At 40.6% G+C, this 527,929-nt stretch overlaps 1 protein-coding gene and 1 non-coding gene across 8 annotated transcripts; one reads left to right on the top strand and one right to left on the bottom strand.

Annotated features, from left to right (window-relative positions):
- Window positions 1–45,690: 45,690 nt before the first annotated feature.
- On the bottom strand, window positions 45,691–399,570 carry LOC126281500 (multidrug resistance protein homolog 49-like). Of its 7 annotated transcripts, none has more exons than XM_049980508.1 (24): window positions 399,287–399,570; window positions 237,095–237,180; window positions 229,694–229,754; window positions 225,892–226,085; window positions 225,131–225,275; window positions 196,004–196,104; window positions 195,715–195,886; window positions 185,913–186,037; window positions 183,058–183,247; window positions 176,492–176,716; window positions 169,850–169,975; window positions 161,680–161,883; window positions 147,948–148,299; window positions 139,706–139,836; window positions 135,586–135,747; window positions 135,396–135,500; window positions 127,008–127,169; window positions 114,902–115,105; window positions 97,386–97,627; window positions 92,152–92,314; window positions 84,957–85,154; window positions 62,653–62,859; window positions 62,357–62,503; window positions 45,691–46,369 (listed from the first exon to the last, which is right to left on the bottom strand). In XM_049980508.1, the coding sequence occupies exons 1-24, from the start codon at window positions 399,383–399,385 to the stop codon at window positions 46,166–46,168; spliced, it is 4,005 nt and encodes a 1,334-aa protein (XP_049836465.1). In that variant the 5' UTR covers window positions 399,386–399,570; the 3' UTR covers window positions 45,691–46,165. The 7 variants fall into 7 exon arrangements, with proteins under 7 accessions (XP_049836465.1, XP_049836464.1, XP_049836468.1 ...); XM_049980507.1 differs by having other exon boundaries at window positions 84,957–85,157; window positions 399,287–399,512; XM_049980511.1 differs by lacking the exon at window positions 399,287–399,570 and adding an exon at window positions 341,883–342,038 and having other exon boundaries at window positions 84,957–85,157.
- LOC126282686 (U6 spliceosomal RNA) lies at window positions 266,886–266,991 on the top strand. The gene has a single exon (XR_007551371.1). It is a non-coding gene; the product is annotated as a U6 spliceosomal RNA (small nuclear RNA).
- Window positions 399,571–527,929: the final 128,359 nt, after the last annotated feature.

The raw sequence follows: 527,929 nt of genomic DNA, 5'->3' as shown, positions 1-527,929 counted from the left end.
ACTCTCCTCACACAAATATTTTTCAGTATTATTCTAGAAGTTATGAGCGTCAAAAGATAATTATTGGTTTCCAAAGCAATCCACAGATCATTATGTCAGTAGTCGGACTCTTCCTGCATATCATGAAGTAAATTTATCTACATTCTCTTTAAGCATCTACTGTATAGATCAGTGACAACCAAGAATACAGCTACTACACTATTTGAAACAGTTAACGCAGAACAGGGAATCAGCGATCATAAAGCGGTTACTGCATCGATGATTTCAGCCGTAAATGGAAATATTAAAAAAGGTAGGAAGATATTTCTGTTTAGCAAAAGTGACCAAAAGCAGATTTCAGAGTACCTGACGGCTAAACACAAAAGTTTTCTCTAAAGTACAGATAGTGTTGAGGATCAGTGGACAAAGTTCAAAACCATCGCACAATATGCGTTAGATGAGTATGTGCCAAGCAAGATCGTAAGAGATGGAAAAGAGCCACTGTGGTACAACAACCGAGTTAGAAAACTGCTGCGGAAGCAAAGAGAACTTCACAGCAAACATAAACATAGCCAAAGCCTTGCAGACAAACAAAAATTACGCGAAGCAAAATGTAGTGTGAGGAGGGCTATGTAAGAGACGTTCAATGAATTCGAAAGTAAAGTTCTATGTACTGACTTGGCAGAAAATCCTAAGAGATTTTGGTCTTATGTCATTGCAGTAGGTGGATCAAAACAAAATGTCCAGACTATAGACCTATATCTCTAACGTCTATCAGTTTTAGAATTTTGGAACACATATTATGTTGGAGTATAATGACTTTTCTGGAGACTAGAAATCTACTCTGCAGGAATCAGCATGGGTTTCGAAAAAGACGGTCGTGTGAAACCTAGCTCGCGCTATTCGTCCACGAGACTCAGAGGGCCATAGACACGGGTTCCCAGGTAGATGCCGTGTTTCTTGACTTCCGCAAGGTGTTTGATACAGTTCCCCACAATCGTCTAATGAACAAAGAAAGAGCATATGGACTATCAGACAATTTGTGTAATTGGTATGAAGAGTTCCTAGATAACAGAACGCAGCATGTCATTCTCAATGGAGAGAAGTCTTCCGAAGTAAGAGTGATTTCAGGTGTGCCGCAGGGGAGTGTCGTAGGACCGTCGCTATTCACAATATACATAAATGACCTTGTGGATGACATCGGAAGTTCACTGAGGCTTTTTGCGGATGATGCTGTGGTATATCAAGAGGTTGTAACAATGGATAATTGTACTGAAATGCAGGAGGATCTGCAGCCAATTGACGCATAGTGCAATTGAATCTCAATGTAGACAAGTGTAACGTGCTGCGAATACATAGAAAGAAAGATCCCTTATCATTTAGCTACAATATAGCAGGCCAGCAACTGGAAGCAGTTAATGCCATAAATTATTGGGGAGTACGCATTAGGAGTGATTTAAAATGGAATGATCATAATTAAGTTGATTGTAGGTAAAGCAGATGCCAGACTGAGATTCATTGGAAGAATCCTAGGAAAAAACAAAGGAAGTAGGTTACAGTACGCTTGTTCGCCCACTGCTTGAATACTGCTCAGTAGTGTGGGATCCTAACCAGATATGGTTGATAGAAGAGATAGAGAAGATCCAACGGAGAGCAGCGCGCTTCGTTACAGGATCATTTAGTAATCGAGAATGCGTTACAGAGATGATACATAAACTCCAGTGGCAGGCTCTGCAAGAGAGACGCTCAGTAGCTCGGTATGGGCTTTTGTTGAAGTTTCGAGAACATACCTTCACCGAGGAGTTAAGCAGTATGTTGCTCCCTCCTACGTATATCTCACGAAGAGACCATGAGGGTAAAATCAGAGAGATTAGAGCCCATGTGGAGGAATACCGACAATCCTTCTTTCCACGAACAATACGTGACTGGAATAGAAGGGTTAACCAATAGAGGTACTCAAGGTACCCTCCGCCACACATCGACAGGTGGTTTGCGGAGTATGGATGTAGATGTAGATATAGATGCCACAGTGCTCAACCTCACTACACACTTCCCAAACGCCAATCCACGTTGTCTGAATAGGCGGTGGCTGAAGAGGGGTAAACTGCGCATGTGCCATAACTAAGTGGAAATGCAGTCACACTACATATGATTAGATTCATATTGCATATTTATCAAAAACATATATCTCAAACGAAATGAAGTTTCAAAATTATATGTTTTTGGCGCACTAATCACGTAATATAATTTTCATCTGGTACAAACTGTCGGCATATGACAGTCGGAGACAATTTCTCAGGTGGTGGTTAGTGATTAACGTACCGTCGACAACGAGGTCATTAGAGACGGACAGTTTCTCAGGTTTTGGCTCTCAGTCTGCCATGTAATGATGAATTATTTAGTTCCATAATAGAAAAAAACATTAACAAACGTATGTTGATCGAAATATTTTATCGTGTTTGCAGACCTGTGATGCAGATGTGGGAAACTCTTCCAGAGAAAAACAATGTAGACGTCCTGGGCAACTTCAAGGAAAAAGATTTGTCTTTGAAATGGAATTTCAATGCAGATCAATCTGTTCTATTCACATATGCACAGGAACGCTTTCGACTCAAGTGTTAAACTGTCTAACAGATGCAAGACTGGCAGTGTCCTCAAAACACCTAGGAAACTATCCTTATAATTCCATCAAGGCCACAATGACTTCCATGCATTTACAATTACAGATTTACAATCATGATACCTTCACTGTGGTGCAGTTAAAGCATGGTGCAATGTCCTCACGATGAGTTCTTCAAACCTCACGTTTTCTTCAACGTTAAGAGCTTAGGGAACCGCTTTCTGCCCGAATTTGTCCCTTTTGCAATGCGATTTTCTTTTTAAATGCATCCCTGTTAGATAAAAAAATAAGTTGTTTTACATCTTGCAGTGTCTTACCATTAGCAGTGGGCATTAAAGTCCACTTAAAATGCGAGATCTGTGATCGATATTGGATGTTATAATTTTCGTTCCTGCACTCCTTTTACCTTCATAAATTGAATAATAGCTGGTTTTAAATCGTCATTCTAGACATTTCCCTTAATTTAACCAACATACTTTACACTAATGCTAAGGTCTCTATACTCTTCATTCATTTCCATCGAAAAATGGTGCAACAGACAATGGAATGATGCATGCAACTCCAGAAATTCAATTCAGTTTCTTCATTGCTCCCTGAAGTACAGAACACTGTTTCCCATCTGTTGACCATTGCAATTTCTGCTCTTTCATTGTCAAATACGTCTTTAATTCCTTTCTGTATGGTGTTGTAACGTCGTCACACAACAAATTTGCAAATGCAAAATAGATACTGAGAATTCTCATCCATCTCTTCTGTCATTCGATTTCATTTTTAAAGATTTGTAGGGACAGATAACTAAACTGCTTCTTTATATGCAAACAGTCGCTGGAGCTCTGAACGTCCGACAGAGCAACAACTGATAGCGAAGGGTAAACAGTACTGAATCCACGCTTCTGCCAAAGTGAAGTTAGTCATCTCAGCCAAAAATGGCACACCGCAATACTAAATAAAATGTTTCACTGTAGTGGTTATTTCTGAGAATGCTCATTGCTGAGATACACCGAGCCTCGCCCTACAACCAGCCCACATATCATGTTCACGTGAAGTTTGGCATGCCGTGGCCAGCCCTGGTGTAGACCAATTTTGATATTTCTTTCCGTTTCTTGCGTTACGTTTACAATTTTTTGCTACACAAGTAGCAAACGCAGACTACAGTAGTACTTTCCCTATTAGGAATTTTAGAATAAATGAAATAAATTTTGAGTTTGCGAACGCATAATCGCTTGCCACTGAAATTTGTTTCCTAGACCTACAGATGGTGGGTGACCAGTAGACTGAAAGTTGCATCATGTAAACACAAGATATTTGTAGCGATTTATTGAACGCACAGACAATTGCACAGATATGTGTGACAGACAGATCGTTTCATGTGACGGGCCTGTAGTAATTTTGTTATTTTGTGCGTTTTTCAGTTTAAAGCAAAGTTGAGAATTGCTCATTAGCAACAACTGTATAGTTTCTTGAAATGCAGAAGGATCGATCTTGTTCATGGAATCACAAAAACAAGTGCAAATAAGATATAAGTTTAGGAGATCAAGTTTTGCTTGAAATTGTGGATGGTGAACAGAAAAACGTCCTCAGTTGTTATTTATCTACACTCCTGGAAATTGAAATAAGAACACCATGAATTCACTGTCCCAGGAAGGGGAAACTTTATTGACACATTCCTGGGGTCAGATACATCACATGATCACACTGACAGAACCACAGACACATAGACACAGGCAACAGAGCATGCACAATGTCGGCACTAGTACAGTGTATATCCACCTTTCGCAGCAATGCAGGCTGCTATTCTCCCCTGGAGACTATCGTAGAGATGCTGGATGTAGTCCTGTGGAACGGCTTGCCATGCCATTTCCACCTGGCGCCTCAGTTGGACCAGCGTTCGTGCTGGATGTGCAGACCGCGTGAGACGACGCTTCATCCAGTCCCAAACATGCTCAATGGGGGACAGATACGAAGATCTTGCTGGCCAGGGTAGTTGACTTACACCTTCTAGAGCACGTTGGGTGGCACGGGATACATGCGGACGTGCATTGTCCTGTTGGAACAGCAAGTTCCCTTGCCGGTCTAGGAATGGTAGAACGATGGGTTCGATGATGGTTTGGATGTACCGTGCACTATTCAGTGTCCCCTCGACGATCACCAGAGGTGTATGGCCAGTGTAGGAGATCGCTCCCCACACCATGATGCCGGGTGTTGGCCCTGTGTGCCTCGGTCGTATGCAGTCCTGATTGTGGCGCTCACCTGCACGGCGCCAAACACGCATGCGACCATCATTGGCACCAAGGCAGTGCGACTCTCATCACTGAAGACGACACGTCTCCATTCGTCCCTCCATTCACGCCTGTCGCGACACCACTGGAGGTGGGCTGCACGATGTTGGGGCGTGAGTGGAAGACGGCCTCACGGTGTGCGGGACCGTAGCCCAGCTTCATGGAGACGGTTGCGAATGGTCCTCGCCGATACCCCAGGAGCAACAGTGTCCCTAATTTGCTGGGAAGTGGCGTGCGGTCCCCTACGGCACTGCGTAGGATCCTACGGTCTTGGCGTGCATCCGTGCGTCGCTGCGGTCCGGTCCCAGGTCGACGGGCACGTGCACCTTCCGCCGACCACTCTCGACAACATCGATGTACTGTGGAGACCTCACGTCCCACGTGTTGAGCAATTCGGCGGTACGTCCACCCGGCCTCCCGCATGCCCACTATACGCCCTCGCTCAAAGTCCGTCAACTGCACATACGGTTCACGTCCACACTGTCGCGGCATGCTACCAGTGTTAAAGACTGCGATGGAGCTCCGTATGCCACGGCAAACTGGCTGACACTGACGGCGGCGGTGCACAAATGCTGCGCAGCTAGCGCCATTCGACGACCAACACCGCGGTTCCTGGTGTGTCCGCTGTGCCGTGCGTGTGATCATTGCTTGTACAGCCCTCTCGCAGTGTCCGGAGCAAGTATGGTGGGTCTGACACACCGGTGTCAATGTGTTCTTTTTTCCATTTCCAGGAGTGTATTACAAACATTAAAAGAAAAACTGTTCCCAAGACCTTCATCAACGAACATAATAATGCTTTAAAAACTTATAAAAATATATTGTTGATTTAAACTTATACAGCAAATGCATAGGAAGCACATGAATCCATCTTTTGTGACTGTGAGCGTCTCTGGCCGCATGGGTGGAAAATATTGTGAATGAGAGACCGAGCGCTTAGCTGTATTCCATTGAGATCTTGGATATGGCGACTGATGCTTCAAACCTAATAATTTATGTTGGCTTCCAGAATGTTAAACGGGATTAGTCGTATTTCTCACAAGAAGTGAAAATTATCTGTGTTCTTATCTGCCTAATTAGAATTTATTTACGTTTAGAACTTGTTTATTTATTTGCTGCACTAGTCTTTGTGAAAGCCGAGTCTCTAATGACTAGTAACTGTCGATATACCTATTATCAGCAGAAAAATTTAATTCTGTTTTAAGAACTTGACGATCTTACAATCTTCAGTTATAGTGCGAACTCTACTCCCAGCGCCAACATCTCTGCAATATGTATACAGTATAGACTTTAGTATTTGTTTATCCTTCTGCTCTATATTTTGGACACATCCCAACTTCAGTAGCGCCACAGTTAGGTCAGTTTCTCTTTTGCAGGGGTCTGCTTATTCTTTCTCGGTTCCCATCAATGTTTTGTTTGTGTTTCTTGAGTTCTTATTCAGATTTTTTTGAACACTATGATATGGCTAAGGATTGTGGTTGTTTTGAGCTGACACAATGGGAATTGGCTGCTGTCAGTAAACAGCTGGAAACTGCATTGACCATGGTCGGGAGGCTTCTGGCTACTTCTTAAAGCTGTGGCGCCATTTGAGTGCCAGTAGGAGATCTGCTTTTGGTACCAGTAACTGATCCCCCCTTCCCTGCTCCACTCTTGAATGGCACATGGGAAGAATGGTTGACGGTAATCCTCTGTATTAGCTTCAATTTCACAAATTTTCTCGTTGTGGTCATTTCGTGAGATGTATGTGGGAGGAAGTAAAATGTTGTCCAACTCTTCCTGTCAAGTCCTACTCGAAATTTGAATAGTAAAACTCTCTGTTATGTACAATGCCTCTCTTGTAATTTCTGCCATTGGAATTTGTTGAGCATCTGTGTAAAGCTCTCGTGTAGACAAAATGCACTGCTCTTTATTGGATCTTCTTTATCCCTTCTATCTGACATATCTGGTAAGGGTGACAGACTGATGAACAGTACTGAAGAATTGGTCTAAATAGCACCTAGTAAGATACTTCCTTTGTGGGCCAGTTAAATTTCCTTAAGATTCCTCCTATGAATCTTAGTGTTGTATCTGCTTTTTCTTCTATTTGTTTCATGTAGCCATTCCAATTATTGTCGCTTTGGATAGTTGCTATTTGATATTCTATGGTATATGCTGTATACAGCAGTTTGTCATCAGTAATGCTGTTGTATATTAGTGGATCTTTTTCTATGTGTGTGCAACAAGTTACATTTGTTTACATTCAGGGTCAGCTGCCAGAGCTTGTACCATTCATCAATCCTCTACAGGTTATTCTGCAAATCGATACTGTCTCCTGACATTGCTACTTTCTTATAGACAACTGCAGCATTGCGAGCGACTGTAAGGAGCTTCTGACGTATTCTACTTGATCATTTGCATACATTGTAAACAATAACGGTCTTGTCACACTTCACTGGGGTACTCTCAAAATTACCTTTACATTTGTCGATTTGGTTCCATAAAGATTTACATGTCATGTTCTATCTGCAAGAAAGTCTTGAATCAAATCGCAAATCTGATCCGATACTCGGGAAGCTCGTACTTTTTTTCAGTAATTGGCACTGCAGTCCTGAATTCGAAGAACACAGCACCAACCTGAGCGCCAATGTCTACAGCACTGTGGATCTCATAGAGGAATAGAGCAAACAGAGATCCGCAAGATCTCTGTTTGCAGAATCTACACTGATGTGAAAAAATCGCAGCATCAAAAAGTAATTAAAGTAGAGTAATGAAATTTCAGCCATACATTTGTCTATGTAGCATATTTAACATTGAAAGGTCACAAATTGAAGGACATACGAGAAAAGCTTGTTAGGTTCTCATATTTTTTTTGCTATTCTAATACACCACCTTTACTGTACTGGGGCTAAGATGATTACTGCACTGCATGAGTTGTGAATAAGATCCTTGATTCTGTGTTTAGTTTTTCTGTGGTTGGCTTGTTACTCAGTCAGTCGTGTAGTACTGGGCTTTCTTATTTGAGGCGTAATAGTGAGCAACTGAGTTCGTTGGAGAATGAGATTTGCTATTTGTGAATGTGGGAGAAACTATCTGGAATACTTTATTTTGGAGATGAAAACGCTATTTCTAATACATTTTCATTTTTTGTATTGATGGAGAAGAGAGTGGAGGAATTTTAAAGATCATGAAGGAGTAAATCTTTGTGCTTCAGAGAAATAATAACTTTTATCATTAGCATTAATTTGATCTCTTTCTTTTCATTGTGTCGCAAATTATGCAACTGGTTGACATGTCTCTAATTTTGTAGTTGTTAGAGACTTCTTATGTTTTACAGTACTTTTGTGAATAATCAATGTTTAATTTTTCAAGAACGATTTTCTTTAAAGTACAATCCACCTCCACAAGTTATAGTGAAGTTTTATACAACGCACCTTCCACAAAGTCACATATTGTTTCTGACAGTCAAAATATTAGCAGTGAGTAGTTTATTTTCCTTTAGCTCCTGCAATCTGCTGGTTTGTATTTGCATTCTAGAACTTCACCACTCCAGATACAAAAACAGTATGTTGAGCAAGAGGTAAGCCATTTTTATTTCAGGACAGATCTCACCTTGCATTCTTGAGCAAACAATGTGCAGTTATTATTGTCAGATGTCATGCAAGCAAACAGATTAATTTTCAGTGAAAATTACAGGTAATTTTAAACAATTATTTTCTTCCAAGTACAGCTGTAATTAATTTTTGTGGATATTCTAAGTCTAACACTGCAGCACTTAATATCACATGACATTCATAATATACTTCAATACTGAGTTTTAAATACATGGTTTTCATTGAGCACACAATTAGTTTCTTTTGGCATTTAATTAGATTCATTTTCTGTATTTAAAATTTTGAGTTTCATGAAGTTTAAAGTTATATTTCATGACACTATTCACATGCACATCACAGGGCCAACCAACAGTTAGTTCTGCTCAGCAATTGAATAAGATACCTAACGTGCATGTTACACGAGGAGAAAGTTTATGAAAGTAATATATGCAGGCAATTGTTTATAGAAAGCTTACAAGGTACCTCACATGTGAAATGCGGGTACATTAATAACCAGTGTAACCACCAGAACGTTAAATGCAAGCACTCAAATGGGCATGCATTGTGTTGGAAGGCGCTGGATGTCAGTTTATGGGATGGAGTTCCATGCTTGTTGCACTTGGTGAATTAATACAAGGATGGTTAATGCTGGTTGTGGATGACACTCATGTTGTCATCCGATGATGTCCCAAATGTGCTCGACTGGCATCATGTCGACACTTTGTAGAGCATGTTGGGTTACAACAGCGTTATGTCGGTGAGTGTTATCCTGTTGGAAAACACCTCCTGGAAAGTTGTTACTGAATAGCAGTACAAAAGGGCGAGTCACCAGACTGATGTACAAAATTACAATCAGAGTGCATGGGACAACCTCTAGAGTACTCTTCCTGTCATAAGAAATCGCACCCCAGACCATAACTCCAGGTTTAGGTCCAACGTGTCTAGTGGGCAGAGAAGTTGGTTGCAGACCCTCAACTGTCCTCCTTGTAACCAATATACGACCATTACTGGCACTGAGGTACAAACAGCTTTTATCAGAAAACACAACAGACCTTCATCCTACCCTTCAATAAGCTCTCGCTTGACACCACTGAAGTAGCAAATGGCAGTGGTTTGGTGTCATGTGGAATGCACGCTACAGGAAGTCTAGCTTGAAGTAAGTGGTTTCTAACATTTCGTTGTGTCACTGTGGTGACAATTGCTATTCAAATTGTTGCTGCAGATGCAGTATGACGCGCTAAAACCATACACAGAACACGTTGATCTTCTCTCTCAGTAGTGCCATGTAGCTGTCCAGAGTCCAGTCTTCTTGCCGCTGTACATTCTCGTGACCACCGCTGCCAGCAATCATGTGCAGTGGCTACATTCCTGTCAAGGCTTTCTGCAACATCGCAAAAGGAAATCCAGCTTCTCGTAGCCCTGTGACAGGACCTTGTTCAAACTGAGTGAAGTGCTGATAATGGTGTCTTCGTCGCCTTAAAGGCATTCTTGACTTACATAAGCCACCACGTCCAATCTCATAGGCATCTAACACTCACGTCCGTTACAACGTGTACTTAAAGCAAACTTGATTTCTAGCACCATTCTTGTGCGGCTGGCGTAAAATCTGAATAGAAATCAACTTTCAGATGTAAAAACACACTTATCATCCTTTTATGTCACACAACTCTTTCCCGGTGTTTTATTTTTTTGTCAATGTATTTTAATTTTTGTCGACATCATAATTCTTGAGCCTAAAACATGTTCCATAGTTCTACAACAGATTGAAGTCAATGATGTCGCCGTTGAATATTTGCGTTTGTCCAACGATGTGTCTTGAAAATAGGAATAACCTTGCCCTTTTTTCCAGTCGCTAAGTATCCTTCGTTACTGTAGCAACTTACGATAACTGTTGGTAGAAGGAGAGAAAGTTCTTTCACATAATCTTTGTAGAATATTATAGGTATCTTATCTGGTCTTGATGCCTTTGCACTACTAATCGATTTCAGTAACTCTTCTATTCCGTGATCGGTTATCTCGGTATCTACCATTTCGACATTTGTATGATGTCTGAAAGAATGGATCTTGTTCAGATCTTCCGAGGTGAAACAATTTCGGAAGACTGAATTTAGTATTTCGACCTCCTCTCTGTTATGTTCCATTGTGGTGCCAATATGGTCACTGAGTAAATGAATAAGTGATTTCGAAAGGTTTACTGATGTTACACAAGACCAAAACCTCTTAATGTTTTTCTCAGATTGGTTGACAAAATTTACCTTCACAGTCATTGAACACTTCTTATTCCTCTCTTTACATTTAGTTTTGCTTTGTTTGATAGGTAAGTTTTGACTTCTTATGAATCTGTGATGAAGCTCTCTTTATTTACATATCAGTTCTCTAAAAGAGCTATTAAACCAAGGTGCTTTCCCATCCCTTAAGATATTTTTCAGAGCATACTTCTCTAAGGCATACTGAATGATTCTTTCGATTTTTTTCCATTTGTGCTCCACATCTTCATCCTCAGTACTGAATGTTTTGATTCTGACTAAACAGATACTCTTCAGTTTGAATCCTGCCACTCTCCCTAAGAAAAACTATTTTCCTACCTTTCTTAACATTCTTTGTAATGCTCATAAATGTAGTTGCAGTCATAGCCTTGTTATCACTGTACCCTGCTCTAAGTTAACTCATTCGAGATGTTTAGATTTGTTTGTTGATGGGAGGCCTAAGATGTTATCTTCACAATGTGGTTCTCTACCTGCAGGAAGTAATTTTCGAACAAGATGTTGAGAATAATGTCACACTAATTCCTCTTACTGACATCAGATTTGGTAGAATAACTTTCTCAGTCTATACCTGGCAAGTTGAAGTCATCCCCTGTTACAATGACGTGACCCTGAAAATTAATGACGATATTCTGCAAATTCTCTCTCCAGCGCTCTACCACTACAGTTCCTGACCCAGGTGATCTATAAAAGTAACTGATTGCCATTTTTTACTGAGCTCTTATGCTTAATTTCACCCAGGTTAATCCACATTTGGAATCCCCGATAACGTCAAATTCTTTACATCAGTAAATACACTGCCACCATTGACGTTTAACCTATCCTTACAATAAATATTCCAATCTGAATATAGGATTTTGTTGCTATTCACTTCCCAATTCAACCAACTCTCTGTTCCTAGTACTATTTGGACATTATAACTTCCAGTAAGAAAAACGTTTATTCTTTCAGCGATTGCTTTAGCGGTTGATGAATTATGTTACCACACATAAACCCCCACTGCCTTACCTGGAAATTTTAGAGGAAGTTGTAGTGTACTACTCTACTACCTCTGTTACAAACTGGAGACTGTTCAAGTGACGCCAGTGGACCATCTGATTGCAGCAAAGTCTGCACAGGTGATTAGAGTCCCAGACTCACCAGTGTAGTGTGGTGTAGGCGATAAGTGGCAGCTGTAATTCTGGTCCACAGTAACGTCCTGCTGCAAATGGTAGGCAGACTTAACCTGTCCCAAAGATTCAATAGTAGGCTTACTGCTCACTGATATCTTTACAGTATGTTCATCCCTCCCAAAAATAGGGTAAGGACTGGCGTATGGCTTTTGTAATAGTGCCTTGAGCATGCCCAAATGCAACATGACATGTACACATATGCTTAGATCTTTATGTACAAAAACGTTCACGTTGGAATCCCCTTGAAGGATGAAAGATGTTGTTGCTCAAAGAACTCCATAGGGAGTCAGAGGCAGTGGCAGCCCATGCAAAATTTTCCCAGTGTGCTACAATATTACGAAAATAAACAGATGGTTTCACTATATCAGTTGATAAGTGTGTTGAGCTATTAGTTTTACCTGATACACTAAGATCAAGTATATTGTGTATGTTTATGATTTCCACTGTGTTTTTTAATTAATGCATTAATATGTCCCAGATCTTTCACTCTCTCTGTATCTCAAGCGCCTCAGTTCCCAAACAACAAACACGTAGAGTAAAGTAATTTATTGCAAACATCATATCTCTAGCTACAGTTCCTTTCACATACTTTCATATTAAAATTCCTCATATATTCACTGTTTTTATCACCGCCATAGCCTTTTCCCTTGGAAAGGAAGTAATCTGTACAAAGAGCACATGAGTGGAGGAGGAGCAGGTATCCGGATTTAGATGACCTGAATCACTATGAAAGATAAACTGGTAAGAACTGACCCTTTAAAAGCTTTATTACAAAATGTGGGTATACAGCAGTGCCTGGAGAAGGGGAGAGGCGATCCAAGGAGCCTTAAATTCAGCACACAGAGTTATGTGTCATGGTTTGGGCGAGTGGGAGAGAAGGGTGTTATTTGGAAGTGTGCTGTCAGGCAAGAGAGTAATGCATGGCCACACAGTTCCCTGCATGCTTGCATCTGAGGCAACACTTAATCCCTCTCATACTAAAGGCATCCTTCGTTCAGCACCTCTCACTGTGGGAATCTCAATACCTCAGTTTTCCACACTGGAGGCATATGAAAGTGGTGGCTACCCATTATCCAAGCTGGCTACCACATTTCAATAAGGAGAAATGAAAAATAAATTTTTACAAAAAAAAAATAGATGCAACACAATGGCGTTCCCAAATTGGCCCAAATTGATATTCACATAGTTATTGAGAGAAAATGCAAAATGGTAAACATTGGTAGCTGATGGATGAATGTGTGCTACTGCAGCACAATTTCACCATGCATCTGGCAAGGATAGTAAACAAGTGACACGTTGGTAACAGGTCATAAAGTCTTTGCAAATTTCATTCCATGTACTCAATTGGGCAATATTTATGTCTTGCAGACAGAAGCATGAACATTATAGGCAGATATCAGCATTTGAGAGAGGACATGTCGCTGGGCTCAAAGAAGTCAGTTGGAGAAATCGGCAAATTGCTCGATCTTAGAATAGGAATGATGCTATTGTTCGATTATGTTGGCAGGAATGAGTGAACTATGGCTAAACACAGCAAGAAGAAGGAAGCAGTCGACCTACCGGTAGAGAGACAACCGAACATGACAACCAAGCAGTCGTTAGAGAGGTACTCAGTGCCCTGGCTTTGTCATTAATAGGTGGTTCACAGAAAGTGGGCTGAGCTCATGGTCTCCTTGTGTCAACCACTATTGACCTCTGTTCATCAACAACCGTATCTGCAGTGGTGTCGGGCACATTCAGTGTGTAATCTCATCGACTGGGGCAGAGCTGTGTTGTTGTCGAGTTTCACATCGAACTGAGCTCTGATGGCCAGTGAAAACATGTCTGCAGACACCCTTGATAGCGATGGATACCATCCTGACTGCCACCCACTGTACAGCCCAACAGCCAGGAATAATCTTGACGATGTTATACAGCCCATTTTGTTTCCCTACATGGCAAGCTGCTGCTTAACATTTCAGTACAATAAAATGCAGGCACACATGGCAAGAGATTCTACTGCTTATCTTTGTGCTTCCCATGTTCTACATTGGTCAGCAAGGTTGTCAGATTTCTCCCCAAACTGAGAAAGTTTGAAGCACTATGGGCAGAGTCCTCCAGCCAGCTCGCGATTTTGACAATCTAAGGCACCAGTTAGACGGAATTTGGCACACTATCCATCAAGATGACATCAAACAATTCTACAAAAGTTGATATGAACTTAGTCCTTACAGACCATTCTTCAAACTGTTAAATTAACTAAGTACTTAATTTTAAAAATAAAGTATATAAACAATTAAACTAAGGAACAATATTGGTCGATAATGGTATCCACAGCACTAACAGATTCATCTTGCAGAACATTTTCACTCTGCTACAGTGATATGTTACTTGAACTACATTTAGATGTAAATTAAAAAGCAGAATTTTAAGAATGGAATATTTTATGATTGCTGTTATTTTTCTATGCCTATTCTCTCAAAAACAATTTTAAGGACATTTTCATATTTTTCTTGTGTTCTGAGTACTTGATAATTTTATGTAATTTGTACTATGTTTACACATGGATGTCAAGTATGTGTTACCTCCCAGATCAATAATGATGTAGGTCATGTCCTGTCCCGTTATGCAATGAATAGCAATCTTTTTTAATATAGGAAAGTATTGAGCCTGCGGTCTGCAGAGTATTGTTGATGCTAAATGGTCTGTTGAAGAGCTTTTAAGACAAGCTAGACGATCTCTGAGCTATTATTGGTTTTTTATATTGCCAGCACATATAAATTCATGCACTACTGTATCCTCAAGATTACATTGTTGACAAAGATTTGTTTGACTGATTCCAGATGTATTCAGCCTTTCATTTAAACTGACTATATTATTTACAGCTTTACACCATGCTGTATGTAAGTCAGATGACAGTTCATCCACACTGATATTTTTTCGTACATCATGCCACACAATATTTGAGTATTTTCTATATATTTGATTCTTCCTTCATGTTTCTTTCTGTGAAGTATAATGTATCTGGCCATTATCTGTTATGAATTAGTGATCTCATTGCTGAGGTAACTTGCACGCTGGAACCATCAATTTATTTCCTGTACAGGTGTTAGAGCTTGGAGACTTTCAAGCCTGAGTGTTTCCAACAATTTAATGTTGTCTAGATTTTATTTTATAGCAATGGTCACTTATATAAAAAGTTCAGAGGCCTTATTTTATATGTGAACTAATCTTAAACCTCCATTTTTGGGCTCTAGAGGGGCTATTCTCATGTCCAATCTGAAAGCTTTTCCTTTGCACAGGTAGTTAGTGACAGGTGACATAGTCTTCCTGACTGTCGTTCTGAGTAATGGAAACAGTTCCGCCACGAAGTAAGCTTTAGAGAGAAAGCAGTTGTTAACTACTTTCGTTCTCTGAACTTAGTTTATACTATGGTGTAAATACTCTCATTTCCTTGAATTTGTCCCAATGCATTTGTGGTGTCACAAGGCCTAGGCCTGTCCCACACCTCATTAAATCGACCAAGGCTTATACGAATAATTGTAAGAACAGTTATTATTATTATGTTCTTTAAGTTTGTTTTTGGGTTTAGAAATACTGTGGGAAGAAAGTTTATTTATGTTGCAGATAACGTGGAAGACGTTGCCCAACGATGACCACGAAAGTTCGACGTAGCGGCAAGTGAGCAAGGAATAAAACGAATGCTGCAAACTACCGCGAATCATGGAAGAGCCTGGGCCGCGAGGACGTCGAGCTTCCTAGGTCGTTGTTGGACAATGTCAAAGGAAGAGATATTCTGCTTTCTCTTTGTAAACGGATCGATCGAGTCTTGAAAGGTTCATGTATAACGTATAGGCAGGTGACACATTAGGTGGGACCAGATTCCTGTAATACTTCCCCTGTTATTAAAAAGTTGTTAAATGGCAAAACCAATAGTTCATCATTTATATAGATAAAAAGTGGAAAAGATATAGGAAAGGAAGAGTTGCAGCGTCAGAACTAAAAGTGATACATCGCTCAGCTGATAAAATAGTAAGTCTGTAATTAAGCATATAGCCACATAACACTGCACATTTTTTCAATTAATGGCTGTCATCTTCATGGACAAGTAGTCAAAGTTGATCCAGGTGCTTTACATTGACTGACTATCTTTTTCCATTGTACAGTTGTTTGGTGGAAGTCCACAGATTTAAAAGTATACTTTCATTTTCATTGGTGTTTGCTTCCAACACAACACAGTACTTTTTAATAATTTTTCTAGTTTGGTATATCTCAGTAATTTCTCAGTGAGACCCCTATATCACCAGCATACATTCTTGCTACTGTCTGGTGCCTTGATAATTTTATTCCTGCTAGTCTTGCATGAACATTACGAAGGAACAGCTCTAAGTAAAAGACAAACAAGAGCATAGAGAGAGAGAGAGAGAGAGAGGGAGAGGGAGGGAGGGAGGGAGCGAGGGAGAGAGAGAGAGAGAGAGAGAGAGAGAGAGAGAGCTGCCTTAAGGAACTCTATGTCTTAACTTTATCTATTGTGTTTTTGGACACTTTATTGACATGTTAGGGCCGATTCCTGTCGCTATGTTCTTAATTATATTAAGAAACTGTTTGTGAAAACCCATTTTTTGCAAAGTTTCGATAAGAAACCTGTGGCACACACAATCATAGGATTTATGAAAATAAATAAACATGAGTGCACATTTAGTCATGGAGGTTACAGTAATCACAACTCTTTATTGTGCTATTCCCTGAATTATGGCTCTGCCAGGTGCACATGACCTACGTTGACTTACAATCTTATTGGTCTAGTACAAAATTCTGCTGTTTAAAATTCTTGAGAATATTTTGTAGTTGGAGTTAAACAGGGAAAAAGGTAAAAGATGTTTACCTTTTTGTTTGAATTATTCTTCAGAACTAATGCTATTTCACTCTCTTTGAATGCACTAGGTCTTTGTTTCCTATGAATAGCTTCATTTGCCATCTGCATTAATCTAGCAGGAGTTATATTCCAGTATCATTTATAAAATTCAACAGGCAAGCCATTTGGTCCTGGAGATTTTTTTGAAGTTTAGTTACAAACATTCACATATATTTCTTTTCACTGAATGCAGTAAGAAGCTCTTCATTTTCCCTCTTCTGAAAGCTGTAGGACCACGATATCAAGGAATTCTTCAAAGAACTTTTCACATATCTGCCTGCAGAATACAGTGTTTCATAATAACCAGAAGCCTCCAGCATTATCTTTTTCTGAAATATGAGGACCATACTTTTTGCTGTTCGAAGTTCATCAAGGAAGGTTCACCATCTATTTGGTGTGCGTCAAGAGATGATAATGGAAATGTCCAAACCGCAGTGGATACACCGCTTCCCATGAGATCACCGAAGTTATGCGCTGTCGCGCGTGGCCGGCACTTGGATGGGTGACCACCCAGGCCACCATGCGCTGTTGCCATATTTCGAGGTGCACTCAGCCTCGTGATGCCAATTGAGGAGCTACTCGACCGAATAGTAGCGGCTCCAATCAAAGAAAGCCATCATAACGACCAGGAGAGCAGTGTGCTGACCACACGCCCCTCCAATTGGCATGCACACCTGAGGATGACGCGGCGGTCGGATGGTCTGATGGGCCACTTGTGGCCGGAAGACCGAGTGGAAGAGATGATACAGAGAAGTAGTTTCAACCTCCAAAACAGCCTTCACCTTGGATTTTAATTTTAGGCCTTCCATATCCTTTCTCCTAATGCATAACAATTTAGCCTTGATATTTGGGACACATTTAACTGATCAAGCAAGTTTCTCAAGGGTGTGCAGTAAAAATCTATGTTGTTTTTCATATCTCTGGATCGTTTTGAGTGTATTGGATAATACCTTCCTTAACATTGTTTCCATCGTCTTACTCTACCAATCTACAACTGTTGCATGCCTAAAAAACGACTGTAGGCACAATGTCAGTGCTTCGTTCAGAGTCTTTTCTTGCACTAATAATATATCGGCTTTCCACTGATTTCTTAACCGTAAAGTCGGTTGTGTCATAAGATTGATGCAAGACAATAGCCTGCAGTTGTCAGTGAAACACACAGGAGATGTTTCAGCTTACTCAAAGATCTTTCTAGACACATAGATTCTGTCGATTCTGCTACATGACTATAGAACCACACAAGTGTACTCAACAAATATGAGATATTTAATTTCCCACGTGTCCATAAGTTTTAAGCTAGTGACTAAATGCTTTAATTCATTAGAAACAAAGAAATTCAGAGTCTGATCTTTCTTGTTTAAAATGCAGTTAAAATCACCTCAAATTACAAGATCTCTTTTGCTAATGAGTAATATATTCTTTAAAGACTTTTTCCCTGTTCATTTTATTGGAAGTACATGAAGCAGCATACAGATTATTAATGGTGATGACTAAAATATTTTGTCTTTTGCTCTGTTGGGTTCAAAGCTCACAGTTTCAGATACAAGTATCTGATTAAAATGGCTAGCCCCATATTTGTTTCAATTGAAACATTTACTATGGCAACATAGTCAGCAGTCTTAAAATTAGACGTCACAACTTCTTGTAATGCCTCTATATCAATCCCTGACTAACACAAATATTCTTGTAGAGCACCAGCGTTTGGCTGTGACATCATTCCATTAATATTTGGAGGTGTACTTTTAATGACATGCATAGTTTTAATTTCATTTCAAAGGAGAAAAATATTCAACAAGGATACTGTAATAAAGAAGAAAATGAATCTTGGAACAATTAAATGAAACAGTTAATTAGTTACAGACCCTGCTGTCATCACAATTTTGCAAAAGATTTTCTAAAATAAACATTATTTCATTTGTATAATCTATATATCTTATTCCTATGTTCATTTCATTAGAACTATGAGGGTTTGGTCACTAAAACGTTTTTAACATCTCTCTTGACTATCTCACAATACATTTCTAACCTTCATGTCATCCTTCTCAAGTTTTCCTTTCCCTTGATAATGAATCTTTACGTTTGGTTGCAGTTTGATCCTGCATCAATGGATGTCTTGATTCAGCATATTTGCCTTGGAAGTGACCTTGTGTGGCACTTGTTGCCATAGGGCTTACAGCATTTACATGTTTAGTAGTTCTCTCTGCCTGTTTATTTTCTTTTGGAATTTCCATCGGAATGTCTGGGGTTGATTTGCATATTTCAACCACAAACTGAAACTATTTCTGCTCTATCATTTCCTGTTCTTCTATGCTCGACATCCCTGTCACAGCTACAAGGACTGTTATCTCTTTGCCCACGTCTTCTGGTTTTGTATCAGCATTGGCTAGTGGCAGCGTTGCCTCTCTGTTGCCACCAGTTCCACGTGTGCTTTCTGTTTCCTCTGATTCTTCTGAATTGTACCATTTTTGTTTATGAGCGGAATGTGATCTGCAGGAGGAGGAGTCACCTGAACAGTCTTCAGTTGCATCTAATGGTCTTTTATTTTATTTTGCAAATCACATTCATGGAGAGGTCAGTGAAGAATGGTCCCTGTTTCTAATGGAGGAAAATCATTGCCAGTAGTGATGAGCACATCAGAAGTACTTGCTTTGTAACCAATAACTGAAAGATGTTGTTGATTACACAGCAATACATCACTGAGTTAAATTGTCTTTCAGAACAAAAACATTTGATAGCAGTGCGTCTGAGTATCATTTTAGCACTTGACGATGGTTTCTAGTTATCATGTAGAGAGCGCTACAAAACACGTTTTCGTTCGTTTTATTTGGATACCAGCACAAATATGAAGAAAAATGATTTAATTTTTGTTTAATTTCCGCCTCACATTAGAAGAGAAATGACATAATTTGAGTACAATTTTTAGTTTGTGTTGTAGTATATGCTCACTGGCCACCACTGATGACACCCGTGGCACCCAAATTCAACGAAGATAGACGGGTAAGAAATATGTTTAGTGATATATCAGCAGTACGATGGAGATAAGGATTGCAGAATTCACATCAAAGAACAATTTATCTCAGAAGAGATGCGATCTTGCATGAAATTATGAAAGACCTGGAAGTTGTGAAGAGGAAATTAAGTTAGGCTTGTAGGCTGTTGAGCAAGAAACCAAAGAAAACATGCAGTTCAGGAACTTAAAGAAGAGATAAACTCTAACAAAGAAGAGATTGATGAATCGAAGACTGATGAGGATGGTGCTGGTAACAACAATTTATACCACCTCATCAATAACTGCAAAATCATTCAAAATTAATGAAGTATTCATGGCTACATTATTTTGTAAAGCTCACTGAAGATATGATTAACAGAACAAAAGAAAACACACAGTCATGTCAAGAAACTGTCAGTAGTGCACAATTTGTTCACTGGAGGTAAGTTATAGAAAATGAAAGAAAGTCGCTGCAGGAGAATAAGATGTGGACATTAACAGTGCTACCAAAAGGCGCAAAAACCATACCACGCAAGCGAGTTTTTCGTGAAAAGATTGATGGGTGCTGCAGTAGACAAGATACATCTTCTTGATGTTTCTACTACTTTCCTTTACGAAAATTATAAGACGTAATGTATATGCACCTGCCAGGATCGTGCACAGATGGTACAATGTGAGTCTGCAAAATAAATCGAAGTTTGTTTGGACATAAGCAAGCATGAAGATGTTGACATAAACATTTTGGGGCACTTCTATGATTAACAAGTTTCAAGACAAATGATGCAAACCTGTCCGTGTATGTCAGAGAAGAAGATGACAAGAAATTGTTAGTCGCTGTTTATATACCAGATTTGCTAGTTTGGTGAGTGACCCGCCTGACGCCATGAAGTTGACTGAAGAGCTGAAAACTGAATTCAACATCCCTGTGAAACCAGCATCGTATCTTCTCAGACTTGAGATTAAACATGTTGATGGTGGTGCAGTCATGATAAATCAATAAAATTATGCAATTAAGATTCTTGGTTGTTTCAATTTTCAAGAGCACAAACTTGTTTCTACATCTATTGTAATGAAACCAGATATACCACAAGGAAAAAAAGAATGCAGGGAAATGTAACTTTTCCTATCAATAAGCAGTTGGAACACCAATGTACCTAATCCTTGGAACAAGACCTGACTTGGGTTACAGTGTGAACTACATGTCACGAACGCTTGATTAAACATCAGTAGAGGATATTGTGAGACTAAAACGAGTATTTTGTTCGGAAGCAGCAATAGCAATACCTGATTTTAAGGAAATAATGCTTTTAATGTATATTTCCGTCGGTCCAGAAAAAACTTCTGTAAGAACAACATTATTCTTCTGAACTTTAAAAAATTCCTCTCTGAGGAACAAATATCAAACATTCTATACATTAAAATCTCATTTTTACGCTGTTTCTAACATGGTGAAGTAATTTTCTGATTTCTTTGTTTCACACAGGTTGTGCTTTGTGTTGTGTGATTTACTACACGCACTATCTGATCAAATGTATCCAGGCACCCCTAAAAACATACATCTTTCATATTTAGGTGCAGTGTTCTGCCACCTACTGCCAGGTACTTCATATCAGCGACCTCAGTAGTCATCAGACACCATGAGAGAGCAGAATGGGGTGCCGGGCAGAACTCACGGACTTCGAATGTTGTTAGGTGATTCGGTGTCCCTCGTGTCATACTTATGTGCGCGTGATTTCCACACTCCTAAACAGCCCTAGGTCTACTGTTTCCGATGTGATAGTGAAGTTGAAACGTGAAGGGACTCGTACAGCACAAAAGTGTATCGGCTGACTTCGTCTGTTGACTGACAGAGACAGCCAACAATTGAAGAGGGTCGTAAATTGTAATAGGCAGACATCTAACCAGACCATCACACAGGAATTCCAAACTGCATCAGGATCATCTGCAAGTACTGTGACGGTCAGGTGGTTGATGAGTCGACTTGGATTTCATGGTGGAACGGCAGCTCATAAGCCACACATCACGCCAGTAGACGACAAACGACGCCTCGCTTTGTGTAAGGAACGTACACATTGGACGCTTGAACAGTGGAAAAACGTTGTGTAGAGTACCAAATCACGGAACACAATGTGGCGATCCGATGGCAGGATGTGGGTATGGCGAATGCATGGTGAACGTCATCTGCCAGTGTGTGTAGTGCCAACAGTAAAATTCGGAGGCAGTGGTGTTATGATGTGGTCGTGTTTTTCATGGAGGGGGCTTGCACCACTTGTTTTTTAGCGTGGCACTATCACTGCAAAGGCCTACATTGATGTTTTAAGCACCTTCTTGCTTCCCACTGTTGATAGCGATCAAGCACCTGTTCATAATACACGGCCTATGGTGGAGTTGTTACACGACAATAACATCCTTGTAATGCATTGGCCTGCACAGAGTCCTGACCTGAATGCTATAGAACAAATGATAATTATTTGAAACTCTCAGCTGCTGACAGGTGTTGTTGATATACCTTGATGGGGACATCTGCAAATGTGGGCCCTGACTGGGACTCGAACTCGGGATCTCTTGCTTACATGCCAGATGCTCTATCCATCTGAGCCACTGGGGACGCAGATGAATAGCGCTACTACAGGAACTTATCGCGGGCAAGCTTCCTGTGAGACCCACATTCCCAACTGTCCACAATCTACATATGTAATGTACCTGATAGATATTTGCCCATCCACTCATTACTCATGCACAGTAAGGTGACGATTCCCGTAAGAGTTCGGGCAACCTATGCGCATTCACACAGACGAAGGTCAATGGCTAGATAACTGTTAACTATCTCTCTCTCTCTCTCTCTCTCTCTCTCTCTCTATATATATATATATATATATATATATATATATATATATATATATATATATATATATATATAGAGAGAGAGAGAGAGAGAGTAATTATTCTCGAAAGAACAGACATCATTGATGACCATACAGCTTCACTAGAATAAATGATAATTAATTGATAATTAATCGAAACCCTCAGCTGGCGACAGGTTTTGTTAATATACCTCGAAGAGGAGGTTGATTTATAAATAATTTATAGTTAATGTGTCATAATTCTTTTTAAATTATTTGTGGAAATGAAATGTTAATCGTTTCCTAACATGTCTAGTTCCTTTAGACAAGTTTGTTTTTAAAGTTAAATGTTTTTATTTTATTTTTTAATTATAAAAATTAATTTATTCTTTTAGGGATAATTTTTAAATCTATTAACTTATAATTTACTTTTTGAAGTATAATAGTAGGCTTTAAACCAACTATCTTTATGATTATGTTTTAGTTCATTATTCTATATTTTGATTTTATAGTAATTTTTTGTTTTATATTAACAGTCTTGATTTAATTTAAAAGTCTTTGTAAGAATGATAGAATTTGTATATTTCTTTATATAAAAATTTCACCTTGTTAACTTACTATAAGAAACTAGACAAAATTGATTTCTGTATGTTTAAAACATGTCCTCTTGAAAAATTTTGGAGGTCTGGCCTGCTCACTAAGCGAATTTTTGAAGAGCCATAAAATTTCATGTCTTTATTGATACAACTATCCACTAACAAGCCACAAGATAACAAAAACTATTTATGAATTTTCAAAGAGTCTTCTGACGATCTACTTGCACAAGATTTCAATCTTATTCAAAAGCAAGATAGTAGGATGAGGGAATCGATTTCTCCTAAAGAATGGATTTTTGCAACCCTTCAGTTTTTACTCAGTGGAAGAAGCAATGAGAACATAAAGTTCAATTTACAATGTCAGCACAAACTCACAGCCATTTTTTATGTTCTCAAGGAAGATAAGCACACCATGACTGAAATATCTTCGTATTAACATAAACTAACTTTCCATTACCACTCAAATTTTTACTTTGTTACATATCATAGTGGAGAAAGTATGAATGCTAAACATACTAATCATAACAAATGGAAATGAGAAAACGTTACTTTTTGTGGAAACATAAATTTTGTACTGAGACAATTGTAGCATGATAGGTCACTGTCAGAAAGGGACATGTGCTCAGACCCCAACATTTTGTGCGGTGATGTTCTAAAAATTTTCTGTTTTATCTTTTATATTTCTTTTAATCCAAATCTCGATAAATGCTCCTGGCGGATTCGTTGTAAATAGTCTTCACGGGTTTTCTGCTGGATCACATTCTGCAAATTCCACAACATTTCCTTGGAGCAACTGTCTGACATCTTCATGTGGTTCAACCTTACTGTTGGTTAGTTACAAATGGCGGTATCGTCAAATCGACACCCTATTTCTAGAAACAGGGCGTCGACGTGCTGATACCATAAGTTGTACCTAGCCACCAGCAAGGTTGTACCTCCAGAAGATGTCGGACAGTAGCTACAAGGAAACATTGTGGAATTTGCACAACATGATCAGGTGTCAAACCCATAAAAACTACATACATAATTTAGCTATATGTTGAGAATAATACAATTGTGGTTTGTGTTTGAAATGTTAATATTTTGAATAGTAATCTAATTAAATCTGATATGAATTAGTATGTGTATCTCAAACACTGTAATTATCAATTCACCAAAATATTAAATGTGAAACTTTTAGCAGGCGGCATTAACACAATATTAATCAATGATGCAATGTACAAATAATAAGTTTATGAAATTATAAAAAATTACGACTGTATGGCAGTAAAAAAAGCATAATTATTGAAAACATGGTTAATAAAACATCTAAGAAAACCATATATATTTGGATTTTATTCATTGTTCATTATTTGCAACATTATCCAGTAGTAAAACTCTCCAAGATCTTCCCTGATCTCTTTTTTAATCTCTTGGTGATAAACTCTTTCATTAGAAGAAGTATTACCTTCTTCTGTTTGAAATAGTCAGGATGTGATTTACTTAGATTAGGAGCACTTAGTATGTACAGTTGTATGATAAGACACTGTGCCTGTTCCTGTAGAATGTATTTGGGAAGATGCTCCATTGAAATACGGAATATAATTGGAGGTTCGGAAAGAGTATGAATGAAATGAATCAAAATTCAATGGATGTTGATTACCTATCCTGTTGTGGGTGAAAGGCTGAGTGTCAACATTTGTATCTGCGAAATATGAGTTTCACTGCTGCTGTTGTCGATGTAATTGTGATGATTTAGCAGATCCGTAACTATTTTAGAAATTGCTTTCAAATTCTCTAGCTTGCCATGGAGCAGAACATCAGACATTAACTTTTCACCAGTCTTTTGCCAGTGTCAATCCATATCATCCATCTGTAATGCTACATTGTTCCCAAATGCTCTGGATTTACTCTGACTGGTCAGAACAGACATAGCAATGTCCAAGAAATTTTCTTGACTCTTGTTCAAAGGTGATACAATCTTCTTTTTCCTATTTACACCCCTTCTTTCTATACTCGAATTTGGAGTACTTGGCACAGATGAATCACTTAAACCTAAACTCTGGATATTGAAATCGTGGGTACACTATCTTCAAATCTTCCTGAAGGCAAGTCACACTCCTAAAACAAGAAATTAAGTCAACAATGTGGTTTTTAAGTCAACTACAAAAAATACATTTTCAAACGATAAGAATCGTAAAATGTAAATTCAGTCCATGTCAGTGTTATCTTGAAGTTATATTAATCTCTCAAAAGACATTAACAAAAATTTTGCTAACACATACACATACAGAGAGAGAAGTAAAGCAAATTTTTGTTCTGGGGGTCACTTTGAATAGTCTGGGGGTATAGAATACTTCCCACGACAACGGAGGTGGTGCCCCTCCCTTTCAGAAATTATAACACTACTTTTATTTTATTTTGGTGGGATGTTAACACCACCCTCACAACTTCCCAGCGTAAGAGATCATATATTTTTTGTTAATAAAACAGAAATTTGATAGTTTTTTTTATTCAGGGCAAAATATTCGCTGGATTGTTGTACCATGACAACTTACATCTATATGTCAATATGGGATTTGAACCAGATCACCTGTGCTAGCTACTGCACTACCCAAGCATACATCACAGCTTATATCATTACATGCCTCATTTGCCTTCCAAACTCCATGAATTATGTGCTGCAATCTCCACAGAATTAGCTTCTCTCCAACACGGTTGCCACAAAAAAGCAACAGACCTGAGTTTGAGTTTTAGTTCTACACACAGTTTTTACTTGTCATGATTCATCATCACATAAATGTTATATTTTTAAATAATTATTCTGTAGGTAATTGTCTTCTATTTCAGTTTCCTTGTAATTTGTTAGACTAGATTAACATACTGACAGACTCCAAAAAGTACTGGGATGTTGAAAAGTATCTCATCACTATTGATAAAAGACACACAGCCAATCTTCAAGAACTGCTTCATATTTTTTCCGTCATAAAGGATTCTATATTATTGTTCTTTTTGCTGTGGTCAATGCAATTTATGAGTTTATTTACATCCATTCTGGAACTGATGGAAGAGTATCCGATGGAGGAGTACTTATAGAAACAGATTTTGTGGTGGGGCGCGGGGGGGGGGGGGGGGTAGTTGGTGGAAAATAAGAGATTGAATTTGTCCTCACCAACAAGTTTCCCTGATATTAGACATATTTGCTTGCCATTAAAGTGTTTGGAGACGAAGCATTCGCCCTGAAGGAAAACTTAATGAAGCCTTACCCAAACACAGGAACAACCCATTGTGAGAGAATTCTCATCTAACGACTATGCCATGGAAGATGAGTGGTAGTGAATGTGTTTGGCATTCTGTTAACAGGTTTAGAATTCTCCAGACAATAATTGATATTGATTTAAGAACAGTAGACATTACTGTTCTTGTGTGTTGCACTCTACATAACACTTTATGGAAAAAAGGCCTTTGTACCTTACCCCTAGTTGCGTAGAATGGGAAGGTACTGCAACAAGGCACTTGTTAGAATGTGAAGGAGATGGCATGTATGTGAACATCTGGGTCTTCAGAAAAATGGACAGGAGAGTAAAGAGCAGTTAATCGCTAATGCAATTTGAGTTCGGTAGATGGAAGTGTTGAATACCAAGAGAAAATTATCAACAAACATTGATAGTACAATTTACTGCAAAGCCAAATGAACTGATATGTTTCACAACATTAAGTTCCTTACGTACTACGAAATTGTTGTAATTACTTGTGCTTGCAGAAATTAACATCCTTATTGCAGTAATATACAGAGTGAGTCTCAAGGACCTTAATCCTTGTCTTTCCACTCCATCCCTACATTTTTCACATTTTATTCCAATATTTAACACATTCCTAAAACAACAATAATTCAGTAAGGTTTTAGACTTTCTGTTTAAAGGTTTGTAATGCTTGCAATGTTGTTACACTTCTTAGTCTATTGAATTACTATTAGAAATTTAATAAACACATACATTAAGATTTCCATACACTTTCATATCCTCACCATCCTCATCTTACATTGACAAATCTCTGCTCCGTTTTCCAAACAATGGTAGGCTTTCCTGGCGATTTATTGATCAGAAGTGAGTAATAGTAAATCGTAACACCACAGAGTCGGTTGATACACATCATCTTGACCGCTTACCGTTCTGGTCTTTGAATTTAATATTTTTCTTCTCTTCTCTTCGAAAAGAAGCCTTTAGCAATTACATTTTTGCTTATTATATACTGTTCGTCACAGTCTGGAAATTTGCACAGACAAAATACCATGGTGCTCAGAGAGGACATGATTCTGATAAACATACAGAAATCAGTTTTGTCTAGTTCCTTATAGTAAGTTAACAAGGTAAAACTTTTATCTAAAGAAATATACAAATTCTATGATTCTTACAAAATCATTTAAATTAAATCAAGAATCTTAATATAAAACCAAAAATTATTATAAAATCAAAATATAAATTAATGAACTAAAACGTAATCATAAAGATAGCTGGTTTAAAGCCTACTATTATACTTCAAAAAGCAAATTATAAGTTAATAGCTTTAAAGCTTATCCCTAAAAGAAATAAGTTAATATTGATAATTAGAAAATTAAATAAAAACAATTAACTTTAAAAACTCAAATTTTTCTTAAGGAACTAGACATGTTAGGAAACGATTAATTTTTAATTTCTATAAATAATTTAACAATAATTATGACACATTAACCATAAATTATGTATATATCAACGTAAATAGAAACAAGTTACATAAATATGAAAATTTTGATAAACCCTGATCCAAAGGTACAGAAAATAAAGTTTACTTTAAGTAAACACAAAATAAATATAATAAAATAAATAATCAAGACATCCTGACTTGCACAGAAAAATTTGCAGTGTAAGTGAAATACTTTACTAATAAGTTATGTGTTGAAGCTCTTCCTAGATACACTTTCCAGTACGTCTACTACATTACAACTTATCTAAATTGAAGCTACCTTAAATTAAATGTAATCAAATAATCAATAATGAGAGCAATGGGCGATTTGTACACATCTTAGAGCCAATATCAGTTAAATTAAATGAATAAAATTACTATCAAGTCCACCTTCATCAACAGTAAGTTATGTCACTATCAAATCCGTTGTAAATAAAACTCTATTGTAACCCACCTCCTCTTAACTATAATCTACACCTTGAGCTGAAATATGTTATAATTATAAATCCTGACAATTAAAACTCTAGAATGATTCTCTGCTAATGGAGACATTACAAATAAGTAAATTAAGTAGAGTAAATCATGTACTTTCAATCACGGGGTAGGTTTCTGTGAATGGAATGAGATACCACGAAATTCGTTGTGTTTAAAGACCTTAACAAATAATAGCCTGGTAAATATAATTAACATTTAAATTAATAAGGTATCTAATCCTAGTCTATTATTTAAATTTCACAGATTCATAAAAAAAGCTATAAAGAAATTTTAACATTTCAAATTACAAATTTACATTTTACCAGAAATAATATAATCAACTGTTTTAACCAATAATATTGCCTTGTATCAATAGTATAACCGTCACTGCTAGCACGAATTATGCCTATATTAATCAATTACTATATCCAAGTCCACTTGCAAACTAATTCAAATTACTGCAAAAAGTAAATTTAGTTTAACAAAACTTACATATAATACAAATTAAAAGTGAATAAATAAACAAGAATAAAACTTTAAGGTATAAACAATAAAGAATTAAAAAATTACATATCACAAAATATAAGAAGAAACACATATATTCGAAGAAATTAAAAGAAAAGAAAAACAAATAGTAACAAAAATGAGCTGTACTCCTCTTCACGACCACAAGAACTTTTCTGTTATGTATAACTAAAGATAAATATGGAACCTGTATACAAATAAATCTATTATATTATGTCTTTCTATTTAATCTTTCTTTTCTCTAATAATAAAGAAACATTAAATAATATAATAAATATATTAGATATAATTATGTAAATTTTTACTATATGTTATTAATATAAAACTAACTTTATGTTAAGTAAACTTAAATATTTAGTAATTAAATAATCTATTCTTTGATAATTAATTATTTATGTTAATATAATTAAAATATTTTATTATATAAAAGAATAATCTATATTAAATAAAATAGAATCTGTGTATTCTATCCAATAATAATATGTAATATTTAATTACATATAATTATATAATTTATAATACAATAACCTAATTTAAGCTAAAGACATGAGTAACTATAATCCATGGTAAATATATGTATTAAAATAATCATTGAAGCCAGGTCCTCACACAACAATCTGTCTGCGCAGACATCGGCGCAGATGTCTGTACATGCAAAAGATCGCTGCAAATGTGATGTGTGCGCACGACACAGACCCCAATCTACTACTCGCCCGCCATCTGTCGGTGTAGAAAAGAAATATCAGTTGCAATCGACTACACTCCCTGTAAATGTCAAAAATTTAATTCAGTTATTTTGAAATATAGAAATGGAGGAAGTTCTGTTGTGGCCTGTGTTCGCAACTTGTGTTGCAAAAAACATTCAGACCAACTGCACGAAACAGAGAAAGCGGTCAAAATGGTGTAGACATTGGCTGCTAAAGCGAAAGCCGTTTTCTCACGTAAATTTACTGCGAGAGTTGCAGGGCGAGCCTAACGACTGTCGAAATTATTTGCGGATGGATGTCGAAACTTATTATTATCTCTTAAAGCTTGTAACCCCTCATATTATGAGAAAAAATACTTGTATGAGAAGGGCAATTTCTCCTCATGAACGGCTGGCGGTAACATTAAGATTCCTAGCAACAGGAAGGAGCTACACGGATTTGGAATTTTCAACTGCAATATCGAAACAAGCGTTGAGTGAAATAATACCCAACACATGTGAAGCTATTTACGCTGTCCTGAAGGATGAGTTCATGAAGGCAAGTCAAGTAAATTAAGTCTGTCAAGTTACAGATAATATTTTTGGTGTTGTAGACGTGTTTGAAACACAGTAGGCCCAAATTATTAGCGATTATATACCTACATGGCCAATGAGCTATGGTTTACTTTGTTTCTGAGTAGGCATTTTCAGTTCGCTACTGTGTAGAAGCAACCTGTTCCAAACTTTTGTTCCAGTATACAAAACTCCTACACCAGATGTTCTAGATTTATGAACTTTGGATAACTCTTTTCGGTAAACAGTTGGCAACGAATTTTTTTTTTTTTTTTTTTTTGGTTACTGTTTCTCTGTTTGCCGAGGAGTCAACTGCCCGCAATTTTTCAATTAGAGCATTGTATTCTGCTATCTTTTTGTCTCAGTCACTATATTCTTTACCTTTAATCTTCCACAAACATTGGTGGTTTCTATATTTTTTCAAAATATACACTTACAAACTCTGGAGAACACTGTCGAGTATCAGCCATTTTAATGCCCTGTGCGCACAAATACAAACACTAGACTGAGCAAACAGCTGTTTCGCGGCAGATTTGCGGCGATTTCCTGTCCATACGCTCCAACTTGTCTGCGCAGATGTGGTTTCAACCCACAGATTTGAGAGGTGCCGCTGAAACCTCCAACTCCAACTTCCAGGTTTGCACACACCTCAGGTTGGTGCAAATTTTCTGTCTACACGCAACGATCTGTCTGCGCAGATGTAATGTGCGCAGACATTTGCGCAGACAGATCGTTGCGTGTGGACGGGCCTTTAAGAATAAAATGTTAGTAATATGAGTAATTATAAACTTTGCTGTGTTTCGACAAAAGTATCAGATATTAACATGGCAACTAGAGAAGTTACACATTCCTCAAAACTCGTCACAGTCCTTCATGAATCAATGTCTCCTCAACTACCTTCTTGGTATGGCTAATAACTCAAGACCAGTCTTGTCTAGCATTTGCAGTGGCCACATTTGTCAGCATTTCAGCCTCAATGAGACTACTTACTGTTGTTTTTTGCCACATTACTTTTCACCTAGGACCATATACTCTGTCGGATTTAAATGAGCATGGTGTGGAAGAAGCCTGATCAAACTGTTCCCTGTACCGTTAGAAAGTTTGCCAACCCGATAGCGTTAGTTTTGGCTAGAACAACCCTACTATTTCCATTAACTTCGCCTCACGTATGTTGGATTTAACTTCATCTCATGGAGCATTTCCGTGCGCCAGAGCAAAATGTCCACTTTCCTCCACTGCATTTTCGAGCTTTATGCATCAAAACAGAATGGTATGGCGTTTTGTCCATTACTATTGTCGATTTCCGTGGAATATTTTTCCAGGCCGAGTGTTATCTTCCCTGCCGATGGACCTGTTCTTGGACAACATCTCGTACATTGCAAAAGCAGTTGATCTGCGTTGCGCGCACACCATCAGACACTTCGACGCCTCCCTGGTAACATTTTTTTCCTAAAAATAAATAAAAACTGAAATTAACTGAATACTCAAAAATCGCTTACAGTTGCACTTTTTCGCAAAATAAAGGTTTTCAGTGCGCAATTTGTTGCTGTTACGAAAACATGTGACAGCAGAACTGTCGAAGTGAATGTCACATTTTTTTGTTTTGAAAACATGTGACAGCAGAACTGTCAAACTGTCCACCACACCTCATTCACTGAGATTGTAATGCGAGAAATATATACCAAATCTCCTATTTTTAGAAGGAATATTTCAAGTGTTTTCTTTCATACTAACTTTATCCTGACATTAGTATATAATATGTCATCCAGATTTGTGCTGGGCATTCTCGATTGCTACAGTAATGTAGACTTTGGAGGATGCAGCAAAACCATTCAGTCTACATTTGATGTCCTTATTGCACTGTGCAGATGGAGCTAACTCTGGATCAGAGAGAAACAGACAATGACTGTCATATCAATCTGCCTAAGATATACGATATTTCTGGAGCGAGGCACAACTTGATAGTGGCACCCCCTTCCCCACCTCGAGTGTTTGGCACTGGTCATCAAACATTTAATACAAAACTTGATTTTTCAAAAATATGTTCATTTTGTAGCGCATATCTTTCTGACGAATTTGATACGTAAAACATATGTGTTTGAGGAATTGTAGTGGAAGCCATCAAACCTATATTCAGCATAGTGGAAATTAAAATGTCCCGAGCTGCCTCTCCTGCTTGCAGTCAGCCAGTTTGACGTCCTACACCCCTTTAGAAAGCTCGCAACTAATGCTTTGTGGGATTACTTGTAACTGGAAGAATAAAAAATCTTCAGAAAACTTACACCTTTTATTGCCTATAAGCCAATAACTTTCTCTTTTGTGTGACATAAAATTAGATATAGGAAACATAATAGCAGTAAAGACAAGAGACAAGCAAGGCAGAACACATTTCTTCAGTCCTTAGATCACAACATTTTTTCTCTCTTATCTTGGTACAGCTCTATGCAGCGTGCTTTCCTTTCTGCGAAAGACTCTATTATCTCATCAAAGTTAGTAAAACGTTTTGGTACATGAAAAATCAAAATGTTGTTATCTAATACTGAAAAAGCTGTTAATACAAATACACTCAAACCTGGTGTGGTTTCTTGATTTGTTTACATCTGTTTTGTAACTGTCTGCTAGGCCCACTACAAGGAAACAGTTTTATGTTAGGAAATAGTTTCCCATTTCATTCATACGCTCCCAGAATTGTCATATTTGTCCGTAGAATTTGTATGATGTCCCCATTTCTTCTCCTTTCTGTTTTTAGCAAACAATCTTTCATCACTAATCCTGAAACTGTTCCTGCCATTGTCAAAACGTATTCTCCAGTTGACTTCATTAACCTTGCTAGAATCACCACGAAGTTATTCTCCGGTTAGGCATTATTATGGGTTTGTACAATTCATTCTCCACATTATTGCGAGAACAGAACTTTAGCGGCTGCTAACCAGGAACTGTACAACTGAACCTTAGCAGTATAGTGATCTGGTAAAAATTTTCTGTCAAAATTTATTGTCTTTCACATACCAAGAAGATTAATATGTAATCTTTCTTACCTGTTATCCCTGTTAGTCATTTATTTCCACACCGGTAGTGTGACTATGTGGATTCCACTAGTAATTATAGCAAGGCTGATCATTCACACACCCGATCAACCACACGAACAAACAGCGATTGGCGTTCAATCGTTCGGGATTTATTCGGCTAATCTCTTATAGCGCCGTCCCATTTTGTCTGGAGGAAAGTTTTTTCATTTCTAGATGCAACAGGGATTCCTCTGGCAGAGACTTCACATAGGCATCAACTTAGAATATGTTCAAAAACAAAGGTTTGCCCCCCCCCCCCCCCCCAACCGATCAGGGCCTGATATCAACATCTGAAACAAAGTTGTATAGATTTTTTAGAGAAATATGAAAGTGGACCAAAGTTCTATCATGTGTGATAATACGGCAACAGTGAGGCTCTCACAAATCCTGAATTCTTTCTTCAAACTAAACATATAGAGACAAAGCACTTCATTTTTATTCGAAAAGAAATGATAGAAGAACAGTTACACATTCCGTGTATTTTAGCTGAAGATCTGCTAACAGACAAACTGACATAGCCCCAGAGAAAACCAAGACTGTCAGTTTTATGCCATAAAATGGGTCTTTTGTGTTGAGATTAGTGGTTTCTTTCTTTCTTTTCTCTCTTAATTAAATTAAGGAAAATGTCAGTTAAATGCAAGTACATTTGTAACTGTACTGAGCATGGTTACTCGAAAAAAAAGTATCTCTAAGTAATAAGCTTCTCCATGTACTACGTTCATCTGCTATTAGAGCAAGTTCAGTTCAAAACAGGTTAACTGAAAAATATTAAATTTAGGGCCTAACAATTTTAGGCTTTACAAGGTTGTCTAGCAGGGAAGCATATTTTTGGTGATGGCTCAGATACAAATAAATTTTTGTTTTCATGTGATAACTCTTAAATGATCTTTTTGTTGTATTTTTAGGATGACTGTCCTTGTTTTGTCACTTGAGAGAATTTTCCTGTTTCATCAATTTTATCTGCTAAGGCACTAAAATGTTTGCTGGTGTTCACATGATTTAATTGCTGAGAAACAAAATTTTCTTTGTCTTTTAGTCTTGTGCCAACTGTTCCTCTCATCTTGGATTTCACATTTACTTCATTGCTTTTTAAGCAACAACTTGTCATATTCAGATTTTTATATTTGTAACTCTTCTAATGACACTGAAATCATTTCTTCCTTGCCATCTTTAGTGTTCACTTTTATACAGTTGTCACATATTCATATATTTTGTTTTGGGTCTTCATTTACACAGTTGTTATTTATAATCTTAAATTTAAAACATATAATTCATTAAGAACTGCTTTGTACATAAGCACTGTTTGCTGGCCATTGCTGCTCAATGCTCATGGCTGTATTATGAATTCGATGCTACGCAAACAGTGTGTTCATGCTCTTTTGCATGTACCTTGTTACTTTCCATAACCTTCATAATTACATTACAAAAGATACATGCCTGTCACAAAATACTTCAAACTTCTTACATTTCATACACTTTTTCAGATTGTTTGCTTTCATTTGCAGAGCTCAGTCTTTCTTGTATGCTTATCCCCAGAGAATTCTTTTTATAAAAATTTTTAGTTTTAGCACTTTTCTCTGCTGCTCGACAATTGTATAATGTGCCATACATAGCTGTTTGCAATACCAGTTAAAATTTTTGCATGATGCACATTTTTCTTCAGAAAAAAAGGAGGGGGGGGGGGGGGGGGGTCTGCAACTTACCTGCAAATTCCGTTAATTGGTATCCTGAAACTATACAAAGGAACACTATGAATAAATGAAAAGAATTTTTATGCTTTTTTATTTTAATTGTTGCTGTATTCAGGTACCCAGCAGCCAGTAAAAGCAACCAAGGTGAAGAGTAATATTGATTCTGTGAGAGTGGTAGTTATGATGTGTGTTTCATTATAGATTAAGTTATCTACCTTAAAAGAGCAGAATTGATGGCAAGGAAGAATAAGCTCCGTACTTGCAAGATAACTTAAAATATATATATATATATATATATATATATATATATATATATATATATATATATATATATATATATATATATATATATATATATATATATATATATATATATTAAAGCACAAATTACAAACATGCAAGAGTGAACAACAGACCAATAGAATAAAGAAATACATACATAAAGATAAAGCACACTTAAACATATCACTGTTGTCTATGTCCACTTGCTGCTACACTAGGCCCTGTTTTAGAAGTTTGGTGCCCCAGGTAACTCGAGGTATTGGTAGTGATCAGTTCGTCTGTCCCGTGTGATCACTGGAGCAATAGGTGCAGGGTCTGTAGGTGGTGCGGTGTGGTCCATAGCCTGAGGTCTGTGTGGCCCCATTAGGCCTTGGTTTGTAGTGGCTGCACTCAAAAGTCTCTTTATTCTATGGAGACCATTTCATGCTTTCTGTTCCAATCTATCATGACATCATTCGGCAATCAGTGCAGAGTTGAAACAGATATGTATATGGCTGGTGAAGAGGGGGTGTACAATGTCATCCAGTACTTACACATGCATTGATGTGAGCAGATCTATGTGTATGAAAACTGATTTGTTGCCATAATGTCATGGAGGCTGCATATTGATCTGTGACATTCTCTCTCTTAACTGTCGATCAAAATCAAATGTATGTTCCTCAGACATTAGGATTGTAGGTTTGTCAGTCAGTAGGTCAGCAGGCAGGCATACTTGCTCACCAAACACCAACTCTGCCAATGAACAACCTAGATCTTCCTGCATCAGTGATTGAAAGCCTAACAACACCAGGGGCAAAGCATCCATCCACTTAGAGCCATGTGCCATTAACCCACCCTTTGAGATCAGCAAAATCTTTCATGTAACCCATTGCTTGCTGGGTGGTAACTAGTTGTCTGAATCTGACTGCAGCTGCATATCTGCATCAGCTCTTGAAATAGACAAGCCTTTAATTCTCTTCTGCTCTCAGACATGATCACTTGGGGTATGCCATAGAGAAGAAAACAGGCAGTCAGTACTTTGTAACCGACGTGTCTGCTGAAATGTTGGAAACAGAGAATGGTTCTGGTCAATGAGCAAACTGATCTGCCACTATCAACAAGTAACTATACTTTTTGGAATACAGAAGTGGGCTGTCGGTTCAGTGAACATTCCCATAGGCCAATGCACAGTTGCCGACCTTACTCTTCTGATGCTGTAAACAACATTGAGTCCATCAGTGGGAATCCTTTGTTATTCTACACCATATGATGTATTTTACCAGCAGTTTAGTTGAAGCCCTGACTCCTGGAAGTGCTAAATTATGAAAGGCACAGAAAATCTCTTTCCTGTGTCTCGTGGAATGTAAGGATGTAATCTGTCCTGTAATGTATCACACCATAAAGTCTTTCACTTCTGCTTTATCAAACACCAAACCTTCAGACTGATTAGCCAACAACCGAGCCAATTCAGAGCCTTTCTTTTGATCAACCACTATCTTCTCCCAGAAGACTGCCTTGAAACTTGCACAGCTACATGACAAACAACTCAGGGGAACAAAAAATAAATGTTTTTCTTTGTTGCATAAGTTTACAGAGTCTATTTAGATACATATGATGATGAAGTACTTGGTCTATAAATTATTATTTTTTTTAATGGACTCTGGTTCTCATGATAAACTGTTCTATAAAAAATACATACAATCCATTAAGCCACCAATCCAGCATAGTGGAGATTTGCCAGTACTGGTACTTACTTTCTTATCAGACAAATACTGTGATGTGTGAAAATGTTAGACAGTCAGAGTAAAAGCAAGAATGAAAGTCAATTCAAAGAATGCAATCTATTCTGCAAGACTTTTCTCAGGTTGAGCTAAACGACTTGATTTGATATTTAAATTTATCTAAGAACTCAGTTGAACTTCTTGCATCAAGACTAAAAGAAAAAGACTGTCTTCAGCTTAGCATATCAATAACATCCTATTGAACTAGAGAGCATGACATTCTTCCATATTTTAATGAGATGAATGATGTCGTATGGTGTAGTAATATTTCTGGGCTTTTTAATGGATCTTCCAGTATGCCAACCAAAAGAATGGCAACTTTTCCTAGACAGTTCAAAAACAAGTTTTAAATGTGTGTTACTGCATAATGGAAATGAATTAGCTGTGATCGCAATAGCTCATTCAGCTACTCTTAAGGAAAAATATCAAGGTGTTACACTTGTTTTAGAGACAATTTCTTTTCATCGACATCAGAGGTCAGTGTATGTAGATTTAAAAATGGTGAATTTTCTATTGGATCAGCAAAGTGCATACACTAAATATCCCTGCTTTCTTTGTCTATAGGACAGTAGTGAAGACTATCCACCAAGAATGAACCTGCCTATAGGAAAAGATAACATCATTCATGAACCATTGGTCAGTTGTGAAAAAAATCATTCTTCTGCCATTACATATTAAATTTGGGCTTATAAGACTGTCTGTTAAAGCTTTAGATAGGAATGATGATTACTTCAAATATGTTTATCCATCATTTCTTGGTCTCAGTATAAAAAAGTTAAAAGTAGTAATTTTTGATGGGCCACAAATCTTATAAACAATGATGATTTCACAAACTGAATGACTCAAGTTGATTGGAAGCATGGACAAGCCTTGTATCAGTTCTCAAAATTTTTTGGGGGAATCACAAAGCTGAAGAATATTCCAGAATAGTAGAGAAAATGCTTCACAATTCCTTTAACTAGGAACTAATATGAGTGTCAAATTGCATTTTTTGCATAATCATTTAGAAAAATTTGCTAATAACTTGGGCAATTACAGGGAAAATGTTCCTACAGGACATCAATATTTTGGAGGTAAGATATCAAGACTGTTGGGATTTCCATATGACGGCAGTCTGCCTGCAGAGCTCGGGCGGCCACCGTGTTAACGGCTGCTGCTACGGTACCCTTACAGAGAGACTGTCCAGACCAAAAACGCTGAAGAAAATCCCAAACAAAATGATTTTCTTAATCCTTATTGAAATGTTTTTGTTGATACAATTAATTTTATTATTCTCTGTACATGTTATTTGTGCCACATTCAGATGTGCTACAACACAATGAAAAGTGTTGAGGGAAGCTAGGATGCAATGTTGCAAAAATATACTCTCTACCTGTCTGAGGTGCAGTTGTTTCGTCAAGAAGGTGGGAAGTTTAACATTTTTGAAGTTCCAACCTTGAACTGCAGAGACACTTGAGGAGCCTGCCTCTGCTGTGGTGTCCTGTGCTGATGCATTTTGAGGCTGCTCCTGTGGCCCTGACTTGACTGTAGTGCTGTTGGGGTTGTTAATCATGGTTCTAGTTCTTTGTTGTGGTCACCACTTTAGCTATCTACCTTAAATGAATAGAATTGATGTCAAGGAAGAATAAGCTCCATGCATGCAAGATAACTTAATGTATTTACACTAAAGAACAAGTTACAAACTCGGTGAGTTAGAGTCAAAACATACCCAGAGCAAGCACCAGAAGAATAGAACCAAGAAGTACATAAATAAAGATAAAACACACTGAAACATATCACAGCTGTCTATGTCCACTAATTGATATCACTTGCTGCTACAAAGACATGAAATGCATTGAGGATTTTAACTTTTGATTTTCAGTCTTTTTGTTCACAATTAAGGTGCATTAATTTGGTTTCATGTGATATTATCTACATCCTGTATTTCAAATAACTTTTTAGGTGTGACTTGTCCATATCATTGTACAAAATGATTTAAAATTGAATAAATATTATTATTATTATTATTATTGTTATTATTATTGTTATTATTATTAGTACTAGTATTCTAAAGTTGTTGTCTGAAATTGTCTTAAACACATCATCTCAACATCAGGTTCTGTGACCTAATTGTAAATCTGTACAACTTGATTTTCTGTTGTGTTCAGTGCACATTATTTTATTGTTATCATAATTGATTCTCACACCTACCTCCAGATTTGCTCTGTTATGTTTTTTCCATTAGGTGTTGGAAGTACATCTGCCTGTAAAGGTTATAATGGAACTGGTCAGTGGTAGACACTTTTATTTTTATAACTCAACTCAATACATTCTGTAGTCACTACCTGGTCCAAAAATAGTTTTCACTCAACACAAAATTTTGGTTTTCATTTTCATTTAAGCAAATAGTAAAATGTAATCTAGTTAAATTCAAATGTAAAAACATGTAATGAAAAAGCTGTTTCAGACTGAAGAATGTAGTATTAAAAACACGTTAAACACATTTTACAAACAGTTCATAATGATTATTATTATTATTTCTTTCTTATCTCAGATGTTATGTCTGGTCTAAAGTAGAAAGTGACGCGGACCTTGATCAAGCATGACTTCCTTTTAACTGTACGGTATATGTTATATTGCATTTAGGAACTTTCGGGTAATTGAACATGTATCAATAATTATGGATTTCTGTAGTTGTATATATAAGTTTGGATGTAGCTGTATTGCATTGATGTACTGGTGGATATAGTGTGATATGACTCCTGTAGTTGATAGTATAATTGGTATAATGTCAACTTTATCCTGATGCCACATATCCTTGACTTCCTCAGCCAGTTGGATGTATTTTTCAATTTTTTACTCCTGTTTTCTTTTGTATATTTGTTGTATTGGGTATGGATATTTCGATTAGTTGTGTTAATTTCTTCTTTTTATTGGTGAGTATGATGTCAGGTTTGTTATGTGGTGTTGTTTTATCTGTTATAATGGTTCTGTTCCAGTATTATTATTATTATTATTATTTCTACAGTGTTGTATGATCACTCATAACATTTAGAATGTCAGTTACACATAAAATTATCTTTGCTTTCATAGATTGAGTTTTGTATAACAAAACACATCCAAAAAGAATCTACTCCTCAAGTGACATTCAGAGTTACATACATAGGTATTGGCATTTGCAGGTTTTTGGAGCCAGGGGTTCCGCCTCCTTGCAGAAGGCTGTAAGGGTAGGAAGAGGCGTGAAGGGAAAGGGCTGGTGAGGATTAGAAAATGGGGAGAGTTTGGAAAAGCAGGAACTTTTCCAAACTCTCCCCATTTCAGAATGCTCATCTGTACTTTTCCTTCACCTCTCTTCCTTCCCCTTCAGTCACTACTTTTCTGAACTTTCCCACTTCATAATCCTCACCAGCCCTTTTCCTTCACCCCTCCCCTTACCCTTCAACCATTCTGCCAGAAGAAGGAGCCACAGGCTTCAAAACTTGTAAATTTCAATACCATTATATGTGTGTTCTCCTGCCACTACTTGGTGTGTAGATTTCTTATCTATACAATGACATTATATTTTCAAAAATTGATATTTTTTTTTTTAAATTCAAAATTTGTGTGATATGATGCGTCTTCAAAACAAAGTATTAAATGTTGGAAAAAATCAAGAGAAAAAGTTTTGCAACAAATCATTTAAATGCTGCTAAGTCACCAGATTTATGACCTGGGATCTTTCCTCTTCACACAGGGCACATACATCTAGACATACACTGTGTTAATGAAAAGCACCAAGAAAACTATAAAGACGAGTCAAATACATAATAAACAATTTTTACAAGTTCTTTGAGTTATGTCACACAATGCTGATTCATCACCACTTTGTATGTTCCCAAGGTTTTGAGAATTATTTCCACACACCACACCAATGTTCATCATTCAGAGTTACTGAACAGTTTTAAATACTTATCCCATTGCAAAGTGAATAGGTTAGAAGGTGGACAGCTACTACCAAAATGAAGGAGTTCACCTATGTTCTGTTAACAAACACTCTTTCATCATTGTCATTCAGTAATAGAATGTAAATAATTTAAAGAGTAAACACCTCTTTCAAATTAACAGCATGAAAAATTCTTCTAGAGCTGCTGATAATAGTTCTGGTAACACTGAGTCTCCTTGTCAAACACCTCTTTCATTTCTGAATTATCCACATCTTGATGATGTCTAATGGAAGCTGTCACACTGATGGATGTATTCTTCAGTATACTGACATGGGTTGAATCTCTTGCCTTCTTTCTTAATGACTATTAGCACAGATTTTGCTGAAACTTGGTAAGATATTCTACTATTTTATATCTGGAACTGTCCTTGGAAATCTTATGAACTACATCCAGGAAGCGATTATAAAAAATTTGGCTATGTGACTACTAAAGCATATTGCTTGCCTTCAATAAATGTATCCTTGAATTCCTTAATTGATTTTCCAGTTTCTGCTCAACTATTAGCCCAGATTGAATTTTATTACTCAATTTGTTTATTTTACGACAGCACATTACTTTTTATAGATAATTCCTACCTCTCCGCTTGGCCTAATTAGCAAGTGTAAACAACAATTACCTTAAAAATATTTTGTGTAGGTGGTGCTGAACACCATTTTAAGATTAGGAATTGCATCATGCAATACTCAGCTGTACTCATACTTGTATCTGACAGTCAGTCTTGATCACAATATGGCCATTCATGGACCACGAGAGATGTATTTAACTGTATATTCCACAATTACAATAATTAATCAAAATATAGAAGTACTCCATTTTGGTTAACACATATTACTAATCATGTACTTCTGTCAGTTAATGTAATCTAGCTATATGCTAGGAACAGCATCACGTTCCATGGATCACTTGCACAGTAAATCATGCTGGTATGGAATGAATCATTTTACATTCACACGCAAATTAGTTTTTAAATAAGGTTACATGCTGAATATTTATGTTTTTTTTTAATTTTTCACTATTATTAAATCTACAGATGTGAGTTAATAATTCCAATCCACCACCTTGCACACATTATAATAACAGAAATTTCTCTGTGGGACAGAAGCTCTCAAGAAGCAACCTTTTCAGTTTGTTTTCAAATTTTACTTTGCTATCTGTCATATGCTTTACATCACTGAGTAAATTATTAAAATTTTTAGTTGCAGCATTGAGCACCCATTATCAAGATAGCCTTAATGTGGAGTAAAAATGTCTTTTTGCTTCTGGAATTGTAATTATGCACATCATTTTTCCTTTTACTATATGCATTTTCTGATACGAGAACACAGCTGTGCAATGTAATTAAAAGTGTGAGACCTATTCAGCTGCTACACACAAAGAGATGAGTTATGTTTGTGTTGGCTAAGAAAATGGTAACCGTATGTCATCTGGCTTGCCATCATAACCATCCACTTAATATCAGTAGTCATGGGAATGAAAACGAGATTTATTCAGCTGTTGTGGAACACCTCCATCCAGACTTCACAACCTTTCAAAACGTGGGCAGGCATGCTGCATATGGATTCTTTCTGCTGGATGCTGGAATATTGCTGGCACAATGTGGTGCAAGATCCCAGTCCACTGCAGTAATGAGCTCAATTTCCAACATGCCAAGGGCAAGCGCTGCACAGTCTTGGTCACCTATGTGGTCAAGGATGGGTATATGTCACTACAAAACTGGGCAGAGCAACTATAAATACTCATTACTTAGACCCTAGCAGCACCTTTCCTCTGAATACTGCAATGCTGTGATGTACTCCATGCCAGCTGTTGGCCCCATGTGGGTCAAGCAGCTTCAACCACATTTAGCAGTATCATCAGATAGCTGCTGTCATACAAGTGACTACTAGACCTGTTGGTTCCATGACACAAGCTGGTACCACCAAGAGAAGACCTCTGCTAGTGTGTCTTCATCTGGTACTCTGTGAGTTATACTGAGATGGCCACTGGTGCCTGGGGTCACTATGCATGCCAGCAAATGTTATTGCTAACTTATATATATATATATATATATATATATATATATATATATATATATATATATATATATATATATATATATATATATATGACATCTCTGCCCTTACTCTTTGCCTTTAAGTATGTCTGCTTGTGTCTGTGTATGTGCGGATGGATATGTGTGTGTATGTGTGTGCGAGTGTACACCTGTCCTTTTTTTCCCCTAAGGGAAGTCTTTCCGCTCCCGGGATTGGAATGACTCCTTACCCTCTCCCTTAAAACCCACATCCTTTCGTCTTTCCCTCTCCTTCCTGAAGAAGCAACCATCGGTTGCGAAAGCTAGTAATTCTGTGTGTGTGTTTGTGTGTTTTGTTCATGTGCCTGTCTGCCGGCGCTTTCCCGCTTGGTTGCTTCTTCAGGAAGGAGAGGGAAAGGCGAAAGGATGTGGGTTTTAAGGGAGAGGGTAAGGAGTCATTCCAATCCCGGGAGCGGAAAGACTTCCCTTAGGGGAAAAAAAGGACAGGTGTACACTCGCACACACATACACACACATATCCATCCACACATACACAGACACAAGCAGATATATATATATATATATATATATATATTTTTCTGTGCAGTGTTTTGTCTAACCACTATGGATGTATTGGTCAAAATCAATCCACACATTAGTGTTAGATAGAGTTTTTTAATCCTTCCTGTTTGTGTAAAGCATCCAGTCCAACAGTGCTGAGATGATAGTCCATAACCACCTGAAAGCTACAATGGGGATCACCATCACAAACATTTTGGAATTACTTGAAGTGGATTCAAGGAAGCACTCACCGCCACAGTCATGACACATTACTGTATAGTCACCTCAGAAGTTACCAATTTTTTTGTTGGGAAGGAAAACAAGACATGGAGTCACATTTAATTATTAATTTGGTATGTGACTGAAACAAATAAAAGTAAACTGAGGTCAGATAATAAAGAATATAGCATCTGTTGGTGCACTTACACTGAAATAGATTGTTCTTATATATTAGTTATTGTATATTATATGGAAGTAAAATAATATGTTTACAAAACTATAAGCACCTATTGCTGAATAAGGGATCTGAAGTTTATGCTTTGAGCTTTGTTTGATCTTAATCCAGCTCTGATGAAGTTACGTGCTCTGATGCAAAACATACCCATTTCATAAAAGCAAGAAATGGGGAATTAAGCCTATTCAAAAAAAGATTACTAATGTAGCTCATTAGTCACAGTTTCCACAAATTGTCTGATTATCAAGGTTTTATTATTTAAAATTCCTGTTAAAGTAACAGTACTCACTGAAAAATGCATGGCAAGCTATAGAATATTGTGGTAACTATTTTCAAAGCACTGCAATGTAATCAAGTAAATATTAAGATTCTTATAGAATATAAACAGCAGCTATTTAATATAACCAAGGAAGAAGCCTTTTTTCCTCAAAAGTAGTGGCTTTTCTAATACTTTGGTAAGTTCATTTAGCTAATAAGCACAAATAATGTTATGCAGTATAGTAGCAACTTAGGAATAATCCGGTGAACAAATTTAGATGAGTTGCTAGCCTTTCCTTAATTTCTACTTCATCTCATTTTACATCCCTGAAGGTCCTCCCACTTGACTGGATTTGCAGAAGATGAATGGGAGAATGAATGAGTCTGTATCTTTCTACCCTTTTAGGTGTTTTTACTCTGCTTCTTACACATCAAAGATTGCTTGCAATTTGAAACTGGTTTGTATCACCACATTGCCATCAAATTATTTGTTGTTTGACAAAATATAGGTACGTTCATTTTTAGTTCCATTTGATCATTGACAAATATATTTTCTATTTGTTTACTGATGAATCTTTCAATCTGTAGTGGAGTGTGCACTATTTCAAAACACAGACTACAGCTGTATGACGGACTGGTATGTGAACTCAGATTATCACCTTTTGCAGGTGATGATGTGACATCCAAGTTACAACTCACAAGGAGCATTCACAATTTCAGTTCTGTCATTTCCTCTTTCTTACTGTGCTAACTTCAGAAAGTTCTCCTGCACACCTTCTTGGACTAATACTCCTGGATGACAGGATGCTACATAGGAATGGCTAAGCTACAGCCAAGGGTTGGTTTCAAATTGAACCCTCCACTTTGAGGTAGATAGTGTCCAGTTTCGTACTACCTGGTACACTGAAATCCTATAGTGGACTAGGACCTGCAGATTGAAGATGCAATCTAGAAACAAACTGCAAGATGTCACTAAGCTATATCGCTACTATATCCTTTATTCAAAGAGTACTGATTCAGCAAAATATGCCACAGATCTTCTATGTAGTTTGGAATGTAGGGAAGAGGTTCTGGCATAATTTAAGCTGTGAGGGTGAGTCATGAATTGTATGTGGGTAGGTCAGTCAGTACAAGTACTACTCATATTAAGCAAGTCCTAGGTTTGATAAACATTTTTAATCTGTTGATTTCCTTTGTGTGGGTGTGTTAAGAAAAAACATGTGCTTCTATTTAATTTCTACGAAAGTGTGTTCTCTCTCTTTTCCAGTACCATGATGAAATTTACAGAACAATGTGTATAAATGAAGTACTGAATTAATTATGTTCCTTATATTTATATTTAAGCATCATTAAGTATCTTATTTCCACATATACGAAGTAGCAAAGATGTGAGTATTATTTTTCAACTGATAAATGATATTTAAAAATGGTTTCATGTATCAATAGTATTGAGAACTAAGCTAAGAATAAACAAATAAAATAATTTAACAAGTAAAAAAAATCTTTTATTCACTAAGTTTTAAGAAGTACATGCAAAAGTTACAATAATACTGAACAGGTACTCACAAAACTGTATATATATCTATGATTATGAATGTCATCAAATTTCTTTGTAGCTAAAACTCCTCATGAGATTCTGTTAACATTGCATTTATGTTGAATATGACTGCCATAAAAAACAGTCATTGATCATGTTTCCTATGCTTCACACAAAAAATTCTCTCAACATTATGATACAAAACTACATATCGAAATAATAACTGAGTTGCCTGAATGTATTTACAGAATTTTATACAATTACTGTGAATCTCTCACATAATGCTTTCATCCATAACACTTCAATCATAAAATCATCACATTAAAAGAATTTGAAGGTACTGTTAATTATCAAAATACTTGTTATCAAAAGATCAATATGGCACCTTGAGACAGTTTTGGTGGAGCTAATAGTGTTTATATCACTGGGGCATGCCAGTAGATTGCTGGTACATCTGGAAGTATAGCCCTCTTGCAGCAAGCAGCTGATCATGCCTTCCCATTTCAGCAATTTTTCCATTGTTCAGCACACATATAGTGTCTGCATTCTGCACTGTTGCTAACCTGTGGGCTATTGTAATGCAAGTTCTTCCCTCTGAAGCTTGATCCAATGCATCCTGCACAACCTGCAAAATAAAACATTACATGCCTTAAAGTAAAATAGTAGGACCAATTGTTGTTGTTGTGGTCTTCAGTCCTGAGACTGGTTTGATGCAGTTCTCCATGCTACTCTATCCTGTGCAAGTTTCTTCATCTCCCAGTACCTACTGCAACCTACATCCTTCTGAATCTGCTCAGTGTATTCATCTCTTGGTCTCCCTCTACGATTTTTACCCTTCACGCTGCCCTCCAATACTAAATTGGTGATCCCTTGATGCCTCAGAACATGTCCTACCAACCGATCCCTTCTTCTGGTCAAGTTGTGCCACAAATTTCTCTTCTCCCCAATCCTATTCAATACTTCCTCATTAGTTATGTGATCTACCCATCTAATCTTCAGCATTCTTCTGTAGCACCACATTTCGAAAGCTTCTATTCTCTTCTTATCGAAACTATTTATCGTCCATGTTTCACTTCCATACATGGCTACACTCCATACAAATACTTTCAGAAATGTCTTCCTGACACTTAAATCTATACTCGATGTTAACAAATTTCTCTTCTTCAGAAATGCTTTCCTTGCCATTGCCAGTCTACATTTTATATCCACTCTACTTCAGCCATCATCAGTTATTTTGCTCCCCAAATAGCAAAACTCCTTTACTACTTTAAGTGTCTCATTTCCTAATCTAATACCCTCAACATCACCCGACTTAATTCGACTACATTCCATTATCCTCGTTTTGCTTTTGTTGATGTTCATCTTATATCCTCCTTTCAAGACACTGTCCATTCCGTTCAACTGCTCTTCCAAGTCCTTTGCTGTCTCTGACAGAATTACAATGTCATCGGCGAACCTCAAAGTTTTTATTTCTTCTCCATGGATTTTAATACCTACTCCGAACTTTTCTTTTGTTTCCTTCACTGCTTGCTCAATATACAGATTGAATAACATCGGGGAGAGGCTACAACCCTGTCTCACTCCCTTCCCAACCACTGCTTCCCTGTCATGTCCCTCGACTCTTATAACTGCCATCTGGTTTCTGTACAAATTGTAAATAGCCTTTCGCTCCCTGTATTTTACCCCTGCCACCTTCAGAATTTGAAAGAGAGTATTCCAGTCAACATTGTCAAAAGCTTTCTCTAAGTCTACAAATGCTAGAAATGTAGGTTTGCCCTTCCTTAATCTAGCTTCTAAGATAAGTCGTAGGGTCAGTATTGCCTCACGTGTTCCAACATTTCTACAGAATCCAAACTGATCTTCCCAGAGGTCAGATTCTACTAGTTTTTCCATTCGTCTGTAAAGAATTCGAGTTAGTATTTTGCAGCTGTGACTTATTAAATTAATAGTTTGGTAATTTTCACATCTGTCAACACCTTCTTTCTTTGGGATTGGAATTATTATATTCTTCTTGAAGTCTGAGGGTATTTCACCAGTCACATACATCTTGCTCACCAGATGGTAGAGTTTTGTCAGGACTGGCTCTCCCAAGGCCGTCAGTAGTTCCAATGGAATGTTGTCTACTCTGGGGGCCTTGTTATAATGCTATATTTTGTCTCCGGTTCTGAAAATTATTCCCCAAATTTATAAAAGACTAAAAGTTATTTTAAAATTTTTTACCTCCTTATATTTACCTATGATCAACAATGAAAAACGGAAAAGAGAATGTGCAGTATTTAACTATAGGTATCCACATTCAGAATGTAACACAATAAACTGACAATAGACTAAATATTTTGCAATTGGTAGCACTTCAAAATTAACACGCATGGTAGAAAATAAATACCAAGCAGTTAATTGTTCATTTTTTAATTACATAAGTCAATATGTAGTGCATCATATAACAGTGTGTTTACCACGCTTCTCAGAAATGACAGAACAATTTTTCAAAAGAGCTTCTTAGATCCTACATCCACATCTACATAGATACTCCACAATCCACCATACAGTGTGTGGACGAGGGTATCCTGTACCACTACTAGTCATTCTCATTCCTGTTCCATTCACAAATAGAGTGAGGGCAAAATGATCGTCTATGTGCCTCCATATGAGCCCTAATTTCTCATACCTTATCTTCACGGTCCTTATGCAAAATGTATGTCGATGACAGTAGAGTCATTCTGCACCAGCTTTAAATGCTGGTTCTCTACATTTTCTCAATAGTGTTCCTTGAAAAGAATATTGCCTTTCCTCAAACTATTCCCATCTGAGTTCCCAAAGCATGTCTGTAATACTCGTGTGTTGTTTGAACCTACCAGTAACAAATCTAATAGCTTGCGTCTGGATTGCTTCAATATCTTCCTTTAATTCGACCTGTATGGATCCCAAACACTTGTTCAGTATTCAAGAATATGTTGGCTTAGCATCTTATATGTGATCTTCTTTACAGATGAATCACAATTTCCTAGAATCCTCCCAATAAAATGAAGGCAACCATTCACCTTCCCTACCACAATCTTTATATGCAAATTCCATTTCATACCGCTTTGCAACAGTAAGCCCAAATATTTAAACATGTTTGTGTCAAGCAGGACACTACTAATGCTGTATCTGAACATTACAGGTCTGTTTTCCCTAGATTATATTAGATTAGATTAGATTAATACTTGTTCCATAGATCATGAATACGACACTTCATAATGATGTGGAACGTGTCAGGTTAATGAAAGATGTCTGTACAAGATATTACATTACACAAAATATTGCATGACACTAATGCTTAAGCTAGTTTTTTTCCCTCCCTTAATTTATATCTAAAAATTCAGCCAATGAGTAGAAGGAGTTGTCATCTAGAAATTCTTTTAATTTATTTTTAAATGTTGGTTGACTATCTGTCAGGCTTTTGATGCTGTTTGGTAGGTGACCAAAGACTTTTGTGGCAGCATAATTTACCCCCTTCTGTGCCAAAGTCAGATTTAACCCTGCATAGTGAAGATCATCCTTTCTCCTGGTGTTATAGCTATGCACACTGCTATTACTTTGGAACTGGGCTGGATTATTAACAACAAATTTCATAAGTGAATATATTTACTGTGAGGATCCCTAGATCCTTAAATAGATGTCTGTAAGATGACCGTGGGTGGGCTCCAGCAATTATTCTGATTACACGTTTTTGAGCAATGAATACTTTTCTACTCAACGATGAATTATCCCAGAATATGATACCATACGAAAGCAGTGAATGAAAGTAGGCATAGTAAGCTAATTTACTGAGATTCTTATCACCAAAATTTGCAATAACCCTAATAGCATACGTAGCCGAACTCAGACGTTTCAGCAGACCATCATTGTGTTGCTTCCAGTTTAACCTCTCATCAATGGACACACCTAAAAATTTTGAAAATTCTACCTTAGCTACAGACTTCTGTTCAAAGTCTATATTTATTACTGGAGTTGTGCCATTTACTGTACGGAACTGTATATACTGTGTTTTATCAAAATACTCATCTGTATTACTTAACATTTTTCTACAATGAGAGCTAGCTGCCATTCATTACACCAACTAGAAATTATGTCATTTTGTATCCTCCTACAGTCACTTAACTTTGACACCTTACCAGACACCTCAGCATCATCAGCAAACAACTGCAGACTGCTGGGCATTCTATCCACCAAATCATTTATGTATGTAGAGAATGATAGCAGTCCTATTTCCCTGGGGCACTGCTGACAATTCCCTCATCTCTGATGGACACTCACCATCGAGAACAACGTACTGGGTTCTATAACTTAAGAAGTCTTCAAGCCAGTCATATATCTGTGAACCTGTTCTATAAGCTCATACCATTTTAACAGCCTGCAGTATAGCACTGTGTCAGACACTTTCTGGAAATCTAGAAATAGAAAATCTATCTGTTACCCTTCACAGTACATCATGTAAGAAAAGGGCAAGCACAAGCGATACTTTCTGGAATTATGCTGATTCATGAACATAAGATTCTCAGTCTCAAGAAAATTTATTATATTTGAATTGAGAATGTATTCAATGACTCTGCAGCAAACCAATGTTACAGATCTTTGTCTGTTCTTTCACCCTTCTTATGTACAGGAGTCACCTGTGCTTTTTTATATTTGCTTGGGACTTTGCACTAGGGGAGATATTCATGATAAATGCAAGCTAGGTAAGGACCTAATGCTGTAGAGTACTCTTTAAACAACCAAATTGGGGTTCCGTCCAGACTTACCTGTTCTTAACTCTTTCAGTTGCTTCTGCACACCAGAGATGCTAGATTTCCTATGTACTGAGAAACTCGTTTCCAATGCACAACACAGTTTCAGAAAAAAATGATCTACTGATGCCCCTGTTTTTGAATTTGTAAGTAAAGGGCTTCATGAGTGAGACAGTTGGGAATATGTCATTGGTGCCTTGATCTGCCTGATGCTTTTAACACTACAGGTCACAGAAAATTAAAGCAGTAATTCATTCATACACTGCCGGCCATTAACAATGTAACACACAATGGCAACATGGAACAAATATCAGACTGGCAGGAAACATACTATGCCCTTGGATATGTGAATGATTAGCATTACAGTGCAGCCACACAAAGTAATTATGAGTAATTATATCTACATTCCATGTAAAAGAAAAGTTTGCACAGCAGGTTTCTCATTCATACATCATATCAAATGTTGTATGTGTATTGGGTGATCGTGTTATGCCTTGAATAAGAAGGAACATGTCTTCTTGCAGATTTATTTCCTTGAAGAATGATGTACTTAGATATTAAACTCCTATTTGACTAAACTCTGATGTAAATCTCAACAGAGCGGACACCAACCAGAATAGCAAATTCAAAAGTATTGACTGGATAATAAACTCATTCATTTCTGATTATTTTTATGTGTCCTGGTGGTAATGAGTATACTGGACGGACCATTCTAATTTGTAATGGAGAATAACTAGGGATGGAGATAAGATATAGCAAAATGTCTTAGATAAAGTTGTAGGTGGCAGGAGGGTCACGTATTGCTACTCATGGCCATGATTTCAAAAGTGATTTTCAAGGTAATTTGAAGATTAAAGGATTTTTTTTAAAAAAATGGGAACTCTAATATTTGATTCAAGATTTGAAAAGGGTGACAAATTTTACGTATAAAATGATACATTATTCGAGGTCATGGCTAGTTCATTGAAGGTCAAATAAGCAAATATATTTTTTAATTCTAGTAGCAATTAATTTAGACTAGAGGAGGGCTACAGCAAAATACATTGTCAGATACAAACTGGAATGGGCATCCCAAGGAATGAGATGTGAGGGAACGCATTCAGAAACTTGTAAATCAATGATCTAAATTTTATTTGTGTTTGTCCTGTTGTGCATATGCCACAATAATATTTATACACTGTGATGTATTTATTTTAGGCAATAAACACATTATTTACAACTTTAGCTTCAAATCTCTGTTGCTCTTTCCAAATCCAATGTCACAAATAGGGGTTCCACGAAACAAAACTCAACCTTTGAATGACCTTCAGTAATTACCTTTAAATTCATGGATATTGGTAAAGATATATGTGAGCCTATGATTAAGTTGTGCTTAAGTTGTGTATTAAGTTGTGGGAAAGAAATACAGTAGAAGAAGAATGGGTAGCTCTGAGGGATGTAGTAGTGAAGGCAGCAGAGGATAAAGTAGGTACAAAGACGAGGGCTGCTAGAAATCCTTGGGTAACAGAAGAAATATTGAATTTAATTGATGAAAGGAGAAAATATAAAAATGCAGTAAATGAAGCAGGCAAAAAGGAATACAAACGTCTCAAAAATGAGATCGACAGGAAGTGCAAAATGGCTAAACAGGGATGGCTAGAGGACAAATGTAAGGATTTAGAAGCTTATCTCACTAGGGGTAAGATAGATACTGCCTACAGGAAAATTAAAGAGACCTTTGGAGAGAAGAGAACCACGTGTATGAATATCAAGAGCTCAGATGGCAGCCCAGTTCTAAGCAAAGAAGGGAAGGCAGAAAGGTGGAAGGAGTATATAGAAGGCTTATACAAGGGCGATGTACTTGAGGACAATATTATGGAAATAGAAGAGGATGTAGATGAAGACGAAATGGGAGATACGATACTGCGTGAAGAGTTTGACAGAGCACTGAAAGACCTGAGTTGAAACAAGGCCCCCGGAGTAGACCACATTCCATTAGAAGTACTGACGGCCTTGGGAGAGCCAGTCATGACAAAACTCTACCAGCTGGTGAGCAAGATGTATGAGACAGGTGAAATACCCTCAGACTTCAAGAAGAATATAATAATTCCAATCCCAAAGAAAACAGGTGCTGACAGATGTGAAAATTACCGAACTATCAGTTTAATAAGCCACGGCTGCAAAATACTAACGCGAATTCTTTACAGACGAATGGAAAAACTGGTAGATGCAGACCTCGGGGAGAATCAGTTTGGATTCCGTCGAAATGTTGGAACACGTGAGGCAATACTGACCTTACGACTTATCTTAGAAGAAAGATTAAGAAAAGGCAAACCTACGTTTCTACAATGTTGACTGGAATACTCTTTTTCAAATTCTAAAGGTGGCAGGGGTAAAATACAGGGAGCGAAAGGCTATTTATAATTTGTACAGAAACCAGATGGCAGTAATAAGAGTCGAGGGGCATGAAAGAGAAGCAGTGGTTGGGAAAGGAGTGAGACAGGGTTGTAGCCTCTCCCCGATGTTATTCAATCTGTATATTGAGCAAGCAGTAAAGGAAACAAAAGAAAAATTTGGAATAGGTATTAAAATTCATGGAGACGAAGTAAAAACTTTGAGGTTCGCCGATGACATTGTAATTCTGTCAGAGACGGCAAAGGACTTGGAAGAGCAGTTGAACAGAATGGACAGTGTCTTGAAAGGAGGATATAAGATGAACATTAACAAAAGCAAAACGAGGATAATGGAATGTAGTCAAATTAAATCGGGTGATGCTGAGGGAATTAGATTAGGAAATGAGACACTTAAAGTAGTAAAGGAGTTTTGCTATTTAGGAAGTAAAATAACTGATGATGGTCGAAGTAGAGAGGATATAAAATGTAGACTGGCAATGGCAAGGAAAGCGTTTCTGAAGAAGAGAAATTTGTTAACATCGAATATAGATTTATGTATCAGGAAGTTGTTTCTGAAAGTATTTGTTTGGAGTGTAGCCATGTATGGAAGTGAAACATGGACGATAACTAGTTTGGACAAGAAGAGAATAGAAGCTTTCGAAATGTGGTGCTACAGAAGAATACTGAAGATAAGGTGGATAGATCACGTAACTAATGAGGAGGTATTGAATAGGATTGGGGAGAAGAGAAGTTTGTGGCACAACTTGACTAGAAGAAGGGATCGGTTGGTAGGACATGTTTTGAGGCATCAAGGGATCACAAATTTAGCATTGGAGGGCAGCGTGGAGGGTAAAAATCGTAGAGGGAGACCGAGAGATGAGTACACTAAGCAGATTCAGAAGGATGTAGGTTGCAGTAGGTACTGGGAGATGAAGCAGCTTGCACAGGATAGAGTAGCATGGAGAGCTGCATCAAACCAGTCTCAGGACTGAAGACAACAACAACAACAACAACAATATGTGAGCCTTATGCCCCTTCCAGTCTGCATCTGACATTGTATTTTTCTGTATCCCTCCTCTATTCTGAGTTAATATGTACTAGAATTAAAAACATATTTGATTATTTGGCTTTGATTGAACCTTGCCATGACCTTAAATAATATATGATTTTACAATTTGCCACTCTTTTTAAATCCTGAATCATATATTAATGCTCCCATTAAAAAAAATCACTTTGGTCTCCAAATCACCTTGAAAATCATTATTAATGTTACATTCATTAATTAGTAGCAATACATGATCCTCTTTGCCACCTACAACTTTTATCTACAAAATTTTGCTATATCTCATCTCCAATATGGATTAAAATGGTCCATCCTTTAGTTGTGTGTGAATAATAAAAGCCATGTAGCCAAAAAGATAGTGTATGTGAAATGCAAAGATGAACACATTTCAAGTTTACAATTTGTAACTAACACTCTAACAAGGGAAAATGACAGTCTTAAGCACAAAAATATAAATCTGAGGTCAAATTAAAACATGTCTGCACTGCTGCAAGATATTGCTGTTCAACTGCCAGAACAGAAGAAAAGTAAGTGCAGTAGCTGTTGCAGAGCCGATTGGATGCACCTGAAGCAGCAGTTATTTCTGTTTTATACACAGGATGTAGTTTATCTTTTGTTTTCACATGCTTCTGTGTTGAATCAAATTGTGCCTGTGTATTTTGCTATGTAGACCAGTGTTTGCCAACTTACTATATGTTTTCTGCATAAACTGTAGCACATTAGCTTCACGTGAACTAACTTTGGAGTGAAGTAAACCAGAAGCAGTGTGGCAGCTGGACTTAGATTGCACTGAGTTCTTGGGTTAATGTTACATTACTTGTGGTACAGACAAAACTGATTAAAGATCTACGAATGGACAGGGACTGCACATATTGTGTACAGATGCAGGGGGAATTGGCCATGTTTGACAAGCTTCAGGCTGTTGTCCTGGGCTGCAGTGGTATTGGCACACCTGAGATGAATTCTTTTGCACTTCTGTAGCCTATAATGTTGCGTGGAATCCCTGGTGTTGCTGTGCCTTCCGATTCACACATCCTGATCAGTTGGCACTTACCAGACAGTGATTGGCAAACAGTGGGGGCTCACAAATCAATGGGTAGAAGATGAAAGTGGATCCCATCCATCTCCCCATGTCTTAAAATAGGTTTGAGGTACTGCCTACTGCTGAAAGTACATCTGAGATAGCATGGTATCTGTTGCCTGTTGAGACAGTGGGGAATCTTCCTGAGAGGTCTGTATAAGTGTGGAGGATGGGATTGCTTGTAATTGGAAGAAGCTCCAATGTTAGCAAGTGATGGAGCCCCTCGGGGAAATAGTGGGCAGGTTGGGAAAGAAGGCCAATGTCTGCCATGTTTGCTTGCCAGGGGTCTGAACCAAGATGTGGAGGAGTCTCTGCCGCCAGCCATTAAGTGCAGCAGATGCACCCAGCTGCAAATTGTGGTTCATGTAAGTATGAATTATGACTGTGAGCTGGGTTCAAAGGCCATTGTCAGATCCTAGAGCTGGCTGATTTGGGGAAGACAGCTAGCTTCGCTTGGCTTATGGAGCAGAAGCAGATGTGGTCCTCTGGTTTGAGCTAAGTGGAGAGCTTCAATCACAGGCTCAGATGATTCTGTGATGATCTTGGCTGTGGATTTCTTGACCTCTGCTGACAGGTGGAGAATTATAGAACCCCCTTAAAAGCCCAGGCATGCACTAGACACACGATGCAGCTATCAGGATAGTGGAGTACGTGTGGTGTGTACTTGTGGGTTTTTTTAGGATGAAGAAGACCCTCCACAGGCCCGATAAGATGTTCTGGTTCCAGACAGGATCACATTAATCACAGCAGGTCAGAGAATGAAAATGTTAACATAGTATTAGTTGACTGCAGGAGTGCTTATGGGAAGGTCCCAGAACTAGTCTTGCCTATAAGTGGTAACAATGCCCATAGGGCACTAAGGACAGAAAGCTATCTGGTACCAGATGTAATTCTAAAATCTGATAGGGATATCTTGCTCTTTTTTGGTAGGAGCTCACCCATTCATGTACACACAACCAAACAGACACCCATATGTCTATGCTTATAGTAGTAACGTGGCTTATTATTTCATATCATATATCTAAAGTAGTTGCCTTGTGTATATAGGGGTATGGAGGGGATAGGGAAGGATGCACAAGGCAAGGAGGGAATAGCGGGGTACTGTGATGCAGGTCTTTTGCCAGATGACATACAACAAGATGAAGGGAGCTCAGAGAGTAGAGCATATAAGGGATAGAGGATGGGGAGGGAAGGAGAGGAAGGTGGTGGTGAAGAGGGAGCCAGGGAGGGGAGATAGCAATGATGAGGGATGGAAAAAAGGGGGAGAGGTATGAAGAAAAAGAGAAGAGGGCTGCATAGAAAGGGGAAGGGGAAGGGAGAGAGAGGGGGAAGGGAGGGAAAGGGCAAGTGTTCATGGGGGGGGGGGGGGAGAAGAGTGGTGGGAGAAGGCAGCACAGAATCAGGATGGGGAAAGAGTGGTGTGGAGAAAGGAGAGAACGGACGAGGTAAGGGAAGGCAGTGTGAAACAAGTTAAGAGAGTTTTACATCAGGGGGACCACAGGTTATGCTGTGTAGTGCAGAGAAACTTGCACTGGAAGGGAGTATCCAAATGACCCATGTAGTGACGTACCTGTTGAAGTCATTATGTTGTGGGGTCTAGCATGTTTGGCACCTGGATGGTCAAGCCACAGTTTGGCCATGGCCATTCATGCACATGGACAGTTGTTTACTTGTCATGCCCATATAGAATGCCGTACAGTAATTGCAGTATAGATAATGTATAAGATGGCTGTTTTCACACATGGCCTGGCCTTTTACTGGGTTGAAGACTCCTGTGATTGGACTACAGTCGGAGCTATTGAGCAGATGTAAGGGACAGGTCTTTAACTTTGATTGACCATAAAGACATGATTGGGAGTAGGATTCGAGTAGGGATGGATGAGGATATTCTGCGGTTAAATGGTTGGTGGGATACTATTTTGAGTGATGAGGATTAGATTTTGGGTAGGATATCTCTTGTCCCAGGAGACAATGAACTGTAGTCAAAGCCCCAATGAAGGGTGTAGTTGAGATTTTCAAGGCTATGGTGACACCAGATGTTGTTAGAGGAATTCTGATCAGTGACTGGAACAGGGTTACTGGTGTCAGAGGAGGAGATGGTCCATTTATGGATAGGATATTGTCTGTCAATAAAGACTCTGGTAAGGTTATTGGAATACTTTGACAATACCTGCTTGATACTGCAGATGCAGCATCCACAGGTGGCAAGGTATATGGAAGAGCTTTTTGACAGGCAGTGGGTGACAACTGTCCAAGTAGTACAGGTAATGTTGGTGGCTGCTGCACTTGATACAAACAGATATATTTATAGAGCCATCTGGGAGGTGGAGATCAACATCTAGGAAGGTGGCTTGTTGAGCTGAGAAGGACCAGATGGAATAGGTGTTAAGTTTATGAAGGAAGGAGCACAGGTTGCTTTTGCCTTGCACCCATATTATGAAAATGTCATGAGTGAATCTGAATCAGACAAGGGGTTTTCAGTGTTGACTGGAAAGGAAGGATTCCTCCAGATGGTTTATAAATAAGCTGTCACAGGAAGGTCCTACATTAGTGTTAATGCAGTACCAAGGATTTGTTTATAGATTTGGCCTTCAAAAGTGAAATAATTCTGGGTCAAGATGTGGTTGGTTCAGAGGATGAGGAAAGAGGTGGTGTGTTTGATATGAGGAGGTTGTTGGAAAATAATGTTAGTATGTAAGAACTTTGCATCCACAGTGACCAACAAGGAGTCTGGTGGTAATGGGCAGGAACTGTGTAAAGGCAAAGAATGAAGTGAGCAGTATCTTGAATGTTGGATGGGAGATTATGGACAATGGTTTGGAGTTGTTGGTCAACAAAGGCAGAGGTATGTTTAGTGGGAGCCTTGTACCCAGCTGCAATGGGATAGCCAGGGGGGCAGGGGGGGGGGGGGGGGGGGAATCAATGGGACTGGGTTTGCGGAGTTTGGGGTCAGGAAGGAGATGGTTTAGGTGTCATGTGTTTTGATGGGTCTAAGGCCATGAAGAGTTGCTGGAGGTCTTGTTGGACTTTTGGCATGAGATCATGGTTGTAAAGTTTGTATACATTAGTGATGGAAAGTTGGCAGAGACCCTAAGACACATAGTCACTACAATTCCTGACCACTGTGGTGTAGACTTTGTCTGTAGGAAGGATGATGAGGTCTGGATTGGTTTTCAGGTGATAGATAGCTGTGTGGTCCACTGAAGTGATGCTGGGCATGTTAGACTCACTGCGGAGGAATTTAGGAAGGGAAGGTGAGGCCACACTAGAAGAGAGGACTTCCTAAAGACATTTTTCCACTGCAGAGAATGGGTATAGGAAAGAAGGTCTTTTACAAATCTAACATGATAGAATTTAGGTTTTGGGCTAAATGTGGGGCTTTTAGAAAATACTGCAACTTCTGCAGAGCTCAGAGTTTTTGCAGAAAGGTTGAAAATAGTGTTATGGGGTGGGTAATTAGGAGTAGTCTGTTTCACTGAAGGTAGAGGAAATTTTAGGGGATATGGAAGGCATAGTAAGTGAGTCAGGCATGGTCAGGGAGCTATGAGGGGCTGACGGGGGAGGGGGCGGCAGCTGGATCATAATGGTAGGCTCTTTCTTGGTTATAGATAATCCTGAGTGGTCATAGGACAGGAGTAGCTGGGACAGTTTCCTCAGATGGTGCTGGAAATGTTGTTCCGACTGGTGAAGGTCAAGAGTTTCTATTGCAGTAATAAAATTAAGGAAATTGTATCACAGCATAATAGGATTTTGCGAAAGGAGTAGAGGCACTACAGTCTTCCAATCTTCCAATAATAACAGCAACTAACTACAGACCTCTTGCTAAAATAATATCAGTTCTGTTTCACAAAAAACCTGTTTACAAGGTTTTGTCTTCTTGAGGTCCAAGGAGCTGTACTTCTACTTGAATTTTAATATCTGAAAATATTTTTTTCATTCCCTGAAACTGGTCTTAGAACCCACATATTTAACTATCAGTTTTCCAAGTCAAGAAAAGACTTACTTTTAGAATTTATTACTGATGAGAAGTGATAACTACTATCACTGAATGAACAGCCAAAGAAATAAATAAAAGAGTAAAGTGGACCAGAGTGCTATTGGTAAACTAAATAAATTTTCAGAGTGAAGTTTTCAATGTGTATAAATCTGAACATTTACAAACTGTGCATATGACCAGTCTTTACTCATGACAGGAAGATATGTAGTCTTTCAATACAAAGACCATTCAAAATTTGAGGGTGGTTTAGTGACCAATGGAGAGAGCTTGTTGCAGATGACTGCAGGAGACATGAATGCAAATAAATCGATTAGGGGACAGAGTGGACTCGAAGACATAACTATGATAGGTGTGAAGAAAATTGGTGGCATGCTGGACATTACCCACGAAGATGAATAGTAAGTGGACATATGAAGTTCTTTTCTGTATTCCAAAATATTAAAAAAAAGACTGAGAAGATGAACTAGTGAAGGTAGGTAAAAGACATTAGACAATATGCTGGAACAACAGGGATCCATATCCCTGACAATCATAATGCACAGAAATATCTAGAGGAGATGCTTATCTATCAGTGGATTCCCAGTGGCTGATGATAATGATAATGATGATGATATATTATACATTTGAGTCCATTGTAATAGCTATTATTTAAAAAAAAAAAATGATTTAGAGTGGTCACTAAGTCCTTCATCAAACCTATTTTTTATTTATCCCTAACAACATTTCTTTTTATGCCTCAGGAGATAGTTACCCTGAGACTGCGAATCATTGGTCAAGTGGAGCACACAGGAAATTTTGGTTGGAAGCCATTATGTTGTTCTAATATTAATGTGAAAACTGCTTAACTTCCTGTTTCTACTGCCTGACATTGTTGTCTAAGACCAGCTTAGTCTCAGCATATTTCTTTATCACTTACGTCAAATGCCTCAAATACCCTCGTTTTTCCAAATATTATATATTATCATATGAACATTATTGTGTAAAGTATTGTTCAGTTGATAATAGTAAAATGCATGCATGAACTAGAGTGAAGAGGTCTGTATCATAATTATTCTTATTCTGAGACTAAACCTATGCATGATAATGATACACTGTCATTCTGGAAGATCATTTAATACAATTCTTGGATACTTAATTATTTTTTGACTAGATGATAAATGATGCATGACTGGAGTAATCAACTTTTTTGGTTCACTGAGGCTATGTAACATTTTTAACGGTTTGTGAGATGTACAAATACAACTGAAGAAAAGGTCTTCAAAATAATCACAGATCTTTTAAAGACAGTGAAATTCATCATATCCTCCTCTTTTACTATTAATGTGATATAACAACTTTCTCCACTTTCTCAAGGGTAGTGCAAGGTAAAAGTACCATTTGGTCATCACTGAAACTACAGCTCATGTTTACAGAACAATAGTTCATTTTCTGACAATGAGCAACAACAAACAGCTGGCTTGCTGGGCTGTGCACGCATTCAGTTTGGTCACAGCCAATTCCAGCAGGTAACAGTGCATTATGTCCATATGAACAGCTAACTCTCTGTTTAACTGAGCCTTAAGCAAAACAAACAATTTTGATCAAGTAAAAAAATTCCAGAGGTATACACAGTGGCATTCAATAACCAATGGTTAATGGAAGCTGCAAGCACCAAGCTCCTGGGACTTCACTGCAAAGTAAACTGGGAACATCCGATACTTCAGACTGTGAAGAGATTAAGTTTAGCTGCTTTTATATTGTAGACCAAATTGTCAAGAAGGTAGGATATTTTGGTCATGTGCCTCCATTATATCACATGGAATTATCCACAGAGTGAACTCTTCTCTTACTCAAAAAGGTTATTAGAAATATTTGTAGAATAAATTGAAGAACCTTTAGTTGTAAGTTTTTTAGCCAGCTGGGAATAATTGTCACTGCTTGTCAACACATTTTTCCTGTTATGTGTTTTCTTATGAAATGCCAAACTCTTTTTGAAAGCAGCTCAGCAGTCCACATGTATGACACCAGACATAAGAATGACATACACTACCCATCAAAAATCCAACTGTAATGTAGAGGGGTGTAAAGTATGCTAGTTTCAAATTTTCAAATTTCTCCCTACTGGACATAAAAACATAAGGAAAAGTGAATTCCTTTCCAAAAACAAATTACGCCAATTTCTATAAAATCACTTCTTCTACTCTGCTGAGAGACTTGTGAATGAGAGATTACCAAAGAAAAGATACAGCGAAAGTGTTAAATGATAGTCAAAAGTTAATACAACTATTTTATGTAGGTCAGTTTATTTTCATGCAGCAACTGTTGTCATTGTCATTTCCGATTTCCTTTACCTAGCACCTGACACAGTTGGGACAGTTATGATATTTCTCCCCTTTCCCTTGTCTTTTAAACTTCTTCTACAACTGCTTTGTTCCAACTAGATTACTGTTTCTTAAACAGTTGTTAGTTGAGTCAGTCCATCTTGCTCTGGATCTCCCCATTGCCTTCAAATTTGGCCTTCATTATTCATACTCTCCACTTGTCCATTCCATTATAACATGCTGTTCTCAATCCAACATTCCACTTTTCTAGTCAAATTTCTCTGTAACATCTTCATTTCTCACTCTGTGCCTCCTTGTTTTCCCTAATATACTTCTTAGGAATTTAATTATACTAGGGTATATTTTATTTTTCTCTCTTCTTGTTATTGTTCAGATCTCTGATGCATATTGAGTCACTACATAGTGTGAAGATGTATTTTCATTGTGTATGTATCTCTGAACTGATTGCCCTGTAGTGTGATAATAACTGAGCTCATCAAACTCTTTTGAATCAAACAATGATCATTTACCTTTTTACATGTAAAACTGTGGTACATGTTTGTGAGTGTGTTATACAGTAAATTTTAATTGCATGTACATGTAAATATATGTAATCATGGTAGTGACACATTCCACATCCAGGGAGAGCTCATCACTGAATGGATATTGGAATATTTATAGATAAATAAATACAGATCATATGAGTGTGGTGTCTCTGGTGCAGAGCATCCTACCTTTGGGAATCTTTTTCTTTTGACTAGCGGGTCTGGCAAGAACTTTCTGCTCATGATGTGTGTAACAGTCACAATTGTCCAATTGTAGTACGTATAAGTGTTCAATAAATGTATATTTCATACTGAAGTGCATTATCTCTGGACTAATCTCCCGTAATAACCACATGAATACTATTCTTCAAAATACTGAAGTAAACATGTGTACACACACACACACACACACACACACACACACACACACACACAATCTCTTCAGTTAGTTGCATTCTGTTAATGTTGACAGCAAGGGGACTAACCTTTTCACTTTCATTGTCCAGAGCTGATGTAGCCTCATCCAGTAATAATACTCTTGGATTGCGGACCAGAGCTCTAGCAATGGCAATTCTCTGTTTCTGGCCTCCAGAAAGCTGTGCACCCTTAGCACCGAGGCCTGTGTCATAACCCTGTTTTGAGATAAGAGTTAAATATTTAAATGTTTCATGAGCGTCCATTGCAAACATTTAGAAGAAAATGACTTACTATGAAAATTATATAATGATAAAATTACAAAGAAAAATGTAAAAGCACCAAAAAGAAACTCTGCAGTACTCACAAGTGGAAGTGCTGAAACAAAATTGTGAATATTTGCTGCCTTGGCAGCTGCTATTATTTCCTCTTTTGATATTTCTCTGCTATTATCACCATATGCAATATTCTCAGCAATAGTTCTGTCAAACAGAGTAGGCTCCTGTGATACAATCCCCAGCTGAGCACGAAGTGTTTTCAGGGGAAAAGACTGTATGTCACACTCATCTAAAGTCTGCAATAAAAATGATTGTTTTTTTAATTAAAAATCAGAGTTGCCATTGTCACATACAGATGCTTCTATTTAAATTAAAAAAAAAATATTCTCTTAATGGTACTGGGAATAGACTTAAAAGTAATTACAGTTGAGTTCTACCTTTCTTATTTCATTGTCACTAATTATTTACATAGAGTGGCAGGCATACTGTTGCTGATATATCGTGTCATTGCAAAAACGTTGTCATTACAAATAACATATTAATTTGCTGACAGTTACACTAAAACAATCACAATAACTTCCTGCTTTACATTCAACTTTTAACAGTTGCATTAAGTTGCAAAACAGTTTACTGATAGCGATGCCACAACCATTTGGAATTGTCTTCACCAGTCTAAAAAGGGCTGTGAAGTAACTTTCATGGGCATGGATACACAGATTGTAACCAATTTCCTGATATCTAATACAATATTAATTAACTTTTTCCAACCAACAGCTTAGTTTAGAAAATTAACACTATGGGCAAAAATCAACATACAGTCTTGAAAGTAATTACTTTGGCCTAAAAAGTTTCTATTAGTATGGGACAAAATTTTTTAGTAACTTGCCAGTAATCATAGAACAAAGTCACAAAGAAAACACAGTTTAATGGGAGTTTGAAGAATTTTATTATCAAATGACTTAGCAAGGCCTATTGTAGTCTACATGAATAGTAATATCACATAAAGTGTCATGTTTAACATCCATTTTCTGCACATTTGAAGTTCAGTAGTTTAATCTATATAGGTAAACACTAATATGATAATGAAAGTCCTGGGTGTAATACAGACAATGGAAGATAACTCCTCACTATATAATTGATATACTGAGCAGTCAATAAGTACATAAACACATCTAAGAATGTTGCTAGGATTTCAAACAATGTTATCCTTCAGAACAAATTAACAGAGTACACGCATCTACACAAGCTCAATTACATTGCCCCAGCTGACTACATTGTTCAGTGTTGCAGCTCGCCAGGGATCAGGGCTTGTGTTGTGTAAAATGGGTGAGAGGAGAAAGGAAACAATTGCAAAAAGATAAGATCCCCTTTGTCATGGCAATTTAGACAGAGTAATAATTATCATAGACATAAGACAGTTATTTTTCAAGCTTGTAGAAGGAGCACCCAAACTTGACCTAGAAGTAAACAATCAGAAAACAAAATACACGATATTTCAAAGATGTAGAGATGAACAAGATGACCAATCATATCTAGTAACTGACATTCATAAATTCAAACACAATGAATAGTTCAAATTTCTGGGCACAATGACAGAGGAACAAAATCAGGGACAAGTAGAAGTGAAAATCAGACAACAAAATGCTAACAAAGGTAACAGCGTAACTTTTAGATCAGTCCTAGCCTATAGAACAAAAACATGGTGTTGAACTGAAATGGAAGTATGCCAGTTACAAGTTTTTGAAAACAAAGTTTATAACAAAATCTTTGGACATCACTTTGCTAAGAAATCATGAAGCTGGAAGAGAAGAGACCATGCAAAATACACATGCTATAACAATAACCAACAATAATGAATATAATAATTTCCAGAAGACTTACATGGCAAACCATCTGATGAGAATGAAAGAGGATCAAATGGTTTCAAGAATATTCAACGAGTAGTAATTTGGTAAAAATCCAGGGTGGGAGACCCTATAGTATGTTTGCTGATATTGGTATTTTGTCTATCACACTAGCATATTTGCTTTGCCAATTCTCATATTACATAAGATGAACTGTGAATTTTAGAGAAATAATACACAAGTTGAAGGGGATGTGACTCATATCTACTGAAAGCAGATGGTATCTACATGTATTACAAAAGCTGCTGAAAGTCCAAAGACTTCAAAAACTAATTTATTTTAATTTTTGCATGTAAAAAACACATTTGTTAGATATGGAAGATACAAAAAATTCTTTGTTAATGAAGAATTACGCTCAATGCAATTCAGAAGTTAATAAGGTTGCTTTGTTAAACTTTGAGCCTGCCTCTATAGCTGAAAGTTCAGTGCAGCTGACTGGCATGCAGGGGACTTGGGTTCAATTCCCAGTATTGCTAGGGATTTTCCCTCAGTGAGAGGACTCATAAGGGGTGCACTCACACTCATGAACCCAACTGAGGAGTTACTTGACTGATTAGCGGTGGTTCCAAGATCAAGAAACCTCACAATGATTGGGAGAGTGCTGTACTGAACACATGTCCCTCCATACCTCATGCAATGATGCCACTGGCAGAGGATGATATGGTGGTCAGTCTGGTCCAATTGGGCCATCTGTGGCCAAAATGTGGAATTTTCCCATACCTTACCTTTATTAAACTTTGAAGAGCAGCAGCTTTTTCAGTAATTGCAGGTGTAACAGTCTGGATGACTGACTAATCTGGCCTGGTAAGATTAGCCAACGTTGCCATGCTTTGTTGCTACTGTGAATAGCTGGAAGTAAGGGGAAACTACAGCTGTTATTTTTCTTGAGGGGATGCAACTCTACTGTATGATTAAATGATGATGACATACACTCTGGTAAAATATTCCAGAGGTAAAATAGACCCCATTTGGATCTCCAGGTCGGGGAATACTCAAGAGGATGTTGCTATCAGGAAAAATTAAACTTACATTCTACAGATCAGAGTGTGAAATGTTAGACCCCTTAGGTTAGAAAGTCTGAAAAGGGAAATGGATAGGTTGGAGTTAGATATAGTGGGAATTAGTGAAGTTTGGTGGTAGGATGAACAGGATGACAGTACCAGCTTATGGAAACAAAATCAAACAGGGGGAATATAGAAGTAGGTCTTATAATGAATAAGAAAATAGGAAAGTGGGTAAGCTACCATGAACAGCATACTGACTGCCTTATTATAGCCCAGTTAGACATGAAGTCAATATCTACCACAGTAGTATAAGACATAAGACAGCAGATTAGCAGATGATGAAGAGATTGTTCATAAAGTAAGGTCTTCAGTGAGCTCCCAACAGGGCAGAGTGAGCTACCTTAAATCTGACAACAGCGCCATTTTCTTTGCTTCTAACACTACTACTGTTGTTGATACCCACCACTCTGTGATACTCATTCTCAGCATCGCAGACATTAATGATGGAAGGGAAAACTGATGCATCTGCCAAGAGTGAATTGTGTTCTGTGATTAGGTTTCTGTGATTTAAGGAGTGAGCCCCTATTGAAATTCATCACCAGTTGATCAGTTTTATGGAGAAAAATGTACAAATTTAAAAAATGTGCATAAGTGGTGTTGGGAATTTGCAGGCAGCTGTACAAATGTGCATGACCAGGCTGGCTGTGTGCATCCATCAGTTTGGGATGAGACAGCGAGCAAGAGTTTGCCGAACTGATAGGGGACATGGACAAGATTTTGACAGACATTTTGAAGTAACACAAGCTGTGTGACAGGTGGGTGCCACGGATGCTTACTGATGAACGCAAAAGGAAGCACATCAAAATTGCCCGCAAGTTTCTGCACCAATACTGGGGAGAGGGTGAGGTATTCCTGGATTCAGTTGCAACCGGGGCTGAGACTTTGGCCCACTACTTCATGCTAGGGACTAAGAAACAATCAAAACAGTGGTGGCATTCCAGTTCTCCAAATATCAAGAAGTTAAACCAAATGCCATCAACAGGGAAGGTGATGGCTTCAGTATCGTGGGATAGGAAAGGCATTCAGCTGGCCGACAACCTGGGAAGAGGTATAACATTGCAGCAAGGTACTGCGAAACACTGACGAAGGTATGCAGGGCTATACAGAACAAAAGGAGGAGTCGCCTGACAAATGGAGTTTGTTTGCAACATGACAATGCCCACCCTCTTGCTGCCCACACCACGACAGATCTCATCAGCAAATTCAGGTGGCAAATCATTCACCATCCTCCACACAGCCCTGATTTGGCTCCCAGTGACTATTATTTGTTCCCCAAATTGAAACAACATTTAGGGGGGAATGGAATTTTCAAACAATGAGGAGCTGAAGACAGCTGTCTATTCCTTCCTGCACAAGACAGTGGGAGAGTGGTATGACATGGGAATGAAGAAACTTACAGAGCATCTCCAAAAATGCACTGATCATGACAGAGGCTACGTTGAAAAATAGCAATAAGTCCAAACTTTCAGAATCTGTAATTGGTTTTGCAATCTACATTTTCATCTACAAGTACATGGATACTCTGCAAATCACATTTAAGTGTGTGGCAGAGGATTCATTGAACCACCCTCACAATTCTCTATTATTCCAATCTCGTATAACAAGTGGAAACAATGAACACTTATACCTTCCCATACGAGCTCTGATTTTTCTTATTTTATTGTGGTGATTGTAGCTCCCTGTGTAGGTCAGTGTCAACAAAATATTTTCACATTCAGAGGAGAAAGTAGGTGATTGGAATTACATTAGATGATTCCATCACAACGAAAAATGCCTTTCTTTTAATGATTTCCTGCCCAAATCCTGTATCATTTTTGTGACACTCTCTTCCATATTTCATGATAATACAAAACATGCTGTCTTTCTTTGAACTCCGTTTTAGGTCTGTTACATTTTCTAAGTGTTCTGCCAATAAAACGCAGTCTTTGGTTAGCCTTCCCCACAACATTTTCTATGTGTTCTTTCCAATATAAGTTGTTTGTAATTGTAATACCTAGGAATTTAGTTGAATTTATGGATTTTAGATTGGACTGATTTAACATGTAACCAAAGTTTAACGAGTTCCTTTGAGTACTCATGTGGATGACATCACACTTTTCGTTATTTAGGGTCAATTGCCACTTTTCGCACCATTCAGATATTTTTTATAAATCGTTTTGCACTTTGTTTTGATCTTCTGATGACTTTATTGGTCGATAAACGACAGCGTCATCTGCAAACAACTGAAATGGCTGCTCAGATTGTCTCCCAAATCCTTTATATAGATAAGGAAGAGCAAAGGGCCTATAACACTAGCTTGGGGAATGCCAGAAATCACTTCTGTTTTTTTTCAGTGACTTTACATCAGTTACTATGAACTGTGACCTCTCTGACAGGAAATCACAAATCCAGTCACATAACTGAGACAATATTCCATAAGCACGCAATTTCAATATGAGCCACTTGTGTGGTACAGTGTCAAAAGCCTTCTCGAAATCCAGAAATAAGGAATCGATCTGAAATCCCTTCTCAATAGCACTCAACACTTCATGTGAATAAAGAGGTAGTTGTGTTTCACAGGAATGATGTTTTCTAAACTCATGTTGATTGTGTGTCAATAGACAGTTTTCTTCAAGGTAATTCATAATGTTCGAACATAATATATGTTCTAAAATCCTGCAACATATCGACATTAATGATATGGGCCTGTAATTTAGTGGATTAACCATACTACCTTTCTTGTATATTGGTGTGACCTGTGTAACTTTCCAGTTTGTGGGTATGGATCTTTCATCGAGGAACGGTTGTATATGATTGTTAAGTACGGAGCTAATGCATCAGAATACTCCGAAAGGAACCTAATTGGTATACAGTCTGGATCAGAAGACTTGCTTTTATTACGTGCATGCCAGGGGAATCCCCATCACATCTAGAAATAAAAAACTTCCCTGCAGACAAAAGGCGATGGGGGCTATATGAGTTGAGCCAAATAAAACCAAACGGGTGAATGCTAATCTCTGTTTGTTTACGTGGTTGATTAAGTGAGTGAATGATCAGTGTTGTTATAATTATTAGCAAAATCCAAAGCTTTAAACTACCAGAGTGGAAATAAATGACTGACAGGAATAACAGGTAAGAAAGATTACATACTATCTTCTTGGTGTAGCCAAGAAAGTGAAATTTGGCAGAAAATTTTTGCCACATTGTTACACTACTAAGGCCCAGTGATACAGTTCCCATTTACAACCACTTAAATTCTATTCTCGAAATAGCCCATAGAATACTTTGTATGAACATGTAATAATGCCTAACTGGAGAATAAACATGGTATAACTAAGCCAGTGATTCTGGCAGGTTCAGTGAAGTTAACCGGACAATGAGTTTTGACAATGGCAGGAATAGTTACAGAATTAGTGATAACAAGATTGTGTGTTAGAACAAGGAAGGAGAAAAAATTGGAACATCACACAAATTATATAGAATAATATGATACCAAATTTATATAAAAATTTCATATTACCACTCTTCGATCTCATGCTTGGGAAACTGGAGAGTATGAATGAAATGTGAAACTAGTTGCTAACGTAAAACTTTTCGCTTAGTAGGCCTAATAGGCATTTAATATTGATACTTCTGTCGTGTTATTTATGTAAATGAGGTAGGTAAAAATGACTATTTTTTGCCAAACAGACTTGCTTATTTGGCCTGTGTTACAATTGCCGCAAGGCTTATTTTGTTGTATCTAGCAGACAGTGACAAAATAGACGTAATCTGATTGATAAACCACACCAACCTGGGGTTATATTCATACTAACAGCTTTTTCAGTATTAGACAATGACATTTTGACTTTTTCATGTGGCAAAACATTTGATGAACTTTGATGATGAAATAGATTCTTTCACAGAAAGCAAAGCATGCTGTGTAAAGCTGTACCAGGATGAGAGAGAAAAAAAAATGCTGTGACCTAAGGATTGAAGAAATGTGTACTGTCTTGCTTGTTTCTGGTCTTGACTGGTTTTATGTTTCCTATATTTAATTTTATGCCATTCAAAAGAGAAAGTTATTAGCTACTAGGGCAGATTTTCTGAAGAGTTCTTATTCTACCAGTTACAAATAATCTCACACAGTATTAATTGTGATTTTTTTTTTAAAAGGGGGTAGGATATCAAACTGGCCAACTGGGAGCAGGAGAGGCACGACAGGACATTTTAATTTCCACTGTCATGAACATAGGCTTGATGACTTCCATTGTAAAATATACATGTTTGAATTCCACACACCGAAATACAACGACGTGTGACAGAAGAATGCTGAGTAAAGAGGCAAGGTACTTTGCTTCGGCACACTTAAGACCAAATATGTCATACATTTTCTCAAACATATATGTTTTATGTATCAAACTCTTGTCAAAGATGTGCACTACAAAATGAACATATTTTTGAAACATTGATTTTTTAAAAATTTTTGACATCCTATCTCAAATGCTCAAGGCAGGGGGAGGGGGGGGCATGAAAACAGCTCTTTGTCAATATGCTCAAGCTTTCACAATTATCCTTGTTGTGTTTAGTATTTATTCTATTCCGTGTCAATAATAACTAACTTTGTGACTGACGTATCAGTGAGTAGAGTGGTGGGGACCTACTCCAAGTCAATCATAGTTTTTTCTGGAGAGCCATATATTCACTGTGTTGTCTGCATTGTAGGTACGTGCAGAGCCCAGTTGAGTGTTGGTAACTGCCCACTGGTAACAATGCCCCATGTCACTGCAATATGTCAATCACAAATTTATTTTATTTGAGTTATATGACCCTCACCTATACAATGTCATATAATTCCCTACTTAATACCTTTCAGTATGTTTCTACCAGTTTTAAATATTTTATAGAATATTTTGATAACATGTGGTTATGAATTAATGTAATGTAATATTGACAATTTCTGGATTTTTTAAAATTATTATAAATGACAATTGCATTTTTCCTACTGTCTCATATCAAATACTCAGAACTCAGAATTTCTGACATTCCAGTTACAAAGAATAGAGCCTTTAATCTCCTACATATTCTTATAGCAGTGTCTACAGGCTCAGGAATTTCCTTCAACCTATTTATTTTACAACTTATCGCAAGTTTTATCTGTGATCACTTGTTAAATATCACAAACTCCTATTTCACATTTGTCTTCTTTTATGACATTATTGTGGTACAAAATGTTCTCATGAACAGTCCTAACTTATCTATTCACATCGTTAAAGCAGTGTGTTCCCTTTTTTGTATTATATTACATTGATGTGTGGTTCATGTATGGTCAAAACAGTTTCAAAAAGAGTCAAGCCCTATCCTCCGCATTTCATTCTTACATCTGCTCACACGTCTACCTCAGATATTCATTAAAATTTGCTCTAACTCACTTTTTAAATTGCCTATTCAGTTTTGTTGATTTTGTCATATTTGTCAAATTTTCCATTTGTATTCTTTCACTTGCTAGATTCATCACCTTTTCAGATATTCATAATGATAGTGGATTCTGTTTTGCTTTCAAAATTATTGTACCATATGTGGTTGTGGTATTTTTCTTAAATTTTGTCATGTATATTTACATTTTACTAATGTAAAACTCACATATCAAGTGTTTCTCATTGCAAAATCTACCACAGTACTGTCAGTATCATATAACACACATGATTTCTCTATTTTAGCCTCAGTCATTTTTCCTTTCTTACATTCTGCCTCCTGCCTTTACCTTCCAAGTGAAAAATGACTTATTTTTAAACTATGTGTTCATAAAAATTACTGTGTTGATGAGGCCTGTTTCAGTTGTTCTAGCTCTAATGAATAAAATGCTGATGATCCCTCTGCTCTCATCAATACTGATAATAATCACACCATTAAGGTACATCATTAAAGAGAACGTGATATTGATAATATTTATGCACATACCATCTACCAATCCCACCAAGAAAAGTCACATCTTCCTTCTGTTTTTCTGTACCTGAGTGGATTGCATTAGAACTGAATATTTTAGATTTTTAAGTCCTTAAATGTCAGTTTCATAATGCATCATTCCTGTTTGAATTATTTTGATTTTGCTTCCTCGTGTTTTTATGTTCCATGTGGTTAAAAATGTGTCATTCTGTAGATGCTTACATGGTTCCATTAATCCATTTCTTCATTCATTGTGTTGTAGATGCCACAATGAATTAGATCCAAAAGGGATGTGATATGATTCAAGATATACATTAAGAAAGTGAAACAGCTTTAGAAACTGTATTAACAATTAACTATTGTTAAGCTCTATAAATTATTTGTGCTTACTCAGGAAAGACACTACTTTTGAGAAGGAGGAAAAGAAAAGAAAAACAGTCACCTTCTAATTTATATTAAATACCCGCTGACAGTATATAAAATTACAGGCAAGTTTCGCTAACAGAGTTAGTCAAAAACTTAGACTATTGATGAGATGTTGAGCTACAGACAGAGGCACAATGAAAAGATTGGCTGAAGTCTTCATCAGAAAAGAGAAACACATGTTCACTCACACAAGCTAGCACACCTCAAACACACTTGACTGCTGTTTCTGGCTGCTGCTTCAGCCAATATCGCCTGGGGAGCCACACGAAGCGGTTGTGTGTGTGTGTGTGTGTGTGTGTGTGTGTGTGTGTGTGTGTGTGTGTGTGTGTGGTGTAGTGTGGTGTGTTTCCTTGTGTGAGTGCATGTGTGTTTCTCTTTTACAATGAAGGCAAGAAGCTTAATGTGTAAAAGTTTTCCCACTGTGGCTGTCTGAAATTCAACATGTCAATTATAGACGTACTTCATGGTAGGTTATTGGATCCAATTCCTTTCTTAATCTCTGTATATAAGAGGCAATGTCCTCACTGACTCACTCTCTCACTGATTTATCATCGCCCAGCCCGAACCACTAAGGATGGAAATTTGAAATTTGCAGAGGGTGTTGATCTTATACAGCAGGTAATCTTTAAAAAGGGATTTTCAATATTCCTCCTCTAAGGGGGTGAAATAAGGGATGAAAGGTTTTTTGAACTATTAAGGCAGTTTTGAAGCTAGAACTATGAAAATTGATATTTGGTTTCCCAGTCAGAAATAATGAAATATGTGTTTTCTGCATTTCTGGAGATTAATGTCTGCAATAATGGGTGAGCTTTTTTTTTAATAAATCATTATTAAAGAACAAGTTAATCATTTTCAAAACTACATTTATGGGAAACATAAACAAAGCTAAACATAAACGAAGCCAAGACAGAGTACCTCGTTATGACATGTGGTCAAAGTCAGGCTGCTGGTCATCTACAATCACTACAGGTGGGAGACCAGTCTCACAAGAGAGTGCATGAATTTAAATATTTAGGGGCACTTTTCACTGAGAACTCATCATGTGAAGCAGAGATCAATGCCAGAATACAAGCAGGAAACCAATCTTACCACAGCCTAGCACAACTGCTTCAGTCCAGATATCTCTCCAGACAGTTCAAGATTCGACTGTACAAAATCCTGATCCAGTCTGTTGTTCTACATGGCTGTGAGACATGGAGTATCCAGAAACACGACTTCCATAAGCTCCTTGTTTTGAGAGAAAAGTGCTTCAGAAGATCTGCAGCCCAGTTCTGGATGCAGACACAGGGAAACAGAGGATCAGACACAACCCAAAGCTTCAGGAATTATACCAGCAGCCCAACATAGCAGGAACTGTCAAAGACAAACAAATGCCATGGGCTGGCCATGTGAGCCGGATGGAAGATCACAGATGGCCTCGGAAGCTCCTGGACTTCACATCTATAGAAAAGAGACCCCAGGAAGACCCAAGAAGTGTTGGAGGAATGTCCTCCATGAAGATTTAAACCAAGCATTAATAGATCTGGTCGGATGGCGGATAGCAGCAATGGACAGAATACAATGGAGGAGGAAATTTGTAGCAGCGTGTGGTCCACTGGGCCTGATCACGTAGAAGAAGAAGAAGAAGAAGAAGAAGAAGAAGAAGAAGAAGAAGACATCTATAGGAATTGGCATTTAGTTCTCAGTTACAAATAAAAAATATATATTTTGGAATTCTTGGAAATTCAACCCTTTAGGGAGTAAAATAGGGGACGAATATTATTATGGATATATTTTGTTCTGAAAGCATTTTTGAAATTTAATCTCGTATGAAATTAAAAAAAGTGTTCTATGTTGTTTTTTTTAACTTCAGCCCATATGGTGGTGAAACAGGGGACGGAAATATTTATGAAAATATTTTGTTTTATTTAAACCAATTTAAAACTAAATCTATGAATATTGATATTTAACTTCTAAAGATATATATGTTAGGGGATTAAAGTTTTTATGGAAAAATTACCAAAAGAACACAAAAGACAGGATTAACAAAGATCTCCAACTCCAACTACCAGAATAGCTTTCTGCTCAGAAGTACGCTCAGGAGAGACCATTCTTCTACATCCTGAATTAGCATGAAAAGTTTAGAAGATGTTGCAATTTATGAATAACATGCAAATCTGACTAAATAAAAAAAAATGCTGTGCACACCATACAGTCTATGCAAGTGAAACAGTGGGCACTAAACTAGTTGTATGTATACACTGTCCAATCACATTAATGTGAGAACCTGTCGAAAGTCTGCAGCACAGGTCACTGTGTGATGTGCAGGAAGAGAGTCAATGAAGTGCTGGAAGGTACCGACATGGATGTGGAGCCATACCAACTCCAGTTCTGTGATCAGCTGCACTAGGTTTTTTGGTTGGGGATTCACAGCATCAATGTCCCAATCGAGGTGGTCCTGGAGATTATTGATCAGGTTTAAATCTGGGGTCTTTGGTGGCTAGGGGAGTACAATAAACACATTACGGTGCTCTTCAAACCATGCACATACACTGTGAGCCGTGCAACATGTTGCATTGTTCTGTTGGGGGATGCCAACATGTCCTGGAAAACAAATTGCATGTAATGGTGGACATGGTTCCCAAGGATAGATACGCACACTGTGTTTTCCAGGATGATGAGACATCCAAGGGAATGTCTTCCAGCCTGGACCCTGTTGACGATCATTGCAGCGCATTTTCCTTCAGACATTTCACACTGCTCATGCCAATAACCATCTGTCCAACGGAGCATTAAATGTGATTCATCTGAAAAGACTAGTTGTCACCACTCAGTGATGTCCAGTTGTGGTATTGGCTTGCAAATTCCAGCCTTCTTTGCCATGAACAGCAGACAGCATGGGTGGATAAACCAGGTGCCTTCTGTGGAGACCCATATGCAGCAACATTCCCTGAGGATACACAGTTGGTAGCCCCTTAGTTCATCTGGGCAGTCAGTTGCTCAGCAGTTGCATGTCTACTCACCGGCACACATCTCTTCAGCTGTCTTTCACCCCTGTCATTTAGGGCCCTTAGTAGACCACTGTTGCCTCAGTGCTGATTTTGAATAGTGCCATTTTGCCATGGAAGTTATACTTTAATGATGGTGGCACATGAATAGTTCACAAATTTAGTCGTTTTCAAGATGCTTCCTCCCTTGGCCCAAAAGCCAGTGATCACGCCTTTTTGGATGTCCGATAAATTGCTCCGTTTCCACATTACAACAAAGACTGCACTCCTCCTACCCCCCCCCCCCCCCCCTTTTTATATAGCCACCACTGCTAGTGTTGCTACCTACCACCAGTGAATGGTTATTGCAGGCAGTGGTCACACTAATGTAATTGAACCATGCATATCAATGACCTTCCATACAGTATAAGACTTGGAAAAAATGTTTTCTTTGCTGATGACAGCAACATCATAGTCACTGATGAAACACCAGAACTTCTAATACAGAAGGCGAATGAAACCTGCAGAGATGTTTATGAGTTGGCTAGACAAAATAAACAGTTGATAAAAATTAGCAAGACTATAATACAAGCACACAAAGGGAATGTAGTGTCACAGAAGTAGGTATACAACTAAAAATTTCTAATTTCTAATAAAAACTATAAGATCACATGTTTTCAACTTAGAATTCAGAGAGAGAGAGTACAAACTTTTCTTCGCCAGGAACAATTGGAGTTGTGCTTTAAAGATATTTCCATCATAGGCACATAAGTCTTTCGGCAATTTTTTAAACCCAATTTGATCACTGATTATGGGCTGTGATCTGTTATTTTTCACTTTGTTCTTTGCCTAAAGTAACTATTTTTATTTCTAGTGTTGTGGTCATGTATGTCACTTCATCTTCTTGAATATTTTTGATGATTTACAAAACATAAAATTACCTTATATAAATACAGGGAATCCATTGCAAGGTACTTATGTTGCACAAAAATCTCTCTGACAGTATCATTATGACCCAGGTCATGCATTATTCTAATTGCCTTCTTCTGCAACAACATTAATCTATTGAGGTGTGTATCAGCAGCACACCCCCAAAGTTCAATACCATAATTTAGTAAAGGATATATTGTTCCATAGCAAACAGTTTGAATAGTGGAGTTTGTAACTATTTTTGCAAGATGACTGAGTAGATGTAATCCACTACTAATCTTTCCACACACAAAGTTATTATGCTTTGACCACCACAAGTTTTCGTCTAAGTATAGGCCCAAGAATTGGCAGCAGCTATTAGTGTCTGCTGCCTCAGTTCCATATATATTATTTATAGAGGTATGATGAGAGTTAGCAGTTTTGAATGATAATAATTGTGATTTACTAACAATGACCTTTAACTCTTGTTCTTGAAAATACTTAATTATAGTTATCACTCCATCTGTTGCAGGAGATGTAAGTTCACAAGTATTTTCACCAAAAAACAAAAGAGATGTGTCATCTGTGTAGCTCACTATTATGGAGTTTTGTGGCTGGGTGACATCATTCACATAGACTAAAAAGAGAAAGGAGCCAAGAATAGATCCCTGGGGGACTCCTTGTTTGACAGTTTCATTAGAGGGCTGGGCGATTGCAAGTCGTCATTAACTTGGAATGTTAGCTTTGTGCACTGATTCTGGTTTGTCACCAGTCTCTGAATGTGTTCCAGGGAGTGATTTTTCATAGGGTCCTCATCCTGCAAACTGATGAGGAACACCATCTAATCTAGAGTGATGGGGCATTCGTTTTGTTGGGAATGTGCAGCAGGGTCACAACAACTACAGCAATACTGGCGCCTTCATTCTGGTTTTTGAGGGAGATACCTTCCCAGAGAAAGTCAAGGTTATGTTTCAGATGTGACATGAACCTGTACATCCACCACCCATGAGGTGCTTTCGGTGCTTGCATTTTGGTCATATATCTACCCACTTTATGGCACATGCTGTGTGTGATGGAAGCCCCTGTGTTTTGCCACCTGTGTGTGTGTGTGTGTGTGTGTGTGTGTGTGTGTGTGTGTGTGTGTGTGTGTGTGTCAGTTGTCTTAGCCACCACTCCCTTCGCTTGCTGGATTGCCCTGCTTACAAGAGAGAAAAGAAGATCCAAGAGTACAAGTCCCTTTAACACTTCATCAAAAAAATATGAGACACTCAATCCAGTGTCACTTTCTTCAACTTTTGCCTCTGTTATAACTTTCACCTTCTGCCACTTCAATGGGTAGGGGCCTTCTAATTGACCAACTGACAAGCTCATTACAGACTTCAGTTTGTGTCTCCTGAATGATGGTTCTCCTACCCCCTTTAGCACCACTCATGGCACCTTCACTGCTATTGATTTCACAATCTCCTCCCCTGCTCTCGTTGCTTCCCTACAGTGGTCATCTGTTGATTGAACTGTCTTTGCCTCTGCCATCACCCTTGGCAACCCACCACACAGATTTATCAATATCAATGCTGCTGTTGTGAAAGCAAAATATATTCAAAGATTTTGCTAAACATTGGGATTAATGATGTTGCCTAAAGTTTTCAACCTGTTTTTTAGATCCTTCCTTATATACAGTAGTAGTGCTGAATCTTTAAAACCATATGCCAGAAGTTTCTTTATTAATATGTCATGTTTAATGGAATCAAATGTCTTGGTAAGATCAAGGAATATGGCTGTTGGCAAATTTCCTTCATCTAATGCACTATGTACATTACGTAAAATTCAGAGATTTCTGTGATGGTGCTGTGGTTTTTCCTGAAACCATGTTGAGTTTCAGTGGGTAGGTTATTTGTTGTGAAGTAGGCACCGAGTTGTGAAAGCAAAACATATTCAAAGATTTTGCTAAATATGGGGATTAATGATGTTGCCTAAAGTTTTCAACCTGTTTTTTAGATCCTTCCTTGTATAATGGTTTTACTACACTCTTATAATGAGTCTGGGGAGGTATTTTGCCTAATACAGCAGTTAATGACATGGGTAATAGGTTTAACTAATTTACTTTTAACTAGGGCACTAGATATCCCATCCCATCCAGCTGAAGGCTTGGTCTTTAATGTGCAGATTATTTGACTTATTTCATGTTCACTCACAGTTCTGAATTCAAAGTTTGTACATTGGGGTGAGCAAATGTTTATCTTGATGTTTTGGTCAACAGATTGAGTTGGAATGTTACATGGAGTGATGAAATATTTATTAAAAAGTCACAGATTGTTCTCCGATCTTCTATTAATTTTCCCTTATGTAATATGCTTATTTCTTTAGTATTCACATTTGATGGTGCTTTCCAGTATTGATTGATGAGCTTTCAATATGCTTTACTCATATTGTCAGATTTAATGACTGCATCACTGTGCACCTTTTTCCTGAAATTTGAAAGCTCTGCCTTAAACATTTTCTTGGCTTTACAATACTTTTCCTTAAGGATGATATCCTCTTTTGATTTATAAAGAAAGAAGATGTCATGAACATTCTGCTTGAGTTTAATCAAACTACTTGGTAGTTTCAGCTTTGGTTTCTTTCTATGTATTAGAGTCCTTTTTACATCTTTAACTGGGCAGCAGTGACAACAATGTCTCAAAATTGTTTCATAGAATTGATCCCATTTCTTGTTTGAGCCTTTTACCTTAAACACACAGTACCATTCCTCCTGGGCTAGTTTATGTTTAATGCAATTTGTATTGTGACTGTTCAAGATTCGTTTCTGTTCAGTGACATTTGTTGCTTCTGCTGTGTTAACACCCGTGTACTCAACAGACTGACAATTGTGGTCAGAGTAGTGAAATTCTATATTTCTGTGACTAACACTGTTAGTAGCAAGTTTACTGATTATCACATAATCTATCCTGCTGGAGGTGTAGTTCGTCACTCTTGTATCAGTGTCTATTAGGTTTACAAGGTTATATGAATTCAGTATATCTGTCAGCCTCAAGCTAGGCATGTTGTGAGAGTTTGCATTAATATTCAACATGAAGAAAACAGCATGCATTTCAGCAAAAAGCGGGAAAACAACTCTGTAACATTAAGCAAGATGATAAGCCTACAGACTGTGTAACAAACACAAAGTTTTTACAGTACATTGATTATCTATTAACAAGGAATGACACACAATGATAATAGCAAACACAGTCTCATCAGTCACGTTGCGATCTTAGGGTTCTAGGATCAGTTTGTAGAAGCAAATGGCTTGTGGGGGCACACTAAGTACACTCAGTTCTTAGCTAAGGGTTCTTTTTTGGGGGGCCAAGAGCTCAAAATAGGGACAGGATTTTCAAACTACAAAAAGGCATATAAGAATAAAAACTAAAAGTATTAATTGGGCATATTGTATAGAATTATTTACAAAACTGGGTATCCTTACTACACCAAGTTATTATATCCATCAATGGGTACACATATTAGGGAACATACAGGTAGACCTATATATCCCTCTAATAGTGCAGTACACAGTCATGGAACAATAGTCAGTTTGAGGCTGCATTTAGCAAAGAAAAACAAATAAAAAATTAGAACAGCATTTTCTATCAGAGAATAAAATTGTACGATAAACTGACCAAGGAGATGTAAAAGACTGCCATAGTATTATATTTAAATGTGCAGCTAAAATGTGTTTTGCAAGTAATACATACTACACAGCTGAACATTACTTAGAGGGTAGTGTAGGGGTTAAAAGGCAACAGAAAAACAACATTCTACCACATTACAATGTAATGCTTTTACAATCAAATGCGCCAAGATCTTCTGTAGCAGAGCAAATGCAAAGCTCTCTATTCTGGTCCAGACAGGCCAATTCAGACTGACAAATCGCCATATCATCTTCTGCCGATGGCGCAAGCAGTATTTGGAGGAGCATGGGATCAGCATACTGCTCTCCCAGTCATTGTCAGCTTTTTTTGATCTTGGAGCCACTATTCCTGACTCATGTATCTCCTCAGTTGGCATCAAAAAGTGGAGTGCACCCCACTCCAGTCCTTTAACCCTGGGAAAAGTCCTGTCAGTACCAAAAATTGAACACAGATGCTCTGGCTTGCACCCAGACAAATTGACCACAGAGCTACAGAGGTTGACCCAACATCATTAGTGCATGATACTAATGTCTTGTCATTCTCCTGAACATCACATCTCAGTTCTCAGGGTGGATGTTGACTCAGTTCTCCAGACAGACTGAAGGGAGACCATGGAGATGTGCATGTTCATGGTCATGTTGTCACCAGTGGCTGTCTATAGCATAAGCAATGATAAGGTGCAAAACTATGTTATTGTTACACAATATTTTATGTAAATTGTGTATGATCAAAAGAATATTGTATAATATGTACCAACTGAATGAGGCAGTGCAGCTGTTAGGACACTGATTTCATATTCAGGCAGATGAGGGTTTTCTTTGTCTGGCCATTCCGATTTTGATTTTCCTAAATGTTGTATACAGAGACAGTCTCAGTTGCAAAGTTATTTTTAGTACAAATAATGCATTTTGCCTGATTAAGGCTGCTTCAGATTTTCTGAAAGAAAAGGAAAAGCAAAATGCTTGCATTGTTCCAATATATCATGTTTGAAACTTCCTGGCAGATTAAAACTGTGTGCTGGACCGAGACTCGAACTTGGGACCTTTGCCTTTCTGTAAAGTTTGGAAGGTAGGAGACGAGATACTGGTAGAAGTAAAGCTGTGGGAATGGGGCATGACTCGTGCTTGGCTAGTTCAGTTGATAGAGCACTTGCCTGCAAAAGGCAAAGGTCCCTAGTTCGAGCCTCAGTCCAGCACACAGTTTTAATCTGCCAGGAAATTTCATATCAGCACACACTCCGATGTAGAGTGAAAATCTCATTCTGGATATCATGTTGGACCGTTCTTCCATTAGAAGGTTTTTTACCAGCATTCTGACTAAATATCTACCAGCTGAATATATGTAATGCTTTGACAGACTTGTATAAAGGTTAATCTGTTCTCTTCTTTTAATTTTTTAAAAATAATTTCCAAAATTTTAGCTCAGCTTAGAATTATACCCCTTAATTTGTAATCTGGTATAATTACATCCCTATTTTTCCTTTTCTTTTAGAAAATCTGTGGAAGCCTTAACGTGGCGAAACATGTTATTTGTAATAAAATTAAGTTTGCAACTGAGACTAGATCTTTATAAAATTACAAAAACAGATTACTGTGCCAATCAGCCTATCATGGAATGGACTAAGGTTTTTACTAAGTCATTTCAAGCAAATAAATGCCAGGATGGTTCCTTCAGCAAGGCCACAGCTGACTACCTTCCTAGTCTCACAAAGCATATTTATGTATTATGTTTATGTGTATACTGGAGCTTTTATTTTGATTATTATGTGAATTGTTGTTGTTGTGGTCTTCAGTCGAAAGACTGGTATTATACAGCTTTCCACACTACTCCATCCTGTACGACGCCCTTCATCTCTGAGTAACTATTGCAACCTACATCCTTCTGAATTTGCTTACTATATTCATCACTTCATCTCCCTCTATGATTCCCCCCCCCCCCCCCCCCCCATTCTTCCCACCAGTATTACATTGGTGATCTATTGACATTGCAGAATGTGTCTTATGAACCAATCCCTTCTTCAAGTCAGGTTGTGCCACAAATTTCTTTTCTCCTCAGTTCTAGTCAGTACCTCCTCATTAGTTATGTTCAGCATTCTTCTGTAGAACCATAGTTCGAAAGCTTCTATTTTCTTCCTGTCTAAATTGTTTATCATCCATGTTTCACTTCCATACATGGCTACACTCCATATAAATGCTTTCAGAAGAGACTTCTTGACACTTAAATCCAAACTCGAAGTTAACAAATTTCTTTTCTTCAGAAAAGCTTTTCCTGTCATTGCCAGTCTACATTTTATATCCCCTCTACTTCAGTCATAATCATCTATTTCCTGCCAAAATAGCGAAACTCATTTACTACTTTAAGTGTCTCATTTCCTAATCTAATTCCCTCAGCATCACCATTATCCTCACTTTGCTTTTGTTGATGTTCATTTTACATCCTCCTTTCAAGATACTGTCCATTCCGTTCAGCTACTTTTCCAAGTTATTCACTGTCTCTGACAGAACTACAATGTCATAGGCAAACCTCAAAAGTTTTTATTTCTTCTCCTTTGATTTTAATTCCTACTCCAACTTTTTCTTTTGTTTTCTTTACTGCTTGCTCAATGTACAGCTTGAATAAAATCACAGTAGGCTACAACCTTGCCTCACGCCCTCCTCAACCACTGGTTTCCTTTCATGCCCTTCACCTTTTATAACTGTGCAAGTTGTAAATAGCCTTTTGCTTCCTGTATTTTACCCCTGCTACTCTCAGAATTTCAAACTGTGTATTCCACTCAACACTGTCAAACATTTTCTCCAAGTCTACAAATGCTATAAACATATGTTTGAATTTCCTTAATCTATGTTCCAAGGTAAGTTGTAGAGTCAGTATTGCCTCATGTGTCCCTACATTTCTCTGGAATTCAAAATGATCTTCCCTATGGTCTGCTTCTACCAGTATTTCCATTCTTCTGTAAAGAATTCATGTTAGTATTTTGCAAGCATGACTTATTAAACTGACTGATTGGTAATTTTCACACATGTCAGCCCCTGCTTTCTTTGTAATTGGTATTATTACATTCTTTTTGAAGTCTGAGGGTATTTTGCCCGTCTCATACACCCAGCTCATCAGATTGAATAGTCTTGTCATGACTGGCTCTCCCAAGGCTGTCAGCTGTTCTAATGGAATGTTGTCTACTCCCAGGGTATTGTTTCAACTTAAGTCTTTCAGTGCTCTGTCAAATTCTTCACACAGTATCTTATCTGCTACCTCTAGTATCTTATCTGCTACCTCATCTATGTCCTCTTCCATTTCTATAATATTGCTCACAAGTATATCTCCCATGTACACTCTATATACTACTTCCACCCATCAGCTTTCCATTCTTTGCTTTGGTCAGGTTTTCCATCTGAGTTCTTGATATTCCTGAATGTGGTTCTCTTTTCTCCAAAGATCTCTAATTTTCCTGTAGGGCAGTATGTATCTTTTTCCTAGTGATATACGCTTCTAAATCCACATTTGTCCTCTAGCTATTCCTGCTTAGCCATTTTGCACTTTCTGTCAATCTCATATTTTAGACATTTGTGTTCCCTTTCTCCTGCCTCATTTACTACATTTTTATATTTTCTCCTTTTCAATTAAATTCAAACTTCTTGTGTTGCCAATGGATTTCTACTAGCCCTTGTCCTTTTACCTATTTAATCCTCTACGCCTTAATTATTTCCTCTTTCAAAGCTGCCCATTTTCCTTCTACTGTCTTCCTTTCCCCTGTTTTTGTCAATCATTCCCTAATGCTCCGATTGAAAGTCTGAACAACCTCTGGGTCTTTCAGTTTATCTAGGTTCCATCTCCTCAAATTCCTACCTTTGTGCAATATCTTCAGTTCTGATCTACAGTACATAACCAATAAATTGTGGTGAAAGTCCATGTCTGCCTCTGAAAATGTCTTACAACTTAAACTCTGGTTCTGATATCTCTCTCTTACCATTATATAATCAAACTGAAATCTTCCAGTGTCTCCAGGTCTCTCCCATGCATATGACCTTCTTTGTGTCTATCTTAGCTTCAATAATGCATTCACTATGCTATTCACAGTAACTTACACATGTTCCTATTTTCATATCCATGATTAAACCCACTCCTGCATTACCCCTATTTGATTTTGTATTTATAACCCCATATTCATCTGACCAGCTTCCTGCCCACTATATCTTACTTTAACTTATCCATTTACCTTTTTAAATTCTCTACCTACCCAGTTCAGGGATCTGACATTCCATGCTATAATTTGTAGAATGCCAGTTTTCTTTTTCTTGATAACAACATCCTCCTGAGTAGTCCCCACCTGGTGATATGAATGGGGGACTGACTATTTTACCTCCAGAATGTTTTACCCGTGAGGATGCCATCATCATTTAACCATACAGTAGAGCTGCACTCCCCCAGGAAAAGTTAGGCTGTAGTTTCTCCTTGTTTTCAGCCATTCACAGTACCAGCACAGCAAAGCCATTTTGGTTGGTGTTACAAGGCCAGATCAGTCAACCATTCAGACTGTTGCCCTGGCAACTACTGAAAAGGATGCTGTCCCTCTTCAGGAACCACTTGTTTGTCTGGCCTCTCAACAAATACCCCTCCATTGTGGTTGCACCAATGGTACAGCTATCTGTATCACTGAGGCACACAAACTTTCCCACCAACAGTAAGGTCCAAGGTTCATGGGCAGCAGGTGGGTGGGGAGGGGGGGGGGGGGGGGGGGGAGTACATAGTATTCTGATGAGATATCCTACATATTATGAAGAGAAATCCTGTATCATAGTGGAATGATCACTAGATGAAACAATAAATAAATATTATCTCCTACACCCAGCTTGATACCCATATAACTAAACTGATATTTATCACATAACAGCTGCTTCAATGCCATATGAATGGGGGTTTCTTTACAATGAACATTGCCACTTATACTGCAGCCAACATTTCTTGAATCTAAAGTATTACATATTGTATAAGTGTTTAATAAGGCACATTTTTATTTCATTTTGCATTTGTGGAGATCCTCAGTTTCTTGTTTTACACCAAATGAGTGTTTTTTGAACACTTTTATACCAAGCTACTAAACACCACTTGAAATCATAAACAAGAATGTAAAGTCATCATAGAACTTCTTCTGTCTTTTATTGAGGATATGTAAATCATAATGTAAAATAAACTGATTTGTTTTTACTGACAAACACCATTAATAAACATACTAGTAAGTAAGAGTAAAAATTCAAAGATCACTCCTGAGACCTCTGCAATATGTCTGGTTATCTACTTTGTACTATATTTTTTGGATGAATATTTGAATACTTTCTTTACTCTAACTGTATTGCCTCAGATGATAATTCTATGACAGCTAGAATTGAAATTATGGAAAATGAGTGAATGGGGGGGGGGGGGGGGATTTTGCTTCCCTTGAATGTAACATTATCCAATACAAGAACAGAGGTGTCTTTAATTCAGTAACTCACAATAACAAAGAGAAGTGGTTATGGACAACCAGCTGATTATAGCTAACAAAAATGATATCCACTTACAACTTTGCCAGAGATAGGATCATAGAGCCGTTGCAGTAGCTGCACACATGTAGACTTGCCACAGCCACTTGGTCCAACCAGTGCAACTGTGTTTCCTGGTCTTATGAGCAGATTCAGTCCCCTTAGTACTTTCACTTCTGGTCGTGTTGGATAGTGGAAATGAACTTCTGAATACCCAACACTTCCACCTGTATTTATCTGCTGAAATGAATAAACTAGTCTCATTACTTTTATTAATACATCCTTACCGATATATTATTATATGTCTACATAGACTTTTCTCTTTCCAACACCATACCATCATTTGAACAACACTCATCACTGGTAGAAAACATTTTAAACAAGTATTTAAAACAAATTGTGTGTATGAAGCAAACTTGTGTAATTATTTATAGTATCAAGAGTCTTTCAAATTTCTTGGTATCTATGTTTCCATACAATTTTAAATTATGACTAAACAGAGCCACTGTATTAAAGGAAGAGATGTCATGTGTCACACACATATTCCACAGGCGTAATGATTTTCTAAAACATGGACGATCTAATAACTACCATTGTGGACTTAAACAGATGTCAATTTCCATTTTATTCGAACAGAGTAGTAGTTTGATTGGCTTAGAACTGAACTAGTTTTCAAAGTAAGAAAAACAATTTTTGTGTAAAAATTTTTCTTTTGGTACCATAAACAAGTAAAATAGTGGATACAAGACATAATTAGTTTCTGACAACATTTTTGAAGGAGAAGCAAAGATCTGGCTAAAAATACTTCAAAAATGGACACAAACAGTCTCAATCCAAAAACCCTTATTTTGATGGTAACCAGTTCCAGTCAGTTTTTGACCATCCTTAGATTCTCATACCACAATGGTATGGGGACTAAGGATGGTCAAAAACTGACCAAAATAATTTGCCATTGAAATAAATGTTGGAACAACTTTATTGTATATATTTTCTATGCATGACATTAAATAGAAATGAGTCACAGTCCACATTGTAAACAAAACCCAGAGACAGAACTATTCACGTGTAGAAACATCTGTGAATACCAAATAAAGCACTAGGCCATTGCAGCTAAAACTGTGACATGCCACATCAGTTTTTTTACTGATATGATATAAATGTAGCACAAAGTTATATGTTCAGGAATTTAGACTTGAAGACCAAGTCTTTCAGCACACTGATCATACTTGGGTGCTGGAAGATTATTCATCACTACATCTGCCACCATGTCCTCCATCAGCTGATGTTCCAGTTGAAGTGGGTATTCTCGAAGAGCTTGATGTATAAAATGAGAATTGAATAAATCTGTTTTGCTTTGACTGGAAACCTGGGTTACATGCTAACTTTATAGCAGTCTAGTTATTGTCGAACAAAAGATGTTTGACAGCTCTGTCAGTCCTAGATCTTTCATGTGTGTTGACAGGTGAATTGCTTCCATTATTGCTTCAGTGAGGCTCATGTATTCCACTTCCTCTAATAAAAGAGTGATGGATGTCTGCTTGCATGAACACCACAGAGTTGCAGCTTTGGGAAAAGTGAATTTGTAACCTGACTGTGATAGTCTTATAGGTTTCAGAATTTCCCATTCAGCATCTGTGAAACTATAATTGCCCTCATTATGTGTAATACAATATGGCCTCTTGTCAGTTGCGCCCTTTAGATATCTCAAAATTCACTTAGCAGCTTGTCAATGAACAAATTTGTCATTGTACTGGCTTAACTTGTTGACTGCATAACATATGCTAAGTCAAGTTGCTGCAGCACTGTACCTCAGCCCTCCAATAACCTGAATGGAAAATGAGTGTGGGTTTCTATGGTGATAACTGGCAAGTTCAGTTTTCTTCCATGTGCCAATGGAGTCCTTTTAGCTGCCATTCAATCATTCTGAATTGAGTTAAGACTTCTCTGATGTAGCCACTTCGACATTATGTAATCTCGTTACTGAAAGTTTATCTTTAATGTGCAGATAATACCTTATGTTTCCAAAGTTCCTGACACTAAACCTAGATGATATCTCTTCCCTAACTTGCTTCTTACAACAGTATTATGAAAGGATACCTTGCTACTCACCATATAGAGGGAACATTGGGTCGCAGAGAGGCACAATAAAAAGACCATCAGACATTTAAGCTTTTGTCCAAAAGGACCTCCTCCAAAGTAGAAAACACCCACACACATTAACACAACCAAAACACACACACACACACACACACACACACACACACACACACACACACACACACACACACACACGCAGAATTACTAGCTTTTTTTTGCAACTGATGGTTGCTTCTTCAGGAAAGAGGGAAGGAGAGGGAAAGACGAAAGGATGTGGGTTTTAAGGGAGAGGGTAAGGAGTCATTCCAATCCCGGGAGCAGAAAGACTTCCCTTAGGGGGAAAAAAGGACAGGTGTACACTCGCACACACACACATATCCATCCGCACATACACAGACACAAGCAGACATGTCTACTTGTGTCTGTGTATGTGCGGATGGATATGTGTGTGTGTGCGAGTGTACACCTATCCTTTTTTCCCCCTAAGGGAAGTCTTTCCGCTCCCGGGATTGGAATGACTCCTTACCCTCTCCCTTAAAACCCACATCCTTTCATCTTTCCCTCTCCTTCCCTCTTTCCTGAAGAAGCAACCATCGGTTGCGAAAGATAGTAATTCTGTGTGTGTGTGTGTGTGTGTGTGTGTGTGTGTGTGTGTGTGTGTGTTTGTTCATTGTACCTGTCTGCCAGCGCTTTCCCGCTTGGTAAGTCTTGGAATCTTTGTTTTTAATATATATATACTTACCAAGTGTGAAAGCACCGGTTGACAGGCACAATAAAATAACACACAAACACACACACACAAGCTTTAGCAACCGGCGGCTGCTTCGTCAGGAAAGAGGAAAGGAAAAGGAAAGATGAAAGGATGTGGGTTTTAAAGGAGAGGGTAAGGATCATTCCAATCCCGGGAGCGGAAAGACTTACCTTAGGGGGAAAAAAGGATAGGTATATACTCGCGCACACATACACACACACACACACACACACACACACACACACACACACACACACACACACATTCAATATATCCTCTCTTCTGATTATCCACCAGGCCTCAATCTCCGCTAATTTGAAGTTGCTGCCACTCATACCTCACCTGTCTTTCAACAACATCTTTGCCTCCACACTTCTGCCTCGACTTACATCTCTGCCCTTACTCTTTGCCTTTAAATATGTCTGCTTGTGTCTGTGTATGTATGGATGGATATGTGTGTGTGTGTGTGTGTGTGTGTGTGTGCGAGATATACCTAACCTTTTTTCCCCCTAAGGTAAGTCTTTCCACTCCCGGGATTGGAATGACTCCTTACCCTCTCCCTTAAAACCCACATCCTTTCATCTTTCCTTTTCCTTCCCTCTTTCGTGACGAAGCTGCCGCCGGTTGCGAAATCTCGAAATTCTGTGTGTGTGTTTGTGTGTTTTATTCATTGTGCCTATCTACCGGCACTTTCCCGCTTGGTAAGTCTTGGAATCTTTGTTTTTACTGTTGCCCTTTTTTCACCAGGCATAAGCTACCAACACTTGTAAACCTGTACATCTATGAATCTGCATTCTGTGTTGAGAACAGCATTAAGGAATGTGTTTTAAGGGAAACAATACACAAATATGACGTCAGAAATAAGGCAATCATTGAACTCCAAGGCACATGCTAGTTATAACAGGAAACTCCCATAAAGTAAATGCCCTCAAAATTTTTAACAAGCTGCCTCTCACAAGCGGTGGCCGAGCCGTTCTAGGCACTTCAGTCCGGAACCATGCGACAGCTATGGTCGCAGGTTCGAATCCTGCCTTGGGCATGGATGTGTGTGATGTCCTTAGGTTAGTTAGGTTTAAGTAGTTCTAAGTCTAGGGGACTGATGACCTCAGATGTTAAGTCCCATAATGCTCAGAGCCATTTGAACCATTTGTTTGGGCTGTTCAGTACGTACTACTATGGTCGGAGGAAGGTTTTGTCTGCTTGCCTCTCACTGCTCAATCGCTGCCATTCAAAAAACTCAAATCAAAATTGTATGAATTGCTGACAAAAAATCCATTATACAGTATGAAAGAGTTCTGTGATATGGACAATACTGACATTAATATTTAAAATTATAGCTGTATATATGATAGTTAATCCGTAATGAATTGTAAAGGTTAACTGTAATAATTTAAGTGGAACTGTAACTTGATATTAATAAGATATTACCTGATGTTATTAAGAAAGCCTATTCTACTGTATTAGATCAATGGCAATGAAATATTCTGATACCACTACTACTACTACTTTGCATCTTGTTTGGTAATATTATCAGACATGATCTTTCCTTCTAGATTTCGAGAGATCACCTTTACAACAGATTTCACACCTGTCACATGCTCATTTTTGATCATCCTTATTATGTCTCTTCAGTTTATTTGATGCAATTGAGAATGTACAATTTCCACATCACTTTTCATGGTTGCCTGTTTAGCAATGCTACATGCTTTTGGATGATCCCCAGTAAATAAAAGAAGTTACCACCTCTTTTAGCAATAACTTTAGACTGGATTTTAAAGTCTTGTATAACTGTATGAATTTTCCCAAATGTCACTGTACAGCTATTTTCCATAAATTATTCATTGAAATTAGGTTGGTTCCAAGATTTGGCACATACAATGAGTTTTTCAGTCTTGTGGAGTTGTCACAATGATTTGAAATAGCAATTTGAATATCAGCTTTAGCCTCTGTCTATGTAGAAGTGTCATATGCAAGCATTAAATTTCTTTATGTTTCTGTCACGTTTGATAACACTTTTGGATCATTATATACCAAATCTTGTGCATTATATTTGTGCAGCTTGTAACCATTGTCTATGCTCCATGCTGTATAAACACAAAACAACTAAATTTGAGAATTCAATCATTTAGCAAAACAAAACTCTGGCACATGTATAAGTATTCGTGTAGATGCTTCCAATGGGAGGTGGTATACAATAAAAATGAGAATACAATATCCTGTTTTCGATTTAATCATTTATAGCACATGCTCCATTGAAGGGTGGTCTGGTGGCATCAGCACTTGTTGTGCTCAAGTTGCATAAAAATAGTTGCTTCTAGTGCAGAAAACATAATACTTCCAAATGGGTACGGGAAACATCCTTGAAGTTGCTAGAAAGCCAGTTACAGCAGATGGAGGCTTAGGAAGAAAGTTAAAATGAAATAGTTGGTCCAACAAAAAAATGTAGTTAATGCAGAAGCAAAAGTTACTGTGATGATAATTCTGAATACTGTCAAGGGGTTATTAAGGCATGTAAGACACAAAATAAAGGAGTCCAACCAGAAGTCAGATTTGAGAATATAATTAAGAACATCATCATCATCAGCTGTCTGACACTCACTGCCAAATAAAGGCCTCCTCTAGATTTTTCCATGCATTATGGTCTTCAGCTATATACACTCATGTTGTTTCTGTGTTTTTTCTAGTACTATCTATGCACTCTCAATATTTTGCTGTCTCTTGGAATCCAAGGAATAACTTCCACATATGAAAAGGAAAATTCACTTTAGAAAATTATAAAATTATGAGACAGAATTGTAGACCAGTATCACTTTCAAGAGAGGAAATATTTGGCACAGCTCACAGTCAGATACAAAAGTACTATAAAAGTACAACACACTTTTATAATAGCCTACTAGCAATAATAGATGTTTGACTCCTGAAGTTAAGCATCATTTAACAATTTTAAAGAATTTCCTTAGTCCATCAACCATCCATTCGAAACTTCCTGGCAGATTAATACTGCACACATGGCCAGAACATGAACATTGTCTATCATGGACAGGGGACACCTAATGAGTGACCTATCTGTGCATGATTCACTACTTGTTCTCAATGCTTCATTTCTCCCAAAATCTCTCTCCTAGTTTTCAAACTACAGAAATTCTTCTGCCACCTTTCTGAATAGCATTCTTGGAAGAAAGAATATCCACATAAAAGCTAAGCCACATCCTAGGCATTGTTTCTAGAATGACTCTCTCATTTTGCAGAGGAGGGTGATTTGTAATGAAACTTAGTAGCATTAAAAATGTGTGCCAACGAAGCTCAGTTGGTGTCTTTATTATACACCATTTTAGTAATACTCTAATTAATTTTTAGACCTATTTTCAAACTTGTTATATTAAGTTTTCCCATTCAATGATAAAATTTATCTGTGCTTGAAGTGTACAGAACAATGATTTCAGCAAAACAAAAGTGATTCAATTGTGTCTTGTTAACATACATTCCTTCTTCATTTTTCGAGGTTAAGAATCTCCCTAGTTTCTAGGGCTGCAAAGAATAGTTTTGTTTATTTGCAGCTGCTTTTCCAGGCTCCACTTTCAGTCCTGGATTAAACACTATACTGATTAAGTCTAATGAAATTGTGCCACTGATGTATGCCTCTTTTAAATTTTGTATTATATATTTCAGCCTTAAATCACGTAATTAGTAACATTAGCAGTTTTGACTTGTCACCAAATCATCATCCCATGATGATAGACACAGTGCTTTCTTACAGCAGTAAGACTAGTATGTGTAAACTGATGTATATATTCTTTAGTATACTGACATAGGTTGCATTTGTGCCATTTTTTTCCAAAGGCTGGTAGGGAAGACTTAGTGAAACTCAGCGAAAACCTGTCTCAAAAATTTTGAATGCCAGATTCAAAAATATTGATCCCTTCAGTAATTTCGCTATTAACATTTAATGAATCAATTGTACTATACCTGTTTCTAAGGCCAGAATATTTCTTTATTTAAACAAATCACTTTATTTTCTCCACATGTGCAGTTGGTAATAAATTAGTGAGTATTGTGTGCACTATCTGAGGACACTGATAAGTTGTATCTGCCTAATTTTTTGTGGATTATAATGATAACATTGTTATTTCAGTTTGAGGAACTGTGCTCTATAAATAATTCTGCAAGGTCTTTTCACATTAACAATTTGTATTGAAACATCATTATTTACAGGAGCTTTCCTTTCTTCATATCTGAAATGGCATCATACACCTCCTATGTCATTATTTCCAGATTGTCACTATTTGCATTGTTAACTATCTGCATTTATGAGTCTTCTCTAACAGTAAAGAACTGCAATTATTGAGAGTGAAGCATCAATACAGAAATGAGATAAACAGAACTTACTGGAACTGCTGATTCCCCAATATCAGGGCCAGAGTAAATTAGAGGTTTTCTGTCCAGAAGCTGAAAGAGACGCCCTGCTGCCAATCTTGCAGTTCCAAAGTTTGGTGCAAATGCCATAGACTGACCCAACATCCATGTTGAGAAGATTAGAGCTTCAGCCACCCTTAAAAGTAGAATTTTTAAATGAAGCTTCAGAGAAATTGTCTCTACAGTCCTTTATTGTATTAAAGAGCCTCATATACTGAGCTCAATTAAGAAAAGACAATGACTATGATGAATAACTCAAGTCATTTTTTCACTAAAATAAAAACCTTTTATCAGTGGTTTCATCATCTACCCAACGTAATGTAGGTATTAAAAAAAACTATTGACAATATTTGTGATAATAAAGCAGAATTTACCTAGAATCAAAAGCAACTGAAGCAGTATTGTCACACATACATATTTAATAACACAATAATTTCATAGTTACAGGACTTTATAAAAATTTTTCATCAGAATGACAAAAGGGTATATGTAAAGGAAAGTGACTATTCTGCATCGGTAATGAAAGAAAGGAAAGTGCATTCAAAATTCTGGATTCAAAGAGACACAAGTTACAAAGAACATTTCAGAAGTAACATTGGAGTGAGAACAGAGATTGAGATTCAGATCTGAATAATTAGTTGCTGACCATCAAGTAAACAGAAAAGAAAAAGTGAAAAAAAGAGAAGTTATGTACATACATACAAACAAAATGAAATAGTGTGAAATAACAAAGATAACATAATTATGAATACAGAGAGAGATAGATGTACATATATAAAATGGAAGAAGGAAATTGTCTTTTTCTTTTCTACAGCTTATAGTATCGTACATTAATGTCATTTTTACACGAGAATAAATCACTTCAATAAGGAGACTCTTAGCAACAGACAGTTATGTAAAAAGAGGAAAAAGGTTTAGCAAGGCCCTAGTGAGGGGCTAACAAACACACAGTTAAGTCCCATGTGCTGTAGTGTTTAAATGCTGTCAAATTCTGGGCAAGTAGTGATCTCGGATTCATTTTGGTTGGCGGAAATGTTGAGTGAGGGGCAGGGAGAAGGAGGAATGAGACAGGTGGGAATTGTGAAAGGTTACGCTGGAGTCAAACAAGTAGCTGAGTGTGGGGGTAGATTAGTGGACAAGCATTCTGCAAGGACTACAAAAGGGGGAATGGGAAGAATACTGAAGGCAAGGATACAATGAGGGAGCTTGTCTTCCATACAAGATTTTCCATTATTCCATAATTGCAGATCAGGTATAAGAGAAATGCTTACAAGATATTTGAGAGACCATTCCTATCTACAAAATGTGGCAGTACTGATACTGGAAGGTATAAATGAAATGACCAGTGTGGTAAACAAAATGCCCAGCTCCCTGCCATTACATTCCAATACTCCACAACACACTGAATAACAGAATATTGGATGTTTGCTGCATATGTCCATTCATTATGCCTGACAACTTGATGCCCATATTAAAATCTCGGGTCTTCCATTTCATTGATTGAGTGCAGTGATTTAAAGTTCAGGTAAAGACAAAGCCATACCACTTACAAAACAATAAAGCCTAATAAAGCTATGTGGTTTCAAGACCAATTACTGAGCTTATAACTGCTTCAGTTTTATGATGTGATAGTGGCCTATCACTGCAAATGTAGCCAAATCTCCTTGTAATAACAAAAATCAACAAAAATAGAATGTGAAGGAGCAAACAATGGTAACTTGAGATTGGAATCTCAACAATGCAGGTAAGGATAGATTGCTTCTTACCATAAATATGACACATTAAGTTGCAGACAGGAACAATTAAAAGACACTTAAACATTAGATTTTGGCCACAGGCTTCATCAGAAAAAGAAAGAGAAGCACACATACATTTGTTCACACAACCAAGTACACCTCACACACAACTGACCGCCATCTCTGCCACCTCAGACCAGATGACTGATAAAACTGTGACTCCAAGTCAATGTATATGTGTCTTTAATTGTGCCTGTGTGCAGCTTAATGTGCCATCTTTATGGTAAGTAGAAATCCATCTTTGACATACATTGTTGAATATAAAGAAACACTTTACAAGAGATGGTTCTTTCTAGAAATTACTATTTTCTAAATTTTATGTTGTCTCTTGACATTCCGACAGTCTATCTTTTGTGCCTATCTGCAACTCAGCATCTCTGCTGTATGTTGAGTTGCAACTATCCTTTTCATAATACTGTTACATTCCATCCTGGATTTTTCATTGCTTGATTCTGCCTTTATTCCTTCCATTATTTATATGTATGTTTGAAGATAACTAAAAGAAATATACACTGAGATGAACAAAAATGACTATTTTATTCAAAGACAATAATAACTATGTGGCATTCTGTGTGGACATGCCCACTAACAACCCGTCTGTAGGAATGGCCACTGTGAAACTGTATCCAAGAGACTTTTGGATCGCCCAGTTAAAGAGCACGCTGTGCAACATTTTTCCAACGAGAGCAGCTTTCAGAACTGCACAGATGAGAACTTGTATTGCAAAATATTCATTGCTTCTGCACCCATCAGCCTCAACCATCACTTATGCAATTAAATGGATCACCTGCAGCCATCCTTTCAATGTTGCTTATTATATAGTTACCAGTTTTAGTGATTCAGTTCACCATATTCAGGTCTTAACTGATGCTGAAGGGGTGAACACCAATTGTATACATAATCCCATCAATGATCAACATGTATGAACTGGTTTCCACAGACTGTAGCAGTGATAATGTGTCCGCAACCATGCATCTATTTCTTCATCTACATCCATAATTTGCAATCCACCTTACTTCTATGGAATACATTATAATTAAGGGCTAACTACCAACCTTGGACTGATTGTCAATTATTGTTGATGACATATGGAAGTTTGGCCCTGCCCACCAGTCGTACATGAATAGACAAATGATAAGGTGACTGCTCATGATAAGTGGGAAATCCAGGTTCAAGTCCCAGTCCAGCACAAATTTTCATTGTTGTCATTCCATTCTACAGCTGATGACAGTCCTTATTTGCAATTGCAAATTCATTTTGATGTGATTGTCAATCTTGTGCAGGTCTTCCTGCAGTTCATTAGTCTTCTGACATTGCAACCTTCCTACAGACAACAGCATCATCCATGAATAGCCTCATGGAGCCTCCAACATTAGCCATTAGAGCATTAACATAAAATGAAAATGCATTTATCTCATTAAACATTACTGAGTTATTTATAGCAATAAATAATGTACTACCATTGGTATCCAGTCCATCTTTCTCATATACATCATGCTGTTGTTTGTGACTGTAATGTTGATAGGAGAACAGTAATTACTGAATTGTCAGGGAGCTGCATACAGAACTAAATCTGGTGGATGGAGTAGAAGTCTTCAATAATCTCTTATGTCTGGTGCATTAAGCAGCTGGACATATTAACTTCTAACAGGGCCATCTTGCAACATTTCATGCACTCTCTATGATGGTGAGGGCCAGCATTGTCACCAAACATGCTGCTCCCATCTCCTCACCCCCATACCCACCGCAATCCCTTGAGCATGTGTGGGACATGATGGATTGCTACCTACTCTGCTGACAATTACTGTTAGTATACCTTAAGCAGTTGTGACAAAAGTTAGAAGTAGACAGGAATACAGTGGAACTTTATGCTTCAACACTTGACAAAAATGCAAAACAGCATTATTGTCAAATAAATTTGTAGCATGTGTGGCCACAGCTTTATTCAGGTGATGATTTTCAATGTACGATGCAACTGATTCCCACACTTTCAGCATTTCTCTTAGTGCACCAGAAGATTGCTGCTTTGCTGTTACTGCCCCCTCCTCCTCATCCTCCCTCTTCTCCTCAAGTTCCTGCTGTGAAACACACTGCAACTCCATAACTCTCAGAACCTATGTGCATCTTAAAGTTGCTGATAAAGTTATCTGCTGTCATTTTGTCAGACCCGGCTGTTTTGCCATGCCTCACAACACTGTGAACATTGGTTCTTCTCTTAAACTTCTTGAACCATCCACAGTTTCCCTTAAATTTCTTTGGCCAGTGATGATCTGGGTGTCTTCCTAATGAGGTCGACAGAAATCATTCTTGCCTTCTCACAGATGAAGCTCTCATAAATAGTGTCACCTTGCAATTGCTTTCATTTATTCATACAAGGAGCAACCTTTTGACTTCATCCATAGTATAAAACCATTGTTTAGATATTCTTGTCGCTCCATTTGAAGCTTCTATCTTCTTAATATTGTCCTTGTTCTTGAGGACAGTGCAAATAGTTGATGTAGGCTGACGGCATGTGTGTGCTAAATCGACAATGCTCAATCACATTTGTGTTTTTCAGTGGTTTTAAGTTTCAATTCTAAGGCTATTTTCTTTCATTTATTACTGTCTTCTCGTGGCTTTATCTTCAAGGACATTTCTACGAAGAACATTAAAATTTGCCACACACCGTCAGGTGGCTTGCGGAGTACGGATGTAGATGTAGATGTAGATGTAGATTATATGTGAACACAAGTGTGATCACTAAGGTGCACTAAGATGGTACATACTAAAGACATTGTTCTTGTACTTCTGCTGACAATGAAAAGTGTTCATATTGTAGTATGTTTCCCCACACATGTGAACAGTTGGTTGATATCACACTGAATCTTCATCACTCATTATGTGAAACATCGCTCATTAAGCAAGTCATTCTTTTTACAATTTGCTTTGCTCATTATGTGAATTGCACCATTATGGGAGGTGCTCATTATGTGAGGTTCCACTGTACTACCTATATTTATGATTGTTTCAGTGCATGACTGCACTGTAACTAGAAGAGGTTATACGGGTTGCTGAAACAACCATCAAAGACATACGCCCAAAATGGAGAACACTTGTTATGTTCAGAGATGTACTATTCATGGGTGGATATTATATAAAGATCATCAGAAGGTATCTGTTTAAAAAGTAGAACACCTTAAGAACTCAAAAAATACAAGTCATGTAATATTCATTCTAGTTTTAAGTACTTTTAAGAAACTTAATAATTAACAATCTAATGAAATACTGTGCCTCAGCAACATTTAAAACACCAAGAAATCCTGAAACACACTATGTTCATACAAATATTATTCACATAATAACTGGTATTTTTAATGACTGCAGTTCACCAGGGATGTATCTGAAAAAAGTAATAAAACTGACTGAACTCACATTATTATATTTTTGTATGGCATGTTTTCAGCTGAAGTTAGATACCCTCCATAATACAGAGCAAGAGCATAACCAAAAAATGGTGTCGTTTGCCCTGTAGCAAACACCAATCCTCTCAGTCGCATTCTCTTCACCATTGCCTGGGAAGCCAAGTGCAGTGAAATATTGTAATGATTGATAAATGATTGTTCCTGCCCCAAGCTTGCCACTGTACGGATATTTGAAATAGCTTCCACTGCCACCTGAAAGATAATGCAGAAATCCATAATTCCAAATATTTTATTAACACTGGGTATTCCATTTTAAACAGACTTTTAGTACACTGTCTAATACTACTACAAATTTTACATGGCTTTTTAAATGAATGACTTCAGGAAAATCAGATATTTTTACTATGGACAGTATCCTGTGGAGGAATGAGTTTATTTGACAGTGGAAAATGTGAAATAATGAACCATTATGACATCTTAAAATTCAAGACAACTGTTTGCATTGTTCTTAGGTGTCCATCTGGGAGCTGTCATTGACAGAACACGATATTCTGACAGTGTACCTTATTCTCATCTTCAGGTGATACCTTCAGAAAGAGAGTCTTCGCTTCATCATGCCTCTTTTATGCTTCTATCACACCTCATTGCTTCATCTGCTGCACAGCCACACACATCATCTAGTCGAGAGGGTTTGTGAGGAGGGGGGGGTGGGGGGGGGTGGGGGGGGGTGGGGGACATTATGGTTGCCTTCCATGCCCATGTGGTCACATGTCAAATGTATTATCAACATGTCTGAAGAAGCATATGGGCTTCAGTGCAACTTTCCCAGAGCTTTCTCTCTGAAATACTCCATGAATAAATTCAGCACCACTAGCGACAGAGGGCACCCCAAGGTAACACCATCCATTTGTTCATAGCACTCACCCTTAAAAAGAAAGAATGTAGATGTGAGCACAAATTCAAACAGGTTGAACTGACTTCAGGTGTACCTCCATCATCTGAACTCTTTGAACCACAGCTTTAAATTTACCATATAGCTACAAGGAAAAGGCAAATTCCTCTTCATCCACATCCTTGTTAAGAACAATGAGGACACAGTGTGTACAGGAAAGCCATCCACAATTATATGTATCTTCACACTTTCAGTTGAATGCTTCTTTACAGGATGAGGGTGTGCTATGCATTGTGGTCCATAGGGCCCATACGATATTTGACAAAGAAAGCCTATCAATCGAACTTAGCCATCTATAGGATATACTCAATAAGAACAGATGCAGTGATAGGTGAGTCTGGTGTGCTTTCAAGTAGATGCCACTGGTCCAGAAAACAGAAGACAATGATTAGAATAAGACCATGGCATACCTGCTATATTCAGAAAAAGTACTGAGTAACTTTTGAAGAATTGAGTTGGGGGCTCCATAAGGTGGGTGTCTGTCACATTTCATACAAATGTAGTATGGTATACATCAGGAAGACTGTGAAGATAGCAAAGGAAAGTGCCAAGAGCACAGAAGACACAATGAACTTAAGTAATCCACAAAATCTGTGGTTGGGGAACACTGCACAATTATAGGGTAGCCCATAAAATATGAACAAATGGAAGTGCTTAAACAAACCTTGTTGTTTTGTGTTGGTTGGGTTAAAGAGGGGGAGGGGAGGGGGGGGGGGGAGAAGGGGCCAAACTGCTAGGTCATCAGTCTTGTTATTTTGAGATGGTGTCTTAAAAGAAGCTGTTAGATATTAGCAGCTGATAGCATGATCAATGGGGACAGTGGCTTCACTCTCAGTAAAGCGAGGGACCCAGATCTCCACCAACGGAAGTCCACACATCAATTGAGTGTCACTCACATACCTGACTGGCACATCAGAAGTGCTAGGGACTGGAATTCACGCCCAATATATTATTATCCCCCCCCCCCCCCCCCAAACACTCCAACTGATGTGACATGCAGCTGGGCAGTGGGGGTAGGGATGGTGAGTGATAAAGGTATGAAGGAGGCATGACATGGCAAAGATTCTCATGCTGGAAGTATCATCTACAGATGAGAGCAAAGTATGCTGTTGTAATATCATGTTTCACCAACAATTGCACCCAACTGGACATCTGACAGCAATACAAGCAATGAATCTGTGTTTGAGCTAGTACAAATCTGATGACCAATGAAAATCCATTTTCTTGTATGACATTCAGCTCTTTCATCTTGTAACACAAAAACTCTTTGTGATAACTACTTTAATTAGATTAACTGGATATTTAATTAGCAACTAAAAAAATGAAATGCAGTGTGTTGTTCCTAATAAATTCTCCTCCGTTTGCTGTTGTATGTAGGGTTCTCACACTTTGCATATCGGAGTTCTTCATTACATTACAGAATACACTTCAAGATATGCTGGAAAAGGTGACAAAGGAATGTGATAATCAGCAAGATGGAGGTACTTCAAATATGTTCCAGTAACAAACAGTCCTCCTTTTTTCCTAGTTTAAAGATCTTAAAATTTCTTCCAGGGGTGCTTGAAATGTTTTTAGAAATATTGGAGTTCCTCACCATACTACTTTTTAATTAAGTATTTAACAGTCTAATGAAAGCTATAGATCTGTCATTTGTCTTCATACAAACCAGATTATACAATATTTAAATTACAAATTATTGCCAACTGGTATTTACTGTGACTGATCAAAAGCTTTCAACTGTGCAATTCACAGTATTCTCCAAGAGAAGCAAAAATATTATGGTATTAGAGATGTTGTTCTCCCATTGGTGTTCTTACCCTGTTGTGGTTGTGGGAGTGGTGTGGTCAAATGATCCTTAGAGCTATACTTTTGGCAGCTTTGCTATGGGTAGGATCTCCCAAAACAGACAGGTAATTACTCATTGGGCTCCAATGCCCTGATACAGTGGCCATATGGCTGAGAGCTGTGCTTGTGTAAATACATGTGTGCTTTCTACTGCATAAGAAGGACTTTGTCCAAAAGTTTTAATATCTTACAGTTTTAATGTGCCTATCTGCGACTCAATGCATCCTCTATATGGTGAGTAGCAGCAATCTATCCTTTCCATACTGTTGTTATTCCTGCTGGGACTTTCCACTGTTTAAAATCTGTGACTGCATGAGAAGAAAAGCAGACTGAAAAATAAAACACAGATCTACTGAGAAAGGCCATGCACTATTGGCAGATATGCTGTTGAAATTCGACACAGGTCTGCCACCCTGCTAGAAGAGGGAGATAGCGTACACAAATTATGGCCAAAGCTCAAGATTGCAGTCAAATATTTCACAGATGAGATAATGATGTAACCATTGGGTAGAAGGAGGGCAGGCAGAAGATGCTCAACTGATAGGTGTTGAGATACTGCCAACAAAGGATAAGAGTTATTGCTGTCAAATGAATAAAATGAAAGAACAAGGTTGGGATGCATGGAAGTAGCTAGAGAAGCAGAAACAAGTCCTCCAAGCAGAAAAGCAACAGTATACAAACAACAGCATTACAAAAAGGATAGGTTGTTGCTCACCACATAGGGGAGATGTTGAATTACAGACAGGCACCACAAAAAGACCCCCTATACATCTAAGATTTCAGCCAAAAGGCATTCTTCTAAAGCAGAAAACACATGCATTCCGAAAGCACAACTCAAAACATAATGTTGAACCCCACATGACTCAGTTCACTCTTCCTTTCAACTGTGATCTAAACCTACTGCTCCAAAATCACCCACAGTTAGCATTCCAGAATGTCTTAATCTCAAACCTTGCCTCATCATCATTCATGAAATCCCTCAACAGTTAAACTAATCTTACATCCACAGGCCTGAAAACTGATCCCAACCAGATAATCCTATGGGTCAACAATGACCCTACCACAGTGGTTTGGAACAGTGGGGATTATCTGGTGGAGGGAGCCAGCAGTCAGATCTGTCCACCTTCAAACCCTGCCATAATGACCCCATTCCAGAAATCCAGCAGGATCTCCAGTCTCTTCTCAAATCCTTAAGCCCATCCCAGGACCTCTTCTCTGAATCTCTCTCTCTCCTCATGCCTATCACTCCCTGCATCCCTACCTTCTATATATTTCCTGAAATCCATAAACCCAATCACCTAGGATGTCACATTTTGGCCATTAACTATGCCCCCACGGAGATAATCTCTGCTCCCATGGACCAACACCTTCACCCAATTATTTGTAACTCACCTTCCCATGTAAAACACGTCAACCATTTCCTCCATCGAATCTCCACAGTTCCTGTTTCTTTACCATTTGGTGCCCTGCTCATTGCTATTGACACCACCTCGCTCTGCACTAAAATCCCTAATTTCTAAGGCCTTGCCACTACTGAGCTTTACCTTTCCCAATGCCTGATTGACTCAAAATCTACCTCCTTCCATGTCATCATGACCATCTGGACCCTCACCCACAATTACTTCACCTTTAAAGGCATCACCTTAAAAAATAAATAAATAAATAAATAAAATAAAATATATTGCCATGGTACAGCAATTGGCATCTATATGGCACCAACCTATGCCAAACAATTAATGGGCCATCTAGAGGACTCCTTCCTAACCACCAAGAATCCCTAACCCCTCACCTGGATCAGATTCATCGATAACATCATTATCATCTGGACTGAGAATGAGGACATTCTGACCACATTCCTCTTGAACCTCAACACCTTATTCCACTTTCGCTTCACGTGGTCCTCCTCTACCCAGCAGGCACCTTCCTTATGTTGACCTCCACCTCACAGATGGATACAATCCCTACCTCTGTCTAATCACCAGCAATACCTCCATTTCAATAGCTGTAGCCCATTCCAGACCAAGAAGTCCCTTCCTTAGAGCTTAGCAGCCCATGACCGCCGCATCTGTAGTGACAAGCAGTCCCTTTCCAAATACATCAAGGGTTTCACTGAGGCCCTTACAGACTGAAATTACCCTCCTAACCATGTACAGAAACAGATCTCCTGACTCCCCTCCCCCCTCTACCACTTCCCAAATTCCCCCTGTCCAGCAACAAAGGAACACTTCTCTCATGACTCAGTCAGAACCACCCAGGACTGGACAAACTGAATCACATTCTCTAACAGGGTTTCGACAACCCCTCATCCTGCCCTGAAATAAGGAGTAGCCTACCCAATATTCATTCCACACCTCCTGTGGTGGTGTTTCGCCATCCAACAAACCTACAAAATATTCTTGTCCATCCCTAATCCACCCCTGCACCTAACACCTTGCTTCATGGATCATACACCTGCAACAGACGTAGGAGCAAGACGTGTTCCATACAACCCCTCACCACCACCTACACCAGTCTGCCCACAGACATTACCTATCCCATCAAAGGCGGAGCTACCTGTGTAAGCAGTCCTGTGATTTAGAAATTAAGCTGCAACCACTATGCTGCTTTCTATGTGGGCATGACAACCAACAAGCTGTCTGTCTGCATGAATGGCCATCAAGAAACTGTGGCTGAGAGACAGATGGACCACCTAATTGCTAAACATGCTGCCTAACAGAACATACTTCACTTCAATGACTGCTTCATAGCCTGTGCCAGCCGGATCCTTCCCACCATACCAGATTTTCTGAATTGTGCAAGTGGGAACTCTTCTTGCAGTATATCATATGTTCCCCAAATCAACATGGCCTCAACTTCACATTAACCGATCTGCCCTTCCCTGCCACCACTCCAGCACTTCACAACCTTTTATTCCACCAACGCACCCACTACTGTTTTTCCCTCCTCTACTTCTATCCTCCCCCCTCCCCCCACCCCCTCAAACCATGCAACTGTACCTAGCAGCTGTGCCCTGTTCCCACCATGTCCATGCATTCTCCCATAGGTAGTACACCTTCCATCAGCACTACTTTGCTGTCCCTCCTCACCCTCACCCCAGTCTTTCCCTTACTTCTACTACCAACAAACTGCTTTTCCCATGATGAGTTGTTGCTGTACACAGTCTATCCTCAGAGACCAGAGAAGTGGTCTGGTGTTTGTCAGTTGTGTTGGTGTGAATATATGTGTTTTCTACTTCAGAAGAAGGCCTATTGGCCAAAAACTTAAATGTATAGCAGGCTTTTTGTTGTGTCTTTCTGTGACTCAACATCGGCAAGATAACATTGGCAAAAGAGGATCAAACAGTAGGCAATATGAAAGAGTTTTACAGGACAGCCAAGTGTTTGAAGTAAGGATATAAGGCAAGAACTGATGTGATAAAAGGTCAAGCAGTGCAAATGATAACAGATGAAGCAAAATCTATGGAGGAATGTAAAAACTATTTCAAAAATATCTTGAATTTGGATGAAACTGTCAACAGTGTTATGAGAGCAGAATTAAACAAAAATTGTACAGAGAAAATAGAATGACAATACCAATAGGGAAGAATGAATGGCCAAGCATGGAAGAGGTAGGAGGTATCATGCAAAATGCTGAAGAAAGGCAAGACATCAGGAACATATGGAATATTTGCAGAGATGTTGAAAGAAAGACGAGGTATCCTACAAGAGAGAGTGTACCACCTGATTTGGCGGGAGAAAGGATCTGATCAGAATGGAAACAGTCTGTCACATGCTCAATGCTTAAGAAATGAGACCCATTGAAATGCAGTAGCTACAAAGGAATTACCTTACTATGTACAGTTTATAAGATCCTGAGCATGCTGTTGCTGAAGTGGCTAACACTGTAGAGGTACTTAGATTCCAACAAAAAGTACATAGACTCCAACAATGTGGGTTTAGAAAGGGAATATCAGTCATAGACCAAGTCTTATCAAAGGGCTGAGAATTATCCAGAAATGTTCACTGTCTTTTTGTGGAGTTCCAAAAAGGATATAAAAGTGTATTTCTGTGTGAGCATGTATGCAATCTGACAAGCATTAGAAAGGGTGCAAGTTTCCAGAAAACTAACACATACAGGACAGATGAAAGTGAATGGAAATATGTGGTGAAGTTTGTGGTCAGGTCTGAAGTGTGTCAGTGAAATGTGGCAAACCAGAAAAGGAAAGCAAATTGAACACATCATTACCACAAATCTTACTGCACTAAGGGCTTGCCACCACCTAGGTTCCAATGCTGTTAGAAGAATATAACGGATCTCTTTTGTATATTACCTTAGTACATCTACATCTACATTTATACTCCGCAAGCTGCCCAACGGTGTGTGGCAGAGGGCACTTTATGCGCCACTGTCATTACCTCCCTTTTCTGTTCCAGTCGCGTATGGTTCGCGGGAAGAACAACTGTCTGAAAGCCTCTGTGTGCGTTCAAATCTCTCTAATTTTACATTCGTGATCTCCTCAGGAGGTATAAGTAGGGGGAAGCAATATATTCAGTACCTCATCCAGAAACGCACCCTCTCGAAACCTGGCGAGCAATCTACACCGCGATGCACAGCGCCTCTCTTTCAGAGTCTGCCACTTGAGTTTGCTAAACATCTCCATAACAGTATCACAGTTACCAAATAACCCTGTGACCAAACGCACCGCTCTTCTTTGGATCTTCTCTATCTCCTCCATCAACCCGATCTGGAACGGATCCCACACTGATGAGCAATACTCAAGTATAGGTCGAATGAGTGTTTTGTAAGCCACCTCCTTTGTTGATGGACTACATTTTCTAAGGACTCTCCCAATGAATCTCAGCTTGGTACCCGCCTTAGCAACAATTAATTTTATATGATCATTCCACTTCAAATCGTTCTGCATGCATACTCCCAGATATTTTACAGAAATACCTGCTACCAGTGTTTGTTCCGCTATCATATACTCATACAATAAAGGATCCTTCTTTCTATGTATTCACAATACATTACATTTGTCTATGTTAAGGGTCAGTTGCCACTCCCTGCACCAAGTGCCTATCCGCTGCAGATCTTCCTGCATTTCGCTACAATTTTCTAATGCTGCAACTTCTCTGTATACTACAGCATCATCCACAAAAAGCCGCATGGAACTTCCGACACTATCTACTAGGTCGTTTATATATATTGTGAAAAGCAATGGTCCCATAACACTCCCCTGTGGCACGCCAGAGGTTACTTTAACGTCTGTAGACGTCTCTCCATTGATAACAACATGCTGTGTTCTGGTTGCTAAAAACTCTTCAATCCAGCCACACAGCTGGTCTGATATTCCCTAGGCTCTTACTTTGTTCATTAGGTGACAGTGCGGAACTGTATCGAACGCCTTCCGGAAGTCAAGGAAAATAGCATCTACCTGGGAGCATGTATCTAATATTTTCTGGATCTCATGAACAAATAAAGCGAGTTGGGTCTCACACGATAGCTGTTTCCGGAATCCATGTTGATTCCTACAGAGTTGATTCTGGGTTTCCAAAAAACGACATGAAACTCGAGCAGAAAACATGTTCTAAAATTCTACAACAGATAGAGATCAGATATAGGTCTATAGTTTTGCGCATCTGCTCGACGACCCTTCTTGAAGACTGGGACTACCTGTGCTCTTTTCCAAGCATTTGGAACCTTCCGTTCATCAGACTCATTACATAACAAACAACCATTCCAAATCAGACAAAGAACAAAACAGTTGTAATGTAAGAAGCATGAACAAAGTAGTAATCTGCACCTAGTGGATAATGTAATATGTAAATGGTTAAAAGTACCAACATATGAAATACATAATCTCAGTCAGTTGGTAGGAACACTTGAAATTGTCGTATACTGTTTCAATTAACATACACTATGGATAAAAAAAATTGCAACACCGAGAAGGCCTTGTTTGATGTAAATGAAAGTTGGTAGGCATGCTTCTACATCTGAACTTATATGAGTGGCACTAGCAGCATCACTATGAGGATGCAAATCAGTGCTTTAAATACACACTGTAATCATTGTGAGCATCAGTTACCTTTCAGATTGTATGTGGTGAGTTGATGTTAATCCAGAATTCCTTTAAGGCAACAAAGAAACTATTATCAACACCTCATCGAGTTTGAATGAGGTCATATGATAGGGCTACAAGAAGCTGGATGTTCCTTTTGCAGTGTTGTGGAAAGACTTGGCAGGAATGTAGCCTCTGTACAAGACTGCTGACAACAGTGTTCAACAGAATGTACAATTGCAAGAAGATTGGGTTCCAGAAGAACAAATAGCCATAATGAGAGGGAAGACCGTAATGTTAGGTGTATGGCTCAGGTGCATTGTACTGCTTTTGCAGCAGCAATTATAGCAACACAATGAACTGCTACAAATCAGTTACTTCAAGGACAACTCTGCGCCAGATGCCCTGTATTGTGCATACAACTGGCCCCAAATTACCACCATTTGTGACTTCAGTGGTGTCAAGCAAGAGCTCATTGAAGGGCAAAGTGGAGGTCTGTTGTGGTTTCTGATGAAAGCTGGTACTGCCTGAGTGCCAGTAATTGCCATGTTTTGGTTACAAGGAGGTCAGTTGAGGGCCAACAACCAATCTGTCTGCATAATGAGATTTTCACTCAGCAGCGGAATGTGCGCTGATATGAAACTTCCTGGCAGATTAAAACAGTGTGCGCAACCGAGACTCGAACTCAGGACCTTTGCCTTTTGCAGGCAAGTGCTCTACCATCTGAGCTACCAAAGCACAACTCACGCCCGGTCCTCACAGCTTTACTTCTCCCAGTATCTCGTCTCCCACCTTCCAACCTTGCAGAACTAGCACTCCTGAAAGAAAGGATACTGCGGAGACATGGCTTAGCCACAGCCTGGCGGATGTTACCAGAATGAGATTTTCACTCTGCAGTGGAGTGTGCGCTGCTATGAAACTTCCTGGCAGATTAAAACTGTGTGCCCGACCGGGACTCGAACTCGGGACCTTTGCCTTTTGTGGGCAAGTGCTCTACCAATATGACTGCATGCTTGACACACTGGATCTGCACCTGGAATTATGGTCTGGGCAGCAGTTCCCTATGAAATCAGGAGCACTCCCATGGTTATCCCATGCACCCTGCCTCTAAATCTATATGTCAATCTGATGATTCGACCTGCTGTGCTACTGTTCATGAGCAACATTCCAGGGGATGTTTTCCAACAGGGTAATGCTCACCCACATACCACTGTTGTAACTAAACATGCTCTACAGAGTGGCCTGATCAGTCTACATATCTGTCTCCTATTGACCATATATGGGACATCATTGAACAACTCTGGCATTATCCACAATCAGAATTAGTTGTCCTTTTAATGGCTGAGCAAGTGCAACAGGCTTGGAATTCCACCCATAAACTACGTCCAGCACCTGTAGAATACAATGCATGCATGTTTGCAAGCCTGAATTCAACATTCTGGCAGCTACATCAGTTATTAATGCACCAGCATTTCACATTTTCAATGTCCTATCTTGCAATGTTAATCATTTAAATATATTCATCAAACAATGGAAAATCCAGGGAGAAATGTGAGTGTCCTTTAATTGTGCCTGTCTGAAATTTGACATGTTTTATTTAAATATGTTTCCTAGACAAATGTATTCCCAAAATTTCATTACTTTACATTAAATGTGTTTTTGGTGTTGTGATTTTTTTTCTGTCAGTGTGTAATGAAAACGTGTTACATCACATTACTCATTTTTGTGTACCAGCCAATAAACATAAACGAATTGACAGAAAATTATAAGAACTGCTACTATCTATTTTTCTAAAAATCATATGTGTCAATGTTTACTGGTACTCAAAGTAATTATGTAAGTTTAATGAAATAATGAAACCCAACAAATGTTAACAAATCATCAAAAGATACTTTCTGTATAAAATACAGAATTATTGCAAAAGTTAACTGAGTGCACTGTTAAAATTTATGTTGAAAACATGGTAGAAACACCATACTTAATGTAATGATATTGTCAAAGTCATTGTTTATTGTGCATATCTGATGTAAATTCAAATGTTATGATTGTTTTCTGGCTAATTTGTGTGTGTGAAACAAATAGTAACATTTATACTGTTTCCGTACATATGTAAAATTGACTTGATGAAATAACTTCCAATTGTAACCTGAAAACTAAAATCAACAATTAAATAATTGTTTGAAAGTATATATAAGGATATGAATTGGGAAGTTTGAGGTTCACAGTTGAGCTGTTATTTGAAACTGACCACTTGTGTCACATTGAGTAATAAAATGTCTTAAAAACCTATAAATATATACCTGTTATTTCAAGTAACATTGCACAGTGATAATAATTGTACTGATCCTGTTCTTGTCAAAATCACCAGGACATTGGATAGGAAGAAAAGTATCTGTTTTACACCATCTACATGAACTGAATAATTCTGGTGAGACTTATTTGCAGAAAATTTATATCACACCACTCCTAACAATTTTTTTAAGAAGAAGTTACATCTCAACAGGAAGATTTCCTCTCTCTCCTTCTATTTAATCTGGTACTGGAACGAGAAATGAGAAAACTAATGATCCCAGAAACAGGAATTCGGCTAGGTAGAAGGATCAAAACACTGTCCCTACGCAGATGATGTAGTTTTAATAGCACAGAGTGAGAAAGACCTGGTTCAGATGGGAACAGTGTTACTGGAAGAGGCAATGACAACAAGCTTGAAGATGAATGTGGACAAGACCCAATACCTCATAGTGAGCAGAGATAACTATAACAGACCTTTAGGTATAGATGGTAAAATCTCTAAAAGGGCAAAAGAGTTCATATATCCTGGGGCAGACTCAGCAAAAGGAATGTGATAAGCCAGGAAATAATGGCAAGAATTCAAATAGAAAACAAGTCAGGGTGTGCATTGGCAAATCTGCTCAAGTCCCAGCTTCTATCTAGATCAATGAAAATTATGGTCTATAGGACTGTAATACACTCCTGGAAATGGAAAAAAGAACACATTGACACCGGTGTGTCAGACCCACCATACTTGCTCCGGACACTGCGAGAGGGCTGTACAAGCAATGATCACACGCACGGCACAGCGGACACACCAGGAACCGCGGTGTTGGCCGTCGAATGGCGCTAGCTGCGCAGCATTTGTGCACCGCCGCTGTCAGTGTCAGCCAGTTTGCCGTGGCATACGGAGCTCCATCGCAGTCTTTAACACTGGTAGCATGCCACGACAGCGTGGACGTGAACCATATGTGCAGTTGACGGACTTTGAGCGAGGGCGTATAGTGGGCATGCGGGAGGCCGGGTGGACGTACCGCCAAATTGCTCAACACGTGAGGCGTGAGGTCTCCACAGTACATCGATGTTGTCGCCAATGGTTGGCGGAAGGTGCACGTGTCCGTCGACCTGGGACCGGACCGCAGCGACGCACGGATGCACGCCAAGACTGTAGGATCCTACGCAGTGCCATAGGGGACCGCACCGCCACTTCCCAGCAAATTATGGACACTGTTGCTCCTGGGGTATCGGCGAGGACCATTCGCAACCATCTCCATGAAGCTGGGCTACGGTCCCGCACACCGTGAGGCCGTCTTCCACTCACGCCCCAACATCGTGCAGCCCACCTCCAGTGGTGTCGCGACAGGTGTGAATGGAGGGACGAATGGAGACGTGTCGTCTTCAGCGATGAGAGTCGCTTCTGCCTTGGTGCCAATGATGGTCATATGCGTGTTTGGCGCCATGCAGGTGAGCGCCACAATCAGGACTGCATACAACCGAGGCACACAGGGCCAACACCCGGCATCATGGTGTGGGGAGCGATCTCCTACACTGGCCGTACACCTCTGGTGATCGTCGAGGGGACACTGAATAGTGCACGGTACATCCAAACCGTCATCGAACCCATCGTTCTACCATTCCTAGACCGGCAAGGGAACTTGCTGTTCCAACAGGACAATGCACGTCCACATGTATCCCGTGCCACCCAACGTGCTCTAGAAGGTGTAAGTCAACTACCCTGGCCAGCAAGATCTCCGGATCTGTCCCCCATTGAGCATGTTTGGGACTGGATGAAGCGCCGTCTCACGCAGTCTGCACGTCCAGCACGAACGCTGGTCCAAATGAGGTGCCAGGTGGAAATGGCATGGCAAGCCGTTTCACAGGACTACATCCAGCATCTCTACGATCGTCTCCATGGGAGAATAGCAATCTGCATTGCTGCGAAAGGTGGATATACACTGTACTAGTGCCGACATTGTGCATGCTCTGTTGCCTGTGTCTATGTGCCTGTGGTTCTGTCAGTGTGATCATGTGACGTATCTGACCCCAGGAATGTGTCAATAAAGTTTCCCCTTCCTGGGCAATGAATTCATGGTGTTCTTATTTCAATTTCCAGGAGTGTATAACCCATAATATTATATGGAACAGAGAACTGAACATTGGCACAAAAGATTTGAGACTGTTGTTCTGAGACAGTTTTTTTGGACCAGGGATGGGTGGAGACAACTGGAGAAAAAGGAAAACCCCAGACTGCAGGAGTTCTACAAATCACTGAACATTATGGCAGAGATTGAAGAGAGCAGACTGAAGTAGTATAGTCATGTAATGTGTTAAATAAATGTCATGTGATTAGAGCATCCCGTCGGGTAGACCGTTTGTCGGGTGCAAGTCTTTAGATTTGACGCCACTTCGGCGACTTACGTGTCGATGGGGATAAAATGATGATAATGATTAGGACAACATAACACCCAGCCCCTGAGCAGAAAAAATCTCTGACCCAGCTGGGAATCGAACCTGGGCTCTTCGGATTGATGTTCTGTCATGCTGACCACTCAGCTACTGGGGGCGGACATGTAATGTGTTGAGAAGGGCAGATCACCAGGTAGGTGGTGGAAGAGGACTTGAGAGGTAACATAACACAGGGAAGACCATGCCTGAGGTGGATTAAGGGAATCAGAAAGAATATAAGTATAATGGCACTAGTTAGAGAAGAATACGTGGATCAAAGAGGATGGAGAAGACTGGTAAGGTGCATGGCCAACTGCAGTTTGTGAGGCCATTCTAGTAAGTAAATGTCAGAGGTACTGCTGGTAAATGATTTTCATTATTACCTTTGTACACTGTACTGTTTGCCTCCAGTGCAAATGAACTTGAACTAGAGGAAGAAAATATAGAAAAATTATGAAAATAGGTCAGAAATCAATTATAACAGCATTACAATAACATTCAAGGACCAAATTAGAAATAAATTAGACATATTGGCAATGAAGTTATAGAATTAGTTGATGAACTTTTGTATTTAAGACACCTAAAGACAAGTGCTGGGTGGACAAAGTATAGAGAATCTAGATTTAGGTCAATCTGACAAAATGAACTGTTTGGTACCACTTTTGAAATTGAAGTATTAGATACCATTTTAGATTTGAAATGTATGATGACATGAATTCCTTTACAGCACATGATACATTGGAGTATTTACAGGAGTAATATCTTTCTTATTTGTTTACAATTAACAAGAACATTTCTGAAACTCATACTGTGTACACATAACATTACAGAAAATTGGTTATCCTATTAATTTCACTTTGAAACAGAGTTAATTTATCTGAATCATAGCAAATGTCATGTAAACATGCAACAATCATGAAATCTAGTTTAAACTGTTCCTGACTATGATTTATTATCCATTGTTTAAACAGTTACCTTTTTATTACAAAAATGTAGTTAGCTTTATGAGAAACACTTTTATCTGACGTAAAATCTCAAAACTAGAAAATATAAACAATCGGTTATAGACATCCCATACTGGAACCTTCTATTTTTATTTCATAATTGTTTGAGATTTTTCTTATCACAATTTTTGTTCTTTGATTTTTCCACACATGAAATCACATAATTTTGTCTCAGTTTATAAATATGTTAAAAAGGATGTTAGTAAAATAACTGTAATGACATTGTCAAGCACCCAAGTTACAAATAGTAGCATAAAGCATGCCAGGATATTTCAGTTCAGTTTCCTACTTTGTTGTAAACAGTTCTTATGTCATTTGCTTTTTAAAAGCATGCCAGAATGTTATTCTCTGTCTTTACAATGACTCTGTGTTCTGGTGACACTATGAAGTGACTATTTAGTATTGTTTGATGTATAGTTGTGAAGCCTTTTATAATGCGATCTCCTGTAATGTTGAAAAATGTGACTTTGTTACAGATGATAATTATTTTGAACAAATATGCAACTAAAAATCAACCAAGGAAAGAAAGAAAATAAATTGGATTAAGTATGAATGAAATACCATTATTCTTATGAATTTTAAGCCTGGGTACCACTGAACAATAATGCAATTTCTGCAGAGCCCACCACTGAAACATAAGCAAGAAATTTTATACAAGACAAACTTTTGAGCACTTACCTTACCCATGAGAATAAAATACACTGAAAATAGTGATGAGTTTGCTAGGAGAGAGGCTATGTCATGGTGTGGTTAAGGTAAACTAAATAAGTTTGCACCCATATACATTTGAACCCCCCCCCCCCCCCCCCCCTCCCTCACACACACACACACACACACACACACACACACACACAGAGAGAGAGAGAGAGAGAGAGAGAGAGAGAGAGAGAGAGAGAGAGAGAGAGAGAGAGAATGGCATGGTGTGGTTTTGGTAAACTAAATATGCTCCATGTGTATTACCAGTTATGTATCACAGCAATGAGGCAAAGACTTTTCTTGTGTAATCCATACATAAACATAGGTTTCCATGTCAAGCAATGGAGATATGTATGTTGAGAGGTATGGCAGACAGGAAACTAACAAATGGAACAGAGATTAGTTGAGTGGTATGCATGCTTATGACTGTAATGTAAATACAATGGAGGTGACCAAGAGAATGGATGTTGAATAAACTTCTCTCTCTTGAGAGGAGTATTTGCTCCAGATGTTGCTGTATTCCAGAAAACAGGGGGAGACTGAGGCAACATTGTATTATAAAATACTGGGCATACCATAATATGTTGAAAGGAGGGAATATGAAAGCACCAAAGAACATGGTCAAACATGATTGTTTTGGGGTACAGATGCTATGGTGTGGGGAGGCAAATGTTGCATGGGTATACTGACCTCCAAATCTTTAAACACTGTATGCTCAAAGGTCAATGTTATTGTGACATTCTACTACGTCACCATGTGCATTTATCAGAGGTTCATTTGGCCTTGAATTTATATTTATGGATGTCACTGTATGACTGCACTGAGCAGCACTAGTGGAGGTCTTGGAATGAGAGGATTTTGGTGAATGGAGTGGCCTGATCATTCCCCCCAACCTCCCCCCTCTCCCCCTCCCCCATCTCAAATCCCATCAAGCACATGTGGGATGCACTGGGGAGATGTATTGCAGCATGTCCAGATGCACCAATGATCATCCAGCAGTGGTCAATACTGCTGGCCTTTTGGTCAGCATGGGAGCTCATTACTGAGCATGCACTGTTGTTGGTGGTAATCACACCCGTATCAAGAACTATATCCTGCCATTTGTCATGTACAGGTGATCATTGTGAATCTAGTGACTTTAACATAATTATTGTCTGTGAATAAAACTGCCATTTCTGTTTGTCTCAGTGCATATGTTTTTAGTTGCCTTCTGTACTACTCTTTTTATGTCTGGTCCAAGTGTCACCAAGATATGTTACTTGGCAGTGACACATGATGAAAAAGTTACTTTCATTCTTGTTTTGCACCCCAGTGTGCACACCATGAATAATAAGGGTCTCAACACACTTCCCTGCGGCATGCCCCAGGTTACTTATACAACTGTTGATGATTCTCCATCCACAAAATATGTTTGCACCTTTCTACCAAGAAATTCTCAGTTCAGTCACAAAATCTGTTGAATCCTACTTGATCATGCTTTCCTTAGTAACTGCTGTTGTGGTACTGAGCCAAAGCCTTTCATATGTCATCTTTTTCTTAGTACATTAAGACTAATTAATATCTATGGAATTCATCTTTCCAATGATGTGAGAATCAAATGAATGAATGAACTGAGTGGAAGTGCTTTCTTGCAACTCCATAGCTGCAGTTACTACATACTGTAAAAACCACAATCTAAATTGTGATTATCAAAACTCTATGAATGATCTTTGTACAGTTGACATCTCTTAATGCAACTAATTTTTCAGGACTGATATGTTATTGATCTGTGTCATTTGTGACCTTCTTGAATACATATACTATCCTTTTTTAATCGTATTTCATCACACAGAAATGTATGAGATATATTGAATTAGTTGCGTAAATATTTTACAACAGCATTTTATAAACAAGTACAAAATGAAGACATAATTTAGAAATAAAAAATACCATTTTAAATATTTACCAAGTCTGATAATTAGTAGATGCTATGATATGAATAACAATGAGCTTACAAATGAAATACATAAGATAATCATAAAAAATATGTTGTGAAAATATAAGCAATAACACTACAGAAGCAGCTTTACACATACAAGAAACTGACTACAAAGAAGCAGAGAGAATTGAATGAGAAGGCAACAGTATAAGCAGTGAACAATGAATGAACAACTGGAAATGAATTCTTCTCTAAGTCAGTGATAAAAATAATGAGTCTATATAAAAAATTTACATCTACTAGACCTAGACAGGCCACATTTCAGATGTGTGATCATCAATTTCACAAAGCTGCTTACCTTTGTTGCTTGTTCCAACTTTTTCTTCTCATCCAGTCCACCTCCCTGCATGATTTTTGCTTCAAGAAACGTTGCTCCAAAAACAATTGGCACTGATACCATTGCAACAAGTGCAAGTTTCCATGTGTACACAAGTGCAATAACTGCTCCAACAAATAAAGTTGATATTGCTTGAACCATGGTACCAATTCTTAGCCCTGTTGCCTACACAATCATCAGCCATATTAGAAGATAACAAAAATAAACTAAAGCATGAACAAACAACAACATAAAACAGAAGTGGCCATTCAAGTGTTTCCAGAAGTGGAGTGATAGGAATAAGACTGGTAAAGGATAATGGTAATTTTTATTTTGGCATGTACAGCAACTGGATTATTATTGACTAGATGCTGACAGGACAACTTCACAATTTCATTATTATGGCTACTTATGTATACCCTGTTCATATCTCACTGAACAAAGCATTTGTGATTTTGCTCTCATCACTTATTTATTAGTTTTATGTTAATGTTTGCTCCTCCTACCTAGCTATTTTTCTCACAGTAAAGAATAATGGCTTTATATTTGGTTAGTAAGAAATCACTTACTTTTATTTATATACACTGAAGTGCCCAAGAAATTCATATAGGCATGTGTATTCAAATACAGAGATATGTAAACAGGTAGAATACGGCACTGCAGTCAACAACACCTATATAGAACAAGTGTCTGGTGCAGTTGTTAGATTGGTTATTGCTGCTGCAATGGTAGGTTATCAAGATTTAAATGAATTTGAACGTGATGTTACAGTCAGAGCATGAGTGATGGGACACAGCATCTCTGAGGTAGCAATGAAATGGGCCTTTTCCCTGTACAACCATTTCACAAGTGTACTGTGAATATTAGGACTCCAGTAAAATATAAAATGCACAACATCGCAGTGGCTGGAAAAAGATCCTGCAAGAATGGGACCAACAATGAGAGGAGAGAATCGTTCAACGTGACGGAAGTGTGATCCTTCTGCAAACTGGTGCAGATTTCAACGCTGGGCCATCAACAAGTGTCAGCGTATGAACCATTCTATGAAACTTCATCAATATGCGCTTTCAGAGCCCAAGGCCCACTCATGTACCCTTTATAATTGCAAGACACAAAGCTTTACACCTTGCCTAGGCCTGTCAACACCGACATTGGACTGTTATGACTGGAAACATGGGGCCTGGTAGGATGAGTCTTGCTTCAAATTGTATCAAGCAAATGGACATGTATGGTTATTGAGATAACCTCTGTAATGGTGAGGGGCGTGTGCAGTTCGAGTGATATTGGACCCCTGATACCTCTAGATACGACTCTGACAGATGACATGTATATACGTGTCCTGTCTGATCAGCTGCGTCCATTCATGTCCATTGCGCATTCTGACAGACTTGGGCAAATCCAGCAGAACAATGCGACACTCCACACATCGAGAATTGCAACAGAGTGGCTCCAAGAACACTCTTCTGAGTTTAAACACTTCCGCTGGCCACCAAACTCTCCAGGCATGAAGATTATTGAGCATAACTGGGATGCCTTGCAACATGCTGTTCAGAAGAGATCTCTACACCCTCATTATCTTCTGGATTTATGGACAGCCCTGCAGGACTCATGGTGTCAGTTCCCTCCAGCACTACTTCAGACATTAGTCAAGTCCATGCCATGTTGTGCTGCAGCACTTCTTTGTGCTCGCAGGGGACCTACACAATATTAGGTAGATAAGCCAGTTTCTTTGGCTCTTCAGTGTATTTAAACCCAATAAAAATAAGTGTTACATTCAAAAATTTATAAGTTAAAGAAGTACATCATTTTAATAGATCTTTGGTATTTTGTAGGTAAAAATGCATTTATTTAATGCTACACAATAATTTTAACCAGCAATTTTGTCAAATTTGATAGGATCATTGTGCCTAAATGAATATAGTAAAACACCAATTTGAAACAGTTTTTTTTAAAGAATTTTGTGCTTTTCTGAGAAATGGGTGCTTTGCTAACTTCCTAAATAATCTCTGATATCTTTTCCTTGATTTTTGCCACCTTTCAGCCTCATACAAAGTGTCCTACAAGAAGCTCAATGACCTGCAACCTCTTCTCCGTTCCAGTTGCCTGAACTATTTTCACTATTCTACTCTGAAGGACTCCATGGTTCTGTGCGACCTTGTCTAGGAGTTGATCTCCTCAATAGAAGTACTGTCCTGTGTCCTAGTGGATCTAATCATTATATACACTTTAAAGTGATAAGGCATAAAACTGATATTCCAGCTACACATTAATAATACAGAAATACCCAGCAGGTTTTGGTGGGATCTTCAAGTAAGCATTTGTGGTGATTACTGACTTATTGATTTTCATTTGGTACCATTTTTGTTACATCATGTACTGGATGTGGTACCTATAATATAGGACAGATAAACTTAACACAATATCCTAAAATATTTAGCCTACATACCAGTATCACAATATAAAACAGCATAGTACAAGTCATTGGAATATAACATAATATGATATTTCCAAATGATTACAGTAGACTCATGGAAGTAATAGTAACATTTCTCATTCTTTGCACATGTATTCCTCTACACTAAAAAATTCTTTTTCCTTTAAGTAATCCTTCAGAAGTTTTTGAGATGTCCTTTCACTCATACTGTCCTGTACACTCTGAGTAAGATGCTTTACTAGTTCCAAACATGAGTATTGAGGGCCTTTTCCAGTGCCTCTGTAGAATCTTATGAAGATACTTTACTAGTTGCATATCAGAATGTTGGGGTTCTTTTTTGTATTGTTGCTGCTGGAGTTTCCCCAAACAGTAATTCCATACTGTAGGCATGATTCAGTTAGAACATGGTACATTGTGGATAGAAGTTTTTCTGTTAGCTTGTTGTGCAAGCTGTTTCATAATAAGTATTATGGTGCTTAATTTACAACAGACACTATCTGTATGTTGTACCCATTGGGAACTTATTGTCAACTGTAATTCCAAAAATTTTATAGAGTAACTTCTTTTAGTATTTTTGCATCTCTGAATATTGCTATGTGATCTTCCTTTTCTTTGTTCATGAACATCATGGACACTATATTTTTTTTTGGATTTATAATAAAGTCATTCTGTACATTCGGTATACTTAAACCTGGTGCTCGTCTTGACCAAGTGCTTTCAAATGTAAACAATATCTCTCAAAAGACAATGAAGGAAGACTTCATTGTAATATGTGGTGGTGCAAATGACGTCACACACAACGATGGTTTGCATGCTGTTAATGCCCTAAAATCTGCTCTAAACCATCTAAATGACTCAAACGTCATTGTTCTCGATATTCCACACAGGTATGGCTTGTCTCAATTCTTGTGTGTAAACAGGCCAGTAGCATATACAAACAGTCAATACGCAGAAATCTGCAACCGTTACGCAAATGTACAAATGGTTAATGTGCAACATTTTAGTAGAGATTTTTACACTGCTCATGGCCTTCACCTCAGTCGGCGCGGAAAAAGTCACTTAGTGTCCGTTATTTGTGAAATCATCATAAATGCTAGGAACAATGTATACTCAAAACACACACACATTTGAAGAATGAGTGCTCCACAACACAAGAAGACTGCAGGAATGGGTATAGACAGACGACATTGGACAAATGGCTGCTGAAAACACCACGTAAAGCTGATTCTTCCCAGGCTCCCAGTACATGGAAAGAGAGCAACTTGAATAAATGGATAGTGAAAAAGACCAAACCCACTCTGTCAACTGATATTTCTTTTTTAGGGATAAATGTATAAATGGTTGTGGAAATCAAAATCTGACTATTTACCATCAAAACATATGTTGCCTGAGCAGCAAGATTAATGAACTCTTAATTAATATCCAGGAGCCACGAGGTATAGATTGCACCCATGTTCTGTGCTTTAGTGAGCACCATGTTATGTCAGATATCGAAAAACTTGCTATAGATAATTACTGCTTAGCAACATCTTACTGTAGGAAATTTATAGAAAAAGGTGGAGTAGCGATCTATGTCAGAAACAGCATCACATGTAGTGTAATTAATGTGCTGAATTTTTGTATAGATCAACAGTTTGAAGCGTGTGCCATGGAGCTGGCTTTAAATAACTCTTATATAGCAGTAGTTGCTTTATACAGAGCACCTTCAGGCAACTTAAGCATTTTTTTGAAACAGTTAGCTGCACTCTTAATACACATATTTAAACTCAGTGGAGATGTCATAACTGTTGGCGACTTCAATGCAAATTTCCTAATGAATTCCAGAGACAGAGAAGGTCTTGAGAAATTGATGTCCTCATATAATCTTGCTTCTGTTGTAAATTTTTCCACCAGAATAACTTCACGAACAAAATCATTAACTGATAATGTATTTATTGATACAGCTGTCAGGCAAGTTCTGAATGGTCTCTCTGACCATGATGGACAAAGACTCACCATTAACAATTCAGGTTCTTGTGAGATTAATAGTGATCCCAACTGGAAAATTACTAATGAAACTCTTGAGATCTTTAACTCACAACTCCAAAACGTAGACTGGAGTCCAGTATATAATGTATAAAATGACAATTCCAAATACAACCTTTTCAGTAATGATGTGACTCTAATATTTGAAAGTACCTTCCCAAAAAGAATATATAAAACCCATACTAAAAAATCCACCAACAAGCCTTGGATTACCATTGGAATTAGGATTTCTTACAAAAGAAAGAGAGAGTTGTACATTGGCTCAAAAAAATCAGATGACCCTAACCTTTTAAATAACTATAAAAAATGCTGTAAAATATTGAACAAGGTCATTCTGAAATCAAAAAGTATGTATCTGTGATTAACAATTAATAACTCCACTAATAAAACCAAAACTCTGTGGGAAGTGATACGAAATGAGACTGGTGCAAATTACCTCAACAAGACCCAAAATATTGCTCTAAACAATGAAGGTAAGCTAGTTCAAAATCAAGATATTGTAGCTAAATTTTTAAATGAGCACTTTTTAACTGTTGCTGAGAAAACAGCATGCAAAGGCTCTTCAGAAAAGGCAATAAAAACTCTGAAAGAACTTTTCCCTAACTCTATAGACATGATAGGTATGGCCCCCATAAACCGTACAAGAAGTAGAAAAAATCATAGTGTCATACCTCTCTTGTAACAGCACTTTCTAAAGTCTTTGAAAAATCATAAATGGTTCATTATCACTATTGGCTGATTTAATTCTTTTTTCAGTACATTTCAGAATATTTATGTCATGAAGAACTGCTTATTGTTCTAATCATAAGTGACAGATGATCATAGGTTCTTCTATCTTTGAACTCAGAAAATTCTCATCCTTCATGAAATTTACAAGCCCACTGACAATTATCTGGAAAGTCTCCTTATCAATGATTTGACAGCCTTTTGTTGCTTGGCAGTATCCAAAAAATGTCAGCTTCTGTGACTTCTCATCCATTCTTGCAGTTTGGTTTCAGAATGTGAACTTTTGTGCTGCAGCCAAAACTTTTTGAGTATGGTAAAGAAGGCTTTCTCCTTTACCAAAATTCATATGGTATTTTATCTCCAAGTGTGGTGCACAGAGAGTGATTTGATAGGTATGCAGCTGTAGACACAGCTTCAATCCAGTGCTCCTTGTGTAAACTGACATCAAACATCATGGTAAGAACTTTGCCAAGATACATTAGATTAGCTCTATATGTTTAGCTCTCTCAGAAACACTGTTTTGCAGTGGATTGTATCGTAATGTAGCAGATGTGATACCTTCAAAATTTAGAAATCTTTCGAGTTCTTCATGGGCATATTCCTTTCCACTGTCAGACCATGACTTCCTGATACTTTTGTATGTCTGTTTTTCCATCATGGTACTGAAGTTTTTAAAAATCTGAGTGACCTCAGACTTTTTCTTTAAAATGTAAATGACTCTTAATCTTGATAAATCATCAATTAATGTGAAAAAAATAACAATTTCCTCCAACAGATGCAGTCTCCATTGGCCCACACAATCAGAATATAGTAAGTCCAAGATGCTTTTAGAATACCTTTTACAGTTTTGAACAGAAGATGTGACTGTTTTCCCATGATGCACAATTCATATTGATCTTTGAGTGCACTATACTCATTTAATACTATTGAAACCTTTGCCAATTCCAGCATGCTTCTGAGATTCATATGTCCAAGCCTGCGATGCCATAGGACTCCATTACCTTTTGTGTTGTAACACTGTTTCAGTTCACTTGAATTCAAACAACAGATGCCATTCTTAGTTGATGCTTTGGCAACTAGTTCTCCTCCTGCATTGTAGGTGAATCTACCTTTTTGTTAAACATCACTTTATGCCGTTTACTAACAATTTTACTAACTGACAGGAAATCCATGGCTGAGTCTGGTATCTGAATGATATCAGATGCTTCTATTTCCACTGTTTTATCACTAGTACAGAAGTTAAGATCAACATTTCCAGATGTCTTTGCTACTAAACCATCACCTTATGCACTGATCACAGAGCCGTTACATGGCTTCGTATTATGAACCTTTCCTTTATCATTAGTGATGTGCACGAAAGCACAAGAATCTAAATACCACTTCTCCCTTTCAGACACTGTGTAGAATCTGTACAAGAAAGGCTTTCTTGTGTTCAGACTGTTTTCTGGTTAAATTTTCTTTATCATTTTTATGAGCTTCCTCCTTTTTCACTCTTCCTAGAACAATATTTAGCAATATGGTTCGATTTGTTGTTGCTGTAGCTTTTATTTCTATGACTCCGTGTATTTACACACACACACACATCAAAAAAAAGTTTTGCATCACCTTGCTTCTGAGTGTTCCAGAGCCTGTACAGAAAATTGGAATAGAGATCAACATAAACATCATTTCCAACCTTTCTTATTGCTCACAAAAACCACACATTGCATGGTGCACAGAGGGCTCTTCAGAGGTGGTGGTCCAGATTGCTGTACACACTAGTACTTCTAATGCCCAGTAGCACATCCTCTTGCATCGATGCATGCCTGTATTCATCGTGGCATACTATCCACAGGTTCATCAAGGCACTGTTGGTCCAGACTGTCCCACTCCTCAACACTGATTTGGGTAGATCCCTCAGAGTGGTTGGTTGGTCACGTCGTCCATAAACAGCACTTTTCAACCTATCCCAGGCATGTTTGATAGGGTTCACATCTGAGAACACGCTGGCCACTCTAGTCGAGCGATGTTGTTACCATGAAGGTGGTCATTCACTAGATGTGCATGATGGAGGTGCGAATTGTCGTCCATGATGACGAATGCCTCACCAATACACTGCCAATATGGTTGCACTATCAGTGAAGGGTGGCATTCACGTATCGTACAGCCGTTATGTCACCTTCCATTACCACCAGCGACATATGTCAACTCCACACAATGCCACCTCAAAACAGCAGGGAACCTCCACCTTGCTGCACTCACTAGACAGTGTGTCTACGGGCGTTCAGCCTGACCAGGTTGCCTCCAAACATGTCTCTGACGATTGTCTGGTCAAAGGCATATGCGACACTCATTGGTGAAGAGAAAATGATGCCAGTCCCAAGCGGTCCATTTGGCATGTTTTTGGGCCCACCTGTACCATGCTGCATAATGTCGTTGTTGCAAAGATGGACCTAGCCATGGACGTCGGGAGTGAAGTTGCACATCATGTAGCCTTTTGCACACAGTTTGAGTCGTAACACGATGTCCTGCGGCTGCATGAAAGGCATTATTCAACATGGTGGCATTGCTTTCAGGGTTCCTCCAAGCCATAATCTGTAGGTAGTGGTCATCCACTGTAGTAGTAGCCCTTGGGCTGCCTGAGCGAGGCATGTCATGAACAGTTCCTCTCTGTCTGTATCTCCTTCATGTCTGGACAACATCACTTTGGTTCACTCCAAGACACCTGGACAACCTTGTTGAGAGCCCTTCCAGGCACAAAGTAACAATGTGGATGTGATCATCTAGGCATTGTTGAACTACTGACAACATGAGCCGTGTACCTCCTTCCTGGTGGAATGGCTGGAATTAATTTGCTGTCGGACTCCCTCTGTCTAATAGGCGCTGCTCATGCATGGTTGTTTACATCTTTGAGTGGTTTTAGTGACATCTCTGAACAACCAAAGGGGCTGTGTCTGTGATACAAAATCCACAATCAATGTCTATCTTCAGGAGTTCTGGGGACCAGGGTGATGCAAAACTTTTTTTGATGAAATTCTTCATTTCCATTTATGTCTTCAGGTTTAATGTCTTGTAGTACTTTTACTTTAATAGAATCTCTGGTGATACATGTGCCACTGTTTTCAAGTGATGTAACCAAATGTTGATAATGATCAGGTAATCCAGACGGTTCCTTTTCACTCTTCACTCACTGGGAACTTCATTTCATTTAACATAAATGTGGTCATTGTGAGTCGATCACAATAATCATTTACCAACTTGCATGTATGTATCTTGGTTATAATTAATGTTCTAAGTAAGCCCAGTCTACATACGCATCCAGAGTCTTCAAATGCTTTTTCCAGGGCCGTCCAAGCTTCTGGTGCCACATTTGTGTCTCTTATATGAGAATAATTTGTCTTGTCCATGATGAGTACAACCCGGGTTTGTGCTTTTATGTCTCTTTTCTTTCAAGAAGCATACAGTTTCATCAGATACAAAGGAGAGTTCTCTATAACATCCCACAGTTCATCATGGACTAAGAGCACCTTCATGGTAAATGTCAACATCAAATAATTTTCTTGTCTGATGAAATTTTCAACTACTGGGAGTCCAGATGAAGCTGTTCAACTCATTTTTAGACCTGAATGTAAGACATGAATAGTAGCCTGCATACATGAATGATCAACTGATGAAAATAAAAAGGTAATCAGCACACATATGACTTATGGACCAACTCTGGATTTTTGCATGACTTCCATTATTTAACAGTTATAAAACATTGATTTCACACCTAGTTCTGGACCCATAACCTTCTGTTTGAGTGTTTTAAATGTAATTATGCTAAAAGCTTTGTGAAAATCAGTGTACTACTCTGATTACATACACATAAGCACATAATAGCCACAAAGTAACAATAACAGTAACAAAAGGGGTAAAGAGTAAGCTGTCAATATCAATTTACATGTCCTACTACCTTATTAACTGCTTGTACTTCATCTGATACTGTTTGTATGTCTCCAGATTCTCTCCTTTTCTGAGTTCCTTCCTTTTAGCCCCAAGTTCAACTATTTTTTGGGTTTTTGGGTTTCCAGCATGTTGGTTAATGACAGGACAGCAACTTGTGTTAACCAGTTTGATATAGAAAACAGCCAAAGTTGCAAAACTGAGTTCTTTTTATTTAATTGATGACCAGATACCCTAAATCAATCACTGAACTGAATTTTGCAACTTTGGTTGTTTTCTACATCAGATTATTGTTTTGGTAATCCATTGCCTACTGTGACCTTGCTTATTATGACAGGTAATTTTGATGAAGACTGCATGAAAATGAGGCATTAGTGGGTCAAAAAATGCATCATACTTCTCATTTATACTTGCATTGTTTCAGTCATTATTTTTAAAATATTCATATTCTGTAGACTGATAATCCTGATTTCTCTCTTGTCTTGCTTTACTTCTGTTTTTGAGTTTTGTTGTGGTCTCAACATATTATAACTTCCTTCATTTTAAACTACAGTAACAATTTTGCTAGCTTTTTCAGAAAGGTTGCAATATTAACACTTGAGGACCAGTATACGAACAAAATTCTGGAAGGTATATACATTTACAATTTTCAGTGTCTTGTAGACCGCTAATTTTCTTAGAGTGCAAAATTCTGCTTCATTTAGCCCATGCCCATTAAGGCATTGTACATCTTGTCATGTTTCATTCAGGAACAGTTCAACTTCTTGTTTTGTTGAATTTTTTTATGCATGTCTTCAAAGTTATTTTCAGTCCGATGACTCCTGTGTTGTAGAAAATCTGTTATAATTGGAGTCTGACACGTGACAACACTGTATTAATTATTCTTTATATTGTTCTGCTTTTCTTCATTTAACTGTGAAATAATAAATCTTTTGCTAAGTAGTGGGGAACTGATTGTATTCTTTGTAAAGTCTGTGTCAGTTTTCTTTCTATTTGTGCTCCTTTTGACGTTGCTGACCGATGCTTTTTTTGTACTTTGAAGTATTTCATGTTCGTTTGTTATGCTGTATTTGATGGTTGATTTATAAGTGCATCAAAAGAAAACTTCACTTTAGAAATAGATAAAACTACAAAGAGACAAAATGATCAGCCATTACTTATCTTCAACAAGCAAAATTACAAGTACTGCTGGTAGGTAGGTTTCAAAAGTAGTTAAAGACTATACTCAACTTTGATACTGATAGTTCATCTTAACAGGTGCCTCCCCCCCCCCCCTGCCCCCTTACCCACACAACCCACTCCCACACCTCCTAGCTCAACCTGGTGTGAGAGTGACCTACCTTTCTTCCCCAACCTTGCTTAGCCTAGGCCTCTGTCTTCCCTAAGGAAGTAACTAACAGTTCTGAAAGATAGGAATAGTTTTCTTTTTTTGTATTTTAAATCATGTCTATTAACAGTCCTTAGAAATACATCTTCTCAAGACAATTAATAGTAACATTGAGCAGATCTGGAATGATATTTTTAATGTGGGGCCAGTATTTTAGATTAGTTGTGCATTAATTAACTGCTGTGTATAATATGCTTACAATGAGACAAAACTAATTTTATGGAAAGAAGTAAATTCCAAGTTGTTCTATTTATTTGAACACTGTCAAACAAATGCACCTTGCTGCTGATTATATTTCAGCTAGTTTGTGTGTCAAAAGGCATTAGTTGCATATTTGATATAACAGATTCTTGGGATACCAAGAGCCTAATATAATTAATGCACTACGCGAGTACTCATAGTAGGAAATGAAATAACAGTAGTTGAGGGACAGAAAGAAATGACATGTATGTTATTTCAAACACCTTTATCTGCAGTCACTCTCTGCATGTTTTATTTCCATTTATATTGTGAAGACACATTTCATCAGTCTTGCTAATAAAAGATTTCAGTTTACTGGAGCATGATATTAGGAATTCCAGTATGGTGATAAATTAGAGGTGAGGACATTCAACCAATCACCTCAGACAAAAAAATCAGAAAATTGCACAAGATTTTGCTCTTTTTTTTTAATTTTAGTAAAAGTGTCTCTCTCATCTATACACACAGCCAGTGCCTTGCAAAGAACTTATCTGTTTTTCATATCACATTGGCAATGAATGTTATGATAAAGAATGTGTCAACTGACCAAATATTTTATACAGTGGAAAGTTCTGGTAGAATGTAAATAATTTAGGAGCAACGGAAAGTGCTCACCGAATAGCAAAAGCATTGAGTTATCGACAGACATACACAAAAGAGAAAGAAAACTTCCTAGTTTTCTGAATAAATTCTTTGGTGAGCTAGAGTACGTACACACACACACACACACACACACACACACACACACACACACACACACACACACACACACACACACACAAATCATACACTCTTATGCATATACACACAGACACCTGTGCCCCTAAACTGTGCCAGCACAATGTAGGGGCAAATGTTGTGTTGTGTTGTGTTGTGTTGTGTGTGTGTGTGTGTGTGTGTGTGTGTGTGTGTGTGTGTGTGTGTGTGTGTGTAGGAGTTATTCTGAAAGCTAGTAATTTTCATTCTTTTTTTTATGTGCCTGATAACAATTCTATGCTTCTGCTATTTGGTGAACAAATAATTCACATACTTCTTTAAACAATGTGTTTATATGGCTGCATGTTCATTACTAAAAGTTCATAATCATTTACTTTATGTCTAGTCAAGAATCCCTCTGTGATACAGAAGAAATTTGCAAGGAGGAAAACCTATAATTTCTGTTGAAAAACAACTACTTCTACATGATTGACATTTTCTTTCCATTAATAAAATCTTAGAGAGTTGTATAGCTGTGTATTGCACTACTATTTTGTGTCAAAGTTACAGCTACACACGTGTGTATATAACTTTTTCTTCTTCTGGCACTGTATTGGCAAATAAAACTCTAAGTTAACATTACGTATTTTACTTACTCCTTGAACACTAGATGCATCCCCAGACAGCCTTGCTGAAAGAATTCCAACTCTGTTCTTCTCATCATCATACCAAGCAATTTCCTGATTAAGCATAGACTGAAAAGTGTTTACACGCAGACGGCTTGTAAGTTTCACTCCAGCAATTCCAAACATGTAGTTCTGCAATAGATTTTAAAATATACTTCTAGTATCAACTGAAAAAAATTGAATGACTAAAAAAAAAAAGAATTGAATTACACTACTTACTGGTTCTGCCAAATTTAATAGTCTGGTAGACTACATTCACCAACACATGCCTTAAGAAAATAAAAGATAAGAGAGAGGGAAAATGAAGAAATCGTGATATGTCACTCTTTTTTCAATGTGCTTGTCTGCACTCCTCTATATCTATGGATAGCAAAACATTATCTTACTTTAAATATCATCTGAGAGTTTACAGGTTACAGCAACATGTACTTCATAAAACAGTTACATAGAGTCATTAGAAAGATGCAAAAATTAAAGAATAAACTGTTCAATGATCAATGCCTCACACTGGTCATTATGTACATAAATAAACAGCTCCAATTAATGGATTTCTACACAATTAGCACACAAAAATTAGTTATTAAGAAACAAACAAAAGTTACTTCTGCTAATAAATGGAAATGAACATTTCTATGTACTATTTTAATACAGCTCCCAAATTGGCATGCTGAGACTGAGTGCACCTGTTCCAATCCTCCCACCAAGAAAAAATCCTTGGGAGTACTGGGAATAAAACCTTGGTGTTTGGCATGGCAGCCATGTACACTGACTACTCAACTATGGAAGTTGGCTCAGGAGTGATGTATCTTGTTTGAAAGCCCTCATTTCAATCTTTACAAAGAACATTTTACCTTGTACGAAACTGATGTAATTCTATATGTTTTTATTCCAAACTCTTGTTTTGTCCCATAATAATGCCTGTATGTTTGAACCATAATATGAAGTCTTTTCAAAATCTCAGCGTTAGTATTGTATTGTAATTCCAACTTCGATGTACTTGCGAATGTATATGTCTACTAGAATACAATCCAGTTAATGAAATGTTCCAAATGTAAAATGTGAGTTTCTAGAAATTTCTTGGTGAGCTTTGTAAAACATGGTGATAAAAGTACACTCGGGAATATCCAGAAAAATAGAACTGATATTTATGTCATTTTAAAGACACACTGTCCGCAGTTAAACAAAATAACTTTATTGACAAAAGTGTGTGTGCATTATCTTTCATTCCAGTCTTTTATATTACTACTGGGTATGTAATAGCTCCGTATTTTACTGTTTTGTAAAAACCTTTTGAAGTCAATCTTTAAATAGGCTCTGCGGACAATGCTACAGTGAGTCATGGTTTAACCTCCAATGCATAATGTAGATAAGTCAGTGAGTATTAGTAAAATTCTGTAAAAACAGTCCTCGGTATTATTATGAATGGTTATTTGTTTAACAATTTCTTCGAAGTTTTTGTGTCTTATTGGCATACCTTGACATAACTGTGTATCATATTATAACCATGTTGGTAGAGGTCAGAAATGAGCTCCAGTGGGTCCTATGGCATCATATCTAAAGTTGCTATCTCTATGTGCTCAGAGATTTGACCTTCAAGTCTCCACTGCTACCCATTTAACTGAAAACTTGTCACTTGAAACTGTTGTCTGGTGCAAGTGGCAATACCAGTGCCAAAATCAGAGCGAGTATATGAGTCTGCAAGTATAAGTGAGAACTTGTGGCATTGCCATTACATACACAATCATTGAGCATGGCAATTAATACATATCAATACCATGACTGATTGATTAGAGACTCATTACAGAGTAATAATGTAATTATAAATGAGTCAATCTGTTATAGCAATTACCCTTGTTTCTGTGAAAAAGTGATCACAACAGTGAAGAAGACTGTAACATGCAGAAATCAAAAATTACAACACACAACACTAGTAATTCAACAACCCTCAGATGAAACATTGTACTATGATTTGTTTTGTTGTTGCAGCAGGAACAACTCAACATAGTGTCATTGTACAGCTCTTCTGTGCATTCAGTGAACCCATACACAAAGTGCACATCATCAGTAAACTTACCCATACTGCTGTGTATCACTGTTAATGTACAACTACCACTGCTGGAGAAACGGATGGAAGATAGAACTGAACAGTACTGAATGCAAGCCTGAAGGCAAAGGGTAAAATGGGTACTACTAATGTCAACAGCAGGTATGGTAAGCGAATGGAAACAAGGCACAATGCATACTGTTGACAGTTGAGCTGTTGTGCACTGTTTTCAGTACAAAAAAAGCGAATTGGGGGAAAACATGCAACAACTCTGTAATGAGCTATCCAAGACTATCAGTATCTCACACTAAAATACTCAGATGGTATCCCTGAACAACCCTTGAAAGTTTGTCAGTGTAGTTCTGGTTCACCCTTTATATATGTGTATATGTGTGTATATGTATGTATGTACATATGTATGTATGCATGAATGTATGTGTGTTCATATGAAGGAGGACCCAAAAATAGCTAGAATCAAATTGTTGTGCATGGTTGTTTTGTAGTTACATGCTGTGTCACTAGGTGGTGTAAGTTTGGAGTCTCCCACATCACTCAGTAAGGTGGTGTCAGTTGGAGCGAGTGGTGTGTTTGTGGTGGTTATTTATTTAATGGTCCTGTGAATCTAGGACTGTACAGTGTCCAAAAGATATTGGACCATTCATTAATTACAATACACATGTCTTGATTTTTTTTCTTTTTTTTAGACATATTTTAACAGAAGATAAAGTTATGCAATATTTTCTTACTCTACACATTTTATAAAAACAGTCTTAATCAGTGAAGCAGTTTTATTTTTCTAGGTGTTCCCTTACTGTATAGAAGCAGTGCTCTACCAAGTGATCCTTCACAGTTGATTTGAACTTGCTTAAGTCCATTATTGTTTTTGTGGCTTTGGGTAGAGTATTGTGCAATTTGATGCCAGAGTGGAGTATGCCTTTCTGTAATAGCGCTGTGTTTGTCTGTTGTACATGTACATCATTTATTTGCCTTCTGTGGTAGCTATATACAGATTCATTATGGATGATGCTTGGACTGCTGCTGTTTAGTTTTTCTTTTATAATAATTACATTTTCAAGTCTATAAATACATGGAAGTGATATTATTTTATTTTGCCTAAATAGTGGCTTTCATGGTGATCTTTGATCTAACCCTTCCATTAATCTAATAATCTTTTTCTGCAATCTAAATGACTCCTGACTAGCTCCACAATTTCCCCAAAAACTACACCATATTTCAATACTGAATGAATGTAAGCAAAATATATGGTCCTGAGATTACCATGAGATATACAGTTTCTTATTACTCTCATTACAAAACATGTTTTGCTCAATTTTTTGTTCACATAGTCCACGTGTGTATCCCATTTCTTGTTTTGTTGAATCCATATACCAATAAATTTTGTACTCCCTGTTTTCTCAATTTTTTGTCCACCAGGATTAGCTGGTGTCCTATTCTGGATCATGAAAATATCCACTACAAAAGTTTTTTTCCAGATTTATAATCAAACTGTTTGCATCAAAGTGCTGTACTATCTTCTCTGTGATGGTCTTAATATCATTTTCAAAGTTTTATTTGCTACTTTCTGTAATTAAGATGTTGCTGTCTGCTGTTTGTGTTCATGTTTAGTCTTTCTGTGATTAATGGCATAACCAAAAAGAAGGAGCAAAAAAGAGCCTGTATGAAATTTTATTTTCTGTTCAGGAAAACTGCAGCTGAGACTACTGGAATGTTTCAGGAAGCCTTTAATGATGATGCTTTGGGGAAATCACAGTTCTATAAAAGATTGTCTCATTTCAAATCTGGCATCATGTGATCTGAAGACATGCCTCCCTGGTCATCCTTCGACAGGCAGAAACATTGCCATAATCTTGCAATTGATGAAGATCATCAAAGGACTGTGGACCAAATTTCTGAGGAAACAAAAGTGTCATGGTGCACAGTCCAGTGAATTTTAACCAAAGATTTGCACATGAGATGTGTATCTGCAAAATCTGTTCCTCACTTGCTCACAGATGACCAAAGAGAAAACCACGTGAATATTTGCCACAACTTGAAGAATGAAGTGTAGAAAAATCCAACTATTCTTAAAAGAATTCTGGCTGGCAGTCAGAATTGGTGCTACCGATATGACCCAGAATCAATGCAAGCATCGAGCCAGTGGAAAATCCAAAAGTCACCTTGATTTAAAAAAGCATATCAAGCGTGATCCAATGTGAAAACAATGTTGATTTTTTTCCTTTTTTATGTCAATGGCATTGTTCACAAGGAGTTCATTCCACCAGGACAAACAGTATACCAACATTTTTGTCTGGATGTATTATAAAGACTATGGGGGAGTAAGCGATGAAAACAGCCAGATTTGTGGGGAAATGTAACTGGTTGCTCCACCAAGACAAGACCTCACAGCTCTGATGATCCAATAGTTTATGGCAAAAAACAACTTGGTGCTCATGTCTCATCCACTCTACTCATACAATCTGGGTCTGTCTGACTTTCTTATTTTTTTGGTCCTATGGATGAAGCAGCTTCTGAAAGCATCTAGTGATGTGGATGATGACAGAGAAAACATGCCAAAGGCTTTAAACAGTATTCTGCTACATGAGTTCCAGAATTGTTTTCAGCAGTGGAAAAAGATTAGGAGAAGTGCATTAATGCACATGGAGAGTACTGTGAAAGGGCTAAAGTACTGTGAATGTAGAGCTCAATAAAAATGCAAAATAACAAAAATTCCCATTATTTTTGCATCTCCCTCTCATATGTGTGCCTATATGTATGTAGATATGAATGTATGTGTATGTACATTACATACACATACACATATATGTTTGTGTGCATCATGTTTATTTTAATATTTAATCTCTGTTTAGAGAATGTCTAACAATGGCATCAACATACAAAGACTTTTGACACATTACTGAGTCTGTGCCAACAATAAAACAGGCATGAGGATGAAGTATATTTTCTAAATGGTGATTAGTTATTAAAATAAATTTACAGCAGTTTCAAAAACGTTCCAGAAATGCTACACAAATACAAGTTACCATGACCAAAATAACGGACAAATTGCATTCATTTTGGTCACAGGGGTAAAACAGTGATGTTCAGCACTCAGTTTTCATTTGATGGAGAAAATAACATTCCTCATGGTGGAGGTGGAATAAACAAGAATACAATCTTTCTTCCTCTTCATCTCTCTCTTTTTTCCCTTGTTTTCCACTGAACAAACTTCATATGTTTTTCATTTGAAGTGTTATCTATAGCACTGAACTTTTTCCAGACATCACTCTTCCTCTAATGGGGAATAGCTGTAACTGCATACACGGCAACACTTAATTTTCATCTCAGATCCTCCACAGGCTCACAAAACACAGCTTTATCACAGGTCATCTGATCCAGACAATCAGTCTTTTTGCCCTGTCCATGCACTCAAATTTCATACTAAGTCACAACTAGCCTTACACTCCTGCATGCATAAGTAAGAAGGAACAAGTCGATGAGCAGGAAGCGACCACAACACCATTTTCCAAGAGTTGTCACATTCACAGAACAATGACAGGAAGTAAGAAAGTTGATATATGACTCATTAAACAGTGGTGTCTTGATTTCTAATGAATGCAACCCTCAACATTAGACTCATACTTAATTTTTTATGCTCTCTACAAGTTGGTTATCATTGATGTGACCGGTAACAATAAATATGCATCATCTGAATGTTAACTTCAATAGAGATGACTTGAATTATATAAAAAATTATTTAAAGCAACTAGCAGTCACATAGTGGACAATAATTGAATATGACGTATAATGCAGAAACAGGTGTTGCACTGAAACTACCTAACCTTGTTCAATCAAGATAACCTTATTATGCATGCTTTCATTGTGATCTAAGTGACTTGACATTGTATTATCTATTTATTAGCCTTTTGTATCCTATTGGGATTCTACAATTTATTCTTTGTATGTAACTATACCATATTCTATAATGTGCAGTCATTGGCTTTTTTGATGTGTATTATTACAAGATAGAACTGCTGACCAGATAAAATATCACTACAGCTGACTGACACATACAAAAATAAACAGCACTATCTTAGTTTTTAAAATTAATAGTTCCTTCTTCAGGAACAAAAAGGTATTGTTTGCAAAAGGTTAAAAAGGAAGGGCAGGTCATTATGGCCTCAGGATGAGAGAGCCCTATCTGTTTGGAAGACCTCAAAACAGGTAGGTCTTCCTCATTATTATTTGCCTCTCAATGTTATTTTACGTTTTGGTTTATGGTTGTGTATCTCATAATACAACTGAAAATAGCTTTTATTAAAACCAGGAACTCCTTGAATTAGTGAGTATATTGGGAGATTAATTTCAAAGTGTTGGAAAAATGTTTCTTGTTTATCAACTCTTTTCCTGTTGGCAAACCTCTTATAGCCACTTTTTATCTGTTTTCATCATCCAAAATCCAGCTGCACTCATCCCCTTTCTGATTGTCATGGTTGTAGTTGGTTATAATATTCCCACTGAAAGAGCCTTTGATTTGGTTGACCAGCCTCACCAAGCAATTATTGGCAATATCTCTTCCTACATCCAGTTCAGTAATTGCTTCCTCCAATGCCTTTCTACAGTTTCTGTCCCATTGTTGCCAAATTCCTTGCTGGCAACTATGGATGCTGTGCTGCACTAAGCCAACATCCATGACTGACATGGTGCTGTTTCCATAGATCACTATCTACCCGAACTTATCTCTGTGGAATATTCACCAAACCTAAAACTTCTTTCAAATTCTTGTGGCCAACAAAATTCTTATCCATAGTTATTTCTCTTTTGAAAGTCAAGTTTATAAACAAATGAGCTGAACTATCATGATTGCTTGCATGCTACCTTAAACCAATAATCTGGTTCAGATTCATTGTTTACATCATTATTGGGACTAATGGTAAATGTAGCCTCTGCTCTTTACTCCAGAACCTCAACATCTCATATCTATTTCACCAATCCTTCTCCAATCAATGAGCTGCCCTTCTGGGTGCATATCTCTACCTCAATGACAGCTCCACAATAAAACAACTGTGCGTATTAAACAAATCAACAATCAATGGTGTTTCTATTTTGACAATGGTGACCCATTCTACATTAAATGATCCCCAGAGTAGTTTTCTCACACCCACTTCACCATCACAATTTCTTAGTATGTCCTTATGCTGCCCCTCTTCACGTACCTTTGTGATGGTGATAATTTCCCTCTGGGCAATCCAAATGTAAATCATGTCCAATACACACAACCACCAGTTCCTACTGCAGCTCACCCACAAGCAATTCTTGGCCTATAAATGGCAGTAGCACATGAAAGCAGCCATTCCATTTACCTTCTATGCTCCAGTTCTTGGGCAGTTTTTTATGTACGACAACTAAGAATCTCTCTATCTTCATGAGTAGCTCCTTTCAAACTGTGGTTAGCTACAAATTCAGCAACCCTGTTGCTGAAAATGCTGCTCAGCCCAATGTCAATGAATCAGACAGGAGCTTCAGTATCCATAACATTTGAAGCCTATCACAAAACACAAGCTCATCTGAATTGTGCGACAAGAATTGTTCCTCTAGTATGTTTTTCAAATTGCACTCTCCCTTGCCTAAATCTCCACTAATTCCCATCCTCGAATGCCCACATCCTACTTGCCAACTCTTTACTCTCACCCTTCCCTTCTTGATATTTGCAAACAATTCCTCTCCTCTCTGAACATTGTACTTCCCTTCCTCTCTCTCTCTCTCTTTCTGTGTGTCCATACTTTTGCCTCTGTCAATAATACCAACACACATGTTCCCACTTCTAAGTTGCCACACTCCTTCTCTGTCTCCCTGTACCCTTCTCCTCAGGCAACCATTCATATATAGACACTTTTGATGTGACCACAAGTGTGTGCATCTTGACACCCATGTATGAATCTAAAAGAGTGTATTGAAAGCATGAAAAGGACACTTTTCTAAGCTGTTATGATGTCAGTGCACCATCCATCAATCACCTGCAGGTGAGTGTGTGTTTTCCCATGTTTTTTCTGCTGAATATGTTTATCATTTACATTATGTGTTCTTTGTTCTGATAGCATATACATTTACCATAAAATGGTGAATATAGTAATGGAAGGTCTTTGGTGCAATATATATTATGGAATGACTACAGATAAAACTGACTGTAGAGTTGAAGCATTAAGATTTATGTGCCTAGACAGGCACATCACAATCATATTGCCATTTGTTCCCTTCATTCCTTTGATTATTCACAACAGGAAAAACTGTTTACTTTTTAGTTAAAACTCTCTCACCTGGAAGAAACTGCCAACACCAGCAATAACACCAATGCCCAAAAAGTAAATTGCATACACTTTAGTTTGTGCTGTCACATAATCTGAATCAGGAAGAGACAAGATCTGAAAATGAAAAGCTCAAATCATTGAACAAATCAAAATTCCAGAAACAAAAACAAATTAGTGTAAAAAGCTTCTATGAACTTACTGCATAAACTTCTCCGAACAATACTGCAAACATTGGAAAACTTGTGCCAACAAGGGCTGATGCTATACATCCAATCATGACATAAGCCCACTCTGGTTTGTTTAGAGCAAGAATGCGTCCCAGAGGTGCTTCATATATGTTATCATCTTCAGATTCATCAACCTGGAAACATATACATATATCATTATGTAATTAGTAGATACAAAATCAGATCACTGGAACAATATAATGGACTGACTTAAATGCCACTACATAATCGAAGTCTTATATTACTAACATTAGCTCTGATTATAGAAATTACAAGCTTCCATATTTGATAGTAGCATGATGGTTTCGGTAAAGCCATTTTTTGACCACATAATTGAGCAGCTTAGGATAGGGAAGTGTTTTCAGAGTTTCCATAAGATAGTTGTTTATAGTGAAAATGTTTTCACAGAGAACAAAAAATTGTTTTTAGTTAAAAAAGAAGGTTCTTCGATGCAGTTCCTGTTACGCCAACATGCTTAGTCCAGCATTTTTCAGTGACTACTGAAGTGTTCCTCATTGGAGGAAGCATATATTTTCATTAATGTTTGTAAAGCACTAGTCTCCTGCACAGTTGTTTTGTCTGTAATAATCTCTGTGTATAATAATAATTGTATTGTGTAACAAGTAAGTAGAGATTTACACTAATCAGTAATATTGAAATGGCTTGTTGCTGAAACAGAATAGAGTAGGGAAAATGTTCTCTTGCTTTTGAAAAGGAGTGTGAGTTAGTCTCTCTTACTTTGACTTTCTCTCTCTTAGCATGTTCATGTGAACGGACTGTTTGTTGCTGGTCATTCTCACATAGAAGGCTTCACAGTGTAGGCATGTCAGTTGGTGAATCATGTGGGTGCTTTCACATGTGGCTCTGCCTTTGATTGTGTACACCTTCCGGGTTACAGGACTGGAGTAGGTGGTGGGAGGGTGCATAGGACAGGTTTTACACCGGGGGCAGTTACAAGGGTAGGAGCCAGAGAGTAGGGAAGGTGGTTTGAGGATTTCATAGGGATGAACCAAGAGGTTATGAAGGTTAGGTGGATGGCGGAAAGACACTCTTGGTGGAGTGGTGAGGATTTCATGAAGGGTGGATCTCATTTCAGGGCAGGATTTGAGGAGGTCGTATCCCTGCTGGAGAGCCACATTCAGAGTCTGATCCAGTCCTGGAAAGTATCCTGTCACAAGAGGGCAATTTTGGGGTTCTTCTGTGAGAGGTTCTGGGTTTGCTTCTGTACCAGGTTGGGAGGGTAGTTGCAGGATGCGACAGCTGTTTTCAGATTATTGGTGTAATGGTTCAGGGATTCAGGACTGGAGAAGATTCATTTGCCACAAAGACCTAAGCTGTTTGTTGGTAATGAGGATCACCTCATGGCTAAACATGCCTTGGTGCATGGCCAGCACATCTTGGCACAGTGTTACACCGTCCGGGTTATCTGGATACTTCCCACTGACACCAACTTATCAGAACTCCTGAGATGGGAACTTGACCTTCAATATATTCTCTCTTCCCGTTACCCACCAGACCTCAACCTCCTCTAATTTCAAGTTGCCGCCCCTCGTAGCTCCCCTGTCATTCAACAATATCTTTACCTCTGTACTGCCGCCTCGTCTGACATCTCTGACCAACCTCTTTGCATTTACATATGTCTCCCATGTCTGCATATGTGCAGATGGATGTGTGTGTGTGAGTGTATACCCATCCTTTTTTCCCCCTAAGGTAAGTCTTTCTGCTCCCGGGATTGTGATGCCTCCTTACCCTCACCCTTAAAACACACATCCTTTCGTCTTTCCCTCTCCTTCCCTCTTTCCTTATGAAGCAACCATGGGTTGCGAAAGCTTGAATATTTGTGTGTTGTGGGTCTATCAACATACCAGTGCTTTCTCATTTGGTAAGTTAAAGCACCTTTATTTTTTATATATATTTTTCCCATGTGGAATGTTCACACACACACACACACACACACAAATGCAACTCACACACATGACCACAGTCTCTGGCAGACAGGTTTCAGCTGCCAGAGACTGTGGTCATGTGTGTCTGGGTTTCATTTGCATGTGTGTGTGTGTGTGTGTGTGTGTGTGTGTGTGTGTGTGTGTGTGTGTGTGTTGTGTGTGTTTTGTTTATTTTTGACAAAGGCTTTGTTGGCCAAAATCTAACTTTCTGACAGTCTTTTTGTTGTGCCTTTCTGTGACTCAGCATGTCTATTATTTGGTGAGTAGCAACTATTGTTTTCATTATACTGTTACAGCCAATCCTGGATTTTCCATTGTTTGAATCATGTGGTCATTCATCTCCAAACTATGATGCTGTCAGCCTTTGTCTATGTCAGACACCAGCCACATGTTCAATGATTAGTTGGTTACCCATATTACAATGACGCATTGATCTCTAGGATGGTTATAAAAACAAACAAAATTTAGTCTAAAAGCTGAGGTACAATGCGTCACAATGCATCACAATGTTCCATTCCTGAAGTGTGATTTTGGAATCTCTGCAGCTGCCACAAGCTTGAGGGCTCAAAACATTAGCTTGACACAAAGTTCATTAAGTGTGAGTATACCTGTTAGTCTTTTTTTTTCAAACAGTATGTCCAATAGAATTGTGTTACTCTTTTCAAGGTAATTACGATAAATAATCCTGTTTGTATCCCAGAAAATGATGAGCACAGTCTTTCTAATAGGTGAAATCAAGTTCACTGTCTAGCTGGTTCTTAGCCACTGCTTTGATTGCTAGTTTGTTTGTGAAGAGAAGCAACTTATCCATGTATCAAAAACAGTAACAAATTAGTGTACAAAATTATTTAAATTCTTTTAAATTGGTTCAGTCATTACTAAGAAACATTTTTCCTTTTACTTTTGGTCAGTATTTAACTAATATGATACCCATATTTCAAAAAGTTTTATCATGATTAATTCTTCATGTAAAATCTACTTTTCATCATCTATTATAAGTCTCTAGCATCACATGTTTTGTATACCTTTAATCACATTCAAATTGTGCACTTACTCGATAATTTCATGTATAGTTGCAGTTTTGTTGAATCAGTCAATCACCAGAAGGACATACACATATGATTCAACTGCCTACTTATCACTTCTAGGCAGTAAAATAAAGGATTATACTCTTAAAAATCTTTGCCAACTATGTCTAAATTTCTATTGATATGGTATACAGATTTAACCATTTGTGCAATACATACACATAACATGGTTAATTTAAAAAGCCATATAAACAATACTATTCCATGAATTAAGTTGACATATGACTTATAACATTGTGCAAGCTGTGCCACAATTTAAAAAATAGTAATATAAACACCATCTATGAGCTAGGTAAAAAATACATATCTAATATGGTTAATTTAAAAAGCCATATAACAATAACACTCCATGAACCAAGCTGACATTGATTTACATTATTGTGCAAGATGTACCACAATTAAAAAAAATACTAATATAAACACCATCTATGTACAAGGTCAAAAATATTTCACCATGCCCTGATACATGAGTGATGTTGTCTCAGGTATCCTTCTTATTATTAAACTCTGTACATATAATCTTCTTATCGTTTATTGTATTGAAAAAATAGTGAGAAGAAAGGCCTCATCCATTTCCAAATGGGATCCATACCCGATGTACCTAACAGTGGCCCAGAGAAGTTTAAAGTACTGTAGTGATGCCATCAGCATGGTTAGGGACCTCAAATGATACTCATTAATTATGATCAAGAACACTCACAGATTAATAAATAGATATAGTGATTTTTTAGACTTCCTTGCATGTTATGGTAAGGAAGAATGGAAGGGAAGCCAGAGGCTAGATCATCTCATAACATAAATGTTCACTGTACCATGTCAGGAGGCAGACACACATTCACAGGTATGGGGGAAAGGAATGGAAATGAATACAAAGGGGAGGACTAAATTCCTGGAATATTATGCTACAGTATTTCAGAAGAAATTTGGAACTGTATGAAGTAGAGGATGAGCAAAAGAACAATGATTAGTAATACATACACACAAAATTTATATATGTATTACTCTGTATTGCCACAGGAGACAGAATTTTATTAGAAAGTAATGTATTTATTCCTTACCATGTCTTCAAATGCTGAAACACTGGACTTTGTACCAACACTGCTTGCTACTGAGTGCTGTCTTGACAGCTGACGAGATAAGTTTGGGAGACGATCAGCATCCTCATCACCTGACATATTTCTAGCTGAAGCTGTAAGCAAGTATTGGCAAGTTTAACTAATGCATGCATGGCATGCTGATGGCATGCAGTAATGCATGGACATTTAAATGGTAGTCACATGTATTTCCATCTGAAGCAGGATGTTTACTGAAGTTATACAAAACATGGCATAGCTATAACACACCCTGAAGTATCAGAACAAATATTCCAGAGAATGGTGTTCTAAGAGGATGAAACTATCAAGGTACAAGTAAATTTAATTAATGATGGTAGTAAATAGTCTGTGGATTTTTAGGTCATAAAAGGTGCTTTTGAGGCACCTAAAATAGGCTCTTCCAGTACCTCAATTACGCTATATAAAATCCAAAATAAGTCCTAGAATGCATTACACAGAAAACTTGAACATAATGTAAAATACAATGTTGATAAATGAGCTTTTTATTATTCATTAAAAAACAAAGAAAAGAAAATATTCACAGTTGCACAACACAGCAGGCATTACACTACTTTAATGTTCAAACTGATCCCAAACCTTTTTAATTTTCTCCAAGATAAAACAAGAGTATAACACACACATAGCCATATCTTTAAATATGTATAATATGCAACTTAATAAATTGTGTATAAACCAGTGCTTTCAAAAATTCAGGCCATAGTTGGCTTCACAGTAAATCACAAACCTTCTCCATGTTTACCAGAAAAAACTATGCTACTTGTCGATCAGTATTAATTTATATGACAAAACAGAATGTTCTACTTCAAAGGATGTGACAGGAGTGTACTTCACTTTTGGCACATGTTGGATAGGAATGCTGCAATCAGGGGAGCTGGACTTTCCACTAAATATGCTTGTTGCTGCACACAATTCCTTCAGGTCAGTGTTGTTCTGCAAAACATTTTGCATTTTTGCTAGTACTTTTTCTTCCACTTCACCCGAGCCTTTCTTTTTAACATTCTCCAACAATATTTTCATAGATAGGTCTCCCTGAGCTTTCTGATTTAGAAATAATTCTTGTCATAAATTTGTAGTGGGATCTAATGTAAACCAAGTCCCATTGGATTGAGGGATCTTTGAGTAATTGTTTTGCTGAAATTACAGAAGAGGTATCCTCCAGTAGATTTACAATTACGCTCTGAACAGCTGAGAGATGCTTACTGTACTATTCCACTGGTGCTAACCAAGTGCTCCAGTGGATAGCAATAGGTTCAGGTGCAAGGGCACAACTAGTAGATGTTCTTTGAATGCCTGTATACTTGCTGATGCCTTTAAAAAAACTTTCTTTATCATGGGGATTAACTTGTTTACCTACCTTACTCTTCTATACAGTTAAGACCATATGCTACACGAGTTACATACAGCTTCAAAGGGCAGAATACTTGAAGCAGTTTAAACACTGGAAGCATATATACAGCGGCATATGTGAAGACCAGAAGCACATGGTTTTCATCCACACCATTTGGATATAGCACCTTCACTAATGAACTAATGAAATGTGAAACTGTTTGATGGTTAGTATTTAGGAACTGTTTTGAATGAATCAAATAAGACCTGGATGGCAAATCTGAGCCCAAAATGCCAACAATCAGATTTGCCATGTACCAGCCAAGACTGTCAGTAGTTTCATCAACAGAAATACATATGTGAGACTCCAAAATATCTTCTCAGATTCTGTGCAATGCATCAGTGTAAGCTGAATACACATAATTTTTATGCAATGTTAGCTCTGCAAGAGCATACTGATGGTGGTACTTCCCAAGAAATCCACTGAAAAGAGAATCTTCCACTTTTAAAAAAGGGAAGTTTGCTGCCGCTTTGTTATGAGGGTCTTGTTTAAAGTGTTTACTTCAATTTTGATTTTTGTACAACATGACCTCTTTGAAGACGTCCACATCAAAACTAGTATCAGTGACCAGGACATGGTTGTGGCAAAAATGATTTCCTAAGTAAAAGGACAACTAAAAAAAACAAGCAGAAAGATATGTATATTTAGTAAATTAGGTGCAAAATCAGTAGTGTCATATCTCAATGAAGAATTTGAAACTTGCAGCACAGGGCAGGAGCAGGTAGAGAAACTCTGACTCAAGTTTAAAGGAATAGTTGACCATCAACTGGATAGATATGGACCCAGTAGAACAGTTCATAATGGGAGGGAACTTCCATGGTTTGAAGTTACTGTAAAAAAAAAAGAGATTGCTGCATAATAGGTGTAAAACTAAGCATAGGGCTATAGAAGAAAAAATGCTGAATGAAATGCATTTGGCTATCAAGAGAGTAATGTGTGATGCCTTCAATGACTACCATAGCATAATATTGTCAAGTGATCTTTCACAGAACCCAAAGAAATTCTGGTCCTATTTAAAGGCTATTAGTTACACAATAGTTAGTGTCCAGTCCCTAACAAATGAAACGGGAACTGAAATTGAGGGTAGCAAAACAAAAGCTGAAATGCTTAACTATGTTTCCAAATGTTCCTTTACAAAGGAAAACCTTGGAGAATTGGCCCAATTAATCCTCATACCACTGAAACTATTAATGAAATAAGTATTAGTGTCAGTTGTTTGAGAAACAGGTGAAATCATTAAAACTGAACAAAACTCCAGACCCTGATGGAATCCCTGTCAGATTCTCCACTGAATTTGTGGTTGAGTTAGCTCCTCTTCTAACTATAATCTACTGTATATCCCTCAAACAAAAAACCAAGCCCAGTTCTTGAAAAAAGGCACATGCCATGTCTGTCTACAAGAAGGGCGATGAAAGTGATCCACAAAACTACCATGCAATATCCTTGACATTGATTCATTGTAGTATCTTAGAACATATTATGAGCTAAAACATAATGAGGTATCTTGAACAGAATGACCTCCTCAATGCCAACCAGCACAGACTTCGAAAACAGTGATCATGTGAAACCCAGCTTACACTTTTCTCGCATGACATACTGAAAGCTCTCAATCAAGGCAACCAGGTAGATACACTATTTCTTGATTTCCAAAATGCATTTGACTACACTTATTGTTAAAAGTACCATCACACAGGGTATCAAGTGAAATTTGTGACTGGATTGAGGACTATTTGGTAGAAAGGACACAGCATGTTATCTTGGATGGAGAGTCATTGTCAGATGTAGAAGTAACTTCAGGTGTGCCCCAGGGAAGTGTGTTGGGACGCTTGCTGTTCATGTTGTATATTAATTTGTATATTAATGACTTTGCAGATAACATTAATAGTAAATTTATGCTTTTGGCAATTGGAATAATTGTCTATAATGAAGTACTATCTGAAAGAAGCTGCATAAATATTTGGTCAGATCTTGTGGTGCAGAGATTGGCAACTTGCTCTAAATGTTCAAAAAAGAATGTAACATTGTGCACTTCACAAAACCAAAAAACATATTATCCTATGGCTAAGATATCAGAATCAGAATCAGAATTTTTAATGAGTCACTGTTGGAATTGGCCAGCTCATACAAATACCTGGGTGTAAAACTTTATAGGGACATGAAGTAGTATGATCACATAGGTTCAGTCATGGTTGAATCAGGAGGTATACTTCCGTTTATTGGTAGAATATTAGGGAAGTGCAATCAGTCTACAAAGGAGATTGCTTACAAATCAGTTGGACCAGAGGACCCAGTCCATTCCATGTATACACAGCCCACACTATTATAAGCCACCAACAGCTTGTCCAATGCCTTGTTTACAATTTGGGTTGATGAATTTCTGGGGTCTGTACCACACTCAAACCCTACCACCAACTCTTACCAACTTAAGATGGAACTCATCTGAGCAGGCCATGGTTTTTCAGTGTTCTAGGGTCCAGCCGACATGGTCACAAGCCGAGTAGAGACGCTGCACGCAATGTCATGCTGTTAGCAAAGGCACTCACATCAGATATCTGCTGTCATAGCCCATTAACACCAAACGTTACCACATTTGCCTAACAGATACATTCACTATACATCCCACATTGATTTCTGCAGTTATTTCACACAGTGTTGCTTGTCTCTTAGCACTGACAACTCCACACAAATGCTTTGCTCTTGGTCATTAAGAGAAGGCTGTCAGCCATTGTGCTGCCCGTGGTGAGAGGTAATGCCTGAAATTTGTATTATAGGCACAATATTGACACTGTAGATCTCAGAATATTGAATACCCTAATGATTTCTGAAATGGAATGTCCCATGCATCTAACTCCAACTAACATTCTGCATTCAAAGTATGTTAATTTCTATCATGCGGCAGTAATCACATCAGAAATCTTTTGACATGACTCACTGGAGTACAAATGACAGCACTGCCAATGCACTGCCCTTTTATACCTTGTGTAGACAATACTACCACCATCTGTATATATCACATTGCTGTCCCATGTCTTTTGTCACCTCAACGTATTTTGCATATGCTTTGTAATGTGTTACAGCATCAACATCAGAGCTACTTCTGAAAGAGATACAGTTTCCTTTTCATCTTATAAATACCTTCATTTCATGAGTAATTCATGGCTTCTTTGTAGACTTTGCCCTAAACTGGGTTACTTTTGAGGGAAAACAGCTCCAGCAATCATTGTAAATAAGTGTTGTAAAATGATATTTCTATTTGATGATGTATAACTATGATAGCCTAATAATTATCATATACAACACAGCATACTGAATATTTGTATGTTTTGTGACATGTCATGTTTAAGATATTTTGACTTATTCCCCATCCATGAGGATCATTTCCTTTGGGGTATGAGGAAGGTGTACTAGCATGTTTGTTTTTCTTTGTACGTATTTATTATGTGATCCTGTTTCTCTGACATACTCTACATCCTGGAGAATCTCCTCACACTGATCTTTTGGAATGAAATCTAATCTAATCTTATAAAACCACGACTTTATTAACATATTTATACTTTTCATTCATGCCATGAGCACTGTATACATGACTCCAGTTTGTATTTGAAGAGTTCTAAAATAATCCAATTATTGACTTACTCACTACCCTCTTGAACTCAGAATTAGTAGACTTTATGTACTGGTCAGAACTAACATTTAACAAAAGGAGTTGCATATCATGACCTGAGATATTTTTCTGTAAATAAATTATCAATGACTGTTTTTGAGAAATCATCTGTCCTACTTGGGAAGTTTACAGTAGTAATTAAGCTGAATGATACTGCCTGCAGTAAATTATTATTGAGAGAATTCTTAAGCATGTAAAAGTTAATATTCCACTATGGCAGGCATAATATAAGGAAAGAAGGAGTGATTATGTATACAAAAAGTGGAAGGAAGTCCAAGACCATCGATCCGAATGAATATTGCATTGAGCTGCTCTTTGAGTGTTTTTACTTCAGTAATAGACTTGTACACATACAACACAGCAATTCTGGGAATGAACAGGCCTCAAACAGTATAAGTTTGGTATTTTGTTAAGCAATTAGATAGTCACTAATGATGAAAATAATGGGAGTCACTGTATAGGAAATTTAAATACTGACTTTGGATAGTGCCGACTGAATGCACTGATAATTACTAATGTGCAGATTATTTATAAAAGGGGAGATGAACACATGGCCTCTGATACTAGAGCCTTCTCCCTCTCTCCATGTTCTCAAAAATTATTGAGAAGGTAGCCTGCAACAAAATAATGAAACAACATTCTCACAATGACTTTATAACGACTGTTTTCTATTAAAATTTTGCTCCAGAGAAAGGAATATATGATCTCAATAAACTTCATCTTCTCCTTAGATGGGTGGAAATATATCTCCAACACAGAAAATGGACACTCATATTAATGGATGATACCAAAGGAATGACATAAACACAGAGTGAGGTAACATTAAATAAGATGTTCTACATTTCGATGCTTGGCCTACTTCTATTGTTTCCTATATAAATGATTTACCAGGGACACTGAAAGACCCTTCAAAAACTGTAACATTTGCTAATGACACAAGTATACTGATAAACTACTCCAACATTCTGTACCAGAGACAGCCTGGAGAATATTGCAATGGAATGGGTTACAAGTGATTAAAAGCAGCAGCTTAAATTGTAATCATACAAAGACTCATGTTATGCAGTTACAAAAAAATATCAAATAATTTTTGAGCACCAGAATGGGCACACACTAGAAGAAAACCCATGTGTGAAGATCTTAAGCATCCAGATGGATAATAAACTGAGGAGGCACCAATATATGCTTACATTAACCAAACTGTTCATGTCTGCCTGCTTTGCACTGATAAATCTCGCTCTTATCAACATGAGATAAGCAGCAGCTATTAAATACAAATGATGAAGTAGTAGCTTTTTTTATAAGTTATGGCTTTTCTGCTAATACAACCATTCTACAAGTAATGCAATGATTTTTTTTCTGAAAGTAGGTTCAGGTTGGTTTTATTCAATACATCATACTATTCCCCACTGTTTTGGCTAAAAAACCCTATTTTTCAACATTATCTCAATTCATTGTGCCAGCCTTATGCTACCTTACTGGGAGCGCCTGTGTGCCCAAATGGTATCACTCGACTGTTAACATTGGAGCCAATGTCTTGCTGCATCAGTAACCTTCTCATCATCCAATGAAGTGCATCCTCCATTGGGCCAAACAGATGGATGTTGGAAGGTGCAAGAAATGGGCTTGAGGGAGGATGAGGAATAAAAGTCTAATGAAATTCTGTGAGCTCTTCTCAGGTGCACTACCAACAAAGACATCCAGTTGTGCAGCAAGGCATCTGAATTTTATCTGTCAGTCACCTTGAATGAGAGTGTCTTCACTTTCCAACATTGCAGGAGTCACAGTTATTTGTGACTAACTGGCATGCTGCAGGAGACTGGACCGGTTTGTGGGATCTTGTTGTGGTATGATAGATGTCTCACCCAATATCTCACCATGCTTCTATTCACTGCCAGGTCTCCATAGACATTCTGCAAGTGCCTATGAATATCTGTGTTGCTTTGATTTTCTGCCAAAAGAAAGACAATGACAGATCTATGCTTGCAACACACCTCCATTACAAACACCATTTTGGAGACTGCATATAGTGTTGCCTTGCAATGCACCTCCATTACAGACACCATTTTGGAGGCTGCATATGGTGCTGCCAAGTACTGGAAATTCATGAAACTATGGGGCTGAAGTGAGAATATTCCACAATGGCCCACAACAAATTTCACATTTCTTCAGATGAAACTGACTGAGAAAAAAGCTGTGTTGCATTACTTATTGAGGGTCTCACAGGCCTGGAAACAGAAAAGCCATGGAATATAATACCAGCTGGATCTTGGATTTTTTTTCAGTCTACTTTTAATCTAGCTCTCAGTGATATGAAGATTCAGTAGGAACTATACATGGTTCATATTCTACATTAAACCATATGTCCCCTGTCCCCATTAGGATTACTGGGGAAGGCTAGAGACACATAAGCCACTATTATTATCATTATTAACAGTATATGGACAGTCTGCTGGAAATATAATATACAGCTTAAGTTTCTAAGAGTTCCTTCTCTGGTGTTAACACTTAAACTGATTTGTTTCCCATATCTGTAAGTTCTCCTTCTTGATGGGATCTATGAGACACAATAAATGAATGAACGAATGAGTGAATTTATGCCTCCTTATCTAGGGTTAAGAAGAGAATTCTATCTCATGGTGGAAAAGTTTACAAGCTTACATCAGACATCAAGCCAGATATTATAAATCTGTCCATGTTTCCATGTATAGCATGGTAACCTGCATTCTAGGATTGAAAATTCTCAAAAGCTACGTGATGAGTAGTGATGTGCTTTGTAAACAGGATTCTGTTGTTACAAAAGTAGATAATTGTTTTCTATTGTGCATACCATTGTGGTCAACTAGATGCTAAGTTATCAGTATGAGAGAAAAAACAATTTTTAATGTATGTGAAGAAACAGCATTTTATTCAGAAAAACAGCTTTCTTGATACTTCTGCTGTGCCCTATTTAGCCTATAAGCCAAAGGGGTTTTGAAATTTAACAGTGATCAGTTATTAATGCAGGTTTCAACGGATGGTTCTCTTTGTTGACAAGTTATTTGTTCCACATTCCTGAAAGTTGCCTTTTTGATGCAACCTACAAAATGCAATGATGAATGAATTTTCAGCAACAGTTACTCCTAAAATTATACCTGTGTGAGAAGACTTGTCTGATGCATGCACAAGTTCAAAGTATCGGCCACGCATTTCCATAAGCTCAACATGTGTGCCCTGCTCAACAACTCTGCCAGCATCCAGGCAGATTATTCTGTCAGCTGCACGCACTGTAGAGAGCCTGTGAGCCACAACCACTGTAGTGCGTCCATGGCTAGCACGGTCCAATGCTGCCTGAACTTTTGCTTCACTTGCTAGGTCGAGAGCTGATGTTGCCTCATCAAGAAGTAATACATGTGGATTTCTTACAAGCGCTCGGGCAATTGCAATTCGTTGCTTTTGACCTCCAGACAGTTGTGTGCCACGATCACCAACCATAGTGTCATAACCCTGTTGAAAGAATTTAAAGAACACATAAGTTAACAGTTGCATTTTGAATCTTGTTGTGTTGAATGATTAAAACTGTTATCATGAGGCATAGCTCTTGCTGGTAATAAAGCTATACATGAGATTCTGTATAATCTAGCTCTCTGCTCAGTATAAGCATGAAATATGTTTCAAGCACTTTAATGAGGATTGTTGGGTCCTAACCATTTCATTTCATACAATACAGTATAGTATAATATAAACATTTCAGAGTTTATGAAATTTACAGTTCCAACTAGGACACAAATTTCAAACATGCACGGAATAAGATAGACTGTAAAGCATGATTTGGTCTACTTCCTTGATAAGATATTGGTTAAAGAATGCAAATAAAGCTGACATCTCTCACCTGTAATAAAAAAACAACAGAATTTCTGGTGGTCTTAAAACAGCAAAAAGGGGTCATTTTGACCCCGCATAATATTTGAGTCAAGGGAGTACTTTATTTTTAGTGCGTATTAATCCACACCTTTTAGCAAGTTGTAATAATAATGATTCAACATGGTAGCTACTATTACTTACTGCAACAAACAATTATTTTATCGACTTGTCCTTGGTCATGCTAAAAAGTTTCCTAAAAATTAGACTTTCTTAGATTGACTATTTGTAGAATTTTTTGATACATTTAGTGCATATGGTCTATATTATACTGGCATGTGTTCTACAAATAGCTTTGTCACACATTTTACTTAAGTCATTGGAATCTGCTACATGCAATTAGCATGGGTAATTTCTGTTTTATGTGCACATTTTGTGCCTATGGCTTTGTGACACTTTACATAATTTCACTGGTCTTATTGCCTTTCCAGAGGCTATTTTGGCACTTTTTTTACTTTCTAGATGACTGTGATCCCCTATCATCTTCATTTTCCCTGTTTTTCAACTTGCTCTTCTGTTCTCCTGAGTTCACTCACCACCTTAAGTATTAACTTCTTCCATTCTGTTTTCTTGCTCTTTACTACTTTGTAGATAGCAGACATGATTATTGCCGCCTTGTCCAAGATGTCATAGAGGGCATCTCCTACACCCAACCTTTGGGATATATTTACAGGTCATTTGATCAACCACATCCACCTCACCTTCGTTACATAGTAGAATGATATGGTTTCAGGTTTCTTCTTTCATTATTTGCTTATTGCTGTTTCAGCATGCAGTGTGTCAGAGGAATGGTATTTAATTCTTCTTTTCTTGGGTGCAACCTGCCACCCTCAGTCTGGTGCAGGATTGAGGGTGGAAGGTAGTATTTCAGCAACTGGTTTCTATTTCTCATCAAGGATTTCACAATGTATTTTGTTCAAGTAACAAGTAATGAAGTTTTATTTTCTTTGAGTTTCTTAGGAATTTGGAGAGACATGAAGGAGTAGTCTGTCATCCCATTTCTTCCTGGATGTAGATTTGGCTGTTTGAGATGCACACCAACATGCTGTCCAAGTGGTGTTACCTCTCTATAGAGTTCTTATTTTCTGAGGTATAGGAAAGCATTACACATATACTTTGTCACTATATCAGCAGCATTCTAGAATCTAAGACCATATTTGTCAGGTTTCTTGGGCATGAATTCAGTGAACTTGCATCTTGTTTTCCTTGTTATTATTGGGTGGCACACGATATGTCACCTGATTTGTTTAATGAATAACCACGTTTGTTGTTGACAAGATTTGTAATTTATTGATGTAGAAGTAAAGAATACAACTTGTAAATACAACCTAATGGATCACATGTTCAATATGACTGTTGTTTTGTTTTACAACTTCTTCACATCACATACATGCATTTGTGATGACTCTCCATCACAAATCTTCTGGAATGGCGCAGCATAACTCCACAATGATGGCCTTAAGTTGCACTGCATTTTCAGATTTTCTGTGGTACATCTTCTCTTTAACGAACCCCTGAAGGAAGAAGTCACATGCGTTTATGTCTGGGCTGTAGGGGGGCTACATTCCTCCTCTTGTGTAATGTTCTGGAAATCTGTTTGACAATAGCCTAAGGCCAAGTCTTTTGTGTAGTAAATCAAGCACAACATTGGCAGTATGGGGGTGTGCTCCATCCAGCCTGAACCATTTTATCTGCAATAGAAGACATGAGGCCATGAGTTGAAGAAAGAACTGGTTTTGCAGCATGTGTAAATAGCGTTCACTGGTAACTGTAGCATTTAAGAAGAACGGACCAATGATTCCATGGCTTGACATCATGACCCACATGCACACTTTCTCCCTGTAGGTGTCTTTCATGTGGATTATTTATGGAGGTTCATGTGCCCAGAATCAAATGTTCTGTTTGTTCACAATATGATTCACATAAAAATAAGCTTCATCAGAAAACCATGTGTTGTGTAGCACTGCCTCTTGGTCTTGCTTGATTGCCCACCTTGCAAACTGTAGCCTCCACTCCTTATCTCTCACAGTAAGCTTCTGTGCCACAGTCATCTTGTATGGATACAAGTGAAGGTCAGATTGAATAATTCTTTGTATGGATTGGCTTGAAATTACCAACTCGGCACTGGCTCTTCTTGTTGATTTACTCTGACTATGAGTCAAAACCACTCGATCAGCTTCAATGTTTTGTGGCAAACATACGGTACACTCCAAAACAGATCCAGTGCCTTCAAATTTTTGACGTAATCTGCATATTTTCTGTGGGCTGGGAGCCCACCCTGTGCTGAAATGAGCACGAAACTTTTTCTATGCCAACGTAATGCTGTTCATCCCCACGAACAGTAACACAATCTTTGCCTTTTGTGTGACGGTCAACCGCCCTTTATCTGGCATCATGACAAACTGAAATGGCGGACTCACAAAAGAAGCGATGCACTTGCAATGACACCTGGTGAAATTTCCATAAACTGCACAAAGTTGAGTGCACAATTTGAAAGCTATTACCCCAATAGTATACTTGTAGGATCAAAATTCAATCAGGTGACTTATCACGCACCACCCTGTAGTTGCTCACCTATTGTTATATTTTCTCTGATGTGGTAAGAACAAATACTCTTTTCCATGAACTTTCCCTTATTTTCAGATACAAGAGCAAATTTGTTGGGTGGCAGGTGTTCAGCCTCCACAGACATGGCCTTTGTACCACTGACACTCTGGGCATATGTGCTGGCTATCAATATTTTCACTTCCTACAGTAACATGGTAAAATCCTTGTTTTTCAATACTTTGTGAGGATTTGATTCTGTATATTTCTCCATGAGTGTAGCACCTCTTCATCAAAAATAAGGCAGAAAGCATTGATGACAGAGTTGTCTACTTGTTGGGAAATGCAAGTGCCCTCTCCTTTAGAATGTTTAAAACTAACCTTCTTCCAGAAGATGAAAAATCACTTTCTCCCACTTGGTTCCACCAGTAGCAACCAACTTTGTACAGAAGTTCAAATGCTGTAATGGATGAGGTGAGGATTGACATAGAACAGCATATGAATATACCTCCACTAGACTCTCTTCATTCACAATGTCTTCATCTTTATATTAACTTTTCTTTGATACGAAATCTTCATTTTCATCAGTGTAGTCAGTTTCTGATTCAACATCAGAATTTTCTACAAGACATAACATTTCTTCATCAGAAGGTCCACATTGAAAAAACAAGTTCAAAAATATCTTTCATGGACAAAGACTATTACGTGAATAACATGATATAAACTGTGGCGGAATGTAATGTACATTTGACAAGACATAATGAGGGGAAACAACTCTGCATGATTGCTGATTGTTGCTGCTTCATTGATGGACTGTCTACACCTATTCAGAAGAGAAGTTACATTAGTATCAAATTGATCCCTTCTGTCATTCTAGACATACTGAATGAAAAGTCCAAGAAAATATAAATTTTCATAAATCCTAATACATCATTGTAAAGAGGAGAAAAAAATTAGGAAAAGTCATTTGATTTCATAAATGAAGTAAAAAAATTGGATATGAATTTGAAGAAAACAGTATGATGTGGATTATTTTGACCCAGTCTGACAATGTAGTATTAAGATTTATTTCCATCAATGGGAGTAGCCTCATTACTTTTATTCATTAATATCTGCATCTAAAACTTGTCAAAAAACTGTCAAGATTATATCTCTACTACAAGTATGCATTCTGAAGTGTGGTAAACATTGGTATTCCATTAAGTATGTGACACAAAAGAGTTGTCATACTTCACAAAAATACTACACTCTTGCTCGATACAAATTATTCTTTTTGATGTTATCCCTTTTATGTTTTTAATATATTTGTTCAGAATATCAAAGATTAAGTCTTTGACATGAATCATGCCAAGAAAGTGGCTTTATTTATTCAATCAATATGAGACATAGGTTATTTATTAAATTACCCCTTTAATACAACCGCAGAATCAAATTAATTGCTTTGGTGATTTAGCAAAGAATGTGTTATCATAATTTTTCTGGAGTTAAATCTTCTTTTTTTGCCTTTATCTCACACCTACACAGAATCAACATGGTTATTATAACATATAGAACTGTTAATGATATAGGGTGTCCGGAAGCCCTTCCTGTTGCCATTCCTTCAAAACCCACATTTTCTCTCTTGCCAAGATGGCATTTGAGTACCCCAAAAGTCTGCATGTAGTGCTAACCATGTAAAAGTATGCAAGCATTTTCAAATTGTTTGCAGATCATGTAACTGAGGAGGGGTGTCAGCACCAGCCCAATATTCATCTAGTCAGATGTGGAAAACATGCTAAAAACCACATCCACATTGAGAGGCACAGTGGCCCTCATCATTAATCCACTGGCCATATTCGATCCAGGGCCAGCACACCTCCCCATATCACAGAAGCAGCATGCTAACACATTTAGCTGGAACTGGAATAATGAAAATGAAACATTCTCAAAAGTATTAGAGTAAAAGAATGTATCTTCAACATTTAGAACAAACCTATTTGAACCATGCATGGAGGTGCAGTACCAAGATACCTACTATCAAGTAGAACAAAATGACTGCAGACAAATTAGGTCTTAATAGTTTTTCATTTATTTTCCTTTTATGATTTGTTTCGGACCCACCCACTGTATTACAATCTGGCTGTTTTATTCTATAACATACTGTTGTTTAGCAGTGTTTTGTTCTGACAGACAATGAATGTTGGGTATAAAGCTCTGAGCTTTTCCACTCCAATGTTTCAGTTAGTACTGAAATTTTGATGTTTCATGTAACGTTTTTAACAGTTTCTAATTTTTTTAAATCTTAAAATAATTTACTGTTCTAGTATATATCTCAGGGTTATTACTCCAGTACATATCTCAGAGTCGTTACGCAGATGTTCACATGAAGATGTGGCTTTTAGTGCCACATAACTCGTAGTGGTCCAGTAATAAAGGACTGAATACAGCTGAAGTAGTTTATGAATACCCCGAGATGAATATCCAAGAGAAGAAACTGGTTTCTGCTATTATCAGTTTCTGTAGGGGATCATCCTTCTTTGCTGACAATAATGTGAAATTACTTTTAGCAACACCTTGTTATTACTCTGATAACAATGTGATGCTGAATGTCACCATGTCAGCCACTACCAATGGCATCATTTGTGCGTTTCATGGAGGGTCATGTTGCCAGCACACAGCTCTCCAGGCTTATTTCAGCTTTTTAGACTTTGTAGCTGCTACTTATCATTCGAGTAACTCCTCATTTGCAGTAATTGCAGCAGAACAAAGTAGGTTATCCTATGGTACAACATGCAGTTGAATGTAACATGCCTGATTTCAAAGACTGCTTTAATACCCAATCCATCTGGATCCTCCCCTCCATTCTAACTTTTCTGAGAGTGATACCATCCCAGAAGACCAACATAACCTTCAATCACTGCTTAAAGCCTTAGAACCTCCCTAGGACCTCACCACTGACTCTGTTTCCCTCCCCATCCCCATGACACCCACACATCCACTTTCTACATCTTACTCAACATCCACAAACTCAACAATTCTGGACACCCCATTGTAGCTGGTTGTTATGTTCCCACTGAAAGAATTTCAGCCCTCATCGCCCAACACCCCCAACTAACTGCCCAAAATCTAGCCTCCCACATCGAAGACACCAGCAATTTCTTTCACCGACTTTCCTCTGCCCCAGCCCTTTACCTCCTGGATCCCTGTTTGTCACTGTAGTTGCCCCTTCCCCATACACCAACATTCTGCATGCCCACAGTCTTGCTGCGATTGAAAGCTACCTCTCCCAATGACCTTCAGACTCCAAACCCTCTACCTCAGTCTCGTACATCTTACCAACTTCATTCTAACGTACAACTACTTTTCCTTTGAAGGACGGGGTACAAACAAATCAGCAGCACAGCCATGGGCAACCCCATGCCAGCCTCCTATGCCAGCCTGTTTATGGGTCGTGTACAGGAAACCTTCCTAGACTCCCGAAACTCCAAACTCCTGGTCTGGTTCAGATTCACTGACAATATCTTCATGATCTGGACTCAGGGCCAAGACACTCTTTCATCATTCCATCACAACTTCAACACCTTCTCTCAAGACACTCTTTCATCATTCCATCACAACTTCAACACCTTCTCTCCTATCTGCTTCACCTGGTCCTCTTCAAACCAGCATGCCAACTTCCTGGACACTGACCTCCTCTTATCTGATAGCTCCATCCACATCTCTGTCCACATTAAACCTACCAACCAACAACAGTGATGTGACTGAGATGGAATTATCACAACTCTCTGAAATCAATCCATACTTGCTGCCCATGTTGACGATGGCACTGTAAACTGTCAGCGGCAGACAAATACTGGAAGGAAGCCATGTACTTGAAGTGATTGCTGTGTCACCTAGTGGGATCCTGTGGCTGAGCTGCCTGATAAGTATGCACCCTCTTGAGAATAGCAGTTCTTCTTTGTGCTCTGTGTGATTCACTTTTTATGTGAGCTGCCTTGTGATGACAGCTACTGCCTCAGACTAAGACTTCTCTTGGATTGTGCAGTTCTGTACTTCTCGTTCATGACAACATGAACAGCATCAGTTGGATAGGCAATTAATGGAGCAACAGTGTCAGCATTTGGTTTTAGTACAACAACAGCTGTCAGCCTTGTCTATCAGATGTGACTCACCTTTGGCTGTCTCTGTTTCCTTCCTTTGTGGATGGTATTGACCAGTTGGACATGTATTTCCAGTGCCTCAACCATCATTTTGTGACGTACCAGGTAACTGATGCTGATTGGAAATGTAATCTCCTTAAAACATTATTTTAGTGCTTTTCTGAGAATTTTAAAAGTGTGAATACAACAGTGTTGCATAAACCACAGCAAAAATTCTATCATAGCCCATCCCCGATTTTTTCGACAGAGGCAATACACCTGTTTCAGAGGAAGGTCACAGCCCATGGCTATCATGAAATTCTGGTACAGGGGTTCTTCTGATGAAGGTCTTATATAAAAACATGTCCTGCAAGCTTTAATTTTCAGTTGGTTTCATCCAGCACAGCAGAAAACTTTTTTGGGTTAGATACTTTAAACCAATTTGTGTTTTCAATTTCTGAGATGGGTGTTTGGTCTGCCTGGATATTCGATTTAAAGGCATTGAAAATTTGATGACCTTCTGTTTGGAATTGTTCAATCCAGGTTTGAGTTGGGCAGCATATGTCAAGGAACACCTCCACTTGAAGCTAGGTTTGGCATCATGCTTCATGAAAGTGTGCCCAATTCCTCATGTCCTCCTAGATGCGGTGAATGTGGAACTGAAAAGCTTGGTCACCCTCAATGTGACCACCACCATTTCTTCCAGTCATAAGGCTTCTCCCCTCATTACTGTCAAAAAACTAGATGGCTCTCTCCGACTGCAATTATTTTAAGGCTGTGAAAGACCAGTTGATGTAGTTTTTTCCCAATTCTGTGACCAGCGGAACTGTTTTCTAGGCTCCTGAATGGGGACTGTAACACAAAGATTGATGTGTTGGAGGCATTTTTACACCTGCTGTTACATCCAGATTCCTGTGACCTGCTGGTGCTTAATACTCCCTTCACTTGTACCAGTATAACCGGCTTCCATTTGGAATCATTAGTGCCCCAAATGTTTTTCAGCACTTCTTGGAACAGCTGATTTAAGTATTTCCTCAAGTGGCAATTATTTGGATGACATTGTTGTGACAGGGGAATCTACAGCTGAGCACATCCAGAATTTTTGCTCTTCCTTTTCTTACTTGTTGGCCAAGGGCCTGCAATATAACCTCAATAAGTGCAAGTTTTCCAGTCCTCAGTGGAGTACCTTGGATTCCTCCTGTGTAAGCAAAGCATCTGTCTGACCAGAGACCACATGTGAGCCATTGATAACACGTTCCACCCTTAAACTCTGAAAGAACTACAGTTCTTTCTGGGGAAGATTAGCTATTACAACCATTTTATCCCCCAGGCTGCCAAGCTCACCAACCCCCTGAATGCCCTAGGTAAGAAGGGGTCTCACTTCATGTGGTCACTTATGAGTGAGGTGGCATTTTTAGTGCTAAAGCAGATTCTGCAATCAGCGCTGTACCTTGTCCTGTACAGGGCAGGAAACCTTCTTCTTGTCACTGCTGATACCTCACAGCACGGAGTGAGTGCAGTGCTCTCCCACCAGACCTAGATGGCTCTGAATACACAATTGCTTTCATTTTCAAAACTCTCACCCAGGCTCACTCATCGCAACTACTCACAGACCAAGAAAGAGAAATTAGCTATTGCCAATGTACTAAAGAAGTTCCATATCTGTCTGTACAATATGAAGTTTCAGTTGATGATAGCCACAAGCTATTACTCTCCTTGTTTGGTCCTCGGTCCGGACTGCCAGACAAAACAGCACAAAAGATTTGATGCTCAGCTTTGTTTCTGTCCACATATAGGTACCACATCCTCTACAAACCTTCCAGTTGCTGTGCAAATGCCGATGCTCTGTCTTGCCTGCCAGCTGGCTTGGATCCCAAGTTTGACATTCAGGGAGTCATTGTTTTTCAAACAGACCTGACCCTTTAGGAGTTCTCCCTTGATGTGCTAGTGGTTGTGGCTCAGATATGAGTTGAACCAATACACTATTCTATTGTCCAGTGGATTAAGCATGGTTGACCATAGAGATTGCTCAGGACACCCACTGTCTGCGATGACATGCTTCATCTCCTGCCCCAACTCTCCCTACATGATGGGGTACTCCTCTTCCAGATAGACCAATCTCCTCCTCCAGATAGAAAAAGACTGGCCTCAGATAATTATTTCATCAGCACTGTATTCCAAAGGTCCTTGATGTCCTACATTGGGGTGTTTTACTTATGAAGCAGCTGGCCCACAGATACCCCTATTGGTTGGCTATTGACAGGGATATTGAATCAATGGCTCAGTCCTGTACCTCATGAGCCTGCCAGCAGCCAAGTTCCCCCAAGGCTTTTTTGCCCCAGCCCCAGCAGGCCCCTGGGAGCATCTTTACATTGACTTTGCCAGCCCTTTGTTGCAGCAACTGTGGCTTATTCTGGCTGACTCATTCTCCAAGTTTCCTTATATCAATGCAGTCCCCTCTACCACATCAGCAAATGTCATTAAAGCCTTGTCTCACATCTTTGCTATTGAGGGTCTCTTGTCTATCAGTGTCTTGAACAATGACAGCCAGTTTACTTCTGCACAGTTTGCCCATTTTTGTTAGCTCCAAGTGATCACACCTACTCACCAATCCATTTCACCTACAATACAAGGGGAGGTGGAACAGATGATGCAGACTTTTAAGGAGGAGACATCGACTGTGGCACACTCTGTTTCCATGGATGGGGCCCTCACATTATTTACAGCCCCCTGTTAGGCCACAACCATCACTGGGAAGTGGCCTACTGAGTTGTTACATGGGTGGCTGATATGGACTCTTATTACAATACTGTATCCACGATGACCTTGACCCTCCTGCCTCAGACTCGTTACCAGTTTCAGCTCAGCACACCACTGTGGGTGCGATCATTCACTGACTTTCTGATACAGTTCACAGCTCTCATAGTCACTGGATGTATGAGTTATCTGCTGGGGACCATGTGGCACCACCAAACCAGCTATGCCCCAGATCACTGCACTCAGCACCCCCAGCCCTGGATGCTTTACTGACTTACACTCTGCAGGGGCAGCCACCAGCTCCACTTCATCCCAGCTAGGTCCTCACTGCACTAGGTGTCATGGAGGGGACCACAACGGCCCCATCAGTCTCTGTTCCAGTTCCAGTAGAGGTGGCTCCATCTCCAATGGCTGCTCCATGCACAGCTGTGTCTGCTCCTGACAGTCCAGGGATTGTCGACATAGAGATGTTGATTGTCCCCAAATCAGCCCCTGTGATGGTTCTCCCAGTTCCCATGCAGAACACCGCCACACTGCACTGCTTCTGCCCCTGTCTGCCATTTTCAGGCAGGATGACTTTGACAGCAAAATGTAGTTATCACAACTGTCTGAAATCAATCCTTACTTATCACTCACATTGTCAATGGCACTGCAAGCTGCAAATGGTCACCACAAGCCAAACACCAAAAAGCACCCATGTCCTCAAAGCAATTGTCGCATAATATGGAGGGATTGTATGGCCAACGTCCCTGATGTAAGTGCGCACTCTGCTGGAAATGGCAGTTCTTACTGGTGCTCTGTAGAGTCCACATTTTACACCAGCTGCCTTGTGATGACAACTACCACATCAGACCTGGACTACACTTGGACTGTGTGATTCGGTACCTCTTGTTCATCTTTCGTGAATCCAGTGAATACAGAATGAAGAGTGTATAAACCCCATTGGTAGCTGCAATTTCGAAAGCTGCCATACCTTCCACACCAAAGAACCCTTCCATATAGTCTGGTCAAGCAGAGATAGTGTATGTGCAGTGACAAGAACTTCCTTGTCCAATATGCTGAAGCTCTCGCCAAGGCCTTCACAGATAGGCATTAACCCCAGTCTTAGTTCACAAAAAGATTTCCTGTGCCATTTCCAAACACACTCCCAATCCTCCTATAAGTACCAGCTATAACAGAGTGCCTTCTCCTTGTCACTCATTACCACCCTGGACTGGAAAACTGAACCACATCCTTTGTCAGAGCTCTGATTATCTATTATCATACCCTGAAATGAGGTACATCATATCCAAGACTATTTTCACTCCTACTAAAGTGGTCTTCCATTATTCACACACGATCCAAAACACCCTTGTCCATCCCTATGCCAGTCCCAATCCCAGCCCCTTGACTCAGGAATTCTATCCCTGTGGAAGACCCAGATGGCAGTCCTGCCCAATCCAGCCACTCAGAACTTCCTAATCCAGTCCTGTTACAGGTTTATTCTACACCATCAGAGGGTGGGCGACCTGTGAAAGCAGCTGTGTCATATACCAACTCATCTGCAATCACCACACAGCTTTTTCATTGGTATGATTACCAACCAAATGTCCATCACAATGAATGGTCTCTGCCAAACTTTGGTCGGGAGCAAAGTGGATCACCCTGTGGCACAACATGCAGCTGAACATATATAATAATACATTTTAATGGCTGCTTCACATCCCAGGCCATTTTGGTCCTCCCCTCGAGAACCAACTTTTCTGAACTGTACAGATGGACAAAGGACAAAGACAGCAAAGGACCTGGAAGAGCAACTGAACAGAATGGACAGTTTCTCGAAAGGAGGATATAAGATGAACATCAACAAAAGCAAAATGAGGATAATGGAATGTAGCTGAATTAAATCAGGTGATGTTGAGGGTATTAGATTAGGAAATGAGACACTTAAAGTAGTAAATGAGTTTTGCTATTTGGGGAGCAAAATAACTGATTATGGTCAAAGTAGAGAGGATATAAAATGTAGATTGGCAATGGCAAAGAAAGTGTTTCTGAAGAAGAGAAATTTGTTAACATCGAGTATAGATTTAAGTGTTAGGAAGTCGTTTCTGAAAGTATTTGTATAGAGTGTGGCCATGTATGGAAGTGAAATGTGGACAATAAATAGTTTGGGCAAGAAGAGAATAGAAGCTTTCAAAATCTGATACTACAGAAGAATGCTGAAGATTAGATGGATAGATCACATAACTAATGAAGAGATATTGAATAGAATTAGGGAGAAGAGAAATTTGTGGCACACCTTGACTAGAAGAAGGGATCAGTTGGTAGGACATATTCTGAGGCATCATGGGACCACTAATTTAGTATTGGAGGGCAGTGTGGAGGGTAAAAGTCATGGAGGGAGACCAAGAGATGAACATACTAAGCAGATTCGGAAGGATGTAGGTTGCAGTAGGTATTGGGAGGTGAAGAAGCTTGCACAGGATAGAGTAGCATGGAGAGCTGCATCATACCAGTCTCTGGACTGAAGACCATAACAACAACAACAGATGGGGGTCACCCTTACAACAAATTCTCTGCTCCTGAAGTTATTCCAGCCTCTACCTATGATAACCTACTATCCCACACCCACCATCCAACAGTTTTCACCCCCTCTGTTCTATAACCTCCTCTCAATTCATGTCTCTTCATCCTCATTGTGCACTCTCTCTGCCAATGCACCAAACAGTCTTTTCCCTTCTCTGCTCCTCTTCTTTCCTGCTTGCCCCCAACCCCTGGCAATCTTATGCAGCTGCCTTCTAGTCCCTGCACATGCTACCACACGGTGCTCCCTCCAAGCCATCTTCTACTGTCTCTCCCTCTTCGCTGTCCCACTCCTCATTGGCACTTACATTCAATACAACAGTTGCAATCTGGCAAGAGCAGTAGTTGTCATATGTGTGTGTGTGTGTGTGTGTGTGTGTGTGTGTGTGTGTGTGTGTGTGTGTGAGAGAGAGAGAGAGAGAGAGAGAGAGAGAGAGGCATGTCTGCTCATGTGAATGTGTACATCTTTTTTTTTTCTGAAAATTGCTTTCTTCAAAACCTTAGTGTGATACAACTCAATGTATCATCTTTATGGTGCACCACAATCTGTTGTTTTCACAACTGTTGACATCACAGCATTTTCCAGGCACTTGTTGTTTTGTCTGTTCGCATCTCCAACTGTTTTTACTATTTTTGAAAATCAAATTATCTCATTCTATTACAAAGATGTTTTACTTACACAGACATAAGCTTACATGCAGTCTGCTTACCAGACAAGCTGTGCATCAGCTATAAAGGAAACTCTGACAAATGACCCTTGGAACTCCAGAGGAAACCATTGCTTGGCATTTCCATTCTTCACACACACACACACACACACACACACACACACACACACATGCGCGCACACACACACACAAACTCTCTCTCTCTCTCTCTCTCTCTCTCTGTTTCATCTACTTGTATTAACAAGGAAAACTGGTCAAAACAGAAGAATGGTAACATCACAAAAAGCATTAAATACTAAACAACTTATAAAACTTACCTGAGGTAATTTTGTTATGAAATCATGTGCATTTGCTTCTTTGGCAGCCATTTCAATTTCATCCTGCGTTGCATTTTCTCTCCCATATCGAATATTCTCTCCTACTGTAGTAGCAAAGAGAACAGGTTCTTGGCCAACAACTCCTATTTGGTTTCTCAACCAATTCACATTTAACTCTTTCACATCAGTTCCATCAAGAAAGACCTTTAAGGCAGAAAATAGTTTGATATTACTGTTAAACATATTTAGTTTATCACATGTACAAAGCATTTTAAATAGCAATTGTTAAAACCAACAATTCTATGTGTCCTTACTGTAACACTCCATGATCACCAAGTTTTATAATCAACCGTAACATATTGTACATGAACTGATAAAGTAAAAATGCCCAAAATGCAATTAGGGAGAATTAATAAAGTTATTGATTATGAATGTCAGGGACAGATTAGAACCATTAGTTCTTATCACTAATAAAAATGAGTTTCCTCTTTAATTGGATGGTAAAAATGTATTGCCAATCTGAATTATAAAAAACAAGAATTTTCTAAGTATTTGGATGGTACATACCTGACAGCTGTAGTGTTAGTTATAGTTCTGTTTCACATTTGATTTTTCTGTCACCTGTTTAAAGTGGCCTAGTTTTAGTGTTATTTGTGTGAGGAACATTAATGTCTTGTTCATGGAATATATAACACCTCATGATACATATAAATAAAACAATAGGAATTGTTTGATTTTAGTTTTATTAATGTAACACAGATTTCTTTTTGATAGAAATTTCTTTCTCAACATTTATTTTTTCTTAATTATTTTCATTTAAGGTAGTCTTTGCTGAACAGAAATACATTATTAGTTTCTCAGAGTGGGACTAAGTTTTAATTCGCCAGGACATTTCACATCAGCATACAGTTCACTGCAGAAGGAAAATTCATTATGGAAACAATTTCCCATGATGTGATTATGGTAAGCCATTTCCCAACAATACCTTTTGTTCCAGGAGAGATAGTCATGTGAGATATGCAGGAGAAATTCTGTGAAGTTTGGAAGATAGGAGAGAGGTCCTGGTGGAAGTATAGCTTTGTCGGTAGGTCGTGAGTCATGCTTGACAGGCTCAGTTGGTAGAGCACTTATCCACAACAGCAGAGGTTGAAGATTTGAGTTATGTCTGGTATACAGTTTTAACCCACCAGGATATTTCAAATTATTGCACATTCTGTCACAGAATAAATAGTAATTCTGTAAAGTGAAATTGTTGCTGGAATACCAGACAAGAATGATCTCATACTCACTTTCTGTGTAAATATTGAAGACAGTACAGTTAACAAACACTTCAAGAAAATTTGCAAACCAAATCCAAATGTCACACATAAAAGTCAAAACTTTGTTGAGAGATGCAATTACATAAAACATAGCACATGTCTAAATAAGAAAGGCGACACACTTCTGAGTGAAAAAAATAATGAAAGTGGAAACTCTCAGCAAGTAAAATGATAATGTACCATTACAAGCAAATGAAGTGGGCTATTATTTTGAAGGTAGCCACACCATAAATAAATCTACCATGAATAGAACAGGAGCAGCCTCCAAAATGCTTGGTCAAGAAGAGAAAACTGCAAAGGAGAATGCACCAGTATCGAGTGTACAAACATTAGCAGTCCTAACAGCAGTGGTACCAACACCAAACAAATAGCACATGCAGCACTAGAGACAGTAACAGTAGTACGAACAGCAGTAGGAGTGGCAATAACAACAAGTAACAGCAATATGATACTCAATAGCAGCACCAACATCATAAACACCAACATCCCACTCAATTACTGAAGACTCCATTGAATCTGAGAGTGGAGCTCCTGTCAAGAGAACACAGACTCTAGCTTGCATCCGGGATTTAATGTGGGGCTATATTACAAGAACTACCAGATAAAATGCAAGGTCGGAGCAATTCCAAAAGTGCAAATACAAGTAAGTTGCCGAATTAAAAATCTAGTGTAAACCCAAATATGTCCAATACGACTAAACATACTGAAGCGTGGCTTCTGCTAAGTTACAGTGGACAAGAAGGCAAATTTTCTGACATATGCATGTAACTTCTGACATTTGTGGCTGCTCAATTACAACACTGACATTTTTTTTTTAAATGTGAGGGAGCAACTAACTCAGGTATGATTCATGAGTTAACCTGCACACTTAAAGACCATCAGTCTGTGCTCTGCTGTTGTGGTGATCAGAAAACTTACTTACAAAGCTGTTCATACTTTCACAGTGTACACAACATTCGAAAAAATGGATATGGTTTTCATTTGAGGCAAATACCATCAAACTATTGAAGTAGTAATACACTTGCATGCTGCAAGGTACCACAATTGTGCCCTATCTTAACAATATGTCTTCACAAACATTATTAAAAAATTAATGAACTGAAAATGTGAAAAATAAAGCACACCAATGAAAAAGAATAACTACTGATCAGAATAATACAGATAACATTTCATCATTGGTAATACACAATACATATATGGCTATGAGGCAGCTTGAATATGTGACTGGGATTAGCTAAAGAAATATTCTGCAAATACCATAGTCCAACATATTTCATCCTTTTCACATTTTGCTCTGTCAAAAGTTACACGGCAGTGGCATTTGAAGTTGGCTATGATTCTCTAAATGATGACTACAAAAACTGCAAAGTGATGCATCCTTTCTATGCAAGATTTTATTTATGCTTGAAACATCGTTTATGGACCAAGTTCAAATCAATCTTTGTAATATTAATCAATCTTTGTTATATTAATCAATCTTTGTAATATTCTCTTATGGTCAGTTGAAAATCCTTGCTAGACAAGAGATGTAGATAAATAACTTTTGTCTGTCAATGTGTGGCTGGATTTTTCAAGAATTATTTAATTGGTCGCTGTTGTTTTCATGTGACTGTAAACTGCCACAAGTACCTATATTTCCTAAAACATATGGCATCACAATTACTGAAAAGTCTTACTGAGCTGAAAGTAATCCATATGGCACCAACATGAGGGATGTCCAGCCCAGTCTGCACAGGTAATTATAAACCTTTTTAACAAGACATTTGGAGACTGTCTAATCAGTTGTTCAGTAAATATGAAATGGATTGAATGTTCACTAGACTTAACTTCACAGGACTTTTTAACTGCCATATGCATGTTGATCTTACATTATTTTCGAAGGAAACTTTAAAAATATAACAAAATCACCATGCTAAAATAATGTTTGCAAATTGACATATGGGTACATTGAGCCTCACCATTTGCTGTAAACCACTTGACTATGGTTCACACTGGATAATGAGATATTTTTTAAATTTGCCTTTGAAAATGATGTAATACCAAAATCATAGGTAATTTTCATCAATAAAAACTGTGTCTGAGATAAGCAAAGTTTCAGGTTTTCCAATAATGTCAATATCTTAAACAGTTGTGTATCCTGATTCATCATCTGCTGTTTCAGTAGTGGATACTAATGCCAACTCTTTGTTTCAATCTATGCCAACAGATTTTGTAATATTTTCAATTTCCTTGTCTGTGAAAGTATCTCTCCTACAGCAGTTATCACACACTTCCTTTGTCTTTCTAGTTTTATAATGTCCTAAACACTAAAACCTAATGTCACAATAGTATAAGCAAATTAATAGCATTACGGCTAGTGATGCAGAGGTTCTTGGTTCAGTTTTCAATGACAACAACAATTTTTTCTGTAATAGAAAGTTATAGAAGTAGGTCACACCAGCCTTGTGAGGCCAGTAGAAGAGCTGCTCAAATATAAAAGCAGTGAAAGTGATTTGCATGTCACTTAAGTAGTATTTTACGTGAGCCTGCTGAAAAGTAATGACTGAATTTTTTATGTGAAAACTCTCAATGCTTTTCTAATAATACAAATATCTTTAGCAAACTACATCTTTATTATTCAGTCTATGTATTAATTTCTCAATGTAGTCACCCCAGAGATGAACACATTTCTCCTAACAAGACACCAGTTTGTTGACAACATCACTACAGAATGTTTGACTTTGGTGAGGGAGCCACAACCTCTCCTCCGCTTGCACCACTTCATCACTATCTAAGTGAAGTTCCCAAAGGTATTCTTTAAATTCTGGAAACAGATAAAATTGCATGGTGTAAAATCAGGACTGTATGGAAGATGATTGATGATAGTGAACTCAAGGCATTGGATTGTTGCACTTGTCACAGTGGTCATGTGTGGTCTGGCACTGTCATGCTGAAGCAGAGGGTGTTCCATGCTTGAAAAACTCTTTAAATGCATGCTTTCAGTTTTCTGAGAGTCTCGCAGTACCTTGCAAAGTGTATGGTGGTGTCTCTAGGCATCAATTCCAATTGCAGCAAACCTCGAATATCCCAGAACACTTTGGGCATCACTTTGCCTTCTGAAGGTATGGTCTTGAACTGTTTTGGTAAGAGAGATCATTTATGGTGGAACTCCATTGATGTTCTTTTTGGGGAGGGGGGGGGGGGAGGTCAGAATGGTGAACCCAACTTTCATCAGCTTTTTCCATGTTTTTAAATAATCCATCACACTCATGCTCAAAATGAAAAAGAAATTGTTGACAGATGTCCTATAGCCTCTGTTTCACATTTGGAATGAGTATTTGAGCATCCACTAGGCACACAGTTCTCTGTATTACAGCTGTGCAATGATGGTCTGTACATGCTCTTGTTACATGCCAAACTTACTTGAGAGCTGTGTCTGTGTTATACCATTGTTTTCTCTGATGAGATCAACAACCCAGTTCTGAGGAGTCTCGTTGGTTGCCATTCACGGTGATCCAATCTGAGCTCTGTTACACATGTTGAGATTAACACCACCATTTCCTTCATTAACAGCATGAAAAACCCAACAGCTCACATTACTGATGTTGATACAATCAGCAAATAGACAGCTTTCATTCTTCTATGAATTTCAATTGCCATGCTTTCTGCAGTTAGAAACTCATTAGCATAGTTACATTACAACCATCATTTTAAAACTTCTATAAGTGAAGTAGGAAAGTCCACTGAATAATATATATAACATATAATATCTCAATCTACACTCCTGGAAATTGAAATAAGAACACCGTGAATTCATTGTCCCAGTAAGGGGAAACTTTATTGTCACATTCCTGGGGTCAGATACGACACATGATCACATTGACAGAACCACAGGCACATAGACACAGGCAACAGAGCACGCACAATGTCGGCACTAGTACAGTGTATATCCACCTTTCGCAGCAATGCAGGCTGCTATTCTCCCATGGAGACGATCGTAGAGATGCTGGATGTAGTCCTGTGGAACGGCTTGCCATGCCATTTCCACCAGGCGCCTCAGTTGGACCAGCGTTCGTGCTGGACGTGCAGACCGCGTGAGACGACGCTTCATCCAGTCCCAAACATGCTCAATGGGGGACAGATCCGGAGATCTTGCTGGCCAGGGTAGTTGACTTACACCTTCTAGAGCACGTAGGGTGGCACGGGATACATGTGGACGTGCATTGTCCTGTTGGAACAGCAAGTTCCCTTGCCGGTCTAGGAATGGTAGAACGATGGGTTCGATGATGGTTTGGATGTACCATGCACTATTCAGTGTCCCCTCGACGATCACCAGAGGTGTACGGCCAGTGTAGGAGATCGCTCCCCACACCATGATGCCGGGTGTTGGCCCTGTGTGCCTTGGTCGTATGCAGTCCTGATTGTAGCGTTCACCTGCACGGCGCCAAACACGCATGTGACCATCATTGGCACCAAGGCAGAAGCGACTCTCATCGCTGAAGACGACACGTCTCCATTCGTCCCTCCATTCACGCCTGTCGCGACACCACTGGAGGTGGGCTGCACGATGTTGGGGCGTGAGCGGAAGACGGCCTAACGGTGTGCGGGACCGTAGCCCAGCTTCATGGAGACGGTTGCGAATGGTCCTCGCTGATACCCCAGGAGCAACAGTGTCCCTAATTTGCTGGGAAATGGCGGTGCGGTCCCCTGCGGCACTGCGTAGGATCCTACGGTCTTGGCGTGCATCCGTGCGTCGCTGCGGTCCGGTCCCAGGTCGACGGGCACGTGCACCTTCCGCCGACCACTGGCGACAACATCGATGTACTGTGGAGACCTCACGCCCCACGTGTTGAGCAATTCGGCGGTACGTCCACCCGGCCTCCCGCATGCCCACTATACGCCCTCGCTCAAAGTCCGTCAACTGCACATACGGTTCACGTCCACACTGTCGCGGCATGCTACCAGTGTTAAAGACTGCGATGGAGCTCCGTATGCCACGGCAAACTGGCTGACACTGACGGCAGCGGTGCACAAATGCTGCGCAGCTAGCGCCATTCGACGGCCAACACCGCGGTTCCTGGTGTGTCCGCTGTGCCGTGCGTGTGATCATTGCTCGTACAGCCCTCTCGCAGTGTCCGGAGCAAGTATGGTGGGTCTGACACACCGGTGTCAATGTGTTCTTTTCTCCATTTCCAGGAGCGTATATTGAGAACAGAATCAAAAATTTGAAGGTATATATTTCAACACCCTCATGCATCAAAAAGTTTGCACCAGGCCAACATACACTAACATTCTTTTATCAGCAACGAAAGAATCAACTACCTTTCTTTTTTGGGGGGATGAGTGGGGGTGGGGGTGGGGTTAGAGAGCAAGACACTTGATGTATTACAACATGGTATCTTATTCTTTGCAAGATTCCTAACCAGTTCTATAAGATTTAGGTGTAGATGGTATGGCAGAAGGCAGAAATAGGAGGGAATCATCTTCTCACTTAATTTTGTCAGTGAAAGAGTCAGGAAATTCTGTTGCTCTTTAATTAATTCCAAAAATTAAGCTGTCCATGTCTCCACACATTATTAAGGTTTATCTCTCCATTCCTATGTGTTACTTGACGTTTTCGTTTTATATAGAGGAGAAGTGAATACAAAACAAAACACTGCATTCAAAACAATGAAATTTTGAGCAACACTGTTGTTTGACGATGCTCTTGACGCACAGTCACTTTGCAACATTTATTCACGGTGTAAAGTGAACAAATCAATGGTTTCTCTAAGTAAACTACTGGCTGCTTTAGTTCTGATGCTTCAATTTTCATAAAATATCTTATGTATTATGCTCTTTTTGCAAGTTTGTTATTTCATTTTAACATACTGACTCATTCATTCTGACATCTTTTAATCTCAGTTTCCTTGCTGTTCTGGAATTCTAGTACTATGCAACAAATGCTGTGAAATCTTTGCAAAGACGGTACTTCCTTGTATTGTTCACAATATTATGGAAATTGCTGTCTAACGGCACATTTGTCTGTATCATTAATGAAATATTTATTGTGTGCATTTTACTTGTTCTGGTTTAGGTCTGATATCTGAACCCTACTGCACTCGACATTGTGTCCCTCTCCTGTAATTTGTATATCACTGACTTACTTAATTTGTGCTTGGTAACATTTGCTTGCATCTTCCATAGCTTTCTCTTTCATCACTATCACACCTTTCTCATTCTCACTGTCAGTGAAAGTAACGCCATTACCAGCAAGTTGTCACAGCTTCCTGAGAAGGTATTTTCCACAAACCGTTTTTGTGATTACACTGTGATGCAAAAATGCATGATATTTTGAATTGGAACATGACTGCACATTGTCATGTGGGCAAGTTAGCTCAAGCAATGGCTAAGTAAATCGAGTGCCTTTCCAAGTAGTAGATCTAATGTAACTTCCATATTTTTTTATATTTGAAAGTATGAATAATAAACACCTGCTAAGTACTTCATAAGAAACCTTTACATATGTACATTTTAATATATCTAAATTGAATAAATGTTTTAATATTCTTTGTTGAAGACCTTAGTTAACCGAACAATATACTCCAAGATACAGGTGTGAATTTGTGGCATATTTTTGAAACCAAGACAAATACTATCATTTTGTTTGGTGAAATTTTCTTAAATTTATAACAGACTTTACACTTCATTTATACATGTAGCTCCAATTATGTGAAGTGATAAACACAGTACCTTATTCCCTATCAATTCAGAACTAAGAGACCATATATTTCAAAACTGTGAAACATATGCAGTACAGCTAACTGTAAGAGATATTATGTTGTGTATTTGTGCTCACAGTGTATGAAAAAATCTACAAGTTACGAACATACCTTTCCTTGGACAGGATCATATAATCGCTGAATAAGTTGGATAACAGTTGATTTTCCACATCCTGAGCTACCAACTAATGCAACTGTTTCTCCATGTTTGATTCTGAGATTTAATCCCTGAAGGACCTGAAAAGAAAGATATTGGCAAAAAGTGACTCTTGAAACATTTCAAACATTAGTGTTTGTAACAAATCTGCATTCAGAGCTTTGATGTAAAATGCCCTGCAAGTGAAAGAAAAACTAAAGGAAAATAAATGAATTCATTATGTTAATTTCTATAAAATGTTTTTCATATCTAATACCTACACAAAAAGACAACATATTTTTGGTTAAGTGTTACCATAAGACCCATCAAACATTCAAAATTTCAGTAAAGATGTTGCCATCAAAATTATTGTGTTTAAACATGAGTTCTCCAAAGAACTGCACTGCAACACAGCCCTGCGCCTGCTACACGGACGTCTGAGTCACAGCTCTTGTACAAGATAAGTAATTTAAGTAGTAATAAACTGTTTTTTAACACTTTAAACTAATTTATTACGTTAATTATAGTGCTCTGCAAGCATACCATTAAAGGTTTTTGTCTTACTCGCGTATTTTCACAGTAATCACGTAAAGTTCATTTTGTTTACATATCGCGGCCAGGCCGAACTTTTGAGTTTTCAGATTAAACTTCATACCGCAATCTTAAGTGCATTTACTGATAGTTTAGTGTGCTAAATACGTTTGCTGCCCATTTATATCTGTAGAGTATCGTCATCTCTTAAGTAATTTCCAGTAAAAAACTTCTGAACCACTGTTTACATAGTCGCGAGTAGGCCTAATTTTTCGTACACGTATTTTCATTGTTTTCCGGTAACTTAATTGTCTTTCTGTCACTAAAATAGATTTGTACCATGAGTGTAAAGTGCCTGACGTGCCGTAGGATCGTTAGCTCCGGGGTCTGGTGTGATGGATGTAGTAACTTTTTTCATTGGGGCGACTGTAGTGGCGTGGGAATTGGGAAAATGAGCGAGACTCATCAGTGGTTCTGTAGGCTATGCAGTAGAGATAGGAAGATTGTGGAACAGGAGGGGAAAATTGCTGCCCTTCAGGCTGAGTTAGATGAGGCTAGGCGAGAACTGGGCAGGTTAAGGGGGGAGAAGGGTAAACAGGGGTGGGAAGTGGCAACAGGCATGAGGAACAGGCCAAGAAATTCTTCTGACCGCTTTGTTATTAATCTACAAAATAGGTTTGACCTGTTGCCTCAGTCAGAAACTGATGAGCCTCTCACAGAAGTAGATGTACACAGGGCTCAACAAGCTTTCAGCAGCAAATTGATTAAGAATGTAGGGAAGTCTGCAAAGAGAAAGAAAGTCTTGTTGCTAGGTAGTTCGCATGCTAGGGGTGTGGGCCAACTTCTGCAGGATGAATTAGGGTTGGATTACCAGGTCACAAGTTTTTTCAAACCTAGTGCTGAACTTGGGCAGGTTACAGAGGATTTAGGTTCACTATGTAAAGGTTTTACTAAGGAAGACACCGTGGTTATTGTGGGTGGGCCGGGCAACAGTATTGACAGAGATCCGGGGTACAGCATAGAGTGTGACCTGGCAAATATTGCATCGGCATCGAATCATACCAGTGTTGGGTTTGTGTCGGTTCTGGAGCGCCACGACCGACCTCATTTGACCTCTTCTGTCAGGAGAGTTAATTTGGAGTTGGAACGGCTACTTGGATCTGATGCGGGGTCACACATTGGTGTGGTTCGTGTTGATTCACTCTGTAGGTGGGACTATACTAGACATGGCCTACACCTCAACAGGAAAGGGAAGGGTAAACTGGCTGGGCTGATAGCAGGAAATTTAAAGGGGGGAGGAACTACATCTCATGGTGGAAACTCTTTTTTAGTGTAAGATCAGTGTCCAGTGGGAAACTCAGCCATGCAAGTACTAAAGATGTCAAAAAAGTTCAAGATAGTTGCAAAAGTAAAATGAAAAATGTTAGTATATTTCATCAAAATATTGGGGGATTGAACAATAAAATTGATGAGCTTCTGCTTTGTTTAGAAGATATAGAAACTGAGAATGTAATAGATGTACTATGCCTGTCTGAGCATCACATTGTCACTGATATGCAAAAGGTTAGCATCAATGGGTACAAATTAGCTGCACATGTAAGTAGAGATAATATGATGAGAGGAGGAGTTGCCATATATGTCAAAAGCTTCCACAGTGCAAAAAATTTAGAAACTAAAAAATTTTGTGTAGAGCAACATATGGAAGCATGTGCCACTGAACTTAAACTAAAGGATGGCACTTTCATAATTGTAACAGTGTATAGGTCCCCCTCAGGGAATTTCCAGCTATTTCTGGAAAACTTGGATGCTTTGTTGTGCTATCTGTCAGACAGGGGGAAGCAAATTATCATTTGTGGGGATTTCAATGTTGATTCCCTGAAAGAGTGTAATAGGAAGAATGACCTTTTAGTATTACTCAGTTCTTTCAATTTGAGCTCCGTCATTGATTTTCCTACTCGGATAACAAAGAACAGCAGTACATTGATAGATAACTTTTTTATAGACCAAGATAAGTTTAAGGACATAAATGCTTATCCTGTTGAGAATGGTCTTTCAGATCATAGTGCACAGCTTGTTACAGTACATGACATAGCTCCATGCAGTATAATAAATCAGACTTTCAAAGCAGTGCGTTCAATTAACAATATAAATATTGCAAACTTTAGGGAAAGCCTACAGCAGCTAGACTGGGATGAAGTGTATAAGGAACCCGATGCAAACTTGAAATATAACTTATTTCACAATACATTTTTAAGGGTATTTGAAAATTGTTTTCCCAAGAAAATAGTTAAACATAATTCCAAGAAAACATATAAAAAACCTTGGCTAACTAAAGGAATAAGAATATCTTGCAACCGCAAAAGAGAACTGTATCTAACAGCAAGATGGAGTACTGACCCCGAAATTGTTCAATATTATAAAAACTATTGTGCGGTACTAAGAAAAGTTATTAAAAAGTCCAGAAGCATGTGTATCATGTCTGAGATCAGTAACTCTGATAATAAAATTAAAGCAATTTGGAATATTATTGAAAGGGAAACAGGGCAACCAAGAGCACAGGAAGACTTTAGTGCAATAAAATTGAATGACAAGTGCACTAACAAACAATCAGAAATTGAAAATATTTTGAATAATCATTTTTTAAATGTTGTGGAGAAAATAGGATCTAGATCTTCACTAGAAGAGGCAAGGCTATTAATAGAAGAGGCCATACCTGCACAGTTTGAAACAGCTGTAATTCCACCAACCTCTCCCTCTGAAATCAGTAAAATAATAAACTCACTGAAAAGTAAAAGCTCTTACGGAATTGATGGCATTTCCAGCAAAGTACTTAAAGCTTGTTCCCCACAGATAAGTAGAATTCTCAGCCACGTATGTAATAGCTCTTTGGAGCAGGGTGTTTTCCCTGATAGACTGAAATATGCCATTGTAAAACCATTGCATAAAAAGGGGGATATGTCGGATGTCAACAACTACCGCCCAATCTCTCTTCTGACAGCTCTATCAAAAATTTTTGAGAAAGTAATGTATTCAAGAGTAGCCTCCCATATTTGTAAAAATAAAGTACTAACAAAATGTCAGTTTGGTTTTCAGAAAGGCTTTTCAACAGAAAATGCTATATATGCTTTCACTGATCAAATATTAAATGCTCTGAATAACCGGACATCACCCATTGGTATTTTTTGTGATCTCTCAAAGGCCTTTGATTGTGTAAATCATGGAATTCTTTTAGATAAGCTAAATCATTATGGTTTGAGTGGGGCAGTGCACAAATGGTTTAATTCATACTTAACTGGAAGAATGCAGAAAGTTGAAATAAGTGGTTCGTGTAATGTTAAAACAGCTGATTCCTCAAACTGGGGTGCTATCAAGCACGGGGTCCCACAGGGTTCGGTCTTAGGTCCTTTACTGTTCTTGATATACATTAATGACTTACCATTCCACATTGATGAAGATGCAAAGTTAGTTCTTTTTGCTGATGATACAAGTATAGTAATAACATCCAAAAACCAAGAACTAAGTGATGTAATTGTAAATGATGTTTTTCACAAAATTATTAAGTGGTTCTCAGCAAACGGACTCTCTTTAAATTTTGATAAAACACAGTATATACAGTTCCGTACAGTAAATGGCAAAACTCCAGTAATAAATATAGAATTTGAACAGAAGTCTGTAGCTAAGGTAGAATTTTCAAAATTTTTAGGTGTGTCCATCGATGAGAGGTTAAACTGGAAGCAACACATTGATGGTCTGCTGAAACGTCTGAGTTCAGCTACGTATGCTATTAGGGTTATTGCAAATTTTGGTGATAAGAATCTCAGTAAATTAGCTTACTATGCCTACTTTCATTCACTGCTTTCGTATGGCATCATATTCTGGGGTAATTCGTCGTTGAGTAGAAAAGTATTCATTGCACAAAAACGTGTAATCAGAATAATTGCTGGAGCCCACCCACGGTCATCCTGCAGACATCTATTTAAGGATCTAGGGATCCTCACAGTAACCTCACAGTATATATATTCCCTTATGAAATTTGTTGATAATAATCCAACCCAATTCAAAAGTAATAGCAGTGTGCATACCTATAACACCAGGAGAAAGGATGATCTTCACTATGCAGGGTTAAATCTGACTTTGGCACAGAAAGGGGTAAATTATGCTGCCACAAAAGTCTTTGGGCACCTACCAAACAGCATCAAAAGCCTGACAGATAGCCAACTAACATTTAAAAATAAATTAAAAGAATTTCTAGATGACAACTCCTTCTACTCATTGGCTGAATTTTTAGATATAAAGTAAGTAAAAAAAAAAAAAAAAAAAAAAAAAAAAAAAAAAAAAAAAAAAAAAAAAACACTTAGTCATTAGTGTCATGCAATATTTTGGGTAATGTAATTTCTTGTACAGACATCTTTTATTAACCTGACACGTTCCACATCATTACGAAGTGTCGTATTCATGATCTATGGAACAAGTATTAATCTAATCTAATCTAATCTAATCTACACAAGCAGTCATAACATGCACTTTAGCACATAGCAATACATCAATTCATCATATCCACTTACATTACTCTCAGAAAGTTTTAAAAATTTTATGAGTTGGCCTCTTGATGGTGCTTCATACCATACCTACATTTCTTCTGTGAAGTACAAGTAACATACTTGAGTCAAACAAAACATGTGTTTATGACTTCATTCAGTCTCATTGGTTTGGTTACGATAAGGAATTGCAGACAAACAAACATTTTTCAAGCGTAGTTTGGCTAATATAGTAGATGGTAAGTAAACTGATTTAACATAAGCTATATGTTTTATAATTTCTCCAGTGAACTGCAGCCTAATATTAACTTTCTGCATTATTAGGGCCCTGTAGTTGGTTAATTAATACCTGCTAAAACTGACATTCTGGTGTATCTTTACAACATGTATGTTTCTATTATTTTATTTGTGTTAATGTATGAAAGTGGTCTCAAACACCACATCACATTACATTTTCTTGTTTTGTTATTATGCCAACTTTTCAATTATCTACCTTTCAGAGAACGATTCCATTTCCTGGATCATATTTGTAACTAGTGAGCAGCTGATGTCAAATAATCTTTCCCTAGAAGTAATGAATCTTGTAGCTCAAATCAGGAAACTCTTGTGCATTACTTAAACTTTTATATTTTTTTTAATAAAGTCACGACACATTTCTAAACCTCAATAATACATTACTTTACAAATGATTACTAATTTCAGTTACTAGGCTTCCATAGCAGTAATCATGAAATTATATTTAAGTTAGCATGAATTTTACAGTCTTTAAGATATTTGTTATGGTGTTTCAGAATAATACATGTGAAATAGTGAAAACCTACCACTCCTGATACAGGTTCTGTGTCTAGGCACACTGTAGGCTACAGTAGCAATGGCTGAAAGTGTATCTCAGTACTATATAAATAAATGTACATAGCCACAAAACCTCTAGCATGAGCAGTATGTTTTCACTACTTAATGTTTACTGCTCTGAAATAATGTATTTTCCTGGAGATTGCAAAACTAATGTTAACTTAAGGCCAATGTTTTGTTTATTGTTATTTTTACAGATCTGAAAATGGCTGTCTAGCAACTAAAACTTGCAAAGTAATGTATAATTGTGATCAAGACAACTAAACAACTTTATAAATTCATTTTATAAAGGTTTCAGAAATCATCTGAAGATGTCAGCTCTTACTAATTTTAATGTGGAGACTCATTTGTTTGATTAGTGTGTACTGACCAAATGACATTTGTTCTTCCTGGGACCATGTGTATTGTTAGAAATTTGTGCAGTTTTTTGGGTCTTATGCACTCCAGAAAAAAATCTTTCCTACTGGTAATAGTCTTGCATTGCATTGCAAGCCAAATACAATATTTCCCCACAAGCTACAAATTTTTTTTACACTTTTTGAATGGTCTTTTATTGTTAAGTGGTGTTTCTCTCTTACTTTCCAAACAAAATCACTTGTGGATAAGAACTCATATTACCTTGCGAAAGTGAGTGATATCTTTACAAACCAATTGTGGATTCAAGAGAAGAGAATAACTGAAATGATTAATACTTACTGGAACATCTGGTCTAGACGGGTATTGAAAGTGAACATCAGTGAGTTGAATATCTCCCACAACACTATCTGGTCTTTTGCCAGACTCACTAAGGCTGTCAATCTGAGGAACTCTCTCGATGACAGAGAACACAGCAGCTGCAGCACCACACGCAACACTAAATGCTTCAAGATGGGGCAGCCCCATTCCCATATTGAATGCTCCACCAAGCATACCAAAGAGAACCTACACACAGAGACTTTAATCAGTACAATAAAGGAGAGAGAAAGTAAGAAACATAAGTGTTTTTGTTTCTCATCTCACATTTGATTCTCTACATGCACTAAAGTATTTTGTATTGCCTTCCTTTGTTCTTATGTGAGATATAAGTTGACCGTAATATAAATGTTTCACAATATGACTCAGACCATGATAATCTAGGTTTTTGTAGGAACACTGTGGACTCTCTTCAAAGGAATTCTATTGGAAATCAATGACCTGTTAAGCTTAATTACTAAGAAAGTGTTACAGTAAGTATTACAGTTGAATTTTACTGGTAGATAGTTTATTTATAATGGAATTTTTGAAAAATACTACCTCAAAGACAGGAAACAGAAGGTACTTTTGGGTGAGATCAGCAAAGTGGATAATGGGATAGAGACCAAGTGGGGCACTGCACTCCATGGAGTCCCTTAATGATCTGTCCTTCATATAGTGCTGTTTCTCACATATTGTATTTACCTGAATATAAGATAAGGTTTTTTTCTAAACTCCTCATTCAAAAAATCAAGATCACCTTATTTTCACAGATTAAACTATTACTGCTGAGGTCAACATTTTTATGTTGTTTAATAGATTATATAGGGGTGTTCTTACATTTATAGGGGTCAGCTCACATTTAGAGAGGAAACTTTTGCTACTAAGATCACATGCAAGTTTATTTTAAAGAATTCAGAAAGGTAGGGCTCGGCAAATGATACTCACATTACAGCAGGTTTCAGATTTCCTAACACACCAAAGTGCTTGATACGGTATCAACAAGACTGGACCAATTGCATGACACAAAATTACGTAGGGCTAGTGTAAAGAGGTATGTGAGAAACTATAAACTAGCCACTGCAACAATCAATTGTTCTGATCAAGATTTGACAATTCTGTGAAACACAGGAGGAAATAGTATTAAAGTCTATCATCTTGCAAACTTCTGTTGTATGCAAAAAGGTTCACAATAGATGTTTTCTTACATGTACGGATATCACATAGAAAATTTAATGCTGCTTTTTAAGTAAAGGTAACATTCGAATATGGAAATATTGTCCTTCAAAAAACAATAGTTGATTCAGAACCAAGATCAATATTTTCTACATCTACATCTACATTTATACTCCGCAAGCCACCAAACAGTGTGTGGCGGAGGGCACTTTACGTGCCACTGTCATTACCTCCCTTTTATGTTCCAGTCGTGTATGGTTCGCGGGAAGAACGACTGTCTGAAAGCCTCAGTGCTCACTCAAATCTCTCTAATTTTACATTCGTGATCTCCTCGGGAGGTATAAGTAGGGGGAAGCAATATATTCAATACCTCATCCAGAAATACACCATCTCGAAACCTGGTGTGCAAGCTACACCGCGATGAAGAGCGCCTGTCTTGCAGAGTCTGCCACTTAAGTTTGCTAAACATCTCCGTAACGCTATCACGGTAACCAAATAACCCTGTGACGAAACGCACCACTCTTCTTTGGATCTTCTCTATCTCCTCCGTCAACCCGATCTGGTACGGATCCCACACTGATGAGCAATACTCAAGTATAGGTCGAACGAGTGTTTTGTAAGCTACCTCCTTTGTTGATGGACTACATGTTCTAAGGACTCACCCAATGAATCTCAACCTGATACCCGCCTCACCAACAATTAATTTTATATGATCATTCCACTTCAAATCATTCCGCAGACATACTCCCAGATATTTTACAGAAGTAACTGCTACCAGTGTTTGTTCTGCTATCATATAATCATACAATAAAGGATCCTTCTTTCTGTGTATTCGCAATACATTACATTTGTCTATGTTAAGGGTCAGTTGCCACTCCCTGCACCAAGTGCTTATCCGCTGCAGATATTCCTGCATTTCGCTACAGTTTTCTAATGCTGCAACTTCTCTGTATACTACAGCATCATCCACAAAAAGCCACATTGAACTTCCAACACTATCTACTAGGTCATTTATATATATTATGAAAAGCAATGGTCCCATAATACTCCCCTGTGGCATGCCAGAGGTTACTTTAATGTCTGTAGACGTCTCCCCATTGATAACAACATGCTGTGTTTTGTTTCCTAAAAACTCTTCAATCCAGCCACACAACTGGTCTGATATTCCATAGGCTCTTACTTTGTTTATCAGGCGACAGTGCGGAACTGTATTGAGTGCCTTCCAGAAGTCAAGGAAAATAGCATCTACCTGGGAGCCTGTATCTAATATTTTCTGGGTCTCATGAACAAATAAAGCGAGTTGGGTCTCACACGATCGCTGTTTCCGGAATCCATGTTGATTCCTACAGAGTAGATTTTGGGTTTCCAAAAATGACATGATACGTGAGCAGAACACATGTTCTAAAATTCTACAACAGATCAACGTCAGAGATATAGGTCTATAGTTTTTCGCATCTGCTCGATGACCCTTCTTGAAGACTGGGACTACCTGTGCTCTTTTCCAATCATTTGGAACCTCCCGTTCCTCTAGAGACGTGCGGTACATGGCTGTTAGAAGGGGGGCAAGTTCTTTCGCGTACTCTGTGTAGAATTGAATTGGTATCCCGTCAGGTCCAGTGGACTTTCCTCTGTTGAGTGATTCTAGTTGCTTTTCTATTCCTTGGACACTTATTTCGATGTTAGCCATTTTTTCATTTGTGTGAGGATTTAGGGAAGGAACTGCAGTGCGTTCTTCCTCTGTGAAACAGCTTTGGAAAAAGGTGTTTAGTATTTCAGCTTTACGCGTGTCATCCTCTGTTTCAATGCCATCATCATACCAGAGTGTCTGGATATGCTGTTTCGAGCCACTTACTGATTTAATGGAAGACCGGAACTTCCTAGGATTTTCTGTCAAGTCGGTACATAGAATTTTACTTTCGAATTCACTGAACCCTTCACACATAGCCCTCCTTATGCTAACTTTGACATCGTTTAGCTTCTGTTTGTCTGAGAGGTTTTGGCTGCGTTTAAACTTGGAGTGAAGCTCTCTTTGCTTTCGCAGTAGTTTCCTAACTTTGTTGTTGAACCACGGTGGGCTTTTCCCGTCCCCCACAGTTTTATTTGGCACATACCTGTCTAAAATGCATTTTACGATTGCCTTGAACTTTTTCCATAAACACTCAACATTGTCAGTGTCAGAATAGAAATTTTCGTTTTGTTCTGTTAGGTAGTCTGAAATCTGCCTTCTATTACTCTTGCTAAACAGATGAATCTTCCTCCCTTTTTTTATATTCCTATTAACTTCCATATTCAGGGGTGCTGCAATGGCCTTATGATCACTGATTCCCTGTTCTGCATTTACAGAGTCGAAAAGTTCAGGTCTGTTTGTTATCAGTAGGTCCTAGATGTTATCTCCACGAGTCAGTTCTCTGTTTAATTGCTCGAGGTAATTTTCGGATAGTGCACTCAGTATAATGTCACTTGATGCTCTGTCTCTACCACCCGTCCTAACCATCTGAGTGTCCCAGTCTATATCTGGTAAATTGAAATCTCCACCTAAGACTATAACATGCTGAGAAAATTTATGTGAAATGTATTCCAAATTTTCTCTCAGTTGTTCTGCCACTAATGCTGGTCGGGAGGTCGGTAAAAGGAGCCAACTATTAACCTAGCTCGGTTGTTGAGTGTAACCTCCATTCATAATAATTCACAGGAACTATCCACGTCTACTTCACTACACTACAGGATAAACTACTACTAACAGCAACAAACACACCACCACCGGTTGCACGCAATCTATCCTTTCTAAACACCGTCTGTGCCTTTGTAAAAATTTCGGCAGAATTTATCTCTGGCTTCAGCCAGCTTTCTGTACCTATAATGATTTCAGCTTCGGAGCTTTCTATCAGCACTTGAAGTTCCGGTACTTTACCAATGCAGCTTTGACAGTTTACGCACATAAATAAAATAAAATAAAAATATGTTTTCAAAAAGTAAGTGACAACCAATGATGATCTACTGACTTTAATTTCATCATGTGTGAGTATAATCAGTGAATCTGTCAGTAAAGCCTGCAAATATTTCCAACATCTATTCTGAAGATTTAGCTACTAGAAAATAAATTAAGAGAAACCTTACAAGACGTAACTGAGCACTGCAGGTTCAATAAAAATAAAAATGGAACATTACTCGATGCATGAAGGAAAAATAAACATTATGAATTACAATGATAGACAGGAAAACAAACAAACAGATCAAAGGACAGATTTGAGTGAAAGACATAATTATGATTACAATGAGAATGAAACTGATATGGACAAGACAATTACCCACATACAGCAGATAGGCCAAGGAAGTTCTTTGCTAATTTCTGAGAACTGAGAATAAACTGAGATATTGTCCTATTGAAGGTGGCTCCACAAAACTGGAAACATGCAGGAGCAACATGGATGCATGTTACTAAGGAGCAAAATGTATAGAAAAGAACAGAGGACATTTTTATTCAGGAGAGAATGTCAAATGTCAAATGGCTGATGACAAAGATGATAATACCATTGTCAATTATGATGATGATATTGATGAGTGATAGCAGGATGCAGGGACTGAGAGAGAAGAAATGCCAGGATAAAAGTATACGCACAGAAAATAGGAGGAAGTGTGAAAATAAGATATTTGGTAGTTCTTGTGTATGTTGTTTTGCAACCTCAGCAAATTGTGTGATTGTATATTATTGTAATAATGAGCAACTAGAGTTGCTTTTTTCATATTTTATTTACTGCTATCAGTTTCAACGAATGGCTCATTCTCAAGCACTATATTAGAAGATCTTATTTCTCATTTTTTAGTATTTGTTTATTTATTTTTTAAATGTACCACATGAGAATGAATTGTTACTTAAAACTGGAAGCAGAAAATAAATATAAAAGAGCAACTATTGTGGGTCATTATTGCAACAGATAAACAGTTTGTCAGAAAAAATGTCGTTATTGATGATGAGATTTCAGGGTAGGAAAAGACATTTATGAAGAGATGTTCTTTTGTGATGGGCAACAGCATGACTACTACTTTGCATTACATTGTAAAATTGTATTCCATGGATCCCATGGAGAAGGGTCTTTGAAATGGGAAAAGAAGTCAAATATGTATGTATTATTTAGGTTTAATAAAATATGATACCTTAATATTTTGAAATATTATGGTATTACAGTGCTGATGTTAAACTATAAAATAACATGTAACATTAATAATAGAAGTTCTTATGAAGAAAGAACTACCCATCAGAAAGTTTTCTAGTGTTGTCTCAAGCTCTACCACATTATGTACAAGACATTTAAAGTGCTCTTGGAAGGTTGCTGAACACAAGTACATCCATGTATCTGACTCCTTCTTATGCTAAATTTAAGCCCTCGAAGTCCTTGCAGAGGTTGCTTTTAGTCTCATTCCTGCTTTTTATTATTTTTTGAAAGAAAGAAAATATTGGCAATGATAAAGGATGTTGATGAATATGTGAATATTTAAGCATTTGTCAAAATACTAACTTTATTGAAGAGCTCTCAGGAGGACATTCTACAAAACAATGTATAATTCATATAACATACTTCTGTGTGCTGAAAATACAACCCCCCTAAACTGAGTTTCTCTAAAAATTATTCTGTAAATCATTTGTTAATGTAAACATGCAGAATAAACTAGTTTCTCCAGTTTTAAGTCTCCTATAGCAGTAATCACGTGCACTCCAAATGAAGGTGAACTAAAGTGTTTTATTGTGACTAAAGTATAGGGTTTCCTATTAAGGTTGTAATGAACCTGAAGTCCTGAAAACTGAACAGTTTCAACTTCTTGTATTTCATTATTTGCGCAGTTTATCTCTACTGTTTGCCGAATTTTATGCGAAGCACTGATGCTGTGCCCATCAAATGATTCCACATGTTCTGTATCTGAATGTTTCCAGTATGACATTTTCAGAAGCATTTAGAGTAGTGAAAGCATTGTTTGGTTAAACCCTGTGGTGCCTAATTTCCACAAGGCTCTCTTGGTGCCCAGAGACAATAGTGATCATGTATGTGTGCGTTTTGCATGCACTAATGTGTTTTTGTTCATCTAATGAAATACATAGGAAGCTGAAGAATAATAAACAATTTACTTTTACATGGGCCTACATGCTGCTCTATGACTCCTCTCTGTGCAGAGTAGTATTCTATTCTAATTCATGTTGTTAAATTTTAATTATGTTGTTTATGACTGAGATATTTTTATTGCTGCATTCCACATCCAATGTGCATTTACAGAAGTAATTAACATACAGGGTGCAGTACATCTGTCTTCTCCACCCCCACCCCCACCCCCCACCCACAATCCACAAAAAAAGGAGGACATTAAAATAAAATTTGACTCACAATGATAAGAACAGCTGGAGTGTACTCATAGTCACCCGTAACTCTTGAATCAATTATAAGTGTGACTCCATACCAGAATGCCAGTGCATAACTGCAGTATGTAATGAACCACATTGTTGCTGCACCAATACCAGTGAACATTCCTCTCTTGATTCCCATTTTTTCAGCTAAAACCAGCTTGTCTTTATACCTGGAAGGAAAAAAAGAGATTTTTGAACATCTTTCATATTTTCCTTTTTCATAACTGCTTTGGAGTAAATAATTGAAATTCATTTACTGAAACATGTCAACGACTAGGTAGGGAAATTGTGAAAGAATTCTGCTGTTCTATTGTTAATTTATATAGACGCGTCTTGACGTACTTTAGGTCTTTGTGTAACAACAAACAGTCTTTGCAGTCAATAAAAGAAATTTGTCACTTACAATAGCATTAGAATATGCTCTATAAAATAAAATTTCCAATATTTTTAAATACTATTTACAGGGATAGGGTGAAAATTAGTGCCTCTGTTTTTAAGTGAAAATTTTTAAAACTTATTAAATAAAAATAATGTTATTAACACTCTACACCTTTATTCTTCATGTCTACCACTTGCAACCCTCTGCCACCATAGGGCTCCAAATTGTAGTGTTTAACTTGATGGTGTATAATGTAACTACACTCCTGGAAATGGAAAAAAGAACACATTGACACCGGTGTGTCATACCCACCAACTTGCTCCGGACACAGAGAGGGCTGTACAAGCAATGATCACACGCACGGCACAGCAGACACACCAGGAACCGCAGTGTTGGCCGTCAAATGGCGCTAGCTGCGCAGCATTTGTGCACCGCCGCCGTCAGTGTCAGCCAGTTTGCCGTGGCATACGGAGCTCCATCGCAGTCTTTAACACTGGTAGCATGCCGCGACAGTGTGGACGTGAACCGTATGTGCAGTTGACGGACTTTGAGCGAGGGCGTATAGTGGGCATGCGGGAGGCCGGGTGGACGTACCGCCGAATTGCTCAACACGTGGGGCGTGAGGTCTCCACAGTACATCGATGTTGTCGCCAGTGGTCGGCGGAAGGTGCACGTGCTCATCGACCTGGGACCGGACCGCAGCGACGCACAGATGCACGCCAAGACCGTAGGATCCTACGCAGTGCCGCAGGGGACCGCACCGCCATTTCCCAGCAAGTTAGGGACACTGTTGCTCCTGGGGTATCGGCGAGGACCATTCGCAACCATCTCCATGAAGCTGGGCTACGGTCCCGCACACCGTTAGGCCGTCTTCCGCTCACGCCCCAACATCGTGCAGCCCGCCTCCAGTGGTGTCATGACAGGCGTGAATGGAGGGACGAATGGAGACGTGTCGTCTTCAGCGATGAGAGTCGCTTCTGCCTTGGTGCCAATGACGGTCATATGCGTGTTTGGCGCCGTGCAGGTGAACGCCACAATCAGGACTGCATACGACCAAGGCACACAGGGCCAACACCCGGCATCATGGTGTGGGGAGCGATCTCCTACACTGGCCGTACACCTCTGGTGATCGTTGAGGGGACACTGAATAGTGCACGGTACATCCAAACCATCATCGAACCCATCGTTCTACCATTCCTAGACCGGCAAGGGAACTTGCTGTTCCAACAGGACAATGCACGCCCGCATGTATCCCGTGCCACCCAACGTGCTCTAGAAGGTGTAAGTCAACTACCCTGGCCAGCAAGATCTCCGGATCTGTCCCCCATTGGGCATGTTTGGGACTGGATGAAGCGTCGTCTCACGCGGTCTGCACGTCCAGCACGAACGCTGGTCCAACTGAGGCGCCAGGTGGAAATGGCATGGCAAGCCGTTCCACAGGACTACATCCAGCATCTCTACGATCGTCTCCATGGGAGAATAGCAGCCTGCATTGCTGCGAAAGGTGGATATACACTGTACTAGTGCTGACATTGTACATGCTCTGTTGCCTGTGTCTATGTGCCTGTGGTTCTGTCAGTGTGATCATGTGATGTATCTGACCCCAGGAATGCGTCAATAAAGTTTCCCCTTCCTGGGACAATGAATTCACAGTGTTCTTATTTCAATTTCCAGGAGTGTATGTTGGTGCTTGAGGAACAGTGTGCTGTAATTGAGTTTTGAATTTGAAGAGTTCATTCACACTGGGAGCTCTCTCTCCTTCAGAATAACAATGCCACACCACAAATAAGCACTGTGACATCTGCAACACACCAATGTCTTGAGTGCAATATAACTGATCATCCTTTATACAGTCCTGACTCGTCCCAGCCAATCTTCAGCTGTTTCCAGAACTTAAAGAATACCTTCAAGTTCTTCACATCAACAGTGATGAAGTAGTGAAAGCAGAGGTGTGGTTAACAAAGTCAAACGTTCTACAGTGATGCTGTCAACACTCTGGTCTTTCATTGGGAGAAATATGTTCGTGTTCAAAGTGATTATGTGGATATGGAGACCAAACATGCTAATAATGTTCATTTTACTTAAAAAGTTTTAATAGTTTTCATATAAAAAATTTGGAAGCATTACTTTTCAGGATGCCTCATATAAGCCAATTTAGTTCAGGTCAATTACGTTTCTCTAAATTAGACAGATTTGATTCTTCAGTTTAAGAGCTGTACTGAAAATTAAAGTCTACTTTTATTTTTTAAGTATCCATGATGGTGCTTTTAGTACAATATTGTTCAAGAAATTAATATTAATCAGGAACATTTGTCAGTAGACCCAAAATGAAAGAAAGATTTTTAAAAAATGTATGAGTTGTTTTGTACATGTAGACATCTCAATAAAATTTTATAAGTTAACAAGTGATTTATTTTATGTAAAGATGATAAATCAGAAAAAAGATGGTGACTCACCTGTCTACTTCCTTTTGTTGACCAGCAAATGCAACAACTGTGCGAACAGCACTGAGTACTTCTTCCACCACGGCTCCAGCCCTACCATATGAATTCTGCTCTTGAGCTGCCAGTGAACTTTGAACCTGTTAAATATTTAAACAGAAAGTGTTAAGTGTGGCTTGCATTTAAATAACCTAAAAGTGAAACAAAGGGAATTTTACAGAGTGGTTAAGTGGGAAAGAGTAATGACATACAAGAAATGAAAATCAAAGGAATAAGTACAATAAAATTTAATGCACAAGTAAGGAAACATGATAATAATAGTTTCAGCAGCAATCAACATTCTGTTTAAAATGTAAATACAGAGCTGTAGGAGTCACTTAACAGTGTGAGCAGCCTCACATGGGTGTGAACTCACACCACAAACAGCTGAATGCTCCTAATAAGAAGCTAGTTGCTGAACTAATTTCAAGAAGCATTCACTGTCATCAGAGCACTCTTTGCATAATCCCTGTGATTTCCAATATCTTTACTAGGCTTTCTAGGGCAAATGTTTATAAAAGAAAGTTTTTCCAAATAACTATAGATACAGCCACATAACCATTATGATGAATTTGCTGTTTTGATTGTTCTTGGTAAATCTGTAAAATCTTAATCAAACATGGGATTAAAATCGCCCTTTGGCTGCCTAAAAAATTCAAGAAGATGTGCCCTGTGAGTCCCAGGCATACATAATATGTCAAGTGAATGTGGCAGTAGCTAGATGCTCATCCCATGCGGTAAGTCTCCCCTCGCCCATGTTTCTGGGAGACTTTCCAAAAATCTCCCCCTTTTCCTTGACCTCCTCAGTTCTTTTCCTTCCCCCCCTCCTCCTTCCTTTCTCTTCAACCATTCTGACTGAAGGAATAGCCACTAGCTCCAAAAGCTTGCCTAATTACAACATTCTTTTATGTGTGTGTTCTGCCACTGCTTGGTGAGTACATTTTTTATCTATCCAATTAAATTACTTCAGCAACAGAGTTAAAATATACAAGATAGCAATTCTGACAGTGCACACATCCCTTTTTGGCAAATGTTCTGAATTTCTCTAGACAATTAGAGAGGATACTAATAAGATTTATTAGTAATAACTCAGAAATTACAGTATATGGAGATTTCAGTTCTGACAGATCTGATTGAAATGAAATGAAATGTCATGTGGCTAGACCTCCTGTCAGGTAGACTGGTCATCTGGTGCAAGTCTTTTTAGTTGACACAACTTCAGTGACTTGCATGTTGATGGGGATGAGATGATGACGAAGACAACACAACACCCAGTCCCTGGGAGGAGAAAATCTCCAACTCAGCCAGGAATCGAACCCGGGCCCCTTTGCATGGCATTCTCCTGTGTTTAGGTGTTCGTTTTTCCCGCTCGCTGTTCGGGAGTGGAATAGTAGAGAGATAGTATGATTGTGGTTCGATGAACCCTCTGCCAAGCACTTAAATGTGAATTGCAGAGTAGTCATGTAGATGTAGATGTAGATGCTGACCACCCAGCTATTGAGGTGGACCCCAATAAATCTGATTGAGAGCACATGGGGTTACTGATGCCCAGATTTGGTTTCATCACCACAGTAACATCACCACCAAGAATTGAAAGCCGTAGTGTGACACTAACTGAGAGTTTATTTCTAAATCGAACTGGCTTTTGTATGAGCCTATAATAAATAGTTTATCAGAGAAAGGATGCTCAAATGACAGCAATAAACCATCCTCACCAATTAGGTTTGTCTATAAGGCAAAGAGTACAATTTCAAAGAATTGTAAATGCTGGTGCAGTAACACTATTTATGGAGATTTGTTAGGATACAAATGGGAAGAAGATAATTAAGGTCACAAAATAAATGCAAAAATTAAATACAAATAGCAGATAAATAGTGTATTAGGAAGAGCGGTGTCTTTTTGTAGCTTTTTTCTCATAAAATACACAAATCACTGTAAAGTAAACTACAACAAATCCCAAAATGATCAATGTCAATGGATCAGTATTACTCATCATTTTTTTGTTAGTAAACTTTGTAGAAGTTACTTTCAGTGGCTGCTTCCACTTACTAACATATTACTTGTCTCATCCCACTCACTGGAAGGCCCTCTTACATGCTGGAATTATGGAACACAATGTATTGATACTCTTACAAGCAAAAAACACTAAACTTAGCTTTGATATGTAATCTCCTGATTAACCATTTAATTGTCTATAGATGTTGTACTGCCTTGTACAAATGACTATAACATTTTATATCCTACATCAAAGACTTTAATTGTGTACTAATGTGAACTAATTGTAGATGTAATGAGTAAATTGTTTGTTTTTCATTTTGTGGTCTTCCTTAAATTAGTCTCAAGACATTTGTCCATCAAGCCATGGAAGGAGAACACACATATAAAAAAAAAAAGGGTTTTAGGTATGCAAGCTTTCAGAGACAGTGGCTCCTTCTTCTGGCAGACGGGTTGAAGGGGAGGGAAGAGGGGTGAAGGAAAAGGACTGTAGAGGTTTACGAAATGTGGTAATGTTCTGAAAAGTCACCCAGAACCCCAGGTCAGGGGAGACTTACCAGACAGAATGAGAAGAAAAGACTAATGGTTGTGGACTGCACCAGATGAAATTTGAAAACATGAGAGCTTAAAAGTGGAAGACAGGGCAATATGTAAGACACAGATTACTGTTAAACTGCTGTGCACAAGTTAATAAGAGTGAAAAACTAAGTGAACTGTATGTAATAGAGGCGGTAAGGAGACAGAGAAAAATAGACATGTCAGAAAATGAAAGATATAGAAAACTAAAATGGAGTGAAGAAATGAGTAGTTACTGTGAAGAAATGCTAAGATGGAAGAAATTAATATAAATTAAGGCAAGGTGGGTAGCAAGAGCCAAGGGCATGTTGTAGCACTAGTTCTCACATGCGGAGTTCTGAGAAACTGGTGTCTGGGTGAAGAATCCAGATGGTGCATGTTGTGAAACAGGCACCGAAGTCAAACTGTTATGTTGTATAGCATGCTCTGCAACAGGATATTGTGTGTTGCTGGTATACACCCTCTGATTATCCAAATTTGTTCTAACTGATAATCTGATGGTAGTCATGCCAATGTGAAAGGCAAATGTGTTATTTCACAGGTGGCCCTCCCTTTCTTAGTATATGTTTTGACAGTTACCGGGCTGATGTAGATGGTAGTAGGAGGGTGCATAGAGCAAGTACTGCAGAGAGTGATTGGTTGATTTGGGGGGAAGGGACCAAACAGCAAGGTCATTGGTCTCATTGGATTAGGGAAGAACGGGGAAGGAAGCAGGCCACGTCATCTCAGCATCTGCTTGAAGCGATTTAGGGAAATCATGGAAAACCTACATCTGGATGGCCAGACTTGGGTTTGAACCATTGTCGTCATGAATGCAACTACAGTGTGTTAACCACTGTGTCACCTTGCTCGGTTATTGCAGAGAGGATGGTCACAAGAATAGGAGCCAGTGGGTAAGGAGATGGGTTCAGATGGAGTATAGAGTCTGACAAGGATATTGGGAGGGTGACAAAAAGCTATTGTAGGTGTAGTAGATAAAATCTCTTGGACATGGTGGCTAAAATCTCAGATAGAATGGGCATCATTTCAGGGCTTAAGTTTAGGAAGTTAGGAAGTTATGGCCTTGTGAAGTAGCTGATAAATATATTCCAGACCATGATGATACTAAGTGATAAGTGGCCTGCTCTGAAGCTGGTTTTTGGAGGGATCAGCAGTACCAGGATTGGAAGTGATGGCCTTGGAAATCTGCTTTTGAACTAGGTGGGTGAGGTAATTACATCCAGTGAAGTCTGAAGTGAGAATGGAGGTGTATTGCTGTAAACAGTCTGCATTCAAACAAATATGTTTGCCTCAAATGCCAAGAATGCATGAGAGGGAACATTTGACATGGAAATGATGGCAACTATCAAAATGTAAGTACTGTTGTTTGTTAGTAGGTTTAATGCAGTAAGTTTGGTGTGGATGAGATCAACATCAAGGGAAGTGGCACGGGATTTGGAATAAGACCTTGTGAAATTTGATTGGCAGAAAGTATTTAGGGATTCCAGGTATTTTAACAGGTCAACCTTACCATGAGTCCATATGGTAAAGATGTCATCAATGCATGTAAATCAGACCAAGGGCTGAAGGCTTATGGATCCCATGAAAGCCCCCTCCAAGCAAGTTATGAAAAGGTTGGCATGGGAAGGACCCATCCTGGTTCTCATAGCCATACTGTTGATCTGTTTGTATATCTGCCCCTCATAGGTGAAGCAGCTGTTGGTATGTATGAAGTTGATCGAGGTGAGCAGGAGTGATGTCATAGCTTTGGAATCAGGTGGGTGCTGACTGAGGAAATGTTCAGCAGCAGACAGGCCATGTATGTGGAGGATGTTTGTATGGAGGGATGAGGCATCAATTTTTCTTATATAGGAGGGAAGTCTCTGTACTATGAGTTGCAGCTGCTGATGTTGCTTTGAAGCCAGCAACTATAGGACAGTCACGATGACTTAGTTTGTGAATCTTAGGAAGAATGTAAAAGTTGGGTGTGCATTGTTTGTGTGAGGTAAGAAGTTCTATGGATTGAGGTGTTAGTCCTTGTGAGGGGCCTAAGGTTTTAAGGAGACACTGCAGGTCAGTTTGAATCGCAGAGATGGGATATTGGTGGCAGGTGCTTACACAGAGGTGTCAGACAGCTGATGTGGACCTTCACTAACATACTCCCTGTCCCAAGTACCAGAGTTGTAGATTCTTTGTCTACTGGGAGGATAATGATGGAGTCATCAGCTTTTAGTGAATGTATGGCCTAGAGTTCTACAGAGGAGAGGTTAGGATCATGTTGTAGGTACCTGAGGAAGGGGTTGTGAAGCAATGTTGGGTGTAAGGAATTCTTGGAAGGCTTGTAAGTTATGATTTTATGGTAGTAGTGGTGGATCAAGTTGGGATCATGTTCAGAATGGTTCAAGGCAAGGTTTAACATTAGATTTGCTGCTAGAAAGGATTCAGGACTGGGTTGCAAAGTGATACTTCCAGTTGACACTACATGTGTAGGAAAGTAGGTCCTTCACTAAAGCAGCCTGATTAAATGCAGGTTTAGGGCTGAAAGTGAGACCCTTGGATAATACAAATAATTCACAATGGGAGAGTGCTGTAGATGAGAGGTTTAGAGCACTGTACTGTTGTGACTGGATCTTTGAGTAATAGTTATTATTGGTCTGGGAGGCAGTGGTGAAAGTGGGGGATGTTAAGGAGGTTGGCCAAGCTTGTTTTGTAGGATAGGGTTGGTGGCTGTTTCGGGAGCTGCAGAGGGACAGTTTAGGAGAAAGTGGAATAGCTTTCTGAGGTGAAGTCTGGCATGTTCTTGCAGTTTGAAGTTGGTTTGGTGGATGACACCACCCATGGAAACATGAGGGCCAGATAACTGCTTGATTTTGTAAGAGGGAAGTTTGGTGGAGAGGAAATTGGCAGATGAGGTATACAGGACACAGATTAGCCAAGTAAGTGCAAGAGAGTGTTGTATTCAAAACTGTAAAATAGCCTGGCGTAAAGTAGGATTACATTCAGAAACAGGGATTTTCAGCGTTATGCCTTTGGGAGTAACTCCAAGGGACAAGCAGGTTCCAATAAACAGAATGTGGAACTTTGGTAGTGCAAAAGCAGGTTTTCGAAAAGAACAGATGTAATATGTGACAGTATTCTTCATGGAAAGAGGACTGTTTGCTGTGATAAAAATGGTGGAAGTGGCAAAAATGAGAAGCAGAGGGTGGAAAAGAATAGAAAAATGGAAGAAAAGCAAGGAAAATATTTGGAAAAGTCAGAAAATTTCATACAAAAATTGAGAAAACAGATCATGATTAACAGAGAGAATTTCTTGCAGGAACAGTGACCCATATCTACATCTACATGACTACTCTGCGATTCACATTTAAGTGCTTGGCAGAGGGTTCATCGAACTGCAATCATACTATCTCTCTACTATTCCACTCCTGAACAGCGCGCGGGAAAAACGAACACCTAAACCTTTCTGTTTGAGCTCTGATTTCTCTTATTTTATTTTGATGATCATTCCTACCTATGTAGGTTGGGCTCAACAAAATATTTTTGAATTCGGAAGAGAAAGTTGGTGACTGAAATTTCGTAAAAAGGTCTCGCCGTGAAGAAAAATGTCTTTGCTGTAATGACTTCCATTCCAATTCGTGTATCATATCTGCCACACTCTCTCCCCTATTACGTGATAATACAAAACAAGCTGCCCTTTTGTGCACCCTTTCGATGTCCTCCGTCAATCCCACCTGGTAAGGATCCCACACCGCGCAGCAATATTCTAACAGAGGACGTACAAGTGTAGTGTAAGCTGTCTCTTTAGTGGACTTGTTGCATTTTCTAAGTGTCCTGCCAATGAAAGGCAACCTTTGGCTCGCCTTCCCCAAAATATTATCTATGTGGTCCTTCCAACTGAAGGATACAAAAAAATGATTGGAAAAGAAAAAAATCCATAGGGAAAGTCAAGAAATGAGACAAAATTTTAAAAACTGAGCATGCAGAAAGAGTAAGTCACAGAAGAAAATTTAAATTACTTTGCTTGGCAAATAAAATAATGTAAGAGACAGCAGTAAAACTTGATCAGTGTGATGTGGTAAAAAGCAAACACATAAATAGAATTATGTATGAACATCGTAAGTGGAAGATGGGAAAGGAAAAACTTGTCAAATTTGCAAATAAACCAGCGAAATATGATTGACAAAGGCCCTGAAGTGCAGTGCACTGTAAACAAATTGTGACATGCAGATTCATAAATAACAATGGGCTCATCTATGTGCATAGAAATCAGTACTAGAAAATATTTAGGAGTAAAGTGTTGATTAGTCTGGGTGGTACAGATAAACAAACGAATGAACTAGCACATAAGATAGAAAACAGAAAACAGTTTGAACAAGATGGAAGACAACAAAGACTGACAAGAGGTTTACATAAGAAGGAACGATGACCAAACGGGCTAATATAACAACAAAAACAATCATTTTTTTACAATATATTGTAATTGGATGGATAAAAAAAATCTACTAACCAAGCAGCAGCAGGAGAACATATATATAAAAAAAGGGGATTTTATGCATGAAAGCTTTCAGAGCACATCACTTGTCACTCATTATTACCCTGGTCTTGAATGTATTAATCAGCTACTTCAACAAGCCCATGACTTCCTAATAAAAGACCTGAAATAAGGTCCATTCTGTCTGAGATTTTACCCAACACCCCTAGAATAGCTTTTTGTCACCCTTCCAATATCCTTGTTGACCACATGCTCCTTCTGCACCCATCACCCTACCCTATGGCTCCTACCCTTGCGATCGAGCCCACTGCAAGACTTGCCCTGTGCACCCTCCTACCACCATCTATAACAGCCTTGTAACCAGCAAAAGATATACTATCAAAAGGAGAGCCACCAGTGAAATGAAAAATGTCATATACCAGCTGTTACATAAATACTATTCACCTGTTTATACAGGCATGGCTACTACCATGTTATCAATTTGGATGAATGGACATAACAGAGCATGCTCTACAACATAACAGAGCATGCTCTACAACATAACAGTTGTGACCTTGGTGCCTGTTTCACCACATGTGTCGTCCGGCTTCTTCCCCCAGTCACCAGTTACTCAGAACTCCGCTGGTGGGAACTAGTGCTACGACATGTCCTTGGTTCTCGCCATCCACCTGGTCGTAATTAACGTAAATTTCTTCCATCTCAGCATTTCTTCACAGAAACAACTCCTTTCTTCACTCCCTTTTAGTTTTCTATATCTTTCATTTACTGACCAGTCTATTTTTTTGCCATCCCCTCCCCAACTCTATTACATACAATGCGCTTGGTTTTTACTCTTCTTAACCTGTGCATGATGTTTTAGCAGTAATCTCTATCTTGCATATTGCCCCATCGTCACCTTTAACCTCTCAGGTTTTCAAATCTTGTCTGGTGTAGTCTCCTGAAATAAGTCTTTCCTTTTCATCCCATTCGGTAAGTCTCCCCTGGGTGTCTTTTCCAAACTCTACCCCTATTCCTAAACCTCTCCAGTCCTTTTCCTTCACTCCTCTTCCTTCCCCTTCAACCCTTCTGTCAGAAGAACAGGGCACTCACTCTGAAAGCTTGCATATGTAAACCCCTTTTTTTTATATGTGTGTTTTCCTGCCGCCACTTGGTGAGTAGATTTTTTATCTATGCAATTACAGTATGTTGTCAAAGATTGATTATTTTCATTTTTAAAATACATGGTGTAACTTTTTGTAAATCTGTAATAACTTACAGTAATTATTTCACTGAAAAATTATGTATTTTATATTTTATGAAGGAAAATGGTTTATAATTTGCTAATACAAACAAAAAGCTTTGTGGTGCGCTAACAGTTTTTGTGGGAGAGAACAGGGTTATCAAATTATTTGTGCGATCAGAATTAAGTACTCTTAAGGAACAGACTGCTTTCTTGAAAAGTTAAGTTTCTATTTGAACATTTAGGGAAAATATTATATGTTTGGATATTTTAGATTAAATTGAAATTCTTTGGTATAATTTTCAACATGAAAAGTCAACTCCAATATTTTGAAAATTTTGTAACTTGTATGACAATAACATTCATTGCCAAAATACAATTGTAGAAATTAAAATTCTTAATTTTAAAAATCTGCAATAAAACATACAACAGAAGAAGTAAATGCATTGCTAAATGAAGTAAAATATGACAGGCAAGAATTGCATTTAACACACAGGTAGAATGAGAGAAGATCTCAGAAAGTTGTTTAACTGTATTAAAGGAAAATCAGTTGACTAAATGAATAAATTATTAGACAGAATTTCTGGCTAGGGGGTGAAATATGTAGTACTGTAGTGAGGGTCTCTGCTCATCTTTGCTACAGGTGGGTCCCTCTCATCCTGGTGTCCAAGTGAGCTGTCCTATCTTTTTAATCCTTGCCAAAATAAGATGAAACATTAGTTCCAAGATAGAGGAACTTTTGATTCTTTCAAGTGTCTATCAATGGTACTATGCAGTATTGGCCAGAAATTCTGTTTCATAACTTACTGATATTAGCTTGTACACATCAAGAAGAATTTGTTCAATTTCAGTGATTTCCATGTAATGTTGTGTTATACACAATAAGTCTGCTGACATTCCACCTAGGATTTTGTTTTCATGCATGTATATAAAAAGCTCATTTTTGCTACAGTGGAGCTTATAGTTTGATGAAAGAAAATAAATGCAGGTTTTTTGTATGTGTGACTTTGTCCAGGCTGCAATATTTTATTTTGCTAGTAGCTATTTCAGTTGTACCTGTGTTTATTCTGCAGCTCTGTCTTTCAGATGATCTTACCCTAAAAACATCTAGCAAACACCTTGGATATCAAGAACTCTGGAAGTAATCTCTACCCAAATGTATTCAGATGCAATCCATATCATGTATGATGAGACCAAATGGTGGGCAATGCACACCCATGTATGAATGTCCTTTTCCCATAAGTGATTTTCTAAGCTCTGCATAAACATTTTCATAGACTGCTTCATCCAGGTCTTATCCTATGCTCAAAGAGTGACATGAATTAGAGCATAATTTCTCACTGAATCATGTTCTCAAAGATTTGTTTTCAGAAACACACAAAAAATACAAGGAAAACATACTGCTTTAATAATAACTTCATAAAATTAGAGTGTGAAATGAACAGAAAAATAATATAAATTCAGGTACTCAGTTCAAAGTTATTATCAAATTATTGTGATGCTGTACCATATTTTACCTTCGCAACAACAGCTGTAGCAATAACAATTATTGGAGCACAGCTGAAAATCACAAGAGTCAATTTCCAGCCATGTAAGAATGACATCACAACTGAGGCAACAAAGGACATCAGTAAGTAAACGAACATGCCAAGTTTCTCACCAATTCCATCCTGAATCTTATCCAAGTCCCTGCAATAAGTTAATATTTAGTGTATTTAATAAATAATACAAGTCCTGTGTATTTATGTTAATGCCAAATTACATAAGAAATTATTATTTCTGCTGCAAATTTTCCTTCATACTCACCCTGTTATTCGACTGGCAAACGATGCTGCATTAGTTGTGTCAAACCATGCCATATCTTGTCGCATAACTGACCGCAGAAAAAGAGCCCTGATCCTTTGAATCTGTGAAACAAGAAATAAGCATTTTTATGGAGTAATGTGAAAAGCATCACACACACACACACACACACACACACACACACACACACACAAATCATTTAATTTTGTTGTTGTTGTTATTGTTGTTGTTGTTGTGGTGGTGGTGGTGGTGGTGGTGGTGGTGCCTGCTCTTCAGTCCAAAGACTGGTGCGCAGCTCTCTGCTAGTCTATCTCATACAAACCTACCCAGTACAATTTTTTACACACACGCTCATCCCCACATGTCTCTCAATTACCAAACTGATGAACCGATTCAATTCAGTACCTTCTCATCTAATCTGCAGCATTATTCTGTAACACCGCATTTCATAAGCTTCTATTCTGTTCTTGTCTGAATTGTTTATCATCGATATTTCACACCTGTTCAATGGTATAATCCAAACATATACCTTCAGAAAAGTGCTTGCTAATATTGATATTTATATTTTATGGTAACAAATTCCCTGTTTTCAGAAATGCTTTTCTTACTATTGCCATTCTGCATTGCACATACTCTCTACTTTGACTATCATTTTGTGAAAATCTTAAAACTTTGTAAAACTCTTCCATTACTTTCAGTGTCTCATTTCTTAATCTAATTCCCTCAGAATCACCAAATTTAATTCAACATGTACTATTACTCCTGATTTACTTCTGTTGATAATTATCTTATAGCCTCTTTGCAATATGTTATCCATTTCATTCAGCTGCTCTTTTGTTGTTTCTGACAGAATTGCAATGTCATCAACAAGCCTCAAGTTTTCATTTCTTCTTTCTGAATTTTGATTCATTTTTCAAATGTCATGTTGGTTTCTGTTAATGCTTGCTCAGAGTAAATATTGAGTAATATCAGGGATAGGCTACAATCATATCTCTCTCCCTTCTTGACCAATAATTTCCTCTCATGTACTCCAACTCTTTATAACTGCAGTCTGGTTTCTGTACATACTGTAAATAACCTTTCATTCCTTGTATTTTATCCCTGCTACCATCAGAATTCCAACAAATGTTGTCATTTTCAAAAGCTCTCTCTAAATTTATAAATGCTGCAAATGTAGATTTGGCTTTCGTTAACCTGACTTCTAAGATAAGTCATAGTGTCAGTCATTTGATACATTTCTCCAGGACCAAACTTATCTTCGACAAGATCAGCTTCTACCAATTTTTTTCATTCTTCTCTAAATAATTTTTGCCAGTGAGTTTAGTTAAACTGATAGTTCTGCAATATTCACACCTCTCAACACCTACCGTCTTTAGAATAAGAATAGGTACATTCTTCTTGATGTCTGCAAGTATGTCATCTGTCTCATATATCTTGCACAACAGGTGGAATAGTTTTTCCATGACTGGCTCTCCCAAGTATCTCAGTAATTATGAGGAACGTTGTCTGAATCAGGCAACTTGTTTAACTATGGTTATTCAGAGCTCTGTGAAATGCTTCTTGTAATATAACACCTTCCTTCTTATTTTCATCTCTCTCTTCTTTCCTTGCTACAATATTGTATTCATGTTTGAGATATATGAAAGGAGGATTTTTAGTTGCAACTGTTTTACTTCACACACCACACACTCATTTCCATGGTACAGGTGAAATAATTAATTAAAATACTAGGTATTCAATTATCAAAACTTGGTTATTCATTGTTGCATAGTTTTTTAATTACTGCGACAATAATTCATCAGGAAAAATTCTCTTTATAGAAACATTAGAGGTCAACTATACATACAACTGCAAAAATGTGGAGTATTCTGTGAGCAACTAGTTGTTTGTTTCTAAATGGAGTTAGCTCCTTTGAAAGCTTCATTCTCCACTTCACAACAAACATTTTACTTTTTACAAAATATTATATTTCAAAAGTTATTCATATTCGAAATATTTTCCTTTCCAGCATGTTACAATTTTAACTTGTGGTTATTTCCCAAATTCATTGACATAGTTTTGTAGCAATGATTTTTCTAATTACAAAAACAACTACTTTCATAAAATGAATTCAAGTTTGTTAATTATTCAGTCTGTAAGAATTTCACTTTCATAAAACTTTTGGTGAACTCTGGGAATTCCTACAAACATAAAAAATCATCTTTATAAAACAGTACCTATAACTTTGTCATTTTCTAATCCAGTTCATTGCTTTTTTCTTGATTGTTTCTTTTAATTGTCCAGATTTTTATGTTAATACACAAAATGCGAACGGCTGAAAGCAAGGGCAAACTACGGCCGTAATTTTCCCAAGGGCATGCAGCTTTACTGTATGGTTAAATGATGATGGTGTCCTCTTGGGTAAAATATTCAGGAGGTAAAATAGTCCCCCATTCGGATCTCCAGGCGGGGACTACTCACGAGAATGCCGTTATCAGGAGAGAAAAAACTGGCATTCTACAGATTGGAGCGTGGAATGTCAGATGCCTTAACTGGGCAGGTAGGTTAGAAAATTTAAAAAGGGAAATGGATAGGTTAAAATTAGATATAGTGGGAATTAGTGAAGTTCGGTGGCAGGAGGAACAAGACTTTTGGTCAGGTGAATGCAGGGTTATAAATACAAAATCAAATAGGGGTAATGCAGGATTCGGTTTAAAAAGGAATAAAAAAAATAGGAGTCCAGATAAGCTACTACATACAGCATAGTGAATGCATTATTGTAGCCAAGATAGACACGAAGCCCATGCCTACTACAGTAGTACAAGTTTACATTCCAATTAGCTCTGCAGATGATGAAGAAATTGATGAAATGTATGATGAAATAAAAGAAATTATTCAGATAGTGAAAGGAGACGAAAATTTAGTAGTCATGGGTGACTGGAATTCAAGAGAAGGGAAAGGGAGAGAAGGAAACATAGTAGGTGAATATGGACTGGGGGTAAGAAATGAAAGAAGAAGCTGTCTGGTAGAATTTTGCACAGAGCATAACTTAATCATAGCTAACACATGGTTCAAGAATCATAAAAGAAGGTTGTATACATGGAAGAATCCTGGAGATACTAGAAGGTATCAGACAGATTATATAATAGTAAGACAGAGATTTAGGAAACAGGTTTTTAATTGTAAGACATTTCCAGGGGCAGATGTGGACTATGACCACAATCTATTGGTTATGAAATGTAGATTAAAACTGAAGAAACTGCAAAAAGGTGGGAATTTAAGGAGATGGCACCTGGATAAACTGAAATAACCAGAGATTGTACAGAGTTTCAGGGACAGCATAAGGGAACAATTGACAGGAATGGGGGAAAGAAATACAGTAGAAGAAGAATGGGTAGCTCTGAGGGATAAAGTAGTGAAGGCAGCAGACGACCAAGTAAGCAAAAAGATGAGGGCTAGTAGAAATCCTTGGGTAACAGAAGAAATATTGAATTTAATTGTTGAAAGGAGAAAATATAAAAATGCAGTAAATGACGCATTCAAGAAGGAATACGAACGTCTCAAAAATGAGATCGACAAGAAGTGCAAAATGGCTAAGCAGTGATGGCTAGAGGACAAATGTAAGGATTTAGAAGCTTATCTCACTAGGGGTAAGATAGATACTGGCTACAAAAAAATTAAAGAGACCTTTGGAGAAAATAGAACCAGTTGTATGAATATCAAGAGCTCAGATAGAAACCCAGACCTAAGCAAAGAAGGGAAAGCAAAAAGGTGGAAGGAATATGTAGAGGGTCTATACAAGGGTGATGTACTTGAGGACAATATTATGGAAATGGAAGAGGATGTAGATGAAGATGAAATGGGAGATACGACACTGAGCGAGGAGTTTGACAGAGCACTGAGTCGAAACAAGGCCCGGTAGTAGACAATATTCCATTAGAACTACTGACGGCCTTGGGAGAGCCAGTCATGTCTAAACTCTACCATATGGTGAGAAAGATGTATGATACAGGCGAAATACCCTCAGACTTCAAGAAAAATACAATAATTCCAATCCCAAAGAAAGAAGGTGTTGACAGATGTGAAAATTACCGAACTATCAGTTTAATAAGTCACAGCTGCAAAATACTAACGCGAATTCTATACACACAAATGGAAAAACTGGTAGAAGCCAACCTCGGGGAAGATAGGTTTGGATTCCATAGAAATGTTGGAACATGTCAGGCAATACTGACCTTACGTCTTATCTTAGAGGAAATATTAAGGAAAGGTAAACCAATGTTTCTAGCATTTGTAAACTTAGAGAAAGCCTTTGACAATGTTGACTGGAATACTCTGTTTCAAATTCTAAAGGTGGCAGGGATAAAATACAGGGAGCGAAAGGCTATTTACAATTTGTACAGAAACCAGATGGCAGTCATAAGCGGCGAGGGGCATGAAAGGGAAGCAGTGGTTGGGAAAGGAGTGAGACAGGGTTGTAGCCTCTCCCTGATGTTATTCAATCTGTATATTGAGCAAGCAGTGAAGGAAACAAAAGAAAAATTCTGAGTAGGTATTAAAATCCACGGAGAAGAAATTAAAAACTTTGATGTTTGCCGATGACATTGTAATTCTGTCAGAGACAGCAAAGGACTTGGAAGAGCAGTTGAGCGGAATGAACAGAGTCTTGAAGGGAGGATATAAGATGAACATCAACAAAAGCAAAATGAGGATTACGGAATGTAGTCGAATTAAGTCAGATTATGCTGAGGGAATTAGATTAGGAAATGAGACACTTAAAGTAGTAAAGGAGTTTTGCTATTTGGGGCGCAAAATAACTGATGATAGCCAAAGTAGAGAGGATATAAAATGTAGACTTGCATGACAAGGAAAGCATTTCTGAGGAAGAGTAATTTGTTAACATCAAGTATAGATTTAAGTGTCAGGAAGTCATTTCTGAAAGTATTTGTATGGACTGTAGCCATGTATGGAAGTGAAACATGGACGAAAAGTAGTTTGGACATGAAGAGAATAGAAGCTTTCGAAATGTGGTGCTACAGAAGAATTCTGAAGATTAGATGGGTAGATCAAATAACTAATGTGGAGGTATTGAATAGAATTGGAGAGAAGGGGAGTTTGTGGCACAACTTGACATGATGAAGGGACCAGTTGGTAGGACATGTTCTGAGGCATCAATGGATCACAAATTTAGCATTGGAGGGCAGTGTGGAGGGTAAAAATTGTATAGGGAAACCAAGAGATGAATACACCAAGCTGATTCAAAAGGATGTAGGTTGCAGTAAGTACTGGGAGATGAAGAAGCTTGTACTGGATAGAGTAGCATGGAGAGCTGCATCAACCCAGTCTCAGGACTGTAGACTACAACAACAACAACAACAACAACAAACAATAGTGCACTGGCCATATACACATATAACTGTGTATTATTTGAAGTTGTGAAAAGTGAAAGTAAAAGACTGTGAAATGCTACTGTGCACCTGTTGGCTACATCATTTACAGTAGATAGTACAAGTTTATATGTCAACTAGCTCTGCAGATGATGAAGAAATTGAAGAAATGTATGATCAAATAAAAGAAATTATTCAGATAGTGAAGGGTGATGAAAATTATTAGTCATGGGTGACTGGAATTCGGTAGTAGGAAAAGGGAGAGAAGGAAACGTAGTAGGTGAATATGGACTGGGGCAAAGAAATGAAAGAGGAAGCCCCCTGGTAGAATTTTGCACAGAGCACAACTTAATCATAACTAACACTTGATTCAAGAATCATAAAAGTTGGCTTTATACCTGGAAGAAGCCTGTAGATACTGACAGGTTTCAGATAGATTATATAATGGTATGACAGAGATTTAGGAACCAGGTTTTAAATTGGAAGACATTTCCAGGGGCAGATGTGGACTCTGACCACAATCTATTGGTTATGACCAGTAGATTAAAACTGAATAAACTGCAAAATGATGGTAATTTAAGGAGATGGGACCAGGATAAACTAAAAGAACCAGAGGTTGTACAGAGTTTCAATGAGAGCATAAGGGAGCAATTGACAGGAATGGGGGAAAGAAATACAATAGAAGAATAATGGCTAGCTTTGAGGGATGAAGTAGTGAAGGCAGCAGAGGATCAAGTAGGTAAAAAGACGAGGGCTAGTAGACATCCTTGAGTAACAGAAGAAATATTGAATTTAATTGATGAAAGGAGAAAATATATAATTGCAGTAAATGAAGCAGGCAAAAAGGAATACAAACGTCTCAAAAATGAGATCGACAGGAAGTGCAAAATGGCTAAGCAGGGATGGCTAGAGGACAAATATAAGGATGTAGAGGCTTATCTCACTAGGGGTAAGATAGATACTGCCTACAGGAAAATTAAAGAGACCTTTGGAGAAAAGAGGACCAGTTGTATGAATATTAAGAGCTCAGATGGAAACCCAGTTCTAAGCAAAGAAGGGAAAGCAGGAAGGTGGAAGGAGTATCTAGAGGGTCTATACAAGGGCAATGTACTTGAGGACAATATTTTGGAAATGGAAGAGACTGTAGATGAAGATGAAATGGGAGATACGATACTGCGTGAAGAGTTTGACAGAGCAATGAAAGACCTGAGTCTAAACAAGGCCCCCGAAGTAGACAACATTCCATTGGAACTACTGACGGCCTTGGGAGAGCCAGTCCTAACAAAACTCTACCATCTGGTGAGCAAAATGTATGATACAGGCGAAATACCCTCAGACTTCAAGAAGAATATAATACTTCCAATCCCAAAGAAAGCAGTTGTTGACAGATGTGAAAATTGTCAAACTATCAGTTTAATAAGTCACAGCTGCAAAATACTAATGCGAATTCTTTACAGACGAATGGAAAAACTAGTAGAAGCCGACCTCGGGGAAGATCAGTTTGGATTCCGTAGAAATGTTGGAACACGTGAGGCAATACTGACCCTAAGACTTACCTTACAAAATAGGTTAAGGAAAGGCAAACCTACATTTCTAGCATTTATAGACTTAGAGAAAACTTTTGATAATGTTGACTGGAATACTCTTTCAAATTCTGAAGTTGGCAGGGATAAAATACAGGGAGCGAAAGACTATTTACAATTTGTACAGAAATCAGATGGCAGTTGTAAGAGTCGAGGGACATGAAAGGGAAGCAGTGGTTGGGAAGGGAGTGAGACAGGGCTGTAGTCTCTCCCCGATGTTATTCAATCTGTATATTGAGCAAGCAGTGAAGGAAACAAAAGAAAAATTCGGAGTAGGTATTAAAGTCCATGGAGGAGAAATAAAAACTTTGAGGTTCGCCGATGACATTGTAATTCTGTCAGAGACAGCAAAGGACTTGGAAGAGCAGTTGAACGGAATGGAATGTGTCTTGAAAGGAGGATATAAGATGATCATCAACAAAAGCAAAACGAGGATAATGGAATGTAGTCGAATTAAGTCAGGTGATGCTGAGGGAATTAGATTAGGAAGTGAGACACTTAAAGTAGTAAAGGAGTTTTGCTATTTGGGGAGCAAAATAACTGATGATGGTCAAAGTAGAGAGGATATAAAATGTAGACTGGCAATGGCAAGGATAGCGTTTCTGAAGAAGAGAAATTTGTTAACATCGAGTCTAGATTTAAGTGTCAGGAAGTCATTTCTGAAAGTATTTGTATGTATTGTAGTCATGTATGGAAGTGAATCATGGACAATAAATAGTTTGGACAAGAAGAGAATAGAAGCTTCCGAAATGTAGTGCTACAGAAGAATGCTGAAGATTAGATGGGTAGATCACATAACTAATGAGGCAGTATTGAATCAGATTGGGGAGAAGAGAAGTTTGTGGCACAACTTGACCAGAAGAAGGGATCAGTTGGTAGCACATGTTCTGAGGCATCAAGGGATCACCAATTTAGTATTGGAGGGCAGTGTGGAGGGTAAAAATTGTATAGGGAGACCAAGAGATGACTACACTAAGCAGATTCAGAAGGATGTAGGTTGCAGTAGGTACTGGGAGATGAAGAAGCTTGTACAGGATAGAGTAGCATGGAGAGCTGCATCAAACCAGTCTCAGGAATGAAGACCACAACAACAACAACAGTACTGCACATCCACCCCCTGTTTTTTCAGCCAGTACATCGACACTGAGGACAATAAACGAAGAGATAAACAAAGTAGGCGAACTGCTACAAACTTACAACTGCGTTGTAACTGTTTGTATCAAGGGATACATAATCTGAGGAGTAGGAGTGAGAACTCGGGCAGAAACATCATAGAATTATTGTTGTCGATGCCATCTTCCCATAGATCATTGTCCTTGGTTTCATCCAATGAATTTGTGACAACATATTTTTTTAATGAGTTTTCCACCAGTGGTAGCCAAGTGGAATTCAATGCACATTGCACCCACCCACAAATCTGGGACAAATCTGGCCACTTGATTTTACCACTCAGTATGAACTTGCGGTTTTCATTGGCCATACATAGTATATATCCCTGTTCAGTGCATCTTTGAAAGTTAGTTTTATACACATATCTAGTGGCTGTAGGATGGACGTTAGGCCTCCAGCAATAATGACCAAATCAGTTTTCCATATTTGTAACTTGTATCACACTTGTATGTCTGCGGAAGCTGTCCAGGATCAACACCTTACATAAATTCATTAATGCACAAGGCTGACGTTGCAAAGCAAGTCACCCAGTTAATCACAAGGTCATTGTCAATCCACCCTTCCAGGTTTGTTCTCACCAGTATGCCTTTCACTGATATTTTCAAAATAGTTTTCCTTTTATGTACGAGGCGTGTTTTTTAAGTAAGTACCATTTTGAAATTAAAAAAAAAGACATGCTAAGATGTCCCAATAATTTTATTTTTACATAAAAGCCTGTACCTTAGTCTACTTTTCTACATAATTTCCATCAATATTGAGGCACTTGTCATAAAGTTGTACCAGTTTTTGAATACCCTACTCATAGAAGTCTTCCGCCTGACTTGTTGCATCACCACTGTTTTGACTTCATCATCACCTTGAAGGTGCTGACCACCCAGGTGTTTCTTCAAGTGCAGGAACAGATGATAGTCACTGGGCACAAGATCAGGGCTGTGCGGAGGATGATCTAAAGTTTCCCATCAAAAAGATGTGATGAGATCTTTGGTCTGATTCACCACATGCAGAGGGGCACTGTCCTGCAGCAAAACAATGCCCTTGCTCAACTTGCCACGTCTTTTGTTCTGAACTGAATGGTGCAGACTGTGCAATGTCTTACAGTAAGTTGCTGCATTGACTGTCTCACTACGAGGCAAAAATTCCACAAGCAATACTCCTTTTCTGTCCCAAAAAACTGTGCACGTGATTACTTAAATTTCACTTTTCAGGGTGATTGTGAATGCCACCATTCCATGAACTGTTGCTTTGATTCTGGTTTTCGGTACCCAACGTGCACACAATTTTCAGTAATTCATGTGCTCGGTCACAATGCCAGACAAAACACTACGAGAAACATTAGGAAAGTCATCCCGCAAGGAGGAAATTGTAAAGTGTCTGTTTTCTCTCACCTTATTGTCCACTTCCTGCACCAAACTTTCATTAACGACCAAAGGACGCCCACTCCATTGTTCATCATGCACACTTGTGCAGTCATCTTTAAATGCTCTCATCCACTTTCTTACCATTCCATCACTCACAATGTTTTCTCTGTAAACTGCTAAGATCTCATGATGAATATCAATTACTTTTAGGCCTTTAGCACTAAGAAATCTTATTACAGCTTGTATTTCACAGTCGGCGGGACTCACGATTATCGGAAACATCTTAAACACTCAGTACACAATGTAAACAAGGAAGAATCAGACTGTAATGGCGTCAGTTTGTAGACAACAGATGTAGGTACCCAGTGCACATGCGCAGAACTCCAAACACAGCACTGTGGCTGCAGTGTGGCAAAATAGTACTTACTTAAAAAACATGCCACATATCACATAAGGTGGTATCTTTCATCCATTGCCACTTATAGGTAACATACCTGTACACTATTGCTTCCATTCTGCCAGTTAGTATCATGATGCTAGATTCCTCTTTTCTTTTTATGGCATTGTCAAGAAGCATCTCAAACTAGACAGGCATTTGATCCATGTTACCAATTTGTGATTGTATACAGGAATGTTTGTGGCATAAATTTATCACTTAGCAATGAAAATTCACAACTTTTACCTTGTAATTGCCAGGAAACCATTGAATGATGGTAGTTTTGCTCCAGAAGACTAATCCATTTCAATTTATAAATCTTGATATTCTTTGGCTAAAAATGCTCTGAGTTGGCACATTTCACTAGTCAACTTACATCCATATTGTCATTCCTCATCTACATAACCAAAGAGCCATTTTTCAGGTCCAGTTGCTTCACTTTTTGGCCACAAAAGTCTATTGATTACCATTCATTTCATGAGGCAAAATTTTGTTTTGACACCAGTCACAAACATATCCCTTGCTCACACTGTACTTTCTTCCTCCTGTACAGTATCCAACGTTGTCTGCTTCTTCAATAATTTGAAATTTTTCTTTAGCTGTGTATAAGTGGAAATGAGAACTTGTAGCCATGATTAACAAGTAGATACATGTTTAATACTTCACTTTTAACATGTTACTGATGGGTCACAGATTGAGGCCACAACAACACTTTAATATAACAGTATCTATTGTTGGAGACGGAGCAGTACCAGTCTTGTTACAATAAATCTATGCACCACAGTTTTCCTGCTTAAATTTGGGAAAAAATATGTGTGGATTATTAATACATACACGATATAATAGAACAGTAACTGTGTCAGCTGAAGCTGAATGGCAAAAGTATCCAGTTCCTGTGCAACAAACTTAAACTCATCCTGTTACCCAGATATAATCCAACAGTTAAAGTGCACTGAAAATATGTTGCCACTCCATCAAAACAATCTTACAGTTGGTTTAGGTGAATTTCTGATCTGTGATAGATGAACTGTCTGAATTCATGAATACAAGCTGATCATTATAATATTATCTGTGTCAATAAATGTAAGAAGATTGCAAATAAATTTCTGCTGTATTGTGTTTATCATTTAACAACTGGTCATCAAATCAAATAATCACAAGCAGATGGTCAACAAAGAAAAATTTGCCAGACCTCCAGGCTAGAATCCAGATCAGTAATGTTTGGAGTTCACTTTTCTAGTATAGCCCTTTCACATATCCTTTCCACATTTCACCTTTTCATTCTTGGTTTAATAGTGGCTTGCCGCCTGAGCTCATCGTCTATCTCTTAAATTTTTCTGTAGCCAGTATGTATCATTCACCTAATTGTGCATGCTTCTGCAGCACTGAAACTGTCCTCTAGCCATTTGTGCTTAGCCATATTGCACTTTTTGTCAATTTAATTTTTAATTGAGAGAAAATATAAAAAAGTAACACAAGCATCTCAAAAATGAGATCAACAGAAATTGCAAAATGGCTAGAGGACAAATGTAAGGACGCAGAAGCATATATCATGAGGGGCGGGGTAAGATAGATGCTGTCTACAGGAAAATTAAAGAGACCTTTGGAGAAAAGAGAATCACCTGTAGCAGTCACGCGACAAAATTCTTCCATCTGGGGGGCAAGATGTATAAGACAGGTGAAATACCTTGAGACTTCAAGAAGAATATAGTAACTCCAATTCCAAAGAAAACAGTCCACCACTCATGGTCTAGTGGCTAGCATTGCTGCCTCTGGATCACGGGGTCCTGTGTTCAGTTCCCAGCTGGGTTGGGGATTTTCTCTGCCTGGGGACTGGGTGTTTGTGTTGTCATCATTTTATCATCATCATTTGTGACAGTGACTAGATTGGATTGTGCAAAATTGGACTGTGTAAAAATTGGGACTTTGTACGGGCGTTGATCAATGCACAGTGGAGCGACCCACAAACCAAACATCTCCAAAGAAAGCAGGTGCTGACAGGTGTAAAAACTACTAAATATCAGATTAATAAGTCACAGTTGCAAAATATTAACATGAATTCTTCACAGACAAATGGAAAAACTGGTAGAAGACGACCTCAGGGAGGATCAGTTTGGATTCCATAGAAACGGAGGAACACTCGAGGCAATTCTGACCCTAAGACTTACCTTTCAAAATAGGTTAAGGAAAGGCAAACCTACATTTCTAGCATTTATAGACTTAGAGAAAACTTTTGATAATGTTGACTGGAATACTCTCTTTCAAATTCTGAAGGTGGCAGGGATAAAATACAGGGAGTGAATGGCTACTTACAATTTGTACAGATACCAGATGCCAGTTATAAGAGTCGAGGGGCACAAAAGGAAAGCAGTGGTTGAGAAGGGAGTGAGACAGGGTTTTAGCCCATCCCTGAAGTTATTCAATCTATATACTGAGCAAGTAGCAAAGGAAACAAAAGAAAAATTTGGAGTTGGAATTAAAATCCAGGGAGAAGAAATAAAAATATTGAGGTTTGCTGATGATTTTGCAATTCTGTCAGAGACAGCAAAGGACTTGGAAGAGCAGTTGGACAGAATGGATAGTGTCTTGAAAGGAGAATATAAGATGAACATCAATAAAAGCAAAAGAAGGCTAATGAAATGTAGTCAAATTGAATCAGGTGATGTGAGGGAATTAGATCAGGAAATGAGACATTTAAAGTAGTAGATGAGTTTTGCTATTTGGGCAGTAAAATAAATGATGATGGTTGAAGTAGAGAGGATATAAAATGTAGACTGGTGATGAAAAGGAAGGCATTTATGAAGAAGAGAATTTTGATATAGACTAAAGTGTAAGGAAGCCTTTTATGAAAGTATTTGTAAGGAGTGTAGCCATGTATGGAAGTGAAACATGGACAACAAACAATTTAGACAATAAGAGAATAGAAGCTCTCAAAATGTGGTGCTAAGGAAGAATGCTGATGATTAGATGGGTATACCACGAAACTAACGAGGAGGTACTGAACAGAATCAGGGAGAAGAGGAATCTAACGCACAGCTTAACCAAAAGGAGGAATCAGTTGATAGGACACATTCTCAGACTCAGGGGTCACCAATTTAGTACCGGAGGGAAGTGTGCAAAAGGGGGGGGGGGGGGGGGGGCAAAATAGTAGAGGAAGACCAGAGATGAATACAGTAAGCTGATTCAGATAGATGTAGGTTTCAGTAGTTACTCAGAGATGAAGAGGCTTGTACAGCATAGAGTAGCATGGAGAGCTGCACCAAACCAGTCTTTGGAGTGAAGACCACAACAACAATAACAATTTTTATATCACTGTATTCACTTTCATCTGGATCATTTACTGCATTTTCATATTTTCTCCTTTTGTCAATAAGTTTCAATAACTGATGTGTTATCCTAGGATTTCTACTAGGCCTTTTCTTTTCACCTAGCCGCGCGGGTTTAGCCAAGCTGTCTAAAGCGCTGCAGTTATGGACTGTGTGGCTGTTCCCGGCGGAGGTTCGAGTCCTCCCTCAGGCATGGGTGTGTGTGTTTGTCCTTAGGTTAATTTAGGTTAAATAGTGTGTAAGCTTAGGGACTGATGACCTTAGCAGTTAAGTCCCTTAAGGTTTCACATACATTTGAACATTTTTTCTATTTTCACCTATTTGAGTCTCTTCTGCCTTCATTAGTTCATCTCTCAAGGCTACACACTTGTCTTCTGTTGTATTGCCACTGTTTCAGTCAATCTGTGCCCAATGCTTCCACTGAATCTCTCAAAAGGCTCTGATTCTTTCTATTCATCAGTTCCCAGCTGCTTGATTTTCACCTTTTTGTCATTTCTTCAGTTCATAATCAATAAATTATTATCAAAGCCACATTGCCTCTGGAAATGCCTTGCACTTTAAAATCAGATTTTGAAATCTCTGTCTGACCATAACATGGTGAATCTGAAATGTTCAGTGTCTCTTTTTAACACCAAGAGTTAAAAATGACTAAATTATGCTATTTTCTAAATTCTAGCAGGTGGCTGCTCCTTTTATTCCTGTACACCATTCTATGGCCTCCAACTCTTTCTCCTTCTCTTCCACTTGAAGTGGGAGTTGCACCTTAACACTTTAAATAAAAACTGAATACACTTATTCATGCTGCTAGGATTCTCACTCAAAATACAAGCTGTTCATCATTGGTGACACTGTACCATGGTAGTATACAGTCAATACTAATGTATGCAACAGTATTTTGGGGGATTCTCACAACTTAAAAAAATACAGAAAAAGATCATCATGGTGATAAAAAAAGCTAAATACATGGGTTCCTGCAGACCACTTTTTGAAGGTCTGAAAATACTGCCTCGTCTGAAACACTATTTTTTACAAAAGGGAACATATTAAAAAAGAAAACATCTTTAGACCCAAAAGAAGACACATCAAGTTCCGGACAGGCACAATTAAAAGACACTTGCATAAAGCTTTCAGTCACAGCCTACATTAGTAAAAGAGAGAGAGGCACACATACATAAACAAGCACACCTCATGCACATATGACCGCCAACTCCAGCATCTTGGGGCAGAATTCAATATCACATGAGATGCAAGCAGCAATCTGGAAGGGTGGGGAAGGGGAAGGGAAAGGGATAGTAGTGTACAGGTGGGGAGAGAGAGGAATACAGAGTCTGGTGCAGTGTGCAGGGAGTAGACTGCCAACAGGCACAGCATCAGGAGATTGTGGGACTGGGATGTGGGGGAAAAAGGAGCAAAAAAGGAGAGGAGCAGGGAAAGATTGATGAATGTGTTGGCAGAGGGTTGCAAATTAACAGGGTGGGAGATGAGGATGGGGAGGAGGTGATAGCACAGAGGGGGTGGAGGGGTCAGAAATTGTTGGGTGGTAAATGTAGGGACAGTATTTTACAGTATGTTGGGGTCAGGATGATTACGGAAGTGGAGGATGTGTTGTAATGATAACTCCCATCTGCACAGTTCCACTGAAATCAAGTGTGTTATGTTCAGTTGCATGTTGTAATACAGGTTGATCAACTTTGCTCTTGACCACAGTTTGGCAGTGGCCACTCATCCTGGGTGGACAGCTGGTTGATAGTCTTACCAATATAAAGAGCTATGCAATGATTGCAGCAGACCTGGTAAGTGACATGGCTGCTTTTGCAGGTGGCCCAGCTCCTGATGGTGTAGGATAAACCTGTGACAGGACTGGAACAGGAAGAGCTGGGTGGGTGGATTGGACAGGTTTTTCACCTGGGTCTTCCACAGTGTATTATCCTTGTGGCAAGGGGTTGGGATTGGGAGTGGCACAGGGATGGTCTAGGATGTTGTGGAGGTTAGTAGCCACAGAATACCACTATAATAGGGGTGGGAATTATCTTTGGTATGATATCCCTCATTTCAGAGCATGATGATAGATAATCAAAGCCCTGGTGAAGGATGTGACTCACTTGTTTCAGTATGAAGTGGTACTGGTGATGAAGGGGCCTCCTTTGTGGCTGGCTCTTCTTGATAGTGGGAGGATTGGGGGTATCACGGGAAATGGCATGGAAGATCTATCTATTTGTGGATTAGGTCTGGGAGATAGCGCCTGTGTGTGAAGTCCTTGGTGAGAGCCTCAGCATACTGGGCAAGGGAGTTTTTGTCACAGCAGATACACTGTCCCCAGGTAGCCAGGCTATTAGGGATGGATTTCTTGGTATGAAAAGGATGACAGCTGTCAAAATGCTGGTACTGTTGGTGGTTGGTGGGCTTAATGTGAACAGATGTGTGGATGGAGTCATCAGAGAGGAGGAGGTCAACATCAAGGAAGGTGGCATGCTGGGTTGATTAGGACAACATCTACATCTACATCCATACTCCACAAGCCACCGGACGGTGTGTGGTGGAGGGTACCTTGAGTACCTCAATTGGTTCTCCCTTCTATTCCAGTCTCATATTGTTTGTGGAAAGAAGGATTGTCGGTATGCTTCTGTGTGGGCTCTAATCTCTCTGATTTTATCCTCATGGTCTCTTCGCGAGATATACTTAGGAGGGAGCAATATACTGCTTGACTCTTTGGTGAAGGTATGTTCTCGAAACTTTAACAAAAGCCCGTACCGAGCTACTGAGCATCTCTCCTGCAGAGTCTTCCACTGGAGTTTATCTATCATCGCCGTAACGCTTTCGTGAGTACTAAATGATCCTGTAATGAAGCGCGCTGCTCTCCGTTGGATCTTCTCTATCTCTTCTATCAACCCTATTTGGTACGGATCCCACACTACTGAACAGTATTCAAGCAGTGGGTGAACAAGCATACTGTAACCTACTTACTTTGTTTTCAGATTGCATTTCCTTAGGATTCTTCCAATGAATCTCAGTCTGGCATCTGCTTTACTGACGATCAACTTTAAATGATCATTCCATTTTAAATCACTCCTAATGCGTACTCCCAGATAATTTATGGAATTAACTGCTTCCACTTGCTGACCTGCTATTTTGTAGTTAAATGATAAGGGATCTATCTTTCTATGAATTTGGAGCATATTACACTTATCTACATTGAGACTCAATTGCCATTCCCTGCACCGTGCGTCAATTGGCTGCAGATCCTCCTGCATTTCAGTACAATTTTCCATTGTTACAACCTCTCGATACACCACTGCAACATCTGCAAAAAGCCTCAGTGAACTTCCGATGTCATCCACAAGGTCATTTAAGTATATTGTGAATAGCAACGGTCATATGACACTCCCCTGCGGCACACCTGAAATCACTCTTACTTCGGAAGACTTCTCTCCATTGAGAATGACATGCTGCGTTCTGTTACCTAGGAACTCTTCAATCCAATCACACAACTGGTCTGATAGTCCATATGCTCTTACTTTGTTCATTAAACGACTGTGGGGAACTGTATCAAATGCCTTGCGGAAGTCAAGAAACGTCATCTACCTGTGAACCCATGTCTATGGCCCTCTGAGTCTCGTGGACGAATAGCGTTATCTGGGTTTCACACAACTGTCTTTTACGAAACCCATGCTGATTTCTACAGAGTAGATTTCTAGTCTCCAGAAAAGTCATTATACTGGCACATAATACATGTTTCAAAATTCTACAACTGATCAATGTTACAGATATAGGTCTATAGTTCTGCACATCTGTTTAACGTCCCTTCTTGAAAACAGGGATGACCTGTGACCTTTTCCAATCCTTTGGTCTCTTCAAGAGACCTACAGTACGTCGCTGCAAGAAGGGGGCAAGTTCCTTCAGGTACTCTGTGTAAAATCGAACTGGTATCCAATCAGGTCCAGCTGTCTTTCCTCTTTTGAGCGATTTTAATTGTTTCTCTATCCCTCTGTCATCCATTTGGATATCCACCATTTTTTCATCTGTGCAACAATCTAGAGAAGGAACTAGAGTGCAGTCTTCCTCTGTGAAACAGCTTTGGAAAAAGACATTTAGTATTTCGGCCTGTAGTGTGTCATCCTCTTTTTCAGTACCATTTTGGTCACAGAGTGTCTGGACATTTTGTTTTGATCCACCTACCGCTTTGACATAAGACCAAAATTTCTTAGGATTTTCTGCCAAGTAGTACATAGATTTTTACTTTTGCATTCATTGAACACCTCCCGCATAGCCCTCCTCACACTACATTTCGCTTCGTGTAATTTTTGTTTGTCTGCAAGGCTTTGGCTTCGTTTATGTTTGCTGTGAAGTTCCCTTTGCTTCCACAGCAGTTTTCTAACTCGGTTGTTGTACCACGGTGGCTCTTTTCCATCTCTTATGATCTTGCTTGGCACATACTCATATAACGCATATTGTACGATGGTTTTGAACTTTGTCCACTGATCCTCAACACTATCTGTACTTGAGACAAAACATTTGTGTTGAGCCATCAGGTACTCTGTAATCTGCTTTTTGTCACTTTTGCTAAACTGAAAAATCTTCCTACCTTTTTTAATATTTCTATTTACGGCTGAAATCATCGATGCAGTAACCGCTTTATGATCGCTGATTCCCTGTTCTGTGTTAACTGTTTCAAATACTTCGGGTCTGTTTGTCACCAGAAGGTCTAATATATTATCAACACGAGTCGGTTCTCTGTTTAACTGCTCAAGGTAGTTTTCAGATAAAGCACTTAAAAAAATTTCACTGGATTCTATGTCTCTACCACCCCTTATGAATGTTTGAGTCTCCCAGTCTATATCCGGCAAATTAAAATCTCCCCCCCAGAACTATAACATGGTGGGGAAATCTACCCGAAATATATTCCAAATTATCCTTCAGGTGCTCAGCCACAACAGCTGCTGAGTCAAGGGGCCTATAGAGACACCCAATTACCATGTCTGAGCCTGCTTTAACTGTGACCTTCACCCAAATTATTTCACATTTCGGATCTCCGTCAATTTCCTTTGATACTATTGCACTTCTTATTGCTATAAACATGCCTCCCCCTTCACTGTCCAGCCTGTTTCTGCGGTATACATTCCAATCTGAGTTCAGGATTTCATTACTGTTTACGTCTGGTTTCAGCCAACTTTCTGTCCCTAATACTATATGGGCATTGTGACCATTTCTTAAGCATATGGGTGAGAAGGAATTGAGGTTGTGAAGGAACAAAGATAGGGTGTCTTGGTCCTGAGTCCAGATCATGAAGATTTCATCAGCGAACCTGAACCAGACTGGAGGTTTGGTGTTTTGGGAGACTAGGAAGGTCACTTCTAGATGGCCCATAAAAAGGTTCACACAGGAGGATGCTATGAGGGTGTCCATGACTGTGCTGCATATTTGTTTACATACCTTCCCTTCAAATGAGAAGTATATGTGGGTTAGGATACAATAAGTAAGCTGTCTGAGGAATGGGAGAGTGGGTCTGGAGTCTGAAGGACACTGGAAAATATAGTGTTCAATGGCAGTAAGGCCATGGGCATGATAAATGTTGGTGTATAGGGAGGTTGTGTCAACAGTGACGAGTAAGGATCCAGGAGGTAAAGGGGTGGGGATGCTGGAGAGTCAGCGAAGGAAGTGTTTGGTGTCTTTGACATGGGAGACTACATTATGGGCAAGTGGTTGGAGGTATTGCTCAATGAGGGCCGAAAAGCTTTCAGTGGGGGAACAATAACCAGCCACAATGGGGTATCCAGGATTGTTGGGTTTCTGAATTTTGGGGAGCACGTAGAAGGAGGCAAGTGGGGTGTCATAGGAGTGAGGAGGGACAATGGTTCAGGGGGGATGTTTTGTAAAGGGCCTAAGGTGTTTTATATTGGTATGACTTCCAACCAGCTGTCCACCAGGATGAACACCTACTGCCAAACTTTGGCCAAGAGCAAAGTAGATCATCCTGTGGCACAACATGCAGCTGAACATGACATTTGATTTCAGTGGCTGCTTCACGACCCAAGCCACTGGATCCTTACATCCACCACCAGCTATTCTGAACTGTGCATGTGGGAGTTATCCTTACAACAGATTCTCCACTTCTGTAATTATCCCAGCCTCAACCTAAGGTAACATTCTGTCCCTACACCCTACAACCAACAGTTTCCACTCCCTCCACCCCTTCTGTGCTATCATCTCCTCCCCAACCTCTCCTCCCACCCTGTATATTTGCAGCCCTCTGCCAACACATCCATCTATCTTCCCCACTCCACTCCTTTTTTGCTCCTTTTTTCCCTACCTCCCAGCCCCATAACATCCTGATGCTGCGCCTGTTGGCAGTCTAGTCCCTGCACACTGCACCAGACAGTGTTCATCTCTCTCCCCACCTGTATACTACTATCTCTTTCCCTTCCCCACCCCCACCAGATTGCTGCTTGCATCCCACGTGATGTTGCATTCCGGCCCATGTGTGTGTGTGTGTGTGTGTGTGTGTGTGTGTGTGTGTGTGTGTGTGTGTGTTACTGATGAAGGCTGTGACCGAAAGCTTTATGTGAGTACCTTTTAAGTGTGCCTGTCTGCAACTTGACATATCTCTTTTAAGGTAAGTAGCAATCTATCTTTTCCTACATTGTTGATATTCCTACCTGGAGTTTCCTTTGTTTGAAAATATCTTCAAACATAACTATGATTTACTAGTGTAATCATACACTGCCTTTACCCCTTGTCATATATCATACATACAAATAAGGTATTATACAATAATTTCCTGGACCAAATAAATGAATAGTACTTTGCCAGCATTCCTGTTTCCTTATTTATTATTAGACTTACTCCTGCATTACTGCTATTTATAAGAAGCATAACAAAGGATGGTTACTAAGAATGAAAATGACATGTTTTCAAACATTTTCTGTCACTATTTCTCTTCAGCTGTCAGCTAGTGAAACTAGTAAGTATAAAAATCTTCTGAGCTAATACCTTACTCCCACTGAAAGTAGACAAATAAGCATTATTCATTCCTTGAAATGTTTCTCCCCTGCAGGAAATGATTGGCTAAAAATTAATGCCATCAAAATATGGATCTCCTCTAAGATAACAGAAAAAGTGACTTACAGTAAAATCATAAATTTTCTGAATAGAACTATTTAATTTTTGCATGTTAAAATGTTTTCTTAAAATAGAAAACCATCAGTGTATAAGTTCCTCAGTTGGCTGAATATATAGGTGGTGTACGGAAAACAAGAAACATGTAACAGGCATGAGCAAGTTTTCAACTGTGTCAGCATTACAGTATTGTTAGAAACAGCATGAATACTGAAACTGTAGGTACTGTCTCTTCTCATGAACAATGGACCTTGCCATGGTGTGTCTCAACTATACAGAATGATGTATCATAACAACAATTACTGGTGTATCTGTGGAATGGACAGCTTAACACGGTTCCTGAAGAAGGGCAGGTAATTTTTCAGCAGTGACAGAGGAAACAGTCTGGATGCTTCATCAGTCTGGTCTTGGAAGATTGTCTACCGTAACCTCCCTATGTAGCAATATAATGAAAAGTATAATTGCTACGCACCATATAGTGGAGATGCTGAGACGCAGAAAGACACAACAAGAAGACTGTCAGAATCTTAGCTTTTGGCCAACAAGGCTTACATACACACTCACGCAAATGCAACTCACACACACATATGACCACAGCCTCTGGCAGCTGGAGCCAGACTGTGTGAGGGTCCCCCCTCCCACTATTTGATATGTTCATACTGCAGCATGGCTGAAAGCAGTGGATAACTGCAGCTAATTGTTTTCCTGAAACAAGCAGCTCTACTGTATTCTTTAATGATGATGGCATTCTCAAGGAAAAAATATTGCAGATGCAAACAAGTACAACATTCAATTATCCTGGACATGACTATTCAGGAGTACATTGTTACCCAGACAAAAAACAAAAGTGGTCTGAAGCTCTGAGTGTTGAATGTTAGATCACTTAACAACATATCCAGATTATAGAATCTGGAAAGAAAAACTGATTGGCTGAAGTTAAATATAGTGGGAATTAGTATGAAGAACAAGCTTTCTGGCCAATTGAGAACAGGATAAACAATGTAAAATCAAGTAGAAGTAATGCACAAGTAGGTCTGATAATGAACAAGAAAATGTAGATGTCAGTGAACCACTATGAACAACATAATTGTAGTCAATGTGTAACAATAATGGAAATTCCTAGAAGGAACAATATGTAAAATAAGGAAAAGCCAACCATTCACATACAGAGGACTGATGTGTGGAGCACACAAACATGTAACAGTAAACAGTATTCACACTATCTTTTGAGCTCTTGTACTTTTTCTAGTGAAAGACACCTAAATGCCTACATCTGTGGCCATGGCAAGGTTGGTTATTAATTTTTATATATGCTCCACCACCACACTTCAGTTTTGCTAACTCAATTGTCAGAAAGACCACAGACATAACTAGGCCACTAAAATACAGCAAATCTTAGGCTGTGGAAGAATCTCAGTCAAAGTGCACAAATTTTGTGCTGATTTGGCAGTGCTACCCTTTCTTACCATTGTAACCAATCAATAAGTTAATACGTACTTCTTGAAAGACTGAAGTATGCAGTACTAACACAATCTATAAATCTAGACATAAAAAAGTTACCTCTAATTAGAAACACATCCACCTACTCCCCATGTTCACAAAAATTTTGAGAAGTTAGCTTACAACAGAATACTGAACCCTCTTTCCAAAAATAGCCTTTTAATGTCAGCTCAGTTTGGAAAGTGGAGATAAACAGGAAAAGATGGGTGGGCATGCTGGCAGAGGGCAGCACACAGAGAGAGAGGGGAATAGATGGGAGCTGATAGAGCATAAGTGGTGGAAACTATTGAGTGAAGGGTATGGGGACAATATGTTACTGAAAGTTGAAACTCAGATAATTTCGGGGATGGAGAACAAATTGTAAAGATAACTCCCAGCTGCGCAGTTAAGAAAAGTTGGTGGTAGAGGGGAGGATCCAGATGGGCCGAGAGGTGAAGTAGCTATTGAAATTAGGTGTGTTATGTTCATCTGTATGTTGTGTCACAAGGTGGTCTACTTTGTTCTTGGCCACAGTTTGGTGGTGGTGTTCATTGTGGTGGACAGCCGACTGATTGTCATACCAGAATAAAGAACTGTGCAATATTTGCAGCATAGCTGGTGTATGACATGGCTGCTTTCATGGGTGGTTTGACCTCTGACAGGGTAGAATAAACCCATGACAGGACTACAATAAGAAGTACTGGTGAGTGAATTGAACAGGTCTGCACCTAAATCTTCCATAGGGATATGATCTCTGTGTCAGACAGCCAAATCCATTCTTATGCCCCTCCCAGTCCCAGTCCCTTGCTACAGGGATCATTTGTGCACCAGCCTCTGCCAACACACCCACTAGTATTTTATCTTCTCTGATCCTCTCCTTTTCCACTCTCCTTTCACTTTCACTGTGGCCGTCCTCCCCCCCTCCCTTGCCCCCTCTCTCTCCCGTGGCCTTCCTGCCTCACAGCCTCCAAACATTGCACCTGTTGGCAGCCTAGTGCCTGCCCACTCTGCCAGACAATGCTCTTCTCTCACCCCACCCACACATTGCCATCCGTTCCCCTTCCATGCCCCGTTCAGATTGTTCCTTGCATTCTACCCATGACAGTTGCATTCTGTTCTGAGATGCTGAAAATGGCAGTCATATGAGTCATGTGTACATGGGGTGTGCTTAATTGTGTGGATGAATGTGTGTGTTTCTTTTTCTTTTTGTTTTTCTAATAAAGGCTGTGGCTGAAAGCTAATATGTAAGTGTCTTTTACTGTTGGCTGTCTACAACTCAATGTATCATCTTTAAGGTAACTAGTAGTATATCTTTTCCTTATACTGTTGATATTCCAACATGGAGTTTCCATCGTTTGATTGTACAATGTCAAGAAGAAATGATGAGTGCTTGTTCACGATACCCAGCAAAATTTAGCTTGGAATCTGTGATTATGATTAAAAGTCACATGTCAGGAGAAATTTGATATATGTAGCCACGAAATAAAAGACAAAAATTATTTCCTTCTAAAATTTCAGGTTCCTAGTAATCTAGGGACACTACTGGAGTTCTGCAAAAATCTAAAATTACATAAAAGCAGATGTCATTAGCTGTTCGTTCTATAAATTTTGTGACCAACTGAAATGAAGAGTTATAAGTGCTCTTTAATAATTAACTGATAGTGTAAACAATCTTCACTACACCTGAGTCCCTCTCAACTTGGGGCCTGAATTGACTATCCTCCTTTCTTGCCTTCCCCAACCTGTACCTCCTTCCTTTCTGAGGAAGGAATTAACAGTTCCAAGAACTTTGATATTTTTTGTACTTTTATGTGTCTATTGTCAGTATTTAGTTTTTCTTCTCTTGAAGGTAAGTACTGACCAGCCATTTCTGTCTCCCTGTAATTTTATAGTATTATGACATGAATATTCATTTTGATGAAATTAAGCACTCAGTCAGGATTTGTTCTGGGAATTTCCAGCCATCATTAATCATTGTTCTTATCCATCTAACTCCTAGAATGAATTTTCAGTCTGCAGTGAAGTAAGTTGGTTTGAAACTTCCTAGAAGATTAAAACTGAGTGCCTGAACAGGACTCAAACCTCGGACCTCTGTCTTTCACAGACAAGTGCTCTACTCACTGAATTATCCAAACATGATCTACAACCCATTTCACACCTTTATTTCTACCAGTACCTCTTCTCCCACAATATATGCAGGAAAACATCCAGGAAGTTTGGGAGATAAGAGAATAGGCACTGCCAGAAATAAAGCTGCATGGGCAAGTTGTGAAGCGTTCTTGGATACCTCAGTCAGAAAAGCACTTGTCCACAAAAGGCCAATATTCCAGGTTCAAGTCACATCTGACACACAGTTTTAATCTGTCAGAAAGTATTACTTTTAAAACAGCTATGATTTTTATGTCAGCACTTCATTTACACTGATGGTATGAATTTCGTATATAGCAGACCTTATGAGCTACACCTATAGAATCTATAATTTACAAGAAGAGGACACTTCTTTCATAAATGTGAACAGGTAACTTCTTCCTTCAAAAGTGTTGTTAAAATTATATACAGGGCAAATCATATGATGGAAAATCTGGGTTGGATAACAACAATATGAGAATGATAGATTGCTACTCACCACATTGAGGAGGAGTTATAAGGCACATAGAAAAATGGTCACTAGATATTATTAGCCACTAGAATAAGTATTTCATCAGACATAGACAAAACAAAAAACAAAAGGCAGTCAGACATGCATTACTCCCACACGTATGGCAACTGTCATCTTTGGGATCTAAGACCTGACTATGATTGCATCTAAAGTAAGCAGTGATCTTTCCTGAGGTGATTAGTATGGGTATAGACCAGGCATGGCAAGGGGAAGAGACATCAGGATGGGGGTGGGGGAAGGTTCTAGTGCTGCCTGTGTGAGCCTGCAGGGATGTAGTGGGTTCAGGATGGTGGGATGATAGTTGCAGCTTTGGATGGATGTGGTGGGAGGGGGGAGGGGGATATGGAGGGAGGAGAAAAGTAGAGAAGACAATAGGACTATACAGGTGTTCTAAAAGGATAGAAAGCATGTGTAGGGCTCAAGTGGAAGTGGACAAGGAGATAGACAGGAAGAGGGCATGGGCTATTGAAAGTTAGTGCCAGCAAGATTACAGATTGAAGGATATGCTACAGGGTAAGTTCGCACTTGCACATTTCAGAAAAGCTGGTGTTGCTGGAAAGAACCCAAATGGAACAGGCTGTGGAGCAGTCTTTAAAGAATTGGATGACATGTGCAGCAGCTTGGTGGTCCAACTGTCTCTTGGCCACGGCTTAGTATGGTCATTCGTGTGGGCAGATAGCTTCTTAGTGATCATGGCCAAGTAGAATGCAGCACAGTGGCTGCACCTTAGTTGATAGATCAAATGGATGCTTTCACAGTTAGCACTTTCTTTGATGGGTAGAAGATGACTGACATAGCTTGCATAGGTGGTAGTGAGAGCATCTTTGCACCTAGGTCTATTGCAGGGATATCAGCCATGGGGCAACGAGTTTACCACTGTGGGAGGATTGGAGAGGATAGTTGGAAAGATATTTCTCATTTCAAGGCAAGATGTGAGGTAGTTAGATCCTTTGCAGAAAATGTGATTCAGTTGCTTAAGACCCAGGTAGTACCGAGTCATGCGGGGGGCTCTCCACTGGAGCTGGACAATGGGTTTGTGGGGAACGGTAGGCAGTTGGTGAGTCAAGTGATGGGTGATCTATTTCTGGACAAGGTGGGGAGGATAATTTCAGTCCACAATGACCTTGGTGAGACCCTTGGTATATTTGGTGATGAACTGTTTGTCATTGAAGATGCAATGACCATGGGTGGCTATCAATCAATCAATCAATCAATCAAATTTTATTATCACGTAACATGCCTTATACAATCAAGGATTGCGACATAGGTGACTTGTCAGTTTTTATACTATGTACAGACTAATAAACTTAATTTTAGGTTATAATACATGTGTTGCTATACAGGTATTTTACACATTTGTCATAATAAAGTATTTTACACATTTGTCATAATACATATTGTGGTGATCTATACAATTATTTTTACATGGTTATCATTCAAGAATTCTTCTACCGTATAGTAGCATTTATTTTTTAGATATGTTTCCAAGTCTCCTTCAGTATATTTTAGAGGTGGGTCACATTTCCCTTCCAGATAGTATTTGTAAATTTCATGCCCATATAATGTGGAGTTTTTTCATATAGTGTTAGTCTATAGGTAGGTAACATGTAACTTGCTCTATGCCTGGTCTCATACTGATGCAAGAAGCAGTTGCCTTCAAAAAGTTGTGGGTTTCTTTTTGTGAATATGAGAAGCTCATATATATATAAGCTAGGTATGGACATTAGATCTAGTTTCTCAAATATAGGTTTGCAGTGTTGTCTCCTTTTTGCTCCTACCATGGCTCGGATTATCTTTTTTTGTAGCCTAAAGGCTTTGAGCAGATTTGTTTTCTCAGACCCCCAAAAAATTATACTATACCTTATGACTGATACAAAATATGCATAATATACAGTTTTCTTTACAGCTAAATCAGTAATGCTATATAGGACATTCATGGCATATACGAGACTGTTCAGTCGACTTAGTATGCTGTCTACATGGTAACCCCACAGCATATTCTTATTCACTAGTACCCCAAGGAATTTGACACAGTTTGCAGTGTCCAATTTTTTGTCTTTGTATGTTATTTCATTTATACATTGAGCCGATTGTTTTGTGGTGAAATGAACAATTTCTGTTTTTGTAAGATTTAATTTCAAGCTGTTATTTTTGACCCATTTCTCCACTTCCCCAAGTGTTTGCTCAATACGATGGATTAAGTCTTTATCAGTTTTGCAGCATACTATTGCTGTTGAGTCATCTGCGTAGAGGATGGTATCGGACTGAACCTGGCATGGCATATCATTAATATAATACAAAAATAGTAGAGGCCCTAATATAGAACCTTGCGGTACGCCTAACTGAGTGTGTTTCCAGCCAGAGACTAATTTTTTGTTACTGTTGTTTACAAGTACTCTTTGTTTCCTGTTTGCCAAGTATGATGACATCCAATTAAGAGATTTTCCTTGAAAACCATAGTTTGTCAGTTTTTGGAGAAGCAGGTCATGATTTACCGTATCAAAAGCTTTGGTAAGATCACAGAAGATGCCCGATACACACAGTCTATCGTCAAGACATCTGCTAACTTTTGTGACCAGTTCGTTTATTGCCCGAGTTGTGCTGCAGCCTTTCCTGAAACCATACTGATTGCGTAAAATAATGCTGTGGGACGAATTGTAATTTTGCCTCTGATCACATGCTGCTCTTTCAAATATTTTTGAAAAAATTGGTAATAGTGAGATAGGCCTATAGTTTCCCATTTCATCTTGTTTGCCTTTTTTATGAATTGGCCTTACTTCTGCATATTTTAATCGGTCTGGGAAACATCCTTCATCAAAAGACTGGTTGATTAAGAGAGAGAGTGGATGCGCAATACTATGACAGGCTATTTTTATTATTTTAGTGGGGACCTCATCCCAACCCACAGAGTTTAAATTTTTTAGGGACATTATGATTTTTATAACATCAGAGCTGGAAACATGGGAAAATTTAAAACCCGTGCAATTTTGCTCTGCAGCACTACCCTTTGTACTTGGTGGTGGATAATCACTAGTTTTATTACAATTTATGAAGAAGTCATTGAAGGATTCACAAATGGTACTGGGATCTGTAACAGCTCTACCATTTATCATTAGTTTTGAGGGGCATTTTTTCTCCATTTCATTGCCAACCTCACTTCTTATAACAGACCAAACAGCTTTTGATTTGTTTTTAGCATTTGAGATATAGCTATTATTTGCAATACGCTTTGCTAATTTAACTACTTCGTCAAATATTTTTTTGTATGTGCTTACGTATTTAAGAAATTCAGGACTTCGATTTACTTTTGCCTCCATATGTAGTTTCCTCTTTGTAGCACTAGACACTTTTATTCCTTTTGTTATCCATGATCTATTTTTAAGAGTCCTAGTCTGTACTGTTATAACAGGAAAACATTCATTGAATACACTCATGAATTCAGTTAAAAAGTTATTGTAGTTTTCATTTGTGGAAGTGTCTTTGCTGACTGACCACACAGTGGAGTTTAGTTTTTTAATAAATTCCTCTACATTTCCTTCACTAAAGCTCCTACATCTTTTTGTTGGGCAGGCTGGGTTTAGTTTTGATAGTGATACAAATAGTGCTGAATGGTCTGAGACTCCTAGATCTAGAATAAATTTTTCTTTTACACTGTAATTATAACTGCTAACAACATTATCTATACAAGTTGAAGAGGTTGCTGTAATTCTTGTGCATTGATCAAAATTTAGATTTAGCCCATATGTAGCTACCAGGTTCTTTAAATGTAAAGAAAATTTGTCATCAGTTCTTACATCAATGTTGAAATCAGCACATATAACTATTTTCTTATGCATTTTTCCTGTTTTTAATTTATATAACAAAGTCTCAAATTTTTCTAGGAATACAGAACTTATGTGGTACCCAGGGGTGCGATATATACTGATGATTAGCATGTTATACTCTCTAAGTTCAATGCAACAACTCTCAAATGTATGTTCTTCATTTAAATAGCTAAAACTCTGTCTTATTTCATAGCCTATTGTGGAATGCACTAGTATGCAAGAGCCACCATACCCATTAGTCCTACAGAAGTAGGTAGCTAGTTTGTAACCTGTAAGTTTATTGAGGAGTTTGATATTTTCAGGTTCAAGCCAATGCTCATTTAGACATATTACCTTTACAGATTGTTTCATACTTTCTAACAAAATTTCTATATGATAAAGCTTGCTGATCATTCCTTCAGATAGACCTCTAATGTTCAAATGCATAATGAAATTACTACTGCAAACATTACCAGCTAAAGCATCTTTAAAACTAACTTTTTTACTACGTAATGGCACTTCCACATGCGTTTTCAGTACTTGCACTGAGTTTTTAATGTTGGGCCAAAGTCGGTTGGAATTGGCCCATTTCGCTAGGCTGTATGGAGGGGACTTCTTGGTGAGGAGTGGGAAGCACTTCACAAATGTTTGTTTTACAACTAATACAAGGCTAAACATTGCATGAAGGTTAAAGCATAGAGGCTACACCTCATCCATTTGTGTACACAATAATAAACTGAACAACTTAGATTAATCACAATTAACTTATGAAAATCATCAACAAGACACAGACTTTAAGTTGTACGTGCGACCAAGTAAGATAATCCAAGAACTTACTTGTTTCTGTGCAGCATTGTTGAGACATATAATGCACAGTATACACATAATGAACTGTGCTGCTGTTGTTGAAGTCAGCCCAATGCCAAAGGCTCTCGCATCTTCTAGTATTGCATCTTTTGTGTCTTCCTCAGTACCATTAATGCTGAAACATCCATTGCATATTTTATGGTATCAAAAGGAAGATTCACTTCAGAAAACTTTAAAATTGGGTGGAGTGGCTAGTACATCATTACCTTCAGGATGAAAAGTTGATAGTATTTCTGACAACACATTTGAAAGAAGAAGAAAACACTAACAAGCTTTTGGAACTGTTATTTCTCTCGTTAGGGAGGGAAGAGAGAGAGTTTGTGATTGGTTGGAGAAGAGGTATAAGTCACTCAGACCTTTATTTAATATGTTAGAGAATTTGATATTTTCAGTTGTTCAGGAGCCAACAAGCATTTCCCTCATTCTCATAACAGATGGGCCCCACTCATTCCTAGAGTCTGAATGACCTGCCCCCTCTTTCTAAGTTTCCTCAATCTGTACCTCTTTCTTCCATGGGGAAGAAATGAATAGTTCTGAAAGCTAGTAGGAGTTTCCTCACTTTTAAATATGTATATTGACACTTCTGGAATTTCTCATCCTGAATGTAATAAGATTTCTCTTGGATATCAAAATCAGAGTAATGTACTCAACATTTATCAGTGTCAGACACATGCAAGAATGTTTTGTTGTGTCTATGGAATATGATTAAATAATTATTGGTTTAAACTTACATTAATCTTCCACCACCAAACCAGCTGAGCATGACTGCTTGGGTTATAGTGGTATTTGACATTGCACGATCTACTAGCAAAGAAGTGTATTCACCATAAAGTACAATAAAAGCTGGTAATCCCATAGCTGCAATGATTCCAAATGTGATACCAAGGAGCACAAGGAACTTCTCTGCACATGTTGCATATCGAAACTGGAAAAAAAATAAAAAATAAAAAAATAACTAAACAAACACTACTCTTGAGGATATGCTTCTCTATTATTATTGCTAAAACGTTTTATTGCAGACTGTGCAGACTTACAAAGTCATATTAAGAAACAAATGGAACACAGAAAATATATTTCAGGTAGACAGATTGATAAAATCACAGTGTGTCTTACTCTTTTGTCCTGTGTGCTTTCCACTACCCTATTATCAGAGGAATTTATGGCAAGTGAATGATAGATACTGGTAGCTGTTCAAGAGGAATATACTGTGTACCAATTATGTTTCCTTGAAGACTTGTGACAATATAAGAAAGAGACATTTTTACAACACATAACCATTTTTCATACAGCTTTACAATGAATACTGCTTCTTGACATGTATTACACAGGAGCTTTCTATCCCTTAATCTAGAGGATCTGATAATTTTTAGTATCTCCTGAGATATGTATTTAATTTTATTTTGGATCTTCTTGCTTTTATGTTAGATAGAAGCTTATTGAATGCCTTTACACCAGAATACTTTATACAGCTCCAGTTTGAACACTCGACAAGGATGAAATGTCTACATGAAAATTATTCTTATCTTGTTTGTGATTGTGCAAATCCCAGAACAGTTGAACTGATCTTTATTAACAACTACAAAAATCGTTAAGTGGTAAATGTACTTGAAGGTGTAAGAATTCCAAGTCTTCCATAAAGACATCTGCAAAACATTTCATTATCTGTTTTAAACAAAATTACAACTGCTCACTTCTGTTTAACAAATACTTCATTAGCAAATACTAAAAGGTTATATGAGTAAATAAGTAACTAATTCAGAGATACTGCATCAAACTGGAGAGAAAAGAGCTTTATAACAAAATCTGACTGAAAGAAGGGATAAATAGATAGGTAATCTAATGTGTTAAGGAGGAATGGTTAATCTGATAATGGAAAGAAGTGTAGCATGCAGAGGGTAAAAATCTAGGAAGATAACAGGAAGCAGATTGAAGGAGATGTATGCGCCAGTAGTTATAGAGAGATGAAGAGACTTGTACATGATAAACTAGAATGGGGAGCTGTATCAAACCAGTCTTTGGATTGAAGACCGCTGGAAAAAGAAGGAGAAGAAGAAGAATGATAACAACAACAATAAAAACCATAGCAGAAGATTATACATTCTTGATTATTTGGTCCAACATAATATATGGAATAAAATGAATAACATTGACAGAAAAATACATTTGTCATGTGCATATGTGGGCAAATTCATGGGTAAAAAGCTCATCCTAAACCTCTGGAATGATTCCAATCAAACTTGGTACACATATTAGTTACAATGTGGAAAGAAATACTGGGGTAAGAAGCACCAATTTCCTATTGGAGTATCTGTGATAATGTGGAGAGAGAAGGGAGGATAAGGGGATAGACAGACAGCAAGGTGGCAGGAGGTGATAGGGACAGATAGGAGGAAGAGGAGATAGATAGAGACAGGGGAAAGAAGAGATAGGTAGAGAGATGGGGGAGGGGGAGATGAAGGGATAGAGGGAAAGGAGGAAATGTACAGAGAAAGGGCAGAGAAGGGAGATGATCAGAGAGAGGAGAGAGGAGGAGATATCCACAGATCGGAAATGGGAAGAGCTGAAGATGGAGACAAAGAGAACGGGGAGGAGGAGATGGACAGAGAGAAAAGGAGGAGGAGATGGACTGATGGGCAGGAACAAATTAACAGAGACAGAAGGGAGGAGGGGATAGACAGAGAGAAGGACAGGAGGAGAAGGGCAGAGAGGTGGATGGAGGAGATGGACGGAGAGAGGGGATGGTGGAGATAGACAAGAAATGAGGATATGGACTAATAGAAGATTGGAATGAATACATATCCAGGCCACATAAAGATATATTGTAATGAAGGTAAATGAAAAAAAGTGAAATTACTAGAGCTGTTAAAAAGAAGGAGAAAATCAGAACTGGAGGAGATGAAACATCAGAGAGAGAGAGAGAGAGAGAGAGAGAGAGAGAGAGAGAGAGAGAGAGAGAGAGAGAGAGAGAAGAGAAAGTGAGAGAGGAAGAGGGTGCAGACATATAGATAAAAGAGTAAAATATATGAGCAAATTCACAAAAAAAAAAAAAAAACACCAGAAGTACGAGGGAATCTAAAAAGGGAGTATATTCATGGAGGCTTTGAGTCTTGAATGGCAGCAGGATGTAATGATATGTCAGAGAGAAAATTACTGCCTTAGAAGTTAAGGGAAACACATACCAAATGGGTGAATCTAAATGGCCTGGGTTGTGCACCAAGCACTCATACTGTAGAACATTTCAACCAATGGGTGCTGAGTATCCCCAAAGTGGACAGTTCTCGTCTGTTCATTTATCCTTTCAGCTGATTAGTGGTAATCATTACTAAATAAAAAGTTGTGCAGTGAACAAATATTTGTGGTTCCATATATTGCTTTGCCTTTGATGTAAATTTTATGAGTGGTGTAACTTGAGTAAGTGTTAGCAGGTGGCCATATGAGGTAGGTTTTACAATTGGAACAATGCAGTGGTAGAAACCTTGACAGAGCAATGACAGTCTGGGAATGTATAATGTTTGATAAGGTCTTTACAAAGATTATAAAGTGGAGGAAGTGAAAGGAGGGGGCTTATGAAGGATATAATGGAGAGATTATCTCATTTCAGAGTTTGATTTTTGAAAGTCACAGCCATGGTAGTGTTATTTATTGAAACAGTTGAGGCTAGGGGATACTGGGTAAGTAGTGGGCTGCTTCTTAGTTTTTTGAAATGGAAGCTATATTTGTCAGAGGGTGAGTGGAGGACACTGCCTAGGAATTTATCTGAGAACAAAAACAGTTGGGCAGGTGTGAGAAGGTAAGCTGGGAAAGGTTGTTGGCATATGCTTCAAGGGATCTGATGGTGCATCACATACATTTGCATCAGTTTCCAAGAGATGTTGATGCTGAAGAGGTGTAAGCTGTCAAAGTGGAGGTAATGATGCTCACTGGATGGTTTCATATGGGTTAAGGTTTGAATTTGAGCTTCAGTGAGGTGCTTATCAACATCAAGTCAGGTGGGTCTGGATCTGAAAAAGAAACACATGAGTTTCAGTTGTGAGTAGTTTAGCTACAGCAAGAAGTAGGAGAAGTCTCCTTCACTGTTTGTCCATATGATAAAGATGTTATTAATAAATCTGTACTAAGCCAGGGTATCCACATTCTGGGCTCTGAGGAAGACTGGCATAGGGGGTTCTGGTTCTTAATGTGAAGTAGTTATTGGTAAGAATGAAGTGAGGGAAGTGATAATAAATGAAGTTTTCAGGAGGTTTACAAGTGTGAGCGATAGGGGCAATGTTCTGCAGCTCAGAGACCATGTGTATACCAGTATAGGTTGTGACAAGGGTGGTTTCAAGAGGAGAGAGGTGGGAATGGATTTGAAATATTCCAGAAATGGTTAGGTCTTTAATGTAGAATGGGAGGCACTGAGTAACATGGTGATGCTGATCAGCTATGGCTGAGATGCATTCAGTATGGACTTTGGCACAATGTGTGAATGAACAGATGAATGAATCAAACACAATTATTGTATAAAAAAATGTTTCTGGTACCTTCACTTACCAACTGATGGTAGCTTACTGGTTTATACTGCTCTTGTTCATCTTTTGGTGAGAGGAAAGATCTGAAAGAAAATCAGTGAGAAAATTGAATGAATGCTTTAGTGATTTCCAAATGAAACTACAAAGTACATAGTAAGTATAAACTTTAAGAACACAAAATGCTACATGTACAGTTTCCGTTATCTGCATGCGCGCGCGCGCGCGCGATCATACACACACACACACAGAGGTATCTTACTTTGCATACACTACATATCTCCTAAGTGTGTCCATCTCTCTGAAATGTTCATTCTGGGGTGACACTAACCTATCTTAAGAAAGCACAAATCAAAACGTAGTAGTTTTAACTACTGATCAACAAATAAGAGACATAATTTACAATTAATAATAATTCTTCACAAAAAACGAAAAAGACATCATATTGCTTGAATTGAGCCTGCAGTAACACACAGCAGATTGCAGGAAAGTCAAGTGAACAGCTGATATGCTTGACAAGCTGTCAACATAGTTCATGCGCTGGTCACCAGGAGCACTGCAATCAGTTTCTTCTTGTTACAGTGCTAAGTTATGTGACTATTAATTTCTGAGTTGTAATTCTCACTTTGTTACCAAACAGACTTTACAATATATGGCTAAATATTAACTAGTTATGCAGTCACTTCTGTGTGAATTGTTCTAACTGTTCTACATATCAATGGGCATGATTTTTTTCTGAATAAAACCATCTCTCAAGATAATGCATTATGTTTCACATCTGTCTCCGCTGTATTAGAACTAAGCATACTTATTAAGTTCATAAGTCAAGCAACTGACTCTGAAATTGGTGACTTCAACATGATTCAGCTAGAGAAAATAACTTCAACAAGACAGAAGCATTAAGCTGAATTTTTGAGAAACAGGAAATGGCAAGATGGGTGCACCTACCCACAGTAACCAGACTTGCAGTGCGGCAGCACCGTTTTGGCCACATAACCCAGCATTAAAATCATTCATGCAGGTAGAGGCAAGTTTTCTTTGCATTAGAGAGACTACAGCTCCACCCATTTTGCTCTGGTTGCCAGCCAGTTAGATCACCATTACACAACATAGATGCAAGACATAACAACCTTACCTACACAAACTGAAACATATGCAACACTCAAGGTTGAGTTAATTTGTACAGTGTTAGCTTTGCAAGCAGAATGAGTGAGACAGGTACTGATGCAGGAGGACATTGGAGACAGAAAACCATTCCAGTACCTCTGCCATTTACAAAGCAAAGTCAAGATGTGTGTGGTGCTAGATACACCATTAGGCACATCACAGAGGAGTCACCTGGCAGCACAGGTAAAATCCCTTATAGCTCACAAACATCATATCTCAGCAGCAGAAGACACCAGCCAGCCAGATACTTGCTGATATCATCAAAAGTCTGGAGACTAGGCACACAAACACATTTCACTGTGCTCTTTCCTCAATCAAAAAATGACACTCTGAAATAGGTGCATCCCATTCTCCACTGCTATCTCTGCACCCCTTCATATCAGACCACAACCCAGGATCATATTTTTTAGTGGACACTGGTTCTGATCTATGTATTTTGCTGTGAACTCTGTTCACTGTTACACAAGTGCCGACCACCAACTTGGTTACTTTCTTTCTGTTGCTAACAACTCATCCATCACGAATTATGGAATGCAACATAGGGAATTAGATCTGGGACTACGATATCAGTTTATGTGGAATTTTACTGTGGCAGATGTGATGGAGTCAATCATCAGGACTGACTTTTTAGCACACTATCACCTACTGCCAGTATCATAGATATGGTAGAATTCATGCATCTAGCCAAAGCACAAGAATCTGGCCAGGAGCTATGGGGGTTTTTAACAGACACTGTGCCCAGAGTTCAACTGAGACTTACCAACATCCTAGGTATGAATGCCTAATTATACTGCAAGTATTTTAACAGTAGAACTCAACTGTTCATATCTTCTACATCTTGTAAGCATACTTTTGAAATCAAACACAACTTACATTACCCCAGTGTCAGGGCACCAATTAAAATAATAAAAGGTCATTTTGTATGCCCAGGGATAGAAAAATATTATTGAATCTGGGCTTTCACATGTCCACAATGTCAGCACAACAAGGTTTCTGACCTTATCCACACCCCAGTGGGAGATTTTCAAGACTCAACAGCACAGTTTGCACATGTTCAGGTTGATGTGGTAGGACCATTACCCCTTTCAGATGGACAATGATATCTATTGACAGCAACCGACCATGTACTCAACAGCTAGAGGCCATCCCTGTGGTCAACATTTCAGCTGAGCCACTGCCACTGCCTCACCCATTTCACACTACGGCAGACCAATGATGTCAGTTTGAGTCCAAACTATTTGCCAGTTGAGCAAATTTTGTTGTGTGGTACACCACAAAAGAACAAGCTACCACCATGCAAGTAATGTTATGGTGGAATGTTGGCACTGGTCATTAAAAGTTGCACTAATGTGTCATGAGTCAAAGCAGACATTTGTGTTACCATTAGTCTTACTCAGCCCACATATAATTTGCACATTTGACCTGGACTCTACACCATTTGAGTTACTATATGACAAAGTTCTGTGGCTATCTGATAAATTCATCAACCCACTTGCAATCGCAATGAATATCTCAAATGAAACAGACTTCACTATTAACTTAAGAAAATGAATGTCACAAATCCAGCTGTGTCAAGTATCATGTCATGGTGCCCCATAAATCTTTCTACAGCAAGAGTTGCAGTCCTGCACACATCTAATGTTGCACTGAGATGGATTAAAGCTTGTACTGACACCTCACTGTATGTGTTCACATCATATCCTTAGCATGAAGGAACATTAGACATTCTCATCAGTGATCAATGGGTAGTGCAAAAATGTTATTACTAGCACATATGTTGCTATTCTATTGGGTTACAGAGAATAAACATTCAATTAACTGAGAGCTTGAGAGAAAGTATTTTACATCAATTGTACTGCCATTTCATATATGTTTTCCATCATCATCCTCATAACCATCATAACACTCATAGGTTACAGTGCCAGTCAGGCAGTCCCTATTGTTGGTAAGTTATTGTCACAGTTCAGTAGTAACCTCACGAGTATCATAAAATAATTTACTACAAGAAGCTGGCAGAGCAATGCAGGATAAAAATTGTGACTACTTAGAAACTACCTATTTTGATTTCAAGTTGGTTATACATGATGTATCACAAAGTTCAGTGTAAGAAGTGCTACTTTTGATACTGTACCTAAATGATATGCCGAATGAGGCAAATGGAAATGCGATATTGTATGGGGATGAGACTACAGTAGTAGGAAGCGATGAGACTACAGTAGTAGGAAGCTGTTGATCAAGTTAAGCAAATGAGTACTGTTAATATGATTGCAGATTGAAATTACTAATAAATATTTTGGAGAGAGTAATCTGTTCATAAACATGAAGAATATTACTACACTTGAAAACAAAGGTAATTAAAAATGCTCAGTTGGAAGATATAAACATTAAACTTCAAAATGTTAAAAAAGGCTAGAATCAGTAAGTGGAATCCTCATGATTGCAACACAGGATCAAATAGCTTTGATTTTTTTAAGAAAAATCTAATTTGTGGTAAAAAATATGTATGTAAAGCGAGTGTACACCTGTCCTTTTTTCCCCCTAAGGTAAGTCTTTCCGCTCCCGGGATTGGAATGACTCCTTACCCTCTCCCTTAAAACCCACATCCTTACGTCTTTCCCTCTCCTTCCATCTTTCCTGGAGAAGCAACCATAGGTTGCGAAAGCTAGTAATTCTGTGTGTGTGTTTGTGTGTTTTGTTCATTGTGCCTGTCTGCTGGCGCTTTCCCGCTTGACAAGTCTTGGAATCTTATATATATATATATATATATATATATATATATATATATATATATATATATATATATATAAAACAGAAAGAAACTTCCACATGGGAAAAATATATTAAAAATAAAGATTCCAAGACTTACCAAGCGGGAAAGCGCCGGCAGACAGGCACATGAACAAAACACACAAACACACACACAGAATTACAAGCTTTCGCAACTGGCAGTTGCTTCGTCAGGAAGGAAGGAAGGAGAGGGAAAAATGAAAGGGTGTGGGTTTTAAGGGAGAGGGTAAGGAGTCATTCCAATCCCGGGAGCGGAAAGACTTCCCTTAGGGGAAAAAAAGGACAGGTGTACACTCGCACACACACACACACACATATCCATCCGCACATACACAGACACAAGCAGACATATTTAAAGGCAAAGAGTTAAGGGCCCTTAACTCTTTGCCTTTAAATATGTCTGCTTGTGTCTGTGTATGTGCGGATGGATATGTGTGTGTGTGTGTGTGCGAGTGTACACCTGTCCTTTTTTTCCCCTAAGGGAAGTCTTTCCGCTCCCGGGATTGGAATGACTCCTTACCCTCTCCCTTAAAACCCACACCCTTTCATTTTTCCCTCTCCTTCCTTCCTTCCTGACGAAGCAACTGCCAGTTGCGAAAGCTTGTAATTCTGTGTGTGTGTTTGTGTGTTTTGTTCATGTGCCTATATATATATATATATATATATATATACCAGATCATTTCTGGTGAAAACCATCCACACAAAATTTAAATGCTTATTTCAACTGTCTCCTGCAACAGTAGTACTAATATTAAAATTTTTAGTTTTCCTGTAAGTGCTTATGCTTCCTGCCATGTAAACACAATTACTGTCCATGTTTAGCAGTGCAAAGTGTTGTAAAATTGTGTCAAATGTAAAAATCTGTAAGAAGTAATGTGTATTTATGTTCTTATCCACTAACTTGTCCAACATCATGACAGTGATCAAAAGGTAGACAAATCAATAAATCGAGGGAAATAATTCCTTTGAGCGACATGATTATAATAGTTATGCCTTCTCACGTATTTTCTGATACAAAATTCATTCATTAAAATAGAACAGACTTTCCAAACAGAACTAGTAGAGACAAAAAGTAGTTTTTGTTGTATTCCTTGAGTACTTTAGATGTACAAAATAACTGTGTGATCCGCAGCAGCTACATCTGAAATGTGAACAAGTTTTCTGGATCAGAAAATATCAGGTAAGTATATTAAATCACTAGTTTGTGGCCTTGCATGATGTCTCTCACAATACACTATAGTATATGCTTCATCATTCATTTCTGACCCTGTCAACCTAAATGAATAACGTTTTTGTTATAAATTAGAGAAAAATCATAGCTAAAAATAAGTGTCTACTATTCTAACAATTATGCTGTAAAAACAACTGCAGGAAATTCAGCACCACTTTAATCTCTTTGTGTATTCTGCTCACAGAAGACAAACACATATTTGATAGTATGATGCACTTGAACAGCTTTAAGAGTGGCAAAATACAGCTTGGTTGCTAGATATCAACGTGTAATTTACTCAACAAGCAAGTTGAAGGACAATTGAGGGAATGGAGGCAAATGAAAATCAGACAAAGATCATAATCTAGCTACATAGTCAGTCTTAGATATTCAGAGGGGTGTAGAGCAGAAAACAGATTTAAAAGGAAATGATTAATTTAGATACTTTGCCCATAATTAATGGAATTAATATAAAAATACTGGTATGATACAAAGCGTATCTCAAACTAAACAATTCAAACAAAACAACTGAAGTACAAAGTAATTGCTGTAGTTATTTCTGTTATCACAAACTGTAGATGCACAAAACAATCAAACTAAACATGTGTAAGTAAGAAGCGAAACAAAGTTTAGTTCCAAAATATGACTAAATACTTATTACTAACTGCAAATTGAATAGTGTTGAATTAATGACCAAGAAAAATATTGTTGCAAAGATTAAAAACTGACATATAGTACTATGCACTCTAGGGAATAGGACTATAAACCTATTTCAACTGTAGCCTGCCTTTGCAGCAGTCATAGGGAAAGTGATAATACAGAGTGCTGTGAACAGCAGATTCATGAAGGTGGGAGATACACAAAGCTGGGAGCAACATGTATACTGTCCTCCTTTTATCAGAAATGTCAGTGAGAGAATAGTTCTCAGGTGCACACCTGGATATCATTGCACAGTGGGTATAATATTTTGGCAGATGACTATGTTGTCATAATCGCATCCACTGATGAACTGGTTGTTGATGGATGAGCACATGGAGTTTATCTCAGTGCCTTCTGCAGTTTAGTGGTGTGTCTGAGGATTTTTTCTCATCATAGATGTCATCCTTAATGGATGAATTCCAATTTACCTACCAATTTACCTGCCTAAGTGGCAACAGAGATATTTCGACCTGCCAAGAAGCTGGAGTGCATTACTATACATCAAATATCTTTGAAAAGAATAATTATTTCAGAAGACCTAATCTGTGTATGGGGTGCTGTAATTTAAGTGAACACAAAAAGTTAATGACCTTCTGCATAAAGTTTTAACTTCATATTATTACACAGGTGATGCAGTTTATACTCAAGTATGTCCTTTTATTGGTGTAACAGATGATGATTGCATCCTGTAATATGGCTACAGCTGACCACACAGTGCTCATCACACATATAAATATTTTTGGTAGCAAACAATCCAGTGCGCTGAGTGTCAGCTAGATGTCTGGCCTTAATCTAATAAAGAATGTGTGTTGTATTATGGAGAGGTAGCTCACAGTTGTCTTTCCCCAAGCCTTACTAGACTAAGAGCAGTATTGTAAGTTAAGTGGGATTCATTCTCTATGAATTACACTACTAACACCATCATAAAATGTTGCATTTGTGTCTAGACATACAATATTGTCAAATGTCTTTGTGATGTACTGTTACATGAAGCTGTTCCCTCGTTTTTTATATAAAAAAACAGATGATTGTATGATTTTGTGTTAAATAGTTTTTTTAATGTTTCCTTTGTGTCCTTTTGGGCTTTGTCCATTGCATTTAGCATGTTACAGTTTGAGTTATGTTATTTTTTAGCATTTTCACTTGATACACTTTTCAACTTTTATAACTAGCCTACACTATGCAAACCACCATAAAATATGTAGCAGGTGATGGATTACCTCTTCCTTTCCTTTCAATTCTCATATAGTGACTCCAAAGAATAACAGCCTCTACATCACTATATGAGCATGAACATTTTCTAGCGAAAAGGATCTGTAATCCACTACCTTTTTACATCTTCATCTCTCTTGCCATGCTGTTCAGTATATGTTGGAATACTTAAAGAAATAACCAAAATGATGTTTATATTTTTTGGTGTAATGTAATACTGTGATCTTCATTTCATTTCTGCATTATATGTCGGTCAAGATTCATGTTTGAGGTTTCTTCTATGTTCTTTATTTATAACACTGTATTTTGGTACTTTTTTAAAAAAAAAATCAAAAGCAGTAGGAAACTTACAGGGAGAAAATGCCCTTCTTCTTGTTGGATGATAACGATGTCTCATGTGTTGTCACCCGTAACTTCCTCATATTCTCTTGGGTGTCCTGTAACAACAAAATGTACATCAGTAATGTGAGATGTTAACTCTTCTGTGTATTGCAGTAAGGAATATTGTTATTCTCATTTAGAAATGGCTGGATACATGTGAAGAATAAACTCACAAGTGTCTATACATGCTGAATAAGCCAACAGTGCAGAAAGTATCATATATTAAAATGGATCAGTCAGGTAGAAACTGTATTTAATTCTTGTTCCTTTAGTGTACTAGTTGGGAAATCATGCTGATCATATTTCTTATTGTGGTTTTTTTTTAAACGTACTCTAATCCTATACATTAAAATAACAGGGAGACATATTGGCTGGCCATTACTCCCAGTGCTACTGATAGATGCATTTAAAAATAAATGTATCTAACACAAATACTGGAATTTAATCTCTGACTGGCCAGGTGGTCCGTGTCTTTGTATTTATATAGCTTGTGAATTTTCCTTTTGATAAATGAAACATATACATTCATTTTTCATTTGTTTGACTGCAATAATCTATGGCACCACCAGTTAGTGTGGCAATTTCTGCTAAAATAATATGCATTTTTTTTTATGGAGTATGATTGTTCGATATATTCTTCATATTTCCTCAGTCATAAGTTTCACACATTATAAACTTTGTCTAAGTACTTCTTCCAAGGCCACATTCAATATTACTAGTTACTCACATATGTGTGTGCCAAACTTGACCCTTCTTCTGGCAAAAATTTTCCATACGGTAAAGTATTGATTTCTTTCCTCACCTACTAACTTAATTGTTTCTGCAGTTTTTATTTTACTAAGTACCTATTACCTACAATGTTTAAGCTTACTATAGTTTTATTGTTCTTTTTACACCTTATTTACCTTGTATCTAATATTTATTTCTCAACTTAAGACTCAGTTTTGTGAACTATTAAATAAGAATGAGGTTTCCTTTTTCTAATTCCTTTTAGATACAAAAATTGGCCCTTCAGTTTTTGTATCAATAAAATTTTGCTTCTAATTTATTAGTTTAAAAGAACTATCTCAAAAGAATGATTCTGTGAAAGAAAAAGACTTTGTTGATATCTAATTCAAACAACTATGGTGCTTAGCATTTCGTTTAATGGTACAGTCTGTCAACAAACGATTTCATACAAGCTTTGTCAACACTCTAAAGGAAACATTCTGTGTCAACTATATTTTGTCTTAGGTTTGTAATAATGAAAAGAGTCTAAAGAGTGGAACAGAACAGCTAAATTAGATCCTTGTGCCTATTCCTAAACCCATTACAAGAAAAAGTAGCACAACGTATATAGTCTTGAAACATTTGAATATGCATACACTTATTGTCAATGATACATTCTTTCCAGTGCTGCAAAATAATGCTGATGCATACCAACTCCTTCACTCCATATGCAAGTGGAATGGGAAGGAACCTAAATATATGATACAATGTTAAGCACCCTCTGTCATGCACTTCACAGTGGATTGCAGAGTATACACATAGATTTAGATGAAGCACATGCCATGGATTCAAACTTTCATGATTGCCACAGCTGCACCATCAAATTTTCCTACATCTGCTTTCCACTGCATCACTTATTAGGGCTTTTCAGATGACATTGCAGACAGAGTGGCAGTATGTAATTTCAATGATGGCATAACATGCATTGTGGAAATTATGGAATGGCTCTTACTTCAGATTGGACCAGCCTGTTACAACTTCTGCACAAAAACAGATGAAAAGCATATTGAGCTAGCAGAGCAGTGGATGACTGGTTGCTGCTAAAGGGTCTCACAGGGCCACCATGGCCACTAAGAATACAGAAGAGAACCATCTTTTGGATCTGTAAGGATTGCTGTGTGGTCCAGGGATCACTAACTAGACATACGATTAACTTAACTGTAAAAAATGTAACCCAAAACTTTAAACACATTTTTCTCAAACTTGTATTTTTCAGATTGTTGGGAAACATAACTTAAGTATGATATACACAATTTTGATTGAATTTTAATGCCAACTTTCTCAATTGAATTCTGTATCAGCTTACAAAGCCGTTTTGAATGATCTTGAAAAGTCTGTTTTCGGTGCACATTTTTCCCTCGATTTTGTGGGTGAAGAAAATAACTTTTGTTTCACCATTTTGTTATAACTTCCTATTTTTCAATTACCCTATATATTCTGATAGAAAATATACATTATTATGTCATACATCCAATAGGAGGGCTTTGGAAATTCCTGCTGGTGACCAATGTTCCACTTGCAAAAGGTCTTTCCACCTGGTGCAGCAGTTACAGGGAGCATCCAATGTTGACACAAAAATGATTTATTATAGACAAAAGTGTAAGGAACAAAACTATATCATTTTATTTTAACTGAAAAACTCCCTAAATGCACCAATTTTTCAAAATTGGATGTTCTACTTTATTTTCAATTTATTGATTTCTTATACAAGTAACTAATGTGTAAAAGCTATTATTTGGCCTTCTGATCTATCTCTGTCCTAGCATGTTTGCAAAATAACGCTGGGTACTTGGATGCATATTTTACATTTTTTCAGACATCTACATCTACATCTACATCCGTACTCCGCAAGCCACCTGACGGTGTGTGGCGGAGGGTACCCTGAGTACCTCTATCGGTTCTCCCTTCTATTCCAGTCTCGTATTGTACGTGGAAAGAAGGATTGTCGGTATGCTTCTGTGTGGGCTCTAATCTCTCTGATTTTATCCTCATGGTCTCTTCGCGAGATATACGTAGGAGGGAGAAATATACTGCTTGACTCTTCGGTGAAGGTATGTTCTCGAAACTTCACCAAAAGCCCGTACTGAGCTACTGAGCGTCTCTCCTGCAGAGTCTTCCACTGGAGTTTATCTATCATCTCCATAACGCTTTCACAATTACTAAATGATCCTGTAACGAAGCACGCTGCTCTCCGTTGGATCTTCTGTATCTGTTCTATCAACCCTACCTGGTGCGGATCCCACACTGCTGAGCAGTATTCAAGCATTGGGCGAACAAGCGTACTGTAACCTACTTCAGACACACTGAAATTCAATTACATATATTATGATTTATCAGTTTTTAATAGAAATAAGGCCAAATTTGAACAAAATACTACTTATAACCAAATATATAACAAGAAACACAAATAACAAGAAACCAAAATTAATTCAGTCATTTGATTTATTGACATTCGTGGTACAAGTACTTCAAAACATTCTAGACAAAATCCTACGTCACATTTCCCACATTTTGTATGAACTGCTTATGACCTATTTGCAGTACAAGCCTAGACACCTTTCTCTGTTTTCTTGATGTAGTGTTTTATTTTATTGTATCTAATATCATTTGCAGCACATGATTTGTATCTGTATATAGGACTTGTAACAGGCCTGCCAGCTCCTTTTACAGGATTCATATACTTCTTTAGGTAAACTTGCACAATTTCTCTCCAGAAAACAATCTGAGTTGCCCTAATTCCTATTCCTTTCTTCATCTGCCGGGCATTATGCACAGAAGAAAGTAAAACCCAATACCATTTTATGTTTCAAATATTTATTCTGTACATACCATCCTATCTACTTCCCCCAAGTGTTTATTATATCTTGCAATAATCTGAGGACTGTTGCACTGCAATAATCTGAGGACTGCTGTAACCCAAAATTGTAAGTGTATGTAATCAAACAGCATGCAATACTAGTATCTCCATGGCCACCCTAGAGAGGTCACCTCACAGCCTGGACAGATGGTGCAGCAAGTGCTGTGCTGCACAACCGCTTGAGATAAGCCCAGTGCACCAGGCCTTTGGCCTAATTTATGTTTCTTACTCATTGTATACTCACATACGAGACTGTATATTCATATCTTTTCTTTCTTTTGCTTCTGCCTTTTTCCCGCGAATATGCAGGGTCAGCATGGTTAATCGGATGTGGCAATGTCAGTGGAAGGGATGGCTGGATGCCCTTCCTGCCACCACCCCGTACCCCCCAGGACAGAATTAGTGTACCCCAACCATCTGCGACTAGTGGAATCCATGGAATAGTGCAAAAGTGTTCAGATGTCTGCGAGCCATGTAACTGAGGTGGGACATGGGGACCATCCTGGTATTCACTCAGGGGGATGTGGAAAACTGCCTAAAAACCACATCCAGACTGGCCGACACACCAGCCGTCTAGTTAATCTGCTGGGCGGATTCAATCCGGCGCCGGCACGCCTACTCGAGTCCGGGAAGCAGCGCATTAGCGCTCTCGGCTAACCTGGTGGGTTGAGACTGTATATTGATATGTTCTATAGTAATTATAGTTTGTATTGTTCTATACCTCATTCAGTGTTTTTGTGGATCTCTTCATGTGGAAACAGAATAAAACTTCTGTTATTATAGGTTATCTGTCTTGAGCTGACTGTAATCCAATTAAAAAGAATTACACCAAATGTGTTTCGCTTTTATTTACAAGCATCTTCTGTGGTGGCAGTGATTAAAAACAGTTAGGGAAGTCAATTGTAAATAGTGCAGCGTGGGAAATAATCCAAAATGGCAAAAACTGCCAAGAGCAGATGTGAAATGAAGCCTATCGACACCGACCACTGCTAGCAAGAAAGGAAGGAGCAGATTATGTAAAGAAACACCAATATAACAGGAGATGCTTTGTAAATAAAAGTGAAACACGTCTGGTGTGATCCATTTCAATTAGATTGCAGACAGCTCAGGACAGATAACCTATAATAACAGATGTTAACAGCTGCTGTGGCAGATGACCATGCAAACAAACGTAGAATAAAAATGACATCATGACCACATAACTGCAGACTCCATGTCACATGCAGCAGCACCGTCTAAGCAGCAGTTAGCATCACAACAGCAGCCACATGCTAGTCTTCCATTGTGTCCTTATTGTTTTGTTCAATGTGAATGTGCTACCAAAGGGTCATATTGTGTCTGTGTGCAACTCTCAACATCCTTCAGCAGACATGTACGATGTTTCCCAAGCAATGGTACCCCAAACAAACTCTATATTGAAGCACATATGATGGCTAGGTGTTTGCAAGTGGACAGGGTGCAGCAACAACTTTTAAGTTCTCAAGACTATATGGAGTTTGGATCACTAGCATTGCCCCTGTCTTTCATCAGTTGGTGGGTTACAGCAAACAAATGATCTTATTGCGACAGTTTTCTAATTTCATAGTGCTACTTGTTCAGCCTTTAACCTCTCTAGTAGTGTACAATGAAATCTGATAATTGTTTGGGTTAAACTTCTTTAAAACATTTTGGTTCTCCATTTCTGATTAAGGGCATCAGGTATTGGATCAAGTAGCAACAACTGGACACGTCCTGCTCAGAATATTCATCCCTGTCTTCGTGAGGTTCATGGTGTGCTGCCAATTTCAAGTCTCACATCACAATGAAACCGATGGTGTGCCCTGTTGTTTTGTGTCCATCCAGTCCCAGTAGCTTTATGGGGACAAGTCAAAATTGAGCTAGATCAACTTACATCTTTGGGCATTATCTCACCCATCTCCTCTAGTCAATGTTCTACTCCTTTCCAATGTTAATTATCAAAAATTATCACAGTCTATATTGATATCTATTGCTCACCTCATCCGGATGAAATCTTAGCACAGCTTTCTGGAGGTCAATATTTTTCAAAACACACTTGTCAGAAGCTTATTTACAAATGCCTCTAGATGATGTTTCCAAATGCATCCTCATGGTTAATACCCACTTCAGGATATATCAGTACCAGTGCCTGACATTCAGCATGGCTAGTACCCCACCATTTCCCAATGATTTGTAGAGCAATTTGTGATTTCTGTTTTGGGGTGCATTAACTACCTGGATGATACTGTAGTCTCAGGTTCCTCAACAGATGAATATTTGCTTTCTTCAATGGGCTGAAGGCTGCCAGTTTGAAATGTAACTTGGACAAATCACATTTTTTTCAGCCAACTATTGTCTATCTCAGTTTTGAGATCTTGTGTGCTGGCATCAAGCCTTTATGCCAGCATGTCAATGCAATTACAGCTTTGCCACATCCAAAACCAATGTCAAAGGGTTGCAGGCCTTTCCTGGTGAGTTTGCATACTGCCAAGAGTTTCTTCATGATGCAGCGACATTGGGCCATCCACTTCATGCTCTCTTATGTAAAGAAGTTCCTTTTCACTAGTCACCTGCCTCTTACCCTATTAAGATCAAAATTACACTTGGTACCTTCCTTACTTACCTACCAAGCAGGCCAACATCTTGTTTTGGTCACAGACACATCCCTGCGTTTGATCAGGATGAACTGCTGTGTTTTGTTTAGACTTTGAAGCCCAAAACACCATGGATGGTTTTCCCATTACCAGTTCTCGAATTTCAATGGTTGTCATGACCATATGTGCTTGTGACAGACAATTTGTGTCTCAAGGTTTCGAAGATTTCTACACAAAGAGTGGCATCCAGCACATTATGATCACTACCTTTTGTTCCCAATTTAGTGGGGGTGTGTAGTGGCACATTCAGAACCTAGATGAAAAAATACATCACTCAGTCTTATCCAAAGGAAGCCCTCAATAGGTTCTTGAGTTCATATAAGCTCACTCCATTTGGTGGAGCTACTTCGTAGCCATCAGCCCCATACACTGATTCATCTGTCCTGGTCGATGCCCAGCCACCTGCCAGTACCCGCACCACGGGCCTAGGGGTTTGGCCAGTGCTTCAAACAGATACCACTGGTCATCCTTCACTGCTCAGGCTGCTGCCTCTGCATTGTGCCCACCTCTGATAGCTTGGTGTCACAACAGTACAAACAGCTCCATACATGCAAAATCAATAGTGTACCGGAGAGCACTGCATCCCCATGGCTGCCTCCGCCATCTGCGCTGGTCCCCAAAACGCAGTCCCCACCTCATCCAGCTCTGCCACTGTCTTTGTTGTGGGTGACATGGCTGCAGCGTCGTGTAGTCAGTGTCGGGCTGCCTCCATCTCTGCAGCCCCTGTCACTGCTGCTGTCAGTGTCTTCTTTGCTGCCTGCATCACCGAGTGCCTACCCAGATGTGATCACCGAGTGCCTACCCAGATGTGAACATGGAAACACAAGCTGCCAGCAACTTTACCTATGACTTAGCTTATGTGACTGTTTCATTTCATATTCATAGAATTTTCTACACCTAGATTTTTGTATGAGTTGTCAAAGGATACCAGGCTTTTAGTTTTTACGAAGTACTCACTTATACATTTCTGAACATTTAAAGCAGGTGTCCAGTCTTTGCACCACTTCAGAATCTTATCAGACTCTGACAATATTTGTGCAGCTTCTTTTTTGACAATGGGCCTACTTATAGATAATCACATCATATGTGAAAAGTTTGAGGTTAATATTAATATTATCTGTCAGACCAGTAATATACAACATGAACAGCTAAGGTCCCAGCAAACATCCAAAGTGAATGTCTGATGTTACTTCTATATCTGTCGATGAATCTCCATCCAAGATAACATGCTGTGTCCTCCCTACCAATAAATTCTTTGGCTACTATACACTGTACTGTACACTTCATTGTGGAGTTGGGCCCTTTGATCAGAATAATTCTGTTATTAGTAAACATAATTATTTTTGTTCAGTTATTAATTGTAATTGGTAGGTTATTAATACAGATCAAGAAAATCAATTGTATAAGGATCGAGTCCTGTATTTCACATTTCCCTATTTCAGTATATCCTCTCTTCTCATTATCTGCCAGGCCTCGACCTCCGCTAATTTCAAGTTGCCGCCACTCATACCTCACCTGTCTTTCAACAACATCTTTGCTTGTGTACTTCCGCCTCGACTGACATCTCTGCCCAAACTCTTTGCCTTTACAAATGTCTGCTTGTGTCTGTGTATGTGCGGATGGATATGTGTGTGTGTGTGTGTGTGTGTGTGTGCGAGTGTATACCTGTCCTTTTTTCCCCTTAAGGTAAGTCTTTCCGCTCCCGGGATTGGAATGACTCCTTGCCCTCTCCCTTAAAACCCACATCCTTTCATCTTTCCCTCTCCTTCCCTCTTTCCTGACGAAGCAACTGTGGGTTGTGAAAGCTCGAATTTTGTGTGTATGTTTGTGTTTGTTTGTGTATCTATCGGCCTGCCAGCACTTTTGTTTGGTAAGTCACATCAACTTTGTTTTTAGATATATTTTTCCCACGTGGAATGTTTCCCTCTATTATATTCACCATATATATATATATATATATATATATATATATATATATATATATATATATATATATATATCTGTGTGTGTGTGTGTGTGTGTAAATGATCTATATTTCTGTCAATTATGTTATTAATGAAATAGTGCAGGCAATTTATCATTTCACTTGGTTCTTTCCTCCCACAAGTCTCACTAGACAGGTAGAAGTAATTGTTAGCTGAGTTGGAAACAGTTTATAAGTTGATACAGTGTGTAAATTCAATACAATAAAAGTCTCTTTGCTTGAGCATGACTTCTATACAGAGAGGTGTCACTGTAAAAATACCTGCATTGTATTCTACTTCCTACATAAACCAGAATGTGACTACTGTTTGGTGCAATGAGAAAGAAAAAACTCAGTACATGTTTGGTTCTTTCCCCAAATAACTGATATTACCAAATCGATTCTCTATGTTATTTCACATTTGTCTCACGAACAGGTCTCATTCTTGCGCCATAGTATCAAGCAATTTTCAAACAATGCAATGGTAGTAAAATCTTATTTCCAACCAAAAGTGAAATTATCTCGCTATTGTACCAATCTCTTGAATAGTTATTGCATTTGTAATCACGTGACTGGTAAAAATGCCCAATGGGCGTTGTCAGTGGTGCAACTGTTGTTCTTCTTATAGACATCAGTCTGAAAAAAGGTCTGATGTAATTCCCATATTAATCTGTTTTGTGAAAATCTTTTAATACCCACATAACTATGGCACCGTACACTCATTTGAACCTATTTACAATAGCCACACCTTGTTCTCACTTTACAATATTTAGATCCACAATTCAATCCGTTACCAACTGAGCTATTCTTTGATGCCTCATGACCTGTCGTATCAACCTACCCCCTCTTTTAGTCACATTGTGTCACAAAGCTTCTATTGTTTTCTTGCCTATAATGTTTATTATTCACATTTAATTTCTATGTAAGGCTACATGACAGACAAATACTTTTGGAAAAGGCTTCTATTCAATTATGTTTATACTTCATGTTAACAAATAATTTTTTTTTTTTTTTTTTTTTTTTTTTTTTTTACAAAAGCTATTGTTCCTGTTGCCATTTCAGTCCTCTTTACTTCTACTGAAGTTTTTGCTGCTCAAATAGCAAAACTCATCTTCCACACTGAGCATCCCAATTCCTTGCCTATATCCTTTAATTCGACTACATACCATTATTCTCATTTTACTTTTAGTTACATCCATCTTATAGTCTCTTTTTAAGAGGCTATCAATACGGTCCAACTGTTATTCCGAGTCCTTCACTGTCTTGTGGCAGAATTATAAGTCATCAGTAAACATCAGTGCTTTTGCTTTTTTCTCCTTGACCTTTAAAGTCTGTCATTTCCTTTACGGCTTTCTAAATAAAGAGACTGAAAAATGTGAGGGAATGTGTTTCACGCGCTTCTCTACTGCTGCTTCCCTTGCATTCTCTTTGACTATTTGAACTGTGGTCTTGTTTCAGCATCCATTGCTCCCAGAATTTTATCCCTGATAACTACTGAATGACAATGAGAATGAAATACCTACTACGGTAAGAAAAGTAGTGGCATATTTCAAATGAATGCATCTTTGCAACCTTGATGTTCTGCAGCCTGCATGGAGACACTCACAAGCTGGAAAACCATGAGCACCAAGTTCGGATTTAGGATGACGACACAGGAAAAGTCATCAAACATTCCAAAAATCAAATAAAAAAACGAAGACCAAAAGGTTGACCCACAAAGGTTGAGCCGAGACTGAAGACGGAATTTTTTTCAGGATGAAACTGGTAACAGTGCCCGAGACATAATTCTGAACAAATATATGAAAAAGAGAACTCATAAAATTTTCAGTGAGGCTTCAAATGTATCTAGAATTACTGGAAAATGTGTTTCTTGAAGAATTATTAAGTGTTTTTCCAGAAATGGACTTCCCCTAAAATGTGTGAAAAAACTATGCTCAGTATAGTACAACAAATAGACTCATAGCAACAGGCAATGGAGGATATATATGGGGGCGCGCGGGGCCGCCCGCTATTCGTTCGTTTCTTTCGTTAGTCGACTCGACTGAATCGAGTTAATGTAGTAGTTGTACTTTCCTATGTAGCAAGTGCGTCCGCGTCATCGTATTTTATACGTTTTTGTCTGGCACATAGATATCTGTACAAAATATTTTCTTGTCTACCAGCATCTACCGCTACAGCAGAACGAAGTTTTTAACATTGCGGCGTACAAAGATATGGCTGAGGTCGACAATGAAGGAAGATCGACTTAATGGCTTATCGCTGTTTAACACTCTTTAGCGCCTCCTCCTTGAGGTTTTTCTGTATCCGCCACTGCCAACACCTGATAAAGGATGTCAGTAAACAGGATCAAATGTTCCAAATTTTTGGGCGTAGACAGCGACGAAAACCTGAACTGGAAGAAGCATACTACTGAGCTTCTCAAGCAATGAAGTTCACTTTTGTTCTTTGTATAATTGTTAGTCTTCAAAACAAACGAATCAGTCTCCTGACATACTGTACTTAGCAATTTCCACTCAATATGTCTTATGGAATAATCTTCTGGGTAACTCACCACTTACAAAGAAAATACTGATTGCACAAAAACAAGCAGAAAGAATAATATGTGGTATTCACCCACACTCATCTTGTAAGTGCCTACATCTTCAAGGAGTTAGACATTTTAACTGCACTATAGCAATACGTATATTAGCTACTGAAATTCGTCATAAATGATCAACCACAGTCCGAGAAGAACAGTGATGTTCATAGGTACAATACTAGAAGGAAAACTACCTTTATTACCAACTACCTTCGAGCCCGCTTCTTCGATCGCGTAGACCGTATGGTCTGCACAGATTTTTTTTAAATCGAATTTTTATGTTGTTTACAAATTGCAACGCTTTCTAAACTTTTCATGCTAATGAGGGCCACACAGGTGGGATCTTTCCTGAATGCACGTCTTACCAAAAAGCGATTCTGGTAGGTGGAATGCAAGCTGCTTGTAAACCATGCCTTTTGCATTCTTGCGGTGATACCTCCATGGAAACTTTCGTCCTCTAACACTGATTTAATTATATCTAACCAAGAAGTGAAATAGTAACTTTCGTTTTCATCATTTTAAGAGGTTTTTTAATGTAATCTAACTAATTGTTTACTCTCGTCATCTACATCTACATAGATATCAACAAATGACGGCGTGTGGCTAATTCTGGTACCATTAAATGATACCCCCTTTCCTTGTTCCACTCGAGGATGTCTCGTGGGAAGAATGACGGTCGGTAAGCCTCTGTATTAGCGGAGAAGTAATATGTTATCCGAATCTTCCCGGAAAGTACTCTCTCGAAATTTCGATAGTCAGCCTCTCCATAACTCACAACGCCCTTTTTATAGCGTCTGCTACTAGAGTTTGTTGAGCGTCTCTGTAACATCTTGCGCCGACTAAGCGACAAAGCATGACGAAACGCACCGCACTTGTTCGATATTCTCTTCTATCGGTCCTGCATGGTAAGCGTCCCGTATTGATGAACATTACTCAAGAACCGGTCGAGCAAGCCCCTTGTAAGCAACCTCTTTCGTGGATGAGTTACACTTCCTTAAAATAGTTTCTGTAAGTCTCAGACTGGCGTCTGCTTTTCCTACTATTTGTTTCACGTGGTCATTCCACTTACGGTCGCTCTGGATAGTTACTACTATATATTTTACGGTATATACTACTTCCAGAAATTTGCCATCAGTACTGTACTTGCACAGAAGTGGATTTCCTTTCCTGTGTAAGCGCAATATGTTAAATTTATTTACTACCAGTTTCAGCTGTCAGAGACTGCACCACCCATCAACAATTCATCAGTCTTCTATAGGTAAGTCTGCAAATCGATACTGCCTTCAGGAGTTTCTACTTCGAACAGAGCTTACGACGCTTTCTGTTAGATCATTTATATACCCTGTAAACAGTAACGGTTCTATCACACTCCCTTGAGGTACTCCGTAAATTACCTTTCCATCTGTAATCTTTGTTCCGTTATGGGTGATATCTTGAGTTCTATTTGCAAGGAATTTTTGAATCCAGTCACAGATCTGCTCCGATACTAGGTGTCAAAAGCGTTCCTGAAGTCAAGAAACACAGTATCAACCTGAGCGCCGCTTTCTACAGCATGGAACAGAGCGAGCTGAGCTTTACAAGATGTGCCCTCTGTCTGCGGAATCCATGTTGATTACTTATAAAGGAGTGTTTTGTTACACAAAAACGTCATAATTCTTGAGCATAAAACATGTTGCACAATTCTACAAAACATTGACGTTGGCTTATAACAATGTGCTTCTTTCCTACGACCCATCTGAAAACGGGAATGACCTGTGCTTTTTTGCAGTCGGTAGATACGGTACCCTTTGTTGCTCCAGCGATCTACGATAAACTGCTGCTAGAAGGGAAACAAGTTCTTCACGTAATCTTTGTACAATCTTATAGCTATCTCATCTCGTCCTGATCCCTTTCCGCTACTAAGCGATTGTGGTTGATTATGGTTGCTTTTCTATTCTGCTATGGATTATCTCAATATCTGCCATTTCGACGTTCGTATGATAATTGATTACGATTTTCCGAGATGAAACAATTTTGGAAGACAAAATTCAGCATTTCGGCCTTTTCTCTGTTACCTTCCGTTTGGGTGCCTGTAAGATGGCTGAACAGATGACATCGAGCCGCTTCCTGATTTTACGTAAGACCAGAACCTCTTAGAGCTTTCAGTTACACTCCTGGAAATTGAAATAAGAACACCGTGAATTCATTGTCCCAGGAAGGGGAAACTTTATTGACACATTCCTGGGGTCAGATACATCACATGATCACATTGACAGAACCACAAGCACATAGACACAGGCAACAGAGCATGCACAATGTCGGCACTAGTACAGTGTATAACCACCTTTCGCAGCAATGCAGGCTGCTATTCTCCCATGGAGACGATCGTAGAGATGCTGGATGTAGTCCTGTGGAACGGCTTGCCATGCCATTTCCACCTGGCGCCTCAGTTGGACCAGCGTTCGTGCTGGACGTGCAGACCGCATAAGACGACGCTTCATCCAGTCCCAAACATGCTCAATGGGGGACAGATCCGGAGATCTTGCTGGCCAGGGTAGTTGACTTACACCTTCTAGAGCACGTTGGGTGGCACGGGATACATGCGGACGTGCATTGTCCTGTTGGAACAGCGAGTTCCCTTGCCGGTCTAGGAATGGTAGAACGATGTGTTCGATGACGGTTTGGATGTACCGTGCACTATTCAGTGTCCCCTCGACGATCACCAGAGGGGTACGGCCAGTGTAGGAGATCGCTCCCCACACCATGATGCCGGGTGTTGGCCCTGTGTGCCTCGGTCGTATGCAGTCCTGATTGTGGGCTCACCTGCACGGCGCCAAACACGCATACGACCATCATTGGCACCAAGGCAGAAGCGACTCTCATCGCTGAAGACGACACGTCTCCATTCGTCCTTCCATTCACGCCTGTCGCGACATCCCTGGAGGCGGGCTGCACGATGTTGGGGCGTGAGCGGAAGACGGCCTAACGGTGTGCGGGACCGTAGCCCAACTTCATGGAGACGGTTGTGAATGGTCCTCGCCGATACCCCAGGAGCAACAGTGTCCCTAATTTGCTGGGAAGTGGCGGTGCGGTCCTCTACGGCACTGCGTAGGATCCTACGGTCTTGGCGTGCATCCGTGCGTCGCTGCGGTCCGGTCCCAGGTCGACGGGCACGTGCACCTTCCGCCAACCACTGGCGACAACATCGATGTACTGTGGAGACCTCACGCCCCACGTGTTGAGCAATTCGGCGGTACGTCCACCCGGCCTTCCGCATGCCCACTATACGCCCTCGCTCAAAGTCCGTCAACTGCACATACGGTTCACGTCCACGCTGTCGCGGCATGCTACCAGTGTTAAAGACTGCGATGGAGCTCCGTATGCCACGGCAAACTGGCTGTCACTGACGGCGGCGGTGCACAAATGCTGCGCAGCTTGCGCCATTCGACGGCCAACACCGCGGTTCCTGGTGTGTCCGCTGTGCCGTGCGTGTGATCATTGCTTGTACAGCCCTCTCGCAGTGTCCGGAGCAAGTATGGTGGGTCTGACACACCGGTGTCAATGTGTTCTTTTTTCCATTTCCAGGAGTGTAGATCCGCTGAAAAAATTTAACTTTGAGTGTCACTGAACGCTTCTCTCATTGATCTCCTTGCGCTCATTTTCGCTTCGTTCAGCTTTTATTTGTCTGCTAAGTTTTGACTTCTTTTGAATCTATGATGAAGCTCTCTTTGTTAACGTAGCTGTTTCTTAACATCTTTATTAAGCCGCAATGGATCTTCCCCATTCCTTAAGATTTTGCTTGGGTACTTGTCTAATTCCTATTGAACGATGCTTTTGCAGTTTTTCCTTTTGCGCTCCACATTTTCGTCCTCAGCTCTGAATAACTGTTATTGAATACTCAGATCTGCAATTTGTATCCTGTCACTGTTGCTAAGCAAAGATATTTTCCTACCTTTCTTAACACTCTTCGTAATACATGTAGTCGTTCAAAATGGTTCAAATGGTTCTGAGCACTATGGGACTCAACTGCTGTGGTCATCAGTCCCCTAGAACTTAGAACTACTTAAACCTAACCTAACCTAAGGACATCACACACATCCATGCCCGAGGTAGGATTCGAACCAGCGACCGTAGCAGTCGCACGGTTCCGGACTGCGCGCCTAGAACCGCGAGACCACCGCGGCCGGCCACGTAGTCGTAGTTGCTACCACAGCCTATCACTGGTTTCTTCCTCTACATTCAGTGATTCTATATGTTCAGGTCTGTCTGCAGCTAGGAGGTCTAAGACGTTTCCTTTTCGTGCTGGGTCTCTAATTATCTGCTCGAAGTAATTTTCGAACAAGGCGTTCAGAATAAAGTCACATGAATCCCTGTCTCTGACACAACTTTTTGGCAAGTTGAAGTCACCCCCTATTACGCGGCGTGATCCAGAAAATTACTAATGATATTCTGCAGCTTCTTTCTGAAGTGCTCTACCACTACATTTCCCCACCCAGGTGGTCTAGAAAACCACTCGACTGCCATTTTCGACCGACCCTTGATGCTTAACTTCACGCATATTAATTCACAATCGGAATCTGTGATAACCTCGCTAGATATTATCAAATTCTGTCCTGAAATGAATACGCTTCCAGCACCTGCGACTTTCCTATCCTTGAGGGCACCCATACCCGGTGGCAACGGGAGGAAGGGGGGGGGGGGGGAGGGCGGACTTCTCCCTGTAGCGTCAGAGAAAGGAAAAAATATAGTGTAGTCAGGTATTTTCCTTTCAATAAAATTATTCACAAGTTGATATTACGCAGGTTTTTAACAGTGTCGGGACTGGAACTGAGCCATTCGTCTTTCAAAATATTAAAAATACTCCATACCCCCAGTCTTGCACCTCCCCCCTCTCCCTCGCCTACAAACTACCGTATAGGCGCCCTTTCCCTTGAGATAAATATTCCAATGAGAACTTAGCAATTCGTTGATAGTTTCAACCAAATTTCTGTTCCTAACACTATTTGTGCATTATAACTTTCAATAAGCGATACTAAATCTAGCACCTCTCCTCGGATGCTCCTGCAGTTTACTAACATCATATTAATCTTTGAGGTATCTAATCTGCGAGGACGAGCGTTCTATGAGAATACTGTATCTTTGATTTGCGTCTACTGCACGCCTGACCTATTAAGGGAAAGTCTACAGTTCTCACCCGACAGCGGAGCTCGAGAAATTCGCATCTGACACCGTCGCAGAATCGTCTGAGCCTCTGATTTAGCTCTTCCCTCTGCTCCAAACCAAAGGACAGCGATCGACCCTGAGTACGATGCTACAAATAGTCAGCTTACCACGCATGCCCTGTGCGATGCTACATTCCTTCACCTGGCTTGAAGACAGACCTAAAATGTTCCATGAAAGTCTACACAGAAAGTTTCTAGAACCTTCTTTAAGTGATGAAGATACGTATCGCTCCCTCACGGATCACAGAGGAAAAATCAGTAGGAAGCACACACTGCCATTTACTTCGCAGTGGTTTGCAGAGTGAAGATGTAGATATACGAGGGCATTCTATAATTAAAGATGAAAGTAATGTTGAAAAACCGCTATGTATTTTTATCAAATGAGGCTTTTTCTACTTTCCGACATAATCCCCAGCAATATTAATACACTTGGCCCCAAAGATGAACTAGTTTTTTTTTTTTTTTTTTTTTTTTTAAATACTTGACATAAAGTAGTCTTGGTCTTGTTTGAGCCAGTTTCCCCCACAGCCTTTGAACCACATTATTGTTGCCGAACTTTTTCCATGTAATGCCTCCCTGAGTGAACCGAACAAATGAAATTCCGTGGGAGCCAAGTTTGGGCTGTAGGGAGGGTGAGGTAGTGTCTTGCAACCCAATTTTTCAATGGTTGCCTGAGTCAGCTGGGTGGTGTGAGGACGAGCATTGTCGTGCTGCAATATCACGCCTTTTCTTTGAGAACCGCCAAGTTTTACTCCCACTGCGTTCTTTACTTTGTTCATCAACATGTCTGAGTAGTAGGCACTGTTTACTGTACGCTATTATTCCAAATAACCGCAAAAGAGGACACACTGAGCTAGCCAAAAGACGGTCAATGTGACGTTTACCGCGACTCTATTGAGATCCACCTTGCCCTTGTTTTCCTGTACTTGAGCTTGTTTGTTACTGATAACGTTATGAACTGCGATAACTCTTACTGCAACTATTTCTGCTATATTTCCTACTTAACAAGTCGGTCTTAACATGTATGTCGTCAATGCTTGTTTCAAGAGAGAGAGTTGCTCGTCAGTCACTGAAATTAGACAATTTTTGAACTGTTCTACCCACTTACATACAACTTTCACCGTACTGTAAAACCTTTCGAGATGAGATTTTTGCCAGAGTATCACCTTCAGGAAGCATAACATAGATCACTGAATGACTGACAGTTGTTAAACTAATGTGGAAACATCAAGCAGACACGCCATCGTTAAATGCAATAGGAAGATTATAAATAAAATACTTTTTATCCTTCAGCTGTTCTCAGCTCATCCCAATGATACTAACGTAAAGCTATAAAAGCACAAAACGCGTCGCAATTCGACAATCCTGCAATTGTCGAATTGCGGTATTTGTTGGTAGATATTCCTTTTTCTTACATGAAGCATATCACAAAATTTTCACACAAAAGCATTACTCAAATATGATTTCTAAATGAGAAACCCGCTGCGTAATCTTTCCTTTTACAAAGAATGTAGATGGCTTTGTCCGTACCTACTTTATGCGGCTGAAATGAGATGTTGACAGCTGGCCGTAGTGGCCGAGCGGTTCTAGGCACTGCAGTCTGGAACCGCGCGGCCGCTGTGGTCGCAGGTTCGAATCCTGCCTCGGGCATGGATGTGTGTGATGTCCCTAGGTTAGTTAGGTTTAAGTAGTAATAAGTTCTAGGGGACCGATGACCACATAAGTTAAGTCCCATAGTGCTCAGAGCCATTTGAACCATTTGAGATGTTGATACCCAAGGGTATAGTACACTTCATGTCAAATTGACCGTGCAGTTTTAACGGCCAACAGAGGATATTCAACACTATAACGGCTGTAAAAGAAGCTTAGTAATACGACCACCACGTAATCTGTAGACATAGCATTGATTTCGCCGACAGTTGAACGATTATGGCTACTTACTTCGAATTCAACCACGTCACAGATGGGTTCACTGATAAATTAAAAAATATGTGTGAACATGGTCAAAGGTCACACTTCAGCGCAGGGTGAAAGAAGTGTGATATAAACTTGCTGTACGTAGAATTGCTCAACAGGGACAGAAACACACTATCACAATGGTAGAGCAGATAAGCTGTCCAATACCGACGACGCAGTGGAAATGAATGAGCGGCTGAAATATCGGGTGGTTATAATTAAACATTCTCTATTTAACACTTTATAACACGGAAATTAATAACACGACGAGGGCCAGACTTGGTAGCATTAATGTCAAGGACATGGGGAAGAGAAATAATGCACAATCAATTTAATTGAAATATTTTCAATGCGCTGCTATGGTACATCATACCATTACATACCGGAACCATTACTGCTATAAAAGGGGCTCAGTAGGCGCCCATTAGTGTACAGAAGAGTCTGAAAGTGCAGGATTGCATTCTGCACAGCAGAACGAAGCATGTCTGTAGGCATGCTGGCTACCTCTCTTGATATGCTGCGTTTCAGATAACATCTACATCTGCATGGATACTCTGCAAATCACATTTAAGTGCCTGGCAGAGGGTTTATCGAACCACCTTCACAATTCTCTATTATTCCAATCTCGTATAGCGCGCGGAAAGAATGAACAGCTATATCTTTCCGTACGAGCTCAAATTTCCCTTATTTTATCGTGGTGATCGTTCCTCCCTATGTAGGTCGGTGTCAACAAAATATTTTCGCATTAGGAGGAGAAAGTTGGTGATTGGAATTTCGTGAGAAGGCTCAAACGAAACGAAAAACGGCTTTCATTTAACGATTTCCAGCCCAAATCCTGATATCATTTCTGTGACACTCTCTCCCATATTTCGCGATAATACAAAATGTGCTGCCTTTCTTTGAACTTTTTCGATATACTCCCGTCAGTCCTATCTGGTAAGAATCCCGCACCGCGCAGCAGTATTCTAATAGAGGACGGACAAGCGCAGTGTAGGCAGCCTCCTTAGTAGGTCTGTTACATTTTCTGTCCTCCCAATAAAACGCAGTCTTTGGTTATCCTCCCCCACAACATTTTCTATGTGTTCCTTCCAATTTAAGTTCTTCGTAATTGTAATACCTAGGTATTTAGTTAAATTTACGGCTTTTAGATTATACTGATTCATTGTGTAATCGAAGTTTAATGAGTTCCTTTTAGCATTCATGCGGATGACCTCATACTTCTCGTTATTCAGGGTCAACTGCCACTTTTCGCACCATTCAGATATTTCTTCTAAATCGTTTTGCAGTTAGTTTTCATCTTATGACGACTTTATTAGAAGATAAACGACAGCGTCATCTGCAACAACCGAAGACGGCTGCTCAGACTGTCTCCCAAATCGTTTATATAGATAAGGAACAACAAAGGGCCTATAACACTACCTTGCGGAACGCCAGAAATCACTTCTGTTTTACACGATGACTTTCCGTCAATTACTACGAACTGTGACCTCTCTGACAGGAAATCACAAATCCAGTCACATAACTGAGACGATATTCCATAAGCATGCAATTTCAATACGAGCCGCTTGTGTGGTACAGTGTCAAAAGCCTTCTGGAAATCCAGAAATACGGAGTCGATCTGAAATATCTTGTCAATAGCACTCAAGACTTCATGTGAATGAATAGCTAGTTGTGTTTCACAGGAACGATGTTTTCTAAACCCTTGTTGACTGTGTGTCAATACACAGTTTTCTTCGAGGTAATTCATAATGTTCGAACATAATATATGTTCCAAAATCCTGTTACATATCGACGTTAACGATATGGGCCTGTAATTTAGTGGATTACTCATACTACCTTTCTTGAATATTGGTGTGACCTGTGCAACTCCAGTCTTTGGGTACGGATGTACACATGTGTCGATCTGAGAAGTTGGTCGTTTCCAAATGCGTTTCAGAGAAGCGATGTGCGGTGGGGCACCATCTTACATAAAAAATTGAGTTCAATGCGCCTCTCTCCTGTAGGGTGGCTGTGACATGCTGACGAAGCTTATTGCAGTAAGCAGTAACGTTGGCCAGTCACACTGCACGTCTTCATTACTTGAGGGCCAACCTTTTCACAAAGAATGGGGAACGCAGCCGTGAAGCCACACCATATAGTGACACGTTCACCACATAGAGGAACTTCATGTACAGTGACTGAAAGTGAAGATCCCCACTTTCGGCAATTCTGTGTGCTCACCTCACCTATCAGAGAAAAATGAGCTTCGTCTGTCCATAGGATGGTCCAGGACCAGCCCTCGTCAACTTCAGTCATTGCGAGAAACTGGAGAGCGAAGTCAACACGTCGCTGTGCGTTCTGTGGCGCAAGCTGCTGTACGATATGGATCTTGTACGGATACCATTTGAGAATGGTTCGAAGCACGTTTCGACAGCGGACCACGGAATGTTCGACTGTCGTGACACAGCACGCGCAGCACCGCCTGACGATCGGGAGCTGAGCGCAGCGTTGTCTGCCACAGCAACAGCGATTTCACCAACCACCTGTGGTGCAACCGGTCGTCGGGCTCTTCCCGGAGCGACGACCAGTTCTCCAATTGATTTGAACTACTTCATCATGCTTCTACATCTACTTACACATATATACTCCGCTAGCCACCAAGCGGTGTTTGGCAGGGGGCACAATTCGCGGCAGTCATATTCCCCCCCCCCCCCCCCCCCCCCTCCCCCTCTGTTCCACTCGCGGAGCGCACGAGGGAAAAACGACTGTCTGAACGCCTCAGTACGAGCTCTTTTTTCCCTTATCTTTGAATGATGATCATTACGCGATTTGAAAGTTGGTGGTAATAATATATGCTCTACATCGTCGATGAAGATTGGATTTCGGAATTTAGTGATCAGCCCTTACTGTTTAGCGCGTCGTCTATCTGCAAGTGTGTCCCACTTCAAACTTTCTATGAGATTTGTAACGCTCTCGCGATGGATAAATGTACCAGTCACGAATCTTGCCGCTCTTCTTTGGACCTTCTCAATTTCTTGAATTAGATCCAACTGGTAAGGGTCCCATACAGACAAACAATACTCTAAAACTGGACGAACTAACGTATTTTAAGCTATTTCCTTTGTTGAAGGACTGCATCGCTTCAGGATTCTACCAATAAACCGCAATCTAGAGTTCGCCTTACCCGTTACTTGTGTAATCTGATCATTCCATTTGGAGCACAGCAGGTGGGGAAAGAGGACCCTTCCTTTCACCTGGCAATATTATCGAAGTGCAGCTGCGGCATTACTGTTGTTTTGATAATAGAGCTTCACCAATAATGCCCTGCTACTTTTGTAATAAATGGTTTGGACAAGGAGAGAATAGAAGCTTTCGAAATGTGGTGCTACAGAAGAATGCTGAAGATTAGATGGGTAGATCACATAACTAATGAGGAAGTATTGAATAGGATTGGGGAGAAGAGAAGTTTGTGGCACAACTTGACCAGAAGAAGGGATCGGTTGGTAGGACATGTTCTGAGGCATCAAGGGATCACCAATTTAGTATTGGAGGGCAGCGTGGAGGGTACAAATCGTAGAGGGAGACCAAGAGATGAATACACTAAGCAGATACAGAAGGATGTAGGTTGCAGTAGGTACTGGGAGATGAAGAAGCTTGCACAGGATAGAGTAGCATGGAGAGCTGCATCAAACCAGTCTCAGGACTGAAGACCACAACAACAACTTTTGTCCAATCTCTTGTTGACACGTCAACAAGTGCACTGCGACTGGTCAGGTATGTGAGACAATGAATCATGATGATTGATCACGACACCTAGTGGGCGTAATTGGAACTGGACGGTGGCGCTGTGACGCATGGAAATCATGTACCCCATTCTCTGGACATTGATGCTACCAAGTTAGGTACTCGTACGGCAATTAGTTTCCGTGTTATGACGTGTTAAATAGGAAAAGTTTAATTGTAATCACCCCGTAGATAGGAGCTGCAAAGTAAAGAGAGGCGATCCTAAAAGTGATCATGACGTAAGAAAAAATGACTTTGACAACAAACTGAAACGTATACATACATCACATATCAACCAACGAAAAATGCAGTTCCACTTAAGGGGGGTAGGGCGTCAAACGGGATGACTTGGAGCAGGAGAGGCAACACAGGACATTTTAATTTCCACTGTCTATACTTTTACAAATAAATTCATAAAACTTTAACAGCATGACCAGGAAGGATTCAGAATGCATACTCATAGCAGTGGAAGCTCAAAAACGTAACAAAACACTTTTTTTTACATGTGAAATTTCATCATTTTTTCACTTACTACTGGCTGCATTTGTTGCTATAGGTACACTTTTCTTCCTAAGTAAGAGAGATTCTTCGATGAATTTTGCACAGCATACAAACCATAGTTACAGGTGTATGAAACTCTAGAAGTTATTTAATTTATGAAAAAATGAATGAACTGTTACATTTTAAACTTCATGTTTAGAAAAAACTCAAGTTTTAGAGTTAATTATCTCAATTTGTCCACAGTTTTTTTAATAGATTTGGAAAATTCTAGAATTTAATACACCTGTAGCTACTGTTTGTATTCTATGAACAATTCATCGAAGAATATCTCTTACTTAGGAAGAAAAGTGTACCTATAGCAACAAATGCAGCCAGTAATAAGTGAAATAATGATGAAATTTCACATGTAAAAAAAAGTATTTTGCTACGTTTTTGAACTTCCTCTGCGATGAGTGTGAGTCCTCAATCCTTCCTGGTCATGGTAACAAAGTTTTATGAATTTATTTGTAAAAGTATAGACAGTAGAAATTAAAATGTCATGTGGTGACTCTCCTGCAACAAGCCGGCCCGTTTAACGTCCTTCCCCCCTTAAAGATGTTCCCAGCCATCTGCGGCGTCAGTAATTGCTTGGCATCTCCGAGGCACGGTTGAAACCAAGTTTATCGTGTATTCCCGTGGACGAGATCTCCAAATGTGTCTAATTTACGTTGACAGCTGTTTCAAAGTGTTCTTTTCTTCCTTGTAACTTCTTTTTTATGTAAGACCATACGTTCTCAATAGGATTAGCGGCAGGCGACTGTGAGGACCAATACAGTACCTGCACGGTTTCTCCTTTCTCCAGTAGCTGCAAAGCCTGCTGAAAGGCTTCGGATCGTTGTCCTCCTGCAGTATCCAGTCTTCATTTTTTGTCAAAAAAAAAAATGAACCAACGTTCGGCTGTCGGCATCAAATATCTTCGATAAACGTGACGCGTAAGCTGCACTCATGTCTTTTCTTGTAATCTCGGTCAAGAATTCAAAGTAAACTAATGCTTTATCAACATTGCATTGGGTTGTGAAAGCACTAAGGCGATGTCTTTTTACCATGTGTGTAATTTCTGCCCACCACGATCTTATTTGACGGACTAATAAATTCCACGGTGAATTGTAGCGGGATCGAATTCAGGAAAGAGGATATTAAGGCTGAAAACCACAACAACGAGGGGCGCTAATCGACAGGTCTGTTCTCCAAGCCTAAACTGCTACACATTAGTTCCAACGAATGCTCAAAAGAGCGCAAGACGTGACATGCCAAGGGATTTCCTAGGCTGAAGTGCAATGTTAGTTGTGAACTCTGCTTAGTAATTTTATTCCTCACTTTCGCCATATACAGGGTGATTATAATTAAACTTTCAAAACGCTGTATAAATAACACCACTGGTCAGAATGACGTCAAATTGCAACGGAATATTATCGGAAACGGGGGAAAATGTATGGCAGAAGAAAAAAAAATAGTGTGAAAGCTGATTAATAGATAGCGCTATATTTGTCAGAATACGTAAATGAAAATACCTGTCATGCTTAATACCCATTAAAGTTGGTATAAACACGCCGGATGCACGGCTAACCGTCCTTTCGCGTCTGCGACGTTCGCCGTGACTGTCTCAATGCAGGATCGCGCTCTGCTTGTAAAACTGTATTACAAAAGTTATGACGGTGCACACGTCGCTCTGCAGAAGTTCCAGACACTGAAGGGTTTGAAAACAGGCGTTGGTCCGATGACTGCTGTGGGTGTGGAGAAAATGATTCCGAAATTCGAAAAGAGCAGGTTCTTTTGGTGTGCAACCTGGTCGAGGGAGAAAACGAATCGATTCGACGTCAGTGGAAGCAGTGGCCTCAGCAATACAGGTGGAGGCGAGTGGTGGTGTGCAAATGTGTAGTGCACGGCTAATTGCCCGAACATTGGACATACCTGTGAGCACGGTGTGTAAAATCCTACGAAACATCCTTCATTGCTATCCATTCAAAATTACCCATGTGCAAGTTGCTTCCTGCTGACCTGCCATAAAGAGAGACCTTTGCTTTAGAATTTCTTGCTCGCATGGAAGTGGACAATGATCGGCCGTGGCAGATTTTGTTGGCAGACGAAGCCCACTTCCATCTGACAGGATATGCCAATACACAGAATTGTAGAATATGGGCAACAAAAAACCCACACTCAAATCAACCAGTACCACTTCATCCTGTAAAGGTCCTTGTGTGGTGCGTGTTTACGGCATCATTTATCATAGGACCATATTTTTTCGTAGAGACAGGTGCTTCCGTTCCTGTTACCTGTACCGTCACTGGTAAACTCTATGAGTGTCTTTTGCGCAGCCACGTCATTCCAGCTCTCCAACGGCGTACATGTGTGGATGGGATCATTTTTATGCAAAATGGCGCAAATCCAGTTAAGCAGCTGCTGAAGCGCCACTTCGGAAATGCTAGAATTATCAGCCGCCATTTTCCTACAACCTGGCCGTCCCGTTTATGACTTGCAAACGACCAAGATAAACGACTGCAGGGTGTGATAACTACCGGGGACCCTAACAAACTCAACCGCATACGTGGTTTCAAAAAGCCTCCTTGTGTAAGTGAAACAATTCCAGAAATCAGTACAGTGATTTTACACACAGAAACAAAATTACCACTTTAAAGTAATTCAGACAAAGGGGAGATCAGTTTCAAAGCGCTTTCAAATAGCATATGTGGTTTCAGAAAGTTTCCTTGTGTAAGCGAAACAGTACCAGGAATTACTGCAACCAATAACGGTGATTTCACGCACACAAACAAAATTAGCACTTTAAAATAATTCAGACAAAAGGGAAGTCAGTTTCAAGGCACTGTCAAACAGAATAATTGAAACTGAATCTTACCTCTTTTTGCAGGCCGTTCAGGATGATTTCCCAGGAATGTCTATGCAAAATTTTTGAATTCTTCTCACAGCGTTGAAGTTTGCTTCTGTGTACGTCATTGTTGACCTCATCGGCTGACAAACAAGGGTGGAGCAACTCTAATTTTGCTCTGCTGCTAGCAACATTCACTGACACTTTTAATTACTTTCCTTATTCTGCTTCGTAACAATATATTACCGCTGCCCATAATAGACCGGGAACCGTTTCTCTCTTACCAATAGATGTATTAAGCTGCGACACAACACAGTATAACATAGCACAACAATCACTTCGCAATAGTTAAATACGTAAGCTTCTCGGTTGTATCACTGAGGTTGGCGGCAGACGGACACACAGTGTGAGCGAGCCGAAATCGATCGACACCTAGCGACTTCTGCCGATTCTGAACTAGGGAAAACTCGTTCTTCTCTTTTTGAATAAGCTATAGATATTTCGAATACCTCCGTGCATTGCGATCTTGAGCTATACGAATCCCTCTTGCCCTTGCATATTTTCTATTGTCATCCACCTACCTTCCTCTGCTTTGTTTCCCCAGCCCCGTGTTACTTCTGCGAATTCAGATAAGAACTTATTTTGGTAAACTACCGTCCATTTTCTAGGCTACTGTGTAACCGACCTCCATATTTTTATTTGTATCAGTTACGCTTGCCACTCTAGCCAGTTCCCACTTTATGTAATTCATATTCTTGCTTTCCTGCCTCCCCCAGTAATTTGCTAAGTGCATCTCTCCGTTGGTCGCTTAGCTGCCCTCAAATTTTGATTGGTTCTCGTGTTAAATCAGCTCACTATAATTAATAAAAATATGGTAGGACGAACTGTTTGAAATTTTATTTCTTTATCAAGAGCACTCGCGACCATTTTTGCTTTTCCATTTATTTCTTTTGCTGTCCGTCCAGAGGTAGTAGTTATATTTCGTCGTTATTAATAAATTTTAATAGCAACTGGTTTTTTTGTAATTTGGAAAATTGTCAAGTAAATATCTGAGTTCTAACACCAGTTTCCGCGACTGAAGGAATTTTTCACAACGTGAAATTCGTGCGAGAGCACAATTTATTGGAGGTCGAAAGGACAAAGAGCTCCGAACAGATTTTTTTGAAGCAAAAGGTTGGTGATTATTAGCTACTATTACGGGAAGAACTCTTAATGATGCTGATTCAATTCCTCGCAACTTACAGATGTAAACGTAGACCTTCCACTAAGGTAACAAGGAAAACAAAAGCGAAGAACTGAACGGACCATGTCCAATGGTGGACACCAAATAAAAAACGAAGAAGTATTGTTATAAATAAGCAAAATCAAACTCTCCATTGACACATTATAACTTTGTGAAAACCACAGAAAACGTGTGAGTTTAGCTGTCTGGTCATAAAGTATTATAAATAAATTCTGTATTTAAAACTAGAATGTTAATTATTTGTATTCTAATGTTTAAATCGGTCCCAAACTTTGTTTGGACTCTTGGATGTCGTATGATCTCGTTCAGGGAAAATGGCCTCACAAAGATTGGGAACTACTGATTTAGAACATGTACGAGAGCAGAAGCGATACATAGAGTAAGCGATCGCTGATAGCTGGTTATTACTATGTGAGGCACATGCTGTCTACAGTGGGTAGTGATCAGAACGGAGCCAATATCGATCACTGACATCGATTTAAATAGACATTCCTAATTCCATGTATCACCTAACCGACAGTCGTCTGACATGCTACTATTGTTATACTTAAATGACATACCATGTAGTAAAACAGAGCTTCGTATCTAAATTGTTGTTTCAAGCGCATTTACATGCATCCAAAAGAGGTTAACGAAGAGTCTAGTAGTTTTGTAGTCAAGTCAGAGTGCAGTGTGAGACATCACCCAGGGCCTGTACCGACTCTCACTGGCCAGCATAAAGGTCTAAAAAGAAAGCTGATTATCCTTTCGGAAAAATATCTTGAAAACTTCAGCAAGCAGTTTGTAGTACGTTTTAAATGACGTACGTCCCTGAAAATCTGGAGAAGTCAAAGCTTTCTTCTGAAATCGACAATTTCGCCACTATGGACTATAAGCAGGATAAAAAACGTGTGTTTACTGTTTCAGAAAACGTGTGTTACCTTTGAGACGACTGACAAGTTTGCACAAAGACTTTCCTGCGATCGAAACAAGCACACCTACTGTACAATGTAAACGCGTTATTTGGAAGCCAGTAAAACATTCTGCCGCCTAAAACCGCAATCTCCACGGGTAGGGTTTGCAGCCAACAATACGAGGTATGCGGAATTGGCAGAAGAAACGACTAGGGTTTTATTGCAGCATTGTTCTGCAAAGGCTCGCATCTGTCTTGAGATTATGTCATTGCAAAATGCAATCTCCCTTTAAAAGGTTTGACAACCAAAGAAAGATAAGATACGCAGCGTTTGCTAAAATCATAGTACGAGGCGTGTTTTTTTAAGTAAGTACCGTTTTGAAATTTTGAAAAAGACGTGCTAAGATATCTCAATAATTTTATTTTTACATGAAAGCCTGTACCTTAATCTACTTTTCTACATAATTTCCGTCAATATTGAGGCACTTGTCATAACGCTGTACCAGTTTTTTAATACCCTCCTCATAGAAATCTGCCCCCTGATTAGTTAACCACTGCATCACCACTGTTTTGACTTCGGTAAATCAAGAGCTCGGTCACAATGCCATACAAAACACAACGAGAAACATTAGGAAAGTCATCCCGCAAGGAAGAAATCGTAAAGCGTCTGTTTTCTCTCACCTTATTGTCCACTTCCTGCACCAAACTTTCATTAACGACCGGAGGACGCCCACTCCGTTATTCATCATTCATATATGTGCGGCCATCTTTAAATGCTCTCACCCACTTTCTTACCATTCCATCGCTCATAATGTTTATTCCGTAAACTGCACAGATCTCACTCTGAATATCGATCGTTTTTAGGCCTTTAGCACTAAGAAATCTTATAACAGCCAGTACTTCGCAGTCGGAGGGACTCACGATTATCGGAGGCATCTTAAACACTCAGTACACAACGTAAACAAGGAAGAATCACACTGTAATGGCGTCAGTGCGTAGATTAAGGTACAAGTTTTCCTGTAAAAATAAAATTATTGAGATATCTTAGCACGTCTTTTTTTAAATTTCAAAACGGTACTTATTTAAAAAATCACGCTTCGTGTTTCTCATTGTAGCCGTTCACATTATGCTAGAATTGCCTAAAGCTGCTCTTTAACGTAATCACTGATCATGATCTCAAAAATGTATAAGAATTTTGTAACGAATAAAAGGTCCGTTCTCCTGATTTCGGTAAAGGGGTGAGGGCATCTACCTCCTCTTGCCACCCTTTGGGGGCACCCAGATTCACAATACAGTGTCATTAGAAATACTGGTTGAAATTGCTTGATAAATCGCTCTTGTGAGACGATGGCGAACTTAGTAATTGATCACATACGATATTACTGCCGAGATTGCTAGGGATATGTCGCACTGGCGGGGTCCAGTGACCTCTGTACTATCTGGATGGTCGCGGGGGATTAGCCGAGCGGTCCAGGGCGCTGCGGTATATGGACTGTGCGGCTGATCCCGGGGGAGGTTCGAGTCCTCCCTCGGGCATGGGTGTGTGTGTTTGTCCTTAGGATAATTTAGGTTAAGTAGTGCGTAGGCTTAGGGACTGATGACCTTCGCAGTTAAGTCCCATAAGGTTTCACACACATTCAATTTTTTTTAACTATCTGGATGTGGAACTGCAGTTGTCTGAACGTACTGACCAAAGATATTTGTTTATCGTTTTTTGCCTAATTACAACATGGCTATCACAAAATATCACGGGAAAGCAAAATCAAATTACTTTTCGATTCTGCTCCTACATCAGTCTTGTCATTGTACATTGATGTAAAGTTCAAAGCCATAAATAAGTAAATAATGTACAGACATGCGAAATTTTTTTTGCCTAATTATAACGTGGTAGACTATGTAGATGACATGAATCTGCCGGATTGACAAAGTTCCATGTTCTGAGTTCAGAGTTCTACATCCAGGGATCACGAAATTATAATGAAGGATGATGACGCTACGGACTTAACGCTTCACGTTCCTCACGGTTGCTTCTTGTTCTTAATTTCAATCGTGTGAACACAACACTTGTTTTAAATGGTAAATTTAACAGTGTTTTCGTGATACGAGCCTGTAAACAATCGCTAAACGGATAATTGTTATGGTCGATGAAACTTCCTGGCAGATTAAAACTGTGTGCCGGACCGAGACTCGAACTCGGGACCTTTGCCTTTCACGGGCAAGTGCTCTACCACTTTTTTATCTCATTTTTTCTATATATTGTTCGTTCAATTTGTTCGTGGCGGACGTCTGATGACACTGGTTCAGGTTCTTCGTTCATCCGTTTACTCAGGTTTTTTTTTTTTTTTTTTTTTTTTTTTTTTTTTTTTTTTTTTTACTACAGAGGGTAACTAAACCCTCTGACCGAACACGCTGAGCTACCGTGCCGGCAACGACCCGTCCTCACAGCTTTAATTCCGCCAGTACCTCGTCTCCTACCTTCCAAGCTGTGAGAACGGGTCGTGAGTCGTGCTGGGTAGTTCAGTGGTCGTATTTGCTTCGGCAATACATATACTAAAATCAGAACGATACAGAGAGATTAGCATGACCTTTGCACAAGGATGACAAACATTCCGGCACGGTAGCTCAGCGTGTTCGGTCGGAGGGTTAGCTACCCTCTGCAATAAAATACTGAGTGAACGTATCAACGAAGAAACTGAACTGGTGTCACCGAACGTCCGCCCCGAATAAATTCAACGAGCAGTATAGAATAACATGAGACAAAAAAAAGTGGTAGAGTACTTGCCCGCGAAAGACAAAGCTCCCGAGTTCGAGCCTCGGTCCGGCACACAGTTTTAATCTGCCAGTAAGTTTCATATCAGCGCACACTCCGCTGCAGAGTGAACATTTCATTCTGGTTGTGGTCGATGGTTCCTGCCAGAAAATCTGTATAACATTACTAACCAGTCTGACCTCTCAGGCTCATGTTATTTAAATATTCAGTATTTTGACTGGTTATGACGTGAACGACCTCTGAGGTATAATACGAGGGGCGGTCAATAAATAATGCAAAACATTTGTTTCCTCGGCTAGTTTCGGTTGGCGTAATCCTTAATTTGTTGTGGGAAATCGTGAAATCTTCCCCCTTCAGCCCGTATAGTTTTATGCAGTTCCGACAGGCAGTGGCCTTCAAAATGGCGTCTGTAACGGAGGTGCGTTCCAAGCAGAGAGCTGTCATAGAGGTTCTTTTGGTGGAAAATCAGAACATCGCAGATATCCATAGCCGCTTACAGAATATCTGGCAGTGAACAAAAGCATGGTGACTCGTTGGGTAAGGCATCTGTCACCATCGCAACAAGGTCGCACAAACCTGTTGTAACGGTTCCATGTGAGCTGCTACATGGCTTGACACAACAGTCATATACTCAGAACACACCTGGGTGCCCTTCCGACACTCAGTCAAGATCAATATAAGATTTATTATTCGAAATTATGTTTACTATAGGTAATTACTAGTATTATCATTCTTAGTATTGTCTGCAAGTGTGAATGCAGGTACACTGCTGATGTATGCTTCGGCTGTCTGCTGTGGGTTCTGTGAATGTGTAGATGCAGTTTAGCCAACCATTGTATTAAGCAGAGTGCGACTGCTCTACACCAGAAAGAGTTCCCCACGCGTTAGCAGGCCCCGTCAGGTTGGCAAACAGTCGCTGTGCAGACTCTCTGAGCCCTTCCGGCCACTGTGTGTGGACCCCGGACGAGGAGAGACGGTTAGGCTTTACCTGATGAGACTCTGGTGAGTACGGACGCTCTGCGTGTTGGCTCCTACAGTCATCTTAGTTAGGAGAGATAGTCAGGTTGGATAAAATTGCTATTTTTATTTCATATTACGTATGATGTCCCAGCGTTTCATAGAATCGCTTATTAAGTAAAGTGAGTGATTAATATTTTCATGTTTACTAGGAAATAAATGTTGTTGTTATATACGAGGGTGAGTCAAATGAAAACCTTAAATAACTTTTTTAAAATATTATTTATTGTCCAGAAGTGGCACAAAGCTGTATCACTTTTCAACATAATCTCCCCCACGCTCAATGCAAGTCCTCCAGCGCTTACAGAGTGCATAAATTCCTTTGGAAAAGAATTTTTTTGATAGTCCGCGCAACCACTCATGCACCGCTTGGCGTACCTCTTCATCAAAACGGAACTTCTTTCCTCCCATTGCGTCTTTGAGTGGTCCAAACATATGGAAATCACTCGGGGGAAGGTCTGGTGAGTATGGTGGATGAGGAAGACACTCAAAATGCAGGTCTGTGATTGTTACAACTGTTGTACGGGCAGTGCGGGGCCTTGAATTGTCATGTTGCAAAAGGACACCTGCTGACAGTAATCCACGTCCTTGATTGCAGGCCGCAGATGATTTTTAGGAGATCGGTGTATGATACACTGGTGACAGCGGTCCCTCTAGGCATGTAATGCTCCAAAATGAGGCCTTTTTCGTCCCAAAAGAGAGGCAGCATAACCTTCCCTGCTGATGGTTCTTTGGTTTTCGTGATGAGGAATGGTGCCATTCCTTGCTCGCTCTCTTCGTTTCCGGTTGGTGGAAGTGAACCCATGTTCCCTAGTAACGATTGTTGCAAGGAAGCCGTCACCATATCGTTCAAAGCACCGAAGAAGTTCTTCATAAACATCAACACGCCGTTCTCTCATTTCAGGAGTCAGCTGCTGTGGCACCCATCTTGCAGACACTTTGTGAAACTGGAGCACATTGCACAATTTGGGTTGCTGACCCATGACTAATCTGTAAACAAGCTGCAATGTCATTCAGTGTCACTCGGCGGTTTTCCTTCACTGTGGCGTCAACTGCTGCAATGTTCTGTGGAGTCGCAACTCGTTGTGCCTCAGCTGGACGAGGAGCATCTTCCACTGAAGTCACACCATTTGCGAACTTCCTACTCCATTCATAGACTTGCTGCTGTGACAGACATGCATCACCGTACTGAACCTTCAAAAATGGTTCAAATGGCTCTGAGCAGCATGGGACTTAACTTCTGAGGTCATCAGTCCCCTAGAACTTAGAACTAGTTAAACCTAACTAACCTAAGGACATCACACACGGCCGGCTACTGAACCTTCATTCGTCGATGAATTTCAATAGGTTTCACTACGCAAAAACCAAATAACAGAACTCTGTTCTTCCCTGGTGCAAGTCTCAATTGGGGCGGCCATCTTTATACTGATACTCCGACAGTATGCGTGCATCTGCACTATTCTGCCACCTTCAGGCCATTCTGCATGCTGCTTGTAGCAAGCTTACCACCTTACAGGATAACGGCGCAAAATTTCGATTTGTTAATACAAATTTAGGTTTTCAATTGACTCACCCTCGTAAAACTGTAAACTTCATTTCTCATTAACGCAATATTTCCGTTATCGTTTCAATTAAGTTACCCAAACTTTCAATTTAAGCTAATCACTACGCAGAAATTTTGTGTAATGATGTTTGCTCGTGCAAACGGTCGTAGGCGCCTTTCACAAATGACACAGGTGCCATTTTCAAGTGGAGGATGCGGAAAGCAAGTATCATGCACTGTCCAATCACCCATGTACTGGAGGGCCACTCACAGCTGTGACTCCTGCAATTTTGAAACGTGAGGACATTCTCACTCGAGCTCATCGACAAATCACAGTCAAACACCTTGCTGCTCAACTGGTCGTCTGTGTTGGTAGTGCTGACTCACTCGTCCACAAGTTGAGGTACTCAAGCTGTGTACCCACTGGGTTCCTTGCCGCGTTACAGAAAGAGTAACGAAGGACAATCTGTGCGGAACTGCTTGCTTGTTACGAAGCTGATGGTGATGATTTTTTGTGGAACATCGTCACAAGCGAGGAAACATGGGTTCATCACTTCATACCGGAAAGAAAATGGCAAGCCATGGAGTGGCGCCGCGCTATCTCCCCTCCTATGAAAAAGTTCAAAGTCGCACCCTCGGCCGCTAAAGTCATGCGACTCTGAAGGGGTTATTCTGTTTGATGTTCTCTTCAAGGTGTACTGTGCTACCCTCAGGAAACTGAAAAAACGGCTTCAGCTGGTCATCGCCAAAAACATGCAAACGATCTTCTCCTGCCAGCCACTGTGGTCGAGCGGTTCTAGGCACTTCAGTCCGGAACCACGTGGGCTGCTACGGTCGCAGGTTCGAATCCTGCCTCGGGCATGGATGTGTGTGATGTCCTTAGGTTAGTTAGGTTTAAGTAGTTCTAAGTCTAGATGTTAAGTCTCATAGTGCTTAAAGCCATTTGAACCATTTTTTTTTATCTTCTCCTTCTTCATGACAATGCAAGGCCTCACACAAGTCTGCGCACCCTAGAGGAGCTCTCAAAACTTAACTGGACTGTCCTCCCTCATCTACCCTACAGCCCGGATCTCGCACCTTCCGACTTCTGCCTGTTTGACCCAATAAAGGATGCATTCCGCGGGAAGCAGTACATTGATGACGCGGAGGTTAGTGATGCAGCAAGACTTCGGCTCTGATGTTGACCAGTAGAGTTGTACCATGCCGGCATAAAAGCCCTTCCAGTAAGGTGGCGTAAGGCCGTCGCATTGACCGGCGACTACGTTGAAAAACATGATTTTATAGCTAAAAATGTGAGGAACAATATGGTGTATTGGAATCCTAAATAAAACCAATCTGCTTTCAGAAAAAAATGTGTTGCTATACTTACTGAGAGCCTCTCGTACTTCTAAATTAATTTTATTTATTTGAAGTTTACATATGAAAATGGTGACTTTTTAAGAATAAATAATTTATTCTATTTCTACACCAAGTGTTTCTATAATATAATTCTTATTGTAAATTTGCACAGGGTCCAAAGACAACAGCAGAATGTTCCGACTATATAGATTTGGTCCACTAATAATACGTAATCTGACTTCTTCTTTCTTTTGTACACAATATGTACATCTTCTTTCTTAGCTGGAGGTTTCATTCCCCTTCCTCGATACATTTCTTCTAATCGATTCATTGATTTCTTTGTCCCTACCAGTTTTTTATGAAACTGATGATGAATGTCCGACGTCTCATTTTTTTATTGGTAGCCAGCATCATCCACATTGTGTGTGCATTTATTACAGTTACATCGATCATGTTGAAGACAACCAAAAATGGCCAGCACCTTGTTTTTCACTTCACACTATATCATCACATCTTCTGGTCCATGATGTCAGCGCCACCTTTTGTGGTACTATATTTCATTATAAGCTTCTTTACTTCTGATCGTCATACCGTTGATTGGTCACTAAGACGGCTAAGGACGGTAACAACTTCTTTCTTCTTAGGAGCATAGGAGGCTATCATCACATCTTGAAAACCAAATAATATTCACTGTATTCCACGTCCTTTAGGTGTAATAAATTCGGCAGGCATGTCATCATTGGTTTTTAGTTGGTACCGACTAGTGTCAGATCTTTTGACAACAAATTGAGAGTTGTGAACAAGTTACCAGAGGTGATATTACGTCCAGGCTTTTCAAGCTCAATCGCCAGGGTTTTCACGACATTCTCTTCAAGTTTCACAGCTCTGGTTCCTTCCTCCTTCCCCCAATACACTTTCATTTTCCAGCAGCAGCTTGTTGCACTGTCATTCTCTTCAAGTTTCACAGCTCTGGTTTCTTCCTCCTTCCACAAATACACTTTCATTTTCCAGCAGCAGCTTGTTGCACTGTCATAAAGTGCCCAGAACATTATTCTATATTTATCAGGGTTTGATCGCATGTACTGCCGAAAAGGAAAGCAACCTCTAAAAGGCGGGCCGCAAGATGAGATGCAGGCCCGTGAGGTGCCGCAGGGGGCTCACGCCAAATTCCTCACGGCCGCGTGAGTCACGGCGACAATCATCGCAAGTTCGATCGCAGTTTCAATACGCAGTTTTCTGAGGAACTTTGGCTCTGGCAGAGATGGCGACTCCTTCTGCTATGTTAATAGATATAAGTTCAGAATCGGATTCCGATTCTGAGTTTGAGTTCGAAACTGTGTGTTACATAGCTTTGATGAAACTGGCTACAGGTTCTCATGCCGAAGAAGGCACGAGGAGGACCATATGGCGTGAGTCAGAAGGGGCAGAGTAGCTGGTGGGAAAAGCCCTTGCTGTCGCCAGGGCTACGGTATATGTAGCGAGAAGTGGGCAAATTTCATTATCGTCAATTAACAGAAACCGTATTTTCGCATACAGATGTTAGCAGAAACAGAATCCTATTAGTCATCAGGACTATCCAACAACAAATCAATTTAAACAGTCCTCAGAGAACTTTGTGTCGTTACTCGGACAACAGTTTCGATTCTATATTGATATGAAAGACGTGGTTAAATCCATCTATTCCGTTTTCACTGTTAGATATGGAGGGCTACACACTAGTAAGGAATGATATAGTAAGGAACCTAGGCATCTTTTTTGATAAACATTTAACCAGGACAGAGCACATCACGAAAATTTGCTACAGAGTTCTAACAATGTCAATGTAGAATGTTAACAACGATTTGCAATGCAACTTACCATTTCGTATGTCCGTTTCCTTGGCCACTTCCTCCCACTTCTCAGCTTTCAGCTTCGTTTTCAAGCAATCTTCATGGCTTGTACCATACAGAACTTTGCGAACACGTACGGCTTCAATTAGCTTTTCCTCCATTTCAAACTACCAACAGCCAGAACCACCGTGAGCCTCGCAGTAAACTGCGTACAGGAGACTGCAGTCCGCGGGGTCACGAAGCGCAGGAACTGCGTCACGTCACGCTGCGCTCTAACGTGCGCAGGACCACTCAGTTGTGTGGTTCGCAAAAACTCACCGTAAGTCACCTGCGTCTCATCTTGCGACCAGGCTAAGTGTCCACCCATTGTCGCGTACCATCCTGAAAAGTAGGCGTCCCTCAGGGTAGCTTCCCACACCCCAAAAACTTCTCTGAATGTTTCCAGTTTGTCACTTGATATATGTTAAGGTCGGGCTGCTGCATTGTCCAGCACAACACCCTCAGAATAGCATGTAAGTGGTTACGAAACATAATTTCATTGCACAATGGCTGGCTATTGTCAACATGCCAATGTTGACTTATATACTTTTCTTGACTTGTTAGCACCAGTCAAAACCAGAACATCAAGAAATTTTTTCATTTCATGCAAATCTATATGCATCCAATCATCCAGTCCTTGTAAACGATTCGACCGTCCTTGTTCGTCCACATACACACTTTCTCAATAAGGGGTACACAGAAGAACAACATAAAACAAGACTCTCCATTATGAGAATTCTTAATCGAATATCTTGTAGGTCTCTGGTTTTCTTTCAACACATACTTCTTGCTCCGCCTACCATACATTGTAGCCTGAGTGGCTGTAGCCTATATTTCATTCCTATTACTAGAAAGTAAGTCATACTCAACAGAATTTGCTCTAAATTGTTCTTGTGCTTCCTTTGAAAAGGGTTCTGTGTGATCATCGCCATCTTCGTGTTGTTTTAAGTTTTCAGAGTTTTCAATGGAAAATTCAAATTCATTAGTAGAGTTATCAGAAGACACTTCCAACCGTTCCCTCTTCTGATAGTCATCTTCTCCGTAACATTTTCTGTCTGTAGAACACATAACTGTTAGGAAATAATGCACCAAAATAAACAGTACTTGCCACAAAGAGGATGTTGAACACTGCAAGAATAACAATGCGAGTCAATAACAGGAAATGACGTAACAGACTTTGTGCAATCCGATATCATGTACTTTAAAAACTGTTATGAATGAAGCACACACAACACTGGTGGAATGTTGTAAAATATTTATTATTTGTTATACGAACCAGTTTTCGGCTGTTTACGCTATTATCAGGTACAAAGATAGGTACGTGAAGCAGTGAAATTTTGTTGGATCAAAGATTTTAAACGAGTGCCTCTACAGAATATCTCCATTCCCAGAGATGAAAAATGTTAATTAGGAATAAAACAAGAGGTATTATTTCATTGTAAATGCTATTTAAGAGTATTTAGCTAAGGTAAAATATTGGTCACAATAACTAATGAACTGTAGACAAACTACAATAGTTATGCGTAGAAGAAAATACTTGAACAATAAACTTTAGGGACTTATTCCAAAGACGTCGCTGAACAAAATAATATTCTGTTTAATAGGTCCTATATTACTAATAGGTAAGATATAATAGTAATATTAAGCAGGTGAGCGAATCAGCTACGATTATAGAAAGCAAAACTTTTTTGGATATAACAAAAGAAGTTATAGAAAGTGAAGTAAAGGAAAATGGGACATGCGAGTAAGAAGGATAATTTACCCTGAGCGGGATTATGAATAGTATCCAGGCCACGTTGTAAATTGCCCTCTTACTCAAATGCCCCATTTTCTTTTTTTTCAGTTATTATAATTTCTCTCGTTGTGTCGAAAAAAATTGTGCTATGTATTATCACAGCTGCTTCACACACTTGTTTGGTATCACTATTGTATCTTAGGATCTCTTAAAGACAAGATTGTTTTGTTCAGCCACATCTTTGGAATACGTCAGCAATGTTTATTGCCCTTTTATTTTTTTCCATGTGCAACTGCTGTAACTGTTGTAATTCATTAGTCGTGTCACATACTTTATATTAGTTAAATGTTCTTACATCGCATTTACACTGAAATAATACCTCTTGTTTCATTACAAATTGTAACATAAACATTTTTCATCTCTGGAAATGGAGACACTGTGTGGATGCACTAGCTTAAAATCTTTGATCAGCAAAATTTCACTGCACCACATAGGCCCTACCTATCTTTGTACCTAATGATGGCACAACAGACGACAACAGATTTGTGTAGCAAATAACTGATATTGTAGAACACTATACCAATGTTTTGTGTGTTTCACTTACACAGTATAAAATATTCTAGCAAGAACCGATGGAACAGTCAATCAATGCAATTAAAAATTGTTTCCAACCACGCGGACTTGCGAATACCGTACGGGAGGAAAGGTGAACCAACATTTTAGCACAAATCCATACATCAATTTTTATAATTATATATTATAATTATAACTTTTGACTAATAAGACAAAGAAGTAAATGTCTGAAATTTCACTAAGATAAACTGTAATTATTAATACAGAAGATAATAAAAAGATCACAGGCGGGTCTCTGAGGCCCGGTGGCAGTTAAAGGGTACCTTACTGAAAGTTAAAACTTATATTGTGCTCTGTTCTTTAATTTGTGAGCTTTCGTCGTACTCGAAAGAAATTCAGAATGGACGATCGCTTTCAGTTCGCAGCTGAACGACTACGAATATTTTTTAAGTATAACGACCCGTAGAGAGACGTCATAAAACTGAACTAGAGCAACAAATTCAAATTTCGGTTACTTGAAAAAAAGTATGTCATCCAGTTTCAAAAACTATTGTATTGCATGCCGAGCAAATGTTTAAAAAAGTGTTTACTATTACCTCTAATGACACCAAGCGTAGAATGTCACGAGAGAAGAAAACAATTGACAGTGACACCAGCTCACGAACACTGGCTCACACGTAACGGCTGGAGCGCACCTGCCACAAAGTCTTCAATGCCAGGGCGTATCTGGTAACCTGAAGTAGATAAGTTGTAAGTGAGACGTTTCCACAAAACCTATCGACAGTTGCACCATGAGCGCAGTACTTACCCTACTAGTTTCGTTAAGTCAGAGCGCTTGTGCTGCCAGAGGTGTCAGGTCTCTGTACTAAGTATCGCACCCTCTACTCCCTCAAATCACCTACAGATTTAATCATGTATTCCTACCATTCCACGGTATATGCACATTAAGTAAGATTTTGCTCTTAGCTATCTTTTCTGGTGTTGTAGTTTTGACGGTCAGCAGCGTATAATCTTTACTTCGCGCTTGGTAGCGAGAATCTACAAGACCTCAAACGCTCAATATTTATTGCGCAATAATATTGTCTCAATACACTGCCCTAAGTCCAAAGCTAAGAACTACACAATATTATTGCGCAATATTTATTCGTGGGACGTGCCAGTTAAAACTCGGGCCTTCGTAGCAAACATGTCGATGCTCGATGATGTGGAATTGCTTTCTATTCCGATTGTAGGTGATATGTACTGCAAAAAGAAAAATAAGAGAATAAGTATAAGCGGGGATGGGCTAAAAAGCGGCTTGGAAGGCGTTCTACATATCGTCACACTAACATTCTAAAGAGACAGCAGAGGCGGGTGACCAAGGAAATATCTGAATGATGAACTAGGACTCTTTCAACGAATTCGTGAACCTCATTACACTTTATGTGTAGAAAAAAGATACTGCCCACATACACTTCGGATTTCAGTTTCTACAATGCTGGAAACGATCTATTTGCTTGATGCATAAGTTCGTAGCGTTTTTCCGTAAGTTTAATAAACACAAGTACACGTAACAAAGACTTTAGTCATCAACAGTGGAATAGTACAAGGTCCGTTATAATAAGAGTATCCGTTTCTTTAATAATTATTTTTTTAACGAACACCCGATGGATTCGAACCTAGCGCGCTTGCATGAGTCGATCTTCAACCTTCGTGGGCACGTGTGAAGTTTTCCCCACCTGTCGATAGTGTAAGTTGCTGGCAAGCAGCGGTTGAGTAAGGTAGTGTTAGTCCTCGCATTGCAAGGCAATTGATGGAACGAATGGAGCAGCGCTGCTGCATCAGAATTTGCCACAAACCGGAGAATAGTCAAGTGGGAATCATTAGGTGAGGGAACTGCAACCGGTTTAATGGCCAAAAACATGCCGAAATGACCAGGTCATTACCAAAGTGAACGCCGTGGTAATGTGGGATCGTCGTGTGAGAAATAGAGGAATTGTGGAATAGGTGGTCATCAACAGTTTTTCGGCATGTTTGTTGTGACCGAAGATTTGGCAATGTAGAGAGTGTAGACGCACTTCGTGCCGAAGGTGCTGTCGGCGGAGCAAAAGCAACTCCGTGTTGAAGCCTCGCAGGACATGCTGAGCTCTACAGGGACCCCGACTTCGTGATCATCATAATCACTGGTGACGAGTCCTGGGTGTTCGGGTACGACCTGGAAACCAAATCCCAGTCGTCACAGTGCAACCATTCCTCGTCACCAAGACCAAAAAAGACCCGCCAAGTGCGCAGCATACGCCGAAGTGATCCTCACTGCTCCCTTTGACTTCCATGGCGTGGTATGCCACGATTATGCACCACAGAGTCAATCGCCAAAGGGTACTACAGGGATGTCCTCTGTCGCCTGCGTGATGCTGTGCGGGACAAGAGACCGGACTTTCGCTCAACAGGAAATTGGCGCCTCCATCAAGACAAGGTCCCAGCACATTCCTCGCACTTGATACAGACTTTTTTTTTTGGCGAAAAACCAGATTCTTATGCATCAGCAGGCTCCTTACTTTCCTGATATGGCCCACTGCCCTGTTCCTCAAACTCAAGAGACCATTGGAAAGGACGCTGTTTCAGATAAGCCAAGACATTATGGCAGCAACGACAGCGGAGCTAAACCACATTCTTAAAAAATGCTTTTTCGACGTGCTTCCAACAGTGGCATCACCACCGGGAGAAGTGTGTGGAGCCCCAATAGAACTACACTACTGGCCATTAAAATTGCTACACCAAGAAGAAATGCAGATGATAAACGGGTATTCATTGGACAAATATATCATACTAGAACTGACATGTTATTACATTTTCACTCAATTTGAGTGCATAGATACTGAGAAATCAGTATCCAGAACAACCACCTCTGGCCGCCTGTGGCCGAAATAACGGCCTTGATACGTCTGGGCATTGAGTCAAACAGAGCTTGGATGGCGTGTACAGGTACAGCTGCCAATGCAGCTTCAACACGATACCACAGATCATCAAGAGCAGTGACTGGCGTATTGTGACAAGGCAGTTGCTCAGTCACTCGGTCACCGCAATCGCGATATGCTACAATCCGACCTTTATCAAAGTCGGATACGTGATGGTACGCATTTCTCCTCCTTAGACGAGGCATCACAACAACGTTTCCCCAGGCAACGCCGGTCAACTGCTGTGTGTGTATGAGGAATCGGTTGGAAACTTCCCACATGTCAGCGCGTTGTAGGTGTCGCCACCGACGCCAACCTTGTGTGAATGCTCTGAAAAGCTAATCATTTGCATATCACAGCATCTTCTTCCTGTCGGTTAAGTTTCGCGTCTGTAGCACGTCATCTTCGTGGTGCAGCAATTTTAATGGCCAGTAGTGTACTTGGACGGTGATTAGGCATCCAAAGCTTTTTTTGTTCCTTGGCAAAGGTCGGATGGTTTTCTAAGAGACCTCGTATATACTCCTTTACTACACTGCTGGAAATGGAAAAAAGAACACATTGACACCGGTGTGTCAGACCCACCATACACAGTACATCGATGTTGTCGCCAGTGGTCGGCGGAAGGTGCACGTGCCCGTCGAACTGGGACCGGACCGCAGCGACGCACGGATGCACGCCTAGACCGTAGGATCCTACGCAGTGCCGTAGGGGACCGCACCGCCACTTCCCAGCAAATTAGGGACACTGTTGCTCCTGGGGTATCGGCGAGGACCATTCGCAACCGTCTCCATGAAGCTGGGCTACGGTCCCGCACACCGTTAGGCCGTCTTCCGCTCACGCCCCAACATCGTGCAGCCCGCCTCCAGTGGTGTCGCGACAGGCGTGAATGGAGGGACGAATGGAGACGTGTCGTCTTCAGCGATGAGAGTCGCTTCTGCCTTGGTGCCAATGATGGTCGTATGCGTGTTTGGCGCCGTGCAGGTGAGCGCCACAATCAGGACTGCATACGACCGAGGCACACAGGGCCATCACCCGGCATCATGGTGTGGGGAGCGATCTCCTACACTGGCCGTACACCTCTGGTGATCGTCGAGGGGACACTGAATAGTGCACGGTACATCCAAACCGTCATCGAACCCATCGTTCTACCATTCCTAGACCGGCAAGGGAACTTGCTGTTCCAACAGGACAATGCACGTCCGCACTTATCCCGTGCCACCCAACGTGCTCTAGAAGGTGTAAGTCAACTACCTTGGCCAGCAAGATCTCCGGATCTGTCCCCCATTGAGCATGTTTGGGACTGGATGAAGCGTCGTCTCACGCGGTCTGCACGTCCCTCACGAACGCTGGTCCAACTGAGGCGCCAGGTGGAAATGGCATGGCAAGCCGTTCCACAGGACTACATCCAGCATCTCTACGATCGTCTCCATGGGAGAATAGCAGCCTGCATTGCTGCGAAAGGTGGATATACCCTGTACCAGTGCCGACATTGTGCGTGCTCTGTTGCCTGTGTCTATGTGCCTGTGGTTCTGTCAGTGTGATCATGTGATGTATCTGACCCCAGGAATGTGTCAATAAAGTTTCCCCTTCCAGGGACAATGAATTCACGGTGTTCTTATTTCAATTTCCAGGAGTGTATTTACAAGAGTCTGCCAACGCTCTGGTAACTTTTCAATTTCGCTACTGTAGAAATCCCGTGGTTTTAAGGCGAGGAACTCGTCGAGCCACGTTCGGAGTGCATTTTCACCCGGAAAGGAAGATCCTTGAAGGTTGTTAGATAGAAAGTGGAAAAGGTGAAAATTTGAGGGCGCAAGATTAGGTGAATAAGGTGAGTGCGGAATGACTTCCAAACCCAATTCCTGTATAGTGATTTTTGCCGGTCTAGCAGAATGGGGGTGGGAGTGCAGTAACGTCATCTTACGCAGTCTTCCTGTTCGTTTTTCCTGGATTGCACTTGCAAGACGTCTTAGTTGTTGACAGTAAATGTATGTCAGCAGTGGTGGCTTCACCTCAGAGAAGCGATTCGAAATGCATCTCACCATCGCTGTTCCAGTAGATGCATAATATTATCTTTTGTGGATGCGCTGATCGCCTACGGGGAGTTGCTACTTTATTTGGGCTCGACCATTCCCTTCTTTTCCTTACATTAGCACAAAGACACCATTTCTAGTCACCAGTGAAGATACAAGACAGCAATTGTCGGTGCTGTTCATGAGCCATTTGATGACGAGCAAGCAGAGATGCACGTATGGACACCTGCCGATTTTTGGTGATTTTTGCTTAGAGCATGCGGTTCGTATATACTCATCATAACAAAGCTACTTATATGCGAGCACAGCTACAGGTAACAGCTAGTATATTCTAATAACAAAACTGTGAAACTGTGTGTCTCTCTCTTTGTTAGTTAGAACATGCTCATCTCCAAAATTACTAGATGAATAACTATGGGTTTTTCACATGTAACTTGAGCGCAGTTTGGGGCAACATATAGACTTTATTTTATCAAATCTGGAACACAAAAAAGATATCATAATTTAAAGTTTTATGTAAAATCGTCTGCTAAATGTAATCGATCATTACAACGTAGTATACTAAAGAACCAATATATAGTGCTGTTAGTTTAATAGTACACAAAAGAAGCAATGATGGCGCTGTTTGTTTTTCTAACTGAGTGACAGATGGATTTCGGAATTTTACGCTACTGACAGAATGAAGCGCCATAATCTTATCTTTACAAATGAAAACTAAGAGGGACTTTACTTAGCTACGATGTGCAGATTTACTGATATCGCTTTGTGTATTAAAAACTATAAATCACTATTTATAGCATAAAGCTAGGTTCTGACTCTGTGACAAGAAGATGGAACACGCTTTGATGTTCCATCTTCTTGTCACAGAACCACCACCAAGAATAATGCTAGAAATTGAGATGTAACATCCAGAAAACCATCTTCAGATGGTTACGAAATCGTTCGAAAATTGGTTCATGAAATAATAGATAAGTATTAAAAAGTTGCGTCCTTATACGTACCAGAACACTCCAAGTGCTGAACCCTCAAACTAATTCATCTATAGTCATTTTTGCAGGGGCCAAAAGCTTAACGTACTCTATAGTCGACAGGCAACCCCACGCCACCTTTGATCTTTAGTCCAGCAGAGATAGGTGAACGATTCGATACATCGTAGCTATATCGATATCAGTAGACTTACAATGAGATGAACGACTTTCGGTAAGCCTCCTACAAAGACCTTGTAAAAATGAACTCCTATGAGGACGAGTTTCTCTCATTTTATGGCTATGGTCATTTCGGGAGAAGTGCGTGGGAAGGAGCTATGCTTTGTTTCAGCGTTCGACAGCAACACCGATTTTATTTTATTTTATTTACTTATCTTTCATACTTGCTACTAGTTTCGAGACCATATTAGAGCAAACATTTCTGCCATCAACCACCATCCGCCATAGCCATCAGTGCTGATGCCGCATCTTAGCCTGGCAGCCTGATTGGGATTCAAGCCACGCTCTATGTTGCTAGACAGTGGGCTGGTAAACAAATTGTTGACATACTTAATGTACGCTCACACACACACACACACACACAAATCCACACATGTAACTTATATAAGTGCAGATATTTCTGTTGGTGACTGAGAAAAATGTACTGAACAACAAAACGTCTGTATTTACGCCATTTGCAGCCTAATAATTATTGCTGTTACAAATCGTATGTTTTTGGGTTGGGTAGTACCTCCACGTATGTGTACCTATAACAAGTCATTAATACTTATTTTCCCAGGGCAGCAAGTGAGGTGTTGAACTGTGGATATGTGGATGAAAAATGGTCAATCTATAGTGACAGGGGTAGTCGACTTAGTGATGCAGTTACGACCGTGCAGAAAACATCAGTTAGTAAATTACGAGACGTATTTATAGGAAAACTGTTCGACGCAGAGAGGAAGAAAAAAAAACAGCGTACTGATGTGTATACATATTAAGGTATCACATACAAAAATATCTTTACATCGTTAAATCCAGTATTTACTGCTTTTTGGCTGCCAGGAAATGAAAGACACAATGAATTGGAACTCTAAACTCAGGAACAGAACAGCAAGAGATTCCACGAGATGAATTTTCTTATAGACGACAGTCAGAATACGCATCACATGAAGGGATATACGTATGAAATTTGCATGAAATGGACAGTTGCTGCATCATGTGGGGACGTACGTTGAATGGGTTGTGTACTTTACTAATAAGATAAGAACTAGACAGTGATATGTGTTAACAGTGACATTGATGAAGGGCTACAGATAAGTGACGAAAGTCATTATCTGCCAGTGCTGCATGATTTATTATGGTGCCTAACCGATATCAATAGGCATCATACAGTATGCGTGATTAGGTCACAGACTTTACACCACAGTGAATCCCCATCCACTATGAGTGTGTTTTAGAGTTGATACGGACTATTTAACAGACGAGATCGTAGAAATAAGAAAGATTTTCGGCATGAAATACGATAGAAATTTAAGAAACGTTAGAATAATATTCGAATTTGCGAATATGGCTAAACGACGGCTGCACTATGCAGTGGTGACAATGAAAACTTGTGCCGGCTCGGGACTCGAACCAATACCTTCCGCTTGTGTGTTCCTCTAACGTACTTCGCAATGTGCTTTAGACATGTAAGCATGCATGAAGGAACATGTACTGCAACGATCGACAGCCGTATGAAATGCGAGAATCATATTTGCATTTGCTCGAGTCTGGCGGAAGATGAGTAAATACTAAATTGTATGGCTTTCCAACTTGATATTCGCAAATATCTAACATGTATAAAGATAGGTAAGTAAAAGAAAATCTAAAAATGCCGCGGGATAACTATTACAAATTAAGTTGGAGTTTGAAGCAAGCGGTACTAGGAACACGATAGAATACGATAAAATGAACAAAATTATTCTTATATGTCTTCAGTGTGATGTGAGAAGATACAGTGAGTATTTGCTAGAAGAAACAATGAAGAACAAAACAGACACTTCTGTTGTGCAGACCACGTTTCGTCAGATAGAGATGAAAATTGTATAGCTTTCCAACTTTGCACTACTCAAGAGATTACTCAGGAACAACAATTAAAATAATTACATGTCAGAAGATCTGTATAAAGCGATGTTCATCGTATTAATAAAAGGAACGACACCTAGAGATGAAGGTATTTCAGCAGTAATAATTAAAGTTGTAGTTGAAGAACTGCAAAATCATCTAAAGAATGTCTGCGGAGGAAGATAACTACGCAGAATTAGAACAGCGTTTTATTGTTCTATTTCTACATCTATATCTACATGGATACTCTGCGAATCACATTTAAGTGCCTGGCAGACGGTTCATCGAACTACCTTCACAATTCTCTATTATTCCAATCTCATATAATGCGCGGGAAGAACGAACACGTATATCTTTCCGTACGAGCTCTGATTTCCCTTATTTTATCGTGGTCATCGTTTCTCCCTGTGTAGGTCGGTGTCAACAAAATATTTTCGCATTCGGAGGAGAAAGTTGATGATTGGAAGTTCGTAAGAAGATTCCGTCGCAACGATAAACACCTTTCTTTTAATGATGTCCAGCCCAAATCCTGTATCATTTCAATGACACTCTCTCCCATATTTCGCGATAATACAAAACGTGCTGCCCTTCTTTGAACTTTTTCGATGTACTCCGTCAGTCCTATCTGGTAAGGATCCCATACCGTGCAGCAGTATTCTAAAAGAGGACGGACATGCGTAGTGTAGACAGTCTCCTTAGTAGATCTGTTACATTTTCTACGCGCCCTGGCAATAAAACGCAGTCTTTGGTTAGCCTTCCCCACAACATTTCCTATGTGTTCCTCCCAATTTAAGCTGGTCGTAATCGTAATTCCTAGGTATTTAGTTAAATTTACGGCCTTTAGATTAGACTGGTTTATCGTGTCACCGAAGTTTAACGAAATCCTTTTAGCACTCATATGGATGACCTCACACTTTTCGTTATTTAGGGTCAACTGCCAATTTTAGAACCATTCAGATATATTTTCTAAATCGTTTTGCAATTTGTTTTGATCTTCTGATAACTTCATTAGTCAATAAACGACAGCGTCATCTGCAAACAACCTAAGACGACTGCTCATATTGTCTCCCAAATCGTTTATACAGATGAGGAACAACAAAGGGCCTATAATACTACCTTGGGGAACGCCAGAAATCACATCTGTTTTACTCGGTGACTTTCCGTCAATTACTACGAACTGTGACCTCTCTGACAGAACATCACAAATCCAGTCACGTAGCAGACTATATTCCATAAGCACGCAATTTCACTACAAGCCGCTTCTTTGGTACTATGTCAAAAGCCTTCCGGAAATCCAGAAATTCGGAATCGATCTGAAATCCCTTGTCAGTAGCATTCAACACTCCATGCGAATAAAGAGCTAGTTGTGTTTCACAATAACGATGTTTTCTAAACCCATGATGACTGTGTGTCAATAGACCGTTTTATTCGAGGTAATTCATAATGATCGAACACAATATATGTTCCAAAATCCTGCTGCATTTCGACGTTAACGACATGGGCCTGTAATTAAGTGGTTTATTCCTATTATCTTCCTTGAATATTGGTGTGACCTGTGCAACTATCCAGTCTTTGGGTACGGATCTTTCGTCGAGTGAACGGTTGTATGTGATTGTTAAGTATGGAACTAATGCATCGGCATACTCTGAAAGGAACCTGACTGGTACACAGTCTGGATCAGAAGACTTGCTTTTATTATGTGATTTAAGTTGCTTCACTACTCTGAGGATATTTACTTCTGCGTTACTAACGTTGGCAGCTGTTCTTGATTCGAATTCTGGAATATTTACTTCGTCTTACTTTGTGAAGGCATTTCGGAAGGCTTGTTTAGTAGCTCTGCTTTGGCAGTACTGTCTTCGATAGTATCTCCATTGCTATCGCGCAGAGAAGGCATTGACTGTTTCTTACCGCTGACATACTTCACATACGACCAGAATCTCTTTGGATTTGCTGCCAGGTTTTGAGACAAAGTTTCGATGTGGAAACTGTTATAGGCATCTCGCATTGAAGTCCGCGCTAAATTTCGAGCTTCTGTAAAAGATCGCCAATCTTTGGGATTTTTGCGTCTGTTTAAATTTGGCTCGTTTGTTTCGTTGTTTGTGCAACAGTGTTCTGACCCGTTTTTCCACAGGAAAAGATACAGTTAATTGCGAAAACTACAGTTTTTGTTGCGGAATGACTGACTTATTACAAAATGTAACAATGACTATTAATTACCACTTTGTCTAGCATTCATCAGCTTTCAAAAAGCTTATAACTCAATTCCAATCAAGTATGTACTAATAGTTGTAGAGAAACGAGGCATCAATTCAATCTCATTTAGTGGATTGAAGAAAATACAAGGTTATGCCAAAGCATATCCAGTGTTTCAGAAAACTATAAGACATACAGAAAATGTTATATCAGTGGTAGAGCGTCTCTCCGAATTTTTAACTCTTATTAGAGGTGAAACTTCCTGGCAGATTATAACTGTGTGCCCGACCGAGACTCGAACTCGGGGCCTTTGCCTTTCGCGGGCAGGAGAGCTTCTGTAAAGTTTGGAAGGTAGGAGACGAGGTACTGGCAGAAGTGAAGCTGTGAGTACCGGGCGTGAGTCGTGCTTCGGTAGCTCAGATGGTAGAGCACTTGTCCGCGAAAGGCAAAGGTCCCGAGTTCCAGTCTCGGTCGGTCACACAGTTTTAATCTGCCAGGAAGTTTGATATCAGCGCACACTCCGCTGCAGAGTGAAAATCTCATTCTTATCAGAGGTGCTCAGTATAGACATAGTTTCTGACGCCACAGATATCAATTCTAGCTAAAGAGCACGTGCGTGCAATGCACTGAAGTTGCTGTTACCTGGAAAGGTGCAACAGCAGTTATGGAAATCTGTTCCTTGGCTTGTCTACCTACCCTACAAGTGCGAACTAATTCATGCAGCAATACAGAGCTGATGATTTGTCTACGTGTCCTGATAGACTGTGTGTATTACGAATCGGAACATAGACAGATGCTCTGTCCACTACATGTGTCATTTTTCTGTATGTCTTGCAGATTCGAGCAGTCGATATCTGAAACTCGCGATCTGACACCCACTAGGTACTTATGACTGCAACTTCCATCAGACTACATTGAGATTACGCAAAAAGCAGAACTGAAAGACGACTCAGACAAGAAGTTCTCGTAAAAGAAATGGTCAGAAGAATGAAAGTGCGCTAACATGACTATGGTAAATTGCATAGAGTTTCAAAATGATATTTTCGACATGTCTGCTACGGACAGTTTGCAGTGGATGTGTATTAGCAGTTTTGACTTATGACAGTGATATATGGACTTCTATTATGCATATAATTAAAAAAAAACTGAGGATTACTCAGCGAGAAATGGAAAGATGAATGTTGGCAATAACTGGAAGAGAGGGTAGACAAATTAGTGGATCAGTGACAGACTGAGCTTTGAGATATAATCATCGCCGCATGAAAATTAAATGGAGATGAAAGGATATGTGGCCATACGAGTGCACTGTAAGTGAACCAAGGAAGCTATTTGCTGGATTTGAAGAGATAAGAAGGAAACGACGACGTGCTGAAAGATGGGTAGGTAACTATATAAAACACGCTGGAGTAAAACGTGTGTATGCGTATATTTGAACGGATGGTGCATGAAAAAGTGTGAATGAAACCTTTATCGAGCAAAGATTATTATACTTTTTGTGCTGTTCTCTTAGTCGAATATATAAATACTTACTGCATTTTAGTAGGCAAATTTACTAACAAGTACATTTTGATCGTAGTACACAGATACGTGATTATTTAGAGCTAATAGAACAGATACAATTCGGTTTGATTGCTACAGTTACTCACGTGGCCCCTGGTACGATCAGTCAGTTTATTGTGAGGAGTAGAATATAAACGGCCAGACGTAGCACTGGTAGTGAGACGAAGCGAACATCACTGGAACGTTGCTGACACTGAAATGTGTCAGGGACCGGCAACTGATAAGGTTACAGCTCTTGTCATTAAGCGACAGTAACACAAGAGGTCTAAAGTTGCTTACCTTCGACTGATAAAGGGATGCATTTACCACGAGGGTAAATATGGAAAAATTATGTAAGGTTTTACGTGACAGCTGCGCTTCAGCGGAACACAAGTGACAGGCATTCGTTCTACTCCGAGTGCTGCGTTAGAGTGCCGCAGACATCAATATATAGGAAGATTTCTGATTGGGGGCCGGGGGGGGGGGGGGGGGGGTCTTCTGCAGAAGCATCTTCAATATTGTGCGCCCCGTTCTTCAACGCAGCAGAAATGCATAGAAGTCCTTCCAAGATATAGAGAAAAGCTGACCAGAAGGATCTGACAACATGATAGTACGAGGGGCGTTTGAAAAGTCCATGCAAAAATAAAAGCTACTTACGTGTTTGGGGTAAACCTTTTTTATTTTTCGACATAGTCTCCTTTTAGACTTACACACTTCGTCCAACGCTGTTCTCATTTGTTGATACCTTCCAAATAATAAGGAATTGTCCAAGTCTGCAAAATAGCTATTAGTTACTGCAATCAGCTCCTCATTCGAATAAAATCTTTGTCCCACCAGCCATTTCTTCAAATTGGGGAACAAATAACAGTCCGAGGGAGCCAAGTCTGGAGAATAGGGGGGATGTGAAACGAGTTGGAATCCTATTTCCATTTATTTTACGACCACAACTGCCGAGGTGTGTGCTGGTTCATTGTCGTGATGGAAAAGGACTTTTTTGCGGTCCAATCGCCGGCGTTTTTCTTGCAGCTCGATTTTCAGTCGGTCCAATAACGAGGAATAATATGCACCTATAATAGTTTTACCCTTTTCCAGATAGTCGATGAGGATTATCCTTTGCAAATCCAAAAGACAATGACCGTAACCTTTCGGGCCGAAGGAATGTTCAAAAAATGGTGCAAATGGCTCTGAGCACTATGCGTCTTAACTTCTGAGGTCATCAGTCGCCTAGAACTTAGAACTAATTAAACCTAACTAACCTAAGAACATCACACACATCCATGCCCGAGGCAGGATTCGAACCTGCGACCGTAGCGGTCGCTCGGTTCCAGACTGAAGCGCCTAGAATCGCACGGCCACACCAGCCGGTGAAGGAATGTTCTTCGCCATTTTTGGTGTAGAGTTTCCCGTGGTAACCAATTGTTTAGATTGTTGTTTGGTCTCAGGAGTATAGTAATGTATCCAAGTTTCATCCACACTGACTAAACGACGCTCAAAGTCCTGCGGATTCTTCCTGAACAGCTGCAAACCATCCTTGCAACACTTCACACGATTCTGTTTTTGGTCAAGCGTGAATAATCGCGGAACCCATCTTGCGGATAGCTTTCTCATATACAAATGTTTATGCAAAATATTATGTACCTGTTCATTCGAGATGCCCACAGCTCTACCAATCTCACGCACCTTAACTCTTTTCATCCATCACCATATCATGGATTTTATCAATGTTTTCTGAAGTCGTAACCTCCACAGGGCGTCTAGGACGTTCAACATCACTTGTGCCCATATGGCCACTCCGAAAATTTTGAAACCAATTACAAACTGTTCTAATCGAAGGTGGAGAGTCACCTTAATGTTATCAAGCTTCTCTTTAGTCTCCTGAGGCGTTTTTACTTCCATAAAGTAATGTTTAATCACCAAACGAAATTCTTTTTCGTCAATTTTTTGACAATCACTCGACTTCCTTGATACACACGAATGCCAAACACAAAGAAATAGACCAATATGGCTGAAACTTTGTGTGAGTTATTTCCAAAGATGCTACTAACTAAACATGATCTCGATACGCGCCGGTGGTGCCATCTCTTGCACTTTACACGGACTTTTCAAACGCCCCTCATAACCTACACTGTCTAATCACATTAATGTGCCGCCTTTCAAAAACCTCGATGACCACCTTTTGCAGCGCGAGACGCGCAGGAAGAGGTGTCAACAAGGTTCTGGAAGATAACGACAGGGATATGGAGCCATACCTATTTCAGTGTCAGGGCCAGTTGCACTAGGTTTCTCGCTTGCGGATCCATGGCGCGAACAGCCCGATCGAGTTGGTCCCGCACATTATCGATTGGAGTTTGATGGCCAGGGAAGTGGACCCATCCTGACAATCTCTGAACAGCGCACGTACACTGTGACCTGTCTGACACCTGGTGTTGTCCTACTGGTATTTGCTTATCGGGCTGAGGAATAACAAATTGCACGTCGGGGTGGACATGGTCCCCTGGGATAGATGCTTACTTATGTTGATCCACTGTGCCTCTCAGAATTACGAGATCATCTAGAGAATGTAATGAAAACATTCCTCAGGCCATAATGTTTCCTCTTGGTTGGAGGGTGTTTTTTTTTTTCAGACGTATCACGCCATATGCGCCGACTACCATCTGTCCGATGGAGCATACAACGTGATTATTTTCAAAAGGAAACCTCTCAGTGGACATCCAGCTGTGGTACTGGCGCACAATTTACAGCCATCGTCGCCGATGAACAGCAGTCAAGCATAGGTGCATGAACCATGCACTTACTGCGGAAGCCCATACGGGCAACGCTCGCTGAACAATCATTGAGGAGACCCTGTTGGTAACACCTTTGTTCATCTGGGCGGTCAGTCGTTCAACACATGCAAGGCCATGAACCCGTACACATCTCCACAGTCGTCGTTCACCCATGTCATCTTCGGTCCATGGTGACCTCAGTTACCTCAGCGCAGGTTTTGGATAATGTCATTTCGAGAAGCACTATATACTTTAACCACGATGGCACGCAAACAGTTTACAAACTTGGCCATTTCGGAAATGCTTCCACCCCTGGCCCGAAAGCCAGAGCTCGTGTCCTTTTGGACTTCAGATACATCGCGCCGTTTCGGCTTTACGAAACGACTGTACTGTTTTCCAATTTACTACGACGCGCTTTATGTACCCTTCAACCCTGCCGGCTGTGAGTGGGTGTTGCATGTTGTCGTCCAACATAGACGGTGGACACATCAATGTGACTGGACCGTGTATTTCTAACCAAGCAATGTTGCTATTAGAACGTAGAATATGCCGCGAAGTGCATCGATATTAAATGTTAAACGCTGCTCCTGTAGCGAATTGCTGCGGTCGAAATTGCATTGGGGACCATTTGACACACATAAAAGGTAATCATGAAATTTTACTTATTATTAAAAAAGGTGGCAGGGGTAAAATACAGGGATCGAAAGGCTATTTACAATTTGTACAGAAACCAGATGGCAGTTATAAGAGTCGACGGGCATGAAAGGGAAGCAGTGGTTGGGAAGGGAGTGAGACAGGGTTGTAGTCTCTCCCCGATGTTATTCAATATGTATATTGAGCAAGCAGTAAAGGAAACAAAAGAAAAATTTGGAGTAGGTATTAAAATCCATGGAGAAGAAATAAAAACTTTGAGGTTCGCCGATGACATCGTAATTCTGTCAGAGACAGCAAAGGACTTGGAAGAGCAGTTGAACGGAATGGATAGTGTCTTGAAAGGAGGATATAAGATGAACATCAACAAAAGCAAAACGAGGATAATGGAATGTAGTCGAATTAAGTCGGGTGATGCTGAGGGATTAGGGATTAGGAAATGAGACACTTAAAGTAGCAAAGGAGTTTTGCTTTTTGGGGAGCAAAATAACTGATGATGGTCGAAGTAGAGAGGATATAAAATGTAGACTGGCAATGGCAAGGAAAGAGTTTCTGAAAAAGAGAAATTTGTTAACATCGAGTATACATTTAAGTGTCAGGAAGTCATTTCTGAAAGTATTTGTATGGAGTGTAGCCATGTATGGAAGTGAAACATGGGCGATAAATAGTTAGCACAAGAAGAGAATAGAAGCTTTCGAAATGTGGTGCTACAGAAGAATGCTGAAGATTAAATGGGTAGATCACATAACTAATGAGGAAGTATTGAATAGGATTTGGGAGAAGAGAAGTTCGTGGCACAACTTGACCAGAAGAAGGGATCGGTTGGTAGGACATGTTTTGAAGCATCAAGGGATCACCAATTTAGTATTGGAGGGCAATGTGGAGGGTAAAAATCGTAGAGGGAGACCAAGAGATGAATACAGTAAGCAGATTCAGAAGGACGTAGGTTGCAGTAGGTACTGGGAGATGAAGAAGCTCGCACAGGATAGAGTAGCATGGAGAGCTGCATCAAACCAGTCTCAGGACTGAAAACCACAACAACAACATTAAAAAAAGTAACGTGATCAATTTTTTATTTGTTTATCGGTAAATGTCTGCAGACCTGATACACAGTCAAACTCCCTCGCCACAATACCTTAGCACGCCACCAGACGTCCCAAACAAAACCACGGAAACTACTGATAGTGTGCAAATGGGCTCTGCCGTCTTGTTTGGACTCTACTATAGGAGTCATATGGCACTGTGGCGAGAGAATTTTAATGGGACCGGGATTAAAGGCGTGTAACCGGCCAGGGTGGCCGAGCGGTTCTAGGCTCTACAGTCCGGAACCGCAGGACCGCTACGGTGGCAGGTTCGAATCCTGCCTGGGGCATGGATGTGTGTGATGTCCTTAAGTTAGTTAAGTTTAAGTAGTTCTAAGTTCTAGGGAACTGATGACCTCAGAAGTTAAGTCCCATAGTGCTCAGAGGCATTTGAACCATTTTTTTAAAGGCGTGTAGCTGCAAAGAAACAAAAAATTACTTGCGTAGCTTTTTTTTTTTCGAGGTGACATTTAAAACCTCCTATTGCGTTTACATTGTCTTTCAAACAGGGTTTTCCGTAAAGCGATTTCCTAACACAGATTCTGGTTGGACATGTAAGCACATCGACAACAGCTCTGTAAATGCGGATTTGGTTACCGGATCTCAGCCCTCAAAATCGGTATGTCAAAGGAAGGAAGTTCCAGGATCATGCCCTGAAGACCTCGCCATAGTCGACCGACCTTGTGTCTTCGTTAGTCCTTCCCATCATCCGATGCTATATGGAGGGGACATGGAATCAGCACACCTCGCTCCTGGCTGTCGACGTTCTGATCTTCTCAATTAGGTAGCTCCTCAGTTGGCTTTACGAGGCTGAATGCACCCTCCCATCACGAAAAAAATCTTTGACAGTGCCGGGAATCGAAGCCGGCCCCTTACATGAGTATGTGTCTCACTGACTACCTTTTTCTTCTTTTTCCAGGAGTGGTGAAAACGAAGACTGAAAAGCCCATGCTGTCACCAAGATTCAATCCCTTAATCTCTCTGTTTCATGACGCATCATACCGCTTCTTTTTTTATTAATGAAACTAAAGTCTCTTCTTTCAATGAACTAAGATTCTAGTGCTCCATAAAAGAAAACTTTTCAGTGTTTATTGTAATTTTTTTTTGTTATGAAAACCCCGAAGCCGAAAAATTATTAATACAAGAAACAGGAGGGGGGTAGGAAGAGTTCCAGAAACATTGCAGAGCCATAAACCTAAATAATACAGTCCCCTGGCGATAAAAAACGAGCCACAGCATATTGGCAAATAAAGTGTGAGAACACGGCATCCGTTGCCATTGCTAATGAGCGGTAACCATTACACTGTTGAAGGTACGAGGGTCAGTACTGTCCTCAACTCCTACTATATACTAGGAGGTTCAAATGGCTCTGAGCACTAAGGGACTTAACATCTATGGTCATCAGTCCCCTAGAATTTAGAACTACTTAAACCTAACTAACCTAAGGACAGCACACAACACCCAGCCATCACGAGGCAGAGAAAATCCCTGACCCCTCCGGGAATCGAACCCGGGAACCCGGGCGTGGGAAGCGAGAACGCTACCGCACGACCACGAGATGCGGGCTATAGTGGGAGGACTAAGAGCCATATAATCGTATTGGTTTTCGTCAGTGGGAAAACGAAAGAGTTTGAGGGTAGAAGGATCTCAGCCGAAAAGGCAGTTTAGGTCGGTCGGGTGAGGAAAGTCAGTCGCCGTCCAATCCAAATCCAGTGTTCCCGCCCGCAAGAGACAAGCCTCTGTATTAGCGTAGCAGTATGGAGACAGTTGCTGCATTGGTCCGTCGTACTTAGACCAAGATGAAAAAGGCGTTCATTGTTTAGTACCAGATTGTGAACGATCTTAGACCATGACGATCCCACGTCCATAGGGAAGCTAATATCGGACCACACCATCTTCTAAGCCAACGATCGTGCCAAACGTTCAACAGGGGAGCGGAAAGCGAGACCACCCCAGCTAATGGAGAATTGTCTGGTAGTGAGATGTGGCACTAAGAGGGTATCAGCGCCCAAATGACTTTTAGCGACATAAAATGCCCGTATATGTTTCAATTTGGAGTTCATCCAGCCGACACGATCAGGAGAAATTAAACTGACTGGCCAGAGAGAAGTAAACAGTCGAGACGTGATAGAATGAGCGACCCTAGTGCATGTTAAAGATAGGGCGTCAGATAAATAATACTGTGACTTTACCTGTATATTAGCAAGCCCTAACCCCCCAAGGGGGCGGGGCCTTGCATCACTTCATATCGTACTCGAAATATGTTATGGTTCCGTAGTAGCACTCTGCTTCGGAGGCGGACCAGAATGGGAATGTTCTCCATGTAAACACTCCATTACGTTTGGGCCGAAGTCAGGTTAGTTTTTACTTTTCAAGTACTGATTTCGTGTGGAGTGACTAGGAAGTTATTAATTTCTATTATTTAATTGAAAAGAATAGATGCAAATTATTTGTAAAATCTGACTACTTGCGAACAATCGTAAATTTTCCATATATGCTTAACTTCTACTCTGCCATATTCACAAAGTTTCTCGTACTCAATCAATGGCTGATAGCCAAACGCACTCTAATTTTATGCACAGGAATAATAATGTGCCTTTCCTGATTTGGAAGTTTTCTAATCACTGTGACATATGACATGTTGGAGTGTAATAATGTTCCACCAGTGGACTCTTCACACTTTTGTCCACAACGCTCACGATTTTCCAATGTGTTATAAAAGTTGGCACAGATAAGGTGACGTGGATAAAATCTTTAAATATCTCTTCTTCAGCAGTCTTCTTCTCCTGACGAGATCATCGAGATCTATAAGAAACTCGAAACCTATTGAATCACTCCTAATAACCTCACTTCATGATGTTGACGAGATCGGAACAGCAGTTTTACAGACATGATCCGTGTAAAACATCTGACATTTGGAAATTCGGTATTTGTTTGTAGTAGCAGAACAGATTCTGGTCTAACATGTAAACACGACAGCGAAAGTGTGCTGTCGTCTTTCGCAAGTTGTGTCGCTCGTAAATATGGTGACACAGACTGATAGGATTCCGCTGTTACCGCGAGAGGCGGCTAAAAAGTAAGTGTTGAAGACATCGGAAGCACGTTCGGTTCAGGTAGTGGGACTGGAAACCCTGTCCAGTCTTTCTGATTTAAGTTGTTTTTATCCCCAAAACCACATCTGCTATTTTTGGAAATGAAACCTTTGATGAAGAATGTTTTATGCTCGCTTATTACGAAGTTTTTTTAAAATGAAAACTTGCTCAGTAAGTTTGAACATGGAATCCATAAACGACGATCCTGTGATACGTCTCTGGCTCGGTTCATCCAGGAGATCCAAAGGCAGTAGACAATGAAGCCCAGATTGGTGCCACGTATCGTGACTACCGGAAGTCTTTCGTACATTTCCTCATTGTCTCCTAGTGAAGAAGATGAGCACTTCAGGAATATCAGACCAGCTTTGTGACTGCATACGAAATTTCTTAGCAGAGAGAAATCAGCATATAAATATTAATAGGACGAATATTCAGATGTTAAAGTAATTTAATGAGTAGCTGGCAGCTGTGGTAAAGCGGTTCTAGGCGCTTAAGTCTGGAACCACACGACTGCTACAGTCGCAGGTTCGAATCTTGCCTCGGGTATGAATGTGTGTGATGTCCTTCTAAGGTGTCAGGCAAATCCAACACCTTCCATGAAAACCCTGACATAATAAGCAAATCTAGTAGTATGTCACATAGCTCCGAATAAATCGTGACATTAAATTAACCAAAGTAATACGAGTAACGAGTGAGCAAATGGAATACCACAGATTACCTCAAGAATACCTAAATGCATGTCGTACGTTCCCACTGAGAGACTGACGCAGTTCCGAAGGGAGAAACGAGAACAGAAGCCGAGAGCAGAACTGTGTTAAGCTAGAAGGCCCTACGATAAGGGACGGACTGGACACCCACGTCGCCAGCTAACCACCACCCGCACGTTTTAGCGTGAGACTTTTTCATGTCTCAGGTACGTCAAGGACCACCCCCCAGCCCATGTTAAAAGCTAGAGCCCTCCAGAAAAACAGTATAGATCTCACGATAACACAAAAAGGGCCACTACCACCCGCAAGTTTTAGCGTGAGACTTTTTCGCGTCTCAGGTACGTCAAGGACCACCCCCCAGCCCATGTTAAAAGATAGAGCCATCCAGAAGAACAGTATAGATCTTACGATAACGCTAAAAGGACCATACCAGCTGCAGGTTTTAGCGTGAGACTTTTTAGCGTCTCTGTTACGTTGCAAACTTTAAAAACATTGCCCCACCACGAAAAGTATAACGTTTCTCATTGGATAGACAGAATTTTTGTGGGCGGAGCTTAAGGTTAACATTGAGACCCGGATTGGTCAGATGAAAACACAGCCAGATAGCTTTTTAAATCTACTACGGTAAATTGTAGTAAGGAGAAGTTAGGAAAGAGTTGGTTCCGAGACGGCGAGCTGGATGGCTGCTGCGCCGGCCGCCGCCCCCCTGACGAACACCGACAAGGTAATGAACGCACGCGATGCCGCATAACAGCGCATAAAGCTTCACTCAGAACTGCAGAAGTCTCATCTGTTACACCCCCTTTTTTGCGTAATACTAGTGTGGATCGTAAATTAAAGCTCATGGTGTTCACATTTGCCACTTGAAGAAAAGATCTGAAACGCGATGATTTTTCTGTTATATAGTTATTGAGAAGCCACATCAGCCACTGCAATTTACGACAAGTTAGATAAGTAATTAAAGATAATTGAGAGTCACTGTAGACCATTTTGATAGTTTTCTCTTTTGTGGACCTTAAATTAAACCTAGATTATACATGTGATATGGCATAGGTCATCCTTCGATATTTTGTAGAACTTGGAAACCCATTCAGGGAATATTCGTTCACATTTTTATTGAACGCAGTTGGTTTTTACCATCCCGTATTAAAACACTTCCTTTTATCAATAGTGCAATTCATAAATAATGTTTTGTGAGTAGAATAAAATTTCCAATGGTAAACGTAACTGCTTTTTCGACGTTATTTTACCAGCTAACTACAAATAGGAAAGCCTTGAACCCTTTCCACTGTATTTAGTTAGTATTAAGATTCTTTTACAGGGAGTGCAGTGGAGCTGACGCTGAGATCATTTAGTATTTGGTTATATCATCGCTAGTCTCACTGAACTCTTCTGAATTCTACATGTCATGCGTGGTCTGGCGTCTCCTTACCAGCAACAGGTCCCAGGTTCAAACTAGTTAATTCCCTAAAAAACAAGCTCAGAGCGTCGTTGCGCGAAAGTGGTAGGGAGACACGATATAGAACAATCAGACACCACCATGAACGTTTAGATCCTTAGGTTAGTTAGGTTTAAGCAGTTCTAAGTTTAGGGGACTGATGACTATGGATGTTAAGTCCCATAGTGCTTAGAGCCATTTGAACCATTTTTTTAAAAAAATTAATGAGTACTCTAAAGGTGACGTTATATGGCCCTAAATGTTCGCGGTATATATAGGACTATTCATTCGTTTTCAAAGCTCTATAGTTTACAAAGTATTACATGTACAAATATACACTCCTGGAAATTGAAATAAGAACACCGTGAATTCATTGTCCCAGGAAGGGGAAACTTTATTGACACATTCCTGGGGTCAGATACATCACATGATCACACTGACAGAACCACAGGCACATAGACACAGGCAACAGAGCATGCACAATGTCGGCACTAGTACAGTGTATATCCACCTTTCGCAGCAATGCAGGCTGCTATTCTCCCATGGAGACGATCGTAGAGATGCTGGATGTAGTCCTGTGGAACGGCTTGCCATGCCATTTCCACCTGGCGCCTCAGTTGGACCAGCGTTCGTGCTGGACGTGCAAACCGCGTGAGACGACGCTTCATCCAGTCCCAAACATGCTCAATGGGGGACAGATCCGGAGATCTTGCTGGCCAGGGTAGTTGACTTACACCTTCTAGAGCACGTTGGGTGGCACGGGATACGTGCGGACGTGCATTGTCCTGTTGGAACAGCAAGTTCCCTTGCCGGTCTAGGAATGGTAGAACGATGGGTTCGATGACGGTTTGGATGTACCGTGCACTATTCAGTGTCCCCTCGACGATCACCAGAGGTGTACGGCCAGTGTAGGAGATCGCTCCCCACACCATGATGCCGGGTGTTGGCCCTGTGTGCCTCGGTCGTATGCAGTCCTCATTGTGGCGCTCACCTGCACGGCGCCAAACACGCATACGACCATCATTGGCACCAAGGCAGAAGCGACTCTCATCGCTGAAGACGACACGTCTCCATTCGTCCCTCCATTCACGCCTGTCGCGACACCACTGGAGGCGGGCTGCACGATGTTGGGGCGTGAGCGGAAGACGGCCTAATGGTGTGCGGGACCGTAGCCCAGCTTCATGGAGACGGTTGCGAATGGTCCTCGCCGCTACCCCAGGAGCAACAGTGTCCCTAATTTGCTGGGAAGTGGCGGTGCGGTCCCCTACGGCACTGCGTAGGATCCTACGGTCTTGGCGTGCATCCGTGCGTCGCTGCGGTCCGGTCCCAGGTCGACGGGAACGTGCACCTTCCGCCGACCACTGGCGACAACATCGATGTACTGTGGAGACCTCACGCCCCACGTGTTGAGCAAATCGGCGGTACGTCCACCCGGCCTCCCGCATGCCCACTATACGCCCTCGCTCATAGTCCGTCAACTGCACATACGGTTCACGTCCACGCTTTCGCGGCATGCTACCAGTGTTAAAGACTGCGATGGAGCTCCGTATGCCACGGCAAACTGGCTGACACTGACGGCGGCGGTGCACAAATGCTGCGCAGCTAGCGCCATTCGACGGCCAACACCGCGGTTCCTGGTGTGTCCGCTGTGCCGTGCGTGTGATCATTGCTTGTACAGCCCTCTCGCAGTATCCGGAGCAAGTATGGTGGGTCTGACACACCGGTGTGAATGTGTTCTTTTTTCCATTTCCAGGAGTGTAACTGATGCCTGAATAGAACCGTAAACTCATAGAGTTTGTATTTTGTACTCCACGAATGTGCTATGATTGTCCGTCTGATCATACGACTCACGTCTAAGCGGCTGTCAGGTTTGTTTCATATCCTGTGTAGTAAAATTCTGTGAATGTTCATCAGAGTCGCATTGCTGCGTAATCTGAGCTGTTCCAGCATTCTTGGTAGCGGGGGTACGTAAACACTGTCCTTAATTTACCCCCAGAGGAAAAAGTCAAAAGGTGTTAGATCAGGTGACCTGGGAAGTCAAGGAAACGGAGCCATCTCTTCTTCATCACCATGCCCAATACAGCGAAGGGGAGGTTCGTCGTTTAGGTTGCGGTAAACATCGATGCTGCAATGAGATGGTGATGCGACATATTGAAAGATGAAATTCTCGGAATCAGCAGTCAGTTGTGGTAACAGCCACCACTGCAACATGTCAAGGTAAGAGGAACCCGGGACAGTCTTCTCACAGAATAAAAACGACCCATATAGCTTCGTCTGTGACACTGCACCGAGAACACTGAAATTCTGCGAAACTGGCCCGCGCACCACTCTTTGAGAAGGATGTTCAGCACCCCGCACTTCCACGTTGTGGTGATTAAGCTTTCCAGACGAATAGAAGGCTGCTTCGTCGCCGAATATCAGCTGCGAGGCGCAATGTTCATGCTCAAATGCTACCTACATTGTGATACAAAAGTTGAAAGCGCCGGTCTTAATTTGGCGGCTACAATTGTTGTAGCAGCTGCAAAAGGCACGGTTTAAAATGCAGCCGCCGTCACAAAACCGTCTACACAGTTTGACGCAGTTCTCCAATTTCGTGGTTTGCTCGGACAGCTTATACGCTGAAGGAAAAAAATAGTTCATGTAGAGTATTGAAATTGCGGGAATATATTCGTCTAGATAACATATTTAAGTGACTGACATTGCAAGACCACAGATTAATGTAAGTGCGAGACAAGCCACTGCAAGTGTGAAATACTGGTAAATAAATAACCACTGTACCCGCCTGAATGTAGAATGCAAGCCTGCAAACGTGAATGCCTTGTGTTGTACAGGTGCCGGATGTCAGTTTGTGGGTCGAAGTTCCATGCCTGTTGCATTTGGTTGGTCATTACAGGGACCGTCAATACTATTTGCGGACGACGCTGGAGTTACTCAGAGTGAGATTTTCACTCTGCAGCGGAGTGTGCGCTGGTATGAAACTTCCTGGAAGATCAAAACTGTGGGCCGGACCGAGACTCGAACTCGGGACCTTCGCCTTTCGCGGGCAAGAGCTCTGCCAACTGAGCTACCCAAGCACGACTCACGACCCGCCACATAGCTTCAGTTCTGCTAGTTCCTCGTCTCCTACCTTCCAAACTTCACAGAAGCTCTTCTGCGAACCTCATAGAATTGAAGCTGTGAGGACGGGTCGTGAGTCGTGCTTGGGTAGCTCAGCTGGTAGAGCACTTGCCCTCGAATGGCGAAGGTCCCAAGTTCAAGTCTCGATCCGGCATACAGTTTTAATGTGCTGGAGTTGTTGCCCGATGATGTCCCATAATGCACGACTGGAGACAGATCTGGTGTTCAAGCAGGCCAACGTAACATACTGACACTCTGCAAAGCGTGTTAGGTTACAACAGGAGTATGAGCGCAAGCTTTATCCTGTTTGAAAATACCCCCTGGAATACAGTTCATGAATGGCAGCACAACAGGTCGAATTTGCAGTCACAGTGCACCTGTTGTCATACGAAATCGATCCCCAGACCATAACTCCAGGTGTAGGTCCAGTGCGTCTAGCACAATAACAGGTTGGTTGCAGGTCCTCAACTGGTCTCCTTCTAAGGAACACGTGGCCATCACTGGCAGCGACACAGAACAACCTTTCATCAGACTGAATGAGTTCGAGTCTCGGTCTGGCACACAGTTATAATCTGCCAGTAAGTTTCAGACCTTCAACCTACCCTTCAATTAGATCCCGCTTGACACTGCTTAAGGCGCAAATGGCGGTGCTTTAGGGCCAATGGAATTCACGCTACACAACGTCTGTATCGGAGCTGTCCTTGAAGTAACCGCTTTGTAACAGTTTGTTGCGTCACTATGGTGCCAACTGCTGCTCACACTGTTGCTGCAGATGTAGAACTTTGCGCCAAAGCCATACACCGAACATGACGGTCTTCTCTCGGTAGTGCCACGTGGCCGTCCGGAGCTCGGTCTTCTTGCGACCTTACGCTGTCGTAGCTACCGCTGCCAGCAATTACGCACAGTGGCTACATTCGCCGCGCGGGTTTGGCCGAGCGGTCTTAGACGCTGCAGTGAAGGACTGTGCTGCTGGCCCCGGCGGAGGTTCGAGTCCTCCCTCGGGCATGGGTGTGTGTGTTTGTCCTTAGTATAATTTAGGTTAAGTAGTGTGTAAGCTTAGGGACTGATGACCTTAGCAGTTAAGTCCCATAAGATTTCACACACATTTCATTTCAGTGACTACATTCCTGCAAAACCTTTCCACAGTATCGCCCCTGTTACATGACCTCGTTCAAACTCTGTGACGTACTGACAGTGGCGTCTTGCCTAACATCCACTCACTACGTCCAATCTCAAAGCCAACTAACGCTTACGACAGTTACAGTATGTATTCAAAGCAAACCTGATTTGCTTCCTCATTGTGTCACTATTAGTGACAATTTTTGCGACTGGCGCGAAATAAGAATACATATCACCATTTACACTGTTCTCCCCCAGTAGCTGAGTGGTCAGCGCGATAGAATGTCAATCCAAAGGGTCCGAGTTCGATTCCCGGCTTGGTCGGAGATTTTCTCCGCTCAGGGACTGGGTGTTGTGATGTCCTAATATTCATCATTTCATCCCCATCGACGCGCAAGTCGCCGAAGTGGCGTCAAATCGAAAGACTTGCAACAGGCGAACGGTCTACCCGACGGGAGGCCCTCGTCACACGACATATTATCATTTACACTCATGCTCATAAATTTAGGACAATGCTGAGACATCGTGAAACAACGCTCTTGTGGACGTTTTGCGCGTTTAAATCACTTCAGGGTATGACCATGCAGTGCATTTGACCTTGGACGTCGCACGGTGGCGCTGGCAGCAGTCCACATACGCAGAGGTGTGTTGGTGCATGTCAGAGTATGGAGCAGCGAGTAAGCCTACAGACGTTTACAGACGTGCTAATGGTGACTGTGTGCTGAAAGTGGCTCAAAGAACACATATTGATGACGTTATGAGGGGTAGAATACTAAGGCGACTGGAGGCTGGTCAAACACAGCAGGTCGTAGCACGGGCCCTCCATATGCCACAGAGTGTGATCTCAATATAATGGCAACGATTCCAGCAGACAGGAAACTTGTCCAGGTGCTACAGTACGGGACATCCACAGTACACAACACTACAAGAAGACCGATATCTCACGCAGACGGCCACGGAGTGCTGCAGGTAGCCTTTCTCGGAACCTTACCACAGCCACTGGAACAGTTGTCTCCGGACACAAGAGTCTGCAGACGATTGAACAGACATGGTTTATTCGCTCGGAGACCTGCAAGGTGCATTCCACTGACCCTTGCCACAGGAGAACCCGTAAAGCCGGGTGTCAAGAACACAGTACATGGTCATTGAACAGTGGTCTCAGGCTATGTTCACGGACGAGTCCAGGTATAGTCTAAACAGTGATTCTCGCCGGGTTTTCATCTGTCGTGAACCAGGAACCAGATACCAACCCCTTAATATCCTTGAAAGGGACCTGTACGGAGATCGTGGTTTGATGGTGTGGGGTGTGATTTATTGGTGCACGTATACCCCTGTATGTATTAGACAGAGGAACTGTAACAGGTCAGGTGTATCGGGACGTCATTTTGCACCAGTATGTTCGCCTTTTCAGGGGTGCAGTGGGGCCCCCCTCCCTCCTGATAGATGATAACGCATGGCCCCATCGAAATGACATCGTGGTGGAGTACCTTGAAACAGAAGATATCAGGCGAATGGAGTGGCCTGCCTGTTCACCAGACCTAAACCACATCGAGCACGTCTGGGCTGCCCTCGGTCGACGTATCGCTGCACGTCTTCAAAGCCTTAGGACACTTCAGGAGCTCCGACCGGCACTGGTGGAAGAATGGGAGGCTATACCCGAGCAGTTGCTTGGCCACCTGATCTAGAGTATGCCAACCAGTTGGGCGGCCTGTGTACGTGTGCATGGTAACCATATTCCATAATGATGTCGGGGTTCATGCGCAGGAAACAATGGCGTTTTGTAGCACATGTGTTTCGGTAAGATTTTCTCAACTTATCACCAATACCGTGGACTTACGGATCTGTGTCGTGTGTGTTCAAATGGCTCTGAGCAGTATGCGACTTAACTTCTGAGGTCATCAGTCGCCTGTAACTTAGAACTAATTAAACCTAACTAACCTAAAGACATCACACACATCCATGCCCGAGGCAGGATTCGAACCTGCGACCGTAGCGGTCGCCCGGTTCCAGACGGTAGCGCCTAGAACCGCACGGCCACTCTGGCCGGCGTCGAGTGTGTTCCCTATGTGCCTACGCTATTAGCGTAGGGACATAGAGAAATAAAGATAACTGAAAATGAAAAAAATCATTTATAGTAACCCAATATAAATATTGTGGTAGATAACGTCAAAGGCTCCTTGATGTTGTTCGCTGATGCTGCTGCTGTGTATAGAAAGGTGGCATTAAGAATCACTCGTACACTGTTCAGTCACACTAATGTGAACACCTTCAAAAGTCTTAATAACCACCTCTTAATGCAGCGATAGGGATGCGGAGCCATCCTCTCTAGCACCGTGGCCAGCAGCGGTAGGTTTCTTGATTGAGGATCCATGGTGCAGACAGCCCGATGAGGTCATGCCACAGATTCTCAACTGGGTTTCAATCCGGGACGTACGGTAAACTCATCCTGGTGCTCTTCGAAAGACTCACATACACTGCAAGCGGTATGACAGGTTGCATTGTCCTGCTGGTAGATGAGGTCGTGCCGAGGAATAGCAAACTGCATGTAGGGGTGGATATGGTCCTTAAGGAAAAAGGATAGATGTATGCCTGTGTTGGTCCATTGTGCTTTCCAGAATAACGAGAACATTCAGGAATGCTACGAAAGAATCCCCAGACAATGAAGCTGGTTACGCTGGCCAGGAATTTCCCGTCGTTTGTAGAAGGGTGTTTGCTTTCAGATGTTTCACTCCGATGGAGTATAAATCATATCTGAAAAGGCCACCTGTCACCACTCAGTGGACGTACAGTTATGGTACCGGCGTACAAATTCGAGCATGAGTGTACGAACCAGGCACCTGTTTCGGAGACCCATACGCAGCAACGTTCGCTGAACGGTCATTGAGGAGACACTGTTGGTAGCCCTTTCGTTCACCTGGGCGGTCAGTTGTGTAACAGTTGCACGTCTATGCGCTCGGGCACATGCCCGCCTGTTGTCTATGGCCTGTGGTACAGCACAGCTGCGCCACTGCTGTGCACGATTATACTTTAATCACGCGGCAGACGAACAGTTACAAACGTAGCTGTTTCTGGTATGTTTCCACCCATGGCCCGAAGGCCAACGACAATGTCGTTTTGGACGTCAGATAAAGTTCCTGAATTACGAAACCGTGTACACTGATTTTTCCGCGTCACCCCCACATGCTTTATACACCGTCCACTGCTAGAGCTGCCACCTGCCTTTTGTGAGTGGTTGTCACACGTCGACGTCGAACATATGCGGCGTCTCAGGGCGTTACCGCCGACGGAAGAGGTCGCGCCATGGCTGAACTCGGGTCTCCAGCGCCCTCTGCTTTTTGCATATAAGGAGGAGCGCTGGCCCCGATTGTCTATTGCTGGCCTTTCGTGGAGTTTATAGCGGAGCCATTGCAGTGTGATATTTGCTATTGTATTCGACTAGGCTCAGTACAAGGATTACTGTTGGATATTACTAGGACTTGTATTGCTGGTTCACGTTTCGTCAGAAATAAAGATAAGTTATCTCTTCATTCTAACTGGCGTAATTCTTGTCATTAATTATTTTTCGGCCAACAGACATAGCTACATCTTGGTCACTACCCACACTTCATACAATTTGTGGTGGCTGCCCCAAAAGTACCGCTGAGGACCTTGGGTTTGGGAGCCGTCACAAAAGGTGGGAAAACCCAATATCGCACGATTAATGTAAGAATCACGGAAGCAGTAACAACTATAAAATCTCTAGGAATAATTGTAAGTAGAGCTGCCACATCTACATCTACATACATATACATACTGTATATACTCTGCTAGCCACCAGGCGGTTGGTGTTGGAGGGCACTATTTGCGCCAAAGTCATATTCCCCCCGCTCTCTCTCCCCCCCTCTCCCCATCCCCCTACCCCCTCCTCCCCCCATCACCCCTACCCCCTACCTCCTATCCCCTACCTCGCCCCCTCCCCTCCCCTCCCCTCCCCCCCTTGTTCCACTCCCGGATCGCGCGAGGGGAAAAGACTGTCTGAACGCCTCAGTACGAGCTCTGATTTCCCTTATCAATCACGGGAAAAGAGGATGCCTGCTTTTGCAACAATACTCCGCAAGCCACTGTGCAGTGCATGACTGTGTGGCGTACAGCGTATCAGTGTTAGTAGTTTTGTTTTTTACTCGACTCACGCACTGAGCGAGGGTAAAATTGACTGACTGTACCTGCCATAACCTGTCTTATCTTACTCTCATTATCCCTGCGCGAGATACGCGTTGGCATTGGCACAACTGTGGCACAGGTTGCTTCGAGGCTGGTTCTTTGAATTTATACAACAGGGTTACGTGAGAACTACGTCGTTTTTCTTTCCGATGAGTTTCTTTTAAGTCCCTCGAGCGTTTCTGTCGCTCTTTCGTGTGGGCTATGCCAACCTTTTGCGATCTCACAAGGGGACCGCGCCTGCAGGTCGGCACTGATTTCGTCCAGATATATGGTGGCGAGACGTGAAACTGGCAGATGTGAGAACTGCAAGACGCCAAGCGTTTCGAGAAAAATATTATTTTTGGCGGGGTTCGAGCGAGGCATGAGCCGCTGATGTAAGAGTAGTTTTCAACCAGTGGTTGTCGAGGAGGGAAGATTATGGAACTGTAATGCGGGTATTACGAAAATGATTCGCAAACTGCGAATACGGTTTGACGTCAGCTGTACATTTTATTAGTAATATAAGAAACTGTATGCCGGACTGTGACTCGAAAACGGATTTCCTGCTTATCACGAGCGGTCGCCTTAACCACATCGACTACCCGTTCCCGCGTCTCAGATCGACCCGTATTTCTACATGTCACAGCCTCAGCATCGCCTATCCTCGCGCTTTGTGATTCCCGCGTGTCTGAATGATATCGTAATGTAACATATACAGACGCGGTATAAACATAGACATCGGTTAGTTCATTGCCATACAGGATGTTTCCGCAAGAACGTGCAAAAATGTAACAGGACATAGAGAATGCTCCACTAAACAATTTGAGGTAGGGCACCTGGGGTCGGACAAGCCAGCTTAAGGAGACGTGGAAGTAAACTTGTCTACCGCTTTGTCTAGCATTACTGTATACCAACTTCTTTACAACTAACGTGCGTACAATTTTACACGTACTGTGCTGTTTGGTTACACGTCCATCTTTTAATCTTCTGCAAGGAAACAAAGAGGAGGAGCCTGATAACCAGGAACTCATGATGCAGGTTTTGTTTATTTTACCAGTTCATAAGGTGGCTCTGTTGCATCGTATTTACATTGTCCCACGACAAAAATGACAGAACGTGCCGTGAATCAACGACAGATGTATTTATTCCTCAGTGCTGTTCAGAGAAGTGCAGTAAAATATGATGGAGTAATACTGGTACAATATTTCGTGGTCGCTGGATTGGAAGGGGGGGGGGGGGGGTCCTATTCCATGGCCTGCGAGGTCACCTGACCTGAATCACCTTGATATTTTCTACAGGGATATCTAAATTCACTTGTGTACGAGGCCCCAGTGGATACGGTGTTGGGATTAGTTGCCAGAATTGTAGCTGCCTGTGATATGATTCGAAACACATCTTTTATATTTGTCAGGGTGCGTCGGCGTTTTTTTCGCAAATGTCATGGTTCAAAAATGGTCCAAATGGCTCTGAGAACTATGGCACGTAACATCTATGCTCATCAGTCCCCTAGAACTTAGAACTACTTTAACCTAACCAACCTAAGGACAGCACAGCACACAACACCCAGCCATCACGAGGCAGAGAAAATCCCTCACCCAGCCGGGAATGGAACCCGGGCGTGGGAAGCGAGAACGCTACCGCACGACCACGAGATGCGGGCGCCGATGTGCTGCTTGCATTGCGGTTGATGACCGTCACTTTCAGTGCATATTGTAAGTTACAGTACAAATAGTACGTTCATTGTATAATTGATGGTATTTACCGTCAACTAATGTAAATAAAAAAGTACACAGTAGTGCGATTTTATTCCTATTATCTGCTTAAGGGGACCACACCGTGGTTCAGGTCGAAAGAAATCGATTTTCGGGTTTCATCATATTTCGATAGATTAAGGTTTTACTTAAGTACTCTGAAAAGGAATTTGCTGAAAAAAAGTTTTTTCGAGCATTTAAAGAGCATTTTCCTACCACGTGTGTTTATGCGGCATGCCCACTTTTCTGTCACCCATTTTTCTGCATATAATTTAGATCTTTATATTCCCTACATTGCACGTTAGGGATTTTTTTTAACTCCCAAGTGTGTTGTCTATCCTTGGAATGCAACGGTCGGTATTCTTTTGTTTCTGGTGTTTGTAAACAACACGCATTCCAACACGCGGTTAGTTTTGTTCAAGTGTGATTGCGAGTGGTTATTATGGAAAACTTGCAGGTATACTATGGGCAGGCAATTAGGAGCAATAAAGAAAATCTGGAGTCAATGAAGAGATATGGTTGGGCCAATATTCTTCCATAAGTCTTCTACTGATGATAAGCCATGTCATGGATTGTGTCCATCAGGAGAAAATTCGTGGTGCAAATACAATAGGGCTCAGGCAACTAGAGAATCTTATTCTCATCAGTATTCTCTTCCTGCTCCTGTTATTACAACAATTAAACCTATTTTCAGAGACTTGGCTCATCCTGACCTTCTAAGGAAATGTCTGCATAGGAAGACACAGAACCCAAATGAATGTTTCAACAGCATAATTTGGAACCGCCTTCCTAAAACTGTATTTGTTGGCATGCATACAATGAAACTAGGAGTTCGTGATGCTGTTATTACTTTCAATTGTGGTAATATTGGAAAGTGTTGGGTACTGAAAAAGCTGGGAATTAATCCTGGTGAAAATATTATCACTGGGCTGCAACATTTGCGATACAATGAAGATAGGCGATGCAGACAGGTCTGCATCTAATATGGCCAAGAAAGCAAGACAGACATCCAGGAAGGTGAAAAAGAAGCTGGAAGACCTGCTAGAGGCCAAAGAAGGGCCATCATATGAAGCAGGACAGTTTTAATTAACTGTAAGTAACAATTTCAAAAAAAATTTCTTTAAAGTCAATAAATTTTCAGTACATATGCCCCATTATATCAGAAACTATCATAGATAAATGAATGAAATTTTCAGAGACTCTGCATAACATAGAAAGCCACCCCTGGTACTACATTCATTAATATTCCCCCATTAGGAAGTTCACAAAAAATATTTTCTGCAGAAAAAAATTAATATTTTTGTTAATAAATTTAAAAAAGTATTTCTTAAAAACTATAAAATGGATAAAGTAGATTTTAGCACAGATGACTTTATTAGCATCGTGTAACATACAGCAAAAATATTGAGGTCCTGCATCTAATAGTTTTTCAGAGATGGGTCAAATACTTGCCTAAATTAACATGGGTTAGATAGGCAGGGTGTGGTCCCCTTAAGCAGACTTCTCAGACACCGGGTTCACTATCTGAAATTGTACAGTGGAGCATCTTATATGTCCTGTTAAATTTTTGTATGCTCTTACGGAGACACCCTCGCCGGTCTAAAATGACGATAATAGAAGTTTCACACTCCCTGCTCGGGAATCACAAAGTGCGAGCATAGGTGATATGGACACCATACGACATACGGAAGTTTAGGTCAGTCCGGGAGATGTGCGCGTATAGCAGAGGTTGTTAAGCCGACCGCTCGCTACAAGCGTGAAATTCGGGTTCGAGTCGCGGTTCGTCACAGATTTTCATGTGTCGCTAATAACATTTACAGAAGACGTCAAACCATATTCGCAATTTGCGAATCCATTTCGTAGTATTTACAAGAGCTGTGAATCATCAAACAGTGTCTTTTCCCTCAGTGGCGCATAAAACGAGTATATGCTCGCCAATATTTGGCGACTTGATGCGTTAAGTGAGGTTTTCTGCAAAACTGTGCAATGAGAGAGAAACTTTTACCAATGTAAACCAAGTTTGTTTTATATACAAATTTTAAAATAACAGTGTAGTTGTAAAAATGCGGGGTTTATAACGTGTGCAAGATGCCGAGAAAATTATTGCTTCCCCTGCTTGTGGGACGAATATCGCCACAGCACGTGCAAATCATCAACTATACAGTCATTCTTCTATCACGTAATCGTACATGTCTTCAGCCTCATAGAGGCCCTCAATGTATTCTTTCCATCTAATCGCTCCCTCCTTTGCATTTAACAGTGGAATTTTCATTGCACCTTTCATGTTACCACCCTTGCTTTTAATTTCACTGAGGGCTGTTTTGATACGCTGAGTCAGCCCTTCCAACAATCATTTCTTTTTCGATTTCTTCACATTTTTCATGCAGCCGTTTCGCCATCGCTTCCCTGCTCTTCCTACTTATTTCATTCATAAATAAGTTGTATTTCTGTATTCCTGGATTTCCCTGAACATTTTTTCTTACTTCTTTCTTTGGTCAATCAACTGAAGTATTTCTTCTGTTACGCATGGTTTCTTCGCATTTACCTTCTTTGTACCTAAGTTATCTGTGCTTACCCTTTTGTAGGGATTTCCATATCTCTTCAACTGAAATGCCTACTGAGCAGCCTCAGAGAACCTCAAGCGTATCTCCTTATTGCTCAGTACTTCCGTATCCTACTTCTTTGCGCACTAATTCTTTCTGACTAGTGAAATTCGGCCTACTTTTCATCACTACTAAATTTTGATCTGAGTCTATATCTGCTTCTGCTTACGCCTTACGATCCAGTATCTGATTTCGGAATGTATGTCTGATCACGATATAATCTGAGATCTTCCCGCACCTCCACGCCGTTTTTAAGTACAGCTCCTCCTCTTGGGATTCTTGTACAGAGTATTCGCTATTACAAGCTGAAATTTATTGCAGAACCCAATCATACTTCTTCTCTCTCATTCCTGGTACTAAGCCCATATTCTCCCGTAACCCTTTCTTCCACTCCTTCCCCTACAACCGCATTCCTGTCCCCGATGCCTATTACATTTTCATCTCCCTTTCCGTACTGAATTACCCGTTCGATATGCTCATATACTTCCCTATCTCTTCATCTTAGGCTTGCGATTTCGGTGTGCAAACCCGAACTGTCGTTGTTGGCGTTGGTTTGCTGTCGATTCTGGTGAGAACAAGCCTACAATTGAACTGTCCACTATAACTCGCTCTCTATCCTATCTTGGTGTTCATGATTAATCCTATTCCAGTTTCCTGCTGCTGTTGATATTGCGCTTTACTCATCTGAACACACATCTTTTTCTTCTTTCCATTTCACTTCACTGACCCCCACTATATCTAGACTGAGCCTCTGCAATTTCCTTTTCAGATTTTCTGGCTTTCCTACCGCGTTCAAACTTCTGACAGTCCACGCCTCGACTCGTAGAACGTTATCCTTTAGTTGGTACTTCAATTTATTTCTCATGGTCAGCTCCGACAGAAATGTAGAAAAAAAGAATGCGCTTGTAAATCAAACACAGGTTCTCTGGGCCTAAATCAAGTGCCTTGGTCGCTATACCAACGGCACTACAGCTGCACAATGTTTATCTTATGAGAACACAAGCGGCAGTCAAAACAGGTTTCTTTCCTCATTTTCTAGGGAGATATACATTTGCGAACCCCATATATTATCATGAAAAATACTCAGTTTTCAATTATCTATCAGTCCTGTCAATTTGAATCGACTGCGCGTCATGAGCTGCAGCGGCTGTTTTCTCAAAGACGGGGCCTTGTTGAGCCAACTTCTTAGAGTCTTTCATTTTACGCTGTACATAAGCGACCTCATAATATGTACCGAATCACTTGGCCTTGTGTGAGGTCTTGGCATTGTCAGCAGTAATCTTCAAGGGTAACTAGCAGAAGTCATGTGATGACAAACACACATAAATAGCTTAGGATGCCTTCGCTAACCAGGGACAGCTTTGTACTAACGCGACACCTGCTGAGCTTCCTACTGATCTTGTAAGCTACACGTGCAGAGACATATACACTCACTGCTGTAAGCAGACTCCTACCAAGAGGCAACAAAAGGACTACGGAAAAAAACTTTCGTTAGTGGCATCGCACAAGCAAATCAAATTCTAGTTGTTTTTTTTTTTTTTGGGGGGGGGGGGGGGGGGAGGAGGTCTTACGGGACTAAACTGCTTAGGTCATCGGTCCCTAAGCTTACACACTACTTAATCTAACTTGAACTAACTTACGCTAAGGACGACACACACTGCCATGCCCGAGAGAGAACTCGAGCCTCCGTAGGGGCAGCCGCCCGGACCGTTACAAGACGCCTTAGACCGCGCGGCCTTCTCGCGCAACCAAATTCCAGTGTCAAGGCACAAAGTCATCTTCGTATTAACGAGCCATCAAGAGCTCCAGTGGTCATGTTCTCGCCCGTGACCGAATATGTTTTACCCACAACTTTGAACTAAGTCCACCACTCACAAAAAAACAATGTTTCTTATAAATTATTTCGAATTATTCAGTGGCGACACACTGAAAATACGAGTGGTGGTCAATAAGTAATATATCACTTTTTTCCCGACCAATTTCGTTCGAAAAAAGTGGGATATCGTGGAATATTCCCGCTTCAGCCCCTATAGTTTCATGAAATTCAGATGGATGGCGGCTCTATACGTAGCGTTCAAAATGGCGTCGGTAAAGGAGGTGAGTTCAAGCAAAGAGCTGTCATTGAGTTCCTTGGGATTACAGATATTCCAAGGCTGTTGCAGAACATCTATAGAGACCTGGCAGTGAACAAAACCTCGGTGAATCGTTGGGCGAAGCGTCTGTCATCATCACAACAAGATCGTGCAAACTTGTCCCCTACAGCTCGGGTCTCGCACCTTCCAACTTCCATCTCTTTGGCCAAATGAAGGATGCACTCCGCGGGAAACAGTATGTGGATGATGGGGATCTTATTTATGCAGCATTATGTTGGCATAGATGTCGACCAGTAGAATGGTACCTTGGGCCGTCGCATTGAACGGAGATTGTGTTGAAAAGTAGGGTTTCGTAGCCATTAAAATCGGGAATAATATGGTGTAGTGGAATCCTGAATAAAACGAACCTGCTTTCAGAACAAATATTGTGTTGCAATACTTATAGAACGCCTCTTGTAGAACGTGACGTGGGCGTCTACATCTGTATCTGCACCCACACTCTGCAAACCACGGAGAAGTGCATGGCAGAGGGTATGTAATGTTATACCACACGTCAGAATTTCTTCCCGTTCCAGTGGCGTACGGAGCGCGTTACGAGTGACTGCGTCAATGGCTCTGTGCACTTTGTGACTAGATTAATTTTGAGTAAAATAATTTTGGGTATTAGGCCGTGTCATTATAAAACACTAAAGTAACTAAACTTCCGCCGCTTCAACGGATTTGCTGCGATCCTCTTCAGGGTGGTTAACTGTTGATATTGGTTTTCTTTTTTTATTTGTTGTTATTTCATCCCATCCACTCCTCCCTCCCTCCGCCCCGCCTCCTTGATTGGGTGGGGACGGGGGCGGCTTTTGATGTTATAGTCAACCAGCTCTTAATCAATGGAGAAGCAAACTAAATGAGATGGAAAAACACTAATCAGAAAGGTGAGATATCTACAACGAAACTAAAATATTTTAAAGGTGAGACTAAAATGAAGTTTTTGGGTATAAGAGAGACGACTTCCTTCGCTTTTAGTTAATTTGGACTGTGTAAACACACCTTAAAGTGTTTAAATTCATTAATTATCAGATCTCATGATCTATCTTCAGCATTCTTCTGCAACACCACATTTCATAAGTCTGTATTCTCCCATTATGTGTCCTGTTTATTGTACAATATTCTTTTCCATATAAAGCTGTACTTCAGAGCAGTGTTCCCAAACTTTTCCTCTGCTGGAACACCCTGAGAAACCTGGTACATATATGGGTCAGCCTGTTTATTATGAAGGTTAATACAATTTTTAAAAATGAGAACAACTAATTTTGTTCAGTGATTACTTCAATTTTAGACAGTAACTATATAATTACAAAGAAATTACAATCAAATTTAAAAAAAATTATTAGTATCGTCAAATGTCAAAAAAAATTCGACGTGTTATTAATAATTTTTCGCAGAGTTTATTTTCCGTGGAATATCTGTGTTCCGCGGAACATAGTTGGAGAAATCCTCCGTGTAGAATCTAGAGAAGTCTATATTACAAACAAGCGACTAAACACGGAATCCGGAACAAGCTGCAGGCTTCCAGGGGCAACAAAAATTTGATATTCAAGTGAAACGTTCGACACACTAAGACACGTAATGCTGTTATAAACAGTGTGTACAGGGCGTTCGCAAATTCGCGTTACTAACTTCTAGAACTTGTAGAGGGGAGTGAGTATACAATATTTTGAATAGGAACTTATGTCCGGAAACGTCATTCAACGACGCTGCCGAGAGATGTCGGCGCCTGTAAATTTACGAATATACAGAATGATTCGGTGACGATGTTATAAACCTTAAAGGATGATGTAGAAAGATAATTGTATAAATTTAAGGTTATGTCTCCTGTACCGGAAACGAACGAATCGAAAGTTGTGAGCGAAAACCGTTCTTATATGACTGACAGCGGGAAACATGTGCCAGTAGCCTACTGTTGTTGCTAAGACTGAAGAATGGGCAACTTCTGGTGCTGGTAGTATGGGCCATACAAGAAAATATTTCTAGTAAACATAGGCTTTAAAATGCATACCTTAAAAGCTATGAGCACTTGTTCAATAGAGATGTGTTTCACACTAACGAAGATGAACAAGTTCTCATAGGTCTTGAGGTATGCATTTTACAGTCCATGTTTACTAAACATTTTTTCTTGTTTTGGTTCATACTACCACCTCTGACAGTTGCGTACTGTACATTCTTGGCAACAACAGCACCGGTACATGTGTTCTACTGTCAGAGGTAACAGAATGATTTTCGCTTGTAACGTTAGAACCATCTACATCTACATGGATACTCTACAAATCACATTTAAGTGCCTAGCAGAGGGTTCATCGAACCACCTCCACAATGCTCTCTTATTCCAATCTCGTATAACGCGCGGAAAGAACGAACATCCATATCTTTCCGTACGACCTCTGATATCCATTATTTTATCGTGGTGATCGTCCCGCCCTATGTATGTCGATGTCAACAAAATATTTTCGCATTCGGAGGAGAAAGTTGGCGATTGGAATTTCGTGAGAAGATTCCGTCGCAACGAAAAACGCCTTTCTTTTAATGATTTCCAGTCCAAATCCTGTATCATTTATGTGGCACTCTCACCCATATTTCGCGATAATACAAAACGTGCTGTCTTTCTTTGAACTTTTTCGATGTAGTCCGTCAGTCCTATCTGGTACAGATCCCATACCGCGCAGCAGTATTTTAAAAGAGCATAGTGTAGGCAGTCTCCTTAGGACATCTGTTACATTTTCTAAGTGTCCTGCCAATAAAACGGAGTCTTTGGTTAGCCTTCTCCACATTTTCTGTGTGTTCCTTCCCATTTAAGTTGTTCGTAATCGTAATCCTTGGTATTTGGTTGAACTTACGGCTTTTAGATTAGACTGATTTATCGTGTAAGCGAAGTTTAACGAGTTCCCTTTAGCACTCATGTGGATGACCTCACACTTTTCGTTATTTGGGGTCAACTGCCACTTTTCGTCCTATTCAGATATTTTTTCTAAATCGTTTTGCACTTTGTTCTGATCTTCTGATGACTTTATTAGTCGATAAACGACAGCGTCATCTGCAAACAACCGAAGACGGCTGCTCAGATTGTCTCCCAAAGGGCCTATAACACTACCTTGGGGAACGCCAGAAATCACTTCTGTTTTACTCGATGACTTTCGGTCAATTACTACGAACTGTGACCTCTCTGACAGGAAATCGCAAATCCAGTCACATAACTGAGACGATATTCCATAAGCACGCAGTTTTACTACGAGCCGCCTGTGTGGTACAGTGTCAAAACTCTTCCGGAAATACAGGAATACGGAATCGATCTGAAATCCCTTGTCAATAGCACTCAGCACTTCATGTGAATAAAGAGCTAGTTGTGTTTCACAGGAACGATATTTTCTAAACCCTTGTTGACTGTGTGTCAACAGTTCGTTTCCTTCGAGGTAATTCATAGTATTCGAACACAATATGTTCCTTTGAGGTAATTCATAATGTTCGAACACAACATATGTTCTAAAATCCTGCTGCATATCGACGTTAACGATATGGGCCTGTAATTTAGTGGATTACTCCTACTACCCTTCTTGAATATTGGTGTGACCTGTGCAACTGTCCAGTCTTTGGGTACGGATCTTTCGTCGAGCGAACGGTTGTATATGAATGTTAAGGATGGAGCTAATGCATCAGCATACTCCGAAAGGAACCTGATTGGTATACAGTCTGGACCAGAAGACTTTCTTTTATTAAGTGATTTGAGTTGCTTCACTACTCCGATGATATTTACTTCTACGTAACTCATGTTGGCAGCTGTTCTCGATTCGAATTCTGGAATATTTATTCGTCTTCTTTTGTGAAGGATTTCGGTAAGCTGTGTTAAGTAAAAAGTAAATCGGCTTTGGCAGCACAGTCTTCGATAGTATCTCCATTGTTATCGCGCAGATAGTTTCTTGCCGCCAGGGACCCTTACCTCAAACTGATTCCTTTATCCGTCTCCATTTTCCCCGAAAGTTTGTATCATCATCACTGGATCATCATGTGTATACATACATTTGCAGACGCCGGCCCTTATAACTTTGACGCTCTGTGGCATCTTTGGGTGACGTTTCCCGACGTCGGTTCCTGTTCGAAATATTATGTACTCATTCACGTCTACAAGGCCTAAAAGTTTGTAACGGTAATTTCCGAACACCCTATATGTCTTCACGCAGCGAAAATACTAAAACTTCATTCACATCGAGTACTGTAGAATGAGAACATTTGCAACAAATTTTGCACGTAATTTCAAACCTCTGTTAAGCTTTCTTCTCGCTCACACATGTCACGAAATGGTGAAAGGAAAAAAGTTTATCGTTTACACATATTCGCTGTCCATGCAGTAAAACTAACGCATCAGGTACGACGTTCTAATATATTTCTTCTTAACTAACACCTCTATTCGAAACACATTTTGCAGCTAGTGTCCACGTGTAGCACTGAATGTAGCTGCATAATCATATCACTGTACGATACATGCTTCATGAGATATGACATCGTAAACTTTGGAGTGCGTGAAATACTAGCTTTTGCTCAAAACGAAGCGCAGATTAGTAGAATAAATTCGTCCAGTGTTTGATAAGGACGGCACTTAACGACTTCCAAAAAATTTAAACATGATTTCGAGTTTTTTAAACGTTTTCAAGTTTACATGCTTAACGTTAAATATTCATCTCATTGATTCATTTGTTATCAGAATTTTGTTAGTTTTTTTACACAAGGGCGTTAGAGTTTTAAAGAACCCGTGGCTTAACGGTAATTCCAAAACAGACTTTCTAACACTTGCATTTGTACACCATATTAATAAATTTCAGTGTATTAGAAACGCCTTTTGGTATTATCAATCTGTTCAGTTAAGCATCTCTTCTGAAAAACATATTATGACTGCTAAGTGTACGCTATTGTTTTCTAGGTAAGACATAACTTCAGGTAGCTTTCTTTAAAAAATTTCAGAAAATGACGTTGCGCTATGCACGCGTACACACATCAAAATAAGTTTTGCATCACCTCGGTTCCGAGAGTTCCGGAACCTCTACAGAAAATTTGAATAGAGATCAACATAAACATCATTTCCGCCCTTTTTATTGCTCATGGAAACCACACAATGTATGTTGTACCAACATACAGTGAGACCTTCTGAGGTGGAGGTTTAGATTTCTGTACACACCCGTACCTCTAATGTCCAGTAGCACATCCTGTTGCATTGATGCACGCCTGTATTCGTCGTGGCTCATCAAGGCACTGTTGGTCCATATCTTCCCACTCCTCCACACCGATTAGGTGTACAACCCTCAGAGTGATTGGTGAGTCACGTCGTCCATAAACAGCTCTTTTCAATCCATCCCAGGCATCTTCGATAGAGTTCACGTCTGGAGAACATGCTGGCCACTCTTGTCGAGTGATGTGTTATTCTGAAGGAAGTCATTCACAAGATGTTAACGATGGGGGCACGAATTGTCGTCCATGAAGACGAATGCCTCGCCAATATGCTGCCGATATGGTTGCACTAACGGTGGGAGGATGGCATTCACGTATCGCGTAGCAGTTACAGCGCCTTCCATGACCACCAGCGGCGTACGTCGGCCCCACATAATGCCACCCCAAAACAGCAGGGAGCCTCCACCTTGCTGCACTCGCTGGACAGTGTGTCTAAGGCGTTCAGCATGACCGGGTTGCCTCCAAACGCGAATCCGACGATTGTCTGGTTGAAAGCATATTCGACATTCGTCGGTGAAGAGAACGTGATGCCAATCCTGAGCGGTCCATTCGGCATGTTGTTGGGCCCATCTGTACCGCGCTGCATGGTGTGGTTGCAAAGATGGACCTCGCCATGTACGTAGGAAGTGAAGTTGCGCATCAAGCAGCCTACTGTGCGCAGTTTGAGTAGTAACACAACGTCCTGTGGCTGCAGGAAAAGCATTATTCAACATGGTGGCGTTGCTGTAAGGGTTCCTCCGAGCCATAATCCGTAGGTAGCGTTCGTCCACTGCAACAGTAGCCCTTGAGCGGCCTGAGTGAGGCATGTCTTCGACAGTTCCTGTCTCTCGGTATCTGCTCCCTGTCCGAACAACATTGCTTTGGTTCACTCCGAGATGCCTGGGCGCTTCCATTGTTGAGAGCCCTTTCTGGCGAAAAGTAACAATGCGGACGCGATCGAACCGCGGTATTGACAGTCTAGGCATGGTTGAACTACAGACAACACGAGCCGTGTACGTCCACCCTGGTGGCATGACTGGAACTGATCAGCTTTCGGACCCCCCCCCCCCCCCCCCATCTAATATGTGCTGCGATTTTTTACATCTTTGGGCGGGTTTAGTGACATCTCTGAACAGTCAACGGGACTGTGTCTGTGATACAATTCCCAAGTAAACGTCTATCTTCAGAAGTTCTGGGAACTGGGGTGATGTAAAACTTTTTTTGATGTGTGTATTTACTGCAGAATCACAGTAGTAAATGTGGCGCTTAGAGTTGACCGTGAGACCTTGGATTCTTGACAACAAAGCCACAGGCTCACATTTTCGTAATTTCTTCTAGGGAGACGCTGCTGTCTTTGGCAACATACTGCTTCAGGTTGGAAAACAGAGGTAAGAAGAACAAACTGACATAATCTGAAGGCTGCATTCTCGTCAGCACGTGAGGTGAAAAATCTTATCTGGCCTCGGTAAAGGATACGGAAAAGCTTAAGCTAGCCTATCTGGCGGAAGGGGCTCCGCTATCAACAAGTGTCTAACTGTGGTGTAGAAAATGACGCTTCACGGCTAATGCCCGGAATTATGTGCACAAAACATTTGCTGGCAAACAGAATTAAGCTATCTAGCACTCTAGTCGCCCAGTTCCAGACTTAACGAGTCCAGGTTGTTCATAAACAAGGCTCTGAAGAGGCAATTCGTCAGCTGGAAGACTCTGCTTTTAAGTACAGTGCATCCGTTTTCTAAGTTCTGTATTTTCCAAAGTACTGCATATACAAATGTGATTGATGTATGACTTGAATCGTACACTTACCGATTTGCATTGTATGCACCAGTTACCGTTACGAGTGCGGTGCCTTGACAAAATGGTAAGAAAGTAAGAAAAAGAGTTTTTTTTATTTTGGAATACACGAGATTTTTAGCTGTTACAATAGTGCAGCGTGCATTCAGAAGGAATTATAGACAGGAACCGCCTTTTAAACAGAGCACTGCGCGCTGGTATCGACAATTTAGGGACACTGGTTGCCTCGGGAAATAGGAAAGTACAGATCGAACAAACGTGCCAGATGCAACCGTATATAGGGGGAGGAAGAGAGAAAGTTTCAAACGCAGTCCAAAAAATTGTCGGTTGGCGCAACTCACGAATTTGGAATATCGCAGCAAACTGTGTGGAAGATTTTGCGACGGCGGTTACATTTCAACCGAACCGTCCGCAGCTCGTGCAACAATTAAAACTCGAAGATTATGGCTGGCGCCTGAAATTTTGAAACACAATGCAGGAAGCAGATGAGGATTAACATTTCGCCTTTAAGGGGGGATGTAAAGGATTTTGGTCCAAAAAATCAATTTTTCAAAACTATTATTTTTTGATCTACACAGTTTAATCAATGCTGTGTGTGAATTTTATCGTGATAGCAGCGTTATAAATACCTTTAAATTGTTAAACTGATTGCATTGGCGGCCCCTCCCACATTTTCCGACATTTGGGAATCTACTTGCTTCAGCGGAATTTTTGTCAGTGTGAAGGCTATTTTGATATCGTTGGCTGACATCTACAGAGTGTTACAAAAAGGTACGGCCAAACTTTCAGGAAACATTCCTCACACACAAAGAAAGAAAATATGTTATGTGGACATGTGTCCGGAAACGCTTACTATCCATGTTAGAGCTAATTTTATTACTTCTCTTCAAATCACTTTTATCATGGAATGGTAGCACACAGCAACAGAACGTACCAACGTGGCTTTGTTACAGGAAATGTTCAAAATGTCCTCTGTTAGCGAGGATACAAGCATCGACCCTCCGTCGCATAGAATCCCTGATTCGCTGATACAGCCCTGGAGAATGGCGTATTGTATCACAGCCATCCACAATACGAGCACGAAGAGCCTCTACATTCGGTACCGGGTTGCGTAGACAAGAGCTTTCAAATGCCCCCATAAATGAAAGTCAAGAGGGTTGAGGTCAGGAGAGCGTGGAGGCCATGGAATTGGTCCGCCTCTACCAATCCATCGGTCACCGAATCTGTTGTTGAGAAGCGTACGAACACTTCGACTGAAATGTGCAGGAGCTCCATCGCGCATGAACCACATGTTGTGTCGTACTAGTAAAGGCACATGTTCTAGCAGCACAGATAGAGTATCCCGTATGAAATCATGATAACGTGCTCCATTGAGCGTAGGTGGACGAAACTAAAATGAGCTCTAACATGGAAATTAAGCGTTTCCGGACACATGTCCACATAACATCTTTTCTTTATTTGTGTGTGAGGAATGTTTCCTGAAAGTTTGGCCGTGCCTTTTTGTAACACCCTGTATATCTCTAGCTGACGTCTACATCTTTGCCTGAAAACTTTCTTGCATGTGATTTATTTACGTTTTGACAATACTAACACATTTTAGAAAGTGGAAGGTTGAATTTGCAAACCTTTACATGGAAGACAAGATTTATGCATAACATGCATTGATGCATAATGGGTGATGCAAAAGCTGTGTTTAGGAAACGGAGATTTCATGGAAAAGCGGTTTACCAACAAAAAAGTGCAAGCAGCTCGAAATGAAGGACATAAGCTCTCAGCTTCAGCATCGAAATGTGAGACAGGAGAATTGTGCAGGTGCGTGAATGATGTTGATTTGGATTCCATTGGATTCAGACTTACTGATTTAGAGCTTCTCTGCCAGGCTATAAGGTTTTCATGTTCATGTGGTAGCTGTAAAAATACGGAATGCATGATTGTTGTTGCAGAAAGAAGAGTGGATATAGCTTATGATTTTAATTTATAATTCGTGTGGCTATGAATTTTCATTTTCCTCCTCCAAAGAAACTGACACTGGTACCTATGGAGGGAATTTTAGGTTAGCATATGCTCTGAGATGCCTTTAACAGGGAAGGAGGTAATTTATTTTGTGGCTTTCTGAACATGCCTCCACCTTGTGCAAGGTTTGAAAAAATAAATAAAGAAATGTCTGATGCTGTATGCGATTCTGCCAAAGTTTCTATGAAGAAAGCTGTGAATGATTTGTTGGAAATAAACCAAAAACAAATAGATCCTGGGGTAGACATTTATGGCAGTGAATCTCCTACATGTGTGTGTGTGTGTGTCTGTAGATGGGACCTGCATGAAAAGTGGTCATACATCTCTGTATGGTGTTGCATCTCTTATTGGTATTGGCTTAGATAAAGTTTTTGTTGTAGAAATTATGTCTAAATACTGCCACCAGTGTGCAACAAGGAAAATGTCCAGCAATGAAGACAGTGAGAAACTGTGGCAAAAAAGGATGCAGTAGCATGCTCTAAAAATTATAGTGGCTCAAGTGGGGGCATGGAGGCTGCTGCAGTTGTGAGGATATTTTCCAGATCTGAGGACCAGTATGGTGTAAGATATACTAAATACTTAGGTGATGGGGACTCCTCTTCGTTCAAAGCTGTAAGAGATAAAAATCCGTACAATACAACAATAGAAAAGTTGGAATGTGTTGGCCGCATCCAAAAGAGGCTTGGTGGTAGGCATCGTCGCTTGCTGAAAGAGAAGAAGGTTGAAGTACTTGAGGATGGAAAACCACTAGGAGGAAAAGGCAGCTTACTCTGAAAGAAATTGATTCTCTTCAGTTATTTTATGGGAGAGCTATCAAGAAAAACACACATAATTTAGTGGCAACGACGTATGTTGTGTGGACAATTTTTTTCCACAAGCTATCTACTAACCAAACACCAATACACAACCTGTGCCGGAAAAAAAACCAGAAATTAGATGTATTCACATAAACACTAATTCCAGATCCTGATTGCAATGAAGCCCACATTCAGGTTTACCGCAAACTCTGATTTATTGAGGAATTATATTTTAATTTATAATTCGTGTGGCTATGAATTTTCATGCAAACGAAACCCTTAATAAATTAATTTGGATTAAATGCTCAAGAAGGACATCCTATGTACTTTAAGTACTCAAAATAGGTGTCTTTGATGCAGTTATATGTTACAGTAACGGAAATCATGGCAGAATTGAAGTGATGAAGAGAGTTAGTATAGATCCTGGTGTGTTTACAATAAAATCATTTTATACTATCGACGAGAGCAGGGTCAATAAAGCTAACAGATCAGTGTCTTACCTACAAATACACGCCAGGCAGTTTCGAAGAGGAGAGAAGATAAACCTGGAGGATGAGGAGTATCAGTGTGGAGGATTTCAAAATTGAGCTAAGCTTATCACATGTAGAAGTATGAGAAGAAAATCTTTTGAAACTAATTTTCTCTGTTTTACATATTTTACTCTGTTACAAGCGTTTACTCAAAAAGCTTACGCGTTAATGCTATGATGCCTCAGGACACTACAATAAAATTCTCACATTAATTGCATGATTAGAATTTGAGTTATGGCTTTTCATAAAAAAGATAATAAAAATTAAAAATTCTAATGTATGGCCAAATATCAATTCTGCATATTTTATTATATTTATCCGTTAAAACATTTTTGCTTTACACATGGAAAATTTTATATTTGTACATTACTAAATATATCTCTAATGATTTTTTTAAAATAAATGTTTACATTTTCCGTTACATCCCTCCTTACGCTAATACTCAAAGGCGAAGCAACTTTCCATATACTTCAGGAGTTTAACCGTCACTTTGTCGAAGTATATGGCACTGAACATCCTCATGAAATTGTGGAGCATGAACGAAATTCGCCGAGGTTTAATGTTTTCTACGCAGTGTCTCAGACGAAGCTGTATGGATGGTTTTTCTGCTGTGAGAAGATTGTGACGAGTACCTCTGATCTTGATATGAGGTAGTTGCGGTTGTTTTCGCAACTGATTGCTGATCCGTCATTGAGGCATCGAAGTTCGCCGGTACCTAAAAGATGAACTTCCGCGTCGCTGGATTGGGCGTAGTCGCTGTTTCCTTGCCCCACACCCTCAGGTCGCCTGACCTAACGCCCTGTGACTTTTTCCTCTTGGCTACATTAAGGACCTCCACTACAAAGGGCACTGGGATAGGTTAGAGAATGCATCGATGCTGCTTGATGACCATTAACAAGATGTTGCTACATAAGACGTAGAACAAGGCTTACTGCTGCCCGGACGTTTGTCATAGGACAAGAGAGGCACCCATGGAACATTTGTAGAGTCAAAAATAGAAACTTGGTGTGTTTACGGTTCTATTCAAGCATTAGTCATATCCGAACATGTTATAATTTGGAAAATACAGAGCTTTGAAAACGAATGAAGCCCCGTACAAACGCAACTTTATTACCGTTAAGGAGAATACCTCCCCAGGTAAACTAAATGACGCTACTGATTTTACGACATAAAACCACAGCACTGCTACGCTGTCTTCACAACAATTTACTGTATACAACAAATTAATTTCCTCAAAACATCTGAATCTGAAGAGTGTCTTATGTATACACAAGTTTGTTCATCAAGGTGAAAACTGCAGAACCGAATGGTGGAAAATGGTGTGCAGTACGAGGCCTGCCGCTGCGAGGACAGTCCTCAATATTGCCGTGCCCACTTTCATCAATTAACCTGCTTGCCCACCGACTAACTGTACTGCGACCGACAGCAGCATCTCCATACACCTTTTCGAACCTCTTGTGGATGTTTCCCATTGACTCGTTTTCACAGAACAGGAATTCTATGACAGCACGTTGCTTCTGGCGAACGTCAAGTGTAGCAGCCATCTTGAAGAGATGCTGTGATGGCGCCACTCACGGGAACAGATTGAACTAAGTTTGAAAACAACCGGGAATCATGTATCTACACACTGTAAAACTTTCACACATGCAGAATGAAAACTGTATTTTTACAAAAATAGAGTGCATTTCTTTTGGAGTGACCCTCGCAGTAAAAGGAAGTCCAGCTCATTTTCCTAAATTATTGTCCGTGTAAGATGCTGTTGTTGACAAAGGCTTTCAACGTTATTCACTTATTTTAGTAGCCCTAAAGGAAGACTTTGAGCAACGTTTTCAGGATCTGACGGCACTAAAAAGTGATTTTGGTTTGTTCTCTCTCCATGTTCAGCGAATACTGAAGAGACTCGTCCTGAACTACAACTAGAAATTATTGACCTGCAGTGTGACTGAGAATAGAAAGATAAATGTCAGTATAACAAAAACATCTTGGCAATCTATAGACACGTCTCTCAGGATAGATTTCCTTCCTTCCGCAAACAGATGGCTACAATGTTCGGTTCGACATATGCTTGTGAAGAAGTTCTCTGCAATGAAAAGTATGAAGACACGCCTGAGAAACTCGCTGTCGGGTCAGTCTAAACTGCTCGCTGCATCTACAATGCACAACAAGAATTACTCCGGACACAGAATCAATTAAGTCATTTTTGTATAAGAGCTCACAAAATAAATTACGATAAAATGTAATTGTTGAAACCAATAATATAATGTAGAAAGTGCGCATTTTTGCTTATTGGTTTCGCCTGTAGCAATAATACGTCATTTTGTGATTTCCGTGCATCTGGTCACGGCTTTGAGTTAACTGACGAACATGCGACGGCAACTGCAGTGTCGGCCTTTCGATTCTCCATTCGGCTCCACTCTTTACACCCTGCGCCGTGACCACGTTCCTTGTGAAGCCCTGACCTAGCTGAGTATCACTGTCAACACTTGTATCCTCTACTCTACATACATACTGTCCGCTGCTGGTGGGCTTGCGGCAGAGCTCTCGCTTCCGGCACACGGGGACCTGGGTTCGATTCCCGGCGTGGCCAGGGATTTTCTCTGCCTCGAGATGACTCGGTGTTGTGTGTCTTTCATCATCATTTCATCCTCATTCATTCGCAAGTCGCCGTAGTGGCGTTAAAGAACTTGTGGAGCGGCGGCAGAACCGCCCCGCGAGGGGTCTCCCGGCCACCAATGCCATAGGCTCTTTCTTATTACATATATACTCCGCAACTCACTTTGAAGCGCATGGCAGAGATTACGTAACCATGTGAAATATGAAGCTTCCTGAGAGATCAAACCCGTGTGCCGGACCAGGACTCGAACCTGGGACCTTCGCCGTCCGCGGACAAGTGTTCTACTAATTGAGCTACTCGACCACGACACACGACTCCTCCTCACATCTTTATTTCCGCCCGTACCTTATCTCCCAACTTCCAAACTGCACAAAAGTTCTCCTCGAAACTTGCTTGTTGCTGGTGGATAGAGCAGTTGAGTGTGAAAGGCAAGGTCCGTGCTTCAAGCCCTGGTCCAGCACATAGTTTTAATTCTCCAGTAGGTTTGCTAACAACGCACACATCGCAGCAGAGCGACAATTCATCCTGGAAATGTAACACATGTTCAAGGTTACTTCACGTTCCGGCAGCGTATGGAGCACGGGTAGAATGCTTAAATGCGTCTGTGCGCGCTGTAATTACCCACCGTGACGAAAAGAGTGAATCATCTAGAAGGGAAGGACGAAGTGAAACTTCACAGGTTGAGAGGGTATGTGATTGTACTTCATCATCATCATTTAAGACTGATTATGACTTTCAGCGTTCAGTCTGGAACATAGTCCCCCTTATAAAATTCCTTCATGATCCCCTATTCAGTGCTAACATTGGTGCCGCTTCTGATGTTAAGCCTATTACTTCAAAATCATTCTTAACCGAATCCAGGTACCTTCTCCTTGGTCTGCCCCGACTCCTCCTGCCCTCTACTGCTGAACCCATGAGTCTTTTGGGTAACCTTGCTTCTCCCATGCGTGTAACATGACCCCACCATCTAAGCCTGTTCGTCCTGACTGCTACATATATAGAGTTCATTCCAAGTTTTTCTTTGATTTCCTCATTGTGGACACCCTCCTGCCATTGTTCCCATCTACTAGTACCTGCAATCATACTAGCTACTTTCATATCCGTAACCTCAACCTTATTGATAAGGTACCCTGAATCCACCCAGCTTTCGCTCCCATACAACAAAGTTGGTCGAAAGATTCAACGCTGCACAGATAACTTAGTCTCGGTACTGACTTCCTTCTTGCAGAAGAGAGTAGATCGTAGCTGAGCGCTCACTGGATTACCTTTGCTACACCTCGCTTCCAGTTCTTTCACTATGTTGCCATCCTGTGAGAATATACATCCTAAGTACTTGAAACCGTCCACCTGTTCTAACTTTGTTCTTCCTATTTGGCACTCAATCCGTTTATATGTCTTCCTCGCTGCCATTACTCTCGTTTTGGAGATGCTAATCTTCATACCACAGTCCTTACATTTCTCATCTAGCTCTGAAATATTACTTTGCAAACTTTCAATTGAATCTGCCATCACAGCTAAGTCATCCGTATATGCGAGACTGCTTATTTTGTGTTCACATATCTTAATCTCACCCAGCCAGTCTATTGTTTTTGACATATGATCCATAAATAATATGAACAACAGTGGAGACAGGTTGCAGCCTTGTCTTACCCCTGAAACTACTCTGAACCATGAACTCAATTTACCGTCAACTCTAAGTGCTGCCTGACTATCCATGTAAAGACCTTTAATTACTTGCAAAAGTTTGCCTCCTATTCCATAATCTCGTAGAACAGACAATAACTTCCTCCTAGGAACTCGGTCATATGCCTTTCCTAGATCTATAAAGCATAGATACAGTTCCCTGTTCCACTCGTAACACTTCTCCATTATTTGCCGTAAGCTAAAGATCTGGTCCTGACAACCTCCAAGAGGCCTAAACCTACACTGATTTTCATCCAATTTGTCCTCAACTAATACTCGCACTTTCCTTTCAACAATACCTGAGAAGATTTTACCCACAGCGCTGATTAAAGAGATACCTCTGTAGTTGTTACAATCTTTTCTGTTTCCATGTTTAAAGATTGGTGTGATTACTGCTTTCGTCCAGTCTGATGGAACCTGTCCCGACTCCCAGGCCATTTCAATTATCCTGTGTAGCCATTTAAGACCTGACATTCCACTGTATTTGATGAGTTCCGACTTAATTTCATCCACTCCAGCCGCTTTATTGCACTGCAGTCTATTGACCATTTTCTCCACTTCCTCAAATGTGATCCTATTTCCATCATCATTCCTATCCCATTGTACATCGAAATCTGAAACATTACTGATCGTATTTTCTCTTACATTGAGCAACTCTCCCTCCATCAGCCCAAGGCATCAACAGGATTCACCAGCAGTTTTCCTGACCTGTCCAAAATACTTGTCATTTCCTTCTTACCTCCCTTTCGAAGACTGCTACTCACACTCCAGAATGGTTTTCCAGCAGCTTGACCCAAAGTCTCCAACCTTTTTCCAAAGTCTTCCCAAGATTTCTTCTTGGATGCTGCAATTATCTGTTTGGCTTTGCTTCTTTCTTCAACATAACTTTCTCTGTCCACCTGAGTTCTAGTATGTAGCCATTTTTGACACGCCTTCTTTTTCCTTTTACAGGTAGCCATGACTGTGTCATTCCACCAAGCTGTTTGCTTCATTTTAGCTTCACCCACTACTGTTCCAAGACATTCTTCAGCCAATTCTAGTACTGTGTCCCTGTACCTTGTCGCCGATGGCTCCCCTAAGCATGACGCCAGGAGTAACACCAGTTACAGTTAGGAGAGCAGCCTGCAGAGTACCGATGCGTTCAGCACCAATTTTACAGACGATGTCCTTTCTTTCTAATCAGCTGAGAACTGACAGCACCCTCATTCCCGCAAAGAATGTCGATGAACAATCATCTTTAAGATTATATTGGCCCGCCAATGGCGTAATTGATTCCTTAACAAAACATTCCATCTAGTAACACCAATACTCGTTGACGATGGTCATCTGGGATAGTGAAAATCGCGACTCATCGCTGAACTGAGTGTGACGCCATTCGACAATAGTCAATGTTTCCCGGTAACGGCACCACTCCAAACACAGCCATTTGTGTTACGTTAACGGAAGCCCACGCATAGGATGGTTATGTCCTTGTCTGGCTGTTGCTAGTCTGACGAGTGGTGTGAGATGACAATGTTTCAGGGAGTCCATTACTTGTTCTCGGACGGCACGCGCAGATGAGAAGACAGCGCGATGCGCTGGTCCACAACAATACAGCAGTCATCTATTGTGGTGACCGAACTTGCTCGACCGAAATCTACACGGCGAATATGCCTGCCTTCTCGTTCCCACGTAGCCCAACATCGGGCCACTGTCATACCCGAATGCACTACAAATCTGGGTATTGCACGATTCGACCAGCTGGTCTAATGGAGACCCACAATTAGGCCACTTTCAAAAGTTGTCAGGCGCTGATAATGCTGTCACACCAATACGCGGCTACTCCATGTCCTTTACAGCGATCAATCGGCATCTGGCGCTGTTCACGTCCTTAATATATGCCTTATCAGGCCTGGTAATAACACTAAACACGAACACCATTGACGCACTATAGTGTCCACTCTACCCTTCATCTACGTACAGCCGATCGTGTGTACTTGTACGAAGTTACACTGACGTATGGCCACGTCTTCTGCGTGCTTTACGTTTTAGGTCAGGCAGTGTAGTCTAATTTAGTGTTCGCGGAGTCTACGGAAGTGATACATCGGGCGATGGTGTATATTTCTAGATTATTCACTTAGTGCTGGTTCTTGAAAGTTAATAAGTAGGCTTTTGCGGGATAACTAGCCTCTAGTCTTCGAGCATCTGCAATTGAGTTTCTTAAGCATTTCCTTGACGCTGTCCCATACGTCATTCAAAGATGTCATCATGCATGCTGCATCTCTTTGAACATGTTCAGGGTCTCTTTTTAGTCGTATCTAGTATAAGTCTCACACAGCTGAGTAATGTTCTTAGATGGAAGGCTCAGTTATGTTGTAAGTAGCGAGATGTTTTTAATGGTTTCCACAACGAAACTCGCTCTCGAAATCTGGCAAAAAATCCAACGAGATTATGGTCGCATGTGAAGTACACCAATGGTAATAAAGTGTTTCTGAAATTCCAGAATGAGAGTTTCACTCTGCAGCGGAGTGTGTGCTGATATGAAACTTCCTGTCAGATTAAAACTGTTTGCCAGACCGAGAATCGAACTCGGGAACTTTGCCTTTCGCGCCCAATTGCTCTACCATCTTTTTTTTTATTCTCATTTTATTCGCTTTCGTTCGTTGCATCTCATCGGAGCGAACGTCGTAAGACACCCGTTTAAGCTCGTCGTTGATCGATTAACTCAGTTTCTTTATTACAGAGGGCAGCTAACTCTCTGACCGAACACGCTGAGCTACCGTGCCGGCATCCATCTCAGCTACCCAAGCACGACTCACGCCCCGTCCTCACTGCTTCAGTTCTGCCAGTACCTCGTCTCCTACCTTCCAAACTTCACAGAAGCCCTCCTGCAAAACCTTGCAGAACTAGCACTCCTGGAAGAAAGGATATTGCGGAGACATGGCTTAGCCACAGCCTGGGGGTGGTTTTCAGAATGAGATTTTCACTCTGCAGCGGAGTGTGCACTGATATGAAACTTCCTGGCAGATTAAAACTGTGTGCCGGACCGAGAGTCGAACTCTGGACCTTCGCCTTCCGCGGGCAAGTGCTCTACCATCTGAGCTACTAGTGTTGCAGGACCAGCCGCCTCATCATCCTGTGCTGTCGGGCGTCATTGAGTAGCTGTATGGTGTGGCCTGAGGTCACAACATCGATCTGCCGGCCGTTACTGGCTTTTCAGACTTCGGAGCCGCTACTTATCATCCAAGTAGCCTCTTAGCGTTCAAGTAGCTGCTTATCATTCAAGTGGTTCTTTAATTCGCAGGCTGAGTTGACATGGTTCCAATACACCCAACAAGGGAAGTCTGTGGTATTACTGGGAATTAAATCCGTGTTCTCCGTAATGCAGTCCGATGCGTTGACACCTCAGCTATGGAGGCACACAGTGAGGTTACGCAATGTCATTGTTGATTCATTGTCAGCTTACGGAGCAGAAAGGAAAGTTATCCCGTAGATAGCCAGCAGTGTCAAAGTCAATGGTCTTCTTCTTCTGATTGGCCTTATGCGCTCTACTCTTGAGGAGAAAATAAAGAAATAAAATGACGAATCTTTTTGTCTTATTTAAAGACAAATTCATTTTTTATTGTCTCTGCCGAATACACTCATACCTTTTTAAATTGCCAATCGCTCTTTATATCAAGAGCCGTGAATTAATCTTACATGTCCCTTCTCTTCGTATGTTTTATCTGTTTATAACTCTGGAGCGAACAGAACAAACACAATAGATCCAAATGTTATCTGACTGTGAAATATGACTCCTACTAATTTATTGTGAAAAACATTCTTCTGACGTAATATCATCAATCACTAAACTGTACAAAAGGCCAGCAGATAAAAAAAATGTGTCTCAAATCCTATGGGACTTAACTGCTAAGGTCATCAGTCGCTAAGCTTACACACTACTTAACCTAAATTATCCTAAGGACAAACACACACACTCATGCCCGAGGGAGGGCTCGAACCTCCGACTGTAGCGCCCTGCACCGCACGGCTAATCCCGAGCGGCCCAGCAGATACCCAAAACTTTAGAACAGTAATAAAACAGTGTTCCAACAAGATTTATGGTATTCAGTAGTGCGTTCTGCATCAAAGTTGTTGTTCTAAAAGTCAAATGTAGTATTGCCGGAAACCTAAACTTTTCAGATAATCTAACGAAACGTAATTTCTGGTATCCGAACTGGATATGGAAAGCGGCCGTCAGCACTAGACCATAGCCGTCAAGACAGCGTTTGTCATGAAAGACAAAATGATACTGCACTGGGCAAAAAATACTAATGTACCTTAATTTTTGTAGTCTGAGCTCCGCACTGTCATAGGAACCACTGTAGTTCACCCTGGAGAAAGTCAAGAGAGTGAAAAGTCGAAGAGAGTAATGGGCTACAAATGGCAGGCGGTAGGATTCCGATAGTTACCTACGCAGACGACGTAGCGTTAGTGACGGAGAAAGAACAAGATGTTGTTGGGAAGATGTCATAGGAATATGGAAAGCAGGACTACTCATCAATAAACAAAATCGAACATATACAAGTGGAAAGAACTAAATATGCTGCCGGCCGGAGTGGCCGAACGAAAAAATGGTTCAAATGGCTCTGAGCACTATGGAACTTAACATCTGTGGTCATCGTTCCCCTAGAACTTAGAACTACTTAAACCTAACTAACCTAAGGACATCACACAACACCCAGCCATCACGAGGCAGAGAAAATCCCTGACCCCGCCGGGAATCGAACCCGGGAAAGTGGCCGAACGGTTCTAGGCGCTACAGTCTGGAACCGCGCGATCGCTACGGTCGCAGGTTCGAATCCTGCCTCGGGCATGGATGTGTGTGATGTGCTCAGGTTAGTTAGGTTTAAGTAGTTCTAAGTTCTGATGACCTCAGAAGTTAAGTCACATAGTGCTCAGAGTCATTTGCACCATTTGAACTAAATATGCCGAAGAGTATTTTACAGTTGACGAAGACTAAAAAGTCTATTGATCAGTTCATGTACATGGGAAATGGTAAAATTGTTATAATCAAAAGCACATTGATGTAATCGAAAGAATTCCTGCTAGCTCCAGCATTCTGCGAAAATAAAAGTCCTCAGTGTTGTCATTTGCCCCATTGTCCTCTATGATTCAGAAAGCTGGGCACTAACTAAGAAGGAAATGCTAAAGCTTCTAACAAATAAAAGAAACGCGATGAGAAGAATCTGGGACCCGTTGAAAGACGGCGATACGTGGAGAACAAGATACAGCAATAGAATATATTGAGATAACGAACCAGCCCAACGTAGTACAATCTATACTATTGTCCAAAATTAAAGCAAAAAACCACTGTTTCCCCTTCCTGTGCCTAATTCACGATATAATCGTACAAACTGCCGACGGATGTCTACACGGTCGTGTTCTGCACGGAAGATGGCATTTCGGTCAACGATAAACCACCCCAACGATGACGTCAGAGCGCCGATCAAACGGGATAGTGTTTGCCGGGTGCTCCACATCCTCAATCTCTGTGTACACAGTCACAGAAGGTGCAGTATGGCACAGAGAAAAGGCCTACCAGACTCTCTGCGGTGAAGGGCCATAGAGAGAATGAAAGCACGACAGTCGCAACTCATGCGTCCCGATGGTTTAACGGGAATCGTTCTGTTGTTTCTCCTATGTGGCGACAGTTTACAGAGACCGAAACTGTATCCGAAGACAAGGGCAAGGTCAGGCACGTGTGACATCAGAAAGAGAGGACCGTTATTTGGCTGTAAGGGCACGACGGTACCGCCTTAGTACTGCCCTACTCCCGGCCTGTGTGGCCGAGCGGTTCTAGACGCTTCAGTCTGGAACCGCGCGACCACTACCTTGGGCATGAGTGTGTGTAATGTCCTTAAGTTAGTTAGGTTTAAGTAGTTCTCGGTTCTAGAGGACTGATGACCTCAGCAGTTAAGTCCCATAGTGCTCAGAGCCATTTGAACTGCCCCACTAGCATCTGACCTCGCAGCATCTATTGGACGTGTTGTATCGAGGCAAACGGTATAGAGGAGGCTCCGACAGAGTGGCTCTTATTGTCGGAGACCTGGTGTGTGTGTGTGCTTCCGACGCGTCTACATAGAAGGGAACGCTTAGAGTGACCTTGCCAACATTCCACCTAGACAGTCGAACAGTGGGCCAGTTTTCTTTTCGCAGGTAAGTACCGATTCGGTGTGGAGCGTGAATCTCGGTGGATTCGCATCTGAAGGGGATGCATAACACGATTTTGAGACCGGAACATTGTGGAAAGAGGCCGATATCGAGGAGGGTCGATAATGGTGTGGGCAAGAGTTACGTTCACCACTCGAACGCCTCTTCATGAAATTGTACGGGTAAATCGGAAAGGTTTAACTGCTGTCAGGTATCGTAACGAGATCTTGGGACCTCATGTACGGCTGTTGCGAGGTGCTGTGCGCCCCAACTTAATATTGATGGACGATAATGCTCGGCCTCATAGAGCACGAGTGGTTAATATTTCCTTGGAAACAGAAGATACTGCACGCATGGGGTGGCCTGCTCGCTCTCCCGATTTGAGAGCCTCAGAGCATTTCTGAGACGCACCAGGGAGACGGGTTGCATCACGTCAGCATCCACCAACAACTCTCCAAGACTTGCGAACAGCTCCGTGGGAAGAATGGGCGCTATTGTCTCACCATGAAAATGATGACGTTATTCACAGCATGCTCTCGACGTCGTTTTCAGGCCTTTATTGCTGCTAGAGGTGGTCACACCCCATACTGGGCACATTAAGCAGTTGTCGGAATGTGTGTGCAGGTCTGTTAAGTTGTGAAAAACAAAGAACGTATTCGTATACTGTTATGCATGTTGCAGTAGTTTACACTCTATGTTTTCACATTGCCCAAAATAAACGAAATATGCAAAATTTCTGCTTTTTGCCTTAATTTTGGACACCAGTTTATGTTACTAAACTGCTATCCCTGAATCTGGTACCAGTGACATAGTGCTTCCAGGAGTAACAAAAATTTGATTTTCAATACTTTGGGTAATTATTGACCGAATTAAAAGATTTAAAATGCTTTTGTATTCTACTCATTAAGAGGTACAATCTTAACTTAAAACAAAATTTCTATGGCTTTCGTGGCCACTCGTTGATAAACTGGGTATTGGCTTTTGTCTCGGGCCCTTCGGCCGATGTTTGTTTGCTGATTTTGCTGACGATTCGCCAACGAAAGTGGCTCGCATTGTCAGAGCTTCACCCTGAGTTGCTGGTGGTGGACTGGAGACGATCTCGCGACCGCAGATCATCCGTACCCGGCGCGCCGAAGTCCAAGGGCTTCTCCGTGCTGGCCTAGTGGCCTAGAGGTTCTAGGCGCTTCAGTCCGGAATCGCGCTGCTGCAACGGTCGCAGGTTCGAATCCTGCCTCGGGCATGGACGTGTGTGATGTCCTTAGATTAGTTAGGTTTAAGTAGTTCTAAGTCTATGGGGCTGAGGAGCGCAGATGTTAAGTCCCATAGTCCTCAGAGCCATTTGGACCATTCTAGCTTCTCCGTGGTCATTTCCGCTGCTGTTCTCCCCTCGCTACCTGCAATGGTCGTTTTTGCAGCACGGCAATCCAGGACCCGTTCAGTTTGAGGCTATCTTCTTTCTTGTTGAAGGTATTGTCATGTTTGTGGATATCAATAAAATGGCTCTGAGCTCTATGGGACTTGACTGCTGAGGTCATCAGTCCCCTAGAACTTATAACTCCTTAAAGCTAACCTAACCTAAGGACATCGCACACATCCATGCCCGAGGCAGGATTCGAACCTGCGACCGTAGCGGTCGCGCGGTTCCAGACTGAAGCGCCTAGAAGCGCTCGGCCACACAGGCCGGCTGCATATCAATAGCTTCACTGAACAGGCAGGTGTGATAGCTTTACTCTACAGGAAGTACTTCCGTGTCAGCGAATGTTTTTGCGAGGTCGGTCTTACACAGCGCGCGTTCCGCCACTGCCGATTTGTGCACGTGCCCCAACCTGCCATGCCGCTTATGTTCGGTGATCGTGGCGCTGATCGATCGTCCAGTCATTCCAGCACAGTCTTTCCCGCATGTACATAGTATGCAGTATGTTCGCGATAGTGCAAGTGGGTCCCTTTTCTCCTTTGCCGAACTAAGGCGTTCTTTGAGCTTTTTTGTCGGTTTATATGTAGTTCATTGCGGAGGAACATCTCTGTGAGTTCGTAATACACCTGAACAGCCTCCATACAAATATAAAATTTACCTTAGACGTAGAAAAGGACCAACAGCTACGCTTTCTACACGTGTTAGTCACGAGGGACGGTATAATTATGTCGTGTGACCAGGGCCTTCCGTCGGGTAGACCGTTCGCCTGGTGCAAGTCTTTCGATTTGACGCCACTTCGGCGACTTGCGCGTCGATGCGGATGAAACGATGATGATTAAGACAACACAACACCCAGTCCCTGAGCGGACAAAATCTCCGACTCAGCCGGGAATCGAACCCCTTTTGATTGACAGTCTGTCGCGCACCCTTTTTTTCCCCTCATTTTGTTCGGTTTCGTTCGTTATATCTGCTCATGGTGGACGTCACAAGCCATCCGTTTCAGTTCGTCGTTGATCCATTAACTCAGTTGTTTTATTACAGAGGGCTGCTAACCGTCTGACCGAACTCGCTGAGTTACCGTGCCGGCTACTTTTTTAGGTTTTAAATGACCGTATGACATTGTTGGCCGGGAGGCCCCATGCGGGGAAACTCAGCCGCCGTATTGCAAGTCCTGTTTAGTTGTCGCCACTTCGGCGACTTGCGAGTCAATGATGATGAAGAACACACAACACCCAGTCATCACGAGGCAGAGAAAATCCCTGATCCCGCCGGGAATCGAACCCAGAACCACGCGCGCAGGAAGCGAGAGCGCTACCGCAAGACCACGAGCTGCGGACTCATTTTATTTGCTTTTGTTCGTTGCATCTGCTCGGGGCGGACGTTGTAAGACATCCATTTGAAGTTCTCTGTTGATCGATTAACTCCGGTTTTTTTTTTAAAATTTTAATTACAGAGGGAAGCTAACCCTCTGACCGAACACGCTGAGCTACCGTGCCGGCGACCATTCAGCTACCGGGCTCGGACAGGAGGGACGGTGAAAATCTGGGACACAGCATGTAACGAAAACTAAAACCGACACACACTGACCGATATTTGCTTAAACTGTCAAATCATCACCCGAGCCGGAAAAGTGACATTATTAATACGTATGTAACGCGAGCAGGAAGAATATGTGGGCCACAGCACCCTGGGCGCGAGATGCACCACCTGGAAAGCGTTCTGAGCTGCTATGGGTGCTCCACCAGTTATATAAGAAGTGTAGCAGAGTGAAAGACTCGGCGAAGTAACACATCGGAAAAAGAAATGTCGGGTGCGCCGTTTCTGCCGTACATTCCCAGACAGAATAGACCATATATTGCGCAAACACGGCATAAAGACTATCTGCAAGACTACAAAAATAATCAAAGAATGGCTCACAGATCGGCAGAGGAGAAAAGGGACCCACTTGCAATGTCGAGGGTACACCACATACCATGTATATGCGGAAAAGACTATGTTGGAATGACTGAACGATGAATCAACACCACGACCACCGAACATAAGAGGCATTGCAGGTTGGGACAAACGGAGAAATCGGCGTGGCAGAGCACGCGCTGTATGAGAGCGATCACGTAATGAAATTCACCGACACGGAAGTTCTTGCCATAGAGAAAAGCTGTCACACCCACTTGTTCAGAGTAGCTATAGAAATTAAATAATAATACCTTCAACAAGAAAGAAGAATGTCTCAAGGTGAATGGATTCGAAATACCAGTGCTCCAGCGAACGATCACTGTACGTAGCAATGGCAGAACCGCGGTGGAAATGACCACGGAGTAGCCCTTAGTCTTTGGCGCACCAGGTACATGTAATCTGCGGCCGCATTCTCGACTCCGGTCCACCACCAGCAATGGACGGTGAAGCTTTGACAATGCGAGCCACTCGTGCTGACGAAATGTTAGAAGAACTATCAAACGAACGTCTGCCAAAGAACCCGAGACAGTTGTCTTGAGGCACCAGCAACTGTCGATGAGCAGATACCCACACTTTATTCATACAGTACTTGAGAGTGAGAGCACTTAGAGACTCGCCACAAAGTTTACACAAAATTTCGAACCTTTACGAAACTTTTTCTTGCTGACAACCCGCAGAAAATGATGAAAGTAAAAATGTTTATCGTTTACTTACTACGGCTGTTCATTCAATCAGACTTCAGCAGCAGATAAGACGTTTTAATGTACTACTTCTTTACTACTGACTCTACTCGCAGCACAATTTGCAGAGAGTGTCCTCATATACCACTGAATATCACTTATTCAGGAGATTTACTGTCATAACCATTCAAAAGCGTGAAAGGTTAGCTTTTGCTAAAAATGTCGCGTGGTAAAACTTCAGGATCAGGCAAGACGTTTTGATTTATTATTTTTTTACTGCTGTCTCTATCAAGAGCTCAGATATAAACCCAGTTCTAAGCAAATAAGGGAAAGCTGAAAGGTGGTAGGGATATATATAGGGTCTATACAAGAGCGATGTACTTGAGGACAATATTATGGAAATGGGAGAGGATGTAGATGAAGGTGAAATGCGAGATATCATACAGTATGAAGAGGTTGACAGAGCACTGAAAAACCTGAGTCGCAACAACGCCCGGGAGTAGACAACATTCCATTAGAACTACTGATAGTCTTGGGAGAGCCAACCCTGACAAAACTCTACCATCTGGTGAGCAAGATGTATGAGACAGACGAAACACCCTCAGACTTAAAGAAGAATATAATAATTCCAATCCCAAAGAAAGCAGGTGTTGACAGATGTGAAAATTACCGAACTATCATTTTAATAAGTCACAGCTGCAAAATACTAACGCAAATTCTTTACAGAAGAAACCGACCTCGGGCAAGATCAGTTTGGATTCCGTAGAAATATTGGAACATATGAGGCAATACTGACCCTACTTATCTTAGAAAATAGATTAAGAAAAGGCAAACCTACGTTTCTAGCATCTGTAGACTTAGAGAAAGCTTTTGACAATGTTGAGTAGAATACTCTCTTTCAAATTCTGAAGCTGGCAGGGGTAAAATACAGGGAGCGAAAGGCTATTTACAATTTGTATAGAAACCATATGGCAGTTGTAGGAATCAAGGGACATGAAAGAGAAGCAGTGGAGTAGGTATTAAAATCCATGGAGAAGAAATAAAAACTTTGAGGTTCGCCGATGACATTGTAATTCTGCCAGAGACAGCAAAGGACTTGCAAGAGTGGTTGAACGGAATGGACAGAGTCTTGAAAGGAGGATATAAAATGAACAACAACAAAAGGAAAACTAGGATAATGGAATGTAGTCAAATTAAGTCGGGTGATGCTGAGAGAATTAGATTAGGAAATGAGACACTTAAAGTAGTAAAGGAGTTTTGCTATTTGAGGAGCAAAATAACTGATGATGGTCGAAGCAGGGAAGATATAAAATGTAGACTAGAAATGGCAAGGAAAGCGTTTCTGAAGAAGAGAAATTTGCTAACATCGAGTATAGATTTAAGTGTCAGGAAGTCGTTTCTCAAAGTATTTGCATAGATTGTAGCCGTGTATGGAAGTGAAACATGGACGATAAATAGTTTGGAGAAGAAGAGAATAGAAGCTTTTGAAATATGGTGCTACAGAAGAATGCTGAAGATTAGATGGGTAGATCACATAACTAATGAGGAGGTATTGAATAGAATTGGGGAGAAGAGGATTTTGTGGCACAACTTGACTAGAAGAAGGGATCGGTTGGTAGGACATGTTCTGAGGCATCAAGCGATCACCAATTTAGTATTGGAGGGCACCGTGGAGGGTAAAAACCGTAGATGGAGACCAAGAGATGAATACACTAAGCAGATTCAGAAGGATGTAGGTTGCAGTAGGTATTGGGAGATGAAGAAACTTGCACAGGATAGAGTAGCATGGAGAGCTGCATCAAACCAGTCTCAGGACTGAAGACCACAACAACAACTGTCTCTATTCGGAACACGCTTTGCAGACAATATCCACATGTATCACTGAATGTACCTGCAAAATTATATCAGTGTACGACTCATAGTTCACGAGATATGACATCATATACATTAAGGTTCGTGAAAAACCAGCTTTTATTTAAAATGCAGCGCAAATTTTCGATACTACATTCATCTACTGTTTTATAATGGGAGCACTTTTCGATTTCCAATAAACTTTAAGCGTCATTTTAACTTTTCCTAAACTTTTTCTCGCTTGCATGTTTAAAACCAAATATTTAACACAATGAATCGTTTGTAAAGGAATAAGAGTTTTGAAGCTTTTTTATACCCGGATGTTGAATTCGTTAAAGAATCGGGAGTTTACTTGTCTCAAAAGAGCAGACCACTTCCAGTGGACAGGTCACGTAATCCGTATGCCGGAAACTCGACTTGCTGAGCAAGCTTTCATTGACCACATTACAACGAAAAGCCCCTGAGTAGGCCAGGACTGCAAGAGATAGACCGAAGACGACTTAAAAGAAAAATGTAAAAGCTTTGAATTTAGTAAATTGGGAGGAAACAGCAACCGGCGTAATGCAGTAGAGACTGACTGTTGACGCAGCGTAAGGTATACAGTAGGGTTCTCTCCTCTGACGGAATACTTTAAGAATCCTGGTACTTTGATGGAACACCATTTTTATATTGATCGTTATTAAAATTTTGAAAAATCAGAAAAACTTGTTTTACTCTGTGATTACTTCCATTTTCAGTCATAACCAATAACACAGAAACCATATTAAAAGTTTAAAAAATAATTAGTATCGTTAAAATATCGAAAAAATCTCCGTGTTATTACTTTCTCAGACTACTTCCCGCAGACTACCAGTGTTCTGCAGAACACAGTTTAGGAAAAGCTCTAATCCAGGTAGACGTAAAGATATGTCTGGGCACAGTTGTAAATACAGTATTCCACAGAGCTAAAAACATATACCAGGGCACTGATGAACATTTTATAGCAGTAAGTGATAAGCGAAACGCGTTTAGCGGAACATTAAATATTGTTGTTCTTTGGAAATGCATTTTTTTTGTCAGAGCCTTTTAATTAGTTTGATACTGCCATCCATTTTCCCATTTTATGCTAATTTTTTCATCTTTAACTAATATCAAGCTCTAGAATCTGTTTCTTATATTCTAGTCTTCGTCTTCTCCTGCAATTTCTCCATTCTATGGCTCTTCCAGTGGCGTTTCTGGATGCTGCAGCAAATGTAGGTGTGTGGAAAATGCAGTTATTCCGTAATGAGTCACCGGAAATCAATGACTACTTGCATGAAAAAATCACACTGCATCCTTGACCAAAGAGAATTCTATCGTATCCACATTTTGACTTAAATTAGTTGTTTCATCTATGACAGCTTGGAGCTAATTAACTCTGAGGGGAAAAATAAAATTTTCTGAGGGGTAAACACAAACGGGTTCGATTGTATGTCGGTCACGAAACTAAATTATTTTTAAAAGGTCATTACGAGTGTCACTATTTCATAACACTGCAATACTGGATACGTATGTAACTAAAAATTACATTTTCTTTTCAAATATTAACATTAAGGGAGGGAGATGATGTTCATGAAAAGCACACACTGTTTAAAAGATGCACCAAAGCTACAATTTTTAAGATATGGCAATGAAATATTGTACCATGCTTTACATGAAGTTAATACACTGTTAAGTTCTTTGGATTACATGTATTTAACTTTTTTATGGAATTTAAAAATTCTAGTTTCAACTAATAATATATGTACTTTTTTTTCAGAAACTATTCAAGAGATTTCTACAAAATTTTCTCTGTTTAATCTCTTTGCGTGTAGTAAGCTCATCATTACGTTTTTGAATCCATCGAATAGGGGAATTTTAATAATTTTTTAATTATAATTCTGTAAGTATAATCTAAAGTTCATGTAAAATTCCAAGCACTTTGCCCTTTATCTCAGCTTACACTCAGAATTTCAAAATTTACTCTTGAGACAATAATTATTGGGTTTATGAAAATAAGTGTACAAAATTTTATAATTCTAGTTTTAATAGATTCTGAGAAACAGGCACGAACATTTTAAAAAAAACATAATTTTCAGGAAATGCAATTTAAAGTTCAACCTAACGTTTTTTCTTATATCACCTCTTCAGAAGGCCGCAGATTTGCACTCCGGTCATCTTTCCCTTCAAGGATTCTCTTCTGGTTTCTTCCCTTTATCAGGTCTTCAACTGACTTTTCAGCTGCAGAGTGTCGTTGTAAATCTATTTTTCTCAAAATGTCTTGAGTGAAATATCCTATCTTAAAGTCCATTCTCCCTAATACCTTCATCATCCCTACAGTCCCTTCATTAAATACAACAATTGCATTACAAGGTGCAATTTTGACAACTGTAGCACATGTAAATGTTGTTTTAAGGCATAGTTTCCTTGTGAGTGAATTTAGAGTCTCATCTTAAGTCTGAGTTTTGCCACGAAAGCACTTTTTCAGAAGTTCACAATCAGGCAGAAACCTGCAAGTGGCCTTGACAACATCCAGGATGAAACTTGTAAATCTCTCCTTGTAAATATAGGGGTTATTATCCCTCTGAGCCTGTAGATATTTATACCAGCTACTGTGATGATGAATGGCATGTTCATCTGTTGTTTTTCAGGCACATCGTGCGATTTTCTCATTTAAACCTTGGGAACGTATTGTCCATGAGCTTTACTAATAAATGAAAAATAAACTGAAAATTGTTATTGATGGTCAATTTCATGAATTTCTCCCTCATGGTGTAAGTCGCAGTTTGTGAAACTAATATATCAACAATATGTTCCTGTCATAGTCCACTCTCTACACACATGCTTTGTACTTTGTACAACGCATCTACGACAGTAAAACGGAGACACATACGTCACGCATACTTAAACCTCTCATGACAATGCCTTTTCTGAGTTATAGGTAGTTTCATGGAGCACTAATCGCTTCATTATTCACCTCGCAATAGATAAAATAGCTAACTGACAGAACAACACAACATATCTAAGGATCCAGCAATCAGGTGATTTACAGACAGGAAATATAGTGCATATATTTTAACTTGGTTGATTGTAAATGGGGGATGTAGTGTATGGGTGAAGCAATTGTCGTTAGGGACATGAGTGGTGCATAGGAACATTTTTTTGTAACACGTGTCTACTGTCAACGTGAGAACAAGCTGTAGGTAGCACTGGCGATGCACTGAGAACTGCCATCACTATATAAAAAAAAGCTTGTTAGAAATAAGCGGTATCAATTATATCATTGACTCATTAGTTCGTTATTTAATAAAATACCTACAAAAACAAAACATCATTTATCTTTTGTCATTTTAAAAATAAATGTTTCGAAATAATTTTTTTTTATTCTTAAGTTCGTTAGGCGCTAATGTTAATGATGGTGGGGAAGGTGGGGCTGAAAGCTAATATCTGATTACACTAGGGGTAAGGTTTAATGGTCTCAGAAACTTTAGGAACCACTGATCTAGGCATTATGACCTCGAGGCTGAAATTGAAACATTTTTCTTAAAATAGTGAAAGGATATAAGAATCCTTACCGGTATCTGCTACAAGGTTACTATACGAAGAAAAAACACCAGCGAAAATCTCAACAGCGGGCTCCTTTCGAGTTTGTTACCGATATGAGTTCGATTTCGGAGATCAAACAAACACTTAACACAGTATCAACTGTTCCAGACAGGCACACAAGCTGTTGTTCCTTTATCTCGCGACCAGCTCTCGACTGATCCCACTATACGAGTCTTCTATATAAACAGTATGGCCCCCTCCCTCCCCCCAACCTTTCTTCTCCCACAAACTCAACTGCGAGTGACATACGATTGCGCAACAATAAGCCATAAGCCTGGAGATACCTTTCCGCCACACTCCCTCCAAGATAGCAAATCCACTGTAAATAAAGCTCCATAAATTCCAGAAATTTGGATTCAAATACAAAATTTGCACTGTGTAAAAATGACTATCAGGATAATTGCGTTGTATTAGAAGCTAACTGTGTATCCTGGAGCGAAACTTTGCAGACTAATGACAGGCATACATGGTGAAGCACATCATGCATGTTGGGTAATTTTGCACAAGCATTCGGATTGTTCGAGGTGCCTGAAGCTTAATTCGCTTTTCAGCCTTGCAAGCTCGTACAAGTATACCAACGTAAACATCCATGAGAATGTATGCCGATAAAGTGCAGGCCTCTACTAGAAAAAGTTGTGAGGCACACTTTGTAGCATCAACAAGTCAAGCGCCTTGAAGCAAATCAGTCTCAAATGGTTGGAAACGTTTTATTCGACTGCATAGAAGCCAGCCTCGTCTCAAGATCGTTAAATCGAAAGCATATCAAGTAAAGTCAAAGAAAATGTTTGCATACGTTATACCTGTAACAAAGCACAAATCAGTTTACCCTGCAACCCCTCAAGTGCCGTTATTGCAAATTCTTCCAGGTCCTAGTGCATCACAGAAAGGAAAAAAAATTGAAAATACTTTTATTACTAGTGAACCTGGGAATCTCCCGCAATTGCTAAATATGTATAGAAATCATATATAGACCTTGAATTCCTTCTACCCCTCTCTCTGTCCATCTCCTTTTCTTGAAGTCTCTCTCTATAACCTCATCATCCATCTTCCTGTCCATTTTCTCCTGCCCCCTCCGTCCATATCCTCCCCTTCCCCCTCGCTGTCCTTCTCTTAACCTCTCTCGCTGATCTTTAGACTTTTCTTTGTTGTTACTGCAAACGAAACCTCGATTGGGAAATGGAGTCACATGGAAAGAAAGGGCAAGTCGGTTGGGATAGTTAATGTAAGAGGGGTACATTAGAACCACTCCAGTTGTTGGGTCTGTGGAAATAGTAGCTTCAATGAAAGTGTTTCTCATAGTTTCAATCCGTGATCGAATAGGACTGCGAAGTTGCGTATGTTTCAGATTCCTTAGTAGTATTCAAATCATAAGTCGATAAGCCGTAAATACATTTTTCCTCTCTCCTCTTAAAACTACCTGCAAGGAAGAAAACGAAACCGTACAGTCTCACAACACAGCATTTCATTTCTCGCAGTCGGTTTTCACAGAAAATCAATACGTTGTTTAAAAATATATATAGCGTACGTCCGTTTGCATGTGTAACAGTTACAAGTAAAACGATGAAGAACTTTTCGCGATTTTGGTTAACAACAGTTCCCCTTCATATATTAAATACATATTCATATAATACATATATTTTAAAAAATACAGCCACTACCTGTCAAAAGTTAATTAGAGTATCACATATAAATTTGAAAAAATTCACCTAGGACTTTTCGTGATTTTTGCTAAAACGTTCCTCCTTTGTATTACTTATCTATTTATTCACCATATATATTAAAAAATATGTAGTCTGTGTACATCTGAACGTTTTATAGTGTCGTGTAAAAATTTGAAGTAAATCAGTCAAGAAATTTTTGAGCTTTTTACTAACAATGTTTCCCCTTGATATGTTATATATACATTTATATACAATACATATTAAAGAAATATGTAACCTATGTCCAACCGTACGTCTGTAGAGTATCATGTGAACATTTCTATTCAATTGGTCAATAACTTTTCAAGAGTTTTGGTAATCAACGACTTGTCTTTATACTTTTAGTGTATATACATTCTGACCGAATGTTATTAAAGTATGTCAAGAAAGTATTGAGAATTTAAAATTGATTTCGCCATGCCTATGTCTGTCCAAACGCTAATTAGAGTAACATGCAAAAATTTGAAATAAATCGGTGAAGAACTATAGTCTATGTCTCTCGAACGTTTATTCGAGTATCGTATAAAAATGCATAGTAAATCGGTCAAGAGCTTTTTTAAGTAAAATCCCTTCTCTTTTGTATAGGCCTATACTGAAGGAGAAAAATAGCAACAAAAAATAATTAACGTAGAGTAATACATTTTGAGAGTACATTTGTCTATGCAACATATTTAACTGATTAACACCGCAAGATCACAAGCTAATGTAAGTCAAAGCAGAGAGACGGTCCTTTTTAAGATTTTCCTCTTTGTATATATTATTCTCTGAGTTCCACAGTTCTGGTCGTAGGTATACGTACCAGATTTGTGGGATTCGTGGTTTTCTCGTCCGACGACTTCCAAATCCGTGTAGACAACAAACGAATCGAATGCCTGTACGTATGCGCGCCATTTTTCGAAGTGAAATGAAATAATATTTATGAGAAAGTCCAGCTCAGCTGTCTCTTGAGAAAGTCTTTATTCTATCACACGACTAGTTTCGGTGGCACATCCTCGTGCCCCACCACTGCCAAAAAAATACTTGATTTCATCGGTGCATTGACTATGGCATCCTGGTTACTAGCGCATGTGGGATAGTTTTCATCAGGAGTCAATACTTGACACTGTGTTGCCTCCAACGCAATAACGTGTCGTGTGATAGAATAAAGACATTCAAGATACAGGTATGGTGGTACATATCATCATCAGCTGAAGTCCCTCTTTCATCCGATAAGACAAAAAGGGAAGCGTGTACAGGCAAAGACAGACGCAGACGCGGCCCGACTTTATCAAGTTATTCCCCCCTCTTCGTGGACAATACTGGCAACTCTTAGGCAATACCCTGCCAATTAGCGGATATTAGCAATATTGTCCGTCTGTGCCAAAATATTGCCGTGCATTATAGACGCATTGAAGTAGTGGTGATAGAAGCAGCACACTGAGGTGACAAGACTCATGGGATAGCAATATTCACATATACAGATGGCGGTAGCATCGCTTACACAAGATACAAAAGGGCAGTGTATTGGCAGAACTGCCATTTACACTCAGGGGATTCATGTTGAAACGGTACAATAGTTTCGGCTCCATAAGCAGCAGGTTTCACTGCTCGCTCGCAACGGGAAATACAAACAGAGGCGGCTACGCCGCCAATTTTAGTGCACGACGCGGCCGGCCGCGGGTGCAACAGAACCCATGTGAAAGGGTGGAAAGAAATGTGTCAGGCTTCATAATACGTATTTTATGTGTCGTGTATTACGGATTTCTTGTACGTTAAGGTGAATCTGTGCATGAACTTTCCTAATCCTCCTCACACCTTTCCATAAAGCGTGGCCAAATCTTAGTTGGGAAGTAGTTCTGTAGTATAGTAGTGCCAACCTCACTTCTGGGTAGGGGATCAGAGAGACAGCACAGGAAGCGCAAAGACAAAGACGTTCCAGTGTCACAAGATTTGGGGTGGAGAGGTTGGTCACGGCCAAGTGGTTCGAGCATCCCCTCCACCGGGGCCCAGGAACACCTGTGGGTGCCCGCGATATTCTGCAAATACTACAGAAGACGGGTAAGTGAGCATACGCGCCCTCAGTGCGTCTGTCTCGATGTTCACGCGTGGAGGAGAGGTATTTGAATATTCGCACTAATTCTTTTATTTCCAGCTTCGGATTGTGTAAAGAAATGAATGTTCTCGTTTAATTTCGGGAATTTGACCCCCTGTGTTAATGTATGTGGTCCCCAGTTTGCCCGTTATCCTCCTCACATAGTGGATGCCCCATTAAAATATTGGGAGACTTTGGTGGTATACATTTGCCCCGTAGAAATGTGCGTGCAGATTAGTATATAATATACCCGAGCTATAAGTTGTAAAATTGTAATATCTGTAAACTGGAACAATTGCTGCAATCGCTGTACAGTCGAGTGAATGTTTAAAATAAATAGGTAATCAACTGTCATCAATCTTTAACATATCCTAAAAATCACAAAGGAGTCAAGTTAAAGGAATTCATTTAAAATAAAAGATATAGAATGCAGGGATCCACACATCAGCGTGTGAGCCCTCCAGCCCCTTGCCTAGTATCGTACAGAAAGGGCACGCTCTCTAGGTAGCGCTCTCAGCTCCCCTCCCCAGTTATCCGTTGCGCAGTTTGCATTCAGGGCTTGACGACATCAACTTTCATCTGGCGTCCCTAGGCAAGGAGGTTTGACGGGAACAACGCAGTAGACGACGGCCTCCACTTAACGATCGAGAGCAGTGGTGTTTGCGTAGAGTTGTCACTGTTAACAGACAAGCAGCGCTACATGCAATAACCGCAGAGATCAATGTGTGACGCACGAAGAACGTATCCTTTAGGACAGTGCTGCAGACGGCCGACGCGAATGCCTTTGCTATCAGCAGGACATCGCCTGCAGCTCGTGACCATATGGGTTGGACTCTAGACGACTGGAAAACCGTGACCTAGTCAGATGTGTCCCGAATTCAGTTGGTAAGGGCTGATGGTGGGGTTCGAATGTAGCGCAGACTCAACGAAGGCATGGGCCCAGATTATCAACAAGGCACTGCACAAGCTGGTGGTGTCTACATAATGGTGTGGGCTGTGTTGACATGAAATCAACGGGGTCCCCTGGTCCAACTGAACCGGTCATAGAGTAGGAAAGGTTACCGTGAGCTACTTCGAGACAATTTGCAGCGATTCAACGATGGAATTTTTGTGGATGGCAATGCGCCATTTCACCAGGCTTTCAATGTTCACTACTGGCTTGAAGAACATTCTGGACAATTCGAGCGAATAATTTGGCCGCCCAGACCCTCCGACATGAACCCCATTGAACATTTATGAGACATAATCGACAGGTTAGTTCGTGCACAAAGTCCTACAGTGGCAACACTTTGGCAATTATAGACGGCTATAGAGGCAGCATGGCTGAATATTCCTAATATTCCTGCAGGGGACATCCAACGACCTGCTGAGTCCATGACACGTGGATTTGCTCCACTATCCAGAGCAAAAGGAGGTCCGACACGATATTCGGAGGTATTCCATGACTCAACTAAGTATATTGTGGCCACGTAAAATATGACCAGCGTATTGAAACTTTAGCAGGATCAGGAGACGGCCGTTGTAAATGTCTGATATGTGTTTCTAAGAGTGTTTGGTTGAAAGAGTTAGACGTTAAAACAAAATTCGCAAAGCTACTTGGAGCTGGCGAAATCGAGGACAGAAAACTTAAAAATTGCAAGTGCGTTCTGGTGCACTGTTGTGGAATCCTGCAAAATAATTTTCAGTTTTTCCAGGCTAGTGTTGTAAGTAACTTAGCTCACAACAACTTTTGATAGGCAGAGGTCTCACGTCAAATGGGGAAACCAGTTGCTAGCTGCAAGTGGTTTTCGTGAACGGTGACGGACTGGTGAGACCGATCTACACACACACACACACACATATATATATTTCCAGTCATTCCACCAGGGAGGAAGTACACGGCTCGTGTTGTCTGTAGATCAACCATGCCTAGACGGTCAATACCGCATTGTTAGTTTGTGCCAGGAAGGGCTCTGAACAAGGGAAGTGTTCAGGCGTCTCAGAGTGAACCAAAGCGATGTTGTTCAGACAAGGAGGAGATACAGAGATCGTAACTGTCGATGACATACCTCGCTCAGGCCGTCCAAGAGCTACTACTGCAGTAGATGACCGCTACCTACGGATTGTACCTCGGAGGAACCCTGACAGCTACGCCACCATGTTGAATAATGCTTTTCGTGCAGCCACAGGATGTCGTGCTACGACTTAAACTGTGCGCAATAGGCTGCAGGATGCGCAATTTCACTCCCGACGTCCATCGCTAGGTCCATCTTTGCAACCACGACACCATGCAGCGCGGTACAGATGGGCCCAACAAAGTGTCGAATGGACCGCTCAGAATTGGCAACACTTTCTCTTCACCGACGAGTGTCGCATATGCCTTCAACCACACAATCGTCGGATTCGCGTTTGGAGGCAACCCGGTCATGCTGAACGCCTTAGGCACACTGTCCAGCGAGTGCAGCAAGGTGGGGGTTCCCTCCTGTTTTGGTGTGGCATTATGTGGGGTCGACGTACGCTGCTGGTGGTCATGGAAGATGCTGTAACTGCTATGCGATACGTGAAGGCCATCCTCCGACCGTTAGCGCAACCATACCGGCAGCATCTTGGCGAGTCATTCATCTTCATGGACGACAATTCGTGCCCCATCGTGCACATCTTGTGAATACTTCCTTTAGGATAACGACATCTCTCTACTAGAGTGTCCAGCATGTTCTACAGACATGAAACCTATCGAACATGCCTGCGATAGATTGAAAGGGGCTGTTTATGGACGACGTGACCCACCAACCACTCTGAGGGATGTACCCCGAATCGCCGTTGAGGAGTGGGACAGTCTGGACCAACAGTGCCTTGATGAGCTTGTAGATAGTATTCCACGGCGAATACAGGCATGCATCATTGAAAGAGGACGTCCTATTGTACCAGGGTGTACAGCAATCTGGACCGCCACCTCTGAAGGTCTAGCTGTATGCTGGTACAACATGCAATGTGTGGTTTTCAAGAGCAATAAAAAGGGCAGAAATGATGTTTATGTTGATCTCTATTCCAATTTTCTGTATAGGTTACGGAACTCTCCAAACCGAGGTGATGTGTATATTACTAAACGTCAAACTCGCTGTACGGTGCCTGTCTCATCTGCATGTTGCGTATCTGACTGCCTGTGCTAGCAGGGTTTTGCGCTTTATGGGCGTGACTGCAGCATCTGGTTCAAATCACAGAGGACCTAAGTGACGCATGCGCATAAGGCGAGTTATACAGCTCGCAGCAGCTCGTGGCCACGACGTAACCAGTGACATCAGGTGGCACGAGAAGCTGGCACCATTTTTGGAACTGCCACTTTCGCCTCGCTATAAACGCTTTCTTTCGACGTCCAAAGCCTGTCCCCGCACCTTACTGTGTACCCTTGATCTCTGTTAAAACTGTTGCTTTTTATTCTAATCTCGGCTGCCCCTTTATAAAAAAAAAAATGTGGAGGCGGGCTTGAGATTACGGAAGAAAGCAGCGGCCCTATTCTTGACGCCTCTCGGGAGGCGGGAGGGTCAGTATCAAACATGGCGCTGCTCCTCGCAGCATCTGACATCACTGGTCCTGCAGTGGACCGGAGCTGCGGTGAGCCGTCCAGCTCGTCTTCAACGCAAGCGTCACTTCGGCCCTCTGTGACAGGTAACAGACTCTGCAGTCGTGCCCATAAAAGCAGAAAAACTTGCAAGGCCCAGGAGTTGGTAGTTTCTTACTCATGAGGACGATGGCAGAGACAGCGACCAAAAGCTCCAGTGTTTTATTCAAAACGTTGCGGCTTGTAAACCGAGAAGCTTTTACTCAGGCATGCTGTTGGGAAAGACTCCGAGGACACATGTCAAAAATTACAAAGCAAATTAAAAAACTTTAAACTGATTGTTATGATGATCTACTCATTAAGAGGTAGAGGCTTACGTTAAATGTTTAATACAGAAAGACACGTCTTGCTGTTAGAAACTGCGTATGGCTTGAGGTAGCGTGACGGTGCACAGATACCAAGACTATATTCATCCAGTATTTGAGAATGAGATCACTGAACGAGTTCCAACGAACTTTACACATAATGCCAAACCTTTACGACATTTTTTCTCACGGGCCTCCCCGTTCTCCCCCCCCCCCCCCCTTCCCCCAACAAAAAGGTTTATCGCTTGCTACATTTTTGCTGTTCCCACAGTAAAACGTCAGCGTCACGCAGGGCGTTTTAATTTAGTACTTCTGTATTACTAACTCTATTCGCAACACATTTTGTAGACAGTATCCAGGCATACCACTGAATGTACCTGCAATACTAAGTCATTGTTGACACATACTTCAGGAGATACGGAATCATAAATGTAGCATAAATTACTCAGAATATTCTCATCTAGTGTTTGATAATGATAGTGCTTAGCGACTTCCAACAAACTTAATACATAATTTCAAACACGTTCTAAAATGTTTCTCGTTTACAGGCTTAACTTCAAATATTTAACTAACACATTAACTCATAACTGATTTGTAAAATACTCAGACTTTGAAGCTTTTTTTTCTTTTTTCACGTGGAGTTAGATTTTTTGAAGATTATTGGGTTTACAGGTAAATTATATTTGTTGCCGTGGAAACTCAGACTTGCGTCTTCCAGCGTGCCGTATCTACCCTACTGACTTTGAACTGTTATCGTTTTTTGTTTTGGTGGCAATTATCAGTGGACGTTGCTAAGAGCCAGTTGGAGGCGGTGTATGAACTGTTAACGGTGTATAGTTTCCAATCCCGTGGTCGGATCTCGGAATTTTACCTGAAAGTAGTGAAACTGGTACAGACTATTTATCAGTGGTATAGGAGTAGCTCTGTCTCGCGGTTATAAGCATAGTAGTGCAGACGATAAATCGAGACTCGTCAGTAAAAGTCTGATAAAATCTGCGGAGTGTATTTTATCTCACTATCAGCGTGCGTAGATTTTATCTGTGGCCGCTACCGAGATTACGGGCAACGCCACGGAAGTTTTAAGGACGAGACGGAAAGATTATTTCACCTACAGCCCACGCGAAATCGAAATATTTGGTGTCAGTCTTTCGTCGTACAGCTTCTCTCGTGACTGTATTATGCCTCTGGTCAGAGCTGCTACACTTGCTCTGAGGTTCAAATACGGTTTTTCGTTATCATTAAATAATTATAGCATAATGGTGATATGTAAAGGTTGTATGATAATTAACGGTGTAAACTTGTACAGTTAAAAGTACGCGACATTAGAAGCAAAAAAGTATCACTAAACAAGGGCTCTAAGACTCATACCTTAAGTGCTATGAGCACTTCGTACATTGCAAGCTATTTTGTTTCCATATTTTGGGATGAGGCAATATGGACAAAAACAAGAAAAAAATTCCAGTAAATATTAATTCTAAAATACATGCCTTAAGAGCTATCAGCACTTGTTCAGTAGAAGAGATGTGTTTCACAGTAGCGAAGGTGAAGTGCTCGTATCTCTTGCGGTACGTACTTTGAAGCACATAATGTCATTTACACACTGCAGCCGAATTTACGCTGATATGAAACTTCCTGGCAGATTAAAACTGTGTGCCAAACAGAGACTCGAACTCGGGACCTTTGCCTTTCGCGGGCAAGTGCTCTACCTTCTGAGCTATCCAAGCACGACTCACGCCCCGTCCTCACAGCTTCAATTCTGCCAGTACCTCGTCTCCTACCTTCCAAACCATACAGAAGCTCTCTTGTGAACCTTGCAGAACTAGCACTCCTGAAAGAAAGGACATCGCGGAGACATGGCATAGCCACAGCCAGGACGATGTTTCCAGAATGATATTTTTACTCTACAGTGGAATGTGCTCTGATATGAAACTTCCTGGCAGATTAAAACTGTGCGCCAGACCGAGGCCCGAACTTGGGACCTTTGCCTTTCGTGGGCAAGTGCTCTACTAGGAGAACTTTTGTAAAGTTTGGAGGGTAGGAGACGAGGTACTGGCAGAAGTGAAGCTGTGAGGACGGGGCGTGAGTCGTGCTTGGATAGGTCAGGTGGTAGAGCACTTTCCCGCGAAAGGCAAAGGTCCCGATTTCGAGTTTCGGTCTGGCACACACATTTAATCTGCCAGGAAGTTTGAAGCCCATGTTTACTGGACATTTCATTATTTTCTTGTTTAGGTCAATATTACCAGCAACATACTAATTGAGAGGTGATATGTTATTGTGATAACACAACAAGAAGTAAAATGTAAGTATAGTAACACACATAACTACTACCAACGAAAAGGCACTTCAAAGATGCATAAATTTTCTTCGTGAAAACTTTGAATACGACATGCTGTCAAAAGGACAGAAAAGGGCAAAAAAAGAAACCGGTCTGTGAAAGCACATTTTCACTAACAATGCAATTTTCAGGTGAGAAATTGAGACAAATAAAACAAAATGCAATTTTTTTTTTTTTTAGCCCAGCAATAGACAAATGATCGTAAACTTTGTAACACAAATTACATAAATGAATCTGACCCACAAAGGATCACACACAGCAGTTGAAACATGTCTGGTTGAGTAAAGAAAAAAAGAACATTGTATTGCATAAGGTGGATATATTTTTAAGAAAAACTATGCTTATATAGTCCATTGAAGCCCAATTGAGCCTGCGTCCCATTTCTAATGAATTTGAGCCTGAACAGACGTTATCTTGTAACCTTCCTCCATCATTGCAGTGCCTATACACAAATATTTTGAGCCCAGAAATACTTTGGATGCGCTTCTCATATCCATCAAAAAATTTGATGTTAACTGTCTTGAGATGTTGTTGTGACCATTATTCCGAATACTGGTTCGATATAGCCCTCCAAGCCAGTCTATCCTGAGCAAATTTCTTTATCCCTGCTTAACTAGTGCAACTTGCTTACTGTAGCCAGTTTTCGGCTCTCTCTATGTTTTATACGTTTTACAATTCCCCCCATTACCAAATTGACTAATCCTTAATACCTCAGGTATGTCCTACCAACCTTCTTTTCTCAAGTTGTGCTATTTCTTTTTTCTCCGAGATTCTGTTCAGTACTTTTTCATTAGTTATCTGACCCATCTATATACTTCAGCAGTGTACTGTGTCACTACATTCCAGATCTTTCTTTCCTCGATTGCACTGTACTACCATATAAGGCTAACTCCAAATACCTTGATAAAAGATTTTATAATGACTCAAATCCCCCGATTTTGAACTAAGTCACTCCGACCAGCAAGCAGATATTTATTGTACGTATTTATATCTGTTGCTCTACTTGTTTTACTTTTACCCGTTCGATTGGGAAGCTCGTTTGATTCGTAATCTTTGCCGCCAAACATATTTTCAAACGTTACGCGTAAGAGGAAGAGGAAGATATTGGAATGACACTGATACAAATCGGTTTCGAATGGCACTGCGCACGGATGAGCTTTTTAAATTACGAACTCCACTGGATGCACTGTCGGTGCTTGATGAGATATGAATACAGAGACAAAATCCAGTTTTGCCAATTACTTATTTTTGAAAGCTACTTTCAGGTAATTGGCCCACTGCCTAGAGTTACTGGAAAATATACACTGGATAGCCAAAGGAACTGGCGCACCTGCCTAATATCGCGTAGGGCCCCCGCGAGAACGCAGAAGTGTCGCAACACGACATGGCTTGGTCTCGACTTATGTCTGGAGCACTGCTGGAGAGTATTCACAACATGAATAATCGAGTGCTGTCCATAAACCCGTAAGTAAGACGGAGTGGCACGTTGCAAGGCATCCCCGATATGCTCATAATGTTCATGTCTGGAGAGTTTGGTGGGCAGAGAAAGTGTATAAACTCAGAAGAGTGTTCCTGGAGCCACTCGTAGAAATTCTGAACGTCTGGGGTGTTGCACTGTCCTGCTGGAATTTCCCAAGTCCATCGCAATGCACAATGGACAGGAATAGATGCAGAAGATCAGACAGAATGCTTACATAGGTATCACCTGTCAGAGTCGTATCTAGACTTATCAGAGATCCCATACCACTCCAAATGCACACGCCCCACACCATTACAGAGTCTCCGTCAGCTTTAACAGTTAACTGCTGACATGCAGGGTCCATGGATTCATGAGGTTGTCTCCATACCCGTACACGTCCATCCGTTCGATACAATTTGAAACGAGACTCGTCCGACCAGGCAACATGTTTCCAGTCATCAACAGTCCAGTTTCGCTGATGACGGGCCCAGGCGAGACGTAAAGCCTTGTGTCGTGTAGTCATCAAGAGTACACGAGTGGGCCTGAGGCTTCGATGATGTTTCGCTGAATGGTTCGCACGCTAACGCCCAGCATTGAAATCTGCAGAAATTTGCGGAAGGGTTGAACCATTCTCTTCAGTCGTCGTTGGTCCCGTTCTTGCACGTCTTTTTCCAGCCGCAGCGATGTCAGAGATTTGATGTTTTACTGGATTTCTGATATTCACGTTACACTCATGAAATGGTCTTACGGGAAAATCCCCACTTTGTTGTTACCTCGGAGATGTGTCTCATCGCTCGAGCTCCAACTGTAACACCACATTCAAACTCGTTTAAATCTTGATAATATGCCATTGTAGCAGCAGTACTCGTTCTAACTACTGCGCCAGACACTTGATATCTTATACAGGGTGTTACAAAAAGGTTCGGCCAAACATTCAGAAAACATTCCTCACACACAAATAAAGAAAAGATGTTATGTGGACATGTGTCAGAAACGCTTAATTTCCATGTTAGAGCTCATTTTAGTTTCGTCAGTATGTACCGTACATCCTCGATTCAACGCCAGTTGGCCCAATTGAAGAAAGGTAATGTTGACTTCGGTGCTTGTGTTGACATGCGACTCATTACTCTGCAGTATTAGCATTAAGCATATCAGTACGTATCATCAACAGGTCAGTGTTCATCACGAACGTGGTTTTGCAGTCAGTGCAATGTTTATAAATGCGGAGTTGGCAGATGCCCATTTGATGTATGGATTAGCACGGGCCAATAGTCGTGTCGCGGTACGTTTGTATTGAGACAGATTTCCAGAACGAAGGTGTCCCGACAGGAAGACGTTCGAAGCAATTGATCGGCGTCTTAGGGAGCACGGAACATTCCACCCTAAGACTCGCGACTGGGGAAGACCTAGAACGACGAGGACACCTGCAAAGGACGAGGCAATTCTTCGTGCAGTTGACGATAACCCTAACGTCAGCGTCAGACAAGTTGCTGCTGTAAAAGGTAACGTTGACCACGTCACTGTATGGAGAGTGCTACGGGAGAACCAGTTGTTTCCGTACCTTGTGCAGCGTGTGCAGGCACTATCTGCAGCTGATTGGCCTCCACGGGTACACTTCTGCGAATGGTTCATCCAACAATGTGTCAACTCTCATTTCCGTGCAAATGTTCTCTTTACGGATGAGGCTTCATTCCAACGTGATCTAATTGTAAATTTTCACAATCAACATGTGTGGGCTGACGAGAATCCGCACGCAATTTTGCAATCACGCCATCAACTCAGATTTTCTGTGAACGTTTGGGCAGGCATTGTTGCTGATGTCTTGATTGGGCCCCATGTTCTTCCACCTACGCTCAATGGAGCACGTTATCATGATTTCATACGGGATACTCTACCTGTGCTGCTAGAACATGTGCCTTCACAAGTACGACACAACATGTGGTTCATGCACGTTGGACCTCCTGCACATTTCAGTCGAAGTGTTCGTACGCTTCTCAACAACAGATTCGGTGACCGATGGATTGCTAGAGGCGGACCAATTCCATGGCTCCACGCTCTCCTAACCTCAACCCTCTTGACTTTCATTTATGGGTGCATTTGAAAGCTATTGTCTACGCAACCCCGGTATCAAATGTAAAGACTCTTCGTGCTCGTATTGTGGACGGCTGTGATACAATACGCCATTCCCCAGGGCTGCATCAGCGCAGCAGGGATTCCATGCGACGGAGGATGGATGCATGTATCCTCGCTAACGGAGGACATTTTGAACATTTCCTGTAACAAAGTGTTTGAAGTCACGCTGGTACGTTCTGTTGCTGTGTGTTTCCATTGCATGATTAATATGATTTGAAGAGAAGTAATAAAATGAGCTCTAACATGGAAAGTAATCGTTTCCGGACACATGTCCACATAACATATTTTCTTTCTTTGTGTGTGAGGAATGTTTCCTGAAAGTTTGGCCGTACCCTTTTGTAAAACCCTGCATAGGCGTTTCCGATTGCTGTGCCGTATTCTGCCTGTTTACATATCTCTGTGTTTGAATACGCCTATACCAGTTTGTTTGGCGCTTCAGTGTATTATTATCGTGGTCTTCAGTTGATGCATCTACGCACGCTCTTCTATCCTGTGGAAGCCTATTTATCTCTGCATAACTGCTGCAACCTACAATCATTTGAACCTGCTTGCCGTATTCGAAAATACGGCACGTTGGTGCATACATAGAAGGCTGTGAGCGATGGAATCAGGTGGTATGTGTTTATAGCTGGCACAGTGCGTTTCTTTCACTAAAATCTGATCATATCACCATCGTCTCCATTCAAAGAATGTCTCATGTAATTAACTGTAATTTATTATATATCAAAGACTTTGTTTTGAAACGGTACTATATACCTCAATAATTCTGGTGGTTTGTACATAATTTGTATGTAAATGCCCCAGAAAACTTAATAGAATGTAGAAAACGTTAGTGTGTGCTATATCAAAGCAATCTTCAGATGCTATGTTGAAAACATGTGTGCGATAGCCGGCCGCGGTGGCCATGCGGTTCTAGGCGCTGTAGTCCGGAACCGCTCGACTGCTACGGTCGCAGGTTCGAATCTTGCCTGGGACATGGATGTGTGTGATGTCCTTAGGTTAGTTAGATTTAAGTAGTTCTACGTTCTAGGGGACTAATGACCTCAGATGTTAAGTCTCTTAGTGCTCAGAGCCATTTGAACCATTTTTGTGTGCGATATTCCAAAATTTTCATTGTCAGCGGAATCAATTTGTTTTGATGGTGATTCGCTATACTTTGTTCCGTAATTGCTATTCTGACAAAATGATTCTAAAATTAAAAATTTAACTCTGAAAATCCTCGATTCCTATCAAAACATGGGTCTAGTTAGGTTTGTGGGTACATGTATCCACCAATTTTCCAAATTGGTCAGCTTAAAATTTTTTTGGCAGTGAAAATCTATCATTCATCACAAAGCTAGACAATTTAGAACTTTTATTTTTTAAATATATGGGAAATTAATTTTAACCACGAAACAGTTGACTGAAACATAATTAAAACTTTTGTATAGGTAAATGAATAGTTGAATTGAGACTGAACTCAGTCCCAGTTCTATGCAGCAGTTTGATACAAAATTACCAGTGAGAAAAGGAAATCGTTCGGAACAACGTTGTTCTCCTCTACAGATCTCGTGAAGCAATGTGGTGCAATCGGCGATAAGCACAGTGTGGACGAAGGGATATCGAACCGCTTCAAGGGTTACCAAGGTTACATCACAGCACAGGGAGAACGGCCTCGAACGTCGAGCTAGGTGGGCGTCAGAGTGAAAGATGGGAAAAGGTATGGGAGTGCTATAGAAATATGAAGATACTTGACAATCTTTTGACAGAGTGCTGAGAATATAACACCTGTCTTACTGTTGAATAATAAAACTAGCCAACAAGTTTTATTTTAATAAAGTAGCGAAAATAATGAAATAATGTGGTGCAATCAGTGGTAATGTACGTTACGATTAAGAGAAATTGGAAATATTAAGTGATAATTCAAAAGGAATAATCAGAGGTCTCTAATTTCATTTAGTCATTTACCTGCGAATAAATGTCACGAAAAAATCGATGGACTCAAGTGGACCTCACCATCATTTTGTAGATCACACAGAACAGATCATACGAATAAGTAGCAGAATATCTCTCGAAAGTAGAAGATGCACCAGATAACAATTTGAAGATAAAGACGAGGGATTCCATTGATGATGATTAATGTTTGCATGCCACAGATTCTGTCACTAACAATACATTGCAGTCTGATTACATCATAGGAACAGATATAAAAATTTGTAGCACAAAAAATTTAAGTTTAACATTTAGAAGGTCAAAAACATAAGAACACAATACCAATTACGATACACATGGCTCCTGTGCCATGATTTTAACAGAAACAAACATTATAAACAATTATAATGAAAGGACATGTTATAAGTCTATCTATCCACCTACTTCTATCTATCCACCTAACTTCAGCATTCTTATGTAGCGCCACATGTCAAAAATTTCTAGTCTCTCCTTTTCTGATCTATTTACAGTTCATGCCTCGCCTCCACATACACCTACACCCCAGACAGGTACCTTCAGAAAAAGACTTCCTAACAAATTCCCATTACATGTTAACAAATTTCTCTTTTCACGACGCTTTTCTTGCTACCGTTAGTCTGCACTATATAGCCTCTCACATTCGCCACGATCAGTTATTTCGTTTCATAAGTAAAAAAATTGCTGTATTACATTGAGTGTACCATTTCCTAACGTACACTACTGGCCATTAAAATTGCTACACCAAGAAGAAATGCAGATGATAAACGGCTATTCATTGGACAGATATATTATACTAGAACTGACATGTGATTACATTTTTACGCACCTTGGGTGCATAGATCCTGAGAAATCAGTACCCAGAACAACCACCTCTGGCCTTAATAACGGCCTTGATACGCCTGGGTATTCAGTCAAACAGACCATGGATGACGTGTACAGGTACAGCTGCCCATGCAGCTTCAACACGATACCACAGTTCATCAATAGTGGTGACTGACGTATTGTGACGAGTCAGTTGCTCGGCCACCATTGACCAGACGTTTTCAATTGGTGAAAGATCTGGAGAATGTGCTGGCCAAGGCAGCAGTCGAAGATTTTCTGTATCCAGAAAGGTCCGTACAGGACCTGCAACATACGGCCGTGCATTATCCTGCTGCGTGTAGAGTTTCGCAGGGATCGAATGAAGGGTAGAACCACGGGTCGTAAAACATCTGAAATGTAACGTCCGCTGTTCAAAGTGCAGTCAATGAGAACAAGAGGTGACCGAGACGTGTAACCAATGGTACCAAATACCATCACGCCGGGTGATACGCCAGTATGTCGATGACGAATACACGCTTCCAATGTGCGTTCACCGCGATGTCGCCAAACACGGAACCGACCATCATGATGCTGTAAACAGAACCTGGATTCATATTGCCATTCGTGCACCCAGGTTCGTCGTTGAGTACGCCATCGCAGGTGCTCCTGTTTGTGATGCAGCGTCAAGGGTAACCGCAGCCACGGTCTCCGAGCTGATAGTCCATGTTGCTGCAAACGCCGTAGAACTGTTCGTGCAGATGGTTGTTGTCTTGCAAACATCCCCATCTGTTGACTTAGGGATCGAGACGTGGCTGCACGATCCGTTACAGCCATGCGGATAAGGTGCCTGTCATCTCGATTGCTAGTGATACGAGGCCGTTGGGATCCAGCACGGCGTTGTTTATTCAGGGATCGAGACGTGGCTGCACCATCCGTTACAGACATGCGGATAAGATGCCTGTCATCTCGACTGCCAGTGATACGAGGCCGTTGGGATCCAGCATTACGCTCCTGAACCCACCGATTCCATATTCTGCTAACAGTCATCGGATATCGACCAACGCGAGCAGCAATCTCGCGATACAAAAAATGGTTCAAATGGCTCTGAGCACTATGGGACTCAACTGCTGTGGTCATTAGTCCCCTAGAACTTAGAACTACTTAAACCTAACTAACCTAAGGACATCACACACATCCATGTCCGAGGCAGGATTCGAACCTGCGACAGTAGCAGTCGCACGGTTCCGGACTGCGCGCCTAGAACCGCGAGACCACCGCGGCCGGCAGTTTTGCGATACGATAAACCACAATCGCGATAGGCTACAATCCGACCTTTATCAAAGTCGGAAACGTGATGGTACGAATTTCTCCTCCTTACAGGAGGCATCATAACAATGTTTCACCAGGCAACGCCGGTCAACTGTTGTTTGTGTATGAGTAATCGGTAAGAAACTTTCCTCATGTCAGTACGTTGTACGTGTCGCCACCGGTGCCAACCTAGTGTGAATGCTCTGAAAAGCTACTCATTTGCATATCACAGCATCTTCTTCCCGCCGTTTAAATTTCGCGTCTGTGTCACGTCATCTTCGTGGTGTAGCAGTTTTAATTGCCAGTAGTGGATATTGATAATAATAGTAATAATAATAATAATGCCATATGATTCACTGACGTGGTACAAGTGTTTCAGTTGAAAGTCACTAGGACCACTTGTGTGAGCGTGAGCCAACGGCATCCTTATATACTGTACCGTGAAGCAATTGATTACTTATATTTTTATCACTATCTCGCAACCGTATATCTTTTTTTGCAATGAACGGCGCGAGCAGGTTTTTGAACGGTCATAGTAGCGCATGTTGGTAATTGGTAAAGAGAATTTTCCGCCATTTGAACGAAACGGAAGATATGGTATAGAGTACCACAACAGCGGGAGAGAACTACGTCTGTATATAGTAGATTTTTCTGATGCTGATTGCGTAGGTGACAGTATATCGCGAAAATCAACAACGGCATTTGTATTCATTTTGGCAGGCGGACCAGCACTCTGACCTTCCCGCAGAGCCGAGCATTGTAGCCACGGTTCGCGAGGGTCCCTCCGTCCGAGGTTCGAGTCCTCTCTCGGGCATGGATGTGCGTGAGGTCCTTAGCGTGACTTAATTTAAGTTATATTAAGTAGTGTGTAAGCCTGGGGGCCGATGACCTAAGCAGTTTGGTTCCATAGGAGCTTATCACAAATTTCCAAATTTCCTTCCTACAGACAAATAACTGTTGCTCTGACTACGACTGAATTTGAACGCGCAGAAGCAGCATTTTGGTTGAGAAAGTTACATGATGAGAAAGGATTCGAACCGGATAAACCCAGCACGCTCAAATTTGACAATAAGAATGCAGTTCGGTTATCAACATATCCCGAATACCCAAAGCGCATCAAGCATGCGTGTGATTATGTTCGGTGTCATTTTCTGTGCGAAATACTTTTGAATAATGAGATAAAAGCTAAAAATGCTTGTAACGAGAACATCTAGCCTTTGTGTTTAGCACCGAGCGAGGTGGCGCAGTGGTTAGCACACTGGACTCGCATTCGGGAGGACGACGGTTCAATCCCGTCTCCGGCCATCCTGATTTAGGTTTTCCGTGATTTCCCTAAATCGTTTCAGGCAAATGCCGGGATGGTTCCTTTGAAACGGCACGGCCGATTTCCTTCCCACTCCTTCCCTAACCCAAGCTTGCGCTCCGTCTCTAATGACCTTGTTGTCGACGGGACGTTAAAACACTAACCACCACCACATTTGTGTTTAGCAATGGTTTAAACAAGGAGATATTTATTTATTTGCGTGCTAAATTTAATATTGAAAGAGGTCAAAAACAGACACTAAAACAATGGGATTATTTGAATAAGTATTGGGCTCTTGCATTTAGCTGCAGTCTGCTTAAGGATAAAGTTCCTAGCTATCAGAGATGTGCATGCATTTGCTGTGTTCTTGCTGTTAGTGTTAAGTCATTCATTGTGTGTTCGTAGATTTTCCCGGCGAATGAGGTGCTTGAAGGTCTCTCGGACATGCAGCTGGGTTGACTGGTCCTTGTAGAACGAATTTTCGACGGCGTAACGTGCCATCATTACCAGGTTACTCCTGTTGACTGACGTCCTAGGTCGGCGGGTAGTGTGGTATAAATACCTGCAGGAGCAGCGGAAACGGGGCACCACACCCGCCGAAGGCTGCATGCGTACTGGCGCCCATTAGTCATCTCGTCAGCGCAAGCTATCCCGAACACAGCGGTCTGCACATCCCTCGGTCCATACGCGGCGTCTGTGTAAGGGAGAGGCGACAGGTATATACACTCCTGGAAATGGAAAAAGGAACACATTGACACCGGTGTGTCAGACCCACCATACTTGCTCCGGACACTGCGAGAGGGCTGTACAAGCAATGATCACACGCACGGCACAGCGGACACACCAGGAACCGCGGTGTTGGCAGTCGAATGGCGCTAGCTGCGCAGCATTTGTGCACCGCCGCCGTCAGTGTCAGCCAGTTTGCCGTGGCATACGGAGCTCCATCGCAGTCCTTAACACTGGTAGCATGCCGCGACAGCGTGCACGTGAACCGTATGTGCAGTTGACGGACTTTGAGCGAGGGCGTATAGTGGGCTTGCGGGAGGCCGGGTGGACGTACCGCCGAATTGCTCAACACGTGGGGCGTGAGGTCTCCACAGTACATCGATGTTGTCGCCAGTGGTCGGCGGAAGGTGCACGTGCCCGTCGACCTGGGACCGGACCGCAGCGACGCACGGATGCACGCCAAGACCGTAGGATCCTACGCAGTGCCGTAGGGGACTGCACCGCCACTTCCCAGCAAATTAGGGACACTGTTGCTCCTGGGGTATCGGCGAGGACCATTCGCAACCGTCTCCATGAAGCTGGGCTACGGTCCCGCACACCGTTAGGCCGTCTAACGCTCACGCCCCAACGTCGTGCAGCCTGCCTCCAGTGGTGTCGCGACAGGCGTGAATGGAGGGACGAATGGAGACGTGGCGTCTTCAGCGATGAGAGTCGCTTCTGCCTTGGTGCCAATGATCGTCGTATGCGTGTTTGGCGCCGTGCAGGTGAGCGCCACAATCAGGACTGCATACGACCGAGGCACACAGGACCAACACCCGGCATCATGGTGTGGGGAGCGATCTCCTACACTGGCCGTACACCTCTGGTGATCGTCGAGGGGACACTGAATAGTGCACGGTACATCCAAAGCGTCATCGAACCCATCGTTCTACCATTCCTAGACCGGCAAGGGAACTTGCTGTTCCAACAGGACAATGCACATCCGCATGTATCCCGTGCCACCCAACGTGCTCTAGAAGGTGTAAGTCAACTACCCTGGCCAGCAAGATCTCCGGATCTGTCCCCCATTGAGCATGTTTGGGACTGGATGAAGCGTCGTCTCACGCGGTCTGCACGTCCAGCACGAACGCTGGTCCAACTGAGGCGCCAGGTGGAAATGGCATGGCAAGCCGTTCCACAGGACTACATCCAGCATCTCTACGATCGTCTCCATGGGAGAATAGCAGCCTGCATTGTTGCGAAAGGTGGATATACACTGTACTAGTGCCGACATTGTGCATACTCTGTTGCCTGTGTCTATGTGCCTGTGGTTCTGTCAGTGTAATCATATGATGTATCTGACCCCAGGAATGTGTCAATAAAGTTTCCCCTTCCTGGGACAATGAATTCACGGTGTTCTTATTTCAATTTCCAGGAGTGTATACCGCACCAATCGACAGTAAGCTACTCTGGGGGGACCACATTCAACACGTTACCAACAAAGCCAACGCGAGGCTCAAATAACTCTACCCTATGCTTAACAGGCGTAGCACACTGAACAGGAGGGTGTCTAGGTCCATGTACATGACACTTATTAGACCCCTGATGACGTACGCAGCCCCTGTCTGGGGATACGCTGCCCCAACTCGCCTGCGGCGTCTGCAGCTCATATAGAACAAAGTACTCAAAATCATAAGCAACGCTCCGCGCTACACACGCATCGTGGACCTTCACCGGGAATACCGGCTAGATACTATCTTGCACGTATTCCAAAAACTCTCCACACGACTGTACAATAACACGAGACACTCGCGCAACCCGTTTATCCTTTCTCTGGGTAACTACGACCACAACCAGAGATGGAAGCATAACAGACCAAAGACATTACTGGCTAGGAACTAAACATCTATGGTCTATAGAACGCTAACACGACAGTACTGGCGAGCCCCTGCAACACAGTTATTACTGGAAACCCAAATGTGCGACCAGCCGAAAAACAGGCAACCGCAGGGAAACCGTACTGTACACAGCACGCAAACCAGCGACACACACCCCCTACACCGTCTGTGAGCCGATCTATGACCGATCGTCCACTAATCTACAACGACCTTGAACAGTTGGAGGGACGGAGCAACTGCAGCAAGCGCCGCAACAAGCTCCAACAACGACAAAGTTAACGATGCACGATACCTCGAACTAACACAACCACACCTTGCATGCACTGTCGCAGATAGCAAGGCTCTACTGCCCTTACTGCCCGTCCTACTGTCGCAGAGGTTTTTTTCCCTTGGCTCTTGCCTTGGCACTTTTTTTCCTCTGCCCTTACAACCGCTATCCTTCAATCGTTTTCGACCACTTCTGTCTCCTGATGGACCATGTTAATGAGTAATCTTACCCAGATGCAGGACAACATCACAGCCCGCATCCTGTGACGCCTGATTAAAAAACTAACATGTTTACGGAGGTGACAGTAGAACTTTTGGTTTGGTCACCACGTTGGTGTGGGTGTGGAGGGGCCCCATCCTTTATTAAAAAAAAAACGGCCTAGGACGTCAGTCAAACAGGAGTAACTCGATGATGATGGCACGTTACGCCGTCGAAAATTCGTTCTACAACGACCAGTCAACCCGGCTGCATGCCCGAGAGACCTTCAAGCAAGTCATTCATTGTAAAGAACGCTAGGACAGTCAAATAAAAAAATAATTTAGTTGATAAAAAACCAGTATTTCTCTCTGAAAATTTCCGAATATCACATCAAAGAGAAACTAGATATGCTGCTTCTTTCCGGAGAATGCAGAAGGAACGAAAGAAAAGATGAGTTGTGTATGCAAATGTATACCGACGGACGGTGACCAACAAGAGTGACAATTCAGTGAGTGCGCAAACAATAGTTGCAGGAAGCGCTATGAAATACGCTGAGGTGACAAGTCATGGGATACCTCCTCATATCGTGTTGGACGTCCTTTTGCCGTGCGTACTGCAGCAAGTCGACGTACCATGGACTCCAAAAGTCACTGGAAGTCCAGAATTTTGTGCACGAGCTGACCTCCCATAAATGTTCGATGGGATTCATGTCGGGCGATATGGGTGTCCAAATGATTCACTCCAACTGTACAGAATGTTCTTCAAACCAATCACAAACAATCATGGGCCGGTGACATGGCGCATTGTGATCCATAAAAAGTCCATCGTTGTTTGGAAACGTGAGACCCATAAATGGTTGCAAATGCTATCCAAGTAGCCGAACATAACCGTTTCCAGTCAATGATCTGTTCATTTGGATCAGAGGACCCCGTCCGTTCCATATAATCACAGCCCACTCCATTATGGAGCAACCACCAACTTGCACAGTGCCTTGCTGACAACTGCGTCCATGGCTTCGAGGAGTCTGTGCCACACTCGAACGTACCATCAGCTTTTACCAGCTGAAATGGAGACTCATCTGATCACGCCACGGTTTTCCAGGGGTCTAGGAACCAACCAATACGGCCACGAGCCCAGGAGAAGCGCTGCACGCGATTTCGTGTTGTTAGCAAAGGCACTCGCGTAGGTCGTCTGCTGCCATACCCCATTAACGCCCTATTTTTTTTTCACCGCACTGTCTCAACGGATACGTTCTTCGTACGTCCCACATTGATTTTTGCAGTTATTTCACGTAGTGTTGATTGTCAGTTAGCACTGCTAACTCTATACAAACTCCGCTGTTCTCGGTCGTTAAGAGAAAGCCCTCGACACTGCGTTGTCCGTGGTGAGAGGTCATGTCTGAAGTTTGGTATTATCGGCACACTCTTGACAGTGCACATCTTGGCATACTGAATTCCCTAACGCACGGGTTCCCAACAAAATTTTCTCGAGGACCCCCTCATCGAGCGTGGTTGGTACCTTGTCATATCACAGTATCAAGTACCTAAAAAAGCCAAATTAAGAGTCTTTTTATATGTGTCTATTTTTGGTACTTAAAAAAAACATTGACATATTCATTATTGAAAAAATATTGAGTGGTCAAAACAAACAATCTGTTATCATACGAAATATATTTAATGTTTTTTTTTTTTTATTCTAATAGCCTCTTGCGGGCCCCTCTGGCATAGCTCGCGGACCCTTGGGGGTCCGCGGGCCACCTGTCTGGAACCACTGCCCTAACGATTTCCGAAATTGAAAGTTCCATGAGTCTAGCTACAACTGCTATTCCGCATTCAAAGTCTCGTAAGTCCCGTGGTGCGGCCATAACCACGTCGGAAACAAAACAAAAAAAGTTCATATAGCTCTCAGCACTATGGGACTCATCTGAGGTCATCAGTCCCCTACACTTAAGAACTACTTAAACCTAACTAACCTAAGGACATCACACACATCCATACCCGAGGAAGGATTCGTACCTACGACCGTATCTAAGGCGCTGCAGTCATGGATTGTGCGGCTGGTCCGGCGGAGGTTCGAGTCCTCCCTCGGGCATGGGTGTATGTGTTTGTCCTTAGGATAATTTAGGTAAAGCAGTGTGTAAGCTTAGGGACTGATGACCTTATCAGTTAAATCCCACAAGATTTCACACACATTTGAACATTTTTTGCGACCGTAGCAACAGCGCGCTTCCAGACTGAAGCGCCTAGAGCCGCTCGGCCACAGCGGTCGGCAAAGCTCGTCAGGTCAGGTCAAATGGCAAAACCATACTGGTAATTTCCTTTGATTTAGGATATTAACAAACCGTTCAAGTTGAATTTATGCATCTAAAGAGGTTTATTAATACCCAAGATGACTACTCATAGTTGTGGTTGTCCTACCTACAAGGTTGTCTGCAGTTTTTTTTTAATGATAAGTTCATCATGAATTCGTGCTACAGGGACAAATTGTTAATCGAGGGTACTACTGGGATTTGTTGCGACGCGTGTGAGAAGGTAACGGCCTGCAATGTGACGAGACAATTCGTGGCTCTTGCATCACGATAACGCACCCGCTCATTCATACATGTCGGTGCGTGACTATTGCGTATAAAATGATATCGCGGCACTGTCTCATCCTTCGTACTCTCCAGACATGGCCCAGCGGGAATTTTTTATTTCCAAAGTTAAAAACCCCGTTGAAAGGGCGAAGATTTGTAACGACACACGAGATAAAAGAAAATTCGCGGACGACGCTTCGCGCTATTCAGCAAAAGGCGTACCAAGACTGCTTCCGGAAGTGGAAATGGCTTTGGGAGTGGTTTACCAATTGTGGAGGACAGTATTTCGAAGGACATCATGCACAATAAGTGAAAGGTAAGCGTAGAAAATGTTTGTGGACACAAAGTTCCGGAATTTTTTAAACAGACCTCGTACTTGGAACCTGAATTGATACGTCGCTTACTAGCATTAGACGCCGAAGAGGCACGAACTTCGAATGCGACAGTATATTTCTTTATTGAGTTTTCAATAAAATTATCTGAACTTAATGGGCGCTACATGTTGTCTATATTAACAAATATAGGGTGACAAATTTCGGGAATGGTATTGCAAATACATGTTAGTTTCCCGCAGGATTTACGTGGTAAAGGTTCAATGCTCACGAAATATTTCTGGAGCACTAAATTAGGGATAAAACTACGACGGAAACTGTAAAATTCGTATGTAACATATTAATTTCATTTCAACACCTTCAGTGTAGATAAAAGACATTTTGGTTTTTCAAATATCTTGTCCTCAGCAATTTTTAGCAAGTCAATGATTTTCATTTTTTACTCTCTGGATCTTCAATTGTCTTCCTCTTTGCAGAGACTCAGACAGTACCAGAGATTAATTCTTGTTCAGAAACTAATAGCTAGTATCTTTTTCGGAAAGCACCATTTGTGTATTTAGCCACCATTTTATGAAAGCATAACTTAAAATTGTAGAAGTAGTAGTAGTAGTAGTAGTAGCTTTATTCATCCGTAGATCTCTTCTTACAAGGATATAGGCCATGTCAAAGTATTTACAAATTTAGATCAATTTAAAATAAGCTAATTCGTATACACATATATTTACAGACTTCTAGTTAGAGACCATCATCAGATTTACTCCTGGTATACAATACTTTTCTTATAAATAACTTATTAAATAATGTAATGCCACATTGTTCACTCATATCTCACTATCAGTCAGTACACACACTATACACACATTGTTTCATAACATTTCACTCACTGCACGCACACACACACACACACACACACACTGGTGATCTCTGGGCCATTTCTTGTACCGCAACTTCCCATTTGCTATCCTGAAAAACTGAGTGAGCATCCCTCCATAATGAGTGAGATGTTGAGCTCAGAAAGAGGAAGAGGTGTTAGTATTGTGCTATGCATAGCTTGGGGGTAAGTATTTCTACAAAGGATAAAAAGAAGGAAGAAAAACATAAAGTGAAGATGTTATGTGGAATGTTAGATATTTTATAATCATTATTATTATTAATATTATTTCTTTACTTTCTCAGACGTTAAGTCTGGTTAAAAATGGAAAGTGACGCGGACCTTGATCAAGCGTCACTTCCTTTTAACTGTACGGTATATGTTACATTGCATTTGGGGACTTTCGGGTAATTGTACATGTATCAATAATTACAGATTTCTGTAGTTATATATATATATATATATATATATATATATATATATATATATATATATATACGTTTGGATGTAGCTGTATTGCGTTGATGTACTGGTGGATATTGCGTGGTATGACTCCTGTAGTTCACAGTACAATTAGTATAATGTCAAATTTATTTTGATGCCACATGTCCTTGACTTTTTCAGCCAGTTGGATGTATTTTTCAATTATTTCTCCTGTTTTCTTCTGTATATTTGTTGTATTGGGTATGGATATTTTGATTAGTTGTGTTAATTTCTTCTTTTTATTGGTGAGTATGATGTCAAGTTTGTTATGTGGTGTTGTTTTATCTGTTATAATGGTTCTTTCTGTTCCGGTATAATTTGTATTCATCATTCTCCAGTGCATTTTGTGGTGCATACTTGTATGTGGGAACGTGTTGTTTTATTAGTTTATGTTGTATGGTAAGTTGTTGATGTATTATTTTTGCTACATTGTCGTGTCTTCTGGTGTATTCTGTATTTGCTAGTATTGTACATCCTCTTGTGATGTGATCTACTGTTTCTGTTTGTTATTTGCAAAGTCTGCATTTATCTGTTGTGGTATTGGGATCTTTAATAATGTGCTTGCTCTAATATCTGATATTTATTGTTTGATACTGTATTGCAATCATGAATCCTTCCATCTCACTGTATATATTGCCTTTTCTTAGCCATGTGTTGTATGCATCTTGATCAATGTGTGGCTGTGTTAGATGATACAGGTGCTTGCCATGTAGTGTTTTCTTTTTCCAATTTACTTTCTTTCTATCTGTTGATGTTATGTGATCTAAAGGATTGTAGAAGTGGTTATGAAATTGCAATGGTGTATCTGATGTATTTATATGAGATATCCTAGATATTTCTAGGAATCTGTTTTTTCCATAGCTTTTATGCAGTTGCTGTGGTTATACAATATGTAATCTTCTTGTTTAGTGTGTTTTCCCTTGACTATGCTATTTTTCTTACATTTCTCTGTTCCAAAACTCATATTTATATCATTGCTGAATACTTATGTTATCTTTAGTAATTGGTTGAGTTGTTGATTTGTTGCTGCCAGTAGTTTTAGATCATCCATGTATAGCAAATGTGTGATTTTGTGTTGGTATGTTCCAGTAATATTGTATCCATAATTTGTATTATTTAGCATGTTGTATAGTGGGTTCAGAGCAAGGCAGAACCAGAAAGGACTTAGTGAGTCTCCTTGGTATATACCACACTTAATCTGTATTGGCTGTGATGTGATATTATTTGAACTTGTTTGGATATTGAGTGTGGTTTCCCAATTTTTCATTACTATGTTTGGAACTGTATCAATTTAGGATCTACTTTGTATATTTCCAATATTTGTAGTAACCATGATGTGGGTACATTATCAAAAGCTTTTTGGTAGTCAATGTATGCATAGTGTAGTGACCTTTGTTTAGTTTTAGCTTGATATGTCACCTCTGCATCTATTATCAGTTGCTCTTTACATCCTCGTGCTCCTTTGCAACAGGCTTTTTGTTCTTCATTTATAATTTATTTCTGTGTTGTATGTGTCATTAATTTCTGTGTAATTACTGAGGTTAATATTTTGTATATTGTTGGTAGGCATGTTATGGGGTGATATTTAGCTGGGTTTGCTGTGTGTGCTTGATCTTTAGGTTTCAGGTAAGTTATTCCATGTGTGAGTGTATCAGGGAATGTGTATGAGTCTGCAATGTAACTGTTAAATAATTAAGTTAGATGTGAATGTGTTCAGGTGAACTTCTTTAGCCAGAAATTTGCTATTTTATCTTTCCCAGAGGTTTTCTAATTGTGCACAGAATTAATTGCTCGGGTGACTTCATGTTGCAAAATTATCACTTCAGGCATCTGTGGTATAATCTTGTATGTGTCTGTTTCTGCTTGTATCCACCGTGCATGTCTGTTTTGTTGTACTGGGTTTGACCATATGTTGCTCCAGAAGTGTTCCATGTCTGTTATGTCTGGTGGATTGTCTATTTTAATGTGTGTGTTATCTATTTTCTGGTAAAATTTCTTTTGGTTTGTGTTGAATGTTTGGTTTTGTTTCCTTCTATTTTCACTTTTTTATATCTTCTAAGTCGTTTGGCCAATGCTTGTAATTTCTGCTTCTTTTCATCTAATTGCTGTATCGCTTCTTGTTGTGGGATTTTACCCAACCTTTTTCGTTTCTTTCTGATGTTTCGTTTCTTATAAATTATGTTAGCTGTCCGATGTCTTTTCTCAGTTCTTCTATTCTGATCTTTAGCCTGTGTTGCCATGCTGGTTTTGTGGGTTTCTTCTGTGTGTTCGTTGGTTCTGATATCTGCCTAGTGTGTATATTTAGTGTAGTGACTGCTCCTATATAAACCAGTAGTTGTAACTCTTCCATAGTTGTGTTTTCATTTATTTTGTTGTGTATGATTGTGTTGATAGTTGTTATTGTTGTTTCGACTTGTGGGTTATTTGGCGCTCTACGCAAGAATGGTCTAATGTCTGTATTTGTGTCTTTGTATTCTATATATGTCAATTGAAATTTTTCTTCTATATCTAACATGTGTGTCACGTCGTGTTCTATTTGTGCCTGTTCTGGTGGCTGTCTTAAGATTTCGTTTTCCTCTGATTGTTTAATTGATATGTATTGTTCTTTGTTTGTTTGCTCTGGGATGTTTGAGTCCATTACTGTATTTTCTTATTCTTCTGATTGCACATTTTGTTCCAGTATTTGTGGTTCTTGTTGTTTGATGTTTTCTAATTCTGACTGGGGTATCCTGTTATTTTTGATTGTTACACGGATCTGATCAGCTAGTCGTTGTTCTGTTAAAAATTTTAATTCTGGGTATCTGGTAATAAATGTTGTGTATACTTGTGATCTGTATCCAGTTGTGTTGGTTCCTAAGTTTGTTGCTTAGTAATAACAGAACATGAGGTGTCGGTTAACTTCATCTGACCATCTCATCCTCTGTCTTTGTTATCCTTCTAGAGTGGTTGCAGAACACCTCTATTTGGATTTAAATCATTTTCCATGTGGCTAGCAGTGTCGTTACCATTGTGGACGGGCATAGGGTTCAAGCGTCGTCCCCGACCATGACAGCGCTTGTCGGAGGCTTCATTAGTTCTGTCCTGAACCAACTAATCACACTAAAAGGGAAGTTAGCCCTATTAGTAGTTTGTTCTTTTCGTCGCCTTTTACGACTGGCAGAATATACCGGAGGCCTATTCTTTTCCCAGGCCTCCAGGGGGTTTATTATTATTATTTGTATAGCATTTTTTATCAAACCCCTACAGCGTGGCGTGTGAAGTATAAGCGACAATCATATTCCGAGAGCGTGTACGAAAGTAATGCCTCCGAATTTTTTATTCTGTTCTCAATATCGGTTGAGGTATTAATGTCATGCATATTACTCGATCGACTTTCCCGTTTCAAAGACGCTAGTTGCAACCCTCTGCTGCTAGAGGGCTCCGAACTGTAGCGTGTAACATGGCGATGTGCAACGAAACTATGTCGGTGCGTGAGAAACAGCGTGCTGTAATTGAGTTTCGAATTTGAAGAGTTCGTCCACACATGGAGCTCTCTCTTCTTCAACATGGCAATGCCAGAAGACACACGAGCGCTGCGACATCTGCAACAATCCGAGGCTTTCGGTTCACTGCCATCGATCGTCCTCAATACAGTCCCGACTTGGCCGCATACGATTTTGATCTGTTTCCAGAACTTAAAGAACATTTTCGAGGACTTCATTCGATAGAAGCGGTGCAAGCACATGTGAGGCTGTGACTCCGTCAGACATTCTACAACAATGGCATCAACAAAGTGATCTGTCCTTGGGAAAAATACGTTCGTCGTCACGGTGACTATGTTGAGAAATAAATACAGTATATAGAAACGAAGAATAAAGGTGTAGAATATTAATAATGTTAATGTTATTGAAAAAGCGTTAAGAATTTTCACATAAAAGTTAGTAGAATGTACTGAGTACACGTTAGAAGTTAATATGTGCAGTGCTAAAAAATAATTATGGAACAAGGTACGAAATTCTCTCTTTTGTCATTTAATCACAACTACTAATCCTTTAGAACTTTGTGTTCTCAGAGCTAACAGCTGCACAGTGAATGATGACTAGACGTAAAATAATTGTTTTCATATCTCGTACGTAGTGTTCAAAAAGACTGAATATTTATTACCACGAATTGACGACTTTTGGGCTTTATAACAATCTTTTTATCTAGATATGAGAGTAGCATACGCGAAGGAGCCATTTATTCGGCTGTTGCATGCGTCTTCTAATGAAGTATTGCAGGGTGTCGTTGATCAGTCAGGCTTCGCTTATTGTTATAGCCCAAGAGGAAAGGCTTCCGATCTCAGACGAGTAATCCTGAACGACGTAAGATGGGCCGAAACTTTTTACCCAACCAGAGCATGGCAGGCGATGCAAAGCAGAGGAATCGGTAGGCACGTGTAAGGTTTACGCACAAAGAGCAAAGTTCCACATCTCGGAATTACAGAGATCACTGTTTACATTCTGTAGTGACGGCAGCCTTTTGTGCCCCGTTGTTGAACTCTTGCAACAGCGCTGTCGGCTGACAAGTGATCTTTCGTCATACAGATTATAATCAAACGGGGCAATAGACTGACGCAACTGCGGCTGGAAACACAATGGGAGACTTCATCCCCACTTTTATTCTAACAGTGTCACTGCGCAGCTTTTTCCGTGTGCTATCACCCAAATGTCAAATGCAGAACAACTTCACAGAGAGAGAGAGACAGAGAGAGAAACACAATCAATGGTAGCATAAGATATTCTTTCCAGTCAGCCATGATGATGGTCTTGTTTAAAGTTTATCACCAGAATTGCTGTAAACTATCATTGCATTTGGGTGAAACGATCTCCGAGCAAGCTATTCCTTTGTGATCGTCAGGGGGAGTAAGGAACAAAGAACTAGACTGTGTACAGTGTTATAGATTGTGACATGATAGATTACTTTTCGATTTCGTATAAATGAATTTTGGTGTCTGAAAATTTATCCAATATAAAAACGTCTCTTTCTTTCACATAAAGACCCATTGCTTACGTCGTTGCGTATATATGAAACTTACTTTTTTCCAGGAAAAGTATATTTCTGTCACTTCTTTCAACTTGACATTAGAATTACATATTAAAAAGAAAAACGGTTCGGAATTAACATTGATTTAATTATGTAATTGTGACAGGACGTCATCGTAAGTAGATTACAGTACGCTTTAATTTCCCGAAATAAATTTGATGGTTATTAAAATTGAGATCTATTATTTAAAAACTAATGCTTGTAAACTTCTGACTACACTCCTGGAAATGGAAAAAAGAACACATTGACACCGGTGTGTCAGACCCACCATACTTGCTCCGGACACTGCGGGAGAGCTGTACAAGCAATGATCACACGCACGGCACAGCGGACACACCAGGAACCGCGGTATTGGCCGTCGTATGGCTCTAGCTGCGCAGCATTTGTGCACCGCCGCCGTCAGTGTCAGCCAGTTTGCCGTGGCATACGGAGCTCCATCGCAGTCTTTAACACTGGTAGCATGCCGCGACAGCGTGGACGTGAACCGTATGTGCAGTTGACGGACTTTGAGCGAGGGAGTATAGTGGGCATGCGGGAGGCCGGGTGGACGTACCGCCGAATTGCTCAACACGTGGGGCGTGAGGTCTCCACAGTACATGGATGTTGTCGCCAGTGGTCGGCGGAAGGTGCACGTGCCCGTCGACCTGGGACCGGACCGCAGCGACGCACGGATGCACGCCAAGACCGTAGGATCCTACGCAGTGCCGGAGGGGACCGCACCACCACTTCCCAGCAAATTAGGGACACTGTTGCTCCTGGGGTATCGGCGAGGACCATTCGCAACCGTCTCCATGAAGCTGGGCTACGGTCCCGCACACCGTTAGGCCGTCTTCCGCTCACGCCCCAACATCGTGCAGCCCGCCTCCAGTGGTGTCGTGACAGGCTTGAATGGAGGGACGTATGGAGACGTGTCGTCTTCAGCGATGAGAGTCGCTTCTGCCTTGGTGCCAATGATGGTCGTATGCGTGTTTGGCGCACTGCAGGTGAGCGCCACAATCAGGACTGCATACGACCGAGGCATACAGGGCCAACACCCGGCATCATGGTGTGGGGAGCGATCTCCTACACTGGCCGTACACCTCTGGTGATCGTCGAGGGGACACTGAATAGTGCACGGTACATCCAATCCGTCATCGAACCCATCGTTCTACCATTCCTAGACCGGCAAGGGAACTTGCTGTTCCAACAGGACAATGCACATCCGCATGTATCCCGTGCCACCCAATGTGCTCTAGAAGGTGTAAGTCAACTACCCTGGCCAGCAAGATCTCCGGATCTGTCCCCCATTGAGCATGTTTGGGACTGGATGAAGCGTCGTCTCACGCGGTCTGCACGTCCAGCACGAACGCTAGTCCAACTGAGGCGCCAGGTGGAAATGGCATGGCAAGCCGTTCCACAGGACTACATCCAGCATCTCTACGATCGTCTCCATGGGAGAATAGCAGCCTGCATTGCTGCGAAAGGTGGATATACACAGTACTAGTGCCGACATTGTGCATGCTCTGTTGCCTGTGTCTATGGGCCTGTGGTTCTGTCAGTGTGATCATGTGATGTATCTGACCCCAGGAATGTGTCAATAAAGTTTCCCATTCATGGGACAATGAATTCACGGTGTTCTTATTTCAGTTTCCAGGAGTGTACTTTTCTGTAGTCATTGTAATTTTTTTCTCTCAGCACTACTTTGGCGAGATTCAGTGAGTGTGACAGATTCTTCACTCAATAGCAGCTCAAATGAATTGACAATACCTCACATCCAAATACGTAAAAACATTCCTAATGTGAAAGACTCGATTGGTAGATAACTTCAATAAAGAGACTCAGTCGAGATTCTATATTTCTGTTGCAGTATCCGCCACTCTTTGCCAGTAGCCCCCTTTGACTTAATTCAGGCTGGAAAGGACCATGACTCTTCAACCAGTAAGAGAGAGGAAGCAAAACAGAAGAGGTATGGAAATAAGCGAAGAGTAAAAATGAAATAACGTAGAAGGTACGTGTTGCTTTTTTGTAACGCCAGCCCGTATTTCAGAAACAGACATACCTCCTAAAAATCCAATTAGATGCGCATACTTTCAATTATGTTCTTCGCTTCTGATGATGGTGGGACAGGAAGTCCAATGTTGATCTCGAGATCGTCTACTTCGATTAGATGTTTTGAAATTCCAAAGTACGGACGAATTCCGAAACGTCTTCGTTTCGACTAATAGGCGTGGAACCATCAACTGCAACAAATTCTTCTAAAAAAACTGTAGGATAATCTAATGATATAGAAACTTCCGCAAAACTTTCATGAAACGTCAGTTCAGATTTAGTATCCACCGATCCTCGAGGTGCCACAAAAACTGGTACCTTGGAGAATCTCACATGGGGAAAACAATTTGCAGTGTGTCTGTTGTCGACAGATTCCTAGCAGAGCGCAACATACTAATGAATCTACTCAGCTGCCAGACTAATTTTCTTTTGCATCGACTTCGGGTAAATATTTTTAGAGCAACTGCATTCGCTAGCAAAATTTCACACAGTGCCTTGAGCACACGGTTGTAGAAGATTGCAGTCTTCTGAAGAAAAAGTGTAAGCTTTATAGCTTTTAACTTATTTTCTGGGTGTGCCGGACAATTATGAACGATAATTGTCCGTTTACATTTTCCTCGCCAAATTGATAACCCAGTCGTTTCACCATCCAAGCTTCATTACTCAAGCGTAGAAGGCAGCATAGAGTGCAACCTACTGTAGTCATAGTCCAAAAAAATTGGGCAACCTTATACCAAACATTTTTAACATAGTGTCGTTTAGTTCGTATAAAATCTGAAATCCTCCTACAATTGCTGAAAATTAATACTCATAGAAGTTACGAGTTCACATATCTTTTCAGCAATAGAGGTCACGCTTTGGCACTGTTCTAAGAGCCAAATTCCTTCCACAAAACAAACATTTCTACATCTTCGTGTATAGCTGTTCCCACACATTTTCTCTCTGGCTGGTCTCGGAAGTTACCGCAATTAATTCTCTGTTTTTAGATACAGTCGACAGCGTATAGTTGGCAAAGTCAATCTCTTTACAAAATTCCGTTTCTCATGAAGTATCCAGGCAGCTTCATCATCATTTTACATGAAATAGCTATTTGTTTTCGTCGCGATTTATCTGCGTGTAAATTTACGGTGCTTAAAAAAAATAGCGAATTGACTGTGACATAAAAATCACCGAGTCCGACATACAATTCGACTACTTTGACACACCAATCAGTGAATTCGAGAACTGGCCGGAATCGTTTCGCAACAGCAGTACCCACGGACAATTGGTGATATAGCATGCTGTCATGGACTGTGCGGCTGGTTCCGGCGGAGGTTCGAGTCCTCCCTCGGGCATGCGTGTGTGTGTTTGTCCTTAGGATAATTTAGGTTAAGTACTGTGTAAGCTTAGGAACTGATGACGTTAGTAGTTAAGTCCCATAAGATTTCACACACATTTGAACTTTTTTTTTGTTACAGCATCAGCACCTACTGTTTATTTTGTTGTCTTAAAAAAAAGAAAGGAACAAAAAAAAAGGAAATAAATCGGCCGTTATCGCCGCTGCAGGAAGCTGGTATATATGTTTGTCAGATAAGCGAAAACTTTCCGTAGAAAAAAATATAAAATTACGCAGTATTTTGTCAGGAGCGAAGTATTGTTTCGTGTAAACCAATTTTTCTATATAACCGTTTTTCAGTGTATTTTACAACAATTTATTTGTAACAACTGACTCAAAGCGGAAAATGTGTCATCTGCGCTTTGGACTCTCTAGGGGAATTGCAACCCAAATAATTTCATTGTCATTATAAGTTGGGTCTATCGCAGATTTATGGTGATTCATTCCCTCATTTGTTGGAAACACACTCTGCAAATTCGTCCCACAGTGCTGTGCAACAGAAACACATGGTGCACTGCAGTTACAGAGGATCAATGCAGAGCGCTTAGAGTAGTGCGTCGATCAGGGCAGAGCTTCGGGAACTGCGCTGTCTACGCGTGGCTCCGGCGGGGAAGCAATGCGGCCTGGGCAGGTTCAGGGTCACGTTAAACGATACTACACTGTTTTTTCTCGCACGGTTCTTTCGGACCACTCTGTCGCGATCAGCATATGGCAGTTGTAGAGTTGCAGCGACATACACTACTGGCCATTAAAATTGCTACACCAAGAAGAAATGCAGATGATAAATGGGTATTCATGTTGTTGTTGTTGTTGTCTTCAGTCCTGAGACTGGTTTGATGCAGCTCTCCATGCTACTCTATCCTGTGCAAGCTGCTTCATCTCCCAGTACATACTGCAACCTACATCCTTCTGAATCTGCTTAGTATACTCATCTCTCGGTCTCCCTCTACGATTTTTACCCTCCACGCTGCCCTCCAATGCTAAATTTGTGATCCCTTGATGCCTCAAAACATGTCCTACCAACCGATCCCTTCTTCTAGTCAAGTTGTGCCACAAACTTCTCTTCTCCCCAATCCTATTCAATACCTCCTCATTAGTTACGTGAACTATCCACCTTATCTTCAGTATTCTTCTGTATTCTCTTCTTGTCCAAACTATTTATCGTCCATGTTTCACTTCCATACATGGCTACACTCCAAACAAATACTTTCAGAAACGACTTCCTGATACATAAATCTATATTCGATGTTAACAAATTTCTCTTCTTCAGAAACGCTTTCCTTGCCATTGCCAGTCTACATTTTATATCCTCTCTACTTCGACCATCATCAGTTATTTTACTTCCTAAATAGCAAAACTCCTTTACTACTTTAAGTGTCTCATTTCCTAATCTAATTCCCTCAGCATCACCCGATTTAATTTGACTACATTCCATTATCCTCGTTTTGCTTTTGTTGATGTTTATCTTATATCCTCCTTTCAAGACACTGTCCATTCTGTTCAACTGCTCTTCCAAGTCCTTTGCCGTCTCTGACAGAATTACAATGTCATCGGCGAACCTCAAAGTTTTTAATTCTTATCCATGAATTTTAATACCTACTCCAAATTTTTCTTTTGTTTCCTTTACTGCTTGCTCAATATACAGATTGAATAACATCGGGGAGAGACTACAACCCTGTCTCACTCCTTTCCCAACCACTGCTTCCCTTTCATGCCCCTCGACGCTTATGACTGCCATCTGGTTTCTGTACAAATTGTAAATAGCCTTTCGCTCCCTGTATTTTACCCCTGCCACCTTTAGAATTTGAAGAAGAGTATTTCAGTCAACATTGTCAAAAGCTTTCTCTAAGTCTACAAATGCTTCGTAACGTAGGTTTGCCTTTTCTTAATCTTTCTTCTAAGATAAGTCGTAAGGTCAGTATTGCCTCACGTGTTCCAACATTTCGACGGAATCCAAACTGATCCTCCCCGAGGTCCGCATCTACCAGTTTTTCCATTCGTCTGTAAAGAATTCGCGTTAGTATTTTGCAGCTGTGACTTATTAAACTGATAGTTCGGTAATTTTCACATCTGTCAGCACCTGCTTTCTTTGGGATTGGAATTATTATATTCTTCTTGAAGTCTGAGGGTATTTCGCCTGTCTCATACATCTTGCTCACCAGCTGGTAGAGTTTTGTCATGACTGGCTCTCCCAAGGCCGTCAGTAGTTCTAATGGAATGTTGTCTACTCCGGGGGCCTTGTTTAGACTCAGGTCTTTCAGTGCTCTGTCAAACTCTTCACGCAGTATCGTATCTCCCATTTCGTCTTCATCTACATCCTCTTCCATTTCCATAATATTGTCCTCAAGCACATCGCCCTTGTATAAACCTTCTATATACTCCTTCCACCTTTCTGCCTTCCCTTCTTTGCTTAGAACTGGGTTGCCATCTGAGCTCTTGATATTCATACGTGGTTCTCTTCTCTCCAAATGTCTCTTTAATTTTCCTGTAGGCAGTATCTATCTTACCCCTAGTGAGATAAGCTCCTACACACTTACATTTGTCCTCTAGCCATCCCTGTTTAGCCATTTTGCACTTCCTGTCGATCTCATTTTTGAGACGTTCGTATTCCTTTTTGCCTGCTTCATTTACTGCATTTTTATATTTTCTCCTTTCATCAATTAAATTCATTATTTCTTCTGTTACCAAGGATTTCTAGCAGCCCTCGTCTTTGTACCTACTTTATCCTCTGCTGCCTTCACTACTTCATCCCTCAGAGCTACCCATTCTTCTTCTACTGTATTTCTTTCCCCTATTCCTGTCAATTGTTCCCTTATGCTCTCCCTGAAACTCTGTACAACCTCTGGTTCTTTCAGTTTATCCAGGTCCCATCTCCTTAATTTCCCACATTTTTGCAGTTTCTTCAGTTTTAATCTACAGGTCATAACCAATAGATTGTGGTCAGAGTCCACATCTGCCCCTGGAAATGTCTTACAACTTAAAACCTGGTTCCTAAATCTCTGTCTTACCATTATATAATCTATCTGATACCCTTTAGTATCCCCAGGGTTCTTCCACGTATACAACCTTCTTTCATGATTCTTAAACCAAGTGTTAGCTAAACATTTTCTGTACCCAGAGAGGCCCGTACAGGACCTGCAACATGCGGTCGTGCATTATCCTGCTGAAATGTATGGTTACGCAGGGATCGAATGAAGGGTAGAGCCACTAGTTCAAAAATGGTTCAAATGGCCAAGAGCACTATGCGCCTTAACTTCTGAGGTCATCAGTCGCCTAGAACTTAGAACTAATTAAACCTAACTAACCTAATGACGTTACACACATCCATGCCCGAGGCAGGATTCTAACCTGCGACCGGTCGCTAGACTTCAGACTGTAGCGGGTAGAACCGCACGGCCACTCCAGCCGGCAGAGCCACGGATCGTAACACATCTGAAAACTAACTTCCACTGTTCAAAGTACCGTCAATGCGAACAAGAGGTGACCGAGACGTGTAACCAATGGCATCCCATACCATCACGCCGGATGATACACCAGTATGGCGATGACGAATACACGCTTCCAATGTGCGTGCACCGCGATGTTGACAAACACGGATGCGACCATCATGACGCTGTAAACGGAACCTGGATTCATCCGAAAAAAATGACGTTTTTCGATTCGTGCACCCAGGTTCGTCGTTGAGTAGACCATCGCAGGCGCTCGCGTCTGTGATGCAGCGTCAAGGGTAACCGCAGCCATAGTCTCCGAGCTGGTAGTCCATGCTGCTGCGAACGTCGTCGAACTGTTCGTGCAGATGGTTGTTGGCTTGCAAACGTCCCCATCTGTTAAATCAGGGATCGAGACGTGGCTGCACGATCCGTTAGAGCCATGCGGATACGGTGCCTGTCATCTCGACTGCTACTGATACGAGGCCGTTGGGATAAAGCACGGCGTTCTATATTACCGTCCTGAACCCACCGGTTCCATATTCTGCTAACAGTCATTGGATCTCGACCAACGCGAGCAGCAATGTAGCGATACGATAAACCGCAATCGCAATATGCTACAATCTGACCTTCATCAAAGTTGAAAACGTGATGGTACGCATTTATTTTCCTTACACGAGGCATCACGACAACGTTTCACCAGGCAATGCCGTTCAACTGCTGTATTTGTATAAGAAATCGGTTGGTAACTTTCCTCATGTCAGCACGATGTAGGTGTCGCCAGCGACGCCAACCTTGTGTGAATGTTCTGAAAAGCTAATCATTTGCATATCACAGTGTCTTCTTCCTGTCGGTTAAATTTGGGTTCCCGGGTTTGATACCCGGCGGGGTCAGGGATTTTCTCTGCCTCGTGATGACTGGGTGTTGTGTGATGTCTTTAGGTTAGTTAGGTTTAAGTAGTTCTAAGTTCTAGGGGACTGATGACCATAGATGTTAAGTCCCATAGTGCTCGGAGCCGTTTGAATTTTCGGTTAAATTTCGCGTCCGTAGCACGTCATCTTCGTGGTGTAGCAATTTTAATGGCCAGTAGTTCATTTAAACATCTATAGGTATTATAAATGAATGTCTCCTGCCATGCTTTCTGTCTTTATGTGAAGGCTAATCTCAAGGAATATTGCACGTATTTAATAAGATTTTCCTTGGTAGGCAGTCTGATTCACAAGGAAGGTTTGTATATATAAATTTAATTATTGTTTTTGTGTCAGCAGCGGAGCTGAGCTAACTGGAGTGGTGTAAGGGAGCTTTGTTTTTTTTTCATTACTCTACTTTACTTCACTTTGAAGGTGCGGCAGGCGGAACTGGGGTTTCTCACCGCCCTCCTACGATGTCGGTAATTATTCCTCAAGAGCAGGGGCGTGGTCAGTCTCCTGAGCAAGATACACAAGGTCGACACTAGGAATTATCCGTAATCCAAGCCGGAGCGTTATGGGTACATGGTAATGCTACAGTCTCGAAAGTGTTTGGTTCCGATGGTTCATAGACGTCATATTGTGTCACGGATGGAATCCACGTTTCGATACAACAGTCGCGCGATCTCCCTGATGACAGGTTTCATGAAAGGCATGTTGCTATCCTGATGTAATGTAACCTTCATTAGCGGAGGCACACGCATACTTCGAAAAAACGCAGTGTTTTGGGTGCGTTCACTAGTCTGCATTCTTGTGCTAGTAATCGTTGCCAGCCATTAAAATTGCTACACTACGAAGATGACGGGCTACAGGCGCGAAATTCAACCGACAGGGAGAAGATGCTGTGATATGAAAATGATTAGCTTTTCAGAGCATTCACACAAGATTGGCGCCGGTGGCGACACCTACAACGTGCTGACACGAGGAAAGTTTCCAACCGATTTCTCATACACAAACAGCAATGGACCGGCGTTGCCTGGTGAAACGTTGTCGTGATGCCTCGTGTACGGAGGAGAAATGCGTACCATCACCTTTCCGACTTTGATAAAGATCGGATTGTAGCCTATCGCGATTGCGGTAAATGGTATCGCCACATTGCTGCTCGCGTTGATCGAGATCCAATGACTGTTAGCAGAATATGGAATCGGTGGGTTCAGGAGGGTAATACGGAACGCCGTGATGGATCTCAACGGCCTCGTATCACTAGCAGTCGAGATTACAGGCATCTTTCCCCTATGGCTGTAACGGATCGTGCAGCCACGTCTCGATCCCTGAGTCAACAGATGGGTATGTTTGCAAGACAACAACCATCTGCACGAACAGTTCGACGACGTTCGCAGCAGCATGGACTATCAGCTCGGAGACCATGGTTGCGGTTACCCTTGACGCTGCATCACAGACAGGAGCGCTTGCCATGGTGCACTCAACGACGAACCTGGGTGCACGAATGGCAAAACCTCATTTTTTGGATGAGTCCAGGTTCCTTTTACAGCTTCATGATGGTCGCATCCGTGTTTGGCGACATGGCGGTGAACGCACATTGAAAGCGTGTATTCGTCATCGCCATACTGGCCTATCACCCGGCGTGATGGTATGGGGTGCCATTGGTTACACGTCTCGGTCACCTCTTGTTCGCATTGACGGCACTTCGAACAGTGGACGTTACATTTCATATGTGTTACGACCTGTTGGTCTACCCTTCATTCGATCCTTGCGAAACGCTACATTTTAGTAGGTTAATGGAAGACCGCATGTTGCAGGTCCTGTGCTGGACTTTCTCGATACAGAAAATTTTCGACTGCTGCCCTGGCCAGCACATTCTCCAGACCTCTGACCAATTGAAAACGTCTGGTCAATGGTGGCCGAGCAACTGGCTCGTCACAATACGCCAGTCATTACACTTGATGAACTGTGGTATCGTGTTGAAGCTGCATTGGCAGCTGTACCTGTACACGCCATCTAAGCTCTGTTCGACTCAATGCCCGGGCGTATCAAGGCCGTTGTTAAGGCCAGAGGTGGTTGTTCTGGGTACTGATTTCTGAGAATCTATGCACCCAAATTGCGTGAAAATGTAATAACATGTCAGTTCTAGTATAATATATCTGTCCAATGAATACCCGTTTATCATCTGCATTTCTTCTTGGCGTAGCAATTTACAGGCCAGTAGTGTATGATGGAGTGCGGAAGTCACAGCCTCGGTTTCAGCCTCCGGCCCCTGTTAATTAAGAAGGGGCTCAGCGCCGTCATCAGCTTGACTTCCTCTATCTAACGTGCTCTGCGTATCGGTGGAAGATAAGTCTGGAATCCCTTCACTCATGGATACTTTGAGACTGGTGATCACGAAATGCGGGTGCCGTTCATGTTAACGTTATATTGTACTATGGTCCTCTTCTTGGTGATACATATAGCAGTCGTCTTCTCATTGTTTAGCGCTATCTCGTGGCTCCTGCTCCATTTGGCGCTCTTGTTGAATTGTGACGGACGACGGTTAACGTATCTTTGTTGCGGTGATTGGTAAAAATTGCCCTGTCATCAGTATATGGAGTTAGCTGGCAGTGTGGCTCCCTAGGCATGTCATTAACATAAATATTGAAGAGGTGATAAGTCCGAGCTCTGTGCCATGCCCGCCAACATGTATTTAAAGCTGGATCATATCCTCTGTTTGGCCACGGAGAGGGACCTATTCTGTAGAAAGTCATCGAACAATTTAATGTAGACGTCTGAGATATTTGCATCAATATTTTGTGCACCAAATTCGATTGCCAGATTTTATCGTAGGCATTCTGAAGATCCGGAAACACTGCCGCCGTTGACGTTGCATAACTGAACACGTCACCTTTTGTGACATGTTCAGTTATCTGAAGGACATGTAATTCTGCAAAAATATGTTAAGTGTTAATTGTAGTAATAATGATCGTGTGATATCAGTTCGATATTTAATTGTGGTTTGGGCCGATATCTTGTGGCAGCGGTGGGAACTGTGAGCTGGTGAGCTATAAAGGAGGCTGTATCTGGCAGTAAATGCACACACCTCCTCTCGAGGAATAATAACCAACGCTGTCGGAAGGCCGTAAGAAACTCCAAGCTACACCTGCTGCACCTTCAAAGCGACATAAAGTAAAGTAAAAAAATAAAAGACAAAGCTTCCTTTCACCAGCCCAGTTAGAACAGCTCCGCTGGAGGCGGTGTGCCCTCAAATCAGCCATACAACAAAACTATAAGGGGCATTCAAATGAAACCCGGTCACTAGTGTAAAGTAACGGTTAAGATTTTATTAAGTCAAAGATATAGTTTACACAGTATACATACTCAAAAATAGTCGCCAAAACTGTTGGCACGTTTACCCTATTGGGACACTAGTCGGTCGATTCCATCCTTGAAGAAGCTAGTAGGCTGCTGTCTGATCCAGGCCTGGATCCAGTCACACACTTCGTCGTCCGTTGCGGATCGATGTCCGCCAACAGCTTGTTTTAGAGGTCCAAACACATGAAAGTCACACAGGGAAAGGTCGGGACTGGTGGATGTTCCAGAGTTTCCCATCGAATCTGCTACAATGCCGTCTTCACCGCATTGGCCGTGTGTGGGCAGGCATTATCATAGGAGGATAACGCCATTGGACAACATGCCTCGGCGTTTCGACTTGATGGCTCGACTATGGTTCTGTAAAGTGGCTTGATAACGCTGGGCATTGATGGTGGTTCCCCGTTCCAGGAACTCGACAAGCAGTGGGCCCTTGTGGTCAAGAAGGAAGGACATCATGGCCTTACCAGAACTGGTGTGCACTGCCTTTGAATTCTTAGGAGGTGGTGAAGTCGTATGTTTCCACTGCTTGCTCTGACGCTTGCTTTCTGGTTCAAAATGGTGACACCATGATTCGCCACCTGTGACAATACACGACAGAAAGCCGTATTCCTCTTCATGATAACGTTGCAGACGACTCAAGGACAGCTCCAAGGACTCCGCTGTTCGGCGATCAGTTGGTGGGGAACCCACTGCTCACAGAGTTTTTGAAAGTTCAAGTGTTGATGCATTATGGTATGGGCGGTGCCCACGCTAATATCCAGTAACCGATGGATCTCGTCCACGGTGATTCTGCGGTTGTCCAAGACTGAAACATTCACTTCCGCAACCATTTCCGGTGTGATGACACGATGAGCCTGTCCATGACGAGCATCGTCTTCCAGTGACTCGCGGCCCTCAAGGAATCGTTTGCGACACTCAACAACACTCGAATGACTCAGACTGTACTCACCGTACACAATCTTCATCCGTCGATACATTTCACGGCCTCCAACTTCCAACTCCCTCTGCCGCCAGAAATCGAATCACTCCTCGTTGTTCCTGCTTAGTCGCCTGCATGTTCGGTAGTGGACGATAATTTGCGTGACCACCTTCTCTTCGGCGTGAAACCACACTGGTGCTATGCACCATCAAAGGATGGGCATGCGTCAGTCTCTCTACCAATAGATGACACCACCATATCCGCAGTTATGTGGTACCACCTTACGTATAAGGCAAAAGCAGACAAACTAACCAGGTTTCATTTGAATGTACTTCATATAATTGTAAATCGTGTAAACAATTCTTCTTCGTGAATCATTCTATCTGCTATTGAAAACCGTATCAAAAACTGTACAGTAGTTCTTGAGATTAGCCTTCATTTACAGGCAGAAAAAAGTGGCGGGGGACTTTAATTTACAATAAGTACAGACGTTTAAAGTTGCCACTGCAACTCGGCATCTGCCTTACGCTGCCGGCGCCGGAGTCGTCCGACACAGCCGTCAACTGCTGCGTGACAAACAGTTTAGCGCCATTTAGCCCTGTCCTTGAACCTGTCCAGGCTGCCTTGTCTCTCATGCGGAGCCACGAGCGGCCAGCGTAGTTTTCGAAGCTGTGTTCTGATCAAGGCCTACGAGAAAAACAGGCCACGGCGCGTAAGTCCTGCGCTCGCTCGCTCGCTCGCTCGCTCAGTTCAGCAGACAAACTACGTTTCTACACCTGTTAACTCGTAACGAAGCGTGTGAGTACAAACTAGAACTGAAACTGAATCTTGTACTGGAATCCGCTATTATGGAATCTTACTGTTATTAGTCCTATAATGATGCGAAGTACATGGACCTACTCATAATTTGTTATAGATATACTGGCATACAATAAAATAACATCATGCTTAAATGCATATCAGTTGCATAAGGCACCACTTCCAACATGTAATGAAAGCAGAAGAGACTAAATGCTATAAACAAGCCGTTATGACATTTATATCGAGTATTGACCTTAAATTAAATTTTGCTGTAATACTGTTAAGAGGGGTAGGATGTCAAACGGGCCGTCTTGGAGCAGCAGAGACACCACAGGACATTTTAATTTCCACTCTCTATATTTTAACGAATAAATTCATAAAATCCAGGAAGGATTCAGGTTTCACAATCATAGCAGTGGAAGTTTAAAAACATAACAATTTTTTTTTACATGTGAAAGTTAATCATTTTTTTCACTTCTATTAGCTGAGTTTGTTGCTATAGGTACACGTTTCTTCATAAGTAAGAGAGATTCTTCGATGAATTTTGCACGGCATACAGACCATACTTATAGGTGTATGAACCTCTAGAAATTATTTAATTTCTGAAATAATGAATGTGCTGTTATATTTTAAACTTCATGTTTAGAAAAAACTCAAATTTTATAGTTAATTATCTCAATTTTACCACAGTTTTTAAAAAATGTGGAAAATTCTAGAGTTTCATACACCTGTAAGTATGGTTTGTATGCTGTGCAAAATTCATCATAGAATATCCCTTACTTTTGAAGAAAAGTGTACCTAGAGCAACAAATGCAGCCAATGGTAAGTGAAAAAAAGGTGAAATACAAATGTAAAAAAATAAATTATTTTCTTATATTTTTGAACTTCCACCACTATAAGTGTAAATATTAAATCCTTTCTGGTCATTCTGACAAAGTTTTATGAATTTATTTGTAAAAGTATAGACAGTGGAAATTAAAATGTCCTGTGGTGTCTCTCCTGCTCCAAGTCATCCCGTTTGACGTCCTACCCCCCTTAATCAGTAAGACTTCATAATAGCAGATACCAGTGGAAGATGCAATTCTCGTTAGTACTTAGACGCCCAGCTGCGAGTTAACAGGTTTAGAAACGCATTTTGTCTGCTGAGCTGAGCGAGCGAGCGAGTTCAGGACTACCTTCGTGACGTACGCGCCGCGCGCTGTCTTTCTCGTGGGCCTCGGTTCTGATCGACGCGCTACCCAACTCTCTCTACGTCGCTCCTCTGTAGCTGCAGTCCAGCGAGGGTTTCTGTTACGCACTGCTGTAAGACGATTTTTCAGAATGTGTTTCCAGAAAATGAGAGAATGAATTCTCATAATTTTTCGAGAGACCCAACTAATAATGACAATAAAAGTATTTGGGTTTGGATTCCACTACAGAGCCCAATTCACGAATGACAAATTTTGGACTTACAATCAGTTGATGTAAGTAAATTGTTTCAATTCCTCGTTGCTGTCGGACATCTTACATTCCAGGACTTACATCAGACCAAGCCACCCTAGTCACCGAATACAGGACGTTACTTGAAGAAGATCATTTCCTTGAAGGAACTGTGGAAGCAGATAACAAACTCGTTACTTCTATAAGAAGGATAACAAGGAATCAATAGATTTAGACCATAGAAAACTTGGATTTATAAAGAGACAGTCATAAAGCTATGAGATTCCTGAAACATGTAAGTAATGATCCATCTATGACTACTGTACACCATAACATTACAGCCAATAAAATAGCACATCAGTTGCTGCTGAACGCGAAGACAACCCACAAATCCAAAAAGCCAAAATTGAGAAGAGAAGAGCAAGAAGAGAACAGTCTGCTTACAAGATCATTCAGCGTGGAAAAATTAGATAAAGATATTAAACAAAGTATGAAAGGAAATATCAGCTGGCTTGGATGGTGTAAGAATACAGCAAATTAGGCACTTTGGCATAACGACAAGAAAAAGAATTCCGCAAGTCTTTAATAATTGTGTGAACAGATGTCCATTCCAAAGATATGACGGGAAGATTCGAGTGATTGCTTTGCAGAAACGTGGTAAGGAAGGCAACAATCCAAAGAATTTTAGATCAATTTTATTACTCTGTCATCTATACAAACTGCTGGAAAGAATGACCTTAAATCGCTTTCTAAGACATCAACAAGGTGGATTTAGTCCTGGTCAAAGCTGCACTGGACAACTGCTAAATCTTACGCAGTTCATAGAAGATGGGTTTGAAGCTCGTGAGGTGACAGCGTGGTATCTGCCGACTTATCAGCGGCCTATGGCACTGTCAAACACGAGTTACTACTCCTCAAGGCATAAAATACGACCAAATATTTTAGCCTAACTAGATTCATCGCAGTAATTCTGCAAAACCGTAGGTTCTTCGTTCACTTTCAAGAGCTGAGCAGTCCATCGAAACTACAGGAAAACGGTCTTCCCCAAGGAATCGTGTTGGCTCCAATCCTGTTCAACATCTATACAAACGACCAACCTATAGTCCCCCGCACAATGAGTTTCTTGTATGCAGATGACCTTGCTCTTGCCACTCACAGCTCAGACTTTGAATCAGTGGAGAACACCCTCACGAATGGCCTTGAAGATCTGTCAAGATTCTACAGTACAGACCAGCTTAAACCAAACCCCACAAAGATTGAAGTGTGTGCCTTTATTTGAGAAATAGAGAAACTACTCGTAATTTGATGTTAAAATGGTCAGGAGTTGAGTTACAACATTGTTGCACTCCAAAATACCTAGGAGTGACGCCGGACAGATCTCTTACTTTCAAGAGACACTGCATGAATTGCAAGTTGAAAGTTTCCACCAGGAACAATCTGTTACGAAAATTGGCCGGATCACAGTGGAGCAGTCAAACTGAAACCATCCGAACCTTTGCACTTGCCTTAGTCTTTTCTGCAGCCGAGTAAGGCTGTCCTATTCGGTATAATTCATCTCATGCTAAACAGGTAGACGTAACTCTCAATAACACCTGCAGAATTATTACAGGTTGTCTGAAATCTACTCCTGTCGAACGGATTTACCACCTTACAGGAATACCACCACCTCCCATTCGGAGAGAAATTGCGGCGAATGAGGAAAGAAAGAAAGAGGAACAAGAACAAATCTGTCTATCCCGTGTAAGGGCACGAACCGTATTCGTAGATATTACTTACTACCACTGCTGAAAATGACGGAATGCAACTTCGGAGGAATAAGACTTCATTTTTCTCTGATTGGAAAGGAGTTTCTGAAACTCTCTTTGCAGGGTATGACGAGGAATGGATGACCTGGAAATCTTTGAATAGACTGAAATCAGTAGTGGGTAGATCAACGCTTAATCTGGCAACATGGGGCTAAGATACAGAAAACATTATTAAGTGCGATTGTGGAAAAGTCCAGACTGATCCAGGACGTGCGTCAGCGTCAGCTGTGTCCAGCCTCCTGTACTGCAGAAGACCTCCATCAAGCGACAGAAAATGGACTGGAAGTCGCCAAATTTTGGTCAAGGACTATATGACACGTTAACTGTGCATCTACGCATGTTTCTGACACGAGAAGAACAAAAAATTAAATTGTTGTAAAATATAGTGAAAAACGTTTACTAAGAAAAATCGATTAACACAAAATAATACCGCGCTCCTCACAAAATACTATATAATTTGTATTTTTTTCCTTTAAAACAAAACAGAAATTGCTTAAAACTAAAAGACTTCGCTTCTCGGACAAACATACACGCCACCTTTCTGTAGTCGCAACAATGGTGAATTTTTTTCAAGATCACAAAATACACATTAGTTGCTGTTGCTGTATTACCATTTGTCTTTGGGTGCTGCTATTGCGAAATGATTCCGACCAATTTCCAAATTCGGTGGCTGGTGTGTCAAAGAGGGTTAATCGTATGTCAGAATCAGTGAATTTTATGTCTACCCATTTCATTTTTTTGATTTTCAGTACAGCAAATTCACGCGCAACGGCAGAGAAACAGAGACGGAAAAATAAACGGTTTTTTCGCTTAAAATGAAGATCAATCTGTCTAGACAGTTGATGAAAAACGGAATTCTGTAAAGAATTTGGCATTGCCAACTATGCGCTGTCGATAGTAATTAACCCTCTTCTTGCCAGAAAATCTGTATAGCGCTGCCTACCAGTCGGGTCTTACAGGCCCGTGCACAACTTGCACATCATCTGCTTTTCTTTGCTGTTGATTTCACTATCCTTCCTGGATGCGATGCTATTAATGAACTCATTGAATTCCTTACACCTGCTAGTTGCTTTCCCAAATTGATGATGAAAGTTTGACGTCTCATAGTTTTTTAGGCAGCATCAGCCAAATTATGTATGCATTCATTACAATTACATCGGTCAAGTTGAAGAAAACTGCCAATGGCCAACGTCTTGCATTTCTCTTCACACTGTAGCATCGCTCCTTCTGATCCATGGTGTCAACGCCGCCCTTTGTGGCATTGTACGTCATTATAACTTCAGGCTTTTTTAACTTGTGATGATGATGCCGTGGTTGGTCATGAAGAGAGTTGAAGATGGTGACAACTTCTTTCTTCTTAGGAACATAAGAGACTATCATCACAACTGGTTGAAAACCAAATAACATAGAGTTTAGCGCCCTATTTCACGTCCTTTAGGTGTAATAAAATCGGCAGGCAGTTCCAGGCTTTTCTACTACATCACCAGGGTTTTCACAGCATTCTCTCCAACTCGCAAAGCTCTTGTTTCTCCCTCCTTCCCCAAATGCACTTCTATCTTCTAGCAGTATCTTCTTTTACCGTCCCAAAGTGCCAGAACATTCTTCCGTATCTACCAGGCTTTGATGGCATGTATTGTCGAAATGGACAGCGACCTCGAAATGTGACCAACTGTTCACTGTCATGAACTATCCTGGAAGGTAGGCATCCCTCACGATAGTTTCACACATTTCAAAAACTTCTTTAATTAGTTCCAGTTTGTCACTTGACCTAAGTTCACGTCGGGCTGCTGCACTGTCGAAGCACAACACCCGCAGAATAGCGTGGAAGCGGTTGTGAGACATAATTTCTTTGAACAGTGGTCGGCCATTCTCAGAATTCTAAAGCCGACTGTTATCTTCATTTCTTGACTAGTAAACTCTAGTCAGGATGAGAACACCAATAAACTTTTTCACTTCATCCATATCTATATCCACACAGCCACCGTAAATGATTCGACCTTCAACGGTTCAAATGGCTCTAAGGACTATGGGACTTAACATCTGAGTTCATCAGTCCCCTAGACTTAGAACTACTTAAACCTAACTAACCTAAGGACATGTCCGAGGCAGAATTCGAACCTGCGTCCGTAGCAGCAGCGCGGTTCCAAACTGAAGCGCCTAGAACCACTCGGCCACAGCGGCCGGTTGATTCGACCTTCCTTGTTGCTCCACATACACACTTTTTCGATGAGGGTACGCGGATGAACAACATAAAACAATATCCTTCATCCTCACAGTTCCTAATCGAGTAACTTGTAGGTTCCTGGTCTACTTTCAATACATCCTTTTTTCTCCACCTATCAGAAATTCCAGATTGCGCAGCTGTAGCCCATATTTCATTCCCATTACGACAAAACAAAAAGTCGCACTCAAAATTTGCACTAAATTATTCTTCTCCATCTTCGTAAAGAGATTCGTTTTGTTCTGAATTTTGAGCACATCTACCTCATTATCATCATCACTGGGAGATTTGTATTCACTAGGTGGGTTTTCAGAATCAGAAGACTGTTCCAACAACAATTCCCTTATCTCATCTGATATTCCTCTTCTCCGCAATATTTTCAGTTTATAGAACAGACATCTGTTGTGAAATAATGCACCAGTATAAACATGTGCTTATCACAAGGATGACTGTTGAACACTGAAAGAATAACAATGCGTGTCAACAAAGGCAAATGACGTAACAGACGCTGCGCAGACACACATCTGGTTCCCGAAAAATTGCGTATAACCGCAAGGGCATGCGAGGTCCGTACGGTAGGAAACGTACACCAACACTTTAACACAACGCCACAGGTAAATTTTCTTAATTTTTTTCCAAAATTACGACTAACTTGACAAATTATGAAAAGTTATATAATTTCATTAAAATAAAATGTATAGGTACTAATAGTGGAAATATTAAAGATCACGCACAAGTCTCCGACGCCCGATGGCAGATAAAGTGTTAAAAACAGTGATTAGATTGGGGCAACGTCCGAACGCAATATGTACGAGCCAGAGAGAGAATGTGCCAAGACGACTAAACACGAAGATGAAGAAATACCTTGTTTGGTGCTCTTAGAATGGTGCCCTAGCGCGACCTGTTTTGGTCAAATGATATGACGAATTGTAACAACTCCAGAGACCTGCGACGTTTGACCAGAATCTATAGCTATCTCTGTATAGTATAAATTAAAATCTCTCACAGTGATTTTCTGCCTGTATTTTAAGGAGTATTTAAGGAAATAGCGTAGGGAATTTTATATAGTTTCCACTAAAAGGTAGACTCATTCACTCGGAAGGTTTGTGTTTATGATTTATTAGCGCTTCGCCAGACAAGTCGTCCACCTGTATTTCCTGAGTGCTACCCGTTCAAAGGAGAGCCTGGTTGTGCTAGGCTTCTTGGCATCCTAGGTGAAGCTGCTCTCTACGAATATACATGAGTGTACCTACGTCGTTTAATTTGGCGAAGCCACATCAACCGTCTGTGACATTAGAGGTGGCATACCACAGGGATGCGTCCACTACTACACTCCCTGTATAAGTCAGAGCCAGAGCTATCTTTGCGGACAGCACGACTCTGCTAACTTGAAGTGAATGGCCATAAGCGCTGTACCATCTGTGATATTTCTGGCTTTGGTGTCGTAAGAATCCTCCACATGATGCACTCCATAATTTGTCTGAGATTACAGCACATGAGCCATGACATGAGAGATGGGGCTAGAGGAAGACAACAAATGGTGCAGTGAGTACCCGTTCCGTGAGATACTGCGCCAGTTTACCAGGAGAATAATCTGATTGGCTACTTACACAGGAGCCAGAGCTCCAAAATTTTTAGCCTCATTTATTGATATTCGACGAATAATAATCCTTGTTGGTGGCTTCATACCGTCCTTCGTTCTAAACATCTGTTGATCAGCTGTAGCACACTTGTTGTTGTCGAACTCCATCATACAGAAAGATCGCTCCGCACCGGAACTCGCCATGTTCGCGACTAGCGCTGACTATCGGCAAATTTACCAAACTACACTGTGGCGACATACATGAAAAAAAAAAAAACTTTCAGGATTTCTCTTCAAAACGACCTATGTATGATATCTGTACAATATTTGGTTCTTGTGCAATAAATAATTGAAAATGTTCCCGGACTTTACGTACACCCTGTATTTCTGAAACTATCAAACATATACAATGACTTTTGGTTTTTGATCAACATATACAATGACTTTTGGTTTTTGATCAACGAGGAACTCAAAAACATTATTTCATACCTTTTCGTAGCTGTTAATATGCCCCCCTTGAGATGCACGGCGTATGTTAATGCATCATTCAAATCGTTCCCGGTTGCACCGAGCATGTCTTGAGTTAAAGCATAACAGTTAATTCATTGCTGTTGTAATGGAGACACATAAATAGAGTCACTTACAAACCCACACAAGAAACCATCACAGTCAGGTCCGATGACCTTGGAGGCCGGAAATGTAAGGCTGAATCATTTGGTCCAGTGCAACCAAACCATCGTCCAGTAATACTTTGATTTAAAATTTCCCGCATTTCCAGATGCCCGTGTGGCGGTACCCTATGCCATTGGTAAATGACGTCGTTCGAATCAGTCTCTAAGTGTGGGAAAAGAAAGTTCTCAAGCGTATCGACATATGTGCTTCCTGTAACAGTGTTCTCGGCAAAGAAAAACGGACCATACACCTTTTTCCGTGAAACTGCACAAAACACACTAAATTTTGAAGAGTCCCTCTCATGTTGTAGAACTTTATGTGGTTCTTCCGTACCCCATATTCTCACATAATGACGAATTACCTTTCCATTTAAATGGAACGTTGCCCCGTCACTAAACACTAAGCGTGGGAGTAAACTGTCATCCCCCATCTTGCCAAGAACGTAATTGCAGGACTCCACACGTTGTTCTTTGTCACCTTAACGAAGAGCTTGCAATAATTGAATTTCGTGCAGCTAGACAGCTCAATATGACCCCAATGTCAGTCTGGCGTGTGTTGCGTCGACGTTTACACATGAAATCGTACGAAATTCAATTACTGCAAGCTCTTCGTTAAGGTGACAAACAACAACGTGTGGAGTCCTGTAATTACGTTGTTGGCAAGATGGGGGATGACAGTTTTCTCCGTCCGCATCTCGTGGTCGTGTGGTAGCGTTCTCGCTTCCCGCGCCCGGTCCCAGGTTCGATTCCCGGTGGGGTCGGGGATTTTCTCTGCCTCGTGATGACTGGGTGTTGTGTGATGGCCTTAGGTTAGTTAGGTTTAAGTAGTTCTAAGTTCTAGGGGATTGATGACCATAGATGTTAAGTCCCATAGTGCTCAGAGCCATTTAGAGCCACAGTTTTCTGCCACGCTTAGTGTTTAGTGACGAGGCAACATCTCATTTAAATGGAAAGGTAATTCGTCATTATCGGAGAATATGAGGTATAGAAGAACCACATAAAGTTGTACAACATGAGAGGGAACTATTATGTTATTTGAGACAGGTGCGTGAACAACACACTGTTGGAAAGAGCAAACTTTCGAGTTTTGCATGGTTCCCGGTAGGTAGCAGCAGCGTGTGCCCGCTTCAATTCTAGTAAGAATGGTGTCGGGACAACAGAATGCGTTTTGTATTCTATGTTTTGCGCTGTGCGGGTCAGTAATAATTGTTTCATGTGTAAATGTCGACGCAACACACGCCAGACACGTTGGGGTCATGTTGCGCTGTCTAGCTGCACGGCGAACGGATTTCTGCGTACTCCTTGTGAAACTGTGGCGAAGGCGTTCTGCATCCGTGTCAGGCACTCGGGGACGCCCGGCGATTTGTCTGTTTCTCGGATTTGTTCATTCCATCGTGTAATGTTCTGTGCTGTTGGAGGATCCACACCACACCTAGTACGAAATGACTCTGAGCAATTATTACTGAGCACCGAGCGAGGTAGCGCAGTGGCTAGCACACTGGACTCGCATTCGGGAGGACGACGGTTCAATCCCGCGTCCGACCATCCTGATTTAGGTTTTCCGTGATTTCCCTAAATCGCTCCAGGCAAATGCCGGTATGGTTCCTTTGAAAGGGCACGGCCGACTTCCTTCCCCGTCCTTCCCTAGTCCGATGAGACCGATGACCTCGCTGTCTGGTCTCCTTCCGCAAACAAACCAAACCAAACCAGTTATTACTGACCCGCACTGCGCAAAACATAGAATACAAAACGCATTGTGTTGACCCGACACCATTTTTACTTGAATTTAAGCGGGCACACACTGCTGCTACCTCGCGAGAACCATGTAAAACTCGAAGTTTGCTCTTTCCAACAGTGTGTTGTTCACGCACCTGTCTCAAAAAACAATAGTTCTGATTTTTTAAAAATCGGATGTTTCTTTTTGATACATCTTGTATTTTAAGACTCCTGTGTGTATTTGCTTAGGTAGAGAGATACCTGCATGATCTGTAGCGTGCGAAACCGCACTCTGAGTGAAAGACTTTGTCACTCAGTGTGGATATGCCTAGCACTAACAATTGTAAAGTGCTCGATATATATCTCGATATATATACAGTGTGTTTCACTAAATGTGTTTGCCTCTGTAAGTTACAAAGTAATAGGCGACAGAAATATTTCTTGCGGCAGGTCATCATAAGAAACGTTACACTGTCTGCGGAGCTATGAACATAGTTTATTGTGCTATTATCCAAAGAGTTACAGCAAAAAGACATAAATTTTTTAATGGGACCTGTTGTGAACATAGTTCCGCCTAGTCAGCGCGTACAAAACTTTCCCACCAGAGCGCGCCCCGCAAAGCACAACAGCGCGGGCGCACCGCTCGTCCGTCTCCGCGCTACGAGATGGCGCTGTCTTAGAGACGGACCAAATTCTGCTTCTGCCGATCCGCGTATTAATATGTAACGCAGCCAATGAGATTGCTGCTAACGTAGAACCTTTTCTCCTCGCGGATCACTCTCGCGCAGTGATACATGAACGTACGAGGTATTATAACGAGTGTACAGACCACAGATTAGACAGTCTACATTTGTCTGCAACAGTCTATAGTCAAGTTTCAGTCTGCGCCTAAGATTATCATTTTCCTGTACATATCCATGAAGAGAAACGTATAGACACTTTGTCAAGTATCAGAGATATGTGAGAATAAGATCAACGTACCAAGACCAAAGGAACTTCAGATTGTCAATTGTAAACAGCATTCAGAATCAAATTATGTAATGTCTATGATTTTTATTATTTTAATAAATGTGTTTGAAAATTAATCAAGTTCTGTTTAAAGTAGGTCACCGTCAATCAGCCACTCTAAGCGAGCAAGTGGCATTTCTATCGTCTGACCTAACGGCAGAAGATAAACACGCCACGATAAGACCACAAGACATATTTCTGACACTCGCCTACTTCGTTAGAGCGACACGTCAAAAAATCCGATGGTGTGTGTACCGAAGGTCTTACAGTAAGCACACCACAGAGCAATAGTTGTTTCTGTCATGCACTTGAATCAGTAACACCAGCTCTGTATATGTCAATTGAAATTACATTCCTATGACTTTTAGTTTGGGAGCTACAACCCTTCAAAGTTTCAGGGGCAGATACCACACACGCTGCCCATAACGCAATGCGCCTTCTAAATGTAGTGTGGCCGAGTTGTAACGTCGCCGGTGTCACGGAATGAGAAGCTTTCTCGATGAGCTGTTAGACTGCCGACTGTCGCCGCACACGGTCGTATACCCGACAGTTCGAGCCACACAAACAAACGGGGCTCAATATTCCACAGTTGCTGACATCGGATGAAGATGGCATACACGAACAAAGAGGACGTTGAGATGTTGCTGATGCTCGGCGAGTGCCGACACGATGCCACTGAAGCAGCCATGGTGTAAGCCGTGAGATATCCTAGGCGAAGAGCTCCGGCAGCCATTATGTTCTTACGCTCCGAACAACGACATGCGGTGCAGTAACAGACAAAGGACTGCAAGAAGTGAGGAGTTTCTTTTAGCTGCAGTACACCACAATCCTCATGTCAGCTTACGAGCCGTTGCCGCAGTCGCTGGTGTCAGTCTCACATATGTGTGGCGTATAGTACACGGCCACAGGTTTCACCCGTATCTCCTGTCGTTGACCCAGGAACTGCATGGGAACACTTTCCGTGCGAGAGCTACATTCTGTGAATGGGCCATGCGTAATTTCACGCTGGAGTCTTTATAAGGTGTTATGTCCTCTGACGAGTCCACGTTCACAAATTATGGTGCAGTGAATCGCCATAACGTGCACTACTGGGCCGCAAACCATCCTCGGGGGGGTACGACCAGTCGACCGTCAATGTAGGTGGTCCGTTAATGTATGGCGTGGCATTCTTGGGTATGAAATCATCGGTCCACACTACTTCCCAGGAACACTGACAGGTGAGTTATATGGCTCGTTTATAGTCGACAGTTTGGGAGGTCTCCTTGAACATGGGTGACTACACACAATATTCCATACGTGGATGCAGCACAATGGTCACCCAACCCATTCTGCGCATGCTGTTGTGGAAGAACTAAACAACAGGTTAACAGTAATGTGGTTGGGACGCCACGGTCCTCATTCATGGCCCGCAATGTAGCCCGATTTAACACCATTAGATTTCTTTTTGTGGCGATATGTAAAGGATCTTGTTTATGTCACTGAGCCCACATCACCTGATGATCTAAAACGGCGCATCGAGGACGCATGTTGCTCCGTGACACCAGCGATGTTACATCTCGTCCGCAGATCCTTTAGAAGGCGCATTGCACTGTGCATTCAGGAACATGGACACATATTTGAACATTTCATTTAAATCAACTTCCCACCGCCAGAACATCCATCACCCACCACACAGCCATGTGTCATGTACAGCGTGTGGTATCTGCCCCTGAAACATTGAAGGGTTCTAGCACTCAAACTAAAAGTGATAGGAATGTAATATAAATTGATGTATACAACGGTGGTGTTACTGATTCCAGTGCATGATAGAAACAACTATTGTGCCATTTAAAAAACTGTATCTTTTTGGTATAACTCTTTGAATAACACAACAAACTATGTTCATAGATCCGTAGGGTGAGTCAGGAGAAAAGGTATGCTTCCAGAATGAGATTTTCACTCTGCAGCGGAGTGTGCGCTGATATAAAACTTCCTGGCAGATTAAAACTGTGTGCTGGACCGAGACTCGAACTCGGGACCTTTGCCTTTCGCGGCCAAGTGCTCTACCAAATGAGCTACCCAGGCACAACTCATGCCCCGCCCTCACAGCTTTACTTCTGCCAGTACCTCGTCTCCTACCTGCCAGGAAGTTTCAGGAAAGGTACGTGTTTTGACATGTGATAGCATTACTGATTCTGACCAAAATACTTGATGTGGACATATGTCCTATTCTAAATTGTTTCCAAGATAGAACACTTTTAATGTACATTTCTATTTATTTTCTGTATTATTCATTGTCATAGTGTAATTGTTTACAATGCACCACAGTAATATAGAGGAAGTCGAGACGAACATTTTGATACAGGGCGCTTGTGGTATATCAAGTGGAAAACTACCACAATCTGGCCTACAAAAAGTATCTAAGCTATAGCGCACGCGCGTCACGCGATATCTTCAATATTCCCGCGATCTCTGCTCGCAAACTGTTAGCCCTAGACAAAAAATAAATAGGACCATTTTTGTAGCAAATTTAATTTACTTTAATTGTGCACTGAGACACGTTTTCGTTGGAGTGTTCGGTTTTCGAGCTATTAAAGAAAAACGTATAAAAGTGATATTAAACGTGTTCTGTCTCGGAAACCATTTGCAATAGGGCATATGACCATATGAAGTTTTTCGTTCAGAGTCACTAATACTATTGCGTCTCAAAGCATGTACCTTTCCTCCTGACTCACCCTATATAACACGATAGTGTTCTGTAATTCGGTAATTATAACTATTTACAAATTTTACCTGATTTTTAGTGCAGGCTTTATGTCCTTTGCAAGCTTCCTTGTGGTGCTGCACTTCTTGCGAACTTCGCGTAACTGCCTCTGCACTTTCAATACGCATGCGACGCACTTGTGGAAACGAGTAGTCTATCTCGGAAAAAGAAGATAAGCCCACTCGCAAATCCTGTTTTCCCTGCAGCCCTGAAGGGTCGCCACGGCCAGCTGTTGCGCCTCGTTTCCCGGGCCCACTAATGCGCGAAGCACGCGTCCTGACCTGACACGTTCGCGGCGGCACAACAGATACGCCGATATGATTGGTGAGCACGCCAGCCGCGCCCCCCCCCCCCCCCCTCCAAATCCCCCACCCTTCTGTCGGGCCGACTACAGTGTATTTGAACGTGTTATCTTTAACGCTGTTTTTCCAACCTGGGTGTTATTAGCCCCTGGGACGACAGAAATGGGAAGGGGAAAATGAAATTTTCTAGGGCTAAAGATCGATCATGGCAAAGCCACATTTCTTTCGAAATAATCAGTATTACTACTGTGATTCTTCAGTTTCTCCCGGCGTGTTTGTTGCTCGAACAGTCCGCGGGTATAGTGCCGGTTCATAGTGTCCAAAGGGCACAATATTTCGGCGATCAGACATGTCGCCATCGTCAGGTGCGCTGAGAAACTGAGCTCCTGAGGGCGGGCGACTGTTTTAAATCCCCTCACCCCGCGGGCCGCTCTCTTCGCCGTCCGCGCCCGCGCACCGGAGGTCACGAAGACGTGGGCGTCGGAATCTGTCGTAGCGTCGATGTGCTTGCTACGTTCCCCCTGGTCGCCAGTTTGTACTTCTTGCTGAGCGATGAACTCGGCCAAGAAACATTTACTAAAAGCGTTTATATTGTTACGTATATTGATTTCCAGGTTCCTTAGATAATTTGCACAAAATAAAGTAACATGAAAACCGTCTAATGCGGCAAGGAACTCTAGAAAATTACAAGCTATGTTCAACACGGGTCTCAGCAATCTTTTCAGTTGATCGACTAAGGACAACCTACACGGATACGCTTGCGGGTTGAATCGTGTAAATAATTATTCTTGAATGAGGGGGAGTCAAATGAAAAGCAGAAAACCGCCCACAACAGGTCAATGAAATGGTTCCGTTCAAAAGCAGTTGGGGTATGAACATGTTTTACAGGATTCTGTTCTGCGTACATTAAGAGCAGTTCGTAGACGATGATTTTATCAGGATGACAAAGAACTCTTTTTCAGAGAAGCATCTATGAGTCAATGGTATGTGGACATTAACATTCCTGAAATGAACTGGTTTAGGTTTAGCGTGAGTGCATCCACTCACACCAAACACGTTGATATTTCAATCAATGAGACCGTCCAAATATTGTCGGGGTGTGTGAAGTCAACTCCAGTCGATAAACTCTACCTGATAGTTGGAGTAGCTCCCTCTCCTCACTATTAGAAGAGCTGTTGCTGCTGATGTAGAGAAGGCTAAGCAAAATTATCAAGAAACAGTCATATAGAATATCTTCGCAAATACAGTGTCTGGTTAAAAGTACCCAGACACCTGTTTGTGGACATTTATGTGTGATATGTCGAGTCTTCATCTTTATAACGACATGATCTGTGCCGGAGACACTTTCAATTATGTGTCTGACGAAGTGGCAGTCCATTCTTCCTCAAGAACCGAAACCAGAGAAGGTAGTTATATTGTAGGCTACAGCCTGGCGTGAAATCGACGTTCCATCTCATCCCAGAGGTGTTGCATTGGGTTTCGCCCTGGACATGGTCAAACCAGGATTACCGGACGCGGGTTTGAACCCTCGTCCTTCCAAATGCGAGTACAGTGTGCTAAGTACTGCGCCACCTCCCTCGGTGCGCAAGAAGTTGTCGGTATCGTCAATCTGCAGCGAAGCTAATTCTGTGGCGTATGTGAGGTAAAATGTAACTGGAATTACAGTCTCAAGTCTTCTACTTTACTCTCTGATCTCATTCATTTGTTTCTTTTACTGATTCCCAACATATATCTCTCCTTTGTTCGCTCAGCAGTCCTTGATTTTCTTAAAATGTTTTCCACATTAAAATGCACATTTCATTGACATATGTCAAAATTGTTTACGCACATAGATGAACACTTTAATATTGAGATGTATACAAGTTGCAGTCGCATTAACGTGATGAGCGCCAGTGTTCGACGACAACGGACAATAACCACTCGCAAACGCAGGTGGCAGCATTGTCAATGGAGGGTATATAAAGAGTGCTGAGGGGAACGCCAAAAGCGTCCCCTCCCACTCCTGTGCTCCCCTTCAGTGTGTCTGCACTCCCTCCTGCCTTGTCTTCCCTCTTCTCCTCCCGCCCCACCTGTCTCCTGCCTCTTGGTGCACACCCTGACTCTTTTCATCCGGCCCCCTCCCCTGCTTCACCTTGACCTTTCCTCCTTTTCCATCCTGTCCGGCCTCTCCCCCGGCAGGTCCGTCCTGGAAGTTTTATTCTTTGTCGTATGTGCTTCATCTCTCCAAGTGGGTTTAAAGTGTCTTGTTCTGGAGTGTTTTTAATACTGTGGCCAACTTTTAACCTGTCTGTGTGACTTCAGTGTCTTTTTTGTGCTCTACGAATCGCGTACTGCGTTTTTTCACTTTATGTCGACTTTTTTACTTGTCCCCCCGATGAACGTCTCCATGTCAGTATATTTTTACCTCCACATCTCCCCTTACTGTGTTTTTATTTCCTCCATTTTTACCGCCTTTCTGTGTATCATTTTCTTCTTGTATTAGCTGTCATGCCACTCGTCTGAAGAGCGGCGGTGAGGTTTGACAGATACAATAAATTAATGCATAATGCTTTATGTGGTGTAAGTGAACATTCAATGAAAAGGGCAGCAGAGAAGCAGTAGCCTTGTCTGAGAAAACAGACATTGTAGAAGCATTTGATTGATCTTGGCAGAAGAGGGGTCATACTTTTCTGAATGGGGTTGTAACTGCCATATCTATTGAAACTGGTAAGATACTACATTATGAATGTCTAACAAAGCACTGTTAGCGTTGTTCAAGTAAATTTATTGGCAGCCATGTTTGTGTAAAGAACTTTGACGGCCCAGGTGGAAACAGGGAAACGAAAGGAGTTCTAAACATTTTTAGAAGATCAGAGGTCAGTCAGGGTGTGAGGTATGCAGGCTACCTTGGGGATGGAGACTGTAAAGGACACACTACTATTGTTAATGACAGACCACATGGGGACACTCTGATAGAAAAGCTTGAATGTGTTGGGCATGCACAAAAAGGAATGGGAGCTCGGCTGAGAAAATTATGTATAGACTTCAGGTGGTCCAGGTCGTCTTACAAAAAGTGAAATTGATTGATTGGCCCAATATTATGGACTAGCAATAAGGGGAAATGTAGGAGATTTGGAGAACATGAGACGAGCTGTTTGGGCAACATGGTTTCACAGAGTGTCAACAGATGAAACCCCACAGCATGGTTTGTGTCGAAATGGGAAGATTCGTTGTGCAAGTACTGGTTGAGCAATTCTGCAGGCATAGAATATACCTGCAAGCATTCCTTACCACTTGTTGTAATGGAGGCAGGTAGGCCTATTTATAGGGATCTGGCAAATAAAAATCTACTTAGGAAATGTATGCATAGTCTCTCTCAGAATACAAATGAAACCTTCAACAGTTGTTTGTGGGAGAGAATACCAAAAACTGTATTTGTTGGGCTGACAGTGCTGAAGATTGGTGTAATGGATACTATAACAACATTCAATGTTGGTGCAGTTTCAAGTATCAATGTTATGAAGAAATTGAACATCCAGATGGGAAGGAATATGGCTTCAGCTGTAACTACTATTGATAAGTAGCAGGTAACCGAAGCAGACAACTGCAGCAGCTGCTACCAAGGAGTCAAGGATAAAGAAAAGAATGAAGCGAAAGACTATGGAGGACAAGGAAACAGGAGGGCAACTGGAGTATGTAGCTGGATGTTCTAAACGAGCATAAAGCTAAGTATAATAAATCTGCAAATCTTATTTGGCGATTTACAGAAATCTTGAATTTTCATCATTCAGGTACACTTCTCTCCTAAATGACTGAAGTTAAACTCACTAAAAATGATACAGGTTTTTAGAATGACCTCCTCTACATCCCTTGCCTACTATTTCCTGAAACGTTTATAACATGATGATGATGTCGGTGATATTTGAGCTACATTTTAAATATTTCTGTTGTTGTAAAATAACTTACTTGTCTCTTTCACAGATCAGCATCAGGGAAGGAAACTGGAGGCATAAAAAACTTATGTGAATGTTGCCTGTACTCTGACTCTTTTTCAAAAGCTGTGCAGTCAGTGGTTCCAAAGGAAATGGTACCGCAGTGAAATAGTGTTCCGTTTTTTATACTAATATAAATATTATTGTCAGTACCATAATAAACTCCTGGAAATTGAAATAAGAACACCGTGAATTCATTGTCCCAGGAAGGGGAAACTTTATTGACACATTCCTGGGGTCAGATACATCACATGATCACACTGACAGAACCACAGGCACATAGACACAGGCAACAGAGCATGCACAATGTCGGCACTAGTACAGTGTATATCCACCTTTCGCAGCAATGCAGGCTGCTATTCTCCCATGGAGACGATCGTAGAGATGCTGGATGTAGTCCTGTGGAACGGCTTGCCATGCCATTTGCACCTGGCGCCTCAGTTGGACCAGCGTTCGTGCTGGACGTGCAGACCGCGTGAGACGACGCTTCATCCAGTCCCAAACATGCTCAATGGGGGACAGATCCGGAGATCTTGCTGGCCAGGGTAGTTGACTTACACCTTCTAGAGCACGTTGTGTGGCACGGGATACATGCGGACGTGCATTGTCCTGTTGGAACAGCAAGTTCCCTTGCCGGTCTAGGAATGGTAGAACGATGGGCTCGATGACGGTTTGGATGTACCGTGCACTATTGTGTCCCCTCGACGATCACCAGAGGTGTACGGCCAGTGTAGGAGATCGCTCCCCACACCATGATGCCGGGTGTTGGCCCTGTGTGCCTTGGTCGTATACAGTCCTGATTGTGGCGCTCACCTGCACGGCGCTAAACACGCATACGACCATCATTGGCACCAAGGCAGAAGCGACTCTCATCGCTGAAGACGACACGTCTCCATTCGTCCCTCCATTCACGCCTGTCGCGACACCACTGGAGGCGGGCTGCACGATGTTGGGGCGTGAACGGAAGACGGCCTAACGGTGTGCGGGACCGTAGCCCAGCTTCAAGGAGACGGTTGCGAATGGTCCTCGCCGATACCCCAGGAGCAACAGTGTCCCTAATTTGCTGGGAAGTGGCGGTGCGGTCCCCTACGGCACTGCGTAGGATCCTACGGTCTTGGCGTGCATCCGTGCGTCGCTGCGGTCCGGTCCCAGGTCGACGGGCACGTGCACCTTCCGCCGACCACTGGCGACAACATCGCTGTACTGTGGAGACCTCATGCCCCCACGTGTTGAGCAATTCGGCGCTACGTCCACCCGGCCTCCCGCATGCCCACTATACTCCCTCGCTCAAAGTCCGTCAACTGCACATACGGTTCACGTCCACGCTGTCGTGGCATGCTACCAGTGTTAAAGACTGCGATGGAGCTCCGTATGCCACGGCAAACTGGCTGACACTGACGGCGGCGGTGCACAAATGCTGCGCAGCTAGCGCCATTCGACGGCCAATACCGTGGTTCCTGGTGTGTCCGCTGTGCCGTGCGTGTGATGATTGCTTGTACAGCCCTCTCGCAGTGTCCGGAGCAAGTATGGTGGGTCTGACACACCGGTGTCAATGTGTTCTTTTTTCCATTTCCAGGAGTGTATAATAAATATCTCATTGATTTTTTGGGAACTGCTTTGACTAATGAACCTAATTGTGTGTGAGAATTTTGAGCTCTCTTTCATTTACAGATCAGTTGCACTACGAGGGCGAAGATAATGCTAAAAATGCAGCCTGTTCAGGAGCATGTTCTACATCTACATCCATACTCCGCAAGCCACCTGACGGTGTGTGGCGGGGGGTACCTTGAGTACCTCTATCGGTTCTCCCTTCTATTCCAGTCTCGTATTGTTCGTGGAAAGAAGGATTGTCGGTATGCTTCTGTGTGGGCTCTAATCTCTCTGATTTTATCCTCGTGGTCTCTTCGCGAGATGTACGTAGGAGGGAGCAATATACTGCTTGACTCTTCGGTGAAGGTATGTTCTCGAAACTTTAGCAAAAGCCCGTACCGAGCTACTGAGCATCTCTCCTGCAGAGTCTTCCACTGGAGTTTATCTCTCATCTTCGTAACGCTTTCGCAATTACTAAATGATCCTGTAACGAAGCGCACTGCTCTCCGTTGGATCTTCTCTATCTCTTCTATCAATCCTATCTGGTACGGATCCCACACTGCTGAGCAGTATTCAAGCAGTGGGCGAACAAGCGCACTGTATCCTACTTCCTTTGTTTTCGGACTGCATTTCCTTAGGATTCTTCCAATGAATCTCAGTCTGACATCTGCTTTACCAACGATCAACTTTACATGATCATTCCATTTTAAATCACTCCTAATGCGTCCTCCCAGATAATTTATGGATTAACTGCTTCCAGTTGCTGACCTGCTATTTTGTAGATAATGATAAGGGATCTTTCTTTCTATGTATTCGCAGCACATTACACTTGTCTACATTGAGATTGAATTGCCATTCCCTGCACCATGCGTCAATTCGGTGCATATTCTCCTGCTTTTCACTACAAATTTCCATTGTTACAACCTCTCGATACACCACAGCATCATCTGTGAAAAGCCTCAGTGAACTTCCGATGTTATCCACAAGGTCATTTATGTATATTGTGAATAGCAACGGTCCTATGACACTCTCCTGCGGCACATCTGGAATCACTCTGACTTCGGAAGACTTCTCTCCATTGAGAATGACATGCTGCGTTCTGTTATCTAGGAACTCTTCAATCTAATCACACAATTGGTCTGATAGTCCATATGCTCTTACTTTGTTCATCAAACGACTGTGGGGAACTGTTTCCAACGCCTTGCGGAAGTAAAGAAACACGGCATCTACCTGTGAACCCGTGTCTATGGCCCTCTGAGTCTCGTGGACGAATAGCGCGAGCTGGGTTTCACACGACCGTCTTGTTCGAAACCCATGCTGACTCCTACAGAGTACATTTCTAGTCTCCAGAAAAGTCATTATACTCTAACTTAATACGTGTTCCAAAATACTACAACTGATCGACGTTAGAGATATAGGTCTATAGTTCTGCACATCTGTTCGACGTCCCTTCTTGGAAACGGGGATGACCTGTGCCCTTTTCCAATCCTTTGGAACGCTTCGCTCTTCTAGAGACCTACGGTACACCGCTGCAAGAAGGGGGGCAAATTCCTTCGCGTACTATGTGTAAAATCGAACTGGTATCCCATCAGGTCCAGCGGCCTTTCCTCTTTTCAGCGATTTTAATTGTTTCTCTATCTCTCTGTCGTCTATTTCGATATCTACCATTTTGTCATCTGTGCGACAATCTAGAGAAGGAACTCCAGTGCAGTCTTCCTCTGTGAAGCAGCTTTGGAAAAAGACATTTAGTATTTCGGCCTTTAATCTGCCATCCTCTGTTTCAGTACCATTTTGGTCATAGAGTGTCTGGACATTTTGTTTTGATCCACCTGCCGCTTTGACATAAGACCAACATTTCTTAGGATTTCTGCCATGTCAGTACACTACATTTCGCTTCGCGTAATTTTTGTTTGTCTGCAAGGCTTTGGCTATGTTTATGTTTGCTGTGAAGTTCCCTTTGCTTCCGCAACATTTTTCTAACTCGGTTGTTGTACCACGGTGGCTCTTTCCCATCTCTTACGATCTTGCTTGGCACATACTCATCTAACGCATATTGTACGATCGTTTTGAACTTTGTCCACTGATCCTCAACACTATCTGTACTTGAGACAAAACTTTTGTGTTGAGCCGTCAGGTACTCTGTAATCTGCTTTTTGTCACTTTTACTAAACAGAAAAATCTTCCTACCTTTTTTAATATTTTTATTTACGGCTGAAATCATCGATGCAGTAACCGCTTTATGATCGCTGATTCCCTGTTCTACGTTAACTGTTTCAAATAGTTCGGGGCTGTTTGTCACCAGAAGGTCTAATATGTTATCGCCACGAGTCAGTTCTCTGTTTAACTGCTCAAGGTAGTTTTCAGATAAAGCACCTAATGCAATTGTCATTTTCAAGCGCAAGACAGTGCCAAAACCTTCTGACATACCGTTAGCTGTTGTTGTTCAAATACATGACAGAGGTTGGATGAACGAGGCTGGTATGAAATTATGGATTTACAGAGTGTGAGAGGGATAGAAATGTCCTTTATTGAAGAAGAGTTCTCTTCTGCTAGATCAGTTTAGCAGTCGTTTGAAAAATTCGGTGAACGAGAACTTGAGATAGGGGGATGCAGAGCTTGCTGTTAGTCTGGGAGGACTTACTTCACAATGGAAACCTCATGATATCTCGATAAATGAACCACTTAAAGTGTATATGAGAGAGGAGCGGGACAAATGGATGATGGATGAAACCAAACTTGAATTCACGCCGAAGGGAGCATTAAAAAACGACCTACAATCAAACAACTGTCTCTGTGGGTAAAACAGTCGTGGTCTAGAGTGAGAGAAGACGTTATTGTTAAATGTTTAAAGAAGTGTGACATAAGTAACGTTATTGATGGCAGTAAATACCAGCTTATATATCAAGAGGATGACGACAAAGAGGAAGAAGAAGATAGTGCAGATGACGATTATCAGGGATTTTAAATGTCTTTCGGTTTTATAACTAAGACTGTTTTATACTGTCTTTGCAGTCTAATAAGAAAAATAGTAAAATATTGTTTAAAAAAAACTTAAAAATTAAGGTGCATCTTGCAGGTGTGTAGCGTCTTGTAGTCCGTAAAATATGGCACAGTCCGATGCATAGGCTGCATTAGCACCACACCATAAATTGATACGATTGGTGTGGTGCCGTGGCCTGGAAACATTATGTTCAGCAATGAATCGCGGTTCTGCGCAAAACCTCCAGTGTATACTGTGGCGACCTGTGTAGAGGTCCCGTTCTTCCAATGTTTTGGAGGGACACAGTGTGGTTCTCCTGACATCATCAGGGCAACCAAGAGCACAGGAAGACTTTAGTGCAATAAAACTGAATGACAAGTGCACTAACAAACAATCAGAAATTGAAAATATTTTGAATAATCATTTTTTAAATGTTGTGGAGAAAATAGGATCTAGATCTTCACTAGGAGAGGCAAGGCTATTAATAGAAGAGGCCATACCTGCGCAGTTTGAAACAACTGTAATTCCACCAACCTCTCCCTCTGAAATCAGTAAAATAATAAACTCACTGAAAAGTAAAAGCTCTTACGGAATTGATGGCATTTCCAGCAAAGTACTTAAAGCTTGTTCCCCACAGATAAGTAGGATTCTCAGCCACGTATGTAATAGCTCTTTGGAGCAGGGTGTTTTCCCTGATAGACTGGAATATGCCATTGTAAAACCATTGCATAAAAAGGGGGATACGTCGGATGTCAACAACTACCGCCCAATCTCTCTTCTGACAGCTCTATCAAAAATTTTTGAGAAAGTAATGTATTCATGACTAGCCTCCCATATTTGTAAAAATAAAGTACTAACAAAATGTCAGTTTGGTTTTCAGAAAGGCTTTTCAACAGAAAATGCTATATATGCTTTCACTGATCAAATATTAAATGCTCTGAATAACCAGACATCACCCATTGGTATTTTTTGTGATCTCTCAAAGGCCTTTGATTGTGTAAATCATGGAATTCTTTTAGATAAGCTAAATCATTATGGTTTGAGTGGGGCAGTGCACAAATGGTTTAATTCATACTTAACTGGAAGAATGCAGAAAGTTGAAATAAGTGGTTCGTGTAATGTTAAAATAACAGCTGATTCCTCAAACTGGGGTGCTATCAAGCACGGGGTCCCACAGGGTTCGGTCTTAGGTCCTTTACTGTTCTTGATATACATTAATGACTTACCATTCCACATTGATGAAGATGCAAAGTTAGTTCTTTTTGCTGATGATACAAGTATAGTAATAACATCCAAAAACCAAGAACTAAGTGATGTAATTGTAAATGATGTTTTTCACAAAATTATTAAGTGGTTCTCAGCAAACGGACTCTCTTTAAATTTTGATAAAACGCAGTATGTACAGTTCCGTACAGTAAATGGCACAACTCCAGTAATAAATATAGAATTTGAACAGAAGTCTGTAGCTAAGGTAGAATTTTCAAAATTTTTAGGTGTGTCCATTGATGAGAGGTTAAACTGGAAGCAACACATTGATGGTCTGCTGAAACGTCTGAGTTCAGCTACGTATGCTATTAGGGTTATTGCAAATTTTGGTGATAAGAATCTCAGTAAATTAGCTTACTATGCATTACTTTCATTCACTGCTTTCGTATGGCATCATATTCTGGGGTAATTCATCGTTGAGTAGAAAAGTATTCATTGCACAAAAACGTGTAATCAGAATAATTGCTGGAGCCCACCCACGGCCATCCTGCAGACATCTATTTAAGGATCTAGGGATCCTTACAGTAACCTCACAGTATATATATTCCCTTATGAAATTTGTTGATAATAATCCAACCCAATTCCAAAGTAATAGCAGTGTGCATACCTATAACACCAGGAGAAGGGATGATCTTCACTATGCAGGGTTAAATCTGACTTTGGCACAGAAAGGGGTAAATTATGCTGCCACAAAAGTCTTTGGGCACCTACCAAACAGCATCAAAAGCCTGACCGATAGCCAACTAACATTTAAAAATAAATTAAAAGAATTTCTAGATGACAACTCCTTCTACTCATTGGCTGAATTTTTAGATATAAACTAAGTAAAAAAAAAACTTAATCATTAGTGTCATGCAATATTTTGTGTAATGTAATTTCTTGTACAGACATCTTTTATTAACCTGACACGTTCCACATCATTACGAAGTGTCGTATTCATGATCTATGGAACAAGTATTAATCTAATCTAATCTAATCTAATCTAATCTGGTATGAGAAACCACAGTATGACAAAAGTCATGACTAGTAGTTACTGACAGAACTCTGATGACACAACGATATGCCATTGACATCATGTGTCCTCATGTGCTACCTCACATGACACATTATATCAGTGCCGTTTTTCAACAGGACAATACTTAACCACACATGGCATATGTCTCTATGAATTGAATGCTCGGTGCTGACGTATTCCCATATCCAACAAGAACACCAGACCTGTCCCGTATAGAACTTGTGTGGCAGCAGTTCAGACGCCATCTTCGTCCCAATGCCAGTCTCCGGGATATCAAGGACGAGTTACAAATGTGGGCCATCTTGCGTTAGGAAAGGATACAACAGATTTATGATTGCCATAGGTAGTGCAACTTTATATTGATAAGTTGGCTCATAATGCCAAGTTCTTTGTAAATTTGACGCCATTATGTAATCATTAAAATAAAAACATATGTCCTCTGAACTAGTGAAGTTTAACTTCGTTTCCTCCTCCTCCTTTATGAGTTTGATTTGTCAGGCAGTGCACACTGGAAGCTCTCATTACTCTCAGTGCTAGAGCACGCAGTACATGACTTTCGCCAACGTTGTGTTCGATAATCTTGCATTCGGGAGAACTGTGGTTCATATCCCCCTCCGGTCATTCACACTTCAGTTTCCTATACTTCCCTAATGCCTATGGCAAAGTCCGGGATGCATTCTCTGAGGATGATGCAGTCAAATTTTTTATGTACTCTTCTCCAACTCGATCTTGAATTCTTTCTCAAATGACGCCAGGGTAGATGGGACGTTTTCCAGACTTTTATAATTTTTTGAACACCTATCTGGTACGAAGTCCATAGCGATGGGCACCCAAAGTGGACGTTACATGCCAGTTGCTCCAGAAAAGTAACTAATGTGAGGTTGAGAGATGATGCTGGGTCTTATTTAAAGACTAAGCCACCGGAGGAAAACAGCAAACTATCGTGGTTACCACTACTTTATATTTACTTTTTGGATTTTCTTTCAGGAACAAAACACTAGATCACTTGCAGAAGCAAGTTCTTATAGAACTCTATGAATGCCTTAGCTTGCCATTACCTGGCTCGTTAAACTTCTACTATCGACCAGCAAAAGTAATCTTGGTGCACAAGGCGGCCTTCTTCGTACAGTATGACCTACGTTTCCCCTCCATCTTGTTGGGAATTGATAATTATGAACTGATGATAGTTAAATCATACCTGACATCATCCAAAAACACTTCCGAACTAGACGAATAAGTTATATAATTTCCGCCTTTCTATCGTTTCTGGCGGATTAACGATGAGGGCCGATGTGCCCACCAGACCACATGTGGTTTTTAGTCGGTTTTCCAGAAACGACTAGGTGAATGTCGGGCTAGTATTCACGTCCTACCTCAGTTTAACGATTCTCAAACATTTTAAAAAAGTTCTTGGACTTTCAATTAGTGTAACAACAAACAATAGACACAGGCAAATGGGCAAGGCAAATTCCATCCCGAAGAGGAAGAGGGCATGGAGGTAAGAGGTTGGTGATGGGAAGGGCATCTGACCACCCTCTACCACTAACATTGTCAAACCCAGAATGACTTGCCAACCCCGTGTATACACTGGATACAACCAGGAAAAAGAAGTAGATTACACTACTAAACAGCAATTTTCCTACTGGGATGTGATATACCAATAAATATGTATTTTGAATTGTGATATCTGAATCTATTTTTCAAAATGTTCTAGCACATAAGGTTTTTGAGTTTTGAAGGTTTTTTAGTGCACTGTTTATATTTCATATTCTGGTGTTTATTTTTCTTTTTTAAAAAGGAGCGTTTTGCCCATGGCGTCACCGACAAACGTATTGGCACATATGTGGAATGCACCTCTTCATCCCCCTCTGTCTTCCTCCCCCTCTGTCTTCCTCCCACCATCCCTCCTTCCCACTCTCTCTGTCTTTTCAATACCTCCTCCTCGTCTCTTTGTCCATTTTCTCCACCCCTATCTCCGACTGTATCTTCCTCCCCTCCTTCTGGCCATATCCTCCTCCCACTCCCTCTTTTCATTTCCAGTTCCCCTTCTTCCTTTTCTGGCCGCTATCGCTCTACATTTTCCACCTGCCTCACACGTCTTCTCCTCCTTCCCTCTCTCTATCTATTTTCCCCTCCCGCTCCCTTTCAGCCTGTCCCAAACAGTACAGTTCAATGAAGCAGGCTAATGATACTCCCACAGTACATTTGTCATGCTGACAGGCTACACATCAGGGGCTTGAAAGTCATTTATTTGACCCTGATGTACAGGCGACCATGCAGAACAGGACGATAAAACAGGACGATACTACTCAAACACAATACCTCTGCAAGCAGGGCATTTTGGGACCCAAAAAATGGTTTCTTTCCCCTGACATATGGGCTGCTTTCCAAAGTAGGTTAATTTGACACGTCCAAAACTGTTCCCAAGGAACATGATTGTCACGTGGGGCAGCCTATACGCCATGGACTGGAAAAACACGTTCTTGTCTGTATCTCTGATCCTATTAGACTTAGGAGGTTTTAAACCCCATATTTCTGATACTCATGAGATTTGCTGTTTCTATGCCAGAGATGGTTGGCATCAATTGAGGGACTTGGGAGGAAATCCCAGACATGCACATCTGTATAATCTCTGCTTCATATATGTTATATATAACAGACAACATAAAGATATCTAGTTTTTTAATTATTTTTTTTGGTACAAGAGTGCTAGAAGATATATCAATCATCATTAGATGGTAGTGTGATAAAGACTCTTAACTATACTCAACTGATGGAAACTTTACGTTCCGGCGCATGTTGGAACATGCAAAGTGCAGTAATCATCATACTTACCTCGACCCAACCATTTTCTGTGAGCTTTTTGTTGTCTCAGTGAGTGTCTTTTGTGAGAGATAGTGAAATGTTGTAATATTTAAAGCTTACACTTACTAAAATGGCAATGGGCAAACATCATTCTTGTTTAAACTGTCTTGATAATTTTTGCTATGTGGGTGGGACACACCACCCCAGAAATCTCTAAGAAAACAAATCACTGATCTACTTAAGAAGGCATAGAACTGGTTTTCGATCGTCCTGTTAGTGATTGAGATAAAAATGTGGGGCCTCACATTACTTGCATAACCTGTATTACGCAGTTTATACAACTGGGTTCTCATCATACTTACCTCGACCCAACCATTTTCTGTGAGCTTTTTGTTGCCTCAGTGAGTGTCGTTCATGAGAGGTAGTAAAATGTTGTAATATTTAAAGCTTACGCTTACTAAAATGGCAATGGGCAAACATCATTCTTTTTTAAACTGTCTTGATAATTTTCGGTATGTGGGTGGGACACACCATCCCCAAAATCTCTAAGAAAACAAATCACTGATCTACTTAAGAAGGCATATAAACTGGTTTTCGATCGTCCTGTTAGTGATTGAGATAAAAATGTGGGACCTCACATCACTTGCATAACCAGTACTACGCAGTTTATACAACTGGGTGATTGTAAAACGCCGAGGCATGCCATTTTCTGTTCCAATGGTCTGGTGTGAACCTAAAGGACAGTTTTCAGGTTGTTTCTTCTGCATCACAAATATTTCAGGGCATTCAGTCAAACCTAGACATAAAAAAATATCCAAATGTATCTTCGGTGCATTTGCCTGTGCCCTGAGATTAAGGATTGATTTTTCTTGTCTGTAAATTTCAAGCCAACGTATCACACCCAGTTTCAAGTGAGTCAGAAGGTGCTGAACATGAAGAAGGGTACTACTATCCATCTCACGATGCTTCTCTTCAGTTCTTTAATCAAAAGGAACTAAAAGATTCTATTCGTGATCTAAACCTTTCGAAATAGCAAGCTGAACTCTTGCGTTGAGACTGCAACAGTGGCACCTTCTCGCTCCACGAAAGATGTGTTTCGCAAATTCAGAACTTATTCACGTGATTATTGTATGGAATTTCACAGCACACGTTGTATCTTGGAAACAGGTGGCGAATGATGGTACTTGATTTCAAAGATAACTGAAAATATAGTCAGAATTGTAGTGCGAACATTACAGTCTAGTCACCACAGAAGATGAAAGTTAGCAGATGCAATTATACGTGGTTGAAAGTCTATGTTGCATGTTGAAAATGAAGTGAATGTTGTTATTAAAAGTGTGCGTCAAAACGTTACTGCTCCATAACGGTGATTGCACACAAGTGGCGGAGACCAGTTAGACATCAGAAAACCTCAACTCGCCAACTGTGCATTTTTGCCTGCCTCAACTTGCTCTGAGAAAAGCACATATGCATTTTTGCCGATTCGGTGATATATGGGAGACTGCAAAATTATTGACTCGCTGACTAAGCACTTCTGCTTGTCAGAATTTGTCGACAACTGTTGTCTCAGTAGAAAAATATCTATGAATGCGAGATGACTACCAGTAGAAGTAAGATATTAGAGTTACTGCTACTTTCCTAATCGCATTAGTAAAAATATAACGTGTAATATGCTCTACTACTAATAACAAAATTTGTTTGTTGCTTATCAATTACTTGTTGTAATTCAAGAAAACAGCGTTTCTTCTGCTTCCATGTTACAGTATCTGGGTGACGGTGGAAGCGGAATACAAGTGGCAAAGCTTTCAGTACTGGTGAAGAGAGAAAGACACACAATCTTGAGCGCAGGATGCTGCAATACCAAATTCGGAACAGCAGTTCCGGTGTGCCTGAAGGACTCCAAGATATATTTACCATCAAGATTCTTAGCAACCAGCGAAAAACAACTTGACTTTCTCAACAGTGACAAAATTTTCATGATATATCGTGAAAGAGTGAACATGATGGATACAGATGATTTCGAGAATACTGATACGAAGAAATGTCTGTGTCTAGCAGAAAACATTATCTACAAAAATGTCGTCCATTATATATATCTAGAGTATTTTGGTGTTTGAGTTTTTCCCCTGTTCATGTTCCTTAATAAGATATTAGAAAGACAGAAACGAAATTTACTGATGATTAGGTAGAACTGTATTGGACATGAAACACGCTGATGATGAGGTATTACAATATTTTCATACAAGCATCAGTGGAATATCATAAGAGAGAGAGAAAGAGATAGATAGATAGATAGAGAGAGAGAGAGAGAGAGAGAGAGAGAGAGAGAGAGAGAGAGAGAGAAATAAAATATGACATTAACATTTTAGTGAAGTATAACACAGACAAGACAATTACTGACGAGGCAATCAAGTAATTGGCACTTTTAGTCGAGTACAAAACAGACAACAGACTAAATTACTGATGAGGTAGAATTTTAGGTGCTACTTTATTTTTGGTAAATAATACATATATGCAAATACGATATTTTTGATACTGTGTGTGTGTGTGTGTTTTGTGATTAGTGGGAAACATGACATATGTTTCAAATGTTCCATCAATTTTCAAATGGGTGAGTGTGTCAAATTTCCAGCCAATTTTTCAAATTGCCGCACTCATCTCTTGATGACATAATAAAGGTCAATGACCTAGGTCACATGACTCCACAAAATTTATTGGAATCTGCCTAGCTATACTAACATTAACATTCAAATTTTATAACAATGAGTCAGTGAGGCAGCTGGTACTGCTTGTGTAGGTGACAGCAAATCCATCAGTGCACAAAAAGTCTGGAGAGCTCTCCTTCCCCTTACAGTATTTCGCAATGCATAAACAAACTGAATATTTACACTGTAATGTCGACTATCAGTTACTGGCAATGTCATAGTATTACTGTGCGTCTGACCCGAGTTAGAGACAATCACTAACCGACTTGAAAGGCCCTTCCTTGCTGAAATGTCCACAGAAACGTTAATACTATGTTCAAAACTGCAGTATTTACATTACATTTTACAGGACTCTTCAAAAGTCTTGACAGCATATTTAGGTTCACAATAACATTTCCGTCATAATTGCTGCTCATAATACTACTATGCTTGTTCTTATTACATTCAGACAGCGAAAGTTTACGTCTGGAAGCACTGCCTGTAGACACAATTTCCGCAGGCGACTTTTGAAGCAACTGATATGTATTATTCGGTTGTGTTTGGAACTGGTTGCCGCAAAACTTTCGTTTGAGGATAAATTTCTTTACTCTCAGCATTTGTAGCACAGGAAACACACACACAGAAACAACGCACAATAACTACAAAACCACACACATATGAAATTCTGAAATGATATATTCTCAGATCTTTGTTTACATTCGAACCATAGCCTTCTAGACATGCCTGTACTTTGGTTCCGGGTGTCAGTGCCCTCTAGAATACGTCTGTGTTAACTACCCGTAACTAGCGACAGGAAAAACAGGAGAATAAAATAATACACCACGTATTCTGATGCACTTCAAGCTGACAGATGGGCGTGGACCCTGTGCAAAATTACGCTTAACCTCAATTTTAGAAAGAACGGAAAACAATAATGCCCATTAACTATACATTTTTAAAATCAGCATGAAAGGCTCTTTTCTATAGACCCAGATTTTTTTTCAAATTTTTGGTCATTTTCACGAGTATGCCCCCTAAGTTTAGTGCCATCAGCACAACATGAAAGGACTACAGTGTAGTGCATTATTTCATGTACAGTTGTCTTTTCAGTTACAGTTTTAGCACCTTTCAAGGCAACAGTTCTGTTACTCTGCACATCAAATGTCAGAGGAGTTTCGTCCATATCAGCTGTTTGGCTTATCTCATACTGGTTTTCTTTCAAAGTTGAATAATAAAGTGATGGAAAGATAATATTTTCTTTCCATATTCTTGTGGAATTTTCTCAGGTACTTTGGTTTTGGTTAGCTAAGTCCATGACACTTCATGAACCTGTAGCACCAACCAACTGCTCACTTAAAGTCTGTTAACTTTCACTGTAGCGCTTACTTACGAGTGTGTATTTGAATCATTTTGATGTTAATTCCAATACCGTTTTTACTGCATCCTTGAATCCATTTTAATATGTCATCTTCTAGTTTTGGCCATTTTGCATTCATTCCTCTACTTCCACATTAAATCCTTCTCGTTTTTTCTTCAGTTCTTTTTTACTAGCCCGCCAATCGCGAATGGCTTTTTTCTGTTGATGGAGGGCCAAAATACCACTTAGCTGCCCTGTTTCCAGGTTCTTCTGCATATGCTATTGCTTTCAGTTTATAGCGCGCATCATATGAATACCTTTTTTTTACATTACGAAATTATCTACTAACGAAAACATTGTAGTGTTACCAAAAACACAACTCAGTTTCAGTTCAAGTTCACTAGCACCGTAGACGGCAGTAACGCATCATAAGCTAGACAGTGTTCTGGGTTTGTGATCGTGGGGCAGGAGGGAGACAATGTTAGCAACTTGTGAACCCTCTCAAGTCATGTTCGTCGCGTCGCTACGCTGCTGCTGCTAGTTGAATCCATTGTGATAAGTTTCCCGCGGCATCGAATATTAGGCCATTTTTAAGACTGGCGAGAATTTTAAATCAACAATGGACCTTTTATATTAATTTCGAATATAAGATGCACCTGAATTTCGGAGGCAATTTTTCAAAGAAAGAAGGGACTCTTATATTGCGTCAAATATGGTAATTCCCTACGTTCTGTTACAGAGCTTGGATGCTCAGCACCTTGTTACCCATTCGTGGTTTTAACTTCTTTCAGTCACCTCGCACGGTTGTATGCGACAGTAACATGCGAATAGCCGACCACCTGCGCCGTTTCATATACTTTCGTTCCCAGACGCTGGACAATAAGTATCTGTCCTTTTTTGAAAGTCGCTTAGGTCAATGGATTTTTTTCATTTGCAGCCCATATTGTCGCTAGAATGAGTTCCTATTTGTCTCTGCTCCGCTAATATACTGCAGGGAGTCGACCGGAGACATCCTGTGTGGTCAGTCAGGCTGAGGAGAAGCTGTGTATCCAGGTCTGACCCACTTACGACATTACTGGTACGCTTCCGCTTCAGACTCTTAATTCTGACTGCATTGTAAAACATTCATTTTTTTAAATAAATGTGAATCTTCTTTGCACAACACCTCTTTACACTACTGTCCATTAAAATTGCTACACCACGAAGATGAGGTGCTACAGACGCGAAATTTAACCGACAGGAACTTGCCCCCCTCATAAAATGTAGTGTATAGACTTGCTATTCATTAAGGAATTGACAGGCATGTCTAGAAACGATTATGTTTGATTGTACAACACCATAGATCTAGCACTGCCGAATAGGACAGGAAGTGTTGCGGTTTTAACAATGGCTCTGTAACTTGGGTTTATTTGGTTATTAGGCTGGTAAAGGGAAATTACGCCGTTTCTTTCGCGAGACGCTGGTTTCTGCTGAGTCCTGCAGTTATGGCGAATGCGAACATTTACAAAAACGGACCATTCCAAGACAACTGCGCACGATTTTGATACCTAATTCCAGCACAATGCCAACGTGACACCCAGCACAATGACGACCCGGTAAATCCATTAGTACGATATAAAGGGAAGTTTTGTCAGCAAGGGGAAATGTTTTTGTTGCAATGTTGTAGTGTTGTTTACTTAAAAGTAGTTTTCGGCTTATTGGGCCATTTTCAGGAAACAACTGACTACCGTCTGAAAGTGACACTAGTTTTTAGGTTATGAAACGTTATACGCAAAGATACACCTAACTAGAATGTTATGCAACAAATTTGATTCTTAACGTTGAAATTACGATTTACACAATGAATAATTTTGAGCACAATAAATAATTGAACTACACACTATATTATTCAAAAGCTATAATGCTACAATTGAGCTTTATAATCATTTAACCTGTAATAATTAATTAATAATTAATTATTGTGCATAACATTTTCCATTTTGTAAAGTGTATCTTCAACGTCGGAAACAAATTTGATACACAACGCCCTACGCAAGTGGATTGTATCTTAATTCATAATGTTTGATTACCTAAAAACTACTGTCACTTTCAGACGTTAGTCAGTTGTTTCTTGAAGCTAACGCAATAGGCCGAAAACTAGTTTGAAACAAACAAAAAGTAGCGAACTTCTTATTCAACCATAAGTATAGAATTGTTTACCAAAAAGTAACGGAAGAATCCGCAAATAAGGGGAACTGTTATAGATTGCAGCAAACTTGCATAACTGTTTTTATGGTTTGTATCCTGTTCTCCCACTTCCAAGAGTAAGGGTCAGTGACATTTCTGCTGGTTATTTTTCTTAATAACTCGTTGGTTGCAGTAATGGATGATGCAGTTTTCTATTGTTAAATCGAAAAGGTAGGATCTATATTCAATATTAATTATACAAAAAGACTATAAATATTAATTAAGTGTGCCTATGTTTTACATATCAAAGTAATCTGCCTTCAATAAATATTTAGCTGAAACCATCAATCTTTTGGCGTGAAATACATTTACTGCACTTCTTGTCAGGTTTAGTTCTCGGGGCACAATATGAGTTCAAACCCAAGGTACCAGTTGTATAAGGAGTGAAATATTTTGAACTTTGCCCCCACTTGTAAAATTTTTTGCGGACGCCCATGATCAGTGTATACAGCAGCTGTCTCTTTCTCGGCCCGCAATACCATTTTCCTTGATGAGAAAACTGACTGGTTTCATGTAACTCCAAATGCTGAAGAAAAACAATAGAGACTCCATTTTGCAACAAGACGATGCGCCCTCACACTTTCTTTCAGCTGTTCCTGATTACATCAGTGTCCGACTGCCTCAGAGTTTCACTGAACTTTCTCCTCTTTTTTTCTATTGGCTCCCAAGGTCATTTGACTAGTTCCATGTGATTTATTCTTATGCAGTTATGTCATGGATTGTATGTTTATACGCCCAACATCACTTAATTTACAACAGTTGCTGATATCGATCATGGCTTGTTGAGACATGATGGCAAGAGTTTGACTCTCGTACTGACGTTGGATGCCTCGCAAAAGAAGTTCACATTGAGCATCCGTAATGTGAGTTACAAACTTGGCGAGATGCTCTAACCACTGAAATGTGCCTTTTCTATACATATGTTGTATTTTTTGTGCAGTTGTCTTGTGAAACACTGGAGGTATTTACGAGTAACCATGTATTTATTAACAAACTATTGCACAGAAAATAATCCTTCATGAATGGAAAAGAGCGCAGCTCATTCTTATTTAGAGAAAGGGTAAATTATGAATGGAGAAAAACCAGATTCTTTGAAAGAAGCAGCACGGATCCCAGGAAAACAACTCTTGTGAAACACGACATCTTGCAAACAATAGATTTAGGTGAACAGGTAGATTCTGTACGTCTAGATTTCTGAAAGTCGTTCGACACTTTACCACACAGTTCAACTCTAACATAGATTGACCATATGGAGTAACCACAGATACGTGATTGGTTCGATAAATATTTTACTAATACAAGGGCGGTTCGGAATGAACCCTTCATTTGGCAGAAAATAGAAAAAAAACTTGTGTTGATAAAAAGATTGTATACATCTTGAACAGTTGAGTTTTGCTCATTTCAACATTCTACCATTTAAATTTATGTATTTGTTATAGCTTTCCACCAATTTAAAAAGTTCATCTTCGTAATTTTCTGCCTCCTGGCCGCGTAGCCAATCTTTCATGGCGTTTTTGATATTTAGTCCAGTCAAATAGCAGATATACCTTGCAAAAGGTGGGGTAGAAGAGTTTATTTTTGCAACTCGTTCATATGGTTGGAAAGATTAGAGAACCGAGTTTTGCCAACAAAATTTCGCTTGGGAAAACTTTCTGCAGTCAAAAAACGTGGAAAATTTCACCCTTTTGTCAGTTTTTCCAAATATCTCAGTTTTTTTTGCTCCTATCGCTTTAACGTCTATTTTCTTTTTTAAAGACCACAAAATCCACTACAAATTTGATTGTTGCCATTTTTTTCTACTCCCAATATTTAAGGCACTACAGCGCCTCAAAAAATACCAATTTTTAAAATTTTGAGCATAGTGGTAAGATACCTTATTTTTGAACACTATTTTTTCAGTTTCTGTTTGTGTAGTATAAATACGTTATACATCATGTTATATGTTGGAATTTACCACCTCTTTTTCAGGTATTCAATTTCTCTGTATGCAACTTGAGGATTGCTGGGCACCTAACTATTGTGATTCTTACATCACTACCTGAAGTTCACTATGGGCCACCTCAGCCTTTGTAAAACTATAAATATAAAAATTCATCATTAAGAGACATAGACACACACACACACACACACACACACAGGAAACTGAACTATTATTAGCTGTAATAGGCAACCTAATTAGGTAGGTAATTATTCTTCTGTATAAAAGCCACACAGTTGACATTAAAAATAAGTAGCTTTATTACAATTAAAATGCATTGTCAATTACTAAAAGATGTTGGCAGTTCCGGGTGTGTAATACTTGTAATATCGCACTTTAGTGCACTTGAGACAGATATGAGCATCATTTCCAACGTTTTGATGGGCCAGGTTACTCAGTGTCACCAGAAATACCTTGAGTTACGGATTCAGGGTCTGTACATAGAGTTGATCCCAGACTGACCTCTTCTTTAAACAGCGAGTCAGCCTCAGCAACTTCGTTGATTTCGTCAGTGATTTCCTCAACATCCTCCATAACATCTTCTTCACTGTCTTCATATAAAAATTTTTGCACGTTTTCACAGTTGACCCCAATACATTTCTTCCAAATTGAAGAACATTTCAAACACGCTTTTCTGTAGGATCACGCTCCGCCACAGTTAAGCTTGCATGAGCATGAAACAATGTGAAGAAGTGCTTCAGGTGCTGGATCTTGGCTCATAATAACGGGTATTGGACCGTGGTCACTGTGATTCCAGCCCCATTTCTCAGGAGGTTTCCAGTTTCCCATCCAACTTTGGACTTGTTAGTAAGTCCGCAAGTAGGTAGCAACCGTGCAAGATTCAGTTTGCTTTTTCTGACAGACTTGGCGAATATCTGGTACCACAAATGGTCTAGTGTGTGGGAACTGCTGACTTCTGCTGAAAAGTACCAGTTCCATCTAGGGTGTTTACATTGAAATCTGCATTATCAAACACAAATTGGCAAAATGGGTCACTTCGTTGTCTTTCGTTGTCAAGCTGAAGGATTGAAGACACTTCCAATAGGGCACCTTCCTTAAAAGATGCTGCAAAGCCAAGGGAAGACAAAACCTGGATGAGATGTTTTGAGCCAAACTTCCGGTACAAGTATGCACTAATAGCAATCAAAAGTGATGAAATAAATGAACGTGGCCTCGCAGCACTTATGAGTGCATGAGCAAGAGTAACACATGTTTTCGACCATTTTCTGGGAGACCGGTTGTGTTTCAAAATTATAGTTTCAATGAGCAATCTTACAGATTCTGGTATGACAGACTCTACATCACATACAAAATTATCAAAGGGAGGGTACTGTTTTACATCGTACACTACTGATCTTATATCGTCTAATATGATATTTGCAGCTACTCTGACGATTCATAGGATCTGAATTTCTTTTGGTATACCAATTTTCACTGAGTAGTTGGTGTCCAACATTCTTGAAACATACGACTGCTGGCTTTGAAGCTGTTTCAGCTATCATCACGTCGTCACCGTATTTCTGGAAAAGGCGAGCCTTGACAGTCCATAGAAAACTGACATTCTTCCGTATTGGTTTCCAGGTAGGCAAATATAGCCTCCATGCCTTCATCTACTTGTGTTGCAGGTCGGTAACCTCGTTTCTGCCAGTAGCTGAAACACGGTGAAAGAACTTTCTGCAGCAAAAGCTGTGGTACCACCCACCTGCAGCAACCAAATCATTTACATTTTTGAATCCGCTCTATCACTTGTTGACCAAATTCATCACCACGTCGTTTAGCCTGTTCTAATGCTGTCGATTGCACTTCCAATTTCATTACTTTGTAAACAAAATTTCGTTTGGCATATGGCAATCTTAACTGCTTGGTTAAAAGTCATCAGAATTCCCTTTTGCACATAAGAAGTATTTCTCTTTGAAATTGAACTGACCTTTTTCCTGCGACCGACGTAGCACGCCTACTGGTTCCTGAGGGTGTCGAAGGTTAGCTGCTGTCATTCTCTCATTAATGTACTTCTTGTAGCGTGCTTCATGCACCATCACTTCACTGAGCGTTTTCGAAAAACCGGTGTGAGCAGACTCCCTGCGTTTAGCACTACAATCGATAACTGTGCTCAGTCCTTCTTTTTCACATTCCGTCCACCACCCACCACACTTTTTTCGCAAATGAAACTCAAATTCATGTGAGACATACTCATTTTCAGCACCACAACATATACTGAATAGAAGCGACTCCAAACTGTAGGACCCTTATTGTTGTGTGCTAATAGCTGTGAGCGCGCTGTGAACAATCACCAGAGATAATTATCTTCCGCCCGCCAAAGAATAAATACGGATTTGTCCGCTAAAGAACAATTCCTACATACTTTTTCTTATAACTGATCATTAACGTCAATCAACTGTAGAAAATGTACGGCACCTGCATGCAATCGTGTTACATATTGTAACACAAATAAACTTCACGCAATCCGACGTGAATGTGTTTGTAGTTACTGAGCATGCTGCTGTTTGACCTGGCCCTGCAGCAGAGTGAGATGGTAAATTCCAATGAATAACATGATGAGTAATATGTTTATACTACACAAGTATAAACTGAAATAATAGTGTTCAAAAATTAGGAAATTTGCCACTTTGCTCGAAATTTGACAAATTGGTATTTTTTGACGCGCTGTAGCACCTTAGATACTGGGAGTAGAAAAAAATTGTAAAAATCAAATTTGTAGAGAATTTTGTGCTCTTTAAAAAAGAAATTAGATGTCAAAGCGATAGAAACAAATAAAACTGAGATATTTTGAAAAAAAAAAACAGAAAAAAATCCGAAATTTTCTAAGTTTTTGACTGCAGGAATTTTTCCCAAGAGAAATTTTGCTCGTAAAACTTGGTTTTCTAACCTTTCCAACAAGATGAATGATTTAAAAAATAAAATATTCTACCCCACCTTTTGCAAGGTACAGGCTTTTTTCTGACAGTTTCACTGGACTAATTATCGTCGTCATCGAAGTGTTGCGACGCTAGTCGCTTCTTCATGTGAGAGTTCAGAAAGTTCAGAGACGGCGAATCTTCGATTTTCACCATGTTTCGTCAGTTTTCTTGGCAAAATCACACATAATAGAAGGCCTGCCACTCCCCTCTTCAACATGAATTTCCATTCTACCGCTTTTAAAAAATCTCATCCAAAGCTGCACAACGTCTTTACTTATAAATGGTTCAAATGGCTCTAAGTACTATGGGACATCATCTGAGGTCATCAGTTCCCTAGACTTAGAACTACTTAAACCTAACTAACCTAAGAACATCACACACATCCATGTCCGAGGCAGGATTCGAACCTGCGACCGCAGCAGCAGTGCGGTTCCGGACTGAAGCGCCTAGAACGGCTCGTGCACAACGGCCGACTCTTCACTCTTAACATTTGGACCGTATACAGTACTTAATTATAGTGCACAATTAATGCTCCAATGGGACGGAAATAACATCTGGAGTGCCCCAAGGAAGCGTAATAAGACCTCTAAGGTTTTCAATATATACACTTGAAACGTCCCCTCAGAAAAATTAATTAATTACTGTGCTGATAAACCCCTTACGTTATTTGATTTTCAAACAGATGAGCAAAGCTGAACGTACTCAGATATTTCTCTCTTTATTTATTCTGATCATCACTAAACTTACACACAATATTTTTGGCGCAACGCAATCTGACTTTCAATAATCCCTACAAAAAGAATGGCTCTGACTAACAATAACCTATACCTTTCATGAATCACTTACCTCTCAAAAATCTTCGTTACTCGAACTACTGCAATATAGCGAGCGCCAATACTGCCAGCTCAATAAAAGATTCTAACTACTCAAGTCACTAACTACTGATAAGCATAGTTGGCAAATGAAAGATTTTGATAGAGAACAAACAATGTATTTACCTTAATAGTGTTCAAAAGTCATTATTTATATAAATTTGTAAGACTGGATGTCCTGAACTGATATATATATAAGTTCACGACATCCAGTCTTACAAATTTACTGTCTCTGATGGACACAAGTCCAGATATCCGCTCTCAAAACTCCGCCATCTCTCTCCCACATCCACCACTGCTGGCGGCTCACCTCCAACTGCGCAACGCTACGCGCTGTTCACATCCAACTGCCCAACACTAGAATAGCGAATATTACAACAATGCCAACCAGCCACAGACAGCACACAGCACAGCCAGTGATTTTCATACAGAGCGCTACGTGGCGTTACCAATATAAAAACCAAAACAGCCTACTTACACACTGTCTAGACACGTTAAAGTGACCACCACCTATGTTCGACGTCAACGTGAATAACCACTCACAGACGGCACGTCGCAGCACTAACAGTGGAGGGTATACAAAAACTGTAGAGAGTTAACGCGGAACACACCGCGGTTGTTGTCGTAATGCGGAAACGGTGCGATTTATCTGACGTCCTGAAGGGCTTTCGGGCAAAGGGTGGAAGCATTTCCGAAATGGCTAAGTTTCTAAAGCATTCGCCAGCCGCTGTGGTTCAAGTAGACCCTGTATGGCTCTGAGCACTATGGGACTCAACTGCTGTGGTCATCAGTCCCCTAGAACTTAGAACTACTTAAACCTAACTAACCTAAGGACATCACACACATCCATGCCCGAGGCAGGATTCGAACCTGCGACCGTAGCAGTCGCACGGCTCCGGACTGCGCGCCTAGAACCGCGAGACCACCGTGGCCGGCTAGACCCTGTATGGCAAAATGGCGCTATCCGAAACCGGCGCCAAAACAACTGTGCTGCACCGCAGACCACAGATAACAGGGGTGAACGACAGCCGCGCAGATGTTTACGGGCGAATAGACAAAACTCTATCATATGTGTGAAACAGGTGAAATACCCTCAGACTTCAAGAAGAATATAATAATTCCCATCCCAAAGAAAGCAGGTGTTGACAGATGTGAAAATTACCGAACTATCAGTTTAATAAGTCACAGCTGCAAAATACTAACGCGAATTCTTTACAGACGAATGGAAAAACAAGTAGAATCCGACCTCGGGGAAGATCAGTTTGGATTCCGAAGAAATGTTGGAACACGTGAAGCAATACTGACCCTACGACTTATCTTAGAAGCTAGATTGAGGAAGGGCAAACCTACGTTTCTAGCATTTGTAGACTTAGAGAAAGCTTTTGAAAATGTTGACTGGAATACTCCCTTTCAAATTCTGAAGGTGGCAGGGGTAAAATACAGGGAGCGAAAGGCTATTTACAATTTGTACAGAAACCAGATGGCAGTTATAAGAGTCGAGGGACATGAAAAGGAAGCAGTGGTTGGGAAGGGAGTGAGACAGAGCTGTAGCCTCTCCCCGATGTTATTCAATCTGTATATTGAGCAAGCAGTAAAGGAAACGAAAGAAAAATTCAGAGTAGGTATTAAAATCCATGGAGAAGAAATAAAAACTTTAAGGTTTGCTGATGACATTATAATTCTGTCAGAGACAGCAAAGGACTTGGAAGAGCAGTTGAACGGAATGGATAGTGTCTTGAAAGGAGGATATAAGATGAACATCAACAAAAGCAAAACTAGGGTAATGGAATGTAGTCGAATTAAGTCGGGTGATGTTGAGGGAATTAGATTAGGAAATGAGACACTTAAAGTAGTAAAGGAGTTTTTCTATTTGGGGAGCAAAATAACTGGTGATGGTCGAAGTAGAGAGGGTATAAATGTAGACTAGAAATGGCAAGGAAAGCGTTTCTGAAGAAGAGAAATTTGTTAACATCGAGTATAGATTTAAGTGTCAGGAAGACATTTCTGAAAGTATTTGTATGGAGTGTAGCCATGTATGGAAGTGAAATATGGACGATAAATAGTTTGGACAAGAAGAGAATAGAAGCTTTAGAAACGTGGTGCTACAGAAGAATGCTGAAAATTAGATGGGTAGATCACATAACTAATGAGGAAGTATTGAATAAGATTGAGAAGAAGAGAAGTTTGTGGCACAACTTGACCAGAAGAAGGGATCGATTGGTAGGACATGTTCTGAAGCCTAAAGGGATCACCAATTTAGTATTGGAGGGCAGCGTGGAGGGTCAAAATCGTAGAGGGAGACCAAGAGATGACTACACTACGCAGATTCAGAAGGATGTAGGTTGCAGTGGGTACTGGGAGATGAAGAGGCTTGCACAGGATAGAGTATCGTGGAGAGCTGCATCAAACCAGTCTCAGGACTGACGACCACAACAACAACAGACGTGCAACTGTTGAGCAGCCGACCGCCAAAATGAACGCATGAGCTACCATCAGTGCCTCCTCAACGGCCGTTCAGCGATCGCTGTTGGATATAGGTCTCCACAGTAGACAACTTGTTCATGCATCCATGCTAACTGCTGTTAATCTGCTACGAAGGCTGGAATTTGCACGCCAGTACCGTAACTAGGCGTCCACTGAGAGGCGACAGGTAGACTTTTCAGATGAATCACGTTTCATGTTCCATCGGACATATGGCCGTTGGCGTGTAAGACGCGAAACGTCTCAAAACAAACATCCTGCAACAATCGTCGGAAGGTTCCAGGCCGGAGGAGGGAGCGTCCTGGACTCAGGTATGTTTTCTTGGCACTCATCATTTCATCATTCTCTAAGGCACTACGATTCAACACAAGTATACATCTCTCCTTTGAGGCCATCTCCCGCCCTACATGCAGTTCGTTTTTCCACAGCACGATGCAAATGAGTCACACATCGCAGTGTCGTGCGTGGTCCGTAGAGCACCATGATGCGATTACCATACTCCCCTGGCCACCAAATTCCTCCGATTTTAACACAATCGAGAATCTGTCGGACTACCACGATCGAGCCTTTTTGCGCCATGGGTCCTCAACCGAGAAACCTAACTCAGGTGGCCGCGACACTGAAGTCGGCATGGCTTCGCATCCCTGTCGGTATCTTCCAGAACCTCACTCACTTTCTCAAAAAAATGGTTATTCAGGCTCTTGTTAGGTGGTCATATTAATGGGACTGGACAGTGTATAATACATTTATCAGAATTGATATGCAGCACTATAAGATCGTTCGCTAACGATGGTTGTGTCAGACGTGAAAATGTCGTCATTAGTCGATCGTAAGGAAGTTTGACAAAATTTCCGTAAATGAAGGTAGTATCTGTTCCCGAAAGAACAGATACCATTGATTACCGTGCAGCTTCTCTATAATGAAATGATAATTAAATCGACACCCTAGCTGTTAACAGGCGTTGATATACATCATTGGGGACATTTTGAAAATGTGTGACTCGACAGTGACTCTCCGGGATCTCCTGCTTACATGGCAGACGCTCTATCCGTAGCAGATTAATCCACCAAGTTCCGTACGTGTCCCTGTCGGGGCACACATTTTCCACATATCCCCGATGGTGTATATCGACGCCTATTTCCAGCTACCGTGTCGATTTAATTATCATTTCACAAAATTTCCAGTTGTGCAATTAACAGCAACTCTGTTTAGCTGTTGATAAGTGAAGATAATGTCCATTACAAAGAGGAACAACCAGGCAGTATCTGATTACAATATAACTGGTGAACATATTATGCACGTCACATCGAATAAAGATTTTGGGGTAATAGATATAAAATGAGAATCACTTGAACAAGAAAGGCAGATGGATGGGTTCGATTAGTCAGAAGGGTTCCGGGAAGATACCATACGTCTGTAAAGGAAATGTATACATGACGACTAATTTTAGGGAATTGTTCCAGTGTTTGCAGTCCTTATCAAGCAGGCACTGTAACATACATAGAACGAATTAGGTGACGCACTGCTATGATCGTAATAGGTCGGTATAGCCAATACGAAATACTTATAGACTTAAATGCGAATCTTCGTACGAAAGACGACGTAGTTTTCGAGGTATCGTGTTGCGTAAGTTTAGAGAAATCAGATTCGAAGAAGACTGACTGCAAGCGTATTATGCTGCCACTGTCTTCTGTCTCACACAAGGGATCATGAGAACAAGATAAGAGAGATTAGTACGAGTACAGAAGCATTTATGCCAATGGCCTTGCCGCAATGGTAACACGGGTTCCCGTCAGATGACCGAAAAGAACTGTCGGTCTTCGCTAGCATTTGGATGCGTGACCGCCCGGGTCTGCAGAGCGCCGTTGGCATGTGATGTGCACAAAGACCTTGCGAAGCCAATTGAGGAATTACTGAACTGAGAAGTAGCGGCTCTGGTCACGACGGCTGGGAGAGCGGTGTGCTGACCACATGCGTCTCCACATCCGCATCCGGCGACGCCAGTCCGTGGGATTGACATGGCGGTCGGTCGGAGCCGTTGGGCCTTCCGAGGCCTGTTCGGACGGAGCTTAGTTTAGTACAGAGGCATTTACACTGGCATTTCTCCCTCGCTCAGTACGCATATGAAATAGTAAAGAAAATTGATAATTTTGGTATGATGTTCTCTCCACCAAGCTCTGTACAGTAACTTGCAGTGTATACATTGAGCAGTAGCTATGCAATACATCTCCTTGTTTTGGTTCGAACTGTTAGAGAAACTGGTGGGCAAATTAGTTGCATCGCCTCACTCTAACACATGGTCGAATCACAGTTGTCCAGAACAAGGGGTATCCCAGACGCTGGTACGCGTATCACTGGAGATAAGCAAGGTCATTTCACGTGGTACGCATACAAGTAAACAAAACACGTACTCATATAAGTGATGTTACTATTCGTATGTTTGTGGATAGGATCCGCCTTTAACAAAACACAATTTTGTTTTTTATCCAAAACTTGTTTCACTGCAGTTGCGGCGTCTTCAGTGGGCTTTTATTTTTCTTCTGTTAAAGACCAAGAGTGTTCTTTGTTGTTTTTATACATGTAGTTATTAGTTTTTAAATCGTAATTACAGATATTTGAAAAAAAACACATAAATTACGAATTCATACATGTTTACCACATGGTGTGGTTTTTCTGATGTGTTTTGTTCCACAGTTCATCTGCCTTATTGTGAGTAGAACTGATTGTCAAATGAGAAATAGTTTTGCTCTGTGATTACTTTTAGAATGCTAGCTACAACTTTTATGTGCGGTTCGGGAATTTTTTTCTTGTTCTTCTAATTGTTATTTGATGATGCTGATGGTTTCTGTGGTGGGGATATTGGTGTACATGGATGTGATGCCAAATGATGTGAGTGTGGCTGTTGTGGGTATGTTAATGCCTTTGATTTGTTGTATCAGCTCTTCAGTGTTGTGTATGCTTCTGTTATTCGAGTGTATGTAATGTTTCTGTAACTATGTGTGCATTTCTCTGGCTAAGTGGTATGTGGGTGCACTTCTGAAATTGACTACAGGGCGTATCGGAATGCCATTCTTGTAGAGCTTTAGTAGGCTGTTCATTGTGGGTGCTTGGGGGTTCTTTTGTTTCAACCATTTTGCTTTCTGATTTGTGAATATGTGTGAGATATTTTTTAGGAGTGTTAGTGCGTTTTTCTGGTATTTTGCGTTGGGTCACTGGTTAGTTTTGTTATGTTGTTGTCTTCCCGAAATTTTAAGTTTTTTTTCCTTTTATTCATCCTGTTTTATTATTATCATTGTGCTGCCCTTGTCTGATCTCATAATGAGTGCCTCATTGTTTTTAAGTTTGTCCTTTATTTTTCTGGAGGTTGTTTCTTCTTCAGTTGTTACTATGTTGCTATTTCACGTTACTTTATTTTTAAAGCAAAATTACACTTAGGTCACCAAAGTCGTGGGATACGGATTTGCACATATACAAACAGTATCGCTTACACGAGGACAAAGGGCAATGCATTGACAGAGCTGCCATTTGTACTAAGCTGATTCATGTGAAAGAGTTTCTGACGTGATTATAGACACACGACGCGAATTAACAAACTTTGGACACGGAATGGTACTTGAAGCTAGACTGATGGAACATTTCATTACACAAAGCGTTATGGAATTCCGAGATGCGTAGTGTCAAGAGTGTGCCGAGAATACCACATCCTCACCATGGACAATTCAGTGACCGACGGCCTTCACTTAACGACCGACAGCAGCCGCGTTTGCGTCGAGTTGTCAGTGCTAACAGACAAGCAACACTGCATGAAATAACCGCATAAATCAATGTGGGACCTACGACGAACGTATCCGTTTAGACAGTGCTGCGAAATTTGGCGTTAATAGGCTGTGGCAGCAGACGACGGACTCGAGTGCTTCTTTAACAGTGCACCACCTGCATGGGCGCTCCAGGGCTCGTGGTCACATCGGTTGGACCCTAGACGACTGGAAAACCGTGGCTTGATCAGATGAGTCTCAGTTTCAGTTGGTAAGAACTGATGGTAGGGTTCGACTGTGGCGCAGACGTCATGGAGCCATGGACCCAGGTTGTCAACAAAATAGTGTGGGCAGTGTTTACATGAAATGGACTGGGTCCTCTGGTCCAACTGAATTGGTCAGTGACTGGAAATTGTTACGTTCGGCTATTTGGAGACAACTTGCAGCCATTCGTAGACTTGTTGTTCCCAAAGAACAACGGATTTTTTATGGATGACAAAGCGCCAAGTTTTGAAGAGCATTCTGGACAGTTCGAGTGAATGATATAGCCACCCAGATCGCCCAACACTAATACCATCGAACACTTATGGAACGTAACAGAGAAGTCAGTTCGTGCACAAAATCTTGCACCCGTAACAATGATGGAGTTTTATGGATGACACTGCGCCGTGTCACCAGGCCACAATTGTTCGCAATTGGTTTTGAAGAACACTCTAGACAATTGGAGCGAATAATTTAACCACCCAGATCGCTCAACGAGACTCTCATCATACATTTATGGGACATAATCGAGAGGTCAGTCCGTGCACCCATTCAAGCACCGGCAACACTTTCGCAATTATGGACGGCTATAGAGACAGCATGGCGCAATATTTCAGTACGGGACTCCCGACGACTTGTAGAGTCCATGCTACCTCGAGCTATTGCAGTATGTTTGGCAAAAGGAAGTCTAGTATGATACTAGACGATATCCCATGACTTTTGTCACCTCAGTGTATAGTGAGAAAACTGACAGATAAAAGTAGCATCTGTTTAACGTTAAAGAAAATATATTTACCGCAGAATGTTTGTTTCCGACTGTGTGCAGCACACAGGCAGGTCAGATTGTACACTACCTAGTTCCAATCCCTCCCCTCATTAGGCGTCGTTGGCTAGGCACACTTTTTTTGATGCTGGCGATATTTTCGTCGGATTTTACAGGTGGTTGTTCTAAAGTTTTACGTGCCGCATTGCAACTGCTGCCAACTTATGCCGTGTACCAATGTATGGCGCTGCAGTAGTTATTACTCAGTGAAAGGTTTATTGTTTTTATCGTCGCTTTTCTGAGCATTAGGTCAAATGGCATGGGGATATGGAGAAAGCTTGTGTCTAGAACCGGAGTGTTAGGGTTGCCGCCTCTAGCTGGGGCGTCGTCAGGACTCTCTGAGATAGGGGGCGTGGAAAATGAGTGAAAGCTTTATTTACTATAATAATTTTTTATTTGGAATACTACATGGAACTTGTTGCGGTAGAAGTAGTTGGTTCACTATCTTTTTCGGAAGATTTCACCGTGTTCAGCAGGTCTTTTTTGCCTTTTACGTATTTATAAAACTCCATGCACGTCAGTAAACACTCGACAATAACTCTTTAGTCATCGAAGTACACGTCACTATACACTTCACGCCCTACGTAGAAAACACTTCGAACATTACTAACTTGCACTCGTTGTTCGCATTACGTTTAGAAACAATCGCCGTGTCAGGTCACTGTTCAAATGTGAACTATCCTATTATACAGGATAAGCAACATGCAACGCTGTCAGTGAGATGACCTTGTCAACATACAGGTAAACTAGTTGACATAAATAAAACTAACTGAGGCCGTATTTACATGTTGCGCTAAGAGATGGCGTTACTTCAGTACTTGAGCCAAGATCGTAACATTATTTTCCAAAATCGGGGCAAAATTGAGGCTTGGGATGTCGGGACAAGAAGGTCCGCAACAGTGTCGGTCCCGATACGTCGTGGCAGATGGCAAACCTACACAGTGTGCGTATCGCAATGAGCCGATTCTTGCCTAGTATAATTTATGGTGTGGAGTTTAACTTCATTATGTGACTTACACGTGAATGCGTTTTAAGTTGATCAAGAAGCGATTTTAAGCCAGGAAGCTCCTTCTACCTCCAAGGATGCAGTTAAATAACCTAAACCAACAATTAACCCCAGGTATGATGGAACCTACCTACAATTTGGCTTTTCAGTACAGGTCGGAACATAAACTAGTGATAACCCAGTTCCCCAATATGTTATTTGCTTAGAAATGCTTTCAAATCAAGACATGAAGCCTTCTTTCCTAAAACGCAATCAAAGTGCTAAGCGTTCAAAGTTAGTTGGTAAACCTACTGACTTTTTGCAAAGCATATATGCGTTTTGTAAAAAAAAAAGAATCCAAATGCATCTCAAATATTATTAACACTGATAAAAACTTGATAAAAGCCTCGCACCTGACTAGATTTAGAATTGCAAATTAAGGGAAACGTCACAAAACTATAAGCCTCTCTTACTGCCAGAGGCTAGAGACATGGTTCAAGCAGTGTTGGGATGGAGAGGGGAGGGGGGGAGAGGCAAGGCGGCTGAAGATTTACAGAACGCTCTGTTATCCAGAAATACCGCTATAAAGAGAATGAAGGCCATATCTTCCAATATTGGAGAAACGTTGTTATTACAACTGCGAGAGTACACTTACTGCTCTCTTTAAATAGATGAGAGTAAAGATGTCACACGACTATGGCGCAGTTAACTCGTTTTTGTAGTTTTTTTATGTCGAAGATGTAAGGGAAGAGTTTTTATTTTGCAAATCGATTAAGGCAAATGCTACTGCAGAAAATTTTTTCAATATGATTTATCTTTATCTGTGAGAAGTAGGCAGTTCTTATTAAAAATGTGTTTGCATTTGTGCAAAGGGGGCCAAAGCAATGTATGGTCATTTAGTCCCTTAACGGAGCTGGCAGCAAATGTGAAGAAAGTTGCATCTGATTGTGGAACAACACAGTGTATAGCACACCGAGAAGCACCTGCTTTTAAGGATATGTCCAAGACTCTTAATATTTTTTTGACAGACGTTGTAACGTTTATAAACTTAATCTAGGCAAGGGCTTTAAACTCACAGCTATTCGCGCTATTGCGTGTAGACGCGGGTGATAAATTTATAAGTTTGCTTCTTCATACTCAAGTAAGATGGTTCTCTCGCGGCGCGATATTATACCTAATATTTGAACTGAGGTTCGAAGATCTGATGTTCCTCAGTGACAAAAACGACATTTTTCCGCTAATAATCAGAGGTTATCAGTATTTCCCTATTTAGCTGATATCTTTGACATGCTTCACATTTTGAAAATGAGCCTACCAGGACAATGCGCAGCAGTTTTCTTAGCAGATGACAAAATATCGTCTTTCAAGAAGAAGGTGACTCTTTTTAGTTCACAAGTATCAAGCAACAACTATTTCTCATTACCTACTCTTACCTCATTTTGGGGTGACCATGAACTAGCGCTAATTGAAGATTTAGTTTGAGACATTATTGTGCATTTAGAGGCGGTACGGCCATACTTCTAAAAATGTCGAATGGCGCACGGTGGCAAAACCTCTGATACACAACGCCATGGGTTTGGAACGTTATTCATTATTAAGACTGTCTCAAAGATCAGTAATCACACAGTGACGAGATAAATGTGTCTTGCAGCTCTAGACATTCTTTTCCACCTCGTCAAGTCTGTTTTCAATAAAGTAACGTCAGTTCACATAATACTCAAATTTCCCATGAGTACCCACGTCTAGCTTGTACGCCTCGGTCACTGAGCGATTGCCAGAAAGTCTATAACTCCTCGGTATTGTGGGAAACATAAATGTAAAACTGAAATCTGTATAGGAAATTTTCATGGAAACATACTGTATATAAACCTACCTTGAAAGGAAAAAAATAAGAATAATTTAACAACGCATGAGGTAATGAATCATATGTGGAAAGGAGAGAAAGAAATCAACATTGAGAAAAACTACACTGATGCAAATTGGGTTTCAGTATGAACAAATATAGTCAATCTAACTCATACATCAGCCATCAAAGTAGCGTGTTACAAATAGTGTATTTTGTAGTAGGAGCACAATAAAGACCATGTAATGAGGCGATGCAAAAGTAGTGTCTGCAACATGTGCGATCTATATGACACACTAAATCACTGGTTTATATATGCGAAAAAGATGGTCGTGGTAATGAGTCATGAGACAAATTCGTCGACCACTAGAAACTCAGAAATGGATTTCACTCCGAAAATTCTAATAATACCAAAAGGAAGGTACTATGCCGAAAAGAAAAAATATGGTGCTAATTACCCAAACGATTTAATTATCTAGCTGATTGCCGAGTGCACGCAGAAACATATTGAGATATTCTCAAAAACAGAAATCGGTTAGTAAGACGAGTTAATGTCTTGAAACCTCCAGTAAAGGGACAAAAACCTGGAAAAGACCTCCCCAAAAATCGTATCTTCAGTCTTAATTCATTGAGATTATTTTAGTTAGTTTCAGTACAATGTTTAAATAGGAATTATTAAGCTTAATTTCATTTCAAAATGTTGATTTATTTTAGAAGAGAAAGAGATCTGATAGAAAAATTACGAGGGTTGGAACTTTAATAGTGGCAAATATTTACTTACAGCTCGTACAAAATAGATACGTGTTCCAAAGTTTTACTGGCCTTAAGAGTAGTCACCAGCATTGTGTATAACCCGTTGCCAGCGATGTGGAGGTCGTAGGATACTCTTAGCAGTGCCAGTTGTGTTGACAGTTCGAGCGGCCCGGCCTATTGCCCGATATTTTTGTAGCAGTTCTGAAGCGAATGCCGTGAAGTGTTTCCTTCAGTTTAGAAATTGAGTTAAACTCACTTTGGGCTTAAGTCAGGGGAGTGCAGTAGGTGGTATAGCACTTAGCAACCCCATCAGTCAAACAAATCAGTAACAGCTTGCACTGTACGTGCTTGAGCATTGTCCTGCAAAATGATGGTCAGGTCCTACAGAAAGTGCCATCACTTCTGTCTCTATGCTGTTCATTTTTGGAACACAACCTACGACCAGCTTAGAGACAGAAGTGATAACACTTTCTGCAGGACCTGACCATCGTTTTGCAAGACAATGCTCAAGCACGTACAGTGTAAGCTGTTAGTGATTCGTTTGACTGATGGGGCTGCTAAGTGCTATACCACCTACTGCACTTCCCTGACTTAAGCCCTCGTGAATTCAACTCGATTTCTAAACTGAAGGAAACACTTCACAGCATTCGCTTCAGAACTGCTACAGATTCGTCGGGCAATAGACCGCGCCGCTCGAACTGTCAACACAACTGGCACTGCTGAGAGTATCCTACGACTTCCACATCGCTGGTAACGAGTTGTACACAATGTTGGTGACTACTCTGAAGGTCAGTAAAACTTTGATATACGTATCTATTTTGTACGAGCTGCAAATAAATAGTTGCCACTATTAAAGTTTCGTCCCTTGTATTTCAATTCTTTGCTTTGTAAGTTTGGTTCGTTTAACTATTGACTTATCTCTTCAGTTTGCAATTAGAGCAGATCGCGCGGTATGAAGGGCCAGTAAGGTTGTGAATAGGTCCCTCCTCTCCAGAGTAACGACCAAAGCGCTTTAGAAAAGATGAACACAAGAAGCATGAAGGGAAAGTCAGTAGACAATAATCGGTGAGGGAAGGCGAACTCTGAAAGGAGAAGGACGATTGTTAAGGGAAGAAAGATAGTTAAAAAGAAAGAGAGAGGGTCATTGTGTCCTATTACCGTTGCGCAGAATCTGAGTTCAATTACTGCTTCAACTAGGGATGTTTCCTTGGTGCAGAAGTTAGGAAGTAAAAAGTATTGAAACAAGCAGTTTTTGTGTTGGTCAGAATTTCTTAGCATATGCTTGTGAGTTGTTGCTGTAGAATGCTTCTCTTGTAACTACGGTATATCGGCTACAGATCGCCTCTAGATGAATTGTAGAGCTGGCCGTCAGACAAGAAGAAACAGTAGTTTGTGGAGATTTCAATGTAAATTTCTTAAAAGAAAAATGAACTGGTAATCACTATTTAGCCGTTACAATTTGATTTCATTGGCAAATTTTCCAGTTCATGTGCTGCAGGATAGCAGGGCCCCAACTGACTACAATTTTGTAGATAGTAGGCAGCTTGAAAAAATTAACGTTTAGCCAATTGTCAGTGGTTAATTAATAAAAATAAACAATGTAGCATTTCACTACTTTGAGGCAGGTTTATGTAGAACACTGAGTTTTATTGACGAGACCAGGACACTAATGTTTTAAGAGTAAGTTAAAAGTCATGGTATGGGATGAGGTAGCTATAGAAAGAGATGCTAATGCGAAATTCAATATCTTTCATAGTAGATTTGTGCCAATGTGTGAAAGTAGCTTAACGTTATTCAGAAAGTGCATTAAAAATAAATAAGGCACGGATAACTAAATGGAATATAATCTAGTGTAAGAAGAAAGCAAAATTTATATTAAGGGCAGAACAAGCCAAAATCCAACGTTAGTTACATTCTACAAAAATACTGTAATATTTTAAGGAAAGTTTTTGAAAAGTCCAGAGAAATGAACGCCCTCACAGAATTTAGTAACGAAGATAAGATTAACATTAGATCGGATATTGTGTTATGGGGGACAGGTCAACCAATTAGTGGACAAGATGCCATGACAGTTGCAATTAATAACAATACTGCGGCGTATAATTAACAAATTGCGAAAATAAATAACAGTCACTTTCTAGATGTAGCAACAAAAGTGGGTCAAGTAGTTCAGCTGAACAAACAAGAGAATGTATTAAAATGCCGTTCCACAATATTTTAAGTAACTAGAAGTAGTACCAGCTAGAGACTACGAGGAAAGTGGCTGTCCACCGCATAGTGCACGATGTGCTACAAGTTTGCTTCTCCGATTAGTTCCAAACCGCTGGACTGGACGAAGGGCATCTGTGCCTTGTCCGGTCAGTTTACGTTAACGACCTTTGATTTATTTTCTGGGCAAAGTTAAAAGACACTGTTTACACGGACGTACCGACTACACTAAATGATAGGAAACGATTCATTACTGCTGCCCGTGCTGAAATTTAGTGACATTAGGTAGAACGTCTGCTCTGATGTTTACAAGGCAGAGTAGAAGTTTGTACTGAAGCTGATGGTCGATATTTAGAACGTCGCCTTTCAACACCATTTCTCTTTCTTCCATATAATCCAAAGCACTTGCTTATTAATTTTTTTCTCAGTTTAATGCCTACACATTGTAATATTTCTGGCTTATTCAGCCATCATATTAGGCTCCAGAAAGCTATTCTCAGGGCAGTGGAGATGCAAGAAGCATAGAGATGACGCAATGTGGGATGAAGTACCGGTGACGGATGTTAGACTAGGTACCATTCCCGTGAGAAAGATCGCCTGCATGATGCTACTGTTCTGTGATTGGCTGCTGTGTTCGGCCGTTGTGGCCGAGAGTTTCTAGGCGCTTCAGTCTGGAACCGCGGGACCACTACGGTCGCAGGTTCGAATCCTGCCTCGGGCATGGATGTGTGTGATGTCCTTAGGTTAGTTAGGTTTAAGTAGTTCTACGTTCTAGGGGACTGATGACCACAGATGTTGAGTCCATAGTGCTCAGAGCCATTTGAACCATTTTTTTGTAATTTTATTCTCCAGTTCTGACGGTTCCAGTAGACAGACATGTTGTCTGTGGCAGGATGTATTTCATGTTATTTTAGCCAGATATAATGACTGTGGAAAGATATGTTCAATACATTGTGATCAAGATTAGTTTCTCGTGTCTACATCATAAAAAACGCGAGTGGCATCCCAAATGAGCTATAGTTTATTCGTAGCAGCAGTTCCTTGCGAAGTTAATTTCAGCCTCAACAAAAAGAATCCACGACCTGCGTGCTGTTTTCTGCGCTGGGGACATCATCATGAAGACAGCAGGTTAGTGAAGTGTACAAGAATTTATGTATTCCACACAGGGCAGTGGAAACAACTAGGCACATCACGTGTACTGCATGCACAGTACAAATGTGCTCAATGACACGTCATCTGCAGTAATGCAGAGGAGGTAAAGAAGGATGAAAGTATTAACACTATCTCACTTTTATTCCTTTTTCTTGCCGTAACATGGAGCGGACAACTACTCCTATTACGACTTTCAAGTTATGATTACTCTGGACTACTTGTACTACAATCCTGAAAAAACACACCTTTAGACAAGCCAGTTTACTCTAGTTTCATTCTGTTAATGTCAATGGTCACTGAGCCATTTAAAATGTGATTTTCTAAAATAAACACGCTTTCTAGTGATTATTAAAATCTGTATGTCTGCTGCAGTTGTGGGCCATTGGCTACATTTAATTTTTGTCGAAACAGCACATCAGTAGCATCTTCCATTCCAGAAGTGTTTGAGTTCATGATTTAGATGGTCCAGTCTGTATTTTACTCATTAGTATACTGTATATTCCCATTTCTGATAGCTTACGTAGGAAGAATAACGGCGCAGATGTTTCGGTAATTTTTCGCACGGCACATTTTACACTCTGTATGAAAAGCTGGTTTTAGAATTCGTGTAGAGTTTCGCGAGAACACAGTTCCGTTTAATGTTTCCTTTTAGTACCCTTTTTCGTTGTTTTAACACCTATATAACTCTTGCACATGAAGGAAAGTACTGTGACGCAATTCTAGCAACACTTTCTCATTTCGTATGCCTCTTCCTTCTGACAGAATTCAATTGAATGGCAAATATACAAGAATAAGCCTTGCGGGAGTATTGTGTGCTCTTTCCTCTGCACATCACGAAATGCTATCAACAAATACAAGTTTTCCGTGAAGCCTCCGTACAAATGACTGCCCATCCCACTCTCCGTGTTGTCTTGTAAGGTTATCGCTAATATCTAATCGTAGTGAGAGTGTATAAGTGCTATATTATGCCAACTGCAGTCGTACTTTCGATATCTTTATACGCGTTACATTGCTTTACGGAAATTTTAAGATGGATGTGCTGTATCGCTGTAAATAATCTCTTCCACTGCCTATTCTACTGCACGCTTACCAGGACTGTTGTGGTATGCAGCAGAAGGTGGGAAAAAGTTTACCATTTCTTTCTATAGTGTGATTTTCGTTCTCCACACTTTGTTCCCCTTTTAATGATGTGCACAGGTGTCCAAAAGGGGGGGGGGGGAGGAATCTGGGTGCAGGCTTTTTATTCATTACAGAATTCTCTCGAATTTCTAGCAGTCATTCTCTTCGACGTTATTAAAGTACAGATTAAGGGGACCTGGACGTGAACGAGTTGCATTTTTATACCTCGTTCTCAGTGCACATTAGTCTTGATCTACAATGCGGAGGAAGTTTAGGTTTTTTACATACAATGAATGACATTAACTTAAGCTGTAAAAGGAAATTTATTGAAATATCTGGTATAGTTTAAGAATTACAATATTTTGCCTAATAGATGTCTTTGTAATACACGTTCCCATTCTGGTACCATTTTCTGTTCCATCATCAGTCTAAGAGCATTCAAACTGTGGCAGGCTGCTGTCAACATTAATAGGAACACATTAAACCTCTTGTTTTATAGTTTGAAGTATATCTGAGGAAATAGAAAAATCCTTATTGTACCACATTACTATTTCGTCTAAAAACTACCGCCAAAATTATATACAGAATGCAAACACAGATCATTTCTGAAATGTGTTAGGCATATACTTGAGTGAAATTTGGTGAACATGGATAAAACCATTGTGAAATTATATGTACCTAATGTTCTGAAAATGTAGTTTCGGGAAAATGAGAAAAGAATGTTCACAGTGTTTTTGACTCACCGTATGCCTCTTTCAGAACATTCCAGCAGAATAATCTTGCTAGCCAGCTGTTCCTTTATCCTCTGTAGACTACTTCAGGAGCCTTTTCCTTACTCTGGGCTCAGGTGGTGGCTTCCACAGCCCTTTCAGCTTCAACTAGTCGCTGACGATCTATGGCTGCCACAGCAGCTGCCATATTATTTCCTGGCTGGATGCCTAATTTGTGCATTACTTTTGTGCTGCTGATTACACAATCACTGGAACAGATTACAGCATCCATCACACACATTTTGAGTACTGTCCATCCAACAAACACTATTTTTGGTACTCGTTGCCTCACGGAGCTGTTGAAACTCTCATTAGGATTCTGTGTACGGCCATGTAGACATTTGCTAAGTATTTTTTCCCTCTACATTGACTTTATTGTATCCATGACTGTAGCAGGCAAGAAATATTTGTGGTGATATTCCTTGCCAGCCGCATGAGTGTGGCTGGTTTGTAGACATTTGTTCAAAGAGCATTTAAGACCAAATCGACAACTGAAAAGCAGATAAAAAATAAATTCTTTGAATCGGAATAAAATTGTCTTTCAGATGGTGACAAAAAAGTTTTCGAAAATTTCAGTCACTTCATATCCAGGTCCCCTTAATATTGCCGGGCGCGACGGCAAGTACTGTGACTTCAGCACTGTCTTCTTACTACTTCGGTTTTCACTCCGACCACAAGGAATTATGCTGATTCCTTCCGCGGTTGCAATTTCAGAGCCACTTTCCAATCAAGGTGAATACTAACCTTTGCAGATTAGTGCTCAAATGCTGTGCTCGATATTTTCTGTGCATCTTTCTTGTACAACCCGTATCGAGGAGCAGGAAGTGGAAGGGACCAAACGTCCCCTCCCATTGCTACTCAACGGAATCTCAACCGTTTGTCTGTGAACAAAGAGAACACGTGATGGCCTGCAAATTCTTACACGGTACAGTCACATTAATGTGATAACCGCCTATGTTCGATTTCAACGTCTAATAACCACTCACAGACGGCACGTGGCAGCACTAGCAATGGAGAGTAGTTAACCGTGTCAGGGGGACGCGCAAAACAGTAAACTGGCTGTCGTAATACGGAAACGGGACGATTAATCTGACGTCCAAAAGAACATGACCACCGGCTTTCCAGCCAAGGGTGGAAGAATTTCTGACACGGGTAAGTTTGTAAACTATTCATATGCTGGTGGCTAAAGTATAGCGTGCATGGTAAAATGGCGGCGTCCAAAGTCGGCGCCGAGGTAACTATGGTGCACCATGAGCCATATTTGTTTAATCGTATGGCTACGGCCCCTCGTCGGGCAGACCGTTCGGCGGGTGCCGGACTTTCAATTTGGCGCCACTTCGGCGACCTGCAGTCGAGGAGGATGATGTGATGATGATGAGGGGAGCACAACACCCTGTCGCTGGCCGGAGATAATTCCTTCACCCATCTACATCTACATCTACATACATAGTCAGCAATCCATCATACGGTGCGTGGCGAAAGGTACCTCGTACCACAACTAGCATCTTCTCTCCCTGTTCCACTCCCAAACAGAACGAGGGAAAAATGACTGCCTATATGCCTCTGTACGAGCCCTAATCTCTCTTATCTTATCTTTGTGGTCTTTCCGCGAAATGTAAGTTGGCGGCAGTAAAATTGTACTGCAGTCAGCCTCAAATGCTGCTTCTCTAAATTTCCTCAGTAGCGATTCACGAAAAGAACGCCTCCTTTCCTCTAGAGACTCCCACCCGAGTTCCTGAAGCATTTCCGTAACATTCGCGTGATGATGAAACATACCAGTAACAAATCTAGCAGCCCGCCTCTGAATTGCTTCTATGTACTCCCTCAATCCGACCTGATAGGGATCCCAAACGCTCGAGCAGTACTCAAGAATAGGTCGTATTAGTGTTTTATAAGCGATCTCCTTTACAGATGAACCACATCTTCCCAAACTTCTACCAATGAACCGAAGACCACTATCCGCCTTCCCCACAACTGCCATTACATGCTTGTCCCACTTCATATCGCTCTGCAATGTTACGCCCAGATATTTAATCGACGTGACTGAGTCAAGCGCTACGCTACTAATGGAGTATTCAAACTTTACGGGATTCTTTTTCCTATTCATGTCCATTAATTTACATTTATCTATATTTAGAGTTAGCTCCCACTCTTTACACCAACGGCAAATCCTGTCCAAGTCATCTTGTATCCTCCTACAATCACCCAACGACGACATCTTCCCGTACACCACAGCATCATAAGCAAACAGCCGCACATTGCTATCCACCCTATCCAAAAGATCATTTATGTAGATAGAAAACAACAGCGGACCAACCACACTTCCCTGGGGCACTCCAGACGATACCCTCACCTCCGATGTACACTCACCATCGAGGACAACCTATTAGGTTCTATTACTTAAGAAGTATTCGAGCCACTCACACATTTGAGAACCAATCCATTTGCTCGTACCTTAGTTAGGAGTCTGCAGTGGGCCACCGAGTCAAACGATTTCCGGAAGTCAAGGAATATGGCATCCGTCTGATACCCTTCATCCATGGTTCGCAAGGTATCATGTGAAAAAGGGGCGAGTTGCGTTTCGCAGGAGCGATGCTTTCTAAAGCCGTGCTGATGCAAGGACAGCAACTTCTCTGTCTCAAGGAAATTCATCGTATTCGAACTGAGAATATGTTCCAGAATCCTGCAACAAACCGATGTGAAGGATATTGGTCTGTAATTTTGAGGATCCGTCCTTCTACGCTTCTCATATACCTGCGTCACCTGCGCTTTTTTACAGTCGCTCGGGACTTTACGTTGGGCAAGAGACTCGCGATAAATGCCAATGCATTAGAGTACTCTCTGTAAAACCGAATTGGGATCCCATCAGGACCTGGCGATTTATTTATTTTCAACCCATTCAGCTGCTTCACAACACCAGGGATGTCTATCACTATGTCCTCCATACGGGAATCTGTACGAGACTCAAACGGCGGTATGTTTGTACGATCCTCCTGCGTGAAAGATTTCTCAAATGCTAAATTTAAAATTTCAGCTTTCGTTTTGCTGTCTTCCGTTGCCAGGTCAGACTGGATGGAAGCCTTCGACCCGCTTACCGATTTTACGAAAGACGAAAATTTCCTTGGGTATCCAGCAAGATCTTTTGCTAAGGTATGACGGTGGTAGTGGTTGAATGCTTCGCGCATCGCTCTTTTTACAGCAGCACCAATCTCTACTAACTTTTGTCTGTCCTCATTCTTCCGATCTTTCTTGTGCAACTGCCTTTGCTTCCCAGGCGGGAATCGAACCCGGGCCCAGAGGATTGACAATCCGTCACGCTGACCATTGAGCTACCGAGGGCGGACGCCACGAGCCATAGATGGCAGGGGTGAAAGACTGATGTGGAGATGTTTACGGTCGAGTAGACGTACAAGTAACTGACCGCCCAGATGAACCATGGGGCCACCAACAAAGTCTCGGGCGATCAGCGAACGTTGAGGCGTAAAGGCCTCCACAGCAGACACCTGCCTCTTGCACACATGCTGACTGCTGTTCATTGGCGCCGAAAGTTGCAATTTTCACGCGAATACCGCAACTGGACGTCCAGTGAATGGTGACAGTTGGCCTTTTCAGATGAGTCACGTTTTACCTTTCATCGAACAGATGGGCGTTTGTGTTAACGGCGTGAAACCTCTGAAAGCAGACACCCTGCAACAATTGTGTGAAGGATAGAGATCGGAGGAGGGAGCATTATGGTCTGAGAAATGTTTTCTTGTCACTCCCTTGGTCATCTCGTCATTCTGGAAGGCACAATGGATCAACACAAGTATGCCTCTATCCTTTGGGGTCATCTCTACCCATAAATGCAATTTGTTTATTCGGCACGATGGCATCTGCCAGCAGGGCAGTGCAACATGTCACTCATGTTGCAGTGTATGAGGTGCGACAATTAAGGAATGAGACTGATTTTATTTGCAAGATGTGGCAACCCTTCAGGCTTGCGTAGGCACAATATCTTTGACCTTGGTCTATAAGCTGCTTCTAGTCCAGGCAGCACATCGATGCAACTGCTCAGTCGTGAAGTGTGGTGTAATAAGTTAACACATGTTTGTGTCTCTCGTTACGGAAATGGAACCGTATAATATTGCGCAACGGAATGCCATTTCTTTTTGCGTCAAACCGGGTGAAAACGCAACGACAACTTATGGTAAGCTTCAGAAGCCTTTTGGAGAGGAGTCTGTCAAGAGCTCAAGTTTATCATTGGCATAAAATGTTTAGTGAATGCAGAACGGATGTTGGAGATGAAGACCGCAGTGGACGACCATCAACCTCACAGACAGATGTCAACTTGGCCAGCGTGCGTGAACTCGTACGATCTGATCGAAGATTATCCGTGAAAAGATTGCAGAAGAACTGAACGTCAATCGAGAAACGGTTCATTTAATAATAACTGAAGATCTAGGTATGAGAAAGGTTTGTGCAAAAATTGTCCCCAAAAATCTCACATAACAACAGCGAGAAACAGGGAAAACTGTGGCAGCCGATCTGTTAGTGCAAACGGAGATCAATCCAGAATTGTTGAGCCGTGTTATCACCGGTGATGAAAGTTGGTTTTTTCTCTAGGACCTAGAGACAAAACGCCAAAGTTTGCAATGGTGCTCAAAGGGATCACCCAGACCAAAAAAAGCTTGCATGTCAAAGTCAAAAGTGAAATGCATGCTTGTGTGCTTCTTTGATTCCAAGCGAATTGTTGATAAAGGGTGAGTGCCTCCTGGACAAATAGTTAACCAATATTACTACAAAGAAATTTTAGAAAGATTCGTAAAAGAGTTCTTCGTGTCCGTGCCAACATTGCTGATAATTGGATTCTGCGTCAGGATAATGTGCATTCCATACTGCTCTGTCAGTGCAGAAATTTTTAACCTCAAAACAAATTTCGGTACTACTACAGCCACCTTGTTCACCTTATTCTCCGTGCGACTATTTTCTATTTCCAAGAATCTAAACGGTGGTTAAGGGACACCATTTTCAAACAACACAAGATGTCCAAAAAGCTGTGACGAGGGTCTTGGAGGATATTACAGAATATGAGTTCCAGAAATGTTACCAAATGTTAATCAGAAGGGAACTACTTTGAAGGAGACAACACTAAACTTGACTAAAACGGTAAGCAACATTTTTTTTTCACATCAGTGTCATTACTTTATTGTCGCACCTCGTATGTACGTGGTCCGAAGAGCACCAGGACAAGTTCCCCGGATTTAAATCCAATCGAGAATCTGTGAGACCACCTGGTTCGGGCTGTACGCGCCACGGATCCTCAGCCGAGACACGCACCGCTGATGACCAAGGCGCTGGAGTTGGCATGGCTCCACATCTCCGTCGGTACCTTCGAGAACCACAATGACTCTCTTCCTGCATGTCTAGCAGCGTTTTTTCTGCAAAGGTGTTTATTCAGACTCTTGACAGGTGATCACATTAATGTGACTGGACAGTATGGTTCAAATGGCACTATGGGACTTAATTGATGAGGTCATCAGTCCCCTAGAACTTAGAACTACTTTAACCTAACTAACGTAAGGACATCACACACATCCATGCCTGAGACAGGATTCGAACCTGCGACCGTAGCGGTCGCGCGGTTCCAGACTGTAGCGCCTAGAACCGCTCGGCCACCCAAACTGGCCGACTGAACAGTATATTCAGATTTATACGGCAGAGCTATTGCAGTACGCTATGACGGACATAGCCTTCTGTATCTAATCTACCTGTCCAAATGCGTCAGTCAAAAAAGAAAATCCCATTTCATGCGCTAGAAGACAGGAAAGAAAGTGTGAAATTTCGAGATCGGAAAGGTATCCTTTCCAGGAATTGTAGCCTTCTCGACTTTTTGGGATATAACACAGCACCAAATTTAGTTATAGAGTTACGAACACAGGAGTCCAGTTGGAATGGGTGCACAATAATTTGACAAGCTGGACGGACGGGGATTGACCTGGGTCAGTACTAAGCTGTTAAAAGTCGATTCTGCCCATCACTGTGAGTGTGGCTTTGGAAAATTTCTCACGTACATCCGGTCAATTACAGGCCCCATACTGCACTTTACGTTACTAAGTCAAGAAATGTAGTTTTATAAACACATTATTTTTCTGTTTCAGTTATGCTAGTCAATATGAAACAACAGAATCATGAAAGTGATGAAATAAATTTATTAACGTGATCAGACGTGTTATAAAAGCTAATTCGCCTTTTTTTTTCAAAGTTTCAGTCAGTTACTCGAGTTTCGGGAGTATTAATGTTAATTATTTTTGTTGATATTCAACAGTATTTTCTCATTAGTTCTCGCTTTTTTTCTGTTTCAGATCTTAAGCTACGTTTCATTCCACGATATTGGGCTATAATATTTTTTTTATAAATATATTGTAGCTTTATCTCGTAACTTCCTGGATACACTGTATTTAATCATATGATAGTGAAATTTTAGATCGTTAAATCAAAGAGGTGGCTCTTACGTTGATATAAACAATATAAAAGCGTTTAGTGTGTATATAAAATTAAATACGCTTACCATTTAGATATCAAAGTAATCAGACTTAAAAATACTAAGTGGCTGACTATCAGTCGTTTGAGGGACAATAAACTTTATTTATTTTCAAATTTACTTCCTAAGGCACCACAAGTTTTCCAACTTCCCGAATCACTTGCGTAAGAATTTTGTCCCCTCTAGGAAAAATTTTTGCGGACGCCCTTGGCGATGTGTATTAGAGGTTAGAGTTGAAATAAAGCCTTAACGTAGTGAAAAATTAAGTAAAATGTTCATAATTGCCATGTTTCCTCACGTGTAAGACGTTCGCCGGCAGCCGGAGCTTCAGATTCAAACCAAGACTTATCATCATCTTGAGTTGGAGCAAGATAATAATAAATATAGTAGAGTTGGCAGCTCCATGCCTTCCTACTTGACACCAATTCGTTGACTTGCGCGTCAGTGTCGCTCCTTATTTACACAGCCAGCTTATCATTCGAGGCCACGAGGCTAACTGGAGAGATTCCAGACCTTTCCACGCCATCCGAAGCAACGACGACAAATCTAACGAGAAATCTCGAAGCCAGAAGGCAAAGAGTACAAATATCTGTGGAGTGAGCTGAAGGCTGTGTTAAAACACAATTCGAACTGTGCGAACAGTTTACGTCACAGTTCGGGAAGTCTCTGGCTCTGTTTAATCTTTTGATTGGCCTGCGTTCTAGTGACTCTTATTGGTACCATCACAACTATCTGTCTTAGCGTTTTCATGCACTATGGATTTTAATAATAAAAAGGAACTGTGAAACAGACTGAAATATCATCTATAGTGCAAGTAATGCGTAACAATTGCAGCTAACAGACAAATAAAAGATTCCAATCATGATTATGTCCAACTCTCGAGCTTTCGCGAGTCCCGCGATCTGGCGAAATCTAATGGTGTTAGCTCCAAGACTGGTCTTGCCGCTGTAATTCATACCCGGGATAAAAATACAGTCACTTTATTATACATTTCATTAGCTGGGCATTCAGTTATTGATTAATTGTCTTGGCTGCCGTCTTGTTTTCAAACTGACAAAATCTACTAAAGTTTTCATCTGTTATTCTAATATGTGAACACGGACTGAACTGCCCGTTTGCAACCTACTTGATAAATCGTTCTATTGGGCTCAGTCAATAAATATTATACTGGATACATTCTAGTAACATTTTTTGGAGGACAACATTTTTGCCTTTGTCTTGTACCTTTACTTGAAAATCTGCATAAATGTTTATACAGTATTACATACGGTACTCTATGGTAAGTAAATTTCTCCAAACATAACAGGAGTTCGTGCAGTGGTAGGATTTGATGCTGTTTCCTCCAATGTAGCATGAAATTGTCAAATTTTAAGTAGTGCCATAGCTTATTGTTGTGACTTGTTCCTAGTTTCTTTCCTATCCCACGCGGTCGCTGCGTGCGAATTAAGCGTCACGTGATTGTTCGAACAAGCTCGATACGGTATCGAATCGGGCCCGTTCGAACGCGAATTTAGTTTGCCCAGCCCTTCAGTTTACAAACAACATGAAACGATAAATACATCACATGACTTTTGGTACATCGATTTTGTTTATGCTTTGCGAAACTTTAATATTATTAAATTTATTAATATTATTTAATATTACTTTAATATTACACATTCTCGAAATTTTGAACTATTTCTAGGCATTTATTTCTTAGCAACAGCGGTTGCAAATCTAAATACGAGAAAAAAGAAAGGGCCACGTGGTTTTTGGCGTCAGTGTATGTTGGCGACAAATATTCTATTCTGCACATCCGAAAGCCCACGTCATCAATACTTCTGCTGTGTGCCAGACGGCAGTGATGCTAACTGCTGGACTGCAGAAGCAGACACTCTAACACCTCCCTCACCTCCCACCCTACATTCGTTATTAACGAAAAGCTGATTATCATGTGAGATATGTTACGGAACTCCAACATTTCCTATGGTTTAATAAATGCAGTACTGAGCAATATATGTTCATTGCTCGAAAAGCCAGGAGCAGTTCAGTGGGGTCTTAACATTCCTCAACTACTTATGGTATTCCCTACTTTTCTCTTTTTTACCTTTTTGCAGTTATCTTCCGTATGGATTGATCGTAAAATCTTTTATTTTATTTGTCCTAAATTATTTATGAATGCGCTCTGTTCCCTCTGACTTGGGACTTGGAATACTTAAAAAAAAAAAAAGACGAAAAGACAAATGCGAATAGGACTCGCGCTCTGAGAGTTCTGTATAAACTTTACTACGTGTGTAGATAGTAATAATAATGACCTCGTGTGGCTCAGTGTTCTGGCGTAGTCTTTATATTGGACGTCACTTCGGCGACTTGTTTGTCCTTTGCGTACCACAGTTATCCAATCTGGGAAAGAATACCTACAGTTTAACATGGAATTTGAACCAATTGTTGTTTCTGGCGAATTCTCACATCGTTGAGAAATGAAGACTAGTTTAAAACGAAGAATGGAACATCCATGGGTTCGACCAACATTCGATCCTGCGACCTCTCGGTATGAAGGAACGCACTTTACATTCTAGATCACCGTCTTTTTTTCCCCCAAAGCAATCTCCTTAAAAGATTTCTTCATTTTACATACTAAATAAATTAATTGCACTTTTGCCAAGTACAAATCTTCTGTATGCTAAATGGACAATAAATAATTGATGTTGAGTTCCTTGTCATCCATTCCTGAGAATCATTATTTGATCCAGTATGGCTGCATGTGCGTAACCATGCATAATTTATAACAAAGTTTTTGCTGTTTTAATAAATAGATAAATTATAATTTAAAACTGAAATGGTTATTACGACTCTGTGAAGTCCTTCACTCAATTATTAGGGAAGGGAATGAATCCATTCTTCTTGTACTAAGTATTACTAAACTCATATTCTTCTTCGTGTGATAACACAACAGCTAAAAATATCCGAAACCATTCTTGGTATTTCGGATGTTTCTAAACATTCATGGTGGTGTCTGATTGTACTATATCGTGTCTCCCTACCACTTTCGCGCAACGACGCTCTGAGCGTGTTTTTTAGGGAATTAACTAGTTTGAACCTGGGACCTGTTGTTGGTAAGAAGACGCCAGACCACACATGACATGTAGAATTCAGAAGAGTTCAGTGAGACAAGCGATGATATAACCAAATACTAAATGATCTCAGCGTCAGCTCCACTGCACTCCCTGTAAAAGAACCTTAATTCTAACTAAATATAGTGGAAAGGGTTCAAGGCTTTCCTGTTTTTAGTTAGCTGGTAAAATAACGTCGAAAAAGCAGTTAAGTTTACCATTGGAAATTTATTCTAATCACAAAACATCGTTTATAAATTGCACTATTAATAAAAGGAAATGTTTTAATACAGGAAGGTAAAAACCAACTGCGTTCAACAAAAATGTGAACGAATATTCCCTAAATGGGTTTCCAAGCTCTACAATCGATAGAAGGATGACCTATGCCATATCACATCTATAATCTAGGTTTAAATTAAGTTTCACAAAAGAGAAAACTATCAAAATGGTCTACAGTGACCCTCAATTATCTTTAATTACTTATCTAACCTGTCGTAAATTACAGTGGCTGATGTGGCTTCTCAATAACTATAAAATAGAAAAATCATCGCGTTTCAGATCTTTACTTCAAGTGGCAAATGTGAACACCATGAGTTTTAATTAACGATCGACACTAGTATTATGCAAAAAAGGGGTGTAACAGATGAGACTTCTGCGGTTCTGAGTGAAGCCTTATGCGCTCAAAAATGCGGCATCGCGTGCGTTCATTACCTTGTCGGTGTCTAAGCAGCGTCAGGGCGGCAGCGGCCGGCGCAGCAGCCATCCAGCCCGCCATCTCGGAACCAACTCTCCAACTTCTCCTTACTACAATTTACCGAAGTTAGTTTAAAAAAGCTATCTGGCTGTGTTTTCATCTGACCAATCAGGGTCTCAATGTTAACCTTACGCTCCGCCTACAAAAATTCTGTCTATCCAATGGAAAACGTTATACTTTTCGTGGTGGGGCAATGTTTTTAAAGTTTGCAACGTAACAGAGACGCTAAAATGTCTCACGCTAAAACCTGCAGCTAGTGTGGTCCTTTTAGCGTTATCGTGAGATCTATACTGCTCTTCTGGAGGGCTCTATCTTTTAACATGGGCTGGGGAGTGATCCTAATGTAACAGACACGCGAAAAAGTCTCACGCTAAAACTTGCGGGTGGTAGTGGCCCTTTTTGTGTTATCGTAAGATCTATACTGCTTTTCTGGAGGGCTCTAGCTTTTAACATGGGCTGGGGGTTGTCCTTGACATACCTGAGACGCGAAAAAGCCTGACGCTAAAACGTGCAGGTTGTATAGTTGTACAGGTAGGCTCGCGGCGTGGGTGCCCAGCCCCTCCCCACGGTTCTGCTCTCGGCTTCTGTCCTCGTTTCTCCCCTCGGAACTGCGTCTGCCTCACGGTGGGAAGGTACGACATGCATTTAGGCATTCTTGTGTTAGTCTGTGGTATTCCATTTGCTCACTCGCTACTCGTATTACTTTGGTTAATTTAATGTCACGATTTATTCCGAGCTATGTGACATACTAGTAGATTTGCTTATTATGTCAGGGTTTTCATGTAAGGTGTTGGATTTGCCTGACACCTTACATGTTTGACTGTCCGATGGTGATCCTCTAAGACGTACGTTACATATTCTAATTGTGTTGGCTGCTCTCTTCTCATCACGTAATAAAGATACTGACTGATGACCAAGGCGTAACTGTTATTCTTCGTAGTATGATATAATTTCCAGTCGGGGTTTATAATATCGTCGACCATTATCCATGTCTTTGATGTTCGTTTAATGATGTCCGATTTTTTCCTAACCATTTTCATATGCATCTGCCATCACTGTGTGTATTAAAGTAGGAACGAGATGACACTTTTTGCGTTACGGATTTGGCTTGAAGTTTATGTTACGAACTTTTTCACCTGGGGAAACATAGTGCAGTCACGCTAAAACTTAGCGTGGTTTTGTTGACATTGTCCCATATGAATCTTCTGTTTCTTTGAGGGCACTGCTCTTCGAGGGAACTACTCTTCGATGTGGTTGACAGTCTATAACACTACCGTCTGCCACTACTATACCATACCTCAAAACCGAAAGCAGTTGTTAATATGAAACTGTTAGAGTAATTATGGTATACAGCAACAGAGCAGTGTTACCCTCTGAGAGGAATTTTGTTATGTTGACCGTGATATACCTAACGGAGGTGGCGTATCGCAAGCGAAAGACAGAAATACGTAAATATTTAAACAGTAATAAAGGATATTTAGCCTATCCACACTGTTTAAAGGATAAAGAAAAACGGTCGCCTGACTAATTAGGCAAGAGAATGATTAACATTCTTGTTCAAGAATATAGTTATTAGTAACTTTAACTGATAAACACAACCTATACTTTACCACAAGCGAGTGCAATGAACTCTGACACGTGCATATGTCAACGTTACGGTTGGAACTAACAGCTAGAGCAGCACAAAATATTTGCAAAAATATAACAGATAACGGAACACACTATTACTTTCAGGGCTTATTCAAACCGAATAAGTTTTATAACACTACTATTAATATTCACTGCAGAATCATAAACTGGATATAGGTTCAGTATTGTACATAAAATTATAAATGTAGTTCACTGCAAAATTATGAACTGGTCACAGGTTAAATATAAATACTATTCTATTTAGAATGAAAGTTAAATGGAATTTACTAACAGGTTACTTCTCTCTGTCTTTTGAATAAAGATATTGTTGTTTTCATAAATAGTGGTAAGGACAACCTGTGGATCTTATTACACTATTAATATGCACTTTCAATACCCAAAAGAAACAAGTGCTTAGCAAGCATCCAACTTTCCACAACTTCAATTCACGACTTTTACTGCAGTGAGACACAATGTTGACAAATTCACAAGAAACTGACTCACCTTTTAAAATTTACTACAGGCTGCGCTATGATCATTAACTAAGCAAAACTTTATAAGCCTCAGTTTTCAGAACTTTTAATCTTTAAAAGAAACAGCAAATTGTCTTTATTACCACAGTCTTCTACTTTCAAGTAAATGATTAAATAGGTGATTTTGAAATTCCACAAAACTTTAAATTGTACTGTACCATCACTGGTAGGCTTTCACAAAACTACATTTACTACCTCCCAAAATTTCACTAAATCCACAGTAAATCTGAATTCTCCCTTCTTACAAAAGATCAAACAACATTGTTTAATTAACTGTTTGGCTTTGAGGCTTTCATTTTTTCCACAACCTGGGACACTCAGTAATCATAGTTCAAATGGAGAGGAACCTGAGAGGTGTCGTGATAGGGAAAAAATCAAGGTAGGTACATGAATTCACTTATAAGTTACCTTATATTTGTGCACACTAAAACAGCCAATGAGCTGATCCTTCACTGTACATTACTATAGTGCTCCATTATAATGATTGTGCAATGTGGTGGCAGCTGCATATTGGTAGGTGGATTTGCAGGCAGAATTGCTGGACTCTGTCACTTCTTGGTAGCGATGATAGATACCAATTCCAGAATAGTTCCAGCTATTTATCCATCCATCCGAGGCATTGGTAAGCGGCAGGAAAAGCCTCTCTCGGAACCAGCACAATATACAACTTTTACATAGGCAGTGCACAGTTTAATAGCTCATCCCCGACTGATCTTGTTCCACCTTTTCTACCTAGGCCAACCACAACTTGCGCGCGCTACTAAGTTCCGTTCCCGAGGGGAACCACACTATCTCTTACACACAAGATAACTAAGAATTCTAAGTGAAGGTCAGCAGTTTACATAACAGCAAACAATCATTTTAAACAAAACATTCATTTGCACATATTGACATTTCTAGAAAAATTATTTAAATAAAATTATGTAATTTTAAAGATAAGCAAAGACATTAAGTGTGGAAGACAAAAGATCATTTGCTCATATTGTGCATATTACAGACATTACACTTCCCACACTCTAATAGACACCAAGTTTATAACAGAGAAAAGAACATTTACAGAAGCTCAGCGATATAACATTAAATAAAACAAAAGGCAAAATAAATCAGTACAGTATTAGAGCTATGGTGTTAGAATTGGTCGTAAGTCTGTAAATCTGCCTCGTATTAATCTTTTCTAGGCTTTTAGCATGTTACTAATGTCCGTGAAATATCCACGCACGCATTCCAGTCTCGTGATGATGTGGTCGAGGTACGTTGGTGGAGTCTTGTCGTTGTATCTAAATTAGCAAGTAAGTTTTTGTAGTGCTGGGCCAGTCGTCTTGTAGTACTCTAACAGTGATCTTAATGAAGATTACTATGCGGTATTATCCCTGATTCACCTTTGAGTCGTTCTAAACTTGCTGCCTCTCATCTCACATTAAAGATATACCCTTTACAGGTATACCAACACGTGAAGGCTAATATTTTATTTGTTATATTCGTCTTATTGGGAAGTACCAGAACCACGTGGTGATGTGCTCTTTGATCGTGTGGCGTAATGCGGTAATGTTCGTTTCCCAATTCAGTTTGATCATACCTTTCGGATACTGGGTCAGCGTGGTCCATGTCGTTTAATATCATTCGTGTGCTGCAGCCAGATTTGGTCCATGTATTCAGTTTGGGAGCCTAGAAGCATTATTTCTGATTTGTATTCCTCCGGTTGGTTCTTCATACTTTTATATCACCTATCGAGTTGTGTAATCGTCTTCTTCGGAAAATGACGATCCAACTCACTTCATCTGGTAAGCGTGACATACTGTTTAAGTTACTTGCCTGAAGAGCTTGTAGGGAACTATGAAATTCATTCAATAAAGGCTCTTATGTTATGGCGAACACATTGAGAGGGAACATCTCTGTCGTATTCATATTTAACTGGCACAGAAGATGTCAGTAGCCCATCAGTCTTCAGCCTCATTCCTATGTCAGCGGTGCATTTCTGTATCAGCTTTATAACTGGCTCACTAAAACCCATTTTCTCCGTAGTTTGAACTAAAAACTGGTTAATAACCCTTCAAAGGCGTAATTAAAATCTAGAGAAAGCTGTTGCTAATCTTGTCTTGAATATCCATGTTAAATGTACAATATCTCTGTACTCGGCTAAAAAATTGGTCATTGTTCTCCCTGTATATATGCACTAGCTTGCTACGGTCCAATTACTTTGTGAAGTATTTGGTTTATTGAATTGTTTGTACAGTAATGCGTGTTAGATTTTTAAAGTCGGCGTTGATCTACGTAAGAGAACAGAAGTTTCCAGTCTATTACTCTGGGCAGTCTTTGGTAGGAGAACTATCATTACCTCCATAAATTGAGAGGGTAAGTAGTTGTTTACTAAGAGTTTGCTGTAAATTTCGGTACTAAGAGTTTATTGTAAATTGCGGTGAGTTCCTCTGCTGTTATATCCCAAAACTGTTGGTAAAATTCGATGGGAAATCCTTCTAATACAGCAGCATTACTCTTGGGAGCGTTGATGATGATAGTTTGACGTCCTCATTAGTTATGCAAGCGACAAACTCTTCGTTATCACTCGAGTCGTTCAAAACACGATGTGATATTGTTCAAAAAGCAATCTGTTGATGTCATTCGATGTTGGGTATAGGTTTTTATAATATCACACAACATATTCCTTGATCGTGCTTTGTTGAATATATTCATTTCCACCATCATCTACAAGTTTAGTAACCAGTTTTTGTTTGCTGTTTGCCCATTTTTGTTTCTCTTATTATGTGATAGATGGATGCAGCTTCATGATTTATGTCATTGATATCTCGGGCGCGTACTTTAATATCAGGTAAATTTTCACGAAATCGTGCTGTTACTTTTTTTAATTCATTCAATGTTAATTTGATTGACCGTTAGAGCGTGCGACTGATTGCACCGTTCTCTCAAAATTGTAAACTAATATTTTAGAGGCTGTATCCTCCAGGATGCTTTATCCCGTGCAAACTGCGTGATGTTTCTCTTTATTTGCGCGCTTTGCCCAGTCCGTCCACCGTAGCACTCTTTCTCGATACCTGTCTCTTTCATTTACATTCCCTCCAAATTTATTGAAACATTCAGTTTCCAAACGCCACACCCTAGAAAAATTTTGTCTGATGTGTGTAACGGTTATATGGCAAGCGCAATCGTCTCTAAGTTAAGTGGCTATATCTCACAATCTTGTAGGTTATTTAACATGTCTTTGAGATGTACCATGTCCGAAACGTATTTAGATAGCACGTATCAAAACATGTGAAATACAACCGTATCTTTTGATTGCATTGGATTAGAAGCTTAATATATTTACACCGCCAAGGGATCGTAGACCGTAGTATATGAAAAATTTCAGACTAATAACTCCACCCGTTCCTGAGAAAATGGGGACCTTACAGATGAAATACACTGACGCAATGGCTCAAATATTTTACATCGTCAAGGGACCATAGACTTTAAAACGTGACATAAATTTCAACTTCATACTGCTATCTTTTCATGAGAACAAGGCCTCTTAACAGGTGGACAAATGGGCAAGAAAATGACAAAAAATGTTTTATGTAATATAATTATAAACTAACAATTTTCAGATTTTTTTCTGTACTGTGAAACATTGCTTCTTATGGAATTTCATTTCCTAAGTCGACAGAAAGAACCATATACGTTTTGAAGGGTGAGTTTACGAGTGTCAAAATATGTGACATAAATGGCCGTATCATTTGATTGCATTAACTTAGAAGCTTAAATTTTTAACAACTTCAAGGTCTCACCTCAGTATGTGACATCAATTCCAGCTTGATATCTCTACACTTTCGCGAGGAAAAAGAGTCTTAACAGTTAGATGAGTAATGAAATTCTAAACTCAGATTGGAATGTATACCGCAGAGACAGGCTGGACAGTGAAGGGAGAGGAGTGTTTATAGCGATAAGAAGTTCAATAGTATCGAAGTAAATTGACGGAGATCCGAAATGTGGAATAATTTGGGTGAAGATTACGGTTAAAGCAGACTCAGACATGGTAATTGGATGTCCATATAGGCCCCCGGGCTCAGCAGCCGTTGTGGCTGAGCACCTGAAGGATAATTTTGAAAATATTTCGAGTAGATTTCCCCACCATGTTATAATTCTGGGTGGAGATTTTAATTTGCCGGATATAGACTGGGAGACTCAAACGTTCATAAAGGGTGGCAGGGACAAAGAATCAAGTGAAACTTTTTAAAGTGCTTTATCTGAAAACTACCTTGAGCTGTTAAACAGAGAACCGACTCGTGGCGAAAACATATTAGACCTTCTGGTTACAAACAGACCCGAACTATTTGACCTATATCTCTAATGTCGATCAGTTGTAGAATTTTGGAACACTTATTATGTTCGAGTATAATGACTTTTCTGGAGAATAGAAATCTACTTTGTAGGAATCAGCATGGGTTTCGAAAAAGACGGTTGTGTGAAACCCCGCTCGCGCTATTCGTCCACGAGACTCAGAGGGCCATAGACACGGGTTCACAGATAGATGCCGTGTTTCTTGACTTTCGCAAGGTGTTCGATACAGTTCCCCACAGTCGTTTAATGAACAAAGTAAAAACATTTGGTCTATCAGACCAGTTGTGTGATTGGATTGAAGAGTTCCTAGATAACAGAACGCAGCTTGTCATTCGCAATGGAGAGAAGTGTTCCGAAGTAAGAGTGATTTCAGGTGTGCCGCAGGCGAGTGTCATAGGACCGTTGCTATTCACAATATACATAAATGACCCTGTGGATAACATCGGAAGTTCACTGAGGCTTTTTGCGGATGATGCTGTGGAATATCCAGAGATTGTAGCAATGAAAAATTGTAGTGAAAAGCAGGAGGATCTGCAGCGAATTGACGCATGGTGCAGGGAATGGCAATTGAATCTCAATGAAGACAAGTGTAATGTGCTGCGAATACATAGAAAGAAAGATCCCTTATCATTTAGCTACAATATAGCAGATCAGCAACTGGAAGCAGTTAATTCCATAAATTATCTGGGAGTACGAATTAGGAATGATTTAAAATGGAATGATCATATAAACTTGATCGTTGGTAAAGCAGATGTCAGACTGAGATTCATTGGAAGAATCCTAAGGAAATGCAATCCGAAAACAAAGGAAGTAGGATACAGTGCGCTTGTTCGCCCACTGCTTGAATACTGCTCAGCAGTGTGGGATACGTACCAGATAGGGTTGATAGAAGAGAGAGAGAAGATCCAACGGAGAGCTGCGCGCTTCGTTACAGGATCATTTAGTAATCGCGAAAGCGTTACGAAGATGCTAGATAAACTCCAGTGGAAGACTCTGCAGGAAAGACGCTCAGTAGCTCGATACGGGCTTTTGTTGAAGTTTCGAGAGCATACATTCACGATGGAGTCAAGCAGTATATTGCTCCCTCCTACGTACATCTCGCGAAGAGGCCACGAGGATAAAATCAGAGAGATTAGAGCCCACACAGAAGCATACCGACAATCCTTCTTTCCACGAACAATACGAGACTGGAATAGAAGGGAGAACCGATAGAGGTACTCAAGGTACCCTCCGCCACACACCGTCAGGTGGCTTGCGGAGTATGGATGTAGATGTAGATAGATAGACAGACAACAAAGTGATCGTATAAGTTTTCTGCTTTTACCGATTAAGATACGGAACCTAAAGGTACTTCCTTTTGACGTAGAATCATGGCATTTGACAAGAAGCAAGGCTTAAGAGTAAAATTCAATGACGAAAATCCGAAATTTGTTAAATTGTAATTATATCACACAATAAAATATTTTTGAAATTTATTGTCTATCTGTCTGAAAAGACTACACTTCCTCAGGAACGGGTAGACGTATCAGAAACTTGTCATATATTAAGGTCTACAGTCCTTCAGCTGCGTAATAAGTTTTATCTTCTAAGCCAATGCAATCGAAAGATACGGCAATATATGTTGCGTGCGTTGATAAGCGATGTCTGTATACAGGTCGGTGCTGACTATCGTATAGCCCGTGCCTGAAAACCGAGAGTTCGCGGAATCGAATCTCTATCGGATCACGCATTTTTCAGTCTTCGTTTCGACTTATCCTTCAACTCTCACTAATGTGAAGAGTCGCCAGAAGCAACGCCTGTTTCAGATTCTATGTTAAACTGTACGTCCCCTTTATAAGGTTGGATAACTGTGGTAGGTTAGGGACACGCAAATTGCCAAAGTGGCGTCCAATCGAAAGATTTTCACTAGTCCATTGTACCATATGAACTTATTATTATTGTCTACATCCATAACTATGTTTGTACGGGATCCTCAGAGCTCGAGACCTACTCGCACGTGCGCGGTTTTATATATTTATTTAGTTTTTGCAAAAATTAGGCACCGTAAGGAAATAAAATGATAGTAAATGAAACAACAAGTTTACTGTGTGTTTGTCCATAGGATAATTTAGGTTAAGTAGTGTGTAAGCTTAGGGACTATTGGCCTTAGCAGTTAAGTCCCATAAGATTTCACACACACATTTAATGTCAATAACAGTCACGGGAAAGCCTAGCCTAAAATGTTCACATTTAAAGTTAAAATGATTCTGCTACTAAACGTGGCAGTTCATTTTCCACTGCACAACTTCACGACACAAAGGAACTCGAAGTACACTATCTCATCGCATGTATCCAGGCGACCACAAGCTGTGCGAAACTGACCCCACGAGAGGCAGATACGTAATATAAAGCGAGGCAGGGAGTTTCATGTTGTCAGTAGAGAAGCAGTAGCAGAAGAATTGGACGGTCAGCAAAGCTCAGCGATATCAAACGTAAACTAGCCACTGGATGTCACCTGAGTAACAAATCCTTCAGACACGTCTTTACCCTACAATAACTGTTGGTGATGTGATTGTGAAATGAAAACACGAAGGAACTACCAAAGTTAAAGCAAGACGAGGATGACCTCATCATTAGTGGGACAAAGACACCACCACACCACATTGCATTGTTGCCAAATTTATTCAAGATAGCGGATAAAAGATGGTGGCGATAGATATGGCAACATCACAATGATGTCATGGTGGGAAGTTCAAATTTTGGCGGGAAAATAGGTCAATTGGGCTATCTCCATTAACCTAACCCCTCCCCCCATCTTCCCCCCCCCCAAACAAGAAAATGGAGGGAAGTTCAAATTTTCGCAGGAAAAAGGTCACTTGGGTTTCCTCCATAAGAGAAGAAAATGGCAGGGAAATAGCTCACTTGGGCTACCTCCATTTACCTAAGTCAGCCACCACCTCTTCCTTGAAATTGGTGGGAAAATGACTCAGCCTGTATTGGGCTGCTGGATAGGATGGACATAAGTCTTTATTTTGCTTGCAGTGTTTATTTAAACAACTTGAGTTATCATAGGCAGTAGCTACAACCATTGTGTTCACCATGAGGTCCAGAGTCCAACTGACCTAGTACACAGTACTGCCACCAAAAGGCGCTGTTGTCCTATGGCGGTCTGGGGGAAGGGTGGGGGGATGGCGGGAAAAGGACTAAGTCTGTGTACAGCTACTGGAGGGAGGAAGGAGAGTACTTTTATTTATTTTTTCATTGGGAAGTTGCAACAATTTATTTAGGGCTGTATTTCACATAGCATATTTATTAAGCTGATACCAAACACTCGCCCTGGCATGCTTGGGGTCACAGTAAACAGCCTACAGACGTGCTAACCACGTGTAAATCACCGAAATAATGCAGTACACTGATGTGTAGACTCGACAAAAACTCGAAAATTGTCAAAATAATGCTTGTATAATGCTCTGATAACACGTTTGCTAATCTTAAACTGTCGGAATAATGTATTGCAAGGCCTACAGACCAGCAGACTACAACTAAATGACTGAAAAAAATGCAATACACTGATGTAAAGACACAAAAACAGCTAATAATGTGTCAAATTAATGCATGTAAAGGACTCTGCAAACACGCTCCCTAATTGTAAACTGTTGAAATGATGCACTACTCATCCTACAGACCGGGTCACAAAATAATGCAACAGACATGTCCAATACTCGTGAAATTGTCAAAAAATAAGGCATGTGTACCGCTAAGCAAACATGCTCACAATGCTTAAACAGCCGAAAATAATGCAGGACATAAGCACTCCTTGCACGTAAAACCTCTTTCAAACTATCTGTGAGATATTCGACAATGATGTACCAACGAACTGCTCCTCACAGAGATCCAACACACTCACACACACACACACACACACACACACACACACACACACACACACACACACGCTGGTGTAGCCTACACTGGAAAACGACGACGAGGCTGTCAGATGCCAGGCCAGATGCAGGTGTCAGTTGGGGTCACGCAAGCACGAGGTGCCAGCATCCGTTTCATATTTGATGCTTGACAAATTCCTGACAAAACACGTGTTTACCTGTCCACTGCAGCTGACACATAGCTGCAAGTCCAGTGCAGGGAAAGAGATGTTTGCTTAGTTCCTCACCATCGCAAGTGCAGCTAAAAGGTTGCCAGTGGTATGCTGACATCACATGTCTATATAAATAACAGCCAAGTCTCCCTCTGTATGTGCTACAGAAGTCTGTAGCAATGCTTACCGGAATAAGACAGAATGCAATCTTCCCAGCAATCCTAATGGGACATCCAGTCCCATATGTGAGACGCGTAGACTGGATATATGTCTTCAGCTGCTCAGTATGGCTGATGCATAGACATGAGATGTTTTCATAGCGTGGCTGGAATTTTTGGTGTCCTACAACAACTAGTCTGGGGATGGCCTAATGCCACAATGGTGGATGAGGGACAGCATCACGCCAGAGAGAATGATCTGTTTCAATTTGTCTTTGAGCACCTCACCTTACTCTCAGAACTTTCCATAGATGCCTTTTCCCATCTTGTTCACACCATTCTGTAGAAGCTCCTATGTCCCAGCACAAAGGTTGTCTTGTGAATGAATGGAGCAAAACTGCTACTGCAAGCCAGTGTGGGAGCACTGTCCATCTTTTTTTCTGCAGACGAGACTTTCAGCAGCAGAACTATTTTGTAGAGATCGCCATATTGCACTGACAGATAAACCGTGCAAAAGTGTTTTACAGATAGTCAGATACGGAAAGACATTTCCTCAATTACACTGCTATGCCACTGATGACGGAAGTTTGAAAATTTCAGCATAAAACCGATCTCCACATACCATATCAATGTAGAAAACAAAGAATTCGTATCCTGCGCCATACCAAATCGCCACTTCTGCAACTTGCATATAGCTATCGACCTCCAGACAATCATACATACACCACAAAAACAGACAGCATAAGCACCTGGACTATATATGCTCCTCACAGCACTAGATATTTCCCACAGGGACGGGCGGTCATTCACCACAACCAACGGTCACAAGTCATCTATAAACACATACACAAAGGCTTGATAAGTTCCGCTCGGAACAAAGGTGTTACTCTTTCTGGCCCCTACCTACTTTCTTTCTTGCCTTCTACACCCGTCTCCAGACTTTGTGACTACAAGGACATATGTTTTTCTCATGAGGTTTGCCAGCATATCATACCATTTTTGCGAGATTTCTCAATATCAAGAATTTAGCAGTGTGCTACCGATCATTTCCACACTATAATTCCGAAGATATAGACAGGAAATTATTTCTCTAGAAACCCAAAACTTTAGCGTGGTGGATCGTGCTGTAAACCACTGAGTAACTAGAAACTTACCTCGCCTGCAAAGAACTTTACGTGAAAACTCTAAAAAAAAGAGGAAACTGATATTTCCACTTGGGAATACCGATGTCGGTGATATAACAGATTCCAAATCGTCTTTAAATTTCCATAGTCAACTAAGGTATTTCTCATATCTAGAGAACCACCAAAATGTCTTCCATCCGTCGTTCACCTGCTAAATGCACACAACACACAACACAATCGATGTTCTCTCAACAAAGTAAAAATAGGAAATGTGCAGAAGCAGTCAACTGGACAATTTACATGGGAGGGAATAATGGTCCAGCACAAGCACACATCCATATTGAATCTTCAAATCTCCAAGGAGAACAAACACGATCAAAAAGGCTGCCTAACAAATACTGAGTATTAGTTCGCTATTCAGCCGTCTAGAAGACGACATGGTTAGCTCAGGTAAATTCCTGTACCCCAACAGGCCTTTACATTCGGACAGCCAGAAATGTGAATCATTCCCGGCAGAGGCCAAAGAACCTGCTCGCCATGTATCCCCAGACAGAATCTTCCTAAGAAACCGGTTCCATACAAATTTGAACGCTATACTTACAGCTAAATATTACGATTCCGGTCCCAACTGGACGACATTCAACACTGAGCAAAGTATCGGATATACCCCTGCTGACAGCTGAGTTCTATAAATAGAAACATCTGTGCCGCTCTTATTCCTGATATACTTTTCCAAGTAAAAAACAAAAATCTGTCATTCCCCTTGCGGCTATTGCAATATTCCATGTCAAATCCATACCTTCTCTTACGACAGGACAAATGATTTTCTTTGCACTCACACACACACACACACACACTTTATAAGCCTGATGCTCAAGGCGAACCTATCAAGCACCCCCTACTACTAAGAATAATACTGCACCAATAACTGATTGCTGGTGATACGAGAAAATAATGAGCGAAAATCAGTGATGGGTGGACATGTCTCATAAGTTTTATTTGCGAGTGGTACCACAGTGTCTTAGAAAGAGAGACGTAATCGTCTTAGAAGCCGCCAGATATTACAAGCGGTCTTGGAACTACAGATAAGTCCATGCCTGGAATGTAGGAGGATGACCATATCCCACACACTATACCGTCAGTTGGAAGAGAGGTTCCCTGTGTCGTCGTCTGAATTTTTTTTTCTGCTGTAAAATGCTTTGTTCACTGCCATACATTTTGTTTTTACTGCCATGAGTTTTAGGTTTGTGTCAGGTTCTAAACTAACATTAATACATTCTCATCCATTGCCTCTCACAGAAGACTACACGTCGCACGTGTAAATCACGTTGTTGTTGCTGCTGGTACCACAACACACACACACACACACACACACACACACACACACACACACACATACACACTGGATGATTTTAAATAAACAGCGGTGACAACATAAGGAAAGTGGAAGAGTTGGCGGTGTTATGGTGCGTTTCCAAACTGCTGTTCGAAGGAGATTGATGACCTCTACATTTAAACTCATATGACACAGTACGGGATAGCTGATGACTCTGTGTTCCATTTAGACTGATTCATCATATTGCAGTCATGTCTGTGGTCTCTGTTTCGGTAGCAGACACCCCCCAGAAGGTGTTGCCTCTCCACCAAGACTCTTCGAGAAAGTAACGTACTCAAGAGTGGTCGATTAGATTAGATTTTCGTTCCATAGATCCATGTTGAGGAGATCCTCGTGGATGTAGAACATATCACTTTTTTTTAAAAAAAAAAGCTGAAATAACAATACTAATAGTATGAATATATACAATACATCATTTGCTTCTATTAAAAAATACGTCAATGCAGTAGGAGTTGGCCACTAGTAAGTCTTTCAGGCTCCTTTTAAACTGATCTTTATTTGTAACTAACTTTTGTATGTATTGAAGATGAGTGTTCCTGAGTAGTGGACCCCTTTTTGAAGTAAAGTAAGTGCTTTTAAGTCCTTGTGAAGATTATTTTCGTTCCTGGTATTATATATATGAACTGAGCTGTTTGTTGGAAAAAGAGATATATTATTTAGGACAAATTTCATTAAGGAGTAAATATACTGAGAGGCAGTAGTTAGTATACCCAGTTCTTTGAAGAGGTTTCTACAAGACGTCTGTGAGTTTACTCCAAAAATAATACATATTACACGCTTTTGGACTCTGACAACTTTTGTTTGACTTGAAGAGTTACCCCAAAATATTATACCATATGACATTATGGAATGAAAGTAGGCAAAGTATGCAAGCTTTTTCACTTTTATGTCGCCTATGTCTGCTAACACTCGAATTGCAAATACAGATTTGTTAAGGCATTTCTGCAGTTCTGAGGTGTGCTCCTCCCAACTGAATTTATTATCAAGTTGTAATCCCAGAAATTTAAGATTGTCAACCTCTTCTATCTGCTCTTCTTCGTACTTTATGCATATGCTGGGTGGAAACCTCTTACAGGTTCTGAATTGCATATAGTGAGTCTTTTCGAAGTTTAATGTCAGTGAGTTGGCTTTAAACCATTTATTAATATCCATGAACATATCATTAGCAGATCTTTCTAGAACTACACTCGACATACTATTTATTGCAATACTTGTGTCATCTTCAAATAAAACGAACTCTGCTTCTGGCAGTGTAACTGATGAGAGATCATTAATGTACACAAGTAAAAGCAATGGCCCTAAGATGGATCCTTGTGGGACACCACATGTAATTTCTTCCCATTCTGGTGATGACTGATGACTTAATTCACTAGTCCCTTACACTGACACCCTTTGTTTCCTGTTAGTGAGGTATGACATGAACCATTTTGCAGCACTGCCTGTGACACCATAGAATTCTAAGTTATTTAAAAGGATGTTGTGGTTTACACAATCGAATGCCTTTGACAAATCACAGAAAATACCTGCTGCTTGTAACCTGTTATTTAATTAATTAAGTACATTTTCACTGTAGGGGTAAATAACCTTTTCGATATCAGAACCCTTCAGAAATCCAAACTGTGTTCTTGATAATATGTTATTTGTGGTCAGATGGTTGAGAAGCTGCCTGTACATTACTTTTTCTAAAATTATTGAGAATGCTGGAAAAAGTGAAATCGGTCTGTAGTTTGATGGCATCTCTTTATCCCCTTTCTTGAATAGAGGCTTAACATCTGCATCTTTCAGCCAGTCAGGAAATGTCCCAGTTATAATTGACTGGTTACACAAGTAACTTAGAATTGTACTAAACTCACAAGAACATGCCTTAATTAACTTTGTTGATATTTCATCGTAACCACTAGAATGCTTTGTTTTTAAACATTTCTTTTGGTGAAGTGAGTGATATATTCATGTACCTGAAGCTATTTGTAAACGCTAGTTTCAGATATTCAAGGGCATTATTTACTGATCCTGACAATCCCATTCAATCAGTAATGGATATAAAGTACTTGTAAACTAGATTTGCCACACTATGCCCATCGGTTACTAATGTTTCATCTACCCTTAGTGCTACTTGCTCCTGTTCCTTTCTGGTTCTACCAGTCTCCTCTTTCACTATATCCCATATTGTTCTTATTTTGTTCCCTGACATTGCTATCTTCTTCTCGTAGTGCATTTGTTTAGATGTCTGAATTACTTTTTAAAATATTTTACAATATTCCTTGCATTTAGCTAAATCATCAGCATTGGTGCTATTCTTGGTCGACAGATACATTTTCCTTTTTGTCTTACAGAAAATCTTTATTCCTCATGTGATCCATGGTTTTATTATAGACTTCTGTTTAATTTGAGTAACTTTTAGAGGAAAACAGTTTTCAAACATGGTACTGACATTGTTCATGAATGTGTTATATTTTTCATTCATGTCATGAGCACTATAAACATCTTTTCAGTTCATATCTTTGAGCAGTTTTCTAAAACACTCAATTTTTGGTTGACTGAATACTCTCCTGTACTCAGATTTAGCAGTCTTGATAATCTGCTTAGAATTTACATCTAAAACAATGAGCTGCATGTCATGATCTGATAGTCCATTTATTACAGGTTTTATGATATGATTTTGTTCCTTCGATTTGTCTATAAAAATGTTATCAATGGCTGTCCTTGAGTATTTAGTGATCCTAGTTGGAACATTTACAGTGTGAGTTAGATTGAAAGACGACATTACTAACTGCAGTAAATGTTTATTGGAAGATTGAATTAGAAAATCTGTATCAAAGTCACCAGCAATCAAAATTTCTTTGTTTCTTCCTGTTAAATAACCCAAGTGATATCAGATGTTCCCCAGGGATGCGTTCTGGGACCTCTGCTGTTCCTGATCTATAGAAATGACCTGGGTGACAATCTGAGCAGTTCTCTTAGATTGTTCGCAGATGATGCTGTAATTTACCGTCTAGTAAGGTCATCCGAAGACCAGTATCAGTTGCAAAGCGACTTAGAAAAGATTGCTGTATGGTGTGGCAGGTGGCAGTTGACGCTAAATAACGGAAAGTGTGAGGTGATCCACTTGAGTTCCAAAAGCAACCCCTTGGAATTCGATTACTCGATAAATAGTACAATCCTCAAGGCTGTCAATTCAACTAAATACCTGGGTGAACAACTTCAGTTGGAAAGACCACATAGATAATATTGTGGGGAAGGTGAGCTAAAGGTTGCGTTTCATTGGCAGAACACTTAGAAGATGCAACAAGACCACTAAAGAGACAGCTTACACTACACTCGTTCGTCCTCTGTTAGAATATTGCTGCGCAGTGTGAGATCCTTACCAGGTGGGATTGACGGAGGACATCGAAAGGGTGCAAAAAAGGGCAGCTCGTTTTGTATCATCACGTAATAGGGTAGAGAGTGTGGCAGATATGATACCCGAGTTGGGATAGAAGTCATTAAAGCAAAGACGTTTTTCGTCGCAGCGAGATCTATTTACGAAACTTCAGTCACCAACATTCTCTTCCGAATGCGAAAATATTTTGTTGAGCCCAACCTACATAGGTAGGAAAGATCATCAAAATAAAATAAGAGAAATCAGAGCTCGAACAGAAAGGTTTAGGTGTTCGTTTTTCCCTCACGCTGTTCGGTAGTGGAATGGTAGAGTGATAGTATGATTGTGGTTCGATGAACCCTCTGCCAAGCACTTAAATGTGAATTGCAGAGTAGTAATGTAGATGTAGAATGGGAAACAAATTGTTTCTTTATATGGGTCAAGTGATTTAAATAAGTTTGCCTCTTCACCTAACTGGGGTGAAATTCCATTAGGTGTTCCACAGGTTCAATCATGGGATCCCTTCTGTTCTTGATATATGTGAACGACCTCCCTTCTTATCTGAAACAAGAAGCTGAACTGACACTGTTTGCTGATGAAACGAGCATCATTATTAATCCAGTAAAAGAAACTCCAACTGAAAATGATACAAATAAGGTCTGTGGAAAAGACATTAAATGGTTTCCTGCAAATGGACTTGCTTTGAACTTCGAAAAAACACAGTACATCCAATTTTCTGCTGCAAAAAGTAGAGTTCCTTCAATAAATATAACACATCAACAGGAGTCAGTAGACAGGGTAGAGCATACTAAGTTTTTGGGTGTATATATAGATGAGACACTTAATTGGAAAATTCCGTTTTTGGATCTTCTAAAGCGACTAGGTTTAGCAACGTTTGAATCAGAATGATTGTCAATTTTAAGGGTATATAAATTAGTAAGCTAACATACTTTGCATAGTTTCACTCTCTGATTTCATACAGAATAATATTTTGGGCTCAACAAGTAGACAAAAAGTATTCACTGCTCAAAAGAAAGTGGTTAGAGTAATGTATGGGGTTCATAGTCGCATATCTTGTAGGCATCTTTTTAAAAGATTGGGAATTCTTACAACAGCCTCACAGTACATTTACTCACTGATGAAATTTGTTCTCAACAACGTGGACCAGTTTTCATAACAACAGTGACATTCATGATTATAATATCAGAAAAAAGAAAGACTTAAAAGCCTTACATTATCATTTACTCAACCTATCTTTGGCACAGAAAGGGGTCAAATATGTTGCTATAAAAATTGTTGACAAATTAACAGATGAAATAAAATGTCTGACAGACAGCAGTAATAGCTACAAAAATAAATTGAAATCATATCTCCTTGACAACTCCTTCTATACCTCAGATGAATTCTCGAATAGGAATGAATAAATCTACAAATATAAGTATATGAATGTTGCACCATTTATGGGAATGGGATAAATAATAGAAATATTATTCTTTAGCACTGTATTGTAATATATATTAAAAAATATTGTTTCATATGTACATTTCTTGTACACTTGACGCGTTCCACATCATAATGGCTACTGTACCATGTAATTGATCAATGTAACACGCAACCAACTAACTAACTCTCTATCTCAAACAAGCGATGACAGTTTGTCATTATGTGACAATCAACGGTGTACCAGTGGAAGGATGGGATGGAAAAGACACTATCTATGTAGTATATAATAAGCATCACAGTTGACAGTGCAATCAATTTTAGAAATTTTATGGTAATTTCAACACCGACCAGTGATCAACATAATGCTTCTCAATTTCAGTATCATCGCTAAACCAGCACTTCTCTACTTTGTGAGTACCATTGCTAGTATAGACAGATGACTGCAGTACATCAATTCATTGTTAATTCTAAAAAAAGCAACATATAAACCATCAAAGTATACCAGATAGCGATCTACATATTTCTAGCACCTCGAGCATAGTGTGTAATTTACGATTTGTCTCAATGCGGCGGAAAAAAATTTGACTGTTTCCCTGGTTCCGGGTGCTTTCATGTCGGTTTTCTCGGATTCCTCAAAGGCTTTGTGATTTACACTATGCGACATCTAGTTTTCTGTGAGAGGCAACGGATCAGAACGTATTAAAGTCAGTTTAGAACCTGACACAGACCTCGAACTCGTGGCAGTAAAAACAAAATGTATGGCAGTGTACAAAGCGTTTTACAGCAGAAAAAAACAATGTTTCAGACAACGACACAGGGAGCCTCTCTTGCAACTGACGGTATAGTGTGTTGAATATGGTCATCCTCCTACAGTACAGGCATGGATATAGTTAGTGATACTTAGTAGTAGTAGTAGTAGTAGTAGTAGTAGTTTTATTCATCCGTAGATCTCTTTTTACAAGGATATAGGACATGTCAAAGTATTTACAAGCTTAGATCAATTTACAATAAGCTAATTCGTATACACATATATTTACAGACTTCTAGTTAGAGACAATCATTAGATTTTACTCCTGGTATACAATAATTTATTTACAAATAACTCATTAAATAATGTAATGCCACACTATTCACTCATATTTCACTCATATTTCAACATATGTGAACACCTGTAGAACCAAGACTGCTTGTGACAGTAACATAGTTGTTGCGATCGTGTTTTTGATATCTGGCGGCTTCTAAGACGATTACGGCTCTCTTTCTAAGACACTGTGGTACCACTCGCAAGAAAAACATGAGACATGACCCCCCCCCCCCCCCACTGATTTTCACTCATTATTTTCTCGTATCACCAGCAGTCAGTTATTGGCGGAGTATTATACTTAGTAGTAGGGGGTGCGTGATAGGTTCTCTCCTTGAGCATCAGTGTGTGTGTGTGGTGTGTGTGGTGTGTGTGTGTGTGTGTGTGTGTGTGTTTGTTTCGACACGTGCAAAGAAAAAAAAATGGTTCAAATGGCTCTGAGCACTATGGGACTTAACAACTGAGGTCATCAGTCCCCTAGAACTTAGAACTACTCAAACCTAACTAATCTAAGGACATCAGACACATCCATGCCCGATGCAGGATTCCAATCTGCGACTGTAGCAGTCGAGTGGTTCCAGACTGAAGCGCCTAGAACCTCTCGGCCACAACAGACGGCATGTGCAAAGAAAATGATTTGTCCTGTTGTAAGGAAAGGTATGGATTTGACGTGGAATGCTGCAATAGCTGCAACGAGGATGATAGATTTTTGTTTTTTGCTTAGAAAAGTATGTCAGGTCATAAGAATGGTACAGATATTTCTATTTATAGAACCACAACCGTCAGCAGGGGTATATCCGATACTTCGCTCTTTGTTGAATATCGTCCAATTGCGACTGCAATCGTAAAATTTGTTTGTAGGTATAGCGATCAAATATGTATGAGGCCGGTTTCCTAGGAAGATTCTGTTTGGGGGTACGTGGGACGCAGCTTCGTTGGTCTGTGCCAGGAATGATTCATGTTTCCAAGTAACAGGAGGAGCTGTCCGAATGTAAAGGCCTGTTGGGATACAGGAATGTACCTGAGCTAACCGTGTCGTCCTCTAGACGGCTGAATAGTGAACTAATACTCAGTATGTGTTGGGCAGCCTTTGTGATTATTCACTCACAAGTAAACTGCCTGCTTGACTGCTACTGCACATTTCCCGTCTTTACTTGGTTGAGAGAACATCGATTGTGGTGTGTGTTGTGTGTATCTAACAGGTGAAAGACGGGTGGAAGACACATTTGGTGGTTCTCTAGACATGAGAAACACCTTCGTTGACTTTGTAAGTTATAAGAACGATTTTGACTCTGTTATTTCACCGACATCAGTATTCGCGAGTGGAAATATCAGGTCCTTGCATTTTCTTCGAGTTTTCACGCAATGTTCTTCACAGACGAGACAAATTTCTAGTGACTCAGTGGTTTACAGCACGCTCCACCTCGCTAAAGTTTCGGTTTCCTACAGAAATGATTTCCAGGCTGTATCTTCGGAATTATAGTGTGCAAGCGATCGCGAGCATCCTGTTAAATTCTTGATACCGAGAGGTCTCGCGAAAATGGTATGATATTCTGGCAAACCATGTGAAAATACATACATTCCTGTAATCCCAGAGTCTGGAATGGGTGTAGAAACCAAGCAAGCAAGCAGGTAGGGGCCAGGAACAGTAAAGCCTTTGTGCCGAGGGCAACCGACCTAGCCTTTGTACAACAGTTTGGAGAATTACCTCAGCGTGCTGAGGGCACTCTGGTAACGCGTCGGGCCAGTGTGTGGGGGAGGCAGTTGACTTGTGACCGACAGCTGTGGTGGATAACTACCAGACCTTGCTGGAAATATCTAGTGCTGCAAGGAGTATTTATGGTGCAGGTGCTTATGCTCTCTGTCTGCATGGTATATGTATGAGTTGAAACGTCCCCTTTGAACAATCGTACAAGACTGTGCTTAAACTGACACACAATATCTTTAGCGCAACGCTATCTGACTTCCAACAATCCCTACAAACGAATGGCCCAGACTAACATTAATCTATACCTTTCACAAATCACTTACCTCAGAAAAATCTTCGTTACTCGAACTACTGCAATACAGCGAGCGCCACTACTGCCAGCTAACTAAAAGAATCAAACTACGGAAGGCACTAACTACTGATAGGTATAGTTATCAAATGAAAGATTTTAATAGAGAACAAACAGTGTGTTTACCTTAATAGTCAAAATTATATGGTAGTTCATGACATCCAGTCTTACAAATTACAAAACTCCGCCATTTCCCTCCTCACATCCACCACTGCTGGCGGCTCGCCTCCAACTCCGCCACGCCACACGCTGTTAGCATCCAGCTGCCGCTGCCCGACACTACAATGGCAGACAACAATGCAAACTAGCCACAGACTGCGCACAGCACAGCCAGTGATTTTTCATACAGAGCGCTACGTGGCGGCGGCGTTACCAATAAAAAAACCTAAACAGCCTACGTACATAGCCCCCATGCTCCCCATAAAAAAATTTACAAATTGTTTTGGGCAGTGGCCAATACAGCTTTGAAAATTTTTTTCATAATTACAATAACAAAGAAATGAAATGAACACACTTATCGATACAATGTTGGTCAAAAGCTAAAATTTTCTCACAGTCTATAAAGACAGTCCTGATCATTCATCAAAGTAAAGTTGATGTGTTTTTCTCAAAGTCTGAGTAGTAAAAGAAAATGCACACAGAAGTAGTGCACTTCCATGCAGTCTTCAAGAAGTAGTGTTGTTCTTCCAACGGAAAGACAGTGCTGACTCTTGACATGCAGGCAGGTAATGGGCCACAACAGAGCAAACCCACAGCAGAGTCAGTCGAAGTTTTAAAGAATATTGGTAGGTAGGTCATCACAGAACAGACCCACTGTAGTCCCAGTAGAGATTACGGTATTGGTGGGCCAGCAGAGGTGCAGACCCACTGCAGTCCTTGTAGAGATGACTAGCAGCCAACTGTTGCGACTGTGCAGGTGCACAATCACCATCGAAGAGTGTTGTGGACAATATAGCAAGTCCATAAACCACCACTTGTCCACTCACAAAGTTTTTGGAATTGTTCTTAGAACCAGCAATGCTGTTAACCAGTCCCTTGCTGAATTATCAACACACTTGCAAACACTATCAGTCCCTACTTCTCACATATTGTGCATATACTATGACCAACAGAAATGTGTGCAGTGAAATGTAATTTACAAGTTACTTAATTTGATGAACTGGTGTCAATTACAATTTTATAACATGAGAATACAGTAACAAAGGCACAAAATATATCATTAAAGAACATAATAGTACAGATAACATTTGCAGTAATACAGGCTTTACAAAAGAATCGAAATAACAAATACATCTGTGTTACAAAAATTATGACATAAGTACATACATTAAAGATCAGAATAACTTTTGAAACATCAACTTCACACATGAGCATTAGAATAAAACAGAATAAATAATGTGTAAACATCTTTATGAAGTAAATAACATGTTATTACTGCAAATTATATTTGAGGATAACAGTATTCCTCATCATAGTGAATGTAGCTTAGTATTAGAAGAAAAAAATTCTATGAAACAGTACGCAGAGGCAGGAAGAAAACAAATACACAAGGGTACACAAACACATAGTGGGATAACACAAAAGGAAAGGACAGGGTTTGTTTTCACTGTAACATTTGGTACTGGAGTCCAACCCAAAACTGCAGTCCATAGATCTTTCGTCTTATTTCAAAATTTGTTTCCGCCAAAAAAATCCTGTCCAAGCATGCTTTCTGTATTTTGTTCACATACTATTTCAAAAATAGTTTTTATCCACTGTACACTACTTTTTTTTGGCCAAACCATTTTCTTATAGCTTCTCAATGCTTTTCTTTCAATTCATCATAGTTAGTTTCTTATATAGTCTACCCCCTCTTAAGCTAACTTAAACCTACTGAGCTCAGATGCTAAACTAAGGGACGAAGCAATGCAGCAGCACAAAACAAATTAACACAAACAGCAATGAACCAAGAAAATGCAGATTTGCAAAGCAAGCAGCAGTAAATGTAATAACTTATATCTAAACATGACAAACCCACAAGCAGAAAAAATAGTATACTAAAGACAACAATGCAGATAAGGGAAAGTTATAATCACATCTTAATGTCTATGTAATTAAAGTGGTGCACCACAAAAATTTATTGTAAAAAAATATTAGCATGTACTTGAAAAGACAATTCTGTACGCAATTTCTGTGAAGGGAAATGTCTTTTTGTGCTACTTCGTTTTTTTTTAAGTACATCATAAAGTTATTATTTACTGGATCTGTAGGCATAAAATATTTATATTAGTACATCCATAAAATTTATTTTAACCAATGCTTCAGTGCAGTTAGAAACTAGATATTAAACAAAATGAGTAAATAAATGCATAAAGCAAGCCACATGGCATTTCTATCAACTAGCAGGTCAATAGCCATGAAATGTTTCTCGCCGTTTCATTAGGCATTTTAGTAAATATCATAAATTAAGAGCTCCACAGTGCAATCATTTGTTTTCAAGTTTGGGCGTGTAGTATTTGCGATGCTTTCTACAAAGGAATCTCAATAGCGAGGATAATGGCCTCTTTTTTTTCTCTCCAGCTGTGCCTCTGACAGGCACACACTAATGGCTTTCTTTTGTCAGGTGGTTGTCACGCAGCTGGGTGCCCACGACGCATTATGTGCAGGTGGTCACTTAACTGTCTTATCGAAATATTTACGACACCAGTTTCCGCTACAGTGGCAGTCTCATATAAAAAAAATTCACAGGTCAAGAATTTGCGTTATAAATCTGTAGAAATAAAATCATTTAAATATAATAGTGTCCAAAAAATTTTCGCCAGCATAGTGATACATTCACGCATATACACTCATTTCATAACTCTTAAAGTACGATTCTCGGTTTCCAACATCCTTTTTCACAAATCAGAGTCCCTAACCACTACTCATTATTTCTTACCTTATTACACATATACTGTATATATTCGTCGACACTTCTTCAATATTTCATCATAACAGATACGTAGCATAACCAAATAACTCATATAGCATCAGCTTAAACATACCTCAGCAGCATAACTCACATCGTCGTCGTAATAATAGCATCATAACACCTCAGTCAAATTCTCAAAATCTCCGTAGCTTCCTCCAATAATTTCAAAACTTAAAAAACATTCTCTGCTCATGTCAGAAGTGTCATCTGCCTCAAACGTACTTTAAAAATCGTGATCCCATACCAAATACACCATTCAAAGCTCTCATAGTATCACAATGGTTCTGAAAAAATATGAACAGTTCACAAAGACAGACAAAATACAATTTCGTAAGTGTGAAGTTATCCAACTGTCTAATTACGTAAACATCTGTCACTGATGTAGTAAAATAAATGTTTGTCTCTCCCAGTTAAATGATCAGATAGCTGTGTAATTAATGTGTTAGGGAAATATGGTACCGATGTTTAAAGTTGTATAAGCAAATACCATATTAGGTAGGGCTCCTTGTGCTTGCCATACACATGGTACACAAAGTAAGCGTGTACCCTCCTGAGGATAAATGTAATTCAATCCTCAGGTGTTACAGATTACAGCAATGGAATGAAATGTGTCACGGAAAACCTTTGTATCAATGTAGTTCAAATATCTTTAAAAATAAATGTTTTAAGTACAAAATTAATCACTCAAATACGTGTACTGTAGCGCTAAATGTGAGTTTTGCTGTAAGATAATTCTGTGGAACTGTCGTACGTCCTCTGTAAGCAAAGTTCTGCTGAAGTCATTGTACTTACCTCATGATAAACAAAAGTGAAATGCTTTGCGTATAGGTATCGTAGTTACTACGCTTATTGCCGTGATGAAGTAAGTACTGTACTGTAACGTATTGTTGTGCTACAGAAAATGCTGTCTCATTGTAGCTATACCACAAAGTTACTACTAAAACATGTTTTCCTTTCCAGAAGAATTCAGAAAAACTGTGCAGATATAAAACAGATACACCGCAAAAGCAACATTGTAAATTGTCACTCATTATCGTGATATAATCGTGTAGCTGTCACATATACTAACCACTGTGTCATCCGGTATCTCACAGAAAGTACTTTAAATCCAGAATGCATTTTTAAGTAAACCAAAATGTTGCATTAAAATCTCATTAGTAGTACTGGTAAATGTTCTAAGCATGTGAGCCTTATGGTCGTTACGTAATCGTGCAACTAACAAGCAAGAATGTACACACACAATAACACTGTGACGTCTGTTCGCTATAACAATGCACTCGTAAATACTGTCTAAATAAGTTCTCTAAGTTCTAGACTGGATAGTTAACTTCAAAACATTGTTCCATGTTAACAGTTTCTAAGTGTGATAAAGGGTACTAGTAACGTGAAACGAAAAATTTTATAGGAAAAGCTGAGTTAAAATGCAGATTATCTCTCAATAAATGGTTTTAAATGTGAAATGTGGTGCAATCCTTTACTCTTCCTAGTGGACAGAGTTTTAACTGCAAAGTAATTATCATGTTATATACGTCGGTAAGGAAGGCTAAAATTTTTCTCAAGGTTAGCGTCTATGTTACACTCCTGAAAATGGAAAAAAGAACACATTGACACCGGTGTGTCAGACCCACCATACGTGCTCCGGACACTGCGAGAGGGCTGTACAAGCAATGATCACACGCACGGCACAGCGGACACACCAGGAACCGCGGTGTTGGCCGTCGAATGGCGCTAGTTGCGCAGCATTTGTGCACCGCCGCCGTCAGTGTCAGCCAGTTTGCCGTGGCATACGGAGCTCCATCGCAGTCTTTAACACTGGTAGCATGCCGTAACAGCGTGGACGTGAACCGTATGTGCAGTTGACGGACTCTGAGTGAGGGCGTATAGTGGGCATGCGGGAGGCCGGGTGGACGTACCGCCGAATTGCTCAACACGTGGGGCGTGAGGTCTCCACAGTACATCGATGTTGTCGCCAGTAGTCGGCGGAAGGTGCACGTGCCCGTCGACCTGGGACCGGACCGCAGCGACGCACGGATGCACGCCAAGACCGTAGGATCCTACGCAGTGCCGTAGGGGACCGCACCGCCACTTCCCAGCAAATTAGGGACACTGTTGCTCCTGGGGTATCGGCGAGGACCATTCGCAACCGTCTCCATGAAGCTGGGCAACGGTCCCCCACACCGTTAGGCCGTCTTCCGCTCACCCCAACATTGTGCAGCCCGCCTCCAGTGGTGTCGCGACAGGCTTGAATGGAGGGACGAATGGAGACGTGTCGTCTTCAGCGATGAGAGTCACTTCTGCCTTGGTGCCAATGATGGTCATATGCGTGTTTGCCGCCGTGCAGGTGAGCGCCACAATCAGGACTGCATACTACCGAGGCACACAGGGCCAACACCCGGCATCATGGTGTGGGGAGCGATCTCCTACACTGGCCGTACACCTCTGGTGATCGTCGAGGGGACACTGAATAGTGCAAGGTACATCCAAACCGTCATCGAACCCATCGTTCTACCATTCCTAGACCGGCAAGGGAACTTGCTGTTCCAACAAGACAATGCACGCCCGCATGTATCCCGTGCCACCCAACGTGCTCTAGAAGGTGTAAGTCAACTACCCTGGCCAGCAAGATCTCCGGATCTGTCCCCCATTGAGCATGTTTGGGACTGGATGAAGCGTCGTCTCACGCGGTCTGCACGTCCAGCACGAACGCTGGTCCAACTGAGGCGCCAGGTGGAAATGGCATGGCAAGCCGTTCCACAGGACTACATCCAGCATCTCTACGATCGTCTCCATGGGAGGATAGCAGCCTGCATTGCTGCGAAAGGTGGATATACACTGTACTACTGCCGACATTGTGCATGCTCTGTTGCCTGTGTCTATGTGCCTGTGGTTCTGTCAGTGTGATCATGTGATGTATCTGACCCCAGGAATGTGTCAATAAAGTTTCCCCTTCCTGGGACAATGAATACACGGTGTTCTTATTTCAATTTCCAGGAGTGTATTTTTCTCTGAGCCAGCTGGAGCACGCGGCTGCCTGCGGTGAGAGTCATTGTCTGCTATCTCTTTGTTGGCGTGCGTCGTTATTGGGATTAGGAGACGTAACTTCTACAAATTCATCTTGCCGAGAGGGCCCAGCTCTGTTTGAATCCCGCCAGTTCTGATGAAATTCCGGTCGATCGTTATGATTATATCGTCTGTCGTCATGTCGGTAGTTCCTGTAGTTTCTTTCTTGTCGGTTAAGTGGTGGAGAATTTCTCCCTGAATAGTAACTGCGCGCTGGACCGTTGCGTCTTAAGTTATCCTGTCTCCCTTGATAATAATTATATTGGTTTCCATATTGTCTGTTTCTATGGTTGTCTCTGTTACATTCATTACTTTGGAAAAACGATCTTTCTCTGTTACTATTATTATTCCAACAGTTGTCATACGGGTGGTGTCTGTTTTGGTCACGATTTGTGTTGTGAGAATAGCCTTGTCGTGTCCAATTATTGTTTCTGTCGTCACGGAATTGCGACGGATGTGAACTGTAGTGATTGTTTTCCTGTTTTCGCATCCCACGACTGTCTGTGTCAATTTCTAATTCTTGTAAGAGTCCCTGAAAAGCTTCAATGTCGTCTTTGCAACGCCTTGCCAAAATAATATTCCTTAAATGTTCGGGCAATTTCATTATGCAAATGCGGATGAGTTCTGAAGGGCTATATGGGTTTGAAAGATATTGATTCTTATGCAACATGTCTTCAAAATATTTGACGAAACTGGAAAATTCAGATTGTTCGAAATGTTTCATCATTATGATGCTATGTTTTACTCGGTCTTGTGTAGCTTGAGACCAATATGACCGATCGCATTCTTACAGCTGGTTCATTCTCCAAGTAGCCACACGTAATTCTAATCTGTGCTCTAATGACCAGTTGGGAGGAAAACAATGAGAGAATTGATGGAGCCACGCTTATGGATAAATGTCGTTGCCAGAATTCTTAAATGTTTTGAATTTACGTGCAGTAATTAACAGCTTATAATCAAAATCATCGTGTCGGCGGGTAGCATATCGGTCATTGTTACGTCGTGTCGGTGGTTCCATCTCAAAATTCGGTGCACCTTGCCAATTTCTTTCATAATTTCAGAAATGCCCTGTGTTATTATTTTGTGGCTTTTCCGTATTTCTAAGTTCCTCTTTCCGTGTCGGAGCGCGAGTGTCCTCTGAAATATGTAATTTTTGTATTACCTGCGTCAACTGATCTTGTACTTCCCGCATTTCTCTTTTGTATTGCATATTAATTTGATTCTGATTTTGTTTGAATTTCTTAATTTGTTCATACTCTTCTGTGTTAGTGAAGGCTACAGGTTTTGTGTCATTCAGATCACCATCTACCTTTGTAGATAAGTTAGTGAACTGATCTGAAAGTTCGGCTACTTTATCCGATAGTGAAATTATTTCCTCTGTGTGTTCTTCTGAACCACGTTTCAGAGTGTCCATTTGTGTTGAAATCGAATCTACTGTGTCCTTTAAGTTTTCCTGAGTTCTTGCAAGTTGCGTAACCGAATCGGTGGATGCAACTGAGTCCATTTTAGCTTGCAAGGTGTCGTGATTTTCACGAACAATAGTTTGCAATTCTTTTATGGCTGCTTCGTGATTCTGTAATGAATTTTCATGCCGCGAAAAAATAGGTTGGAAATGCTCACAACTTTGTGTTTTTACGTCATTACAGTTTTTTGACATTTCGATTCAATGTTATGTAACTCAGTAGTTAAATCTTCACGTGTTTGTTCAAGTGTGGTGTCTAACTTCCGAAGATTTTGTTCCATTGTGTCTAACTTTTGAAGATTATGTTCCATTATGTCCAACTGTTGCTGTGTTTGTCTCTGGTGTTGTTCCATTGTGTCTAACTTTCGAAGATTTTGTTCCATTGTGTCTAACTTTTGAAAATTTTGTTCCATTGTGTCTAACTTTTGAAGCTTTTGTCCCATTTGTTGCATTAATTGTAATAACAATGCACTGGTGTCTGAAACATGTTCCTTAGTGCTATTCGGCAATGCATTTGAACCGGCAATATTAGCAGTTTGAAAAACAGAAAATGTGTCTTGACTTATTTGAGAAAACGGTGAGGACGCAAAACCTGAATCTACAGTATTTGCAAGAATGTGTCCTCTCATTTTGGAATCCTGAGGCGAGCTGTTGCCGACTGATCGATCGATAACACTTCCCTGTTCACTAATTGTTTCACTGCCTACACCATTATTTGCAGCCCGCTCCATTTCCCTATGCACAATTACCAAATTAGTACTTTGAACATTAGTTAATTCATCACATGGTGGCGCTAACACACTGCTTTCGTCTTCATTTCTCAGTTTACTTTGGAGCCTAGTATTACATTTTTCACACGCCATTATTGTCACAATATTTCACACGATAACACAAAAAAGCACAATTTGAAGAGCAAAATAAGAGAACACATTAACGTAGCACTGAAAATAATATCTAGTTAATTGCAAGTGTAGCTGCGACATACTTCGAGCAAAACTACATGCATGCCACAACTATTTTACTGTGCAACAATGAAAGACTGCAACTACAGAGGAGATTCTCTCTACGATTACACGCTAGCAATAAACAAAATCTACACTAATTACACAAACTACAAGGAAAAAATCAGAAGATTCCAGTGAGGTATCCTCGGCTAAGGGTCGACATATGAAACGTCCCCATTTGAACAATCGTACAAGACTGTGCTTAAACTGACACACAATATCTTTAGCGCAACGCTATCTGACTTCCAACAATCCCTACAAATGAATGGCCCAGACTAACATTAATCTATACCTTTCACAAATCACTTACCTCAGAAAAATCTTCGTTACTCGAACTACTGCAATACAGCGAGCGCCACTACTGCCAGCTAACTAAAAGAATCAAACTACGGAAGGCACTAACTACTGATAGGTATAGTTAGCAAATGAAAGATTTTAATAGAGAACAAACAGTGTATTTACCTTAATAGTCAAAATATATATGGTAGTTCATGACATCCAGTCTTACAAATTACAAAACTCCGCCATTTCTCTCCTCACATCCACCACTGCTGGCGGCTCGTCTCCAACTGCGCAACGCTATGCACTGTTAGCATCCAGCTGCCGCTGCCCGACACTACAATGGCAGACAACAATGCAAACTAGCCACAGACTGCGCACAGCACAGCCAGTGATTTTTCATACAGAGCGCTACGTGGCGGCGGCGTTACCAATAAAAAAACCTAAACAGCCTACTTACAGAGTGTCCAATGGTCAATAGCTATATGCAGGATGCAGAAGCGATTTTTTATGGTGCAGGATACGAATTTTGTGTTTACTACATCGATGTGGTATGTGGGGATTGGTTTCATGCTGAAATACTCAAGCTTCCGTCATCAGTGGCAGAGCAGTGTAATTGAGGAAGTGTCTTTCCGTATTTGACGATCTGTAGACGAGTTTTGCAGGGTTTATCTGTCAGTGCAATAGGGCGATCTGTACAAAATAGTTTTGCTTAGGAAGTCTCCCTACAGAAAAAAACAGCAGACAGTGCTCCCGCACCGGCAAGAGCAGCAGTTTGGCGGGTAAATTCAGTAAGAGCCACTCAGAATACTCCGTTCATTCACAAGACATCCTTTCTGCTGGGACATAGGAGTCTCTACAGACTGGTTCAAACAAGATGACCCGCAGCTATGTGTCAGTCCCAGTGGCCAGGTAAATACATGCTGCGACAAGAATTTCTATGGTGTCAAATATGAAATGGATGTCAGCGCCTCCTGCTTGCGGGACCCAAATGGGACATGCATGTGGCCTGGCATCTCAAGGCCACATCTTTGCTTTGTAGGGCTTGCCCCACCAGAGTGTGCGTGCATATGACCTCTGTAGGGAGCAGTATGCTGATACATCAATGCCGAATTTCTTACCGATAGTTCGAAAGCGTTTTTGATGTGCAAGGAGTGTTTATGTCCTGCATTATTTCCGGCTGTTTTAGCGTTGTGAGCTTGTTTGCATAGTGTTACACATGCATTATATTTTGACAATTTCACAAATAGTGGACATGCCTGTTGCATTATTTTGTGAATATGTCTGTTAGGGTGTGCAATTAAGAGTTTACAATTAGTGAGCGTGTTTGCAGAGTCTTTTATATGCATTATTTTGACAATTTACCAATTGTTTTTGTGTCTGTACATCAGTGTACCGCATTTTTGTGGTCATTTACTAGTAGTTTGCAGGTTTATAGGCTGTGCAATGCATTATTCTATAGTTTACGATTAGCAAGCGTGTTTGCAGAGCATTATACAACCAATATTTCAACAATTTACGAGTTGTTTTCAAGTCTACAATCAGTGTACTGCATTATTTCGGTGATTTACGCGTAGTTTGCAGGTCTGTAGGCTATTTACTGTGACTCCAACCACGCCAGGGCGAGTGTTTTGTATCCGAATAATGAATACAGCATGTGAAATACAGGCTGAAATAAGTTGTTCCAACTGCCCAATGAAAAAATAAATAAAAGTACACTTCTTCTTCCCTCCAGCAGCTGGACACAGACTGAGTCCTTTTCCCGCCATTTCCCCCCAGACCGCCATGGGACGACAGCGCCCTCTGATGGCAGTACTGTACACTAGGTCAGGTGGACTCTAGACCTCATGGTGAACACACTGGATGCAGCTAATGCCTATGACAACTCAAATTGTTTAAGTAAACACTGCATGCAAAATAAAGACTTATGTCTATCCTATCCAGCAGCCCAGCACTGGCTGAGTCCTTTCCCACCAATTCCAAGAAAGAGGTGGTGGTCATATGGCTTATGTCAGTGGAGGTAGCCCAAGTGACCTATATAGCCCACTATTTGTTAGATTAGGTAGCCCAAGTGACCTTTTTCCCTCCAGAATTTGAACTTCCCACTATTTTCTTGGGTAGGGAAGAGGGGAGCGGGGAGGTTAGAGGTTAAGTTAGTGGATATAGCCCAACTGACCTTTTTTCCCGACAAAATTTGAGGTTCTCGCTATGGCGTCATTGCAACATTATCAAATCTTTCACCGCTATCTTCGATCCACCATCTTGAATAAATTTGCCAACAGTGCAACGTGGGATGGAGACAGTTTCCCCCCCCCCCCCCCCCCCCCCCGCACTCTCATGTAGTGATGGACAGGGACCATCGAGCATTGGTGGCGCTGGTTGCAAAAAAACGCATGAAATCAGCGTGAAGAAATTACTCATATGTTCCGAAATGCTACCAGCTGTCCAGCTAGTACAATGACTGTGCATAGGAAGTTAAAATGAGTGTGGTACAACAGTCGAGCTGCTCCTCATAAGCCAGTCAAAGCAAGACGCCAATTGAGGTAATGTAATGAGTGACGCAACTGCACGTTGGATAGATGTAAACAAGTTATTTGGAGTAATGAATGGCTCTGAGGACTATGGGACTTAACGTCCGAGGTCATCAGTCTCTTAGAACTTAGAACTACTTAAAGCTAACTAACCTAAGGACATAACACACATCCATGCCTGAAGCAGGATTCGAACCTGCGACCGTAATGGAGTAATGCATCAAGGTGCATCCTGACACAATACGATGACAGGGTTTCACTCGAGCTAATACCTGGAGAACGTTACCATCGTGTGTACTGCCAACAGTGAAGTTAGGAAGAGGCTTTACAGTAATAGGGGACAGTGAGAGTTCAACCCAAGAACCAATATTTATCTCTAGGTCACTGATAACAAAGACTTCTGGGGTATCGGGTCACACCTAAGGCAACCCAGACCCCTCTCACTTCTGGGAACCCCCTCCCTGCCCACGCACCTGAGCAGTTGTATGCGGTACATTCAAGGTCAGTATGTAACATAATATCCCACTCGTGCGGCTCGGGCAACAGCATGAGTTAACATTACCGGTAAAATGAAGGTCATCCTACCCCTCGCCTCCCCACTGCCCCCTTTCTCTCAGGACCAATAAGATTCAAGTTCCCTTCTCCCTTTTTTGTTGTTACAGCAAATGTGTGTCATTCGAGCTCTCTTCGCCATAGCGAGAGGACCATCAGCAGCAGCAAAGCGATCCTTCTTAGAAAGTGGCGGCAAATATTACCATAATTTTCGAGGTAAGACACTTTGACATTACAGTGTGTGGCTGAATAAGTAATAATTAATGACATCATGAAATATTCTGCAAAAATCGCGGAAAATGTTAATCCTGTAGGCGAATTGCGCGACAAAGTGTTATCCTACTTGGTGAAAAAAGATATGCAATTTTAGCATAACTAATTGTCCAAAGTAACTACCTTCAGTTTTTGGTTCTTACTTAACACAACCAAATATTGAGCATTTTCGAAATAATCTGCAAAATGAAAGTTAATATTAGCGTAATTTAAGAGAAAAGATGCGTCAACTTTGCAGTATGAGACTGAATTAGTAGAAATTAAAGAAGGACGTCTTTCACTGTTAATCAAAGCACCCAGGGTTGTGGGTATGAATCGAGCCACTGCTTAAATTTTGAATTAGAATCATCAGCAATGGTAGTCGAAGACTCCCAGCATAAACAGCCATCTTCATTCTGCCAATGGTCATGCCGAAGAGGACAGATGAGAAGACAGAGGTTCAGAGCCGTTTCCTACTCTTGGGATGGGAAACTGGTCCTCGAAGGCGGAAGAGTCACATTGGTCACCGGCATCAGGATGCAGTACCCAAGGAAACCACTCCATTAAAGACACATAATGTGTAGACTCGGGACATATGGCTAATCATCGAAAAAGTGTCGTAATGCACTCCCAATCGGAAAAAGATTCTGGGTTAGTCTTCCATTCGGATCTCAGCGAGGGGATTGCCAAGAGAGAGGTGACCATGAGAAGAGAATGAAATTACCGGCGAAGGGATGGCATTCTACAAGTCGGAGTATGGTATGTTAGAGGTTTCAGCGTAGTAGGAGAGCTAAAAAATCTGAAAAGGAAATGCAGAGGATCAATCTACATATAGTGGTGGGTTAGTAAAGTCAAATGGAAAGAAGACAAGGATTTCTCGTCAGAAAAATGTAGGGTAATATCAACAACAGCAAAAAAAAATGATATAACGGGAGTAGGACTCGTTGTGAACAGGAAAGTATGTAGGGAGTGTGCTACTGTGAACGGTTCAGTGATAGGATTGTTGTCATCAGAATCGATAGCAGACCAACACCGACAACAAATGTTCAGGTATATATGCCGAAGTCGCAAACAGAGAATGAAGAAATAGAGAAAGTATATAAGGTTACCCAAGGGTTAATTTAGTATGTAAAGGCAAACGAAAATCTAAAAATCATGGGGATTGGAACACGGTTGTAGGGGAATGAATAGAAGAAAAGAGTATGGGATGAAATGGGCTTGGACTGAGAAAGACCAATTGCGTTCTGCAATAAATTTCAGATGGTAATTGCGAATATTCTGCTCAAGAATCACAAGAGGAGAAGGTATACGTGGAAAAGACCTGGAGACACGGAAAGGTTCTAGCTGGATGTCGTCATAGTCAGACAGAGATTCTGAAATCAAATATTATGTCGTACCCAGGTGCAGACACAGACCCAGATCACAATTTAGTAATGATGAAGTGTAGACTGGATTTTAGTCCAGTCTACTGTTCGTCATAACTAACTTGTAATCTGGCTCCGTGCCTGCACCTGGGTACGACATAATATTGGAGAGTGCCTTGAAAGAGGGATATAAGATGAACATCAACAAAAGCAAAACAAGGATAATGGAATGTAGTCGCATTACACCATGGGATGCTGAAGGAATTGGATTAGGGAATGAGTCAAAAAAATGGTTCAAATGGTCTGAGCACTATGGGACTTAACTTCTGAGGTCATCAGTCCCCTAGAACTTAGAACTACTTAAACCTAATTAACCTAAGGACAGCACACACATCCAAGACCGAGGCAGGATTCGAACCTGCGACCGTAGCGGTCGCGCATTTCCAGACTGCGCCTAGAACCGCTCGGCCACTCCGGCCGGCGGAATGAGTCACTTAAAGTAGTAGATGAGTTTTGCTATTTGGACAGCAAAATAACTGATGATGACCGAAGCAGAGAGAATATAAAGTGTATACTGGCGATGGCAAGAAAAGCGTTTCTGAAGAAGAGAAATTTGTAAACATCGAGCATAGATTTAAGTGTCTGGAAGTCTTTTCTGAAAGTATTTGTATGGAGTGTAGCCATTATGAATGTGAAACATGGACGATAAACAGTTTAGACAAGAAGAGAACAGAAGCTTTTTAAATGGGGTGCTACAGAAGAATGCTGAAGATTAGATGGGTAGATCAATTAACTAATGGGGAGGTACTGAATAGAACTGAGGAGAAGAGGAATTTGTGGCAGTACTTGACGAAGAAGGGATCGGTTGGTAGGACGCGTTCTGAGGCATCAAGGTATCATCAGTTTAGTACTGGAGGGAAGTGTGGAGGGTAAAAACGATAGAGGGAGACCAAGAGATGAATACACTGAGTAGATTCATAAGGATGTAGGTTGCAATAGTAACTCGGAGATGAAGAGGCCTGCAAAGGATAGAGTAGCATGGATAGCTACATCAGACCAGTCTTTGGACTGAAGACCACAACAACAAAGAGTAGACTGAAGTTTAAGAGAATCGTCCGGAAGAATCGGTGTGAGAGCAATTGAGATACTGAAGTACAGAGGAATACTTATACGTGTTTGAAGTTCGCTAGGGATGTGAATAGTGCGATAAGGAATACCAGTGTAGGCAGTCAGGCGGTAGAGAAGTGCACATCTCTAAAAAGGGTAATCCCAGATGTCGGACACACAGACCCAGGTAGAAGGAAGGTAACTGTGAAGAAACCTTAAGATAACAGATGAAATACTTCAACTGATCGAGGAAAGAAGGAGGTGCAAAACTGTTCAGGAGAAGACAGGAATACAGCAATATAAATCCCTTGGAATGAAATAAATAGGAATTGGAGGGCAGTCAAGGTGAAACGGAAGATATCAAAAAAGAAATGATCGTCAGGATGAGTGATTTAGCATACAGAAAAATAAAAATAATCTTCTGTGAAAATAAATGCAAGGGTGGTAGGTAACATTAAAAGTGCAATGAGAAATCCACAGTTAAACGCAGAAGAGAGCGGGTAGGTAGAACCGGTACACTGAAAGCCTGTATCAGAGGGGGAATTGTGTGATGGCGTGATAGAAGAAGAAGCCGGAGTGGATGTGGAATATGTAGGGGACTCAGTATTGGACCCGGAATTTAAGGCAGCTCAGGAAGACTTGAGATCAAACAAGGCAGAAGGAATAGGTAATATTTCATCGGAGTTTCTAAAATACTTCGGGGGTAATGGAATCCGAATGCCGTTCAAGTTGGTGTGTAAGTTTTATGAGACTGGCCACATACCAACACACTTTCGGCAATACTAACACACTTTCGGCAAAATATCATCGAAGCAATGCCGGAGATCTCAATGGCAGATAAGCGCGGGAACTAACACACAGTCAGTTTAACAACTCATGCATCCAATCTGCTGACAAGACCACACCACAGTGGTGTCGTGTGCATAGTGTCACTCAGTGCCGGCTACACCACAGTGGTGTAGTGAGTATAGAATCGCGCAGTAGTCGGCGACAGCTCTTTAGTATATTTTGCAGCATCTTTCATCATGGCAGACGAAAGAGACGATACGATTATTTACGATGAATGCGCGGAGCAAAACTTGGAGGTTTGCACTACATCGCGTACGTCTCATCATGATCCGGTTGACAGACTTTCCGGTCACATAAAGCAACACCAAGTAATAGGCCTACGTATTTCCGAAACGAAAAAACGAAAACGAAGAAACTGCCATGTATGTTCCAAAAACAAAACAAAAAGGAACAATAAACTTAATGTGCAAGTCTTGTGGAGTTGCGTTACTTCTTGGAGACTGTTCTGCTGCATATCATATGAAAGAGAAATTCTGAGTCCCAGAGACAATGCAAATAATCAAATATATAAAACGAACAAATTTTGTATTTATTCACGTATGTCTATCTTCGAAATTTCATGAAAATAAGGGAACAGGGTTGAGAACTTATGAGAACTAATGATGAGATTGGTAAAACGTAACAATTTATAATCTCCCGATAACCTCAAGAACGGCCGGCGACAAGCCAAGTAATCCGAATTAGCGCTGCCGGCACCAGCGAATGAATTTGTACGAGACATGCGGACGGCAAAGTGTGAAGATATAGATGAATAAGTTTTAGCTGTGCATGCTGCAGTGTCTCTTCAAAGGGCTGCACATCGCAATTCATCCGACAAGCACTTCCCCGACACCACTCGACAACATTAGCTTCCCGAGTCGTTTTGTTGTACTCATAGCATACAACGCTGACTAATCTCGAATGAGTATTTAAATGCTGTATACTGGAGTTGCAAACGGACTGGAGTGCTGTGGTTGCATGGTTTTCAACTTTCCTGTGAATTGCTTCATGTTTCCCCGAGGTTTAATTCATAGAACCCAGGATTTTTAGGCTCAAATGGTTCAAATGGCTCTGAGCGCTATGGGACTTAACATCTGTGGTCATTAGTCCCCTGGAACGTAGAACTACTTAAACCTAACTAACCTAAGGACATCACACACATCCATGCCCGAGGCAGGATTCGAACCTGCGACCGTAGCAATTTTTAGGATGTGAAGCGGTAAAATGTAAGTCGCATTGGCTATAAATTCATTCGATGTGTCGGTTCATCGACGTTAGCACACCCGCTGTGGAAATCATGATTTCCCTCAAACTGTGTTGCATACGGTTACACAGCAACAACTACTGAAATTATTGGATATGCATATTTACAGAAGGGAATGAGTATTATTGCTGGTAGAAAGCTCTTGTTTTTCCAGCCGGATTGCAGTGTTAAAATACCGCGACGTTTCCACGATTGTCATATTCATCATCCTCTGCAGCCAACACACCCCAAAATTGTATTTTAATGAACACCAAACTGACAAGTTTTTACATTTATTATCGTTAACTGTAATCCTGTTTTCTACTTCTCGAAACGACCCGTGATGAGAATACAGTTTTACAACTTTATTTTTAGAGATCAGTCATCTAATTTCACCTTCCCCACACTTCTCCCTGCATAATGGTCTTCAGCTATGCGCAGCCATATTGCTACCTATTGTCGCGAGTCCACTTTGGAACAGTTCTTTGTCGCAGTCGTGCTTCCTACAGCCAACTGAACGAGTTTGAAAGGGGTCAAATTGTGACCTTCCGAGTGGTGGAATGGTCCTTTCGGAGAACTGCCACAGAAATTGGACGTGCTGCGTCAGTTCTGCAGTGAAGATAGCACCAGTGGTCACGTGAACATTATCATACCTGTAGACGAGGCTCTCGATGTCCATCTAAGCCCAGACGTGTGGACACGAACCGTTGGGAGCAGGTTATTAGCAGTGCGACTAAGGCACACGCACCTCTAGCTGGTCTTCTACTCACGCCACAGCAGCGACGTGCACGATTCGACTGGTGTCGTCAGAGGGTTACTTGGAAGATGGAATGGCGCGCCATGCTCTTCAGCTATGAAAGCAGATACTGCGTGCACGCATGTGACAGTCGTTTGCACGTACAATGTAGACCTGGGGATGTTTCACATAATTCATTCGTGCAAGACTTACTGTCCCCCCACCCACAGGCTTTATGGTCTGGGGTGCAATAATGCAGTAAGCTACAGCTCTCTTTCACTTTTGCTGTTTGTAGAGAAGACGCCAACAGGCGCTCGGCACGTGCAGGAAGTTGTTAGAACCGCTCTCTTGTGACAGGAAAGTGGTGTGTTACTGCAACAGGATAATGCTCTCCCAGGCACTCTCCTTGAAACAACGTCCTCTGCAAGGTATGTAGTAACTTCCCTGGCCACCACAACCTCTGGACTGTGGAATCTGATTGGACAAGAAGTGACTCGTACGACTCGTCAGCCAACAGCCTTTACAGAACTACATGAATAGCTCGAACAGTCGTGGAATAACGTTCCCCGTGACAGTATTCACCATCTGCACGATCGGCTGAATGCCATAGTCAATTTGCATTGCCGCCCATGGAGGTTACACCACATACTAATATGAGTGTTTTAGGATGGGTCGATACCTGGTACCTCAGAACCGTTTGTGCTATTGATCTGTAAATGAAATCACAACAATTACTCTTGAGTGAATTGGAAACCTCTAAAATGGTTTGTTCTTTTTTCCAACAGGGTAATTTGTAATCCAATAAAGAACTTCGTTAGTCCATTGACCGTTCGTTCATCTCACTCTAGGTCTTACCCATACACATTTCATTTTCGTTATAGCCGTTATTAGTAAGTCTTCCATTCAAGTTTGTCTCCTGACATACCCGAAGAGTGGCGCACGTTAGCATGCCACTTCCTGGATTTAGATGGGGAGAAGGGAGGCGGGGGAGGCGTGTCGCCCCTAAACGAATCGGCCCAGCGGATGAACGACAAGGGCCGTTGTATTAACCAGATTGGATGTGGTTTTTGTGTGGTTTCCCACATCCAACTAGGTGAATGCTGGGCTCGCACCCACGAACCGCCTCAGTTACACGAGTCAGCGACAGTTCGAGAAACATTCTCATATAGGGTAACATTTATTGAACTATATCAAAAAAACTAAAGTAGTTACAAACTACGGCGTGCACACACTTTATTTCACATGTAAACGTCACTACAGATATTCGAATTTAGGTTATGTCGTGTTCGATATGTCTTCCATCATTGCCGATGATGTAGCGCACACGAATAGCGAAACTCTGCATGACCCGATGAAATGTCGGAACATCAGAGCTCTCGATGTCCTCCTGAATGGCTGTTTTCAGCTCAGCAACGGTTTTGGGAATATTGATGTACACCTTGTCTTTAATACAGTCCCCAAAAAGGGTGTCGCATGCGTTCATATCCGGAGAATGTAGCGGCCAGTCGAGGCCCATGCTAGTGACCCCTGGGTACCCAAAAACGAAAATGCAGTCTCCGAAGTGCTCCTCCAGGACATCAAACGCTCTCTTGCTTCGATGGGGTCAAGCTCCGTCTTGCATGAGGCACATCTTGTAGAAATCAGGGTCACTTTGGATAATGGGGACGAAATCACGTTCCAAAACTTTCATGTGCAGTTCGATAACCACTGTGCCATCAAGGTATATCTCACTAATTATTCCATGATGGACACTGCACATCACACTCTCACCCGTTGAGGCTGAAGAGACTTCTCGATCGCGAAATGCGGATTATCTGTCTCTCAAATGCGCCAATTTTGCTTATTGACGAACTCATGCAAATGACAGTGCGCTTCGTCGCTAAACCAAAGCATGCATTTGCGTGCTAATTCCCATCATGCCCCGTGGCCAACCGTGCAGTTTGAATGTCCTATCGGAAACCGTTCAGAAGTTATGACAATTTTAGTTCCTATAGTTTAAGAATTGTCACCCTGTACTTTGACACAGTACTAGGTACTAATGGGGTACACAAAATTGTCTCCTGAGGCGAGGGAGTGGGACGGGCCGGGGAGCAGGGGGGGGGGGGGGGAGATTGGTGGCAACAGGACAGGCATCCTGGCACCCTCTACCACTGGCATTGCCAAATATCGATTAACATACCGTCCCCGTAAAGATACAGGACAAGGACAGGAAGAAAAAGACTCAAGTCTGTTCCCTGATATATTTCTTTAGATTCTCATCTAGTTATTTATATTTCTATAAAATGCAGCTCTGTTGGCTACTACCTCATGTTGTAAAGCGAACAATATTTCGGCCATTGCTGCAAGTGGCATTCGTCAAGGGACGACGTACACTGTTAGTTATTTCTGTCCTATATCTTTGTCATGTTTTCTTTTCTTTTTTCATATAACAAATTACAGGAGTATCTGAATCAGGTTAACGGCAGTAGTAATGTGGTTGTTAAGCCTTATACTTAAAGACATATACCCGTCATTCCAAAAAGTTTCAGCGTTGTGTAAATAAAAAATAGAGAAAAGTTAAGATGGTAGTTTCAATGCTTCAGGTATTGTAAATACCCCCCCCCCCCCCCCCCAATTGAGTACAACCCACATAGCGTTCAGACAGCCATATGAAGCTGTGAGAAAAATACTTATTCGGGTTCATGTTCATCTCAAGCGTCACATGCCTAGAATTTCGGTTGTGTCGTCAGACCGTTAAAAATTCATGTGAGATTCAGTACTTTGTCGTTTTGTGACAAGTCCGTACTGATAACATCAAGTCTCGTCACCTGAGAGAAGCATTGTCCGCATTTTACCTTTCAATCAAGTCGTGGCAGGCGTGTAAACGTCGTTTTTTTGGGTCATCAAGGTGTGTGGTATAGACTTTGCACACAGGTTCCTTTCTTCAAAGCATTCTCGACAATGTCTTTGTCACTTGACGTAGAGTCATTGCTCCATTGCGATTTGTGACACAATGCTGACACGCTAAGTCCATATGTCCTCTACTTAACACTGTATCAAATGGTTCAAATTACTCTGAGCACCATGGGACATAACATCTGAGGTCATCAGTCCCCTAGAACTTGGAACTACTTAAACCTAACTAACCTAAGAACATCACACACATCCATGCCCGAGGCAAGATTCAGACCTGCGACCGTGGCAGTGGCGCGGTTCCAGACTGAAACGCCTAGAACCGCTCGGCCACACCGGCCTGCTAACACTGCATGCTCACGAGTCAAATCCACATCTGCTTTTTACAGTAGTTAGTTTGAGCTGCCGTCGATGTTACTGTGCTCAATTCCCCAACACCAGGAATGAAATCATTCGTGGAACGTTTTGGATGGGAGGTGTGCATCGAACACACATCAGTGAAGCAATAGAAGTATTATTCTGTAGTGACTTATAATTTGCATGTCCTAGGCAAACATTCAGCTAATTGGCACACATACAGTAAAACAAACAATAATCAGAATTTTATATATTTCATGGTACACAGACTGTCTGAAAACATATATTTTTATTCAACAGCAGTTCAGATCGTAGATCGTCATCAAGGTTCCGTTCTTCCGATTTTGCGAGTGCATCAGAACTTCATGCCGAACAGTTGTAAATCATAGCATAATCAGACAAAAAGGGGCCTAATAAAGCCAGTACTTTGTGCAATAAATTCCAATTCCGAAGTTAAACTGAGCATTTCGTAGCAGAAGCACAGATCCCACAATGGACATGTCATTTCGAATTTCGGCAAGCGAGTGATTCCTTAATTAATGATTTGAACGTACACCGGTGAACCAAAACATTACACTATATGCTCAACAGCGCGTGTCTCCATCTGCGGAACAGCATCGATTGGTCATAGTTTGGTTTCGACAAGTGCTTAGTGGGTTTCTGAAAGTACACTGAAGCGCCAAAGAAACTGGTATAGGCAAGCGTATTCAAATACGTAAATATGTAAACAGGCAGATTACGACGCTGCGGTCGGCACCGTCTATATAATACAAGTGCCTGGCGCTGTTGTTAGCTCGGTTACTACTGCTACAATGGCAAATTCTCAAGATTTGAGATTGAACGTGGAGTTATAGTCAGTGCACAAGCGATGGGGACGGCATCTCCGAGATAGCGATCAAGCGGGGATCATCCCTATGAACATTTCACGAGTGTACCGTATCAGGAAACTGGTAAAACATCAAATCTCCGACATCGCTGCGGCCGCAAAAAGATTATACAAGAACGGTACCAACGACGATTGAAGAGAATCCTTCATGTGACAGAAGTGCAACTCTTCCACAAATTGCTGCAGATTTCAGTGCTGTGCCATCAGCAAGTGTCAGTGTGCGAACCATTCAACGAAACGAAACATCATCGATATGGGCTTTCGGAGCCGAACGCCCACTCATATATCGTTGATGACCGTACGACAGAAAGCTTTAGGCCTCGCCTGTGCCAGTCAGCACCGATATTGGACTGTTGATGACTGGAAACAAGTTGCTTGCTCGGGCGAGTCTCGTGTCAAATCGTATCGAGCGGATGGACATGTACGGGTATGGAGACAACCTCATGAATACATTGACCGTGCATGACAGCAGGGTACTTTTCAAGGTGGCGGAGGCTCTGTAATGATGTGGGTGTGCGCAGTTGGTGTGATATGGGATCCCTGATCCGTCTAGATTCGATTCTGACAGCTGACACGTAAGTTAGCATTCTGTCTGATCACATGCATCCATGTCCACTGTGCATTCCGATGGATTTGGGCAATTGCAGTAGGACAGCACATTCAGAATTGCTACAGAGTGGCTCCAGGAACACTCTTCTGAGTTTAAACACTTCCGCTGCCCGCCAAACTCCCCAGAATTGAACATTATGAGCATATCTGGGATGCCTTGCAACGTGCTGTTCAGAAGAGATCTCCAACCCCTCGTACTCTTACGGATTTATGGACAGCCCTGCAAGATTCATGGTGTCACTTCCGTCCAGCACTACTTCAGACATTAGTCGAGTCCATGGGATGTCGCGTTGCGTGACTTCTGCGTGCCCTCGGGGGCCCTACATATTAGGCAGGAGTACCAGTTTCTTTGACTCTTCGGTGTATTTTGCACCAGATATCTACATATAGGCGACGCAGTTCTAAATTGCGGGCCAGTGATTTGTGAGCATAACTGGTGCCCGATAGCTTCAAGAATGTTTTCCATCGAGATCAGATAACGCGAATTTGCTAGCCGTGATATTAAAGTGAATTCATTATCATGCCACTCAAACCACCTTAGCACAATTTTAACCTTTTGGCACAGACATGCATCCTGCTGTCAGATGTATTCACCGTCGCAGAAGTAATTAACCATGAAGGGAAGCATATGTATGCAATAATATGCACATAGTCCGCAGCTGTCACATTGTCTTCCTTTACTATCAGGCCCCAGGTAATAATATGTGAATGTCCCACAAAGCATAATGCTGTCTCCCAGTTTCCAGCGACAGCACTGGAACAAAGACAGAGCCATAAGACACTGCACTGATGACAGACCCTCACCCCCTCTCTCTCACCCTCACCCCCTCTCTCTCACCCTGCCCGCTCGCCCCAGTTGCTCTAGGTCTCCTATTGGTCAGGAAAAGTAGCCAGCCTACATGCTTACCAGATTATCTAGTCACATTAACCGTCTGACGGGTTCATCACTCATATTCCGTGCACCATATTGAAAGGATCATGTATTGCCAGCAGCCACCGTTACCCCAGACAGAATACGAGAAAAGTGAGTTGGGGCGTTATCTTGTTAGTTGTTATCCAAGTATTCTGCTACAATTTATTACTCAATTAAGATTGCCCAGGGTCTCCTATCACTATATATCATCCAATTAGGAATGTTTCCCAGTACTACATTTAAAAAAACGCATAGCATACGTCACCAGCGCAATGCTAAGTATAAAATGGCGTGATATGCAATACAGTTAAAAATTACAGGTTTATTATGACTTTTTAGCAATGTTAAAATGCGAATATGATCTTATTTACAATAGCGTCAAGTACGAAGTACTCTTTTGCTACAAATTATCACACTGTGTATTTGTGGGGTTTATTTGGTATGTTGTGGTTGGCAGGAGAGCCAACACCTTGGTACTAAAGGAGGCCGAAATGCACGCGTTTTAGCTCACGCAGGCTGGCGTGAGGTCTGGAACATGGCAAGGGAATTAGAATTGAGAAAAACGGACGTAGCTGGTGGAATGCTTAACTTTAATCCATTAATGACGAACGTCGCTCTTGACGGTACATGATTTAAAATGTCAATAGAAACTGATCATGGCGCCTGGCTAGGTCGTAGCAAATAACGTAGCTGAAGGCTATGCTAACTATCGTCTCGGCAAATGAGAACGTAATTTGTCAGTGAACCATCACTAGCAAAGTCGGCTGTACAACTGGGGCGAGTGCTAGGAAGTCTCTCTAGACCTGCCGCGTGGCGGCGCTCGGTCTGCAATCACTGATAGTGGCGACACGCGGGTCCGAGGTATATTACCGGACCGCGGCCGATTTAAAGGCTACCACCTAGCAAATGTGGTGTCTGGCGGTGACACCACATTGCACACTCACGGCATGTAGAAATTTCAATATGGAGATGCATAAACAAATACGCTGATAGTCGCTGGTGGCCTCACAGCAGAGCTGCCTTTACTTTTATATGCTGTGGAATTTCCAAAGTGACTGGATTTGAGCATTCACATTTCATGTCTGCACTCTTCTCCTATATGTACACACATGAGAGTAGTACCAAAAATCCTGAACATAATGAATGTAACTGTTGTAAGGAACTTAACACTGATAAGCCAAAACATTATGACCACCCGCTTAACCAGCTTGTTTGTCTGTCTTTGGAGTGAAATACATCACTGATTCTGCATATCCGGCAGTTTGCTGGTAGGTTTGTGGAGGTATGAGGCATTAGATGTCTACGGACAGGTCATGTAATTCGCGTAAATAAAGGGCCGCTGATTCGCGTACGCGGTGATAGCTCCCGATAGCGACCCAGATGAGTTCCATAGGATTTACATCAGGCGAATTTGGTCGCTGAGACACCAACGTGAGTTCACTGTATTGCTCCTCAAATCCAGTAGCACGGTCGTGGTTCCGAAACTCAGGCAGTTACAATGTAGAAAGATGACATCGGTTCAAAAATGGTTCAAATGGCTCTGAGCACTATGCGACTTAACTTCTGAGGTCATCAGTCGCCTAGAACGTAGAACTAATTAAACTTAACTAACCTAAGGACACCACACACCCGAGATGACATCGGTGTAGGGGGCGATATCATGCATGAAGGGATGCAGGGGGTCCGCGGTTGTCAGCCTGCTTCTGATAACTACCACAGGTCCCTTGCAAGCAGAGGAGAATATATATCTCCCATAGCATTACACTGCTCTCACCTGCCTGCGACCAGGAGCGTTGCACGTTCAGAGCTGCCGTTTGCCTCGATGACGGCGTCGATCTAGTGCACCAAAAATGTGGTTCATCCGAAGACCCGACACGTTTCCATTGATCGATGGTCTGTTCCTGATGGCCCCGCGCCCACTGCAGTTCTAACTGGCAATGTCCTTGGGACAACGCGTGAACACGTAGGGATGGTCTGCTGCGGGGCACCACGTTCAACAATGTAAGATGAACTGTGTGTTCCGAAACATTTGTGCGTGCACCGGCATTGTGCTGTTTCAGCATAAATGCCAGAGATCACCATCTACCCCACTTTACAGAGTAGACAAGCCTCCGAACCCCACGTCCTGTGACGAGTCGTGGACGTCCAACCATTTAGCACCTAGTGGTAGTTTTACTGTCTTTCCAGAGATGCTCACGACAGCAGCACGTGAAAATTAGAACAATTTCGCCGTTTTCGAGATACTCTTTCACAGGCTCTGCGTAATAATAATATTCCCTTTCTCAAAATCGCTTACCTCAATGGATTTCCCCATTTGCAGTCCATATCTTTGCTAGGGCGATCCCCCGTCCGTGTCTGCTTCGCTTACATACTTTTGCTACCTCATCACGGACTCGCAACGCCACCAACGTTGCGGTGGGCAATGGCCATAATTTTTTGGCTCATCAGTGTACATAGGTCATGTATAGCCCATCTTCCCTTCACTGCATGATCCTAATTCGATAATATCTATGTTTGATGGTGCTGTGCAAGCAATGTTCTCTACTGCGAAAAAATATGTTTCTACTGTTTTAATACTACATGTCTGTATAACACATAAATCGTCTTCGTTATAGTCTGTATTAAGAATCTCCACGTAAATAATTAAAATTGGATACAGGCAAGCCAGCCGGGGTGGACGAGAGGTTCTAGGCGCTACAGTCTGAAACCGCGCGTCCGCTCCGGTTGCAGGTTCGAATCTTGCCTCGAGTATGGATGTGTGTGATGTCCTTAGGTTAGTTAAGTTTAAGTAGTTCTAAGTCCTAGGGGACTGATGACCTCAGAAGTTAAGTCCCATAGTGCTCAGAGCCATTTGAACCATTTGATACAGGCAAAACATAGTTTGTAATTGTTTCTCAGTCTTGTTTCTCTGGAATTAGCATTAGCTCCTGCAAACATCGTTATTCCACAGGTGTTAAGAAAAAGAACCAGTGTATTGAACAGACAAACCGTTCCCTATTAAAGATGTCGAGTGTAAAAACACATTGGAGCACTATTGTTGTAAATTAATTGTTCTATAGCAGTAAAAATTAAATAAATAAACAACACGTATTTACGAGGGTTGAAACTTAAATGATGGCAACTATTTATTCACAACCAATATAAAAGAGTTACATGTTTGCACCTGTTACTGTTCTTCAAAGTAGTCACCAGCGTTCTGTAGAATCCGTTGCCAGCAATGTGGAAGGCGTAGTATACCGTTATCAGAGCCTGTTCTGTTGATGGTGCGAATGGAGCAGTCTACAGCCTGTCGAATCTTTGGAACAGTTCTGAAGCGAAGGCCACGAACTTGGTTCAAATGGCTCTGAACACTATGGGACTTACCATCTGAGGTCATCAGTCCCTTAAAACTTAGAACTAATTAAACATAACTACCCTAAAGACATCACACATCCATGCCCGAGGCAGGATTCGAACCTGCGACCGTAGAGGCCGCGGTTCCAGACTGAAGCGCCTATAACCGCTCGGCCACAGCGGCCGGCGAATGCCACGAAGTGATTCCTTCATCTTCGAATGGTTCAAATGGGCTCTGAGTACTATGGGACTTAACATCTGAGGTCATCAGTCCTCTAGAACTTAAACTACTTAAACCTAACTAACCTAAGGACATCACATACATCCATGCTCGAGGCAGGATTCGAACCTGCGAGCGTAGCAGTCGCGCTGTTCTGGACTGAAGTGGTTCGGACCACTTGGCCATGCGGCCGGCCCTTCATCTTCGGAATCAAATCAAAGTTACAAGGACTTAAGTCTGTGGAGCATGGTGAATGTTACACTACTTCCCAGTCCCATCGACCGAACAGAGCAGCCACAGCTTGTTCTGTATGTGCTCGCGCACTGCCGTGCAAAACTGTGTGGGTTGTGCTCAGAAAGTGTCGCCGCTTCTTACGGAAAGTTGGTCGCAGGTGATGCTCCAAAAACGAACAGTAATACAGGGCATTGACGGTCTGCCGTAGAGGAACGTAATGCGTTAGGACAACACCGTCACAGTCGTACACAAGAATCACCATAACTTTAGATCGCTCCATTCGTACCATCAACAGAATAGGCTCTACTGACGGTATACTACGCCTTCCACATCGCTGGCAATGGGTTCTACACAACGCTGGTGACTACTTTGAAGGAAAGTAACAGGCGAACACATGTAACTCTGTTATATCGGTTGCGAATAAATAGTTGCCACTATGTTCCAACCCTCGTATGGTATGCTTCACATAGTGGCACTACTGGGATTCCCTGTGTCAGTAAGTATACAGTGACAAATGTATTGCATGCAGTACCTCTTTAGTAGATTTGTTTCATCTTCTCAGCGTAACTGTAGTAAAACGAGGCACTACTGTGACATATGGTAATATGATAATATATTTAAGATTACGTGATATTTTGGACATGGGAGACCTCAAAGGTAAGTAGACTTGTCGGATATTCTGCATTGTTTACATTGTATTAAAGATACACAGTTGGATATGCTATGGTATAGTTAGCAGGAAGTGCTGCATAACTATACCCACTGACGGAAAAAAAAAATCGCAACACCAAGAAGGAGTTGTGGGACGTAAACGAAAGCTGGTAGGTGTGTTTCGACATCTAAAAGATGATAAACTAAAAAAACTAAACTGCGCCCGAACAGTCCATGAAGGCCCAATGGTACCGATCGTCAGCAGTGTCATCCATAGCCATAGCCATAGGCGTCACTGGATTCGGATTCGGAGAGGTATGTGGTGAGCACACCGCTGTCCCAGCCGCATATCAGTTTCCGAGACCGGAGCCGCTACTTTTCAGTCTAGAGGTCCTCAGTTTGCTTCACAAGGGCTGAGTGCATCCGCTTGCCAACAGTACTTGGCAGACCGGATAGTCACCCATCCAAGTGCTAGCCCAGCCCGACCGCGCTTGGCTTCGATGATCTGCTGAAAACATGCGTTACCACTGAGGCGAGGCCGTTGGCATCTAAAAAGTGATGGCTATTCAAATTTCGCGGCAGTCGCAAAAGAGTGACTCTAGTAGCGCCACTGTGAGGATACAAATGAGGTTTGGTTTAAATACGCGCTGTAACGGATGTGAGCTTTAGTTACCTATGAGATTGGGTGTAGTGTGTTGATGTTGATCAACAATGCCATTATGAACACCGCACGGAGTTTGAACGAGGTCGTGTAACAGGGCTATGAGAAGATGGCTGCCCCTTTTTGCGCTATTGCAGAGAGACATGGCAGGAACGTAGCCACATAACTGCTGGCAATGGTGGTCGCGAGAATATACGGTCGCAAGAAAGCTGGGCTTCAGACGGCCATGTCACACTAACGAGAGGGTACGTGTTCGGCGTATGATTCTGGCGCATCATACTGCATCTGCAGCATCAATATGAGCAGCAGTTGGTACGACAGTGACACAACAGACTGTTGCAAATCGATTACTTCAAGGACAGCTCAGAGATAGACATCCTGTAGCGCGTATTCCACCCCAAACCACTGCCACTTGCAAGTTCATTTGTGTCTACCGAGAGCTGACTGAAGGGAAGGGTAGAGGTCTGTTCTGTTTTCTGATGAAAGTTTGTTCTGCCTTGGTGCCAGTGAAGGCCGTGTTGATTCGAAGGAGGTCAATTGAGGACCTGCAACCGACCTGTCTGCGTGCTAGACACAATGGACCTACACATGGAGTTATCGTCTGGAGTGTGATTTCGTATGACGGCGGTGGCATTCTCACCGCTATTTCACACACCCTGACTGAAAATCTGTACGCCAAGCTGGTGATTCGACCTGTTGTGCTGCCGTTCACGAACAGCATTCGAAGGGATGTTTTCCAACAGGATAACGCTCGCCCATATGCCGCTGTCGTAACCCAGTAGGCTCTGCAGGGTGTCGACATGCCCCTTGGCCTGCTCGACCACCAGATCGGTCTCCAGTACAGTACATATAAGACATCATCGGACAACAATTCCACCGTCATCCGTAAACAGCATTAACCGTCCCTGCATTGAACGATCAAAGACAACAGGCAGGGAACACCATCCCATAAACAGACAAGCGGCGACTGTACAACACAATGCATGCACATTTGCATGCTTCGCACCCAGCATTCTGGCGATTACACCAGTTATTAATGTACCACCATTTCACATTTGCAATGGCTTATCTCGCGCTTACTTTAATCTGCGATCTTGAAATATGTTACCTAGACAAATGTATTCTCGAAATTTCATTACTCTACATTAATTTCTTTTGCTGTTGCGATTTTTTTCCGTAAGTGCATGTTCAATGGATGTAGCTGGTTTTTGTTAAAATGCGTCATCAACATTCTGTATTGAGATAGGTAATATGTAGGTGGATCAACTCTCAATATGATTACCCCATAGTGTAACACATCTTTCGAAAAAATTTATGGACTCTAAACAATTTTGATTTTAGTGTCAGAAAGTAGGCAACATAGACAGTTTTCCACAGGGTTCAAAACGTCGTTTAATTAACTGTAGAGTACTATTGTTAGGACTCTTACTATACAGTTCAATATCATCTTGTAACAAACTTCATGTGATGTGGTAATAGCGCACCAGAGGTAACTTGCAGACTCTACGAAGAGTCAAGGCTGCATTGGAGTGTGCTGCTTGGAGAATATTAAACACCATACATTACAATTGTAATCTGCTGCTTAAACCAATGTGATATTGCTTTAGTAATATTACACCGACACTTAGAAAAAGCAGCATACACAAGAAGTAATCGGATATAAGTTCTACATATAAGTGGGAAATGATATCCTCTTAGCTGTACTTTAATAAATATATGTTTCTAAAAATTCCCTTCGTACTCCATAAAAATATTTGACAGAACTTAAGAGCAGTAGACTATTAAGATGTCCGAATTAGGCGTTGAAAATATTTCTCATCGAGCCAGATTCAAATCAGTGCCTATCTATGTCAAAATTGATTATGACAATTTTTTTCAGGTTTTTCAGTTAGATTAAATTGCAACAGTTTACTCCATTCATATGTCACAGCAAAATTGCGACAAACTGCTATGCCACCAGTCAAATCTTGGTTGGAAGACTTTAAGTTATCTAGAAGAATATTACCTCTGTTGTAGGTAACAGTTGTGTCGCTGTATGTTATACGGGAACTACATAGCAATAATAAATGCAACAATTAAAAATTAGTATCATCCTCTTTCTTTAAGAATGGAAACATTATCGCTTTTATAAGCACAGTAATCAGTGGTAAGGTACAGTCGGCCAGTGGTGGCCGGGCGGCTCTAGGCGCCACAGTCTGAAACCGCAGGACCGCTACGGTCGCAGGTTCGAATCCTACTCCGGGCATGGATGTGTGTGTCGTCCTTAGGTTAGTTAGGTTTACGTAGTTCTAAATTCTAGGGGACTGATGATCTCAGTAGCTAAGTCCCATAGTGCTCAGAGCCATTTGAACCGTTTTTGGTAAGGTACAAAACATCTGAAGTCATCAGTCCCCTAAACTTAGAACTACTTAAACCTAACTAACCTAAGGACATCACACACATCCATGCCCGAGGCAGGGTTCGAATCTGCGACCGCAGCAGCCGCCTGGTTCCGGACTGAAGCGCCTAGAATCGCTCGGCCACAGAGGCCGGCATGGTACCAAATTCCATAAATAATAACATGAGCTATGGCTGACTTCGATTCTTGTTAATAACACTGTTCTACAAAAAAAAACCTTTTTTTTCTATTTCTGATAAAAAAAGAATATTGTGACTCTAGTTGTATTTTGAGTGCTGAATTGAAAACTGTTTTTGGTTTTTTTCTGTCAGGGATAGTTTATGAGTAATCGTAATTTTATTTCTCCTTTCAGTGACTGATATAGTGCAGCAAACTTGAGGTGAAATTCGACAAACAAATGCACATCTTTATGATGTTATAAGTTCATCACATTAATGAAGGGTGGGATCTAACATATAACACAGTAACCTTTGTGTATACACTTTGAGGCATTTATTTGACATGATAAATTACAGAAAATTGACAAACAATGAGCCGCTGCCTTGTAATGCACATCACTTTTTTCTCTTGTATCGTGAATCTTTCTTCTCTCGAATGATATTTCAGCAATAATCTGCTAACATAGAAGGTACCCACTACCCTTCATAGGGCCTTTCTATGGTAGAAATGTCTTTATGGAATCTTTCCCCATGTTCATCCAATACGTCACTACAACTGTCTCTGAAGTAGTCCAGATGAGAGTCCATCATATGTACCTTCAGAGACATATTGCACCCCAAATCCTGATATGCTCTGATCATATCCTTCACCATTGCTTTGTAGTTAGTAGCTCTTCTTCTTCCGAGGAAGTTTTCCGACACCATCTTGAAACAGTCCCATGCGGTTTTTTCTTTATCAGTTAAACATGCTTCAAAATTTGCATTTTTCTGCAGCTCCCTGATTTGTGGGCCCACAAATACACCTTCCTTTATTTTTGCAGCTGAAAGACGGGGGAATTCTGTAGCTAGATATGCAAACCCACAGCCTGTTGGATCCATGGCCTTCACGAATTGTTTCATCAGGCCTAGTTTGATGTGAAGCGTTGGAAGTAGTATATATTAAGGAGCTACCAGACTTTCACGTTGTACATCCTTTTCGCCCACTTTCCATCTTCGCCTAGGCCATTTCTTCTTCACATAGTGAGAATTTCGGTCTCGACTATCCCACTCGTAAAGAAAACAGGCATACTTTGTGTAGCCTTGTTGCATTCCCAGTACCATAGCAATTACCTTGAAATCTGAACATATTTTCCATTTGTTTTCATTTTATTTTAATGAATTTAGCATCCTTTGTACGAATTCGTAACTTTCTTTTGTCAAACTAGCGTAAGCTACTGGAACAGTGGATTCATTATTTCCGTTATGGAGCAAAACACCCTTCAGACTTGCTTTCGATGCATCTACGAAAAGTCTCCACTCCTGTGAAATATAAGTGAATTTCAGCACTTTCGTCAGGCCAGCAACGTCATTGCAAAATGTTAGTGCTTCGTCAGTTGAAAAATAAGAAATAAAGGCATGTTCTCTGTGCCTGAACACACTGATTTTAGTACTTTGGTGCACTAGATTATACTCTTGTAATCTTGAACCAAGCAGCTACGCCTTTTGTTTACTTAGTCCTAGATCACGTACTAAATCATTTAAATCTGCCTGTCTTAACAAATGTCGCGATGACTCACTAGTTCAGCGATATAAAGAATTATCATCTGTGATTTCTTCAGTACTACTTATTTCACTGTCACTCGGAATTTGACCTCGAGCTCTTGAAGGTACTGGAAGGTTGTCGGAATGCTGCACTGGAATTCTCGCTGAAGGCAGATCTGGGTAAACAATGTGCTTCTTCGACTTTTTGTTTGTAAAACCCTGAATTTTTGTTAGACAGAAATAACAATCAGTAACATGGTCCTTAGGCTCCCTCCACACCATTGGAACAGCAAACAACGCCACATTCTCTTTGCCTTCCCACCACTGAATTAGCTTGCAGTAACATGTAGCACAACAGAAATGTGGTGCCCATTCTTTATCTTGGTCTCCTACCTCTACTCCAAAGTAATGTTTGTATGCTTTCTTTATGACTCAAGAAATTTTCTTCCTATTTATGGCAAAAGTGAACTTCCCACAGATGTAGCAGAAGTTGTCCGGCTTATATCGACATTCACGACGACGTGGCATTTCTGCAAATTTAAAAATATCACTTTGGTAATACACCTGTTTTATATTAATAGTAGGGAACTAGAGGAACGCTGAAGTGTAAAAACAAGGAGTCGTTTTACCTTCAGCACCAGGCTAAATCAATTTACACACAGGAACTAAAAAATTCATCCATGCTCGGAAATATGACAGACAGTTACTTGTCAGCCAAAACACCCACTCGTTAAGACTAACACAAATTGCGACTAACACCACTGTTGTAAACTCGATGCACCTGCCCCTAGGAGGCGTGAAGCTTTACTGCCGAGGCACCGACCGGTTGTCGCCGTTCAAGTTAATGAGATGTATCAGGTGGTCTTAATGACATAGGTGTGGCGGGGGATAACCTAATGATGTCTGATTCTTCCCACCTGCTGTTGCACAAGAAATTATCACGTTCTATCACTACTGGATGCGGCAACATACCCGTATTTCTCTATAACGCCTCTGTGTTTGCCATGAATTGTGAATATACATATACACTCCTGGAAATTGAAATAAGAACACCGTGAATTCATTGTCCCTGGAAGGGGAAACTTTATTGACACATTCCTGGGGTCAGATACATCACATGATCACACTGACAGAACCACAGGCACATAGACACAGGCAACAGAGCATGCACAATGTCGGCACTAGTACAGTGTATATCCACCTTTCGCAGCAATGCAGGCTGCTGTTCTCCCATGGAGACGATCGTAGAGATGCTGGATGTAGTCCTGTGGAACGGCTTGCCATGTCATTTCCACCTGGCGCCTCAGTTGGACCAGCGTTCGTGCTGGACGTGCAGACCGCGTGAGACGACGCTTCATCCAGTCCCAAACATGCTCAATGGGGGACAGATCCGGAGATCTTGCTGGCCAGGGTAGTTGACTTACACCTTCTAGAGCACGTTGGGTGGCACGGGATACATGCGGACGTGCATTGTCCTGTTGGAACAGCAAGTTCCCTTGCCGGTCTAGGAATGGTAGAACGATGGGTTCGATGACGGTTTGGATGTATCGTGCACTATTCAGTGTCCCCTCGACGATCGCCAGAGGTGTACGGCCAGTGTAGGAGATCGCTCTCCACACCATGATGCCGGGTGTTGGCCCTGTGTGCCTTGGTCGTATGCAGTCCTGATTGTGGCGCTCACCTGCACGGCGCCAAACACGCATACGACCATCATTGGCACCAAGGCAGAAGCGACTCTCATCGCTGAAGACGACACGTCTCCATTCGTCCCTCCATTCACGTCTGTCGCGACACCGCTGGAGACGGGCTGCACGATGTTGGGGCGTGAGCGGAAGACAACCTAACGGTGTGCGGGACCGTAGCCCAGCTTCATGGAGACGGTTGCGAATGGTCCTCGCCGATACCCCAGGAGCAACAGTGTCCCTAATTTGCTGGGAAGTGGCGGTGCGGTCCCCTACGGCAATGCGTAGGATCCTAAGGTCTTGGCGTGCATCCGTGCGTCGCTGCGGTCCGGTCCCAGGTCGACGGGCACGTGCACCTTCCGCCGACCACTGGCGACAACATCGATGTACTGTGGAGACCTCACGCCCCACGTGTTGAGCAATTCGGCGGTACGTCCACCCGGCCTCCCGCATGCCCACTATACGCCCTCGCTCAAAGTCCGTCAACTGCACATACGGTTCACGTCCACGCTGTCGCGGCATGCTACCAGTGTTAAAGACTGCGATGGAGCTCCGTAAGCCACGGCAAACTGGCTGACACTGACGGCGGCGGTGCACAAATGGTGCGCAGCTAGCGCCATTCGACGGCCAACACCGCGGTTCCTGGTGTGTCCGCTGTGCTGTGCGTGTGGTCATTGCTTGTACAGCCCTCTCGCAGTGTCCAGAGCAAGTATGGTGGGTCTGACACACCGGTGTCAATGTGTTCTTTTTTCCATTTCCAGGAGTGTATATACATATTACATAAAAAGTATCCCTGACAACGATTTTGTTTACATATTTGAATTTCCCAAGGTAAAATGGTCTAGAATGCACATACTTTAATATCAGAAATATAACCCATGTCGAACAGTGTAATTTTTTAAATGTGCTGCATAGTACAGAACATGGATCTGTGACACAACCTGCATTTTTAATGGGGACAATTGGTCAGTCCGTCGATGATTCCTGTACGGAGTCACAATTACAAAAAGTAAAATAAAATAAAAATGTCGCAAATAGATTTCGTGACTGCAATATGTATCACCTTACCGCGCAAGAAAGTAATGAAAATGTTACTTTAATGCACATACGCCGCTAAATTATCTCCCTAAGTATATTTTTCGGAGTATCATCACATAATATAATATAAAGGAAAATCCAGTGCTATGCTGAGGTTCGTTGGAAGAATCTTAACGAATTGTAATTCAGCTACGAAAGAAGAGGCTTTTCACGCGATCTTTTTGAAGAGCTGTTGCTCGTCAGCCTGAGACCCTTACCATGACGAAGTAATACAAGAAGATATTCAGAAACCAATGTTATCCTCAGGCAGAAACAGTGCAGTGTCTGGTGAATAGTCTTAAACCCACCAAATCTTAAAGTATTCATTCCAGAAAGATGCGTATTCAGTTCTTTGTTACTGCCTTGGAACGTTTCCCAGAAATTGCTTTATGAAAGGAACGTTCACACGTTGTTTTTGAAGTTCGGGCACTACGGTGCTTTCTTTGGAGTCGTTGGTAATGCAGTAGTTGTTCACGTGTAGACCAGCGAGTATCCATCAACAGCAGCGGTACGCTGTTTGTGTACAGCGTTTAGGTTAGATGTTTTCTTAGGTGCTTCAATAAAAAGTGAACGGTGTTCTTTTGTTAAAAAAAGAAAAGAAAAAAAGAAAGAAAAGAAAAAGATCGTAAGCGTGTTTTCGAGCATTAGTGTCGGGTGTGCTGTCTTTGTTGTGTGGCGTTCTATTCTTTGGCACGAACAGCAGCTAGAAACAGCAACAATACTCGGTTTGTGTAAAGCACCTACATTACTTGTTCTGTTATGAGCTGCCACTTTTTGTGATCTGAAGCTGTTTATTTATTGTCTGTGTTGGGTAGTGATTTTCAGTTCCCTAACTGTTTGCGTATTTTGCGAGTGTTATTGTAGCATTATCTGAGTTCGTTGTGTAGGTCCACGCTTTCAAAGTGCCATAGCCAACAGACTTAGTCTGAATTAGTAGGCGTTGCGAATAACCACATGAGGTTATAACGTTACATATCTCTTACAATCAAAATGTTTGTAGACGTACAGAAAGAAAACACACTACGCTGAAGTAGCTATTCCAGTGTTTTCAAGGTTTATTTAACTTCATAAGGCCAGAAACATTATATTAGCAGATAAATGTTACTACGGCTGTCTTGTTGTCTAGGGTGTCGGTTCCAGCTTATGCTTTCCAATTAACAGGTCCAAGGTTTTCTGTTTCAGCAAAAGTCGCTGGAATATTATTGCTTTTTGACATCATTAGTATTTACTCACAATTTCTTGACACTTTTCGCTGTGCCGCGCGAACAAGACACAGTCAGGGCAAAAGCACCACAGCCGCAAAGATGCGAGCTAGTGTCAGTGAAACAGAGACCCTCCACTTGGGGGGAGTTCCACCAGCGCCACGGGCTGCGCTCTGAGGATGAAGATACCGCTTCGCCTCGGCGAATTGCCGACCGACTACGATCCACCTGTGACCGGACGAAGCAGACAGAAGCCTACTCGGAAGAGGAAAGAGCAGCTCTTGCTCACTTGGTTATAGATCATCGTCCAGAGCTGACTTAGACAGGGGACGTCGTTTAGTGAACTCTTCGAAGTGAACAGACAGCTGTGAAGTTTAACAAAGATTATATGCACTTAGCCATTGAGGGCCTTTTTGCGTTATATTACATGCAATGTTGTGGACTTCATTATTCGACAAGTCTCAAAGATAAGTAAACCTTTTTAATTCAGTTGCGTGACTTTGTTACTGATTTGTTCGGGTACTGTAGAACCTTCGTTGTCCTATCCTGTTACTTGACCTTGGATCGTAGCTGTGTAATATTGGCAGAGAGAAATTGTCTTAGCGGTGTGCTGCACCAGAAGCCGTTTCACGAACTCACAAAACTCGGCCGACCGTAACAACAGTGGCAACTCGGCCTTCACAGCAGTAGCGACGAGGCCTTTACAAAACTGACGATGAGGGCTTACAAAACTTTCTACAACACCAGTTGTTAAGTAAATGCATTGTGCAACATTTCAACATAACACAAAGAACTTGATAGTTACTTTGACAATTCACAACTGAAACTATCGGCGCCTAACATTTCCAGATTCTTCTGGAACAGTATGTAGTTCACATGAATTTTATGATGACTGCCTTAATTTGGAATTACCTTTCAGCTATAGTTTACATAATATTTCCTGGAAATAATTATTTACGTAAAGATTTAGTATCATCCTTACTATATCAGTCTCCACCAAGAATTAACTGGTACGGATTGTATGCGTCACATTGAATTCTGCCGAGGGCGCAACTTTAGATTCAGAGGGATGACACATTTATTAATTTGATTTTATTTACTGACGAGGCTACATTTACGAAACATGGAAATGTTAATTTGCATAACATGCATTATTGGGCAACTGAAAATCCTTATTGGCTGCGGCAAGTTGCACACCAAAAACCGTGGTCGGTGAATGTATGGTGCGGGGTTCTGGAGGACAGAAATATAGGCCCCTATTTCATCGAAGGAAATCTTAATGGTTGAAAGCACACCACATTCCTGCAAGAAACATTGGGTCTGTTATTGGAAGAAATACCTTTAGGAACAAGGACCAGAATGTGGTGTCAACACGATGGGTGTCCGGCAAATTTTTCGCTGATGGCTACAAATGAGTTGCAGAGACAATTCCCAAATCGTTGGACTGGTCGCGGAGGAGATGTGTCGTGGCCGGCTCGTTCGCCAGACTTGACGCCTCTGGAATTTTTTCTTGTGGGGATTCGTAAAATACATTGTTTATAAAGACGTTCCAACTACATCTGAAGATATGCGAGAGAGAATTCTCGGAGCATGTGCTTCGATAAGTGCCGATGAGATAACAAATACTACTCAATCCATGATAATAAGACTGCAGAACTGCATTGATACCAATGGTCATCACTTCTAACACCTTCTGTAAATGGACGTTCATGCCACCTTTTTGAGCTTCAAAGACCTTACTGTTACTGATCATTGGATTCGTTTCGATAGTCGCTATCAGAAAATAAGAACCAAAAAAAGAAGAAAAAGACCTTCATATCTCTGACGCGAGCCCACCTATAAACAAAACACCAACGTCATATTATGGCCCCCGTTGTCCCATGCAATATTTGTGCCAAAAACTTTTCAGCTACTATCATTCTTTCGGAGTTATTCTAGGTGGCATAATTAGTAACTCGCGCTGTATAGCTCAAGTATAAAAGTAAGTCAAGTCAGGCCGAAGTTTTTACAGAATCGAACATTTCAAATGAAGTATGAAAATTCTAAGGAGACAGGATTCATTATAGGGTTACGTTCGCCGCGCGGGATTAGCCGAGCGGTCTTCGGGCGCTGCAGTCATGGACTGTGAGGCTGGTCCCGGCGGAGGTTCGAGTCCTCCCTCGGGCACGGGTGTGTGTGTTTGTCCTTAGGATAATTTAGGTTAAGTAGTGTGTAAGCTTAGGGACTGATGACGTTAGCAGTTAAGTCCCATAATATTTCACACACATTTGAACATTTTTGGTTACGTTCTTGACGAATTAATAACCGCCAGAACAAGCACAGCAACGACACTTAGATTGTATCTAGGGACTTATTGGGCTGAAATTGTTTCTTGTTGAGTAACTGAACACAGTGTAACGGCGTCGTTTAATCTTGGAAGTTACTAATTTGAGGCAGCATCATTGCAGCCATATGTGAAGCATGTATGCGGGCAAAGAGGCGCTGATATGTAATTTCACAAACGAGCCCGCTTGAGCGCCACTAGGCGATCGTGTTAAGCCGCGCAATCATGACGATAATGCAGAAAGGCTTTACAACAGTAGACTGGGTTGTGGCATAATTCCATACCGTTGACACATCGAAGTGTTTATCTGTACATACCTGGAAGAAGTATAACGGCGCAACAAGTGTGTTACCAATCGCTATAAATACCCTCTGATTCTAGCACACAGGGCTGGATACTTGGATTTTTTAACGTGTGCCGTGAAACCTTTCAAATCCTTAAACTGTGGAGGAAGTCAAAAGTGGTGGCTCTCTTTAAACCCGGGAAGGACCCAGAGTCTCTGACGAGCTATCGACCCACAACCCTTCTCTGCCACCTGTTTAAGCTCTATGAAAGATTGATCCTCAACAGAATAGAGAAGCTCGTTGACTCGAAGCTAATTCCACACCAAGCAGGTTTTAGACCTGGTAAGTCCTGTACCAGTCAAATTCTGGCATTGACGGATCATATCGAGGATGGCTTTGAGAATAAACTAATCACCGGGCTGGCACTAGTCGACCTATGTTCCGCCTATGATGCAGTAGATCTCCAGACACTGCTGCATAAAACCTACGACACCCTGAAAGACTACCACCTAGTCAAGATAATCGAATCCCTGCTCCAAAATAGACAGTTCTTCGTAATGCTTGAGGGGAAAAAGAGTCGATGACGGAATCAGAAAAATGAGCTCGCCCAAGGTAGCGTGTTGGCGCCAATCCTATTCAACATATTTACAAATGACCAATCAACTCCAGACAAAACCAAAATTTTTTATAGGCAGACGACCTGGCAATAACAGTTCAAGGCAACAGGTTTGAAGCCATCGAGGAGAAACTAGAAACCACCCTTTCTACAACGTCAACCTACTACAAAAAGAATTCTCTAAAACCTAATTCCTCCAAAACTCAAGTGAGTGCACTTCATCTGAACTCGAGGCAGGCAAAGTATAGGCTCAATGTTACCTGGGATGGGACATTACTAGAACACATAGATACTCCCACCTACCTTGGCGTCGTGCTGGACAGAACATTGACATACAAATATCACTGCGAAAAAACACGCAAAAAAAGTAGAAGGACGAAATTCCCTAATAAGAAAGCTGTCCAATAGCAAATGGGGTGCCAAACCTACCGTGGTCAGAACTTCAGGCCAAGCTTTGTGCTTCTCAACTGCCGAATATGCCTTCCCGGTATGGTGCAGATCCGCCCACGCAAGAAGGTAGATATTAGCTTGAATGAAACATGCAGGACAGTAACAGTCTGCATGAAATCAACCCCCATAGAAAATCTTCACAGGGCCGCAGGTTTCACAAACCCTGACTCACGAAGAAAGATCATGAACATACCGAGAAGCTAAAACAAACCTTTGATGCCCGTCACTCAATATTTGGCCTAGAGTGTGGTCCCAACAGACTCAATTCCATACGCCGTTTCGTGTGTTGCGCCTTAGATGAGCCCCCCCCCCCATCTACTATCCACTAAGAGAGGACCCACCAAGCGGCGTTTCTGGTGATTGGAAAACCTGGAGATTGCTTAACCTCATCAGAACTAGGGTGGCTCCTGTGAAATCTAATCTGATCAAATGGGGTTTGTTGAACGAAAATGACGACAAATGCGTTTGCGGCACTCGACACGACATGGAACATCTCCTACAATGCCCTGCAGTGCCCCCACACATGCACCCTCGACGGTCTATGACTGGCTAAAGAAGAAGCATTGGATAGTGCCCAATACTGGGCAAACAAATTGTAGTTTCCGGACACGAAAAAGTAAAGTAAGTCTAGCACAGTTCTGCACAGTCTGGCAGCACGCTCCATGATACAGGGTCCACGTCGGTTTACAGCATGCTATGGGCCAGCCGACGCCAGTGCAGGCAGCCAGCTAACCAGACCACCTCAAGATTCTAACAACGGAAGACTCGGCCCGACCAAGAATTCGGAGCCTCAATTGTATTTAGAAGCTTTACTTACCACTGTGATCAGTGTGATGAAACAATTCGATTGTGTTTATCTTTATTTGCCCACTATCGGACTTCAAAATTGTACCTAAAGTTCCTCAACAAAATGCATGAAACAATATGCAAAATCGTAATAGGCACATTTGGCGAAAGCAATATCTGGACAGTGCTCATAATCACATTCTTAAGCTGAAAAAGCAAATGCCACATTTATTAATTCAGCAATATGCGCGGCAGTATTGTACCCAGCCACTTACTAGGAGTATTGAAGCATAGACTGGTACACTTGTTCAGACAGCTGGTTGTGAATAATATAATGGGTTTTCATTATGAAAATTCTGTTTCCTAATTTAGAGTCGAAGTCCTGCAGAGAGACCTTGCAACGTCTGTTATCCTTCTTGCATATGTTTTATATTGCTGGAGAAATATTCATCCAAAGGCCGTACGTATTTTGTTGTTTTTGCTGGAATACACATACATTCAATGTTTTTACCCGCAAATGAATCATTTATTGTTGTTGTGTCCTTGTGAGCACTCCAAAAATCACAAAGTAGTATACAATTTGCGACGTTGTCATTAACAACAGCCACGAAAAAGGATTTGAAATGGCTTTCTGACATTTTACTCACTTGTGCTAGCATCCAAATGTATGTTTGGTGGAATATTTTCTTCAATAACCTTTTTAACTTTCTGGCCGAAAGCTTTTCCCTAAAGACAAATATACAGTTTTTTGTTAAGTGCCGACTCATCGAAACTCCAACATCTATCGTATGAGTTTTATTGTGTACAGACTGGGTCGAGACGACTGTTGATATTTTTTTTCGTTTTTGTAGAGTGTGTCGCACCAGCAGTTAGTTCGCAATTAAATCCACTTTGATCAGTGATGCAAATGCAGTGTTACTGTATATGAAAACTTGCAGTTTTCTGTTTACTTCTTTTGCAAAACGGGCCACAGACTAACGAATATCTTGGTCTTCCTGTACATCTTAGCTTTCATGAAAGCAGTGATGTGTCTGCGGCACATTTCTTATTCTTTCTTGAGACATGCTTTAAAAACTGCAGAACACTTAAACTTTGTGCGCCTTATTTCTCTCGTTTTTTTCACTGTCCAAAATTCCGCGTGCCAATAATGAACACGTTTCCCTTCATTCCTCGTTATAACAGATTGGGACAGCACGTATTATCTCCAGTTCTTTGACTGGCTTGTTTCCTCGAAATGACGTTCATTACCTCTTTTTCCTGCATATAATCAACTGTTACTTTGGCGTAATTTTGTTTATAACACACTGCGTAAAATTCGAACGACTCGCATTGAAAAAAATAGGGGTGAGCGTCAATAAAATGTTGTTTTTACTATGTACATTATTGCAGGTAATTACCCATGTCTGTGTTATGGCCATTATTTTACGTGTATTACAAACTGTTGTACTTCGCAAAGGCTCAAGGATGCTCTCTTCCTAGCATACTGAATCTTCATCGTTCTCAGAGGAATGCCAGCGACTCTGGATGAGATCTATGTATCTGGAACATTGCTTTTCGGCAATTCATTTTTGGAACCATTTTGTGCGATTTTTCTTTCGAGAAATAGAGGATGGGTTTGCCAAAAGAAAACGAACTAATTTTTTGGTGGCCAGAGCTTTTGTAGGACCGTGTTTTACCGCCAGGAGTGCATAGAGCGAATATTCCTGAGTCAGTAAGCCGAGTGCCATCGCTGAAGAGGTCATGACTAGTTTTGGCAGAGTTTATAGTGACAACTATTTTGAGATTGTCGTTTTTGCAATTACTTACTTTTGCGAACAGCGTGTGGCGGTGAAACTCTGCTTTTTACTGGGGAAATGTGGAACAGAAACGCTCGAAGTACTAAAAACGGGCCGGCCGGTGTGGCCGAGCGGTTCTAGGCGCTTCAGTCGGGAACCGCGCGACCGCTACGGTCTCAGGTTCGAATCCTGCCTCGGGCATGGATGTGAGTGTAGTCCTTAGGTTAGTTAGCTTTAAGTAGTTCTAAGTTCTAGGGGACTAATGACCTAAAATGTTAAGTCCCATAGTGCTCAGAGCCATTTGAACCATTTTGCTAAAAACGGCGTGCAGGGACTGTGCTGTGGGGAAAACTCAAGTGTCTGAATGGTTTTTCCGTTTCAAAAATGATGAAATGTCAGTTGATGATAAACCTCGTTCCGGTCGTTCTTCCGCGGACCGAACATAGAGAAAATATTGAAAACAACCGTGCCATCATCAACGAATATCGACCACAGACCATTGAAGATATTGTGGAGCTGTCAGGAGTGACTTAGAGTTCCGTCCAGTGTACTGTGCTACAATATCTGGGAATTAAAAGGGTGGCTGCCAAATTCGTGTCACGACTGATGACTGCTGAACAAAAACAAGGTCCCCTGGAAGCATACTGTGCTTTGAAAGAAGAGCCCCGAAATGATCCAAACCTTTTTTGAAAAATTATCACGGTTGACGAACCTTGGTGCTATCCTTACGATCCTGAATAAAAACCAACAATCAAGCCAGTGGAAGATTTCAATTTCGCCTCTCCCCAACAAAGCTCATCAGATGAAATGAAACAATAAAGTAATGCTGATTTGTTTTTACCATGTCAGAGGAGTCGTCCATTCAGAGTTTCTTCCGCAAGGCCAGACAGTTAATCAGGCTTTCTAGTTGGAAGTTTTGAAAAGACTGGGCAACAGTTTGCTGCGGATGGGGCCTGACTTGTGGCACTTAAGTGACTAGTTTTTCCATTATGACAATGTCCCTGCACACACAGCCCTGAGTGTGCGACAATTCCTGACCAAAAACGGTATGACTCTTGTTCTTCACCCTCTCCCCTCCCAGACTCAGCCGATCTTGCCCTGTGCGACTTTCTTTTGTTTCCTATAATGAAAAAAGACATCAAAGAAAAGCGTTGTGCAGGTGTTGATGAGGCGCTGTCAAACCATCACAGAACATGAATTTAAACTATTTTATGTAAAACGCAATTAAAGGTTACACGAGTGTATTAGTTCAAGTGGAGGGTACTTGAAGGGGATCGAAGATTAGTGCTTAAAATATGAATCAGAAAGTTAAAAGAAAAGGTTGGTGCCAACATAGTGTACAAACTGCCAGCCATTGACACAATTTTCTTCCCAGGACCGTCGATACTTTCACTCAAAGGTATAACCTACTTTCAACGAGCGAAAATGTACTACAATAAATAAAATGTACACTACTGGCCATTAAAATTGCTACACCAAGAAGAAATGCAGATGATAAATGGATATTCATTGGACAAATATATTATACTAGAACTGATATGTGATTACATTTTCACGCAATTAGATAGATGCTGGGCAATCAGTGCCCAGAACAACCGCGTCTGGCCGTAATAAAGGCCTTGATACGCCTGGGCATTGAGTCAAACAGAGCTTGGATGGCGTGTACAGGTACAGCTGCCCACGCAGCTTCAACACGATACCACAGTTCATCAAGAGTAGTGACTGGCGTATTGTGACGAGCCAGTTGCTCGGCCACCATTGACCAGACGTTTTCAGTTGGTGAGAGATCCGGAAAATGTGCTGGCCAAGGCAGCAGTCGAACATTTTCTGTATCCAGAAAGGCTCGTACAGGACTTGCAACATGCGGTCGTGCATTATCCTGTTGAAATGTAGGGTTTCGCAGGGATCGAATGAAGGGTAGAGCCACGGGTCGTAACACATCTGAAATGTAACGTCCACTGTTCAAAGTGCCGTCAATGCGAACAAGAGGTGACAGAGACGTGTAACCAATAGCACCCCATGCCATCACGCCGGGTGATACGCCAGTATGGCGATGACGAATACACGCTTCCAAAGTGCGTTCACCGCGATGTCGCCAAAAGCGGATGCGACCATTATGATGCTGTAAAGAAAACCTGGATTCATCCGAAGAAATGACGTTTTGCCATTCGTGCACCTAGGTTCGTCGTTGAGTACCCCATCACAGGCGCTCCTGTCTGTGATGCAGCGTCAAGGGTAGCCGCAGCCATGGTCTCCGAGCTGATAGTCCATGCTGCTGCAAACATCGTCGAACTGTTCTTGCAGATGGTTGTTGTCTTGCATACGTCCCATCTGTTGACTCAGGGATCGAGACGTGGCTGCACGATCCATTACAGCCACGCGAATAAGATGCCTGTCATCTCGACTGCTAGTGATACGAGGCCGTTTCGATCCAGCGTTCCGTATTACCCTCCTGAATGCACCGATTCCATATTCTGCTAACAGCCATTGGATCTCGACCAACGCGAGCAGCAATGTCGCGATACGATAAACCGCAATCATGATAGGCTACAATTCGACCTCTATCGACGTTCACCTTACACGAGGCGTGACAACAACGTTTCACCAGGCAACGCCGGTCAACTGCTGTTTGTGTATGAAAATTGGTTGGAAACTTTCCTCATGTCAGCACGTTGTAGGTGTCGCTATCGGTGCCAACCTACTGTGAATTCTCTAAAAAGTTAATCATTTGCATATCACAGCATCTTCTTCCTGTCGGTTAAATTTCGCGTCTGTAGCACGTCATCTTCGTGGTATAGCAATTTTAATGGCCAGTTGTTGTTGTTGTTGTTGTGGTCTTCAGTCCTGAGACTGGTTTGATGCAGCTCTCCATGCTACTCTATCCTGTGCAAGCTTCTTCATCTCCCAGTACCTACTGCAACCTACATCCTTCTGAATCTGCTTAGTGTATTCATCTCTTGGACTTCCTCTACGATTTTTACCCTCCACGCTGCCCTCCAATACTAAATTGGTGATCCCTTGATACCTCAGAACATGTCCTACCAACCGATCCCTTCTTCTCGTCAAGTTGTGCCACAAACTTCTCTTCTCCCCAATCCTATTCAATACTTCCTCATTAGTTATGTGATCTAACCATATGATCTTCAGCATTATTCTGTAGCACCACATTTCGAAAGCTTCTATTCTCTTCTTGACCAAACTATTTATCGTCCATGTTTCACTTCCATACATGGCTACACTCAATACAAATACTTTTAGAAATGACTTCCTCACACTTAAATCAATACTCGATGTTAACAAATTTCTCTTCTTCAGAAACGCTTTCCTTGCCATTGCCAGTCTACATTTTATATCCTCTCTACTTCGACCATTATCAGTTATTTTGCTCACCGAAATGCAAAACTCGTTTACTACTTAAAGTGTCTCATTTTCTAATCTAATTCCCTCAGCATCGTATGACTAATTTAACTACATTCCATTATCCTCGTTTTGCTTTTGTTGATGTTCATTTTATACCCTGCTTTCAAGACACTGTCCATTCCATTCAACTTCTCTTCCAAGTCCTTTGCTGTCTCTGACAAAATTACAATGTCATCGGCGAACCTCAAAGTTTTTATTTCTTCTCCATGGACTTTAATACCTACTCGGAAATTTTCTTTAGTTTCCTTTACTGTTTGCTCAATATACAGATTTAATAACATCGGGGATAGGCTACAACCCTGTCTCAGTCCCTTCCCAACCACTGCCTCCCTTTCATGCCCCTCATGGCCAGTAGCGTATATAAAACACCGCCCGTGGCTCCTTGTTTGTTGAGCGTACACTTCCGCCCTGGATCCACGGATAAATCGCTAAAACCCGCCGATTTACGGCACACACGAATGGACCAAGCCTGGGGATAGAGTGCAAAAGCTACATTGGATTGGCGGGGCCTGAACGTTAGTGGGAAACGAGGGGCCTTGAATTAGATGGCGCATCCCTCACAGGTACCCATGGTACTGGCCCGAGATACTGGCTCATCGCGAAAGGGTGAAAGTAGGCGCTGTCCTTTTACGCCTAATAGCATGAACGTTAGTAAAAGTTAGAGCATCTACTTTCGTCTTTTTGTTTCAGGATACATAGCTGACTTTGATTTCTTCTACTAAACTTCACTGAATGGTGCTCTTTTCACCTCTTTTCTGACATTTTACTCGACATGTACATGGCACTAAGTGTTTCTTTCCTGCCATCAGTACGAAAGTGATTGGAAACATGAGTTTAAAAATCCACATGTGGTTGTTCACAGGTTTCAGTTAGAAAGCTCCCACAAATTTCAGTTTATTGCACAATGTGACAACGATCTAACCATTAGGTAAGCAATAAAAACATTGTATTTTTAATTTGTATCTTTAGATAAGATGGATTTTCCCACCCTTGTCTACGATATGGACAAGTAAACGTTTTCAGAAGTGTTATCAGATAACCCAAACGTAAGTTCTGAATTACGATGATTTATCTTGAAACAAGGTAGTATTATGTTTTCGCGTAAGATATGCAGTGCTGAGTCACGGTCAGCTAGCCCTTTGTTTCTATCCGTTAATAAAGCAGATGTAAAATCATCTCCTTATCTTCTATTGCGAAAAGATATTATTTTCGAAGAAATGAATATCGACCTCCATAGTGTACTGCCTGCCGTAGAGGGACAGGAGAGCTCTTCCATTATCGTTTGGGATCTATTTATTGTTTTTCGTTTCAAAAAAAATGGTTCAAATGGCTCTGAGCACTATGAGACTTAACACCTGACGTCATCAGTCCCCTAGAACTTAGAACTACTTAAACCTAACTAACCTAAGGACACCACACACATCCATGCCCGAGGCAGGATTCGAACCTACGACCGTAGCGGTCACCCGGTTCCAGACTGTAGTGCCTAGAATCGCTCGGCCACTCCGGCCGGCTATTTCACATCGATCACTTTAATTACTTCTACTAAACTTCTCTGAATGCTGCTCATTTCCTGTCTTTTGTGGTATTATACTCGACATATAGTTGACATTAAGTGTTTGTTTCCTGCCATCAGTCCGAAATTGAGTGGAAATATGTGTTTAAAAATTCTCCTGTGGTTTTCCACAGGTCTCCGGTTCGAAAGTTCACATAAATTTCAGTTTATTGCGCAATGTGACAACGATCTAAACATAATATGAGCCAGAAAAACTATTTTTAATGTATCTTTAGGTAAGATGGATTTTCCCATGCTTGTCTACGATATGAACAAGTAAACGTCTTCAGAGGTGTCAGCAGATAATCTGAACGTCACTTCTGAATTTCGTTGCCTTATCTTGGCACAAGGTCGTATTATGGTTCCACGTGAGATATGCAGTGCTGAGTCACGGTCAGCTAGACCTTTGTTTTTATCCGTTGATAACGCAGAAGTAAAGTCATCTGCTTATCTTCTATTACGTAAAAGGTATTATTTACTTAGAAATGAATATCGGCGTGCTACAAAAATCGGCATTCTTTTCAGGGCAGTAACTGCAAGAAATTTTTGTAATAGAATCACGTTAAATTAGAATTTTATGTTCTTCATCTGTCTATATTGGAAATAGTTTTTCAGTATCTTTGTGACCTTTGTGGCGTTTGGAGTCTTTCGTTAGGCACTAGGCTTACACCTCAGCAAGTGCAAGAGACATCAGATACTTAGAGGACGAAAGTCATGGTACAGCGATACGCACATATACGGATGGTGGTACTATCGCGTACACATGTATAAAAGGGCAGCTGCCATTGGTGCTCAGGTGTTTCACGTCGAAAGGTTTCCGACATGATTACGGCCACACGACGAGAATTACCAGACGCTGAACGCGGAATGATTGTTGGAGCTAGACGCATGTGACATTCCATTTCGGAAATCATTAGGGGATTCAATATTCCGAGATGCACAGTGTCAAGAGTGTGCCGAGAATACTAGATTTCAGGCATTACCACTCACCACCGAGACCGCAGTGGCCGACGGCCTTCGTTGAACGACCGAGAGCAGTGGCAATTGCGTAGAGTTGTCAGTGCTAACAGACAAGCAATACTGCATGGCATAACTGCAGAAATCAATATGAGACGTACGACGAACGTATCCGTTAGGACAGTGCGGCGAATTTTGGTGTTAATAGTCTATGACAGCAGACGTAAATGCAGGTGCTTTTGCTACTAGCACGACATCGCCTGATGCGCCTCTCCTCGGCTCAAGACCATATTGGCTGGACTGTAAAAACTGGAAAACGGTGGCCTGTTCAGATAAGCCCCGATTTCACTTATTAAGTGCTGATGGTGATGTTCGAGTGTGGTACAGACCTCATGAAGCCATGTATCGAGGTTGCCAACAAAGCACTTTGTAAGCTAGCGATGGTTGCATAATGGTGTGGGCTGTGTTCAGTTGGAATGGACTGGGACCTCTGGTCGACGGGACGTTAAACCCAATCTTCCTTGGGTTCTCAGGTCCAATCCAAGCAGTCGTTAACTGAAAATGATTATGTTCGCTGGCCGGTGTGGCCGAGCGGTTCTAGGCACTTCAGTTTGGAACCGCGCGACCGCTACGGTCGCAGGTTCGAATCCTGGCTCGGGCATGGATGTGTGTGATGTCTTTAGGTTAGTTAGGTTAAAGTAGTTCTAAGTTCTAGGGGACTGATGACCTTAGAAGTTAAGTCCCATAGTGCTCAGAGCCATTTGAACCATTTGATTATGTTCGGCGACATGGAGACCTTTTGCAGCAAATAATGATGGAATTTTTATGGATGGCAATGCGCCATGTCACCATGCCACAATTGTTTGCGACTGGTTTTACGGTGATTCTGTACAATTCGAGCGAATGATTCGGCACTCAATTCACACGACATGAATCTCATTGAACATTTATGAGACATAATCTAGAGGTCTGTTCGTGCACAGTATCTTGCACCGGCAACACTTTCGCAACTGTGGATGGCTGTATGAATCGATATTTCTTCCAACGACTTGATGAGTCCATGTCACATCAGTCAAAGGGTGGTATGGCACGGTGTTAAGAGGAATCTCATGACTTTTGTCACTTCAATGAGTACAGCCTACACATTACTACATAATGATTGGACATCATCACCAGTACCATCAATAACAAACTGCCAACTTCCGGGTCTGTAGAGGAACAGGAGATTTGTTACATTATTTTTGGGATTCCGTTTATTCTCCGCTTCCATTTGACTCTCTTGAGTTTCTTCCTTCAACTGCCAGTATTTTCTATTGATCTTTGAGTCGTCAATCAATTGTACTTTTATTCTTTCCGAACCACGTTTTCCTCTTACAGGGTCTATGTGTTATAGCAAGAACTTACGTCTCAAAATATGACACATCCAGTTAGATTTACTATGAAGCAAAATGGATTTCCTCCTCTAAACTCTTTTTAGCATCTTTTAGTTTATTATTTTACGTGTCCAATTTGGCTTTTGCATCCTTCTCAAGCATAGTAGATGAAAGCTCTCTTCTTGAGAGCCTTAGTTGTAACCCGCATAGTGCCAGAGTTCGTATGTAATTTTTTTCCATCAGTTCAGTAATAATCACACTAGTCACCAGACATCTTTATTTTGTGGATGTAACTTCGGATATTGCAATTCAACATAATTTTCTTTTTGTAAAATAAGTGTCGATTACTTTGAGGCTCTTCAGATATGTGAGTTGTTTAACCTTTTTCAAATTACCCGATTTAGCTACTGGCTTTTCTGACACCAATGTTGCAGCACAGCCACTGCTGGCTCCAGTGTTGTTGGCTAGAGTTGCGCCTGCGGGAATCTGTGGTATGAGTTCTCCAATACAGTGACGAGTGAAGAGTCGCGAATGTTTCTGCAGCAGATACATTCTTTATTGACATAATTATGAAAAATCCGCCTCGATTGCATAAACTACCTGGTGTTTACCATGTTTCAGAGTGGGTAACCACGGCTTCTTCAGAACAAATATAAAACAGTTTGCCTAAATAGGCATAGTCAAAGGCTAAATGCAACACCTACAGCGGCGAGACCATTTTTTATTTTATTTTTATTTTTATTTTTTTTTTTTCACGGTCCATATGTACCAAGTCAATAATAATATTACTTAGGCTATCTCACCCCTGTGTGTGCTGCCTCGCCCCAGCCAACGTACGATGGGTCTCGCCGCTGTAGGTGTTGCTTCTTGCCTTTGACTATGCCTATTTAGGCAAGCTGTTATATATTTAATCTGAAGAAGGCGTGGTTACCCACTCTGAAACCTAGGTAAGCACCAGGTGGTTTGAGCAATCGAGGCAGATTTTTCATAATTATTTCGATACTTCTGCTGACGCGCTGCACTGCTGAAAGTTCTTACATTCTTTACTACTTGATACCCAGCATTCCTCGACAACAGCGGCCCAGGTGCTGGTGATGGCTAGTTGACAGCGAGTGACTCATTCTGAGATAGCGGCGGCTAGCGGTTAGCAGCGACCTTGCTGATGCAAGAAGCCTTATCAACTTGGTGGCGTAAGAACCACGCCTTCCGCAACCAGGTACACTCAGCAGGTAGCAGGATCGATGCCTCCAGAGCAAGTCTTATTATATACCAGCAGGTAGTAGACCCTACCCCTCCTAGCCTCTATGAGTAATAGTTTGTGGGCTCATGTTTCAGTCTATAGCAGATCCATGTCACGGTGAACACGGCCTCCGACGCTATTGCAGTAGGAAAATTCTACTTCAGAAAGGTTACGCTTCCGGATTCCAAAAATTGTTAAAAGGTGATATAGCACGATGGAGTGCAACATTGAGAGTTGCAGAAGTGTTATTAAAACTGCCTCTATTGAAGACACAGGTGTATTCTAGCTCAAGATGACCATAACCATGCAGAAATAGCTGGTGGCAAAATTTTAGAGGCAGAAAACAGACTGAGGTCTGGAGAGGAAAGATAGAGAAGATGTAGGTAAGAGACGGTCAAAACTAATACATAATCAGCTGAAAAGAGAACACATGGAAGAAATAACTATTAAAGAAGTCGACAACTCATGTAAATCCGTTTAGAAAGCAAGCCGGAAAATTCTGGCTACCTCACCTACGAGTGTTTTAGTGGTTCATGTAGTTCTGAACACGTTAAGTGTGAACACAACAGATGGGGCAGCTTTGTTGTTACGTAATGATGGTGACGAAAGCATTGTAGTATTCTGCGAAGCTGGAAATCTCAGGATACCAAGTCAGGGTAACACAATACATTGCAATACCGACAATCTTTGGGGGGCTATAGATGGTGTCTTGAGAAACAAATTTTTTTCATTTCTGCAAACTGCTCCGACCTAGCAATTCAAGAAAGAAGATGGTAGCTTGGGCCACACGCTGCTCCAAAACGCACGCAAACAGACCGTTACTTACACCAGGATTCGAACCACCACCCACGAGAAAAGCGAGGCATAATAAAAACGTTGGCGGATAAAGCAAAGAAAATTACGTCATTACCAAGGTTAACCTACTGCACCGATCAGTGTGATCGATACAGAATAGGGCCCCAGGGTTCGAGCGGCTCTCCCCGTCCGAGGTTCGAGTCCTCCCTCCGACATGGGTGTGTATGTTGTCCCTAGCGTAAACTAGTTTAAGTAGTATGTAAGCCTAGGGACCGATGAAAAATGGCTCTGAGCACTATGTGACTTAACATCTGAGGTCATCAGTCCCCTAGAACTTTGAACTACTTGAACCTAACTAACCTAAGACACATCCATGTCCGAGGCAGGATTCGTAGCGGTCGCGCGGTTCCAGACTGTAGCTCGGCCACCCAGACCGGCTAGGGACCGATGACCTCAGCAGTTTGGTCCCATAGGAACTTACCACAAATTTCCAAAAAAGTTTGTCCGCAAATACGCGCCCTTGCTTACAATTCAGTACCGTGAAAACCTTGTATCGATAGTGTCTCCCATGTCCGAAATACGTGCGGTTCAAGTGTTAGGTGATTGACCTTGTATAGTCAATAAATGCAGACAATTGTCGCCACTAAAACAAATACGATTGGGGAACTAAATCTATTCTCGAGCTAAATGCACCAAATTCACACATTGCAATCTCCAGATTTCGCACGAAATGCAGAATGCCCTAATTAAATAAATACTCGACGTTGACACTTGTCACATACTCTGTCCAAAGGGTGTAAACGATAACTGTATAGAGGAAGACAGGGTGGTCTTATCAAGTCGGGAAACTGCCTCACATTTGCCTACAAGGAGCATCAAGAAGCATCTGTCTAAAATTACTTGAGGATTGACAGCGAGGACAGAAGTGGTAGGGAGTGAAGCCCACGCTGCAAGCACAGCCCACTTTCCGCCAATACCGTGTTGCCTGCAACTGCAGAAAATCCCCAAGTTGCCAAACCTTCACGTCACATCACAACACTTCCTGCTTGTTGTGGGCTTCAGTGCAGCCAGCTGGCTGTCCTGCGTGGTCGTTGCGTCCTGTGACTTTATCTGTGTTCGTTTTTACGGTTGTAGAAGTTATTCTTTAATTTGTTGTTAGTCTGTTATTCGTTGTTACCGGTACGTTGTTACCGTTATTCGTTGTTTCCATTATTCATTGTTTCCGTTATTCGTTGTTACTGTCAGTCGTTTTCATTATTCGTTGTGTGGTACTGAACAGTATCAGCGGGAAATTCGTCGAAAGTTATAGTGGAAAAGTTCGATGGCGTTCTCTTGGCCAGGGGATTGCCATACGAAATCAGTCAAGAGAAATGGTTTGCGCATTACGTGCGGATCTTGAGAATGCAAAACTTAATCATGGCCCGCTGCTCTCCTTTGAGAACAGTTGCAGCTTTGAGATTGGGAAGGAAAAGTTCGACAAAGAAAAGGAAGTTGAAGAACCATCGAAAATCAACACCCATGGAGAAAAAGGCGTGAGGATAAGCGGATGACCAATATCGATTGGCTTCCATAGGATGCGATTCGTTATTATTGCAGGATGCAACATCAGACTCTCAGGAAATTATTTGTCACACTTAAAGAATCAGGTCTTTTCCAAGGCAGTAGCACATCCTTGCCCAGAGTTCTTCACAACCTTGGCTTTCACTTATGTGGCCCTAAGCTGCTGAAGGAGCGGGTGGATATAGCTGCATGGCGATGCCAGTTTTTAAGGGACCTTCGGACATCTGTAGCATAAATACCGAAGAAGTGCTATGGCTCGACGAAACGTGGGTCAATTCTGATTACATGTCAAGCAGGGCTGCACAGACGATGCAGCTAAAGGAAGAATGGCAGTGCCTTCTGACAAGGGGAGGGGCTGGTCAGACGCCCTCTCCTTCACGCAGGCACCTCACGAGGTTTTCTCCCAAACACTCCCTGCTTTTTAAATCAAAGAAACAGGAGATTATCACGAAGGAATGAACCAAATTACGTTTACAAAGTGGTTCGAAGATTCACTAATACCAAATCCTGAAAAATAGTCAACAATTGTTCAGGGTAATGCTCCATACCAATCAATTATTGTTGACAAGGCACCTACCACGGCAAACCGAAAGAAAGAAATGATTGAGTCACTTCAGCGTCATAAAGTCTATGTAAGTGATGGCCTTAAAATGGCGGAGCTTATGGAAAAAATATCTCTTCATAATTCACAGTTTCCCTTATACTTGGGTTGCCATCCGCCCCGATATATCAGAACCGTCACCGTGATGGACATTCTTGTCCCGACAAGATCCAGTTTTGAACCAATTTTGCAAAACACTCTTACGAGCTTGGCTCGAGCACTACCAACACAATCTGTAAGCGCAACATGTAAATGCGGCCTCAGTTTTATTTATGTCAACAGGTTCAAGTTGACGAAGTCGTCCCACAGATGGCGTTGCATGCTGCATATCCTATATCGATGATGCAATCACCTTCTAGATCTAGAGCCCACATTCGAGAAAATGCAAGACTTCTCCAGGAGTACGATGCTGGAACTACCTAAGCAGCGTCACGCGGAAGAATCGGGCAGTTTCCATTTGAATAGTGACCTGGTAAGACGATTCTTTCTGAACGTAATACGAACAACGGGTACAAGTTAATAATGTTTCAAGTAATTACTGCAGGTAAATAGTGCGTGATGTGTAGCGACGTGCACTTCGCTGACTAAAGTGCTATCGTCGACTGTTTAGCGCCTAATAAACTTACTATAGCTTATTAAAATGTAAAAGATGGAAACTGTCCCTTTTCGTATGATTGTACAAAAGAGTGTCTTTTCTCTAGAAATAACGTACGGATCAGGAAGCGTTGTGTGACACGTCGCTGTTTCATCTCAGTAACTCACGGGGATAAGCCCGATATGAGGCTTCATATTTCTAAGAAGAATCATACTAATAGATTCGCGGTTGTATCGACATCAAAGCCTATTTCTACATTCTTGATAAAAGAAGATACCCAGAAAGAATTGCTCATTGCTGCTACAGAAGTAACTGCAGCTTATAAAGTTGTCAGGCATCATCATTCTTTCAGTTCTCTTGATTGTTCCGTAAAACTGAATAACGCAACGTATCCTGACTCCAAAGTCGCTCCAAAGCAGTGTACAGCCAGCACCAAAGCTAAACCGATTCATAAAAATATTGTTGCACCACACTCCGTGTCCTTATGCATAAAACAATTGCAAGAAGTTTCACT

This window comes from Schistocerca gregaria, chromosome 7 (assembly GCF_023897955.1).
Source record: "Schistocerca gregaria isolate iqSchGreg1 chromosome 7, iqSchGreg1.2, whole genome shotgun sequence".
Lineage (NCBI taxonomy): Eukaryota > Metazoa > Arthropoda > Insecta > Orthoptera > Acrididae > Schistocerca > Schistocerca gregaria.
The sequence above is the reverse complement of the archived record's forward strand: the minus strand, read 5'-3'. Positions and strand labels throughout refer to the sequence as shown.

What these genes read in the sequence shown, in the direction of transcription:
- LOC126281500 (XM_049980507.1), bottom strand. Translation starts at nt 399,385, where the DNA reads ATGCGTATTGAAAGTGCAGAGGCAGTTACGCGAAGTTCGCAAGAAGTG. An exon ending in AAGAAGGGCATTTTCTCCCT is followed by an intron (nt 229,755 to 237,094) that starts GTAAGTTTCCTA and finishes ATTTTCTTTCAG; the next exon opens with ATCTTTCCTCTCACCAAAAG. An exon ending in TTGGGGAATCAGCAGTTCCA is followed by an intron (nt 85,158 to 92,151) that starts GTAAGTTCTGTT and finishes TATTCATTTCAG; the next exon opens with CAGATAAATACAGGTGGAAG.